Source organism: Gymnoscopelus microlampas (assembly GCF_963454915.1).
Source record: "Gymnoscopelus microlampas genome assembly, chromosome: 20".
In the NCBI taxonomy this organism is placed as follows: domain Eukaryota; kingdom Metazoa; phylum Chordata; class Actinopteri; order Myctophiformes; family Myctophidae; genus Gymnoscopelus; species Gymnoscopelus microlampas.
Genome location: NC_139957.1, coordinates 18,126,895 through 18,701,946, shown reverse-complemented (window position 1 = coordinate 18,701,946; position 575,052 = coordinate 18,126,895). Strand labels below are relative to the sequence as shown.

General features: G+C 41.3%; 33 protein-coding genes across 68 annotated transcripts; 21 read left to right on the top strand and 12 right to left on the bottom strand.

Annotated features, from left to right (window-relative positions):
- Positions 1-1,785: 1,785 nt before the first annotated feature.
- LOC311036711 (AFG1-like ATPase) lies at positions 1,786-16,647 on the bottom strand. The gene is given in 14 exon segments (XM_084045605.1): positions 1,786-4,731; positions 8,137-8,247; positions 8,456-8,596; positions 8,990-9,090; positions 9,222-9,292; positions 10,323-10,405; positions 11,985-12,043; positions 12,144-12,243; positions 12,413-12,521; positions 12,523-12,535; positions 12,952-13,053; positions 13,141-13,192; positions 14,673-14,875; positions 16,523-16,647. Coding segments are annotated over 14 exon segments (1,383 nt in total). The 5' UTR covers positions 16,620-16,647; the 3' UTR covers positions 1,786-4,590.
- On the top strand, positions 15,482-24,199 carry scml4 (Scm polycomb group protein like 4). 3 transcript variants are annotated; one of them, XM_084045606.1, is made up of 9 exons: positions 15,482-15,694; positions 18,105-18,211; positions 19,148-19,381; positions 19,728-19,857; positions 20,370-20,570; positions 21,051-21,212; positions 21,351-21,575; positions 22,081-22,229; positions 22,728-24,199. In XM_084045606.1, the coding sequence occupies exons 2-9, from the start codon at positions 18,209-18,211 to the stop codon at positions 22,851-22,853; spliced, it is 1,230 nt and encodes a 409-aa protein (XP_083901732.1). In that variant the 5' UTR covers positions 15,482-15,694; positions 18,105-18,208; the 3' UTR covers positions 22,854-24,199. The 3 variants fall into 3 exon arrangements, with proteins under 3 accessions (XP_083901732.1, XP_083901733.1, XP_083901734.1); XM_084045607.1 differs by lacking the exon at positions 18,105-18,211; XM_084045608.1 differs by lacking the exons at positions 15,482-15,694; positions 18,105-18,211 and adding an exon at positions 16,164-16,273.
- A 1,778-nt stretch (positions 24,200-25,977) lies between these two features.
- Positions 25,978-29,117, top strand: vsnl1b (visinin-like 1b; the record flags this gene model as incomplete). Its single annotated transcript, XM_084045198.1, has 4 exons — positions 25,978-26,055; positions 27,932-28,098; positions 28,365-28,580; positions 28,920-29,117. Exons 2-4 carry the CDS (start codon positions 27,937-27,939, stop codon positions 29,115-29,117), a joined length of 576 nt encoding a protein of 191 aa, XP_083901324.1. The 5' UTR covers positions 25,978-26,055; positions 27,932-27,936.
- Positions 29,118-41,140: 12,023 nt separating this feature from the next.
- On the top strand, positions 41,141-45,116 carry tdrd6b (tudor domain containing 6b; the record flags this gene model as incomplete). The annotated part of the gene is made up of 2 exons (XM_084044554.1): positions 41,141-44,612; positions 45,082-45,116. The coding sequence occupies 2 exons, from the start codon at positions 41,141-41,143 to the stop codon at positions 45,114-45,116; spliced, it is 3,507 nt and encodes a 1,168-aa protein (XP_083900680.1).
- Positions 45,117-46,719: 1,603 nt separating this feature from the next.
- On the top strand, positions 46,720-48,317 carry ankrd66 (ankyrin repeat domain 66; the record flags this gene model as incomplete). The annotated part of the gene is made up of 3 exons (XM_084044553.1): positions 46,720-46,858; positions 47,487-47,715; positions 48,215-48,317. 3 exons carry the CDS (start codon positions 46,720-46,722, stop codon positions 48,315-48,317), a joined length of 471 nt encoding a protein of 156 aa, XP_083900679.1.
- A 1,027-nt stretch (positions 48,318-49,344) lies between these two features.
- adgrf3a (adhesion G protein-coupled receptor F3a) lies at positions 49,345-57,652 on the bottom strand. Of its 4 annotated transcripts, none has more exons than XM_084044955.1 (17): positions 57,556-57,650; positions 57,298-57,352; positions 57,181-57,193; positions 56,925-57,056; positions 56,677-56,829; positions 56,290-56,396; positions 54,903-54,961; positions 54,680-54,804; positions 53,559-53,789; positions 52,786-53,040; positions 52,498-52,641; positions 52,050-52,249; positions 51,752-51,943; positions 50,312-51,649; positions 50,131-50,172; positions 49,994-50,029; positions 49,345-49,905 (listed from the first exon to the last, which is right to left on the bottom strand). In XM_084044955.1, the coding sequence occupies exons 1-17, from the start codon at positions 57,597-57,599 to the stop codon at positions 49,846-49,848; spliced, it is 3,186 nt and encodes a 1,061-aa protein (XP_083901081.1). In that variant the 5' UTR covers positions 57,600-57,650; the 3' UTR covers positions 49,345-49,845. The 4 variants fall into 4 exon arrangements, with proteins under 4 accessions (XP_083901081.1, XP_083901082.1, XP_083901083.1 ...); XM_084044956.1 differs by having other exon boundaries at positions 57,298-57,394; positions 57,556-57,586; XM_084044957.1 differs by lacking the exon at positions 57,181-57,193 and having other exon boundaries at positions 57,556-57,628.
- Positions 57,653-60,262: 2,610 nt separating this feature from the next.
- On the bottom strand, positions 60,263-71,762 carry slc5a6b (solute carrier family 5 member 6). Of its 4 annotated transcripts, XM_084045804.1 has the most exons (18): positions 71,057-71,762; positions 70,459-70,894; positions 70,246-70,311; positions 69,138-69,189; positions 68,981-69,048; positions 68,191-68,345; positions 67,537-67,677; positions 66,931-67,060; positions 66,334-66,422; positions 64,723-64,835; positions 64,483-64,553; positions 64,300-64,386; positions 63,767-63,948; positions 63,483-63,589; positions 63,270-63,391; positions 61,001-62,268; positions 60,553-60,950; positions 60,263-60,522 (listed from the first exon to the last, which is right to left on the bottom strand). In XM_084045804.1, the coding sequence occupies exons 2-16, from the start codon at positions 70,804-70,806 to the stop codon at positions 62,125-62,127; spliced, it is 1,875 nt and encodes a 624-aa protein (XP_083901930.1). In that variant the 5' UTR covers positions 70,807-70,894; positions 71,057-71,762; the 3' UTR covers positions 60,263-60,522; positions 60,553-60,950; positions 61,001-62,124. The 4 variants fall into 4 exon arrangements, with proteins under 4 accessions (XP_083901930.1, XP_083901928.1, XP_083901929.1 ...); XM_084045802.1 differs by having other exon boundaries at positions 60,263-60,950; XM_084045803.1 differs by having other exon boundaries at positions 60,263-60,950; positions 61,005-62,268.
- A 488-nt stretch (positions 71,763-72,250) lies between these two features.
- cenpo (centromere protein O) lies at positions 72,251-77,267 on the top strand. Of its 2 annotated transcripts, none has more exons than XM_084044979.1 (6): positions 72,251-72,390; positions 73,143-73,303; positions 74,485-74,626; positions 74,770-75,035; positions 75,303-75,462; positions 75,984-77,267. In XM_084044979.1, the coding sequence occupies exons 1-6, from the start codon at positions 72,384-72,386 to the stop codon at positions 76,118-76,120; spliced, it is 873 nt and encodes a 290-aa protein (XP_083901105.1). In that variant the 5' UTR covers positions 72,251-72,383; the 3' UTR covers positions 76,121-77,267. The 2 variants fall into 2 exon arrangements, with proteins under 2 accessions (XP_083901105.1, XP_083901104.1); XM_084044978.1 differs by having other exon boundaries at positions 74,476-74,626.
- Positions 77,268-77,888: 621 nt separating this feature from the next.
- tp53i3 (tumor protein p53 inducible protein 3) lies at positions 77,889-81,584 on the top strand. 3 transcript variants are annotated; one of them, XM_084044912.1, is made up of 7 exons: positions 77,889-77,977; positions 78,611-78,761; positions 78,989-79,256; positions 79,721-79,933; positions 80,154-80,235; positions 80,552-80,666; positions 81,113-81,584. In XM_084044912.1, exons 2-7 carry the CDS (start codon positions 78,621-78,623, stop codon positions 81,314-81,316), a joined length of 1,023 nt encoding a protein of 340 aa, XP_083901038.1. In that variant the 5' UTR covers positions 77,889-77,977; positions 78,611-78,620; the 3' UTR covers positions 81,317-81,584. The 3 variants fall into 3 exon arrangements, with proteins under 3 accessions (XP_083901038.1, XP_083901039.1, XP_083901037.1); XM_084044913.1 differs by having other exon boundaries at positions 77,901-77,977; positions 78,458-78,761; XM_084044911.1 differs by having other exon boundaries at positions 77,923-77,977; positions 78,619-78,761.
- An 823-nt stretch (positions 81,585-82,407) lies between these two features.
- On the top strand, positions 82,408-88,354 carry dnajc5gb (DnaJ (Hsp40) homolog, subfamily C, member 5 gamma b). 2 transcript variants are annotated; one of them, XM_084045097.1, is made up of 6 exons: positions 82,408-82,574; positions 83,888-84,016; positions 84,184-84,397; positions 85,435-85,588; positions 86,457-86,510; positions 87,792-88,354. In XM_084045097.1, the coding sequence occupies exons 2-6, from the start codon at positions 83,904-83,906 to the stop codon at positions 87,896-87,898; spliced, it is 642 nt and encodes a 213-aa protein (XP_083901223.1). In that variant the 5' UTR covers positions 82,408-82,574; positions 83,888-83,903; the 3' UTR covers positions 87,899-88,354. The 2 variants fall into 2 exon arrangements, with proteins under 2 accessions (XP_083901223.1, XP_083901224.1); XM_084045098.1 differs by lacking the exon at positions 86,457-86,510.
- A 3,484-nt stretch (positions 88,355-91,838) lies between these two features.
- On the top strand, positions 91,839-97,600 carry LOC311036735 (proton-coupled zinc antiporter SLC30A2-like). The gene is made up of 8 exons (XM_084045649.1): positions 91,839-92,027; positions 92,437-92,648; positions 93,812-93,958; positions 94,190-94,343; positions 94,697-94,886; positions 95,041-95,146; positions 95,327-95,461; positions 97,252-97,600. The coding sequence occupies exons 1-8, from the start codon at positions 91,963-91,965 to the stop codon at positions 97,395-97,397; spliced, it is 1,155 nt and encodes a 384-aa protein (XP_083901775.1). The 5' UTR covers positions 91,839-91,962; the 3' UTR covers positions 97,398-97,600.
- A 118-nt stretch (positions 97,601-97,718) lies between these two features.
- coq8ab (coenzyme Q8A-b) lies at positions 97,719-108,305 on the bottom strand. Of its 2 annotated transcripts, none has more exons than XM_084045647.1 (15): positions 108,207-108,292; positions 107,482-107,647; positions 106,463-106,768; positions 106,239-106,305; positions 103,976-104,050; positions 103,595-103,720; positions 102,871-102,956; positions 102,640-102,780; positions 102,446-102,527; positions 102,247-102,340; positions 101,574-101,715; positions 101,038-101,145; positions 100,831-100,896; positions 99,972-100,058; positions 97,719-98,867 (listed from the first exon to the last, which is right to left on the bottom strand). In XM_084045647.1, exons 1-15 carry the CDS (start codon positions 108,269-108,271, stop codon positions 98,571-98,573), a joined length of 1,908 nt encoding a protein of 635 aa, XP_083901773.1. In that variant the 5' UTR covers positions 108,272-108,292; the 3' UTR covers positions 97,719-98,570. The 2 variants fall into 2 exon arrangements, with proteins under 2 accessions (XP_083901773.1, XP_083901774.1); XM_084045648.1 differs by having other exon boundaries at positions 97,735-98,867; positions 108,088-108,305.
- Positions 108,306-109,536: 1,231 nt separating this feature from the next.
- LOC311036202 (putative deoxyribonuclease TATDN3) lies at positions 109,537-113,641 on the bottom strand. Of its 2 annotated transcripts, none has more exons than XM_084044744.1 (10): positions 113,411-113,641; positions 113,286-113,318; positions 112,604-112,677; positions 112,246-112,330; positions 112,051-112,113; positions 111,810-111,919; positions 111,445-111,500; positions 110,933-111,045; positions 110,211-110,291; positions 109,537-109,876 (listed from the first exon to the last, which is right to left on the bottom strand). In XM_084044744.1, exons 1-10 carry the CDS (start codon positions 113,462-113,464, stop codon positions 109,733-109,735), a joined length of 813 nt encoding a protein of 270 aa, XP_083900870.1. In that variant the 5' UTR covers positions 113,465-113,641; the 3' UTR covers positions 109,537-109,732. The 2 variants fall into 2 exon arrangements, with proteins under 2 accessions (XP_083900870.1, XP_083900871.1); XM_084044745.1 differs by having other exon boundaries at positions 110,211-110,288.
- Positions 113,642-114,192: 551 nt separating this feature from the next.
- On the top strand, positions 114,193-120,265 carry fuca2 (alpha-L-fucosidase 2). Its single transcript, XM_084045558.1, has 7 exons — positions 114,193-114,446; positions 115,437-115,624; positions 115,804-116,143; positions 116,284-116,494; positions 118,350-118,540; positions 118,807-118,915; positions 119,618-120,265. Exons 1-7 carry the CDS (start codon positions 114,262-114,264, stop codon positions 119,753-119,755), a joined length of 1,362 nt encoding a protein of 453 aa, XP_083901684.1. The 5' UTR covers positions 114,193-114,261; the 3' UTR covers positions 119,756-120,265.
- A 4,739-nt stretch (positions 120,266-125,004) lies between these two features.
- Positions 125,005-137,125, top strand: hivep2b (HIVEP zinc finger 2b). Of its 2 annotated transcripts, XM_084045599.1 has the most exons (7): positions 125,005-125,186; positions 129,590-133,591; positions 134,017-134,174; positions 134,572-134,747; positions 134,908-135,006; positions 135,250-136,058; positions 136,436-137,125. In XM_084045599.1, exons 2-7 carry the CDS (start codon positions 129,695-129,697, stop codon positions 136,847-136,849), a joined length of 5,553 nt encoding a protein of 1,850 aa, XP_083901725.1. In that variant the 5' UTR covers positions 125,005-125,186; positions 129,590-129,694; the 3' UTR covers positions 136,850-137,125. The 2 variants fall into 2 exon arrangements, with proteins under 2 accessions (XP_083901725.1, XP_083901726.1); XM_084045600.1 differs by lacking the exon at positions 125,005-125,186 and having other exon boundaries at positions 129,164-133,591.
- A 3,576-nt stretch (positions 137,126-140,701) lies between these two features.
- On the top strand, positions 140,702-149,793 carry txlnbb (taxilin beta b). The gene is made up of 10 exons (XM_084045203.1): positions 140,702-140,773; positions 142,155-142,413; positions 142,849-142,940; positions 144,146-144,316; positions 145,075-145,269; positions 145,654-145,773; positions 146,452-146,526; positions 146,638-146,730; positions 147,821-147,916; positions 149,099-149,793. Exons 2-10 carry the CDS (start codon positions 142,170-142,172, stop codon positions 149,636-149,638), a joined length of 1,626 nt encoding a protein of 541 aa, XP_083901329.1. The 5' UTR covers positions 140,702-140,773; positions 142,155-142,169; the 3' UTR covers positions 149,639-149,793.
- A 988-nt stretch (positions 149,794-150,781) lies between these two features.
- Positions 150,782-155,810, top strand: LOC311036027 (uncharacterized protein; the record flags this gene model as incomplete). Its single annotated transcript, XM_084044552.1, has 9 exons — positions 150,782-150,893; positions 151,684-151,777; positions 152,667-152,720; positions 152,815-152,860; positions 152,996-153,123; positions 153,463-153,577; positions 154,280-154,402; positions 154,493-154,630; positions 155,344-155,810. The coding sequence occupies 9 exons, from the start codon at positions 150,782-150,784 to the stop codon at positions 155,449-155,451; spliced, it is 918 nt and encodes a 305-aa protein (XP_083900678.1). The 3' UTR covers positions 155,452-155,810.
- A 3,880-nt stretch (positions 155,811-159,690) lies between these two features.
- Positions 159,691-172,094, top strand: afdnb (afadin, adherens junction formation factor b; the record flags this gene model as incomplete). Its single annotated transcript, XM_084044551.1, has 22 exons — positions 159,691-159,802; positions 160,216-160,408; positions 161,103-161,209; positions 161,347-161,446; positions 162,195-162,400; positions 162,954-163,099; positions 163,481-163,575; positions 163,864-164,135; positions 164,766-164,909; positions 165,898-166,096; positions 166,770-166,861; positions 167,222-167,308; positions 167,570-167,635; positions 167,745-167,818; positions 168,255-168,361; positions 168,453-168,626; positions 169,424-169,515; positions 169,810-169,950; positions 170,218-170,413; positions 170,666-171,150; positions 171,389-171,485; positions 171,991-172,094. Exons 1-22 carry the CDS (start codon positions 159,707-159,709, stop codon positions 172,092-172,094), a joined length of 3,273 nt encoding a protein of 1,090 aa, XP_083900677.1. The 5' UTR covers positions 159,691-159,706.
- Positions 171,796-174,824, bottom strand: dusp23b (dual specificity phosphatase 23b). Its single transcript, XM_084045129.1, has 3 exons — positions 174,729-174,824; positions 173,360-173,651; positions 171,796-172,755 (listed from the first exon to the last, which is right to left on the bottom strand). Exons 2-3 carry the CDS (start codon positions 173,633-173,635, stop codon positions 172,570-172,572), a joined length of 462 nt encoding a protein of 153 aa, XP_083901255.1. The 5' UTR covers positions 173,636-173,651; positions 174,729-174,824; the 3' UTR covers positions 171,796-172,569.
- A 1,496-nt stretch (positions 174,825-176,320) lies between these two features.
- Positions 176,321-204,281, bottom strand: LOC311036443 (guanine nucleotide-binding protein G(I)/G(S)/G(O) subunit gamma-2). Of its 3 annotated transcripts, XM_084045139.1 has the most exons (4): positions 203,956-204,281; positions 189,038-189,114; positions 181,849-181,968; positions 176,321-177,269 (listed from the first exon to the last, which is right to left on the bottom strand). In XM_084045139.1, the coding sequence occupies exons 3-4, from the start codon at positions 181,933-181,935 to the stop codon at positions 177,141-177,143; spliced, it is 216 nt and encodes a 71-aa protein (XP_083901265.1). In that variant the 5' UTR covers positions 181,936-181,968; positions 189,038-189,114; positions 203,956-204,281; the 3' UTR covers positions 176,321-177,140. The 3 variants fall into 3 exon arrangements, with proteins under 3 accessions (XP_083901265.1, XP_083901266.1, XP_083901267.1); XM_084045140.1 differs by lacking the exon at positions 189,038-189,114; XM_084045141.1 differs by lacking the exons at positions 189,038-189,114; positions 203,956-204,281 and adding an exon at positions 186,280-187,094.
- A 6,504-nt stretch (positions 204,282-210,785) lies between these two features.
- On the bottom strand, positions 210,786-241,724 carry frmd6 (FERM domain containing 6). Its single transcript, XM_084045529.1, has 14 exons — positions 241,577-241,724; positions 229,822-230,131; positions 229,635-229,725; positions 226,836-226,915; positions 226,097-226,173; positions 225,251-225,437; positions 223,493-223,648; positions 223,106-223,171; positions 222,141-222,209; positions 217,295-217,469; positions 216,693-217,001; positions 216,406-216,543; positions 215,533-215,624; positions 210,786-215,181 (listed from the first exon to the last, which is right to left on the bottom strand). The coding sequence occupies exons 2-14, from the start codon at positions 229,918-229,920 to the stop codon at positions 214,891-214,893; spliced, it is 1,830 nt and encodes a 609-aa protein (XP_083901655.1). The 5' UTR covers positions 229,921-230,131; positions 241,577-241,724; the 3' UTR covers positions 210,786-214,890.
- A 40,827-nt stretch (positions 241,725-282,551) lies between these two features.
- On the bottom strand, positions 282,552-289,944 carry tmx1 (thioredoxin-related transmembrane protein 1). Its single transcript, XM_084045831.1, has 8 exons — positions 289,737-289,944; positions 288,666-288,781; positions 288,364-288,409; positions 287,274-287,402; positions 286,893-286,938; positions 285,515-285,616; positions 285,335-285,401; positions 282,552-285,105 (listed from the first exon to the last, which is right to left on the bottom strand). Exons 1-8 carry the CDS (start codon positions 289,931-289,933, stop codon positions 284,855-284,857), a joined length of 954 nt encoding a protein of 317 aa, XP_083901957.1. The 5' UTR covers positions 289,934-289,944; the 3' UTR covers positions 282,552-284,854.
- A 24,877-nt stretch (positions 289,945-314,821) lies between these two features.
- On the top strand, positions 314,822-359,725 carry trim9 (tripartite motif containing 9; the record flags this gene model as incomplete). 9 transcript variants are annotated; one of them, XM_084045736.1, is made up of 12 exons in its annotated part: positions 314,822-315,312; positions 315,738-316,089; positions 331,394-331,489; positions 334,122-334,244; positions 344,553-344,663; positions 345,488-345,641; positions 347,600-347,745; positions 353,225-353,363; positions 355,127-355,165; positions 356,516-356,819; positions 357,589-357,751; positions 359,588-359,725. In XM_084045736.1, 12 exons carry the CDS (start codon positions 314,822-314,824, stop codon positions 359,663-359,665), a joined length of 2,196 nt encoding a protein of 731 aa, XP_083901862.1. In that variant the 3' UTR covers positions 359,666-359,725. The 9 variants fall into 9 exon arrangements, with proteins under 9 accessions (XP_083901862.1, XP_083901863.1, XP_083901864.1 ...); XM_084045737.1 differs by lacking the exon at positions 355,127-355,165 and having other exon boundaries at positions 334,125-334,244; XM_084045738.1 differs by lacking the exon at positions 355,127-355,165 and having other exon boundaries at positions 356,516-356,765.
- A 4,008-nt stretch (positions 359,726-363,733) lies between these two features.
- On the top strand, positions 363,734-381,644 carry pygl (phosphorylase, glycogen, liver). The gene is made up of 20 exons (XM_084045715.1): positions 363,734-364,038; positions 365,117-365,218; positions 366,575-366,653; positions 367,226-367,329; positions 368,200-368,331; positions 368,694-368,805; positions 369,207-369,289; positions 369,525-369,663; positions 370,775-370,863; positions 371,136-371,282; positions 372,214-372,377; positions 372,631-372,745; positions 372,958-373,059; positions 378,563-378,710; positions 379,075-379,133; positions 379,325-379,466; positions 379,804-380,011; positions 380,324-380,458; positions 380,548-380,614; positions 380,804-381,644. Exons 1-20 carry the CDS (start codon positions 363,796-363,798, stop codon positions 380,990-380,992), a joined length of 2,559 nt encoding a protein of 852 aa, XP_083901841.1. The 5' UTR covers positions 363,734-363,795; the 3' UTR covers positions 380,993-381,644.
- On the bottom strand, positions 381,590-387,851 carry LOC311036769 (lysophosphatidylserine lipase ABHD12-like). 2 transcript variants are annotated; one of them, XR_014599892.1, is made up of 13 exons: positions 387,631-387,851; positions 387,197-387,299; positions 386,431-386,550; positions 386,229-386,259; positions 386,081-386,126; positions 385,787-385,916; positions 385,591-385,628; positions 385,022-385,101; positions 382,604-382,686; positions 382,284-382,362; positions 381,945-382,078; positions 381,760-381,841; positions 381,590-381,722 (listed from the first exon to the last, which is right to left on the bottom strand). XR_014599892.1 is itself a non-coding variant. In XM_084045716.1 (12 exons), the coding sequence occupies exons 1-12, from the start codon at positions 387,731-387,733 to the stop codon at positions 381,814-381,816; spliced, it is 975 nt and encodes a 324-aa protein (XP_083901842.1). In that variant the 5' UTR covers positions 387,734-387,851; the 3' UTR covers positions 381,719-381,813. The 2 variants fall into 2 exon arrangements, 1 of the variants encoding a protein (XP_083901842.1); XM_084045716.1 differs by having other exon boundaries at positions 381,719-381,841.
- A 5,345-nt stretch (positions 387,852-393,196) lies between these two features.
- nin (ninein (GSK3B interacting protein)) lies at positions 393,197-423,652 on the top strand. 4 transcript variants are annotated; one of them, XM_084044906.1, is made up of 28 exons: positions 393,197-393,451; positions 397,500-397,712; positions 398,959-399,055; positions 399,529-399,701; positions 402,732-402,777; positions 403,406-403,581; positions 403,782-403,928; positions 404,145-404,312; positions 404,564-404,700; positions 405,615-405,755; positions 405,943-406,117; positions 406,253-406,363; positions 406,558-406,647; positions 407,058-407,193; positions 407,346-407,467; positions 407,620-408,731; positions 412,086-412,184; positions 412,283-412,352; positions 412,474-412,641; positions 412,730-412,846; positions 413,681-413,827; positions 414,030-414,209; positions 414,688-414,807; positions 415,536-415,634; positions 416,213-416,302; positions 420,197-420,310; positions 420,911-420,982; positions 422,647-423,652. In XM_084044906.1, exons 2-28 carry the CDS (start codon positions 397,521-397,523, stop codon positions 422,848-422,850), a joined length of 4,503 nt encoding a protein of 1,500 aa, XP_083901032.1. In that variant the 5' UTR covers positions 393,197-393,451; positions 397,500-397,520; the 3' UTR covers positions 422,851-423,652. The 4 variants fall into 4 exon arrangements, with proteins under 4 accessions (XP_083901032.1, XP_083901031.1, XP_083901033.1 ...); XM_084044905.1 differs by having other exon boundaries at positions 415,521-415,634; XM_084044907.1 differs by lacking the exon at positions 420,911-420,982 and having other exon boundaries at positions 415,521-415,634.
- A 956-nt stretch (positions 423,653-424,608) lies between these two features.
- Positions 424,609-432,782, top strand: sav1 (salvador family WW domain containing protein 1). The gene is made up of 5 exons (XM_084045829.1): positions 424,609-425,207; positions 425,763-426,254; positions 428,725-428,995; positions 429,502-429,657; positions 430,813-432,782. The coding sequence occupies exons 1-5, from the start codon at positions 425,114-425,116 to the stop codon at positions 431,024-431,026; spliced, it is 1,227 nt and encodes a 408-aa protein (XP_083901955.1). The 5' UTR covers positions 424,609-425,113; the 3' UTR covers positions 431,027-432,782.
- A 2,441-nt stretch (positions 432,783-435,223) lies between these two features.
- On the bottom strand, positions 435,224-443,216 carry atl1 (atlastin GTPase 1; the record flags this gene model as incomplete). 2 transcript variants are annotated; one of them, XM_084044730.1, is made up of 14 exons in its annotated part: positions 435,224-435,259; positions 435,415-435,429; positions 435,871-436,318; positions 436,521-436,592; positions 436,789-436,845; positions 437,205-437,332; positions 437,638-437,776; positions 438,520-438,612; positions 438,724-438,780; positions 439,145-439,195; positions 439,860-439,964; positions 440,624-440,758; positions 440,944-441,197; positions 443,183-443,216. In XM_084044730.1, 13 exons carry the CDS (start codon positions 443,214-443,216, stop codon positions 435,416-435,418), a joined length of 1,587 nt encoding a protein of 528 aa, XP_083900856.1. The 2 variants fall into 2 exon arrangements, with proteins under 2 accessions (XP_083900856.1, XP_083900855.1); XM_084044729.1 differs by having other exon boundaries at positions 435,235-435,259; positions 435,398-435,429; positions 435,887-436,318.
- A 1,606-nt stretch (positions 443,217-444,822) lies between these two features.
- Positions 444,823-492,146, top strand: map4k5 (mitogen-activated protein kinase kinase kinase kinase 5). Of its 5 annotated transcripts, none has more exons than XM_084044836.1 (35): positions 444,823-444,986; positions 445,864-446,109; positions 449,944-450,001; positions 461,073-461,163; positions 462,382-462,446; positions 462,574-462,629; positions 462,714-462,761; positions 464,377-464,419; positions 464,530-464,602; positions 465,612-465,743; positions 466,173-466,235; positions 466,897-466,978; positions 469,692-469,808; positions 472,262-472,340; positions 473,086-473,157; positions 474,305-474,363; positions 474,535-474,602; positions 475,250-475,288; positions 477,173-477,217; positions 478,076-478,118; positions 478,319-478,529; positions 479,100-479,185; positions 479,611-479,652; positions 479,943-480,027; positions 480,616-480,695; positions 480,818-480,878; positions 482,768-482,882; positions 483,309-483,367; positions 484,109-484,212; positions 485,158-485,335; positions 486,316-486,384; positions 486,780-486,872; positions 487,025-487,095; positions 488,922-488,977; positions 490,727-492,146. In XM_084044836.1, the coding sequence occupies exons 2-35, from the start codon at positions 446,002-446,004 to the stop codon at positions 490,812-490,814; spliced, it is 2,739 nt and encodes a 912-aa protein (XP_083900962.1). In that variant the 5' UTR covers positions 444,823-444,986; positions 445,864-446,001; the 3' UTR covers positions 490,815-492,146. The 5 variants fall into 5 exon arrangements, with proteins under 5 accessions (XP_083900962.1, XP_083900965.1, XP_083900964.1 ...); XM_084044837.1 differs by lacking the exon at positions 444,823-444,986 and adding an exon at positions 445,521-445,624; XM_084044839.1 differs by lacking the exon at positions 473,086-473,157.
- A 1,528-nt stretch (positions 492,147-493,674) lies between these two features.
- cdkl1 (cyclin dependent kinase like 1 (CDC2 related kinase)) lies at positions 493,675-504,578 on the top strand. The gene is made up of 10 exons (XM_084045763.1): positions 493,675-493,782; positions 494,952-495,183; positions 497,756-497,877; positions 499,427-499,499; positions 500,073-500,163; positions 500,860-501,060; positions 501,600-501,682; positions 501,816-501,872; positions 503,060-503,221; positions 503,577-504,578. The coding sequence occupies exons 2-10, from the start codon at positions 495,016-495,018 to the stop codon at positions 503,679-503,681; spliced, it is 1,062 nt and encodes a 353-aa protein (XP_083901889.1). The 5' UTR covers positions 493,675-493,782; positions 494,952-495,015; the 3' UTR covers positions 503,682-504,578.
- A 355-nt stretch (positions 504,579-504,933) lies between these two features.
- Positions 504,934-507,576, bottom strand: dmac2l (distal membrane arm assembly component 2 like). Of its 2 annotated transcripts, XM_084045765.1 has the most exons (5): positions 507,494-507,576; positions 507,278-507,384; positions 506,634-506,842; positions 505,580-505,751; positions 504,934-505,072 (listed from the first exon to the last, which is right to left on the bottom strand). In XM_084045765.1, exons 2-5 carry the CDS (start codon positions 507,370-507,372, stop codon positions 504,958-504,960), a joined length of 591 nt encoding a protein of 196 aa, XP_083901891.1. In that variant the 5' UTR covers positions 507,373-507,384; positions 507,494-507,576; the 3' UTR covers positions 504,934-504,957. The 2 variants fall into 2 exon arrangements, with proteins under 2 accessions (XP_083901891.1, XP_083901892.1); XM_084045766.1 differs by lacking the exon at positions 507,494-507,576 and having other exon boundaries at positions 507,278-507,486.
- Positions 507,577-507,651: 75 nt separating this feature from the next.
- Positions 507,652-518,340, top strand: l2hgdh (L-2-hydroxyglutarate dehydrogenase). Its single transcript, XM_084045762.1, has 10 exons — positions 507,652-507,840; positions 512,907-513,022; positions 513,427-513,578; positions 513,751-513,882; positions 514,142-514,304; positions 514,770-514,804; positions 515,022-515,189; positions 515,407-515,564; positions 515,881-516,012; positions 516,871-518,340. Exons 1-10 carry the CDS (start codon positions 507,749-507,751, stop codon positions 517,064-517,066), a joined length of 1,344 nt encoding a protein of 447 aa, XP_083901888.1. The 5' UTR covers positions 507,652-507,748; the 3' UTR covers positions 517,067-518,340.
- Positions 518,341-519,105: 765 nt separating this feature from the next.
- sos2 (son of sevenless homolog 2) lies at positions 519,106-569,376 on the top strand. Its single transcript, XM_084045419.1, has 23 exons — positions 519,106-520,027; positions 541,931-542,056; positions 544,020-544,151; positions 544,443-544,607; positions 547,345-547,551; positions 550,044-550,187; positions 550,701-550,811; positions 555,875-555,973; positions 556,340-556,467; positions 557,121-557,776; positions 557,946-558,027; positions 558,458-558,580; positions 558,907-559,019; positions 559,232-559,454; positions 560,557-560,676; positions 560,831-560,993; positions 561,302-561,419; positions 561,681-561,853; positions 562,144-562,260; positions 562,885-563,149; positions 563,434-563,475; positions 563,741-563,844; positions 564,621-569,376. The coding sequence occupies exons 1-23, from the start codon at positions 519,944-519,946 to the stop codon at positions 565,149-565,151; spliced, it is 4,026 nt and encodes a 1,341-aa protein (XP_083901545.1). The 5' UTR covers positions 519,106-519,943; the 3' UTR covers positions 565,152-569,376.
- The last annotated feature ends 5,676 nt before the right edge of the window (positions 569,377-575,052 follow it).

The following is a 575,052-nucleotide window of genomic DNA, read 5'->3' as shown; positions in this document are numbered from 1 at the left end:
AAGACAGCGTAAAGGCGGCGTCAATCACAAATAAGATCATGGAGATGATTGCTCTGGACGACCAGCCATTTTCTATCGTGGAGGATCCTGGATTTTGCCGTTTGATTCAACACATGGACCCGCGTTACACCCTACCAAGTCGCAAGTACCTTACCGAGACTTCCCTCCCTGCTTTATTTGACATCGTAGCCACACATATCCACAAGTTGTTGGACAGCAATGTGAATGACGTGAGCTTTACGACGGACATCTGGAGCTCTGGCGTGAGCCAGACGAGCATGTTAAGCCTTACTGCTCAATGGATTGACGACAACTTTAATGTAAACAGAGCTGTGTTGCATTCACAAGAATTTAATTGTTCGCACACAGGGACCAACATAGCTGACACATTTAACAGCATGTTTGCTCAGTGGAACATACCGAAAGATAAGGTGCACGTTGTGCTGCGTGACAATGCCCGCAATATGGAGAAGGGAATGAGAGACTGTGGTGTTAAAAGCCTGGGCTACATGGCTCATACACTGCAGCTAGCCATACATGATGGTGTGTTAAGCCAGCGAAGCATCTCTGACTGTATCGCTATTGGGAGAAAAATAGTAGGACATTTTAGACACTCTCCACTGGCCACCTCTCGGCTGAAAGCCATACGGAAGGAGCTAGGTCCAACTCACAGTCAAAAGGTGCTCCAACAGGATGTCGCAACGAGGTGGAATAGCACATTTTATATGATGAAAACACTTTATGATCAGAAGAGGGCACTTGGTGTCTATGGGACAGAACATGATGATCTCCCTGCGAATCAGAAGTTGAGCTCATACCAGTGGGGCCTCATAGAAAAAATGACCACGCTTCTCGCGCCATTCGAAGATTAGTTCTCACTAGACCATACCCGGTGAAGTGCGCAGGCAAAAGTAGTTGCAAACGTGGGGTTATTGCACGTCCTGTCGCGCGTCCTCCCCGCGTGTTCAGTCCCTTCCCTCCCCCCCGCGTGTCCCGTTGCGGCACACACACAGGGGTACATCCTCATGCGGCCAGAGCTGTCCCCCGTCCGAGTATATATATATATATATATATATATATATATATATATATATATATATATTATATAATTTTGTTTTTCACGGACCCCCAGGGACCCCCGTGGAACATTGCGCTGTAGTGTGCCCGTCGCCGTTTATTTTTGTGTTTGGGATGTACATGGCACGTGAAGGACGTACATATTGTGATTGATAGAGACATGAGTGAAGTGAAAGTAACGGCCTGGGTGGAACAAAAGAGGTACGTAAGAAGGGGGGGGGGGGGGTTGAAGCGAAGGACCTGCTTGTGTGTTGTTGTGGAGATGCGCAGAGTTCAATGGCGGCGCTTCATGTTGTTTCGGCTAAAGCCGTTGCCGTTCGGTGTCGGTGGTGCGCACGGTAAACGGTACGAAACTGTTTCACCTTCCGTTTTGTCCGTAATGTGGTGAGTGGAATAAATTATGTTGCGAAGTGGAAACTGTGTAGTGAGCAATGATAGGTGGCCTACGCCACCCGTAAATTCTGCGCACACATTCGGCTACTGTGTTGGCGAGATGTGGTGTGTCGGCGTTGTGTTTACTCGCCTACAGAGCTGTGGGTATAGCGTCAGCGGGTGGGCGGAACTCATTCCTCGATTATATAAGTATATATATATATATAAGTATATATATATATATATATATATATATATATATATATATACACTGTATATATATGTGTGTAATCTGTCATTCATTGTACTTATATTATAATGAATTGATTCCTACAGAAAAGTAATTATACAACACTGTTATTACAACTTGTACAACTATTATTTCAACTTAACAACAACAATATGTGCATGCAGATATGCACTTAAAGGGTGCACGTCGCCCACCCCAGATCATTCGTTGCGATCCGGGGCGACCGTGTTTAGGGGCGAGACAATTAGGCGCAAGTTTCTCCCCCTAGACCGTTCGGTGCGATCCGGGGCGAGCGTGTTTAGGGGCGAGATAATGAAACGGCCGCATCGTTATCTTGTACAGATTTTTGGAGACTCGACACGGTGCAATGGCTAGATGAGATGAACTTTTGTGTCTCTGGTGGAGAGATTTACTTAAACGCGACGTGCTACCACCTTCCACCTACCACCTACTGGCAGCGGACGAAGGGGGGGTTTCCGGGTTGAATGGGAAACATGGCCACAGGCTGACTAAAAATAAGCGATTTCAACGGGTAGTTTCGCTGCCGACCTAAAATATTATGCCAACGACCAAACCTTAAACATCCGTGCGGATCATCTCGGAGCTGTATAGCGGAGTGAGAGGTTCTTTATGGAGCTAAGCACGGAGAAGAGCAATAGCACACACACACACACACACAACAGTACATCTAACACACACACACACACACACACACACAACAGTACATCTAACACACACACACACACACACACACACACACACACACACACACACACACACACACACACACACACACACACACACACACACACACGCGCGTGTCCGCGCATACACGGCCGCGGAGGCGAGTGTTTGCTCAACTATGTGAAGCAGTGGGGCTGTAGATGCGAGGCTGGCGACATTCTTCGACATCAAAAAGCGAATAAACAGCTGAGATTTAGTGATATCGAAGAACTGGCTCGACAGTTCCATGCACATGGTAATGGTCAATGGCTGTGCACGATTTGAGAGCAATAGCGCCAGGCAGTGAGGAGAACCGGGCAGAAGAATTTTTGACATAAAAATGGGAATAAACAGCTGAGATTTAGTGATATCGAAAAACGGGCTTCGGAGTTCCATGCGCATGGTAATGGTAAATGGCTGTGCGCAATTTGAGATCAATAGCTCCAGGGACCGAGGAGAACCGGGCAGAAACATGTTTGGGCTCACAGGTTGGGCTTCACTGGTTTGGTCTCAGACAGACAGACACTACCAGACACTACTACAGAGGTTACTAGAATTATAGGAGGATTCAGCTACTGCGGCTGTCGTGATTCCATCAGTTCTCGCACTAAAACGTTTCCTGAGCAAGACGGTTGCAACAGACAGTGGGGTCGGCACCTCGAAGAGCACTCTACTACAAGCGGTGACTGACAGATTTGCTAACGTTTTCACCGAGCCATTGAACTACTTGGCAACGATCTTAGACCCCCGCTTCAAAGACCGTTATTTTAATGTACTAAGCAACAAACAAGAGGCAACAACTGCGCTACAGAAGTTAGTGGAGAAGATGATCCAATCTGAGAGTGAGACACCTGACCCAGAAGAACCGCAAGGAAAGAAGACGCAAGCAGAAAATGACCCTGACGTCACTGGACCGTCACTGAGGGACATGTATGAGGAAATTCTGGAGGAGACGGTTCCAGAAGATCATCAGGCAGGCCCAACGGGTGTGCAGGTAAATAGCAGACCCTATCTTATATTCAAATACAATCAAATATATTAAATTCATTTATGTAAAAAAAAATCACACCCAGTGTGAAGTGGGCGGTGTGTGGTCATCACAACATGACTCACTTTTAAAAAAGGATAAATGACTTTTTAAAAGTCCAATTCATAGGGCTGCACATGTGTCATGTGTTTCGCTAGCCAATCACAGTCCTGAATTTGCAAAGTCAGCTACACCGCCCCAAAAATGTTAATGTTGTTAAAAAGACTTTCACTTCATCCAGGTTTGTTAATATCAATACGGTTACCCAATACGTCTGAGTGATACCAGGTTGCTATGGTTACTGCCGTTGCTAATCAGTATACTTAAAGAGGCCAGTGTGACGTCATGGAATCCCATATTTGGGCACGTCTGACCCGGAATTCAGTAGTTGAGCATGGCTAACTAATTGTGACGACTAAAGTGTCAACGCCAGATTGTATAAGCACCCGAGGTCATAGTGAGAGATTGGAATAGATTGCCACTATGAACCCCTCAAATCTCCAACAGTGCTCCGCTCTCGACTCTTCAAAACCGACATTCAAAACTCTACCTTCAAGTAGGGCTGCCACAATCATGACGTTTCAGTCGACGATTCAGTTGACACAAGACGGCTACAAATGGCACTGGATGTAACATGGGAGGATCACATCAGAAAGTGCACCTCTACGGTGGTCCACTGCGGGTCACAGAAGCAATTTGAATGCAGGCACTACCACCACAGCCTTCAAGAACCTCCAACTCCCATCAGAGTAAACATCCTACATCCACACTTGTTCAAGAATAACATCTCGACACGATACGGTAGTCAGACCCATACACCATATTCTGCTGGTAGTCATTCATACAGTAGTTATCCCTGCATTGTACAGGCAGGCATCGCTGCTCAAGTTCTGATTAGATACCCCTGTGGCGGGCCCTGTTCCCAGTCAACCGGTACCTTTTTTTTACTAGTTTTTAAATCAATTCTCCCTCTATGATTCCAGACACTCTTTGAACACACTGTGGGCTGTAGATCTATTCTATTTGTGTGGGTTCTGCTAGATGAGATGTGTTAAGACTAGTGTTCTGTTTGGACTGTTCTTGGCAGATTGAAGAGGTAAGCTTCTGAGAGTGCAGCTTTTGTTACGGAGCTTATTACACCTTATTTTGTTGAGGTTTTTATGCTCCTGTCCCCCTCAATCCAATACTCCTCCGACTGCATCTCGGTGAGACGAGACACTGTCCTCTGAAAGGCAAAGACCTCCTCTGATCCACTGAAGATGGACAGGTCACTGGCTGAGTCCTGTTGAACAGTAAAGCAGCACAATTATTTGGAAAACTATAGCAATGTGGCTGTGCATTGTCAAAAGGAGGTGGTTTCCTTTTCTTTTATCAAGAAAAAATGTGTTAAAGGGGCAGTTCACTGATTTTGAAGTGGGAGTGTGTTTTTTTCTGTATTTCTTCCCCTGTGACATCACCAAGGGGAAAACAGTTCTTCCTGGACTACAATGGTTCATGTTTCCTGTAGTTCAAGTCAGACCGGCCCCTTCAGCTGATGTTAATCACCTTGTTAAGACTGTCAATTTCCTTGTCAGACTGTACCAATTGGTCAGGGAAGATAGAGGGGTGTGGTTCAAGTGTTTATTTTTTAAAGTTTGGCTTTTGTTTGGTATTTTTTTAGTTCATGATTCATTTGTTTTAACCTGTATTACGCAGTCATTTGTATTGTGTCTGCACATATTAGTGCGATTAGATGGTGTGTACATATCTTCTGTTATTGTGGGACAATGTGGGAGTGTCATGGTGCCCTTCACTGTGGAGGTGCTGGTAGACAAGGTAATTGACACCTTGGGCAGTCTTAACAACGTGATTGACATCAGCTGGAGGGCTGGTCTGACTGGAAGTGCAGGAAACATGGGACTAACAGCCAATGTGGAAAATAAAAGTGAGGTCTGCACACTGGCCAAATAAGTTCCTGTTAATTATAATATTGGCAATAAAGAGTGTGGACCTTAATTTTATTTGATTGTTGTTTGTCCTGCACCTGGCACACTTCGATATGCGCGCAGCCGTGCACTATTCTTCCTATCCACTACATCCAATGTAGTCAAGCTACACAATTGACTCGTGATGTCACAGGGGCACAAAATAAAAAAAACAAAGAAATTAAAACACAAAACAACATCATGTTAATTATGTCCTCAACATCAATAAAACAGGCTTTGGGTGCAAGATCGGTGAAGTACCACTTCAAGTCAACTTGCTAAACAGAATCTATGACCCATAAGTTACAGTTTGTGGATGGGGAAAGCTTTAATTGAATTGAAATCACACAATTTCTAAGTGTTAGAAACCCTCCCACCCACAACTTGTATCTCCCCAGTCCCCACCAACAAAATGATCCAGAAAATCTGTCATTCTGCATTACAGCTTATAACAAAAAATTCAACCAAACAATCACTATTTTTAACCATATTGTACAGCACTAAGAACACTATGGCTCAGTGGGTGGCCAAAGGGCATGGGTAGATAGTGTAGCACATTAAGTCAATATTCCATCAGAATCTTTCACTTGGTGATACAAGCACCAAAATTGGCACAAATGATGTCCAGGATGTACTATCTAAGAAAAGTACGAGATCCAGCTGACAATCCAAGATGGCCGCCAGTTTTCAAGATGGCCGCCTCATCAAATGCAAAATAAATGTTTTTTGAAGTAAAACTTGAATGAACACAAATGTATTAATGATCCAAACATCAAAATGAATGTATTCTGACTGGAAGAACTCAATAGTGTCAATTGAATTCCAATATGGCCGCCAGTTTTCAAGATGGCGGTTATTACGTGACTCAAAATGAGCATTTTCGGAAGCTGTCTGATCACAGATATTGCATTAAGTTGAAGGGAAACATCCATGATCATTCATTGAAATGCTGTGGTCAAGCTCTATTGGTTTGTCATTTTTTATAAGAGTGATGTCAAAGCACAACCCGGGCACACTGGTGACATCACTGCTGTGAGACTCAGCATGGGGTTCAGTGTCGGCTTGTAGTGTACTAGCTGTAGGTGTAGTTTACTAACTGTTGTAGTGGTGTACTCATTGTAGTTTGTACTGTAGTATACGTTAATGTCCCAAATGCTAATAAGCCCCTGTATATATCTCAACTACAAGTTTAGTTTGTTGTAGTATTGTAGTTAGATTGCCGCACCTGAATTGACAGGATGTGCCAGCGCGGGAGACAAACAAACTCATCAGCCTTGAAGGCTTAAGTCCTTGCAACCACGAAGAAGCTGACTCCAGCATCTTCACACATGCTCTCCATGCAGCCAAGCAACAAATGAAGTCTGTGTTGATTGAGGCATGCAACACAGATATTCTTGTTGTTGCAGTCAGTGCAGGCTTAGAAATTATGTGGGTATAATTTGGCCAGGGTCAGTCCATTAGGTGATTGCCAATTCATGATATGGTAGTAATTGTTGGCCCAGAGAAATCCAGTGGCATGCTGTCCTTCCACGCCAGTGGAAAGACAGTTGTGTCAGCTTTTCATGGTAAAGGCAAGAAAACTGCATGTCAGGCAACAGTGTGCAAAATGCAAACTGAAAGCCCTGCCAACTGTGGCTGGCAAAAAGATGGAGAGGTCTGGACAATCCCTCCACCTATTGTTCAGACTTGTGAGCAGTTGACAAAATGTGTCTAAAAGACTGAATCCTGAGGACGATGCAAATGCTACCACTTCATGCTTAAGTGTACACAGTTGTGTGTCTGCAAATGTGAGGACTAAAAGAAGAACCAAACTGTTACGGTTTGGTTCCATATGACCAAAGTGCAGTCCAGTCCAGTCCAGTCCAGCATAATACAGTACAGTCCAGTACAGTACTACAGTCCAATACAGTACAGTCCAGTATAATACAGTCCAGTCCAGTCCAGTAAAGCACAGTACAGTGCCGTACAGTGCAGTACAGTATAATACAGTGCCGTACAGTGCCTACAGTGCCGTACAGTACAGCACAGCACAGTACAGCACAGCACAGCACAGCACAGCACAGCACAGCACAGCATTTGTATCATCATAATATCCAATAATTAAAATTTTGTAAATGCAGAATTGGATTTCACATACTCAAAAACATATATTTGGATGTATAGACCATCAAAATAGGATTATTCAATCAAAATATAGTTCAAACACCATTTAAAACCACTTCGAATGGCGGCCATCTTGAAAAATGGCGGCCATATTGTTTTTTCAAGTGGATCTCGTACTTTTCTGAGAGAGTAGGTTCTGAAGCACTTGTGTGCCAAATTTGGTGCTTGTATCACCAAGTGAAAGATCGTTTCAGCAATGTGCTCCACTAAGAAGTTTGATTCCCACTTGGGCCACCCATGCTAGAATATATACTCAACCTCAAACCTCTCATGCAAACTACTGAAATCACAGTGACCTTTACTCTGAATGAATGAAATTTTAGTCTAGGTGAGAAAGTAGAGACAGCTTGAGACCATTTTTCTTCAGGAGTGCTGGTGTCTTGTGAGTAGTTGCAACTGTTTGCAACTTGAGGCTGTATCAATTGCAATGTGCTCACTCCTTCCCCTTGTCATGTCTTCCTGTTTGTAGTCTTCAGCCAGTTTGTTTCGCTACTTTTAGGAATCCCCAACCATGTCACATGAAAAACTGGTTACTCAAGAGCCAATTAACTTTTGCTTACCCTTTTCAGGCCCAAATCGTCCATGAGAACATGGCTCTCATCATGATCATGATCCCCATCATGTACAAAAAGATCCTCCAATGGGTGATCAGCCAAAAGCACCACACGCACCTTAATAAATAGAAATATGCAAATGTTGTAGGTCTTCCAATGACCATTAAATGAACAAGTCAAAACAAACTACAGTACATATACCACATGATCAATATAAAATATGTCAAAGAAAAAACTCCATGTGCAAGTACACACAAAGACAAAATGATAGACAATATACAATAAAAAGAAAAGAAAAACAATACATAACCTTGCATAATGTTACCTTATGGTCATAGAAAGCATCTATGAGTGTTATGAGCCGCCTGGCTTGTGATTTCTTGTTAAGCGTCAGGAGAGGAATGTGTCGAATGAAGACAGTGTCGAACAGTCGAGATATCTCCAGGTAGTCACTGGCCCCTAAAGGCTGAAGCATCACATTAAATAACAGCCTGGGGTCAGTTCAATTAAGAAGAGTCAATAAACTTAAGACTTGTATTTCACAAAGGACTAAGAGAAGTACTGTGCATGTCATTAATACTGGCTAGTACAGATACACTTGCCATCTCAGTGCTAGTGGTCATTAAAGATCTGAGGTCACAAATGTCTACACACTGTCTTGACCTCAAAATGCTTGTTATGGGTTTTCTTTTGTAGTTGTGTATCGCACTGATCAAATGATACAACTTGCACTGAAACAATAAATGTACTGTAACAGCAGCTACAGAGAGCCCTGATTGTTTGTAGATTGGCTGCTCTTGCACTGTTTTCGGGTTTTCATCATGCAATGACCATATACGTAATTCACAAAAGCACTTACCCTATCACACAACTCCTTAAATGTACAGTCAGCAATGGTCCCGCAGGCTTTGTCCAGACCTACCTTCCTGCCATGCACATTCAGCACCCTTGGTCTCGTTACTGATGTGGAATAAGAAAGTTTTACGGTATGTACAAAAAAACAGTGATGTAAAAGGTTTCAATTTAAACAAAATACTGTATGCAATTCCCAAAATCTCAGAATAACTGATTAATACTGGTACTCTACTTACTATCATTCTGCTTGAAGGCCAGTTCATCAAACATCTTATCCAGTGTGGCTTCTACATCAGGCTCACTTGAGCTGCAATAAAAGGCAGACAGGATTTAAATAGTCATGAATTTTGAAACAGTTGTGTGCTATATTTATACTTATATTATTTGCCTGTGTGGTGTACAAAAATGTTTGTGTGGATATCATCTTGTTGTTGCACATTACAATAAACTAGAGGTTAGGGCCGCCCACATCTAGAGTTCGGGCTGCTACACAGCCCTCACACCTACTGTACGTTGAACCGCCCATCTGATTGATAAGGCGGAGTCATAGTGTTGGGGGCTTTGTCAGAGTAGCCGTTGTACCCGTCCGTCTGTGTCCCTTTTTTGCCCATATATAGCAATCTCTTTATCCAATATCCATCTGTCTACCTGAGTCGCTTTTATGTCCATATATGGAGATCCCTGATGTCATTAGTAAATGCCCATACCCTGTATATTGGCATCCCCATATATGGGCATATTGGTTGGATCGCCTGTTCTGGACAACTGGATATCCATATATGCCCAATTGCCCATATATGAACACATCTGCAGGATCAGCGGTTCTGGATAGCCGTATGGCGCATATCTGAACAACTCCATGACGGGCATCACACTCCCTCGAGTCCTTACCAATGCGCACGCAGAGGGCACACAGAGATTGAAGTCGGTCGGTCCCAACTATGCACATGACCATATATGGGCATAGCAGTCGGATCCATTGGATCTATAGACCCCTTAACAGACGACGTCACACTGATAAGAACCAGTATGTGTGCAACCAGTATGCGTGCAATGAAACCCATTCTATCAGGTCTCACTAGGACGCTCCTCACTAGCCAACACACAAGAGGGGGTTGGGCTGTGCTGAAACCAGCGCAGCCCAAAACAACAGGTTGGGAATTGATTGCGTGAAACAATCACCTGTGCGTCCAGTCTCAATGTTAGTAAAAAAATAATTGGTCTATGCATGTGAGCAAGTACACAAACTGACAAAGCATAGACTGCTGGTTTACATGAAATTCTCCTCTTAACAGAGAACGGAACAAATCAATTAATTTGCATAATGTTCTATTTACAGGAAGTAAAGTTTTCCAGCAGATGGACGATTCCTTTTCCGGTAATCTATTCCAGAATCCAGGCGAAGAGTTTGGCAATATTGCTGCAAGCAAGATAAAAAAAATTACCATCAAATATTTGTATAAGACAATAATAAATAAAAGTATTCACTAAGCAGTGGTACTGCTACATTTCAGCAATGCAACCTACAATTGAGCAATAATTGGGACGAACACATGCTGATGAATGCTGCAGTATTTTACAGTGGGCGTGTTCAGAGTTTGTATTCAAATCCATCATGGGTTGATTTGGCTGCAACTGGACAGCTCCAATTACAGGTGTAAATGCATTAAATCCATCCTTGACACATTTTGGGACCTGATAACTCCAACTTTCAGAGGTGGCCTGGGACACATATTGTATTTTCCAAATATTGTAGTGAACGCAAATGTGTCCCCGTCCTCATTAAGGACCTGGTCAATAATATTGCATGCCAAGTTTGCCTTACAACATAGCAGAGGCAAAAGCAGGTTGGTATTGGTCACTTCCTTCTTTTTCTTATCTCCATAGTTCTCAAATTAAGTGAGATGGCATTGTCCACACTGCCTGAGAACTTTAAAAAGGTGCACAGTGTAAAGATCCACGACACACTGAAATGACTTGACAGATTCCGTTTTTAAATATTTATTTCATGCTTGCAAGGAGCATGTGCTTTCACTGGTCTGTTGTGGACCCGAGCTAAAATAAATAAATAAATCAGTTGAAGTAATTTCATTGTGAATTGGATATTTTTCACTAGACATTTCTATGGCATTTTATGTTCCTATGAGAACGACTTGTTTTCTCCATTTAATAATCAGTTCTTTGGAGCTAAAAAGATTGAAAACATAAAAGGAGACCCACAACCAGAATAAAAATTGTAAATACTGTAGGAGATGATTAAATCATTTAAATCCAATTTTCAAATACAACATCAAAACAATATGTTTCAACACAATCCTTTCTCAACATCATGTAGAATGTAGTTGCTTATGTTGAAACGTTCAAAAAAATGCAAGTGACATGGCCGTCTCCTATGTCTTAAGTCTTTTAATTCAGAGAGCGGACACCCGTTAAATGTTTTTTATTTAATGTTCCTGCACCCAACAAGCACATGATTATAAGGGGACGTCTGCATGGGCAACTCCATTTACACTTAATTGTTTCTTGTGGTGTGTGAGCCTTGTTGTTGCATTCATTATAAATGTGGATTGTGGAAAGGTCACATTCAAAGCAAGGTTACTTTCTTTTTACATGATACCATGTCACAAAGACGAACAAAATGTTTTCAGCACTGTAACCTTTCATCAGTCAACTCAATTCATACTCCAGTATAGCCTATATATTGAGGGTATGTGAACCATCTTTAGTGAGTCAGTTTACATGGTGAGAGCCAATTCTGTGAGCGTGGTTATTTGAATATTAAGTGGGGACATTAGACCAAATCAAAAGCGGTCATTCAATATAAATTTGAGAGGCATTCTAATGCAAAGTGTGAGAATAGCAATCTGTCTCAACTGGCTGTAAATGCAAACTGGATGCACAGTATATGAACAAAAAACATACAAAAATGTAAAATGTTATACAAAAAACTTTTACAAAGATGCAGCCTAATGATGATATACAATTGCAAAACTCCTTACCTGCAACACAGCAATGAAAGGTACAAAGTTGACCCTCTGTAGTCCATTTTTATACAAGTCTAAGGGAGAAGAATTGGCCTTTATGAGATTTGTAATTGCTTTGATTATTTGTCATAAAATTACCAGAAATAGAAGTAACCTAAGGAAACATTTACTTACCTTCAGGAGGACGATTAGAAGTGGCTACTACAACAACGCCATTCAAAAATAAGTTCTCGAAAAGCTGCTTGAGAACCATAGCATCAGCGATGTCCGTGACCTGTAAGATTGTGTTGTTTTCACCCAATACTTTATCAGTTATCCTGTAACTTAATGGCTAGATAGAGCATTGTGCCAAAACTGACAAAGTTTAGGGTTCCATTCCCACAGAAGCCAGTCGTACTAGTATGGTGTGTAAACACATAGAAAGGTCTGTGATAAGTCATTACCTGAAACTCGTCAAAGCACAAAAGGCAAGCCTCTTCACTAATCTCCTCAGCGACAGGTGCAATTGGGTCATAGGATTTGCCCATTTTCCCTGCTTTCCTCTTTGGCATACAGCCGATGTATCCCTACAATGAAGTGGAGAAATAAAATCCAATGTAGCCTCTACTGCTGTACCAACAAAGTAGTGTGTAGTTTGATGACACATACAAAAAGAAAAACACAACACACGGACACTCACATTAAGCCTGATTTATACTTAGTTGTGCGGCAGTGTTGCACACCGAAAATAGCAGATCTTCAACCTCACAACGCTGAGCTTGTTGATAGGCTATTTTTGCTGAGTGACACAATGTACAACCAAGTATAACTCAGGCATAACACTACCATTCCCATAATTTGATATGACATCATCTAGGATCAAAATATTGCCACAAAGGAGCATTATGATTGGCTACCATAGTATGACCAATCTGCCTTTTCAGCGGTGCATTCAAGTCAGACTTTTACAAAGAGATTTTCGTAATATAATAGTAATACCCACGTCTATGAACATCCAACATGAAGCCATGAAAGTGAACCCTCTTTTTCTTCTCCGTCTCAACATGTGAATAAAACATGTCCATTACCATTGTTTTTCCTGTGCCTAGACAATACAGAGAATACATCATTTAGGAACATTAAAAACTCTACTTTATTATAATTAATAATACTGCTAACATCAAGTACTTACCAACATCTCCATAGATATAGTAACCTTTTGGTGGTTTAGGTTTTGTGAAAAACTGTCAGGAAAAAAACAATACAAAAAACATTGTTAAATAAATGCTCTCTCGGTTAGTTGTGGTTTATGCCTATAATAAATGTATCTGTAACGCACTTTATATTTGAACCTAATCTCAAAGTGCTACATGTTAAAAACAAAGAGCAAAAAAACTATAAAAATCACACCCTGTGTTTAGGAAGCGGTGCCTTTGGGGCGGGGCTTAACTCATTTCAGTTCGTCCCTATTGGTGGTCTGAGTCCACTTACCAAATTTGTACTTGGTAGCATGCTGCAAACTGGAATAATGGCTGTTTAAAGCCCAGCCAAAGGGCAGACAGAGGGGGCGGGGCTTAAGTAATTACAGTTTGTACCTATTGGTGGTTTTAGTCCATGTACAAAATTTGTACTCCGTAGCATGCTGCGAACTTGAGTTATGGCTATTTAAAGGCCAGCCAATGGGAAGACACAGGGGGCGGGGCTTCAGCAATTCATGCTTGTCCCTATTGGTGGTCTAAGTCCACATACCAAATTTGGACTTGGTGGCATGCTGCAAACTGGAGTTATAGCTGTTTAAAATCCTGTGCTCATCCCGTGCTCATACGGCCGGACGGACATAACATACGCTGGGGGTCCCTGGACCCCTCGTTGATAACCAGTGGCACGTGTGGCCAATGAGAGGAGAGATGGCATAGGCAATCTCCATGTCCGTGTGTGTGTGTGTGTGTGTGTGTGTGTGTGTGTGTGTGTGTGCGTGTGTTTGTATGTGTTGCTTCTTTGCCGTGCTCATCCCGGGCTCATACGGACGGACACACAGACACACAGACAGACACACAGACACGGAGTCAAAGTCAAATGTAGAGCGGTTGGCACCGCTAAAAATAAAACAGTGAAATTACAATTCAGATCAAATGTCAGCTAAACACAGTTAAGTAGAAGTTAAAAACGTTAAACAAACACACATGGCATCACTGAGTCCATCTAGACAAATGCCTTGTTAAAAAGGAAGGTTTTTAGTCCCCTTTTGAAGGTGTCAACGGACTGTGGTGCTCTCAGATGGTCAGGGAGGGCATTCCACAGTTGAGGAGCAGCTGAGCAGAAGGCCCGATCCCCCATGGTGCGGAGCTTCGTCATGTGGGGTTTGAGTGTGTTTGAATTTCCAGAGCGGAGGGAGCAGGTGGAGGTCGGGGGTTTGAGGAGTTCCTTTAGATAGGGGGGGCATTGCTGTGGATGCACTGATTGATAGGTAAGGAGGGAGACCTTGTACTCTCTATCCTAAAGGAGACGGGAAGTCAGTGTAGCGTATGGAGTATGGGTGCGATATGTTCATATTTCCGCGCTCTCATCAGGATCCTAGCAGCGCTGTTCTGAATGTACTGGAGCTTCTGGATGCTTTTGCTAGGGATCCCAAATATGAATGGAGTATGAGCCATTTGTATATGTTAGCACCATTAACAAAGTCCAGGACAGTATTTTAAGAATGCAGCCTTAATACCACCATACCTTTGAAAAGAACGATGTCGGTGTGTTCGTGTACCCTCTCAGAGTTTTGCGCATCTGATCCAACGTCTGCACCACCGCTTTCTGATGCTCATCTTCCCGCAGGCTGCCATCTCTGACCAGACTGTTGTAGTGCTCCAGTGGCCCGCTGAAGCTGCCGTTTGCACTGATGTCCTCAGCCGCCTGCTGTGCACTCGCAGAATAACCTTGGGAATAACAGTGGTGCAACGTAACTAAGTACATGTACTCAAGCACTGTACTTAAGTAAAATTTGTAGGTACTTTTACTTTGCTGGAGTATTTCAAATTTTCAATACTTTTTAAATTACTTCTACTCCACTCCATCTCAGAGGCAAATATTGTACTTTCACAAGTTACTTTGTAGATTTGTATTATTACAAAACACATTAACCACTTAAGCGCTATATATATATATATATATATATATATATATATATATATATATATATATATATATATATATATATATATATATATATATATATATATATATATATATATATAACGGCCATTTGAAAATAGCCGATCTACAAGCTCACAATGCGTCGCGATGGGAAGCATTGTGAGCTTGTAGATCTGCCATTTTCAAAATATGTTTATACTGTACGTGTTGAACTTGTGGATTGGGGACATTCTGCATAATACCAATACTTTTGTACTTTTATTTAAGTTGAAAACCGGGCTTTTACTTCTAACAAGAGTATTTCTACATCGCAGTATTGATACTTTTACTCAAGTAACAAATCCAATGTGAGTACTTTTTCCACCACTGGGGAATAATAACCACACAGATCATGGCGTCAGGTCCATTTTTCCCCAGGTCTCTTTCCCCTCTCACAGTATGGTTCATATGTATGTGGTCATTCCAGCGTTAGTCTATAATAGACGATGTCCAAAGGTTATATGTCGACTAGCCACTGTTAAATAACGTATAAGTACAGACAACTTAACCAACAGTACTTGGAGGATAAGAGCAACATCAATAAGGTGGCTTAACTTCACGAGGTAAGTTTATTCCGAAGTTTAAGTATTCAGAGATGTGTTGACGTAAACTCGCGATGTTATTTAGAATACAGCAGTTACTGTAGCTCACTGTCACTTAGCTCTGGTCCAGACCGTTAGCGAGTTCTCTCTAACGCTCTGTTGGAGCGGGTGCATTTCCCATGGAGTGAAAATTCCACTACCGTGCGAGGTCTCCAACTTTAGTAAAAAATAAAGACAATGATTTCTCTACTCACCGAAATAAAGGCTGTTTTGAGTTGTTGAAAGTCTATTCTCCAGGGTGGGAAGCCTCTCAGGACACCACCTTCTCTGTCTAATACACTTTTTGGGCAGAAAATAAAATATGTCCTCCAGACGGAAATTAATGTATTTACTCCACTGCGCCCTCTACAGATCTGGTCAATGGTAGTTTATATTGACCAGATCTGTAGAGGGCGCAGGTGAGTAATTCAAATAATTTCCGTCTGGCGGACATATTTAATTTTCTGCCCAAAAAGTGTATTATACAGAGAAGGTTTGGTCCCGAGAGGCTTCCCACCCTGGAGAATAGACTTTCAACAACACAACACTGCCTTTGTTTCGGTGAGTAGCGAAGTAGTTTTGTTTATGTTTTACTAAAAACGGAGACCTCACACGGTAGTGGAAAGTTAGGTCTATGAGCAGAGCAGCGGGCATGGCAGCGCGTTCAGAGAGAACTCACTAACGCTGCGGACCAGAGCTACAGTTACTGTAGCTCACTGTCACTTAAACAACGTCGTTGACTCAAAACCACTAAACAAACATTTATCACAATGTGACCATCAAAGTAACTCACCAAAATAATAGTCTCACCTCGTCTGGAAAGGTCTGCCAAAGCCTTTATTAACGTTCTCGAATGATATCGTCCTGTAAACACGTATCGTAAGCCTAGCAGAATTTGGGGTGACATCTTTACTGAGAGCAGAGCGCTATGCGCGTCGCCATCTTGGTTTCAGTGTTGCCAGATTTTACGAGCAAACCAAGCAACCAGGTCTATGAAAACAAGCCTAAAAAAGAAGCGACTAGGTTATGGTATGGCGATTTGAAAATAGCCGATCTACAAGCTCACGATGCAACGCGTTGTGAGCTTGTACATCGGCTATTTTCAAATAACAAAGTAAATTGGGGTAAATCTTGGGGAGGAAAAAGTTGTTTTTTTTATATTTGGGGTCCAATTGTTTGCCATGGAAATGTTTTAGAACCACTGGTTTATAAACAACATTAAGAAACAAGACCAAATACCGGTAAACAACTACACTACAGAAACAAGTAAAAAAAAACACAACCCGCAACTACCAATATTTTAAAATTTACAGGGGGGGGAAAGCCCAAAGTCGTTTGTAATAAGCGGACATGGCAACACTGATTGGTTTCCAATTTCGTTGAAAAGCTTTATTAGCAAAACAAAACAAAGCAGGGCCTCGTCATTTATCCAGCAGAGGGCACTGTTTCATTCAATGTACTCTGTATTTCATACACCTGCAATTAGCAGCATAATTCATGTGGATCCATGAATTTAATTTAGCAATGGAAAAATAAAATGTCCTTGTCCTTACACAGCAGAATTGATTAGAAAATCACATAATATTGGTTGAAACATATAGATTATGTGGGGTCTCTACGTTTTTCCAGGCCAAGGACCCTTTGGCTGAGAAAGAGGGAGACAAAGCAGGGATCCCCACTGCATATATATTGTATACAATTGTATTGTTTATGGAACTTTTTTCTCTTTTTTTTAGAAAGCCTTCAATGCAACTTGATAAGAGGCTTTCAAGCCAGCTCACCATATTTAGTTGATCATGTCATCAATTTCTGTTGACTGCTGAGAGATTAGAAGTATTCCAAAAAAAAAACCTCAAATATATCCAAATAAGTACTCTGGTAGTAAGCTACTCACAAGGACATCCATTCACGTGTAAACTAACATACACTAACACGCACCAGAGAGAAGGGTAGAGGTTAAGAACTTCATTTAATATTTCTATTGTCTCAGACTTTAAAATGCATTTTACATTGTCACTAGCAGCACAAGGCTGCCCTCAATCTAATTAGGTCTATATATACGCAGCTCTGAGCTTCAGCTGCAGACAAAACATAAGAGATAGCATTCAGGGTGTTACAGACTTACAGGCTTGTTGCCATGACAACAGAGGAGCCATTCTCTCTCTCTTCCCCCTCTCCTTCTCTGATACACACACTTTACTGTGTGTGTGTGTGTGTGTGTGTGTGTGTGTGTGTGTGTGTGTGTGTGTGTGTGTGTGTGTCTCTCTCTCTCTCTCTCTCTCTCTCTCTCTCTCTCTCTCTCTCTCTCTCTCTCTCTCTCTCTCTCTTTCTCTCTCTCTCTCGCTCTCTCTCTCTCTCTCTCTCTCTCTCTATCACACACACAAAATTACAGTGGAATCTGCCTTGCCTTGAGATTCGTGCTCTGCTATTGGAAGCACGCAAATATAGAAAACAGAAAGGCTAAAGGGATACTCTTCAGACCTTATTTATTTTTTGATGGTGAGTGCATAATAACCTAAAGTAATTTGTTTACATATTCTCCTGTGGTCTTTGTGTTTGAATGAGAAATAAAATAAGAATGCACCATAACAAGCATGCCATCATTTCAGAGATTCAAAGTGCATTTCATTCACCCCTGCGATATGTGCCGCTAAACAGGAGACATGCCACATGTTTCTTTCCTTGAGGCTGCTTTTTTTTCCAAGATTAGGCTGAAAGCTGTCATCGTAATGGTAATTCATAGCTGTGTAGCCATGGTGAAGTCAATTTCACCCCCTCCCGTGGCTGCTGCTGAATGCATTAGTCTAATGAGATGTCTGCAGCCAGTGTGCCGAGCAGCAGCAGCAAGCAGCGGCAGCAGCAGCAGCAGCAGCAGCAGCAGCAGCATAGACCTTAAAGAGACACAGGCAGGGAGAAACACATACAGCACAAGATGGCTTTCACAGCCTTGTGAGGTTTTCTTTTGCTCCATTCTCATCCTCTGGGCTCCTGGGACCTGAAACAATAGGGGCTTGGTTCTGAGGCATTCACAATAGAAGACAGCAGGTAATGGAAGCTCCCATGGTGTATGGTGTGTTATCATAGCAGGATGGAGGTGCTGTTTCCTCCACAGAGCTTATGCATGGCTGCCCCTTTGTGTTGTTTGATTACGGTGCTCCACTAAGTGCTCTCTCTTGTATCTCTCTCTCTCTCTCTCTCTCTCTCTCTCTCTCTCTCTCTCTCTCTGCATTGCTCCGCTGAGTTTTCTGCAAACTGCTGATGTTATGATGCTGTTGCCACCCGGTCACGCCATTAAGTGTGCACGTTATTGCTCTGCATTAATGCCAACAGGGCACTGTAATAATATAATATCATGGCCTATCATTAGCCTGTTTGGTTTGTTATGGATTAGGTGAAATGGAAAATGTGTTTTGCTTTTCTCCCCCATGTCTCCAGCTCCAAATGAGTGTACCTGCGGCAACAGCACAGAAAGCAGACAGCAACAGTGAGATGCAATCGGCCGCAGTGACTCCCTCCTTCATCCCTAGCCAGTCAGGAAAGATACCAGGCAGGAAGCGAGGGAGACCCCCGCTCCGCAATGTCGCCAAAATGGATTTTCCAAACCGTTACCCAGAATCCCTCCCTCCCCTGAAAGTACCAAAGAAGAGGGGGAGAAAGCCAGGCTTCAAGGTCAGCTAGATGGGGGGAAAGGGGGATGAGATGTATAGTCTGTGCATACAGCTTGTTAAAAATGCATGTGTACACAAAGTCTCCATTGCCCTTCGGATTTTTGTGGCATCCCGGTCAGTTAGCCTTTGTTCTTCTGTATTCAAATACTGCTGTATGTAAATAGTAATTTGCATGAAAAGATTATCCCTAATGTTATTGCTCTTTAACGTGTCAGTGGATGCATATCTGCAACAGTAAAGTATAAAACTGTGCTATGTATGGTAGCTTTGGCCCAATGTAGTAGTTAGCCAAATCCCGCACTCACATAGAACAAAATAACATGTGCTTTCTGTCTGTCCATCTGCAGCTGAAACCCAGGATGGTGATGACGCCCTTGGCCATTTCTCCACCCAGCAGCACCCCTGAACCTGACATGAGCTCCATTCCTCAAGATGCTGCCACCATCCCCCACTCTGCCACACCCCAGGTGCTTACAGGTAAGACAGAAGACACTCACAGGAGGACGGACTGCACGGTTATGTCCGGAGTGGTAATTTCAAGCCTTATTTATACTTTGTTGTACTACGGTGTCCCGTGCCAAAAACAGCCGATCTACAAGCTCTCTGAGCTTGTAGATCGGTATTTTTGGCATACGATGGAGTATAAATATGCTCTGATGGACCCATAAAAGGGTAAATTCTTACCTGATTGTACTGTGTTGTGTGGCTTTCATCTTGTCCCAACTTAGATGCAACCATATAGTGTGTGTAAGTGTATAGCAACGTAAACAGCATAAAATACTGTTCTGATTTCTTTCACAACACTTGGACCTCATAAATCAAGCAAGCAGAGAGATTTAAGTAAAGCTCTCTCGCCCTTCCGTTCTCTCCATCCTTCTCTGTTTCTCTCTCCCATTCCCTCCCTCGCTTTTTCTCCCTCTGACCGTGCTCTCCTCCCATCTCTCTCCTGTACTTTATTTGCCCTCCCTCTACCACTTTACTGCCTCCAGTCTGTATCTACATTAACAAGCAAGCCAACACAGGCCCCAACCTGGACAGGAAGAAGGTCCAGCAGCTCCCGGATCACTTTGGGCCAGACAGGCCCTCTGTGGTGCTCCAGCAGGCCGTCCAAGGCTGCATCGACAGCGCCTTCCAGCAGAAAGCCGTGTTCACTCTCCTTACACAAGGCTACGGGGGAGAGAAGATATCAGGTATCACACAAGGAGCCATACGTTTTTAACCTCTGAGCCGCTTAACCACAAAGAAATGTCTAAATTATTTCAAAAATAGGCTAGCTGATCTACAAGCACAACGCGCCACAGCGTGATGCATTGTGAGCATGTAGATAAGCTATTTTCTTTTGATGGACAAATTGCCTGTATTCTTTTATTATTATTTCTGCCTATAATGACATGCCCAAAATTGGGATGCCAGCGTTAAAGTGGTTTAAGCCTGACACTGTTGTACAACCAAAAGGGCAGACCTACAAGCTTAGCATGGTGAGCTTGTAATTTTGGTGAGCCTGCAATTTTCTCCAGGTGACACCGGCGTATGAATTGTATAAATTAAGCATATAGGCCTAGGCTATTTCTTAAATTTCTTCACCTATTATGACATGCCCAAAATAGGGACGCCAGGGTTAATGTGGTTTAATTTTTCCCTCAAGTGTTCATATGCTTTGCTTTTTCCAGCTACATTCGATGGGAAACAGCACCTTCTGAGTCTCCCTGTAGTGAACAGTATCGGCTATGTGCTACGTTTTCTGAAGAAGCTATGTCGCAGCTTGCATTGTGAAAACCTCTTCAGTGACCAGCCCATCACACAGCATAACGGTGGCTCCTATCAGTCAGATGGTATTGTACTATCCTGTCCTCATAGATTACAGCCTTTTAAAGGGGAAATCCCTGCAGTGCTTCTACAAACTGCAATGAATCTACTGGGAAATGAAGTTTATTGCAAAGGTAACGGTTTCTGTCTTGTTTCACACACAGCTGAAACATCTATGGCTGATGAGTACCATCTAGACCAGTCAGATGCTAAGCGCTACTCGGTGGATCCAGGTGATTCTGCTTTCAGTTCCATAACCTCCTCGTACTCACCAAAGCCCTCCTATGGGTTCCGCTCGTCACAGCAGTTCTCCAACGGCTCTGCACCCATGGGCATGTGCAGGCAGACGTCCAGCAGCCCCAACACGTTCCTGGAAAGCAACAGGACAGGTGAGAAGCAGTGTTATCATGTGTAATATAGACCAGTGGTTCTCAAAGTGGGGTTCAGGGAGGTCCTTGAGGTGGTTCCATGGGGTCCCCAGCTAAATAAGCTAATACAGCATCAAAATCTGTATAACCACTTTAACCCTATATACATGGGCTATTTGAAAATATCCGATCTACAACGCATCAGTGCAATGCGTTGTGAGCTTGTAGATCAAACAATCCTAATGTGTCAAATTTTGAATATTTTAAAAACATTTCAACACAAATCTTCTCTCGTGGGGGTTCCTGGCACAACATCTTTTCAGATGGGGGTCTTTGGACAAATACATAATACATTTGGGGGTCATTGACATGAAAAAGTTTGAGAACCACTGTGACCAATGGCAGTATGACAGTTTACTGTTATTCGAGTCATCAGTGTATCAGCAACTCTCTCTGCTTCCTTCCATCCCCTTTCTCCCTCTGCCTCCTTCCATCTATCTATCTAACTCCCCCCCTCTCCTGCCAGGAGGTTATAATGCATCTTCAGAGTCCCAGGAGTCCAAGGCCCCTCCTAGTAAGGACCCATCTACCTGGTCTGTGGAGGATGTTGTCTGGTTTATTAGAGATGCTGACCCTCAGGCCCTGGGCCCTCATGCGGACGTCTTTAGGAAGCATGTAGGTTTTGCCAATGTTTATGGAAGACTTGAATTTATGATGAATGAATGATATAATAGCACCTTTCATACACAGAATGTAATTTACAGTATTGAGAAATATTGTAGTTGAGTTGAGTACAAAAAACAAAAACACAGTAGTAATGCATTGCCATATAATGGCATTAAATTATCAAAATAAAAAGAAAGATGCTCATTACTTATTTGTACCGGTGAGATAAAAATATTGGCTTATTGAAAGTGTCTTGTTATAAAAGGAGCAGAATAAGGAACAACAAATTCAAGATGACAAACAGAGACACAATAGAACGGGTTCAGAGAGTATAAAAGATAACAGAACATGGCGGGGCAGAAAAACAATATGCCTCATTTCTCTCTTGATTTAACCAGCTAGAATAAATGTCCAACAGAGCATGTGAATGTACATATACTCTATATAGCACATGTTGTGATACAGTATATTTCTCATTGGTTTAACACAACCCTCTGTTTTTCGCAGGAAATTGATGGCAATGCTTTGTTGCTCCTTAAGAGCGACATGATAATGAAATACCTTGGACTGAAGCTGGGGCCCGCCTTGAAACTCTGCTACCACATCGATAAACTAAAGCAGACGAAGTTCTGAAAACGCCCCGATACCATTTTCTTTCACAAAAGGGTGGAATGATCCAAACAATACATTTCACTGACAATTTTGCATTTCATAATGTCTTGTGTTGATGATCCAAATATTCATCCTTGTTTTTCTTAATAGTAATTAAAGTCTTCATTTTGTATGATTTTAGCACAGATTTGGAGTGAACAATTCTCAGCTTGTGGATTGTATACCCAACACACATATGTAACAGTGGAGACAAGACCAGTGTAAGTCTAAGAGTAGTCCATTAGTACTACCTTGGTCTCCTACTGTAACTCAGTGCCACAGACCTACAGTACAGCTGCACAGTAAAATATGTGGTGTTCATTTACAGTAAATCTGAGAGTTAAATTAACACTGCACATTTTCCTTTGCTTGTGATGCGGTGCTTTTAATGCTTGACAAGATATGTATTATAGGATACAAATTATATTTCAAGTGTTCACTTTTCTGAAAACTCGCGAGGTTTACCTTGTTTATTAAGTTGAAGACGCATCCATTCTATAATCCAATGGGAAGCCGTACATTCTCTGCTATGGTGGTTTTATTATCAAGAGGTTAAAAAATCATTTTGATACTATTTTTTCACATCACTGTGTAAAAAAGGCCATTTGGTTAGTGAAATAATCATTCTTTGTAATATCATTTTAGTACAAAACAATATAGCTGAAACAAGACAAATGATAGCCAATATAGAAAGACAAAGAAATTCTCTGATATACTGTACTCTCGTGATATAAGGGAGAGCATTGTGAATGTTATACAATATCTATGTTTGAATATGCAAGATTAATGCAGACCAACTCCACTGCAAACAATCCTGGGTGATGTAAATTTAACACTGAGAGTATTCGGTTAAATTAACACTCAGGATTTTACAGTGTATCCCCATAGCCTATCATGTATACTCATGAAAAACAGATTTTTTAATCCCCAATGTTTATATGTTTTTAACGAGCATTAGTGTTGAAGCCAAGGTAGAGAATGACTGACAAACACCATAAATGTCACACAAGAACACCTAAAGGCTATAGTATTGCTTTTGTATGCCATTTGTGGCATACAGTATGCATCCTTTTTTAATCAAATAACCTTTGTAAGTGAATGCTGCTGTAAGATGTATTACATGTAAGCCATGCCAAGTGAGATCAAGCTAGGGTGTTTTATTTTGAAAAATCATTATGAAGAATTTTAGAGGAAGCTGAGTGGATCATATTCTATTCTGGTGCTAAAGTTATCTATGTATTTGACTGTTTGCTTTTTGTGTTTGTGAAATGTAAATGAAATCATGTGTATACTGTACCGTATGTGAGTATTAAATTAATTAATCAAGTTAAAAAAAACTGTGTGTGTGTGTGTGTGTGTGTGTGTGTGTGTGTGTGTGTGTGTGTGTGTGTGTGTGTGTGTGTGTGTGTGTGTGTGTGTGTGTGTGTTGAGATTATTTTGGATGAGGATTGATTGAGGATATCATCTGAGCATGGTTTATTGGTTTGACTGCATGTTTAGTCTGCATTATCAGCAAGATGTGAGAATGATGGTAAAAATGCATTATGCACATATTTCGATGTGATTCCAGAGATGATAGCTAAGAAACATTCTTAATTTTGCCTTAAATCCCCCAAGCCCGGTTCACATGTAGAGAGCCAGTAGGCCTACAGCCATGTCCACGTTGCCTATAACAGCCTACCGGTAAATTGTTGCTAACAAGGTGTGGAACTTCTTCCTGTAGCCTAATGCATTGGTTCTCAAAGTGGGGTCCGGGGACCCCCAGGGGTACTTGAGGGGATACCAGGGGGTCCCCAGCTAAATGATTTATAGGAACCAAATGGACCCTTATGGGTCTGTAACTCTGAGTGTGTAAATTAACATTGATTTTACAATATGAATTGGGGTCCCAGAGATAGAAATGCCATTAAATGGGGGTCCGTAGCCCTAAGGCATGTCAAACTGGGGGGGTCCTTACATTACAATGATTGAGAATCACTGAGAGCCGTAAAAAATCTTCTCTTATGGGGGTCCCTGGCATATCTTTTGAAATGGGGGTCCGTGGGCTAATAAGTGTGAATGTGGGGGTCCTTGACATGAAAAAGTTTGAGAACCACTGGCCTAATGTATCACATTTAGGTTTTTGGCCAACGAAAGACTATGGTGTACTCTAATTATATAAATTGGGGAGTGGACTTCAGGCTGAGACGTGTGGTGTTCGAGCACAAGAGCAGCAGTGAACTTATGATCTGTGTGTGATGCACGCAGTGGTGTAAAGTAACTAAGTCCATTTACTCAAGTAGGCTACTGTACTTAAGTACAATTGTTAGCTATTTTTTACTTTACTGGAGTATTTCCAAATTTCAGTACTTTTACTTCTACTCCAATACATCTCAGAGGCAAATATTGTACTTTTTACTCCACTGCAATTATTTGAAAACTTTAGTTACAAGTTACTTTGTGGATTTTTAATATTATTACAAAACATACATTAACCACTTCAGCCCTATAGATCGGCCATTTGAAAATAGCCGATCTACAAGCTCACAATGCATCACATCATGAATTATTGTGAGCTTGTAGATCTGCTATTTTCAAAAGATATTTGTACATTTTATACATTTGAAAACTTGTGAAATGGTTTGTGATTGTGCATGAGTAGCCTACTTTTGTAGCCTTTACTCGTATATTTTGAATTGGACTTTCACCCAAGATGGTAACGGAGTATTTCTACATTGCAATATTGATAGGCTACTTTAAGTTTTAAGTAAGTGAAAATGTTAGTAGGCCTACTTCCACGACTAGAGATGTGATTGAGAGGCTATAGAGCACAAGAGCAGCAGTGAACTTAAGATCTGTGTGGGATGCACAGAGAGTGGTGTAAAGTAACTAAGTACATTTACTCAAGTACCGTACTTGTACACCACTGGATGCACACGGGTGACGCCGTACATGTGCCATCATAGAGTCGCAGAGCCTAAAGACCAAAGACAAGCGTGGGATCATCGGTCCCTGCTGCGCCTCATCTAGTGGAATAACGTCGGGAAATCAAGAAATCGTTCAGCATTTTTAAGAAGCTGATTTGGGGGAGAATAAATAATCCAATTTTGGGCAAAACGCATTCAACGGACGGGGCTTGCTGTTCTCTGACTGTAGGCGCCAGTGCAGATTTATAGCAATATAGAATCTCCACATTTGTAATAAGGTAAGATGGAAATTATCTGCCAGATGTGTGTTATCAGCAGTGGGATGTCAGATTATTTGATTTGGCTGATCGTTCATATATTTCTAATTTGTAAGATTTTGTTTTTTTACCCGTTTGAATGAATGTGTGTGGAGAGGGTTGGCATGCAGTGATCGGGGAGAGGTTTTACCACCTGCGCATTCCTTAAAATGAAAGCATTATTACGTTGATCGCCTGAAAATAAGCAGAAAACATCGACACATAATTTGGGGAATTTACAGAAAATGTCATCCAAATTAGCTTATTATTAGATTAGAATAGATCTGCACATCTATCGATGTTGTATAGAGAAGACATTGAGTAATCTGTCTTGTTTTTTTTAAATAAAAATAAAGAAATAAAATGACAACATTTCCAACGGCCCGGACTCCTGGCCGTTGGAAATGAAATTTTGACATATTATTTCATCCGATGCGCGCATGGAAAGATGTAATTTTTAAAAGAATAGCAGGTTCTTATGTCCAGCATGTATTCTCTCACTGCGTCGTTTCTATCGGAATGCAGTGGCGCCCCTCTTGCCCCAATCTGAGGCAGTTAGCAGCATTAACAACATAACTGGGATGTTGTGCCTCACATAATATAATACATTTGTTGCCACTTTTCTCCATTTAAAAGTCGTTGAGTGACCCGTGAGTTATAGCGGATATTTCACGAAATGCGCCAATTTCGTGACGAAACGACGAGCATTATTCTTAGACAAACCAATATTCCAGGTTTACTCAGAGAATATTTTCGTTTTGTCATCCTCCTCCTGCAAGATTTCCCCAGCTCAAGGTCATTGTAGCCCGTTTAAAAGATTAAGACTAGATTGATTTATAATTATAATTTGGCCTCGTCAGGCACAATCAAATGATAGCTTATGTAATTCAAGAGCTGTAGTGGATGTGCTTTGTGCTGTTTTTTTAGGCTACACAACGCATTTCTGCTATTTGCTATAAAAAGGCCCAAGCCATTGCAGTGTGCTTGAGGAACTGTCCAGCACTGCTGCTGCTGCTGCCAGAGACGTGGATCATAATATGGTTCAGGTGGTGGACAACCTTGCAATCGCATGCTCTACGGGTTCCACCACGATTCTGCAGTCTCATTTGCCACATTAAGCTATGTGTCGAGAATTGACGCATCCAGGACCACGTTCTCTCATTTGACACACATCATGCATTATCCCACACTATGTCTTTTCTGTGTCTAGTAGTCAATATTTTAAGATGGTAGGGGCCTGCAGTGTGAATAAGCAACAAATGCGGAGCGATTGGTCTGTGGATTCACAGATACAGCTAATTTGTCTCTTGATGAATTACCTAATCATTAAGCTAGGGTAAATTGATTGACAAATCAATTATGCAGCAAAGAGCCTGCACTATACCACTGACTCACATGTAGCCTACAGTAAAGGCTACACTGGCTCCTTGAGGGGCCAGTGTTTGTCTTAGGTTGACAAGCATTATTGCAGCCCCTACAGCACAGCCAAATGTGCAGTGGCTTTGTTGTCATTGTCAGGTTATAGGACAGTGGTAGTAATGGAAACTTGATAGCACAGATCGAACATTTGATGAACTGGTTCTGCTGACAGTGATGATTCAGGTCAGTGTATAGTAAGCGTGTACTCTCATTCAGAGCGGCTGCTGTAAAAACAGGCTCAGGGAACCAGAAATAGATCAGTGGCATCAAGGAACCATTTGGTGCTCGTCAAAAACACTCCAATACATTCTCTGTGGCTCGTGTTTGATGTGAAGAATTGAAAAGGTGTGGTTCTCTCACTGAGCAGAGAACATTTTCATACTGTCACACCACTCAAGCATACATAAATGCGTTATTCACGTGTTCTTGCATCCCACAGGAACCATGGGAAAACAGAACAGCAAGCTGACTCCTGAGGTGATGGAGGATCTTGTGAAGAACACAGAATTTAATGAACACGAGCTCAAGCAGTGGTACAAAGGCTTCCTGAAGGACTGTCCTACTGGCAGGCTCAACCTGGATGAGTTCCAGCAGCTTTATGTCAAGGTCTGTGAACACTCTCCTTAACCCTTGGTTTCCTGAAGGTCTGCCGAAGTGTCCAAGAATCACGATGTATTGCCATTTGTCATTTCTGTCTAAAGTGTCTCGATGCTGCTTCTGTTATAGTGTCTTCACTCTCAACAGAGTTTTAGTCTTTTATTTAATTATTTTCTTCTACCAGGATATAGTCTCTCAAGAACAAGATCTCTGTTTTGAGTCCTTTTTTTTTATAGAAACACATGATTATCCCCCCCCCCCTCTTTCTATTTCAGTTCTTTCCATATGGTGATGCATCAAAATTTGCACAGCATGCATTCAGAACCTTTGACAAAAATGGGGATGGAACCATTGATTTCCGAGAGTTCATCTGCGCCCTGTCCATCACATCCCGTGGCAGTTTTGAGCAGAAACTTAACTGGGCCTTCAACATGTATGATCTGGATGGTGATGGCAAAATCACCAGGGTGGAGATGCTGGAGATAATTGAGGTAAGGGATTATGTGATCAATAATCCTCAATCCATGATGGAATCCCCTCTGTCACCATGTTATCTGCCACAGCAACACTGGCAATTCCTTAATTGCTCCATGGTCATTTAGCAGAAGGCTGTAGTTTTACTAGGCAGTCGGCAGGTGTGCATTTGTGTAACTGTACCTGTATGAATGTGAAGCAGGGCGTTGCTGAAATGTTGATAAATAAAGGTTAACAATCCGAAGGGAGCGCACCATGAGAATAGATGTCCAGAACAAATGCAGCTTTTCTTTCAACACTTTTAATGATATGTCAGCTACAGTACCATCTCTCTGTGCCTCACCCCCTGTGCACAGGCAATTTACAAAATGGTGGGCACTGTGATCATGATGAAGATGAACGAGGATGGCCTCACACCAGAGCAGAGGGTGGACAGGATCTTCAGCAAGATGGATAAGAACAACGATCAACAGATCTCTTTGGAAGAATTCAAAGAGGCAGCGAAGAGCGACCCGTCCATTGTCCTCCTCTTGCAATGTGACATGCAGAAGTGAGCTTGCTCATGTCTCCCTGTCTGTATCTACACACTGGACAGCAGCACATGTTTTAATGTCTTATTAAGTTCTCTGCCATTTCCACAGGAAAAAAATAATACTAATTATGCTTGGACTATTTTTCAATGGACTTGCTTCTTGTGGTTGTATGCATGAGAATGTCAAATGCTGAATAATTTTGAATCTAGCTATACAATATCATACATTTATATTTCAAAAACCTGCCAATGTGAGTTGTGCACAGTAAATCCTATACATTTCTCATTCAACTCTAGCTTGTATATCGGTGGAGCACTGCATTAAATTATGTTCCTGCAGTATTTAGAAACCCCAATTTTCACTGCTGCAGCTACCGTATGCTTTACATAATAGTAACAAACAATAACTCCTATGATAATTGTAACTGTCTATACTGTCCAGGCTTCTTGAGCTCTTGGAGAATAGAGAGGCTCCTGTTTGTTCCAGGTGTTCTCATACAAATGGAACAAGAAGAGTAGGTTATTTGCATGCATATATTATGTGTCGGAAAAAAATATAATCTCTTACCTTTTGCATCCTTAGGTGGGTAACAAAAGAGAAGCCCTCCAAAAATCTGTTTAGTATTGTTGCATGGGATGTACAGTATGTGATTCTATTATTTTACCCACCACAGGAGCATGCTTCCTTCCATTGATACATGTGTATGTGTGCCACTGAGTTTGTGAAAGATAGACTGCTTGGAATTGTGTTGGACTAATCTCAGACAGAGAGCTATACGTAAATATTTGTTTTGAATTTAAGTTCAGTGACATCTGGGAAGAGAATAGCCAGTAGTTTATAATGCACTGTCTTACGGTTAATTATTCTGCTGTCACTGAAATTAGGCAAAAGCTAAAATTAACACCAGCCATAGGCAAAATACCCATATGCTGGATGCATCATCCCCCATCGAAACTCAGAATTGGTTGGATTTTTACAATTTTACAGACTGCCTATTTGATTTCAACTTGAGTATCATTACTCAATACATATCAGTATGTTTACAGAAATGAAGAGCACTGCAAAATGAATACAATCTTGGCTTTTGACCTTGATACTTGGAGCCCATCCTCTAGGCCACCTGGTGACAGGGGCTCTTTTTCCATTGCAACAAAAAGGAAAAAGCCTTACATATGTTTACTGGACACACTGCATTCCTACATACAAAGATTTTTGTAAAGAAAAAGAAAAACTTTTTATTGTTGCAGGTTTCATCTTCTAATCTATTCCATTTTTCAGTGACCATTAATGAAGCAAGATCCTCATGAGAAATGCTTGGCAAAGCCTCAGAAAGAGTGTAGGGTGGTGTAGGGTGGCGACCAGGTTATGTTATAATTTAAGGCTGTTTAGCTTGCCCAATTCTAGGCTATGCAAGCATGGACGAAGACTGTCTGCTTGTAGTCCACTAAAACCTGATTTATACTTCTTTGTACAATGGTGTCGCTTGCCGAAAATAACCAATCTAGAAGCTTACTTTTTTTTGCATCGCGAAACGTTGTGAACTTGTAGATCAGCTATTGCCAGTGAGTGACACCATCATACGACAGAGTTAAAATTAAGCATTACAGTAGTGGAGGTCACAAAAGCTTTTCACTGTTCTGTATACAGCAAAACTGAGACCAAACCCCATACTCTTCATAAGTCCTTAGTATTTATACAGTCTGATCCAATTGTCATGTCCAAAATTTTGTCTAGTAAATGTTTATATCTAATATGAAGAATTAAAACACAAGTGACTGTATTTATTTTGTTCTTTTATACATGTGGCATGTGTTGCACCCCAAAAACTAATTCTGTAGTGATCAAAAATCAATAAAACATCAATGGGCTTTTTCAAAAGACATGGTCTAGGAGTTGCATTTACTGGAAATGATTGACGATGATGAGTGAGAGCTGTTAATTATTCAAGCAGAATCAACATTTCACATTTACAATTCAAGGGACTCAGCTGGTGCTCCCATCCAGGCTGACAAATGAGCACAAGCTTCAATTTCTAGATTACCAATGTAGACAAGCAAATGTAACATAAAACCTGCCTTGACAATATCCCTGTGAACCTAGAATAATCACATAAGAGAATTGCTATGGGAAGAAACGTGAGCACTGAGACTCAAGTAGAGGTAGAAAGGATGTTCTTCAAGAAAATATAAACGAGCAAATGGATTCTTTTCATTTTCTTCTCCAAAACGAAAACTAATTAGACTGATACAGAATCAAAGCTGTTAGTGATATTTTGGGGTTAAAATAAAAAGCCATTTGTTAAAAGGTTAAAGGTATTATGCTATACAATGAATGCTACAGAGTATTTGTCCAGTGGCAGGGGTCTCCATTTCTCTCCAGCACTTAATAAACAGAAAATAAATTCAGGAGAGAGAACCCATTTATTTTATAGAGTTCCACTTCCACAGCTGTCACCCCCCCCCCCTCTGAAGAGCTTGAGAGACAGGGAGACCCAGGTTATTGAACAAACTCTTTATAGCAATGATTACTATGGGAATATAAAACTATTTAGAACACATTTAACAAATACAACACCCCATTTAATGCTTCATGCTGCTGCATATAAATGAATAATTTGGTTAACAAATAATGATGTGAATATTATTCAGTAATGACTCATGGAGGTTGAAGTCAGCATAGAGGAGAAAATAAGATAATGAGGGGCTACCCTGGGGGTGCCCCGGTGGTTCATCTGGTAACAGTGCATACCACATAAATTGTTATAACATGTAGTCCTCCCGCAGCTGGCCAGGGTTCGAATCCAACCAGAGGCTCTTTGCTGCATGTCATCCCCCCTCCCTTCCACCTTTCCTATCTTTCTCTCAGTCACTATCAGAAATAAAGCAGAAACACCCCCCATATAAAAAAAGAAACTCCATGAGCCTCCAGGTCTCATGGATCCAATTCAATGAATTATATTCAATGGATTGGAAGAATTGCAGGAGGGGAACTGCTAATTTATGCAATATATGCAAAGTCCAAGTTTTCATATTAACGCTGTACAGCATGTTCCATATAATTAAAGCACTTTAGTCAGCTATTGCTACTGATCACAGTTTATTGTAACACACAGCAATGGATACAGCTGAGTTCACAGCTATTGATTGAACAGTAGAATCATCAACTAGGCCTACTGCTGAGAGCTGTAGAGGGCATTCATCTAAGACACTGTTTCCCAAACCCATGTTTGGGTCACAGACACATTTTTATGGGTCGCAAGTAAATATCTCATTTTTTTTCAAAATATTCAAAAAAACTTTAAACAAAACATTTTTTAAAATTTATTTAAAAGTATTTCATGAATACAATAAAAAATTCAAATAACTTCGATGAATACATTTAAAAATGTGAAAATAGCATATCCACAAGCTCGCAACCCAGCATGAAGCGACATGTTGTGAGCTTGTAGATCTGCTATTTTCACTAGTTTGGGTCCCGTGCAAACGTCTAATTTCACTTTTGGGTCTTGAGCTAAAAGGTTTGGGAACAACTGCTCTAAGAAACTGAGAGAAATGTCCTCGTATTTCAACAAAAGTATTACTGGTACAGAAGCAGATTGATTGTTCAGTAGCATTTATGGATAACATTCCTGTTAATGTGAAAACTCAGTTGAAATGTAACCTTTAAAACCACACCGTATTAACTGCTGCTGTTTGCCGTTTTTGGGCAGTACTGTAACGTGCTGCAGTCCTTTGCATGTGATCAACCCTATTCAATCATAAAGAACAAACTCTTCAGGCAAAGCTGCCAGCTGTAAAATCATTAATACTGAGAGGTTACAAAGTAGTCATTCTTCTGTGTAAGCAAATTCCTTATTTTCAGATTTTCACATGGAAAATGTCTTTTGGCGTCATCTTACAGATAGACTTATATGCCATTAACAACAGCAAAATGTAAAAAGGCTAGTCCTAGAACACACACACACACACACACACACACACACACACACAAGCAGAATGGGCGCAGGGCGGTGCTCAATGCCAGGAGCCTTAGGGACCCCCAATGGGCCTTAAATGGTGAACATCATTCTGCAACATCTCAACACATTCAGACAGACGTTATGAAGAAGCTCACCTTTAGTGGTTAGGGAAGAGGACAGACTGATGAAGGTCCGACAGCTCTAGGAGAAGACCCAGTGGGATCCTCCAATTGTGCATATCCTACAGTATGTAATGACAAAATATTTTATTTTTATTTTTATTTAGTTCTCAAGTCCAGCACTGGGAGGCCATACCATATATGGTTTTCATTCCAGCTGTCTAACCTGAGAATAATTTCATTGGTATTAGAAAAGATCACCAGCACTCACTTCGTCCTTTTAGGACACGGATGTTTCAGCCAACGGCCTTTCTCAGCGTGAGGAAGGCCGTTGGCCGAAACGTCCGTGAGTGATCTGCTGCTGGGGCTACTCAATAAATAAGAGATCCTAAAAGGACCAAGTGAGTGCCGGTGATCTTTTCTAAGATACTGTTTCTGCCAGAACCGTGCATCCGATACACGTGAAGTTTGAAATGTCAACTGACTGAGTGCTCTCCTTTCTCTTTTTCTAATAATTTCATAAGAGCTAGGAAACCACGTCTAAAGAAATGAACTGCAAAAAGATCTTGTAAAGAACTTAAATAGTGAAATCCTGAGTATTAATTTAACTCTTAATTTAGTAAGTATACAAATGGAACCAAATGGATATCTAAGGCAAGGCAATGGCAAGTTTATTTGTGTAGCACATTTCTCTCAACAAGAGCATTAAGACACATTATAAGGGTCCATTATTTTATTCCATTTGTACACTCTCATTAATACTGATAATTTCACTCTATAACTACTGTAGTAGTAGTCTGTGTGCCCAGGACAGCAGTGGAAAACCATTGATTTACCGTAAGTAATCAGTAATCACCTACATGACAGTCAAAGCCAGCCTTCCATGACACGAAATACGGGACACATCCCTTGAGTATTGTCTCTAAGGTTGTTGTTTTTTACCAACTGTGTGCGCATCAGATCATACTGAGCATGTTACATGTCTGGAAAGACAGCCAGCGCTGTCTGAAGATGAGATGACCTGATTAGGAAAGGAAGCTGATGAAGACCATGATGATGAAGCTGATGATGACACATGTTTGTGATTGCTGCATGAAAGACAGAGTTAATTTTTCAAGAGTGCTGGCTTTTCTTTTTCTTTTATCTTTTACAGTTTTAGTAAATTGTGAACAACCTGTGAATGTTTGGGTAGGTCGAAAAAGATGGAACTGAGCCCCTCCAACCTTAGCATAGAGTATGTGTATTCATAACCACTTCACATTTTGTTTTCGTATTTTATCAAGCAATTACAGAAATAATATATATTTTTCTTTTACCCTCCCTGATTGCTTATTCCCTTCCCCCTTCAACCTCAATATTCACATTTACATCTGGATTTATATTTAACGTATTATTACATTTTACTGAACTGTCAGGATATTAAAGGTATGATATTTTATTTATATACAAGCACCTATCAGGATTAGAGCAAGCTAGTCTCAGTCAATCCTAAAGCCTAAAATATGCTCCATTGCACAGTGGTGTCGCACGCAGAAAATAGCAGACCTACAAGCTCACAACACGTTGCAGATGTGACGCATTGTGGAGCTTGCATGTGTGCTATTTCCGGCGTGTCGGCGTCATGCTACGAATGAATCGGGCTTAACAAGGTGTGTGGATGGTTGCTGGTCTATTCTGAGATCAGTTTTTGGAAGCGCAAACCTGAGGTCATGCTCAGCATTGTCTGTTACTGTATTTATTCTCAAGTACACAGTCCACAGAAAAACTCTCACTCACTCTCTCTCACACGCACGCACGCACGCACGCACGCACGCACGCACGCACGCACGCACGCACGCACGCACGCACACACACACACACACACACACACACACACACACACACACACACACACACACACACAGCAGATGAGCAACCCTAAAAGTTATTGCGATGTCTCAAAAAGCATCTTGCAGTGTACAATAACACATACCAATGACTCAGTTGACATTAAATGTACAGTACCTGACCCTAACTAGGAAAAGCTGTCTTGCCTTGCCCTGATGCTGAGGCTGGAAACCAACCAAAATAGAAATGTTTTCATATTTAATGCTACATTCAAACAGAATGGCATCAATGGTAAATGGTAAATGGTGCATTTATATAGCGCTTTTATCGAAAGCGCTTTACATTGATTGTGCCATTCACCCATACATTCACACACCGATAGCAGAAGAAACCATGCAAGACACCAACCTGCTCATCGGGAGCAATTAGGGGTTCAGTGTCTTGCTCAAGGACACTTCGACACTAACTCTGGGGGAGCGCCCCAGCCCGGGATCGAACTGGGAACCTTGCGGTTTCCAGTTCACTCTACCCGGCCACTCTACCCCTTAGCCACTGCCGCCCCAGCAATGCCATCAGAATGACCAGTGAGTAAAATATTACACTATATGCAGCTAGAGTGACCCACGAGGGAAGGGGAATACAGGCAGAGCTAAGGAGACACCAGCGCAGCAAAAAGAGGGAACTCTACACCCATTTTTATTAGGTAAAGTAAGTTCAACAATACGTTATGCATTTTACTCTGCCAGTTGGAGACCCATAGTTTAAGAAAGACAGGTAGGAGGACAGGCTCACTCAAATAGGACTCAGCTTCCAGGGAGCATGAATGTGCTGAGCAAGTTTAATGGCAATATGTCTAGATTTTAAGATAACTTATGTGTACGTGGAAGGTTTGACCTAAGGGTGGTGCTAGAGCAGGGGTGTCAAACTCAATTTGGTGTCCAGGCAAGATTGGTCAAATGGTGACGAAGGCCATCGGGTTCCCAAAATCAGCAGTGTTCATCCTTGCTGAACGCATGATGTTTCATGGCAATCTGCCCATGGGAATTTGAGATAATACTGTGCAAGTGTAAATCTTGGCTCAAAGGAAAGGCCATGGCTTCACCAAAATCAGACATCCTTTACTGTTCAGTTGCACAGAATATTCCACAGCAATCTATTCTGTAGTTTTTGAGATATGTTGTTTTGGACCAAATAGGTCGATGGACTGACATACCGACTAACATCGTAATGATGTTATCTAAAAGAGTAGGATAATAAAATGAAATATGAACGTGCATCCAGTGACAGGATGCATGTAGTTATATATTTGCACCTCACAAAGGTCCTGACACAGATCTAGAAAATACACTGTCAAGTATAGAGCATAATAATTTGGTCCCCCATATCTCTAACTTGGTTGTTGTTTTGTCTCTGTGGTTAGCGAGGGCCTTGGCTTAATCAAGGTAACAAAACAACTTGAATTGTGTTTTATTTGTGCTACTTATTTGACACAAAATGTCTTCACATTAGACACTGCTTTATTTGGCAATCCAAAAGAGAGACAGGAAAGAGGGGAGAGATGAGCACATCTTTGTGACCCAAGAACCAGGAATCAAACCCATGATGCCACCACTAGGTCTGGGTGCAATCTGGTAAGCATTGAAGTATCTCCCAGACCATCATATTGCTAAAATTGATATACATGGGCTTTTACATAGCATAGTCATTTCATTCAGAATAACAGCATCCGAAGTGATTGACTTGGAACTTAACCAGCAACTGTTTCTCTGAATTGAAGTGCTTTCTTCAATAAGACACATTCTTCCAAAAATCTCAGGATTAGATAGACAATGGACAAAGTTAAACACTCAACAGTGGTGATGTAATCTGATGTTCATAGCATAAGTTACTGTAGGCCACAAACGTATCTAATCATTAGATTTGAACACAGAGCTATTTTCCTTTAAAGTATAAACATCCTGGTAAAGATGTTTACAGTAGTTAAGATAAAACAGGTTCTCAGTGATTAGGTCTTGGGATCCGTTTGATCAAAGAGGAAGCCTCTTTAGATAGAAAACAGTCCGATTGAAGAGATTATGTTGTTCCTTAAAATTCTTGTTTGTTAACTGTTGTATATTCATATAAATGTATGCATTTTTACACTCCTTTTAAAGCTCAGGACATACTGAACACGATTTATTAAAGATAATTATATTCCATTTTAGGTTATAGTTTGGCCACAGGAACATAAACTGTATTGTCAGAAGTTACCTTCATGCAAATGTGTGTGATAAGCCTAGCAAGACTCGCTGTGCACTCAGCCGGAGCGGATCAGCTCCCGATTGGCTGAGATAAGGAGGAGGAGGGACTGCGAAGCTAGCGCGTGTCTTGAATTTACTGTATAAAAGTGTGTACTTATGTGATCTCAGGGCACTGTATTTTGACCTACTCAGTTGCCACGTTTTGTGAATACTCCTGAAGTTGATCAAGCAAAAGACTTGGAGATAATAATATCATTATTCCATCGGATCTCGTTCCTTCTGTGCTGCGACATTTTCATTGAGGTTTATCCCACGGTATCACCCGAAAAGAAACCACAGCATCACAACTATCTGAACCAGGAGGATGGCTCCTCCTGTATTTCAGCTTTCTGTGCATGTGTGAACCCAACAAAGCAGATTATTTAGCATGACAGCCAAAGTGAATTAAAAACTGCCTGTCCTTGGATGTTCCCAGAGAGAGTGTGGAATTTTCATTGGGTGAGTGGTGCGGTGCTCACTGCTCAGCACCTGATCACCTGCTCCTGGTCTCTGTGGCATAGCTCTCCTGAATTCGGATCCTTTTCTCCATGTGATCTCTTTGGCCTTGTTCAGACTACATAGGTCCAAAATCCGATCTTTAGGCCTGACTGTCCACACTGTTATTTGCAAAGTGATCAGTTGGATTTGTCTATTCAGAGAGCACCACAAATACCCCAAATACAAGCTCACAACGTGTCACAATGTTGCATTACAACAATGGTATTGCAATTGCATTGCACGTACGATTACAATATTTGCCACACACACACACACACACACACACACACACACACACACACACACACACACACACACACACACACACACACACACACACACACACACACAATAAAGAGCATAAACAGTGACATCACAAACAATACACAATTCATGGGTATACTACAAAACAACAACTCCTCCACATTGAGACATTGAGTGGCTACCAATGATAGCATACTGAACAATTTCTTCTGATTGGCCCTTCTCTTAGACCTACCGACCTAAAGTAGGCCTATAAGTAAGTATTGGCATCAAAATATACACTAAAAGAATGGCCCATTTCACATATCATAATTATTGAATTGTAATTAATAATGCTTCAATGTGTTGTTCATTACTTTAATATTGCAGATGGTAAAGGTGGGGCTGGTTTAAATTATTTAATGTGCTGCTGGGCAATTGAATCTATAATAATACATTATAGTGTATCAGTTAATGTACATATGTTTAGTATTCATAATCATAATTCATAATCTGTTAAGTATAACTATAACTAACCCTAACCCTATATATATATATATATATATATATATATATATATATATCCATCAAACTGCCCAGTTTGAGTCAAAGTTGGGACGTTTTGCCAGGATCTGGCCATTGATTGATTTCATTTTTTTTTTTTTAATCAAGCAAAAGTATCAATATTGTAATGTAGAAGTAGGCCTACTCTGTTACAAGTAAAAGTCCGGAATTAAAAATGTACTTAAGTAAAGGTATCTGGTATATACTATACTAAGTATATGGTATCAACATGTACTTAAAGTACCAAAAGTAGAAAGTAGGCTACTCATTATGCAGAACGTCCTATGTCACAAGTTTTCAAATGTGTAACATGTCTAAAAAATCGTTTGAAAATAGCAGATCTACAAGCTCACAATGCGTTGAATCACGAGACACTGTGAGCTTGTAGATCGGCTATTTTCAAATGGCCGAAATGTATAGGGCTGAAGTGGTTAATGCATGTTTTGTAATAATAATCAAAATCTACAAAGTAAAGTTTTCAAATAATTGTAGTGGAGTAGTAAAAGTACAATATTTGCCTCTGAGATGTAGTGGAGTAGAAATAAAAGTACTGACAATTGAAAATACTCCAGTAAAGAAAAAATACCTCAACATTAACCACTTAAGTACAGTACTTGAGTAAATGTAGCCTACTTAGTTACTACAAAGTTTACACCACTGGTGCAGAAGAGGACGCCCTTTCACGTACCTGTCCCCCCCCCCCCCGCCACCTGGTCCCAATTAACTCTAATTAGGTTTGTCAAAACAGGAGTGTGGTTGTTAAAGTGCCGCCCAAGAGCAAACAAATGTCTGCTACAGCCTACATCAGACGGTGAGGAAACAAGAGGCTATAATAACTTCTAGTTCATAGGAAATCACAATGTGTTGTTAGAATGTTTACTGTAGGCATATAGGCATATTATTTACAAAGATGAAATGCATTATGAATTGTGATTATGAACGGAACAACTATGTGGTCTTGTAGTCGCAAGCCATTTAGATGCTATCATAATATTTGCCATCTGGAGTTGCAATACCAACCCCCTTGACAGCCCATTAATCCAAAGAGAATTCTCTGAGCGTATTAAACTATGTTAAACTCACCAACCTTGCAACTGTACGGAAAGCTTGGGTGATCCTCTTTGTATCTGTCAAGTTTTTGTTTCATAAAAACCCACCGTAGACATGTTAGGAGCTACTTTCTGTCAATAAATTCCGTGCAGGTGATTAATTTTCTAAGCGTGCTAGTTTGGAAGCGCTCGTATTGGGACTCACTCAACCGTCCTGCAGCGTAGGCCTACCACCTGGCTGTTTCAAAACTGCACATAATGCAGCAGGACGTTGCGTTATTGAAAACGAGCGCTTCCGAACTACAACACTTAGAAAAATGACCACTTGCACGGAATGTATTGACAGAAAGTAGCTCATTATAACATGTCGACGGTAGATTCTTATGAAACAAAAAGTTGACAGATACCAAGAGGATAATCCAAGCTTTCCGCACAGCTGCAACAATGTTAGACGTTGTTTAATACAATACAATCAGAAAGGACTTTACTGTTTGCTATAGACTAGATCATGCCAGATGTATATTATTATATACATTATAGCATCGGAGTTGGTTGTGATGTGAACCTGCACTGTTGCATGTTTTGCAAGGTGCTAGCCCCCCCACCCACCCCCACCCCCTGATAAACACTTGGAATGTAGGAGTTGAGGCATAACATTTTGTTTGACTTCCACAGATATAAATTGTGAAAATCACAGCATAATTTTGACCTCTTTCTTATATTATTTGACAATTTGGCCAATGTTTGTGACCCGTTTTTATAGTATAGTTTGTTGATTACTTTTGATGCAATGGTCTTTTTCTCTTTTCTGAGGTTTTAAAAGTACTTAAATTGTCACTTCAATGTCATCTGGGGACCCCCAGATGACATTGAACTCAATGGACACGGCTGCCCTGTTCTTTTCTATCGCCCCATTACTTTGAATGGTGCTCATTCCACGAATGCCCATCCTTACAAGCTGTACCTCGTTGTAAAGGTGACTAATCAACGATAAAAATGATATAAAACACAATACCAATTGGTATTATTAAGGGGGGGATATAATTGACCGAAGTTAAGTTTCCAAACCTTTTTGAGCAGTTTATGTAATGGGGGGTCCCTGCTTCATCTCTCTCTCAGCTAAGGGGTCCTTGGCCTGCAAAACGTTGAAGACCCCTGGCCTAGGCCCACCCACCAGTATATCAACAACAACTTCCAACAGTACACATGTATCATGATTGTATTAGCCTACATATTATGTACAATATGTCCTCACACAGTGGTTTAGTTTATTTGTATCTCTTGAACACAAAAGTTTTATCTATTGCCGTTTCAGAATTAAAGTATCCTTGAGTGGGCCAAACTATGTCATAAAATCATTCATATTTTCAAAATAAATTTAGATTAAATTGGGTAAATATAGTTTATTATAAACTGATAGACCTATATTTGCAATAGCTCATGAATGGTGAATTGTATGTCTTTCTGCTTTTTTTTTTCTCCAGGTGAATCTTCACACGGCATGAAAATGTGTTCAATTCCTGGACTTCCAACACCATACAAGGAAGTGTCTGTTCTTATCACACGGGTAAACTTAACCCCCTCCGGTCTTGTCTTCTTGTGGGCTTACATCGATGATGGACGCAAACCTGTTTATGAACAAATGAGAAAGGACATTCAGAATCCCAAACAGCGGTTCTGTAAGTCCGAAGGCAAACCTGGAGACCTGTGTCTGGTACAGAAAGAAGATGAAACATGGCACAGAGCTCGGATTAAATCAATTCACAGGCAAAATTACAATGTCTTTCTCATTGATGAGGGACATGACCACATCACCACAAGTAGCATGTTGGCGTGGGGCCAAGATGACTTTTTTCTTCTAACCCCTGAGATGGAGTACTGCGTTCTTGCTAATGTTCAATTCATTGAGAATAAATGTTCTGAAAAAGATACATTTTTGAAATCGTTACCTGGCAAGACAATCAGTGGGTCGGTTCAGGATGTACTGATGGCAGATAGAATTATTGTCCTCAGCATTCCACTTGTTTCTAAGCACATGCGTCAACGTGGATTTGCAAAGAAGATTCCATCTGACCAGTTTAAAAGCCTTGTTCTTTCGTTTCAGCGTTCATCTAAAGGAGGGGGTTCTGAAGCCAGTGCTCAAAAGCCAGAGGACAAATCAAGCGATGTTGACTTGGAACTTGAGCAGTACTTCTACCCAGAACTGCAAATGGGTGCATTTGAAAGTGTTGAAGTTACGGAGATGAGTGATGCACGGCACATTTTTGTCCAACTCTCAATTTTCTCCACCGAGCTGAGGAAATTATCAGTGCAGCTTCAGCAGTACTATGAAGGGACATTGACTGTAGTGAAGGAACAGCCACAGGCCTGTTGTGCTCCATGTGCAGCAAAAGGTACAAACGGCAAGTGGTATCGCTCTCTGCTAAAGCATGACATTGTGACAAGTGATGGCACTGTGGAAGTGTTGCATGTTGATAATGGAAGGAGTGAAGTTGTCCCAGTATGCAACATCAGACCACTTCATAGAAAATTTGTCAGGATGCCAGTAGTAACATTCCGCTGTTGCCTCCATGGAGTAGCAGAAGAGGACGTGGAATGGACTGTAGAGCAAGTTGATTACCTGAAATCAGTGCTCCTGCACAAGTCAGTCGCAGCCAATTTTGAGAAACTTGATGAACCAAATGGCATCTATTATGTGACACTTTATGGAGATTGCAGTGAAAACATCAACAAATGTTTCATGAAGATGGCAGTGTGTAAAGAAGCACAAATTAAACAGGAACATCCACACCCTGAAATATACCAGAATGGTGATCTTTCCTCATGCACTTCTTCAGTGCAGGAGGATACTCCTGATGAAAATCTGGTCCAGGAGTATCCAATTCTGCTTGTGTGTGATCCATACAAGTATTGTACAGATAACATTGAGGTGGGACGGAAAGAACCGGTGTGGATAACGTGTTCTGAGAGTGTTCATCACTTCTATTGCCAGCTGAACAGAAATTCCATTTGTTATGATGAACTGTCAGAAAAGATTCAGCAGCTGTGTAACCAACCGCAACACACAGCTCACCCACTAATGCTCGACACCCCTTGCTTTGCCAAATACACTGACAATCAGTGGCACAGAGGTCAAATTATAGCAACGCATCCAAACATCCAGGTGTGTTTTGTAGATTATGGTGACATCCTCGTAGTAAACAAATCTGATATTCTTCCCATTCCTCTCCAAGCAAGTACAGTCCAATCTGTTCCTGTGCAGGCTGTTCGACTCGCACTGTTTGAGGTACCAGAAGATGTGCCAGACGAGGTCAACAGTTGGTTTGGATATCATGCTGTTAACAACTTCTTCACCATTTCAGTGGTAGCAAAAGACCACAGTGGAAAGCTGCTAGTTGTACTCTATGATGGTAGCTTAAATGTCAACAAAGAAGTCCGAGAGAGGATCTCAAAGGTGAAACCGAAGCCAGCTGGCTCAGTCCATAAGGCTCAACACGACCCCTCTTACAGCGAAAAACACACTATAGTTGGTGTTTCAAGAGAGAGCTGTCAAACTGAAATGCAGGAGACTGTGCCACCATTAAGGGAGATGGTGAAACCAAATGAAGTCCGAAGCAGTAATGGAATGTGTGCCGAAGGTGAAGTCAGGACAGATGGACAGTCCGCACCTTCAATCTCTGCGCCACAAGAACATGGAAAACAAGCTAACAAGCAAAGGAATATCAGAATTAATGACTTGCCTCCAAGACTCATTAAACAAGGCTTTGTGATGGAGGTGTTTCTGTCTCATTTCAACAGCCCCTCCAGTCTTTTTGTTCATCTACAAAATGAAGAAAATGACATATACCATCTGGAAGAGAAACTAAATAAACCCCAGTCATGCTGTGACACACCAGTAGAGTTTAGTGACCTTCAGATTGACGATTTGCTTCTCGCAGAATTTCCAGATGACAATTCCTGGTATCGAGCAGCTGTCAAGCACAAACTTGAAGACAACATTGTTAGTGTTGAATTTATAGACCATGGTAATGAATTGGCAGTATCATGTCTCAAGACACGTTACCTTGACAAGACGTTTGCAGTGAGTCCAAGGTTCAGCATTCCCTGCTCACTTGAGGGAGGATGCAACAATGATGTACAGTGGGATGAGGATGCAGTGTCTGGATTTAAAAAGGCCATAACAGAGAATCCTGAAAAGACATTTGCATGCACATTCATTAAGGAGACCGGAAATACTTGGGACATCGTGTTGGAGGATCAAGGCATTACTTTGGCAAACACATTAGTCCAAAGTGGTCCACTTGAGTCAGATGTGACACAGGTTAAATGCCCTGAGGCAAATGTCACCATCTGTAGTTACAAAAATCCAAATATTTCTCTACGTAAGAAAGAGGAAGTGTTTTCTTCCTCCATAGCAGCACCCTATTATTTCTGGTGTCAGCTTGCCAACTCTGAGGAACTCAACAGCGTGTGTAGTCTGGTTCAGGAATTTGGTCATGCAGGACAGCAGGATGTGTCCCATTCAGAGACCCTGGAACCTGGGAGTGCCTGTCTCGCGCTCTATTCTGAGGACCAACTGTGGTACCGAGCGCAGGTCATTCGCAAAACTGGAAATCTTCTCTACGTCCTGTTTATTGACTATGGAAATGAGTCTGAAGTTGACATCAAGGATGTGAAGTCAGTCCCTCCCACTCTGATGGAGAGGGCTCCACAGGCCTTTTTGTGCTCTCTGGATGGATTTGACGAGTCCAAGGGCACCTGGGATGACAGTGCTGTAGATGTTTTCTATGATCGTATTGTCGATAAACGGCTCCATTTGACGGCACTGCATGTGGAGGATAATTTGGAGAGTGGGATTCCTCAATATAGCGTGAAAATTGAGCTTGGGGAGATGGATGTGAATAAATTGATGGAAAGCTATTGGAAAGTGTCTTCCACAGATGATGCAGAGTTGGCAGCAGTCAGCCATCCTGAATCAGGTCAGTCAACTATATACAGTACCTGCAAAAAAAGGATTAGACCAAGCCACTCTTCTGGAAAAATTAAAAAGCCTTTAATAGTTTGGCTAATGCATAGCAAGAATATTGCTATGCATTAGCCAAACTATTAAAGGCTTTTTATTTTTTCCAGAAGTGTGCCTTGGTCATCCTTTTTTGCATTAATTTTGTCACCCAGTTGTACCAAAGAGCACCTTGTTGGGGATTTTTACCCCAGCCAAACGGATGCGCTCCTTTCTCGCTTTTTTTCCTACTAGTATATACACTATTGTTGCTTCTAGAACTAGACATGTATTTATGTCAGATTGGTTGGCTTTCTGATGTTTTTGTTCTAATTTGTAATCCGTACCCTTTGAACATTTTTTCTTTTGAGCTGCATTCCTGTGTATGAAAAGTTGGGGTTGGATAAAGTTTGTTTTATTATCTGTACCTTCATGTTCTACTCTCTCAGGTTTAGCATCATCATGGGGTCCAAGGCATGGATGAGAATGTTAGACCCACAACCATGAAAGCAGGTGATGAAATGGCAGTTTTATACTGTTTTTATATCAGGTTTGACTTATGTTGTCTAGTAGTGTATGGGGGGTTTACGGTAGAGATGTCTGATAATATTGGCCAATATGAAACGTAAAAATGTAATATCGGAAAATATGGGTATTGTTTTTGTATTAGTTCAACTGCTGTAGGCTTCAGCATTTCAGAATGTTTACATTTGAAAAGCCCTGTTAATTCCACGACAGGAGATATGTGTAACATTAGTTTTGGTGAAGAAATCCTGCATATATCGGTGTCGGTTGATATCGGAAATTAAGATTTGGCCTAATATCGGCAAAAAAGCCAATATCGGACATCCCTAGTTTCCCAAATACAAAGGATACAATGCATTTAGTACTCCATTGTGTTCAGAATGCTCTATATAGTTGATATATACTGTATATCTGATCCAGGTTTTTTTCATTTGTTTCAGAGCTGAACCCTGACCTTATCACTGACTGGGGGATAAACACATTGTCGGGATGCTGAGCTGACACAACCTGGCCATGTCATTTTGATTTTTAATAAATATTGTTTTAAGTAAATACATTTCAGCCACCCACTGATTCCATGATTACTTGTCAATAAAGTATCTGCAAAGTTAATTGAGCTTGTTTTTTCCCCCAGTATGTATCTTGATTATCCAACCAGGAGATCGGCTTAAAAAAAAAAAAAAAAAAAAATCATCACTTCCAATTTCACTTACAGTATGTGCTCTGTCCTGATTAGATAAAATTGGTAGATTGGAATAAAAAATATAACGGTAAAATACAACGTAAGAACAGTAGGGCAAGATCTATTGGAGACTAGTCAAAGACCAGAGAAAATAAATGGGTCTTTCTCTTTAACACTTTAATGGATTTAAAAATGTCTATGGACAGGGCGTCTTAACAGGTTAATGTCCGATCTGATGGCAAACTCCCTCGGATAGTGCACCTGCTTCTTTACTTGAATGTATTTTTTTTTATGAATTCCTAAAGTGTGCTATTTGTTTTGCCTTATGTTTGACGCAACTTTGTACAGCTGCCACCCTAAACTGGTCTCTCGTGAAAGATCTTGTATCTCAATAGGATTTCACTGTATGAATATTAAAGGTATAAAAATATATACAGAATATAGAGCTACAAAAGGTTCACTGGCTTCCATCATGTCTGTCAGAAGCCTACTGTAGTTTGATTAGGCCTGGGGGTTGGTATTACTAATGTAAGCTAAGGTTGACCACTGGGAGGCAATACATATTTAGTTTGGAAGTGAACATCGAGTTGCCATGGGAAGCAGTATCTTGACCAGATGGAAGTTTGGACCAGTTACTGTAGATCTCATCCCCCAGAAGGGATACAGGGTTGTGTTGAAACCGCTGATTTTAGCCAATGAGTCAACTAATAAAAATAATTCAGCTGTTATGTGTTCTATGCATAGAGGTTCTGTGCATGTTGACAAGACAACCAATAGCCAATCACAGCTCGGGCATACCCGCGGGCCATGGGATCATCCATCCAGACTTTGGCACCCTCTTGTTGATACATGTTGCCTGGCAACCTTTTCGTCCTGAGAAATGACAGAGTTACATCAGGCAGTAGCGGCTGGGGATTTTGATGTAGTTGAGGAAATTATGAGAAAAAATAAATGCAATCTCAATCACAGAGACATTGACTGGAACTACAAGACGCCTCTCCATTGGGCTGCAGCGAAAGGTAGCTGTTGCGCTTTACTGTAGTAGTGGGATATATATGCCATCCTCATGTCTTGACTTTTTAATTAATTTTGCTCCAAATTAAATAACTATATCATCTGCATTTCAGTGTTATTTATCTGCATAGGAAGAAATTGCAACCGTATTTTACCAGTGGTGGAAAAAAGTAGGCCTACTCACATTTTTTATTCGAGTAAAAGTATCAATACTGATGTAGAATCACTCTGTTACGCGTAATCTGGAATTAAAAATGTACTTAGTAAAAGTACAAAAGTATTAGTATCAAAATGTACTTAAAGTACCAAAAGTAGAAAGTACTCAATCTGCAGAATTGTCCCATTTCAGATTGGCTGTAGATTGGCTATTTTCAAATGGCCGAAATGTATATAGGGCTGAAGTGGTTAATGTATGTTTTGTAATGATAATCAATATTAGTTTAAACTTAAAGTTTTCAAATAATTGTAGTGGAGTACAAGTACAATATTTGCCTCTGAGATGTAGTGGAGTAGAAGTAAAAGTACTGAAACTTGGAAATAATCCAGTAAAGTAAAAAATAAAATATAGAAGTACAGTACTTGAGTAAATGTATTTAGTTACTTTACACCACTGTGTATTTTACACTGTTTCAGGGCACACTGAAATCGTTAGAATCCTCATTGAAAACGGAGCCAGGTCCTGCCTCAGGACCGACCAGGGATGGACACCTGCCCACTGCGCTGCAGAGGCAGGGCGGCTGGCTGTGTTGCGTCTGCTCCACTCTCTGCACGCGCCCATAGACAGGGAGGACCGCTGTGGCGACAGACCTGTCAGGATAGCACAAATATACGGGCACGAGCACTGTGTTCGCTTTCTTCAAAAGTAATGACTATGAATAATGAATATGGTTCACAGTGGTGGAAAAAGTACTCAAATTGTTTACTTAAGTGCTGCAATGCAGAAATACTCTGTTGCAAGTCTGGTAATCTAAATTTACTTGAGTAAAAGTACAGAAGTATAGTATATCTACAAAGTATAACTAGTAACCAAAGTTTTCAAATAATTGTAGTGGAGTAAGTGCAATATTTGCCTCTTGACATGTAGTGGAGAAGAAGTAAGAGTATAGAAAAATGGAAATAGTCCAGTAAAGTAACAAAAAAATCCAATACAGTACTTGAGTAGGCTACATGTATTTTACATGTTACTTTCCACCACTGATGGTTCATTTCTTAATTTCTTCTCTTTAAAGTAATAATTGCCACAAAAATAAATATGAGTTTATCCTCATGTGACAATTGCTCTCTCTGTCTCTAGCCTACTTTTTTAAAAAAAGACCTCAAATGTATCAAATCAATTTACACTACTTCTGTTTATATTGCAGTGCTGAGTCAGAGTCCAAGGCCTACCACAAGATGGCAGCACATAAAGACATTTCTGTGGATGACACCGATGAAGAATGGGCAGAACCAGTATTTGGCTTTTAAAAAAGTAGGCTACTTAAAGGGAGGGTAAGTGATATTTTTATAGGTTAAAACAAAACGTATTTTTTGTTTTGTTTTGTTAAACCGTTAAAGCTCTATATTGTTTGTAATCATTGTTGCTATAGAGTCAGTAGGTTAGGCTATTTGTTCAGTAGCAGCCTCAGGGGTCAATCTCCCCATCTCAGCTTTTAAATAAACAAGATAAATGTTCAGGTGGGCTGCCAATTTCATCAAATCATGCCAAAGTACCCATTTATCAGCTTCAATTTTATAGTAGGCCAGTTCCAATTTGGTCTGCTCATTTCTTTGTCATCAGACTCATCACTTCCAATTTCACTATAGTATATAGCGCTTTTCCAAAGAGTGCCCAAAGATGCTTTACATGGGGGGAGGAGAAAACAACAATAAAAAAAATCTACTTTATTAGGAAAAAACACTCAAAAAGGCTATGACTATAGAATCCTGTATACTGTGTCCTGTATGAGTTCTCTCTCTTGATTGGATGAAATTGGTATCCCAACCTGAACATTTATTTTCTGTTCACTAAAGAGCTGGAGAGACAGGGAGACGCCCTGTTACTGAACAAATACTGTAGTGTAAAGGCAACAATTAGGCTATCAGAATATAGAGATATTTAACACTTATTTTAACAAAAGAAAATCACTTACTGCACCTTTAAGTATAAAAATATATGCTTTTAAAAACACTTAAAGCTGCACTATGTAACTTTCTTCTTCTACCCCGGTGTTGAACCCGGTTTCCTGCGCAAGTGCTGATTTTTTTACCATTGAGCTGATAGAGCCTACCTGCTTGCTCAGGGGATAAATTGAATCTGGTGAAAAGTCTTGTCAGATCCTGTGTCTAGGTGAGACATGACCTTTGACATGATCTAAATGACTCAATACAAGAGCAGGGAGACAAAATGCAGCCACACCAATTGTATAAGTTATATTGTATTACCATACATAAGTTATATTGTATTACCATACAGACAGATTGGACAAAATTAAAATGTATTAATTTAAAAAAAAAGTGACGTAGTGCTGCATTCAAAAATCAAGTACATTTTATTTTCAATATCAATGCATTGCTATGTTGTTTTCCACAATGCATTTACAGAACATTGTAACTCTCTGAAACCATATAACGCGGAGTTGCTTGTATGTTTATGTTTATGCTTATTAAGGATCCCCATTAGAGACACACGGATAAGCCTCTAGTCTTCCTGGGGTCCTGAACAAAGCAAATACAATACAGAGACATAGAACAAAAAATACAAATTCAAGTATAAAAACAAATTTAAAAAGAAAGAAAGAAATGTAGAACCACTGACTATACACAAAGCCTATAGAAACACATGACTTCAGCATAGAACTGCAATTGAATTAACAAAAAATTGACAGTCCAAATCTCATGAAATGATGATTACAGTACATAGGCCTAGGATGCAACGTCTAATTTACAGATAAATGCTATGATAGAGTAAAATGTTGCTTGAAGTGGAAAATTGTACACAGATTTGAACCAGTTTTCATTTCTTCTTCGATGCAGATTTAAGCTTCAGGGAGCTCTTGGTATTTTGGGACAGGTTCTAGGGAAAAGAGTTGAAATGAACAGGTGAAGATCAGCTGTCATGTTAAATCTAAAATATATATATTTTAAATGTATTGTAGACTCACTTGAGCATTACCACGCTTCGTCAGTGCATCTCGTATCTGTTTAAATAGAATTTAAAAAAAGGTTTAACACATTTTTGTGCATCATGTTTTCAATGACCATGATTCTTTAACCCATGTTTAAATTAAAGGCACTCTACCGCTTTATCTGCCAAACATGTTGTCAGCAAAATGAAGAAACCCTGAAAAAAAAGCATGACACGTTACTAAACAGGGTCTGATGTATGATGTAAGAACAATGGCCTTCATGTGAACATGGTCAATGCACGCATATATCTAAATGTTTACTTGAACATGATTTTGTTGATTTCAGGATCATACCTGGAATGCATTCAGCAGGGCAAAGGCGTAATTGACAATGTAAGCAATGACTCCATATGTGAGGTCAACAGCCCATACGGCAAATCCAAAAATCCATGTCGTACCAATGATGGGAGTCAGGATGATAACTGTCCTCAGGATGTGTTTGGTAGCTGCTTTTTCAGCATGAAGGCTACTTGTTAAACCCTTGGGAGATTCCAAGAGCTTCAAGATTACCAACACCATAGTGAACATATTGAACATCACAATTATACCAACCGGCATAACAAATGTATGTACAGTCCCTTTCAGGAGCCCAGAGTAAATCAGCCAGCATGTCTCAGAGGTGTAGTAGAGGCCTTCAGCACCACTGCCATTGGTAATGAATGTGATTGCAACAATCAAGAAAGGACATGCATAACCCAGAAAAAATGAGATGCCCATGTACTTTCTTTTGGTAAGCTGATGTAACTGGAAATAGGTTTGATGAAGAAGAATGAAGCTCAGACACAGCATCCAAAAGAACATGGACAGGTAGCAGAAGTGCTTTACCACCACAAATATCTGACACCAATTCTCTGTAATTTTGTCAGGGAAACTAGATGCGAGGAAAGCGGAATCTGCAATCAGCAAGCACAGGTAAATGTTGACGAGTGCAGTATGGCGAAGACATGAGCTTTTGGTTGTGATGACATCATTCCAGACTACCAATTCTATTCCCAGACAAGTTACAAGGGAAATGATGGACAAAGCCAGTCCTACATAAGTTATCTCTTCTATGAATGGAACATGCTGTGGGTGCTTGGACATGAGGATTGCAAAAGAGGACAAATGAACACACTCGCAATGTGCTTCATTAGTGGGACCACCCCACTTACAGCCATCTTCAGTCCACTGTTGTTCACTTTCACTCCATGATACACACTCTATCTTTCTGTTGCGAGGTCTTTCGTTGATCAAATGGAAGTCTATTTTTACCTTCGGAGATTGTATGTTGTCAACAGTTGTTGAAACAACAAGGCTATTAATCTCACTATGTTGGTTCTTGGATGGCAGGTATTCACCCAGCCTTCTAAACCCTGCTGTTTTCACAGGGCTGGAACCTGAGTTCTCCACAGAGACGGTGACGTTGAGCACTGTGTTTGTACAATGTGACTCCCGGGTACTGGTGCACGCCACTAATTCTACGTTTGTCTTACTCACATTGACATTTGTTATATTTGTTGCATTAATCAGTCCCTCGACTGAGCGTAAATATCTTTCAGCCATTGACTGATTTTCTTTGTCATTTTGCTGGTCCTCTTTCCATGATTTTTGAAGTGAGTCACTAAGGATATTACTTGCTGATTCAACAAGGTCCTGAAAAGAAAAGAGAATGTTTGAATTGCAAATCTACAAGTGATGATAATGAAAAGCATGGTAATAAATATAGTAAAGGCTATCTAAAATTGCTTAACTTACATCCAGTACCGTCTCTTTGTATGTGTAATCCGGTTTTAATGTTTGCAGGTTTCGCATGTTAGAGAGAATTTTAATAGACGCATTCACGTTAGCATAAGTGTTTATTTTCTCTGTGTCAGTAGTGGAATTCTTGAGACGAACAAATAAATCTCCAGCATTTTCATCTAGACTTCCAAGGCCTTTGTCAAGAATCTGTTGAAACAGTTATGATTAATTAAATCTTCTCAAAGCGCATGTTCATTGTCTGAGTTACAGTGCTTACCAAATGACAATATCAGGAATGAAAAGTAGGCCTTACTGATGTGTCTTCAAGGATACTATATAGGTCAACGTTCACACACTGTGATAGCTCATCCTTCCACCTTCCTTTTATTTCATGTTTCACGATTTCACATTTCCTAAATCTTTCTCCACGACCTTCCTGACATCTCAGTCTAGCGGTATGGTTAGCTTTGGTATTTGGCCAGTCGCCCTCTTTTGCACAAAATTGAGAATCAACTGTTTGAACAAACAGAAATACTACCAGCAGTTAAAATAATTTACTTACAAAAGGCTGTATATCCATTTTTGGAAAAATAATCAAACACACAAATGTTCAGGACTGTAGCTTTCATAAGCAAAATTATTCTAATATACATTGATAGTACTTTCCTACTAACATACTTAAAACTTGTAATCCACAATATGCTTTAATTTCATGTAATCTATAATTGTATATGTTGATAAGTAGAAACAATTAAACATACAGTAAATGACTTCAATTGTGAGCGAATCATTTATGCTTTGCCTCCCGTTACTGAACGTGCATGTTATAACTGCTGGGTGCTTTTTATCCCGGGTCTCGCATCCTACTTTTGTTTCAGCCACATAAGTAACTCTGTCTTCATCTTCTGTAGACAGATGGAGATTTGTCATGTCAGTAAATGAAAATATACATTCAAAGTGGTTTTAATTAATGGATGAATTAAAGAAAATAAAACAAATCAAGATAAAATGACTATGAGAATGCTTGAGACGACACTAAACACACTTACCATAGACTTTTACATTAAATTCTGTTTTGTTGCCTGAGCCTCCCCATTGGACATCATACGTTTCAGAGTTGTTCTTTATCTCACATTTAACTGCAACCGTAACTACCTCTGTTGAATCCTGTGTACAGTGTGGGAACTGTGCGTCACTGATGATGTCAATTTCTGGCAGGAGTGCTATATCCAGTGTTTTACTGGCTGAGTGAGATATTGCCACAGAACTCATATTTAGTGGTTTGAAGGTGCATGTTAAGAGCCCTATAGATTGAAGCAAAACACAAAATAAGGGAAAGGGTTTTGTTAATAATCCGGATAACATACAGTAGGACTCATCAATGCATCTATATAGAATATATTCAAATGCCTCTTGAAAATACTAATATATATATATGTGTATTATATCAGTGGTTCTCAAACATCTTCATGTCAAGGACCCCCAAATTAGCTCTGTGCATAATAACTGTAGTCCCAGTTTTCAGAAGGTGGCACATCTGTATCCTGTTTCAGTTCATTTTCAGATAGCTTCATTTGATTGGCTCAGTAGCAGATTTGAACTGGAAACACACAACACTTTCACATGTGGTTCCAGTTCAAACCTGCTTCGGAGCCCAGCCTATCCACCTGTTTCCTAGGCTTGTGTTTTCCACTTCCTGTCGGATTTCATTGGATATCATTAGTCATCTGACCGGTTTCATTGGATTTCATTGGACCAAAAGACAGGAAGTGGAACACAGTGAAAAGCCTAGGAAACAGGTGAATAGCTTAAATGCATGTACCTTCCCAGATTGCCGATGGGTTTTTCAGAGTGAGTGTAGCTCTCTTGGTTACTGATGTCAGGTCAGACTCGGAACCATCGGCTATGGTAAATATTTTTGTCATTTTTGTCCTATATGTTTTTGTCAGGGTCCATTGTGGCGTTGGGTCCATTTCTTCATCTACTGAGCAGTTAATTTTGGTTTCACCGTTAACAGACACAGGGTAAGGTGGCATGTCCATTTGAACACGACCTGTGGAAAAATTTGCACAATGAACCCAATATGAACGATATGTTAACATTTAACAATAACTGAAAAAGTTGCAGCTGGCTTTTTCCAGATCATCTTAAAGAAAGGTAAACCATACAAATTGCATGGGGAAAAAGTTACATGGACTAGTACTTGTAACAAAATTAAAACATTTCCGTATGGCATGGAATTTGGTTATCAAACCTTTTCATGATAATATATATTTGGAGGCACCCCCATCTAAGATTTGTGTTGTTAAAAATGTAAAAATGTTAAAATTTGGCTGGCTGGGGACCCCTGGTACTTGGTACTTTTGGGTGCTTTGAGAACCAAAGTGAAGAAGAATCATCTAACCTAATGCTATGTCAAGGCATACAGGAAAACATTCTTAAAAAGAGATTCTGAGAAAACTGCTTGAGGCTTTTAAGGGGTTTGTTAAAACCTTAAGGTTTTATATTCCAATAGCTATTAATGATATTAAGTGTTTGTTCAGACACCATATCTTCAGTATGTTCGTAAACGGAAATTATGCTCCTTTTACAAAGATAATCTTTAAGCTTCAATTTTAGTGTTCAAGTTCCAATTTTGTCTGCTCATTTTTATATTTTTATTTTTGTTTCATCACTTACAATTTCACTTGTTTATCCTGTAACCTGTAAAGAGTTCTCTCTTCTGATTGGATAAAACTGGTATCCCAACCTGAAAATGTATTTTCTGTTTACTAAACAGCTGAAGAGATGGAGAGACCCCTGTTACTTAACAAACACTATATTTATGTACAGGCTACTATGGATACTGTAGCTGAACAATGTGGGCTTTAATGTCATTAAAGAGCAAGATATTTCTCTGATGAGATTTCTAATTAATGGCAAGCTATAGTTTTCCATACTTACCGGCTGTCTCCAGCGTAAAAGTTGCATTGATTCTTCCTTGCAACTCTTCAGATTTTTTGGCCAGTTCATCAGAATTGACATCAGCATTAAGTGTAATTTCAAAATCAGCAATCACAGATCCACGCCTTACAGGGAGATAGAAACAATTCTGATAGATGTGCAAAACAAGTTAGATAAACCACTACAAAGTGCACTTTTTGTCAAAATGCTGGAGTTGGCCTACCTCAACTTTATTATTCTCAAAGTGTCAAATTCTTTCAAAGTGCTGTACACTGGTTTCATCTAAAAGACAAATAACATTCATATTATATGTTAATGGTGGTGAGTCACACATGAAATGGCTCATTACTGACTGTATACTACTGAATACTTTTGGCCTTGTAATGGATAAATGTACTGTATGCATTCGTCTGCCTAGTGTTTGGACCCTTCCTCTGGTATGTAATATGTGGCATGCATCTTTCACTTTACAGGATGTGTTACCGTAGCAATCTTGCTTCTCCAAACATACAGTGCTAGAGGTTTGGGCCACTACGCACCACCCATTAGGCAATTTTAATATAGGATAAGATTCATTTGAACTTTGCACACATAGGCACTGCTTTTTGTATTAGCATTAACTTAGAGATTTTGCTGAGATGTATTGCCCATAATATGTTCTGATGCTAAATCTTCCTACTATTGTGGTTCTATTGCTGACTGTATCGGTAAGCCTAATTGATGCTCTGTCGTTTTACCGTGCCACACCACGAAAATAGCAGATCTACAAGCTGTTTCACATTTCGTCACACATTTTGTGCTTGTAGATCAGCTATGTTTGGCACGGAACACTGTGTACGACGAAGTCAAATTGGGTTTAATATATTCTGTCACCTCAATTTCCCCTTGGGAATTATCTACCTCTCATTCACTTTAAGGGGCATTTCATTTTAAAACACTTACCCCTCCTTAACCCATTGAACTTCAAACCTTGAAAACTAGACTCATTGAAAACACATGTCCCTGGTTTTGGTGACTGATATTGTCCTTCTAATGTGTGAGGGGGCTGTGTTATATTTTCAATAACAAAAAAAAGAAAGAAGAAAATTTAAAATGTATATAATTAAAGAATAAATTAAAAAGGTTATTGAAAAAACACGGCCCCTCACACATTAGAAGGACAATATCAGCTACTAGAACCAGGGACATGTGTTTGACACGTCTAACATGTTTAAAATGGAGTTTGAAGTTCAATGGGTTTATAGGTGTGTGTCTGATAAAATGAACGTCAAATATCTAAATATGGAATCAAGCAACTTAAAAGCTGTCTGGGGTGCACAAAAAAGCCAGAGTAGACATTAAAATGACCTCATACGTGGTAACTATATATCAATGCTACCATTTTAAGTGTAATAAGTGTACCAGCTCTTCATAATTTCAAAGTAATCTAATGAGTGGGGTGCCTGGTGCACGGCTCAGCCAGTTAGTTCACAGCCATAGACCATGATTTATTATTAGGCTACATTATGCTCCTAGTGAGTGCGAGGACCTGTGTATGAATCACGAATCAGCCTCTCGTCTTGTCTCACGTCACAACAAAAAACAAGAAACTACTATGAGCTTCAGCATACCTGATCCAGCAGCTCTTGACTCAGCACCTTAAATTTTTCTGAGTTTGTGTCTTCCATGCTGTCGAAATATTTTCTCGTGTGTAGTGTGCATGATCCAGTGATAACAACTAAAAAGACAAATAATGTTAGTTTCAGTATTCAGCAATTATGTAAGAAGGCATGCACGTGCACACGCGCACACACGCGCACGCACGCACGCACGCACACACACACACACACACACACACACACACACACACACACACACACACACACACACACACACACACACACACACACACACACACACACACACACACACACACACACACACACACACACACACACAAACTGTCATTATTGGGAGTACACACAAACAGTAGACCTAATATATTTTATTCACAATACCTCTTTTGTTTGTATAACACATTTGAGGGGTTTTGTCTGGAAAAGCACAATTTCTCTCCCCACAGCACTTGGGGTGAGACTCACAAACTTCAGTGCTCCATCTGTGATCTGGCTCACAGGTACAGTTCAGTTCATCCTCGAGAGTCTGACATTCTAAAAAAGTTATGCATTTAATCACTGGGTTTATCACATTCTCAGTCAAAATGAGGAATAGAATGTAGAATTTACAGCAATACACATTTGCTTACTTGTTGTCATTTTAAGGCCATCAACACGCATAGTAGAGCTAGATGCGCTGAAAGTGCTGAGTATTTTAGTTATGTTGCTGATGGCGCTTTCCTCAACACTTAGAATAGTATAGTATACTTGTGTTGAGTTGCCTAAAAGATGCACACAAAAAGTTAAAATATATGAAAGTGTCATATCATTTTGACAAGCAATTTTAAGTATCATTTCATTATTTAAATTGTAAACATGAGATTTTTCAAACTGTTTTTTTTCCACCTTCCGCAGAAGCCTACAAAAGACATAGATGAAGTGTAAATCAATGGCTAACAAAGGAAAACATTCCAATTTTGAACACCAATGTTTTTGATCTGATGTCCAAGGAATGTGACCAACCTGATTGTAGATTAGTCCCATAATGAAAAGAAACATGAACATCCTCATTCTGATCCTGCAGAGTGGAGCAGGCTGTCAAATATATTATTCTGCATTTCTATTGGCAAAAACAACTACACTTCTTGTGATTGATTAAATATATCCTTGCACTTAACTTAATTCAATTTTGTTGTTGTTTTTTCTAATCTGTTGTTTTTATTATACTTGGAAAAAACTACCTGTTCTCTTACTTGTAAAAGTAAATATAGATCCACCAACCTGTACTTGATTTGCATCAAGAAAACATAAGCACGCTCTGTCATCCTTTCCACATCAATACCCACATAAGCTGATTGATGTTCTGCGGAGAGCCACTGACTATACTTATATTTTAGATACGAAATTCCCCCTATCCTCTTTGCATTATTGACAGTGCAGTCATATTTACTGTAGACATGCAAAGTAGTACTGTTACGTGACTTGTGGACTTTCTAATTTGACTATCAAAATTGGAAGGTTGTATGGCATGCTTGTGTTTGGTATTCGAGAGTGTTTGCTGTGCAACAACACAAAGTCCAAAGTTCCACAATCTTTTCCATTTAGGCATGTTATACTATTATAAAGTCTTCATTTCTGAAATATTTCGTGAGATGCTAATATATCAAAATAGTTCACAACATTATATATATGAAGAGTATCCCAAAATGTTAAAATGTTTTCTAGTGTCAACATCTACAGTATGTTGAAAAAGATGCCAGTGTATGCCACACAGTACGATGTAATGTTTCCTATGCAGTTGGATTTGATCTTTTCTCAGTGATGTCACAGGGTAAGTGTAGTCTTAGACTTGCATGTTAGTTCTTGGCAGTTCTGTTGCCACAACAACAGTGGCAACACCGAAATGTGTGGGGAGGAATTAAATTGGCATAATTACTAAATTGGGTTAAAATAAAGGAGTAAAAAATAATATTCTTCTCAAATTATTTTTTTTAAAGCTGCAATCGGTACGTTATTTTAATGAATAAAAGGTTAATTTAACAGATCTGCATGGTAGAGTATGTTAATACAATATAAATGATATCTGTAGCCTAGTTGTTGGAGGTGATCTTAGTACTCTTACATTGAGAAGTTTAGACCCTCGTGTCAAGCCCAATATCTCCTCTGGTTTGGTTTCCCCCACGGGAAACTGGAGTTCAAATCATTTACATAAAAGCTACAGATTGTAGCTTTCCAACAGCCACTTTCTATTTCTTACAGTTGGTACCTCATAGGCTAATGCATTATGATGTTAGATTTGGCCAAAAGGGGACAACCGGAAGAACCGCAACACCACCATAAGATATTCTTACTGCAACAGCAGTAAGAATTGAACACAGGAGAGGTACAAGTACGCTTAAGAGTCAAGACCTAGCTCTCTGAATGAGGGAATATACTGTATCTACGCTACAGTCTTTTAAATATATAAAAACAGGATTAAATTAAATGAAATTAAACTAGGGTGATACCCGTTGGGGACGCATGCCCCTCTGGTTATGCAATAACCGTTGTACCTGTTGTCAGAGTACCCATTATACCCACAGTACCTACTGGAGTAGTGTACTATGACGTCATTAGGGATCTCCATACAGTATGGGCATAAAAGGGACACAGACAGATACAGAGATTTGTGAGTATATGATTGAAAATGTCATATACTCAACAATTTATATATATATATATATATATATATAATTTTTTTTCTTTTTTTTTTTTTATATATATGAATGATTACATATGAAGGAATGCATGTAGACTATCAACAATGAATATGTTGGCTATACGTACAGTATGTACTGTACAGTCTATCAACAGTGAATATATGCAGTCTTTCAACAGACCAACATTAAGTATCTGGATGAATGTAGAATCTATCCACTGTCTGTGAATTAATAGTAAAGTACAGTACAATCTCAACAGTTATCCAAACAGTTATTGACAAACTGCCACCTTGGTGATGGTTTGTGCTATTCAATTATTAATGACAAAACACAGTATACATTAATAACGGTTTTCAACATACTGTAATTTGCTTGCCCCACAGGTGTATCAACTTCAACTTTACACCTTTAGGGCACGGCCACACCACACTTTTATTTTACCACTGGGGTGGAATCTGCCAATGCTTTGTCAATGCAAATGCGTGGATGTTTTCCAAGAATCCACACATTTGCATTGACAAAGCATTGGCAGATTCCGCCCCAGAGGTAGAATAAAAGTGCGGTGTGGTCGTGCCATTATACTGTACCTGAAAGTGGGTGAAATTATTTTTCATACAAGCTCCCATCATTTGTTTTCAGGAAAGGACGAATAGATAGATTTAAAGAACAAGGAAAAAAGGTCAGCTATTCAAATATTCCTGATATGAGTAGTCAGATATTCCTTATATAAGTGGAATAATATGTATGCACAGTACATAGGGTGCATGGTTAGAAGAATGGTATAAGATATAACAAAAACAGTCCCTTTGACTAATGCCCATTTTATTTTTTTGTCTAGATAAATATGTTGAGAATTAAAATACAGTATGTTCACTGTTGATATAAAGCAAAAAGTTGGAAGTACATTTCCTCTGTCATCTGATATGCAAATCATTATATGACCGGCAACAGTTTGCATGCATATTTTGCATATTGTTTTCACCCTGAATTTGGCCTATTCAAAGCCTGCCATATACCGAGTATACTAATAAAATATCAAAACACTGTCTATTAGTCTGTCATTCTTTCCCCTCTTTCTTTATCAGTTACAAACAGGTGAAGAAATGTAAATGAAGAGAAAAAGTCGATCTGCTGTCAGTTCCATTGCACCACAATGTGTCTAGCAGTCTCTGTGTTCCTATGTACTGTGTATCTTTTATTACTAAAATAATCCATATTCACTAATGTTTGTGTGTGTTACTGCACATTTTGCAATACATTTACAAGAATTTTAAACTTTATTTTCATGTATGGACAAAATATCTCCACAAGAATGAAGTTGTACAAATTACAAAATACATCATCTTTTAATCGTATGATAAAAACAATGGCGTTTCAGCAAAACTAAGGCACATATACAAAGTTCAGTAGACTATTTGTTTGTATAAAGTGAGCCATGATCTCAAAGGGGTACAACTGAAGCCCAATCATACAGCTTAACCACATGAACCCCAGAGTCCCTATTCTAGACATCTCACAAATAGGCAAACATTCTGCAAAAATAGCCAATCTACAAGCTCACAATGCGTTGTGTTGCAACACGTGAGCTTTGCTATTTTCAGTAAAGAGAATTGGTGTAAAGGGATAAAAGTAGGGGGCCAAGTATAGACCCACTAGGGGACACTGGTCAGCAAAGAACAGTATATAGGGTTTGTGGTGAAGTAATACTGCACACAAAGAGTATAAAGTATAAAACAGTTTCTCTTTCATGTAGCCCAGTCCTTGAATAATACCTCATTTTAACAACTACAAAAACAGCAGTGTTTATGAATGTTCAGCAATGGCTCGGTAGCAGGTACGTAGCTTACGCAAATGTACAGTGTTCAGAATGATAAATACAGTATAAGCATCTAATGTTGTACGACGCTGTACAAATTAATACGACAAATTCATCTCAACAATTCAATGGCAAACTTGTGTATTTTTGCATTAACAAAACTATACACACACACACACACACACACACACACACACACACACACACACACACACACACACACACACAGTAAAGATAGATATACTGTACAGTATATACACTTATATAATTATACGGTATACTGTAGATTTTCTCTTGTTTCAAATTTGTTTTATTTGAGCAAGTAGTTGACATACAAATGTATTTGTTTTTCTTAAACACATGTATACAATACAACATAATAAAAATATATATAAAATAACAGAAAAATAACTGTAGTTAAAATCCAAATACAGGGACAGTTCAAATAAACACGTTGCACAGCAACGTGTTGGGCTTGTAGATCAGATATTTTCAGTGCACATGCACGCAACTAGGCATAGCCTACGCTCCATTTGTTTCCATTACCGCTCGTCTGTTAACACACATAGCAGCGTCAAATTGTTATCGTTTTATTTCCTGGATTAATGAAGTGCTTTAAATGCCACCTCAACTGTTGAATGTGAGTGTTGTGTTCAGATCAAATGGAATGAAACGGGTTGTGCTGCTGCTTTTCTTCAGCCTGTAGCTTTAAAAATCTCCTCATATCAACTTAATCACATGCTCACTCTGTTTTTTTTTTAAGTTATTAAAGCATGATGGACGGCTGTGTGCGCCGTGTGTTGTCATCTCCCCTTTGATGGTGACCTGCAATGCGCAGAGTGTCCTTGCGCTGTATAAATACTAACTTAACACTTGTGCCTCACTTCTAGCCTGACAAGACCAGCTCCAAGTTGGTCTTAAGTTAGAGCTCAAAGTCTGTGGGGAAGATAGCAGTGAGTGCGCCCTGATCGTGCTAGACCACGCCTTATTTTAAGATCAACCCACGTGCAAATGCATTCCACTGTGGTATCTAGACCACTGGTTCTCAACCTGTGGGTTGAGAACCAGTGACATTTTCAAGTGGACCCTGATACAGAGAAGGTTGAGAACCACTGATCTAGACAACCTAGGCGCAATGCAGTTGCGTTGTGGCGCACAGCACTAAAAGCAGATAGCACCAGGTTTGCGCTGGCGCAAGATAGGGATATATCTCTATTTAACCCCTTCCCCTCACCACCACCCCAGCCTTCTGTCAGTCACTAGCTTATTAGTGTAAAGCTGGAAAAAACAACGTTATGTCATATATATTTTCTCTCTTTTCATGGGAATAAGACATCAGACAGCTGTCTCATGCTCTGCCAGAGTTGTGTGAGAGTTAAGAAAACCTGCTCTCTCTTCCTGTAATGTGCCATCTTCCAGAGGGTTAACCAATCCATTGGTTTCCTTGTGTGATGGAGGTCCATTTTGACGGCTTGGTATCTATGAGAAAAAACAAAAACGCAGTTCTGGTCAGATACCGATTCTTTATTTATTTTGTTGTGCCAAGGTAGCTCAGCCAATTATGCATAGGCCTCGGTTCAAATCCATCTTGTGAATTGGGGTACACATGTCAACCTCTCTCTCTCTCTGGCACACATCAACCCGTCTTTCTCCCATTCTCATCAAGAATCAAGAGGGGTTTATTTGTCACTCAATCATTCAGGTACAAGCAGCAAAGATGTTGGTGGGACATGTTCCGCCAGAACACAATACCACAATATAACAAGATAACAAAAATAATATTGACTAATAATATAGTCAAGTATAAAGTAAAAATAAATAAAAGGTAGAACAGCAGGTTTGATAAACCTCTTAAGGCACGTATGAAATCCTCTTAAGGCAGGGAATGAGATCTTTAGCAGCAATGGGGAATGTGAGCAAGAAGGCAGAAGGTATACATATACATCAATTTCATTTGTTTATTTCACTTGTCTTTGTACTACGAGAGTTCACTGTGGTACACTCTACACTAGGCCGACCTCACCACCTTCTGCAGCACTCACAGATCGTGGGAAGAGCTATTCCCAGACAGTAGCGTAGCCAGGATTTTCTATTTGGGTGGGCAAAATTACGCGCCACTGAACTGCAGGTATTTAACAAACGTGGATATCCACTGGCAAGGACTGGGAATATTTTCCTCCAAGACACACATTCCGAGCTATATTAGATTTTGTTTTCTGCCTCTAAGCCAAATGAAGCGTACCTGTGAGGTGTGAGTGGGATTGAAATGTTGTGTACGCCAAGCTAATCAATATTGAAAAGACAATGGTATCCCCGTTGTGTGGGGGAGAAAGTGCTAGGACGTGTGGAGCCCCCGAGGGGAGACAGTGGCCAATGAAATCGCAAGAAAAAAAGGCCAATTTGATCTCAAGTCCGCTTGTGTGGTAGGTTACTGCCGTCAAGCGAATGTTAAAAACATGTAAATTATTTGATTGACTTACTCTCTGTCCTGGTGGGGTGGCACAGCACAGCTTCAGTTTGTTAGGTTTATGTAGAAAAAACAGCATATTTCCCAACAGGGGGTAGACGGTGCCTGGTGTTACATCCTCTTCTTTCATTGGACCTCAAATTAAGAAGATATCTTTTTATGGGATAGGTCCATGGTAATGAAATGTATATTCATGCATTCTACTCATCAGAACTAAAGCCCCTACCTGTGAGGAAACTGATGACCAGCCCAACAATAATGACAGTGAAGCAGTTGATCGCGCTGTACCACATGTAAGACAGTGAATAGAATCTTCTCAGCCCAGTGGGCCTGCTGAAGAATAAACAATGGCAATTAAGGTCTTGACCCGACCAAACAAACAATAAATTAAGTTTCTTTCATAAATGAGAAAAAATAAATACAACGATGATGACAATGTTTGCTGATTCATCCCTGAAACTAAAGTAAAGCAGTTTATGAGCTACTTTTAAACAAAACAATTTGCCTTACTTCAAAGTGACAGACACAGCTGAACTGAGCATAGTTTGAATAACTGCTGTTGCGTTTCCTGACAGTAGCGTGGCTGTGCAGTTATGAGACACAGATCTGGGGCTGGAGCTCTGGGTGACAACGCTCCCTATACCAACCCAAAAAGCCATCGCCAGGCCTGCCCCGAGCCCGGCCATCGCACCCTGGTGAAACGCAGAACAAAAAAACATCATAGAAGATTTGTCAATACACAGATTAGCTTAGATTGTAGGCTACAAAAAAATAAATGTCATCTTTAATACTACACTGTATACCAGCGGCAATAGCTTTCGCTACAACATGATGGGATGGAATAGCTGCTACATATATGGAGACATATAACTAGACCTAAATCAATACATCACAATGAGTATTTAAATGTGCTGACAGAAACAGAATAACAAAACATGATTTGTGTTCAATAATAGACAATTACACTTTTATAGATAAATGATGAACACCCATAATTTTACTTGCATGCAGTACTGTACATTTCCTGCAGGGGGAGAACTTACATTGGAATTGGCTGACGAGAAGAATATGCCTAGGCAAAATAACCCAAGAAGTGGACCACCAACCATTCCAAAGATTTTCAAAGCCACCTGGTGTGTAATAACATTTATGAAAGTCAGTTCTAGCATATTAAATAGTCTATACAAATTATTTTGATTATTTGATTTAGCATTTGGTGTGCTTACCTGTAAAACAGAGTCACCCATCAAATGAGCTAGATATGCCATGGCCAGACACAGTAGACCATAGGACATTGCTAGATGGGAGGGAAGGTTGTTTGAATATTAGAACTAATGCTTACTGAGAACTTTGTCATCACTACCAATCCCATATAATACATGATCACTGTGTATCACCCATTACTTGGCAAATTGATCCATTTACTGTAAATATAATATATAGTGAGAAATGCTAAAACGGTGAACCTAGGGCTTTGGACAACAGGGTAGCCCTTGCTTCTGTCATTGTGGGGAAGTGAGGTTTGATGAGGTCTTCCATTGTGACTGTGGCCAGTGAGTTAAAGGCAGAAGAGATGGTGCTGTGGAACCAGATCAAACAAACTTTAACAAACACGTCTGCAGCCGGAATCAAACCAAAGATGACTACTACCAAATATCACCATTTAAAATGGTAAAGGACGGTGAATTCAACCTAAATAATATTAGTCCCTATTCCCTTGATAACCTACCCAAACTGTAATCATTCCTCATCATAGCTTTATCGTGCACAAGTTCTACAAAAATGTCTTTCTTGTATGTGATGCAAACATAACTAGCCCCTAACTGCACTGCTGCAGCAGCTGAAAAGGGAACAGTACTCCAAAGTGATTTTGCAAACCAATTGGCAATGGGGCAAAGTAAGTGCATCAGTAGCGCGGTAGTCTGGGAGGGTTAGCGTCGGAGCTTGGACAGCAGGGGCGCGGCCACTGCGTTGTGATTCAAATCAACAGCCAATGAAGAAAAGGGGGCAGGATCCACATGCAGTAGGTGTTGCATCTAAATAGGATCGACGGGAAGCAATTTCCCCTTGAGAAATTTCGGCCGCCATTGTTGTGTACTGCTGTTTGCCTCTCGTCGGACTTTTTAGACGAGTTGCACAGCTCTCAGACCGGTAAGAGGCGTGTCCGCTCAGATTCAGAGCGTAAGATACATCCCTCCCACAAATACCAGGGCTCTGGCCCAGAAGTTCCTCGCCAGAGCTGGCGAAAACTTCTGGGAACTCAGATTAGTAGCGCGGTAACCATGCTGTAAAAAGTGAGATGAGGCACTATAGAGTTCAACAGTGGTCGCCCACTTTTTGAATGGCACTGATCAGATGGCGGAAGAGAATTTCCCATTCTTTTAATCCATAGACATTTCAGAAAATCTTTATGTAAAGACTTTTAAGCCTGGACTCAAGTCAACCAGTTAACGTAGTGAATCATGGCAACAAAACAGTCGATTCGGTTCATTAAAAGAATTGGAAAACGCAGAAAGAATGCGAAGGTACAAGACTGTTTACATATTTGTGAAGGAACTACTCATTCCATAAACCATCGCGCATGTTCCAATGCTTCCAATCAAACGATCGTTTAGCTTGCTTCTTCTTAACTTCAACCATTGTTTATATTGTTAATAGCGTTGTAAAATATTGTAGTTTACTTTTAGTGATTTTCAATGACTACGTACGATCATATATCTTGGCTATGGGATCTAATGTAGCAGTATCTCACATGAAATTCACGGGCGGTGGTAACATTTCCATGGTTTAAGCAAGCGCCACCAATCAGTGATGTCAGCAGCTACACTTTAGGATTGAGGTAGAGAAGTATTTCTCCATGACTTCGGAAATTAAACATGTGTTTCTTAAAACTGGATTGATTGTATACAGACCAGTGGCAACATATAATGTTGCTCATGGTAATTCTACATTGGATTGTTAAGACATTATAGCCGATATAATCAAATTCTCTATGCAGAAAATGAATGGGATTTTTACTTCTGGCACATCACTCACAAAACCAGTCATATGTTTTGACTGAGCAAAAATACACATACCTGAGCGCTGCACTGAATAAGCAAGCAACAAAAAGGCCAGGGAGACCAGGCAGACCTTGCAGCATATCCATCACGAAGTATAGCACCATCTGTGGACGGATACTGCATTACCATGTTTGTCCTGGTAATTCAGATTTCCTTACAATCAAACTTTCCAGGAAAAATCTCAACTCTTCCGCCGCATGGACAGCAAGGCAGTCAGTTCAACAGGCAGTCATATTTACATTTCAGGTAAAATGTAAAACATTCTAGATGTATTTGACATAAATTATGGAAGGACTTCCTATCACGATGGGATATTGTGGGTTATGCAGCTCTGCAACCTGGTGGATTTGGAGATTATAGTCTAGAATTGAGACTTCTTCAGGGTTTTAATAGAGGTTAATAGTGTAATCCCCATACACACATTTAATAATAAGGAAGTTGGAGAAAGTAGGACAAAATAGCAGGGCACTTCCAATGTTAGGCGTAGGAACTAATAACGAAAACAACTGCCATATTGAAAAATCACCACTCTGATTCCCCACAAATGTACACAGCTGTTCCAATGAATTATGATACTGATACCGATATATGAAATAATGTAGTCCCACTAACCGCATCTCTTGAAGCAGAACCTAGCCTGCTGGAGGGATCCTCTCCACAGTACCGGGCAAACATCACCAGTCCCATCACACAACTCAGGCCCAGAGCCACCTGCAGAGCGGGAAATACCATGTAGCATGACCTGCCAAAAAACACAACAATAAAGACATGTAAAACAAAGCATTTCATGTCAGCAGTAACCCTTACTCTAGTTTTCTGACACATCTAGTATTTAACTATTATGCAACAAGGTCAGCCAGTCACTTAACACCAAGTTGTTGTTTTTTTTTAATCAAATGTAACTAAATCAGTGTAGCGCAAATGTTCAGGGGTTTATCTTGGTGACATTGATACAGAAATATTTACAATCTTTATATCTTAGTAGACCCTGACACAAGGATAACAGGGAATCACCACATGCAAGTGCAAAACATACTACTATGGCCAGCAGACTATCAATGTTCACAGTAAAAAGAAAGAAAAGAAAAACGTTAATTTACTGTATACATTTGATTTTACTGCGTAGTCACACACATCAGGTGTCTGTATATTAATTATTAAGTAACAAAATGTGGTATGTATTTATTATTTTGAGGTGGCCTACTGGCCTTACAGTACCTGATAGCCTCTCTCTCTGTGCGAGAGCTGAGGTATCTCTGAACCTGAGCCTGATTGACTCCATACAGTGACCACATGAGGAACACCCCACCGACCCCCAGTGTCCAGAAGGTATGTCTCTCTGTAGGATCTGGGTTTAGACTGACGGCAAGTAGAATGTTTAGAAAACAACATAAAAAGGAATTTCTGATGAACAGAATTACAATCACTTAAACTGTAAAATCCTGAGTCTTAGTTTAAATCTGAGAGTGTACAAATGTAACCATGAACCATTATTACATTTGCACATTCTCTGAGTTACAAATGGATAAATGAACTCTGAGGATTTTACTGTGTATTAACAATGCTGTGCCATAACAACATGTTGAACATCAGTCACAGTAGTACATACAGACAGAACCTTGCATTCTAACAGTACAAAGGGACAGTAGACTCTAGACATATGAACCTGCATACTGTATGAATATATATTCAATATTAAGTACTGTATGAACAATCAAGAAAATAATATCATAGAAAATGTATAATTTTGACTGGAAAAAGCATTTGTACAAAAACAGATTTAAAAGGGTGTAAAATACATTTTCATTTAAAATTTGGGGGCATTTTCTTTTGCATATTTCTTTGCAGTATTGAGTGGATAGGTGCACTCACTCGAGGCCAGAGATGCGGTTCCCCTCCCATGCTTTGGTCCAGACCACAGAGACCCCTCCAGTCTGCTGTATTCCTACCACTATGACGGCCAACTGGCCCGCAAACATCACCACAGTCTGAAACACATCTGTCCAGATGACAGCCTTCAGCCCCCCCTGGCAAGAACAAGTCAAGGTGAGTGAATTGTTATTAGAAGAGAAACCATGTAGTTTATCTTATGCCAGATTTATAGTTATAGTTGCGTACCAGTGCGTGTTGGTGCCTGTATTGGTCTCGGGACTTGGAAATCTACTATTTTCGGTGAGTGACACCCACTCGCAACCAAGTATAACTCACATTTTAGGCTACAGTGTTACACTGAACAACAAAACACATGGAGAAGATGCATCCACATCCACATTAAAGCCTTTTCCTGGAAATGTAATTTCACGTGGCCAGGCTTGTTCATTGTTTGATAAAGGAATAGTGAAACTGAATGTTGTATTTCAATAAATTATAGACAAGAATCTTGCTTATGTCCTGCATTACATCCCTGTCTTTCCATCTCTTTAGATAGAATGCATGGTTTCGTTTTATTTTGTCCTATGTTCACATTGACTCTTTTTTTCTAATTCAGCTCAAATGGATTTGAACTGGTGTGTGAATGTAGATGAACAAGTAAGTCAACGTGCTTGGCTGAAGCCTTGTGTGCCATCAGACAGCAGTTCCATTGTGTCATGATATACGGTATGAATATTCAAACCTCTCTCTTGGGAACTGTTTTAAATCTAACATTAATTATTTTACTTACTATTGTTGTATATAATGTGCATACTAGTCCAGTGGCCAGCACTGTTCCCCATAATTGAAATCCAGTAACTAAAGAAAGAGAACAAAAAAAGAATTGAAGAAAAAAAAACTTAATGTTTACTCAGATTTGTAGAAGCCAACTGGATGGAGTGCTTTACCTGCATAGAGTGCAAAGGCAGGAGTATATACACATACCCCCATGTAGATAACCTATAATAAAACAGAATAACATTATTTACAAAGTATAGCAACTTTACAATACATTGAACGTCTTGTGTCCTTGCTTACTGTAAATTGCTCTGGATTAAGAGCGTCTGCTAAATACCTAAACTGTAAACTGTAAACATGTTCAGGTTCATATCTACTGAGTAAAATACAACATACCGACAATAAGACTAGATTTCTCTTTAGAATAAAAGGGTATATTCATGGCAGGCCAATGCAATAAACACAAACTCTTAATACACAGTTTCACATTATATACATCATCTTCTAAAGCACTTCTTAAGACTGGACTGTACATGAGAGTACATGCCATCTAGTTTTAAGTGGTCTCCATATATGGGCATGTTACGTTTGTGATGCCCACCCACGGTCCACCGCCCAACCCTAACTCCCCCATCATCCACCCACAACGCAATTTTAAAATAACATTGTTTGATATTGTCTGTTTTATTCTCCATATGAATCCGTTTCACTTTTTTAAACTTTCACTTTATTTTATTTTAATTCTATGTATATGTATCTTGTTTTAGTTTTGTATTGTTTTATTGGATCTTGTTTAGTCGATACACTTATTTGTCTGAGCTCGTGCTCATTTGATTTTGCTATTTTGTCTCATCTGTTTAAGAAAGTAGGTAGCTGATATATTGCACTTTTACCTTAGTGCTAGGTATACTCTTGGTTGCTGTTTTTTTTTGCAGGAAATGCACTTAAGACTTCTGGTGATTAGTAGTTTTCGTTCCCTACCTATGTTGAATACACTTATTGTAAGTCGCTTTGGATAAAAGCGTCTGCTAAATGACTGTAATGTAATGTAATGTATTGTGTAAAAGCACTTTGTAAATTTGATTCTGGCGTTATTTGGACCTAGAGCATGTGGCAGTTACATTCCACAGGGCATTAAACCAGCTGTGTAGACTGGAGCAACACAGAATGTCATGTGAGCATTGCATAATATTAAGGTCTTCTTTTGGGAAATAAATAACAGATTTTGGTATATTTTGTCTTTTAAGTCCTCTTTGTTAGGTCTAGGATGGAACTTACCATCTGAAAGATGAAGGTCAATGTCCCACAGATACGTACTGGTTTGCTGAAGCGCAGCTCAAGATACTGTAAAACAACAGTGACACCTACATGGTTAAGGGGAACGATCGTCCAATATAACCCACGTTATTTCTCACCAAAAGACATAACAACCCAATAAATCAACTCATGGATTTAAATGTCATAGTGAACCGTTGCTTTTCTTGACCACACCTGGTAAACACTTGAGAGGTGCAATCTGTAGAACATTGGAATGAACACGTGGGCAGGAATGAGCAGACCCAGAATGTAGGCACAGCCTATGAACCAATATTGAGTCCCATACGTATAGATCTCAGCTGGCACACCTATAATAGCCACAGCCGACTGGAACGAGGCAATGAGCGAGAGGGATATGGGGAGGCAGTGCATGCTCCTGTCTGCCAGCAGAAACTCCTGTGTGGTACGCTGGCGCCCACCTGACAGTGCATGGTAAATCCCTATGCCCAAAGAGGCAGCCAGTAGGAGAGCAAATATTACGTAATCAACAACATGAAAGGTCTTCTGGTCAGAAGGATCCATCTGGCCAGTGTCTGAGCACTTGGTGCAGATAATGGCAGGAATAAGAAGAGCCTTTTTCCACTCCCATCAGTTAGGAAGTCCCTGCAGCCTTGAGGAAGAGCAAATTAATGGAATCACTGATTAACACATTTATTTGAATACAGGTATATATAATAGTCTTGTTTCCTTAAAATCATTCCCACAAAAAAGTCTATATTCTACTGCTGTAAGAAACGTTAGGGACTAGGAGTCAGTAACACAGACCACATACCTTCATCAGTCCTCAACTTCAGTCTGCCAGCCAGATATGTCAAATAGTGATTGTCTCCACCTTTTGCTACATTTCCATTTCTTTCCAGAGAAATAAAGTCATTGTGATTTGACTGGAGGCACGCTGCAGAAAAGCAGGCAAACTCTAATCTTTGGCAGGAGAATGGATACAGTCTAGAGGCCGAGGTCAAACAACAAGCTCTCTACGTCAACTTTACCTTCCTTTAGGGGATCCAATGATACAGACTGGTCCAAAGGCACACAAGGGGGCGCTCTTTTGCTGTTGCATGTTGTTGGTAGTGAGTAGCCTACTGTTAAACTAAAGCCACACTCTGTAAGAGGACGCCACTAACTAAGTGAGAGAACTACACCAGTTAATAAAGCACGGATTCACCACGTCACCCTAATACGAATAGGAGACGAGCAATGGCCACACATCACCTCACCACCCGAGAAGCAGGTTGTAAACCTGTGCAAAGTCACATTCAAGAACGCTACGTTCACGCCAACTTGTCTTGGTGAGTCTGTTGCTGTCCAGTACGACACTAAAAGTAGCGCAGCAGCTTCTCACTACCATGAACACATTTCCCAATTGATCAACTATCTTTCTTATTTGCATTCGTGGTGGTATATATATATATATATATATATTTATATAAATCAATGCTCCATCCTGATCAGACGACTTGTCACGCAGGTTGACTCAACGTGACCCTACTACTACAGCAGCACTGTGTTGCCATATTTTGTGAGAGAAATAAGCAACCAGGTCTAGGAAAACAAGCCCAAAAGAAGCAACTAGGCCACATGATGAGTACTTTAAACCAAGCTCTTGTGAGCTTGTTGTTTTGCTATTTTCAAACAACTTGTGTATGTGGAATATTTGGAATATGTTTGTAACATTCTAACAACACAAATGCTCCCTGGCACAAAACATTTATGAAAATATTTGAGAGCCAACTGGTTCAAATAATAATTAAAAGTTTTGGAAGCAAGCCTACATAAGCAAATACACTTTAGAAACAAGCCCCAAAAACCGCAACCCACCGCAATACCAGTATTTTACAAGCAACTTTACAGAAAAAGAAGCCCAACGTCGCTTATAATAAGCGGACATGCCAACCCTGCGGCAGAATAACATTTGCCATTTTACTTCCGGGTTGATTGGTTCAGAACTCGTAGCTTATGCCAAGAGCGCCAAGATTGAACCGTTTTTTCTGGACTGCATGTAAACATAACAAACGGATACATTGTAATGTGTAGGTATCTTTAGGGTACATTCGCAGAGAGGATTTAAGACTACATACATAAAGAGTGACTTGTGAATCATGGCGGGTAAGTGTTGTCCTTGTTGTGGAACTTCCGTGGGAAAACAACGTTATTACAGTCAGTCATACAAATGATAAAGTAGAACGTATCCCATGAAAATGATTGCGAGTAGAGCGCTTCATAAGGTATTGTTTAGCAGGATTTAACGCAGTGGTGGAAAAAGTACTCACATTTTTTACTTAAGTAAAAGTATCAATACTGCAATGTAGAAATACTGTTACAAGTAAAAGTCCGGAATTCAAAATTAACTTCAGTACAAGTTCAAAAGTGTTAAGTACCAAAAGTAAAAGTACTCGTTATGCAGAATGTCCCATTTCACAAGTTCTTTTTTTTGTTGTTGTTGAAAATAGCAGATCTACAAGTTCACAACACGCTGTTGAGCAAGAGCTTGTTGATCTGCTGTTTTCAAATGACCGAAATGTATATAGGAAGTGGTTACTGTATGTTTTGTAATCAAAATCTACAAAGTGGTAGTAACTAGTGGAGTAAAAGTACAATATTTGCCTCTGAGATGTAGTGGAGTGGAAATTGGAAATACTCCAGTAAAGTAAAAATATCTCAACTGACAAGTACAGTACTTGAGTAAATGTACTTAGTTACTTTACAGCATTGCTTTTAAGGCCCTAAGTTTTTAGTTTTAGACTTGTGGTAACAGGTAGTGATGTGATATGCTGCCAAATGAGTTCTATCAATTTGGATTTAAAAGTGAAGCAAGCAAGTGTTGATTCTGTTATGTTTAATACATTTTACACCCGCAGATCTTATGAGTCACTTGAGTGTGTTGGAAGAACAGGAACGGAAACGGAACACTAAAACCCAGCAAAACAGTCAACGTGGTGTGGAGGATCTGAAGGCAACAGTGGATTCACTTACCATTCAAAGAGACCAACTGAAAGCAGAGATAGCTGGTCATAACACAGTGAGTAAGAACACATTAAAGGATGGATTCCACCAGACCAGCTGAAAGCAGAGATAGCTGTTCATCATCATAACACAATCAGAACACATTTTAAAGATGCCACCACTCAAAGAGACCAGCTGAGAGCAGAGATAGCCGGTCATAACACAGTGAGAGAAGATACTTTAAAGGATACCTATTTTTTCCCTTTTTTTCACTATAGCAAAGTTCCCAAACTGTTCAGTGCTGTGACCCCCCAAAATAATCATATTTGAACTGGGGACCCCCAGCCCCCACCCTGACAAGCACTTGTAGGCATTACATTTAGCTTGACTCAGTTATGCAGATAAATATTATGAAAATAGCCGAACTACAAGCTCACAAGGCCTCACAGTGCGAGGCATTGTGAGCTAGTAGATCGGCTATTTTCACAATTCTTACGTAATATTTGACAATTTGGCCAATTTGGTAGTAAAAACAAAAAGGTCTTAAAAGTCATTAAATTGTACCTTTTAGAAATGTGCAGATACCCTGTATACACTTATACTGTATGTTAGTTTGTTAACTATTGAGTGAGAAAACTGCTTCCCGGCAAGAACTGATTATTAGCTTGAAAATCTGCTCTTGTCGGCAAGCGACACAGTTGTGTGATGCTGAATAAATCATCAATACTTGATTATGTAAAAAAAAATAAGTACATTTATAAAAAGACAAATATTGCACTGCATTTGAAGTAGAATATCTTCATGACTACTATTACTTAGTGCTTATTTGTTATTGCACCCCTGTAACTAGGCTATGGCAAATTTCACAATAGAAATTACACAGTGATACATGCAGTATCCTTTAACAATTTTGATAAAATAGCTCACATCAATAAATTCAGCTCAAGTGAAGAGTTTGTACAAATGCTGGAAATACTGTTATTTATTTATTTGTATTTTGTGCCATGGAACATTCTTGAAATCTTGTAATTAAATAAACATGCTGTTTATTGTGACATGACACACACTCACAAAATGCAGCATATCTGTAATGCTATAGCATATCTAAAGACAGATTTTAATTGAATTGTACATCATTCAAACTATGAGGTGCTGAATGATGACCTGGTAACACAGTTCCATGTATCGAAAAAGCAACAATGCTGAGGCAATGTTGTCCAACTGATTTTGTTTGCTGATTTACTTTAGTTTCTTCAGAAACTGAAGACCGTTTTGTACAATGGAGGAGCACATGAAGAGAATGAGGACATGGATAATGGCTCAGAGAACTCGCAATCTTTGCGGCTGATGGCACAACATGCACAACTGAAAGACCTTCTTCGTGCTCATCACCTCATTGGTACTAACTACTTTTTTTCATGGGCTATTAGATAGATAACAGTGTCACACTGGTTGTGTCCAAGTCAGTTATTGTACCATTGTACTGACTTTTAACTTGTTTTCTATCTCAATTTCTCCCTGTCTCATGTTCATGTACTTTAGGGGGGTATGATCTCATGAAAACTCGTGATAAAAAAGTATGCATATCACTAGCTACTGAATATGGTGGAGTCTACCTGGAGACTTACAACCTGGAGATAGAGCTGAGAGAACCACTGAGGATCAGTCGCCACAACATTCCTCCTTTCATTCCCCTGAAGAGCCTGGCTGAACAGAGTCTGCAGACAGACATAAGGGGATTTCTGGACACCCTCAGCTTACATCTCAATGCCTACTCTGGACGCAAGCAACAGATTAAGCTAATTAAGGTAGACCTTAATTGCTTTTTTCTTCCCAGGGTGCATACAGTTATTTTGAACATATTTTGGGTATTTTTAAGGTCAGTTGACTAATACGACATTGTAGTCTATTAATCAACAAATCTAACATTTGAATTTCCCATTATGAAATGCTAAGAAAGCACTTTTATTTGAGAGGCGCATCTGTGTAGAAATCTTGCTTGGTCGTTAGAAGATAATTGTTTGGTGAGAGTGGGTGCATCATTACCATTGTGGTGATATTTTATTATCCTACAGGAACACCATACATCTGTGGAAGTGATGGAGAGCAACGCCCCATGTTCGATATTAGTATTGATGCTCACTCTGCCAAAAGAGAACACTAAAATATTGTGCACGTTGAACTACAGTGACGTCACAAGTTGCCTTCCCACAAAAGTTGTAATTACATCTGATGGTAAGATTGAATATTTATTAGAATGGTTACCCAGTTCAAGCTGCTGGCTGTGCTTGAGTAGCACATGTATCAAAGACTAGCAATACCGGCTTGTTATATTATTACATATTTTTGTATTCAGTGAACATATTGAACATTATTTATATTTTCAATTTAAAAAAGTGCAGTAGAAGCAATATATTAAAATGGTAATACAAATAATGAATTAAGTGAACCATTGTGCGAAATTGTGCCATTTGAATTGTGAGGACAGTCAGCCAAAGTGTCTGCTTAACAAATAGTGAAAGCATTGCCCTTCATTACCCTTCTCATCAACTTCCTTTCTTTCCTTCTCTAACCTTTTGCTATTATCTATTCTGATGGAGCACAATACAGCCATGCTAAGATGTTGAGTACTTTTAATAGAAATTGAAAAAATAACATTATTACATATTCATGCATCAAGTATTCCTGTTTACCAGATCTAGAATGCTAGTTGTATAATGTTGTATTCATTATTTCTACATGCTTTGTTCTTGCAGATAAGCTTGATTCTCAGCAGTGGAAGAAAAACCACACCCTGCTCATGGAGACTCCGGTGCACACTGCCTTGACCACCATAATTGGGTTGATGGGGTTAACCCTAACCCTAACCCATAAGATAGGGGAAGTTCCATGAGATATTCCAATAGGGATTCGCTATGCTGGACTCTTTTAAGGCTGCCTTGAAAATACACCTATTCTCTCAGGCTTATGGCAAATAGTTGTTTTGTTGTTCATTGCTTTTGATTCATTATTATTCCATTTCACCAGTGTCATCAAGCTTTTCAATAAAAGCTTTGACTCTCTGGTGTAAAACCTCCCTCTGAAAAGATCGGAGTCTCTCCATTTCTCCTCTAACATTGCGCTGCCAGCTGACCAGCTCCTTTTGTGATATGCAGTCAATCATAGCAATGTTCTTTAGCTCCAAAATGGACAGCTTCCTTCCACCAGCCTCTGTGTGCCTTGCAGAGCCCATGGAGTTGTATGATGTTGGCTGTGCCGATACAGATCGCCGTAATCCGTATAATTCAGTCGCTCTGTCATAATACAAGGAAGTACTGGAGTACAATCTCCTGCCATCAGATGTGTGGACATCCCTTAGGTCAACTGTAGATTTTTTGAGTGTGGCTATATCTTTCATTGCTTTGTTGACAGTCGCTTTGGGTTCACATATTTTCAATAGCAATACTCTTGTGTGCTCCATTATCAGCAAGTCTTTCTTCTGCTTAAGCAATTTCAGAGTCTTCCCATACTGTGTGTCTAAATGAATTAGTTTATGCTGAAGAGCTATATCCTCCTTTTGGTTCAGCAGCCTTACATCCCTGTGCAGGCCAAACTTTGGTCTACTGTAGCTTTGATCCATTATTCATTTTCTGGAAAGGGAACCAGTGTTTAGCGAAAACCTTTCAATAAAAGTAATGTTTCCTCTGTAAATTGCCATTTCTAATTCCATTATAAACTCTACCAGTCTTTGGTTTGAGGTAGAATTATAAGCCTAATGGATGCATAATCAAACACCTCAAGGACAACAAGGCTTTCAGTGTCTACGTTACGGTTTATATGCTGTGTGTATATATATACACTAAAATTAATTAATAGGATTAGTTTACTTACCTGAACTTTTTCACAGACTGTCACACAGCATGCCATCTGCCACTAGAGCTGTTATGAAGAGGCACTTGCTGCTATGGGTGTCTATCTAACCGTGTCTATAATGGCCTATTGTATTTGAGCAGTGGCTCTGGTGGTAATTAGATGTTGGCCTTTGTGCATTGTTACATTGTTTCACACCTTACAGTTATTTAATACAATTGTTTTCAAAAGCTAACCGTAGGAGTGCATATTTCATGTTTTTCAATGTTAGCATAATTCAGAACTAGGGTTAATTGAGTCTTTGAGGATAATGGCATTAGGAACAAGTCCTTTTGGTCTTATTTTTAATGTCTGTCAGACTTATGCAGGCTACAGGTCGGTCAGTTATACAAAGTGGTGTTAAGTAACAAAGTGCATTTACCCAAGTACTGTACTTAAGTACAATTCTGAGGCATTTATTGCATGTATTTCCAATTTTCTGTACTTTTACTTCTACTCCACTGGCAAATATTGTACTTTTACTCCACAACAATTATCTACAAGCTTGTAGATCTGCTATTTTCAAAAGATTTTTATACATTTTACACATTTGAAAATGAGTACTTTCTACTTTTGGTACTTTAAGTACATTTCAATACCAATACTTTTGTACTTTTACTCAAGTAAATATTTTATTCCAGACTTTTACTTGTAACAGTATTAAAATTTTTTTTTAAATAATACAATATTTCAGTACTTTTCCACCACTGGTCAGTTAGCTACAGTAGCCCTTTAAATGCCACCCGTGATGCAGAAAAACATCCCCTTTTGGATTCGTTGCCGTCTGGTAAAAGTGTAAAGTTAACTACTTGGGGTTCAGCATATCGTCTGCAAAGCGAAACCCCAATGCTGAGTTTTGTTGGTAAGTTGTCTTGCAACACACACACACACACACACACACACACACACACACACTACAGTGAGTAGACAACGTAAAGAATAGCAGTTGAAACTCGAAGAGCTGTGAAAACAATACATTGTTGAGCGCTTTAGGCTGTTTGTGTGACTTTTACCCCGTCATGATTATATAACACCTGAGTTGTTTTACAATAACTTTAACTAGCAACATTTATGCGCAACGTGAAACGGCGTAAAATGCAGTGGTGTAAAGTAATTGTACTGTACTTAAGTACACATTTGCACGAATGGCCGCGCGCGTGCACGACGAACGTGCACATTGATTTAAGGGTCCCGGTTTGAGGGGCTGAATAATTGGCTGAATCATTGTACATCCATTGTATGATTCCCAAACTGTGGTAGTGCTGCTGGGTGTTATAATTATATTATCAACAACAACACATACATTTCTCTGGTCTTTGACCTTTCACCAAACACCTCCTAGGTCAGTTCACGGTTTTCTTTTCAAATCATGTGAGAAGGTCATATCACTGGTAAACATTAACATTTTACTGCACTAAATGAAGACATCTCAACATTAATGCTGCTACCCCTAATAAGTGCTACGAGAATGTATCTTTTTATTTGAATGTTTTAGATTTACAGACATGATGTTGGCAGTATGTGTAGATGTCCCGGGAGATCCAGATAATCTCATCCTGCGGAATGTTCCAAAACCTCAACCCAAAGATGGACAAGTTCTTATTAGAGTCCATTCAACTGCTCTTAACAGGGCAGATTTACTGCAGGTACAGTACAGTTGCACACCCAAGGAGCAAATAGAGTGAAGATGTGTTCAGTGCAGGTTCTTTACTTGGTGTCCAGTGTTTAAATCGGTTCCTTCAGGATGGTGTGTTAATAATTACTTTTTTTTAAGAACTACATTTTCGTATATCATTACAGATGGGTGGGGGCACGCCGCACAACTCAAACTTTTGTGAACCACTGACTAATACTAATTTCCTAATTAATACAGAGACGAGGTCTTTATCCTGCTCCCCCGGGTGAAAGTGATATCATAGGCTTGGAAGTGGCTGGTACAGTGGCTGCTGTCGGCCCCGGGGTGAGAGATGACTGGAAGCCAGAGGACAGAGTCATGGCCTTGCTGTCTGGAGGAGGGTACGCAGAATATGTTGCTGTTCCTGAAGAGCTGCTCATGACTGTTCCCCCTCACCTCAGTCTCTCCCAGGCTGCTGCTATACCAGAGGCTTGGCTCACTGCGTTTCAGCTGTTACACCTCATAGGTATGAGATTTAACTCCATGACAAGTTATGTTGTTACATGTACAGAATAAAGGAATAAGGCATACTGTAAACCCTCCATAAGTAAATTAATACTTAGTAGCTCTGTACTTGATCCACTCTCCCCCCCCTTTACAGCAAATATGTGTTTGTATATCTGCTATTTTCTGCAAATGTTCCCCCCAGAATAGGGATGCTATAGGGTTGAAGTGGTTAAATATGTGTTTTAGGCATGATCAGCTAATGGCACTGTTTTCCAGAGCGACTTACAACTTCAGCTGAAGAATAAACAGTTCCTAGATCACTAACATTAGAAGAGTTTTAAATTAAAGGGGTTAGATTCTATTCTGAAATGCTATAGTGATGATGCAAGAGAGATGTGGCAGTAAAACAGCACGAGAGCAAGCCAGCAAGGGCCAGGTTCAGAGGTATAAGTGTGTGAGTTTTAGGTGTCCTGTCCTCAACAGCCCAAGTGAAGGAAGGAGAGGTGGTGCTGGTGCATGCTGGAGCGAGTGGAGTTGGAACAGCAGCTGTTCAGCTGGCTCGACTGGCCAGGGCCATTCCCATTGTTACAGCAGGGAGTCAAGAGAAACTGAAGATGGCTGAGAACCTGGGGGCAGCAACAGGGTTCAACTACAAAGAGGAGGACTTTGCAGAGAAAGTTCTTGATTATACAAAAGGTGAATTGTGCTTAGCCCCTTCACCTGATAAATCAGTTTTATTTGATCCTCAAACACTAGCGCTGAATGTACCCTGTAAAATGCTGAATGTTATGCCCATTTTAAATTCCAGTCCCCTTTCAGACAACTGAGAGAAAGAGTATGCAACTGCTTGTACAGCAAACCGAGGACAACCCCTCTGAATGACTTGAGTTGTGCAACCACACTCTTAACTTCACAGGCAGGGGCGCAAACGTCATTCTTGACTGCATCGGCGGAAGCTGCTGGGTGAAAAATGTGAGCTGTTTAGCCACGGATGGCAGGTGGGCAGTGGTGGATAGTAACTAAGTACATATACTTGAGTACTGTACTTACATTTTTTTTGAGTATTATTTATTTTGCAAGCACATGACTTTCATTTTAAAATATAAATTGTAACTTGTGAATTATGAATTATGAATTAAGGTGTGACGTATTTCAAAACTAGTGAAAATAGGTACTCTTTTGACACTTTTTGTTCTAAATTGCAATACAGTAATGCCTTGATATTAAGAAGAAAATGTACCTCATAATTTGTACTTTTGAATACTTGAGTATGTACTTGAGTCTATAGTCTATATACTTTCTCCACCGCTGCAGGTGGGTTCTGTTTGGAACTATGGGTGGCAAGACGGTGGAGGGAGACCTGCTAGGAAAGCTGCTGTCCAAACGAGGCCAGCTCCTTACAAGCCTCCTCCGCTCTCGTAGCCTCCAGGTGAGAACTTTATGAGGGGGTAAGAAGCAACCACTGTACATCCCTCTATAATCCTCTCTTACAGATAGCCTACGTCTTATGAGCACTATAGATTTGAATTTGAGCTGGGGTACTTAATTGTTTCTATAATATTGGTGATCTGGTTATTGAAAGTCATTCAGCACTCAGCAGTAGAGCATGCATGTGTTGGATATAAACTTAATTGAAATAGAAAAAGGCGTGCCAAATGCACCTCGTTTTAAAGAGGTTTGTTTCCCACATAGAGCATGACAGTATATCTAGAGGACACAGTAGATAAAGAAGTGTTATTGGGCATGTTTGTGTCTTTGTATGCCACCCTAGCTTTCTTAGAAACGGGACATGCTCATATATCTGCCATAGTTACATTTTTACATTTTGCAAGCTAACTTGAAATTCATTGCAGCACTACAATTCTCTTTTCACAGTACAAGGCAGAGCTGGTAAGGACTTTCTCACAGAACGCCTTGCCTTTCTTCTTGGACCAGCCACCCACCCTCAGGCCTGTGATTGACAGCATGTTCAACCTAGAGGACATTGCAGATGCTCATAAGCACATGGAAGCCAACAGAAACATAGGGAAAATTGTCATTAATGTGACTCAACAGAAGCAGAGGAAACTCAGTCAATGATGAAGTTATCTTTCCTCAATATTACATTTTCCTACTTAAACATTCGGTTAATGTTTTGATTAGCTTGACTGTGTGATTTCTCCATCTGATCCAGTGGGTGTTGGCTTACAAGACACAAGCAATTTACAAGCCTACAAATTAGCCTACAATTTACGCATTTAAACCATGATGTAAACATTATAGAAATATTGAAATGAATACCCAGGACCATGACATTGCATGCATAATGGCATTATCAGATCATTGAATAAATAAATGTGTGAACATGTTTTTGTATCCAGTGTTGTTTGTAACGTGTGCAAGTAGTGAAATCAAATGACAAAAGACGTGAAAGAGCACCATTTGCAACTGGTCCTAGAAAAGTCTTCTAAGCTTAACACCAGAAATGACTACCCCGCCATTGATGGATATTTGTAAACTGTTAATAAAGTATTCAATCAATTGTATTCAATGTCTGTCATTCGATGAATTGAATACACACATGGACCCCAATGGAAACAAACAAGCCATTGATTAATTGAATACTTTATTTAGAAAAGACATGGAAACAGTACATGGAAGTACAATTCACAACACAAGGTCCTCTAAACTGGATCGCTCATTAAAGCACAGGCTTATTTAAAATGAGATTCCCCACGCACTCAAATCATGATGACATTTAAGAAAACAGACAAATATACTGTATACTACTATGCAGAACGTCATACAATCAGCTTAAAGCTTTACAGGTATGAAAAACAAGAAATATGTTACAATAGACAGTTCGAGGAGGGGGGGGGGGGGGGGGTAGGTTAAGACTTTTTTTGGTAGGGGATTCCACATTTGTGTTGAATAGCATGAGAAAGAGTTCATTCCCTTAGTGCTTTCTTAGGTTTTAATCCTTTTAGCAGACCTTGCACAGAACTGTACGCATGTGCTTTTTTGTGCAAACTGTTGATAAGGCATTCAATCAATCAATCAATCAATCAATCAAAGGTAAAAGAACAAAACTGCGTTGCTTCGCCTGCGGGCTTAAAGCGCAGTAGTGCGCACGCCAGATTTTTTACCAATGACGAAACAGGATTCATTACTTTTTTTTCCTCTCTGAAACTTCCTGCATAGTGTGTGTATGTGTGTGAAGTGAAAATTGATTTCTAGCTGATTTAAACGATGTATCAGCTTTAGATCATGTACAGAACGTTAAGTGACTCTGCAGACAAGTTTCGGACTCTATGAATTGACAGCAAACCCGTCAACATTTTGTTTAATCAAGAAGAAGGTAAGATATCGAACTGTAACTTCACTTATTGTGGCGTGACTTCCGTCTCATGCAACTAATTTAGCAGTGGTGAAAAAAGTACTCAGATTCTTTACTTTAGTAAAAGTTTCAATACTGCAATGTAGAAATGTTCTGTTAGTAGTCCCGTACTCAAAATGTACTTGAGTAAAAGTACAAAAGTATTGGTATCAAAATGTACTTGACGTACCAAAAGTAGAACATTTTAATGTATGTTTTGTAATAATAATCAAAATCTACAAAGTAACTAGTAACTTATCATATAATTGTGGTGGAGTAAAAGTACAATATTTGCCTCTGAGATGTAGTGGAGTAGAAGTAAAAGTATTGAAAATTGAAAAAACCCAACCCGTCAACATTGTGTTTAATCAAGAGGTAAGATTAAGATATAACGTGTAACTTCACTTATTGTGGTCAATGTGGTGTGACGATCCGTCTCAAACAACTAATTTAGTCAAATGTTTCGTCTCAAATGTACTTAAAGTGCCAAAGGTAAATGTAGTCATTTAGACAAGAAATGTCCCATTTCAAGTATTCAACATGCATCTTTTGAAACTAGCTAAAGTATATATAGGGCTGAAGTGGTTACTGCATGTTTTCTAATAATAACAATCTACAAGGTAACTAAAGTTGTCAAATATTTTCAGTGGAGTAACGAGTACAATATTTGTCTCTGAGATGTAGTGGAATAGAAGTAAAAGTATAGAAAATTGGAAATACTCCAGTAAAGCAAAAGATACCTCAACATTGTACTTAAGTGCAGTACTTGAGAGTATGTTACTTTACACCACTGCTGTTGTGAAATGACTGTAGCATACCGAACACACACAACTCAATAAAGGACCACACTGTCCTTGTCTTAACTGGCATAGATAGCAGGTGTTGACTTCACCTGGGCCAACAATCAAGTAAGTAGGTAAACTTTCAAAACAATGTTATGGTGCTGTGGACCACGACATAAAACAATCAAGTCACATAAGAGCAATAAAACATCAAGAAATAAAGCAAAACATTGACCTGCACAGCACAATGTTCACAGTAGCTATGAATAAAAGGATCTTCTGACAGTTTAATCATATCGATCTATTTCATGCTTTTTGCATCCTGTAGCTATAAATGGCCGGGAATAATCTTATTAATAAGGTAATGTTCTTGCTTTGTCAAGATCAAATTGGGCTGATCACAAAGTGTTACGGATTTTTAATGTCACAATACTGCTCTGGCGACGTTGGTGAAATTCTTCTTCAGACAGAGCCAAATCCTAACCCTGTAATGTTGTGTTCATAATGTCACAGCAAGCAACAATAAACCATGGCAGACCCAAACAGACCTCAACGCAAAATGTCCACAGCAGGGGACAGTTTATACAAGATCTTGGGCTTGGAGAAGGGAGCATCCAACGAAGAGATCAAAAAGACATATAGGTATGTTTCCTGAAAAGACCCATTTATTCTTGTTCAGTTACTGTTATTAATTAGGTTCATATTATGGCTAGCCTGCTCTTTAAAAAATAAATAAAGCAATGCAACATTGCAGTGTTGCTAAGTTTTCTTTCTACACTACCCATAATCACTCAGACATTCATTTACAGGAAACTGGCGTTGAGGCATCATCCCGATAAGAATCCAGACAATCCAGAAGCTGCTGAGAAGTTCAAGGAGATCAACAACGCCAACAGCATCCTCAGCGACGAGGACAAACGGAAGATCTACGATGAGTACGGCTCTATGGGCCTCTACGTGGCTGAGCAGTTTGGGGAGGAGAGTGTGAAATACTACTTCCTCATGTCTAAGTGTTGGTTCAAGGTGAGAATCCTGTTCGGACCAGGGCTTGAGTGTAGACCAAGGGTTCCCAAACTTTTCAGGCCGCGACCACCCCAAAATAATCATATTTGAACTGACAAGCACTTGGAATTGTAGGAGTTGAGGCATTACATTTAGTTTGACTTGGTTCCACAGATAAATATTGTGAAAATAGCCGAAGATCTTGTAGATCGGCTAGTTTCACAATATTTACTTCTTTCTTACATACATATTTGACAACAAAGGAAGTCTAACAGTGCGCCTCAGCCTAAAGCGGCCAGTCCGGTACGTCACAGGGCCAGGGACAAGTTGGACAACAGATGCAGAAGAGATAAACGCTGGAGCAGCACGGACAGTTTAAGCCTTTTATTTATTTAGGTGCAAGTACACATAATGACTGACGTTTCGGTCTTACGACCTTCCTCGGTAGGAAGGTCGTAAGACCGAAACGTCAGTCATTGTACTTGCACCTAAATAAATAAAAGGCTTAAACTGTCCGTGCTGCTCCAGCGTTGATCTCCTCTATACATATTTGGCCAATTTGGTGTTAAAAAGGTCTTAAAAGGCATTAAATTGTACCTTTTAGAAATTTGCAGATACCCTGTATACACTTATACTGTATGTTGGTTTGTTCACTGTTGAGTGAGAAAACAATGATGCACATTAAGTTAGTCATCTGGGGAGTGGGGACACCCCCAAAATAATTTGGGGACCCGCCTGGGGTTCAGTTTGGGAACCACTGGTGTAGACTATAGAGTACTTGAATAAAGTCTGCCTCTCAAGACCATGGCTGGCTGTTATTGAGTCCATGTCAAGTAAAAGCCTTGCCGCCTTTGCCACTAAAGTCCTTTTCAAGATAATTGGAAGAATTCTGTCATAGTTTTTCAATTTACAGCAAGTCCCAACTTCTGACTTGGATACAAAGAGTATACTTTTGTTTTGCTTATTTAAAAAAATGTGAATTCTTAATTTTGAAAAGAAACAAATGCAAATATAAAAATACAAGCTCATCAATCTTTCTCTCTGTTGCTTCCTCTCAGACACTTGTGGTTTGCTGTAGTATTTTCACCTGCTGCTGTTGTTTCTGTTGCTGCTGTTTCTGCTGTGGGAGGTGCAAGTCTCCAGAAGATGAGATGGACTGTGGTTATATGGATGTCGATGACCTAGAGGCACAGGTCAGAGAACAGGATGGAGGTGAGTGAAGCCTGATTTATGCTTCGTGGTGCACTGAAAATAGCCAATATACAAGCATACAACGTGTCGCTTTGCAACGCATTGTGAGCTTGTTGATCTGCTATTTTTGACATGTGGCATGTGTTAACCCAAAACATAGACAATACAAAAAAGTCAACTACAGTTATAGATACCTGCGCACTGTGCAGAACTGTTTGGGTCAAAATGTCCATTAAACCATTAAAGCCCCTTTCTCTACTTTCTGGACTCTTACTTGTGTGTGGCCATGCACAAAATGTGACTAGGAAATGTTAATAGCAGCCCCCCTAGAGCCCAGCTCCCCCAAACACCCATTGCATTGACTATAATTGGTTACAATTCAAACCGCTATGTCAAAACATTTTACAGCAAAACGTTTTTGAGATAAAATTCACTTTTGTGGAAGACAGTCTGAAGGTGCCATGTACCCAGTTTGGAGTTAAATGAGCAAAACGTTGAAGACAGGAGATGGGTTTAATGTGTTAGTTTTACAGTTTATGAGAGTAATGGACTTCATATTTCTTGCCAACTTAAAGCATATGAAAGTTTATGCTCACTTGGGTCTACATTACCCAATCAGTATGTTGATGTGCCAAGTTTTGTTTTTTTGCATGTTTGAGAAGCTAGATTTCCTGGTTAGATAGAAGAAGGAAAAAAACGAAAGAAGAAGCAGATACATGATGAGGGACCGGCAGCATAGCTACCTGGCCCCTGATAAGAATACAGAATTCATTTCAGCATTATTTGATGCAACATTTTGATATTCAATACTAATTAATATTCTCACAGTGGTAAAGTACACGTTGTTCAGAAACAGCAATTTCACTCGTTGTGCTATTTTGTCTCACAGCAGGTGACACCATAGTGATTCAGCCGAGTCCTAATGCTACCTCTGACAATTCAGGTGAAGTTTATTGACCTGCTATTGTAGCAGAGTGGTGTAAAGAGAGAATGGCCGAAGTCCAAAATACGCTAACGTCATGTTACTCATGTAGACATCACATGAATCGGTTCCCGGAAGTCCTCTGGTGGTCCATTTGGACGCATTATACGGAGAGCATTTTTAACAACATATAGCACACTGACGTGTATGAAGTTGCATAAATATGACTTTAAAAAGAACGGTAAAATTTGCTAAAAAGAAGGAGTTCTCTGCTGAAAATGTTACGCCCACGAGTCTGCGACCCGACTCCGAATAAGCGGTTAAAGATGAATGGAAAATTCTCTAATATGAGTGTGAACAGCTAATGTTACCTGCTTTGTTGACATATTTAAATATATATATATTTAAAAACCTTGATTTGCTGTTTTTTGCTTTAAATGGTATAAGTATAAACCATTTATACTTAATTGATCAGTGTTCCCCAGGTGTCTATACTAGGCCCCCTCATTTACCTCGACACCAAATCTCTTTGCCAAAAATAGCTCATATACAAGGCAAGCTCACAACAGACACTAGGGTTTAAGTGGTTTAAAGTACACCACAAACGGTCTGTTCTGTTGCAGCTCTGCTGCGCTTGCTTGAGTTTGCTGTTAACTTCCGGGAACTGAACAGAACACGAACAGAACACCATTTGTAGTGAACAGAGTTGTCGCCACTCTCTTTACACCATTCTGGTTTGTAGTTCCTGTGCTTTGCTTTACTAACAACCAATATTTGTTTTAACAAATGGTAAAAATATACAGCGATAAGAGATTTTATAATATGTAATAAGAACTGCTGGATAGAAAATATGTATAATGTGACAGTGGAACCCCAGCTTATCTGTGTCTGAAGTCTTTTGGATATAGGAGCTGAAAATTGTGCTACCAACGTGAAATATCACTTTTAAGTCCCTTACGTTGTGGCTTATTAATCCTCTTTGTGAATGTCACGGATCAAATTAATGTACATTTATACTAAGCCAATATGTGTCTTGTTTCTCATTTGTAAATAATGGTTGGACCTATAGCCATCCACACTGCTGGATCTAACATGCATTAATCTTTTCTCCTATTGAAATAATGTTTGATTTTCGATTATGGGAATTGTAACTTGAATTTATACAGTATTTGACGCACTATGCTCAACCTAAACAGAACCTAACATTTAGCTTTATGCTACTTTAATTATAGCCTTAACGTTTTAGATAATGCATTTCCTAGGTGACTGGTCTTATTCACATTTCACTGCTTCCTCCTGCAGGTGAGAATGTGCCAATTGTGATCCAGCCCCACTCTACAGCCAATGGCAATTCAGGGCCTTCTGGCTCTTATGGCACTGCAGCGTACCACCTTGCAACAGAAGAATAAGTGAGTGGTTCTCTTGGTAGCAAGAATGCTTCTATAGAAGCTATACAATTAAACCATAGACAATGACCAACTCCTTTAGTGATTAACTTTGACCTTGGTTGGTCATGGGTTTGAATTCTATTCTTGCATCACAATTTTGAATGTTCTTTATATCTCCAAAGACTGCAGTTGCTATTTAAATGTACTTGTTATCAGAGAGAGGGTATTTGTTTACAGGAGTAAAGCAGATTTTGATCATGCAATTATGTCTTTGAAATACGTGGCAAGTCTTTCTTAATACTAAGGGTTTATCTTGGCTTTGATCAAACAATGTTGGCTATTTATTTAATCCAATTATGTTTATAATTGCCTTTATTTTTTCCTTTTTTTCCACTTATGGGTAAATTATGTTGCACATATAAGAAATGACAAAAGCCTGTTGAGCAAATACTGATCAATCCCTGTGAGTTCTTGGATGCTTGATATTGATGTGCAATTTAAACTCTTCAGTCTAAACATTACCACTGTTACATCGGGCCCTTTTGGCACATTCAAAAGCAAAGTCCTTAACATGTTGTAATCTCTTGAATGTATCACAATGGCCTGGGACAAATTAATAAAGACCATGGGGTGAGGTACTCGTATCCATTTGCAGCAGATGCAGTGAAACTGAAAGGTGCACACACTGAGAAGAGAGAGAACTGGTAGTAAACCAGATATAGTACACATGTGAGTTACACACTTGTAAATTCACATCCAAACCACTTATTTTTTACATTGTTGTAAAGAATTGTTATTACCCTGGGATGATGTTTGTTGACAGAAGACTGTAGAAATTTTGAATCAGTAGATATTGTAAGGCTAATCAAAAATGGATAGCATTGAGTTGAATCCATATGAACCAAATGCCCTGTCTGTGTCTATAAAGATCTCTTTGCTTATCAGAGTCTAGATCAAATGTAACATAAGACTAAACACACAAACATGACACATCCCCTCTATTGGCAACACAAATTGAGACATTTTACTCCCGCCCTAGATTTCCAATGCTTTATTTCCCTATAGGCCTAATTTGAACTGCCTTGTATGATGCTGTCGCATGCCAAAAATAGCAGATCCACAAGCGCAATGTGAATTTGTAGGTCTGCTATTTTTGGCGCACCACATCGTTGTATGGAGTATAAATTAAGCAATAGGGTTTTGCAGAAGAAAATGTCTGTGGCTAACTTAAGTCTAACATATTTTCACATTTTATTCTAATCTACAGCATTAATGACACCTGTTAATATCTCAATCGTGACATTTTAAGCAGTTATGAGCTTTTTAAACTTATATTGATTACATGTGTAACGGGTCGTAACAAAAAAAAAGAAGAAAAATGTGTTGCTTTTGTGGAGATTTTCTTGCTGAGCAAAGCGCGTGAATATCATAAGCCTTTGTTTGCTACAGAGCTGATTTTGTTCATTTATCCCAAACCCAATGCAAAAACTCCTTTGGAAATCTCTGGTGGGAGTAACTTCTTGGTTGACCTACAAAAAATAAATCATGTCACACTTTAAAGTGACATGAATTTGACTGCTAAGGCTTTATCATGTTTGAGTATTTTAGTCTTTGTCATTTGAAAGACCTTCAAATGATCTTGGGCATTAAAACAGATGTTCATGAATGTGTTGGTCTTCTCTGATTGATGTGATGTCCACTTTTGTGGGGCAGTCAACTTAGAATTCGTTCAATGGAATTTTTAATTTAGAATAGCCAATGCCAACAGATCTACTTTGCCCTACAACATGCAACAGCACATAGATCTGGGTGGGTTTTTATACTAGTGCTTTTTTCATACTAGTGCTTAGAATTTATATAACCTGAGAAATATACCCATAAATGTTGTTACACCCATGTCTGTGCTAACAATATTTTAAGCAAGAAAGTAAAATTTAAGATCCGTTTCAGTTACTCCTCTGCGTCAGAGAGCATACCTGAAGAGCCTTTTTGCGTGGTAGAGTGAGCCAGACAATCATTATTTAAAGAAGCTCTCTTTGAAAGGTGATACTCGCTCCATAGAGTGAGAGAGGTTTTATATTGGCTGTAACTACAGTCTTGTGAAATTATGGTGAAGATAGGAATTGTTTTTTGTGTGTGTGTGTGTGTGTGTGTGTGTGTGTGTGTGTGTGTGTGTGTGTGTGTGTGTGTGTGTGTGTGTGTGTGTGTGTGTGTGTGTGTGTGTGTGTGTGTGTGTGTGTGTGTGTGTGTGTGTGTGTGTGTGTGTGTGTGTGTGTGTGTATGTTTCATCTTGTTTCACTGCAGACTTTGTGTTTAGCCTTTATTAAAATACAGCCCAACATAATGGTGTGTATTAATTTGATATCTCATTTTTTAGTTTACTGTGTATAGAGACTGTTTGTTCACCCGTTCTACAGAGACCTGGCTGGGTCAATAGACCATATTAACAAGGCAGCCATTTTGCACTTGCAGTACATCATACATTGTCAGAGTGGGGTTTCCCTGCCCCCTAGTATGACATAAAAGAAAAATGGCTGATGGTATTTGCAAATAACTGTTTGGACTTATATACAAGATATGTTTGCTTCATTGAAACCACAATGACTGAAAACCAATTCATAGAAATACTTTTGCCAAGTAATTTAATACACTGATCTGAAACCGAAACCTTACTTGACACCGTCGGACTGGTTCCGATGCGGTAAACCAACCTGTACAATCCAGAGTGTTAAAACAAATCCTAAAAGTTATTTGCAAAATGTATTTGACCTAGGTTTAGTTTTGTCTTGGTCAGTGTGTCATGTAGTTTATGAAAATGTATTTTGCAGTTAACTGAAGTTGTATAACAAGTTATTTTCTTTTCCATGATTGTTTCTAAATACAGAAGTTCTTGTTCTAGAATCTAGATGGATATTATAATCTGCTTTTATTTTATTACATTGTCAAACTGTGTGATATTTTAAACTGTGGCGTTTTGATCAAAGATTAACACGAAATAGGCTTTATTTTGCTTTCCAGGACATTCCCTGAAATGATTACATTTCAAACAAATCTTTCCTGTCAGTTTTTACTTTGGGTACGGTATCTGCGTGCGTGTGCACGTGATCAAATAAAGTTGAGGAATACTGTAAATACACTGCATGAGTTTTCTTCTTCCAAGAAGTACCCGTATATGCATGCGTGCGGAGCCGTGCACACACAGTACACATAGTACCTAGAAATTCAAGTGTTCTTGATATTCGTAAGCATTTGCGCTTTATAGATACTGATTTCAAGTTGTGATAATCAGTGCATGAACTGGTCAAGCCAGCAGGGGGCCCTGATTATTCATTTAAAAAAGGTGAAGGCAGTAAGGCACAGGTCAGGCTGAAGTTAGTGGCTCCTGTTTACTGCAGTGGTTGAATTAATTGTTAAGATTCAAGACGGTTTAATGTTCTGTATCGCTATACAAGTACTGTATAAGAGTACAATTATTGGATTTTGGCAGCTCGACATTGCAGCAAATAGAAAACAGCAAAAAATAAATAAAATGTAATCCTATATTAAATTTGGCTGATGGATCTGACTCAGCCATAACTATATAAGGAGTTTCCAATGCAGCTACGCCCTGGAGTGTGTTGTCTATTATATGAAGATACGTTTAAAATGGGTGAAGTCGTCCTTTAATAAAAAAAACTGTTTTCCTCAAATAGGCCAACACAAATTAGTCCTGTTTTTCTCTGTTTCAAAGAAGAGGAAATACAATTGTTTGTCAACAAAAAAAGAAATAATTTCCACTTAAAAAAAAAAGAATCCAAATATCAACAGGATGTGGTCTATGCTACAGTATGTTGTAATTCTCACCTGCGTGAGCCCATGTAGCTTTTAAGTCAAGTCTTGTCATTGGCTCTTCGCAGCCCCAGCTCCCCACCCCTAGCTGAGCCAAGGCCACAGCCTTGCTTCTGTAAGTGTACACCTTTTTGGACCGTGGCAGATTTGTTAAGCTTGAAAAGCTTTATAGGAGCTTTAAAGGGGCTAACCTTTAGCAGGTTACATGGGAAAGAAATTGATTCTTATGCGATGCAATAAAAGATCTGGAAATATCAATGGATTTGGAGAAACACCCTCTCACTGAGGATTATTCTTCAGATCATTCAATCCCTCTCATAAGGTTGGTATATTTTCATAAATAGAGAGTTCGATTTAGTTTCAAAGATAACTTATGGGGATCTGAAATCTTCAAAAGAGGAAGGGAAGTCCGCACACTGTATAATAGCTCCCTGTAGAAAATTGTATTAGATTAGGTACAACGTTTCATCAGGTCTGGTCTGAAATCTTCCCCAGCACCTAAAGGAATGTTTAGTGTGCACATCTTATTTCCATTTGTTTTGGGATTGTCTATATTTGTGCATGCAATGTTTTTACAATAAGCACTAATACTTTCACTGTTTTGTGGTTTGAATAGAATTGTGTGCGTGCTCCTGGCAAATCACAATTTGTGGGCAAGGAAACATGACGTGGCTTATCACATAACACTTCTATGGGAACCATGTAACCTAATAGTACTTCCTTTCCCTCAGGCCATATCAGGACATTGTGGCGAGAAATGACTCCCCTTCTACAGAGAACAGTGACAGTAGATCTATTGGTGACAATGTAAGGCAGTCTCATGGACATTGCCATGAAAACGACACGGTGTCATTGATGGAAAGCCATGAGAAGCGCTTGGCCAAAAGGAGGCTTATTATGGCCTGTACTGTCAGCCTGTTCTTTATGGTAGGAGAAATGATTGGTAAGATGAAACTCAATCAAAATAACTTTACAGCTTTTCAAGTTACTCACCACACTGCCCACTACAGAGAAGACAGATACAGATAGAATATAGAACAAGAGATGTGTCTAGTGACATGTAGTGTTGTACTATCCCTTATTACTGAATGTGGTGTGGAGGAATTCTGGATCAATCAGAATTTTGAGGCAAACAGAGATGGAGACTTTAATATTGCTAAGAGAGAACTTTATTCCATGAGCTCACGGAAGAACAATAAACACAGGATGGTGGTTAAGTAGTTCTCTATTAAAAGCAGGTCTCAGGCAATGGTAATACATAAAGATAAGATGGGAGCTTGTGCCATAGTTTCAAGCTGTAGCCTAAAAAAAAATCTACAGCTGGAGTCCACAGTGTGCGAGCGTTCTCTTTTAGTTTTCATGTTACATTTTTCCGCTTACCACCTGCCCAACTTGGGGTGTGGTTGACTGGTTGTGCATGTCTTTCCTCCCTTTTAATGTCAAGCTGTAGCCTACTCATAACAATAAGTACATTCCAGGCCAGCATGTACTGCTGTCATGGTTCTATAATATTGAGATTGTGGACATAGGATAAGGCCAAGGATGAATAACATCTTCGTGTCAATGTTCGTCACAAGACAGCTCCTTACACAGCCTAGTACACACGAAAAAGACAGTAAGTCCATACCTAACAGTGAAAAGAAGAAATCATTTCACAGTGGTAAATAAAAAAGTGGTTAAACTATGACCTCCAGTCAATGATCACTGATCAGTATTAGACAACCAACTCCTTTGGGGTAATCTTTTGTCATTGTACATTTGCACATAAGTGAAACTTTGAATTTGCATTTACCCATCCTAATTATAGGAGCAATGAGCGCTATTAGTACAACGTTCAGGGAGCAGTTAAGGGTCTTTCTAAGCGACACTTCGACAAAAGCATTAATTGATGTATTTTCTATTGACATACAGTATTCTCTATAACTTTCATCAGTTTCATGCAATTCTATGCTAAAATGCTAAAACATCACCAAAACAAACCTCTTTACATTGCATTTGAGGACTTTAGTGATTCTGATGACATAGTTGCAGTTTTCCCTTTTGATGGCGCTGCTAGATTAATTGTAACTGTTTTCTGGTGTTCTGACATTGTTCCGTCCCCTACAGGTGGCTATGCAGCACACAGTCTGGCCATAATGACAGATGCAGCACATCTACTGGCAGACTTTGGCAGCATTATGATCAGTCTATTTTCTCTGTGGGTTTCATCCAAACCCCCCACAAAAAACATGACCTTTGGCTGGCATCGTGCAGGTTTGCTCAAAAGACCAAGAACTACCAATGATTTACATTTTTGTAAACCCCAAACATTGTACAAACCATTTATTATTCTTTTTGTATTGATTTATCAAGTCCACCGCAATCTTTTTTTGCACTTTATTTTTGCGTCCCATTGATTTATTATTTGATTCATAAATTGCTCTTGTACCTGCTCTTGTATGCAGGTGCCAATGACTAAACTTAAAAATTGTTCTCAAAATACAGAGATTCTTGGAGCATTGCTGTCACTTCTGTCCATTTGGACTGTGACTGGTGTGCTGGTGTTCGTAGCCACCCAGAGGATCATGAATGACGATTATGAGATCCACAGTCACATCATGGTCATCACTTCAGGCTGTGCTGTGGGTGTCAACATCCTGTAAGTGCGTGAGGTCACTCTCTTGTAATTGTTAGGACTCTTTATGGGGGCATTTCAGCCATACACCGATGCAACTAATGGCTAATTTATACTTTCTTGTACGACTGTGTGTTATTATTTTCAGTTGAACTGAACATCACTTATATTTGGTGAGCGACATGGCTGAAGTATACATTAAGCTTTCTCCAAGAGATTTTCATTCCAGTCTGTAATGTTATGGACATTTTTGGCTGTAATTGTGTTTGTCATTTGTTTTGAAGTCCTAAAAGGTGAAGTCTATAGCCACTTTCCATTGTTATTTTATTTAATTGTATTACTATCCATTCTAAATAGGCTTTCATTTGATTATTCAGAATGGCCCTAATCCTCCACCAGTCTGGAAGCTCACATGGTCACAGCCATGGTTTATCCTATAGCCAACCGAAAAGAGAGCACAGCCACTCCCATGGCAATACCAGTGTGAGGGCAGCTTTCATCCATGTTGTAGGGGACCTGTTGCAGAGTATCGGGGTCCTACTGGCTGCCATCATCATCTACTTTTGGGTCAGTACAAAGGGAAGCATGGGACACAATCTCTGTTGTAGAGTGGGACATAAAAAGAAAATCAGTGTCCCCCTTAACAACCATGATCAGTTGAGTCTGATATTAAAAGCTACCCTAATCACACTAATGTGTGCTTTTTCTGTATGATCCACAGCCCAAGTTAAAAATAGCGGATCCTCTTTGCACCTTCCTGTTTTCTCTTCTTGTTCTGGGAACAACGTTCAAAATCTTAAAGGATCTTTTAAGAATACTCATGGAAGGTAAAATCATGTTTCCAGTGTGGAAACATAAGCACATAAAGTATTTTTATGGATATATGTTGATACACATGCATCATGTCACGTGGTGTTATGTCCTGTCATTCTAGCCTTTGTGTCAACTAAATCAACACATCATTTCTCCCCATATACTGTATGTAAAAGTATTATTTGTCCCAACAGGTGCCCCTAAAGATACAAACGTTGACACTGTGAGAGAATTGCTGTTATCTGTAAGAGGCGTCAAGGCTACACACAATCTGCACATGTGGGGGCTCAGTATGAGCCATTCGCTGCTCTCTGTCCACGTGGCCATAGGTAAACTCACAGCTGAAACAAATAAACTCATGTCTGATCTGTACTGTACTTGGTACGACCGTATCAGTTTCTATTTTAAGCCTAGAGGCTGTTAGTTACAGAGTGGGCTCTGGCTTTTGGATTAACAATAACATCTATGTATCTTTTTACATTCAAGTATACTGTAGAATACTTTTTTTGCGGGGGGGGGCTTTAATGGCTTTATTCACAGGACAGTAGGCTGACAGGAAATGGGGAGAGAGATGGGGAGTGACATGATAGGTGGACCGCTACGCCAGTGGTCCAGGCCTATACTGTAGTTAGTATACTTAAGTCTACTGCAGGGGTCGGCAAATAAGTTTTGCCACAGGCACATTTTTAGATGGTGGGCCAGAACATAATCAGTGGCTAATTTAGGAACTGGCCCTGGCGGCAGACCATTTTGTACAATAATAACTATTGTATACAATAATAACTTGAGATAGCTAATGAATAAAGATTTGTGTGGTATAACTTCCCTTTTTCTTTCTTTCTTTTTGTATATCGCTGGCGGGACGGCTCTGGCCCACGTGCCGCCTATTGCCTACAACTAGTCTACTGTATATAAATGAACTGAAAAACACAGTTTATTAGTTGGTCTCTAAAGGTTTACATGACTTTCCCTTTGTCCGTGCGGTCCGTACCAAACATTTCTCTTGCTCACGCTGAGCTAGACTTAAAGCCTCATTTCTCGCAGGGGGTTAGGCAGGTAGAATCGCAACTAATGCTTCCAGAAGTGGTCCGCAAGCAACTGGCTGTATCTCCACCTTTTCTTACTTAGGATTATTTTGATCCTGTCGTGAGGTTCCGGGCGGGGCTTCTGGGGGCCTGTTTCATTCGGTCAATGCGGGAAGTCATATCACCCGTGCCACCGGGCACGTATAGCCGAACACCGAACATCAACTGTTCTAATCCGTCCGTCTATGCCTGGCCTGACCTTAGTCACTTTTCCAGTAGGCCACGATGCCTGAGGCAACTGGGGGTCTATGATCAATCATCACTGTCATTGGTTTGGAGATTTGGTTCCTCAGTTTGCCATTTCTGACGGCTCTGGAGGTTAGGCAGGTAGAATCGCAAGTAATGCTTCCAGAAGTGGTCCGCAAGCAACTGGCTGTGTCTCCACCTTTCCTTACTCAGCATCTCAGACTCATCATAGATGACCTGAGGCAATGATGCATCCGGCCGCCTCATAAGAAGGATGTTTGGTGTCACTGGGTCCGGATCCGCAATGTCTGATGATGCATATCCTAGTGGTTTCGTGTTGAGGATTCCTTCTACCTCTATGAGGAGTGTCCTCAGTACCGCTTCGGGAACCGACTGGGCACCCAGGGTAACCTGCAGGGCCCGCTTTACCGAGCGGATTTCTCTCTCCCAGCACCCTCTGTGGTGTGGGGCGCATGGCTTCATGGTATGGATGGTGTGGGGTTGGTTAAGTCCAGATGACAAGAATATGACAATGATTTTAGTGAAATTTATACTTAAGCAGTATTTATATTATATTTGTTATTAGTGTCCATATGTCCTCTGGAACAAAAGGGTTTATAGTGAGAACTTACTTCACTTGTTCCTTAAGCTTGTATAATTGTATTACTTTGTGTTTTATAAATAAAGCACTTTTAAACTGAAGATGATGGCCAATGTTGATAAGAAAAAAAAGAAAATAATATTGTATTGATATCGTGAGTCCATATCGTGTATCTCATCGTATCATGAAATTAGTGTCGGAACACCCCTATCTCTAACACAAAGCAAATGTTCTGTTTATTGTTCAGAGGAAGATGCCAACCCACAGATGGTCCTCATGGAGTCAACAGATCTTCTCCGCTCTGAGTTTGGATTTTCCAGCATCACAGTCCAAGTGGAACATTTCTCTGATGACATGGTCTACTGCACAAAGTGCCAAGACCTCATAGACTGAACACTGATTGTGGCAAAAACCATTGACACTTTTGGGAAAGCCAGTGGATTTTTGGTTTGTTCTTTGTTTTAATACTTACTGTGCAACTAAGGTGTGTTGTGCATTTGTAACTACAGCCTGTAACAATGTCTTGACATGCTGTATTAGAAATACACCCAAAGGACCACATTGGAAATAGGCTCTTTATATTTATTATGTTATATCCTTTTGACAGATATTTACATGCATTTTGTAAATAAAGATGTCAATCAATGAGGATTTTACTGTGTACTATTTCTGAATCATAGTCAAAAGGTTGAAGATATATTTTACAAAATTGGAAAAACGTGATTTTCTTTTGCAGTTTATTACATATAACAAATATGACCACAAGAAACGTAATTCCTCTTAACAGTGTAGGTACTTCATTATATTGTATGTGTTGAATACAATATGAAGTACAGCTACATGTTAACTAAATCTATGTTTATTCAGACAATGCATATAAAGTCTTCACACAATGTTAAAAAAAAAGCTCTTGTGAATTCAGGACTACATAACTAACCAAAGATAAAGGACTACACCAGGCCAGCTTTTTTCACATACAGTATGGGTCCTTTGTCAAAAAGTCTGGTGTGGTCATTTAAATCTAAGGCACACAGATCTGGGTTTATCCCAGTGATTGTCTTTTTCACATAATGTTGTATAATTGGTTATTGAATAATACAGTAGGGATGAATGAAAAAACTAAAATGTCAACACAAACAAATAAAACCTTGCCTGACCCAGCATCTCTTGTTATATGTTGCTCCATTCCTGAGATATGACTGATTGTGTCATTTTGACCTTGAGGACCTAAAAGTTATCCTACCTATTCCCACCCAGTTTCATGACAAAGAACGCATCCATTATCAAGTTACTTCTTTCACAGACAGAAGTTATTAATAGTTAAAGTGAAAATCATTTGCACAATTAATTTCTTCTGCCGTTGTAAGAGGTCAGATCAAGCCCTTTGGATGTTCTGGTGTGTGTGCCTGTGGATTTCACTGGTATGTGCCACTGGATTTCACTGACTTCAGTTTCCCAAAATAAACGTATTAACACTAATAATATCTACAATTAACCAAAGAGATAAAGATTATGGTAATGCTATCACACTTTTTGGGGAAACTAGCTGGATCTGGTTGAACGTCCCTACCGATGAGCCGGCTTCGGGCGACCATCTTTCCAGTAATTGGCATAGGCCTCCTCGAACATGTTCTTGCAGGATATTCTAGCATTAAGTTTGGAGCAGATGAGGAAAGAACCACCCATCTTGCGGTGGAGGGAGTAGGTCTCCTCCGGTGGAGGTGTGAGGCGTTCCCTCAACATCACGGGGATGAGCTGGTGGATGCGTTCCGTGGTGCTCTGGGCTCCAAAGTGGAAGGGCTCAGTGGATGAGAAGGCCTCCCCCAGGATCATCACTGCATCCACATGGGCATTCTCCATAGCCTTGTAAGACATCATTAGCAGTGGTGGAAACATAACTCAATTTTACTTAAGTAAAAGTATCAATACTGCAATGTAGAAATACTCTGTTACAAGTAAAAGTCCAGAATTCAAAATGTACTTGAGTAAAAGTACAAAAGTATTGGTATCAAAATGGACTTAAAGTACCAAAAGTAGAAAGTACTCATTATGCAGAATGTCCCATTTCACAAGTTTTCAAATGAATAAAATGCATACAAATCATTTGAAAATAGCAGATCTACAAGCTCACAATGCGTCGCATTGTGAGTTTGTAGATCGGCTATTTTCAAATGGCCGAAATGTATATAGGGCTGAAGTGGGTAATGTATGTTTTGTAATAATAATCAAAATCTACAAAGTAACTAGTAACTAAAGTTTTCAGATAATTGTAGTGGAGTAAAAGTACATTATTTGCTATGAGATGTAGTGGAGTAGAAGTAAAAGTACTGAAAATTGGAAATACTTCAGTAAAGTAAAAAAATACCTCAAAATTGTACTTAAGTACAGTACTTGAGTAAATGTACTTATTGTAGTATCTTTACACCACTGATCATTAGTGAACACAACTTTTAAGTAAGGGATGATGTACCATGACAGTCGTTATTTGTGCCTTCCTGGTTTGCCTTGAAGGGGTTTATTTACCAATAATCCTTAACTACTTAAATCCTATATACTTCGTTGACCGGAGTCCCACAGGGGTCTAAGTCACCTTCGTTATTCCCTTTACACAAAATCTCTTTACCGAAAACAGCCGATCTGCGATTTCCACTGAATGTATGTGCGCCCCCAGCATAGGGACACTAGGGTTCAAGTGGTTAATGACTGTACAGTAGGTCAATCTTTTATATATTTTGACAGTGGTAGGGCATCACTGTATGTCAACTAAGCCACTACACTTCCTCAGCAGTCATATTTATAGCAGAACATGTTTCTATACTTTCTTGTACATTTTTGTACTATACTGTAAATAATCAGTTACATTTTCTTTTTCTTTCCAGACCTTTCAGCATAGGAACACTGTAGAATTGATGTTCAAGTTGTTTCTCCTTTATCAAGTTCCAGTGTTATCGAGTTTCTGATTCATACCTTTGTCTCATAGCCTGTGAGGAACTTCATATCCCTTGATCTCAGCAATACACCTTCCCTGTCTTTGTCTCCTGCTGCCTTGATCAACTGAAGATAAGAGGAGATGTGGTTTTTAATGCAGCACTTGACACACTTGAGGTGTGTTTTTTAATGTAGCACTTGACACACTTGAGGTGAACAGTTGACTGAATCAGATTTAAAGCCATGCATATGACATTACAGTCATATAATAAACTCATTGCCTGTGGATATTGGCCGGATTGTAACTGTTGAGCAATCTCATGTGATGTTAGTTGTTGGAAGAGTTAAAGAAACGCACATGTCTGGCTGAAGATGTTAGCTATCACCTTCAGTATCTATAGCCACTACTGCTGTAAATACATGGCAAGCGTCACTTCCAGTTTGCATTCTCCTTCCAAGACCTTTTCACACTTGACCACATAAAGATTCTAAATGGGCAATGTTTAGTTCCTGTTGCAGTGTTGTGAATATCAGTGCCTGACAGGAAATTAAGTCTATAACTTTATTGCCTCTCAATAAAAATGAAATAAAATGCAAACAATTGCCATTGTCAACCAGTAGGTGTCATACCCAGCACCCAGGTCAACATTTCTCAATGGAGTAGGGAGACCACCTCCAACCAGATGGTTGTATGTTAACATACTCCATACAGGAGTTTTATACCATACAGATTATTTATAATAACGATTCATTAAAATTAAAACGAGTCATTAAAATACATCCCAGATTTCATCTTAAAAATAAAAGTGCTAATTGTTTTGTTTATATTGACAATCTCTTGTGCAAGATGAATTTCACGAGCAACTAGACAGGTTTTTATCATAACTTGGTTTCTTACCTCAATGTAGGAATCAGTGAAACTCTCATCAAATGCTCGAGTAGACCCAAAATCTAATAGAGCAACCTGAGTGAAAGAGGTAGAAATACCTTAGTGAAATGAAAACTATGGCATCTGTATGGATGCAAGTTTATCGCAGCTTCATATTCATACATAACAATAGTATATGTACTGTATATGAATACTTTATTATGATATCAAACTTACCTTGTTAGCCTGTGTATCAAAGAAGAAGTTGGACCAGTTTGGATCAGTCTGCATGAACCTGAACTCAAACAGCTCCCTCAAACATAACGTCAAGATTTGTTCACAAATCTAGAAGAGGAAAAACATGACAAGTCAGTGCATTTTTTAAACATAATGTTAAATTGTAGGAAATCTTCAGTCTGGATTCTTTTTTTTCTTTTTTTTGTAATTTTTTTATCCCACAATTGTGTAACCCTTTTTCACCCGGTGCCAATTCTGCATTCTTTTACTTGAAGAAATGGCAATGAGAGCTACTATGCTCAAAACAACAGATGCTTTCATTAAATGTCAGGAGTTTCTATCAGGATTGTGGTGTTTAAAGCAGTTACAAGATGAACTTGTCTTGCTAAGATTTTCTGGCAAGACACCAGGAAGTTTTAAAAGGCTGAGCATCTCAGCATTTGGCACATCAACCTTGAACTTCCCAAAGTAGGACCACCTCTTGGCAGGGAAAAGGCATGTGGTGTTAAAAGCTGTGTGAAGTTCTATGGGTGTACCTCGTTCCTGAGCTCCTGAGAGAGATTTGTGGCTTGGTCCAGGGGGAAACCCTGCACCAGTCTGGTGGTGAGGACACGCTGGCTGCTCAGCTCATCAATCACATCAGGCACGTAGAAATAAGGGTGATCTTTCAACAACCCCCTGTGTCATAACAACAAACTACAGGTAAGTTAAAAGGCAAGGGTAGACTGATAAACACATCACCATAGTATCTTGGAGATATCACAAAGACAGTGGCTTTTTTGAATAGAGAGAGAGAGAGAGAGAGAGATTCCAATTCATAGCATTATTGCGATAGTAAAGACATTTTAGTACACAATGTGGACATTTGAAATAATTTACAGTAAAATCATTCAATCTCCTTTCATATGAGATTGTTTATAAACGAAAAAAACGAAAATTAATTATTTAAACCCAAATCAAAATGGAATACTTAAAACCTGCAATGGTGTGTAAAACCACAATTGCAGGGCAACAAATCATTAGATCATTATGATCACAATATAATATCTTCCATATTATCCAGCCGTAACAAAATCAAGATGATATAATTTGCTGTCGGGCAGAAAGTTATTTTTTCCATAGATCTACAAGTAGATCGGCTATTTTCACAATTCTAAAATAGAAGGTTTCCACCCGACATCGACGATATGACGAAGTCAGCCAACTCACTGGAATTTTTTGGAACACTCTGCCTCTCTTACGTAGTCGCACTCAAGTGCCAGCTCACGGTTCATAACCTTAATCAAGTGCTCAGGAAATAGACCTGTCGATACGAGTTAAAAGAGGAAATAAAATTAAAAACATGACAGTCTGAATAGTGAACATTATAGTTTTAAGTATATTATAGCTAGTCTTTTCAGTGTTTTACCTTCAGGTAGTGCATTGCTTAAGCTGAGAACAGTCATGATATTGTTCACATCACTGTCGATACTCTGGGCAACTCCAGGGTACTAAGAGAAATGCAAATGTAACTAAAATATTATTTCAATCTCATTCAATCACACACCTTACACTAATGAACTCTATGACACCTGGGATGCAACACAACCCCCTGAATCTCACCTGAATCTTCATAGCCACTTCTGTACCATCTTTCAACCTTGCAAGATGCACCTGGCCAATAGATGCAGCTGCAAATGGCTTGTCTTCAAAGTACTCTACCTTGTCTCTCCAGTTTGGCCCAAGGTCACTGACAATGACTTTCTGTTGTAGAGATGAACAAAAGAACAAATAGATTATCTGTGAAATTGATAATTACATGTACTTAATTAGCTACAACTTAACACACTGTACCATCATCTGTTTGGTAGGCATGAAGTCTGCACTTTGTCGAACGCGTTCAAAGATTTTGGCCAACTGAGGGTTAATGAAGGCGTCATCTGAGAGTAGGAAAGAAACAATCAAATTATATACCGTAGAAGAAAATATGAATAGAACTAATTAAGAGACATCAGTTCAGTTTGACATCAGTTAACAACCAAGCAAGGACACTTAATACAAAGTAGCAATAAAACTGTGCTGTATGCAGTTTTGAAGGTAGTGCAATATACCTTGGAATACCAAACATGTCAACACTGTCACTATGCTGTATTTGTGAAGACAACAGCGCAGCACACTATACTGCCCATCATTTTCTGAGAGCAAATTTAGGCCCTGAGGCCCACAATAGTATTCCTGGAATGGCGCTTATTGTGTTCAGCTGGTTCAGAGGTTTATTTTAGGCGATGACATTTCACTGATGGTTCAAGGATCTTGCTTGCTGGTCACTGTGGATGAGGCGAAGGATACAGCACTCCAACTTGTTGGGAAGATGATGTATGAGTTGACTTTCTGTGTATATTTTTGGTTGCTGTTGAATGTGTATTTGTAGAAACATGCTGGGCAGCATGTCTTGCACTATGCCGTTCAGTATATAAATGTCCCATTGACCTTGTACAATGACTGTTAGTAATGACTTTATTGTAGGCCAACTTGTGAGTCAAATACAGTCAAGTATCTACATTTGGTCACTCCTCACCTTGAATGCTGAGCATCTGCCCCATTTTGAGAGCAGCGCCTCGAACCTTGCATAGTGTTCGGACAATTCGTTCAGCATTTGCTTCTGAGAGAAAGGCATTGGTATCCATAACAGACGTTTTATCCCCTAAACAAAAATGGACACTGTGTTATCAATTGAATAGGGGTGCAATGAATGGTTGAGTAGTCTGTCTCTATTGGCTAATACTCTAGTCTTCCAGAAAATATTGTTATAAGAAACATCTGTTTTTGGTAATGCTAAATGGCTGTACATTACATGTGATTTGTAACACACATCCTATACAATTCTATGTGTGTGGTAATGTGCACTACCATTACCAGACAGTTGAGCCCACTTCATAAAACAATATGCTAAAATTACCACTTTGTTGTTTGGGTGTAAAGCTCTTCTTTGCCACTTCAGCAATTGCTCCAAGGCCAAGTCCAAATGCCAGACCTGCATAACACAGCACAGATCAATGAACGCAATTCATCTGAACAGCAATACATTATTTTAAACAGAGCAACAAAAAATATCAACCCCTAAAGTAAAGCAACGTCAAGTATTTGTCAAGTATTGCAGCCAAACCCACATGCCTATTCTTATCAAACAGTTGGATCCAGGCCTCAATAACACAGCACTTATCAATGAATGCAATTAATCTGAACAGCCGGACACCATTTTAAATAGAGAAACAAAAATATCTAGTAAAGCAGGTGTCAAGTATTTGTCAAGTATTGCAGCTTAACATTTGAGAGCCCACACACCTATTCTTATCAAACAGTTGGATCTGGTGGCAGGGGCAAAAAACAAGCAAACCTTGCTGAGGGTTTGAGAACTTGTGATAAGAATTATCAGTATAGTAGCACTAAATTAACTGGCATAGTTCTAACCTCTAAAGAGCGACTTTGAGAACCATTGGGAGTTGAGGTGTGAATTTAGAAGTGGTTCTAATAAAGTCAACACTGCAAGTTGAGAACACATTTGATATTGCTTGTGTTCTACAGCCAGTGAGAAGAGCTAGCCTGTTAGTAATCCCAGAAGCTCTCGCTTAAAGCCTGTTAGATATGTCCCAGAAAGATTTTCTCAGCTGTCCCAGAAAGATTTCCTCAGCTATCCATACAGTATGTTGTAATTCCATTCCTGTGCAAAAGCACACATCGGCACTTCCCACACTCTGTCCATAGCACTAGAGAGCTGATGAATGATAAGAAACACATTGTTTACATAGGTACAGCAATATGAACATGGTGGAAGTCTTTTTATTGCATTTCTTTTTGTTATTTTTATTTTCATCGTATTGTGTTTTTATTGTAATATGGATCTCCCTTGGGTCTGAAATAAAGATTGAATTGAATATGGAACACAGTATTTTTAATAACTTGAACCTTTTATTTGTTCTGGGAAGTCTTGCATTTTTTGCCAAGCTTTCATGCTCTTACATGCGTCCATAGAGTTCACTTTTCCACTACATGGATGGATGGTACCGACTCGGCTCGACTCACATTCATTAACGTAAGGACTTACTAGCCCCTCAATGTAGCTGATCATCATAGCATCAACCCTCTGCATGGAAAGTGAAGAACAATGCCAACTTGTCTGGAGGTTACCTCTATTCAACCTATACAGTCCAACAAATAGTTTCTGATAACATTTTAGGTGAATCAAAATTGATTCATTTCACATTTACAATAGTTACAAAGTTTGTTAACAATATTCAGGAGCTTCCATGCAGTTATAGGAGAGTCCATTGTACCGCAATTACAAAAATCAATTACTGTAGTGACGATTCCCTGACCAATCAGTCGTCTGCTGTTTTTTCATGTCACTTGGCATCACCTCAGCTTGCTTGAAACCTCGACAGTGGTGATACCAAAAAATGTACTAGGTACTGTACCAAGTACTACCAAGTACCCAATGGAAAACCAGGGAAGGCAAGTTGAGTCAGTAATGTGCAATGGAAAAGCAGTGTCTGTCTGATACCTAGGAGCCCCCTGATGTAACCAGTCTTGCACTGTTGAATACAGTTTCTCCACTGACACATTAGGGGGTGCTTAAGGTCAATTATTATTTTTATTTTTTGTCTCCCCAATTTAGTTGTTAATCGCCAATTATTTCCTCCCCACACTCAATTCTGTGTTGTCACTGCTGTTTCCTACCGACTCACCTGCCAGTGAGGGGCCGCCACCGGGAGGACATAGGGCCTCCGCCCTGCTCCTCCCGTCCAATACTCCCTGCTGACAGGTGCCAACCCAGCCCATTGGAGTATGTGCACTGACAAATATCACCCTCCCCATCCGGCTTCCCTCGCTACTAGGCTTCCCTTGACCGAACAGGGGCCAATTGTGTTCGTATAGACGCTCGACAAGGCCGGATGCACCGGGGTGGATTCAAACTCCTAGACTCCGCAGTGGTGGGTACCTACTTTACGACTGCACCACTCGAGCGCCCTGCTTTAGGTAAATTGAATCATAGTTGTTGAGGAAAAGTGGGATTTGAAACAGGTAAGCGTCCAGGCCACTCCAAACACCGTACCAGATACTCATGTGTCACACTTCAATGAGTGTGACCTCAAAGAGGAAGTGGTGACATAATAATGAATACACCATCATGTATGCATGCTTCTTCAGATCAGCAGACCTACCTCCAAAATTGACCAGTCTCCCAAGTCGCGTGACAGGCACCTTGCGCTCTCTGGCACTCTCACTGAGCTGGAATAAAAATTAAGAAAGTTTCAACTCATATTATTAATAAAAATCATCCCTGTGCAGTGCTGGCAGAGAACTTACAGGCACAGCAGTGTCTGTCTTCAAATTGAAGTACGGATCAAAAGTGATTCAATATTGTTTAACACTTGAAAGAAGATACCACTTGTTTGTGTTGCTTGGAGTCAATCTTCTTCTTGTTTCTTGCTTTATCAATATCCTTTGATGTCAGCCGTCCTACAGTGGAATTGTCCTGGTTATATAGCCTTGTATGTCCAGAGAATGGACGACTTGACCAGTCCCTTTGATAATTGAGGTGTTTATTGCTAGACCTTCCAACGCAGGCCCCCTGTCCAGGACACATGTTTCCAGAAACACTGAGACATGCTCCTGCCATTGTTGAATACTTGTGAATGGATGCTGTGACGGCTCTGTGGATGCCGATATTTTGCGGTTTCTTGGGCACCTCCTATAATGGAAAATGTGAATCAAATTAGCTGGCATGTGCTTAAAGGTAGGGCAAGTAATATATTTGTGTTAAAATAAGTGCTAAATAGCTCTATATTCTGATAGTACACATTGTTATAGACTAGTAGATCATATATATATATATATATATATATATATATATATATATATATATATATATATATATATATATATATATATATATATATACACACACATATATATATATATATATACACACATACACATATTAACATATATATATATATATATATATATATATATATATATATATATACACACACATATATTAACAGGAGTCTCCCTGTCTCTCCAGCTCTTTAGTAAACAGAAAATTGATTTTCAGCTCGGGATACCAATTTCATCCAATCAGGAGAGAGAACTGACTCGATTCAGGATAAACAAGTGAATTTATTAGTGATGACAAATAAATAGACAAAATGGAACTGGAACACTATAAAATTGAAGCTGATGAATGGGTACTCTCGCCTGACTGTACTAACTACAGTGCTCAATGCCTAGAGATGGCGACACATTCTTGAGCCACTCATCTCGTTAAAAACGTTACAGCATTCTGTTGTAGCCTACTGACAGTCACAATGGTAAAGGAGTTATCTGGGTTAACATCTTTTGTGAAACCCTATCCCCTCCTGCAGGAGCCCGGAGACATAAATATTGTGGTTGAATGCTCACCTTTGCTGAGCTGGGGCCATACATAATAGTGGCAGTGGAGTTTACCAGTCTCTGGGTTCTGATGCTGTGCTGGCTGTTCGCCTGAGTTCTGCTGGCCACTTGCTTCATCCAGGCCATCCCCCTCCACACCACCACCATGTCACCTGTCATGGTGTACTTTTCAGACCTGCACAGCCAAAAATAACAAGAGTGGGGGCAATTGTTTTGCAGTGGGTTGTGTGATCAGTTAGAGACGAAATGTTTGGGGGCACTATGAAGCTGTCTTTCAGCCACAGGGTGGCTGGTGTGTTTTAGACAAGATGGCATCATTATCTTTGGCATAACAATGCATTAAAGCCTTGTTTGTCAAAACACATGGCTGGTACAAAACTTTATTGCATACCCTTCACTTGCCTTGCAACAACATGCAAAACAAATACTGATAGAAGTGTAATATTAACTTAGTTGGCCGTGTGAATGGATAAGGAGCCAAGAAAGATAACATGCAAAAGTTAATAACATATAAAACTAAATCTAATCCCAATAGACTGAAGCTAAATGGAGTTATTCAGATAAGAATGGCACTTCATTAAAAGAAATGTATCAATCAATCAAAGGAAAACTTACCCCAAACGCCACAAACGGTAACAGTAAAGAATAGCTAGAGAATCGTACTCGTCTCCGACGTATATTTGATTATAGGCATATAATGCATGGTCAAACAGCAACAGAAGCTGATCGTTCACCTTGCTTTGACCTGACACAGTTTCTTCACCAACACTACGAGGGGAAACAGACCAGTGAAGGACATGCAAATGCACCCGACGGTAGTTTTAATACATGTGGACCGGACCAATGAAGCCAAGTTCAGCAACATCTCCAAGTGTCAACAGATATTCTAATGGTCGGAGAGGCTGTCAGTTGCTCCAGCAAAGCGTGACGCTTGACGCCCACTGCGCTCAGGGGGTGTTCCTGTTCTAATACAGACTGTCTCTGTGACCAACGGCGGTGGTGGAACAACTTTAAGTAGCCTACTTAAAGCCTTTAACTTAGGTAAAAGTATCAATACTACGTAACTACGATGCAGAAATACTCTGTTACAAGTCTGGTGTTCAGAATTTAGTTGAGTAAAAGTACAACAGAAGTGGCATCAAAATGTACTTAAAGTACTCATTATGCAGAAATCTTCCTTTTCGTGTTTTCAAAATGTATAAAATCATTTGAAAATAGCAGATCTACTAGCACAAAATGCAATGCGTGGCATGGCGACGCATTGTTTGTGAGCTTGAGCTTGTAGATCGGCTATTTTCAAACAGCTATAGGCTGAGGCTAATGTATGTTTTGTAATAATAATTAAAATCTTCAAAGTATCTAGTAACTGAAGTTGTCCAATAATTGTAGTGGAGTAAAAGTACTATTTGCCTCTGAGATGTAGTGGAGTAGAAGTAAAAGTATTGAAAATTGGAAATACTCCAGTATTAAAGGTAAAATAAATACCTACAAATTGTTCAGTACTTGAGAGTAGTTACTTTCCACCACTGACCAACGGTCAGTCACGGGTGAGATTTGGCTGATGTTACGAGGACTCGTTCCAATTTTACACGCAGTGGTTAAATAACATGTATTTATCTTTGACGATTAGTAAAAGGAGCAGTAGGCCTACCTACCACAGTGTTAGTTTAAACATTTCCACAAATCACGTTCAACCCAGATTCGGCTAAAAAAAATAACGGTTAAATTCGTTCTACTGCTATGTCACCAAAATGTGGAATGCCCAAAATGTTTGTCATAAAAAAGTGTGACTCCTTACTCTCCTTCAAAACCACTCTAAAAGAGTACTTGGTGGCTGCAATTCGCAACTGGTCCCTGTAAAATAGCTACCAGTAACCTGCAAGCTGATTGTATGACGTTCTGTATAGTAGTGTGTATATCTGTCTGTCCCCCCCCCCCCCCCCCCCCCCCAACTGTTTACTGTACATATTTTCTCTTTTTTACTCGTTTATACTTATTCCTTATTTTTAAGGAAAGTTTTACGAGAGAATCAAGGAAACACATATCTTGCAATTTTGTCAGCACTTTAATATTATTTATTTCATCAAAATCGGCCAGTTGGATTTTACAATCCAAATCTCATAATACATGTCCCAATATCTTTACAACAATTGTAAAAAATCGGATACATGGTTACAGAAAGCTTTGGATGCATATATCTCAGACTCAGAAACACTTTTCTGAGATTAATGATGAGATGATCTTCTGAGGCTTGGGTGAGTCACGGTCTGATGGCTGACTTAAGCTTTGGGAACAGTCGGAGGGCATTCTGTGTTGTCACCTCCACCACTTTCTCCAGGGGCACACCTTTTATCTTACTGATGTACTCTGCACAAATGGAGATGTTCCTTGGCTCATTTCTGACCTGTTTTAGGATTAAAACAAGGAATACGTTTGCAAATGCACAATGTAAAAATATTTGTTGAAGGCACACAAGCTCCTAATTGTTCATTTATTAATTTGAACAAACAGTAACAGTACTGAACATATATATATTTTTAAAACAAAAAAGGAAGTAAAAACATCTTGCCCAAAAAGATTATAGCAAAAAGACCATACGTCATCCATTATGATAGCAATGCAATACTGCAACTTTTTATTTTACATAATTATATTACATAATTTAATATTAAAACTACTTAATAAATTGATCGCTTAATTAATTTCATAATTGTAATAGAAGATTGCAATATTTTTACCTGCTTTTCAGGCCCAAGGGCTGGCGAATCCGTTTCTAAACAGATGCTCTCTAAGGGTAGCTGTTTCACAAGCTTCTGCTTCTTGGTGGGAAATCCCCCACCCCAAACAAAAAGAAAAGAAAAGAAAAGAAAAAGAGAATCATTAATCATTGACATTTAATGGGAAATAAGTAAATAAAATAAAAGTCAACATGTTAGTGCTTCCTAAGCAGACTGTGGTGTTTTTTGTTATACAACCAGTGCTTGTACTGTATACAAACACAGGGGAATATTTAGTATTTAATGTGTGACGTATATAAACACAGATTTGGTACAACTCGTGTTTCTCAATCAAGTGTGTCAGATGAAGAACACCATGAAGAGACTAATATTGTGTTGGTTAACTATTTGGTTGTGACTTCATGGTCAAAGCAAACTTCATGTGTTGGTGTGAAACCAGTTGAGAACCACAGCACTTAACCCAATACTGCACATTCAAAGTCCATTGCCTGTGCACGCTGAGTCGTCTCTAAACTATACACCAAATATTAAGAACAAACATGATTTCATATAGCATATACTGTATAAAGGATTGAAGTGTTGCTTTAATCTTAAAACAATGTTGTATCTCTATGTACAAGAATATTGCTGTTAATAGGTAAATGAAATATGTAACAAAATGACAAACAGGTCTGAGAAGAAACTGGTGGTGTGTGTACAGTAAATAAGTCATGTAGTCATACCTGTTCACTCCTTATTATAGATGGTGGAATAGAGAAGAAGTAGCCTGCTTTCACTCCTTCCATGGCAACTGAGGGTTTCCCATCGAATGCATGGAGCAGGGCTTTTTCAACACCTGGTGAAATTTCAACGGTGATGCAGTCAGTTAGTTTACATAACATACACATCTAGTTACATCTCTCTCTTTTTTCTTTTAAAAAACTTTTTTTGCAGAGGACAGTAAATGCTATTCTTCTCAGCGAATCATCCACAGTGCATCCAGCTTGGAGGCACTGTGGAGGATTCAAACCCCTGTTCTCTGCGGTGGTGGGCAGGAACTTTACCCCTGCACCACCTGGATGCCCCATAATGCATACCTTTAAATGAAAGACATCTGTACAGCTGAGAGTGTGATCCAACTTGTACGCCTGATGTATAGTTCATCAAGCAGTGCAACAACATTTTGCGCAGAAAATCTGTCGAAATATTGTCAAGCAACGCGGCTGTCTGACAAAGCATATATTTTAGCACATACCTTGTTCCTTTAAGAGGTGGATGGTAGGTCTTCCTGCTGACCTTGAATGGACATTTCTAACATTTAAACACACAAGACAATAACTATGTTTAAGGTAGGCTATACAAAAAAGGTAGGCTAGCAATAAAGACTTTAAAATGATATATATATATATATATATATATATATATATATATATATATATATATATATATATATATACTGAGTTGAGTTTCTTTTGATCATTTCCACACCATATTATTATGCATCAATACAAGAAACACCAAACCCAACGAATAATAGTACATATTTTACAGCAGCAGCAATACTAACAAGCCAAGTGTTTTTCTATTCCCTTTACAGTATATCAGTATGGCAAAACTCACAGAGGCAGGTCCAGTGTTTTGGCTATCTCTGCTTGACGAATGAGCACCTGCCTCTGGTTGTCTTTATCAGTGTCATTACTGACATATCTTGGGGTGAAATCCAAGCCCACCTGTTAAAAGAGAGTAAAACACAAAAGTTAACTGTAACTGATGTACAATGGTTTGGTTTATTTATGAACAAAAGAGAAATAACACTGCCATTAAATTAAGTGATATCAGGAAGACTTGTTTATTAGATTACCTCCCCAATAGCCACAAGGTGGTCTTTGTATTTCTCTATGATGGGTAAAGCAGCATCTAGATCCTGTATTAAACAAAGCAAATACTCAAAAAAAAAAACTACTCTGTAAATCAATTTTTAGATTAGATTTTACTATTGCAGAAAGCCATACATGAATCCAATCATTTGGATTGTCCTCACCATAGCCATACTTACCTGGAGATTGGCTCCCCTCTGTTGCCCAGAGGGTGATCCTTGAACAGGATGGACTCCTAAACAAGGGAAAATAAAACCTGAAAACCTAAAAAAAAAATAAGAAAAAAGTCAAATTATAAATTCACTGAAGATTAACAGATGCATCACACATTAAGCTAATACAGCTAATACATACTGTATATATTATTACAAGGACCTAGACAAACCATATTGCTACCAAGGGAAATTCAGTTGTCATAGCAGCACCCCAGTAAGGTTGAAATGTATTACTTTATTGTAGTAGGTTAAGCCCTAGGCCTAAGGTATAGGATAGCAATATAAAATACAGTATAAAGACTTTATACTGTCAATACGTTACCTCTGTGATAACTGGATGATCTTGTCAAACTCTCCAGCATGCTCTGCCACTGCTAAAAGAGCCAACAGTCCAGCCTGTGTAACATAGACTCTACATTACTTGATCCATTACGAACAACACCCAGCATGCATGTAGTGGTGGAAAAGGTACTCCATTTTTTTTACTAAGTAAAAGTATCAATACTACGATGTAGAAATACTCTGTTACAAGTAAAAGTCTGGAATTCAGAATTCACTTGAGTAAAAGACAAACACAAAAAAAATGGTATCAAAATGTACTTAAAGTACCAAAAGTAGAAAGTACTCATTATGCAGAATGTCCCATTTCATAAGTTTTCAAATGTATACAAATCTAAGCAGAATAGCAGATCTACAATACGATCATACAAGCTTAAAATGCGTTGCAACGAGCTTGTGGATCAGCAATTTTCAAATGGCCGAAATGCAGAGCTCAGTGGGCAATAATAACAATCGAAATCTATTAAGTAACTAGTAACTAAAGTTGTCAAATAATTGCAGTGGAGTAAAGTAAAAGTATTGAAAATGTGAAACACTCAAGTAAAGTAAAAATGCCTAAAATTGTTCTTAAGTACAGTACTATGAGTAAATGTATTTAGTTACTTTACACGACTGCAGTGTATGCATGGCTAGGCTACTGTACTTCTTCGGCTAAGAAGACATACCTGTCTGGAATTCTCTATCACTTCGTCTATATCCTGAAGATAGAAAGGAGACACGTTAACGTCAATCAAAGGAGTTCACATACGTTTATCCGCACACATTACGTGTTGGAACTTGTCACTCATACCGTGTCAAAATCCCCTGCAGAGATATGACAGTGGCAGTCAATTGATCCATACATGTGGACAGCAACGTTCAAAACAATATGAAGTGTACACGGCGCATGTCTGCAAATGGAACTAGGTTCAACGTTACAGAGCAGCCCGGGCGAGCGGGGGATTTCTTCCCTGGCCCTTGTTGTTGTATCCGATTGTAGTCATACGTAGACACCAGTTCTAATAAAGAACATATCAAACATCCCTAACCCTGAACGAATCAATGGCCTTGGTCAGAGCGACGTAGTAGTGCGAGTGACGACATAAAAAGAAAGTCGACGATTTTGAACGCTCCCTCCCCACCCGGAAGTTAGCAGCAATACAATACAGTGTTGCCATGTCTGCTTATCATAAGCGACTTTGGGCTTGTTCTTCCTGTAAAGTTGCTTGTAAATATTGGTAGTTGCGGGGTTGCGGTTTTTGGGGCTTTTTTCTAAAGGGTAGTTGCTTATTTGGGCTTGTTTCCATTGTTTTTGTTTTAAACCAGTGGTTGTCAAACATTTTCGTCATGGTCATGCATGGACCCCCGCCCCAAATGTGTATTTGTCCCCTAACCCCCATCCAAAAATGTTTTATGCCAGAGCATTAAAACATAAAACATAAAAACAAGATTTTTGTTGTTAAAATGTTCAATTTTCTATTTTTTTAATAGCATAGCTTGTGTTTAAAGGGCAAAGGGCTCGCTTCTTTTTGGCTTGTTTTCATAGACTGGTTGCTTGTTTCTCTCAAAAGCTGGCAACACTGGTATTGAGTATCATTATAAAAAGAAGGAGAAGAAGATTGAGTATCATTTGCTTATTTCCTTGTTTTGACTTCGGTGAAAATGTCAGTCGTTGCTTCACTGTTTGTTTTAGTGTTGATGGCCAGTACCTGCAGCAGTAAATATGAGCCTACCTGGGAATCCATAGACTCTCGACCACTACCGGAGTGGTACGATCAAGCCAAGTTTGGCATCTTCATACACTGGGGAGTGTTCTCTGTTCCGAGCTTTGGCAGCGAATGGTTTTGGTAAGTTTGTTTGGTTTCAAATGTCACATTACACACGTTTACAGCCAGGTGTGAAAGTATAGGGAAGTGATAGCCGTGGATCAAGACTGACCTAGATGTATTTGATCGAGTCTGACTTTTACTTTCGTATCTATGATAGTCTTGGGCTTTACCCCCAATTGGCACTGGACATCCGCGCGGAAAGCCCGTACTTCTCCGTACATGTACAACAACAATATATAAAGTGCTGACCCTGTAGCCCCGGATGTTAACTCGACATTAGATACCCGATGTGCACTGTATTAGCCATAGATATCTATGGTATTAGCCCGTATCTTTCAATAGATATGTGTTTGAATCCCGTCTGTGTCGGATACTGTCGGAAGTTCCCTGTATTCCTCGGGGCGTATCCGATGAAAGCCGGAATCACACTTAATGTAAACGGGAAGTTAACGAGGGGAAAGAAACGGCGTTCGGCCAGAGACGGAATTAAAACGCATATCTATTTAAAAATACGGACTAATACAGTACACAAAGATTCCGAATGCCGAGTTAATATTTGGTGCAACCGGGTAAGCACCTTTTATTTTGCATTTGTACATGTTAGCAGAAATACGGACTTAACTGGTGAAAGTCCAGGGCACTCTGCGAGGTGCAGCCCAGGACTATCATAGATATGCAAATGTAAAAATTGATATAATACATATGACAGTCTTTGTCCAAGGCTAGGGAAGTGAGAATGAAGAAGAAAGGAGAACATGGAGCAAATCATACAATTACAGGAAGGCATAGTTAAATCAAATATACTGTACAACAATCAATTAGCAATACTGTAGGTAGCTGGCTCATATGGAAGGCAGAAATTCTTCTTGTGCAGTTGGAAAACGATATGAAAATAGCAGCAGCAGGTATATACAATTGCAGTCATGTATATGGCTAAAGTGACATCATGGTTAAGAAATTGAAATAATATGAATGAATTACACTTTTGAGATATTTAACATTTTCCAGGTGGTATTGGCAGAACCGGAAACTGCAGCCTTATGTTGACTTTATGCACAAAAACTACCCACCGGACTTTAAGTATCAAGACTTTGCAGCGCAGTTCACTGCTGAGTTCTTTGATGCCAAGGAATGGACTGATATCTTTGTCTCATCAGGAGCAAAGTATATTGTACTAACAACAAAACACCATGAAGGTAACAGTATAAGCAGATTCACTTAAGTATGTCATAAGCCTGTATCTGTTTTCCATACGTTTCTTGATTTATTTGATACTAATTCAGAGCTCACTGTGAGTGTGACTAAAGGAATGGCATGACTATTGTCATTGAGCTACAAAAGATCTTTTAATACAAATTAATTATCTATTTCCTAGGTTTCACACTATGGGGATCAAAGAACTCCTGGAACTGGAATGCAGTAGATGTTGGGCCTAAGAGAGACTTGGTTGGGGAAATGGCAAATGCTCTTCGGGATAACAGCGACCTGCATCTAGGGCTCTACCACTCTCTCTTTGAGTGGTTTAACCCGCTCTTTGAACAAGATGCCGCCAACGTCTTTACTACCAACTACTTTCCTACTACTAAAACCCTGCCTGAGCTGTATGAGATCGTCACCAAGTATAAACCGGACATTCTGTGGTCTGATGGGGGCGGTGGTGCTCCTGATAAGTACTGGAACAGCACTGGCTTCCTAGCTTGGCTTTACAATGACAGGTAATAAGAATAGCAAAAGCGAACTGTTTAATAATTTAAAAATTCAACCTGACAGTCACGTGACTTTCATGAGTTTTATTCCACCTACTATAAACCCTGTTGATTAAAACCCATGAATGACAAGCGTGTGTCTCCTGCAGTCCTGTGCGAGACACAGTGGTGACAAATGATCGATGGGGTTATGGCACCATCTGTACCCACGGCGGATATTACACCTGCGATGATCGCTACCAGCCTGGACACCTGCTGAAACATAAATGGGAAAACTGCATGACCATCGACACCAAGTCCTGGGGTTACAGACGTAATGCACCGCTCAAAGATTACCTCACCATTGAGCAGCTTGTGGCTGTGAGTAACTATCTTCCCAGTTTTATCTCCATCTCACAAGAATATAAACCAGAACTACCAGAACTTCCTGTAGCCCAATACTTCCTCATTCCTGTACTTCCAGTTAGACACTACTAGGCAGTAGTTATTGTCCAGCCTAGATGGTGAGAATGGAGACTTTTTATTTAATTTGTCTGCTTTCATACACCTGTCACAGTTGGCACGTGACACAGTTGTGCGATGAAGTATAAATTGTACAATGTACACACGTGACACAGTTGTACGATGAAGTATAAATTGTACAATGTACACACGTGACACAGTTGTACGATGAAGTATAAATCATTGTACACACGTGACACAGTTGTACGATTAAGTATAAATCATTGTACACATGACACAGTTGTATAAATCAGGCTAAACCAGCTAACCACCCTTCCAATCAGACAGTCGAACATTGCTCCTCAAAGTTTGATCTGTTTCTATTTATCTGTTTAATGTTTTAACTCTCCGTTTTAATATTGTACTTGTACAGGAAATTCAGCTGTTGATTCCACTTTTACTTTTGCAGAAACTTTGTAAATTAAGAGAATTGTCTGTGCTGAATGAATGATCAAATGGCACTTTCAACTATGCAGTTCTATTCTAGTCTGGGTATTTATAAAATTTAGCTTATTTATTTCTGTTAAGCACATTGTTTCCCTTTAATAATAATAATCAGAGTCTTATGCTGAAAGAAAGACAGACCACCAGGACAGCCAGCCACACAGGCTGTGTTTACATGGACAGGAATATTCCACTTACTGTATATTCGGAATGATTGCTCATTCAGAATAAAAATGCTCATGTAAACCTCAATTGGGATAGAATATTCCATTCCGGTATGATCGTAAGGAATTTTCATTCGGGTTTGGAGGGGTGGTATATACCGTTTGAATTTGAAAAATATTGCATGCAGTAAAACTTTAATTCAAAGACTGTATAAGTCTATTTATGTTTCTGTATGCGTCGGCCACGGTTGGTGCTGAGAAGCGCTCCCTCCTGCGGAATAAAATGAATGATTCATATTCTATAGCGTCATTTAATAAGCTTATATACTGAAATGGTTAAGCCCAGGCTTGTCCCGGAGAACGGACGCTCAGAGGATCTGAGCCTGTGGAGGAACAATCTTTCTTTCTACCTGTCCTTGACATGAAACCGGAACTTATAATCAAAAGAATCTATTCAGTCAGATGAAAAGTTTTTTGTTTAAATAAAATTAAGGTAGCCTACATGAGAAATGTAAAAAAAAGTAGTAGGCTAGCCTAAGTTTTACCGTGTCTGATACCAATACAAAAAAATAAACTGGTCTGAACTTCGCATTAACATGGCGATAACAAAGGAATGCGGGCGTGCACCGCATACAACGCTGCCTGGCAGGAGTCTGTGTGTTGCTTCCCGGCCTGCCTACGGCCAACAAAATTCTGCCGCGGAGGCACAAGGGGGCTATTGCCTCCTCCCCATGCCCAACAGGGGAAGTTCTGCCCCGGGTAGTGGAGCCGGGCGCCCCTGGTCCATGCCCGGGCGTAGGCGGGAAGCCGGGAACCACTTAGCTCATGTCAAAAGTTACATTCCGAATGAATGCTTTGGGTCATGTAAACAAGGAATACTTTTATTCAGGTTCCATGTAAACAGTTGGGTATGAATCTCTGTTCGGAATGAGTTCATTCTGAATGAATAAATATTGTCCATGTAACTGCAGCCATTGAGCTTTAGAAGTTCTATCTAGCCATATCTCGTCCTCCTTCTTCCTTTCTCTCTCGTTTTCTCTCTTTCTTCCTTCTTACCCTTCTCTGGTCATTCTTTTCTTCATTTCTGACCTTCCTCTGTGCCTCAGACCTTGGTAGAGACAGTATCCTGTGGTGGAAACCTGCTCATGAACATTGGACCCACACATGATGGGAGGATTGCCCCCATCTTTGAGGAGCGCCTTAGACAGATGGGGATGTGGCTTGGGGTCAACGGGGAGGCCATCTACAACACCACTGCATGGAGGGCTCAGAACGACAGTGTCACCCCAAAAATCTGGTGAGCATACTGTGCCTTATTTGGAACTTGATTGTTTATTTGTTTACACACACAGTCAAATCAGGAGTGATAAAAAATATTTTTACACTTTAAAGAATGTACACTCCAGATTTTGCCTTGCCGGTACAAATACATGAGAAATACAGTATTGCACACATTGTATCACAATGATCATAGCTCATGTTGGTCTCCATCACTTTAGTTCCAACAGCCCAAAGGTTATTGTGTAAATAATTAACTTTGCATTTGTGACTGTTTTCCTACAGGTATATTTACAAGACACAGGAAAAGGCCATCTATGTCATTCTTCTTGAGTGGCCAAATGATGGATCTGTTATTCTGCATGAACCTTTGGTTACTGAAGGAAAGACTCAGGTATGGTACTTGTCACTATCTACCTGTAGACTTATACTTAATTTATACATGGTTGGTCGCCAATGTCACACGTGAAATATAGCAAATCTACAAGCTCACAACGCATGGCTATTTGAAACGAAAACTTGTAGATTGGCTATTTTTGGTGGGTCACCGACATACAAATCTGGCTTACCAATACAGTTCCTATCTTCCTATCCCACCACAAGTATCCTGTATGTTTTCTACTTGATTTCATTACTAAATTCAATTGTAATATATAGGTTCGTGATGTGTGCCAAGATTGAGGATTTGGCTACCATACTGTATGGTAAATGGACTGCTTTTTTGTAGTGCCTTTCTAGTCTCTCCGACCATTTAAAGAGCTCCTCAATGTACTTCACATTCTCACATCCACAACACGAAGATTTTTGCCATAGTCTTCAAATATTTTTGTAAAACTGGAAATGTTCAATTTAGCTTTTACGTCATGCATCTGAGATATGCATAGGAGTAGGAACAAAAAAATGTGATCTCCAAGTTTGCATCATGATGCAACACATTGAGACTGGCTATTTTATATATATAAAAAAAGTGAAAGTATAAAGGCTTAATTATTAGCTTAATTGTTTGCATTGTTAGCTAACGATGCAAACCGAATGTCCACCTTCTTTATTTCAGTGTCTAAGCTGAACCATTTCTTTTTTTCCCATTCCAAATAAGGTGGTGCTTCTCGGTCATGGGTCTCTGACATGGGAGCCTGTAAAACCAAGTGGATTGAGGGTTCTCCTACCCCAGCTGTCCTTCAGTCAGATGCCATGCCAGTGGGCCTGGACCCTGAAGCTGACAGGTGCCACTTGAAGGGAAGCCGTATCATTGGTGGTGGAATTGGATTAGCTACAGGCTGTCTGGATGGATGGCTGGATACTGTTGGTCACTGCACATGGATGGACACACTATGTCTGTCTCAAATCGGTTTTGAATGGTGCCTCGTCACTTGCATTACGTTGAAGCATCTCAGGAAATGGTTGTTGAATTTGAATGTAGGCCTGTGTAAATGTAACAAATATACTGTACAACCTAAACGACATACAGGAAAAATCTCTGAAGTTGAATATATGTTTAATAATTTCGATTTGTTTGATTATACTGCAAACTAAAAGGCCTCCTAGACCAAAAGGGATTGTAAAGCATGAAGTACAGTATTTACAAATGTAAATATTGGTAATAACTACTTGCACTGTAACATGATGGTGATTATGAATGATTTTAAACTAAATTACTTTTCAAATCTGATGTTTGTTTACACCTTACTTTATGGCCTATTAGGCCTACCTCTGAATCATTCAATAAAGTGTGATTTTTTTTAAATAAGTAAAACATTGGCATAATTGAAGCTTTCTTGAAAACGGTGTCAGAAGTGTGCTGATAAGAATACCAGCTGAATTTCTTTTTCTTCATATTTTTGCATTTTCAGAATATCTTTATAAAGTGTGGGACAGGAGGAGAAGGGTTACTTATAATAGATGAATTTCTTTATAAATGTCTATGTATTCTATGTGCAGGTATATATAAATGTATGTACTGTATGTGGCTTGTTTCAAATCAGGCTGTACTATGAGTTGCTGGTTGGGTGTACACTGGAATGTTGGTAATTTTGTTTTGTTTTTGTTTTAAAATTGATGTGTCTGATAATCCCATGTGGGATGGGTCAATAAATTGTCCGGACACGGAAATAAAACAGTCAGTCATTCATTCATTCACCAGCTTATTTAAGTGGGCGCAACGAAACTATCGCCGCATTGGCACATTGATGGTGGGAGTGTCTCTGTGGGTGGCCTCCAGCAGGTCCTCACCTGCTCACCTGAAGACTGGTTTGACTGGGGGTAGGGTGAGCTGGGGGAGATATTTTTTGTTGACCGCATTTTGCTCACTGTCTAACCTACTCACTGTCTAACCTATTTCTTCGCTCATAGGTATTATATATATTTATTGGAAATTTGTATTGGGTGTCACAGAAGTGAAACATTTTAAACTTGAGCTTTCGTTTGGGCTTGAGTCCTTTCAGTTTGCGCGTCACATAGCTTTCTATCTCCCAGGCTTAGCCTGCTGGCTACAATCACCACGTTGTGAATGTGTTATGTTTACTGTGGTACCCAAGTTCAACTAGTGAATGCAACACTGTGACCTTTAGCGCCCTCTACTGCCCACAACGTGAGCAACACGACAGGCATCAAGCCAGGCCATTTTATTAAAGCACGCCCATGAATCGAGCCAATCGACCCTACCTAGCCCAGAGCCCAGAGCCAGCCTACACAGGACAGCTGACAGTGACAGCGGCGGCTGAGGTGAGGACCACAAGGAAGCGATGTCCCTTAGATAGTATAGTATAGTGAAGCTGAAAATGTAGGTTAACTGGAGGATCTTCATGTTATGCAATGCCATGTAAACCTAACTGTGCCACTTAATTTTGCGTAAACGGAATGACCTTCCAAGCCCTTTTGCCTTTATTAGCCACTATTGGGTACGGAGTAATTTGTCACCTGACCTGAGATAGTGTGTCCACTAGAGCAGTGACTGGTTCTCAACCTTTTCAGGCCGCGACCCCCCAAAATAACCATATTTGAACTAGGGAGTGGGGACCCCCACAAAATAATCATATTTGAACTGGAAACCCTCCAAACTTGGTTCTACAGACACATATTGTGAAAATAGCCGATCTGCAACACGACGCGTTGTGAGCATGTAGTTCAGCTATTTTCATCATTTTTGCATCTTTCTTATATTATTTGACAATTTGGCCAATGTTTGACCAGTTTTTATATAGTATAGTTTGTTGATTACTTTTGATGCAGTAATGGTCTTTTCATTTCATTTATTGTTTTTAGGTATTAAAAAGGTCTTAAAAGTCCTTAAATTGTCACTTAAACTGTCATCTGGGGACCCCCCCCCCAAAATAATAATAATATATATATATATATATATATATATATATATATATATATATATATATATATATATATATGTGTGGGGGACCCCCCCCTGGGGGTCCCGACCCACAGGTTGAGAACTACCACTAGAGCAGGGGCAGCGCTCAGTGTTGTGTCTGCTGTTGCACGCGCTGAAAGGTGGGAGGCACTTGAACAGTGCCACCGACATTGGTGACTGTGGCGAATTATATGACTACAGAGGTCGCTGTTTTTCATTTCATGCTTTGTGCTAACATTGTGCACAAAAGTGCGAGGATGGTAACTCACCTAAAAAGAAAGGATGTTTCCTTGGCACTCATTTCAAGCATTAAATTAATAATGACCACAGAATAAAAATGCTATTGGTTTATTAAGATGTTGGTGTGGGATCCTAGAAAATCTGCCAAATAGTGACCTCTGGTGTGACATCATTTGGATAGGTAACCAATGTAGGTGTAACAACGCAAATGTTCCATGACGTGAAAATAGGGGGTTTGCAAGGGGTTGTCAAATTCATGCATTTTCACGACGTGGGTTACCATTATGTATTATGTGGGCTATCCCCAGCCCAGGGACTTGCTTGTGAAAACTGTTCCCTTCAGCAAAAAGGCACATAGTCTTGGCCAGATACATTATACATAACGGCAGATGCACGCAAAGCATGCATGTTATTTTCTTTTACATTTTAGTCACTTCATAGGCTTTAGAGCTCTATGTACTATTTGTGACTGTTGGAAAAAAATATACTAAAACCTGATCACCTGTGTGATCATGTCATGATCACATACGTGAGTTATTGATAAACATAAATTATTTTTATTATATGTCCACAATTTTGCTATGTGCCGTAATCTGTGTGGACTTTTAGGTAGACTACTAGAATACAGAAACCATTAGAGATATTGAATCGTTGCTATGGAAACACATAATCATGTCACATTTTCCAGGCAATGCAGCGAGAGTGGGATAGGCCTATGGAAATGCAACAGACAAAAGAATGAATGAGTGACACGTCAAGTGGTGAGTAGAGAGGGCTTACAGTTACAGGTTGTTGTCAGGGTTCATGATTATTAACATTTGTTATGATTTGTCTGGTCAAAGTTCAATATTCCTTGTCATTGATAGCTGGTATGACAGACACTACAGCCACCATGGAGGAAAACCTGAATTCCTTCCATTCATAAACATCCCTCTCCCCCAACTATATCAAATACTAATATCATTAGGGGCTCTCTAGCATGAGAGTGCATATGTGGCATTCAATCACATGCAAATTTGTGGCGGATTTGAGCAGGTCAGCAGAGCTGTGTGCCTCAGATAGTGGAAATGCCAAGCAGTGTGTGGAACATCCTAGGGGACAGACCATTATATTTATAGAGATGAAGCTGACTTGACCTTCACTGCACATTGAGTATCAGCCATTTTAGCACTGCTCCTACAAGATAGTGAATACAGCATAATGGACCTCAGCTGCAGTGCAGTTAGTTAGCTTCAACTTCATCTGTGTGGCTCTGATACAGGCTATAGCTAATAATAGCCTTTCTGCAATTCCATACTGTAAGGGGCGCAACGAGACACAGTGCCGGCTTGCATTCACTCCTTTTTGGCCTTTTCCCCCCCCAGCACTTCAAAGTAAATGTACTGTGAAATTATAGTTTTGATTCATAGGAACTTAAGACTTGCTATCTTGAAAGGTAGGGTTTTCAACTCTTTCAAGATGTTCTTTTGGACGCTATACAGACTCTTGTTACATAAGTTGAGCAAGTAGTCCTTTATTATGCTCTCGGGTGGCTTTATGTTACAAATAAACCTGTCTTGTTCCTCTACCTATAGTGGTGAGCATAGCTGGTGCAAACCCCTCATTCAAGGACTCCTATTCATAGATGTATCCAGCCAGTTGTTCTCACCTAATAGCACACACGGAAACTGAAGAGGCTGATCAAAGCAGGTCAAATATTTATAGTTGTGCAAATTGTATTGTGTTAAAAGGCCAAAGTTTCACACAAACGACAGTAGTGGATACTAGATGGCCATATGTCAATAACAGAATCAATACTATATTGATCATTGTTTGTATTTGGGAAAAGCTCTGGTTTGTGTCACGTTCGGGGGGGCACCTGCAAATATTAACACCATCCACCAAGCTAGTAAATGTTAGTTATAGGTCTTGTAGGTTTGCTGTTTCTGCCAGTCACTTTGCAAGATGAATATTTTTCTTCTATTGCTTATTCTACAAATCAGATTGAATTTCTAAATAATGAAAGTGGAGGTTGGATTTTATCACCCACTACTTTGACCAAAGGATCAGAAATTGTGTTGCCTGCTTTGGTCATATTTGCCCAGAATTCTCTCACACAATTCTTGCGTGGCAGCTTGTTGATCAGGAAGTATTTACTCTGAAGATGCTGTGAATTTGGTGCATTGATGTAAAGACTGCAATGGTACCAGCTGATACTGTTCAGCTCACCGAATGAAGCTTGCAGCTGCATGTAATCTGCAGCGCTGTCCTAATTTTGCCATCTTAATGACACTCATTATGACTCTCCATTCACAAAGCAAATGTCGCCATGACAGAAGGAACCGGGTGCAGTTTAAACAGGCTACAGATTACTGTAATTCAGGGAACACATTAAACAATTGCAGCACCCTGAAACGTATTCTTCACAGCAATTGAGGCAATATACACTGAATAGAATCTGCCTCAATTTTCTCTTTTTACCAATCTACAGTGCTCTGCATTTAGCATTATTTAAGTAGTGTGTCAGGTGCAAACTCAGTATGGATATGGGTACCTAAATGTCTTGTCCTGTTTTTACTCTGAGCTCACTGAGACAAATCCATAGGATTCTAATGACATGGCATTGAATTCCTGAATCTTGACCCTTGAAATTAAATTTTGTCTGTCCTGATGATACCTAGATATTTGCTTTGTGAAATCTAGCTCATCACTGTGTTTGTATGTGTTCATACTGAGGCAGCTGCTGCTGTGTTCCGTGAAATACAGAGAGAGAGCAAGAGAGGGGGGAGAGAAAGAGTCCTTAAACGTTGGCTGTTGTGTAATCCCTCCCAGGGCCCCTTTGCTATTTTTGTGCCTGGGTCCGCACGTCACAGTTGGGTATTTTCTCTGGTGACTAGCTCGCATCAATAGATCTTCTAATGTACACCCAGTCAGCCAGCAGCTTCGTGATTGATGGGACTTTACCTTGCTAATTTATTTCATTATCATTTACCCAGACATGTGGAGAATGGAAAAATGGACTATGCAACATGAGGACTGTCACGTGTGACTGTCGCTATGGGACAGGGGACTTTACAAATGTCAGGTTTGTATGAGGATTATGTTTGATATCAGAATGTCAGCTGCCGTACAAGCAGAGGGATGTTTCCCATAGATGTGTGTGTTCTACAGAATACTGAGCAGAATGTACAGTAAGCTGTTGGTTGATTCTGCATGCGATGTGTCGTTACAGTATCACCGGGGGCTTAGAACCCTCCAGGTTCTCTGAAGCAGTGTCATTCGCTCATGATATTTATGGATTTGTTGTCAGTGTAAGCCTTCATGCTTGTTCCCTTTAATGGCCATCTTAGCTCCTAATACTGTAATGCTGTGGCATAATGATGCTTATTTCCATAGCCCTGCATTTGTTTAGCTCATTGTCCGCTTGGATGTGGAAGGTGGTTAAGAAAGGGAGCATGCAAACTGTCCAAATAGATGTCCTCCTAAAGTCATTTGTCCAGCCATGCCAGCGGTTCAATATAATATTCCCTGTATGTGTCATATAATTATAATCAATGGTCTGCCCACAGTCATCCAGAAACACACCTACTGCCACCCACCTGCCTCCTGTTGTGGCACGTCATTGCTGCTGTGTCATACATTTTTCTGTACAGGTTAACGTTTGTTACTAGGAGACCGGGAGATTGATAAATAAAAGGGTGCCTGTGGTTTATGGTTTCTAATACACTAGTCGTGTCTGAGTGTTTCTGTTGAGCAGACTTGTCAATGTGACTTGGGTGAGGGTTGACTGTGTTGGTGCTGTGCTTCACCAGCCCCCCCTATCTTGCTTAGTTCAAAGGTATGCATTGTTTCTGAGGGTCTTATCTCCCTGTCACTCTGCGCCCATATTCCCCCTTTCCCTCCTCTCGCGGCTCGGCGAGGAGAGGATGGAAACTAAAGCAATGAGGTCAGACTGACCTTGAAAGGGAGCTCCCTCCTGGGCCTCTGAATTTTGTTACCCCTCGGGCCACCCCACACTTAGTTTACCTCAGTAAACCTCCCTGCTGGAACGTGGACTGTTCCGAGCCAAGGCAGCCCCCCCCCCCCCTCGCTTGATATGTGTTCCCTATTTTCCTCTGTATCCCCCCCCCCCCTCAGGAAGAAGCCCTCTCAAATCCATCTCACTGCATAGCTATTAAGTCATCTGTAAAAGAACCGAGGAGGTATTTGCCATTCGATTCAAATATGAACAGGGGGTATTATGGTGCTTGCGATGACTGCTTTTTTTTTTTTTAATGCAGCTCTCTCGGCATCTTCTCAAGAGTCACCTTGAATGGAGCGTATCCACTGGTTTATGCCTGAGGAGTGCACGAGCAGTGTGGTAACAAAGAATGAGAGAGTTCTCTCTCGCTAAAGAATGAGAGGGATAGAGAGGAGAGAGAGAGAGAGAGAGAGAGAGAAATAGAAAGCGAGAGTCGGAGGATGTCCTAATTAAGGGGAACTCAGAGGGTTTGAACCAGATAATCTTACATAACCTCGTTAGGGAGGACGCAGCCTTTGATACTGAGAAGATGGAAATGACGTGCCCTCAGAGACCCAGCCTCATGGTATGGAGCTAAAGTGTAATGCCACACCGATTCACAGTAGCCATGGGGGTGAAGCGTGTAGTATTTCTATGTGCAAGTTCTGTATATGAGTATGTGGCCCGTGGAGATCAGCTGATGGACCTTGGCACTAGTGCTGCCAGGACGTTGGGTTTGCTTCCTGTTGGGGACACCCATACTACAAATGTATACACTGCATGGTAGCGTAAGGTGCCATGGGTAGAAGTGTCATATATTCTAGAACATGGATCAGCATGCAATGTATAGCCACGTGATTTTATTTTATTATGGGGTTCTAGTAATACTGGTTCATTGATAGTTCCAGGGAAATCATCGCGTTTTCAATTAATTCAAGTGGAACTTATCTAACCTGCATGCACATACAAACTAACACCTATATGCATTGGAATTAACAGATTATTGTACACTCACATGCTCAGAGATTTGTAATTAGTGTAGTATAGTTTTTATTATTACTCTCCGCAGGAGAGTATTGTTTTCACTTTCTAAATATGACACACCGATTGGTCAAGCCTCACGTGACACGTGACAATACGGTGAAATACTGTATAAATACATGGCATCACTTTGACAGTGTCTGTGCCACTGTCAAAGTGAGGTAAGACAGGAACCATCACGAAATGGCTGCATGGCTGATACATAATTGGCAGATAGGACAGATAGGACACTTATATAGACAGGAGGGATATGACACTTACACAGACGGATAGGACACTTACAGTACACAGACAGGACGGATAGGACACTTATACAGACAGGACGGATAGGACACTTATACAGACAGGACGGATAGGACACTTATACAGACAGGACGGATAGAACACTTACACAGACAGGACGGATAGGACACTTACACAGACAGGAGGGATATGACACTTACACAGACAGGACGGATAGGACACTTACAGTATACAGACAGGACGGATAGGACACTTACAGTATACAGACAGGACGGATAGGACACTTACAGTATACAGACAGGACGGATAGGACACTTACAGTATACAGACAGGACGGATAGGACACTTATACAGACAGGAGGGATAGGACACTTACACAGACAGGAGGGATAGGACACTTACATAGACAGGACGGATAGGACACTTATACAGACAAGACGGATAGGACACTTATACAGACGGATAGGACACTTATACAGACAGGACGGATCGGACACTTATACAGACAGGATGGATAGGACAGTTAGAACATAAGAATTAGAACATTCCCAACATTCCCAACACAAGTCTGGTAAGAGTGAGGTAAGACAGGAACAATCATGAAATGGTTGAGAAATGGCGGATACTGTAACAATTGGATAGGACACTTACACAGACAGGACGGATAGGACACTTACACAGACAGGACGGATAGGACACTTACATAGACAGGCCGGATAGGACACTTATACAGACAGGAGGGATAGGACACTTATACAGACAGGACGGATAGGACACTTATACAGATAGAACATTCCCAACATTCCCAACAGCGGAGAGTTGTGCTCCGAGGAGCACTTTTTCTAGTTATTATTATTATTATTATTATTATTATTATTATTATTATTATTATTATTATTATTATATTATATGCTGCATTCTATCATTGTACCATCATTATTCATCACATTATGTTATTGCACAGTAGCTAGCAAACACTGTTTAACTTTGGTAGCACAATCTTACTTATTTGAATATGCACACCGCCAAATAATCTCTTTCCAGCCTCAGCTGCACTTGGCTCAATTGTCATTGTTGCCAGTCAGGGTTCTGTATTTTTCTTTTTCAATACTGGTAACACAAAATGACTTCTTGAAAAGGTAGATCCAGGTGTTTTTAAGGGACAACAAATGGCAAAATGTTAAACACGGTCTAATTGTTCTTGTTTGTAGATGTCACTCAAATATACACATGTATTTTTAAATCAGGATTTAAAAGTGAAATTAAGAAATAAGTTAAGAAAGCCATGCTAAACAGTCAGTTATGTCGACTGTTCATGAACTCTTTGCGAGATACAGTATACATGTAATGTGAAATACCACTTTAAGAAAAAGTAGTTCATTGTGAGTCTCTGTGATGCCAGATGAAATAACATAATGTGGTGGACATGGATTAGATTCCTATCAGACTCATGTCAGCTCTAGAATATCCTTACACACACACACACACACACACACACACACACACACACACACACACACACACACACACACACACACACACACACACACACACATATACATACACACACAACAAACATATACATATACACATAGACATCCACAAGTACGCACGCACGCACGCACGCACGCGCGCGCGCGCACACACACACACACACACACACACACACACACACACACACACACACACACACACACACACACACACACACACACACACACACACACACACACACACACACACACACACACACACACACACACACACACACACACACACACACAGTTGTGGCTCCAGCAAATGTAGGGCATCTGCCAGGGGTAGGATGAGGTACTGTAGGTATTTTAGAGGCTGGTAAAGAGATTTTTCCATTCCTGCTGTGAACGGTGCTCATTATGAATTTTATACTCACATTTTATTAGGAGGCCTTTTGGGAAGCAATCTTAAATAGGCCTTGCTTTCAAGCAGTAGATTTACACTCATATTCAACAGTGGAATTGTTGATGGTTGAATATTTTTCATCTTCCCTGATCCTCTTTTTTATAGTCACTTTAGTTAGTATGCATTTGTACTTTGTCCACTCCTAAGGTTTGATTAATTTTGTAGACTGCATGGAGCTATATCAAAAGTGAATATTTCATGTCACAATTAGATGTTTGATTCCACTAATTTCTCATTTCTGTCTCCCTTGTGATCTCTTTCAGATGACCCTTCCCTGCAATCAATTTACATGAATGATAATATTACTAAGGTTACATAACAGATATAGTCCTTGAAAAATCAATCCCAAAGAAAGTGACATTGGATTCATGGAGTCACTTGAAACTACTGCAGAGGTGAAATGCTCCACGGGGAGTCAGAAAACAAATGTTGCACAGAAGATGTGCATGTCGGAGCCGATGGCTGCACAGACTAAGAGAAGACCATCAGTGGAATTGGAGGGCAAGGGGTGGCACCGACAACCACAAGGAGGTCAGAACAGAAACACGTGTGGTTCGGCAGAAATGTCTGACTCAGGGAAATCACGGCAATTAGAGGATCAGCACTCCCACCACCACGCCGCAAGCCATCAGGAGTACGAGCTCTCCTCGTATCCACCGCAGGGGGGGGAGCCATTCGCCAGACAGAAGGCTGTAGGTCACTTAGTTTGCGCACAATCCCCAGGCAGCTGTGGCCCCGCTCCTCACAGGAAGTCCCCCAGTTTACCCGAGGCCCTCCAACAGTGTTCCCATTCAGGGCTGGATCAGCTATCTGACAACGTGTGTAAGATGGAACAGAAACCACAAAAACCCGGGAAGTATGTTTGTGATTACTGTGGAAGGGCATGTGCCAAGCCCAGTGTGCTCAAGAAACATATTCGCTCCCACACCGGGGAACGACCCTATCCTTGTGTCCCTTGCGGATTCTCTTTTAAAACAAAGAGTAATTTATACAAACACAGAAAATCCCATGCTCACTCGGTCAAGGCAGGAACTGTGCCATTCTCGGAACTTGGTTCTTATAATGCCAATACGGAACAGGGGTCTTTTGAAGGAGAGGGCGAGTTGTACTCCGATGCGGAGCAGAGTACAGACACAGACGAGGACACTCTCAATGACCCACTGCTGCTGTGTGACTCTCCAGTGGAGGTATCAGATAGCACTGCTGTAAAAGTACTAAATCTCATTGCTCAAAAAAAGGGAGTCACGTCGATGGCGGCTCCGGATGGTTCATCCCAGCTCCAAGAAATCAATGCACCTCCTCCTCCTGCCGTTCCTCAGGCTAGCCGTGCAATCCAATCCTGCACCATCAAACAGAGACTCGCACTCCGGCTCTCTGAAAAGAGAAGCGGAGACTCTGACCAAAACCTCTCCCTCCCCAGCCAGTCCAGCAAGGGCAGCACAGACTCTGGCTACTTCTCACGCTCTGAGAGCGCCGAGCATCAGACCGGCCCATCCAACACAAATGCCAAGTCCTACCAAGAAATCATGTTTGGGAAGTGCTACAGGCCCAGCCCAAAGCAAATGACTGATTTTGTTACTTGCAGCGAGGACTCAAGCGATTACACAGGGAAGCATGCAGAGAAAGGCGTCTCCCGTGTCTTCACGCAGGAGAAAGATACTGTCGAATCCATCAAAATAAACACAAAGTCGCTCACTAGGGAGGAGATAAATGAACCGCTGTTAGACAGTGGCTCCGACACGGGGCCACTGATCAGGAGCAACTCAATGCCAACGTCCTCGGCAGGCTGTCTCAGCATGCCACAGGGCCTCAGGGGCAGCCACTCCTTCGATGAGCGAACATCTACCGGAGGCATGAGAAGACTCAGGAGGCAGGCCGCTTTCGAACACTCTGCACATGACGGGCATACAGAATCTGACAGCCACAGAAAGACACCTGAGAGCAGCGGTGCCCTTTCACCACCAGGATCAGAGATGGAAAGTTACTCCATCACTTCGTCTACCAACATGAACCCTCAGAAATACGCGATGGAACTGGCAACACGCAAGCGTCGGAAAGAGAAGAGGGAAGAGGAGGATTTGCCGGGTCAGTATGAGGGACATCTTGAACAGTGTGAGGAAATGTTTGACCCGACAAAGGACTATGATTCAAAAGTTAGCCAAGGTGTTCTTGGTCTAATGGCGCTAGGGAAATGCCACTCTCAAAGTATGCACGGGCAGCCGGACAGATGTGACATGGACATATCCGTCTGCCCTGAAATCTCTGTCCGAAAAAATGTGGGTAATGTCATTTCTGTCATCCAACACACAAACTCATTAAACCGGTCACAATCTGAACAGTCCGAATCTTACAAGTATCACGGGCAGAGGCAGGAAAACATTTCATCATATCATGCTATGGAGCAGACTGAATCATACGAGATGGAAAGAAATGACAGTAGACTAAGCCAGTCTTTTCAAATCACCCCCAAGCTTGTGCGCCAATCTAACATACAAGTCCCCGAGATTAGGGTCACAGTTGAGCCTGACAGTCCAGAAAAAGCGCCAGAGGTGAAGATGAAGGAGCCAGAGCGACACGTGGAGGAGTTTCAGTGGCCTCAAAGGAGCGAAACGTTATCACAGCTCCCCCCTGAAAAGCTGCCCCCAAAGAAGAAGCGGCTACGCTTGGCTGACATAGAGCTCTCCTCTGGCGAGTCTAGCTTTGAGTCTGCCTGCACCAGCCTCTCCCGCAGCCCTAGTCAAGACAGCAACTTATCTTACTACTCCACCTTCTCCTTTGACAGAGAGGAGAGCTTCAAGTCAGTGTCTCCAGCCAGGCAGGATGAATTTGGCAAACCACTGGAGCTCCTAGCCGTGCCGGGAAGCGGGCACTCCCTCTCTGTGCTCCACCAGCGTCAACAACATGAAATGAGACGCTCCTCCTCGGAGCAGGCGCCTTGCAACTTGCGCAAGGAGTTCCCAGAGGTACGCAGCATATCATTTGACTACGGCAGTCTCTCTCCAACATCCAAAGTTAGACACGCAGAGCTCAGCACTGGCCACTCTGCTATGAAGGAAATTAGGAGGGGTAACTTGGTGCGTCAGGAGTCATTGAATATGGACACTGAATGGATGCAAGCCCCCCCACAAATGTTTCCCCAGTACCTCAGCAACACCCTTGCATTCACTCCAAGTGGGGTGCTGCCACAGACTTTCCCAATATTTGCCACAGGAAACACATGCACCCAGCAGTCACACCCTAGTCTGTTAGTTCCTGTTAGAATTCAGACCTACGTGCCATCCTACGGTAGCATTACATACACTACAGTATCACAAATTATAGACAATCAGTATGATGGCCTTAGCCCCACCCCCGCCACAGCCACATCTCAGAACCAACTCTCGCGCTTGTCCGCAAGTCTTGATTCAGCGAATGTTCTAGGTCATACAAGGGCACTTTCAACGCACACTCTCAACATTGAGGCCCTCGATTTGTCTTCGACTAAGCTCAAGACAGGCATCCCTCTGTCTCTGACCTCTAGAACTATCTCAACCACCAATGCCTCCAGCGGCGGGGCAAACAAGCGGATGCTATCACCTGCCAGCAGCCTGGATGTTTTCATGGAGGTCAAACAACAAAAACGTGTGAAAGAGGAAAGAATGTTTGGTCAGATTGTAGAGGAGTTGAGCGCAGTGGAGTTAGGAAAATGTCATTTGACCGACGACAAAGGCCACAGGTCAGAGACACTGCGGAGTACGTCCACACCTCATGCTCAGGATGTCTCACAAATAGGCAAATATATCCCGCTGCAGCAAAAAGCTTCAGAAGCCACTGATGGCGCTGATTCAGCCATGGAAAGTACCTCCCTGGAACCCAGCTCACCACCGTACTCCATGATGTCAGTCAGCAAAGCGAAAGATGTTGGCACGGACAAAAAGGCACAGCTGGTTACCAGTCAAGACGTCCTGATCTCAGACACAGAACATTCAAGAGTGTTATCTCAGTTTCCAAGTCTCCGCACTACAACAGGTGTGAGCTGGTGCTATCTCAACTACACCAAGCCAAGCTGCTCTCACAGCAACACCCCTTTATTCTCTGTGTACACCACCTGGTGTGTGAGTTCACACAACCCAAACCCCCCTGACCTGAGCACCAGTACCGCCTTGGCTCTCCTGCGGTCTAAACAGAGGGGTGACAACGTGATCTACACTGTAGCAACCATGTGTCAGCCTGGAACAGGCAAATTGGTCTCCTCCTTAATCTTATGGAGGCAGAAGATGGAACAGGTGAGAATATGGTCTTCTACTGAGATCATTTATAATGCAAAGTACTGCTGACAGTCATCCTTTGTTTATGATTTATAGTGCATATCCCTGCTGGGAACAATACATATTTTCATATAACATTTTAGAATGACAAAATGTCAAAAAAGCTTTAAACTTGAGTTTCAGTTCAAAGAGCTTCAAAGGCCAGAGGGGCTACGTATATAACGTGCTCTACACATAAATGACCATGTAGATCTTCATTTTAGATGCTGTACACACACGGGAGTCACAACGATTTCCACGACAGCATCAATATGGGTGTTTGCAATGGGCACCATGCTACCACATGTATAACATACAGCCTCTTTAGAGCATCGCATTACATTGTGTCGATATCCTGTGTGCTTAAACTGCGTGTTGACAGAGTGTTTGCTCATCTGATTCAGCTGCAGAGGAAACCGGAGCTCAAAGAGGTGGACATCACCTATGGAAAGAAGACGAAGGACATCGGCTCCAGAGGGAAAAGTGCCAAAGAGGAATGGAAAGAGAGGGAGGCAGTCACCACCCAGGCAGTGCCAACACGCATTAAGATCTTTGAGGGAGGGTCAGTGCACTTATTTACCATAATAACTTTCATGTGGCGTAAAGCTACTTAACTCAAATACTTTACGCAAATAGGAAATTTGTTGAACAGGCTGAGTAAAAGAGAAAGCCATTCACAACCCAAACAGTGCAAATGGGTATTAAAATCTTTGAAAGAATCTCATTCCAGTGAACTGTTTGAATAATATCTGTAATTTGTGGGAAAATAGCTACAGTACGCATGTTTATAATAATGATATTGTGATATTTATAGAAATCGATTCTAGAAGAAGACTGTTAAATTAATCTTGAAGGTGGTCTTATACAGTATAAACACTACGCTGGCATTTCGCATACGTTTAAATGAACATTTAAGATATTTGAAGTGATTGAAGTAAGAGATTGTTCCCACCTCTCAGGTACAAGTCCAATGAGGACTACGTATATGTCAGAGGTCGAGGTCGGGGGAAGTACATTTGTGAGGAGTGTGGCATCCGCTGTAAGAAGCCCAGCATGCTGAAAAAACACATCCGAACCCACACAGATGTGAGGCCCTACATCTGCAGGGTCTGCAACTTCGCTTTTAAAACTAAAGGTGAGCCTTCTACCATGAAACAAATTAGCAGAAATTAGGCTATGGATCATTACAATTATGTGTCGTTACATATGAGACTCAAGGCGAGGAGACAAATTGCTAAATTGTTTTGAAATAATAACAGTAAATCATCAATAAAGCATACTTTATCCATGTGCAGGAAACCTGACCAAACATATGAAGTCAAAAGCACACATGAAGAAATGTCTTGAGCTGGGTGTGTCTGTCACAGTAGATGACACTGAGATTCAGGAACATGGTGAGATACTGAATTCTGTGTGAGATGATGGAATGTTTTACATTATTCTTTAATTCAAAGGATCCCAATGGCCCTCAGATTTAAACTTAACTTACACTGACGATTTACTGAACACTTACAGTATTACACATCACTAAAATCCAATCCAATAAACACATAGATATATAAAGACATAACTAAATATGGACAAATCAAAGCCTTCTGGGTAAATAACATTCAACTTTCATTTTCTTAACATCAAAGTGGACGAAATCCAGCGAGAGTCCAAGACTGGCCTGCCTGGTGCAACTAAACACCAGTTCTCCGATGCTGACGACTCTGATGGCATGGATGAGGACATTGATGAAATCGACGAAGACGAGGATGAGGATGATGAGTACGAGGGCGACTCCACTCCCAAGCTCCGTTCCAGAAGCACGAGCCCCCAACCTTGTGGTGTCACTTCCCTGTCGGTCACAGCCACAGCTGCCATCCATGGCTGCTCCCTCACCTCTCTGCCCGGTGCTGAGATTCGCCACCAGGCAGCTTCTGGTAGGCGGACTGGGACAGTCATTGACCGCAGGGCTGTCCTCGGCATGGCTGACCCAGAGCAGAGAGAAAGATCCGTGGACGAGGATTCCCTGACGATGCTGTCTCCTGACCAAGGATGTTTCCTGTTTGATCCTTACTCCTCTTGTCTTCTCTCCCCTGGCTGGGAGTCCCCCCTTAGGGAGCCCTCACCTTCACGGCTGCGCTACCCTTCCCCGAGGAGGGAGCTGTCCCCTCGAGGTCGCTCCTCTCTGAGATGGGACACCTCCCCGCTGAGGCCCAGCTCCCCAAACTTCATACCCATCCAGCACCTGTCCCCCGGGTCCATTGAAAGACCCCTGTCACCTGGAACAGCAGAGCTGGCTGGGAAGCGTGAGCCATCAGCTAGAGGCAGGCAGAGGGTCGTGCTCAGGGCTGTGTCACCTCGCAGGGGCTCACACCAGCACAGAGGCACTGGCGATAAAGCCAGACACCATGCAAAGATTGACCTGGCACAACAGCAAGGAGCCTTCGAAATGGAATTGGTATGCAGCAAGATAAAGTTACTATGCCCTATTTTACTGGCTTAATTAGTAATGGTTAATATTATGCCCATGAAAATATGAAACATTTGGATTTTAATGCCATGTTTTTGTCATGTGAATGCATATTTTTTGCATGCACAATTAGACATTAAACGTTTATTTTGTCACTGACTTTTCTACATTTTATTTGTATCATTTACAATTTTACCATAGATGCCAGCCAATACAAAGAAACAGGAAGGCAATATATTACTACACATAAGATATTTAAAAAACAAATTCCCGAACTGATATATTCCTTCTTTCATACAAGGAATCAGCTTGGAGACTTTAAAACCGTAAAAAGCATTCTGATTTCTGCCAATGTGTTGCTTTAGGATCAAAGGAGCAGTTTGGCCCTCTCTTCGCCCATCGCTGCCAGCCCTCATCACCAGAACCTCCTCAGCCACCTCCCACTCCACTCTCAGCAGCCAGCACAGAGCTTACTCCCCATGCTTCCCATCGGAGGCGTCCAGATGTTGCACTCCCCGCCTCTTTCCAGCGCCGATGTCACCCCACCTTCCTCAGCTCTGAGCCCTGAGAGCCAGCGCTCCAGCAGAGTGGAGATAGCCGGAGAGGAGGGGAGGGGAGGGCACATGCATGACCGACCGTCTGGCCATCAGGCGGCAGCTCAGGATGCTCAAGGGGAAAGCCCTGAGCCCCTCGTCAGGGACACCAAGCAGGAGGTGAATGTCCACACCTGCATGACAGCCATCGCCTCCCTGAGGATCACCACAGAGGACCCTCACTAGGAGGGTATACTTTTCTCCCCTGCTTTTCTCATTCTCTCTCTCTCTCTCTCTCTCTCTCTGTTTCTCTTGAGAGAGAGACCCAGGAACAGATAGGACACCAGAGCGCAGTCCTTTTTGCAACCTTACCATTGCCAACCTTACAGGCACATAACCTCATCCATATCCCATTATAAGCACTCTAATAACACGTCCTCTGGTCAGCATTGTGTGTGTGTGTGTGTGTGTGTGTGTGTGTGTGTGTGTGTGTGTGTGTGTGTGTGTGTGTGTGTGTGTGTGTGTGTGTGTGTGTGTGTGTGTGTGTGTGTGTGTGTGTGTGTGTGTGTGTGTGTGTGTGTGTGTGTGCGTGCGTGCGTGCGTGCGTGCGTGCGTGCGTGCGTGCGTGCGCGTGCGTGCGTGCGCGTGCGTGCGTGTGTGTCTGACATACAGACAGCTGATGTTCAGCGCGAGTCTCGATCAAACTTTCACAACAAAGGAGCAACCCATCCTGTCCAATGGGGCTCCTCTCCACTAAGACTCTTTGAAATGATTGGATGAGAGGCAAGATGGTAGCAGGGTGGAAAATAGTTACCAATGGGTGCAGGTGCAATATGGAAAGTTATAATGCTAATATGCCTTTGTTTGACCTAGTAGTTTGCGTACAATTGCACATAAATATATTTATGGATTCTGTAAAAATAATCCCAATGTATACTCCCTTCTTAGACGCATACGAAACAGTGTATTTTACGTGTACTTTGAAAATAGACTGTTGTTTAATGTAATCATATCGAGGTGTGATACTGTAGTGCAGTAAAATGAAGAGTTAACTATAAGGGAAAAGTATGTGTATTATAAAACAGTCTGACCAAATGTTGAGTAGACTCGCTTTCTTGTGCAGTTTGGTGCTTCTGATCGAGCAGCAACGGTCTGTGCCTTTACTTTGCTTTAAATCATTTTGTTTTTCTAAAAGCTTGTTGAATAAGGAAAGATGTCATGGTACTTCATACAGAAGAACTTTTAAGATGTGAAGAGCATCATATGTCAGAGGGTTTGCTATAAAGTGCATATAGCTTTTTATCTGTTTGACCAGTTTTGGCTGATAGAAGCAGCTTGATTTACATACAAAAAAACAAAACAAAAAATTAAGAAAAACAAAACAATCTTAAGACGTTTCTTATGTTGCATTTGTTTCTTAATGTTGTGGTTTTTATCTCAATAAAATGCATGGGATTTGCTATTGCACAAAAAATAGAGGAAGTTAATATGTAATTATGTATACTGTAAGATGTATTTATATATTAGAACGTAAGCACTTATTGATACCAGTTAATATTTGACTACTATTTATATATGGTATATCTGTACTTATGCAGCAGTGATGCAGTTATGCAGTGAGCCACGCTGGCATTGCTTTTGATCTCCTGTCTTTGCTTTTCATTGAAGACAGCCTTTTTGTTGTTGTAACTTATACAGATGACCATAAGCATGTTTTATGAGTTTTTACATTGCACTTTCATCCTTTCATCTTTAACAACTAACTGACCTGGTCAGTAGGTGGTGAGGAGAAAATCACATTGTGTTATATTGTGAGTTGAAACATTCCAGTTAATTTTTCTTTTCAACAGAGTTACAAGTTTCCCACTGTGTGAAACGTGTTGCACACAAAATTAAAGGGGCTATGATTATCAGTCGGTAGAACCTTTTCATGTATTTCAAGTGTAACAGGAGAAATCATTATCACTTACTGTAAGTAATACTTAAGTATCAAAGTTTAAGAGTGGGTTTGTCAACTATTACTATGCTTCTGCTCAAAATGTAACTAATCATTCACCAAATGCATTATTTCTCCTCTGTATATATACTATATACATGTGTATTTTTATGATTTGAACTATTTTTGCAGTGTTGAATTCTGATAACTTTTTATGTGGGTTGTTTATATCTCTTTGAGAGGTAAAATGTCTGCAATTGACGTAATGGAGCTTTCATGAAGGAGGAAAGGGCACAGTGTTGAATGGTAACACCTCGTGTCTCATCTTTTTCTTTTTCTTTTTAAAGATACGTTTATTTACGCCTTCAAGTGGGTACGACACCAGTTTGAATGGATTTTGAAATCAGAAAACACTTTGTTCACTCATGTTTACATACTAAAGAAAAAAATCGCAGGTGCACTGCTTTTAATTTGTGTTTCCTTTTTATAAGGATGTATGTACTGTAGCCATGATTTTATAGTTATGTGTAAATTTTATTTGTTGTATTGACGATACAGAGTGCTGATGAAAATGTGAAAGGGAAAGTGAAGCCTTTTATTTGCTTTTGCATCTGTATTCAGATTGTGTTGTTGTTTTTGTTTTGTTTTTATCGTGTATTCATATTTACTGAACTGCATTGTGCCTCTCATGTCTTTGAAAATTCCCTGTTAATGCAGAGGAAAAATCATTCATCTCTCAGCTAAGAGTTTTGAGGATAAAGCCTCGGTAGCCAATCCCTTGTTTTAGCTATTTGCATTGAAACTGGATCGTCATGATGGAGTGCCTCTTTTATGCTATGAGGAATTTATTGTTTGGTGCTCTACTTTTTAAGATTAAATTCAAAAACTGTTTTAAAAGAATATACTTCTAACCCAAGAATGTGTGTTGAAGCTTATTTCATGTCCTTTCCCTCCCTTCCATGTGTTTCTTTGCTCTCTGCTATTGGGATTATTCAAAATGGCTCCCTACCTCTCCTCTTGCATAATTCACAATTGTTTAAATTAGAGCATGCCTGGAAGGGTTTTCAGATGCAATCATTCACATTTTGCCCCTGAGTAAGACTCTTCGGAATTAAGTTTTCAAGAAATTCTGAGACCACTGACATCCTCTGGTGAAAAATCATTACTACAGTCATAACATGGTACAATAAAATAAATGGTCCCTTCCAAAAAATAGTTATCACCTTGTGAATAATGTTGAACTATTTCAGGGCTTCTTTGTCTGCAGCCAATTCAATGTACGTGCATAATAGCCATTGCATATTGAGTACAAACAAGCAACACATGCTTTACTATAATAAGCCAGTAGTTCTCAAAGTTGTTCCTTGAGTGGGTTCCCTATGGACCCTTACAGGTCTGTAACTCTGATGTAAAAGGGATGTTTACGGGTCCATTTGGTTCCATTTGTACACTGTCAGAGTAATGGGGGTCCTTGAAATTAAGCTAACATGGAAAGTAAATACTGTGCAATACACAGTAAACAAGGAGGGGGCTTTAATCCTTACCATCTAGCATTATGTGGCTTCCTTTGATGCTTTTCTCAGGGTTGGAGAGAAGGTCTGTTGTAATTCTAATCACTGAGAGAGAGACAAACAAACAGACAGACAGACAGACAGACAGACAGACAGACAGACAGACAGGTAGTTCAATCTTTTTTCTCACTTCTCAATGACCAGGCCTGTCAGGCCCATCTGTTAGAATAATTATATGGCTGTTAACAGCATCCCGGCTTAAAATAAAATGTGCCATGGGTTGGTGGTTTCAGACAGTGAAGGCATTGCATAAAATGGCTGCTTTAAGCACCCATAGACAAGGTACAGTGTTAGGAGATACACACAACTACACTTTCCTCCACGTGACGGTTCACTCTACACTGTTGTTTAATGGGGTCAGGTCTTCCTAGTTTACAAGCCACTCAAATGGTTTGGGGATTCTTGTTTCGAGAGGGGTGACCTGGACAGGGACATAACTTTACACCCCCCCAAATACCCCCTCTCTCTCTCTCTCTCTCTCTCTCTCTCTCTCTCTCTCTCTCTCTCTCTCTCTCTCTCTCTCTCTCTCTCTCTCTCTCTCTCTCTCTCTTGTGTCCCTCTAGTTTATTTTGAGGAGGTCTTATCACAGCTGTTGTATCAGTGGTGGCAGTCTCCCTGAGTCCCTCTCCACTTCTCCTTTTTCCCCTCTAGACCCTGGTCCTGGTAAGAGCTTGTTCAATTACTCCTTAGCACAATTTGAAGTGGAGAAACTTTTGTTGAAATGGTATAGAAGTGTTTTATTATAGTAATGTATCAGGTTAGCTAATTTGTTTAGATCATTTACAATCACCTTTTAATCTTTAAAAGCATTTTTCTTTTGTTAGAGGTAATTAGTTGACTCTCTTCCATGGCTGTAAAGCTCACCAAGTTGAGAGCTTAATAGATTGGAAATAGGCGTAGGAACTTGGCTATGTCCTTGTATAAAATAAAGAAGAAAAAAAGGTTCATGATAAATAATGTTCTCCTAAAATATCTAGAACATTGCTCTGTCAGAACATTGTTCTGTTTATTTCACTATCTTGAGTCCTGTAGCAATTCACAGGCTGTTTAGAATTCTTATACACTGTTAAATCAAGTGTGGTTTTGACTGCCTTTCTTGCAATGATGTATTCACTAATGAATTTAAATCCAAATACCTTAACCAAGTTTTCTCTTAAATATTGAACCGGTGGTTATGTAATGTTCCTTCTTCTTTCTTTCTTTTCTTCTTTTTTATGTATTAATTGTTTTACTAATAATTACTACACCTTTTTTGTGCGTACAACCGCTGACATTGACATCAATTAGAGTCAATAAGAAATAAATAAATAACTTGACCATATTAAGAAGTTCCTAAAATAGACTGTGGGTCTGGAACAGGTGCCATGTGCTCTGCTTGTGAAAGCAAAGGGAGTGTGAAGTCGACACAGGCAGGCTAATTTTATGCACATAAACAAGCCCCAGTCAGGAGCCTGTAAAAACACAAGAAGCAGATAGACGCAGAGATTCAATCAAACCTGATTTATGTTATGTGTGTCTAAAAAAGCAGTTTTCAACCAAAACTATCAAAGTACATAGTCAATTGTTTTGACTTTGAATGGCACACTAGTGTGTATGACAGGTGTCTAAAAACAAGTGTGTTTTAAGATATTTGAGGAAAATCGACAATTTTATGGAAAGTCATGTGTGTCCGTAAAAAAAGAATCTGTATATTATTAAGAAATTTGAAAGTGTTTTCAAACTAATGTTATGCATGGGTCAGCTTAACCACATCAGCTGTGGATTTAGTGCTTGGACATCGGCACCACTACTTTGGCCATACAGTAGTTGTAGTCTAGTTTTATTCACTTCCCCCTACCTGAAGCTTTAACTGCTGGCCTCCCACTTATAATTCTCAAACCCTTTAGTCTGTAAATGGTCCCAGTGATACCTTTATATAACACAAACACAGGGTCAGAGTCAAATGCATCTCAAAATTAATCAAAAAAGGCTAATCTTTTTAACGATAAAGCCATGATGACGTGAACCAGAAACAATGTTTTGTTTGTGTCTGCCTTCCTCTTAGCACTAGCCCAGATTAATGGAGACTTCTCAGAAGGCGGGTAGCCTCGTCCAGGTGGGTCCCCAGGCGGGGCCAGCTGAGGGTCAGCAACGCATCGACCTGACAGAAGACCTCGAACATCAGCTGGAGGACATCATTAGCACCTACCAGGCTGCCGAGATCCCTGCTGAGCCAGAGGACGCCAGGGAGAGGGTCACAGCTGTCAAGGAGGCAGATACCCGCAAAGACCAGAAACTGGAGAAGAAGCTGCTCAAAAATCTAGGTGCTTTGTTTTTGCCTGTTTTTTTCCCTTCTAAATAAAGTTGTATTGATTCTGGAGCTAGGTGGGTTCTATTCAGCACAGTCAGCACAAGTGGAAGGTGTACAGTAATTGATAGGGGTGTAAGCATAGCTGTAATGGTTGTAAGTGCATCCATCTCTAACAGACCTCAGATGAATAGTATTTGCAAATAATTCGAAACGTTTGTTTTTAGCCTATTTGGAGTGGGAGACAGATGGGGTTTGCAGCAAAGTGTAACAAAAAGAGCATTCCAGTCACTGGCAAGGATTAAATAACCACTTTTACAAGCTTTTCTGTAAACCAACCAATCTGAATTGTGCAAACTCATCCATTTGTTTTAAACTGTTTAAAAATAATTTCCCACCAATATTTGCTTTTGGACATATTTGTAACCTGCTCTCTATACTGACTATTCAGGAAAGGAGGCTGCACTATTGATGCAGAGTCTGAGCAAACTTGGCACTCCAGAGGAGAAACTACAGGCCATGGTTAAGAAGCATGCTGAGCTGGTGAGTGGCATAGGCTTCAGAGAAAACATTCTGTGCGCACGTACATACACACATTTCTAGGCCTCTTTGTGTACATGTGTTGCTGCATGTGTGCCTGCATGCACTGATGTGTCTACACAGTATTATGTGTAACCTTCACTAACTTCCAGTTGCTGCCCGCATCCAATAGAATCTGTTGTCGGTGGCACACCTGTTTCCTGTTCCAATTCATTTTCCAATAGCTTTGTTACCTTTCACTTTCTGAAAACATGGGACTACAGTTATGCACAGAGCGAGTGATGACCTACAAGGCAATCATGAGCACGGCACCCCCCTTACTTTCAGGACATGATCCACACCTACAAATCTTCTCGCACCTAAACCTAACACAGGAAGTCTGCCCCTCCCTTCCTTACGACACCCTGGCTATAATAGTCAAACAAGTGTCCTAGACCTAGACTCTTCTCCCTCCTGGCTCCCAAGCTGTGGAGTGACCTCTCCCCCAGTTAGGACTGCAAGCTCACTCCCCATTTTCATATTTTTTGTAGCATTAATTGTTTTCTTTATTGTTTTATTGTTGTATTATTTCCTCTACCAATTACCCTATCATTTGTTGAGGGTTCAAGCCATTTACTCTTTGTAAGTCACTCTGGATAAACGTGTCTCTTAAATGTCTAAATTGTAATGTGTATGTGCTTGTATTTACATGTCTATGTACATTGTTTGCAGTAACTAGTTACTGTAATATATATATATTGTTACTTTCCCCAGTAACTAGTAGTGTAACGTATTACAATTGCAAAAAAACGTTATAATATTACAGTTATGAATCCAAGTAACTTTGAGTTACTAAGTTACAATGAACGTGATTTGTTTTTGACCGAGACTATATATTGAGCCTATAAATATATTCCATAGTAGGAGGCTGTCACGTGTGAAAAAAGAACAGATCTACAGGCTATCACATTGAGGGACACATTGTTAACTTGTAGATTTGTTCTTTTTAAGCGTACTCCCTCTCGCAAAATGATGATACGTGCAGGTCAAGGTTGCAAAAGTAATATAATAATGTACCTTGTAATGTCACAAGTTACCCTTGATACCAAGTAATAAGTATTGAAATATTAATACATTTTAAAGGAGTAATAAGTAACTAGTAACTTGCCCAACATTCATCGAGCCATGTGTGTTTTATGTGTATCTATGTATTTCCATATACTCCATAGATGGAAGAACATCGCAGTGACCAGAAGCAGCTAAAGATTCTGCAGAATAAACTGCTCCAGGTGATGAAGGAAAAGGACCAGCTGCAGAGTGAGCACAGCAGGGCTGTCCTGGCACGCAGCAAGCTGGAGGGACTGTGCCGAGAGCTGCAGAGGCACAACAAGACATTAAAGGTACCTCAGCCCACCGTGCATTTTTGATGGTTCGTTTGATGGTTCGTGCTTTCAATAAATAAAGTTGCACAGTTGCAAAGTGTAAAATCGTAGCTCTTAAAAGCACAATTAGGCCGTAACCACTTAAACCCTTTATTCATAGTGAAACAGAGTTGAAACTCTATTTTGGTCTGCTCTTGTTTCCTTCTACACCGAATCTCTTCACCAGAAATAGCAGATCTGTGAGCTTGTAGGTAGAAATATCCAGTATTCAGAATAAGAAAATCACAGCACACCATCCGACTGTATCTCAAACCTGGCAGAATTCATGGATTTCTATGATTTATTGTCAGATGTTCTCAGAACTAGAGTTATTGTTTTACACTGTGAGGAGCTTGCTTCATTCCCAACAGGAGTGCTACAAGTTTGCACGTTCTTGAATAACAAAAGCGGCAAAAGAGCTTTAGCATAGATGTAGGATATTACAAGTCTCTGTACTTTGTTGCCACAACACTGAGGAAGGCTGTTAAGGTTGAAACGTGTCCATTGCTCTGTCTGGGTGAGGCAAATAAAAGGACATTTATTGAGCTCTGGCTGTCTTCTTCTTCTCATGATATTGTTGGGCCGTGCACCTTGAGACTTTCATTTAATTGGGCATTCTGTATTTTCTCCCTGTGCTTTGTACAGCCTTTGAAATGTCTAAAAAATCATTGTCATTCGTGTTGCTAACGTTCCCGTAGATGCAGTTTTACAGACTAACCTCTATGTTGGAAATGTAGGAGGAGACCCTGCAGAGGTGCAGAGAAGATGACCTCAAGAGGAAGGACATCACCACCCATTTCCAGGGCACGCTCAGCGAAATTCAGGCCCAGATTGAGGAGCACAGCACCCGTAACACCAAACTGTGTCAGGAGAACAGCGGCCTGGCCGAGAAACTCAAGTCGCTCATTTCACAATATGACCAGAGAGAGGCGGTATGTGCCTGTATCAGATAATTAAAATACTTGGGTGAAACAGTAGCTTCAAATAATTTGTAGGTTAGTGTTGGAGAATGTAACAGTTGTTGAGTACAATGCAATGAGTTCTATGTTTAGACTACCGGTATGTATTTGAAAGTAATTTCAAATATTATCCAGGTGCTCTAAATCCCATCTATTAGTATTTCAAAACTAAAAATATTATTAATATACTATTTGACCCAAGTCTGATATTGAATGTTTACAGTATTACATAGCAATCCAGTATGATATGGCATAAGATAACCTGGTCATAAGTGTGGTTTGGCTGGAGCCGAATGAATAATCTACTTACCACATGTTTCAGTGAAACTAACTTGTCTGATGTCTTCTGTCTAAAAGAACCTGGACAAGGTCTTCAAACACAGAGATCTGAAAGAGAAGCTGCTGGAGACCAAACTTGCACAAGCCAACATGCTGCAAAAAGAAGCAGAGGAGAAGCGCAAACTAGAGAAAGAACATGTGAGTCTGGAGAATCCATGTCATTGAATAGTACACTGCAAATCCTGAGTGTCAATTTAACTCTTACTCTGTACAAACGTAGTAGTCATACAATGGACTCAATAGGCTTTAGAGTCTTGAGTTAAAGGACAACTTTGTTTTTTTACAACCAAGGTTTATATTTTAGCTTGTAATTAAAGTAAATAAAAGATGAGTGTTATTTTTTTTTCATTTACTGCTTTCTATAGTTTTAGCAATTTTCACGATATTTTTTACAGTGGGCGGGGGCATTCTGTCCGGTGGCTAAATATGTATTTTTTACACAATAAAAAAGGTCCTGTGGTCTTTGATGGCCAGATGTGAGTTATTGGGGGCTAGAAACAAGCTTCTGTAAATACTAATAAAGAAAACGCTGGGTTATTGTGTAAAAAAAGACATATTTAACCACCGGACAGAATGCCCCCGCCCACTAGACACACACTGTAAAAAATATCGCGAAAATTGCTAAAACTATAGAAAGCAGTAAATTAAAAAAATTTAACACTCATCTTTTATTTACTTTAATTACAAGGTAAAATATAAACCTTGGTTGTAAAAAAACAAAGTTGTCCTTTAAATTGACACTGAGGGTTTTATAGTGCACAGACAAATTCTGTTCTCACAGTGACCTTGTTAATGGAAATGATCAATTCTCCACAGCTGCTGAAAAGTGCGGCCGAGAGCAAATTGCAAGTGAAGGTCCTAAAGGAGCAAGAATGTAGCTTGAAGGCCCAGGTACTGTACAGTCATCATGCATGAGTGAGATGTTTGTCTTTAACGTTCCTTCTTTTTATGTACTTGAATACAGGCGTGATTTAGTTTTTTGTTCTTATCATCTCTCTACAGCTTGCTATGTACTCTGAGAAGTTTGATGAATTCCAAGGCACCGTGTCAAAGAGTAATGGAGTCTATGCATCGTTCAAACAGGACATGGACAAGGTCAGAAACACTTTGTGTATTTATTTGACTATTCAAAGGAATTGCTCCATTATCCCTTGTTAAAAAGCATAATGTGTTGAAATGTCATGGACATGGAATTAATCACATTAGTTGTTATATTTTCCACACATAAAGATGATAAATGCTCACTCCCTTACAACTGACCAGAATGCCACGGCACACCTGGTCTTCAACCATAAATTCTCTCATCTGTCCTCTGCTACATTCCCTTCACTGGCTCTCTGTCCACACCCGTTACAAAACACTGGTAATGGCCTACAACGCATGAAGGCAATCAAGGGCACGGCACCCCCTTACCTTCAGGACATGATCCACCCCTACACCCCTTCCCACATACTTAGATCAGCTAACACACAAATGTCTGTCCCTCCCTTCTCCATGACACCCTTGCCAACACTCCAAGCGTCGTAGACTCTTCTCCCTCCTGGCTCCCAAGCTGTGAAATAACCTCTCTGCTCAGTCAGGACTGCAGACTCACTCACTTCAGATTCTACCTCATTCCTTGTATCACTTGCTTATATTTGATAGAGGCTAGTTATACTATGTAGATATACAGTATATTGGTTACTTCTTCACATATGTTATGTACAGTACGCTATGTTATTTAGATATATAATGTAATATAATGTATATGGTTTCCTTGTACACAAATGCTAAGTATGTTATTTAGATAGAATGTTGTTTAGACAGATGCTAGGTTTGATGTTTACCTGGTATCCTTACTTTGGAGCACTTAATTGTTTTCTTTGTGCTCGACTTACATAACCATTTACCCTGTAATTTGTTGACTAGGGTTCATGCCCTTTACAGCAATCACTATAAGTTGCTCTGGATAAGAGTGTCTGCTACAGTAATTGCCTAAATTGCCATTTGGAATTAAATACATGCAGAAATGATCTACACAAACCCCATGCGGCTTATAACACATCACATTTACACTCACATCAAAGACAAACAAAAATAATCAAGTCCTCTTTTCTGTAGTTCAGGATTTAGGTCCAAATCTCATTTGGGCAGCTATTTTCAGATGCATTTTTTTTCTGACTGCTGTTGTTGTTCTGTGTTACAGATGCATAAGAAGATGAAGAAGCTGGAGAAAGAGTGTGTGTCATGGAAGACTCGCTTTGATGGCTGCAACAAGGCTCTCCTTGACATGGTGTCTGATGTAAGACATTTTGTTACCACCTGTTTACCAACGTATGGTCATATAGTAGCAGTAGCACCACAGGTAGAGCTGGTCACTATAACAGAAGCATGGTCAGGGGTTTGTGGAGTACATGGGAAAATCAGGTGATGTGCTTGGCATAAAATCATTCACCAAATGGCATATGTATGCAGACTACCAACAAGAACATTGTCAGTGTTCATTTAACTCTAAAAATGCAAAAACCTGACCTTTAAGGGTAAATTCTTCACTCAGGATTTGCTGTGTGAGTTTGTCAGGGAACTCGGCAAGAAGCATGTATATGTCCAACAACACAATGTTCAAACATAAATGATGACAGGCATTTTACAGCACATATGGTACATCACCCTTTTTAGGGTTTGCATAATTCCACAGCTGTGATCGTTCTTCCCAGTCTGTCTGTCTAACAAAGACCAAGCATACCTGATTAGCCGTGCTCACTGCTCACCTTTGTAGCTTATCAGAATGCGGATGCGGCCACTAGTTGGCAGAGCCTGTCCGCCTGCAGCTGACACCTTAAGAAACACCCAACAACCATGTTCAATGTTCAAGGTTTTTACAGCGTTGCTCTTCCAGTGGGGCGAGCAATCTAGAAGAGGGTCAGTTTGTCTGTCTGTCAGATTGGTCTTGGTTGATAAAGACTTTGTTAGTAGTTGTTTTTTATGTTTTTTCAATGCACATTTTTTGTAAGTTCTAGATGTATCCCTTTATTTCTGACAGTCTATAAATGTCAATAGCCAGTAGCCATTGTTCAGTTCTCAATTTGAAAAGGCTGGTTTCTGCATGATTGTATGCAGCAAACACAATTTTTCAGATTTGTTGATTAAATCAACTTAGTCGACAAATTCCTGTGAGTCGTTTCAGTCAAAAGAGAATTTCTTTAGTCGAGAACATACCAACACTGCAGGCAAATTCATGTACTAAGAGTGTCTCTTCAACAGTGTAGACAAAAATGTATATACAATAAGATGATCAAGATAGTCATGATAAAGCAAAATAGCACAAAATGAATGTCCTGCTTATGATATTTGATTATAGCTGTTACTGGACATTTACTGCTGTAGTCTGTATGCACAAGCATCCAACAAATATATATGTGAAAAAGTAAACAAGACTGTGTAGTCTAACACATTATGTCCATTATAATTCAATCCATTGCAGAAAACACTGAAGGAGAAGGAGTTTGAACTTTTCACCATTAAGAACCAGAAGTTGGAGAAACTGTGCAGAGCGCTGCAAGAAGAGCGTAAGACTCTGTACCAGAAGGTACAAGAGGCCAGTGGTCATCCAGATGTCAACTCAGCATCTGAGCCAAGTGAGAAGGAAAGCCCTGCGGTTGTGGAGACTGCTGTTGAGAAACCAAATGAGGAACAGGCTAAACCGTCCACTGAAGCCCCCCCGGAGACTCCAAAAACCACCCCCGCCGCCGAAACCCTGCTGACTAAGGAATTGTCCAAACTGAAAGCTGAGCAGTCCCTTCTGCAGGAGCTTGCGAGTTCGTTCCTGATTTCCCACGTCATACCTGAAGAGGAGCTTTCCGAAGAAGAGAGAATTCAGGATTCAGAGGAACAGCACCACTCAGAGTCATGCAATGGTGATCAAACCCAGGAGATCACTTTCCCGGTGAATGGCACAGATGAGGAAGCCATGGATGACGGATGCCAGGAGCAGCGAGACCTGGAAATGGAGATGGTCGATTAGGCCACCAAATTACTGTGAATAGTAGCCTATAACTATTAGCAATAAAGATTTATAGAAATGAAGAAAACAAAAAAGTTGTCTTTGTCTTCAGTGTCTGTGTGAAGGATAACAAAAAAATGTATTACCCAGAAAGAGTAACCGGAAGAGTAGGCATTGTGGGCAATGTCAAATTGGCTATTTTTTCCAGAATGTAAAAACATAAAGAATACATGTATGCTTTGGAATGTCTGAAATAATGTAATGTACACATGATTTGAACATGCTTGAACGTTTTACATTAAAGGCCTACTATTTCTACTATTGCTACAATTTCTACAAAACCCCTAACAAGAAGCTGATGGGTAAAGTTAATCATTTTGGTCTGTTTCTGGGAGATACAGGAAGATTTTGTCTTTTTCCAAAAAATAATGAACATGCTTTGGAACAACATGGTGTGGTATTAGCTACTCTAAAAATGAATAACTTCTCACTCTCACTGGTGTAAAGTAACTAAGTACATTTACTCAAGTACTGTACTTAAGTACACTTTTTAGATATTTTTTACTTTACTGGAGTATTTCACATTTTCAATACTTTTACTTCTACTCCACTACCTCTCAGAGTCAAATATTGTACTTTTACTCCACTACAATTATTTGAAAACTTTAGTTACTTTGTAGATTTTGATTCTTATTACAAAACATACACTCAAGGGGTTAAGACCCCTTAACAGACGACGTCACACTGATAAGAACCGCTGAACCAATATGCGTGCAACCAGTATGCGCGCAATGAAACCCATTCTATCAGGTCTCGCCAGGACGCGCCTCACTAGCCAACACACAAGAGGGGGTTGGGGTGTGCTCACAATGCTTCTGATGTGACCATTGTGAGCTTGTAGATCTGCTATTTTCAAAAGATTTTATACAAAAACGTAACAGAGTATTTTTACATTGTGGTATCGTATCGATACTTTTAATGAAATAAATAAATGGAGTAGGCTACTTTTTCCACCACTGCTCTCATATCACTTCGGCTAGGCCTACATGTCCATTGAATTACAGTAGGCCTATGTCAGCTTGGCTTGTCCTGTAGAGGCAGGCTGTTTCTGACGAGAAGGGTATCTGTGTATTTATTTATTAGTGACCTTTGCTTTAAAAAGAAATGGCGGCGGGGGAGCAGGACACTTCAGCACTCTCTCCTGCGAAAGCTCTGATTACTTTTGTTGAACGGGGTAAAGTTCTGCTGGAAGTCGCAAGGAAGGAAAGCAAGGGAGGTATGTATAGGTTTAATGCACAATGAATTATGCTCAATTAGTTCCATTAATGAAATCACGGATGAACAGAAGTCCTACAGTAGACTAGCTCCATTAAGAACCTCTCACTCCGCTATACAGCTCCGAGATGAGGTTCTATGTCGTTGTCATCCAGAATCGGTGGAACGTCCGCCAAGGCTCCGCTGTTTACCCTTTTATATACATCGTATCCCAAAACTAATGGTAGATTCCAAACCGCACGGATGTTTAAGATTTGGTCCGGAGCATAATATTTTAGGTCCGGAGAGAAACTACCCGTTTAAATCGCTTATTTAGTCAGCCTGTGGCCATGTTTCCCATTGTAGCCAAACCGGGAGCAGTACTGGCAGCGAACGTAGGGGGGTTTTCCGGGTTGAATGGGAAAGGTTCTTAATGGGGCTAACAGTAGACAGATTACTTCACCTTCTTCCATACAGCTAGGCTACTTGTGTATAAAATCAAAGCATAAATGACATCATGTCTCATCAGTGGTGGAAGAAGTACTCAGATATTTTACTATATACTTAAAGTACCAAAGGTAAAAGTACTACATTTTTTGAACATATAATTTATATCTGCAAAGTAACTAGTAATTAAAGTTTTCAAATAATTGTAGTGGAGTAAAAAGTACAAGATTTACCTCTGAGATGTATATGGAGTAGAAGTAAAAGTATTGGAAATTGGAAATAGGCTAAAGTAAAAATACCTCAAAATTGAAGTACAGTACTTGAGTAAATGTACTTAGTTACTTTTACACAATTGTGTCTCACAGGCTCTGTTGAAGACTTCACCAGGAAGAGAATACGTATAGAACGAAATGAGTGCATGCTGGGTCTGATTGAAGCTGGTGCAGTATTGTATAAAAGGTTGTAGTTTTTTTACATACAGAAATCTTTTATAGTAAGTCAGTGGTTCTCATGTGGGTCGGGAGCACATGGTTTTTGGGGGGTCCCCACCCCAGAAGACCGTGAAGTGACAATTTAAGGACTTTTAAGACATTTTTAATACCTAAACAAAAGAAAGAAAAGAGAAAAAAAGACCATTACACTGCATCAAAAGTAACAAACTACTATAAACTATACTATAAAAACTGGTCTAACATTGGCCAAATTGTCAAATGATATAAGAAAGAGGTAAAAATTGTGAAAATAGCATATCTGAGCTTGTAGATCTGCTATTTTCACAATATTTATCTGTGGAACTGAGTCAAACAAAATGTAATTTTGCCTCAACTCCTACAATTCCAAGTGCTTATCAGGATGGGGGGTCCCCAGTTCAAATATGATTATTTTGGGGGTTAGTGTTACGGCTTGAAAAGGTTGAGAGCCACTGCTATAAGTGATACACCAGGTATGTTTATAGTTCAAATAATTGTGTTAGTAACTGTCTAGAGTTGTTCATGAACAGAATCTACTGTCTCTCCTCTAGTCTAGTTAACAGAAATTAAACATTTTCAGATCGGGATACCAATTTCATCCAATCAGGGGAGAGATCTACAAGTGGAAGTGAAAAGTGATTAAACAGTATTGAGTAATTCATTTCTGACACACTATAGGCAATGATTACGATAGGAATATAGAGCTTTACATTTTTATCAACTACAAGAACAAAAAACATTTTGCCACCTTACACCACCTTTTTATTTTATTATTATTTTTTTTTTTTATATATGCACACTATTTAAAAAAGAACATATAGTCTGTGATACTCTAGGCCCAGCTCTACATTGTTTTCCTTTTTTAATATTTTCACCAGTCTGTCTGTAAGGACAAAACATGAGGCTGAGGAGCTGTGGAAACGTGGATATCAGTAAGAACAATTTTCAATAATAAACAGCAATAGCCATATGCTTCATAAGAACTACAGTATAGGCTCAAACCTAAAGAATTGTTGCAAACTACAGGTGTTCTGCATTGGGGGATGCCGTGGAGGACTTTATGCAGCTGGCAGTGAGTTATATGACATATAGGCTTGCTAGAGGCCAATTACTTTATTTATTTATTTATTTCAAATATGTATCCAATATAAAAGCAATTCCCTGCAGTTTCTTATATTGACTGGTGGTTGTGCTCAATATGAAACAGGTGGAATGGGACGCATTTCTGGAGTACTTGGACGGTGAGCTACATCTGAGTGTTGAAACGCTGGACCGTGGCCCTCAAGCAACATTTATCTCAGCTGAGACACCTCTCATAAATGCCAGGACTGGAGAGTGAGTTTGATTAGTTTCACTCAAAGAATTTTAAATAGTTACGTTATGGGGTTTATGTTGGGGTCTCTGTTAGAATTGACTGTGTACTGTACCCACTGAACAGGGTATTAGCTATATGATCTCGTTTTCATAATTGCATTACCAAAATGCCCATTGTCCTCTTTAATAAACATCCATCTCAGATCTCTTCTGATGTTTCTTTAATCTTTTAGTCGCTCCGACCAAACCTCTTTAGCCTACCCAGGACATACAGTACTCTGTCTCTGTCATTTAATTTAGCTGACAGCTTTAACTCCTGCGGTAACCTGTGTTATTCTACTGTCCGTCTGTGTCATAAAGAGCGCTAACATTGGAGAGATACTTTGGGAAAGGTGAAAAGATTCTTCTGGTGTTGATCCGTCAGTTTTCCTGCCTTCTTTGCCGTCTCCATCTAAAAGATCTGGAGGCCAATAAGGTAAGCACATAGTCAGTTAGTAGTATGTTAGTATGAAAATATCCGTGTTTGTTTTGGCTTTGACTTGTAAAATCAGATTTGAGGGGTTTGCCACATATTAGAAAAGTACAATAAGTTCTAAGAATGTTAGGGAATCACTTGATCTTGACTTATCTGAATGGTCCTGATGCTGTAAACCGCTAGCCTGGAAACCACACGAATCTGCCACAGCTAAAGAATATTGCCCTGGGCAGATTGGTCTCACCCCAGAGTTGTGGGTGACCATTGACCAATCAGAGCCCACTATTCAAAGTGGGAAATGTTTTGCTGTGACGTTTTAATCTGTTCGTAACCGGCCCTTGGAAATGAATTTTCCACACCGAAGTTCGAGACTAATATCTATGCAGTGATATTAGTCTGGCCATGCCAGGGTAGTAAAACCCAGCCACCTGTTACTCCAAACCATTTGATTTGAACCAGGTCTGGTGCACACACAATTTGACCTTTGCTTAATTATGTAGTTTAAGTACATGGGTCTTCACCTGGGGGTCTGTGCCCCTAGGAGTCCTCAGACTTACTACAGGGGGGCTGCCAAAAATGTTTGTGTGATAGGAAAAAAAAAAGTTTTATATTTTTCCAAAGATTAAAAAATGCATAAGACTATAAGGCTATATTCAGTGTTTAATCAATAATCAATATGATATGTTATTTTCACATTTTCAGAGAGCCCTGGATGCACTGTCAGTGCGAGTGCTGGTGGTCTCATTTGGCTGTCAGGAGGGAGCTTTGAATTGGCTTCAGGAGACAGGCTGTCAGTATGATATGCTATTGGACCCAGACAGACAGGTTTGATGTCCAATACCAGGTTCTAATTTTACAGAGCTCCTGGTGGATTTTATCTGTAGGAAATAAATAATGTTTTATTTATGATTACAGGTGTACAGGGTATTTGGGTTGGGAGCATCTCTGAAGAAAGTGTTGAACTTCGGCAACATGCTTCTCTATGCCGAGTATGTGGTTGCAGATATGGAATTCCCAAGAGGGCTTCCATCGATTGAAGATGACATGTTTCAGGTAAAATGATACCTGTAGCTCAAAATATAAGCTGAGACATTAAACTTGTGAACATAATGTCATATGAATTTAAAACCCCAGCATCCGTATTCTGGTGTGAAGCATTCAGCGAAAATAGCAGACCTACCAGCTCACAACAGCTGTAGCCTCGCGTAGCCAGACTATGTCACTGCGTGGATATGAGTCTGGTGCTTTCTATGAGGAAGTTTTTTTTCCAAGGGGGTGGGATCAAAACAATGGCTCTCGACGCAATTGGTTAGACCTACAACCAACGACCAATTACAGTCTCCCATATTTTAATACTGGGCCCTGATTGGTCACCCCAGACTTCGGGAGCAGGAAATGGTTTCACAACGGAGCGGTGCCAGACCCAAATCGCAGAGGGCAATTTTTGTTTTTGCACTGGCAGATTCGTCTGGTCCCAGGCTTCAACAGCTGTGTTGTGTGACTTGTGTCTCATTTTGAGCTTGTAGATCGGCTATTTTCGGACAATGAGATCGGTGTACTGTAGAGGAAAGAAAGGAGTGGACCAAGAATAGAGCCCTGGCTGGGGGACCTAACTAAGTATATAGGGTTTAAGTAGTTACACAAGGAGTACAAATGTCAGTACAGAGTACATTTTGCTCTAGCATTTTATGGTTTGTCATTTCAATTGTTACGTTTGGAAAAGGTTGAAATATATGGATTTCTTTTTATGTTGCTTAATTTTTCAGCTCGGAGGTGATTTTGTCCTCGATGAACATGGGAAGGTGCTGTTTTCACACTGCTGTCAGAGTCCAATTGACAGACCCTCAGTGGAGGACATACTAGCAGCCTCATAACTTAATGTAATAGTAATCCTTATTATATACTTTCTTTAAATCACACGTTTGTGCATAGGGTGTAGCGCAAGGTGCTTTACCACTTAACAGTACTGAGAAATAGAAAATAACATTAAATTATCAATTATGGAAGAAGAAAGGAGAATGAATAAGATAAAGGTAGCGGTAGATTCATTGCTTTTGTTAATTTCTGTATGTTATACAATTTGTATATTTAGAAAATCAATTAAAAAACAGTAACAAAAGGAGAAACAGTGGGCATTATCACCTACAAGCAAGATGGTATAACTTGCCAAAATCGAATTCACAGTGAGGTAAGCAAGAGGCAAAACTGAAATGAAGAGCCTTGGTTAAAAATATATATCTCAATTATACCCTCAAAATGTCACTATTGTGTAAGTTTAACTTTTGCCTAAAAAGGATTTTTCAAATGGTGGAGAATGGAGATTTGATTTAATTTTGAAAGCTATCCAATTAAAAACATGATCATGGTTGTTGGCTAAGTTCCTCATCTGCTATGCCTCAATATGTTGCTCATATATCACAGCCCTTTGGTTATACCATTGGGATAGAACATGTAGCAGTCTTGTGTTATGTAGCATGAGTTCATGATTACCTGTCACTGGAGTAAATTATTAGTTTCTCTATGGTCATTACAGTAGACAGAACAGATGGTGTGTATATCTCATCATACTCTAACAGTTGAGGCTATCCTTGAAAACCTCCAGATAGGCTGATTGATCCATTGTGCTTATACCGACCAAATCCATTTGTTCAGCATATTTCTTGGACGTGTCCTACTTTTGACTAAGGCTAGTGTCATCACACCAATTCATGTCTTTGTCTTTGTCTTTTTCCTTTATTTATTCAGGGAAGCCCATTGAGAGCAAGCTCTCTTTTTCAAGGACGCCCTGATAACAGCATATAAAACATATAAAATACATACATAATGAAAAACAATAACAAACATTTGAATCATATTACAATCATCAGACATGTACATCTAGCTATCCATGTTTTTGTGTGAAGTCTCATTCTTGCAAATGTGAAAGCACACCTTTGTGTAACTTTGGGTCACCCAAGCACATACTCTGGCATACAGGACCAAGAGAAGAGTTTGACATTCAGATGTCACACAAAAAAATCCAGTCTAAATTGTAGTGGTGAGAAGCTGCCTCTTTTTCGGTGTATGCTGTATCACAACATTTGTGCTTGACCGTGCTTATTTAATCCCCAAACTTGAGTAACAAGTTCTGAGTCCAGATGAAGGAAATTGTGCTCTTCTTGAATTTTGCCTTGATAGCTTGAATCCAGATGTCAAATTGACCCTCATAAGGCCGCAATAAACTGTTCCCAATGATAAAGTGAATGGAACTTTTTGGATGCTTGGAGAAAAAAATATCCTACCCTCATGTGGCTGGCATCTCCCTTAGATAGGGTGAGAAGTTCAGTCACCCGAGAGAGACTCGGGAGTAGAGCCGCTGCTCCTTCGCTTGAAAAGGAGACGGCTTTAGGTGGTTCGGGCATCTAGTACGGATGCCTCCTGAGTGTCTCCCTTGGGAGGTCCTTGCTGCATGTCCCACTGGGAAGAGACCCCGGGGCAGACCAAGGACCAGATGGGGGGATTACATCTCCACACTGGCCTGGGTACGCCTCGGGATCCCCCAGGAGGAAGTGGCTAATGTTGCTCATTAGAGGGAAGACTGGAGCTCTCTGCTGGAACTGTTGCCCCCACGTGAAGATGGATGGATTAAACATATATACATTTGAGAGAGAGAGAGGGAGAGAGAGAGACATAGATTGTGCAAGTATTACTACATGTTGCATTCATGTTCAGTTTTCATACTCAGCAGAAGCCTAGGTCTTTTGATTGATTGATTGAATACTTTATTAGAAGGTCAGCTAATGAGGAATAAGGAATTTAAAAACCCAAGAAAGCCATTGTCTTGTTTCCATTGGGGTCCTTTGTACTCAATTCATAGTGACATTAAATGACAGACAGATTTACACTACTATGCAGAACATCATGTACATCAAGAAACTATTCTGTGTCACAGTAATTCTTAAATATTAACTCACAAAGCACTGCTTTATTGAGGCCAGGGAGATTTATTTACTTGGTAATGAAGTTTCTTTTGCAGCACATATTTAATACTGTACAAGTCTCCATTCACAACTGATGCTTCTGGGTGACATTTCCCTTTTAATGTTGCTCTCCCAGTTTCCAATAGTCTGATCATTCCTGTCTAGCTGATCTGATCCATGGCTGGTGTATTTTTCATCTGTGCTTTGCTTTCATCACTGGATATTTGGCAGATACGATTGTGATGATGAAGTACAGTATCTGTTTTCATACTTGCTTAACCACTTAAACCCTACATATTTCGTTGACATGAGTCTCCCAGGGGTCTACACCCGGCCCCCTCCTTTTTTACTTCTACACCAGATCTCTTCACCGTAAATAGCAGATCTACACCTGTGCAAAAAGGAGGGGGCCTAGTATAGAACAATGGGGGACCCAGGTCAACAAAGGATGTAGGGTTATGTGGTTAGTACAGGTTTACAAGTACAGTAACGTTTCAAGGTCTGGTTCTGTGTCTGTGAATCAAAGGAGACGACCTGTTCCTGGATTTTGTCATCGCGGAGGTAGTGGAGCTTCCCCACTGGCCTGATCTTCTATTTAATGGTTGACAGGGTGGGGCGACGACCCCTCATTGGCTGTCACAAATTGAATTGGGGGCATAGTTACATTGTAGGTACAATAGATTGTGGTAATACAAGTGAGAGTGATGTATAATAGTCATTCCTGGTCAGGAGCTGACAGTACTGAGTCCCACTGTAAAGTGTTATTATTTTACCACTTGATCACTGGCTAGTGTGGTGTACCACCACCCTATATACTTTGTTGACCGGGGTCCCATAGGGCTCTGTACTTGGCCTGCTCCTTTTTTTCTCTACACCAAATGTCTTCACCAAAAATAGCCGATCTACAATCACGATGCGTTGTGAGCTTGTGCATTGTCAGTTTGGGTGTTATAGTAATGTTATAGATAGAATAATTACTTAGAGAATAATCGATAGTTGCACCCCTAAAATCACTGAACATTGTTTAATGTGTTTAATATTCTTAACTGGTGTAGAATATTCTACTCAGGTCGGTGAAGGCTAAATTCAGCCATACAAGTAATACAGCTATATTAGAAACCTTTGATAATGAATGTGCAAATGTTGCCTTTGTCATTTTATGAAAGACTCATATTTCTACTATTACTATTTTCCTCCAAAACCCCTTTATATTTGAAGCAAGTAAGGTCTTGGATGGACTGATTTGATTACATTTGATTATAAAGTTTCCCACAACAGCAGTGTATTCAGACATATTTGCTGTAAAATGAATCATGGGAGAATTTGTAAAAGAATGTGTTGTTTTTATAATCAAAGTTGTCCTTTCTGCATTCATCCAGACAATAATAGCTTCCGTTGTTTTTGTGTTTTTGTGTGTACAGCCTTACTCTATAGGCTAGCCCATCTAATTAGTTGTTGATGCAAGTTAAGGCTTTTGTTCTATTGTTAAGTTTTCCCAGAAAAATATCGGTGCCATTAACAAAAGCTGCCCCACATAACACACCACTGCCTCAATGGGAAGACTGAAAATTATGGATATGTGGAATTCACTCAAGCACAAACAACCGTCATGCTAAGAGGAGGACGGAATGCTCTCATGGCAAGTTTGAGTGTGAAAATTGTTCTGGGACTCCTGCCCCCGTCCATAGACTGGTGGAAGCATCCCACAATGGTGATTATTTTTTAAATATTTTTAAGTAGTCCTAAGTTGAAATTTGGTCCATCATAAATATACTTCCATAGTACACTGTGTATACTGGCAAATACATAGCAATACACACCCTGCTACTTGTGAAAACATTGCACATGAATTAAGACAATACAGTATAAGGTTACTCTGGCTGGTTCATTATTAGGAAATGAGTCGTTTGCTTGGCTGCAACTGATACTTGATTAGGACTCCATTTGACTCACAACACAGTGATCCACTGACCTGTTATTAAACGAGGGCAGAGGCGGGGGTTATTAAGGATGAAAATTCCTCAGGGGGTTGTGGGGGGTTGTGGGGTTGTACCCCCAAAAGTGAACTGATGTACTGCTGGATGGTCTGTTCTTTAACCCTGTGGACATCTATACAGTAATATTTTGCAATTACTTGCAGTTCAAATAGGTATTCCGGTGGTTTGTGAAAATGCCTGAAGAGGGAGAACGACAGAGATTAGCTAATGTCATCAGACAGTGGAACAACAACAGGCTGGACTTGTTTGAAATAAGTCAGCCTGATAAGGTGAGTTCGCCTTCTCCGACAGCTACTGTATGTTGGTGTTAACATCAAACGTAACTTTTTCTTTGCTTTTAATTATGCATGCATGCAGAATTTGAAGACTTAAAATTACATGGAATTCATTTTTAAAGATGTGACAGAATATCAAACAAAATAATATGTACTGTTCATAAATGCTTGCTCAGGGAAGGGGGGACAACGTCGGACTCGGGTCTCTGCTCTAAATGTTAAGTTTCTCGAGACAACTTGTGATTTGGCACTGTAATAAAATTCAATTGAATAAAAGCTGACACTGAGTGAAGATAAAACATTCAATAATTAAATAATGTTTCCCGTCAGCTCTAATCTGAAAATCTACAGAAACTTTTCAGCTATTACAGACTATCTCTGTTTGGTTTCTTTCTTTTCACTTACAGAATTTAGAGTTCCATGGTGTGATACGCTTCTACTTTGAGGACCATATTGCTGGCAATGTTGCCACCAAGTGCCTCCGTATTTGTAGCAGTTCCTCTACTCTGGATGTAATTCAAACTCTCTCCGAGAAATTCAGGCCTGATATGAAAATGCTGACCACCTGCTATTCACTGTATGAAGTCCATACCACTGAGGGTAAGAACCAGTTACTCTGACTTAAATTACACCAGGACTGATTCAACTTTGTTGCATGTCTATAGGGCAGTGATTCCCAAATGGTGTGCAGAGGTACACCGTTTAAAACGTTATGAATATTTGTACTATTATTTTACTATATCAGTACTTTGTGTACTCTCATTTCAATGCAGAGGCGAATTCTATACCCTAATTTTTTAGGGTATATAGGAAATCTACAAGCTAACAATGCGTTGATTTGCGATGAATTGTGAGTTTGTAGATCGCATATTTTACGACTGGCCAAGCTTTTTTATTATCCTCTCTGCTGCATGCTTGCTGCCTGATTGTACATTGTGATAGAGTACAATAGAATAGCACATTATTGTCTGGTCATGGCTAGAAAAATGGTCTTTGGTCTAATCTCAGAAGAGATTAGACCAAAGGCACACATAAAATTAGATCACATACAATCATATAAAAACAATTATACATTTGCAGACGAATATATTTTATTGCCCTGCACTGTTCTATTAATTTGATATCCTGTTGCTAAGCCTGTGTCGCTATGTTTTATGTTAATATTCTCAACATGAGATGAGCCACATGTCCTGGGCCATGCCACTGTTCTTTGAGGTTTGTATTAAAACAAAAGAAAAAGAAGAACATCTTAAATGATTCAGTCATCTTATACACACTCACCTCCCCTTTTCAGAACGTAAACTGGATCTCAATGAGAAACCGTTAGAGGTACAGTTAAACTGGAAGTCAGACAACAGAGAGGGACGTTTTGTGCTGAGGAGTGACAAGGACATTTTGCAGGTACTCATCAACTCATTGTGTTTCTGATAATTAATGTAATAATTAGGAGTGTAATACACATTAATTACTCTATAGTCCTCAATTGCCCTTTCTGCATTGCTCTTTGTATTGTGTTTGTGCTCTGTTGAAAAATCAAGGAAAACCATGAGAAGAAGGAAAAGGGAGGCATGATCCAGAACTTCAAGAGGACACTGTCAAGAAAGGAAAAGAAAAAGGAGAAGAATAAAGCTAAGCCTTGTGACAAGGCAGTAGGAGATGTAAATGGGTACAAAAAGAAAAACAGCTTCACATTCCCCACGTGAATCCCCTGGCCACCATTCTGGCCTCAAGCCATAGAACCAATGAACTAACATGCAGAATAATAACTCTGTTCCCCTTTTCAACAAATATCCAGGTCAAACTGCATTAGTGCCTCCAACTCTGCGACAAAAATGAGTGGAAGCAAAAAGCAAGAACGAAGGCAGTCGGATCCAGGTGAATACCCCCCAAATTGAGACATCAGAACATATTACAGACAACAATGCTGGGATGGTGTTAATCCTATGTATTCAGAGCACTATACTGCCACTAACATACTGCATGTTCTTGTGAGGATGAATAGCCTGCCATTTGAGACATGGAAATGTAGATACTACAATAAACTCTGTAAGAATGGATGTAGCCTTTAACATATATTCAAAGCACTAAACCCTACAGTATATCTCTAGACTGGGGCTTATCCTCTTATCCAGCATGTTTGAGTGGTTCAACAGATCTCACACCAAGTGACCAAATCTCTTCTCAAATGGTTTGCACAGGGAGGCCCACTTATTATGAACAACCTGGACTCCCAGTTGCAATTAAATTCAGGGATGATTGTAAGTAAAGGAAATTCCAACAATGTTGATTCACTTGACAAATACTAACTATTTTGACAATGTGAGCTCACCACCCTTCTTTTTCAAATCTTCTCCTGCCCCCTACTGGCGACTCTTTGCATTTTCAGGTGAGGAGGGCTTCTTGTCTGCAGTCATAAATTACACCAACAGCTCAACTGTCCACTTCAAGCTGTCACCTGCCTATGTCCTCTACGCTGCGGGACGCTTTGCTCTCCAGCACCATCACAGTCAAGGCTCCCACCCATCAGAGCAGACACACAGAGTAACCTCAATCACTAACAAGATGGTGGACATGACTGAAAAGGTCATCCAGGCAAGTCAACCAGTCATCTGGATTTGTTTCAACGTTATGGATATAATGGTTGATTTAATTTAAAACAAAACCGTGTTTGTGAAGTCGAGAATTTTGTAAAAAAAAAAACTAACCAAAATGATATACACCAATTAAATACAGTGGCACCTATGCACCTTAAGAAGACAACAGATAACCATATAGAAAAAAGAGTGGGAATCAGAAAGTTAATGAAAGTTACAAGTCATGAGTATCATTCTTTGAGCTGCCAGCGGGCTACATTGATACAATGGATAACAGTTTAATATTAACCTTTTAAGTTCAAGGTTGACAACAGGATAGCACTGCAACAAACTAAAGCTAAACTTTTTTTTACAGCAAGAGATTACAGCTACTTCCCCAAGACAATCAGGTTCATTAATGGTCAGACCCAGAAAAATAAAAAACTTGGAATACACATATTTTCCTTCCCTGAACGGCTACACCATATTTGGAAAATGAACATTCGAATACACTTGTGTTACATTTCAGTTCGGATATATTGTGAACATGCTATGCTGTGTCTCTCCTTCAGAAGCAGCAGATGATTGCTGGTGCTCTCGCCTTTTGGATGGCCAACTCCTCTGAGCTCCTGAATTTCTTCAGACAGGACAAAGATCTCAGTCCTCTCACACAGCAAGCTCAGGTGGACCTGTCCCACTTGGTGCATAAAACTTACAAGTAAGATAAACCACAATGTTAGGTTAATCAACCTGGCATCCCTATTTATGTTATCGCCTTATCGGCAAACCTTTAAAAAAATGTTGCCTTAACCATTATGCCAGCGACGTGCAAAATGAATAGTTCATCTTGACCTTAAATGTGGTGCTGTGGCGTTCAGTTAGAAAGGAAGCAGTTTGATTCTCCATGGGGCCACCCATAATTTAAAAAAAAGAAGTAAAGTATGCTCTCATTGAATTGATAGATAATGTGAATAATAATAGCAATAATGATGCCATCTGTTATAAGTGTAATTCATAAATAAAATGTTTCATCATTCAATAACCAATAATACAATTAGTATATAAGTACTTATTATTCATGTACCGTTTATTGCCCAAGGTGCCTGATGAGGTGTCTACAGAATGAGCTTAGAAAACACTTGCCAACTTTCTTGATTGATCCTGAACAACAAGGTCCATTGCCTGCTGGGATAGGTAAGCCTGCACTTACCCACAGTACAGTGCGATACTACTCTTTAATATATCTACGTATTTCTATTGTATCATAGTCTACAGTATGTCATATTTTTACTGCACTGTCTCATTGAACTAAAGATGACATCACAAAATCCTTTCATCCTGTTATTACTACATTCTTATGCCACACGTGTACATCACAAGAGTCTCAGTATGTTCTGCACTAAGACACATTTCTGTACTTGGCAAATAATGTGTTTGTGCTTAAAGGGTTCCCATTTTGACACTCTTTCTGCCCCCTGACAGAGATGGTCCTGAACACCTTAATGAACACCATGTCTCTGTTGCGGAGGTGTCGGGTTAACCCGGCCCTCACCATCCAGCTCTTCTCCCAGCTCTTTCACTACATCAGTGCCTGGCTCTTTAACCAGCTGATGGGTCCTGAGGCCTGCTCCCTGGGCCTGCGCTCCCATTACTGGGGAGCAACCCTCCGACAGAGGCTCACTGCCATTGAGGCCTGGGCTGAGAGGCAGGGGCTGGAGTTGGCTGCTGACTGTCACCTGGGACACATCATTCAGGTGATAAAGCTGATAACTTAAAGGTCCATCTCACAGATTTTTTACCTCAATCCTATCATTCTGTTTTGATTTGGACATGTCAAGACACTCTTGATGAAGGTCCAGAGGGACTGAACCGTCATCTCAATTTAATTTGAATAAAACTGATGCTGCTGTGCAAGAGCAGAGTGCAGGATTTTTGTTCATGATTTTTTTGTTCATGATTGCTTCATTTGTCACTGTCCAACGCACCTGCGTCTGAACGAACTGGATGTGTGAATATTTTCTTTGCAAAGACGTACATTAAAATTAAAATCTGCCATGGCCCAATGCATTCTTCTGTTGTGCCGAGAGCTCGTTCTCAGTGATGCTGGAAAAGCCCTGTTAGCCAATGCAAAACATGTTGAAATGCACTGTATATATTGTATTTCCACACTGGTAATCTATGTAATACTAGGCTTGCGCCCCTATACTTACAATATGCAATCCTGTGAATTGAAAAAATAATTTGCTGATGAGTTTGTAAGTGCTTATATTTCTCAATGCTTATGTTTATCTGAAAACCTGTCTCGACAAGTGACATTTTGTCTTATTTGTCATATTTTGTGATAGCTGTGATCGATTAAAATGAACTTGGCTGGCTGTTTCCAGGCAACAACACTCTTGACCATGAACAAGTACTCTGTAGAAGATGTGCAGGACATCCTGAATACCTGCTTCAAGCTGAACTCTCTGCAGCTGCAAACACTTCTCTCCAGCTATCTCTACGCAGCCAATGAGCCTCACATACCTCCTGTGAGTACTCCCTCTCCCTTTCGTTCCTTATCACTTGTGAACTGTTTACTAAAGTGGTTCTCAAACATGTTTTAATTTCAAGGACCACCATAACCCAATCCTTGGTCCTGGAACAATTTCTCTGGCTTCTCCAATGTATTTAATACGTTTCTTGACATTTTTTAACTCTATATAATCCCCACTCACTCAATGATTGATTCCCCCCCCTGTCTCTCTTCTCCTCTCTTTCTACCTTTCCTTCTCTACTTCCTTTTCTATTTCTCACTTTCTATTTGGTCTTTGCTTTCATATTCTTTGTTTTCAAAAGCAAGATTATGTGCCATGTTTTTTTCAATAAAAATAATCTTACTTTCTGATGTCTGTTTTTTATGCATATGTTTAAAAAAGTGAAAACATTTAAGGAAGTAGGCAAGACAAACGATCCTGTGTTGATGATAGAAAGTTGTCATTTCATGTGTACCTAAATAAGCTTGATATGTGCAGTCATGCAGATGTGAACTGAATGGTGCCTAACTTCTAATACAAATATTGATGAAAAAGAATGTATAAAAAGATGTTTTTAAGACGTTTTTAAAAAGATTACTGCGGCTGGAACAAGTAACTGCTCCTGCATTGAGGTGTAGCTTTTTATTTTATTTCTTTTAGTTTTATATTGTTGCTTCTTATTTCACTTGTTCCTTTTAGATTTTTTTATCGGCTTATTCCACCCACTCTCATTAGTTTTCTCAGTGGTCGTTAGTCCATGTGTTTTATGGCTGTTATTTGTATTGAATGTTCCTGTATGTGTTATGCAAAGCTGTGTCATTTCTCTGCCTCTTGGCACTTGAAAAAGAGACCTTTGGTCTCAATGTGATTTTACTTGTTAAATAAAGGTTATATATAAACTGAGTTACAGACCTATGAATTCCTGTGTTACAAACCTAAAAATCACTGCTTTAAAATGACTTAACCTTTTCATTACTTTTTTTTGTTGATGTGGTCTCTCCAGGGTTTGATTGAGAGCGTGGTGGCAGCTGCTGTGACCTCAGCAGACGAGCTGGTTGAACGTGAACGACGTGACCTCCCGCTGGAGGAGAGTCTGGACCTTCATCTGCCCTTCCTGCTTCCTGAGGGAGGTTACTCCTGTGAATCACTGAGAGGACTTCCACCAGGCTTTACTCAATTCTTACAGCCTATCTGCTGCAAAGGTATTATATGTGCTTCAGGGGTGAAACCGTTAATCGAACTAATCGATTTAATCGATTATAAAAAATACATTGATGATTTAATGAAATAATCTATCCCCATTTGCACATGTCATTATAGTCAAAAAGGTCCAAACTTACAAAAAGAAAATCTAAAATAGTGAAATTTCTACAAACTCACAACATGTCACGATGCAACATATTGTGAGCGTTGTGGGGGAATCCATGCTTCTGTTTTTGATACCCCCCTATTCAGTTTATTTTTTTAAATCACCAGTGGGGATATGTTTTATCCCTTCATCTGGTCAGACTGAATACATGCATTTCCTTTTGGGAAATGTAGACTGTCTAATTATTAGATATATTAGACTAGACTCTAATAGGTTTGATATTTAGGTTTGATATTATCACAGTTTAACAATTTATTTAAAAATGTGTTTTAACCACATTAACTCTGATGTCTCTATCTTGGGCAAATTTGTCAAAATGTTTCAAAAGAGTTTTATTTTATTAAAAGTTTAAAACATATTTCAAATAGCAGATCTACAAGTTCACAATGTATCACGGTACGACGATGTGTTGTGAGTTTGTCATATGAACAATTATACAGTAGGCCAGTAACCTTTTTAATTTCAAGGATCCCAAGTTTGATATGCATGATTGTCTGCTGTTTCAGGTCTTTGCAGCTTGGCAGTCCAGCAGAACTTCAAAGGCAGCTGGACTGTGTTCTTTACTGACACAACCTCCTCTGCAGGGACCACGTCTCTGGTAAACAGCCAACATTCTACAGTATGTTGTAGAGTTCCATGTGTTACCATGTAGAGGTTACTTTACAATGGCTTCATTCCAGTGAATGAACCTGGAAACCCTTTTCTAATGCTACACCATGAGTCGATACTTAATAGAAATCTCTCAAACAGAGAATGTTCTTACAAAACCTTAACATGCTAAGTTGCCAACACAAGATAGATAAGAACAAGATGCACAGTATAGTGCACTCATCAATAATTAATAGGTTAGAGGTTATCATAACTGCAATGATCCCATTGTAAGGTGGTAGTATCCTTAATGAGATAACAATTAAGATATTATTTCCATTCAATTAATATAATCTATTTTTTATTTTAGGCTGCATCCATAGAGCCAGAGGTTGTGACGTTCACACTGAAAAAACCTTTGAACAGTGGGATGGGGATGAGCATAGTGGCAGCCAAGGTGAGGACAATTATTCTGATTTACACTCAGTAACGTGTTGGCACTGGTGTCCTATGTCAAAAATACAAGCTCAATGCTTATTTTGAGCTTGTAGGTTGCATATTATTATTCTCAGCAGGTGACACCGGCACACAACTAAGTATAAATTAAGCATAATTGGTCAAGATATATTTTTTTACTCCAGTACCTGCATTCAACAAAACCATTCCCACTGCAATCTGCGGATTTCCCCAGTTTATCTATCCCACTGTTCTGCCACAGGGAGCAGGGCAAAGTAACCTTGGGATTTATGTCAAGTCTATTGTCAAGGGAGGACCAGCTGAAATGGTGAGCTCCAACGTCACTCAAAACCTAGAACATTTGCATAACCTTCAACAAAAGCATGCATTAACCACACTTATCCACACTTATGTTTTCTCATGTGTAACTCATATAGGATGGTAGGTTGACTGCTGGGGACCAGCTGCTGTGTGTGGATGGTCACAGCCTTGTGGACCTCACACAAGAAAGGTACCTTGCTAACATGCATATCCATAGTTCCAAAACTCATCTTACTTGCATAAACTAGTTGTGCTTCATTGAGTCCCAAATAACATAAGACTAAATTTATTCCATTGTACGGGTCAAAGATGACTGGTTTACAACTTTCCTGAATCATAAATACTGTGTTGTTTTTCATCTGTTTGCCTCAAGACCTTATGTTTTCCATCACACTCCGGCATTTGAACATTTGAACAACAATTACTCATCACCACTTTCACTGAATTTAGAGTGGTTTATATATTACTTTGTCAACAAACACCGGAGAAACTTTAAGTGATGAAATGGAAAGAAATGTTTTTTCCAAAAGACAATTAAAACATTTTCAAAGTTCACACAAAAGGGTGATGACTAAGTCATAATTAAGTCATTACTAGGTTAACACAGCCTCTTGTTGATGTTTTAGGGCAGCAGGCATTATAATGCAAACTGGACCTGTGGTGACCCTGCAGGTTGCAAAGCTGGGAGCATGCTACCATGGCCTGGAAGCGTTGTTAAGTGAACCATCCCCAGGTATGAATACAAAAATGAACAGAGAAAGAAGTAAACAACTCCACTATGACTTTCCCATGTTCTAACAAAATTCTTTTTTTTTTTTTTCAAGGTGAAGATAATCACAGCCACGCTAAGCCGAATGGGAAAGCACTCATTCTCTACAATGGTGTTGATGGTAATCCTTCAGAACTGTGGGAAAATCACCACGAGACCAGTAGAAGACAAAAAGAACAGATGATGCAGAGGAACAGACAGCTATATCGGTCCAACCCAAACATGACGAGTGAGTGTACTTCTCCATTGGATACTTTTTGTCCCTGGGCTCATGAATGTTTAACAAGGCCTGCTCAGGAACGATGCAAGTCGGGAACAATGCAAGTTGTGAATGCATCCCCACCCGGTTTTGTACTACCTGTTGTACCCGCCTGTGTCCCTTTTATGCCCATATATTGAGATCCCTGATGTCATCAGTATACCATATCGGTCGGATCGGCGGTTCTGGACAACCGGATTACCCTATGCGATATTGGCATATCGGTGGATTAGCGAACGATGCAAGTCGGGAACAACGCAAGTTGGGAATGCATATACCTAGCCTGGCGTAGCTAGACTATATCACTGCGTGGATATGAGTCTGGTGCTTCCATGAGGACGTTTTGTTTCCCAAGGGGAGGGATCAAAACAATGGCCCTCGACGCAATTGGTTAGACCTACAACCAACTACCAATTACAGTCGCCCATATTCGAATACTGGGCCCTGATGGTTACACACGTCTTCTGGAACAGGAAATGGATTCTCTATGGAGCGTGCCAGACCCAAATCGCAGAGTGCAATTTTTTTTTTGCACTCGCAGATTCGTCTGGTCCCAGGCTAGCATATACCACCCAGTTATGCAATACCCGTTGTACCGTTTGTCAAACCTGTTGCACCTGTCTGTCTGTGTCCGTTTTATGCCCATACTGTATATGGAGATCCCTGATGTCATCAGTATACTGTATACTGTATGCTCATATATGGACAAATCAAACCTTGCATATGAGAATAAGTCCAGTGTGTTGTTTCTTTTTTCTCTTCAATAGACATTGTCCCTGAGGACAGAGAAGAACCATGTGACCCCATTGTGAGAGCGAGCCAAATTTCTGCCGCCTCCACCATCAATCTCTGCACTGATGTAAGAGATTTTATAGTGTTTGGGCTCCAGATGTATGGCCATGATGACTTAGAGGACTGGAGCTTATTCTAGAATTACTTGGGTTATCTATCTACACTATAAAACTCTGAGTGTTCATTTAACTTTGAAGAGTTAAATTAACACTCAGGATTTTAGGGTGTAGCAGCGTCGGGTTATTTGTTGTATGCTGCTTTGGACAAAGTGTCAGGAATTATATCTTGTAAAGAGCAATGTAAACACCTTGAAGTACTTTAAATTCGCCATATAATGTGCACAACTTTCTCTTCTATTCAGACTTATCAAAGGGAATACCTGACACTGCCAGCCTGTAGATCCCAGGACAAGAAAGCACCAGAATACAAACAACCGCTGCCTATGTTTAAAGTGTCTTTGACACCATTAAATGGACACTGCACCATCAAGAAGACCCACATGGTATGACATCTTCAATGGCAACAAAACATTGTCAAATCTATTTATATTAATGTTCTTTATTGCCATTGATTTATAATATTTAGTTTTTACTGTATTAACCAATGATTACAGTTTTTATCTTGTTCTGTAATCTCGGCAGCATTGCAAATGAGGGTGAACCTCAATGCTCTTTTCGAGAATAAATAAAGGTTTCAATCAATCAATTATTTATAATAATTAAAGCTTTTCTCATGAAACTCATATGAAACTCATATTTTTCTATTTTAGCGTCAGGCCCTGTCACAGGAAAATCTGTGCATGGACAGTGGAGGCCCTCTGGTGGACAAGCGCCATCATCAGGACCAGAGGACAAGCCAAGTCTATTTTCCTCTTCGCTCTAGTGTCTCTAGTCATGACATCCTTTCTGATTACAACTCTCCCTCAAAACACCAGCAGCAGCTGGGTGAACGCAAAACTGGTGTCGGTTTGTGGAGAACACCTCTCTCACAGAGCCTGTCGCTAGCACCTTCAATACAACCAATACGTATAGACATCCCTGTCACAAGGCCAGTTATTGCTCAGTTAAACCCTTCCCTTGCCACCTTCAAGCAGAATTCATCTTCACTGGCCGTGAAGTTGACCCAAAGTGTTAAAGAGAACAAGCAAAGCCAATGCAGCAAAACGCATAGTTCTCAGTTCCAAGTTAATCATGTTTCCTATGCATGTCCTACTTCAGTAACTACAAAGTTGCCTCAGCAATCACTTCCATCACAGCACCAACAACCCATCCCACATAAAGAACAAGTGCTAAAACCCCAGATGACCATCACACCGACAAAGCACGTTTCCTTCCAGAAGCTCCCGACTCAACATAATTTAGGCATTCCTTCAAAACCAAAAGAACCCCAGTATTTCACCATGAGTGAGGAGTTCTCTAACAGCAACAGCCTGTCACCAGACCCCTGGCAAAGGGATGCCCAGGAAAAAAAGGAGAAGCAGCGGCAGCTTCAGGTGATGGACCTGCTGGAACATGAAGTTCAAGACCTTCAGGCTAAAGCTAGTCGTACGCCAGAGGAGAGCGACAGACTCCGGAAGCTTAGCCTGGAGTGGCAATTCCAGAAGAGACTGCAGGAATTCCAGCAGAGTAGAGACGATGATGATGAGGAGAATGACGACATGGAAGTGATGATGACAATACAGCAGTTGGAGTGGAGGGCCGAGGTAAATAACAGTGAAAGCAACTTAATTACTTATATCATTTTAATACATTGTAACATTTTAATATTATTGTATATCAATAACATCGTTGCGCGCGCGCACACACACACACACACACACACACACACACACACACACACACACACACACACACACACACACACACACACACACACACACACACACACACACACACACCCCTTTTGGGGGACATTTGATATTTATTTTTTCCCACCCACAGAGCAAGGGACCCTGCAGGCAACAAAACAATGAAATCAAGGAGTTGAAGAAGCAGGCAAGAGCTAACATTCTCCAGGAGGAAAATAACATAACTTCAGGTAAAACACTGCAATTATTCCCAAATACTCAGCTGATGTATTAACATTAATAATGTTTCAAATGTTTCAAAAGAAGTTTGATGTTTCAAAAGAAGCAATGTTACCAGCTGACCTTTTGTCGCCATTGATCATGTTCACAGAGCAAAGATCAACCCGACGTGGAGACTTTAATAACATGACATCAAAGGAGTGAGTTGAATGCATTTTGCTTGTATTTGTGTGCATTTGAGATTGTCCAATACGAAGGGAAACTGTGGCATGTACAGCTTTTATTCACATCATCACAGACAGCAGACAGTTTACTATCACAACTGATTCACTGATGCATTTATTTTAAGCAAAACATGAGACAAATCTGTTGACCATATTCAATTAAGATTTTCAATATTATAGACTAGCATTTATGTTATCTATATACTGACATACACAAGCATTTATGTTGATAATGATCATTTAAAAATAATGAGATTCAAGTATTTCTATAATTATCTTTTTTTTTAAATAGAAACCAGGAAGAGAACATGGGGAGAGGACTGGCTCCTGAAAACCTTTCATTTAAGGACCGTCAACGTCTCTTTTCCTCAAGTCAACTTCCTCAGTAAATGTTAAAGCCTTGTGAAAGTGTAATATTATATCAAGGACAATTGAATTTATCATATAACAGGTTTTAAAAAGAAGAAAAATCAGATAACATGGTTGCAAAGTGGCCTTATGTAGAAAAAGTACTGTGTTGGAGTAGTATTGGAGATAGAATAGCAGTGTAGTTATCTCCGCTAGACATATTTATATGAGCATGTGACAAAACTGAATCTAGATTACTTGACTATTAACTTGAGCACTGTAGTTATGATTTTTTTAATCACCTTTTCTATCTGACTTTATTTAGCATTCTTGTTCCATATTGTCAATGACAAATTACAAACATCAACTGAATTAATACCGTCATTGAGGCACTTAAGAATACTCTTCCTGTACAGTATTGCACATTTGAAAAATAAAAGTTCACAGTTACGGAACTCTGTGTTTGAACTATTATTATATTTATCACTGTCAACTCATCTTCGACTACTGTCATCATGTGGTGTTATTTAGTGCGTTGATAGTACTGAACGACAGCTTTCTCTTGCTCATGTGTTTCAATTGAGCCGTGACGTATGCTCCGGATCTCTTTGATGGCCTCGATCCCTGAAATCTTCCTCTTCTTCACCAGGTAGCAGGCCAGCATTGTACCAGTTCTCCCATGGCCATGCCTACAGTGAACCCCTACACCCTGGGAAAGGGGAAAATATAATTGGATTTTTCCTTTATTATATGCAGCACCTACAACATTAACCACATTTACTCTAGCGTCCTGTACTTATGCTAATTAAAATAATATTTATTTATTTTAATTAGCAAAAATTGCAGACCTACATGCTCACATTTGTAGATTGGCTATTATTGCTATTTGCCATACAATGAAGTATTTAGGGCTTAAGTGGTTAACATGGCTATGACTAGTAGGCTATATTGTAGGGTGTAGGCACAGGTATAGGCTTGAGTGATTTCATGTCAACATTTCATGTCAAGGACCCCCAAATTCATATGTATTTGGGCGAAGACCCCCTTCTCAAAATGGAGGTTGAGGATTTTATGCCAGAAGAGAAGATTTGTGTTAACAAAATCAAAATTATAGCCGATCGTGACACTCTGTGAGCTTGTAGATCGGCTATTTTTTAATAGCCAAAGTATACAATATGGTTAAAGCGGTTGAAATGATTGTGATGCTATATTAACCAATGTTCCTGGGGACCCCCTGGAATCCCCCCAAGGACCCCTGGGGTTCCCTGGACCCCACTTTGAGAACCACTGGTCTAATAAAAGAGAAAAACTACCTCGCCTTTGGCATTAGCCTCCTCCACAATGGCTAGGAATTGATCTATTTGATTTGGTGATGGTGGAGTGAAGTCAACGATCTTGATGTGGTGCAGTTGTAGCCCTGGGCAGGTGTCATGGTTCGGCGGTTTTCTCTCACACAAGCAAACCAGGTGTTTGATGCCATTGTCCAGCATATACTGGTACTCAGCAGTATATCTGGGAAGTGCCAACCCAGCCAACTTGCCAGGCTCAACCCAGGAAAAATTGTGTGGTGCAGTAGGTGCAGAAGCCATATTGCACTAGGTCAATCTGAAGGAAGAGAGAAAGAGAGCTTGTAGATCTGCTACTTTCAAAACAATCTAGAGGATACAAATGTTTTGGGGGTCCCTGGCACAAAATATTTTCTGATATTCTGCAGCGTGGGGTCCTTGTCATGAAACAAGGCTTAGTGAACATCATAGCCAATCTAATCATATCAGGAATAACTGACCTGCTTGTATATGTATAATTCACCCTACTCACATCAGGAATATTTAAATATCTGACCCGTTTTCGTTGTTCTTTCTTCCTATCTCTTCTTCCTCCCTTTCCTGGAAACTATACAAATGATGGAACCTTGTAGGGTACATTTTTTTTACATAGTAAACCTTTTTGTGACAATAAAGTTGAAGTTAAACCCAATTTCCTGCAGTCCAGTTCACCTACATTGTCAGCATCTGTTGACCCTTTTGTATTGAAATTAGTGGGGAGCACCTTTATCACAGCAGACACTTTGACAGCACAGCTGAAGCTTAATTGTGGGTGTGTTTAATTGGGTCACTGTTTACCAGCATTGGCCAGCTTGCCTAGTACATCTAACTTCTTACTGGCACACAGAAACGACCGAATGAAACACTCATAATTAACGACATTAGCTTCAGCTGTGAATCATAAGCATAACTACTGTGTGGAAAGGGAATAGTTTTACACCAAGGAGTTTTCCAAAGCTGTAACCTGAGATTGATATGGAACCAGGCCCACCACGACCACGGTACACGTGGCAGCCGTGAAATACTTCCGACATAAAAAAGGTGGGCTATAGTAGCAATGAGCAAATATAATCTGAATAATATGATGGTATGTTAGTCGAAGGTACTTCAGACCAGTTCACGTTTTCATAACTGGAGCGGCTAGCTAGTCTGCTACTACCCTCAAATCAGCTCCAGTATAACAACTTGGCAGTTGGCACATAACATAAGTCATAACGTAAGCAGACTTATGAACCAGTGTGCCCCATGTGTTATTATGCTAGACATTGACAACGTTAGCTCTCATATTTCTTATCACAGACGTAGCTGCTTGTTCGTCATTGCTGTTCGTTTGCTTGTACAAGAGCTGTTAACTTACTGATACGATGTCTAGCTCCTGGCCGAAGGCTAAAGTTGTTTGTGTGAGCTAGTGGAGTTTAGCCTACTGCCAATTACTAGTACTACAGATGCTAACGCTAGCAGTGATTTACAGTATGATGTATGTGAAATGAATGGTTGACGGGACTATTGTTGATATCGGTACAGAAAGGTTGGTATAACGCTATAATTACTGTTTTAAATGTGAAAATGTGAGTAGGCTGAAATTACTATATTTAATTAAACGGCAATGTTAAAAATTACAAAATACAACAACAATGATTACAATAATATGAAGGATAATTTCGTAAGATGAATATAACATGTCAGGATGGCCGAGCGGTCTAAGGCGCTGCGTTCAGGTCGCAGTCTCCCCTGGAGGCGTGGGTTCGAATCCCACTTCTGACATCAATCTTTTCTCTTTTGCATTTTCATAATATCAACTCGTATGACAACAATATGTAATTATCAATTCATTACTTTTAAGTGTAATTTCAAAACGGATATTGAAACTAAAGCCGCAGATGTGAAGTTGAATCGCTTAGCATTCCATTAGACGACCGCATTCCCTAGCAAGTTATCTACACACTTTGTGTATGCTCACAAAACAACTGCCAACCAAGTGGTCGCGACCCGACAGTTATAAATAATGATTTATAAATAATAACGATACTATTAAATGATGGATTTCAGGAGTAGATCATCATCCGTTAACGTGCCATGCATGTAATTGCATTTCATAAGCCGCAGGGGGCGCATTGTGTCCTGCACCAGAATGATTATGGATGGGACCTGTACATTCCGCTGGAACACATTCTATTCCATCTAGACTTAGAAACAACAAATTGGACATGTTTTCATGAAAGTAATGCAGTCAGCCAGTCTTCATTTCATTAGACCAATTCAGTCACGTTATATCAGTGGTTTCTTTTGAGAAGGTGCTTATTATTTCCTGATCAAATGTATTGAGTGAAACCTTTACTTAACATGAGAAATGTGTGGCTCCTTGTGGATCCGACTGGAGGATTCTGACACTGAGAGCCCCACATGCACGTGATGGAAGCCATGCTATTATGATGACATTTGGAAAAAGTATTGTTTTTAGATGAAGGGAATGGACATTCTGACTTAGGATGTTGAGATTATTCAGTGTGAGTTTAAAGGGACACTTACCCCCTAAAATAGATGTTGTTTATCATACAACTACTAGTATTTCCTTTGGGATAATGCATGGTCTGTGATAGGTTATTACATGAAACCATTGAAAAAGCTGATGCTGTCAGCTACATAAATGTAGGCGAGGCTATGATTTTATTTGAACACAAGTAAAACCTTCATCGCACAGTGTAATTGATGCTTTAAATGAGATCTGTATAGTAGTGGTCTACAATGCAAAACGCTTTATATGGTCACTGTTTAAGAGATGTCCTTGTTGACTCCATATTGAATCATTATAATATTTAATATGTTTGGCACTTCCAGATGGAGGCTGCCCTATTTCATACAATCTCCACATGAAAAGAAATATAGAAGAGTTTTTCTTTTGTTTTGTCCATTTCATGCAATAGTGATACAAACACAAACATCCAGAACTCACAGCACAGCACAGTTTACTTGCTAGTCATTTTATACAAATAGTAGAAAGAGGGTTTGTGTCTGAAGGAGACAAACTGTCACATTTTTGCCAGATAGTTTGTTTGATACACAGACATATTTTTCAGAAAGGTGTTTTTGTAAAGAGTATTACAGAATCTAATGTTTCAAACTTCCCATTAAAAAAGCTTACACTAAATTTGTTGGTGTAAAAAATAATAATAACACAGCTGTTTCAGTTATCACATACAGTTATAGAAAGCTATCTAAGTAATAGGTAAAGAAGAAAAGAAAACAACAACTTAAGAAAATAAAAACATTCCAATAGTCAGGTGGTGTCTAATATCAGACTTAATTTGTGTCTACCATCCTACAGAGCACAACACCACCAGCAAACCATTTAAACAAAAACATTTGGAAGTTGAAAAAGAATCACAAAATATTATTCATGTTTTTTTCTTTTTAGATTTTTCTTTTGTCATGTTTTGTACACATCACAACCTGAAGACTCGGTTGATTGGTTGTCCATCACATCTCTGGGTTATCATCCTACCTTCTTATTAATCCCTTTTGTGTCATCTAAAAAGCACAGACCCCTTCAACATGCTGCACACCCGTCAAAAAAGCTATCACAACCCCTTTAATTGGTTACATTTTAACTCTGTGGTTTTAAATTGCACTCTTTAGGTGCCATTCGAGGGAAGGTAGAGAGGTGGGCTAATCGCCGTGCCCTCCCCCCGCTAGATTTTCTAAGTTTTTTTTGAACGTTCATGTTCAAGTCCCACATTGAGCAGATTGCTGAAGGGCCATGCTGCATTTTTTACAGGATGGCACAGAAGAACTTCTTCTCTCTGAACGGGTTCTCCGACGCCGGCACCGGTGATAACAGCGGGTCTTCCTTAGCGTGGGCTTCACAGTACGACATCAAGTCTGCCGCTGCCTTTGAAACCTGAGGTGAGTGTACACACACACACACACACACACACACACACACACACAAAAACACACCCACACACACAGACACACACACACACACACACACACACACACACACACACACACACACACACACACACACACACACACACACACACACACACACACACACACACACACACACAGACACAATGGATTAATTTAATATATCTAACTATATAAATGGCGACCAACTTCCGCACCCTCGGTGTCCACACCCCACAGCTCTGTTATCGACTAAACAACGCACCGCCAGACCACATGTCGCCAACTGACTCGCCACGCCGGCCGCGCTGAATTTACGCCTCGCGTAGGGGACATCTCACTGCTCAATACACCTTTTCCACCGCGCAACATAATTAATTCTACTCACCAAATGTCGGACAAAACGGAAGGGGAGGCAGCTTCGTACCGTTTACCGTGCGCACGACCTCATCACCACAACAGCACGCAGCCGCTGCGGGGGTTTTTTCCTTTTTTTCCAAACTTTTTTTTTGGTCACCATTTTCTCCAGGCACCATTTCTGGTGTAACGTCGGGTGTTTCTTTTCACCAGCCAATCACCTTTCACGTTGCCACGTCCGTTGCCACGTCGCGCTGACGTACGCTAAACAAGCGCTGCCGTGCGCACAATGCAAACGAGCCCAAAGGCGCGCCAAAATCAGCCGACCATTGCTTAGACACAAAGTCAGACCTGGCAACGCAGCCTACGCCAATCATGTGTGAGAGATCTACAAGCTATGGGGCAGAGACGCCACCGTATCTTAGCAACAACTACAGCGCTCACTCTCATTGGTCGTGTCACGCTAAGAGCAGTCTCCAGACAATGGCATCGCAGACAGCTTGCTGTTACTGCTGTAGCCATCACAGGCAGTTGCAGCACGACGGACAGGGCGCTGTGATAGCTGCCATGTCGCTAACGCTAACCTGGTTGTCATGCCTGCAGCGGCTGTGCAATCACTTTGTCAACAATGCACGTTCGTGTGGTGAATGTCTATATTGCTGCTCAGTTCGTCCATTGTAGATGGTGTATGTTTGTGTGTGTCTTCTGGAGAACTATGTCGCTCCACAGCAACTACAGTAACTAACGTAATGGCAGGACCGCCCCGTGCAACAGATGTTAGGCTGCATTATGGTCATGTAGTAATTTCAGATAATTTCGCTCCGATTAGAGCAGTGTTTATCAACCCTTTCACGCCGCCCCCCCCCCCCCCCCCCCCCCAAATACACGTACTTGATCTGGGACCCCCCCATTCTGTTTGACTCCGTTCCACAAGTAAATATTGTGAAAATAGCCGATCTACAAGCTCGAAACGCCTCACGTTCTGAGGCTTTGTAAGCTTGGAGATCGGCTATTTTCTACATGATTGCCTCTTTCTTACATTCTTTGCCAATGTGGCCCATGTTTTCATAGCATAGTTTATTGACTACTTCTGTTGCAGAAATGGCCATTTCCTTTACTTTCGGTTTTTTATTGTCTCCGCCAGGCCGAAAGGCATGGCGCAACACTATGTTTCACCCCCTGTCCGTCCGTCTGTGATAGCTAATCTCTCACATCGTTGACTTGATCGCAGCAAAATAACTGCCCGATGTGGAGAGTCAGTGAGAGCTGGATAAACGACGTAAAATGTGTCAAAAGGACTCTGTACGGCTGTCGATAAATGAACACATGACGTTGGTGGGAGAGGAGATATTGTGTCTTTTGGACAAACAGCAGCGTGGTGCTGATGTTTGTTGTGTGAAGCAGCTTAATGTCAGAGTGTTTGTGTTGGAGCGCCTCAGTGCGGCTGCAGAGTTCATGTGCAACCTCTTCCAGAGAGACACAGAGACACTAGAAACTCTGCTGGGGAAAAAAAACACTGCTGGGCATTGACTTTCCTATGGACATTGATCTACACACTGCAGGTATATCTGCTACACACACAACATCAAACTACACACTGCAGGTATGATGCAGCGTTTGCATTACAGCCAGCATGCCAGCGTAGTTCCCATATGGTTTCAAGGTGGGCTAAACCATATGGACCCCATGTCAGCAATGTCAGCGGCATCCACTTCAGTCCCAACTGCCATGCCCATGCAGGCTAGAAGTAGCTTCTACCTGGCCCTTAGGTGGGCCCCAACTAGCCATGTTTATGTGGGACCAAGGCGGGTCCTAACTGGATTTGCCCATGCAGGCTTTAACTGGGTTCTACCTGGCCCCTAGGTGTACCCTAACCAACCACAGTGCAGTGCCCATCGCTCCAATTGTTGTGACGTCAGGGCTCTCAATACTGCACATTGGTGGAGGAGGAGGGGCCGCAGGGCGACCGCACACATCGCTGAACCAATGGTAGCCCACGGATGTTTCCTCTGTGGATTTACAATCTGCCCCTCTATGCCACATATCATCCGCACTACAGGGTCTTCACTGACCGAGCCACGGCCCCACTGACCCTCATGACGCTACGCCACTTAAACGTGCGGCAGCATGCGCTGGGTTGCCAGGTTTGCACAGCCTGCGCCAGAAACAAGCAACCACCTTCATGAAAAGAAAAAAAAACACCAAAATGGTCCGCAATGTTCCAGGGGTGTCCCCGCGCGTCCCAACACTCCACAGGGGGTCAGTGGACCATCAGGGGGTCCGCGGACCCCCTGTGGACCCCCTGACACATAACAAATATTATTTCTTCAAATTTTTTCCTTTTTCAAAAAAAAATTTCCACAGTTTCACTCCGGCGATTTGGGTCCCCCAATATACACACGGCTGGGCCCCGTGCGCGGCTGGGGTTGAGGGGGGCGTAGCCCCCCGAAACTCTAGTACAATATAAACATATACTTGACCAGGGTCCCCCTACCCAGGTCAACATGGTCTCCTCCTTTTTTCCCTCTTCACCAATGTAAAATAGCTGATCTGCAAGCTCGCAAAGCATTGCAACACGACGCAATGGGAGCTTGGAGATCTTTTTTTCACAGAATGTTGACCCAGAATAGAAACGCTATCACGCTGAAGTGAATTTCAGTGAATTTGACCAATAGAAACAACAATAGGCTATTTACACTACAATCCATATTGACAGATATCATTCTCTGTCTGTTTCCTACTATGCCCATGACCCATTTCTTGGCAAGCATTGGCCTGACACACCCAATTCAGTCTATGGCCGCCATTACATCAACCTGATTCATATTTTCAATATTAAAGATAGTTATAAACACAGCAAACAAGGACGCTGTCACAGCCTCTGATGGTATCGGCTAAAAAAGAATGTATATTGCAACGTGCCGCCCTGTCGTACAGTACAATATTATACAGTACATGTGAAAGTGCACATTCGTATTTGTACTGTAGATGCACGATGGTATCGCCCCGAAAATAACTGACCTACAAGCTCAGAAGGCGTCACGGATGTGACGTGTTGTGAGCTTGTAGGTCCGCTATTTTCGGCATGTGACAGCATTATGCGACGGAGCATAAATTAGGCATAAGCCTTCGTCCTCTGCACTGGGAGCCAAAAGTTTGATGGAATGCAAGTCAGTGGGAGCCGGATGGACAAACACTAACTTTGAATTATTCACTTTGACATATAAACAGTTCAGGAACTAAATGTGTGTTCTTTTATTTTCCAGTTTGCTTCCCTATGCGGGGTAAGAAGGCTTGTAAAGTGATGTATCTTCTTGCTAAAACCAAAAAGTACGCTTTTACACTATCACTGATTTGACCTCAGTGATCATCACTGGGGTGAACCTTTCAGCACAACGTTGGTGGTGTGTCAGACAGTGGCGGATACAGCAAGTGTCTAAGCAAGTGTCTTTGGACCTGGAAAAATCTGTGTGCGCCTGAGTCTTAAAGCTTAGATATCGGGCTATAATTAGTAATGACCGGTGATGTCAGTTTGACAATCTTTTCACTGTCTATTTGGCTGCTTTCTGTAAGTTGCACACAAAGAAAACTAATAAACCAGGTGCGTATTTTAGTGGAACGCCCGCTGCTTCTGATGCCGTGTCTGAAACACGTCTGGTGGAATTATGTGTAGCTCCCATGTCGCGGCCGGAACGTGATGATACAGTGCCCGGTGGAATCCAAAATGATCATGGGTCTCATACGGTGGGGAAAGCTGTCAATCTGGGTGGGCCCAGATTCCTTCTGGCTGGGCCTGGATCCACCCTTATATTACAGAAGACTGCTCAGTTTTATGACACATTAGCCCCACAACAAATACCGTTTAGAGATCATGTTGAAAATCGTTATAGTGTCCCTTTAAGTTAAAATCTATCACAATTCAGCTCAAATCAACTCGACTAAATAAAGGGCAATTTTCACGAAAGAAAGAAAATACATACAGTATGTATACTTAAAGGCTGATATCCCTATTTTGGACATGTCATTACAGGCAAACATTTTGAAACAATTTTCCAAATGCTTTGAAAATAGAAGATCTCCAGGCTCACAACAAGTTACATCACAATGTAACACAATGGTTTACAAAACAACAGTAACCTAGAAACTAAAGCACCAAATAAACAATTCCCATATAAAGAATGAACTTTATTTGTGATAATAACAAAGCTCACTTTTATCCTGTCAATGTTGGCTTCCATCTTCAGCTGCTCTACCAGTTTCCTGGCCTGTGCAATGCTGGCTGTGTTATTGCTCGCCATGGGCCTAGTCAATTAGGTATTGTTGTTGAGTACCTGTAAGAGAGAAAGAAATGTCAATATTGCAAATATTTCAAATGCAGGGACAATTATCCATTGATGCAGAAGCACTGTGTCATGACAAGCACACAAACAGGAATGTTAGAAACAAATACTGTGTTCATTATTACATGCACACCCACGCATACATGTGCGTGTACACAAACACCATAGCCATTTCTCTTTCTCTCACACACACTCTCTCACACACACACACACACACACACACACACACACACACACACACACACACACACACACACACACACACACACACACACACACACACACACACACACACACATACATATAGTCTCACAAACCACAGACACTCAGAGGCATATTATTTACGGTGTCAGTTGCTAGGCAGCGTGCGACAGTGAGGGGGGAAGGAGACAGAGTAGGAAAGGAGGCTGAGGGCCGTTGCTTTGTCCATTACTAAATTTAAAACATGCATTATGGAACATTCATTTTACTGAAGAAAAATAAAAACTGTTTACTATTTATAAAACATGTATACCAGGAACATTGATTTTAGTATAGGATTTTTTTTTTCCATTACTGTATTTAAAACTTGTGTAAGAAAAAAGCATGCTTTGTGTCAACTGTAGTGATATTTGGAATACCACAAGTTCATAGTTGGTTCTCTCTCATTGACCTTTTCTGGCAAAGATATCGGCCTCTGCTTAAGGATGGTTTATACTTTGTTGTGTGCCAGTGTCACACACTGAAAAAAGCCGATCTTCATTTTTTGTTTTTGTCGCATCCCTGAGCCAATAATTTGATGACCGGCAGACTCAATGGAGAGTTGGAGACTCTTTGAGTCTCCTACCAGAGACTCCGCCGGTCATCAAATGATTGGCTTAGGAATGTGACAAAAACAAAATCTCCATGGATTCAAGGCTTCATGGGGTGTGTAATTGATAGAAAATAAGTCATTTTGTGGGCGAACTACTCTTTTAAGGTGTCAGTAGAACTCTTATTGCAACTCTGCAGCTCACTCATCATTCACTGTGTAATGATTGCTTTGGAGCAATAATAGACTTATTAGAGGATGCTGATGTATCCATTATACCGGCAAATGCGATGTTGGATGTTATCATTTTTAATATAGGTTACATTACATAGCTTAAGTGAAGGCTGGTCTGGTGAAATAACAGCAATGATATTCAGAGTGTGAAATCAACAGCAGCCACCAGGAAAAAGTGGTCACTTTTGGTTGTGGCTGGTATGGTAATAAACCATCATTTGGAGATTGTGTTTTACTCTATGTGGCTGGTGAACTAGTGCATCGTTCACCTTTTAGTGACGTTTTAAATGCACCAGACACTAACCAGCAAACAACAGTTGTTAAATGTCCTGCCCTGAGAGGAATCATGTGACAATGTTTTATAACCTCTTTGATGAAACGGAACAACCAGCAGCTCTCTAAAACAGGATCTTCCTTGGTGATCAATCCTCTGTGCGCCCTCCCACCACTCGTCCGTATGCACCGTGGTATGAGTCAGTATGTGGTAAAGACTGATCTCAGCAAGGCACTAGTCCATAAATATTGATGGCCCGCGGAGGCACACCTGTCCATGCAGCGCTCTCAAACTGATGGCGCTGCATGGAGCCAGTGGCTGCCCATCTAACTTTCCTCTTCTACCCTGGATTTGAACCTGGTTTCCTGCGCAGGTGCTGAAATTTGTACCATTGAGCTAATAGAGCCTGCCTGCTTGGTCAGGGGATACATTTAATCTTGACCATCAGGTCAAAATTTGTGTCTTGGTGAAACATGACCTTTCTTGACACGATCCAAATGTCTCAATAGAAGAGCAGGGAGACAAACTACAACAAGCCCCAATTGTATACGTTATATTGTATTAACATACTCTACCATACAGATTGGTAAAAGTGAAGTTAACAGATTTTACTGTGTAGCTGATAGAGCAGATACTACACTTGGTTGTTAAGACTATTTTATCTCGATACAGTAGACCTATTGGGGTAACTATATAGCCTGGTATCCAGCCTGCTTCGCTACGTTCGGCGGACTTTTTTTTCTCTCTTCGCTTCTCAGTCTGGAATGCACCCCATTGACTCGTTTTGCAGAACTACACTGGAACTACATATGTTACGTTAGGCAACGTCGTTGCTCATTGGACGTTGTTCAAACGAATGACGAATCACAACGACGACCCTTTACACAAATAAACTGCTAACTTCATCTCCTGCGATTTCAACTATCTTTTCACATTGTACACCACTGCACACTCCCCACAGGTCTGCCATACCAGGTCTGAGTAATCACAAAGTGGGTTTTGGTCATTGGAGAGGTGATGCACGTCACCTCTTTCTGAAGTGGGTACTTTCAAAGCCTGCCGTGGATTTAGGAGAGCACAAAACTCTCTCTCACACTGTGAGGTGCCTGTAAGGTGGCACTGCAAAGTGAACGACGCGGCCCGAACTTCTAGTATGTTACGTTAGGCAACGTCGTTGCTCATTGGACGTTGTTCAAACGAATGACGAATCACAACGATCACACAGTTTTTTTTGTCCCGCCCCGCGCCACAGACCAATCAGAAGCCACGGCACGACTCGAAACGTTTGCCATGTCCCGCCTCCCTTGGAGATAGGAGGCATTCCAGACTGAGAAGCGAAGAGAGAGAAAAAAGTCAGCCGAACGTAGCGAATCAGGCTGGTTTAGTATAGTAACTATAGGCCAGCCACAGCTAAATGTATTACCGTAAATTTCGGACTATAAGCCGCGACTTTTTCCCATTTTTCGACCCTGCGGCTTATATAACGGTGCGGCTTATCTATGGATTTTTATAGCTAACGGCCACTAGGGGACCTCCTAAATCTAGGGATTTTACACCTGCGGTTTATAGTCCAGTGCGGCTTACATATGTACAAATCATTCAATTTAGCTGCTGCGGCTTATATTCAGGTGCGGCTTATAGTGCGAAAATTACGGTAGTTATTGAATTCGTTATTGGAAGCTGATGTTGATATCATAATTGCTAAAGTATTGCATGTATGTTCAAGATGATCACTGTCAAGTAATTTTAATGCAGTTGCTGAATCTGTAAGTTACATACAAGTTACCTAATTCTTAACAGCCATAACCATTTAAGCCATATACTATTCTGCATTGAATGGGTGGGGGCTCTATCCTCAAACAACTTCTTTTTCCCCTCTACAGCAAATCTTTGCAGAAAATAGCTGATCTACAAGATTTTATATCTGCTATTTTCACTGCATGTTCACATATTATGACATGCCAAGAATAGTTATGCCAGGGTTCAAGTGGTTAAACCAACACCACTCCACCACAACCCAACCCATCACCTCTTACTCTAAATGTGGGTACACACTAAACTCCTTAGTTTTAATTTAGCCATTTGTAACTCCAAGAGCGTACAAATTAGTATAATTTGGTTCCATTTGTACTAGTCTGGGAGGCATTGCCTCGGAGTTTGGACGGCGGGGGCGCGGCCACTGCGTTGTGATTCAAATCAACAGCCAATGAAGAAAAGGGGGCGGGATCCACATGCAGTGGGTGTTGCATCTAAATAGGATCGACGGGAAGCAATTTCCCCTTGAGAAATTTCGGCCGCCATTGTTGTGTACTGCTGTTTGCCTCTCGTCTGACTTTTTAGACGAGTTGCACAGCTCTCAGACCGGTAAGAGGCGTGTCCGCTCAGATTCAGAGCGTAAATAACATCCCGCCCACAAATCCCAGGGCTCTGGCCCAGAAGTTCCTCGCCGAGCCGGCGAAAACTTCTGGGAACTCAGATTACATTTGTACACTCTCAGAGATAAATAAACACAGAAGGATTTTACGGTGTATGTATAATACCCCTGCTCTTTCCATCTCACCTAATATTTAAACCTGAAATCCCTCATTTCCCCTGAGAAACTATTGCAGCTGATTTTCTCAGACTACAAACATGGTGTTGCAGCCTTTGTTGCTTGTGTGCTGTCAGCTCAGTTTAACTTGTTTGGATGCTTCTGATCTGTACACTTTGAAGGAGATGCTGGAGCCGATCTTTTACTTGCATCTGCCACAGCCAAATAGCAGAGTTCCCTGATTTTACCAAAGCAGTGTTTGGACACCATGGTGTCTTCCACCATGGTAAAGATGCCAAATGTAAGTGGTGGTGCAGGGGTAAAGTATCTGCCCACCATCATGTCTAGGGGTTTGAATCCACTATGATGCACCTGATTTGGCCAAGGCAAGCATCTATATGAATAAAATTTGCCGTGTTCAGGAGAGGGAAGCAGGGCAGGGAGGGTGATCTTTGTCGCTGCACGTATTCCTACCCTAGTTGTTCGTGCAGTGAAGGAGTCCTATGCGGGCTGGGACAGCGCCTGTCAGCTGATCATTTTGAACGGGATGAGTAGGATGGAGGCACTACGTTCTCCTGGTGGGGCTCCTCACAGGTTAGCCAGTGGAGTACAACAGCAGTGGCAACACAGAAATGTGTTGCCACATAATTGACATAATGACAAAATTGAGAGAAAAAATATGCCAAATGTGACCTACTCAAATTGACAGACATTTGCACTATTTTAAAAATATTTTGTGTTCAACTTAGCGCTCTTCCAACAATCTCAGATGGGCAGCAGTCGTGTTATTGTTTATTGCAAACATACAAGGACATACAGGAAAATCTTTGGTCTCCTCTCCATTTTTCTTTGTTTTAAGTAACTGGTTATTTACTGGCCTGGCTGCACACTGGATACCTACTGTAAGATTCCCTTCATGATTTAAGAGTAAACATTTTCCATGCAAAGGAACATTGCAAGTTTTGCAACAGTTGTTCTGAATAATGGGGGGAACATAGACATGAAGTGTTTTTGAATGACAGTTAATAGACCTTTACAGTACATAATCCAAAGCCATATTGTGAATATGCTGTTGTGGATTTATGAGCACTATAAGCTGGCTACTCTCTTAATAGTGTAACATAAACATCATGTTTTGAGACACTGCACTCAGGGGGCCTGCATGTTCTCACTGTCAAGACTCCTTCACCTTATGGGACACTGTGGCATCTAGATGGGTTTTTAAAAAGACACCGATCAGTGCCAGTTATTGTTGTTGGTGTCCATTTAACTCTTAAACTGCCAGAGTTTCTCTAGAACAGCCTGTAGCCTCTGCCAGTGTTTTCTAAGCTAGTACTTAGATTTTTTTTTATTTTTTTGTCCGTTTTTTAACATTGAAGTGAATGGAGCAGCAACTTTTTGGAAAATGATATCTCCTGGTTCTTTGTGACGAACGGAAAAACAGAAAAACCCAAAAAATAAAGAAACATTTTTTTTGCCAAAAATGTTTCTTTATTTTTGGGTTTTTTCCAGGCAATAGCTACATTCTCAAAAACGTTTATGAACGTTTTTGGCAGGTAATTTAAAAGCATCAACATCTGTCAAAAAGCTAAAAACAAAACCAAGTATTTTTGGGTGGGCTGCTGTAAGCGGGCATATGACAAAATGGAGAAGGTAGGATTCCATCCAGAACCACATGTATAGAGAGACAATACACCAGCTGGAATGAATTCATATACCTAACCTCCGGGGGTTTGGGAATTGGGACTGATCATTCCTCCCAGCAGATTGCTGGACCCCAATGTATTGATATTTGAATGGGGTGAGAGAGTTATAATCTGGTGCCCCTCTGTGGAAGCCATATGTCAATGTTCCCTTAATAGCCTGTTAAGTGTTAAACTTTGCCACTGTGTATTCCCTTTGGAACTAAATGTGTGGCTTGAATGGGTGTGTGTGTAAGTATGCCTTGTGATTTTTGTGTGGAGGTTTTAGGTTTAGTTCCGCATTGAAATAGGGCAGAGACTAACTACAAGGGCATCATTGATAACCCCAAGCTGAAATTACGCTCTTTAACTTGTTTCGTAATGAGGTCATAATATAATCAAGGTTTGCCGTCCTCATGGGAGATCACCAGACTATTGATAGGGATGAATGTCTCTGTTTAAGGTTTCTGGGTTGTCTACAGTAGAAAGTAGGCCTTCACTCTTTACAGAAAATAATCAGCCACTGTGTCAAAGTAGTCTTAATTGTAATTTATGCAGAATTAACAGGACGAGGTTTAAGTGCTCATGTTTCCAACTAGTAGCATACTGTGCCTTATTCCCTTCAAGAGAAGGTGGGTGTGGTTAAACGACAATTTGCCAAACTGAAAAATATATTTTCAGTTATTTGTCCTTTAGGTCAGCTGATAACATTTTGGGAGACCGTTGACATATCCACAACGTTATTTTCCTATTAATTATCAATGGAGCTCGGGAAATGCCACTTGGTGACATTTTCCATCTTTAAACGGGTGTGAGGATGCATTGTTGTGCATGTCCTTTGCTTCATGTTTTTGTGTGGACCCCAGGGAACACAGTTATAACCCCAGTAGCAACTACAGTAATACCAGAATAAACTATGAACAGACTTATCTTGCTACCACCTTGCAGGGAGCCTTTTCTATCTTTACAAATCGGGTCTAAACCGAGAACATGTTAATAATGGATGTGAAATTGTGAATTCTGTTTTAGGGTGGATTTTCACCCTGAAGACGAGCAAATCTGCTACTCTACTATCTGTTACTGCGTCAATGAAACCTCACATGCTTCCTGTCCTATCCAACAGCTGCCCAAAATACCATCCTGAGATGTTGCGCATGGTGTCAACATGCTGATAACTATGACATTCTAACAGCCGCTGATAAATAATCCATTCAGATGGAAGCAAGTCTTATCTGTGTCAGCTGTCAACAACTTTGTGGAAACTGTCATGATGCGTCTGACATCTTCTTGAGCGGTCAGATAGCCATATCTCACCCACTGCACAATTTCCCTGCACATTCCAGGCAGGCTGTTTATCAGGAAAAGTAGACGCACATTTTCACGTGTTTTCACTGTTGTAAACGTGCAAAATCGAACACTATGTCATGCAGTATCGCTGTGAGAAACTAGCTGATACTTGCATGTACAGTATCTGCTCTCATCCTCTGTGCTTTATTCAGTATGGCGCATGCTTCCATGCACAGCCCACTCCTCTCTCTGTCTTGACTTACCTTGTCTGCTCACTCCCCCGCACTCTGCCCTGGTGTCTGCCTGCAGTTCACTCAGCACTTTGAGTCCTCCCCGCTCTCTGGAAAACGGAGAGAGAGAGACAGAGAAGCAGAGGGCGGACCGTTGAGAACACAGACACAAGCTCTGTAAGCTTCCATTCCTGCATTCCAGTTAAATTACAGTGAGGCCTGCGTAGCCTCTCTTTTCTGATCACTGGGTGTCAGAATGTCACAGCTCTCTCTTACAATATGTACGCAAAGGATTTGGAGCCCTGTGATGAACATAAACCAAAAAATGTACTGAAGAGGAACCAGTGTGCCATCCCAAGTATCTAATATCACATGAAAGTGTAGAAGTGGTACTGTGTGTACTCTATGGCTTACGTGGCGTGCATCTTGTGATAACGGTGTGCTGTGCATCTTGTGATAATGCAGCTGCTGAGAATGAATCATCCCCCACCACACACACACACACACACACACACACACACACACACACACACACACACACACACACACACACACACACACACACACACACAGTCATTCCACTGAGACTGCAAACTGTGTCCTTATTGAAAATGTGAAATCTTTGTTGAATGGGAACCCATGTGTGGGTGCTGTTTCTTGATCTGAAGAGGACATTTGACACTGTCAACCATGACGTCCTCCAATAAAACTGTCATATTACATTTTTTAAATGGAAGCAATACAATGGTTTCAAAACTATTTAACAAACAGAAAACGGTGTGTAATGGTCGACGGTGTCAGATCCCCTTACTTAGATAATCATGTTGGTGTCCCACAGGGATTGATCCTTGGGCCCTTACTGTTTTCATTATACATAAATGATCTGCCTGATGTCTGTCCCAAGTTTAATGTACAAATGTATGCTGATGATGCAGTCATCTTTATACATAGTAACAACTTTGAGATAATATCATCTAGTTTCACATGTGCTTTAAACAAGGTTCAAGTCTGGACACATGTTTAATGTTAAACGTAAAGAAAACTGTTAGTGAAGAGAGCAGGTCCAAGGTGTTTCTGGAGGGGGAAGAATTGGAATTGGTCTCAGAATTCAAATACCTAGGGGTCATATTGGATCCAAACCTGACTTTCAAAAAACACGTCAAGAAGGTGACAAATGCAGTAAATTTCAATCTGCTCAATTTCAAACCAATTAGGCCCTTCTTGACAACAAAAACATATCTCCACTGCATGATCCTATCGCACATTGAATAGTGTTTTAAAAAATGGTCGTTTGCTGATGCCACAGTCCTGCAACCAACTGAACAACTTTGAAGAGAGCCATCAAGTGTGTGTAATTGGAGAGAGAGACGAGAGAGATCTGCTTATAGCAGATCTGCAGAGGAAGGGGATTCCACTATTGTAAATCATTGCACCGTGCAACGTTAAAGCATCCGTTAACACAACCTCACAGCAGCCAAAGAACAGCAGTGGGGTCCTGAGCCAGAATATTGCAGCGATGCAGGGAATGCAAAGTGGTGTCGCATTGTAACGCATTGTGAACTTGTAGATCGACTATCTTTGGCACGCAACATCATCATACGATGAAGTATAAATCAGGCTTTAGCTCTCCAGACTAATTTGGGTTGGTATCAAACACTATCACACCTTCTAATGTCTGGTGGGTCTTCTGTCGCCATGACAGTCATGTAAATATTATCATAACGTTGGGTTCCAGGGAGAGAGGGATTTAGTATTTGTCATTTTGGCTTTCGACAGAAAAATAAATTAAGAAGCCCCTTTCTTTAGAGCATAAAGGTACAACACATATTTTTACTTCTGTTATGACCCACTAGAAGCATGGGGTGCATGCATGGGATGCATCTGGATCTGTATTTTCGTTGTTTGGGACATTTCTGGGCATCGAACCTTAAGCAGTAAGGCATGGGAAGTTTATTTGTATAGCACTTTTAAACAACAAGGCAATTCAGAGTGCTTTACACAAAACATTAAGAGCATTAAGACGGAGTAAAGGGAATAGAAAATAAGAATAAGCTAGAATAAACAGATAGAAATACTATTTGCAGTGCTGCACAAGAAGTGAATCAAAATAACTGCCACTGCCTCAATAAAAGGCAGTGGCAAACAGAAATGTCTAAAGTGTGAAGAACAGAGTTGTAGCAGACCTGCAGTATAGTGGGAGTTTGCTCCAGATATGTGGTGCATTAAAAACTGAATGCTGCATCACCACATTTTAGTTTAGATTCTGGGGACAGAAAGCTAACCTGTCCCAGATGACCTGAGAGGTCTGGATGGTTCATAACATACCAGAATTGCTGCTGTCGTACCCTACTGGCTCACCTGTGAGGAGCCCCACCAGGAGAGCATAGTGCCTCCATCCTACTCATCCTGTTCAAAATGATCAGCTGACAGGCGCTGTCCCAGCCCATAGGACTCCTTCGCTGCACGTACTACTAGGGTAGGAATACGTGCAGCGACAAAGATCACCCTCCCTGCCCTGCTTCCCTCTCCTGAACACGGCAAATTTTATTCATAAAGATGCTCGGCCAAATCAGGTGCATCATAGTGGATTCAAACCCCTAGACTCCATGCTGGTGGGCAGATACTTTAAGCCTGCATGACCACTTACATTTGGCATCTTTACCATGGTGATAGTCATACCAGAATTGTTATTTTGGCCCTAAAACCATTCAATACTTTATAAACCAACAGTCGTATTTTGAAATAAATGATTTGACAGACAGGAAGCCAATGTAAAGATCTGAGAACTGGAATGATATGATCAATTTTCTTGGTCTTATTATAGGTGGTGCAAGTAATATGTTGTGGTCTGTATATTCTGATGGTAATCATTACTGTAGTGTTTGAGTAAACGAGGGTATCCCCATCTCTCCAGCACTTTAGTAAACACAAAATATTTTTTTAGGTAGGACACCAATTTCATAATGAGAGGGAACCCATTTATCAGCTTCAAGTTTATAGTGACGAGTTTACAGTTCCAATTTGGTCTGTTCATTTTTATTATTATTTATTTATTTATTTTTGTTTCATCACTTCCAATTTCACTCGTTTATCCTCTGTCCTGTATGAGTTCTCTCTCCTGAATGGATGAAATTGGTATCCTAGCCTGAAAATGTATTTTCTGTTAACTAAAGAGCTGGAGAGACCCTGTTAAACACTCTAAGATAACTTTTGGAAAAAGCATTTTTCTAAACAAAAAAAAAATCTAAAATACACTTAAAGGGCAAGACCACTTTGGTAGAGGTTTGGGTTGTGTAGTTACCTTGCCATGATGTAACTCCAAAGGTGGGCAAGAAATCAAAAATAATTGCTCCATCGATTAGAAATTGATGATTCAAAATATACTCCTCATTGACTTACATTGTACGGTAAAACAGCTCTCAAAGTCACTCTTTTAGCCCATAAATGAACCCAAACATAGCTGATTCAGACAATATAGAGCATCACCAAACCCAGTACTGTTTGTTTTTTTAATAAAAATGTCAACTTCCTGTTGATTTTACTATTTGAAGATCCGGATCCGCAGATCCAGTCCAGGTTTTCTACTTATTAAAAATGGCAAAATCAACAGGAAGTCGACATTTTTATTAAAAAAAAAAAACAGTACTGGGTTTGGTGATGTTCTATATTGTCTGAATCAACTTTGTTTGCGTTCGTTTATGTGCTAAAAGAGTGACTTTGAGAGCTGTTTTACCGTACAATGTAAGTCAATGAGGAGCATATTTTGAATTATCAATTTCTAATCAATGGAGCAATTATTTTTTATTTCTTGCCCACCTTTGGAGTTACATCATGGCAAGGTAACTACACAACCCAAACCTCTACCAAAGTGGTCTTGCCCTTTAAAGCATCTTTAAGGACTCGAGCAGCTGCTTTCTGGACTCGTTTTTCTAAAGCCATCTTTGAATATTGTGTTTACAAACCATAACTGACAAATCCTACTCATTATTATTATACTATAGTGTACTGTACTATATATAGGAGTTACTGTCAATCTGCAATTTCACTATGTTTTACATATTGAAAAAGCAGAACAATACAGGATAGAATAGAACATAGCCAGGGCCTTCAGTACAACGTGATGAACATGGACACATACAAAAAGATTAAGTAAAATCCTTAATCGTTAATTTCGCTAGTCTGAGAGTATACAAATGTACCTGTAAGGATCCATTTGGAAATGACATCAACAGATACAGATATCATGGAAACAACCAAATACATAGCACTCGTTTTGAAGATAACATGCCTGGGGTGCAATATGGTTGTATGTTTATGTAATTAAAGGCAGAAAAAAAAGAAAAACGTATACAGTACACTTCAGTGTCAACAACATTGTATCACTTGGGTACATACTACATGACTACTATATGCCCATTTCTACTGGTGATAGATTACATAATGATATTTCTTTAGCGCTCTCTATGTCCGTCCGGTCAGTACAAGTGCAGGTGGCCAGGTCAGTCTCTAGGTCTATTTATATTCTCTTTTTAATGGTGATAAAATGCACATAGATCTACTTTATCTACCTACTGGTGGCCTATTACACTAGGCACCCCTGACCAGCCCAGACGCAGAGGGTCAGGTCCAATGTAAGTAATCTTTATCCTGTCTTTTATATTATACTATGTGGATTTATAGATATTTTTGGAGATTCATTGATCCAGCCGACTTCACACTGAGCAAGGCACTCCCGCCGGGTCATCTGCGACACACGTGCCGAGTTGGAAGCCGATTGCTCGGCCGGTTCTAGACATATGTGGGGGACATGCGGACACTCACATGTTAGAATGTGTTAATACAATATAACTACACATAGTACATCTACAGTGGCTGGAGGTGGTCTGCCTACTTTTCCATTGAGAAATGTAGACCCTGGTGCCAGGTAGGACATGTATACTGGCTTATAAGTAGTAGTATGCCTGAACCCCATAAGTGCAATATCTCCGCTAGCCAAGCAGGTGTTCCATCTTGGAAGAGCGTTAGAAGTATTGTCTCCCCATGTTGGGGACCCGGTGAAAATTCCAGGTAGGAGATGAAACCTATGGTCCATGGCTCATGATGTTCATTCTTAATGCCCACTTTGCTGTTTCTCTCCACTTTAATGTCTCAAAACAAATGTAGATGCATGAAGAGCCTGTGCTGCTAGTTATCATGTTTTTCCTTTAAATTATAACTATTTGCTGTGGCTTAATTAAATCTCATCATTGATGCACATTCCAGAGCTGCAAGATCAGGGCATTAGATAGATACAGTAGATTGATTATTTTATTGTGATGAATTAGCAATTACGTTCCCTCTACTATTTTTCCCGTCAAATTAAACACTTAAAGCCTATACAGTACTAGTAAACTTGACTGGGGTCGGCTCTGTTCTTGGGCCGCTCTTTTCCCCCCTCTACACCAAATCTCTTCGCCGAAAATAGACGATCTATAAGCTCACAACGCGGCATGTTGCGACAAGTTGTGAGCTCGGCAATTGTTCCCGCCAGAATAGGGATGCTAGGGTTCAAGCGGTTAAAGTGTGCTGAGAGAACTAGAATATGGGACATAGTCAGTGATCCAATTCTCTCCCGTGTTCAAGCCCTCTGCTTCCTGTTCCAACACAGACAGGTGTTTAGCAATGACAAAAAGACACCCGGCGTGCTCCATCCTGCTCTACCCAATCAATGGTTCACTCATCTGCCCCAGCCCCAGGCACCTGGTCCCCTCTGTCACACTCGCTCTCCATTCTCTCTCTCCTCACTGTCCTCGTTGTAGGCCTACCTGCTTACCACCTTACTGGAAGCACAGTTTAGTTGTTCTTATTTTTGCTGATGTCACTTATTCGTCACTTTTATAGTTATTGTTTTTTACTGAAGTCCAGAGTTTACTGCTCAAACTTGTGCGCTGTGGTTGGATCTCAAAACATTTCTGACACAGTTTTCTGACACATTTTCATAGCAGCTTTGGTTCATACTGACAATGAACTTGACAAGTGATTTTGACAAAAATCTTGAAATTAAGTGACTGAGATGTAAATGCCTTTTTTATATTTCATCTGGTGCTAGCCTGGGAGTTTTAATAACACATTTTTCATTTCCCTTTGAGCTCTGGCATGGAACCCAGTAGGAGTCTGCAAGATTAGCCGTAATATATAATCAACAGGACTGCAGGAATATCAAATGGTAACTCCTACAATTTTTTCTCCTGCACATTCTCATCTAAGCTTAGAACAGTAAGCGAACATAGTTTTCATATCGCTGTTGTTGACTGGACACAGTGCATCTCCTTTTTTTTTAAATTAATTTTCAGCAACTAAAGAAACAGTCTTTCTGTCGATGGTTGAACGATTAAGACCACACACCCTTAGCTCCTAAGCTGGCCTTTCTTCCTATGTCCCCTTTTTACTGTCTCCCTCTCATTCTTTTGTTGTCTGTCTGAAGCCAGAAAGAATACATGGGGTAGGGGTCGACCACCCACTGTCTTTTCAAAGAAAAATGTCTATATTATTTTAGATTTATGACCTTGGACCCTGGACTCTGGACCTTTTGGAGCTTTGTGTGCTCTCCAGACCTGCAGCCCCCCCCAACCCGCTGCACTGTGTTTTGGTGGGGGAGTGTATCTTGGTGATGAGGCCTTCCAACAGATGTGATTATAGCTGCTACTTTCTTCAGTGTTTTGTTGACTTAAAGGGTGATTAAACACTGCAGGATCGATTCTGATGAGGAATATATCATTCCTAGCGTGTCGAGAGTGAAGATCCTCCTTCCCCCTTTCCCCATACACACTCTCCTGCTCTCTCCCAACTCTCTCTCTCTCTCTCTCTCTCTCTCTCTCTCTCTCTCTCTCTCTCTCTCTCCCCCCCTCCCTCCCTCTCTCCCTCTCTTTCTCCTTTTGTGCCTAATTTGCCCTCTTCCTCACACGCTTTCATTATTCTCCATCCTCTTGCTCAACCCCACCATCCGTCTCTCTCTCTATTATGTTTCTTTCTCTCTTCCTCTCTGCTCTGTTCTGTTCTCATTCATCCTCTATGTTCTCTCTCACCTTCTCTATTTTACCACTCGCACGCCCACACAATGCCAATTGCTGCCGCTGTCACTGGTCTACCAGTGTCTCACCCTATTATTCAAGACCTCCATGTTCAGGGCTCGCGTCCATGGAGGAGAGAAATGAACATGGCCGAGAGGGGGAGTGTTGCTGTCCAGTGGTCGTCAGTAAGCACATTTACTTGAGTACTGTACATAAGTAAATGTTTTGAGTATTTTTTGCAAGCCCATGGCCTACTGCATTTCAAATCCACTGTATTTCTAGGAAGGGACTCTTGAGACCCAAACTTACAAAAAGATATTATGAATTAACCACTTAAGCTTTTTTTTTTAAATGTCAGCTTTTTTTGGGGGGGGGGGGGTCAAAATTTCAATACAGCAATGCATTGATATTGAAAAGAAAATACACTTCGTAATTTGTACTTTTGAATACTTGAGTATATACTTTGTCCATCACTATTTCCGTCCCCTGCAATGCCCAAGGTGTGAAATCAGAGCGTGGTAATTAAAATTCTGTCCCTGGCTCAGCCATCTGGACCTCAGAGAGAGAGTGATTAACCTGCGAGGGTCTGTAGGGACGGATGGGGAGGAGGCAAAATGGGACCAGTGCTTACAGCTAACTGGGGCTAATTGTAGAGATGACTTGGCTGCAAAGATCACATAATATAGAATATTTGACATGTCAACAGTGATCCATATGGGAATTTCTGTGAGGATGTAGGAGGAGGAGGCTAATTCGACACCCTCTTGTACAGCTAACTGGAGCCAACAATGGAGATAGTTCTTGAAAAACGTGTGAATCAAATCTATAGTGTAATGCATCGAAGTAATAGGCCACAGCAGTTCCATTTAGGAAGGTCTGCAGAGTTGAAGGAGGAAGCATATTTATTACCAGATTCACATGGTGGCCATGGTGTTAAGCTATGTTTAGTTTATACTTTGTATTACAGACCAGCAGGCCTTTTTTTTCTCATTAATGGCCCAGCAACAGGCGATGATGATTCCCCTCCTCCGGCTGCAAAATAATTGTCATTCCATTGAAGTCAATGGCAACTTGACCAGACTTGGTTTTATTACCTTAGTAAACCATTTCATAAAGACTTTTATGTTTTCAACCGCTAGTTTCAAGTCTTCTTTCACAAAGCATGATATGCGTTTTAGTTCATTATAGTCCCATCATTTTTTTAATTGATAATAAAGCAGGGTATGCTTTCGGGACTCGTGATTGGTTCTACTGAGTGAAGACCATCCCCTCGCTCCCCTTCACAACAATAGCACATTGGTTGCGGTTGCACTCGCAGCCATTATTCGCTGAACTAGAGGAGATCCCTGATGCCATCAGTATATGTCCATATATTGGCAAGCTCATATGGGCATATTGGTTGGATCGTCGGTTCTGGACTACTGGATATCCATATATGCCTATTGCCTATAGGCAAAAATGCTCCCTTGATTCCTTGCCGATGCGTGCACCGAGTTTGAAGTCAGTCGGTCACTTATATGGGCATAGTGGTCGGATCTGTGTCTTTAGACATCCAGATCTTCATATATGCCCTATATGGGTGTATCGGGGTTGTTTATGGTTATGTCTGAGTCATAGTGACGTGGCCATGGTTCAACTGCCCGCCGCCCTCCCATTTGCTAATTTTAATATAGGCAAAGGCTGGTGTTAGTTCAATATGGTCAATAGTACCCCTGCACATAGGCAGGTCGGCCGAAGCAAGGAGCTGGATTAGTTATGATTAGTTTTTTTCCCCTGAAAAGTTGACCTTCACCTGACAACATCCATACACATAAGCATTCACAGAGACAGACCGACAGACAGCATGGAGAGAGAGTGACCATAACATTCCCCTTCTTGTTGTCAGTAAAGTCACGGTATACGACACTGAGAGGCTCATTCCAGGCCTGATCGTGTGGCTATGCCATCGTCAGCGTGTCATAAGACAATGAACCACAGTCACCGATGTCACCACGGAGGCAAGGGTAGGGAGGGTGGGGGAGGGGGAAAGCAATAATAAAAACGCTTATCAGGGGATAGATAGGATGAGAAAAGAGACTGAAGAAGATGAGGTCGTTGTGACTGTCAGTAGTGGCTTGTCACTGTGACCGCAGCAGCAGGTCTGGGAGTCATCACATGAAACCCACTGCTGCTGAACTTATTGAGGAACATGTTCAAGAATATAGTATTGACTATCGATGTGTAACAGAGCTCCAGTCCCCCCACCCTTGAAGATGAGAAAGGACATGCCTGCCACCACATACACACACACAGACAAAAGCATGCTAAAACATACGCATGCACGCAAGCACTCGTGCAAGCAAGCATACATACACACTACACAGTAAAATCCTGATTGTTAATTTATCAATTTGTAACTCAGAGAGAGTACAAATGTAACCATAGTTACATTTGTACTCTCTAATAGTTAAAAGAACACTCAGGATTTTACACTGTTGCCAACACCCAGATGCTGTCAAGCCCTAATTGTCAGGGGAAATGATTCTGGAGTCCGACAGCTGAGACCCCCTTACCCCATCCCCCCCACCCCAATCCATCACTATTCATCCAGTGAGTCTCTCTGGTCACTGGAGGCCCCTCACAAGACCTCTGGGTTCACGTCACTCACCCTACAGCAGTAGCTGCTGGTTATACACTACATGGACATTATATAGGGATATTTGTGTTTGCCTTATTAGTTGCTAGCTTTCTCACATTTGTTAATTTCAAAGAAAACAATATTGTTTCACCTGCCCACAGCTATTGTTTCACCATTGTTTCACCACAACTTTTGTTTCACCATTGCTATTGTTTCACCAGTGTTTCAGCACAACTATTAACTATTATTTCACCACAGCTATTGTTTCTGAACAATATAACTGGTGATGTTTCACCAGCGTTTCACATAAAACGATGAAACGCTGGTGAAACACTGGTGAGACCAGGTGAAAAGCTGGTGAAACAATGTTTCACCAGTGTTTCAGCTGTCCCATGTGAAACATTGGTGAAACAATGTGTGGGACAGGTGAAACAATGTTTCACCAATGTTTCACCTGTCCCGATTGAAACACTGATGTCATATTTCACCTGGGACAGGTGACACAATGTTTCATCATGTTTCAACCAGGGTAAGTGAAACTGAAAAGAATCACGTAACACGTCTTTGGTGGACATACATTTGGTGAGAATTGTGTATGAATGAGTGTCATTCCTTACTAGTACTGTGTCTATAAACACCCTTGCGCAGGTATTCCCCTTTTGGGGTATTTGTCTTTTTTTGTTTTCCCACAACAGCTCATCTCAGTTGAATAATCCATGTTTCACGGCTGATGATTATTATTTTAAACAGTTAATGGTTTGTGGTAATCAATGGTCACCCTTTAAAAAAAGACTCAAACTACTGATCAGCACTGATTATTATTGCCTTAATTAGCAATGTAATTATTAACTAAATCACATTTATTACTGATACTTATTTCCATTTATTACGAAGCAATCATTTTAAAAACTTGGAGGACTTGACTGTATCAAATAATAGATCTAAGGCAAAACAGTTTTAATTTATCCATTTTGTAACTCTGAAAGTGTACAAATGTAACCAGATAAGGGTCCATTTGTACACTTTTTACAAATGCTCTCGTTCTGGCCACCCTCTAACTCTACTACCTCACAGTCTTTTTGTTGCCCTTCCGATTATTTCTCTCTATCTCTTTCCCTGTCCCTCCCCCAACCTCCCCTTTTTCCTGATTTACACTTGGTTGCTTGTGGCGTCATGCACCAAAAATAGCCGATCTACAAGCTCACAACAAATCACACTGCGATGCACTGTGAGCTTGTAAATCAGCTATTTTTGCTGCACAACGTGGCGCACAACCGATTATGAATCCGCCTTTTCTCGCCTCATGCATGTGGGCCAGCTGAACATTAGGACATGAGCTATACAGTGTCCCACTGGCTGCCTCCCCCCACCACCACCACCCACGGTTATTCGATTAGCCCAGACATCTGTGTCACAGCCAGCATGCCTTGCCCATCCTGCCACTCTTGGGTTGGATGGTAGGGGGAGAGGGGCGGGGAAAGGGCAGTAGCCCAGTAAATGATGCATCCCATGGGAGCCAAGGAGGCAGCGGGGAGGATGCCTATGGCTCCAGGGCACCCAAATGTGCATCTATTATGTGAATTAAATCAAATGGTTTAGGCTCAGTTTGAAGTGAAGTGTGTGTGTGTGTGTGTGTGTGTGTGTGTGTGTGTGTGTGTGTGTGTGTGTGTGTGTGTGTGTGTGTGTGTGTGTGTGTGTGTGTGTGTGTGTGTGTGTGTGTGTGTGTGTGTGTGTGTGTGTGTGTGTGTGTGTGTGTGTGTGTGCGTGCGTGCGTGCGTGCGTGCGTGCGTGCGTGCGAAGCCGTGTTTTATCCCTCAATGGTTAAAGGGTTAAATAATCACATGGAAAATGTTAGACTGACAAATGCATTATGCAACAATGTGCTGAATTGCATTTGGCAGAATAGTTGTTCTAAATCTTCAAAATGCAATCAGGATACGCGTCGCGTATGTGTGTTTTGTGGTCTGGATGGGATGATAGAACCAACCACCACAAATACTGGTGAATTTTGGCAATGGCAGCGATGAAACCAGCATCAGAGAAACTGCAGTCTGGAAAGTGTTTCCTGTCCTAAAACACGTATTTGGCTGGCAAAATGTTAAAGTTTGTCGTCATACATTATTTTGTCAGCCATCAGCCACAGTGGATAGCGGATACAAAAGGTTTCTATCCAATGTCTCTTGCGAGAGTTTCACTGTAAGTTTCACTGTAACCTTACTGAAATAGTTAACTGTTTCGACCAATGTGGTCAGCACAAGTTTCCATACCATTATACCCGCAGCTCTGAGTTCCTGATTGTGTTAAACCCTGCTGTACATGCTTTAACACCGACATTCTGGGGGAAATTAGTGCGATTTACCGTTGCCTGGAGTGTGGAGACATAAACACGGTTTTCCTCTGGAATCAATCAGCTGGCCAAGAATAACAGGGCCAGGCTCCTAGGCTCTTAACAATATTGCAAACATCCGGAGTTGTTTAGACTCTACTGGAGTGAGTGCTGCTCCACACCGTTTCAGCACACAACCCAGTCACGCTGAGAAGTATGGATAATAACACTAGTGGTAAAGAGTGAGTGGAACGAGTGAAAGTGTATCTGTTTTGGCAAGCTCTCGCAGGAGGAATGTATCTGTCAAAGATACAGTACATCTTAACTGCCTTTTACTTGGTACATAAGCACTGTACTGAAACATTGTCTCTTTACATTTTAAATACATTATTTTGGAATCTTATAATTTTTTCAAAGGTTTTTGAAGATTTTCCCAAATAATTGAACGGTTAAGCCTATCGACATGCCAAAAATACAGAGGCCTGGGTTAATGTGGCTAAGGCATGTAGCTGAGTGGTCTTTTAACCAGAGCAACCTGCACTGAGTGCGTTGTGACAAAGAGCTTAAAGAATTCCTTCATCACCAAGGTTACAAAGAGCCAGCGGAATGGAGTGTAAGGGTCAAACCACTTGGGGTAATAAACATACATTCTAGATGTGGCTAATCACTCTACACAGTGTTAATTAAAGTGTTAGTGTAGACATGGACCCAAATTACTGATACATGTACAGTATGCTTGTTTGCTGTACCTCATCATATCTATACAGTTATCTACATCACTGATGGATAACTGAGTAAAAAAGGTTTATCTCTATCTTTTGTATGCCAAAATAATCTTATCCATTTGTAGGCTACCTTCCATTTGGTCACACAATTTTGTTAGATTTTACCATGTATGATTGCAATGTTTTACAAGCAAACAAAGATAGTTTTAGCAGAGAAAGACCGTTTTTTTGTGTAAGAGAGGCTTCTATGTCTGTCTTGGAAGGGAGAAGCGAGGGATTCCTGTCGAAGGGCGAGAAGGGAGTGGAGAGGTCAACGTAGTCAATAAGACTTGGTTACTCATTCTTCCTCTCTCCTCCATCATCTTCACTCTCTCTCCTTTTCACACTCCCTCCCTAACTATATTGCATAATCCTGAGTGTTCAATACAAGTGGATACATTAACATTGAGGACTTAACTGTGATTTTACTATACCTGGCTTTCTACATCTCTCACAAATTCTCTTTGTAATCAACCTCTGTCTCTCTGTGTGTGTGTGTGTGTGTGTGTGTGTGTGTGTGTGTGTGTGTGTGTGTGTGTGTGTGTGTGTGTGTGTGTGTGTGTGTGTGTGTGTGTGTGTGTGTGTGTGTGTGTGTGTGTGTGTGTGTGTGTGTGACTGTGTGTGTGTCTGTCTCTCTGTAATTAATAATACACTTTCATAAAAAATATGCAACACATTCCACTGCGCTCCATGTTTACAAGGTCTGTCGATCATATTGCACAGCATTGTCTGAGTCTCCACGTTGCCATGTGTGAAACAATTTGTGGCCTTGCAGCGCTTCTCCCCACCCCCCTACACCAAAACCTGCTATTTCGGCAGTGCAGCCCATTTCTCACAGTGCTCTCAACATTTCTGCACAGCGTCACGAGAGCATCATAGCAGCCGAGCATCATAGCAGCCTCAACCCAAGCACTTGCGTAATTGTGACGCTCGACTCACCACTGACTGCGTGCATTAGTGATGTACTGTTGTGCATAAAAGGTTGCATTTCAAAATGCTGCACATACATTTGTGGGAGTGGGGGACACTTTTGATGTTCTATTGCAGAAATATCGCTAATTTATGATGCTGTTTGAGAAAAAGCGAGGTCTGAAGAAGAATCTCCAATAACTTCATTTATAATAATGCCAGTAATCATTTTGTGAGGGAAGGTCTAACTTTCCTTTGGTGGATAGCTCTGTTCCCGTTTTTCTGCCACCTATCTATGACTGTATCTATGTGTGAGCCTCATAGAGGCCATCTGCCCAATATGACTAATACAGTACACAGTAAAATCATCAAATGGATCTGTATTTGTACTCTCTCAGAGTTAAATGAACACTAGGATTTTAAAGTGTAACTCAACCTCGCCAGGGATGCTTGATTGCGTGGTCGATTGTGTTTCCCCTCCACACAGTACGGAGGCAAGAGGTATCATAGTGGCCAGAAAAGACAATAAAAACAACTAATGGGAGCCTTGTGGGATTCCTCTCTGATTTTCTACGCTGTCTCTGTTCCCCACTGTCTCTAGCCAGAATTTCTTTATCTCTCTCTCTCTCTCTCTCTCTCTCTCTCCCCCTTCCCCCCAGCTGCTCACTCTCTCCATCTCTTTCTCCCCATCTCTCATCCCCCACTCATGCAAATATCCCCCCAAAACAGATGCCCTTAATTCCCTTTGGCTCCAAATGACTGTATAAGATCCATCTAGTGCTCTGGAAAGTGGTGGAGACGAGACGAGAGAGAAGGATTCCATTCTGCTTACACCTCGCTCTCTCTCTCACACACACAGAGAGAAATGGGGAGAGAAAGAGAGATGGAGAAGAAATTAGAGATTAGGAGAGAGCAGAGCTATGCTTGCCTCAGAAGACAGAGCGTTTATTTCATCAGCTTTTTTGCCTCTGATTCTAGAAGGAGGAGGGGATTCCATGATGTAGAAGCATCATTCTACCCAGTTCAACAATAAGACAGCTCGGATCAATGCAAAACGCACAGCAAGGTCCACACCTCTTGTACACACCCTGTATTGGATTCTATGATCCCACGAGACACCAGACGCCCCCTTCCTTTCCCCTCCCCGAAAAATGGAAAAAACACAAACACACAACACAACAACACCACAACACAAAAATGCCGGACAGGATTTGGACACACACACACACACACGCACACACACACTGTATATATACTGTACGTGTGCGTGTACATCCAGGTCTTACCTTTCCTTCAACGTGTGTTCTCTTCCAGTGACGGCACCACACGCCTCCAGTCTCGTGGAGTAGTGTCCACGCGTTTCTTGTCAGCCGTTCACTCTCTCTCTTTTTCTCCCTCTCTCTCTTTCTCTCTTACACAGACATGCACACAAACTCAGTCAGCCAGGCAGGCAGGCAGGCAGGCAGGGAAGTAGTCAGGCAGTGAGGCGAATGCATACATATACACAAACACACACGCATGCACACACACCACTCTCACAGCTCTCTCTCTCAGTGTACCTCCGTCCTTCTCTCTCTCTCTCTCTCTCTCTCTCTCTCTCTCTCTCTCTCTCTCTCTCTCTCTCTCTCTCTCTCTCTCTCTCTCTCTCTCTCTCTCTCTCTCTCTCTCTCTCTCTCTCTCTCTCTCTCTCTCTCTCTCTCTCTCTCTCTCTCTCTCTCTCTCTCTCTCTCTCTCTCTCTCTCTCTCTCTCTGTGTGTGTGCTCCAGCTGACAGACTGCCCTCCCCACTGTTGCTCTCTGTCTCCACCCTTCAGCGAGCTCACGACACTACCGGAAGCCAACACCCCCCCTCTCTCTCTTCTATCCTTCTCCATCCTCACTCTCTGTCTCCGTGCTTCATTATTTGTCTCTCTCTCAACTTCTCTTCTGTCTTGTCTTTTCCTTCCTTCTCTCCTACCTCCATCTCCTTCATTCTTCCTGTCGTCTCCCTCCTACGCACCCCTCTCTCTTTCTCCCGTGTCCCTCTCCATCTCTTTCTCCCCCTCAATCTCTCTGTCTCTTTCTCCCCCTCTTCCTCTGTGTGTCTGCCTCCTTTTTCCCTTTTGCATCGCTCCCTGTTTCGACACCCTTGCCCTCCCTCCCTTGCCTCCCCTCTCTCCTTAATTCTCACCCAAACCTCTGCCCTGCGATCAGAAGCCTCTCTGAGTCCACAGGAAGAGGCTGGACAGTGTCTCTCTAAGCACCTGCAGTAAACAAACACATTCCTGACAGTTGACAGGCCTGCGCCTGTCATCGTGCTATCTCTGTGGAGCTGGATCTCGGGGCTTCAGATCACATCACATCTCTTATTCCATTTATAGAGCACACTTCATACTGTATGACACAGAACCTCTATACAGGGTAAAGACACCCTTTATTTTAAGATTACATTTTTATGCCACGTTTCCCTTTTATTTGTATAGGGCCGTGAAGAATGACGGGAACATGCCAACATCATTGGCCCTGGCTGGGAATCGTACCACAATGTTATGCAGGGATGTGGTCGAAGCATTAAGCCAACAGGATCTCGCGCCAAAAATCCTGAATCATCACATTTCGATGGTTGTCCAAACCACAAATACGTCAATATTTGAAGTCAAAACATTTCGACATCAAGTCCGAAATGCTGACCATGTTGACCTGACCCCAATATTAATAACACTGTCAATATTATTTAGTTAAGGTTAGACGCACAGCAAAATACTTGTGTATAAATGTAACCAAAGGGACCCTCACAGGTCTATTTGGTTTAACTGTTCTCACAGTCAAATGAACACTGAGGACGGACTTAACTGTGCAGTGTTAAGTGTGTGGTTGAGATTGAGGTTAGGACTTGGGTTAGGTCTTATGTTAGTTTCATGTCAAAACTCCTGGTTTCAGTCCAGATGGACCGCATTGAGTCCACATGGTCTGCATGGCAAGAATTCCCAAAATATTGACAGTATTGATAAGCGTTGAAAGCAGCCGCGGACGTTACATGACATTTTGACTTATAATGGTTTGGACAAACTCTTTTGTCCATGTCCACAGATACAGCCCTGTTGCATGCACGCGCACACGCGCGCGTGCGCACACACACACACACACACACACACACACACACACACACACACACACACACACACACACACACACACACACACACACACACACACACACACATCCCTGTTGGTGTAATAAATCAATCAAAGATTTAATTGTAAAACGAGTCCCAGATAGCATAACCGCTAGCTAAACAGCAGGCATAGACACAACACATGTGCATACGTGCAAACATTCGGTGTGTGTGTGTGTGTGTGTACACACATTCACTCAGTCTCAAGTTGATGTTTACAATCAATTGTCTGCACATTCAAGATGCACTTAATGAGGAAAGATGGTTTGCACAAATGTACACACAGTACACGTTGACATGTCATTGTCTGTTGAGTGCCCACATGTAGGTGTGTGGAGGCATGATGGTCTGGGTCTCATAGACTGTGTGCGTGCGTGCGTGCGTCAAATGAATAGTGTTACTCATCTTCAGACTCACCGTCACATTTTCTGTGAATCATATTTTCCTCAGCTCCATTCATGCAGATGTTTCTTAAGCGTGAAGTTCCAGAACGTAGCATGCGCACACACAGACAATTATCACAGAGAAGAGAATGCAAGAGAGTGTGAGGGAGAGAGAGAGAAGGAGTGAGAGAGCTAAAGTAGTGGGTATTAAAGTGATAAGGGAGAGAAAATAGAGTTAGGATGGGTGAGAGAAAGAGAGAGAAACAGGGCGAACAAGAGGAGGGGATAGGGGGTCCATTTGTACCCTCTCAGAGTTAAAATGAACACTGAGGATTTTACTTTGAAGGGTTAGGAATTAATGAGTCACTCACAGTTCCAACAGAAGCAAACACAAGAAGGTTCTCGCAGCAGGACGCCACAGCAATTTCCTGGGTCTGACTAGCTCACTTATGGCTAACTTGGCTCGACTCTGCTTGCCAGGCGTGGGACAATGAGATGGATCAGAGAGATTTATTTTATTTGTAATCTGATTACTAGGTTTTATTATGGGCTCAGGAGATCATCTCTGGACCAGTGGACCTTGTTGTTGCATCGTTAAGGCTGTTTTAGTTAATAGGCTGGTTTACTGTGTGCTGTGTGGATAATCTCCATGCTATCAACATACGGTTTTAGTCATGCTGTTTATAATATGTGCCGCTTCACATGCTTCAGAAATATATAAATGTTGGGCAAAACATTTATTTCAAAATAGGTTGAACCCTGAAATAAATATTTTGGAAACATTTTGGCAAAAATATTAAAATACGTCAGTTTGCAGAAACACGTTTTCTACATTTGTGAGTGACATAGGTTATTTTGCTGTGCGTGTGCTTGTGTTGAGCAGTGAATTCAACATACTGAAATCAAGTGAATTTGGGTTGATGAAGGAAAGGTGTATGATGATGCTTCAGTGGTTTCCTATGAGAGGTGTGTCTGTGGTTGGTATGAGGGAAGGCAGAGAAAGATGTAGAGGGGGAGGGGCCTATGGATTTCATTTCTGATTTCTGAGTTGTGAACCATCTGGCCTGCTGCTGGCCTGGGTGTGGCCTATACCCCAATGCCCCATGGGATTACTAGGAGGTCACTACTGTTGGAAACGCTGTCACCTAATACCCCCGCATGCATGCGTGCCCACACACACACACACACACACACACACACACACACACACACACACACACACACACACACACACACACACACACACACACCATCACCACCTCTCTCTTTGCGTCCACACAAGACAATTTTCTCAAATGATGGATCACAAAACCACATGCTGTACAATACAGCAACATTTGGCCAGAGATGGAGAAATAATTGCAGATGGAAGGAGCTGTGATAGTGGAACCAGGAAGTGGAGGATGCAAATGGGATCAGTACATTAGAGAGCCAGAGAGAGAGCATGTAATTATAGGCAATAGTAATATACGTATATACATACTGTGTGTGTGTGTGTGTGTGTGTGTGTGTGTGTGTGTGTGTGTGTGTGTGTGTGTGTGTGTGTGTGTGTGTGTGTGTGTGTGTGTGTGTGTGTGTGTGTGTGTGTGTGTGTGTGTGTGTGTGTGTGTGTGTGTGTGTGTGAGAGTGTGTGTATACATATATTATGCACGCACGCATGCACACACATACATATATACAGTGTATACTGTGTGTGTGTGTATATATGCATGCTATATATATACTGTACATATATATGTATGCAATTTATATATACTGTATCATTTTTGCTATTTTCAGTATTCTATATTAATAAGTACTAAAGGCGTAAGAGGTTAATATTTCCTGTGAGCCACAATAGATGACAGTTTGCCGGAATAACACACACACACACACACACACACACACACACACACACACACACACACACACACACACACACACACACACACACACACACACACACACACACACACACAATGTGGACTCAGTCAGGCTACACCTTATTCAACAAGACAAAAGAAAGCAGAGAGAGAGAAACGAGGAGAAATGTAGAGTGAGAGAGAATGGATTTCCCCTCTGTGTTGCCATGGCGACAGTAGTGGGATGGTGGATGACTGATTTCCTGTACAGCTGTGTAGCTTGGAGGGAAAACAGAGGGAGAGAGGGGGGAAGACACAGCAGAGTTCGAGGGACAGAGGGAGGGCGAGAGAGTTGGAGAGATGAGAGAGAGATTGAGGCATGAAAGAAATGCAGAGAGGTAGAGGCACGATGTAATGAATAGAGAGATGGAGGTTTGAAGAGAGCGAGAGAGAGCAAAATGCAAGCGAGAGAGAGAGAGAGAAAGAGAGAGAGAGAGAGCGATACGCTGTATCTATGTCAGAGGATGTGGGCGGGGCTTCTATGTGTGCTGTGTGATTACACATCAGTCCAACAGCTAACTGTTCACCAGTATTGAGCTGCTGGGATATTAGATCTGCAACTGGAGATTATCAACACATCATTGATTGTTGACTCTTCATTGACGCAGATGTTCTGTTCTCGGGACAATATTGACGTTTCATTTCAGAGAAATGGGAGCAAAGAAACCAGTTGCATCTTTGTATTATATCTATGAACAATTGTAACAAAGAGATATTAATAGAACCGTAGAATATCACTGTTTTGATAAGGCTCAAAAACATGTGTTCTGGATCAAATACAGTGCAGAGTGATTACACAGTAACAATATACAGACTCTTGCGTATAGGTTTACTACTGTTTCCCAAACCTTTTTTCATTTCCTACATAAAAAAAGAAAATATATTATTTCAAAAGATTTTAAAAAGTTTAAACAAAATACTTTTCATCAATTAAAAACAATAAAACAAATCAAAAGTATTTCATAAATAAAATAAAAAAATATAAATAATTTCCATGAATAATGATTAAAAAAACGTTAAAAAGATCCACAAGCTCGCAACGAGGAGCAAAGCGATGCATTGTGAGCTTGTAGATCTGCTATTTTCACTAGTTTGGGTCCCAGGCAAACGTCAAATTTCTGTTTTGGGTCTTGAGCTAAATAGTTTGGAACCACTGTTCTAGACCACCAGGGCTCCTTGAAGGGGTTCCAGGGGGACCCCAGTGAAATTAGGATCAGTTTAAACACTTAAGCCCCATTTTATATTTTTGGCTCTTCGAACCACAAGCTCACGACACGCTTGTAGTTCTGCTATTTTTGACAAATGTTGACAAATATCCTCTTAGGGGGGTGCCTGGCACAAAATAGTTTCAAATGGGGGATTTGCAGACAAATACGTAAGAATTTAGGGGTACTTGACATGAGCATGTCTGAGAACCACTGTTCGAGACACCTTGGAACTAGGGCTGTCACGATTACAAAGTTGACGATTAATTATCACACAAATAATTGCGATTAATGGTGTAATTTTTGATGGCATTAAACATTGGAACATATGAATATAATATGTATTCATGTTTGCCTTTTAGGCTTCGTCTAGAAACCAGACGAATCTGCTAGTGCAAAAAAGAAAAAAGCCCTCGGTAGATTTTCAAATGGGATTCCTAGTCAGACGTTTCCTAGTTGTAAAACTCAAACCTAAGTTATACTTGGTTGCATATTGTGTCGCGTACCAAAATAACAGATCTACATGCTCACAACGCACCGACGCACGCACGCATGAATGAGACACATACATATATATATATATATATATATATATATATATATATGTATATGTAGTGTATATGCAATAAAATTATGTATAGCCTGCAAGCTAGTTCAGGCAGATACGCTAGAGAGGTTTACACGCATGCACACACCACTATGTAGGCGATGCATAAGTGACGTGTCAAGAGCAGCGGACCAATTTGGCGGTCTATTTAAGCTCACCTTATGCGATGCTATGCGAAAGTGTGGTCTAGCCGCCACCAACTCAGGACTCCTGGATCACGCTGCCCTCCACACTCAGCTGCCTATCTAGCATCAGGGTCTTGAGCTCTACAGTGTTTTTAGCTAAACTATCTTATGACATATGACATTCTGCATAAGTATTTTGATGCCAATACGTTTGTACTTTTACTCAAGTAAATTTTGATCACCGGACCGGACGGAATGTTTCCGCATGGCAGTATTGATACTTTCACTAGTATGTGAGTACTTTTCCACCACTGTAGTGTAAAAGCCTAGTTTTAAGTGAAGTTGAAGGCCCTGATGAGCCCTGCCAGGCTCTGCTGGGGAGAAGTGAAGCAGGAGCCCATTCCACTGTTAGACAACACTGCCCCGATGTGGCCAACTTATTCTAGTGCATGAAAATAATGCTGTGCTGTTGGATGTTACTCCAGAGGGCAGCACATTCACATCTACTGTATCAACATTCAACTTACCTTATAGTGGTATTGAGTTTTAATGATGTCATTACTTTAGGGGTATTATGTGTTTTGCTTTTGTTGTTGTCATGATGCTACTTTATTTTTCCCACTAGCTAGCTCTTTCTTTAAAACATAATCTGTACACTCAGGGAGTTATCTGCTTAACTGAATGAATGAATGAACTTGCTATAACACAACACTCATGTCACCAGACAAGGAAAGTTCAACAGTTCAAATAAATGTACCTTTTTATTGATTATTTGAGGGCATTAGTACCAAGAAGGCACGGACCAGACTTCATAATTACAAATCATACATTTTCACTACAGGGTTTGACAAAAAGAAAAAAAAATCATTCACTTTTTTCCTGAAGGGAGATCCTTTCACAGAAAGGATTATGGACACATAGTGCAGACATACAAACTCTTACATAGTGTAAATATGTATTGAGTATGTTAAGGACAGGAAAGTGGGTTGTGGTTGTATGGCTCTGTACCTTGACACTCACTCACTCACTGCTTTAATACATAAAAGGGACATCATTGTCATTTGTCAAAAGACAGGATTTTAGAAAACACCCATTAGAGTTATGAGTATAAACAATTACATATAAGTGGAAAAAACAGTGAGAGGAACAACCTGAAATATAGAAATATAGAATGCTGTATTGTTTTGTATCAAATCCATAGGTGTATCCATCTTTATACACTTGACCTTTTTAAGAATGCTTTATTGCCTCTGAGCCAGTTGTCTTTCTCTCGTTTTACCAGTCTCGAGGTATTAATATGGCATACTTTAAAATTTAAACAAACCTTGTGTTAAGAATTGCAACCATGACTAACATAGATGTACAGCTGTGCACAGAAGGGGGACATGTCATAACTACGGATAGTCTCACACACACACACACACACACACACACACACACACACACACACACACACACCCCTCTAATATGGAATCATAAGGTTCCTTCTGCTCTTAGGGCAGTTTTGAGACAGTACTTGCATCCCATAGTTGAAAACAATTACAAACCCTTTCTCTAGATGCATTTTACTCACTTTGATATAACCTTTAAGAAATAATTTAAAAAAGTTTACCCACATGTAAAGACTTGTAGTGCTAAATGATATTGATAAGAGAAAATGTTAAACAAAATGTTGTATTTCCCCAGTCATGAGCTGATGTGTATGGTACACTCTTTTCCAGATTTCTTTAAACCAGAATGTACAATAAAGTAATGCTGTTCTAATGTACTTCAGTGACATTTGGAGTAACAAGCATACCGCAGAAATAGACCTGCTATTGTAAATATGTGCAGTTAAACTGAGGTCACTACGTATGACAATTGATATGAATGAATGAAATATTTAAAAAAATATGCTGGAGCATTGACATGTTTAAAGCTGCTTGTGCGATAGTCACAAGGCCTGAAACGAATTTGTTGTACGAAGTTTTCATTGAAACACACGTTATTATGTTGTTTTCCCCTCCTTTCTAAACATATCTTCTAGAGAGCAATATGACTTTTAACTGCGCATCGGCTGAATGCCTGTTACAACAATCTGCATCCTTTCAAAAAGTAATAATTTCTAGAGCAACATAGAGCCAACATAGAGCCAGTGTAAACCTTGTATGTCCAAAGCAGTTACTTTTCAGGAAATGGGATTCTTTGGGATCCAATGTAGTTATTATTTAGTCACAAGCTCTTGTTAATACTTTTCGTTGGTTCAATATTTAAAAACCCGCCGACACACTTAACCACAATTCTTTGAAAATCGGCTATTTTCAGCAAAAGCTTTCTCCACAATAACAGAAAACAGAAAAGACACTAGCATAGAGCCCGGAGGGACTCCGCTCAACCATATGGGGTTTAAGTGGTTAAACTAAGACCTCGTTCACTAGTTGTTTGATTTGTTCGGCTTCAGCTGCTGTAGTCTGTTGGGTGCATGTGAGTGTTTTGGATAGACAAGGGATGGGGAGCCAGGGGAAGGTGCTTCAGGGGAGGTGGAGAGTTGTGAGTGTCTAAAAACACAACAGCTTGTTATGGCAATTTCCCTTCTTTATCGATTCCGGCAGAGTATCGCACAAATACAGTTTTAAGTCTCAGCTGTGTGTGATTTATGAGCAGAAATACCATGTGAAATTAAATTATCTGTTGTCAACGACACCCTTTTATTCCCAGTTACACCGTAAGTGGTGTATTTAAGTTCTGAGTGATTTATAGAGCAAAAACCTAGTTGTAAAATGTAATAAGCTGTTATTTGTTGTTAATTACAACAATATTTCATTTTCACTTGTAACTGCTATTAGATAGAGTGATTAAAAAAAGTCTTTCTTGTTGTGTATAAAGGGCTGCGATATTACAGATGTGAATCTGACATCACAGGGTTATAATACTGTCACATACATTGCTTATAATACTGAAAGACATCCACTGCACACGGAATAACTTTTCAACATACACGGAGAGTCTGACGATCCATACAAAACTACATGTAAAAGATCTCAGTAAGGTAAAATGATGTAAATGAAAACAAAAAATAAAACATATTCCAGTTTCAAATAATAGACAAAACAAACAGACTAAACAAAAGGACAATTCTGATGTAACAATAACCAAGAGACAAGTGGGTGAAATGATAATAGTCATGCAGAACAAAGTCAACATGTTTTGTTTTTTTGGCCGATGGCCAACATGGCTCCATTTTGTATGTGGATTACAGGGGAGCCTTCCTCAGCTCGGTACAAGTAAGAACATGTAGGATTACTCACTCAGCCTCATTCTTACTAGGAAACTCAGTCTAGTCAGGTGATGATCCACAGCACACGAAATGGTTTGAAATCACGATGGGACCTTTTGATACTAAAGTTGTCAAGTAGCTAACATTATTATGAAGGCAAACCCCCACCAATGTTAAAGCAGGTTAGTCTGCTGAATGTTATTTATGTACACCGTTTGAAATCGTGTCAGTGATGAAAAGTTGACTAAGAAGACATCAATGGGGAAAACTTTGAATTTACAAGAACTTGGGACTATAAAATTCTCCATGACTAAGGTTAGGATGTGTGATTGTCAAGGCAAGGGTCAAGGGTTTGTGGTTTTCAGCATCCTGCATAGTGTAGTGAAGGCACATTGGGTGTGTGTGTGTGCGTGCGTGCGTGTGTTCACACTTGTGAACATTATTAAGAGACTGTGAGGGATAAGTTGGCACACTGCACTTCCTGGTGAGGTAAAATGAAGTGTTAGAAGACACGTTGCTTAGAAGAAAAGAGACAGAGGGTGACACTGGTGCGCAAATATTTAACCACTTTCACCCTGGCTTCCCTATTTTGGGCATGTCATTATAAGCAAAAGTTTTTTTTATTTTTATTAAAACATTTTCAAAAATATTTGAAAATAGCGATGCGGAGTTGTAGATTTTTTGAACATGTCTGAATAGGGCTTAAGTGGTTAAAGGTTATCAACCCATTGTAATGTCCTACTTAATCTTAACTCATTTCATTGGTTGTACACAATGAGAATTAGTTGAACACAAAAGGGGTTTGCCATTTCTGTTTTTACCGTCAGTTTTTCTTTGGTTCATAGCCCGTAATTCAATTTTTCTCCTTTTTGTGGAAGATGGATACTCCTTGAAATGAAACATTGATATGCTGTTTGTGTCTGTGTCCTTGCATGCCCAAGCCTGTGTGCAACTGTGCATGTCCACACACAGTCCAGTTTGTGAGTTCACATAGGTTTAGTCAATGTAGGCAGGCACACACAAAATGTAGCTCATCAACGATGTTGGAAATGACGTGCTTGTCAAAACATAGTCCAAATTCGTTCTGAGAGAAAATGAAGCTTCTTTCGGAGATAAGACGTTCCCTTACGTTTCCTTTCACACTCCATTCCCAACCAGAGTGTCAAAATGGAGCAGCATGAATTAACTTGTAAAAATGCAGGTTCTCTTGAACCAATTAGTTCCATTATTGAAGTTCCCAAGATTCCTTCCTGGGCTCTTATTGTCTGTTAATTTAGTGTGTGTGTGTGTGTGTGTGTGTGTGTGTGTGTGTGTGTGTGTGTGTGTGTGTGTGTGTGTGTGTGTGTGTGTGTGTGTGTGTGTGTGTGTGTGTGTGTGTGTGTGTGTGGGGTGGTAAGAGGGATGAAGAAGGTCCAGGTTAAGACAATTCAGGGCCAGTTCACTCATTGAGTGCTGTTAATGGCCACATATGGAGACCTCCATCTATCATCATACCTCCAACGCTCCCCTCCCACCAGGAGTCTACAGGTCTGACTGACATGGAAGAATAGGGTCACACTGAGGTCACCTATGTCCACTTCACCCTCACCCATCACACCACAAACTCTGGGACCTCGTCGCTGGTCAGGTCCAGGGAGAAGTATTTGCTGGTCCTCTTGATGGGGAAGGGGTGCTGCTCCCCCCGGATCCCAACGCACTGCTCTGCCAGACCCTGGTGGCCACAGCCGTTGTTGAGCTCCTCTGCGCAGCCGAACGTGTAGCTGTGAGCGGTGTCCTGGCAGAGCTCTGCCCACTGCATGCAGCTCTTCTGGTAGAGCCGGATGTCATCCAGAGACTGGCTGTGTCGGTCCGTCGACGACTGAGGCTTCTTGCATGCAGATGTCTGTGGGAGATGAAAAGGCGAATGACTGAATGAATACAATATATTTAATGTCTGGATGTTGCCGAGTTCTCTTAAGTTTGGTGCTTGTTTTTCCGGATATTTCCGTATTGTTTTCATATTTGCTAATTGTTTTCTTGTGTTCTCCATAGAGACCAAGCCGGTGTTAAAATGTTCAGTTGAAAATACGTCATTTCTGTTGAGTGCCTTGTCGCACATCACTTTGTCACAGAAGCATACCGTAAATTAGGATTTGTGATGCATGACATCATTAAGCCATTGTATGGTGGGTAGGACATTGTGTGTAGAGTATGTGTTTAAGTGTGGTGTTGTGTAACAGTGCTGATGGCCTACCTGAGGAAGAGACTCGATGCTCTGGCCTCTCATCTTGACCACAGTCTCTGAGGAGCTAGAAGTGGAGGAGCTAACGTCCTTTACAATGAGTCCTGAGAAACACAGAGGACTAAGGGTTAGCTACAGCAGTGGTTCTCAAACTTTTTCATGTCAATGTCACCCCAAATTAATATTGGATCCCCAATCTGAAAAGTTAAGTTAAACAGATATTGATGCTATGTTAACTAACTTTGCTGCGAAACCCCTAGAACCCCCTCAAGGACCCCTGGGGTCACACAGACCCCATTTTGAGAACTACTGAGCAGTATATAACAGCTCCAGATGACCAAGGAAATGTCAAGGAAAATATCAGCACAGAATTAACGGGACGATGTGGAATGTGCACAGTAGTGTACTATGTGCACCTCACCCCCTAGCTCTCTATTTCTTTGTATCAGTTGTATCATGCTAATTACGTTCTCCAGATGTATACTGGTAGCATGCTCACATAATATGCTAATGCTGTTAATTAGATAGATGCATGCTGCCTGCTTGTCCACAGATGCAACATTTGTGTGGCATCTGTGGACAAGCATTGTGTAATTTTTTATTTATCTGCCAATTCTTGTTATGGATTCAACAAGAGTGCCAGACTGCCAGCATTTTAAAATGACCACAGACAACACAAATAAAGCCTCAAACATATTCCCAATATGGTCTGTTAATGGACCTAGCTAGCTAGCTAAGAGGCTGTATGTGTTGCCTGTTACTTGACTTCCCAATGGGTCTGTGCACGGTACTGTGAAGTGCTTCTGATAAAAACATTCAAGAAACTGAGTTATGTTCCTTGTGACCCTGACAAATGATTAATCAGATGAGACAGCAAGGCAGTACCTGAGTATCCATTAGTCTGGTCAGGAGACATGGTCAGCATGTCCTCAGTTATATGGATACACAGGTCCTGGTTGAGCTCCAGGGCCATCTCATGAAGCTCCTCATAATCCTTGGGGTCGTCCACCAACATTTCAATCTCTGTAATGAACAAATGGTGGTTGATTTAAACCTGTTCAAACATTATGAATCATGTACAGTTATTTAATAACAAGTAGCTACTCTACTGGTAAAGAATAGCCACTCTTAGCCACTGGTATAGAGTCTTCATCTGCACTTTGCCATCTTACCGTCGTCATCAAGAATACGCTCTTTGCCACTGCTCTCGATCCCAGAGGTGTGTGAACTTCCGTGGCTGGTTGTGCTGGAGCTGCAGGTGCGCAGGGGTCTGTGGGGTGGTTGGCCAGGGGCCCTGAAACTGTCTGTCTCGATGCCCGAGGTGTGGGAGCTGCCGTGGCTGGTGGTGGAGTGGCGAGATAGGCGTTTGTGGTGAGACATGCTCCCGGCGCTGCTGCCACTGGCCCGCGAGCGTTTGTCCAGATGATCCATGTCCATCTCCAGAGCATCACTGATGTACGACTCCCTGTATTGCTTTTTCTCTGCGGGGTTACACAGATGGATGAATAACTAAATTCAACTAAAAGCACAGGATCTGGATTCTCTATTCCAAATCATTAGGGCTGTACCAAAGGCCATTTCTTGACATTAAGTAAGCTTTGAATTGCTGACATCATATTTTATATGTAATCATTAAGAATATAAAGAAACATGTATAATAATAATCCTCAACCAAAATGTCCTCTTATTGATTGATCTTATTAAGGGAGTCAGTCTTTTAATCAAACATTATCATTCTTTAATATATAATGATATGAAATGCATGAGAACATACCCTCATTCTCCTCCAGTCGACGGACCTGTTTCAGGACCGGCTGCAGGTTCATGTAGAGGCGATGGCTGTTGCTAAGCAGCTGCAGGAGGTGGCGTGAGCGCATGGGGCAACCCGTGTAGTAGATCAGTTTACGGGCGGACGGGAGCCCGTCAGGGAGGATTTCAAACTTCTTTCCCTGAGAACATGTAGGAGAAGAAAAGAAAAAAATGGCACAAAAAGAAAACAAGGGGTTCAAGCAAGTCCTCTCATTGTTTCACAGCAGTTAATAATGTAAGCTTATGAAAAAGGAATGTGAATTTACAGTCTTGATTAAGTGCCTGGAAAGCCTAGAGGCAAACCACAGAGGAGTGATGAGGTCTCATCTTGAAAATCTATTTTGCAGCTAGCAGCTCTTACATTCAAATAGAGATACAACAACCGGTTCAACATATCTGTTCAACATTTGTATGGAGAGAATGAATTTAACAAGCAAGAACATTACTTTTTGATGATTTTCCAAGCCCCCCCCCCCCCCCCCCCACACACACACACACACACACACACACACACACACACACACACACACACACACACACACAAGTAAAATGGTGGGCTTGTGCTTTCTCTTGCAAGCCTTTGGAAGAGGCTTGACCCAATAACAGCTGTCTTCTGTGTCAGCAGTGCTGTTTTCAAGACAGTCCTATAAACATTTCTGCAGGGGTTTGGATTTTCACATTCAAGGGGTGGATTTAAAGTTCCTTGAAAAATGCACTGAACTCCACAATCCCAACTATAAAATGCAGCTTTCTACCTATTTATTCAAAAAGTTGAATGCAAGACAGGTTTTTCTCCCCAGTGTAGGGTTACTCAAGCAAATAAACTGGTGAATTGACTATTCAGATTCATACAATAAGGATATGATTTAATAAAAAAAAAAAATTGGCAGTTGACTAACAATGACTTGTACATAAAAGATCCTCTACAAAATATACATTTGGAGCAGGTTCAAATCCTTTAGCTGGCTGGGAAAAGTAAACAAACAATATTCTCCCATATCTCAGTAACTTTAACCCTTTAACAACATACTTTGTTGACCGGTGTCACCTAAGGGTCTATACTTCTTTTTCTTCTTACCTCTACGCCAAATCTCTTTGTAAAAAAAATGACAATCTACAAGCTCATCGTCATCGAACGCATCGTGACAAGTTGTGAGCTTGTACTGCTATTTTTGCGAATGTTCGCCCCCCAGAATAGGGATTTATTTGGTTAAACCCCAAATCGCTAGACTGGTGTTGCTCAGTGGGCAACTGTAGTTGAACTGGGCCGCTCCCAGGTGTGAATGTGTCTTAACTTTATACTGTAAATGCAAGGCAGAGACGTACCGAAAAATAGCATTTCCAGGCAGCCTGGATAAAAATTGGTTTAAGTTCTGAACTATAATATACTAATAAGTCTCAACCATCCTCACATTGACAAAACAAAAAATCCATGGTCATATCATGAGCAAACCTAACGGAGACGCACTTAGAACTGACAGGTCACCCACTGGCACTGGTGTCCCAACTCCAGACCAAACACGTACACTGAAGTGGAGTACAGGCCGGTGTCGGATATCGGTCAGTGTCGGTTATTAAAGGGCGTTTGGCCACTCCTCAGAAAAGCTTCTCATTTTGTGCGGTACACACACTGTACACACAGTAAACTCCTCAGTGTTATTTTAACTCCCGGAGTGTACAAATGTATCCAAATGGACTCTTACGGGTCTGAAACTCAGAGAACGTACAAATGTAAATGTTACATGTGTACATTATATTACAGTACAATTAATGATTTCCTTACTACACTCTCTGAGTTAAATTAAGGCTCAGGGTTTTACTGTGTCAGTCCATCTGACCTCTCTATGAGGAGGACAGCTGTGAGTCACGTCCTTCTCCAAGATGTCCCCAATGTGGCCCCCACACATCAAAAGAAAACCCCTGCTCTGCCCAGGGCCCCTTTCCTTCTCCCCATCCTCAATCGGATACAAATATCTGAAACTCTAATGATGAAACTCTACTAAGAGTTAATCACTTGGACCCTAGCGTCCCTATTCTGGGGGAACATTTGGCCAAAATAGCAGCTCTACAAGCTCACGTGTCGTGTTGAAAACAGGTGATGGCGTGACTGTGACACAGGACAGCATCTTATGACTCTGTGTTGCACATTGTGAGCTTGTGGATCAGCTATTTTCAGCAAAGTAGCAGACCAAGTATAGAGCTCTGGGGGACTCCAGTCAATGAAGTATATATGGTTTTAAGTTGTTAAATGAACACCCCGGATTTAGCTGTGCATCAGTCAGAGCAGCTACACATAAACACACATTTCCCCTCTCTTTGATTTTAAACGTGACACCACTGGACACCCATGAAGAGCAAGGGCTCAGTTCTGCCAGTGGCGTGAGCCCAGAATCCCCCTCCCACTAAACCATCACAACATCTGGTGTTTATTGACACGCGCACAGGTCCCTCCACCCTCCTTCTTTGCTGCTCTGCTGGCTCGCTCACTTGGCCGTGGTTGCAGCAGCGGCGGATGATGACGTGCTCACGGGTGGAGCAAGGGCAGAAAGAAAGCCTGTTATTCAGGAGGGGAAGGGAGGGACGGAGCCATAAGAGGCCCTCTTCTGCATCCACAGGGGAAAACCCACAGCCACGCCATCTCCTACGTTCATTCCACAGACACGCCATCTCCTACATCCACTCCACAGACACGCCATCTCCTACATCCACTCCACAGACACGCCATCTCCTACATCCACTCCACAGACACGCCATCTCCTACATCCACTCCACAGACACGCCATCTCCTACATCCACTCCACAGACACGCCATCTCCTACATCCACTCCACAGACACGCCATCTCCTACATCCACTCCACAGACACGCCATCTCCTACATCCACTCCACAGACACGCCATCTCCTACATTCACTCCACAGACACGCCATCTCCTACATACACTCCACAGACACGCCATCTCCTACATTCACTCCACAGACACGCCATCGACCACTTGTATATTGTATTTTGTATATATACTTTTTATTATATTTTTGTCCACCTTACTGATGGTGTTGCCTTGACTGTGATGTCTCTCCATCATCTATTGTACTTTCTTTCCCTTGCCCTGTAATCTGTTTTTAACAACAGGTCTTATGTTATCTTCCACTCCACAGACAGAACATCATCCACTTTCACTCCTCAGCCACGCCATCGTACTCTTTCACTCCACAACAACAGGTGAGGTCCCCCCATGCAGAATAAGAATGAAAACAGAATGATGCCTAATTTATACTCAAAATGTATTCTCAAAAAGAACAGCTAACAATGCGCACAGGACACTCTCATGAAGTTGCTGGTCGATTAAGCTCTTTTGTCCTCAAATGATCGACCTTTTGGGAGAGTTAATAAAAAACTAAAATCACCAAAGATTGAAATTACTAGATTCCCCCCCCCTGTGCAACATTAGCCATAACACATAGCTAATCCTAAATTACCTCCTCTGGGGAATGTGATTAATTGTCGAGTGGCAGGGAACGTTAAGTCGTCAGAGTGAAACAGATATACAGTAGTAGTAAGCCTCTCTGCCTTTCCATGATAACAGACCCTATGGAAGTAAATTAACCCACTGCTCCGTTCAGCTTAACGACAAGGCTGACTCAGAAGAGAGATGAGAACATTTATCAGGCCACAGGGGTGCCAACTAAAGAATGATATTTGGTGTAATAGAGATATAGGAGACACAAGCCCCTTTCTAATTTGAACACTGGAAAATGTCAGGGGAATCAGGTCAGGACATAGTCCAGTGTTGGCCTTTCACACATGTAGAATGTAACAGGAGAATGTCTGTTTCAGATGCGTTCACACATGAGGCTAAATAGCCCGTTTGATAAGGTGAGGGGCGGAGTCTGGGTAGTAGACGCACACATTAGCTATTCCCACTTAAATACAACACAGGCACAGCCTGAGGGAGATGCGAGGATCAAATGCAATCTTTTTTTATTTCCTTCCACAAAACATAACAGATACAATTGCTTGATATGCGGTCTCCTTTTGATGCACCCATGCAAAACACAAACGAAACATCTCTCCTAACGTAATGGACCTAATGTAGACAATGAGCTACAACCTACTTTTCATCTAAACGAGCCATCCTCCAAGTTGGAAAAATAACATTGGTATGGTATCTGTACAGACAAATGCACACTGCGCAGAGAAGCGCAGATGTAGCTCGTTGTCTACAATTACTAAAGAGATGTTTGTGTTTTGTTTCGCTTATGAACCATTGATCATGGAAGTTTGATCTGTGATCTAATAAAAAGCAGAATTAATAAACTGATTTTCAATGAATTATGTCTCTCTCTCCAAACACCTCGGGAAGAGGGGAGACTCTTCTCTCCTCGACAATAGAAGCGTCATCAACACGTCCACTCGCTAAATGTAAATTCACCGGACAATCACTGTGTCCATTCACACATAGAGCGGTTTGAGACAAATCGGTGTGTGTGTGTGTGAGACCATCATGTATGCATGTGTGCAAGCATGCAAGGAAAAGTCTCACTAAATCCCTGATTAGTTCCAGAAGTTGGAGAGCTAAGATAAAATGTCAGTAAGGAGAGGAGAAACCCTGCGTAAAGATTTCCACAACCCAACACAAGAGCTAGGCTTTGACAAACTCCACCATGAACCGGGTCATGCTTTGGATTTTGTCATTGCTGGAGTGAAAGAAAACATGGCATCTATGAAAAATGCTTCCTCAGGCTTGCCATGTGTCAATAGATTTGTATGTGTAATTTTAATTAATGGTGAGCTGAATAAGGTTTAGACTCACCACAAATACCAATTTGCCCACGTTGGTCCAAGGGAAGTCATATAAGAGCTGTCTCACAGAGCCAACATTCTGAAACAAAGAACAACATGCGTCATAAGCCTATGTTCAGAGGACAGTGACAGCTTTTCAATCAACGTCTTTCAGTAAAAGCCCATTTATTTTGCCTTTGCCAACTGAAAGACTAAAAGCTGTTATTTTGCCTTTGTGGATTCCATGTTGTCCCACTACTTTATCATTACTTCGGGATGATCAAGATTAACCACTTAATCCCTATATACTTTGTTGTGCGAAAAATAGCGAAAATAATAAATCTACAACCCCTTGCATCACAATCCGTTGTGATGTTATACTGGAGATCTGCTAATTTGGCTATTTTTAATAATGTTGAAGATTTTTGCTTATGCCCAAAATAGGGACGCCAGGTTGAAAGTAGTTAAGAAAGCATGAAGAATGGTTGAAAAAAGAGTTACAAGGTCCACTGAAAGGACGACTTCACCCATTTTCAACCTATCACCTCACTAATGCTCATGATAAAATGGTAACATTTCTACTCTGTCTCTGTCTTATGGGAGGGCTGTGGATAGTTCAGAAACCCGCCTACCAGTGACATCATCATTAGGCAGATTTCTTTTCTCAAACAAGATTACATTTTTTAAATTTGGATTTTTATCAACGCGAGAACAATGGCTTCCATTATAGCATGCTAACTTTCCAGCAAGAGAAATGTCCTGAAATGTCCACGTCCCTCCTCTGAGACACAGACCATGTAGACAACAATGGTATCATATTATAATGAACATTAGTGAGGACCAATTATATGAAGGTCGTTTAAAAAAGGGTGACGTTGTCCTTTAATGGCCATATCCATCATGGTTGTGAAGAAGTGCCAAAACATATAAAATCAACCAATTAAAAAAATAATAAATTCACAAACAATCAAAAAAAAAGAGAGCAAGAGATTGTACCTGGAAGATTTGAATCCCTCGTAAAGTCAGCCCCAATGTAAGAGATGCCTCCAATTCCTTTTTGTCCTGTTAAAAAGATTGAGATGATGCTTATGAGAAAGGAAGGATAACACTATAATAATGTAGTAAAGCAGATTCCTATTTTGTTTCCTTCCTCCTATCTTATCTAATATGTAACCAACACACAGGTTGGGGGGGGGGGGGGACAATAACAGAATGAGTGACTGTGCACTGATATAATTATCTGCACATATAACTTAATATCCCTGGGTATAAATGAATCTTCTTGTTCCCCCTGTCATGGAATAAACTGCCATCAAGATTGGCCTCGCTCTAGTTTACTTACACAAGAGATAGTCCTATATCCTATGTCCTATAATCGCTCACCTTATACAGTCTGTAGTAGTGAACAGTGACATCATCAAGCTGTGCACACTCTTTAATGTACTTGAGATGAGCCTCGGAAGCTGTCAGGGCAAACTGGTCTTTGTGCATGTTTGGGATGTGCCTCAGGATGTATTCACGCCCACGCTTAGCTATCACCTGAAGGTTAAATCAGATCACAGTTGATTAGTTAGACGCACTGTAGCAATACAGCAGGGCAGTAATCACTGCTGGCAAAGAAATGCTCCCATACTAGAATATAAACATATAAGCTATGCATTGAGAAGAGCAAATCAAGTACAGTAAGCGAATGTGCATTGGTAGAGAGGGAGGTGAAACATAAGGTGTCGGTTGCGTTGACAAGGTCGGGATTCTCTTGACCGTAATTGAGTTCACCCTGCTCACTGCATGGCTTACAGTGGAGCTGGACCTCAGGCTCATTACAACCCACGCAGCTCGGTGTCAGATTAGCAGTACACTTTGCCAATGAGGTTAATGAAGCACCTTGCTCGAGGGCTAACAGATGTGAACTGTGTGAGCCTCAACCTGGCCTGAGACTGAGATCTGAGCAAAGAGCCAGAGGGAAACCGGAAACGCACTTTCTAAGCTTTGCATGTGGCTTTGTGAGACTTTGTTACTAAGCTTTGTAAAGTACCTAAATCTTTTGGGAGATTTACTGTAGGACGGTGTCCCCCGATCGTGCTCAAACAACAATTTCCTGTGCCTGCTGCTTCAAAGCAACGATAAGAGGACAGCAGGCTAATCGCAGGAAGTGAGGGGCAATCAAAGGGGTGGGGCCTTAAGGAGTGGTGGAGGGTGGTTGGAGGGGATGGGGGGGATGGGGTGAATGGAGTGGCGGTTAACGGGCGTCACCACAATAACCAATAGCCATGTTTCTCAAAATTAAAAAAGAAAAAGCATATACAAGTGTGCCACTTCCAGGGACAAAAATAAACTTGTGGTGTCCCAGTTCTCATTATCTCACATGCTCAGATGAGAGGACCTGTCGTAAAGTGTTTGGCCGGCATGATTAATTGAAGGTGGCTACAGACCTACATACAGACAGTAGGCTAGTGCCTGAACACTGCCTGTCTGGCTGCCTGCAGAGATCTGTACCAGCCACATGATGTGAATTCAGGATTCCTATTGTAGCACGGTTGATCAAGACACATGGTTTTCCCCATTCATGGATTATTTTTTTCATTTATTTAAGCTACTAATATGAAGCGCCATTCTGAAAAATGCAACTTGTTGAGACTTGGATTTATAGCATGTAGCCTACAGTTAAAATGTAGTATGCACTAAATGTATGGTTAGTCCCCCTGAGATCGGGGATGTCTTTTACCAGGGAGAACTAGCCAATATATTTATGATGAAGCACTGCAATATCAGACAGCCTCACTGCTAATTTTGTGTTCCAAGCTGACTCAATTATACCATATATTAATAACTAGTCTGGTGATGCATCAACAATAGCCCACAGAGGACAGTGACAGTTTGGAGCGACATCCTTGAAGCAGGCAGGGGGTTTAGTGTCTGGTGCAAGGACATTTTGACAAGGATGCTGTTGTGGGATTTCAAACAGTGAACATCTAGTTATGGGACGGTGCCATTAACCCTAAAAAGAAATGTGGAGCACTTCACATATTTGCATGTCATCGTCTAAAGGACACTGCTTGGCAGCAATCTTAAATTATTGCTTCTATTCTGACAACCTCGATCGATAACGGGCCACATCAGGGCCACATTAGACATACTCACCCAAGGGGGGAAGTAGGCCTCGGGTTCAAAGTACTTCCCAAAGTGCTTGTTACGCTTGAAGTTTCCCAGGTCAGCCTGCAGGGCGAAGGCAGCTAGCAGGAAGTAGGCTTCTTCCCTTTGGATGCACTGGGACAGGAGCAACTGTTTCCTCAAGTGCCAGTAGTAGTAATACCTGGCTGACCGGTCACTGTAGGTGGCATAAAGAAAACATGGAAATCACAAGTGTCCAGTGGTTGAGTGAATAGATACACACTAAAAACCTGTGTTAATTTAACTCTCCAATTGTGCATTTGTACGCTCTAAAGGTTACTCCCCCCATAAGGGTCCATTTCGTTTCATTTGCACTCTCTCTGGGTAAAATGAACACGACGGATTTGACTGTGTAGTGTAGTGTGTACTGGATAATTTCCCTGGTGAATGCAATTCCATTCTTTTGAACATACTGTAGAGATGAACACAACGCATTTCAGAACACAGCTAATTCTCTAGCAATGCAACTGCTCTTTAACTAAATCTTACATCACAAACATTCACGTTTATCATTTTGCATTCTGTTAACTGGAGACTGATTGATATGGATAAAAGTCCTCAAAGAGGTGCAACGCATACAGTTGTGTTGAGGTGCCGACCAACGGTAACGAAATGACAAGATCAAAGTAGCCGCACGCTCGGCTACTTTGTGCGGCTACTTTAATCTTCTCATACTACAAAAGTACACCATCATTTAATAATGATACATAATCAAAAATATGTGCACTGATAGATACAATAAATGTATTCAATATTTTGCTTGTTGATAAGAATTAAATATGATGTCACTCTGGGTGGCCATGGAGATGTACATACCTTATCAATCTCCCATTCTCAACATAATACTGAGCCCTGAAGTGTATGATCATTGGCGGCCCAAATTGGTCAATACCCTGAGAATGAGACAAAGGAAAAACACTCAAGTTTACCAAAGAAACAATTATTATCAAGGCAGTGAGGTACAATTTGCATTTTTCAATGCTTACACGCAATTACTCATCTATATAGATTATATAGAAAGTAGAACCGAATATAACATTGCGCCACTTCTCCATTGAACTCTATGGACACGGTTGCAATGTTCTTTTCTGTCGCCCTATTACTTTGAATGGTTTGCTCGTTCTATATATAGTGTAATATCTGAATTATAAGTATTACCTGCTCTTTTTTTTTAACAATTATTTATTAATGAATAACACACAACAACACATTTTACAGATCACCAAATACACATACAAAAACCACTCAGGAAACTACCAAACAAAAAAAGACAACAAACCAGAACATACTGATCCAACAGTCACAATATTATATAGTATTGCCAGCTCTTTGTTGTTATTGTTTTACACCAGCTATCCCCATTCAAAACAACAACTGGTACTACAATAATTGTGCAGCTGTCACTTTTATTTTCAAAACTGTGTGATTGTACCTTCTGATGTGCAGAATTTACTTCATGTATTTAATATTTACATGCCGTTAATTTTTCTCTTACATCATACACCCAATTATGAAGTAAGTAAATGGCAGCCGTGTGAGTAGCTTGATGTCTTACCTTGCTGGCTTCTCTTTTCCATTCTTTGGGACAGTATTTGGACAACTTCTGCCCCAGCTCCATATAAATGTGCTCATTATCTGAAGAGGAGAGAGAAGTTCAGAGAACCAGGGTTAGAAGCCATAAACCTGATTTATACTTTGTGGTATGCTGGTGTCACTCGCCAAAAATAGCAGATCTACAAGCTTGCAAGGCATCGTAAAGCAATATCCATCCACAGAGTCATCTCTGTTTATGAAACCTTTTACTGTCTGTGAGCGTTGTGTGTTTGTGACTTTTGGTTGTTATTGTTGGTGGCTTGTGTGTATGCGAAAGTATGTAATGTAATGTATGTGCCTATGTGGTGGTGTGTATGTTTATGTTTTTGTGTGTCTGTCTGTCTGTCTGTAGAGGCACGTTCACATGTGTATTGACAGACAGCGTGCACACAGGCCTAGGTGTAGTATACAGAAGTCCCCAGTGAACCCCCAGTTCAAAGACTGCCCCAGAGCGATCACATCAGACAGCTTCCTATATTGAGTCCCTCTACTGTTCCACTGGTTTCTCTCTAATCTGCTCCTGAAATGACACGTTTTATGAGCTGCAGCCATGCTCATCTGACAACTCTTCCAGCTGCTACAGAAAACACCCATAGTGGAAAAGGAGGGGAGAAATGGGAAAGGATTTTCTAGAATCTGATTAACGTAATGAATCCGACATATGAAATGTATGTAATGTTCACGTGAACAAGTGAGTAGCGCCGGGGACATCTTAATGCCATAACTGGTTGGACAGAATATATGTCCATTTTATCCACCTTTTTTTTTACTGTTGGTTTTTGATTGGGCGAAATAAAAACAGGGACATTTGGGATTGGCAAGTGAAGATGCATTAATGAATTATCCTGAATAAGACTTTAACTATGAACTATTAATAATGTGTATGCATGCACTCAGTGAGCTGTGTAGGCGTGTGGGACTGGATAGTGAGCAGCAATTAAATAGTAACTGGAAATAACTTGTAACTTATTTGAACCTGGATAAGGAACCAGAGGCAAATACCATAGGAGTCTGAAAAAATTCATACCTTTTTGTACCAGATTAATAGAATCTACCACACCAGGGCAACATTACACAGTATGTCAGCTAATCAACATGCATTTACATATAAACTGACATAACTTTTGTTTAACCACATGAAGCCGAGCATCCCTTTTCTGGGGGGCGAACATTCAGCGCAAACAGACGATGTGCAGTGTTAGCCAATTTGCGTTGTTAGCTTGTAGATAGGCAATTTTTTTCAGAATATATTTAGTGTAGCACAAAAGGAGGGGACCTAGTATAGAGCCCTGGGGTACTCTGATCAACTAAATACAGGTTTTAGTGGTTAATTGTCTTAACATTCTAGTACTAAGTGCAATGCTCTATGTAGTAAACCCGCCCTATCTGGTACTACAAAGCAATTATCTAGCAAACAATGAATTATTCAAAACTGCTGTTAGACTCAGGTCTGGTATGGATGGAGGTGGGGACAGCCAGCAAGGCAGAGGGGGTGGGTGGACACTGTTTGCCTAGGGGATTTCACGCTGTTCAGACAAGCAGTTCAGGAATGTCCCACAATCAGACCCATTGGCTCCTGCTCAATTGACCTGCTGGGCTGTCATTGGCTCATCTGGAAGCCAGCTGTCTGAAAAACACTGCCCTTTGCGGTTTGCTTCCCTTTTCGCAGTTGCTTACAATTGTCACCCGCTGTCTGCTACACGCCAGTGGACTGACGGGTGACTCATTCCATGCATATGACCCTCGCCCAGCCCATGTTGCTGTAAAACAACTTTAACCTTGCTGCACAATGGGAGCCAGTCAGGCTGACTGAAGTGGCTCTGACTCACAGGAGTCAGCCCTTACACATAGGTGAGAGATTCATTTAAAAAAAAAAGGCAGATTCTTGCTTCCCATGAGTTTTTGGTTAGAGGGAAATTACCACACTAATGTGCATGACATGTTTTCTTTGTAGGATGAATTTGTGAGTAGCATATAACATTTTGTACTGTAGTTGTAGCAGAGTCCGCCGGCCTAAAGCCCAGAGGCCTAATACACTATATCCAGTGGCCAAAGTGGATTCATCTGGATGATTGGATGAGGAGTAGGAGTTGATTTTCGATGCAACGGACCTGGTTTGGACAATTGGGGGGCGTGGGGGTGGGGTGTCAAAGGAGGGTAAATGTAGCAGAATGGCCCTGCCTGATGCCCAGAAACCTAATATATCCCCTGGCCCCTTTGGATGAGCAGCAGATGTGTGGTTTCCCATGTGGGAGACCCAGGTGCAAATCCAGTGACACATTGTGAAATCACTGGTAATAAATAATAGATCAAAAATGGCATTATCCTTTCTTCAAAAGAGCTGAACGGTCATACATATACTACATATATAATACTGTAGGGTGCGGTTATTGCACGGTTATTGTACTGACAACACTACTGACACTGTAATGATATCATTGTATTCTGATACCGACACTGTCATTATATCAGTGTATTTTGTGATGTTGTAACGTCATTGTCATTGTGTGTATTTGCATATGTAACTGCCTAAGCACAAGGCGGGATACTGTAATGACACTGTGACTGTGTGTATTTTGTTCTGCTTAGTGCAAGCTAGTGTGTAGGGTGTATACTTTTTGCTTATGTTTATCAACAAGAATAGAATGCCAACTCTTCTTGAGGGAACAAAACAAACTAAATGAACAAAATGGTTAAAGACTAAATCACCACCGGCATTTATGACAGTCTTAGGAGAGAATCAGACAGGGATATTGCTTACTTTGAATGACGCTGAGTCCAAACAGGTGACAGTCTTTCAGTCTGAGAAGGTCACACACCTGTACCAAAAGCTCCTGACACGAGGTCTTCACCTGAGAGCAAGGAGATCAGAGCACATTGTTATTTAGCTTTGTTAAACTGCTACACTGCCACCAGACACACACAAGATTACCGTAGATTTCACTTACATTGACAATGACGTTGAGTGTGTCATCGTTGGGCAGAAAGACACAGACACAGCGGCGGTCCTGCATGGCTTTGTTGTTGTGGAAGGTCAGTTTGTTCATCTTCGTGTGGCTGTGACAGAACAGGCCCTGCCTGCTATCGGGCCCCTTCGGGCGACCCACCTGCACCACCACCACCACCAGAACCACAGATACCAGTGACTGTAGCCTTGCTTCAGCTGTAGCCAAGCATAGGCAATGGAGAACCCAAAGGCTCAGCAGGCCAAACAATGCTCAAAGGACAGGTCATGGGTACCAGTGATACAGACAGCCGCTGTGGAGACAGACAGGATTTCATGTTAGCCTCGAATACTTTGATGTTGAAGTTCTTGTATAAGGAATACATTTTGTTTCATAGTACAATTTGTTTATGATGTGTTGGACCAATATTGGAACAGCATGAGAGAAGCAACCATATGATTTGACTACACTGCAACAATAACGAGTGCAGAAGAGTCTGTCCATGAACACCTTTGCTATGGATCAAAACTACCAAGGAAAAGGTGTGAGTGTATGTGTGTGTGCGTGCGTGCTTGTGAGAGTGCGTGCTTGAGAGATAGAGAGGAGAGATAATAGTCATATAGAGAAGGGGAGAGCGGGAGATATACACAGCAAAATCCTGAGTGTAAAACTGGAGCCATAAGGGTACCTTTTTATACACCCAGAGTTAAATTGACACTCTGGATTTGACTGTGCATGGAGAGAGACCGAATGCGGTGTCCATGCCTATCTGACATCACAACAGAGGAATGTTCAACGACTCCCAGGCAACATCTGAACATCTGTCTGTGAACTGATGGAATGCCCTGATGGTGTGCAGCGATGAAAGTGGAGAGGGAGAGACAGGGAAGGAATTAAAGAGGAGTGTGTGATGGGCCAGTGACTCACGCCCTAAAATCGACTTGATTCCTCATTTTGACCTCTGAACTTCACCACGAGTGACAAAACAACAAAAATGTTGTGACGTACCAGCTCAATCTCTCTCTCTTTCTCTCTATCTCCTTCCCCATCTTACACATGAAAACCCAAAGTAAAGAGAAACACAGAGACACAGAAGAAGCACGTATAAACACATAAATAGAAAGATGGAACAACACGCACATAAACGGATGCCATTAGCTGTGTTACTGTGAGTCATGGCGATAACCACAGGAGATCTGCCTGGGGGACATGTGACACTTTCTGCAGGTGTGAATTGTCTCAGCTCAGACAAAAGAATGCTAAGGAACAATCAAATGTTCATGATCACTTCTTCCTGTTAGAGGCAGCTTACGTTAAAGTTAGATTGTCATTCAAAACAGATGGGACTGATGCTGGGCTTAGTCACATTACACGCACCTCCATGTGAATAACGATCAGCATGTGAAAGATATAGCCAGGATGGAATAACACGTTTACATAATGTTCTCCTAAGAGGTAATGTGTAGCTGTAAATGCATTTTTTGGTGATGACAAAAAAAAAACAGAAACAATACAGAGTACAATCCTTAAGTGTCAAATGAACAGTTAGGATTTTACATTATGTAGCTTGTGCTACTAAAGTCCCAAAACGTTAGTGATAAGTGTACACATGCAGTCAACTTTGACTCTTGCTGCAATGCAGGCATTATAGACAGGCTTACAGACATACAGCCAACACATAGGCTAACTGGTCTGTTGCTGCAAAGTCAGAAAATACAATTGGACTAAGTAGGCTATACATTAAATAAGGCATACTGTGCACATAGCCTAATGCATTGGTCTTCATTAGAGTTGGTCATTGAATGTTCACAGTGATGGGTAAAAAAAACACACTCAGCACCGTTGCATTGATGAGCCATGACCAGGACAGTACACTGTGCTGCTGCTGCTGACCTTCAGGAAGCTGAGCTCTACTTAATTGTACAAACACGTGCATCGAAACTTCACACATACTGATGTATACAAGCAGACACATAAAAGAGAAATACACACTAGGACTATGGTCACACATACAAACACAGAAGTACAAACATATGCACAATGCAAGTAGGTGCACACAAATATATTTGACATGCACACACCATATCCTATCCTATCCTATTTAATGTACACAACCACACACACACCCTGTGCGTTATTGCACTCTTGCCTTCACCATATGTCAACCGCAACTCCAGAACAGCTGAGCTATGAGATGCACCGGAGGTTAATTAGAAGTCAGATCCAACTAATTGAATCACTTCTCTCTCTCTCTCTCTCACTCTCACACTCTCTCTCTCAAACATAGACTCATTCTGATCTATAGCGACCACCAGACCAAGGGTCAAAACATTTTTTTTAAGTATCAGATGAATGTTGTTTCATGTTACTTTATATATTTACAGACCTCTCAAAACAAACTAATCAGACTACTAGATCTCACACCCAGCCAGGACTCATCTAACCCCTGCTCATTATGGTAGAGTGGGATGGCTCAGGGTAGAGGACAGTGTACAGCAACCTGCAATGGGCCTGGTTTTCAAGATTCTCAAGCGACCAGTGCCCAGTGCCCACCCATGTGCCTAGTGCCTTCTACTTCAAAAGAGTGAGAAACACCAGAGGGAGCTCCACAGATCCCATTCCCCCCAGATTCGGCACAAACATGGCCCCCACTGTTTTTCTGTAAATATACTTTTAGTGCTCCTAGTATTGATGATATATTGTACAGTATTGTATGTTTTTATATGTCTTGATGAATTGACAATGGAAAAAAGCCCTCAGGGCTTTTTGTGTTATCCTTTTAGTGTTATTGTATAACTGTACTTTTTGAAAACTGTTAAAGTATTCAATCAATCAATCAATCAAATCAATCAATGTAGGGTAATGTAGCCTAAGTGACAATCACATGAAAGTATTTGAAAGTGAAATTGTTAGACTTAATCATGCCGATACAGTAAACACAATAATGCTTCTGTAAAATTCATGAGTTGAGAATTGACTGTGCTCACCTGGCCTTTACACCATCTAGAGTCGACTCTTGTTTCAACTGACAGAAATGACATAATTGCAGTTAGATATATGATTCCTTTTCGAGGGATCATATGTCGCTTTCACCTGGTGGTTTGAGATGTGTTTAGGTATAGTGAGGACAACGTGCAGCCCATCGAGCTCAGGTCATGTTGTAACACAGTTAAGTTAATGGCCCTCGTTGTGGTTTCTCTGCTGAAGTCATATCGAGTTACTCTGTCAGGTAGAAACAAAATACCTGGCTTTCACAGTAATACTACCATTCCGTTGTTTATAAGAGCAGTCCAGGCTAAACGATGAAAACCAATGTGTAGATTCTTGGCTGTCTAGTCATTACTAATGATTTTAAAGGCCCATTGTGTCATGTCTAGTCTATCCATGAGCCATCACGGCACTGGGGAATGTCCATGAACTCCCATAGATTAACGGGCAGATTACCCGGCACACAAACATATTACAAATACACACACACACACACACACACACACACACACACACACACACACACACACACACACACACACACACACACACACTGGAGCAGAGGGAGAGAGGGCTGGATAATGAAATTACTGCTGCCTTCTTCGATCCCTCTTTCATTGCCTTGAGAGGGGTGATGCAACACTAGCGTGTGTGCATAGCAATGCAGCACATATAGCCAGTCAGCTTGGTAGTGATTTCTGCTGCCTTTGTAGCCTGTAAGAACAGGAGGACTATGGGATTGTCTCTCAATGTGGCAAAATCTCAACACATGAAACACAGAAACAGCCTCTAACCTTCTCTATAAGCTCTGTCTATGTCTGTCATATTTAATGTCTCTCGCTGATATCAGAGGGATCCAAATTCAGAGAGAGGAGGCCTCCACAACAGCATCCACCCCTCCCTCTCTCCTTTGACATCACAGGGGTGGAGTGCCTCTAAAAACCTATAACAGTTCCAGAACTAAAGTTGATGGCCGAGCCAAGGAAAATTCTCTCTGCTTGTATAGGGAGGAGGGGATAGTGTCCCCAGAGAAGAAGGAAGAGAAGAAGAAAGAAAGAAAGAAAAAGAAGAGGAGGAGGAAGCTGAAAGAGTGACTGACAGCCTTGAATCTCCCTGTACCAACATAAGAATAGCTTCAGGTAAAGTACATAATGTCAGGTTTACAGAGAGACATAAGAGGGTATGCAAGAAGGATATGGAAATAGAGAGAGAGAGAGAGAGAAAGAGGGAGGGAGACGAAGAGAGTAAATGCTCAAAGCACGAGCATGAAAAAAAACTGCTGCAGTCAGGAGAATTCCACACGAACATCTGCTTCTCATTCCAACAATGGAGGCCTTTGATTCCTGACTCGCATAGCGAGCAAGAGCACCGCTGCCGTGTCCCCTGAGTTTGCCAGTGCACTACATCCCCTCGCAGCATCACAAGACCCAGAAATAGAACGCATCAATGGTAATCCCAGCGATAGGTAGAGACCTGGGTCAAACCGTAGTAGGAAATAGTATAGTTGTGATTGGAGTACTACTACAAGTTTGGAGTGCCAGATGGTTGGGGTTTACAGCATCAGGACCATATAGATACAGTATACTGTCAACACCTGTAGCCTCCAGGATATGAGTTTGAGCTGAGGCACCTAACTAGAGTTAACACAATTAAAACCTACTGCTTGGAAACTAATCGATACCAAAAAAGCTTGAGTCAATTACAGTGATTTGTAAATATTTGTAGCTTACTTAACCACTTCAGCCCTTTGTGTCCCATCACGACACATATGAGCTTGTACATCTGCTATTTTCACCATTGTGAAACTTTTTGCCTATGACATGCCCAAAATAGGAACCCCAGAATGAAAGTGGTAACATTTTTGACTGAAAATGTATAACAGTTTTACAGATTGAAACCTCAGTCTTGAGGATAATGAATGACTAGCAGACTTTTTCCAGCTACATGACATCATTTTGTAAAAGATTGACATAAGAAAGACTAAGAGACTAGATAAAAAAAGACTGAGAGCAAACTGTGCACAATGACATGGACAAACCTAAATTTATCTCCCCATTCGCCTAGGCAGGCATGGGGTGCAGAAGCAGACAAAAAATATGCCCTTGTTGAAATATTTAAAGGGTTTCCTTCAAAGGGCAGAGCTTTTAGAGCTGACGGCAGGACCTGACTGGGAAGGTCATTTCTTTTTACCCTTGTTCTCTGCCAAGAGATCTGTTTATTCAGCTGATGAGAAATGTTGCTGAGTATAAAGTTAGCTCTAAATCATGCTGGTCGCAGGATGGCATTGGCCGGCTCAGTGAGGCTTGCTAAAGCAGGAGTCTTCTTTCCTCCTGTTTAGCCTATGGTTATTGGTTACAGAATACCGATGGAAAGGTGGCCTAGAGGTTAAAGTGCCCAACCTGAAGCTGGAAAGTCAGCATAAAGCACCTCCACAACAACATGTGAATGTGTTAAATGACCTTGAGCAAAGCACTGATTGCTTGCGAGCCCCTGCTTGCTTGCTTGCTCGCTCACTCACTCACTGTTAGGATGCTCCAGTTGTGTGTTTGCTAACAATGCCAGAAATTGTTTTCCATGGGGTGGAGCAGCGAGGGGTCTACACATCCAACAGTTAATTTTAGACTGTCAGTGAGCGACATCTACACATCTATTCAGTATTTATGTTAGCCTGTCATGATGTCAGGAAATGCCTGTCAAGAACATTCAGGGAAGGGATGACAAATTCCTATACATTCATTGTTCTTGGGAATGAGAATCAATTCCGATGTTAGCCATGCCAACTTCTACATTTAACTGCCTCCACTGTTAACAATGGAGACTAAGAGATTGATATATTATTACATTACGTTCAGGCAGACTGGTAGCAACCGTAGCATTGTTAGTGGGTTAGCTGTACCACAGAAGGATCTGAATAGCCAGTGTGCGTGTATCTATAGGCCATGTATTAGCCTAGGTGTCTAAAGACCTTAGAAGAAGAATATCATTATCTTTAAGACCTAGTCTCTCACCATTGTAGTCCATAAAATCCTTGATCAGATATCTGTCTGACTGCTAGAATTCCTCTTCTGCTTCCAAGGAGGGTAAACAATTCAAAATAGCTATAGTATGATTTATCAACATACCTCAACTTAAAGAAGAAACATCTGCATCAAGTTAATTATCTGTAATAGGGACAAATATCTATACTGAATAAATACATGTTCAGATGAGAGACTGTTTGACTAAGGTACCTAATTACATTGTTTTACTTAATCTCCCCCCACAACAGAGACAAGATCAGAAGCGCACATTTATGCTTAGGAGTACCCCTCGATCAAATGTCACGCTCAATCACGACCAATGGTCAGACCTGTACACACTACACAGCATGTAGCTGTAATGCTGTTGTTGACCAGCCTGTTCACCAGAGAAACAATTTGTCACTGTATGTTACTGAAAATAATCCCCCAAAACGCGGAAAAGGTTTCTAGATGCAGACTACCGCTACCTGCGTTGCTACATTGAGATGCAACGTATCAGTGGTTTACAGAAATGTACAATGAATGGTAATGTTTCTTCTTCAATTGGGTTTTGTTGACAGGGTAATGTTTTTTAGCATTGAACTGAGTGTAGCCTCAGACACAACGTTATTTTAATGAATCTGAACTTAATGTGGAGGGTATTGCAAAGAGACAGGTGGGTCAGGGCAGAAAAAAGGGGTTGATCGAACGATGGGTGTGATGCTGAAAAGCGGCAAATGTGTTTATGGCCAGAATAAATTATATGGTATCAAATAGACATATTCAATTCGTATTCCTAAAGATCCTATAGGCAATGTTTATGTATAAATAAAATGTATGTTCATCATCTTGAACAACAGAAAAAGAAACTGAGAACAAAGTTACACAAAAATGTTCAGGTTTTTCATTGAAGTAGCTACAACTTAAGCTCAGTACAGTAACCTTTATGGAAAAATGATTTCAACATCCATAACATCTGGCCTCCATGTGGATGAAAGACACGCACACGCACACACACACACACACACACACACACACACACACACACACACACACACAGCATGTAGTCTATGCATACTCACTCACTTGCACATAATATGTACAATATATTGTATACACTCACACATGCAGGCATTCATTCACATATGTCTGTCTGTCTGTCACACTCACACTCTCTCACACACACACACACACACACACACACACACACACACACACACACACACACACACACACACACACACACACACACACACACACACACACACACACACACACACACACACACACACACACACACACACACACACAGTCACATGCACACAAACACACACACCTCAAACTGCCAGAGCAGCCAGACATGTTTAAACAGAGTCAGCAGTCGCTCTTCAAGCTCCCCACCCTGCAGGCTTATGGCACCCAGCATTCAGGCCTGGGACATGCATGAGTAACCTGCAAAACTAGCAGTGCAATGCACTGCAGAAAAGCCAACCTAGCCATTACGCACACTCAGAATAGAGTGAGTGGCCTTAAAGAAGAAGGTTAAAGAAACAGCTGCAATTATTCCAACACCCAATCCAAAACACTGTTGGTTTTCTAGTGTCACTAGACAACGACTTTGTTTTTTGTTTGGAATGATTGCGCAGGTGATCTGACTGGTTTGGAATGGATTCTATGGTGTGTCTGTAATGTTATATTTAGCTGAAGTTAAGTTACAAGATTGTTTGATTTTAATGCATGGGATAGCTTTGAATCTCTATGGATGTGACAAAGGAACAGAACACATCTCTACCAGGTCTGGGTTCACAATTATAACCCATTATAATATTATGTCTATGTAATATTATGTCTCTAACATGTCACTAGCAGCCAGATTAATATCTTGGGTGCACTTCTGCAATCTCTGATGCACTACATTTTCACCAAAGTGGCCAAGTGGTGAGCAGAGTGAAAGAAGCTAAGGACAATCCAAGGAAGAGGGAGAGAGAGACAAATGCAGGAAGCACTGACCCCATTTTTTCCCCTTCCCTCCTCATGGTGTACTTAAGAAATGGATATCAGAAGACAGACTGTAGCGTGGGCTGAAGAAGAATGCCACCGTCTGGGCAAAAACTTCGTAATTCGAGCTTTGGTGACTTTCGGGTTTTTCCTTTAACTGAAGTTTTACATAATCATTTGAAGTTTTGAGCAAGTCTCATGAGCTACGTACAGGCGCCGGCGCCTATGATACTCATTTAAAACCGCATTCTGGATATTTCAAAAGCATGTATGGTTATTCATCCAAACAAGCTGTTTGTAATTTGTTGTTCTCAATTCAGAATTTCTGAAGGTATAAAGTTTTCATGCGACAGAACTGATACAGGCCGGACCATAGAGGACTGACAGGAGAGAAGCGGCATGCCCTGGGCACCTGTATAACTTACATGGAGAAGGATGTTTGACTGTATTCACACCCACATAGTCAAAGTGAAGATAACCCATGCAACAGCGGGGGTGAGAGATAGGGTTTCTCCTCGTCTATGGCGATAACAGTAATCTCATCCGTTCTCATGGTGCGTGCAGTGACAGTCCCATACTGCTGTCCTCATATTGTACTTGAGACTGTAAATGCGCCTCTTGTCTGACACTTTATCCTTCAGAATAGGGCTGCTGGTAGATTCACTGATAAATTGTCGGGAGGAACATTTATAAACAAGCTTCATCTAAGGTATACAAATCCACTCTACATTGTATTAGAAACAAAAATGTTTTTGGCTTTCCTCACAGAGCATGTGTTACTAGTATGCAGTTATGGAAACTGCGTATAGGTTATCACTAAAGTTAATACAAATATTAATTGGGTGAGCCTCTGTCATTGAAATATTCAAGTAAAATGGCCCCAGGCCCCTTCGCTGACTCAACAGTGGGACTATCACAATGGTGGAAGAGAAATAGAGAAAAGATGTAGAAATTAATGAGATGTAGAGGCAGATAATGAGAGAGATAGAGAGAGAGAGAGATAGAGAGGGGCAAAGCGTTTCCAGTTACCTCTATGTGAACAAAATCGTCTTTTTAACAGCTCAGGTAGGCTACTGTGTCTACCCAAAGCTGGCTTTTGTATTCACTGCAGAGCTTTACCGCTGGAGAAAAGCACCCCTGGGGCTATGGTCTTTGTGTTGGGCTTGTGCTGGTGAGGTTTTAGATGGAGGAAACAATCACTTAATGTGTGTGGTATTGAATCCACTGTAAGATAAGCTACTGAACTGGCAACAGTCTGTAGGCGACAGACCAGTGCCACATGTGGTTTCAAATCAAAACACAGAAAGTGGACGATGGCGGGAAGTTCCATAAACACAGAAAAACAATTCAGTTGTGTTTATTGGTGGCTATTGTGTGGCTCAAAGAGAAGGAGTTAAAGGATGTGTGCATGTGTTCACACACGCGCGCGCACACACACACACACACACACACACACACACACACACACACACACACACACACACACACACACACCATCTTTGTCCACGTTTCCACTTTGAAGGACTGTATAATACAGATATGGTTCCTACCCCCCTGATCAACACACACACACGCACCGACCATTGACCACCTTTGTCCACGTTTCCTCTTTGTTTCCTTCACAAGCAGAGGTCTTCCTGTCCAGACAACACCTGCACCATCTATGCAAGTCTCTCCCTCTCTGTTTAACTCTAACCTTGTTTCTCTCAATATCCCTTCCTCCCTCTCTTTTTGTCTCTCTCTCTCTTCCCTGTTTGATTCTCTGCTTCTCCATTCTAACTTTCAACTCCCCTTCTCACTCTCCTGTTTCTTTTCACGGGAGACTGCAGGCTCTGTTACACCTATCATTGAAGACTGTCACCAGCACAAAAACATGACTTGTCTTACTTCCGTTTTCCTCCACAGCTGGAGTAAAGGCATGTGTGTAAGTTGAAGAAGAGGCCACACAGGGTACTTGATTTGCTTGCCATGTGTACAAGCTAAGCCTCCAGTGTGGAGACCTTTGCATGAGACTTCCTCCCTAGTCTAAATAACACTGATGTCAAGAGATCAAGCCACAGTCTTTGAAGATGATTAATTCACAGATGCATGCTCACATTATAACTATATTACTTTGTGGAGTTGCATTATGCTTTATGTCCATACAGCCTACATTACAAGCATCATAATGCCTTTTTATGCCTCTTTGAGGTAATGAAACCTTCCAAAATCTAGATTAAACACATGCGTTTCCTGTCAACTAAAGGAGCATTCCCAATGTCTTTGTCAATGATTGCTGTCCAGTCTAATATTAAACAGAGGGGGAAATGGTTGACATTCCTGAGCAGAGCACTGAAATAGCTTTGCATTTTGTTCAAACTGACAGCAAAGTGTAGGAAAAGTACCAAACACCGAACCTGTATGGCGTGTAAGACATGGAAGGAACACATCATTTATTCCACCCGAGCTCTGACTATCATAAGGCATTATACACATTCCAAAGGATGCCAACAGTGACATAGTCGGCAGTGTTGCCAGGTTTTGTGAGAGAAATAAGCAACCAGGTATAGGAAAACAAGGCCAAAAGAAGCAACTTAGGTCACATGGGCACTTTAAACCTAATATATATAATATGTATATCGGCTATTTGAAAATAGCCGATATACAAGCTCACAACGCGTCGCATCATCTAATATTTCTTGCAATAAAATGTGGAATATTTGGAATATTCTTTTAAACATTCTAACAGCCCAAATGCTCCCCTGGGCACAAAATATCCAATAATTCAAATAATAATGACACATTTTGGAAGCAAGCCTAAATAAACAAGTACATTTTAGAAACAAGCCAAAAAAACGCAGCCACCATTTTTTACAAGCAACTTTAAAGAAAAGCAAGCCCAGAGTAGCTTATAATAAGCGGACATGGCAACACTAATAACTACACATGATTAGCTACTACTCCATCCAGTTATTTGATCAAACCATCACTAGACTAAATATCTTCTATTCTACGCCTACAAATCAATGTCTGAACGCAGAACAAAACAAAAAGACAACATGTGGCGACAACAACCACATTGTTGCAGCATTCTTTAAAAAGAAAAAAAGAATAAGCTAAAAGAAAGTCACCCAGCATCACTGTTGGTAAATCAAGACACTACCAACTACAGTGATCATCATCAGACTCAACACAACTTTAGCAGGACATAAACAACAAGTGACTTTGTTCAGTAGACTAAACCAGTAGTTCTCAAACCTCTTCATGTCAACCCCCCCCCCCAAATTGATATGTATTTTGGCCGCGGACCCCCATCAAAATATATTGTGCCATAGAAGCAAAGATTTGAGTTAAAATGTTCACTTTCTCTCTCTCTCTCTCTATATATATATATATATATATATATATATATATATATATATATATATATATAATTTTTCTTCAAAGATTTGCACAAGTTTTCCAGATCTTTCAAAAATAGCAGATCTACAAGCTCATAGTGCGACGGCGAAGTGACGCGCTATGAGCTTGTATATCTGCTATTTTTGAATATCCAAATATAAAATATGGTTCAAATGATTGTGACGTTATATTAACACATTTTGCTGGGGACCCCCTGGTACTCCCTTGAGAACCCCTGGGGGTCCCCGGACCCCACTTTGAGAACCAATGGGCTAAACAATGACTGAAACTGAACACATCGCGTTACGTTGTTTATGGGGGAGCCCCGTGCTTTAAAGTAAGGATAAAAGATGTCAATGGTGTTCCCAGTCAAGTACATACATGCAACTCACCTTTCATGAGAAAAAAACAAAGTATTCCCTTTAAGAGTGTAAATCCAAATGACTTTATTCCTATACGCTTTAAGAAAAGATATCCAACTAAGAATAGACTTGGGTTAAGTTTAGGAGAAACGACCGCGGGACAGACAGCCTCCTCCGACCAGCGCCACATTCTACTGGAACAGTAACAAGTAGATAGGAATACATGTCGGTGTTGCCAGATCGCCTGAGAGAAACAAGCAACCAGAATAGACATGACTGCTTCGAGGTGATATTAATGATGTGTCACAATCACAGTAAGGGGACTGGCTCACTGTCTATGAAAACAAGCCCAAAAGAAGCGACTTTAGGCCACACGAGGCAGGAGCTCACAACGCGTTGAGCTTGAGCTTGTTGTGAAAAATATATGTTTTACATTCTAACAATACAAATTTGGCATGGGAGTGAGTCCCTGGCACAAAACATTTTCAGATGGGGGTTATAGGGACGATTAAAAATGAATAAATTAAACAAGCCCAAATAAGCAACTGCACTGTAGAAACAAGCCCCAAAAAACCGCAACCCGCAACTACCAATATTTACAAGCAACTTTACAGGAAAAACAAGCCCAAAGTCGCTTATAGTAAGCCGACATGGCAACACTGATACATGTGCAATTGGTGGAAGTCCCACGAGAGGAATGGGGGTTGGGGACGATTTCATTTAGCCTGGCATTTCTACACAAGAACGACATTGCAGTGTGTAGAAAATAACCAGTCAAATCACCAGTACAAAGTGTAATGACTTTCACGTGTAATTCACCCCTCTCAAAACCTAGAAAGATTACATTGCACGTAGTAATATCTCACCCCCCCCGGCCCCCCCGTCGGATCAGGAATTGGTAGCGCCCACGACTGCCTCTCATTCCATTCCTCGGCACTCAACTGTAGAAGTGCAGCCAGTATTGCCAGATTGTGCGAAAGAAATAAGCAACCAGGTTTATGAAAACAAGCCCAAAAGAAGCCACATGAGCACTTTAAAGTAAACCTATATTGGCTATTTGCCAATTTACAAGCTCACAACGCGTCACATAGATCTGCTATTTTCAAAGAGAAATCTGGGGGGAAAGTGTAAATCTAGGAATATGGGGGTCTCTCTGGCACAAAATATTTTCAGAAGGTTATGGGTCTACACATTCATATTAATTTGGGGGTCCTTCCTTGACACGAAAATATTTGAGAACCACTGGATTAAACAACATTAGGAGGAGGCAAGACAAGACCAAATAAGCAACTACACTTTAGAAACAAGCCCAAAAAACCGCAACCCGCAACTACCAATTTTTACAAGAAACTTTACAGAAAAAGAAGCCCAAAGTCGCTTATAATAAGCCGACATGGCAACACTGAAGTGCAGCATAATTTTGGAAGCCTGGTGGGGAGAAATAGTATCGAAGTACCCCGCGTGTACATTTATTTATACACGCTCAGAAAAGGTTTATAATGTGGGGCAGTTATTTTCTTATCTTAAAAGTTACCAAAAAAGATTTTGTTGGATTAAATAGGAGTTTCAGAAGATTCAAGCATAGTAGGGATGCCAGTTAACCAACACTTGCTATGCATCCCATGTCTATAAAGCATTATAAACGTACTTATAAGGCATTATAATCTGCTTATAACACTGTATAATTATAAGAACTCATCTTAATGCTTTATAACAATAATCATAATACATTATAAAGCATTTTATAATGACTTATAAGTCATCAAGTATCATACTTCATAATTGCTGGACACTCATAGACGTTTGTTTTTTATCGATTCTTTAGTTGTAATACACTATCACTGTCTGTTACAATGCATTATAGTGTGATTGTAAGTCAATATAAGTGGTCATTGGGTGCTTTAAGTAAAGTAATTACATTCCTGAAGGTTTAGGCAGAAACGTTTTGTGTTGTTCTTTTTACTTACTTAAAGCACCCAATGACCACTTATGCTAGTCATATTAATGTATGTTAACGGTGATCATAATGCATTATATAATTAGTATAATGTATAACAACTATGAGAATTGTAATAAAACTATGATCTTGGCCAAAAGAAATTGTCTATGAGTGACCAGTAGTTACTATGAAGTATTATAATACTTCATAACCTGACCTTATAGTCATTATGAAAGACTGTATAATGTGTTATGATTGCATTATGAGTACTTCAGAGTGTGTATAAAGGTCATTATATAGTGTTATTTTATACTTGACCTAATAATAAAATACTTTATAATGTGTTATGATTATTGTTACAAAGCATTATGAGTATTTATGAGTTGTTATAATTATACAGTTTTATGAGTCGATTATAATGAATTTTAAGCATCATTATAAAGCATTATAGACATGGGATGCATAGAAAGTGTTACCCACCTTTGCATATGTTGAGAAAATAGTTAAAGCAAAGCACGCCACATCGTAGGCAAATATAACTGAATAATTGTGTTATTCCTTTATGAAGTCACCATTGGAATAAAAAGTGGGGAGACGATCAAAGAGTTCTGACCTGCCCTCTTTGCTGACATTGTGACCTGTAATTAGGGCTTGAGGGGCCCAGACTGGGCTCAGACAGCCTGTCAGAGAGAGAGAGAGAGAGAGAGAGAGGGGGGGGGGGGGAGAGAGGAGAGGGAGAGAGAGATGGAGTACCAACATGAAAAGGGGCTCGGAAGTGTGCCTGGTCAGGCCAGGCTAAAACCCCCTTTGGCTTGGCTTCCACCGCTTTGATGTGACATAAGAAGGGGAACTGAGAACAACAAAGCTACACAAACCATTAACTTCAGAAAAAAACAGCAGACCACAAATCTCCTCTGGGTGAGACACTAATCCACTCAAGTTACTCTGATGCCCAGAGTTGAGAATAGAGAATTGATATTAAGGTTGATTAAACGCACAATGGAAGGCCAACCAAACTCGCTAATTCCAAAAGCACTTTATTTACAATTCATTGGTGGTCCAAATGACCTTTACTCCATTCTCCATTTGTGTTCCACCTGTTCCATGCTAGTTGCTTACTCACATTGAGACATTTCCATCTCAAAGACACAAAACACCTTTCCTGAACATTACACAGAAACACTGTATGTGATGCTAATGTGACACACATGTCACATTTGCCTCCGTCACCACAACCATGTTCTTTTCACGCCGGGCCAAATGCCGCCACACATCTTCCCTCTGCGCTTTGTGTGATTTTCTCTTCCTTGATTTCATTAGCCCTCTCAAGTCAGGCTGTGCAGCAGGCGGGCTGTGGGGTTGGGCTTTTTGTTGTGGCAGCATCAGACTAATTGAAATAAGTCACCCTGTGTTTCTGTCTCCCGAGGGGAGGATGACTAGGGTTCAGTCATTATGGAGAGAGTCCTTGCCAAGAGCCAGTCCCCCTATGATTGTGACACACACCATTATTATCACCTCCAAGCAGTCATGTCTGTCAGAAATTGAACTCTTATGTAATCAGACAGGCAGATGAAGAACTTGTTCTTAGCATGTAATTGTAGTGCTAGTGCATATATATCATTTCCCTCCACCCTTCACCATAGCTTTGGTCTCCTCCTATTTATTGTAATTGACCATATTCACACGGTTCCTATTTTACTCTTACAGTATGTCATACTCGAGGTGGGGTGGGGTATGATGTAAGAGCAAAATGGCCACTGTGTGGTAATTACAATTATTTCTAACAAGGCCTTTTCATGATTATGACTTTGACCATTGTGCCACTTTCTGTTCGTTGCTTGTACATTAGCAATCTATGATTTGAAGCTCAGCTCCACAGTTACACTTGCTGAAAGACATACAATATCTAGAAAAGTGCGCTCCCCTGAGCCAGGCCAGGTTGCCTACCCAGGGCCTGCAAACTTTGGAAGGCAGTCCTAGCCAATGGAATGGAATCTGAAAAATCTGATGGATACATCTTGATCACACGAACCCAGAGATAATGTGTACCAATTTGTGTGAGGTTTGGACAAAATCTGGAGTAGTAGCAAAAAGCGTGTGTAGAAGAAAACGCAAAGTGGTACCAAACAAATATTTTGATTGTTCGAAGAGTTATAGGCCAAATCAAAACATGAAGTGGGCGGTTATAGCAACATGAGGCCAATTTGAAACATGTGGCGAGTTCATCCATAGCCCACTGGTCCATAGGTCTAACAGTGCCGGAGATTAGCTATTCACAGAGACACACACGGACAGAAACAGACACACACACACGCGCGCGCGCGCACACACGCACACACACACACACACACACACACACACACACACACACACACACACACACAGTGGAGTTGGATAGTAGTGAAAACATGGTCTCCAGCCTTCAGCCGTCCGGCCTGGCGGAGGCAATAACATCTGCACTACAGTACATTTTTGTATTTCAATTAAATATGCCTTTTGGTGGATGCGTTTATTTAAAGTGCCTTGCTACAGAACCTGAGTGTATTCACTTTTAGCGTGTGGTCCATGTGGGAATTTAAATCCGTTTCTGTCAGTGAAAGTCTTTGGTGTTAAAATGGAACCCTAAGTGTCCATTTTAAGACTCTTAGAGTTAAATTAATACTCAGGATTTTGCTGTGTGGCCATGCCATTTTCATTTAACTTTACTTACTTTAAAAGCATGAGTGTACTATATGTATGTATATGTATTTCTATTTCTAACACCCAAATTTGATCTTGTTGGCCGTTTTGCCCTTTGCCTTGGGAAGAATGCTTTTAAAATGTTTCAGTTTAAATCTGACTGCCGGCATCTGGCTTTTTAAACTTCTTGGAGATGACTTTGAAATCTAAGAAGCCATGCATAAAATTAAACCCCAGCAGATGTTCTCTAATCATGGTCTTTTAGGTGCTTCTGTTATGTAAGCATCCATACCAAGGTTCCAGAAAAACTTTGGGAATGTTCTTAGAGTAAGTGCCAGGCCACTCATTGTTCTCTGGATCACTTGCTCTATGTGATATTACTGGCCAACATGTTATGTTTTTGTTTCACAACATTACATTCACAAGGCTTATTCTGTTTTGGTTGGGTTCGTTTGTAGATCCATACGCTAAGAAACTGGGCAGATGGCCAGTCATCTGGGAGAGATACCTTGTAATTCCCTAAGGTTTTCCCCACTTAACGGGAGTGTAAGTACAGGGAGATTGTGAGGGCTTTGGTTAGAAATATACCATGTTGTTGTGGTGAGAGAAAGGACTATTGATCCCATGTACTCTACAGTGAAAGCTCTTTGTAGCCTATAAAGGCTTCTAACAGTAACTTATGAAATGAATTAATGCAAAGTAAAATCTACATTTTGTGTCAGAATTTTGAATTCAGCATGTACCAGGGGGTCACAAGTAAGCAGAATTACGTTGATGTTTGAATGTTAAGAGCCACTATATACTTATATTAGTATATAGTAATAAGCAGTAGTAGTAGTAGTAGTAGTACTATTATGGTGTTGTAATAGAAGTAGTTGTATCGAGGTAGTGTTCTAATGCAGTAATGTATTAGAACTAAAGTGCACAAATGAGTTAGCTGCACTTTTCACATTGAACTTCATCCCGTAATGTTGAGATGTAAGGATGGTTGTAATTCTGCCCAGAGGGGGGCCCCTTGTGAGCTGTAAAGTTAGCAGAGAGGTGCAGTGATCCCTGCATGCGGAGGGATGGAGGAGTGCATTGATTTAAGTTATAGTGCCAATGCCCTCTGCATCTGCTGTCTGAGAGACCATACTGCTATCATTATGTCCTCAGTGGCAATGGTAATGGATTTATAATGCTAAGCAGAAATGATGGAGCTGAGCTAAACTGACTGTTTATATCGTCTATATAGTATGCACACGTTCCTCAACTACAAAACTGTCATGATGCAGTTATTGATGACAAGTGCTAAGTACTTCTTTTAGAATAATTTACCCCTCCTGCTGAATGGAACATTTGAACTGAGAGGTGTTTGTTCTCGTCATTACTAAAGCGCAATTCACAGACACCAGCAAACACACACCTTTATTTCATTGTTTTGTCAGGACAATTGTTCCTGTATAGCTGAGACAAAAGGGCCAGCCATTGGCCCCTGAGACCTTCAAGTCACATTCACATCTGCATAGTCACCAGCTTCTTTTACAATGCACTGGGCACAGCACACAGAGAGAGAGAGAGAGAGAGAGAGAGAGAGAGAGAGAGAGAGAGAGAGAGAGAGAGAGAGAGAGAGAGAGAGAGAGAGAGAGAGAGAGAGAGAGAGAGAGAGAGAGAGAGAGAGAGAGAGAGAGAGAGAGAGAGAGAGAGAGAGAGAGAGAGAGAGAGAGAGTGAGAGAATCAGGGGATGAGAAATTACAAGAGGGGATGATATTGAGAGAAGAGAGAGTGAGTGAAAGACAGAGACACCAGATGGTACAGTGAAAAGAATGCACAATGGTAACTGTAAACTAGTGTGTATGTAAGACTTCAACAGACTATCCCACTAGGCCTACAGAGTGTCTTCATGCCATGGTACCACTGAGAATCAACTGAATTTGATAACACAAAATAAAATACATCATTCTACCATTTCAAGGGCTGTACTGTAGGTAACTAACTTTTTTTTTTTTTATCCTTTTCGAGATATAGTAAGTGTTGAGCCGTAGATAATACATCTGCAAAATAGATAGCAGTTTAAAAGTCATTGCTGACGTGATCTGTAATATATGTGTGTTTTGGTAAATAGAGGGAGATTGCTGTGCACGTGGCTAATGTTGCAACATGAGGTCATGCTGGTGGCTGCATGTCAATAAAGGGTCAGATCTAAGCACCACCTGTCATACCTGGCCCTGTCCCCATTCCCCAGGTCTCTCAACCACCTGGCACCCAGTCAACTACTCGATGTGCTCTGTGGAAACCATGTTCCTCATTCAGTTGTGTTCATTTAGCAGCATCTTTTTCCGTCAAGCGCCATCTTCTTTTGCATTAAAATGGGCCTTCAGTCCTCGCTTAGACATAATGGTTGGATATTCATCTGGCTGAACAGTGGGTTTCATTGTATGAAGATTGCTCTCTCTTAGTTGTGGGCTAAATTATTCATTGCACGTATTAAATGCATACTATTCCAGTTGTGTAATGGCAGATTTTATGTGCGCTAACTGCGCTTGGCCCACGCCTGCCCTGTCTGACCATTAAAACGAGCAGGACAGTTCTGTATTGATCATAGAGATAAAAGCTAATGGGTCATTCTATCAACATGGGTAAACAATTATTGATCATCATTATCACCTTTTTGCATTGTGACATCATAGGGTAGAACTGAGGATCACGGTTAGCAGAATGCAGTATGATAAGGCTGTCTGTCCTTGGTGCCAAATTCAGACTCCTTGTCCTGACTGACTTTAATAATGGCTCTGCCAAAGTCTCTTTACAATAACAGCCAAGATATACCCTCTTCTTTATTGTTAGGCTGAGAGTCATTTTCTTTCACAGTCTGCATCGACTCGCGGCCAAAAACGAGCGCTCCTTATTCTGCTTTTCCCACATTTACCGGTTTCCCACATGAACTGCAACATACTGTATACACACACACACACACACACACACACACACACACACACACACACACACACACACACACACACACACACACACACACACACACACACACACACACACACACACACACACACACACACACACCTCTAGTATGGAATCATCAAGGTCAAAGTTTATCTGCAAAAAATCTCTGAGCAAACAGTGATTTTGTTACTTTGTATCAGCTCAGTAAGGAACTAATATTACGTACACAGTATTTTCCGGAGAACAACTTGCAAGATTTCTTTTTCCTCGTCAAGATAAGTCTTATGAGCATGTGTTGCCCAGGTTACGGGCGATTAGCTTCACTCTGAATGCCTAAAGTTTATTATCACTTCCCATTTGCAGATTGAGGAGCACATCCGAAGTCCATTAGTGTGAATTAAGTGTGTTTGCCTTTCGGATGAGGTCTCAGTTGGCAGAGCTCCGTCAGTGGCTCATTGTCCGTCCTACTACAGGTCACTGGTTGTCCCAGACTCATAAATCATCAGGTCTAACCTTGTCCAACACTTTTCATTGGGTTTATTGACAGTCGACAATAGCTGGGATTAGAATATCATCACTGGAAGGTTTTCATTCTCTGCAGGGCTGTTGCGCCTGAAATACATCCGTCAATATCTCACCGTGCTAGTTGACCAGATCAACCACATAATTGCAACATCCCGGTTGAATTCCCCCCAAAATGCAAATGCAAAATATTTTATAGTGCAGATGATCCAATTCTCAAAAATATAACTATTATCTTAAAAGCTTTAATTAATAAAAAACAATGCTGTTGTAAGCAGTCAAACAATTAATTGTCAGGTAATTATCACAAATTAGTACTACATTAGGTTGGTTCTTCTTGACAAGCGTGGATATTTCTGGGCCATTGCTGCACCCCTGATTTAGAGAATACAAACTCTTGTTAATAGTAGGATAACCCATAATGTGCGTTCACTTCACACCAGCAGTCATTTCCCATGTCATACCAGAGTGTGTCAAATGGTGGGCGCCTTGCTATGGAATGACACACCACAGTTGTGTGTTTGTGTATATCAGGAGGTTTAGTGTTGATTGTGAGCGCTGATCCTTCCCAGTCGTGGAGGTCACAGCGCCTGGAGGCCGTGGAAAGGCCGTAGGCCTCAGAGCAACAACACCCCCCCCCCTCTCCTCAGTCCTTTCTCTCTCTACAGTTCCTCTCTACTCCCAGTGTGTGGAATGTGCATGTTTGTTTGCTCTCCATTCCTTTGTTAACTCTCTCAGTATGTGTCCATGGGCCACACTACACATAGAGCCATCCGCCACCATAGCTGTCGCATTTACTTTCTCCCAAAGCATGCATTTGCAAGCATGCATATCAATTGCTGTGAATGGAATGCAGTACAAACACAGGTAGGTCTTCATGGCCGTGTAATTTGTTGGATACTTAGACTGCAGCCCCCCCCCCCCCCCCCACACCTTCTCTACAATAAAAACATTCTCTGGATGTGTGGGGCTGGGGGTAGGGGACAGGAGGGCAGGGCAGGGGGAGCTTCAGAGTGCAAGGAGAATGAAATCCTGATGGACAGTAGCAGGTTTCACTGAATCGTGGTCAGAGTAATGGTGCAGAGCTTTTGTCCTGTCAGTGAAAATTAGGATCTGTAAAATGTAACTGGTTTCTTTGATGGATCGCTCCCCACATTTGAACTTTTACACCTCAGGTCAGGGTGTGTGCCTGCATATAAAGCCACAATTAATATAAATGAATATACACACTATGCGCGTGTGTGTGCGTGTGCGTGTGCGTGTGCGTGTGCGTGTGCGTGTGCGTGTGCGTGTGTGTGTGTGAGTGTGAGTGTGAGAGTGAGAGAGAGAGTGTGTGAGACCTGCAGCCAAAGTACCACGTCCCTGTGACTTTTATTGTGGGCTTGAATCTGACTCAACACATTTGTTTAATTTGACAGCTCTGTCTCTCTCTCCTCAATGCTGGTACTTTCTCACATAAGTGGTAGAAAAAAGAAAATACGTTCACCCATTGCGGCAGAGGAAACCATGCTCCTAACTGCTCATCGGCAGTAGTAGGGGTTCAGTGTCTTGCTCAAGGACACTTCGACACTAACCCAGGGTGAGTGGCTACTCTACCTCCTGAGCCATACTTTCTATCTCATAATTCTGCTCTCTAGTCAAGCAGTATTTAACCCATTCAATCTGGGAACACATCTGTGTCATTTTAGATGTCTTTGGATATTCAAAATAGCAGATATACAAGCTTGACATGAAAAAGTTGAAAGTTAATAAGGCAGCCAATCTCATAAAACATTTGTCTATAAACTGCCAAAGTGAAATTGTAATCACAAGTCTGTTTACCCATCCCAATAATGACATTTAATATGCATGGAGAGCACAGGGTCATGGCTGTGTTACAACAATCTCTTTCAGGTCACAACACCTCTCTAAACCTTGTGTTATCTGTACAAACCTATCTGGAGTCAAAAGTCTTGGAGTCCTTGAGCTTATTCTATTTATTAAACTCAAATATAATAACATGATCTGCACTACATGACAAAACAGGATTAAACAGAGGACATACCATGCTGATAAAAAACAGACTGTGGTAGTTTGGAGAGACTGATGTTATGTGCAGGGAAAGGAAAAGAGATGAAGGGGTGAAAGTAAATATTTGCCTTCACCAGAGAGGTGTTTGGGTTTCGGCGCTTCGTTCCAAAGTCCAGAAACCAAAAACTCGCCTGAAAACCTTGACACCCACCGTGCTGTCAATTTCCCAAACTGTGTCCGACAGTTGAAATAGGGAATATTGTATCAATGACTAGAAACTGGGACATTCCGTCTCCAGGTGCTGTTCGGACCCTGAATTCCTATGAGCACATGTCATTTTAGTTTTTAGGTTGACATGTAGTCCTGCATTTGTTTTTCTGTGTTGCCACTGTTGTTACCACTCCATATGCTGAGGCAAGTATAATTGGCCTAATATGATGAACGTCCTAATGTGTGTCTAGAGCCTATTTAGTTGGTGGCTTGATATGGCACCTGATTCGGATGCCGGTGGATATGATGAGTCATACCTGTTATTTATTATAAGGGTTTCACTGCTCCAAATGCCACAGCAATTTCCTTTTATGAGCATCATACTTGGAAATAAAGTGTTTCTGATAGTGATTATTTGTGTATTTTATTACTGTATATCATAGTGCTTATTGTGCAGGGAATACTGTATACATAAATCATGAGTCCTTAATGTCCTGTTATGCGCTCATCCTGTGGACACTGAGACAAATTCATAGCAACCAAGGTTAAGATTCAAGATTCAACTTTATTATCCCCAAGGGGGAAATTGTGAGCACATAAAAAGAGAAAGAAAAAAAAAACACAGCAAAACAATCAAACCATATGAACAACAACACAAGGAAAACATGTCAATAGTAATTAACACAGTCTGCATAGTCAATGATGCATAAAAAAGTATAAAAACCTCAACAAAACATGATGACTTACTGTACGTTCGTCATGCATGTCCTATTGACCTTATTTACACAGTGGCCAGTTTGCGAATACTTGGAAGTGGGAAACTGGCGTTGGCCACTGCTGGTCACCCAAACGTTTCCTCAGTACTGAGCCACTCAGCTTCAGTTCTTGAACCTTGAAAGACCCCACGTTAAAATCTCTCCCCACAGGTGCTGTTTTGCTCATAAATTCCTACATGGGTGTGTCATCTATTCGGCCAGGATAACATGAAGATAAATATGATGCTCTCTTCTGTGTGTGTGTGTGTGTGTGTGTGTGTGTGTGTGTGTGTGTGTGTGTGTGTGTGTGTGTGTGTGTGTGTGTGTGTGTGTGTGTGTGTGTGTGTGTGTGTGTGTGTGTGTGTGTGTGTGTGTGTGTGTGTGTGTGTGTCCATGCACCGGGGGCTTAAGTCCTGTTGATACACTCTATCAAGGCTGGGAAAGCTTCCCTCCATCGTCCCCCGTCAGACACCACACATAGATAGAGACGACCCCACTGCCGTCCTCCCACAGATTGTGTTGTGACTCCACAGGCAGTGATAATGCCTGGGATTGGAAGAGGGGGGAGGTGGAAACATGACAGCATTGAGATTAAAAATGGAGACGGTTTATTTAACCTTGACTTAACCCTGTGCTTCCCTTTTCTTGAGGGAGATCTGGACAAGAGATAGTTGGAAATCAAGAGCAAAGTTGAAAAACAAAGTGCCACTTGAGCCCTGAAATGGCATCATCCAATAAGAGACTATTGGCCTCTAGAGCCTAAAGCAGTGGTTCTCAAACTTTTTCATGTCAAGGACCCCCAAATTGACACTTATTACCCCACGGACCCCCATTCGAAAAGATAAGCCAGGGACCCCCATAAGAGAAGGTTTTTACGGTTCTCTAGTGATTCTCAACCATTTTAATTTCAAGGACCCTCCAGTTTGACATTCATTAGGACTACGGACCCCCATTTAATGGCATTTATACCTCTGGGACCCCCATTCATATTGTAAAATCAATGTTAATTTAACTCTGAGAGTATACAAATTTGTACACTCTCAGAGTTACAGACCCATAAGGGTCCATTTAGTTCCTGTCCATTATTTAGCTGGGACCCCCTGGAACCCCCTCAAGTACCCCTGGGGGTCCCCGGACCCCACTTTGAGAACCAATGGCCTAAAGAGATACTGGCTAAATAAAGCCTAAATATAGCTGTAATAACTGCGTACCTCACAGTATTTCAGAAAGAGTTTGAGGTCTTTCATCTTGACACTGACACAAAGAGATGGGGTAGAGACAGTGTTTTCAAATATTAAGCGATCAGTTACCATAAATACTAATAAAAGATATCACTTAATATCCAATGTTAATAGCATTCTTAAGTTACATAACTGTGTCCTATTTCTAGCAGATAAAAAAGGAATATACTGCAATTTGTTGCTGTTGTGGACTTAGTTGTGATCCCCCCTCATTGCTATTCTAAGTGGTGCTAAAATACATGTCAAATTGATTAAGTGTTATGTTTGCTTAAGTAAGAGGGTAAACTGCACTGTACATTGTCACATGAGCAAATCAACCACTCAACCAGCTGTCACGCATTTGACGCAATTTTATAATGACCGGAACGCATACTTCCCGATCTCATGTCACGGTGTCATGCATTCTCTCTTTCACTCATTATGTAAAGTCACTGTAAAGTTGACCACATTCCCACGTTCCCACATTCCACGTATCGTCGCTGTCGTGCAGAAACCTTTTATCTCCATGTTTCATCTTTTTATGTTTAAGAATGAATGCCCTACTTTATATTGCATTACAGTGTTGTGCAAAAGTAGTGAAAATATGTACAGGCTTGACTATTTATTTATTTTGCTTTTCTTTTTTCTTTTTTCTATCAAGATTTTTTGATATACATTTCTTTAGGGGACATGAGCCAACTAAGATCATGCCCTTATACCACTCTGCAGTGTATTAGGATGGTGCTGTTTGCTCTTTGAAGCATAGACCATCATGCGCCAGCACAAAGGCAAGATCTTTGTATTTATGCATCCCCATTATGTGTCCCATACTGACAAAGGAGAACCTAAAAATAGCTGTGTGGATAGAAAGTTTCAAGCCCTTTGGGGTTGCAGAAGAGAGGCACACTGGCCCTGCTGTGTATTTGCAATTAGAGGATCTAAGTCAATGTTGCGTGCGATGGAGCTAATGCGAGTGCAAATTCTGAAACAGCCTTTCCGATGGATAGAGAGAAAGTGAGAGAGAACACAAGGGGAGACAAAGATCATTACTCATCAATGAAAAACATTGTCATGTAGTAAACATAGCGCGTTGATCAAAGCAAGCGTACAACTCTAATAGAAGCTTTACATTTCTGAATCTATTCTCTTTATTTCTACCTTTGGGCTATTAGCTGACAGGCTTACTTACTCATGGACACTTGCAGGTGGTATTTTGGTCATCTTGCTCAAGGGCATAAGGTTGTGGATCTAACAGAGCTTTTTGCGTTACATTTAACCACTTTAATCCTGGTGTTTCTATTGTGGATATGTCATTATAGTTATAAAAAAAGGGGGAAAAACAGATACAAGCTACAAGCTAAGGCTGTAGATTGGCCCTATTTTGCAATTCATTGCATGATGAAGTATGTAGAGCCTAATAAAGAATGATGTATCCCTTCAAGAATCAACTTCTAAAAATGTATCTCTCCTCTCTGGATCACTGGCCTCAGTGGAAGGGATCAAAACTGTGGCCTTTCGATACAGGACTGTATCTCAAAACAACAATCCACTTTGCCATCCTTCCTGACCACTAAGCACAGCAAAATGTACAAACAAACAAGCGTGGTCATTTGGTGCCCACGCTTACCAGTACATAATTACACTGAAACACACAGCTGCCCCTCGGACTGACTTTGACTGAGTGCGAGATCTTGGACTTGCGTCAATGTTACCACATCGTCAGAGTGGGTAGTTTTGTGTATTTGGTGCGTGTGTGTGTGTGTGTGTGTGTGTGTGTGTGTGTGTGTGTGTGTGTGTGTGTGTGTGTGTGTGTGTGTGTGTGTGTGCATGGCATGCGCTCATATGCGCATGCGCTTATGTGCGCATGCATGCACACACATGCACGCACGCACACACATTGTGTTTACACTCTGTGGTCCCCCTGCTGCTGGTCAATTACATCACCATCTGATGATGTCATCTCCCACTGGGACACTGCTGATATGTCCCAGAGTCCCCTTCATGGTCAGCACTCACCAATGACTGCACTGTATCAATGTCTCCAGAGTACTGCCACTTACAGTCTGTACTGTAGAGCCATTGTGGAATTCTATTAAGGCCTTTAATCTAAATAGGATTATGTATTGGATTATATAAATTAGTTATGCTTTTTAAAAGCACAGTCAGACCAGGGTTGTCCTCTCAAACCACTGTTTGTCTCCTCTGTCTACATGTCTTTCTTCCGTTCTTTACCTTTGTCCATCAATTTGCCTATCTGCCTGCTCTCTGTCTCCCTATCTAATTTCTGTTTCTCTTGGTTGTATGGCTTTGTAATAGCAATTCTGATTTCTGAAAAACATAGACAAAACTAGAAAAAGTGCTCCTCGGAGCACAGGTCTCCGCCAGGTCAGTTGGTTAGTGAGGGCCAGTAATGTTCAGAATTCGGCAATCAGGCTGGAATGTGAAACATCGGACGTATCCGTCTGGATGACTTGACTAAAGAGATTATGTGTACCGATTTGCGTGATGTTTGGACAAGATTTGTAGGAGTAATATCCAAAAATGTGTTTTACATAAGTCGGCCTCCTGGTGGCGCTATAAAAGGCAGATGTGAAAAATGCAGGACGAAAGTTTCTCCTTGGCCTCTAGGGAGTGTGCATATACTGTACAGTTTTACACAGATCGGTGCAGTTGTAGGTAAAAACACGAATCGGGCTGTTATAGCGCCACCATGAGGCTGATTTGAAACATTTCAAGTGGCATTTCTTTCTCTGCCTAGTGAGAATGTGCGTGCAAAGTTTCACGGAATTTGAGGCATTTTGTTCAAAACGGACCAATCCTGCAAACTTTGGAAGCCAATCTTAGCCAATCAGGATGGAATAAGGAAAATCGGACAGATCCGTGTTAATCGCGTGACTAAAGAGATACTGTGTACGGATTTGCGTGTTTTTTGGACAAAATCTGTAGGAGTAATATAAATAAACGTGTTTTGCCAAAATCTGCCTCATGGTGACGGGCTGATCTGAAAAATGTGGGACAGAGGTTGTGCTTTGGCATCCAGGGAGTGTACATCTGTAGGAGTAATATCGAAAAATTTGTTTTTCAAAAATCGGCCTCCTGGTGGCACTATAACAGGCCCATGTGAAAAGTTTGGGGCAGAGGTTCGGAATTGGCATCCAGGGAGTGTGTGTGCAAAGTTTCGCTGTGATCAGGCCAACGTTGCCGGAGCTTAGCTGGTCGCAGACAGATGGACGGACACACGGACGGACGGACAGGGTGCAAAACATACTCTCTCACCATGCCTTTCGGCCTGGCGGAGACAAAAAGAGTTCCACAATTTGAACCCCAGACCTAATGTCATTGTAATGTTATGTTAAATATATGTATCTCTCTCTGTTTCTTGGACTTGGTGTTGCATATGGTGCTGCTTCTAATGTATGACACATTTTTGACCAGTCTGACAATGAAGTAGCCTATTATCAATCAATCAACCAATCAATCAATCAATCAATCTCATGTGACATATCTTGCTGAATAATATGTGAAGAGAAAAATATAGGCCTCATTTGAAGGTTAAGAATACCCTCTTTCCTACGCATAAAGAACAGGTCATATGTCCATATATCACATTACACAGTTATGCACACACAGCATTAAACTTCACTGGTTTTCATTTGAAACACATTCAGAGATGGCATCTCCGCTGTAGTCACAACAGTAACTGTACACTGTACACCAAACACTGAACAAAGGATTTTGTACTTCACAGTAATGGAACGCAGCATAAAAAGCCACTCTGTATGCAAACAAGTCAGACAAGGGACTCACATTTTTTGAAACAAGCCAGTGTTTCTAGTGTAGCTGCAGCCAAATGCCGCTCTTGCTAATTGCTGAGACTGCTGAGCTAAATTATTCTTTGTTGAGCAGTGCAACAGCTTTGTGTGTCTGAGAGCAGGGGAGATTTGAGGGTTGTGTTCATTGATATTCACTGGCACTGACTGACTGACTGTGCGTATGTTCTCTCCCCCTACAATGACTCTATGCTGGCTTGACATTCTGAAGCAGGAACTTGTACAGTACTGTAGAGGAATTTGTTCTGACTTTTGTTTCCTACACAAGATGTCCACAATTATCAATGGTACAGAGTTAAATCAAACTATGGTCCATTTATAAAACATGATCTTTAAATTGTATTTGTTTTTTGTTTTTATTAAAGAGAGACAGGAAACAAGGAGCAGAGAGTGGGAATAATGTGCAACACAGGTCATGGGCCCGATTCTAATCGAGGACTTCATTATGTGCTCGTACAGTACATGTGTACTGTTTGAGGTACATTACCAGATAACCTTGAATTTGTATTATTTTTATTTTTTTTGTGGGTGGTAGGTCAAGTCCTTGGATGAAAATGCCTCAGGAGGTATTGTGGTCACTTGGGAATTGGAAGGTTCCCTGTTTGATACCCCGCTCCTTTAAAATCCTTTAATACTATTAAAAGTAAGCAAATAATCATACTCATAGATTGCGCAACTATATTATCTGACATTCTGCAGCTTTATGAGAATCTGGAATTGGAGAATGAATACCACATTCATTAGGCTTTGTTTGTTAATGACTTCACTTGACATTACACAGTGTTTCCAGTCATCCAGGTCTTTTGTTAACAGGAAAACAAAGCACAGAGAAATGCAATAAAAGACAAACAGGCTGACGTCCTGTGGCTTTTTTTTTCTTCTTTTCTTTTCCCAGATGGGCCAGCTTTTATGCATGACAATGTTGTTGTTCTTTGCAATTTCACCTGTCATTAACCTCACAAATAGAATTCTTGCTTTAATCCGTATTATTGTCAGTGGTTGCCCCTAAGAGGTGTGACTTAACGGCTAATCGTTGGGAGAAATTGCTTTTTCATTCATTAAGAGGCTTACTCACTCACATGCACTAATGCATATGCACATGTACACACTCATACACATGTATACTGTATAAACATTCCTATAAAGACACATACAGTATCTATTCACAAATATTGTACACATACACACATGACTTAAAGCTGCACTATGTAATGTTCCTCTCCTACCCCGGATTTGAACCCTGTTTCCTGCGCAAGTGCTGACATGTTTTATGTTCCATTAAGCTATTGAATCTTGACCATCAGGTCAGGATTTGTGTCAGATCCTGTGTCTAGGTGAGACATGACCTTTGACACGATCTAAATGTCTCAATAGAAGAGCAGGGAGACAAAATACAACTACCCCAATTGTATAAGTTATATTGTATTAACATACTCTACCATACAGATTGGACAAAATTACATTTTACTCAATAACAAAGTTACATAGTGCCGCTTTAATTCAACAACATAAAATACTAACCCATAGAAAACAAGACTTTGAAACATGTGGTTTTATTTTTGTTAAATAAACTCAAAATACACAAAAGTCAAAGTCAACAATAAAACCTTAACATTTATCAACTTTGTACAAAACATGGTGTGCTTCATTCTATGACGCCAGTAGTCAACTAAGAACAAGAGAGGAACTGCTCATGGCATTAGAGGACTAATGACAAACTTCTGAGTGGAAGTTTCCTGGCTCCTGCTCTGACATAATGTGCAAATTGAAGAGTTATGTTTCTCCATGTGAATGGAATGATCACTGTATGAGTCATACTGTGTTCTACCACTGTTTCCCCTCTCTCTCTCTCTCTCTCTCTCTCTCTCTCTCTCTCTCTCTCTCTCTCTCTCTCTCTCTCTCTCTCTGTCGCTCAACTTTCTGTCTCTTCAATCTGGAGTCAGCAGGAGGTTCCTCCAACTAACCAGTTTTGCTATCTACACACAACATTGTTGCAGTGTTCATCAGTGACAAACCCCTTGTGTCTAACTTTGAATTGTATTGACTCTGCTGCGTCTTCCAAACTTTCCTAAAGCAAGGGTGTAGTATCCACAGTGATACTGTATATAGTTTTTTGAGGGTATGCTAAGTTTTTATTTACAGACTGAATCAGTCATCTGTGGTGTGTTGACTTCCTGAGACTTTTTCCTGTTATGGGCTGTCATCACCAAAAATAGAGTCGTCATTTGGGGTCCCAAGTTATGGCAATTGCCCCCCTTAGCATTCGCTTTTAACCTCAACTTCAATTATTTTTTTACTTTAATTTTTTTTGCATAATTTCTCCACCTGAAGGTTTTTTGCAGATTAATCTGATTTTAGTTCGGCACTGAGTGCATCTTAGTCTTTCTACATGTTACAGACGCATGTTTTCTTGTTTGCAACCATACATTCGTTAACCACTTTCAACCTGGGTTCCCTATTATGGGCATGGTGAACATAGCTGCATTCAAAAATAGCTGATCTACAAACTCAACACAGTGCATCACGATGTGTCACATTGTGAGTTTGTAGATCGGCTATATTTGCTGTTTTTGAAATAGGAATTAAGTGGAAACGTTTTTGGTAACCTCAAATGTTGTATTAAATCTAAGTACGTTATTTTTCACGAATCAAGATTCTCCGAGGGACATTTGAAAGGGGTTAACAGTATAGTATAGATGTTGATAAATTGGTACAAGCCAGTCATTAGCATTTGTTGACATGATGGTGAGGGTTTATGGTGTGTGTGAAGCCATTCCTCTTAAAATCACATATAAGTCATTTAAAACATTCCCAGTACTTATTATTTATTCTTTATTACAACAGACATTATGTAGAATTTCCAATTTTCCAAGCCATTTTAAAGTAATAGTTTCATGCTCCATTGACTCACACCAGCACTTCTACAGCACATTAACTCTGAAGGCTGGTGGCAATTTCTCAAAAGCAAAAATACATGGTGTTAAAAGTTTGTCAATTTCCTAAGAGAGCTTAGTAATGTTTAGTAATCCACAGCACATGCTTTTACAATACCATGAACCATGAACTTAAAACAAAGGAGAGATGCTAAAGAGCTGGATTGAAAAGAGAGACGTGTACAAGACAAGATAAAATTCCTGGTTTCAAAATAGAATAACATGCCTTAAAGGAAGTACATTCCTGCTACATGATGGAGCAGCATCCTGGTCGTGGCCAGGTACGTGTGTGTGTGTGTGTGTGTGTGTGTGTGTGTGTGTGTGTGTGTGTGTGTTGTGTCATCTCTGAGCGCCTGTCAGAGGGCCATTACTCATCTTTATTTCTAATCTTTTCATTGGCTCTCTTCGACCACTGTGTCTTTGACACACCTTTGCGGAGTGTCCCTGCTCTGACTTATGTCAACATGACAAGACTTGACAGAGAGAGAAACATTCCTGCTACTACTACTCCTGGTTTGGGATCAGAATCATACAATCGTATGCTTCAAACTTGTCCATCTGACGTGCTGAATGCAGAAACCAAAACAAATATACCACGCACACCCAACTTCTGACCAATCACACTGTCTGAACTTTCTTCAGATAGTCAGAACATCTAGATGGTGCAGGAGCGTCCCAAGAAAGTTCTGAGAGCGGCCATCTAAAGTTCTGTATGAAGTAATTGTGTAGCTATCACCTACCCTTCCCGAAAAAGGTTTGGACATGTAGGCCCCTTCATTCTCCCTCCCTCCCTCACTCCCCTCCCCTCAGCCCATTCACAGAATTTACGTGAGGCTGCGTGAGAGTTAAGTGTTGCCTAGCAACGCCCACTCGCGCTGACGTCAGGGATCTCCATACTGTATATGGGCATAATCCAGGCGCGCACACACACACACACACACACACACACACACACACACACACACACACACACACACACACACACACACACACACACACACACACACACACACACACACACACACACACACACATTTGACTTTATATAGTATATAATACATAAATACACACATATATACATACATACATACATACATACATACGTATGTATTTGTACTTTTTTCCCCATCAGTTTCTGAGTTTTTTTTGTTTGCATGTAATAGCAAACAGATGAAAGCCACACTTAACTCCATAACATCATATGAAAGGCACAGTTTACTTTATCTCCATAATGACTTCTACTGTACCTTCCCTGAACTGTGTTTACGCTTGTCAGCTGATGATACAAATCCTATTTAACATCCTGTGTGTGTACGTGCGTGTTGTGCGTGCGACAGGCCATAATTATGGCTCTGGTAACTGTTTATTTGCTGTATAAGGGCTTATTTTTTTTATAGCATCGGTCCTGCCCCTTAAAGGCGCTTTTACGATAGCTGGCAGGGTAGTCATCGGTGGGATACGAAGATCAACAAAGGCAATTTTGTGAGCTATTAATCCTTCAGAGGTAGGACTGCTTCTCTGTCATCCTCTAATGGGCTAATTAGGGTGAACAGTAGCCTGTGGGAGCGCCACCCACCTTGTGTGAGCCGTGCTGTAAACCATTCACACCCGCCGTCTGCATATGGGCTCCTGGTTGTTTTCCTCCACCTGAGCTGTGCGTATGTACGAACGTTTGGCCAAAATAGCAGATCTACACGCAGATCAACGTGGCGCGTTGTGAGCTTGTAGATTGCTATTTTTGGTGAAGAGATTTGATGTATTGGGGAAAAAAGGAGGGGGGCTAGTAGTAGGATTTAAGTGGTTAATGATAGGCTGCTTCTCTGTTGTACTATATTACACCAATCTAACAAAACAAAACCCAAAGGTTATCTCACGTCACATGACAATGCTGCGATTTCTTTTGCTACTGTACATTGTAAACCAAAAGACAAAGACCACCTTAGCTTATATCATGATGATGATAGCCCCGTTTTGGTCCATCGTGGTATTATTGTTTTACATAAAGGACCACAAGATGAAGTGCTAAGTTTCATTCCAACACAAACTGATGGAATCCATCAACCTCCTGGGGGGGAGGGGGGGGGGGGGGTATAGAAAGCACCACACCTTGAGATAGAATCTCATGACATTTTTTATTCAACGATTCAGGCCTCTGTGTCGTTTCTCCATTCCAAACACATTAGGGAATGATTAACTGAAGGTCCTGTTTGGCCTCTCTGGGAGCCTGTTCACCTCCAGAGCTCTCATTGTCTGGTCTCACACTGTGCACTGCTCCTACCTCTGCACCATCCCCTCCCCCCTTTGCCTCCTGCTTGCCAGCCTCCAGCCCCAATCATCAAGGAGGCTGCTTCAAAGCACCTGTGCCCCCCAGCCCCTCAAACCCTTGCTATAGTCTACCTGAACACCAAGTCTGTGTAACGTTTTTTTTTTGTGTGATGTGGCAATCATGTGCTAATGAAAGTCTTTTGTAGTTTGGTACCCCCCAAAAATGTGAGGCCCATAGCGGAGCTTTGATACAACCGTTCTTAAGTGATTAACAACATCACACAGTCTTAGATGTCACATTCTTTATTAAATGTTTTTATTCATCTCAACGTCCATTGAAGTATGTCTTAATCTTCTCTCATTTAATTTGATCGATAAGAGAGGCTGCGTAGTTTATATTCTTACTGCAACATTTGGCGGGTATTTAAAACAACTTGTCCTACTTTGATCGCAGCAGCAGAGCTCCTTGCATATATACTTATGTCGAAAGGGCAGCAATGGAGAGCTTAACTCCAGTCACATTAGATTACGTTTTGTACAGTAGTAAGCATGCCCTGTATGCAAATATTTATAATCCTTGACATAGAGTAGATCTGCACGACTAAACTCCCTCTACACATTTATCGCACAACGTTTAGTTTTGAATTATTCAACAGTTTGTTTGAAAGATGATTGCACCCCACACAGTGGGATTGAACAAACACATACCCTGTTGTATCAATGGGACTGCACCTGTTTTGTCACTGTGTACAGTGATATTACGAACGACATCCTGCCGCCTACAATGGCTCCTGTCAATCACTACAGTCTAATTTGCGGCACAGACCATTGTTTGATGATTTCTACGTATGGTTGAAAGAAACTATTCTAGGTCGGCATGTTTTTGTTTCTGCCCGTCTGGCACCAAGGTTTGATGGCCACAGGCTTCTGTAAACAAGCCCTTGCCTTCTGCAGGGCTGTAGATATGTTTACAGCTTCCTAGTGGAAGTGTGGGTTATTGTGTTTTGGCTGTTCCTGATAGTCATGCAGGTCACAGCGCCAGCGCCAAGGCTGGATGAAAGGTCATTTACTTCCTCCTGATTGTCAAAGAGATTCTTCTGGTAGCCTTGATAAACTGTGCCAGGAAACGGAGACTGAAGCATGGAGCTGGAGGTCAGGTTAGGATTTAGGCGTAGCGCAGACCGAAGATTTGCGATAAGACAAAACCGATTTAAGTTCAATTCATAATTTCATTCAGTGTCACATGCCGAAAATCTACAAGTTCGATGTGACACATCGTCGTACAACAGACAGCATTAGAACATTGTAGAGAAACATTTCTGTGTTAGAATGGCGTTTTGGATTAAGTCTGGGCTTGACATGGGAAAGAACTACATGGTCTCCGTAGCGCAGTCCGATGCCACTGTCATAGTGTCCACTCCACTAATGAAAGTACTTTGGACACCATATGTGGAATTTTGGTACACAAGTCTGCAAGAGCCAATAGTGAATTTTGACAGTAAGAAGTTAGGCACAGTAAAATCTGAGTGTAAATGGCATTAAGCCTTAATGTCTGCCCCATCAGGGTTAATGTTGGTTTGGTCTTAAGATGGTGACGCCCTGTAATGTACCAAGATCTACCCAAGATCTGTGTTTTGGCATGAAGACACACCCTCTTTATGTCCCTCTTGGTCTTGGTGGTGTTGGGGGTGGCTGAAGGTGGACCTGAAGTTTGAGCTAGTGCCAACACCGAAACTAAGACCTGAAATCCTTTCCTACACTATTCACATTGGTATACCCAAACTTAAAATGAAATATGTACTATAACTCTTTGGTCTTTATATAACAGCAACAGCAGCAACACAAAATATGTTGTGACTCTTGTGAGCAACGGAAATTAGTATGTGTCACGCCCTCCCACTTTCTATTTCGAGGCTTGAACTCTGCAATTTTCTCCTCCTAAAACAAAAGCCTGTTTTTAAATGGTTGGGTTATCCGTCAGCGGTTCCCATTGCATGGGTGCATAAAGAAACTTGCTGTAACTGCTGTCTAAAAGTAAACCACCTGTTTCCAAAACTGCCACAAGACAATAGGGAGAAAAACACAGACTAAGGATGTAAGACAAAAGCTCTTTCTTTACAGTCAGAGATGACAACAGTAAAAGATCCATCTCAGCCTAAGCTCAGAGGACAGTCCTGGGGATTAACTTGGCTATCTCATGGCTGAACTCTTGTCTTTGAGACTGCTTTCACTCTCAGCCCTACAGACACAGGAACGCATTACAAACAGTCCCTGGAACGGAGCGTGGAATAAACACTGTGCCTAAACAGAACCAGATGTTGGTGCAGCCGTGAACCAAAAGAGCTGTGATCCCACGCCGGGTTGGGCCGATCCCCCAGCGTCACTGAGGCGAACCTAAAACCCGGGCTTTAGGCCCTTAGCAAAACATCTCTTTTCCTGTACCTCACGGTGGCAACTGTTCCTATTCTGAGAGGCCTTTTATTTCACAGTGTATACATTTCACATAAAGGAAATGACTGCTGTGAATGTTCGAAAACAAGGTATTAAATACAGAAATTGTGCGCCTTTGAAGTTAGCCGGTGAGTGTGGGGTGTGTACATCTGTGTGCGTAGCTGTAATCCAACTTGTTTCACCCCATTTGTTCTGTGCCCTGTCCTGACCTCCGACCTCAGACTTTTGGACTCTACTCAGGTTCGGGCCTGAGACACAACAATGTCACATTCCAAATCATGTCCTGAAAAGAGGGACAGGGCAGGGGGTAACCGTAGAAACATCTGGTACAGAAACAGAGGGGGGGTGGAGTAATTAGACACAACATTGGAGGGAGAGGCGATCCCAAACGCAACGTTATCTCGATGTCACGTCCAGAGCGAGGAAGGAGGTGAAGAGACCTTTGGTAGTTTGCAGGATCATGAACCTGAGACACCAGCGACAGCTCGTATATTTTCTAATGAAAACCTTGATGGCTGTCTTGGCAGAGGAGAAACATGCATATGTTGTAACTCAGAATAAGGCCTGGGGGGGCTGAGTTTGGAGGAGCAGTAACTTTTGCAGGATTAGTCTCCAAATCTCCATGGTCTGTGTATATTTTCACTGAAAACAACAGATTTTCACATTCTCCGGCATCATTTATTCATCTGACAAGCATTATGGTTTTGCAAGCTCACATTATTTAATGATGCAAAAGTTTCCCTCTTGGGTGGATTCTGGTTTCTCTTTTTGTCTTCTGTTCCCTGGATGCAGTGTACTGAAATAAACCAAATGCAAACGTTCAGTTCACCGGGACTCGACTCGATCCACCCTCATTTCTTGGGAGGAAACCGCATCCATTCCATCCAAATAGAGACTTGCCACAGCTCTTGGGCCCAGCGTTACACAACCAGTGGCTTGGAGAGCGGCCCTCTCATGCTGATGTTAACTACATACACAGCAACTTTCTGCGGGTCAAACCCCAGGCTCCCAAGCCACAGACTATCTATTAGACTTACAGTGGAGCAGTCCATTTTCTAGTGTGCCCCGATAGAATTGTGCTTGTAATACAGAATACAGTAACAGCCCTGAGCCTTGCCATGATTGGAAAAGAAAGTGGAATTGGTTGGTGAGAACCAGTTCTCGATTCTCTATGGCTTAAAAAGATCTTTATGTATGACCAATGATAATTCATTAATGAAAGAGAAGGAAACTTACATATAGATAGAACAATAAAGGGCAATGATGAAGATGTAAGACAAAATTAATGTATAATGAAATTGAATACTAATATTCTAATTCATTTTTTAATTCAGTAAAACTTTATTATAGCGCCAAATCACAAGTTCTCTCAAGACACTTAACATATGCCAATTCAATGGCTCTAATAAGTTAAGTATGACAAATCAGTAGTTATATGTTTTGAATTAGTATCATAAATTTGTGATTTTGACTAATGTCATTATGTATGTGGCATACTGGATGACTCGCTCAATTCAGAGGCTTTGAAACCTTATGATCTCACTTTGATTAATTAACTTCCTGTATCCTTGACATAATTTTACAAAAAAACTATGGTGACACTTCAATACTGGTGTTAACCTGTGACCAGCTTACAGTATGAACATAAACAATGAACATGACTTCTACCCTGTGAAATACATATGGATAACATATGTCGTCTCAATGTCTCCATTATAAAGAGTTTCCAGGAAATGTTAAATGTGTTACTGTATAAAGTCAACACTAAAGGAACAGGAAGTGTATCACTTGTGGTGAAAATGTGTGGTTATAGAATCTGTTGGAAATAAACCTGTACACTGTAAAATCCTCTGTGTTAACTCAGAGTGTATATACAGTATGCAACCAAATGTACCCAGAAGGGTCCAAAAGGTATGCATTCGTACTCTCTCTGAGTTGTATGTAATGGATAAAATAACACTGAGGATTTGACTGTGTAGGCCAAGCCTGTGGTGTAGAAACAAATTAAACTTTCCTCAGTCCTCAGTAACTTTGAGTTTAATCCACATTACGATCAAAGTTCACAGGCTTAATTTTCCGCCAGGTCCAACTTATATATCAATTGTTCGGTTGAAATGCCCTTGAGAAAGACACCCCTTATCAGCTCACTCGTTAGAGGTTCAGCTCAGAAAATGCAACATTAAATTCATTATTAAACCAGGCGAAGCCCTCTGCAGCCCTGTGCATTCCGATAAATCCTCAAGTACTACAGCAGGGGCTAAAATCAGTCTGCATACAAGCCTTCAAATAACCCTCCATTATCATGCCACAGGGGTTGGCATGGACCACAGAACAACACAAATAACAACAAAGAAGTCATATGGCGCCCAAACATCCCATGGCATCTGTCGTGCACGCTGTGACTTTAATAGCTTTTGGGTTGGTTGCTTGACCAAAAAAACACACACACACACACACACACACACACACACACACACACACACACACACACACACACACACACACACACACACACACACACACACACACACACACACACACACACACACACACACACACGAAAACGAAATAGATTCCATTTCTCTAAATAGCCAGCTGTTTAGAGTATATGAACTGTTTAAATCTGCACTCTTTCAGAGAATGAGGGAGGGAATTTCCCACTTGCTATTTAATGTGGGAACCTAAAGAAACCATAGTGACGAAGGGGAAAATCAGGCAAAAGTGGGTGTGGAGCCTTTTTTTCCTTTTCTTTCCTCCGCAGTGCATTTTCTCTGTTGTCAAAATGCACATTTCAGACTCTGATTGAAACTGTAGCTGTAGGCTGGCCAACTTGTTTGTAAAACCTTTTTTTTTTGTAATGGCCCCTAAATCACTCGTGACATGTCTGTCACTGTCACGCATCACGTTTACATTCTCTACAAGAGCAATATACTTCTTAACGTCTCCTAGTACCCTTACAACAAAGATAGCATCATTCAAATACACCACTCTCTGACTGTTTAACCTGCAGGTTGGCTTGGCATGTCCATACCTGCCGGTGGCTTTTATTCAAGGTGTCTAGCAGTGCCTTTTCATAGACATTTTCACAGAGCTACAATGAAGTCTGAGGATTTGTGTCTGCAATGGGTTAGCCAACAACCTGTCACACTCTAGTTTTTATTTGATCCTTTTAATAGTATTCTTGGCACTTTCAAACACTACCTCCTTGCAAGGACCAAGGAATGATGAAAAGACACACCAAAGCAAGTAATCAGACAGGGTAAGGAATCCCTGGTTAAAAAGTAAAAGAGGATCTTCTAATGCACATACACTGCATTTCATATTAAAATATTTTTGTGGAACAAAGCCAGTTAAAGTGTGACCATCAAAAAGAGAGTTCAGATGGCCGATTGGACAACAGTGTTTTGTGGCAGGGAGTGGGAACTCTCTGGAGTGCAGAGAACAGGTTAAGGCCTGTCCTGCCTTTAGAGAGCTGGATTTACACTGACACAGGAATGTGTCCCTATAGAGAGCATGAAATCTGTGCCATGCTATGTGATTGGTGTACACAAAATAGATTCAACTCAACTGAAAACACTTGACGTGGCTGGTACCTGGTATCTTCTTGAGTGATCACACTGTAACAATAATTGTTTTCCACTTAAACTCTCATATTTTAACTGATTGATCTGTATGGTACCAAATAGAGCAAAATAACTGTCAGTTAATAGCATCATAATTAAGCCCACCACCTACATTCCAGATTGTGTTTGAAGACACAATAAACTATTAATATCCTGGCTCTTAATCATTTAAATGGACATGAAACTCTAGGCTGAATTTGTAGTTTATTTTCCTGTTCAGGTTTAAAAAAACAGCAGATTAAAACTAGAAGAGCGCAGATCTCCGCCAGAGTGGGTTGACTACCCAGGGCTGTGTCAGTCGTGGGGTGCAGCCACTAGGACACGAGAGAGCTAATCTCTGTGATCGAGATTAGCTGCACACACACACACACACACACACACACACACACACACACACACACACACACACACACACACACACACACACACACACACACACAGACACATACACACACAGACAGACAGACAGACAGACAGACAGACAGACAGAGAAAACATAATCCCTCACCCCAGCTGTTGAACATGATGACATGCTAATAAGCAACACAGCTTCTACTAATACACTGCCAGGTACAATGCATCCGTTTTTTAAGCTTCTGCCATTTTTTTTTATTTTTCTAACCTTTTTAAGTAGTCGCAGAATATTTAGCTCCGGTATGATCGATCCCCTGATGGTTGCTAATCACGGAGGGTTTCACTGTGCTTCCGCAGAAAATGTCATTGCGACCTCCCGTTGTTATCCGCTGTTAAAAATTGCACGTTTCGACAAAAATACATAACTCAGGAGACAGGAGCCGAGATACAGGTTATTTCCCAAATAAATTAACCAGGAAGTGAATGGAGCAGTAAATCTTCGGATCTCCTGGTTCTGTGAGAAAAAAAAAAAGAGAAAAAAACATTATTATTATTTATTTATTTTTGTTGAAAAAAGTAGATTTACGTGATTGGCAGTGAACAGTTGTATTTGCGATCTACGTTATTGGCAGGGAATGTATTAATAATGGGTGTGTTAAATTTGTGTCCAGAGCCACATAGTCAACAGGTTTTATTAATTTGATTAGCTGCAGCTATATTGCTTATGTAAGGTCAGTCTTGAGCCATGTTTTACCCTGCTGTAGTTTTTAACTTGGACTGGAAAACAGTCTACTACAAAATCAATCTGGTTTAGTCCCCCTTTAAGCCCATGTTTTTAAGTTGTCAACATTTCTCCCAGGTTGACAGTGGTTAACACATATCAGAGCTTGACCTGTGGTTTCTGAATACAGTCCTGAGACTGTTCAGAGTCCAGACTATGGTTGGTATCAAAGGACACTAAAGAAGCCTTGATGCTGTTTCCGTCTGACAGTCAGGAGAGAGAAGAGTTGTGGTCATACTTTATATAAGGTATGGCTCTCCGTGACCCCCCATGACTCTGGCTGGATGGCTGGGACTTGACCTCTCACCCTGTTGGCTTCCCCGGTCCACTGTTGTTGGGTTGATTGTGACCTCTCAGTGGGGTGAGAGGGGAGCAGTCTCTTTAGTCAGGGGAAATGAATCTTCCACATGCTGCAGAAGAATTCCACACGTCCAGACTCTCTGGAGTTCTCCTCCTGGGAGTTTTGGAATTCCTGCACCTGTGATATTCTCTTTATCTTGACCAAGTGGTATTACATACACATGCACTCGACTAGCTCACTGGTTTTCAACTGGTTTCACCACTGGGACCCTAATTTTGTGCTGGTCGTGTCGTTTGGACCCAGTATGTTACAGTACATAATCATTTGTGAAGGAGGCCGATGCACACCTCAAAGGTTGACGACAGGTGCGTAATTCAAAAATGCACAATTTAGGAGGAGATCTCTGATGGTTAAACCAAAGAATAGGACCCGCACAGACAATGTCTGTCCTGATGAAGTGTAACGACCGAAACGCCAAATAAAGAGCTACATTTTGGCAAGATTCTGACGGTGTGCGGGTCCTATTCTTTGGTTTAACCATCAGAGATCTCATCCTAAACAGTACATAATCAGAAATAACCCAGTTGCTTTTTGCCCATGACCTTGTCACAAATGTCTGAAGACTCCGTTTTGTGCCCTAACACAGTGGTCGAGAAACACACTGAACAGCCCAAGATGCTTACGGACATGTGTTTTTGCCAAAATGGTAACATTTATTCTGGGATGTCTCTAAGATAGTCGATCTTACAGTGCGTGTCTTTCATCCCCTGGAAAGCAATTCTTCAATTCTACACTGCCACTGGTACATAAGGAACTTCACTTTTGAAGTGTTGACTTTTGAAGTGGCAAAATGAGCTACTGCATGTGATACCATCTGTTTGTGGTTTACTCTATCTGTCAGCTGGCAAGGGAGGTGAATTACAAACAGGATTGAGGGCATCTGAATTCTATGTACATGAAGTTGAGTAAAACATTTATGAGAACGACCCATCTGTGTGGGATTACTGTAGGTCTGCGTACAGAGCACAGGAACTCAGAAATCAATGTCTTAAGACATCTATAGTTGTTTTTTGTTTTGATCACCATACATCTGTGACATATCACAAAAGGAGAAGCATTTGAATGCAGTTATCAATTCTCTTTGATGTTTGGCAGTGAAATATCTTGTGTATCGTTGTTGTTTACATTATTCTGAGTGGAGGGGATTTCAATGAAGAAAAACATGACAGTGAGAAAACTAAAAACTAATACAATATATTTCATATAAGTGCAACACGACTTAACGTTTCAAGCTGATTCTGCTGCTTTTTAGGAAGTCTCTTGAAACACAGTAAATCTTCCCTGATGTCACTTTCACCACCAGGGAGCAATAACAGTTATTTCACTCTCTGGGCACTTTTTATTTCCATTTTCTGCCAAAACAATGACTTAAAAGCTTTATAGGGGGGGTCTAGCATCGAGGAACGTCAGAGGATGTGCGAAAACTGCACCATTAATATAAGTCACAGTCAAATCACATCAACATTCACAAAATTCACTGTTGGTTCTAATCCTGTGAGGGAGCACGACTGTATCTTGTAAATGACAACAGAGAATAATCAAGTGCACCTCTTGTCCTATGTATCTCGATGGCGACCATGACCTTTAACCAAATAGTTGATACAGAGAAGATTCTGGACATCATATTACTGAAATGTTGTTTGCCATTAAACTGATGCTCTTCTAGGTTCATAATAATTTTGTAATCATAAAAATATGATTAAAAAAATCTGTTTCAGCTATTGATATAGAGTAGGACTACAGAGAGTTCAGGTATAAGCGAATGTCAATGTACACAGTAAGCACTCGATTTTTCAATGAACATCCAACCTTTCACAAAAATCGTTTGCTTGAGCCCAATGAAGCAGGGATTGGTAAGAATAAATCAAATCAAGTCTTATAGCCTAATTCTTGTCACAGATCTTGGGCTGGTGATATTTTTGTAATAAAATAATGATAAATGTCCTTAATAGCTTACTTGAGAGGCATAGGAACTTCTCATATATGTTGAACTAGAGTTTCGGGGGGCTACGCCCCCCTCAACCCCAGCCGCGCACGGGGCTTTGCGTTTGTTGGTCCCTCCGTGTCCCTGTGTCTATATCCGTGTAGCTGCAGCACAGAGTGGGCAGTATAGATGGGGATTATGGCTGTTAGAGGCATGTACGCGCACGGGGCCCGCGTGGGCGTGTGTATATGGGGGTAGACAAATTGTCTAAGTAACATGTGCAAAAAGGGAAAAAAAAAAAAAAATTGTAAGAAAGTGTAATGTAAAAGTTACAAAATGATGAAAAATAAGTAGAAGAAATTATATTTTGTATGTGTCGCGGACCACCAGGGGGTCCGCGGACCCCCTGGTGGTCCGCGCGGAAATCGTGGGATGAAAATTTGGAAAAGGAAAAAAAAAAAAAAAAAAAAAAAAATATGAAGGTGGTTGCTTGTTTTTCTGAAAGCTGGCGAATGGCAGCCCTTTCTGCAAGATGGCGGCCGCCTGGTGTTGTTGTGAGTACGTGTATTTGGGGGGGGGGGGGCTGTGGAGCTGTGGAGCTACATAGTTCTCCAGAAGACACACACAAACATACACCATCTACAATGGACGAACTGAGCAGCAATATAGACATTCACCACACGAACGTGCATTGTTGACAAAGTGATTGCACAGCCGCTGCAGGCATGACAACCAGGTTAGCGTTAGCGACATGGCAGCTCTCACAGCGCCCTGTCCGTCGTGCTGCAACTGCCTGTGATGGCTACAGCAGTAACAGCAAGCTGTCTGCGATGCCATTGTCTGGAGACTGCTCTTAGCGTGACACGACCAATGAGAGTGAGCGCTGTAGTTGTTGCTAAGATACGGTGGCGTCTCTGCCCCATAGCTTGTAGATCTCTCACACATGATTGGCGTAGGCTGCGTTGCCAGGTCGGACTTTGTGTCTAAGCAATGGTCGGCTTATTTTTGCGCGCCTTTGGGCTCGTTTGCATTGTGCGCACGGCAGCGCTTGTTTAGCGTACGTCAGCGCGACGTGGCAACGGACGTGGCAACGTGAAAGGTGATTGGCTGGTGAAAAGAAACACCCGACGTTACACCAGAAATGGTGCCTGGAGAAAATGGTGACCAAAAAAAAAGTTTGGAAAAAAAGGAAAAAAAAACCGCAGCGGCTGCCTGCTGTTGTGGTGATGAGGTCGTGCGCACGGTAAACGGTACGAAGCTGCCTCCCCTTCCGTTTTGTCCGACATTTGGTGAGTAGAATTAATTATGTTGCGCGGTGGAAAAGGTGTAGTGAACAGTGAGATGTCCCCTACGCGAGGCGTAAATTCAGTGCGGCCGCCGTGGCGAGTCAGTAGGCGACATGTGGTCTGGCGGTGCGTTGTTTATCCGATAACAGAGCTGTGGGGTGTCACCACCGAGGGTGCGGAAGTTGCTCGCCATTTATATAGTTAGATTACTTGGCATAGGCTAACTCTTGCAGTGATGCTTATCATCTGCATTATTGTCTTCAGAGAACAGTTACGTGGCATCCTGGGCCCCGGTGTATAGGCATATCTACTCGTGTACAAGTTGTAGAAAAAGTGCTGAATCGTCCAGTGCCTTTCGGAATTATGGAAAGATTTAAGGCAACAATTTAATATAGCCTCTTGTTCGTGCAAGTTTCAATCCATTTTTGATGGTGGAAAGTAATGAGTGTGTCAAACGAAGAACGAGTGCAGCTGATTGTTTTAATATTCATCGTCATGACCGCAAGCAGCTGGCTGCAGCAGGATGATAAGTAATGCAACTCGGACGACATGAAATATGAGCGGGTGTTCCCTCTTGTGTTTTCTAATCAGTAGGGTCATAAAACGCTGTCCTCCCCTAGTGATGAGTGATTCCTGTTACCCTAGTTGTCAATGGGGCCCAGGCCCCAGCCCTATAACAAAGTCAAAGGAAGGCGCAGGTTTATCTAACCACCGGGCAATTCATGCTATTATTATGAAATGTCAAGTGTCTTACCTCGATACCAGGGCCAGGAATTGAACCTTATATCTTCTGCTTCCCAGGCGAGCTCTCTACCCATTCCGCTATGGCCACCACTAGGTAGATGGACCTTTATTGATCCTGTGGGGGAAATTCAGTCGCCCACAGCAGTTAAAGTACAGATACAGGGTAAGAGAAGTATTGTAAGATACAGCAAGGGTAGCGACACAAAACTCAAGAGTGTGAGTCAGAAACACCCCATCAACAATGAACAATAGTATTACAGTGACCTGCGCTACGCAGAAACAAAATACACTAGTCTCATTGTCATTACAGTAAGCCCTATCCTGCACTATCTATGCATAGCAAGTACACACAATCACAGTGTCTAGCAAAGGATAGGATCCAACCCTACACCCATTCCTGCACACTTACATCAGCTCAGTGGTGGAAAGTAACTAAGTACATTTACTCAAGTACTGTACTTAAGTACAATGTTAAGGTCATTTTTACTTTACTTGAGTGTTTCTATTTCTTGATACTTTTACTCCAGTACATTTCAGAGGCAAATATTGTACTTTTTACTCCACTACATTTATTTGACAGCTTTAGTTACTAGTTACTTTACAGATTTAGATTATTAATAATTAATCAAATTATTAATAAATACCGTAATCAACATTTTTCAAACATAGCAGGTATATAAGCTCACAGCGCTTGTAGATCGGCTATTTTTGAATATCCAAATATTGGACTTTTTTACCTTTATTTATCTACGTGAGTGCATGAGTGCTCTTTTTCAGCAACACCCTGCACAGTCACACACACACATTAAAATCTGAGAACTGCCAAGTACAACCCCAGTCTTATACTGCTGGCCACTGAGCAGCTCCACTGAAGCAGTTGGGGGTTCAGATCCTTGCTCAACAGTCAGCAGTTCTTTTTTTCACTTCCCCACCCAGATTGTTTCTGCCAGTCCGGGGGCTCGAACTGGGAACCTTTCAGTCACAAACATGCTCATCTAGCCTTTAGGCCTCTGCTGGCCCGATTGTGACTTTTGTACTTTGACATAAGATTTTAAATGCAGTACTTTTACTTTGCTATTGCTGTGGTATTGGTATTCTTTTACTTTAGCATCCCTCCTGGCTCCCAAGCTTTAGAATTTACTGTACTTGGTAGATAAGATGGTTCTGATGTTATTTCTGATCCTGGTGCAGTCATGGATGCTGTTGCTCTGAATTTGATCACTGTATGAAACTTCAGACATGCAGAATGAACTTCCATTCACGTGTGTGACAATTTGGGTCATAAATCAAAACACAATTTAAAAAAATACAATAGAGGACAGTCAATTCAATTCAATTCAGTCACTGGCACTGCATCCAAATGCATAAGGGTCAACAATCTGAAATTTCAGACATCCTATAGACTTGCTTGAAGCCTTATATTACTTTTAAGCCTTCCCTAAAAATACATGTTGACAAACAGCAGAGCCCTGCAATTAAAAAGGACTGTGCCTCTGAGACATGAAGACTGCTGAAGTTCATGTAATTGTTCCCCCTGTCATATAAACCTTGTAATTACCTCTTGGTAATCATGGCATCTTCTTTCTGTGAGCCTGTCAGGGCTATACAGAAATAGGCCATCTATCCTATTCAATCCCTCCTTCTCCTCCACTGACTGTACCTCCCCGACAGCTGCAATACCCCAGAGAGATGCCGGAGTCATTGCCCTGCCCTGGGACACTGCACCAGACACACAACACCCCCCTTTTCCTGACACTATGATTTAAAGATAAACAGGAAGTATGAGATGTGTGGCAGGAATTGTGCCAGGAAGTATGTTTCTAAGAGTCAGGAAGTGTCGAGGCTACCTCAAGTTAGGATTCCGCGTGTGTGTATAAGAGGCTTTGACGTCCATGTATCCTGGATAATTTCATAGCATTAGTCTCAAGTGGATAATAGTGATTGTTCTATTGTGCTTTTGAACATATAATTACATTCTAAAGGGACAAGGGTTGTAGGATTAATAAACAAAATGGGGGGGGGGGGGGGTATTGTAAACTAAAACTATGCTACTGGCTGACTTCTTCCTTAATTCCTGTTTTGTTTGCCCTTGAGCAAGGCACTGAACCCCCAACAGAGCAATATTCTGGTTGCACTGTTACATTCTCTGGTGTGAAGGAATGTTAATCCCCCCCCCCCCCCCCCCCTGCAACTGGATGTTGCTGCTGTAAATGGGAAAGTCAGCTTTCCTGATAAAATACGTTTTTTAGACCTGTCAATACCTTGACCAAACCCAAATCCAACCTTCCTTTTGTGTCTATTATACTGTCTCCCACTCAGATTCATTGATTGATTCATTCATTCAAGATGTGGGCTTTTGTGTGGCCATAGCTAAATGGGTAGAGAGCCCGCCTGGGAAGCAGAAGGTCCCAGGTGTGATTCCCGGCCCTGTCAATGTGTGGAGGTGTCCTTTGGCAAGACACTTAGCCCCTGACTGTTCCCTGAGGTGCTGTCCCTGTAGCTCATTGCCCCTGATGGGTTAAATGCAGATACCTCATTTTGCGGTAGATGTAAATATACAGTGACAAATACCGCAAAGGAGTGCGGACCAAGTTATTATTATAGATACACAGAGAAAGAGCAGGGGAGTGACATGCAGCAAATGGTCCAGACGGGAATCGAACTGAGGACTCACTGTCAGGCATTGGAGCCTACATGGTGGGCCACATGGGCAGTCAGGTCGCCTGGTAAATGCAATATTAAGGAATTCAGAATTGTCCGTTTTAAGTATTCCATGGCCTCTCATCTTCTTCAAAGTTCGCTTTCACAGCAAATGCCATTCATATACCAGCTCTTAGAAGAGTTAACCCAGTGTTTCTGCGCAGGACAGGCCAAAGGCCAAAACAGCCTGTCAGTACTGGTTAGAGGAAGTGCTTTGATGCGTCATCTGACTGTGCAAACCATAATAACACCCATGATAATAACACAAAGCGCCATGGGGCATCGCTACCGTCATCGCCTGGTTATGTAACCACAACGTAAACTGAATACATGGAGTGCTGCTGAAAGGTTCGCCTGGGCAGGCCATATAGACTTGATGTCCGTAGTTGTACCAAGAGATGTTTTCCTTAACTTAACAAAGTTTGACCACATTGACAGAGAATTGTCTCCTTGGCACTCATCAGGCTCACAAATACTGGGATGGAACTCTTGCTAAGATGGACTCCCACTTATACCACATCTCATTTGTGCATCTCTGAAATGATGTGTTTATTTGGATTGCCATGTGCTTGCCTTATACTGGCTTTTTATGTCTCTAAGCCTATAAGCACAGTATGGAAAGGGAAAACAAATTATCCTTGACCTACAGCAGAGAATAAACCTTAAAAATATGCAAGGCCTGAGGCCCTGGGGCCCTGACCTGCCCTACTGTTATCTTGCTGTTTTTAGTGCACTGCAGTTTTTCAAGTGCATAAGCCATGGTTTAAGACGGTCTGGACATGTGCAGATTCTGTCAAAGCTCTCAACTCTATAGCTACATAATCTCAGTCATTAAATAGCTCTTAAAACACTCAAGGGCCTGGTATAGGTCATCACAGAGTGGTGAATGACACCTATTCTATGAGAAAGCATTTGAATGTTTATAAAGATTGACCATTAACACAAGGGGTGGTAGACAACATGGATCCAGTGAGAAAGTGTAGCCATGTTTATAAATGATTTCCATAAAAATGATGAATGTCCCTTTACCGTTAGCTGCAGAAGAACACCTATTTGCATATTGATAAATGGCACAGGAAGAAAGATTTCTGCACCGGCAGAATTCAACTGACAACTAGCTAGTAACTAAATTGCTAACATTTAAACAGGGTTTCCGCTCCATGTGCTTGCATGCTTGCTGCTTGGTTGAACCAAGAGAACCAGATGTGTGTTTTGCATCAGGTGCCACGCTCCACAACAAACCCTCGTATCCATGGCAACTACAGTCCTCACTAAGTTTGGTTTAGAGCTAATGGCATCTAAATAAACACTGGGGCTACTTTAACCACTGAACATCTATCTTTAACACTGACCCAGCCCACAAGACTCACTTCAAACCACTTCACCAGCAGCACTAAGATAAACATAAACATTTAAAGTAAAAAATAACTTTTAAACTTTGCTTGGACTGAAATACTTTTGTATCATTCCTTGATACTTGATAGTTTTAAAACTATGACATTGGATACATTTGCGTGGGCCAATACCCAATAGCAGTGTTCAGGCAGTATATATTATGAATTCATGTGACTTTTCATTGCTATTTTTGAGAACACTTAATGCAATATAGTTTCCGTAAGGTACAGTTGTTTGGGGCTATTTCTCTCCTGCTAAGTAGGTCTTTATTGTCTTCTTTACAACTCTTTGCTTTGTTTGTATTTACAACTAATAATTTGTTTTGTTCCTTTTTTTGTTTTACTGTACTGTGTGACTTTGTTGTAGTTACCAAATACTGTTGAGGTGCTTTACAAACCGTTATTATTATTAGTGTTCCATTTAAAGCCAAAGTTATGTTGTTAGCAGGTTTTATAGGACCAGAGGAAAAATTCTTTCAGGAGCAGTAAATGGAAGGAGTTTCCTTTTCACATGAATCAAATAGCTATGAGTCACACAAACTTGTTAAGAAAAAAAGAAAATGTTGACATTTTTCTGCTTTGCTCTCCTGGGATCTTGCTCTTGCATTAGTCCTTGTTCTGGACAGACTGGCACATTGCATGCCCGGCCAGCCCAGTCCATTTTCTAGTGTTTATCCTCATGGGAGCGAATGTTTCTATTTTAGTATCACTGCGTACAGTGAGAGAAAGACCCTTGGATCCTGGCAAAGACAAGGGCAGGCCTGTCTCCCTGGCATACCACTTTTTGGTCTCTGGAACAAAAAGTACCTCAGTGAGAGACAGACAACAACCACAATAACAGGCTTTTGTTTTTCATTTTTGATCTAGATATGAGCCAACATGTCATTATCTTGCCTGAAAGGAAATGACATACTCCTTATAGTTGCGGATAAGAGTGGGCAGGGTGGGAATGCTAGGCAGAGGACACAGTTGCTTTTAGAAATTACTTTTTTCCCTTTTTTTTGGTGGGAGTGTAATTTTGATGCACTAAGGAAACAGTTTCTCAATAGGATGTCATGTTTTTTTTTAGTGATCTCAAACAGTTCAGTGGACACCAACCTGGAACAGATTTCAGAATTGAGAAAGAAAAGAGGGCATTCTGTGTCCTGTAACTTCAGGTTGATGACAGAAATAAATCATCATTACAAGCCTAAACAAGAGGAATCTCAATCTCTTCATCTTCCTTATGGGGTTTAATGGTCTAACCACATGGAGGACATTGAGAGGACACAGGCAGCTTAGAAGAACAAGTGCTGCCTTGTCCGTTCACCACTAGCACCTCGATGGTGTCCAGTAGCCCCAGCGAGAAAGGGAGGGATCGTATAACACTGCCTTGTTTTTCTCGTGGATTTTTGTGGTTTGAGCAAAACCTGCCTCTGGCCACGAGCCCTGGAACTTGAATTTAGAAGAAGAAAAAATAAAGACTCAAAAATCTGTCTTCCCCTTTTTTGAATTCTTGTGCTGTTGCTCATAAATTAAAGCTTTTGACGGCTTAGCATGAAAGTCATACAGTTGGCTCCAACACCATCCATCTATAAGCCCTCCTTCCCTCTTTTGTATATTACACATTCCATGTCAAACAAATTATATGGAAATACTTGGACTGTTAACAAAAAGACCAGTTACTATAGTGGATTGATGTATTATGTGGATGTGATAAATTCTGAAACAGTGTATGGAAACAGTACAGAAAATTGTGGGAAACCAGACCCTGAATGTTTATGTTTGCTTTCGTGGTCTGCTACTTACCACTGAGGTGGAAAAAGTGAGTCAGGGCATCCAACACCTGATTTCAGGAACATCCTTAATGGTAGATAAAGGCACATCTTCCAAGACAGGGGGTCAGTCTACTGACAAGTCTGATGAGAAATACATGAGTGTTCTTGTTGTGCAGCCCAAGTCTAGACAAGACTAAAGAGAGATCATGTTCATTATCCTGGTGTTTATCTCTATCTTATGAGCTTTCATTATTTAATGTAAGTCATAATAACTGTACTCCGGCTTAAATTATGACATGAGAATGAACTGCTACTGACCTTGGGTTATGGTTAGTGCAGCCCCCCCCCCCCCCCCACACACACACACACACACACACACACACACACACACACACATAAACCACACACCTTCACAGACTAGGACATCCGCATCCAAACTTAATCCACCACGGAAGCGTTTAATGAACAGAGACATTTGAGAAAACGGTACCAGGGTGACACAATACAGCAGCCCTGCTCTATAAAGCAGCCATGTCACAACAATTACTGTACACTCCTCCTTGACAGTGCGGTGGCTATAAAATAAATAGCCAATATGGAAATTGTGCATTTTGAATAGCACGCTCTGCCAAGACCAGCGCAATCAATCACACATCCTTTGATGAGACCAAACTAGTTTATTTACAATGCCACTTGCTATTACAGCTGAATGACAGAGAACATCCATACAGCAAGATATTGGATGCACATTTTCCATTCAACCCCTTCTTCTCCCACATACAACACAATAACCCATGATTGCTTTGGAACATTTGTACATGGTTATAGCCTACTGTATATGCAGGACAACACATGGTATATTAATTGCCTTGAACCTTAAGGTAATTCAATGAAGCACATTATAATACAATGATGACAATTAACTTTTTAATGTGGCATATCTCAGAGCAGTGCTACAAATTACTTTTATGATAAATAAGATAAAACAAATCTAAATAAAATAAAACGACAATAAACACTAAAATGCCAGACAACATAAAACAAGATTTAAACATGAATAAAAATAAATGCCAAATGCATTGAGGATAAAATTGATTGAAACAAACTGTATAAAAGTGTAGCCATAAAGTGGGTTCTCTCAGTTTTAATTAGAAAGTCGACACTTAACTGCCAGGTTATATTTCAAACTGTCTATAAATTAAATTAAGTTACCATGGAAACACACATGCAACCTTGATAAGGCCTGATAAATTGAAAACAAGGGCAATAGAAAAGTAGATGGATTGGTGCAGAGTATATGAACAAGAACAGAAAACTACAGTAAACCAACAGCAGTGTAGTGTATTCACTTGTTATTGAATGTCACAGAGAGTGTGAAACATCAGAGCTTATGGGTAAATTCTTTACAATCTCAGAGCTCAATTAACACTCAGGACTTTGCAGTTTAGGCTGGCACTCCATTGTGTGGTTAACAGGTTCATTTTTACACCCTCAGAATTATATTAGCACGATTTTACAGCGTAGGCTGGCAGTGGCAGTCCATCATAGAGGATTCCCCTGGAACCCCTTTCTGCCCTCTCTCCACCCTCGGAGGGCTAAACCTCCGCTAAACATAGTGTGCATGCAATGACAACACTGATTATATATCCAGTCTTCTGACAGTCTTTCCTCTTAATCCAGAGGTGGAAAGAGGTTATCCCCCTGGGAGGATGGAAGTGACTGAGACAGACATCTGAAAAGGAAATGACAAGTCTCAAGAGAATAAAGAGATGGGACTGTATATTGTATCTTTACATTAAAGTTCTCTGTCTCTAATTCCCGGCCTAAAGTGTAGTGTAAATGCTATGGTTATAATCCTGGGGGTAGATTAAGTATGTCATTGGAGTAGGCTTTGAAATGCAGTTATCCACCCATGTATTACTCCATATCAAATTCTGAAATAGCAAATAGATCTTTGGGAGTATGGATACTATGCAGGTAGATATTTTCCATGGTAGAATGTATGTACAACTCTGCCACCTACTGGGGAAGATGGGGACAAGCTTGAGAAAACATCATTGGGGAATGCTTTACAAGAACAGTACATTCAAAATCAACTTGTCGTCAGAGAGCCTTATTTGTGGAATGTACTAACATGTTGGCCTTTTAAAACATCTAATACTGGTACTAGTAATAACAGGGTACCTTGTATACCTTTTTAAGTTTAACATCCAGATTTTATATGATTGAAATGACACTATTTGAGCTCATTCTTGGAAAATATTCAGAGTAAGCTTGTTTAAAAGATGTGGGCTTACACAGATGGCATTGAGACAGATGGACTGACGTTTGGTTTCAAGAGTTTGAGTCTTTATTGAGAGAAATGTTGTTCACACAGTAAGGAGCACCGCTGGCTCAGGCTTACTTAATTCTTTGTTGCATGACTGTGTCACTCAACGCAAATTACGCATCTTATAATATGTAATTTCACTCGAGCAACATGGCCATGCAACAATGTATAGAAAATAAGCCTTAATGCACCCAAACAAGTTGTGAAAGCTACAAGCCATGGCTAGTTTATAGGTTAACAATGGTAATTTATTTCAACCACCACCAAAATGATTCTATTTTCTTTAATATAATAGAAATCATGAACATCATTTTTGCACGTCTCATCCTAAGCATGGTTATAAGTAGAGTAAAATGTCTAATGAACATTGGTCAAACATTGTACCTTTCTGGTTTAAAAAACAAAACAAAAAAACACAGGCTTTGTCATTCAAGTGAAATGGACGTTCTCAACAGTAGGTGTAAAAGAAAATTAACTGCTGATAAGTTAATAAGAAACCAGTGGGTGGGTAAAATGGTACTCGTTACAAGTAAGGTTAGAGCCAACATAAAATAGGTTACTGTGGCTTTCTTTTAGCCATTTCTCCCCATTTAGTTGATGCCAATTCCCTAAACTAGTCCCTGTTGCTTCCAATCTCCACTGCTGGCCTGGGGACACAACCATGTGCCTCCAACAATTACAATACACACAAACTTCTTTTCACCCAACAGTTTCACAGGGAGAAAATAATATATCTTCCCCAGTTCTCCTCTGAACAGGTGCCCAGACTAACCAGGAGTCACTAACGCAGCAATGAGGACATAATCTCCTACCGTTTTCCCACCCACAAACACTTCCAATTGTGTTTGTTGGAGTGCCCGGACTGGCTGGAGGCACCACTCCTGGGAATATAACCCTGGCGTCTGTGGTGGTGGGCGAGTGTTTTCCCTCTATGCCAGCCAGATGCCATGGGTTACTGTGCTTTCCAACAGTGCATTTTGTTAAACTAAACACAGACCCAACTGGAAGCATTGGTTTACAAAAATGTTACAGTATGCTAAATGATTCCCTCCCTCCTGGGGTAACATTGTTCTGGTCCACTTGCTATTTCATTTACCAAGCAAGCACAGCAACTTGAGGGCAGCTTTGCCCATCCTCACTACACACTTTATATATTAATGTATTTTTTTTACGCAGAGCCGGGTCCCTGAATATGCTTCCGTAACTGATGTTGTAATGACATGCAATGTAGGCCTTTCTGATGGCACATCTCCAATTTAAAAATATTCTTTGACAATGACAATCCAAAAGAAATGCAACTCCCACTGTGTGATTATCAATTGATCAGGGTGATAGATCCATACAGCTATGGATAATAGATCACACAATGGGTACATATTTACCACGCATCTATGTAGTTGTGTGTAATCTTAACACTGTTTAAGCGCAGCAGTGTTTCTCAATCCAAGCCAACATCTTGGTGTGATTGCTAAGCATAGAACTGCGATAGAAGGGTCCCTGCCCCAAAGTGCATGAATCACACACACACACACACACCTCCCATGACACCATGCACACAAGATTATAAAAACATAGGGACTAGATTTTTTGCCGCATATTCCCGTATTAAAATGATGCAGCCATCCACTGCATATACACTACAAGTGCAATCCTGAGCACAATGGTGCCTCACAATAGCAGGATACACTGTAAAGGTGGACTTTGTTTACAAGAAATGATGACTTCTTTAATATGTGCGATGTAAAAAACAAAAAACACAAGCATACATTAGACGGCAAATAAAACGCAACAAAATGTTACCCAAATGCAAGCTAAGTAGAATATTTCAACAGAGAGAAACAAAATGACACACACACACACACACAAAAAGATGCATAGGATAAACATAAAGTTGCTAAATCCAACTCTACCAAACTTCATACCCCAAATCCCACACTGGCAATTTGTTTTCCAAAAGAAAAGAAATTATAAAGAGGGAAATCCAAGAGTTGGGAGTGTTTGCTTCTCCAGGGCAGAGCCTGCAGCTCAGCTGGTGAGTGAGAGCGGTCATCCTGAGTCTAATGTGCCCTCGGCGAAAACGGAGGCAAAGGAGAGGGAAGGAAGGATGGAAAGAGAGGTAAAGAAGCAAGGCATTGCCAGGGGCCCAAGGGAGGAAGGGTTGGCCTGGGATGGGGGCTTTGCCAGTTCCCTGCTGTAAACACTGCTGCTGCTGAGGATCAAAGCCTCCTCTGACTCCATACTCCGCTGCTCTTCTCAAAAAGGGGAGTTAAGGGGCCGTCTGTGGTTCTCCCTCACAGGCCTCTAGGTGTCCTCCTCTTCCTCGCGGTTGCCCACCACCCTCTTCCTCAGGGCTTCGTCAGGGAAGGCCTGCCCCTTGGGTTCAGGGTGGCCCTCTGGGGAGCCTCTCCTCCTCCTCCGCCAAACCTCATCCGGATCCCCGTCCTCTTCCTCATCTTCTTCATCGTCATCGTCTTCCTCTGCATCTGCATCCGCCTCATGCTCCTCCTGCTGCTGCTGCTGGATTAGCCTAGCTTGATCCGTGGTTTGTTTCTCTGCAGTGACATGTGAAAAATACATTACAAAAAGAGATGCTAGATTGTTATGTTTTCAAAATAATTTTCATATTAAGCTTTTTTTTGCCATGGTCATATTAACCGATATCTACCTTTGCCAAATGACCTAACTTTGCAACAACAGACAGACTGCAAGATGGAGGCATTTTCCTCCAGAATTTATATAGAATATAAAGTAAAGCATAATCATCAATCATCTGACACTCACTCTGGTAGTAGTCAGGAGAGGAAAATCGCCGTGAGGGAAAGACGTAATCTGCAATGAATACCAGTATCTGAAAAGACAAGAATTAAACATCTTGTATCAGATGTGCATTTGTCTGTGGACGGAGATCAATATACTTTGACTTTAACACCTTTATGCCTCAAGTATTATAGAATAACTCACCAATCCCAAGGCTAGGCCAGAGAAGAGTGTGGCTAAACCAAAGATAATGTATGAGCCCCAAACGGGAATCCCCAACTGCTCTGTCAGGTAGTTATGGCAACGCTGGATGGGAGGAAAACAGATTATACTAACAGGCAGCACATATTGGTCTGTCAAGAAATGGTTAGTAATCATAAGGCTAGGGCTTGACACCAAGGTCTCGAAAGCACTTGCCCGTCTAGCAAAAAAAGAAAAGTGTGCTGGCAGGGCTGGAGGTCATAGGCATTACACAAGCGCATGTGTTCATACATACACATTTGCGAGTGTGCTTGTGTACTAGAGTAAAAGTGATGCTCTCCTCACGTCTACTAGTTTATACTCCGATGCTGAAATTGCAGAACCCAGGGCTGTATACAATGTAGCTACCTGGGCATGATGAAGCGCACATATTGTCTATCACCATCAAAATCACAATTTTAGCACATAAAAAAAAGAAAACAAAGTAGATTCTTATAACATGAACAAATATTTACTGCTACAGTACTTAATTTTGGGGAAATTAAATTGTAACTTGTATTCATCTTATATCATGCTTGACAGAACAACAAATAATCTATAGGTCTCCATTACCACACACATTTGCCAGTCTGTTGACAAAGTATGTAGAAAAACAACTTGTTTTATGAAATAGTCTTGACTCTGAATCACACTAAACTGTACTGATATAGTGTCGCTTGTCAAGTAGAGACAAGCCTGAAAGCATCAAATTAACTAGGAGTGAACAAGCTCCTCAGAATATCTCCGCTGCATCAAACTACAAGACACACAGACTGACACAGCCTGGTTGGGACATGGCCACTAACACGAACAGACACATCAAAAACAAAATTTGAGGGGTGAAATGCATCACTGCTCGGCTCGCCGTCAAAAATGTTTATGGACAGATATAACTTAAATTGTGTGAATAGTGAACAAAAGAAGGACCGTTTCCCAGTCCCTAAAAACACTCCAAAATGGGGGGGAAAGAATCGCAGACATTCGCCATTGTCGGCAAGTTTTAAGTCAATCGGTTGGACGGTGGTCAAGTTATGCTCGGAACAGACAGCCAGCTAGACAAACAGACAGAGACACACACACACACACACACACACACACACACACACACACACACACACACACACACACACACACACACACACACACACACACACACACACACACACACACACACACACACACACACACACACACACACACACACACACACACACACACACACACACACACACACACAGAGGTTTCTGCAATTTATAGATAGATAACAATCTACAGACACATCCATGTTGCCTGTCAATGCTTTGGCCTTTATCGCAGGCAAACCTAACATGTCCTCACTTACCCGAATAAACATGGAGAGCTTGAACAAAGCAGACATTGAATTCATTCTGGAAAAAAGGAGGAAATAGTAGCATGTAACACATTTCTTGCAGAGTTCTAAAATAGCGACATAGTCTCTGTAGTACAAAATAGGCAGTTGAGACTAGGTGCAATACCATATAAGTTGTGTGAATTTCTGATCTCAAAACCAACGACAACACAGTAAGAAACTATTGTTTGTAGTTTGGGCAATCATATTTTTTCTCAGTTGCAGGGATGCTACTGGCATAGAGACCACACATGGCTTTCCCAAATCAACAAAAATGCAATCTGATATAAAATAATAAATCAGTTTCTACCATCACACACATTGCATCCAATTGCTGTCAAGTTGGGAACTCACAAAAAGGAAGATGGCCCAAACCAAGAGGAAATGGGCTCAACCGCCTGCCATTTCTGTTCGTCAATGAAGCTAAGAAAGTCATCTTTAGTGCGTGCCCCTTGGTACTTCCGGAACACTCCATCTTTGCAACTAAAATATACAGGGACACACAGTGAGAGAAAGAAATAGAATAGAACCCCTACAAAAAAAATATAGAATAGAACAAATAACAGTCATTATTTTGAATTATATCCATGTAAATATTTACTTCAAGAAAATGTTAGTCTGACAGCAATCTATAACTCTCTACAGACCAGCATTGATTGAGCTAACAGCTTAAAAGTAAATGGGGGTTTTAAATGGGGAGATATGCACTTATGTCAGTCAGATGAGAAGGAAACTGGGGCTGAATGATATTGAAAAAAGTTGTGATATGTTGTGATTAACCACTTGAACCCTGGCATGCATATTCTGGGGGGAACATTCGTCAAAAATAGTCGATATACAAGCTCAAAATGCGTCGCAAGAGATTTGGTGTAGACAGAAAATATCGGTCAGAAAACAGCGGAAAACTTTGAGCTTGTAGATCGGCTATTTTTGGCAAAGACATTTGGTGTAGACTGTAGACGGAAAATAGAAGTCCGAGTACTGTTGTATCAAGTCCGTTTCTCTAAGACTAGAGGGTTTAAGTGGTTAAAAAAACAACAACCACAGAAAACAGGAGTTACAGCATTTCCCTTGATACTATAAATGCAGCTTTCAACTTAAATTGCTACCATTGGAAATAATGTATCCCTCTAGCAATGAATGATTAGGGTGATATTATAGAGGAAAATAAGTTATATTCTAAGCTTTAAAAAGTGGTTGAAATTCTCTGTGGTACAAGTTTAGCCTACACAACATAACACTGATGTATTCAGTTAAGCTGAACAAACGCAGACTGTGAAAAAGAAGTAAAAGTGTCTTAGCGGAACATGAGTTTAGTTTCCTATTTGTTTTCCAGTGCAATGTCAATATTGCACATGCAAACGTTGCAATGTCAATGATGAAAATATATTGTTCAAATCTAGGGGGAAGTGACAGAATAACCACAATATACCAGAGAACTTACTGGTAAATGGTAGGAAGTGAGGTGATGATGAATCGACCGCTCAAACCTTACAGGGGGAGGAGAGGTGCAATGTTACAGTGCAGGAAGCAACATTTGACTCATAACACAACCGATGAATTTCATATTGACAGGCAAACTATGTTATTCTGATTATAGTCGCTACAAAAGCATTGGCTGATGTTAGTGTTTCAATGTAGTGTACTGAGGGTTAAGTCTTAGATCGTGCATCCACTTCTACCCCTTGGTTAAGGAATGCAAGAATCAAATTACAGCCAAGAAAAGAGAAGCAACTCAGGCCATACCAGGTTGTTCTGTGACATCCACTTTGGCTATGTTGACACCCATGTCGTCCCCCCAGTCCGCAAAGTCATTCCACACAGGCTGGAGTTGCTGGCATGCAGGGCACCAGGGGGCAAAGCTGAGGAAAGATTTATGAGGAACCAAATATAACATTAACTGTCACAGATTGTTTTGAATGATTGATTGAATACTTTATTTAGAAGTTTGAAGAAACAAAGCACATGAAAGTACAGTTCAAATACAAGGTCAACTAAATAGGATAATAATAATAATTCAATCAGGGTCCTTTGTACTCAATTCATAACGACATTAAATGACAGACAGATATACTAGGCAGCACATCATATAAACAGTTTAAAAATAAATAAATAAATGAGAAAAACAAAACATATGTACAGTTAATCAATCCAAAGAAAACGGAATGATCATGTGCATCAATCTTAACAAAATGCCTACAGCAATATGGATTGACAACAATTATTCATAATAGCTAATGTTAGCTAGTTTGCTGTCAACTTAACTGTCAACATTACTGGACATTTGCTATCAGTCACTGTTATCCAGTTAGCTTCTATAGTCAACTTGACATGGAGCTTCGATTTACTCTGCAAGATAACTTAGCTGTAGAATCCAACTCTCGCAGACGTATTTATGATTCTGACATCGTCTACGAGGGTTGTATACTACAGCTAAAGATAACTGGACAAGACAATTCAAGATAAGACACGAATAACGTCTCTCAGACTGGAATTTATGATGTTTTTGCATAGTATTGTATGCTATTGTTTGTCATTATACGTTGCGAAAAAATTGAATACACAGGAGTCAGGACCCCAATGGAAACAAGCCATAGTGCTTTATTGGGTTAATCCTTTTAGCATCCTTTTGTATTGAACTGCACTTTCTGTGCTTTTTTTGCAAACTGTTAATAAAGTAATCAATCAATCAAAAGCCTACAGAGACCTAGAAAAAACACCTCAGATTAACAGTTAGCCTAGCCTAGCCTACACAGCTAGCTAGCTGACCACCTTAGCTTATCATTTAGCACTTATCGTTAGCATGATGGAACTCACAATTCAATCATCCATTCTCCTGACAGGATGTCCTCCCAGTTCCCGTCAGTAACGTCCCTGAGACTGTCCCGTTTAGCCGAGACTCTCTGCGACGTCACACATATTGCTATGATAAAACAACACAGCAGTGTGTAGCGTCTAGTCTTCCAGGTTAAGGAATACATTGGTTCGTGAGGGCTAGCCAACAAGCACGCCATGTTTGTAACAGTCAGCCGTCAGTATTGCCAGGTTTGAGAGAGAAACAAGTAACCGGGTCTATGAAAACGAGCCCCCCAAAAAAGCGAGCACATCGCTCTTTAAACATATTACAATACATTGGCTATTTGAAAATCTTGAAAGAAATTTTGAAAAATATATAATATTTTTGAAACATTCTAACAACACAAATCTTTAATGAGGGTCCCTGACTCCCTGGCATAACATGTGTTTTCAGATGGGGTCCGCAGACAAATACATATTCATTTGGGGGTCCTTGACTTGAAAACGTTTGAGAACCACTGGTTTAAACAACATTAGGAAACAAGCCCAAATAAGCAACTACACTTTAGAAACAAGCCCAAAAAACCGCAACCCGCAACTAACAACATTTACAAGCAACTTTACAGAAAAAGAAGCCCAAAGTCGCTTATAATAAGGGCATATGGCAACGCTGGTCAGCCGTCTTCCGGTTCTTCTGCCCGCCCCTCACTGTCACATTATGTGAGTAAGTTCAAGTTCAAGGGTCTTTATTGTTGCTTTTTGTGCAGTGGTTTAAAGTAACTAAGTACATTTCACTTTACTGGAATATTTCCAGTTTTCAGTACTTTTACTTCTACTACACCACACTACATCTCTATTATTTCACTCCACTACAATTATTATTATATTCAATAAACAATACCGAAAAACTCGTTTTTCTCAAGAATCAAGAAGGATTCAGCCTCTCTTTCTCTCTCTCTCTCTCTCTCTCTCTCTCTCTCTCTCTCTCTCTCTCTCTCTCTCTCTCTCTTTCTCTCTCTCTCGCTGAAAACAGCTATATATATATATATATATATATACAGATTTGTTCCCAATATATCAATCAACACCTCTACCAAATTTGGCGCTTTAATCACAAAAGTGAACTATTATTTTGCCCCTCTTCTTGTGCTGAGTGATAACCTAGTCTGACCAGTAGGTGCCACTGTTGCTTCAGAAATAGCTTCCATAGTTTGAATCATATTGGGCCTCCTGTGTGTGTGTGTGTGTGTGTGTGTGTGTGTGTGTGTGTGTGTGTGTGTGTGTGTGTGTGTGTGTGTGTGTGTGTGTGTGTGTGTGTGTGTGTGTGTGTGTGTGTGTGTGTGTGTGTGGGGGTGGGGGGGTGTGTGTGTGGGTGTGGGTGGGTGGGTGGGTGGGTGCGTGCATGCGTGCGTGCGTCCTCATGGCTGGGGAGTCCCCAGCCATGAGGATTTCACATTGTCATTCTAAATGAGTTATTACATATATAACAATAATATATTATATTATTGTTTATTACCAGAATGGCAGCCCGTTATCAGCACTCCATATTCTAGAAAATATCCTCCAAATGGCATTCCTTTGTGTCCCTGACTCCCTGTGATTGTTTTCTTTCTCTAGCCACCATCTCTGCTTTACACCATGACTTTAACACCCATCTGCGGTTCTAGGGTTCTTCTTTTTTGGGCATGTAACAGAGATGCCCTAGCTGTAGACAAGAAGTCTATGTCATTTGGCCAAAGTGGTATTCCCCATTGGATGAGTGGTACATGTTTGGTTTTCCATGTGAGGAACCCAGTCTAAAATCCAGGTGGTTACGTTGGGGACTCGATTTCCTGGTGGGGGTGGGGGTAAATGTAGCAGAGTAGAGTATCTCTGCATGAAGACCAGCCTACTGTATATCCTTTGGCTGAGGTGTAGATGTTTAATTTCCCATGTGGGAGACCCAGGTTCAAATCCAGTGGAGAGAGAGACAGGAAAGAAAGGGGATGACATCCAACACTTGTCCAGAGATGAGCTGGTAATTGATCATATTTGTCTGGTTTATGTTAATGACAGACTGCAGTTTATTTACCATTGCTCTGTGCATCACTGGCTGGAAGTACAGAATGTGTTTGTTGAAAGATCTGTTTTTTTGTGAGGCAGCTGTACTATAACACAGTGCACAAATAGTGATAGTGAGTGTTCACATGATTGCTGATGATGGAGTCCAGTAATTTCAAGGTTCCAAGTATGATGAGTTGTGACACAGCGTGGGAGTGAGGAGAGGCTGCGCATGCAGCACATGTGCCAAGCCTCTCATACACAGTAAAATCCTTAGTGTTGAGTGTCGGATTGTAAAATGGACCCATATTGCATCTTTTCACTCTGAATTAAATCACCCCTGAGGATTGTACAGTGACTGCAGAATAAATGACCTCAAGAGGTTTCATCTCTCTCTCTCTCTCTCTCTCTCTCTCTCTCTCTCTCACACACACACACACTCATATGCCCACACAGACACACTCAAGTACACACATGCACACACTCCCCCCCCCCCTCACCTTTAAAGTTTACCTGTGTCTAAATAACAGGAAAGGAAGGAGAGGCTTGATTGAGAGGACAAGGTTCTAAATTCATTCACACCTGAGAGATGATGATACTAGCCTATAATTCGAGATGAGCAGCAGCAGCTGTTGCAGGAATACCCATCAACATCTGTGGACACCAGAGCGGCCCTAATTGCCCATCTAATTTCACATTTTGCCCTGTACCCTCACATGAATTAGTATGGTAATAATGAGGAGGATGATAGCACAATTCACCAGAGACGTCCACTGCCAAATGTTTACTTGTCTATAACTGCGAAATGACGATTACATAAAGTTAGCTTCTAGGTTACGGTGGGTACCTTAAGCCTAATGTATACTGTACAAGCTGTGGCTCATAGCTCTGGGCATTTAGAATCAACTAGACTAGAGGTTCGGGCCCGAACACCTACGTCGCTCCACCAATCTGAATCATATGCCATGTATGGAGATCTATGTATCTGTCAGTCCTTGTCCCTTTGCCCATATGTGGGGATCTCTGTACTTGTAAGTCCTTGTCCGTTTTTTATGCCCATATATGGAGATCCCTGATATCATCAGTATACGCCCATATATGGGCATGCCCCCTTTTTGCCCATATATGGAGCTGACTGATTTGTTTGCACCTGATTGATGCCATGACGACACATTGAGGTTAGACAACACACTCCTTATTTGGGGCGTAGCTGCATTGGGAATTCCTTATGGTTATGGCTGAGTCATGGTGACATGAGCCGTCAGAGGTCCGCCCGCCGGCCGACCCTCCCTTAAGCCAATTTTAATATAGGATAGGCCTACATCAGTTCCCTGTAAGATCTGTGAGACCTTAGTGAGCTGTGTGAGCTGCTAGAAATTTCAAAAGGTATAAGCCAAGTGGCTCTCACAGCATGTGAGATGTTCTAAATTATGTCCATGAGCCAAAGAATCTGCCTCACAAGGGTTGTCTTACACCCTTAGGGTTTAACAGTTGCCAAGACACAGGGAAGTCAAGGCACATGAATGTTTCTTTTTTGTTCTCAGTGTTTTATTTGAAACAAGAACAGTTTCAAAGAATCTGCCATGTTGATAATGGCAATAATATATACTGTACATATATCGGGCTGTCATAAAGCTGTGTTTTCTTTTATTGTTGAATTAATGATTCATGGGACCTAAGGCTACGTGGCCACTGTACTAATATCATGATCAGTATATTGTATGTTTTAAGAAGACTGGTAGACTCCCTGGAATGGCCCTGTGCATAGTACAGAACGAGATATATCATTCACTTTCATCATTTAAAACATCTCCATTCACTGCACTTGAATCTAACAAAATGTCAGTATAAGAGCTCTGAAAATGAATTCCTGGTGATCGGGTGAATCATCATGTTTTTGTGACTGTAATGACGACCCAAGCAGGGCCTGCCTATTTGAGAATTAGTACTAAGACCATGAGGAGGAAATCTCTTGTCTGTGTATTATTTCTTTGCATTGGGGATTATGCATTGTCTCACAAACCTTACCATACCTGAGGAGTAGGGGTGACCGCGCCTTTGCTGCTGCTGCTCCTAGGCTCTGGAACAGCTTGCCCTTCTATATTAGAAGTGCCAATTCTATTGAGGCTTTTAAATCCCTTCTTAAAACACACTTTTATTCCTTAGCTTTCAATCATATCTAAGTTCATGTCTTGATCTCTTGTTGTATGTGATCTGTGACTTTGTTGTTGTTACACTTGCATACTTTCTTGTTTTGATGTTTCTTTTGTCTCACCATGTACAGCACTTTGGTTCAGTTTCGATTGTTGTAAATGTGCTATATAAATAAAGTTTGATTTGATTTGATTTGATTTGATACCAGATCAATCACCAGATCCCAAACGCATCAGGAATTCTACAGCTTAACATCCTCTCTTGTGGAGTGAAAAACAAGTAAGCAAATATATGCTTTCAGCCTGCCAACCCACAGGGTGCATGTCAGGCTTTCAAAGCCTCTGGTCAGTGATTAATGAGTTCCTTACCTCCTGCAAATAAAAGCCATCCTAACTTACAGCCGGGTAGTCATTTGTTTTCTTTCCATGTTACCTGAGAGTATAATGAACATTCAATTGATTCCGCGTTCCGTCTCCAGCATTCGGACATTTGAATGTATAAGTGGTTTGTTTACAAATAGTGTGCCTTAATAGCAGTGATATAGCCTACTCAATCATGATGACACATTCGATGGGTACTAACAATGAATTACTCGTTTTTTATTTTGCTTTCAATGCAGCAAATGTAGAAATTATTAATGTCAGCATGGTGAGTTCCTTCAAAGTGGTCTTTTATCCAAAATGCACAAAGAATGTTGAATTTGTCATTGCCAGCAGCACAGGTTCTTCAAAATAGTACAAGGTAGCAAAACATCAATGTGTTCCATTGAGTAAAAAACAGAATGTGTAACAATCAATCACAATTTTGCACTTGGAATAGCTACTGAAAAATGTATGAGGGATCCTGATGCTCTTTGAACCTGTCCTAAAAACAAAAAACATCAAAAACGCTTGTGACCGAATGCTGGCCATAGGACCTCAGTAAATGTACAGCAAGCATCAGGACAGTAGGCCAAGAAAACTGGGTCCTAAATGTGACGTACGACCAGAGATGCAAGAGGTAAAGAACCATACAAATTGTTGAGCTGTCGGTTCCACTGTGTAATGTCTTGTGCCATAAATTTATATCAAGCTGCCACTAGCCACCCAGGAAAAATGGGTGATTCACGAGTTTCTCACCCACAGGAACAAATAACATACGTTTTAGTATGCTTAACTTTATGGCCAAACAAGCCAAGCAAGTCTAGAGGTCAGTGTTGCAGCTGAGCACAGGTCAATGTCAAATTATTATTCCCTTAATAGGTTTAGTATAATCTCTCTGGGAGGGTTGTGTAGTTGTATTAGATACACCTGTCTCATCGTGTACAGTACATTTCAACCTGTACAGTATGCAAAGATTGGCTTGTAATGAGTGGCATGCATGTTTGTGAATATAAAGTTAAGTGAACTACAGACACACCTATAATGACATGCCCAAAATAGGCACACCAGGTTGAAAGTGGTTAATCTTGTGGACCCCAGGAAGACAAGCTGTACTTCAGCTAATGGGGATCCTAATCAAATATTGCATCGAGATACATACTGTATGTGCAATACGGATGTGGATGTACAGTATGTGTTCCTGTATGTCTCTCGTTTGCATAAGGGTACTGTTTAGGGGCATGTTATGTAACTGTCTGCATTTGTGCATACCCTTCCTTTTGTATTGTGTACGGTAGTCTAGCAGTCTACGTATATGATAACAAATTCTCCCGGCTTGTCATTGCAGTGTTTGTACTGAGGTTCAGAGCCAGCCAAAGTGGGGTGTCGCAGTGTGGAAGACAGAGGGAAAGGCGAGGGGTAACAGTGTCGAGTCATGATGCAGAGGAAGGTGCAATTTAAAACTGGATCAGTCGGCCAGTGGGTCATTGGTCCGGGACCGGGAGGCACCGCAGATTCTGCTGAGCTCATCTTAAGACACTTTATAAGACATTGAAAGCAGACACACGTAACTGTCCTGAGGAATCGAGTCATTGGTACAGGGTGTCATAACACTTTATTGGAAACTTAAGCCTTCTCTGCTGCTGAGCAGAATGTTAATTACAGGTTTATGTCTAGAGTTAATATGTCTCCTCCACATATTAGTGCTTAATAATTCATGTTAACATCTGTGGTCCTTCGATGTGCAGCAACACTGGGATGCTACTGCTGAGCTATCTGATTGTGTTTTATTTAAGTCAAGTCCTTTTTTAGATGTAATAATAATTATAACAACAATTGTCTCTGGTACTGCTTGTTCTATTGTACAGTTTGTGGATTGAATATGTTACAGAATGCTACATACAGTATGTTGTTTGGATAGGCATATACTGTTTGCTTGTTTGGAATTTTTCTTTGAGGTTTACCTGGTATCTGATATCCTGGTATTATTGTTTGTTGACTAGGGTTCATGCCACTTAAATAGAGAATTAGAGAAGTATTAGAGTATGAGATCAATTCAAATTTTAAGGCAAAGAGCCACACTGGCTTTTCTGTGCTGTAGATTAGCTTTAGAGCATCTCTCTCTCTCTCTCTCTCTCTCTCTCTCTCTCTCTCTCTCTCTCTCTCTCTCTCTCTCTCTCTCTCTCTCTCTTCAGTGGAAAAGTGCCAAAACTCTCTGTCTCTGCCTCACACTAAAATGCTCTCTAAATACTGTATGTGAGACCACAGCAGGAGAAAGTAAACTCCTCTGGTTCCTATAATTGGATTTGCCTGTGTGAAAGAGGGGTTGGATTCACTCCACACTCCATTGAAGCCATACAGTAGGCCTACATATATGCCTGGTCTGGTCATCATGACAGATTGGTTCTTTAATTTCTTTTGGTCCTTTTCTTTTGGGAAAGAAACAAACAAGTCTAGAAACTTTCACTAGTTAAGACCACAAACTGAGCACAATGGCAGGTGAACAAGGTATACAACCCTTGATTGGTTTGAGAGGAGGAGATAAGGGAGGAGTTATTATCAGAAATTATTGGAATCAGGTGAGCTTGGGAGGAGTTTCTATTGTTGGGCAGATAGGAGATGATTAAGAGGGGTAGAAGATCAGTGTTATCAGGTGTTCGATACTTATCGTATTTGTAAGATACTTTTACCCTCTGTACGATGTACCATCAAAAATGCCAGAATGGGCCTGTGCCGTAGCGTGACGGTCCAGGCACCCTAGGCTGCAAAGGCAGCCTGACGGCGAGTGTCGCGGGTTCGACTCCCGTTCCCGACGACCATTGCTGCGTGTCACCCCCCATCTCTCTCCCCATTTCCTGTCGGCCTACTTTCACTATCCCTCTCTAAATAAAGACCTCTTCCCCACAAAGACTGCACCTTAGGCAGCAACACTAAAAGCTCTGTGGATGCCATTAACATTCACACATCCTCAAATTAATGCTATACTTCCCAGTGTGGATGGCAGAATAATTGGCAGTTTTAAAGGTGAATGCCTGAGTTGTCAAGCATGTGTGACAAAAAAGAAGTAACCGTGAAACAAATGGCATGTTATAATTGTCATTTGCTGGCATCTGATACATTTTAATGGGTTATTTATTTATTTTTTGGGCAATATAAAGAGGCCTCTTGATTTGCTAATATTTGGGGATTTAATGTCTCTTCTAAATACTAGACCATATCCGTCGGGCCGGGGAATATGAGCACAGAGCACCCAAAGTGCTTTTTTCACGGATGTGGCAACACCGGCGCTTGTTGCACGCACATGATTTGGCAACCCGGGAGCCAGCGAACACAAAAACGCTAATAAAAAGCTGACATTCGGGGAAAGTGAAAAACATGCTTCGCTGTTCTGTGCACATGGTAATGGTCAATGGCTGTGTGCAAATGCAGATCAATTGCTCCAGCCACTGAGGAGAACCGGGCAGAAGAGATTTTGGTGACTAACACACAGACGGGGACAGAGCTTTGTAGAATTATAGGATGATACATTAAATCTACAGCATGAGAGAATTAATGGGAAGAAATATAACAGATGGCCAAAATCTAACAAATGAACTATATGTTATATACAGTATTTGTATGGGATCAAAATACATTTTCAAATAGATTTTATGACCAATTGTTGTACATTCTGCAACATGCAAACATATTTGAAGTATTAAAAGCGATTTTTAGTTTTTCACTGTCCTGTTGCCTGTTCTTTCTGTCAGGCTGTACCAAGTATATATATACCATGTACTGTATGACCTCCAAAGTGCTTTGCAGCAACATCAACCGATCATAACACCAGAGGCAGCTCCACTGATCATGTTCAACCCAGATTTGGCACAAACAAGGGAATGAACTCTTTCTCATGCTACAGTATACAACAAAAATGTGGAATGCCCTACCCAAAGGAGTAAAGGAGTGTAAAACCCTACTCACTTTCAAAACTGCCCTAAAGAATCATCTTCAGGAGGCTGCAATTCCAAACTGGCCCCTGTCAAAGTCTTAACCTATCCCCCCTCCCCTCCTAAAACTGTCTATTGAACATATTTCTTGTTTTTCATACCAGTAACCTGTAAGCTGATTGTATGACGTTCTGCATAGAAGTGTATATTTGTATGTCTTCTTAAATGTCATCATGATTTGAGTTCACAGGGATGTCATTTTAAATAAGCCTTGTGCTTTTATGAGCGATCCAGTTTAGAGAATTGTACTTCCATGTACTGTTTCCATGTCTTTCTAAATAAAGTATTCAATCAATCAATCAATCAATCAATCAATCAATCAATCAATCAAAACAAATCCAAATCAAAACAAATACAGTAAAATACATGCTTGCTATTTTCTCTATTTTAAACAGGGCTTAAATGGCTAATAGTGCCCAATGTACATTCATGTATAATTATGTGATGACTCAGTGATAGATAACCTTACCACAATGCTTTCAGGGCATCTTCTGAAAAGGAAGGAATATTGGAAACCTCTGGTGGGAGGAGAGGAACCGAATGTGGTAACACCTTGAATAGCGGGAGGTAGGTCCACACACACACACACACACACACACACACACACACACACACACACACACACACACACACACACACACACACACACACACACACACATGCGTGTGGGTGTAGAAAATCCGCTTTACTTACAAAAATAAGCCTCTCTTCTGTGGTATTGTCTGTTAAAGTGATGTAAAACATCTCTCCTTTTATGGCTCATCTCTCATTTATGTAACCACAGACCTAAATTGTTTTCTCAATGATGCACTATATGAGCTGGCATTCATAATAAAATAGTCATTGCTTTATATGAATACATACATATAATAACTCATTTTATATATATTTTCTGTTATTATCCTATATTAAAATTGGCTACTGGGAGGGCCGGTGGGCCCTCACTCTGACTCAGATATAGGCAGGAACACGGCCACGTCACTCTGACTCAGACATAGGCATGTCACTATGACTCAGACATAACCATAAACAAACCCTATCCACCCATATATAGGCATGTTACTATGACTCAGACATAACCATAAACAAACCTGATACGCCCATATGTAGGCATGTAACTATGACTCAGACATAAGTTATGTCTGAGTTATAGTGACATGCCTATATGGGTGTATCGGGTTTGTTTATGGTTATGTCACATAACCATAAACAAACCCAATGCCCCCATATGTAGGCATGTCACTATGACTCAGACATAACCATAAACAAACCTGATATGCCCATATATAGGCGTATATGGAGATCCGGTTGTCCAGAGCCACAGATCCGACCACTATGCCTATATGGTCATGTGCATCCGACCGACCGACTTGGATAGGCAAGGACACGAGGGAGCGCGGTGTCCGCCGCCGAGTCGTTCGGATATGCGGTTGTCCAGAACCACCGATCCAACCGATATGTCTATATATGGGTATATGTGGATATCACGTTGTTAAGAACCACCGATCCAACCAATATGCCCATATATGGGCATGCCAATATACAAGGTATGGGCGTATACTAATGACATCAGATATCTCCATATATGGGCACAAAAGGGATACAGACAGACAGGTACAACGGGTACTCTGAAAAAGCCCCCGTCACTATGACTCAGACATATTGGTCGGATCGGCGGTGCGACGTAGGTGTGAGGGCCAAATTGTAGTGTTTTGCCAATTATTTGGTTGAGAATCGCTGTTATAACTGATGTCCACGTGCTGTGTCAGAGGGTAAAGTGGTGAACGACCACGTAAACAGATCCCCACTTTGCTGGGGTTAAAACCAAGAGGGCACATGCTAGTGAAATATGAATGAGAGTACTTCCGTTATCCACAAACGTGCACGAGAATGGCCATTAAATGTATGCATGCATAAAATGTTTCCTTCTGCCTTCCTGTTTCCCCACAGTATCTCTTAATAGGGAAGTTTGAAACAAACTTAGAAACCTTGGCCCAGTTAAAACTTCTATTCTAGGGTACGTTGTTTCTCACAACAGCTGGGAGAGAATATAGTTGCTTTGGGCATCTCCATGTTTCATCTTTTCATGTTTCATAAATGAACGATATTGGTCATCCTTTAGCCCTATTCTATACTTTGTCATTTGACAGTTGCGTAAAAGTAGTGAAAATAGCCAATCTAAAAGCTCACAACACGTAACGGTGTGGCTTGTTGCGTATGGTGCCCACGACCATACGACCGATCAACTAAATATGCAGATCCTTGATGTCGTCAGAAACCTCTGACGTTGTGTTGATGACGTACATGAGCATACGCGAGTTCCATTGTACATGCTAAGACTTATATTGGTGCTGTGGCACAAACGTGACGCAAAGTTCAGGCAATGTGTGAAGCCGATGGGTCAGGTTTTGTGAATTTATAGATCGAGATAGCAGTTACATAAACTGCTGACATACTGTACTATACAGTATCAGAGCTCTTTCTTGTACTGTAGTAAAGGTACTGCACCCCCTCTTCTCTTCTGCACATGTAGGTCTACCTTTCGTCTCTCCATCTCTTCTGTAATTCCACCTTATACACGCATGCGTATGCACGAACAAATAGAGATATTACTTCTTTTCCCTTCCCCCTTTCTTTCAGGTCCCCCTCTCTCTCCTTTATTATTTCTTTATAAATGCAGAAACACAGTATACACAGTGAGAAGAGCAAAGCAATAATGTGACCTAGAGATAATGGCAGTTATGTTTCAGCATTCGCAACCTTATTTGCATGCATAACCTTATTATGCAAAACTGTGTATTCTACCTATTTTTTTATCTTATTTTTATCAGCTCGCAGAGCTGATCAGTAAAGCGACGCAGCCAGGCCAGCCAATGAGGTTGGCCTTGGTAAAAGACCAGCCAAGGAGGGCTCAATGTCCTCTCAGAAACAACTACGCAGCATATGGGATCTAAACATGTCGATGCAATACTGTGTGGCAATGTATGTGTCACTGTATATATCTCTATGGTAAATCTGTGGTGCTGTTCCTCACTCGGCCACCAAATCAAAGGGCTAGCTCACTTTTGCAGAAGCAGCCACCTTGTTTAGCGTTTCTGCGGACAGGATCACAGACTGGCAAATATGGTTTTATTTAACGATAGAACGCTCTGTTTAAACTGTGCACATGCTGCTACTTATCAGTGTGACGTTGTCTTATAAGCTGTCTATTTGATTGATGAATGGCCCAAACAACACAGTTTACCGAGACCACCCCTCCCCAATCTGATGTTGTCAGCGCTCTGTTTGATACAAAGCCTAGTTCAATTATTAGATCATTAGAAACCCTGCGCTCAGGTCAGGATTATTTAACATAAAAATGTATAGCTTAATAAGAATGCCATTCGCTATGTCTCTGAAACAGTGTAGTTGACAGTACTTTTCAAGGGGTTTAGCTTGCTGCGAGCTGATATATATGACTGTGTCATTTCTTGTTTATTTTGGTTTCATTTTATTTTGGTGATCCATAAATACTTGGGGTTAGCACCTTCTTACTTCTGTGTGTGTGTAAGCTTTGTTTTCCTTTCACTTTTACTGTTTGATTTCTTTTTATCATTGCTCTCCCTGTCCCCCCGCCCGCTTCTTTTTCATTTCCTCATGAAAACAACATAAACGATGGAGCTTGCACAAACACGAATTTCAGATTTTTCACAGTTATTTACACCTGAGTGAGTTTCATGTCCAATGGGTCAATAAATCTTGTGAAAGAATAACTAAACATTATACAAATGTAAACCTACAACAAAATAATGTAAATTTGCCGGAACATACTTTTCCACAATACAATTTGTTTTTTGCCTGCAGCAGTGATATAATCCTTTCAAATGAACATGAATGTGAATTCAAACATGGCCTTCCATCATTTAGCTCTCAAGGCCACCACTGAGCCCTGAATGTAACCTTTCTAATCTCCATTGTCGTTGGAGCTGAGCTGATATCTACTAGGACTTCTAGCAGGGGCTCCCCGGAGGGGTTTCTCTGGGCTAGGGGGCTGGCGCTGTACGTATGAAATCGAGGTGACCCATTAGTAAGCGGACTGGTGGATCAATGGTCTGCAGGTCAGCCTCTCTATCCTTATACAGTGTGCGTGGAAGGTCAAACTATATCAACCTGCCCCTCTCAATGAAGTAGAGCAGAGATGGGTGATCTGAGCCGGCGGGTCATGAAATTGAGATATAGATGTGAAGGGAGGTGAGGAAAGAAGAGAAGGGAAGAAATTAATGAAAGAAAGAAGGAAAGGAACAAATGAATGAAGGGGGGGTGAAGAAATGGAGGAACGAAAAATGTATGTACAAGGTCCAGGATATGAACAGAGGACTGAAAGAATAAAAACCCAAACGACAATGCATTTCCAGGATACCAAATGATATAAGATCACAACAGGAACACAGAACACAGGTTGGTTCTGGACCTTCTGCTACATTGTATGACCAATTACTTTCACTGAACAATAAAATGGGCGGAAAACCACCTCCATCGCTGTGGGATTTGATAGAAAATGGATAGTTTTATGAGCTGTAATCCCCAGGCATTACAGAATGGAGACGGAGAAAGAGAGCGACAGAGAGGGGGTTACATATCGTCTGCTGTTCCACGGGCGGGGGTCTTCATATTTGATAACAGGGTTTAATGGTTTTAAATCCCTGAGCCGGAGGCTGTGGCATGGGGGGACTATTTTTCTCTTCACAACCCCTGATGCTGATGGACTACTCGTGCTTCAAGTCTACTGATGGATTCTGCCATTTTCATTTCATCGAAATGTATCTCCTAATTATTTTTATAGTGAATTCAGCATTTTTTATGTACTGTATTTGTACTGTATATTAGACATACTATTAAGTATACAATACTATTAGTATATATATTATATACAAATACAGATTTTATTATTATTTTATTTATATACTGTATACAGTATGTATGTATACACTGTGTGTGTGTGTGTGTGTGTGTGTGTGTGTGTGTGTGTGTGTGTGTGTGTGTGTGTGTGTGTGTGTGTGTGTGTGTGTGTGTGTGTGTGTGTGTGTGTGTGTGTGTGTGTGTGTGTGTGTGTGTGTGTGTGTTCTCTCCACCTCTCTCCACCTGTTCTATCTTTGTTGAATCTGGTGTGAACAAAGGGCTCCAGGGGGCAACAATAGTACTGCCAGTAATAAGATCCCCTCTGGATGGTGGTATAGGGGGTTGGTAAGTTGATTGGATGCAAGGATTGAGGTTTTTGCAGCATGTGTAGCAATGGTGCTGAAATAAATGTTTATGCTGGGAAAAGTTGATGTATTGCAGTATGTGAGCAATACAGTGGAATAGAGTCGGCAGAACAGGGACAGAGGACAAGGGAAATGAGAACATTTTGTAGCATGACAATAATATATCTCCATATAATTTATATTATTTGGCCCAGCATCCAGATATTGTATATTCATGTTTATTAAGATGCATACATAGCGGTACATCTGGGAATGCACACATGCTGCAGTCAAAACCATAACTCTCAATTTCTTAGGCATTTCTTTGTTAGCTGGAGTATTTAGCGAGAGAATGAATCCTTGGGGAAGAGGGCATAAGAGAGCTGGTCGATAAAATGAGCCCTCGACTCAGGAGCCTTGTCAAATTATGTTCCTCAACCTGATCAATCTTTGAGACAGATTGATTTGTGTGTAACCCAACTAATTGTGAAGCAGATGTGAAACACTTTGTATAAATTAGACCACAGCATCTCAACACATTTACATGTTTAAGATTGATTGTATGTTCTAAAAAACGAAGTATTTGGTATTTTGTGTTCCCAGGGTTCCTTGGGTCCCCATTCAACAGGAGAGCTGGGTTTAGAAGCGCCTTCCCGACCCACTTAGAATTTTAAAAAGAATCATTAGGCTATTAATTGCAACTCAATTTCCCTGCAGAGCCTGGGTGGTTTGCATGAGAGAGGTGGAAAGTAGTGATGCACGTGCACGCCTAGTGCTGCTCACATGTCTGTTCAACCAGCCCACACATACAGTTACAATTATGTACACTTGCTTTAGTGTCAGCCTCCATTAGCAGTGCAGCACTGTACTTTACTGAGTCCTGCATGGAAATGCACAATGACATTTGCACTGGACCTGAACAATAGTAGTAGTAGGAGTAGTCATGACAACGACTTTTTATAGGAACACCCACACCCAAACCACCAAACCAACTCAACTACAAATGCTCTACAGAGGGATTTGTGGCTCATATATACTGTAGTTCCTTCTAAAAACGTAACAGATAAAATAAATGATAAATTGAACAACCAATGATATTAATACAACAAACACATAACAAATCCCCCCAACACATTCTCATAACATGTGATAACAAATGAATAGAACAATAATGTACACAGATGCAACACAAAATAAGAAGACTCGTTGAGTGTGCATCCACCTGGCTGTGCGCATTCCTCTCGGCGTGCCTCCGAAAGTCCAAACTCCCAAGGACATGGAGACGGGCGGCTGTCATAGCCCTGTTGAAACCCAACAAACCCCCGGATGACCCCAAGGCCTACAGGCCAATCTCGCTGCTCTGCGTCCCTTTTAAAATCTTGGAGAGGATGATCCACAGCCGCATTGAACCTGTAGTAGACCCACAGCTTCCGAGGGAACAGGCTGGTTTCCGTCGGGGCAGGTCAACGGTGGACCAAGTAACCCTGCTCACGCAAGACCTTGAGGAAAGCTTCCAGGCCAAAGCAAAAGCAGGGGTTGTCCTACTGGACCTGACCGCCGCCTATGACACCGTGTGGCACCGCGGACTCCACTTGAAGCTGCTGAGAACCATCCCGGACCGTCATATGGTCAATTTCATCATGGAGATGCTGTCAAACCGCAGCTTCACCCTCCAGACCAGTGACGGCCAGCGCAGCAGGCTCAGGAGGCTGAGAAATGGGGTGCCACAAGGGTCTGTTCTTTCACCAATGCTCTTCAACATATACATCCTTGACCTACCTGCAACAACATCCAGAAGGTACGGGTACGCAGACGACCTAGCCATCATGCTGCAACAACCAACATGGAAGGCGGTGGAAGAGGGCCTAAACCAGGACATGGGCATCTTGGCTGCCTACCTTCGCAGCTGGCGCCTGCAGCTCAGCACTGGGAAGACGGTGTCCGCAGCATTCCACCTCTGCAACAAGGAAGCGACAAGGGAGTTGGAGATTTCTGTGAACAGCAAACCCCTGGAGTTCCAACAGGCCCCAAAGTACCTTGGCGTACGCCTGGACAGGACTTTGTCATACAAACAACACCTCGAGGAAGTGAGGGCCAAAGTAACCTCAAGGGTCTCACTCATCCGTCGCCTCGCTGGTACGACCTGGGGTGCCTCCGCAAAGGTATTACGTATCTCCACTCAAGCCCTCGTCTTTTCTGCTGCCGAGTACTGTGCCCCAACATGGAGCAGAAGCCCACACACCAAGAAGGTGGATGCGGCCATTAACAACGCCCTGAGGATCATAACTGGCTGCCTGAAACCCACCCCTGTGGTCTACCTGCCAGTCCTAGCAGGAATTGCGCCAGCCAGCCTACGGCGAGAGGCTGCCACCCTCGCCCTAGCAAGGAAAGCCCAGGAACACGATTGGCACCTCCTCCATGACACCACAACCATGGCAACACCTCCAAGCAGACTCAAGTCTCGCCACCCATACAACTTGGCGGCCCAAGAGATGCTCACTTCCATCCCGGAGGACCTGTCAACTAAAGCCTGGCTGGCGGCGGCATGGAAGCAGGAGTGGGAGTCGGCAGGACAGACACGCATACACCACCATATCCGGGACCCTGGAGATGGCGCTGAAGGAGAAGACCTACCTCGCCGGCAATGGACCCTCCTGAACCGCCTACGCACCGGGGTTGGCCGCTTCAAAGCACCTATGAAGAAGTGGGGTCTAACAGACAGTGCAGCATGTGAGTGCGGGGAGCCTGAGCAGACTGCCAACCACATCATCACCGCTTGTCCCCTACATAGACCACCTTCAGAGGAGGGCCTCTTCAGAGTGGGACCTGAGACGAGGACATGGCTACACGACACAAAGCTGGACATTTGATGACGATACACGAAAGAAGAAGAAGAGTGTGCTTTGCAAAGAATTGCAGAGGTTTGTATTTGGGGCTCACTTTGAATAGATTTATTTTTTCTTCTTCCGTTTTGTTTTTACATGGCATTGACAGGCAAGGAGCCAATCCAACTCAGTGGCTAAGAAACACATCATTATAGCATTCCTCTAGATCCTGTGAGAGAAAAGAACAATATGATTTTCAAACATGGCCTTCTAAAATGAACACAATCAACCACTAGGCAACAACAGAATGTCCAGATCCAATCATTTCACTGAATCAATAAACTGTTGCTCTGCACCGCAGACTATGCGGTGGAATCAATAGTGTTGTACATCTTGATTATGACGTTTAATATTCTGGGTGAATCAAGCCTAGTTCAAGCCTAGTTCAGCCAGACTGCAGATGCTGTGGGGTAAAGTGGCAGTCAGACAGGGAAACCATGACTTTCTGTCCATAAATGGCGCTGGACTCTTTTTTTCTCATTGGTTCCAGAAAATCCTTTCAACCTATTGAACAAGGCAACATCTTCACTTCAGGAACATCTTCACTTCAGGTAGTTGGGAAATGTCCAGTGAACTGATGGCGTGACCGCAGTAAAACTGGTGGTGTGGCATAAGATGTGGTGGACTACGGGTATTAAGGTACTATCAGACAATACTCTAGTCTAAATATTTAACTGTCATGAACGTTACACCCATCCAGACACTGCATTCAATAATATTCTCATCTTTTAAAACATTTAACATGAATTTGGTTGTCACTCCACAAGTAGTCTTGCGTAGGCAGACGATGAGAGATCTCCGCTTACTGATACATCTGGGGAAATCTAAATTCAATGAATGGGACGGGAGAAAACAAACATACACCCACTGCTTTGAAAACCAATCCTGATACCTAAATTGTTTCCAACAATTTTAACCCATTTGTTGAATTTAAATGTCACCAGACTATTACAAAAGTATTTCCCCAGTAGCATGGGGAATATTGTTAATGTATAGAATGATATGCTTAATTTAAAGACATAGTACAATGGTGGTGTTGCATGCCATAAATAGCAGATATTGTGAGCTCGTAGATCTGCTATTTTTGGCGCACAATACTGTCATGACGTATAAATCGGACCTATACTGTATAGTCTTTACACTTGTGAGGGCACATATCACTGGCCAGGGCACATATCACTGATCATAAGTCATGTTAAATGTTGTCAAAGTCAGAAAGACAAATATTTGTATGATAGATGCTGCTTATGCACTATCATTAAATAAAAATTAAGCAATATGTACATAATATGTAAAGTAAAGTAATGTAATAGCAGTATGAAATAATAGGCCCTTAGCAGCTAACCATACAGGAGCTGTCCAAGGTACCAACCACTGTAACACCTAAAGGAAACACAGCCACAACAAACACTACCTTCAGCAGTTTTTACCAGTCACAATAGACGTTTCAGTCCATATTGACATTAAATACTACAGTATGGTGTACAGTGTTACCAATTTTACTAATTAATGTTTTGTTACATATTGTAGCAGAGCCTCGCAGAGCCTGAATGGAATCAAAAGGTCTATTGCTGCTGTGAAAAGGGACCATTGACCAACTTGTTGGCGAAAATGACCTTTGTTAAGGTACGTATTACCACATCAGAGCCTGAAGTGAAGGTACCATCTTATTTTCTGCCTCATTTAAAGACAATCATCCTCTGGCCATTTCCCTTTTATAAATTTAATTCAACACACCTGTTCCGACTCCTCACTTGAGCAGTCACCAGTATTTGGGTATTTGGTAATGGACAATAGTAGGCTACACAGGCTCTCAATCCTGTATGAAACCAATTTTGGAGAAGATCGACAGTTAAGAAATTAAATATGTATAATAAATACAAGACTTGTTTCCCCCATATTTCCCTTAAGGCCTAAATGTCAAATACTGTACCGTGATAATGCATTTCTCAGGTCATTCCTAAGGGCACAGATGGTGCAGAATTTATAAACATAAATTAATCTGGGTTAATTGAGAGATTGCGGTGCCCTGAGAAGGAAGAGATGTCAAGAAGTCAGTGGCATTGAGTTTGGGGCTTGCGTCAGCCAAGGTGCCCGTTCTGCCATCCTAAATCCTATAGCAGATGGTGATTATTTGAGAGTGATTGCATAACGAAGGTTTTACCTAAGGCTACCACACAACAAGTAAGCCCCATGCAGGCTGTCATCATAACAGTTATAGATTTCATAGTTCCTGAAAGTCATCTCAAGCATCAAATGTTTATCAGCACAAACTTACAGCTGCAGCCTGCAACCATACTGTATCATACTGCCAGAATACATGTAGAGACAAAATGTTGAATAGATATCTGTAATCAACAATATGTATGTCTTGAATTGTTGCTTTGCTTTATCGGGGACCACGCAAGTTGGAAGCGATGTAACAATGAAAGTTGGGAATTAATGCCCCACCCCGTTATGCAATACCATTGAATTGTCAGAGACCCGTTGTACCCGCAAAAGCCCGGTCAATCCTTGAAGCCAACGTGTTGGGTTGGCCAATCAGGCAAATCCGGAAAGCTAATGCCTACACCCCCCGAGATACAGAGATTCTGTGCGTCCTCCCTAGACCCACAGACAGACAGTTTGTGTTTTTAGTGGCGCTAGCCGCTCTATACCTTTAGTTATAGAGCGGATCCTGCTCTATACCTGACTTTGTCCGTGTTCACCGTCAACGTTCTGATTGGTCAGACCCGTCAACGTTCTGATTGGTCAGACCCGTCAAGGTATAGAGCGGATCCTGCTCTATACCTGACTTTGTCCGTGTTCACCGTCAACGTTCTGATTGGTCAGACCCGTCAACGTTCTGATTGGTCAGACCCGTCAACAAAGTGATTGGTCAAGCTTCACGTGACACATGGCTATAAACACATTATAAACACATATCGATGACATAATGTATCAAAGGCGCCGCTACCTTCACACAGGGTGTGATTTTTTAGGTTCTTGACAACTGACAGAGTCCCACTCTGCACTGCACACACCCGGGTCATCAGTGACACACTCCCCTAGTTTGAAGTAAATTGGTCGGACGGTGCCCGAGTTATACCCCGGACAATCACACAGACACACAGACAGGTATTGAGGTATTGTGGTCAGTATGCTCGGTGTTCTGTCAATATGTCTGTATCCAATGTCAGTTACGCCACTGACTGAGATATGTTACTTCACAACAAAAACCTTGTGTATTTACTTTATAATTCTGTTGTTGAATTCAAAACAAACATTTCAAAGCTTAATTAGAAAGTCGCCTTGGAAAACTCATCTGAGCCTTTAGTGTGTAATTTCAAACTTGATATAGCTCTCCATTCTACCCACCCAGTTACAATAACTTTATTCTTTCTGGAGCCACCCAATGGCAGGTTTTCTCAAGCATGAGCTCTGTAACAATAAGGCTAGGTTAAACATATAGCATTGTATGGCTGGACTGTGTATGCAATCCAAAAAAGGCCACAAACTGACAAAAACTATAGGATATGAAATGATGGGCAATTCAGAGGGATGCAGAGAGTGGTAGTGCCTTGTGCAGAAAAATGGTAGCCTGGTTCCAAACCATAGACCCCGCCCACTCTCTGAGTGGACTGCCTCTTGTTCTGGTGTTGAAATGTGAGCCTAGGATATCTTAGCCTCGTTCCCAGCCTCACTCATCTGCGAAGAGAAGAGCCTGGTCACAACCTAAACCAGCGAGTGTCTCGGAAGTCCTGAGTGGACAGGATTTCTGTCGTACGTGTTTCCCCCGGAAACAATCTTTTTTGACGAATTACAACACTCGTTTCATTCACGGAGAATGTTAACAGATTTGTAAAGCATCAACGTCATTTCCTTGGGCTGTACTTCCGCCAAATTCAACCACTTCCGCCTAGACAACCAACAGTCCAGGTCTTGTCCGCGTGATAGTGATATGCACCGACATTCTGCCAAGACCCGCCCCAGACCCGGAAAAGTTGCGCTGTGATTGGCCAGTGGTCACTTTGAGTGACAGTTGGGGCAAACGCAGTCCCCACAACATCATTTACTATTCTGTGCCTATCGGTACATAACTCGGACGGCGCTTAGTGGACTAGCAGACCATCGGCCGGTCGTCGCAGGCACTCGCGCCTGCAGGCGCTCGGGCGCGACTCCTCGGCCTCAAGGTCTGCTGAGTCAGCACGCCTCCGTCATGGTCCAAAACTATACTTTATTAGACAAAAAAAAGTTGCCTGCGGTTGTCGGAAAAAGAGTGCCCCCAGCGGGGTTCGAACTCGAGCCTCGGGTCAGCAGTCTAACGCCTAGTGAGGCACGCCACAAGACCAGATGGAATACTAGGGTTTTGGTCTGTATTAGACTGTAAATGCCCCCACCGTCCCCTCCGGGGGCGGAGTCCTTGTTTTCTCGTTTTTGTATTCAGGAAATCGCAGGGCGGGGTTTGGTCGAATGTCGCTGTACAACAATATTACGCGTCTTGCCCAGCGTGAGGATATCTTCGATACCCTCCAGTACCGTCCAATGAGTGTTGGAGGTGGGGGTGGGTCTAACGACCAATCTTTGCTGACCAATCAGCAAATATCTGCAAAAACAAGCTGTGCCATGACGTCAAATGTAGGCGGATCCGTGGATCTCTTGTGATTGGTTTAGGGAAATTCAAATTCCCTCCCCCTTGCAATCACCGACACTGCAGCCAATTTCAGACTGAAGCTCTACGCAGCTTCAGGCTGATAATCAGGCTAGAAAAATGGTCTATCACACATTTTATGACTCAATTCTTCTTGACATTTACAGCAAGAGTCGTGTTGATCCTTGACCAGCTTTCTCCAGATGAAATGCCACTATTACTTTAGATTGGACTCCTAGGGCAAATACATACCTTGGGCCCATACTTGCTTTAAAAAACGTTTTGAAAATGCTAATTCATATTTTTTGTCAGGGGATGAATACAGTCTGTCTTTCTAATGGTCTAATGATCTGATGAATGTGCATGTTTTCTCTTTTTGAGGTGTGAGGTGTTATATGTCTGTGGACAGATTTTTATCACTCATGACAATTTACAGGATGGTTGAAGGCTGAAACTAGTGTTGTTGACAGGTATTAGCTAGCTGATACTAAAGCTCTGGCTGATAGCTTTCATGACCATTAGCATTGCTACAACATGCTAATATAACAAGCTAGCCATAGTGCCAAGTTGGTCCAGCCAGAAACGGGTGCATTTCTCCTTTCCGACATGTCGCCTTTCCGACGTTGACGAACCCTATACCTAACCCTAACCCTAACCCTAACCGCACGCGGAAGCCACTAGTCGGAGTGGTGAGATGTCGGAATGGAGAGTGAACACCGCCAGAAACATTAGGGTCTGCTTGACTCTACCACCGCAGCAACGTATAATGGTTCTTATCAGCCCTGTTCTGAGGGTTCCACAATGCTGCAATAGTCTGTGTACCTCTTTACACAGAGTTCTTGATGCTTAGGGATTGGACTGGTAAGTGTGAGATTGTGTTAAGAATGGTTATAGACACAGTGGCAGGCACAAAGAAGCTATAGTCTACCCTTGATACAGGCACTCAATCCCCTAATGAAGCAAGCTCCAAACAGGCAAACAGAACAATTCAGAAATACTCTGAGTTGCTCACTTGGGCTCAGGCTTCAGGCTAATGTTGCAGTTATGATGAATTGCGGCAATGGTGGTTTCAGCACTGGAGGATCTTATATGCAAATTTTTTTTTAAAAAGTGTAGAGCTGATCTAATGTTGCCTTATACAACAAGTCAATTAGAAACAAATTAATTATTAAAGACCCATGTGCATGGTTTGTTAAATATGTGTGTATCCTCCGTTGTCAGCACCTCCTCAATATGGTGCGCTCCTGTGTTTTGCCTGTTAATACTGTATAGCATTGGAGAATTATGGGTTTGTGATCGCTGAAAAAAAGAGGAGAAATATGCAAATATTTGCATATTTCAGCTTCAGAACAGCTGTCAAGTGTGTCTGTCCTGTCAAGCACTTAAACAAGTGTTGGCCACTAGTTAATAACAGAAGATAGAGGAGTGCCTTCATATGGTAGAAATTACATTGACAACATGACACTGAGGCTGTAAAAAGATGTTGTGGGAGGTAATTTGTTTCAATCAACACCAATTCTTGTAAAAATGAGGTAAACATTTGGCATGTAGTTTTATCAAAGCATTTAGTACAATGATGAATCCAGTACATGCATGGCCCCAGTGGGCGTCAAGGCCCTGACCTTGGCAGAGTTAGTACTACTAGACCATACCCGGTCGACGCAGCCGTGGGGGGATATGCGCACATGATCTGGCAACCCGGGAGGCAGTTTGTCCCATAGCTGGGCAGCCGCAGCTATGGGACGACATTCTTTGACACAAAAACGCTAATAAGAAGCTGAGATTTGATGAAATTGAAAAACGGGCTTCACAGTTAAGTTCAGATGGTAATGGTCAATGGCTGTGTGCAAAATCAGAGCAATTGGTCCAGCCAGTGGGGAGAACCGGGTAGCTTCACCACTACAAACGCACAGAGGTTACTAGAATTATAGTAGGATTATAGTAGGATAGTAGGATAGTAGGATAGTAGGATGTTCTACCCACGGAAATATATTGGGCCACAATTGACAATTAAAAGTCAGAATTTGTGAATACAACCAATGCATAAGTAGGCCCTATGTCCTCCCGGTGGAGGCTCCTCACTGGTAAGTGAGTCAGTAGGATATAACAGCAGTGATGTCTCCACAGAAATGTCTGTGGGGAGGAATCAATTGGCATAACGACTAAATTGTGGAGAAAAGGGGACAAAAAGCTACAAAAATAATAATCATTTATAATTTACTGTATTATTCCAACCAACCACATATAAATTATAGTTTCTGCTTGCTTGTTAGTTGTTACTTTTCTTACAGTCAATATTGGTGTGTGTTTATTAGCTTTGTGCAATATTAGGTTCTCATGGAAAGAAACAATGCTCATTGCATCCAAATTGAACCCAATTATATGGCTATTGTACTTTTATTTGACAGGATGAAAGACTTTTGCTTTTTCAGTTAGAATTGCTATACAAAATATGCAAATGAAATCAGACCGAGTGCACATGAAGTGCCCTCTTGTGCTCAGAGAGACAAATGAGATTACTTGGTGGTTTAATTCTCCTCTCAAGAGGCTCCCTGCTGACGACTCCCCTGAGAATGCAAGTTGCCATGGAGTCTTTGGAAATGACTGTGGTATTTGAGCACATAGATAGACTGTGCCCCCCCCCCCCCCCCCCCCCCCACACACACACACACACACACACACACACACACACACACACACACACACACAATAAGTGCATGGGAGCGTCAAAACTTGATCTTATCTTGTGAGGTGCAATTTCTATTTATAAGGTATGGAATCCCCATATTATAACTGTCTCTATGGGTATCCCCTATACTAAATATTTATGCTGATTGTCCGATCAAGAAAATATGTGTACTGTAAAGTGATCTTGAATGGGTAGTTGCACATGACAGTGACAACCTGCAATATAAAAAGTTGTATCTAAATTCTATTCAGCTCATTTAGCTACAGACCTACGCTGACTGACAGCTGCAGTACCCAATGGTTGTTGTTAGGAGCTCCCGTCATGTGCATTTACTGTGCGCTTATTGGTTAGGATTCCATCCCTCAGCAGTGATGTCAGTGTTGCCATGTCCGCTTATTATAAGCGACTTTGGGCTTGTTTTTCTGTAAAGTTGCTTGTAAATATTGGTAGTTGCGCCAAAAAAAACACCATTTTGTTTAAAAAAAAAACACAACCCGCAGGTTGTGTTTTTTTGGGGCTTGTTTTTAAAGTGTAGTTGCTTGTTTGGCCTTGTTTCCTAATGTCATTTAAACCGGTGGTTCTCACTGTGAGAACCACCGGTTTAAATGACATTAGGAAACAAGGCCAAAGACCCTAACCCTAACCCATGAAAATGTGTGAGAATCTCACACATTTTCATGTCATGGACCTCCCATCTATATATTTGTCTGTGCCAGTGGACTGAAAATATTTTGTGCCAGGGACACAGATTTGTGTTGTTAAAATGTTCAATGGTAAAGTTTTTTCCCCAAGACTCTTTTGAAAATAGCAGATCTACAAGCTCACAACGCATCACTGTGAGCTTGTAGATTGGCTATTTTCAAATAGCCGATGTATGTATAATATATAGGTTTAAAGTGCTCATGTGGCTAGTCATGAGTCTAGTTGACTCTTTTGGGCTTGTTGTCATAGACCTGGTTTCTTATTTCTCTCCCATAGTCTGGCAACACTGATTGATGTCTTTCCCTTCCTCAAGGTTGCACTTGCATTCGCGACTGGACTGTCTGGTCGCAACTGGAACAGCACAGCCTAATCTCATTAAAAGAGTTCCGTGCGTGACTATTTTTCACTTTTGAGATACCGTACACACTCAGCCATCATGGACGAAATGGAGGAAGAGTTGAAATGCCCAGTCTGTGGGTCTTTTTACCGGGAGCCCATCATTCTACCGTGCTCCCACAACATTTGCCTGGCTTGCGCCCGGAACATCCTCGTGCAAACCCCCGATGCCGAGTCCCCACAGAGCAGCAGAGCCTCTGGCTCCGGGGTCTCCGATTATGATTACCTCGACTTGGATAAAATGAGTTTATACAGCGAGGCGGACAGTGGATACGGTTCATACGGAGGCTTCGTCAGTGCCCCGACCACCCCTTGCCAAAAATCACCTAACGGGGTACGGGTTTTTCCTCCATCCGTCCCTCAGCCACCGCCGCAACAGCATCACTTGCTCCAACACCACCCCGGCTCCCTGCCTCCCGTACCCCGTAACTCCTGCATCACTTGCCCGCAATGTCACCGCAGCCTCATCCTGGACGAACGGGGGCTCCGCGGGTTTGCCAAGAACCGCGTGCTGGAAGGGGTGGTCGACAGGTAGAGCTGTCACGATGACAAATTTAAGTTGACAATTAATTGTCACTCAAATAATTGCGATTAGCGATTTAATTGTGTGTTTGGCATTGAACATTGGAACATAAATGAATAAAAAAGCCTTTTAGGCTTCGTAAAAATTGCACAGGGCAGATATGACAAATAAATATACAAAGAAATTATTGACATATTCAATAATTTTATACATGTACAAATAGCAAAAAATAATCTACAAGCTTACAAAGTGGCATGAAGTGACCCATTGTAAGCTTGTAGATCTGCTATTTCTGCTTTTTTAATATTTGAAAATGTGTGAACATGTTCCGACATGGACACTATTATGACGAGTATGCTAAAACAATTGCGATCACCTCAAATAATTGCGATTAAACGAGTATGTAATAATTGTGACAGGCCTATATCGACAGGTACCAGCAGAGCAAAGCGGCCGCTCTCAAGTGTCAGCTCTGCGAGAAGAGTCCGAAGGAGGCCACCGTGATGTGCGAGCAATGCGACGTCTTCTACTGCGACCCCTGTCGCCTGAGGTGCCATCCTCCCCGCGGTCCTCTGGCCAAACACAGGCTGGTGCCCCCGGCCCAGGGGAGGATCAGCCGCCGCGCCAGCCCTCGGAAGATCTCCACCTGCACGGAGCACGAACTGGAGAATCTAAGCATGTACTGTGTACAGTGTAAGATGCCCGTGTGTTATCAGTGTTTGGAAGAAGGCAAACACGGCACGCACGAAGTGAAAGCTCTCGGCGCAATGTGGAAACTCCACAAGGTACGTGCGTAAAATAGCTATTTTTGCGCAACATCATGCGTATATATGTTGTCGATTGCATTCATATGATGGGATTGATTCAGTTTGATAAGCAACAAGTAGCCCCCACAAATCAGTAGTTCAATTCCATTAGCTCTGGTCCATCGCGTTAAAGGAGAACTCCTTCTAACGCTATGGTCCATGGATCAGAGCTACAATTCCATCAACTATACGCCATGCATCAATGGCTATCTTTGGCTGTGGAATTTTGTAGGCTGCTCCCTCCTGTCACTTTGGTTTTGAAAAGCCTCAACATTATTTAAAGCCAAATAATTGAGCCGAGAAAACTTCCCCAAAACACACATCGCCGATCGCCAGCTCACATTTCACTTCCCTCGAAGGTAGACAAAAGATAGATGGTGACAGACAGACACCACGTCTCAAGAGGCTCCAGTGTATCTGGTGCGCAAAGACAGGCTGGTGGGGGTAACTTGAAATTCTGTTCACGGGCAGACAGCAAGCAGCAGCTTCCTTTTATCACATGATGAAATTGCACTGACCTCAAATTCATATCCTGTCATCCTTTATTTATTTGATCTCCACACATCCATAAACTTAGTGCACAATCTTATTAAAGTTATGATATTGAGAGAAAACTATTTTTTCCCTCCTTGAAATGATCAGCTGCAGCTTTTGGCAACTCATTGGCGGCATGATTTACATTAAAAAAAAATGTCATCAGCATTATTGTATATAAGTATCCAATATGCATCCCTCCCCTTGCTGCCATGACAGCTAACAGGCATCATCAACCATTTGGTTGTCGGTGTGTTTTGGTATGACCCAGCAATATAACACAGTTCTAAAGGCGTGCTTTCGCCTCTGTTGCTATTTTGGACCCTGGGTTGTTATGGGCAGGGAGCCACTGCATATCAGGAGCAGGATTCTACCCAGTGGCATTCATCGCCACCTCCACAAGAGCAGCCCTCACTTCAGCTCTCTGCAGCATCCAATGGAAGGAGGAGGATCTGTAAAAGACAGGCCTAGATAGAAAGCATCATCAACTGCGATTACTCATCTCACTCACCCACATACAGATATGCCTGCTGGAATACTGGGTTTTTGGATGAGTTGAGTACTGTATGACCAAAATAATCTCTTGCCTCTCTCTCTCTCTCTCTCTCTCTCTCTCTCTCTCTTCTCTCTCTCTCTCTCTCTCTCTCTCTCTCTCTCTCTCTCTCTCTCTCTCTCTCTCTCTCTCTCTCTCTCTCTCACACACACACACACAGGTGCGCTATCACATCTCTTTTAGGAGTAGATGACTTGTTTTGGTCATTTGTTGTCACATATGCGGCCTGGTACCTGTCCAAATAATCATAAAATGGTCTTCCATCCAAGCTACCTCTTCTTTTATAACCATAAGCACAGATAGTGGGGAGGCAATGCAATGGCTTTTAGACCTTGAGAGATTGCAAAACTGATGGAAAAATCTGAGGGGGTGAATATGTCACTCGCATTAAATTAACCCTGCTTGGAAAGTTGATGGCTTTTTCCTCCTCATCTTTACTGAGGCTGAAATGGAAAATGTGAGAGAGCGACTGTATGTAGACCTAGATATACTGTAGGCTGTTTAGAATTAAGACCTCAACTGGTGGTAGTACCCAGAATTGCAGCGATGAACCAGTACCTTCCACAGTGAATTACGGGTTATTTAAAAAAAAAAAAAATTTAGAAGTGATTCATGCATTATTTTATTCTTTTTTTTTTTTTTTCATTTATTTTTTATTGGATTTTTCAGAACATGAAAACAAACATTCACAGAAAAGAAAAGACTAACACATTAACAACAAACAAACCGAACATACAAAACATACAATTACAAACATATAAGGGGAGGAAACTGTCTCTCTTCTACTTGGTCACTTATTGACTACTATGCATAGGCATAATCCATACACTTGGTCACATTTCAGAAAATAGAAAACAAAATGTCCATTAATGGGACAAATCCAACATACACTTTGTTCATTATGGTCAATCAAAGAAAATAAAGAAAATTAAATTAACTGAATTCAAATAAAATCTGGAGTGAATTACGGGTTCTTTTGAGTCCATTTTTACACTGATTTCTGCTGTGCTGTGATGTAGTTGAGCACCAAGATCTGACAGACTGCTAGCCATCTTTAACACAAACACCCAGCAGACACATTGTACTAGGCCTCCATTGTAAAAGTTCATTGATTGGCATCAACAATTCATTATTAGGGTATGGATTCATTAGAAATAAAATAACCAATAATGAAAGCTGTGCTTTTATTGACATTTGTGTAGTCAAAATCAAACAATTTAACCACAATACCCTAAATAAAGATGGCTGCAATAGTGTCCCATCCGGTGTGCCGGATGGGACACTATTGCAGCCATCTTTCAACCAGTACGTAAATAACATTGTATTCATTAAAAAGATGCCCGGATTGTAGCTTTTAATATTTGCCAGATGCTTTTCTCTGCTGGGGCATTGTATGGAAGACAGAGCTGCATCATGTAGACATCTCATATCGGGGCCGTTGGAGCTCCGTGCTTTTGGTTTCCATGGCACCTGTTATATTTCCAATGTTCTTCTCGGAGGCCTTGCTCTGACCTGTCATCCGAAGCTGTTGCCTGCAGAGCCGTAACAGATGGCTGTGCCGAGGGGCAGAGCTCAGAGCCTGGCCGTCTCTGGTCATGGGCAGGTTTCAAAGCTTTCCTTAGGCGTTCCTCTGGCATTCCTCACTCAACTCTCTGGAGGATATATGGAAGGCGTCTCCATATCTTCCAAGCTCGTATGCTCATACGGGTCGCATTTGAACACACACACATTCCCACATGCAATGCATATACATATACACACATTCACATGTACGCACACTTAAGTGCCACGCGCGCACGCATGCACACACACACATGAACACATGCACACACACACACGTACAGTACAGATACATTACACACTACTACATTTGTACACATTATTGCACCCTATAGTTACTGTATATCCCAATGATTCATGTTCTGGGTGCTTTTGGCAAAGTTAGTGTTGTCATAGTGGATTCAGTGACATTGTTGGACAGTTCTGCTACTGTCCATAGTGACAATGAATGCACAGTCTTTGTCAGCTGTGTTCTTTCTTTTCCAGTCTGAGAGTGACAGCTAATTGTCCACTGTCCATTGTCTAAATGGACCCTGCATTTCTGATGCCACAGATATGTTCCCGTCTGTCTTGTAAAAAATAAAATACAGAGTAAATACTCTCTCTCTCTCTCTCTCTCGCAATCATTCTGTCTCCCTGAGTGTGATTGCAAGATTGACTGTATCTGTTTCGCGTGCACACACACACACACACACACACACACACACACACACACACACACACACACACACACACACACACACACAACACACGCTTGAACTACAAGCCTTCAACGTATCGAGTTACTTGCGACATGTTGTTAGCTTGTAGATCGGCTGTTTTGGCAGAAGAAATTTGGTGCAGAGGGAAGAAAATTAGGAAGCCAAGGAAAGACCCCTGGGGAACCCTGGTCAATGAAGTATATAGGTTTTAAGTGGTTGACTGATCTTGTCATTGCTGTTTGATCAGGGTCCGTTTCATTTCATTGTTTATTATTATTGGCAAACTAGGTCGTTCTGGTTGGTGTGCAGGCAAACTGTATGCGTTCTCTGTCTGTGTGGAACATTCTCTCTTATGAGGAGATGAACCACCTGAACCACCTGCCGCCATAGCAACTAAATCCCCCTTGATGTTGTTGGGAGCAGAGGTCTTAGATGTCGGACCCCGTGAGGAATCAATCCCAGATGCTTTCTAGCTGAATTTCTCCTTCTCTGACTGTGTGTGTGTGTGTGTGTGTGTGTGTGTGTGTGCGTGTCAGTGTGCATTTCTGTCTGTACAACCGTTCGTGACTTCATCAGTTTTATGTGACTTTTATGTGTGCCCATGTGAGATGAAATACATGATGTTTCGGATCATTATTTCTGCTCTTTATGCCCCATCCGTGCCGACTGCACACACGTCTTCTATTCCACTGTAGCAATAAACACCAACCAACAATGCTTTATTTTCCTCCATGACTTGGTGGACATGTCTGAACCACGATGGCAATCGATTTCACGTCTCCAAACTTAGGTTCACAAGTAGAAGTTTAAGATCTGCATGACGGATCTGCATTCTTGTCTGTGTTCTCCTCTGCCTCTCCAGATTTGTGTCAGAGAGATTTTATGCCGTGACTTAAAATCAGTGTTAATCTCTACTGAACTAGCTTGAAATGAAGAAAGCAAAGGCTGTTAAAACCCGGAGTAGTGAGTGGCTTGTCTTACAGTGGATGTCACAAGAGGTCGACAGGTACAGAATTCTAAATGTTATCCGGGTCGTGTTTGTTGCCTCGGTTTGTTTTCTGTCAATTAAAGGTGATTAATCTGACAGATGCTTAAGAACACGCGTGGGTGGGCACGCCAAAAAGTAAAGTACCAAGAAAATAATATTAATTGCAGTCTCCAGAAGAAAATTTGAAATTGACACACTTGCCCCGGAAGTGAGATAAATCATTCCGCATTCCTGTATAGAAGTGTTCATACTGTCCAATATACCCCCCTCCCCTTGCTTCTATGATAGCTAAGAGAGATCATCAGAGACCTGCTAATGTTGTCGGTGCGTTTTGGTATGACCCAGCAATAGAACACAGTTCTCTAAAGGCGCGCTTTTGCCTCTGTTGCTATTTTGGGTCTGAGTTGTTATGGGCAGGGAGGCACTGCATATCAGGAGCAGGATGAGCACAGTTCTACCCAGTGGCGTTTATCTCCACCTCCACAAGAGCAGCCCTCACCTCAGCTCTCTGCAGCATCCGATGGAAGAAGGAGGATCTGGAAAAGAGAGGCATAGATATAGAAACCACGATTACTCATCTCACTCTCCCACACACAGATATACCTGCTATGCTGGAATACTGTGTTTTTGGATGAGTTGAGTTGGTGTACTGGTTTTTACTTAGTTTGAAGTGTACTATTTATGCGCAAAAAAACGGTATACCGACTGTACAGTATGTTTCGCTCTTGCATCTTTATCCTCTCATTCTCCCTCCTTCTCTCTCCCTCATTCACTCACTCACTCACTCACTCACTCACTCACTCACACACACACACACACACACACACACACACACACACACACACACACACACACACACACACACACACACACACACACACACACACACACACACACACACACACACACACAAAGCAAAGCAATGGCTTTTACACCTTTTGTTTGTTAGATTGTACATTTATGGGGAAAAAACAGAGGGGGTGAATATGTAATTTGCATTAAATTGTCCCTGCTTGGAAAGTTGACGTGACTTTTATGTGTACCCAAGTGAGATGAAATACATTTTTTTCTGATCATTATTTCTGCTCTTTATGCCCCTGCCATGCCGTTTTCACACACGTCTTCTATTCCTCATTCCTCTGTCAGGCACTGCAGCAATAAACACCCATGCTTTATTTTCCCTCATGACTTGATAGCCATGTCTGAAACTAGGGGTGCAACAGTAAATCGAACTAATGTACTTACTTTTTTATAAACAAATATTGATAATTTATTTGAATAAAGCAGATGTACAAGCTCATAACGCAACGTGATGCGACGCATTGTGAGCTTGTAGATATGCTATTTTTGCTATGTTTTGTACAACAAAGTATTAAATAGGGTTTAAGTGGTTAATCAGACTTAGATTAGATTAGACAGATGAATAAATAAAATGCTTCTCGATTATTAAATTAATCCAAAAAGTTATTGATAGAATAATCGTTATGAAAATAATCAATAGTTGCAGCAGCCCTACTACAACTTAGTTTCACAAATAGAAGTTTAACCACCCCTGTCCGTCTTCTGTGGAAAATAGCAGATCTACAAGCTCAGGCTCAGTTATCGGTGTGTCAGAGATGTTTTATGCCGTGACTTAAAATCAGTGTGAATCTCTACTGTACTAGTTTTGAATGAAGAAAGTGAAGTCTGTTAAAATCCCAGAGCAGTCACTGGAGGTCGACACGGACAGACGCGTGTTTATTGTCTCGGTTTGTTTACTGTCAATTTAAGGTGATTAATGTGACAGATGCTGAAGAACAGTGCGTGGGCATGTAAAAATCTTTTTCAAGCAGACTCCAGCAGAAAATTTGAAATTTACACGCTTGCCACGAGAAGTAAGATAAATCATTCTGAGATAGCGCAATAGGTCTTAACCCTGGCAACCACTAAAATGTCCCCTTTGAACTCTGAACACCAGCAGGAAAATGTTATCAAACTTGGTAATTTGGGGAGGAATTTGCAGGGAGCGGGGAGATTTTCCCCTCTCGTTCTCTCATCTGCCACGCTTTCATGTCACCCATGTGTTTGATCCCAGTACCCTTCCCCAACATGCACGCACACACACACACACACACACACACACGCATACACACACGCATGCACGCACAAACACACACACACACACACACACACACACACACACACACACACACACACACACACACACACACACACACACACACACACACACACACACACACAAGAAGAAACCTCACCACAGCAGTCGAGCCCGATTTATACTTCATCGTATGTCAGCCAGCAATATCAGATCTAAAAGCTCACAACGCGTTGCAGTCGTGAGCTTACAAGCCGACAAAAACTCTTCAATCCAAAAACTGAATCCAGGTTAATGACGGCAGACAGGAAAACGTTCCAGGGTTGAATGCTAAGTCACTTGTCTTGGTGCTGTCAGCAGCAGCCGTGCAGCAGCAGGGAGTTTAGCTTGATCCGTTGTGGGCCCTTCAGCACTGTCAGAGCCCATTGGGTATGGAGGCCGAGGCTTTGGAAAGTCAGTGCACACTGCCAAATCGGGAGTGTTCATGTAACTCTGACAGTGTTGTGAACAGGTCAGTTTTTACACTCTCAGAGTTAAATAAAAGTATTTTTTTTTCAGTATAAAGGCAGGCTCCCTCCGTCCTTCCATTCCCTACTGGAAGTAAAGGGATTGACTGTCAGTCTAGATCATTTGAATCCACTGCCTCTCCAGCTGTGTGAAGAGGCCTCCAATTCATAACTAAACATCACACAGTCAAAGACCAGGAGACCAGACCAGACTATTGTATGTCAGACATACAGTAATTGGGATTTCATAAGCAACATGGATGCTCTCAGACTTATCCATTGTTGAGGAATTCTGTATCAACAATCAGTATTTGTTGAGTCAAACAGAGTCGGAGATAGATCACATTGTAAGATAGAAGTTTATTAGATTGGCTCATGAGAGCAGTACATTAAACACTGACGTCCAAATTTAACTTGTTTGGTAGTCAAGTAGTTCTCTAATGAAAGCAAGGAGAAAGCATATGGGAGGAACTGTCATGGGATCAAGATGTACTGTACACAAAACAAAAAATACCAGGCCTGCCATGGTGTCTTGACTCTATGATGGTCAGAACATATACTTTAAGTCCACAAGGGGTAATCTACCATAATTGCCCCACTCCTTAATAGGGAGAAACCACAGAGATGGACATCAGAGCATCCTACAGTACCTACTTAAGGTTCCGGTGTTGTCTGTGAAGATTTAATAAAGACCTAGATACCTTCATTTACATTTAAATGTTGTGTAATATAACAAACCCTTGTGTTGGCTATGAGAGCTGTTTAACCTAGAAGTGTGCCAAGTTACAGTAACTTGTTAGTAAAAAGGACAAAATATATTTTCCTTGATGCAAAAGTGGAGCAGCTGTTCAGCAGTAAAAGTGGTACTCCTGCAGAGCAAAAATCCTGAGTGCAAATGTGTGATTTTGGTGTGTGCTGTGGCTGAATGTTTGTATGCTGTGCAAAGTCTACACATCTCGATGAAAAGACATGGATAATTAATTGTTTAAAGATGTGCCATCTGATTCACTGATGAGAGATGAGTTGGAGGACAATGAAAGGTCTGAGGCTTGAAAAGAATGAGATTTCACAGTGGGGGGTGGTTTGTCAAAGCCATTTAGTTTGATAGCACCCCATTAATAGCTGTGATATTTATTTACTTCCCCCTCCCCTTCGCTGCCATGTAAGAGCGAAGAGTGTGTGTGTGTGTGTGTGTGTGTGTGTGTGTGTGTGTGTGTGTGTGTGTGTGTGTGTGTGTGTGTGTGTGTGTGTGTGTGTGTGTGTGTGTGTGTGTGTGTGTGTGTGTGTGTGTGTGTGTGTGTGTGTGTGCGTTTTCAAATGTTCTTTGTGACTGATGGAAGAAAGCTATTTCTTTTGCTTTTGTCCCCACCAAATGAAATGACCAAGTTCTGCATAGTTTTGCTGTACTTTCAAATAGAATAATTCATTAGGCTCCATTACTAGGGCACTGTCCTTGCATAGTTTGCCCAAAATGAGGACACTTGTTCCAACAACTGTTGATTCTCTGTTATTACACAGTAAAAAGGATGTTCCTAGTGTGTACTGTACCATGGTCATTTCATCAGGTCTCAGGTGTGACTGTTCCAACTTGGCAGTCCACTGGAAGACACTTCTTCACCCTCAACCCCCCCCCCCTACCTATCCTATATTTGAACCTTGACAGAATAAACCTATACTTTAGCACACTGGTTCTAAAAGTGGGGACCGTGGACGCCCAGGCCAGGGGTCCTTGAAGGGGTTTTAGGGGGTCCCTAGCAAAATGTGGAACAATTTAAACACTTAAGCCCTATTTAATCCGGTTATTCGAAAATAACAGCTCTACAAGCTCACAATGCGAAACGTTGTGAGTTTGTAGATCTGCCATTTTCAAAACATTTGGACAAATATTGACAAATGTTGACAAAGCGTCACAGCGCTTTCACGGAAGAATGAACGAAACAGTGCATGGAGGTGCAGGTGCACATTTCTACTCCTCATCATTACCTGATGGGGGATCAGCCTGAGCCTAACATGACGCTGCCATTGTCCTTATGAGCACTTTGTAGCGTCTTCATTTCTCTCGCATAGTCCTCACAGTCTGATATGGCTTTTCATGAACTAATGTCATTTATCAAGTCCAAAGTGGCTCAGCACCAGGTAGACTACCCGATCACCTGCGAAATACACCGTCTTCCCTCATCGGCTAAATCTGGCATTGACGAGAATAGATTATTTCTGGGCCAATTCCTGCTGCGTTGTCCCAGGTGTCCGTCATAAAGCAGCCATGGCAGTTTCAGTGCCTTCCGTATTATCCATGTTTCACTGCTATTATTTTGTGTGGATGTGGGTTGTTAATGACTTCTTCTGCATTATTGATGGTGACAGATATACCAGATAAATAATGCACTGGCCACTTGGGCTTTGCTTGTGCAGGCTGGTTCCATATGGGATCTTGTTTGACACAGAGGCATGGAAATCTAACTGAATCTTAATTCTTCGATTGTTTTTGAAGATGTTAAGACCTTGTTTTGTTTTTTAATTAGAGGAAGGTTCCCTCAACAGAACTGCAAGTGTCTTCAGTTCATCTACTTCAAGGGAGGATTTGGTATATATGAAAACCATAAAAGGCAAACATTATGCCAACACCTGACTTCCTTTTAGTCACTGTCTGCCCATGTTTAATTTCAGTTACAGTAGTTTTGACAAAGAAAGGAAGGAAGGAAGGAGATTCAACTTTTTTTCAACATGACAAAAAGAAACAAAAAGAAAAGAAAAAGATTTTAATGCTTAAAGGTGAGGTTCTGCAATGGTGAAAGTGTGCGAAAGCCTCCTTCCTTTCTATAATACATTTTTACCTTGACCCTCGCAAACTTGTTGAAGCAGTGTTTGTGGCACTACTGTTAAATCACTTGCCTGTGTAACAAAATCCCAAGATCATCAATACACACAGACTTAACTAAGTTTAGTTTAGTTTTAAACAGGCACTGGCTGAAAAACATCTTCACTCTTAAGCAACGAGAAAGGGAAAACGTTTTGCCCTGGTTTACTCTAAAAGATACTGTATTTTTTGGGGGGGAAACTGGGTCATGAGAAATGTAAAAAGCTGTGCCTTAGTAGTGATGTTCATGTGGCTGCAGTCTGAAGCCCTGGCATTTCGATGGATAGTTTTGCTTCATAATGTTTTATTGCAGTAATTGTTTTTCCTTTACTGGAGCTTTAAGGGGTTTAAGCGACAGTGCACTTACCTCTTCCTGTCTTTGTAGTTCCATCTTCCTATTGGAGGGGGCTTTAATCCAAATTGGCCCGACGCTTCTCCGACATCGCCGCTTTTCCAGTGACAGATTGGCTTGCTTGTTCGACTGTGGAGAGAAAATGAAACATGGTGAATGGCCCCAGAGCAGCTTGTGAATTATTCATGGTCCCGTGCATTCTCCCACTTGGCTTAATTACAGAGATGATTAGTAAACCCCAAATAGCAGGACCAACCTGCAATAAACCCAATACCCATTGCCCTGCATCTGCAACAGAGATGGAGTTCATTCCAAGCATTCCTCTGTTGTCCCTGCCATTTTGTCATATGATGTTCTTATTTTGGCTACCCTGGAAAAGATGTATTTTGGTCCACAAGGGCCGACATTATGTTATATGCGGTTAACAACATACAATAATAGCAAATCGTTATGAAACTCCAAGACAGCCTCAAAGTCCCAGCGGATACTGTATGTGTAAAGAGCAGCACTAAAACTTTGCCCATCGATTGAGCCCTGACACTAAATTCTATTTGCCCTTGCAAATGCTAATTTCAATGGTGATGAGATGCAAATATCAGGTACGATAAGTCATTATTAATAGTTCTCATCAATCACTAGCTATAATCTCCCACCCATAAGGTGAGTCCATTGTCATTCCAACATTTGTTTCATTATTGACGTAGTAAGGAGGAGGAAGGCACTGGTGGAATTCAGTCTGATCCAAGATCTATCTATCTATGAAATTCCGGATGTGAGCATCTTAACCGCCATAGCTGTTTTACGAGATCTATATGATGTCACTGTATGAAGTAACCATATGCACCCTTGTGCTCTTCAGCCAGTAGGTAGCCAAGCCTAGTTTGCCTTAAGTTTCCATCTTGTCATGTCTGGCATTTTTAGCGGTGCCAACCGCTCTACATTTGACCGTGTCTGTGTGTCCGTCCGTATGTTATGTCCGTCCGTCCGTATGTTACGTCCGTCCGTCCGTATGAGCACGGCAAAGAAGCAACACATACAAACACACGCACACGCACACACACACACACACACACACACACACACAGACTTGGAGATCGGCTATTCCATCTCTCCTCTCATTGGCCACACGTACCACTGGTTATCAAAGAGGGGTCCAGGGACCCCAGAGTGTCTGTGTGTCCGTTCGTATGTTATGTCCGTCCGTCCGTATGAGCACGGGGCTTTAAACAGCTATAACTCCAGTTTGCAGCATGCCACCAAGTCCAAATTTGGTATGTGGACTTAGACCACCAATAGGGACGAGCATTAATTGCTGAAGCCCCGCCCCCTCTGTCTTCCCATTGGCTGGCCTTTAAACAGCCATAACTCAAGTTCGCAGCATGCTACGGAGTACAAATTTTGTACATGGACTAAAACCACCAATAGGGACGAGCTGCAATTAGTTAAGCCCCGCCCCAAAGGCACCGCTTCCTTCACACAGGGTGTGATTTTTTAAGGACAGTTGTGCAGTACTGTATATTGTCTTTAGATAAACAATAGGAAAGCTGGTTGGGAGTCTAGAGGAGGCACAGCGGGGCTCTCTGGTGGGATTTGATGCAATGTTGTGCAGGAGGTCAGCATCTTAATCACTCTGTGAAACTGATGATCTGGCACAATTTCTCAAGGAGCATGGAATAATCAGGAAGATTTGAGAGCCAAGGATTCCAGCCACACATGTAGCACAGCACTAGAAATAAGTGTATTTGTTAAAACCAATATTAAACATGTTATCCCGGCCAACAATTTGATCAAATGGGGTATGTGGCCTAATGCATACAACACACAAACATCTAACAATGCAATCAAAGTACAATTATTTATGTTTATGCGGTCTACATCCTATGTGAGTTATAGGTCAAAACATGGAGACAGTGTGTGGCGCACGCGCGAGCAGGTACTGTACTGCATGTCAAATGTGCAGCTTCTGTCGTGGACATGTCTGTGACTTAGGCCCTATGTCGTTTCTGGAATGTTAAACAGTAATGGAGCACTGTAGTGTGATTTAAGTCGTGTTGTGTGGCTGCTTAATAATGCAGCTGAGATAGAGCTGATTGATTTCTGGAGCAGGGAACATGAATGAGAAGACTCTCAAGCTGACCTGGAACATCCTGTTAGCAGACTGAGCATACTGAGTACTAATGAACCCATTGGTTCAAACAAGGCAACTTAGTGGTGTGTCTAGTTGAGCCGTGTTGCTTTTGGCGTTTTCCATCTGGTGGACAGCTTTCAATCAATCAATCAATCAATCAATCAATCAATCAATCAATCAATCAACTTTATTGTCACAACATAATTACAGGTAAAACTGAGGTGAAACTCAGGCGCCCGCTAGCCTAGCGGTACAGGCGCATACATATAAGCTCTAATGCAGCCTGAGAATGCACTATATATAATAATTTCACACTCTCAACTATTTTACATCTCCCAACTCTCCCATATCTTCCGACTGTCTACTTCATGCCACTGGATAAAATCATGATAATCACAACCACAGTCACTAGTCACCAAAGACCCATCTGCCCTGCTCCATCATTGGGATATGGGAATATTGGAATGCAAATCCCGAGTTGATAGAGAGGAAGTTGCCTGAAGTGGTCCACGATACTGGAAAGTTGACATTCCAATCTTTGCTCAGCTGTCGTCGGCTCAGACGGTCAGTCCCCACGGGGCAGAAGAGTCACATTTGCGGCAGCTGTCATGGTTTTCCAAACCCTGGGGTCAAAGGGCATGTCAACCCCCAGAGCTCAACTCCCGTTTTGGACCTGTCCTGGCATCAGATGATGCTGTGTTGTCGTTGGCTTAGAGAGATAACTGAAGTGTGTGATGGGTTGTTTTAACAGGTTTCCCTCCCACCTCTATAGCAGCTTAGTTGACAGGTTTTATTGCTCTGCTCCGGAAAACTGAGCCCCCTCTTTCTCTGACCGGATAAAACCATGTATCCCTTTTTTTCCCGCCTTCGGCGTTCCCTACAGACAATAAGCTTCCCCCACTTGGCGGTTGTCCAGTCCACTCAACCGAACGGAGTTCCCAGAGGGTGAGGAGATGGGGTCAGGCAGAGTCCTCTGACTCGATCACCTCCTTGTTCACACAACCCCACTTCACACGCACCCCCTTCTCTGCTCCCTCGTTGTCCAAACAAGGGCATTCATGTGTCATTGCGCACGGCCATAGCAATGGCATTTCCTGTTATGTTCTCCGCGGACTCACCTTCCCATGCCTCGCAGGGTGTGGACGGTTTTAAGTCACAGCAAAACATAACAGCAAAAGTGCTGAGCCGTACATAAATCATCTCAATGTTTGACTACAATGCCCGACCGATGTTGCCATTATTTTACTGTTTTGACAACATCGGTGCGCAGGTGATGTGTTTTTTAAAGACTTTCATCCTTGGCGTCCCTCATTTTTTATCCCTGAATTTCGTTGAATAGGGCTTAATTTGTTATATAAAATTAAGTTCATGTTTTTATTTTTTATCAAAAAGTTATTTGGTTATTTTTATTGTTTGCGTATAAGTTAAATGTTCTCAAATAGAAACTTGAATTACATCTAAGTTTGTCAGATTGATCAGAAAATGTTGCTGTTTTTGGCAAATATCAGTAATTGGTGGTCGGTCACTAGGACTTTCCAAAATCAGGATTAGTATCGGACCCAACAATCTGGCATCGGTGGGGCTCTAATGAATATGACTAATTGTATTCATCCGTCAGATGGTCAATGGGTGGTTGGAGTGAGTCGTGTGCCGGTCTGGGAAAATGTCCATGTGCTGAGTGTGTGGATTTGAATCCAAATGATTCAAGTCCAGGGCGGCCTAGTCCTGTTCCTGTCAATGTTAACTGCAGGATCTGAAAGGACAAGAGAGATAAAACAAAATGACACTTTGGTGGAGGTTTAGGCTTGTGTAGTTACTTTGCTATGATGTAACTCCAAATATTAGGATGATTTGGGAGAATGTTTTTATGTTTGCTGCTTTACTACTGCACTGGTCCTCAAGAGGAAATGATTGGGGATGCCCTGCATCTAAATGGCACTGTAGGAATGACATTTTACAGTACACACTGTACTGCTCTAGATCTGATGTTATGAGACCACATCTTAGTGGCTGCTAAACATGGCCTGAAAATAACCGTTACGTGTCTCTTGTGGCTCTGTGTTTTCAACAATTTGCCTCTTGTGTACTACATTAATTTTGTATGTTTTTGTTAACTTGTAATGATCCCTGTAGGTAAATTCTTTCTCTGTATTTGACCCATCCTTAGCAGCAGTGGGCAGCCACCTACAGTAGCAGTTAAGGGAGCAGAAGTGGTTCAGTGTCTTGCTCAAGAACACTTCGACACAAAGCCAGGAGGAGCTGTGAATCTAACCCTGAACCTTTTGAGCCACTCTCTTCCTTTGTTTATAATTAACTTGTGGCTGGATTGTACCATTACTATATAGAATTCCAGTCACATTGGAACACATTGACCACCAAATCTGCCTCTGGCGAGCTCTTAGCATTGAGAGCACATGAATGCTGGATCAGATGACAACCAAACTGTGTTGCAGGTTATCAAACACTTACAGTAGCTGATTTAGCTAATTAGCACTGTGTCATGCAGGGGGGCTAATTAATGAAATAAGCTGTGTGGGTAAGTGTAACAGGAGCTACAGTAATCTATCATGCTTGGCAAAGAAATCTGTTGTATCATGCCAAAGGGCAGAGGTGGCTATTGATGGTTTCTTCTTGTCATTTACAAGGTCTTTACACACGGGAAGCGGTGGACTGCACCGCGATCATTGTTGTTTTGTCCTCCTGCGCGTGCGGTGAAAAGAAATGCTCACAACAATCCAGCTCTTGCCACTGCATTTGCACAAACGAGCACGAGCGCGAGAATTTCACGGGACCGCGCCCGCCTGCCCCTCAACTTCTCGGCGCGTCCCAAATAAATCGCCCGCCTCTCATTGAAAATGAATTACATAGGCTTCCCATCTGAAATGACCTTTAGTCTGCAAACAGGATGTTTGAAAAAGATTGTTACGTTCAGGATAGCTGTGTTAGTACGTGTCTAGACCTCTGCATTGCCCTGCCTCTGATGTCCTCTGTGTTTGGTATTGTTCTCAGGGACAGCTATCCCAGGCTCTCACCGGACTGTCAGACAGAGCTACAGAGGCAAAGGAGTTCCTGGTTCAGCTAAGGAACATGGTGCAGCACATCCAGGTACTGTAACACACGCACGCACGCACGCACGCACACTCCTCCAGCTTTAAAACTCTACCATGTCCTCTTTCCAGCTGAGCTGCATCAGCATCCCTTTTCTCCCTACTATAGCTGTCATTCCATTTTCCACCCCGGACTCTTGCACAGCCATGCCACTGCAAAGACAGATTGAGGCAAATAGACATATCACATTGTTTGTCGTCGGGCAGAAACCTTGTATCTCCATATTTTAGCTTTTTATGTTTTTTTCATAAATAATGTCCTGCTACCTCCTTGTATGACAGTGTCACACAAAAGTAGCGAAAGTAGCCGATCTACAATCTCATAACACATCACATCGTGACACTGAGCTTGTGATTGCTACTGTATATCCAATTTTTTTGTGAAAGTGGTTAAAGAAGTAGTTCATCCAAAAAGGAATTATTTTCTATCAATTACACACCCCATGAAGCCTTGAGTTCATGGAGATTGTTTTGTTTTTGTCGCATTCCTAAGCCAATAATTTGATGACCGGCAGAGGCTCAACTGAGTCTCCATTGAGTTGAGTTTTTTTTTAAAGATTTGTTTATGGGCTTTTACGCCTTTAATGATAGGGTAGACTGACAGGAAATGGAGAGAGAGATGGGGAGTGACAGGCAGCAAAGGTCGTCGGGATCGGGATTCGGCACTGCAGCCTAGGGTGCCTGGACCGCCACGCTGCGGCCCAGGCCACCATTGAGTTTAGTTTTCATTGAGTTTTATAAACACATTATGTAACCAATGAAGAGTGTTAACAAGAGCTTGTAACTAAACACTAGCTACATTGGTTCCATTGGAACACAAGTTCTTCTTTCCATTTCCTGAAAAACAACTGTTTTGGACATACAAGGTTTCCACCCGACAGTGACAACATTCTCTTATGCACCACCATGTCATCCTGTTGTTAATCCTTGGCTCAGGCTGGATTCAGTGTACACTCACACAACACTGTACATGACAGGTGTGAATGTGGGCGCCTGTCGAACACTCTCATTGGATGGAAACTTTCCACAAGTAAATCTCACTGGGAAGGAGAATCAGAGTACAACTTTTGTTCTAGCTTCCGGCCTTGTTCAATACTGACTTTAGTTGTTACTGTAGTGTAGACCTGGGAATACAGCTTTACTTCAGCTGTGCTTGAAGAAAATGTTAATATCAAATGTACTTGGATGGACTGTGAGCTTCTATTACACCGGTATTCCTCACTAGGTCAGGTTAAAACAGGTAAGAAGAAGTTGGTATAATATTAAGGTTCAACAATATGGCAGTGTAAAAGCTAATATATACTTTGCAATTGCATCTCACCAAAAATACTGGTTTTCTAGTTAAGCGGATTCAAGTGCTAAAAAAATAAAAATGTGATGCGGTGTGCCCCCCTCACTAAATTACATGTTGTAATTTCAATATCAATAAAAATGTGATACACAGGGTTTGTTTTGTCAGCAAGCAGGCACTCTCACAGGCAGATAACCAACAGGGTGAAGAACGGTGGGTGGGACTGAGATGTGTTTTTTGGTAGACGTTGAGAGAAGCAGGAGGTGGTTGATGGGGATGGGCTGGTGGACAAGAGACAAAGAGGAATTCATACTTCATCGATGGTGTCGCATGTACAAAACAGCCAACCTACAAGTTCACAACGCATCGCGGTTTATGCTCATGTGACTGAGCATAAATTAGGGTTAGGCTTCAGCGGATTTCAAGAGAGAGGGAGGGTGGGGGACATGAGAAGTTGGGAAGAGCTTGTGTTGGAGGAAGGGGAGCAGATTGTGGTGGAGTAGAAGGAGACGAGAGGATCAGTCAGGAGAGAAGGAGAAAGGGGTTCAGGAGGAGGTGCTGATGCCCCTCTTTGTCAGGTGGTAAAGTAACTGTATACTAGTCAGATATTCATCATGGGATATTTGTCTACCTATGTGAAGGCGAACAGAATTCTGACAACCTCAGCTGTGGACATTTTTGCAGTCTCCTCTTCCCACTTGACGTTTTGATGCTGCTACTCTCGCTCTCTCTCTCCCCCTTCCTTGTTTAGCCAAATGTCAGTCTTCCTCGCTATGGCCTGGTGCATCTGGTCTTGGATGTATGCCTGCAGATTGCAGTGCCTCTGTGTGTGGTTCATTGCTTCTTGTTTGTCCTACATACATTGTAGATCTCTGTCTTGGTGTCATTCAGTGGTTCAGCCTCAAAGATTGTTTTGCTTTCTTCGTCGATTTATCTTGCTTTTGATGGAACGATTGACTCTTTATCTGTTTGTCTGTCTGTCTGTCCGTCCGTCCGTCCGTCCGTCCGTCCATCCATCCATACATCCATCCATTCATTTATCCATTGATCGATTTACCTTCCTAATTGTCGATAAAGATAAATTTGATCTCACTGGGACACGTTGTGAGCTTGTAGATCTGCTATTTTCACCACTTCTTAAAAGTTCTTAAAAGAGTTTTGTAAAAAATAATTCTGATTTTTTTTTTAAATTTATGTTTGAACATTCTTTTTCATTTTAATAATAATCTTGAAAACAGATTGGAAAAAATGAAAATGGGTCCACAACCCACAAATGTGTCCCGAGTCCCACTGTTTGGGAAACACTGGTCTACAGTTCATTGCTATGTGTGTGTTCCAGGAGAATGGAGTGGAGTTTGAAGCTTGCCTGGTGGCACAGTGTGATGCTCTCATTGAAGCCCTTAACCGCCGTAAGGCCCAGCTGCTGTCCCGAGTAAACAAAGAGCACGAACACAAGCTGATGGTGAGTAAGCATGACTTGACCCAGAGCAGAGAGAGAGAGAGAGTGTGTGTGTGTGTGTGTGTGTGTGTGTGTGTGTGTGTGTGTGTGTGTGTGTGTGCACGCGCACGTGTGCACATGCACGTGCGCACGCGTGTGAGTGTGAGAGTGTGTGCGTGCGTGCACACATTTAAATATACACTCATTATATATACACTACACATGCTCTTTCACACACACATGCAAAATGCAGCTGAAGGTGGGTGACCATGACCATGGATCAGACACAGCCTTGGGCCTAGACTTTTATTCAGGACATTTATTGAAATAAGAGAGCAGTGAACTTATGTCACCCATTTGGCAGATGAGACTTTGATGAAGATTTAAAAATACTCAAAATTAATTAAATGACTTGTTAAGAAGGCCATTCATACAATCTAGGAGGGCGTAAAAGATACATAATTAGTTATTGGCAGCTAAAACAATTGTAATCTACTGTAGTAACTAACTACATAGCTAGCTATTGTAGTGCATGTTGAAATAACAGTAGAGCTAAGCACCCAGCACAAGAAATGAGAAGGGCGGCACACCGCCGTTTACCTCAAGCTGTTTGTGGCCGACCAAACAAGCACAGAAGAGCAGGATGGAAGGAGGGAGGGGCAGAGGGAAGGAGAGATACACACTTGTGCTGAACAGCATCCAATTTCATGCCTGGGTGGTCTGTAGAATTAAGGTTTCACATGCAGAGGTGGTTTGAGGAGGATGGTTACATGTGGACCCACTCATAGACATACTCATACACAGACATGACCGCACATGTTCTCTCTCATGTACATATGTTTGAATAAATATATGGATATATACTTAACCTAATGTGTGTGTGTGTATACTGTATATACAGTATGGATGTTAGCTGTGAGTGAGCTAGTGATTTTTTAAATTAAGGGTGTTTTCTGTTAAAGATGACAGGCTTCTCAGTGAGGCGGAGGAATGGATATTCACACTTCCGAGGCATAGGAATTTTTAAGTGGACCCAGTGCATCTGGTCTTGCATGACAGCCAGCAGAATGGCGGCTCTATGTTTGTCACTCACTGATTCTTGGGACATGATGGATGACGTGTCTTCCAGTGAAAGATGTCACACTCTTTATTCACTCGGGGGATTATTGCTCCAATCGCAGCAATCTCCTACAGTGTTAATGATTCCGAACAGATAATGGCTGTCTCAAATGTAGTCCTCCTTAAGACACGTTTCCTTAAGTGAATCTTCTAGATACAAATAGTTTTCTTCGTCAATGACCCTGTCACAACATAATGTACGAACATGTGATCATAATATGATCATGATTCACTTCTGGGTGCTTGGTCTGAACCACTGTATTACTACATCACATATTGAAGCTAGAGCTGGGGGTCTTCAATGTTTTTCAGGCCAGGGACCCCTTATGTGAGAGAGAGATGAAGCAGGGACCCCACTACATATTTTATAAAATTGTGTTGCAGATTAAGCTTTTACATAGATAGCTTCATAGGCTTGTTTGACAGCACTGTCACCAGTGTTGTGTCAATTAATGTTTGTTTACACATAATATTCTCTATTAATATGTTAATAGTTGGATTCATGTTAATGTGTGTTAATATTTTCAGACATTTAAACATACTTAGTAAACTTGACCGTTGGCTCTGCACTTGGTCTGCTCTTTTTTCCCCTCTACACCAAACCTCTTTGCCAGAAATAGGCGATCTACAAGCTCACAACGCCTCGCAGCGCCCCTCAGAATAGAGATGCTAGGGTTCAAGTGGTTAATGTAAAAAAATAAACCTTTTTTCTATCACACATAGATTTGGCGGCCCCCCTGTAGTAACTCTGAGGAGCCCCTAGGGGTCCCGGACTCCCGGACCCCCTGTTGAAGACCCATGAGACTAGTTGATACAGTAACATACAGTGCAACAAAATAACACATTATAAATCATAACCGTATAAACCATTCAATTAAATGGTAGCATCTAGACATCTACTTAGAGCCCCAACTGTCACCATTACTCCAGCGCTAATGATCCATAATGAAAATGAATTCAGTTGGCCAGCCAGCTCTACCAGCTGAATTAAAATGACAGGTGTCAATTCACTGCTGACTCATTTGCATTTCAGAAATGCCAGCCAGCCTTCACACTTGATTGGACACAGAGCACCACATGTTGAAACCGTGCCCCCACATACCACTAACATTTATTTATTTATTCAGTTATTTATTTTCACATTGTGTCAGGTACCTACCTACTGGTTGACAAGTAGCACTGAAGCTCATAAGCGCGATATCTGTCCCGGACACATGGGGATTGCCTCTTGAAGGAGTGGTAGAACTTTTGTCTGCCATGCGGGAGACACAGGTTTGAATAGGACAACTTATGGATTGCAGCTTTAAGTACATAATATAATAATAGAATACATAATAGGCTATAATAAGGGCAGGACTTCCCTTCATATTGTACTGCAAGATTCCTAGAGGAAAGGATTAAGAGGCCCATCTTCATTTTCAAGCAAGAAAGCGTCATGTCTGCTTTTGTTCTCATGGGCCTGTGGCCCCCGACTTAAAGTCATTTTACAACTGTGGCCCCTTTCCTTATCTAATTGAATACCCCTGGCGTAGGCTGTGGAGATGGTCTGCATGATCAGTGTCTGTACCGGCCCACTCCACTAGCATTAAAGGCTTTGTGCATACTGTTGAAGTGGAATCCATCCCTGCCTGAGCCACAGACATGTCCCACTCCCAGCTAAATTAAGCACTCTGGCCTTTACTGTGTATGACTTGTTCTATGTAGGATGACTTCCTCTGTACCGTACCAACGAACAAAGGAGAAGGCCTGTTACCTGTATCAAAGCCATATCTCCCATTGAGCCTCTCAAAGAGACAAACCCACACTGACGCTACAGCCCTGTTGTCATGGTACTTGGTCAATACTTATGAGTCAGGTCCATTTTGACACATCATCAGGAAGCCTGGAGTTGTTATAGTCACTCTTAACGAGGCGGCTAGAGCAGAAGCTCTACTCCTCTGTCTCACTTTGACGCCATTCTCATTTCCTCAATAAAACACTTGTTGGGCCGGAAACCATTTATCTCCACAATTCAACTTTTTATATTTTTTTCGCAAATAAATGCCGTACTGCCTACTTCATCATACAAGAGTGTCAGGCAGAAGTAGCAAAATAGCAAATCTAGAAGGATACAATGAGTCGTGATGTGATTTCTTTTCTTTGTGCTATACAGTGACTATCGAATAGAATCAAGCCTTTGTGTACCATCTCTACTCCTGGCCCCTCCCACGTTACATGTCTGGGATTGTGAGAATGTGTGCAAAGCATATTTCAGTGCAGAGAACCCACCACGGATGAGGGGCCCTGCTGAGAGCTGATTAGAGTGATACAAAGTGAATGGTAAACTAAGTCTCACTGTGTCTCCCTTTCTCTCCCACCCTCCCCGCTGTGCTGTTTGCTATTCGATACTTCTTCTCAGGGATGCTTTAAGCCCAGGCCTTTGAATGAGTACAGCTGCACCTCAGTCTATTTTTATTTTTCACCGTAATGATCCTAGTGTCTTTGTGGCTAACCTTCCTGTGGCTCATTCATCTGTGTGAGCCACTCTCTCCCTGTCTGTCTCTGTCTCTTGCTCAGTCTTTTGCCTAATTTAAACTTTGTGGCATGATGGTGTCGCTCGACAAACATAACAGATTTCTTTCCTTCTTTCTTTCTTTCTTTCTTTCTTTCTTTCTTTCTTTCTTTCTTTCTTTCTTTCTTTCTTTCTTTCTTTCCCCATCCCTCTCTCTCTCTCTCTCTCTCTCTCTCTCTCTCTCTCTCTCTCTCTCTCTCTCTCTCTCTCTCTCTCTCTCTCTGCTGGGGTTCCCTCTTGTCCCCATGGGCTGTCAATGTGAGACTTTCTACAGTCTTGCTCATTAAAACACAGGGAAACTTCTGCAGTGTATGATGGATGAAGAAGGCCCCAACCGTGTGGGAAATAAATAATAATGTGTTGGGAAAGAAAGTGCTTGTTTTACTATTGGTCTCTTGTGATATTGGAAGTCTAGTCTAGTTTAGGAGGGGCAACTCAATACCTAAAGTATATGAATGGTTCACTGTCGTAGTAACAACTGTAATATGACATGATGTACAGATGGTTTATTCAGTAAGCCTAATGGCCACATTGTATAAGAGGTTGTCTAAAAATACCACTTTGTATATTTTGTGTTGTTCCACAGAGATTTTCATTCACTCTTACTTTGTTTTCTTTCTTTAACTTAGAGTGGCCAATTATTTGTACCCCCTTTTTCTCCCAGTTTATTTGCCAATCAACCCTACCCACACATTTATTATTATTACTGCCTGGCACTGCGACAGAGATTGGCCTACATACCCGGCTTCTCACCCCCGAACACGAACAATTGTGTTTGTATAGACACCCGGCCAAGCCAGATGCACCACGGTGCATTCAAACCCCTAGGCTCCACCGTGGTAGACAGGTACTTTACCCCTGCTCCACCCGAGCGCCATTCATTCTTACACTGTGTAAATATTGTGTGCTCACTCAATACTTGTGCATTGGTTGATTAGCTCTGGCTCTTATACTCTTTACTACTGGTTACCTGTGATTGATCATTTCAGATGATAGATGCAGGTGGTGTCTGTTAAATGCACAAAAAAAAAATGTAAGTATATAATGTTAATGCACAGGCCAATACTGTTCCCCAAGGACCTGGCAAAGTAAAGTGTTAGTAAATGTTAAATGTTTGGAGTATATCTATGTGGATATGAGCCTGTATACTGCTAAGAAGAGGCAGGTTAGGAGACTGCAGCCCACTGTGGTGTCTGAGTACTGCAGTGACCTAATAATCACAGCAGGCAGTCACAGCACTGAAGCAATTACACTTTACAAAGGAAGGCGCATAGTCCAGTAGAGCCAAACATGTGCAGGTCAGGAGATACCAAATAATATGATCTCCTTCTATAATGTTTTCTGTTCATCTGCCTTGAGTCTGGTGGATGGCATTGCTGTTAGGTGCATGAGTCATTGCAAATTCTGCACACAACCTACTGTAAGAGACAGCAAATTGTCTCTGAGACACGTAGATGGAGAATATGTTGTGGATATGGGGCAGCGGTTGTTTTGTGAAGTCTTAAGGTCAAGTCTCCTGCTCTCCTGTTGTTTTTGTTTTTGCCCAGTCTGAAAGTGTCAGAGTGGTTCTGGTGAGTTGGTGTTGTAAGCTCCCTCAGTGATGTGCTTCATCACCATGACAACCACATACAGATTATGTCTGGGAGAGGTTGAGGCTCCTTTCTCTGTGAGCTCCATTCATCTCCGCCGCTGCAGCACGGACAGCCGTGACCCCATTTGCACAGCCACCTCCCTGCCCTCTACTGCTGTCCTCTTCCACAGTAGTGCGGTGTGTGCGCATGTGCATGCATGCATATACGTTTGCATGCGTTAGCACTGATATATACAGTATGTTTATGTGTTGTTTGTTTCTGGGTGGTGTGGTGTGTGTGTGTGTGTGTGTGTGTGTGTGTGTGTGTGTGTGTGTGCGTGTGTATCAGTGTCTAAATAATAGTAATAATAATAATGTATTTTATTTGTATTGCATCAGGAATCTTAGAGTGCTAGAGTGGAGACTGTAGATAAAAACATGAAATCAATCACGCATACTGTCTTAGTATGCAGGTCTCTCTCTATCGATCTCCTCTGGCCTTTCTGCTCTTGCTATTCTCATTCTATCACCTGCAGGTCAATCTGAGAACCCAGGTCAAAAAATAGGAAAAACAGCGCCTCTGAATCTGTTCTTGAGCGATTACCTGCAGGATGAATCACACTCCCTCCCTTGTGTTCAACCCATTCACCCATTAGCAGGTGATCAGGAGGCACAGTGATATGGCCTCAGGCAGATTCACATCTTCCTTCCAATCCGAGCTGATTGCCATCCAAAAAGAACAAAAGAAAAAAGAACTGTCAGGAATGCTGAGTGAAACTGCTGATAAGTGCATGTGCGTTGAAGTTGTCTGCTCGGTGAACTGAGAAGTTTGAACGTGAAATGGAGGGCAGGAGAGGCGACTGAGTTGAGTGGGTCGCATAAGGAGAAGAAGGAACAGAGAAATGGAAGGCAGCAAGAACAAGAGGACGACAGGGAGAGAGGAGAACATACTTTATAACTAAGTTGCTGATGTGTCTCTGCATTAAATCCACTAAGAGACTAGTCTCACCTAGATTGGGAGATCTCAGCCTACCAATACGTGTGGGGAAATCTAAGTGCAAGGTAGTTGCTAGAACAGCAGCCTTTACGAAACTATGCCCACTGCTTTGAAAACCAATCCTGTCACTGTCCCTATCTGAAAGACTGCCCTTAGAACTTTGGATTGGTTCTGCAATGCAGTTTTGTTTTTACTCTTTAAATGGTTTCCACACAGTTTTAGCAACAAAAGCTGCATGATTGTCATCAGTCTCTTGTTGAGTGAGGCGTTTAGAGACTGGCTTGTGAGTCTACCAAGAAACAGATGTCTTGGTGGAATTGAATAGAACACACACAATAAAATTCTCAGTGTTCATTTAACTTAGAGAGTACAAATGGAACCAAATGGACCATATCCCATTTGTAACTCAGAGAGTGTACACATGAATCCTATAAACGGACCCTAGCGGGTCTGGTACATTGTCAGAGTTAAACACCTGAGTGTTAATCTGTTTTAGTTTTTTTAAGGACTTAAATGACTTAAATTACTAAAATGTCTTCAGTTCTTTCTGTTAATAATGTGTGTCAGTGGTGCAGCACTTCTATTTCTGTTGCAAATCTTCTGGGTCATGTAAGGAGACAGGAGAGAGGCAGAAGACAGATGGATGGAGGAGAATACACTATTGTCAATTCCTGCAGCCATACTAATTACAAAACAAATGACAAATTAGAAGGAAAATTACAGGTCATTTTCTTCTGGTAATGATGTGTGTGACCTGTCCAGATCAATGTTGGTTTTCCTGGTCAGTCACTGCTTCTGACTATAAAATGTACTGCACAGTAAAATCATCACTGTTGAGTGACTGAGTGAACAATGGACCCTTACGAGGCCATTTGGTTATATTTGTACACTTTATGAGTTACAAATGGATACGTTTAACACTTACTGAACATGCATCTTAAAGTTTTATGCCTTACTGCAAACCATATTACCCATCTGGGGACAATAAAGTGGATCTGCAACTCAAGTGATTCTATGTATGATTCTAAATGCAGTGGGAGGTACAGTAGGAAGAGATGGGAAGACATCGTGAGTGTGTTTGTTAAATAGGCTGCGACAGCACAGCAGTGAGAAATACCTCCTGGAGCTCTGCCAGGCCACTGCGGGGCAGTGTGGATGGATGGTCCTGGCTTGACACAGCAAGCCTCCATGGCACTTGACCAGATAAATAATATAGATGAGGCCAGATCATCAGAGTCCCCAGGGGGAGGCGAGTCCTAAAACCTGCTGCTCCCTGTCGTAGCATGATGAGAGAGGGTCGCCGCCGTGCATGTGCGGTGTCCAGATTGATTACAGTTTATGAAAAGTGGAGGATAATGAGAATATGATGAGCTGGGTCAGTGTGTGTGTGGTACGGTGTGTGTGCCATAGTGGTGCAGCACGGTGCCACACATCACCATGAAATCATTCTCATTCTCATTCAGTTCCCTCTCCCTATCCTTCTCTCTCGCACTCTCTCTATGTCTATCTCCTCTCTCCTGTCTTTCTCTCTCTTTAACCCCTCTCCTCTTCTCTCTCTCTCGCTGATTGAGCTCTGTTCTGACATCACACACAACAGAAATCAAATCCCTGCCTAACGACAGGGATTTGCGCTGGACTTCACAAGAAACCGTTGCCTAACAATGCCAATATGCACGCTCAGGGCCGATTTGCACTGACATTGAGCTTGGGCATGTCCATATTTAGGCACTTGCCCACCATAAACACGCCACAACTTGAACTTTATATTGTAAATCATGCTTACAGCCTGGAATTGTGCCATTATCACAATTGAATTAGCGTTGTCTGTAAGCATAGGTTTGTTATGGGGTGTTAGTACCCATGTTAATGCTGTTGTGACCACAGTCCTTATTACATCTCTCACACACTTCCCCTCAGTCAACAGTCATTACAGTCATGGTAAATTAGGTACTATTTGTTAAAGACACTACAGTGATGATTACAGTGCAATTAGCTGAGTCTGTATCTACTTCTTCATGCTATGTGTCAGTACTCAGTAGCATTGTACACTTCATGCATAGTTAATGCAGTTCCTTCCGCAGTCTTTATCAAAGCCTAAATTATACTTTGTCGCACGGCACAATGGTGTCAGCAGATGACAACGCGGCATGGTACAGTGCTTTGTTAGCTAGCATGAAAACTGTTATTTTTGGCGAGTGACACCGTCGTGCGATGATGTATGAATTCTACTCAAGCCATCTTTACGTATGCTGCGTCAGTAAATGGCCAGATAGAGGCTTTCCCTCTCCTCGCAGCCCTGGAAGCATTCGGATAAAAGCACTGAAGTTACTGTTACCTAGCAACCCTCAGTCCAGCACCTCTGCTGATGTGTGAATGCTGAGAGGATGCTCTTTGGACATCTGCATGGGTGTGTGATGAAACAACATATGGGCTGTCATGCAATGAGGGGAATCTGTACAGCAACTAGGTTTCTATCTGCGAGGGGCTCGTAGCTAGCACAGTATGCATATGGGTGCTGCTGATGCCAAGTGAATCCTTGGTGGTCAATGTTATGAATTACATTTCTTTTGTAGCTTTGTTATTAACCACTATAATCATGGCATTTGTATTTGAGGCATGTCATTCTAGGCGCAAAGTGTTTAAGAAATATTTCTACAAACTTTGTGAGCTTGTAGATCGGCTATTTTTGGGAAGAAAATACATATTTGAGAGATCAGATAGATATCAGACATATTATAAGAGTGCATTTGGGCTATATGGTATACAGTAGATAAAAAGGAAATCTGTTCTCTGAGGTGTAACAGATCTTGTAGACCAGGGAGGTAGCACAATGCCCAATTACCTTATTTAGAGGCCCATCTGGAATACCTTTACTTCTCATTAAAACACTGCAGCCCCTTGCAGTCTGGAAACTGCAGTAGTGTGGTGTGTCATACTGTATATTCACTGTTGAAAGATTTCACATATTCATTCACATATTCACTATTAATAGATTGTACATACATTACCCAGATACTTCCTGTTGATTCATGTGGTTGATAGTCTGTACATATGCTGTATCCATATTCATTGGTGATATACATTACAGTATGTATATTCATTCATATATACATTCTTATTGACTGGTGATAGACTGTACATTTGGTAACTCTGTCATTCAGAGACCCAGCGCAGATGTCTTGTGTCTAAGCCTGTTTCACTTTATTGTATTTTAATGACTCTTCCTGTGTTTCATTCTTACTGCTATTGCTACCATGAAACCTGAATTTCCTCCTGTTGCTAATGTCCTGTTGCTGATGCAAACATCAGCAACAGGAGTGATTGCCAGTGTCTGTTAACCCAATCCCTCTTTCCCAATCTGTGTCAAGAGTCAAATGATGATCAATTATAGAATTCCATTGTAATCTCATTATTGGTTTTTGTCTTGACCCGCCTTATTTATATTCCCTTCATCCATCAACACTTGTGTTTAATCATTGTTTTCCCACTCTCCTTCCATTTGTCTTCTCTCTGTCTCAGTCTCTCCATTCTCCAATCCCTCCTACACCGCCTTTCTCTCCTTTCTTCCTTGCCTGTCCTTTTTTATCACCTTTTCCCACTTCCTAATTTCTGTTGGACACATTGCTTCTTCTCCCTGTATCTGATGCCTCCATTTTATCCTCTCCCTTCACTGTATGTGTCAGTATCACAGGACAGTAGCTGCATGTACGATTCCATTCTGATTGCGGTCATCATTAATGACTGCTTGAGCTCCCTTCCCTTTTGATTGATTACAGCAGTGAAGAAAGTAATGATTTCAATAGGGTTATTTATCTAAATGATGTGTATGTGTACATGCCTACATATGTGCATGTTCGGGTCCTGTATACTTTATCTTGCATTGGTCTTCTTGCATACCTGGTGTCATATAGGCTATGTATATGTATTGCATATTTAATGCTGCATACAGTACTTGTGCAAAGTCTACGGTATATTGTAGGTCTTGCATACTTCACATTTATGTGTAGGCTATATAATGTATGTCATATTTATGCTTAATTTCCCATAATTCACTTTGTCTTTTATATATTCTTTCTTCTCCCTCCTTTGTCCCAGGTGGTTCGAGACCAGATCTCCCACTGTACAGTGAAACTACGTCAGACCACCGGACTGATGGAGTACTGTCTAGAGGTCATCAAGGAGAACGACCCCAGCGGCTTCCTACAGGTCAGATGTCACTTTCCGTATGGGTTGTGGAATCTCCGATGTTGAATTATTTAGAAGACAAGGGTTGTCTTTTGGAATAAAGGGCTTTAGTGAAATGTATACTAGGGTCAGATTCTTTCATGGCTAAGTGCTCTGTTAAGAACCTTTTGATTTTATGCTTTGCAAGTGCGCAGAGTGTGCGTAGGCATAATGTACTCATTATGACTTGCTTATAATATTTTTTCATATTAATGGTATGGCATTTTCTGATTTTTAATGGATAGTGAAGAGGAGAGGTACAAGGAAAGAAGGGTTGAGAGCAGCGATGCCACGTGGCACACAGGTCGTGAGTAGAGCCAGACCGATATATGGGTTTGGCTGATATATCGGCCATTATTTTACTTTTTGGACGACATCGGTATCTGCAATTAATTATGCAGCCGATGTGTCCCTATTTTTTACCACTTTCAACCTGGCATCCCTATATTAGGCATGTCATTTCAGAAATGTAAACAATAACCGATCTACGTGAGCTTGTAAATCGGCAGATTAAAAACATTTGAAATGGTGGTTAAGTGGTTATAGAAATATGTGTATGTAGTATATGTATTATTTGGTGTTCATTTATTTTTGCGTATAAGTAAAATGTTCAAGATTCATTCATGTCCAAAATTGGGATCGGCATCGGACCCAAAAATCTGCCATCAGAGTCAGATTGAAACCCAGTGCGTTGTCATTATGTTGACAGCACACTAACAGACCAGTCCACTCCACACTGTACTGTTCACTACAGGCTGGAATGGAATGGAATCGTGACCATAGTTATTACCCCGTCTTTGTACCAGATCTCTGATGCCTTGATCCGGAGGGTGCACATGACAGAGAGCCAGTGGGGGAAGGGAACCCTCACTCCCAGGATGACCAGTGACTTTGACCTGACCCTGGACAGTGGACCCCTCCTGCAGACCATCCACCAACTGGACTTTGTCCAGATGAAAGGTAGAGAGAAGTTGTTGAAGACATTATTATGTCAGGTGCAGGTATTTTAAGGAGGATTACGCTATGGCCTTGTCTCATTGGCTAGCTGGTGTCCAAATCAATCATAGTCCCAGTCAACAGCTAAATCACCATTCTTCTAAAATCTTGAAGTTTAACATATCATGAGCATTGATTTAGAATCTAAATGCTCATGATATGTTAAATTGCATGTAACCATAATACACAAGCTATAGCAGCAGTTTGTTGGACTAGAAGGTGGTCAACACAGCTTTCGTTTGCCGTTTTTATACGAATATCGTCAATTACTTAAGTAAAAAAAAATCTTTGGGAAGTGGCTATGGGTATAAGCACAATAATGCACTCTATAAGGGAGTTTTTGTCATGGAGTTTACGTCATGGAGTTCTTCACCTCCATCTTGTCTGTTACTTTCCTATTTGGGAACAACCTGGGCTGCTTTACATAAGACCCTATTGACTGAGTGTTCTTGTTTCTGATGCAGAGAGTTCCTCTGTAGCGCAAAGACATTTTCTGCATTCACATATCCCTGCTGCCTCTGTTTATATTGTGAACAATAACAGATGGCATCCGAGGTGATAATGTAGAGGAGGGAAGTTCAGGGAGCCGTCTTTCGTTAAGTTCAGCATGACCTGCATTTAATTTGTCTTTGTGCATGAACAGCCAACCATATGGTTGGTGTACTGTACTATTTACTAATGAAAAATATTCTGTAAAATGCTTACCAAAGGAGGATTGATGCATATCACCAACTGGGCCAAATACAGCAGCCTACATATTCACAAGATCTTAAGATGAGGGAATGATAGCTTAGCCCACTGGTTCTCAACGTCGCTTCCAGGGAACACCAGGTGTCCAAATGGATCCGTATTAAGGGACCTTTAAGGGTCCATTTTGTCCATTTCTACTCTCAGTGATAGATTGGAGTCTCCGAGATAAAAGATTGTATCAAATGGGGGTCCGGTCGGTGGGCTACTGCATATCAAACTGAGGGTCCTTAAAATGTAAAAGGTTGAGGATCACTGGCTCATGCTGCGTTCACACTTGCAGCTACAAAGGGACACAGCATATCTGTTACTGAGTCGCTGTGGAAGTGATAAACACACTTCCCGTCATCAAGCATACATTCCGACTAGCAAGAAAAATGTAGGAAAATAAAGCCTGGGATTAAAAAGAACATGGAACTAGCGGACGGAAATAATTGGTTTCCCCCCATTGCAAGCAGGAATTGTGTGAAGAGAAGGTGAATGGAAATTGTTAAACAACATTTTTGTAGCTTTTGTCATTGTGTAGCTTTGCAGCTGCAGATGAAGCCAGATCAACTAGGATTGTAGCTTTGTAGATTTTGTCGCAGCTACAAACATCGGGTGTCACTTTGTATCTTCATGTTGCTGGTTTCCATTGAAAATGAATGGAAGACTGTAGCTTTGTATCTGCCCGTGTGAACACACCATCAGCAGTCATTCTCCTTTCTCCCACCACCCCCACTGGGTCCCGCTGGGCATCCCAGGACAGAGCTGGCCATCTATTAAGTCTCTTCCTGTCAGCAGTTGAGATGCTGCTGCCCCAGTGGACCTCTACATAGATAGAAGATGTCTGGTGCCGCCACAGAGTAAAAAATAAAACAGGTCCTCAGGAGTGCTCCCTGCCCTCCAAAAGACCTGAGACTCCTCAGCAGATAGAGTCCGCTGAGGATTGAGTGATGTGTTTCAGCCACAAAGGCGCTAAATTAAATTCAACCGGTCCTTTACTGCACAGTCATGTCCAGTGGGAAGTGTGAGTGAGTGTGCCAGTTTTTGTGCACGTGCACAAGCCTTGCGTATCGCAGTGGGGTGTAACTTGGCCTGGTTTTCCTGCACAGGAAAATCCTCAGTGTTATTTTATCCATTGGTTACTCTGAGTTAAATGAACTCTCAAGATTTTACTGTGTGCCTCCTCTCAGTCCCAGCGGCTCCCATGCTTCAGCTGGAGGAGTGCTGCACGCAGAACAACAGCGCCACGTTGTCATGGAAACAGCCGCCGCTCTCCACCATCGCCGTGGACGGCTACATCCTGGAGCTGGATGATGGAAGCGGAGGAGCATTCAGGGTACGGAATTGTTTTTTTTACATCTGAAGCTGAGGTGAATCCCTCACAACAAAAAACAACAGAAGAGTATTAAACACCCACCCAATTATATTATTAATGCACGTTTATTTTGGTCTTGATCCAGGTGGATCTTTATCAGGTCAGGTTAGTGTTTACCCTTTACTGCAGTGGTTCTCAAACGTTGTTGTGCCACGGACCCCCAAATTGATAAATATTTGGGCGCGGACCCCATCTGAAATTGTATTGTGCCAGGGACCCCCAGAAGAGAAGATTTGCTATTCACCGAATAGGCAAATATTCTGTACAGGCACATGATCAATTATGATCATGTTTTCGGCTTCAATTTATGAATTTCACATACAGTAGCATAGAGTAGAATAGACCATACGATCATAGGCCATACGGTATGATCTCTGAGATGTTTTAATAGGGTTTCTACTCGCACAATGTTGTTTGCTCTTCCTATTATCTGTCTGACACACAAGAACATAGATCTTTTAAGGCATTTTGTGTACAAACACAAACATAAACATTACATTACATTACATTACAGTCATTTAGCAGACGCTTTTATCCAAAGCGACTTACAATAAGTGCATTCAATATAGGTAGGGAACGAATCTACTAATCACCAGAAGTCTTAAGTGCATTTCCTGCAAAAACAAGCAACCAAGAGTATACCTAGCGCTAAGGTAAACTGTTATCATCTGTTATCATCTGTTATCATCAGACATAAGCAATTAGTACATTTAACAGTATACCCAACCACCCACTTCCCACATAGCTTTGGTTTCCCACCTTACCAACATGACACCCTCCCATCCCTACTAGTCATACTTCACACCCACCCTCCCATCATACTTCTCTCCTATATCCCATCCATCCACCAGACCAAAAAAGATACGGAACAAAACAAAGAGCTGAGTACATATGCAAACACATACTGTATACCTAATATATAAGCAGTGACTTCAAGGAGCACCCATTTTCAACCGTATCTTCATACAGTATAATTGGTCCTTTCAAATGTTCCTCATAACACATTATCCGTTTACTCTCTCTGCATCTCATTGGTAAGCTACGGACAGTTCAGAAACCTGCTTACCAATGACATCATCGATGGGTATACTAAGCTAATACAAACTTCTGTCTTTCTCTTCCTGGAAAGTTAGCATGCTGAAAAACAAGCCATTGTTCTTGCAACAATAACAAATAATTACAAAAAAGTTTGAAATCTTGTTTCAAATTACCCGACCTGCCTACCGATGATGTCATGGGTAGTTAGGTTTCTGAACTGTCCACAGGCCTCCTCTGAGACAGAGTGTGAGTAGACCGAAATGGTGCTCTTATAATGAACATTAGTGAGGACCAATTATATGAAGATAGGTTGAAAATGGGTGGTCTATTCAGATCAGGACATTAAATAAATACATAATTAAATAAGTGAAATAAAGTTAATGTGGGGGGTGTATAGGGAGCCTTTTACAGAGGATCTAATCTCCTCAAGCTTGATGCAAGACCTCCGCAATCCGTCAACCATGGCTAGGAGTGGAAATGTGTTTTGTTTTGAGGAGAATAAGATGTCTGGCAGAGTTGTGAGGTTCTCTGCATGGCTACTGGAACGTTGTCCCCCACAGGGATTCCAAATATGGCTGTGGGGTTCTATGGGAATATAAAATACACTGTGATAATATTTTGAGTATTTCTGTCAAGTGTCAATTAATCTGGGGCAGGCCCACAGCAAATGAATAAGATTGGCAGGCGATTGCTTACATCTATATAGCGGATATCACATTTGGGAATATTCTTGGCCAACCTTGTGGGCTCAAACTTGGGACCTTCTTTTTTCCAGGCGGCCTCCCTACCCATTCAGCTATGGCTGCCCATAATCACACAATCCTGTTTAAATCTTTTGAACACTTTTCAAAAACATTGGGGACATTTTCACAAATAATATAATAAAATGAGTTGGTAAAGAAAACGGCCAGGTATTGAAACCCTTGATTGTGTAAATGGGATTGTCTCCTCACATTAAACCTGTTTGATCTATGGAGATAAGGCATCTGAGAACTTGTTGAAAATGGGTAGCCAAGATTTTAAAGTCCACATTCAAAAGTGAAATAGATCTGTAGCTACCGCAGATTAAGGGATGTTTTTGAGGGCAAGCTGCCATTAAAAAAATCCTCATTAAATATTTCCTGTAAAACTGGGGACACTGAAGCGGAAAAGTGTTTTCAAAATTTGACAGTAAACCCATCCCCGCTTGGGAGTTAATTGCCTGGATATGGGGTCACCTAGGCTCCTGGCAAGATTCTCATTGGCTTTGGGAATGGGGATCTGATCAAGAGAGTTGTCGTCATCCCAAATATCGGGAGCGCATTGAGTCCCGCAGGGTCGGAGATAGTTTCTTCTGTTGGAGATTTGAGTCAGCTCTTTAGAAATGCTGCTTAAACCTAAGTAGCTGAAACTCAGATTTGGTTGTTGATAATAGGTCAAATTTCCTCTGAAGCTGTAGACATTGGTTGAAAAGAGGCACTCCTTTGAATCAGAATAGCAACACCTCTGGCTCTCTCACTGAAACTTGAGTGATATTGATATATATATGTAGCCCACCCATGTTCTTTTGTCATGGGTGTTTCATTTTTGTCGTGAAACAACACGATTGTCCTTGTCCCCTTTCAATTGCCGCAAGTGGACTACTGTTTTATTTGTCTTAGTAATCTGATTAGCACCTTTGACGTTCCATGAGACAAAGCAAATGTTATTATTAGTGTTAATCATTTTAGCAGCCATCTATTACAGTGGTGAAGAACGTCCTGAGTAGCATTTGCACTGAGAGAAGGGGGAGGAGGATGCCAGAACATAGATTTGTTCCAAAATCAGTTATACATGATTGGACAAATGTCACGCCTACACTGTCAAATGATTGATAGCGAAAAAATCAAACTCATCATGGTGCTGGATAAATGACAGTAGGTCACTTAAACCCTTCATGGTCTACATTACACGTTGACAGAGACAGAGGATGCTTTATTTATAGACTATATATACAGTATATTGACTAATAACCTTAATGTGGTTTTGTGTTAGACTCAATAGTCCACATTTAGATTACAGCAATAAATGTGACACATATAAATAGTTGCTATAGTAACTAGGATCTTAATGATCTATGATGGCGGGGTAATCTCAACAAAGGACTCCTTCATTTGGCGCCATGGAGGGCATCACTACCAGTGCAACCAGGGGAAGGTGAAAGCAAGTCATTGTCACTGAGTCCCCTTGGGTGGACGTATGGCTGGCGGTTTCATGTGCGATGTGTGGGGCCTTGTTGCGGAGGAGCTCTGATTGATATGAGCATGTGATGCTGAAGGGAATTAAATGACACTGTGTCAGGGAGGGAGGGTCCGGTAATGCAGCTGTTAGATGGGGCGATTCCACAGGAAGTGCGATCGGAGATCAAGGCTGTGTGCATACACTTACAGAGGTCAGTGGTGTAAAAGGACCCTCCCTGTCTCTACATAGTGAGCCCACCTGCTTTGTTGCAGCAAGAGTCTTATTCCCCCCTCAACAATGGAGTCAAGACAATGACAGGGCATATCTGTTTCAGCCCTCTGTACCTTAAAATTAGAGCAGGTTCCTCTACAACCAGTATAGGGATTTAAGCTTGTTCTACTCTACTCAACAGTGACTCTGGGGCAACAGCAAAATGTGTATTTATTATAAATTTTCAGTTTTTTCTATAATATACAAACATTACTGAACACCACCTACCCTCCTGAACACAATTACAAATTCAATTGTGCTGCAACTCATGTTAGAGGTGACTTTGTGGAGTTTGGGGCCCCCATTGATGGCTAGCTAACCACAGTCACCTGGCCACCATAAGCTCTGAACAATCTTCACCCTCCTCAGCCACCCAAAACTCATTCTGTGACGTTAATTGTCTGTATACATCGACAGGTCGACTTTGTCTCGATTACAAGTGCTGCGTCAGAGCATCTAATTTATGAACAACTCGCGACAGATGCACCAACTGTATTTGTTAGCTACTAATTGGCCGGCGCTTGATGCCAAATTGCCGTTCAGCCTGGAGTCAGTTTTGTTACTTGGCGGCCATTTTACTGGTACACTGCAGTTTGGCTGCTTAACCAGAGCAATGCAGAAACAAGCCACGCTAGATGAGTGTGCATGAGTTGATTCTTCTCTGACCATGAAAAGCACCCACATGCACTTTAAAAACGGATTCCATGGTCAATTTAAAAACTTGCTCGCTAATCTTGTTGTTTTAAATTGTCACTGTTGTAATTAAGCTGTCTTTATTACTGTTTTCATTTTCTGTTTTTTGCTGTTTTCACATACATAACTTGTTTTATCCTGCTGTTCTTATTCATCATTATTATTTACACTGTTGTATTATGCTTTCTGTAATCTCGGCATCATTGAAAATGAGGGGGATCCCCAGGGGTCCTTGAGGGGTTTCCAGGGGGTCCCCACCTAAATGATTGAATAGTTAGGTACCAAATGAACCCTTACGATTCTGAAACTCTGAGAGTGTACAAATGGAACCAAATGATTCCATTTGCACACTCTCAGCGTTAAATTAACAATTTTACAGTATAAAAAAACTAAACAATATCAAATGGGGGTCCATAGCGTGATACACCTTGAAATTGAAAAGGTTGAGAATCACTGTAATATAGTATGCTTACTTAACCTTGTGAAAGAGGTTCTGAATCTCAATGGGACAATTTCTGGATAAATAAAGGTGAAATAAAACAAATCAAATCAATGGTGTACATACAACATGTAACAGCGAGGGAAGTTTTGTTACCATCTGCTCCTATGTGACTCACTGCAGATCAGCACGCTGAGCTCAGAGTGGTCTATTTATACTCTGTAGTGTGGGCTGGCTCACCCCACGCACAATTGTACCGACACTCACGTATTATTCTACTTCCCACTGTGTGTCCAAATGGGACATTCTCGCTGAAAACCCCCTGGAGACAGAACCGGATGTATTAACCACTTAAACCCTCTATTCTTCGTAAAACAGACCTGAGTTGGAAATGTACCAGGTGGACCACTTTTTTCCGTCTACACCAAATGTCTTCCCCAAAAATAGCTGATCTACAAGCTCACAACACATGTTGAGAGCTTGTAGATTGGCTATTTTTGGGTAATGTTCTCCCGAGATTAGGTACTGTATGCTGAGGTTCAAGTGGTAAAAAAATAAACCCGCTTGTATCTTAAAAGTACATGTCATAAGTTCACTCAATCTGCTAGCAATTCAACGTTTGTGTTTAACAGGTTTTGTGTGTGTGTGTGTGTGTGTGTGTGTGTGTGTGTGTGTGTGTGTGTGTGTGTGTGTGTGTGTGTGTGTGTGTGTGTGTGTGTGTGTGTGTGTGTGTGTGTGTGTGTGTGTGTGTGTGTACGTATGTGTGCATGCGTGCGTGTGTGTGGGTGTGTGGCTTCACAGGAAGTGTATGTGGGGACGGAGACCATCTGCACTGTGGATGGGCTCCACTTCAACAGTACGTACAAGTCCAGAGTGAAAGCCTTCAACGCCAGTGGAGTGGGCCAGTACAGCAAGACCCTGATAATGGCAACCTCAGACAGTACGTTCAGCAACCTCTCCACATCCAACACAGTCAGATGTGTTCATTCACTGCTTCTCAACATTGGTTCCGGGGGCCCCTAGCGGTCCAAATGAACCGCTGGCAGTCCATTTGGGTACAATGTAAAATCCACAGTGTTATCTTTTATTTGTTTACGATTTTTTGTTTAGCTTTTTCTGCCTTTATTGATAGATACAGTAGACTGACAGGAAATGGTGAGAGAGAGATGGGGAATGACACGCAGCAAATGTCGTCAGGATTCGGGATTCGAACCTGCGACACGCTGCCAGACTGCATTAGCAGCCTAGGTGCCCCGGACCGCTACGCCAGCCGTCCGGGCCAAATCCACAGTGTTAATGCACCCGGGTCCATTTGGTTCCACTTAAGCATTCTCAGAGTTACAGAACTGTAAGGGTTTGGACTCCCGGTGGTCCCCCGATTACATTTTGAGAACCAGTGTGTTAATTCAGCTCTGAGAGTTTAGAAATGTATACTGTACACATTGTATGTACTACTCATGTGGCAGTGTGATTTTAATGGGACATTGCACCCTTAAACAGAATTTACTTGAATGTACTGATAAACTTTTTTTTCTTTACACAAAAGTCTGCATGCAAATTCTGTTTGAGAGTGCACTTATCTTTAAAACAACCTCATATAGTACAATAGTACAGTATGTATAATCCACCTGTATGTCTGCTCCCATTAGCGCTCTCCTGCTCTGCAATAAGCCTTATTTATACGTTGTCATACGATGCATTGGTTGCGCACCAAAAATAGCAGATGTGTTGTTGTGTGCTTGCAGATTGGTTATTATTGTTGCGACGCACCATACGGCATAAGTACAAATTAAAGCATTAGATGGGGACGGTCGTTGTCCATCATTCGACTTGAATTGATACATATTCACACAGCGGCCATTTTGCTCTTATGTCATACTCGGGGCGGGGCATTGTGTGAATATGGTCAATGGCTCAGACAGCCCCCTGGCCTGAGACACATAAGCAGCTGCTGAGGATGAGCTTAATTTTTTTAAAATCTTTTTCCCTACAGAGTGACATCTCTTGTTATGACTGAAATTAGTTGGATTTTGACACCTTGAATCCTTTACGTAATTTCTCAATCAAGTTGCCGGAGGTTTAATGGTTGAAAGGAGATTTCTAGGAGATTTTTCACTGGACTGTGAGTCTATAATATTGTTCTGGGCATGTGTGGTGGTTTCTTTTTTTAGATCATTGATCTTTGACCTTTGGCCCCTAAGCTGAACCAGCTTCCCTGATAAAATGTGCTTTAGCCCTGTTGGCCACGCCTCCCCGACCCCTCTACACTGTAAAAAAAAAACAGTGTTAATTTAACTCTTGAGAGTGTACACATGGAGCCAAATGGACCCTAACCCATTTGTTACTCCGAGAGTATACAAATGTTACGGGTCCATTTGGTTACATTTTTACACTCTTGGAGTCAAATTAACACTAAGGATTTTACTGTGTACACTGTCTGCTTTAACAGCATCATCCCCTTCTCTTTTCTCTCTCCTCTCTCTCCCTCCCTCTCACTCTCACTGTCTATCGTTTGGTGTCCCTCCTGTTCTATCACTGTTTCTCTCGCTGCCACTGTTCTCTCTCTCTCTCTCTCTCTCTCTCTCTCTCTCTCTCTCTCTCTCTCTCTCTCTCTCTCTCTCTCTCTCTCTCTTCCTGTCTCTCTCACTCTCCAATTCTCCCTCTCTCTCTTTCTGGCTATCCTCCATTCATTTCACATTTCAGCTGGACTCCCCCCATGTGATATGCAATCTCTAGGCTCAGGTATGGACGGGTCCTTGTGAGACCTCTCATTGCTGACTGTCTCCATTGCTCCCATCCCTGTCCTGCCCATCGCCTGTTACATTAGAGCAAATCTCTCACTATGAAACCAAAAGGGACGGGCAATTGGCTGTTCCATGGGCTGCAATTATTAAGCTTTCTGGATAGACTTCTAAAGCACATTGCCGTTTATTTCCCTTGGGAAATAAATAGGTGTGCTATTCCACTTTGTGAAAGAGAAACACAATGACAACCAGCACCTGTGTATAGTGCCTATAATTAAAATTACCCCTGAGGTCAAAGTAACGTTTTATAGCATAGAATAGTGCAATATGATACATTTTACAGGGTATATCCCAAGCCGACGTAAAATTTTGCCGGGAGCCCATAAGAATTGCAAATGCCCGTTCTTAAGGATTCTCACCTTCTCCTGTGCATAATAGTTACAGTAGTTATACAATAGCTGGAAATAGTATTTTCACAGACATTTGAATAGTTGTAATTTGCATTCTAGTCAATTATAGATAATCATCACATTTAATCATGTGCACTCGTAATATTATTTGTTCTTATGTCCTGTAACGTCACCTCATTGCACCCCTTCCTCTAGCCCACTGGTTCTCAATGTCAGGTCTGGGGACCACCAGCGGTCTAAATGGTCTGTCTGAGAGTTAAATTAACACTGAGGATTTTACAGTTATAGATTTGGATCTCCGAGATAAAACATTGTATCAAATCACAGTTTAGATGGGGTATCAGTCTATTGATTAGGGCGCCAGTGGCTCAGGGGTAGAGTGGCCGGTAGAGCGGCCGGATGGCAACCGTTAGGTTCTCAGTTTGATCCCGGGCTCTCCCAGAGTTAGTGTCGAAGTGTCCTTGAGCAAGACACTGAACCCCTAATTGCTCCCGATGAGCAAGTTGGTGCCTTGCATGGTTTTCTCCGCCATCAGTGTGTGAATGGGTGAATGTAATGCACAATCTATGTAAAGCGCTTTGGATAAAAGCGCTATATAAATGCACCATTTACCATTTAGTGATTCTCAACCTTTTTAACTTCAAGGAACCCCAGTTTGATATGCATTAGGCCACAGATCCCCCATTTGACACAATTTTTAAACTACATTGTAAGATGCAGAATGTTCATTTAACTCTGAGAGTGTGTAATTGGAACCGAATGGACCCTTACATTTGCACACTCCCCCTGGTGGTCCCCGGACCCCTACGTTGAGAAACAGTGCTCTAGCCTCATATACCACTGTTGTAAAGTCTTTTCAGCATCATTACAGTGGTGTGCCTGGAATTTTGTATTACAGTCACCTACCGCTCTGACACCACATCCTTCTGCTTCCACAGTCGCCTGGTTCACCTTTGACCCCGCGTCTGGCCACCCTGACATCATCTTCTCCAACAACAACCTGACGGTGACATGCAGCAGCTACGACGACAGGGTCGTCATGGGAACCACCGCCTTCTCCCGCGGCGTGCACTACTGGGAGATGACAGTGGATCGCTACGACAACCACCCGGACCCGGCGTTCGGGGTGGCCCGCGGTGACGTCCTGAAGGATGTGATGCTGGGGAAGGACGACAAGGCCTGGGCCATGTATGTGGACAACAACCGCTCCTGGTTCATGCACAACAACTCACACACCAACAGGTAAGAAAGGGGAGTCTGTTAAAGCAGTGGTTTTCAAAGTGGGGTCCAGGGACCCCCCAGGGGTCCTCGAAGGGATTCCAGGGGGTCCCCAGCAAAATGTGTTAATATAGCATCAAAAATCTGTTTTAAGGGCCATTCTCACCAAGCACAATGACGATACTCCATAATATTTCACCTTTTATGTTTGAAGACTTTATTTTGAAGACAAGGTACCATCTGAGTGGGTTGAGCCCACTCAGGTGGTACCAAAAATAAAGTCTTCAAAAGGACCTACAGTGTGCAAACTTTTATTACTTTCTTGTTGATGTTTGTCGTTTGAAGTTCAGCACCTGCCTTTGTATGGTATGCTGATGTGTGCAACCTCCTTTGATCTTTGTTGTACCTTTTTATGTTTTTCCATAAATTAATGCCCTACTTCATCGTACAAGTGTATCGCGCAAAAGAAGCGAAAATAGCAGATGCAACGCATTCTGAACAATATTGAACGTGAAAGTGGTTAAGACATAAATACTGAACCAATGAAGAGTATTAACAAGAATACATTGGATCCATTGGAAAAAATATTCTTTTTTCCATTTCCTGAAAAGTAACAGTTCTGGACAAAGTTTCCACCCGACAGTGACGATATGCTATTTATATTGTATTAATATACCATACAGTTTGATTAAAAATATTTAAAAAAATCAAAAAATGCAAAAAAAAAATGTTTTATTCAAACCAAAAAGTTCCGTATTGCAGCTTTAAACACTGAGAATGTGACTGTCTATAGGACCGATGGTGGAATCAGTAAAGGAGCTACAATAGGAGTGCTGCTTGACTTCACCCGTGGGCTCCTCATCTTCCTCATCAATGATGAGCAGCAGGGTCCCGTGGCCTTCGAGGCTCTGGAGGGGATCTATTACCCGGCTATCAGCCTCAACCGCAACGTCCAGGTAAGAGAGACTGAGTCAAATGGATATGACTTTTGATTTTAACTGGTTATTAGGGTTGCCAACTACCTGCCAAATAAGCCTTACGTGAACAAGTTCAAAAAGCTCATATACATATACTATAATACAGGTTTTAATATAATTTACAAAAACTGTACATCATTATATACAGTGAGATTTTAGCTTTTTCTGGGCGTAACAAATTTGTCTTATAATGGCCAGAACGCACCAATGCAACTCCTTGCAACTGCCATTGGGGATAATGGGTGCAAGTAGTTGCATGTTGCAAGGAGTTTCAAGGAGTTGCATTGGTGTGGACTGGCCTTAATGTGTGTCATTGATTGATTCCCCAAAATAAGGAACAAAGTGTGCCCCTTATCAAGGGACGACTCCTTATTTCAAGGGACGGTTGGTACAGGTTATGAAAGAAAGATAGTGTTCAAAAGCAGCATTAAAAGGGGTAAAACAGATAAGAACATAGTAAACTAGAAAAGTGCGCTCCTTGGAACGCAGATCTTCACCAGGCCAGGTGCCTACCCAGGGCCCACAAAGTTTGGAACGCAGTCATAGCCAATGGGAATGGAACCTGTAAAATCTGATACATCTTGATCACATGACTCCACAGATAATATGTACCCATTTGTGTGAGTTTTGGACTGAATTTGTAAGTGTGTCTTGAAGTAAATGCGAAATTGCTGAAAATATAGTCTGGCACAATGGCCTATCTGTGGAGTTGCGTCATAATCCAAGGGATCCATGGAAAAAATGATTTTGATATACGACCTACAGTCCAAAACACGAAGCGAGCTGTTATAGCACCACCATGAGGCCGATTTGAAAGGATTGGTGTGGCGGTTCTTCCTTGGCCTACTGGCAGTAGTAAGTATCATGGCAATCGGACACTGCGTTCAAGATTTTGTGAAAACCCTCCCGCAAACTTTGAAAGTCAATCGTAGCCAATCAGAAGGGCGTCTGAAAAAGCAAACAGATACATCATGATCACGTGACCACAGCAATAATGTATACTGTGTGTGAGTGTTCGACAAAATCTGTAGGAGTAGTAGCACAAAGTGTATAATGAATAAAACGCACAATAGCTGAAAATCGAACTTGCGAAAACATAACCCTCCGCCTTCGGCCGTTCAAGGATAATAAACTAGATTAAAAATACTAAACACTACCACTCAGGACTCACTGCTCAGGTCACATGATTGTGTGAGGACCTTGTTACAAGCAGACATACCTGTAGTTTGGAACAGGATTGAGTTTTTACTTGTAAAAAAAAAAGGATCATTAACTCCATGAGGACTGTTTTAAGTCATTGGGAGGTACCTGCACCTAGAATGGTACTCCCTTTGTGAGTAATAAACTTTACAAATTATACCTAAGAGTACTAAACCCTCAGAAAACAAAAGTTCTAAAAGATGTAACAGTTAATATTGCTGAGTTTACTTTTGCCATAAGCAAGAGTTCTTATTGGTAATAATAACCTACTGTTTCCAAACTGCTGCAGTGCTCAACATGATAGCTCAACATCTCCACCTGCAGGCCAAAGAAAAAATAAAACTTTATTGGGTGTCACCAAATTAAAGTGCATCAGGATGTAACACATCCACACATAGTCGTGGGTGAAAGTATGAATTAAAAATGGGTAATTGTAAAAACAAAAAATAGATCATACCGATTAAATAGAATTTACCAGACCATAAACATTTTATTACATATTGAAAACACTTCAAACAATGAGTGTGTTAAATTCTGAATGGAAAAACAAACAAATTTATAATGTAATATTATAATATAATTAAATTAATCATTGACTTATTCTCTGCTCTGTAGGTGACCCTGCATACCGGCTTACCCATCCCTGATTTCTACACCCCTGGGGAGGCAGACCCCAATGGTTCTGTGTGCTAAACACACTCCTCAGTGATTCAGGAAAACAAAACTCCACCCTCCCCATCCCTTCCCTGCTCCCATTTGATCAAAGTCAATGGATGGACTCTGGGTGCAGTTTACATTTAGAGCATAGCTTATAACCGCTGTGTTTGAAATCAGAAGCATGGTTCATCAGGTGAAAAGGCCAGCCGAACGAGTTGACTGTGGGAAATGAGCCATTGTTAAATGATCTACATCTAGTACAGTATATCTTCTCCTTCAGTCTCACATGCACACACACATGCATGACACACACACACACACACACACACACACACACACACACACACACACACACGTGCGCAAATCCATGCTCGCAAAGATACGCAATTAACATTATCCTCCGACCATTTTGTCCATGAACATGTCATGTGGCGTTTTGTCCACCAGATAGAGCACTATTAAGAAAACAAAAACAAGAATCCACAATTCATGTGCCTGTAGATGAGGACTGGAAACTCACCGCTATGATCCCTGGGATGAGAGCAATAAATGGACTCTCAGCCGTTTTACTGTTGTATCCTCGTCTGTGTACATGAGATGCTATTAGTGGCTTAGCTTTGTGAATTTTTCCATAATATGGTTTGTAAGATACGTCAATTATGTAATATACGGCCAGAAGCAAGGCCTTCAAGTAGGCCTTTCGTCATAGTGCAGCTCGGAAAGAGGACAGTGTAATTTTTGTTTATATATTATACAAGTATTCTGCTTACTGCTATGAGTGTAATCACTATGAGAACAGAATTTAAGGTGATGGTGATGACACTGAAGCCGGTGACAGTTGGGATGGTGGTTGATTTCATAACAGCCGATTGAACAAGGTGCTATTGCAACTCATGTAGTTAGAGCCCTTTTACTGTAGGTGACTGAATCCTGGTAGTTTTGTACTGTTGTTATTGAAACAATGATCTAATGTGAAGAGGTGTAATAGTTAAAATACGTTATTGATGTTAAGAGCTTTTTCCACGACATGTCATTGCTTTTCCTTTTATACATGCATATACTGTATGAATGGGGGTGTGGGGGGTTCCAAATCTAGTCTTTATATGTCATTAAAGCAATCAAATAGTTCACAATGTGCTCTCAGCAGTCTCAGGTCTTAAATGAGAACTGGTTGTAGACTCGTCGAAAATGGCGCACAATGTGATCTTGAAAAGCTGTTGCATTCGATGAGCGACTCTGTCATGTGAGTAAAAAGTAAGGTTAAGGGTTCTGATACAAAGGGCAGTTTTCATTGGAAGTTAAGTGCCAATGAGAGTTGTCCAAAATGGTGCCCTATGTTTCACTGTCCTAAGACATACAACTGAGACACTCAAGGTGCTATCCTGTGTTTAAGCTTCATGGGTGTGCCTTCTTCTCATCTTGAATAAGTACAGTAATAACAGACCTGCATAACTTTGCTACAAACCATGTTCATTGCTTTAGTAGATTATACTGTTACAGCCTGACTTCACTCTGCTGCTAAAATATTTTAATATGGTAAAAGGGCAAAAAAATATATAAAGAAGAAAGGAAACCTGTTAATTATAATTATGTTGCCTATGTGTAAGTGCAGTATTTAAGAGGGTATACAGTATCTCCCACTTTACAATTCCTCTAAGATTTCTATTTTTATTTTATTTTTTTACTTTTGGGATTCCATTGATTGCAAGACATTTGGAGCTACTACCATAGTGCTGACTGTGGTAAATAATATAATTTAGAGTGGTTTATAAACTTGGGTTGAAGTTAGATTTAGACTGCAGTGATTCAGCAAGCAGCGAGACTCTTGTCTAGCCTGGCTGCAAGGACCAGTACTGAACCCTGATTTATGTCACATTTAATTGGTTGTTTTTCAAGGTAAGCACTAAAGTTTAGTGACTAAACCATTTCTCCCTCTCTCTCTCACCCTCTTCCTGTATCTGCAGTACAAAAGTAGGCCCGTTACTGGAGGGTCACCGGCAAGCATGGCCATTATCACTGGATTATATAACCAGATTAGATTCCAGAACAAAAAGCGAGTTTATCCAGTAGAGAAGCTAACAAACCAGGAAGTGTCAAACCAAAATATTGTTTTTTTATTAAATTGAAAAGTACAGTTATTGGTGTCCCAAACTACAGTACATAAAATTACAGAAGTGGTGAAAGTGATACTTCCTGGCAAGAGCGTATGTTTCAGTTCCTATCATTCTACAAATTGTATGATTGTACAGTATGATTTATGTTTGAACTAGCCAAATACACATTATTGTTTTCAGTGGTCACATCTTGTGGGAGTGACCCAGATTATAGGCTACTCAGACACAAACCTGTGGCAGCCATTTTATTGATTATTATTAGAAATTACTCATAGTCGCTGGGCGACAATGGCAACTGTTTCTCAAGATGCTCTAGTCTGTACAGGTGTGTGTGTGTGCTATCTACTCTGAACCTCATTGTTACTCCAAAGTGATTCTGTTTGACCCGTTTGATGCTCGAAGATGGAATGTCATATATTAACATTATATTATTTACACTGTTACACATACTATATGTCTATGGAGACTTTTATGATTAGAAAGCATCGTTATTATTATTACTATTATTTTTAATATTTATTATGACTATTACGATGATCACGGTGATTAATTAAATGATTACCATTATTACCATATTACTGCTGTTATGATTATTTGAAGTGTATTATGAGGTTATGTGTTTTCTGTATGTGTGAATATTCAATAAATTATAGGTGTCAGTCAACAAGGTGCATTGTTTCAGTTTTTTCAACTGACATGGGATGCAGTATCTACTGTATCTACACTACATCATCACCCCTTCCTTCCTCTCTATTTTGACTCCCATCTACAACAGTGGGCAACTGTCAACGTGGAGTCCAGGGACCCCCAGGGGTCCTTGAGGGTGTTCCAGGGGTTCCCTCCAAATGGATTGAAAATTAGGAACCAAATGGACCCTTAGGGGTCTGTAATTCTGAACTCAACCAAAAGGATCAATCAAATAAATCAAACTGTGGGTCCTTGAAATTAAAAAGGTTGAGAATCACTGATCTACAACAGTGGTTCTCGAACTTTTCAGGCTGCGACCCCCCAAAATAATTATATTTGAACTGGGGACCCCCCACCCTGACAAGCACAAGAATTGTAGGAGTTGAGGCATTACATTTAGTTTGACTCACTCAGTTCCCACAGATATTTTTTTTTGCCTCTTTCTTATATTATTTGACAATGTGGCCAATGTTTGACCAGTTTTATAGTTTGTTGATACTTTGGATGCAGTAATGGTCTTTTTTTATTATTAAAAAGGTCTTAAAAGTCCTTAAATTGTCACTTTACTGTCACCTGGGGACCCCCCAAAAATCATATGAGGGCCCCCCTAGTGGTCCCGATCCACGGGTTGAGAATCACTGATCTACAACTTGTAATACATCCATGATCTACACCAATGGTTCTCAAAGTGGATTCCAGGGACTCTCTGAGTTTCTTTAGGGGTTCTAAATTGTCCCTTACAGATCTGTAACAAATGGAACCAAATGGTCCCGTTATAGACTCCAATTTGATCCTGTCAGGGACAGGGTTAAGGTGAGACCTTGAAATGTTAAAGTTTGAGAACCACTTGATCTACACCAGGGGTCTTCAACGTTTTCAGGCCAAGGACCCCCTAGCTGAGAGAGAGAGATGAAGCAGGGACCCCTCTATATTGTATAACAATTGTGTTTCAGATTTTTGTTGACTTGGTCTGCTCTTTTTTCCCTCTTCACCAAACACCTCACCACCAAAAAATAGCCGATCTACAAGCTCACAACGCCTCCCGCGTTGTGAGCTTGTAAATCTGCTATTTTTTGGCTAAAGTTCTCCTCAGAAATGGGATGCTAGGGTTCAAGTGGTTACACACAGATTCGGCGGAGACCCCTGTAGTAACTCTGAGGACCCCCTAGGGGTCCCGGACCCCCTATTGAAGACCCCTGATCTACACATCTTGAGGTCAGAGGCCAAATGCACTCCTCCTCCTTTTAGTCGCCAATGAAAATGAACGGGGAGGAGACCAGACGCATCAAAAATGTCCCGACGTTGCCCAGAAGCTTCACTTCCTCCAGTGTGAGGCATAGCTGTGAGTGAAACCTGCCCGCCACCATGTCAAGACCTCTCACTGACCAGGAGAAGCGCAAACAGATCAGCATCAGGGGGATCGTCGGGGTCGAGAATGTCGCCGAGCTCAAGAAAGGCTTCAACCGTCACCTGCACTTCACCCTGGTGAAGGACAGGAACATCGCCACGCCGAGAGATTACTACTTCGCGTTGGCCCACACGGTGCGAGATCACCTGGTGGGGAGATGGATCCGGACACAGCAGTTCTACCACGAAACGGATCCCAAGGTATTGTGATCAAGTTCAGCTGTCAGCTGTTAATGTCAAAGCCAACAGCACTGACAGACAGGCACTGAAATAGAAGGAAATCATGGCTGCAACCAATGGGTGTAAAGTAACCAAGTACATTTACTCAAGTACTGTATTTAAGTACAATTTTGAAGTATTTGTACTTTTCTTGAGTATTTCCAATTTCCAATATTATTACTATTGCTACATTACATATCAGAGGCAAATATTGTACCTTTACTCCACTACAATTATTTGAAAACTTTAGCTACTAGTTATGTTTGTTGATTGTATTATTACAAAACAGCTGTAAAGAATAAACCAAGAACATAACTGAAGAGAGTGCGGATGTTCCTTTATTATAATTATTACAAAACATACATTAACCACTTCAGCCCTAATACATTTCGGACATTTGAGATGTGCATACGTTTGAAAACTTGTGAAATGGGACATTCTGCATAATGAGTACTTTTACTTTTGGTACTTCAAATACATTTTGATGCCAATACTTCTGTACTATTACTCAAGTACATTTTGAGTATTTCTATATGGCAGTATTGATACTTTTACTTTAGTAAAGAATGTGAGTACTTTTTCCACCACTGGTAGTACTGTGCAAAATCATGTTGGCTTGCACTCAATTGGAAATATTTCTAGGATGTTGCATAATATTTACACATCTAGTTCCTGAAGCACTACTACACAGTACAATGTTAAAACGCCTATTGCTCTTAGAGTTCACACTCTGAGTTACAAATCATATATTAACACTGAGGATTTTAAGTTCACCTAGGCCAAACTATTCACACCTGTTTAAACATTACACTGTAAAAGACCTCTTCGTTTATGCTTACATACTGTAATATCAAAAACATTTATTTTTGCTCGGTCACTTAACTTTTATCTCAATATTTTTGTTTAAAAAATCATAGGCCTTCTCTTAGGGGATGTAGTTAAAAACAAATGTATTTTTGTTTTAAAAGACCCAGATCTATACCCTCTATCTATGCATAAGCAGATGCTAATTTATTAAGTTTTTACCTACTTTTTTGTCTTAAATCTCTCTACTCCCCAGCGGGTGTATTATCTGTCTCTGGAGTTCTACATGGGCAGAACACTCCAGAACACCATGATCAACCTGGGCCTCCAGAATGCCTGTGATGAAGCCATCTATCAGGTAAGATAAAGATGCACACAGGAAATGACAGTAATGAAATGTAAGACACACTTTAACCCATTAAAGCTGGGAACGCATCTATGCATAACCACTATAACCAATATTTTATACTTTTGGCTATTCAAAAATAGCAAATCTACAAGCTCATAGCACGGCACCAAGTGCACTTGTAGATCTGCTATTTTCGAAGCAAAGGATGTTTTGCATTAATTGTAACTCCCTAATGAGTTTGACTTTCATGCATGCCCGTGAACACTTTGTATATTTACCCACTAAGACCTGAGGCTGATTCATTCTACAAACACCTTCTAAATCAGTAATTCTCTCACTTTCAAGATTTTTCAAAAATGTTCCTGGTTTAATGGGTTAACCCATTCAGCTGGTAGATCTGCCATTTTTGAAAAATGTGTGCAAATCTTTGTATATATATAGATAGATAGATAGATAGATAGATAGATAGATAGATAGATAGATTTTTTCTTTAACTCAAATCGGCATCAGGGGTCTCATTTCTGGGCAGTAAACAGACGGATACAGAGAGCTCCATATATGGGCATAATGGGAACACAGGCCCTGACCGGGTACTCTGACAATGGGTACAACTGGTATTGCTTAACCAGGTGGGGCATGCATTCCCAACTTGCATCCTTCGTGACTTGCATCCATTCCAAATAAGCCTGTGCCCGTGGGTACTGCACTGGGTACTGTAACATGGGTACAGCGAGTATTCTGACAACAGGTACAACTACCTGTTCAAATGCCTACGTGTGTATCTGAGGCTGCATTCATTCACTCTTCATGGGACCAAAGACAGAAACATCCTTTTAGCTGTCACAATTATGTTCCTCATACTTTGTTATTCATACATTTACAGCAGGCAAACATGGTAACACCTCAGTTTTAGAAGATTGAATGCTGGGCTGGAATATTGTGTGGTGTTACACATTGCTGGAGGAAATATAAATAGACCATAAACTATGAAAAAGGAAGACTCTCGTGGGTCTTTTAATATTATGATTTTGTTGTTGGCATGGTTAAATTTAGTTAAAAAAAAGGAACCTCAAATTTGTGTATGTAATTACACTGGCAGATCTGGTTTCATTGTGGTTAATGAATCGGCAGAAAAAGAGACAAAGGATGTGTGTTTTCATTTGGAAAGAATTGCTTTGTGCATGCGTGCGTGTGTGCATTTTACAGCTCCTGTTAGTCAGTCAGCCTACCATGGGATGATGAGAAATAGAACCCACTGATTTCATCATCTGTCATGATGAAAAGATTGTGAAAAGCAACCCACAGCTGACACCGTAACACCTCTGCCTCTTTTTATTTTAATAATATCTTCCTCTCTCTGTGTAGCTGGGTCTGGACATGGAGGATCTGGAGGAAATGGAGGAAGATGCAGGTCTGGGGAATGGAGGTCTTGGCCGGCTGGCAGGTAAACGACTGAAGACAAAGCTTTTACTCCATAACAGACAGATAGACAGGCAGACGGATGGAGAAGCCCAGGAAATGGCATGCAGAACATTTGGTGGGCCGGACCGCTGGCCTAGTGGTTCGGGTCCTTGGGCTCTAATGTAGCCTGACAGTGCATCGCGGGTTCGAGTCCCGTTCCCGACGATCTTTGCTGCATGTCTCTCCCCATCTCTCTCTCCCTGCTTCCTGTCCATCTCCACTATAAACTATAAATAAAGGCAGAAAAGCACCCCCCCCAACAAAACAAAAAAGAAATGTATTTATTTGGCTCGATTCCAAAATATTTTATTGATCCACACTAATAAATCGTATAAAAACCAATGACCCTTCATTGAGGCTTTATTCAGGTGCCGCTTCAAAGACTTCTTGCTGTGCACATCTTACAACCCCTAACCACAGGAGTTTCACAACATTTACCATGCATGTTGGCACATGAGCACTTAGTTCTCCACCAACACCAGCATAGTTCCTCAATTCTGTGATGCACATTTGTGTTTTTTGTTCTTCACCAAATTCTGTTATTTCTCCTTACAGCTTGTTTCTTAGATTCTATGGCAACTTTGGGGTTAGCTGCATATGGCTATGGCATTCGCTACGAGTACGGGATCTTCAACCAAAAGATCAAAGATGGTTGGCAGGTAACTGCATCTTACACACATTTTGCATCGTATGAGGGAGGTATAAGGTAACATCTCGAAATCCCCATGACCTTCATATATATGACCCACTCAACACACTGAACAATGAACCTTTAGAATTGAGGCCAACCAAAACTAATCATCAACTCATTTATTTACCCCAGTTCGACCAACTGCAGTCTTAAAAACATATTTTCTTTAGTTTGACCTTAATTTCATCATACAAGTTCAGCTTACCTCCATAAAGGCCATAGGTTATTTTTTTTCCTTTTTTTAATCTTTCTGTGCAAAACTGAGGTCTTGCATGTATCCATGATTCTCTGAGTAAAGTTTTGAAAGGAGGCCATTAGCACACACAAAGTGTGTCACTACATTATGGGCCAATTATTAACATAGTCTGTGGTTGGGGTTTGCCCCCCTGAAGAACTTCTTCAGTGATGTAACCTTACAATATCCGCTGTCTGCTTTTTGTGATAAGAGGACTCTCAGCCAGAGGCTTTTGCCCTTTCTATTTGTGCTCGGTATTTGCAGTACAATCTCCCAGTGTAAACATGCACCTTTGAACGCTGAGCCAAATTTGTGATAATCATTTGTTCACTGGGAAGGAGGAGCCTGCATATCAAATCTGTGCATTGGTGTTAATAATAACAACAATAATAATGTGTTTTATTTGTATTGCACTTTTCATTCACAGGGAATCTCAAAGTGCTACAGAGTTAAACACATAATCAAACAAAAGAAGGGCAAAGGATTAAAAACTCTGCCTGATTATGATAACTTGAGTGTTTTTCCCCATTATAATGTTATGTATTATATTACAGTCTAATCTAAGCCATCTTATTCATTATGTGGTGTATTTTACTCACTTAGGTGGAGGAGGCAGATGATTGGCTGAGACATGGGAACCCTTGGGAGAAGGCCCGCCCTGAATACATGCTGCCTGTCCACTACTATGGACGAGTAGAGGAGACGAGTGAAGGCCCCAAATGGGTGGACACACAGGTGGGTGATGATGATGTTGATTATATTAATGTTGTTACTACTACTACTATTATTACTGCTACTGTGTCCTCTACTACTGTTACTACTACAGTACCAGTATACCATATCTATCAAAGCAAGACAATACAAAAACAGCCAAAGAGCTAATTAAAGACATTGTAATGCAGGCAAATTCATCATTACTTCAGGTTTAAACAAGCAAGTAATTCGTGATGAGCAGCGATCAGCTCGGTTGAAAATGTTGAAACGACAGATCGACCCACTGACAGAGTTGCTTATGCTAGCTGCATGGTCAGGGCTAAACAGTTTGTGAGAATCAAATGATTTACTACTTGCATGCATTCTTTGTTTTAACACTGTAGGTGGTTTTGGCCATGCCCTATGACACACCCATCCCTGGCTATATGAACAATACTGTGAACACCATGAGGTTGTGGTCTGCCCGAGCTCCTAATGACTTCAACTTGAAAGACTGTAAGTTTCAAAGCTAATTAAGATTTTTTTTTTTTCGTGCAGAATTTACTTTTTGAACAAAATGTCAGAATTTCTGTTAATTCAGTTATTGGGGAAGGACAAAGTGTAGGACACAACACTGCCAAAACACTGCATCACTGCCATCTGGCAACTTGCAAGACTTCTGTTGCAAGATGGTTGTGTTGCATTGATTTCCTCCTTTCCTGCATAGTTGAATTTTGACTTAATTAACTAATACCGGCATGATCAGTACAAATTATACATGCAGAAATCGTAATGTATTATGGAAACTTAAGCATGCTTTTGTAGTCCATAGGAAAATGAGAAGATTCCTCCGCACACAATTCACCACCTCTTATTTAGACAAGCCATCTAACGTACCCTACCTTAACTTTCTCTAGTTAATGTAGGAGATTACATCCAGGCTGTTCTGGACAGGAACCTGGCAGAGAACATCTCTCGAGTGCTATACCCCAATGACAATGTAAGTTCAACATCTGCTGGTGTGTCTTTGCAGTGACACTCAGGGCAAATCTTTGGCAAACATTTAGTTGCATTTTTTAAATGGTAATATCTCTTTGATGGTAAATATTTTCCACAATACGTTTTTGCCACTATAGATCTCTATGTTGCCTGTTGCTGGGAAAATGAACCATCAACTGGCAAAAAAGTTGCCCATAGTGCCTTAAGGTCTCTGTCTTTTCAATCTCATGCTGTAGTTCTTTGAAGGGAAAGAGTTGCGTCTGAAGCAGGAGTATTTTGTGGTGGCAGCTACTCTCCAGGACATCATCCGTCGCTACAAGACCACTAAGACGGGCAAAACTCGCACATCCTTTGACACCTTCCCCGAAAAGGTAGGTCTCTAGGTCAAGCACATGAAGTGAGCTCTAATTTTAATATAATGTATCCTTCAGTGAAGAAGTGCATTGATACTTCTTGGAGTATATTTTACTTAAAAATGTTACTCAACTGTTTGGGGCATGATACAATGTCTGCAGTAAAACGGCACAATTACCGTCTGACCACTGCAGATGAGACTGTGCAGATTACAATTTAGAGCTTATGAATGGGAAGAACAAGAAACTGAGCATTCTTTGTCAGGTGGGTAGCCTGACAAAGAATAGGCTAGGCTGGACAAGAACTACTCTCCAAATTGTCTAACCAGAAGGACAGGGCTACATGAACTTCTGGTATGCTGGACGACAAGTAGCCTTGTACTTCCTGTACTTCCAGTTAGACACTTTCATTAGTAGTTCTGTTCCAGGCAGCAATCCAAGTCCTCTTAGGACATTTTATTATTAGGCAATAGGCACGGGCAACAGTCGGACACGTTTTTGTGTATCCTTCCACAGCGTGTAATCAGATACAGGTGTCACTTATCAAGGGGAACTACTGTAGGTCCACCTTGGAATGCGGTCTGAGTGACTCTGAACTGTATGCATGTCACAATCTAAATGTCACATTTTCTGTGCAATTAAAGCTCTTGTAAATATGATGAAGATCTCTGTTGAAACATTAATTAATTGCACCTATTAAATCTTTCTGAAAACCGTGTATACCAGACCTCAGTCCTCTGCTAGGTTTAAATGTTTGGTCTGTATGGTATGACGGATATTCCGTCATTCACATCAAACAATGTATTTTGTTTGTCTAAACACAGAGCCCATTACACTTTAATGATTGCAAATATTTCACACTTGTGTTTCCTGTGTGATTAATTCGCCCCGGAAATATATATTTCCAAACTGTTGTTAGTGCCATGAGTATATCCACACAGAATGTGAATATTATGTGGCAATTTTCTATTCGGAATTAAATAACTTTTTCACAGTGAATAAAGGCATCATCAACCTGTATGAATGAGGCATCAACCATATGAATATAATGTGGGTTACTCTGGATGTGAACGTCCTTTTAGAAGGTGAAATACCCTGATGATGTAATGCTGAGTTTTATCTTTTGCAGGTAGCGATCCAGCTGAATGACACACACCCTGCCATGGCCATTCCAGAGCTGATGAGAATCTTTGTGGATATTGAGAAACTTGACTGGGACACAGTAAGTGTGAAAGAGAATGTTTATTTGACTCACACTTTTCAAAATGGATGATAGATGTCCATAACAAACTATAACACATACAGTAATAGAATATAGTACACTGTAAAATCCTCAGTTAATTTATCCTTTTATAGTTTACCAGTGTACTTTCGTACATTCTCAGAGTTAGATTAACATTGAGGATTTTACTGTGTACTTGACATGCCGGCCACAATAATGAATCTTAGACATAGCACTGAATAAGTATCAATGGTGATCTCCTTTCCTGGCAGGCCTGGGACCTCACCAAACGCACCTTTGCCTACACCAACCACACTGTTCTCCCTGAAGCTCTGGAGCGCTGGCCTGTGGAGCTAGTAGAGACTCTGCTGCCCAGACACCTACAGATCATCTATCGCATCAACCAGATGCACTTGGACGTATGTAATACTTCATATTCGTCTCATTGTTATTTTGCTATCTCTTCTCCTTTATCATAAGCCATGCTGCATAGAGCATCAAGCTAATGTCTCAAATGGAGATCTGGAGTTGAAGTTGGAATGATAATCATTTGGTAAAATGTGACCATGTATTGAGTTACAATGTGATTACTGAGTGGTGTCATTATATGCCATGCAGCTTATGGAACCAGGCAGCACACATATGGGCTTACCCATACACCTTTTGTTTCACTGTGTGTTTAGTGAAAGATTAGGCTGGTTGTACTAACAAACCGTAGGCTAAGAAAGTAAATACAATATAAATCAAAATGTCTTTATCATGCCTCAGATGCTTTTTTACTGCCATCCAATACCAGGGACTTCAATTATAAGTTAGCTGGACAGTCAGTTTTTATAATTAATCTATTACTTGCCACATATACACATATAATTGTAACTTTTTTTATATGTTGCATACACAGTTGCACACTTATATATACTGTATTATAACAATCTTGAAAGGTAAGGCAGACAGACAGAAAATAATCTTGGACGCGTATAGATATTGTGACAGTCACCATTTTATTACATTGCATTGTTCCAAGCATTGCCTCCGTATTGCATCAATAGGAAGGAGGTAGAGAGATTTCTTCACTTAACATTTTTGGCAATGAAAGAGACGATAATACAATTCTTCTCATGTAGATTGAACTGTTCTAGAATTGTTCCGATTGTTACACACGGGCATAACATGCAATTCATCATGCACTTTTACTCTCCTTCATTGTAAGTTGTATTTTTGCTGGACTGGACAGACTGAGCAAGGGCTTGGGTAGGGCTGTTTTTTTTTTTTCTCCCTCTCTCTTTGGGGCCTGATATAAGTTCTAAACTGGGACGTTGTACGTGTGTGTGTTTCTTTTCCTCACTCCAGAGTATTGCAGCCCAGTTTCCTGAGGACATGGACAGAATCCGCAGAATGTCTTTGATTGAAGAAGACGGCTGTAAGAGAGTCAACATGGCTCACCTGTGCATTGTGGGATCTCATGCTGTCAACGGAGTAGCCGAGATACACTCCAACATCATTAAGACTGATGTGTAAGCACACTTCATGCCTAATTAGAAAATCAATAATGTGCCACTTTGGAGTGACTAAACTCACTCTTAAGCTGAAGCATACTCCACACGATGCCAAACTTTTCTCTGTTTTGGAAGTGCTTACCAAACCGAAGAAGGTTTGTTGAGAACTAACGTGTTTTATACTCTGCCTGCTTGCAAAAGAAATCTCTTGGGGGGACCAAGTTTTGAATTTAATTAAATTCATATACATTTGTCTATTTTGGTTCTGTAGATTCCGTGATTTCAACGAAATGGAACCAGAGAAATTCCAGAACAAGACCAATGGTATCACTCCCAGACGCTGGCTCCTGCTCTGCAACCCTGGATTGGCTGAGCTCATAGCTGAGGTGTGATTGTAACTCCAATTAATCATTTTTGTATAAAGGTTAAGAAACGTGTCTTTTGAACCACATTAGGTCCAAGCTTGCCAGACCCTGCCAATAACTTATGATTTGTGTCTTTACTACCATTGACCCACTAGGGACAGCAAAAAGTCACCAATGCTTGTTTTGCTGACATTATATGTTGACATTCATTACATTCATTATCTCTCTTTTAGGCCATAGGGGAGGACTATGTGAAAGACCTCGGTGATTTACAGAAGCTGAATGAGCTGGTTGATGACGCTGCCTTCATCCGAGATGTCTCTAAAGTCAAACAGGTAGGGTTTCTGCTTAGTTTACATTGCATCTACAAACTAGAAAGGTGTGTTGTGTAGGGTGCAAATTACTGCCAGGAGCCATGCCCTAATAATAATATAATATTGTGTGAGTGAGCAAGTAGAGTGCTCTGTGTTCCACACAGTAGAGGCAGGCATATTACTAGAAGCATGATCTCTTATATCCATTTAAAGTAGGACAAATTTCAAAACATAATTGACAAACATAAATGCAGAAGCTTTACTTCTGTAATGCTTTAAGGTGGGTACGTTGTATTCATGCAGCATCACCGGCTATTGTGCACGTCTGTGATTGGCTATTTCAAGTCCATAGCCTGGTGTGACACATATCCCATAGCCTGAAGGGACAGTTGCGATGATTGAAATGACATGGTTGTCATTGAAGGATTTGAAAAAATATTTGGGCATTGATTTCCTTGGCCTACTGTCAGCGTGCACAAGACATTATGATGCTGGTCGACCTTGTTGTATGCGAGATTAGCTCCAGAGTCTGGACAGACACACAGAGCTAGAAGCATGATCTCCTGGCGGAGATATTAACGAATCTGCATTGGTTGAAAGTGGTCTCCTTACTCTTCCATTGAGAGATTTAGACCCTGGTGTCAGGACACCTACTGGTTCATAAGTAATACTACTGGTTCATAAGTAATACTGCCTGAAGCTCATGAGCGCAATATCTCCCCTGGCCAAACGGGGATTGTCCCTTGGATGAGTGGTAGAAATGTAGTCTCGGTTAAAATCCCAGGTAGGACATAAAAGTTGCAGCTTAAACCTTGTAGTAAGGTTTTTACAGTACATTAAATGTGTAAAATATAATTTGATGGAAGCTTTTGTCCGTACCATCCTGTAGTAGCATGAATGGCTGCATTTAGTCCGCTTGCCAGAATGTGAACCCGGAAATGTTGAGCACACCAAGGTTTTATGTTAGAAATGTTGAGTATGGGTCCCCAGCATGTAGAAACTGCCGGATGCTAACTTGGATATGTTGAGCAATTTTCAGAATTGGCATAAATAGCTTTTATTAGCATAATCACCTATATGGACAATATTTCAGCATTTGTCCCAGGCCTTAGGGATATTTTCGCGCTAATCAGTCTTAAATGCACCAAATTTGGCCCAGATGTAGCCCAGGACATGCTCTAATGATTTAGCTAGGGCGCCCGAGCGGGCGACCTTTGGGGTCGCCATAGGGGCCAAATCCAAAATGGCCGCCATGTAAAACGGTTTTGGCTGTAACTTTTGAACCAGATGAGCTATAAATACAAACTTGGTGTCTATTTCATGTTTTTTGACCATTGCAAACACATTGGAATGCTTATCATTACGATTGGGTGTGTCTGAAACCCTAATATGCATATTTCCAAGATGGTGGCTATGTGAAAACGAGTTATAACTTAACCTTTGACACTTTTGGCAAACTTGGTGTCGATTTTATGTTTTTTTTTTAAGCATTAGAAACACATTGGAATGCTCCGATTAATGATTAAATCTATCTAGCGCACTCTAATTAGCTTATTACCAATATGACCACTATCAACAACCTGAAAAAAGCAACCTATGTATGTTACACATACAATTTTATTGAAACAATAGAAAAATGGAGTGGAGCACATCCCTATTGATAAAGATAATAAGCCAGTAGGCTAGAGTATATTAAACAATACAAATAAAAATAGAAATGCGGTGCGTGGAGGGGGGGGGCACCACACAACAATGTTTGTTGTGTAGAACCTCAATGTTCCTCACATCCACATGATGAGGTGTAACAAACTCCGGCTTTTCCTCTCTTCCATGCGCTAGCAGGATGTGATACTACATCAGCCTTCCTTGGCCATGGGGAAAGAGTGCATGGGCAGCTTGGGAGGCAACACTGGATCTCACAGTAGCACCTGATTATGTGGGTGTGAGGATGCCTCACCAACAATGAGGGGTCCAGATGACAACATACAGTATAAGCACAATGGATAGATAGATACCTTTATTGATCGCACAGGGGAATTTCAGTCACCCAGAGGCAACACAGCAGTCAGAGTTACAAAGTTACAGATACAGAGTAAGGAATGTATACAGCAATACAAAGGAAAGACATAACAATAAGATGCACCATCACTAAAGAACAAAAGTATACACCTGTACAAACTATCCTGCACCAGGTTACAGTGTCCTGTCAAACCATGCAACCAGTACAATCACTGCTTGGATGTTTGGATCGGGGTGTTGCAGCGGATCTGGTGCAGCGGATCTGGTACAGTGCTCAGGTCCTGGACCTGGTGAGACGAAGGAGGAGCCCGGCCAGGAGGCCACCCACAGAGCCTAGTCCCTCCACGTGCCAGAGCCTCCTCGAGTTCTGGCAGAGTAGTTCCGGAGAAGCGGACTGAGTGGCCCTGTCTTTCCCTATAGGACTGACCGTGGGTCCTGGGACGTAAGTTGGGGCTTGATCAACCCCGGCTGGGTCACCTGGGCGAGGGTGTATGTTGCGAGACCCGAAACACCCTATAACCCCAGGCTACAACACTGATGATACGTCCCAGGTGCATCCATGTGATGTATTCTTTATAGACAGTTGACCTGGCAGAGCGACCAACGTGTGTCTTGTTGTAAATCCTCATAGCTACCTGCACAAAAGACATGCCAAGTCTCAAACAGTTCCACCCGGGGTAGGTGAATCTACCCCGGGATGCCCCACTATATCCTTGTGAAGGGAGAGGGCCGTGTTTGCCATGATGGCGTCCAGCCTCCTCACTGTACGCACCTTAGCCACCCCCTCCAGTGAGGTCCCCATGACGGAGCCCACCTTCCTCACCAGCCATTTACAGCATCCTGTTGCACACGCCAAAACATCAGAGTCTTCTCAGGAAGAACAGCCTGCTCCTACATTAGAGTATGTCAGACCAGTCCAACGACCTGTTCAGGTGCACTCCTAGAAACTTGTAGTTGGCTACAATCTCCACCACCTCAGCATTTATGGTAGCCTGGTAAACCCTCCCTCCGGAAATCTCATTTCCATTTGATTTCAGGAGTGAGTCTGGCCTGATCGCCCATTGTGAGGGTTTCTAGTGGAATTACCAACTAACCGAGCCTATCAGCGTCGTCGCTCATCGTTCTGAGATTGACAGCGACAGTTGGCCAATCAGGTGGCGAGTACGAGTGAGCCCAAATGGGACCGAGTGCAGCCGACAAAAATGGAACGATCCGCCATTGTTTCCGTGGCCAGTTACACTTTTTACTTTCGGTTTTAAAACGCTCTCAAACTTATTTTTTGAGGCACGGAATTTACTTTTAAGATATCGTTTGGATAGAATTTAGTTGTTTAACTTCATATATGTGGTCAATTAATCATGTCAGAGCCTATTTAAAAAAAAAAAAATTAGAGAACCAGCAGGGACGGGCAGGGCCACGCATGTATCCGAATAAGGCAACCTATTTTGGGCATGGCTGTCTCAAAAGTCCCGTTGCGTCACATTAGTCTGGAGGTCTGCTGATTAGCTGGAGGGGAACAACGATCATTGGCTGAAGGGGTTGTCAGTCAACGGTATTACTCCCGCCCAACTCCAGCCCACAGCCAATATTGCAGAATGGGCGATCAGGCCAGACTCACTCCTGTCCTGAAATCAAATGGAAATGAGATTTCCGGAGGGAGGGTTTACCAGACTACATTTATGGTGCTGGGAACCGGAGGTACCCTCTTGGTCGTGCCATAGTCCACCACCATCATCCTTGGTCTTGCTAGCATTGGGCCGGAGGCGGTTTGCCTCGCTCCAGTCCACAAAGTCCTTCGCCATGCTATCGTGCTCAACAGTGTTGTCACCTGAGATGCAGCTGACCACGCAGTGTCATCTGAGAACTTCTGTAGGGGCCATGTCTTGGAGTTGATCGGAAGTCAGATGTGTATAGGGTGAACAGGAAAGGTGACAGCACTGTGCCCTGGGGACAGCCGTGTTGTTCACCAGCACCTCCGACTGACAACCCTGCAGTCTCAGATACTGCGGTCTGCCCGAGAGGTAGTCTGTGATCCATGCCACCAAGCCGTGGTCCACATCATCAACGCAAGCTTCTCAGCAAGCAGTTGTGGCTGGATAGTGTTGAAGTAAAAACACATCATTCTGACTGTGTTGCCTAGGGTGTCAAGGTGTGTGAATGCCCTGTTTAGCATGTAGATGATGGCATCATCAAATGTCCGCCTGGTATGCAAACTGAAGGGGGTTGAGGTATTTACTCACCATCGGTCTCAGCTGATTCAGTACCAGACGCTCAAAGGTCTTCATGCTCTTTGATGTCAGAGCCACTGGCCTGTAGTCACAAGGTGCGACTTTTCTTAGACACCGGGACAGGAAGATTGCCACAGTTGCGGCACCCCCCCGTCTTCAGAGAGAGGCATATCGTTTGGATCAGCGGTTCTGGACAACCGGATCTCCATATATGCCTATACTATACTGATACGCCCAGCCCACGTACAGTTTTTGTGCATTAATTGTAAGATTGTTTCAAATACTCCTATCTATATCAATAGGAATGTGCTGCACTCCATTCACTCATCTTTAAAATACATTATATGTGTAACATACAAAGGTTGCTTATTAAGGTTGTTCCTAAAAGTGTTCTGGGTGAAAATGTTGAATACCTTGGATAGTGTTGATATTGTTAATAAGTAAATTAGAGTGCTCTAGATGGATGCAATCAGAAAATCGGAGCATTTCATATGTTTCTAATGCTTAAAAAACATAAAATAGACACTAAGTTTGCCAAAACTGTCAAAAGTTAACGTTTTCACATAGCCGCCATCTTGGAAATATGCAAATTAGGGTTCCAGACACACCCAATCGTAATGATAAGCCTTCCCATGTGTTTGCAATGGTCAAAAAACATGAAATAGACACCAAGTTTGTATTTGTAGCTCATCTGGTTCAAAAGTTACAGCCAAAACCGTTTTACATGGCGGCCATTTTGGATTTGGCCGCTATGGCGACCCCAAAGGTCGCCCGCTCGGGCGCCCAAGCTAAATCATTAGAGAATGGCCTGGGCTACATCTGGGCCAAATTTGGTGCATTTAAGACTGATTAGCACGAAAATATCCCTAAGGCCTGGGACAAATGCTGAAATATTGTCCATATAGGTGATTATGCTAATAAAAGCTATTTATGCCAATTCTGAAAATTGCTCAACATATCCAAGTTAGCATCCGGCAGTTTCTACATGCTGGGGACCCATACTCAACATTTCTAACATAAAACTTTGGTGTACTCAACATTTCCGGGTTCACAATGGGGCTCTATGGGCTGGCAAGTAGACTAATTCACCAAATCCTACTTGTAAACTGGCACTAGTAGACAATATGAAGATGGTCTGCGAGGGCTGAAAAGTACGTCACACAACCCAACTGCTGAGCTGGGTTTTGCAAGTTTGTACAGGCCACATTTTTCTGTGATGATTGAACATGATCACAGCTGAATAACATCAGTTACAAGTCATGTTTTTCTCTCTGAAGGACAACAAGCTGAAATTTGCACAGTACCTGGAGAAGGAGTACCAGGTGCAAATCAACCCTTCCTCCATGTTTGACGTTCATGTGAAAAGAATCCATGAGTATAAGCGCCAGCTCCTCAACTGCCTGCACATCATCGTCATGTACAACAGTATGTGAATACAGCTTTCAAACTCTCAATGGGGCAACTTATTGGAGTCAAACTCAATATACGATATCACGATAACAATTCCATGATAACAATATTTATCACAATATAAAAAAGACAAATGATCTCTTTGCAGTTAAAGTCAAGTCAACCTGGTTCTGCATCTGTGTGGCTTTCAACTTCAGCCTGTTGAATATGTCCCCTAGGCTGAGTTTTTGTAGTACTCTCCCAGTTTTATTTTATGGCAAATTCTCATAGCCAAGAAGAATTAACTTGTTTTCCTTTGCATCAATCTAGCTGTTTCCTTTTGTTGGGTATGTTTTCAAATGTACAATATAATATAACTAATGATTGTGTTATCTTGAAGACATCAAGAAGAACCCCACTGCTGCTTTTGTTCCCCGAACAATGATCATCGGTGGCAAGGTATTCACTCAACAAAACCAGTGCATTTACACACACAGGCACACACACAGAAATGTTTTGTCTGAGCTTTTACTTTTTAAATCTGTTTACTATGATGCTCTCTTTGTATATATAAATATAGATAAAAATGTAGATAAATAGTTATATTGGACATTAGCTCTGTGTTCACTGTTCATTGTCTCCCCCTGCAGGCTGCACCGGGGTATCACATGGCAAAGTTGATCATCAAGCTGATCACCTCAGTTGGTGATGTGGTGAACAATGACCCTGTGGTGGGCAGCAAGCTGAAGGTCATCTATCTGGAGAACTACAGGGTCTCCCTGGCAGAGAAAGGTACAGTGATTTATGTATTTATGAAATATTATGCATTGTCCTTGACCTCTGGAGACATCTCATGTGTGTACCCACCACTGCATTTTTTCTTATCTCAAATGTTCTCCAATTTAACCACATGGACCCCACTATTCTGGGCATATCATAATAAGTGAACATTCAACGGGTTGTAGGTAGTTTAAAATGACCTCAATCTTGCTTGAAATTCATAGAAATGTTGAATTTATATACTCCTGAGACATAATGAATAATACTTCATTATTAATAGCAATACTGCTATTACTACTAGTACTACAAATAGATAATAATCCATTCTTATGATCTGCTCCTCCTATAGTGATTCCTGCCACTGATCTGTCAGAGCAGATCTCCACTGCTGGCACTGAAGCCTCAGGAACAGGCAACATGAAGTTCATGCTGAACGGAGCCCTCACCATAGGCACCATGGATGGAGCCAACGTGGAGATGGCAGAGGAAGCTGGAGAGGAGAACATGTTCATCTTCGGCATGAGGGTAGAGGACGTGGCTGCACTGGACAAGAAGGGGTAGGGGAGCTCTCGCCTGTATTGTCACATTGTGTCAATAGAATGTATTGGGTGGCCTGTTTCACTCAATCTATAGGGAAGTGCATGTCAGATGCCAAATGTAGGGGTTTGTTCATTACTGGGACTCATATTAACCCATATTAAAGGTGTGTGAAACCAGTCTATTACTGTATGACATGTTGGATAAACTGTGTATCACATGCATTATATTACAGTATGTTACACTGAAGTTACATTTTAGGCATTTACACTGCGATATCCTGAGTATGAGGTGACATTCTTGCCGCTTTGATTTTGTTTCTATTTCCGTAGCTATGATGCCATGTCATACTACAAGACTATTCCAGAACTGAAACAAGTCATGGACCAGATCAAGAGTGGATTTTTCAGCCCCAAAAATCCAGACCTTTTCAAAGACATCACTGAAATGCTCATGAAATATGACCGGTAAGTGACAAAGTACTATGATTGTTCATTTCCTCAAGTCTTGGACATTTTGGCTTGGATTACACTATTTCCCCCATGTTTCTGTGCAGGTTCAAAGTGTTTGCAGACTTTGAGGCCTATATGAAATGCCAGGAGAGAGTCAGCACTTTGTATGAGGTACTGTAACATTTGCATGTAACAAACTGAAATTGCAAATACTTATGCAGCTGGTATTATTTTATTTATCAAGCCAGATGGGTTGGGAGATCTAAATAGGACAGCATACAATATTGGAAGGTTTTGAGACCATCACAAAAAGTGTAACTTAAGCCTTACATTAACTGATTTGTTTGTTTTGTTGAAAAGGATCCAAAGGCATGGACACAAATGGTGATCAAGAACATTGCTGCCACAGGCAAATTCTCCAGCGACAGAACCATCACAGATTACGCCACAGAGATCTGGGGAGTGGAACCCACAGACCTGAAGATCCCAGCCCCAAATGAGCCCAGAGAAGCCATCGAGGAGACCGCCAGGGCTTTGATGAAAATGTGATGCCCAGGGCATTCTTTAGGTTTACAGTTTAACAGTACCTACGCTGTTCGTTTTCAACTAGTACACCCAAACAAACGTCCTTAGTATTTCAGGTGATTGTTACTGCAAGAGATTTTAAGAGGTTATGAGTAGGCTTGAATTTTCACACAGATTTGTTTATAATTTCTATTCTAAAAAAGCACTTTCTACATCAAAAGGCATCTGTTACATTCATTCAACACCAAGAGACAAACCAAGAAATATTGGGATTGAAGTCCATCCTGGCCAGGGTGAAATAGTATTTGCAAATGATTCTTAGCATTGGGTTTCACTCACTTGGAGTACCAGATCCAGTGTGTCTACTGCATCCTCACAAGGATATGCCCCCTCACAGGGGCAGGTCCTTTATCAGTCAAAGGAATGTAGTACATTTTCAAATACTTTCCTGCGACTGTCTAGCGTTTCTGGCACTCATTGTATTGTATCCTGTTTTGTAGACACAATGCATCTGTATAAAAAGTAGATAAAACAATGAATTCATTTCCAAATACTATTTGACTCACATCTGGTCAGACACTTTTTTCTAGTACTATTCTCTATACTGAACTTCCTTATCAGTATTTGAGCTGTACCTCTTTCCAGTGGTGAAATAAAATGACATGCAACATGAAAAGTGAAACGTTTCTATTACGGTTTTCAGGAGAAGTACTATGCAACGTGAGCTTCACAACATCCCGTTTGTCATATTTCATTTAATATCGTGTTACAATATGTACTAGCTATTTTCAGCTACATGAGAGAGAAACACTGCCAGACAGATACCATTCTCTTGAAATGGAAGTTCATCCTTCCAGGTTCTGCAAAAATTCTCTGTAGTGACGGGCAAAAAGAAAATAGTAACATAAATGATTAATACTACACTACTGAGGTACATGTTAAATGTAAATAGAAATGGTCTTGATCAGTAACTCACTTAACTACAGTCAACAGATTGGGATCCAGGTAGATGTTGTTGTGTGAATATTTATGACTTGCACTGTAGGACACCATTTGAACATGATCCTTTACATCACGTTCTTTTTGGGCCTGCAGTGATATTTGGTATAGCTGGGGACACAAATGCAAAGGAATGTAATCGGTATTTATACTGAATTGCATGATTTGCAATCCCCCTACAGCCAGCCACGATGAATGTACTTACTTCATGTAGATAAAGACATCCATTACAATTACATGATGCAAGTTACTTAGAAAACTACTAAGTACAAAACGTAATCAAATATTTTTTTGTGTACAAATTCATCTATACTACCTTCTGTCCCATGTGATGGGGAACGATATCATCATCTTCTGCATGTAGCAGCAGGAGTGGACTGTACAAAGTCATTAAACTGTACAGACATAGAGGAAAGACATGTTTTCAATAATGGACATGGATGGATTTGACAAAAAAACTGACACCAGCATGTTCATAAAGCTGTAATATCCATTCAGCAACATTATTGTCTTAATTGTGACCTACAGTATTACCCTATAGGATATTTGATAGTCCAGCAGGTCAACTGTGCAATCAGTCATATCTGGATAATGTTATTAGCATATGCACAGTGATCATTGTCATAAAATACTTACTTTTTATCATTAGCAAACACTATGTTGTTCATTTCTAAGATGTTCCAAATCAGGCTCTCGAAACCTGGAAGGAACATGTACAGCTGAAAAGGTAGATATTGTTAAGTATTTATGTAGTGATATACAAATACTAGCAGAATATAAAAGGAAATATAGCTGCAAGCAGCGATAATATGGGGCCAGGAGAGAGAAATGATAATTCCTTTAACAGGTCAGTTCATGAAAGTCCTTGCGGTCTTGTTTCCAATGAGTGCCTGTGAGCAATTAGGGGTTAAGAGTCTTGCTCAGGGACAAATTTCATTTCATCGACACATTTGACCTGACCTGGAATCGTACCTGGGGCAACCAGAGTCTCTGGCTCCCTAGGCGGGCTCACTAACCACTCAGCTATGGCCACCCCTCAGAGAGAGAGAGAGAGAGAGAGAGAGAGAGAGAGAGAGAGAGAGAGAGAGAGAGAGAGAGAGAGAGAGAGAGAGAGAGAGAGAGAGAGAGAGAGAGAGAGAGAGAGAGAGAGAGAGAGAGAGAGAGAGAGAGAGAGAGAGAGAGAGAGAGAGAGAGAGAGAGAGAGAGAGAGAGAGAGAGAGAGAGAGAGAGAGAGAGAGAGATAGATAGATACGGAATAGATTGAAGAGACATAGAGAGAGACAAATGGAATAGATTGAAGAGACAGAGAGAGAGACATGGAAACGGAATAGATTGAAGAGAAAGACATGGAAATGGAATAGATTGAAGAGAGAGAGAGAGAGCGCCATGGAAACGGAATAGATTGAGTCATGTTTTTTGCATTTCAACTTAAATGAGTCTGCATCAAGTGAGGCTTGAACCGGCAACCTTACGGTCATGAAGCACTCTTAGGTAGCTGCAACACTACCTATAGTGCTATATCTTTGTCCAGGCTGGTATTGTCTGTTGAGGATCACAAACTCTTGCCTTCTGTCATGACCCAAGCCCCTGTTTCACTAACACTAAGATCACTCGTTCACAAACCATTTACCAATGAAGAAATTGTACATCTCCTCAGAACCAAAATTAGTGAAAGTAGCCGATCTACAAGCTCACAAACCATTAAAAGTTGTCAGATTGTACATTGGCTATTTTCACAATGAAGTATGTTATACATTGAAAAAACATACTCTCATTGCTATCTGAAAAGTTGTGAGATTGTAGATCAGCTGTATGTAAAAAACACTCAATTAAGTATTTCATGTTATCTTTAACAATTGCAGATGTATTCATTGATAGTCATGTTGTGTGAAATGCAACTCAGATGAAGTCTGCACCAAGTGAGGCTTGAACTGGTGACCTTCAGGTTGTGGGGCACACATTTAAGCGAGAAGCCACCAACAGACAAGAACCTGTGAAAAAGGAGATCACACAGATCATACAGTTTCACGCAAATAGCTGAAAAATCCTGGGTTTAAGTGTTTTTCAAACTGCTCAAGATTGCGGACAATCTAAGGGCGGTGCTTACTGGTCAACGTGATAGATGTGTTCCTCATTAGTCAAGGCACATGTGCAAGCAGGTCTAATGGCTGTCGGCCAAACGAGGCATGACTTTTGCCTGTTTAAAGTTTCAGTTTTCAAAAAATTGCTATAGCGCCCCCGTTTGACCAATTGGAGTAAGATTGGTTTCAGTGATATTTGGAATGGCCCTTTACATTTCTGCAAAGTTTCAAAGAATGGTAAGTCTGCATGTATGTGTTGGGGGCAGATGAATAATTGTCATAAAACTGCAATATTCATTGGCTCATTAAAGCTTCATTTTTTCACTTATGGAAGATATTTTGCAAACGTTTTTTGGTATAGGTCCAAAGTTCATGTGTAAAAAGTTTCGTGCAGATTACTCAAAAATCCCAGGAGGAGATAGGTTTTAACTGTTTTTCATATAATTCCAAATGGTGGGAGATCTAAAGGTCAGAGGTCAAAAGTCAGAGTGTGAAAGTTGTTCAGCATGAGGAGACGCATGTGTGCATCGAAGTTTCATGGCTGTAGGTCAAACACGGCATGAGTTGTACCTGTTCAAAGTTGGCATTTTTCAATTGAGTGCTATAGCGCCACCTTTTGACGAAAGATTGTGAGAATTATTTCTTGATCGTTTTTCATGACCATCTATCATATGGCCGAGTTTCATAAAAAGCGACTGCACGGTTCAGCCAGAACTGCCAAAAGTGGCAGAAGAAGAAATGGAATAATGCGAATAACAATATGGGTCCATGCTGGAAGCCTGGCCCCATAATAAACTTGATCCCTTTCAAGAAACAAAAGTGAAATAGTCATGTCTGTGTTTGCAGACAGTCAGTTTGCACAAGCTGTTCTTTTGAAAAGCGGAAATGAAGACATCTGTGTTTTAGTGCAGTAATACAGTGAATTGGTAAATAGCCTGAGGGCTGCAGACAGAAAAACAAAGAAATATTTCACCTTGCAGAGAGGATGGTTGGTTACAACTTCCCCAATTCTTGTGTATGGGGCTTCAAGAATTATAGCATCAACAAGTGACCCTATATGAAAGGAAATGGTGAGACACATGTTGTTCATACATTGCATGAATAATCAATTACCCTGAACAATCAGGAAGCAAAGAATACAGACTAGATAATGCATGTTGTACCCTGGAGCTTCATTCTTTAGTGGAGTTTTATCTTTTAAGTATTGAAGTGCATTTTTAATACTTCCCAATGCATTCTTTATGGTGGACCTACACCTACAGAGTTTATATCCCAAGTTCTCTGGTTTCTTACTAAAAAAACATTTGACTTTTTATTACACAGGAATAACATATGAAATATTGAGGTGATAGTTTTTCTTAAAGAGGCCTGTAAAAATAGGTACTTGTAGAATACTTGACACTAGAGGGCGTTATGAACCAATCAACAGATTAAAAAGTCCATGTTCCATTATGTTGATGAAATGTTTTTTTCTTGGTTAGTTTGTTTCAGTTGTTGCAAACACTTAATAGTTGTATCTGCCTTTGAGAAACACAAGCTCACCATGTTCTTGTACTTTCAGTGCGGTATTGGTTGCCACCCTGCAGACAAAATAAATCTGATAATGAGTATGACGATGAATGATGACTAATTTAATTACCTTTACAACTTTTGTATTTTTATTATTCATTGGTATGAACATTGGTAGGCAATAATTAATTAACTTCTCAACAAAAATAACTAGAAGACATGCACTCACCCAGTACCAAGGGAATGTCCCCACAGACAGACCAGACCACCTCTGCTGTGTTGCTTTGCCCACTGGTACAGGTAGAGGGCATCAGTGGTCAGGCCAGCCTCACTGGGTTCCCCACTGGAATCACCAAAACCTTGGGAAATAATTAATTAGGACCCCTCAGAATCATGACTTGTGATTACAGCATCAACAATTCTACCAGGACTGCCGATAGATACATGTGTATGCCTGCGTACGTATAAATCCCACTTTGATTGTGTGCTCCTGTTACGTATCAAAGTTAGAACAAGTATTTACCTCTATAGTCTAAAGAGAGCACGTGATAACCTGCAGCACTTAATTTCTGCAAAAAAAGCATAAAAAGACAAATTATCATTTAACCAACACATTATCAAAAATGTAATGACATTTAATCATGAAACTTGTGTTAAATGTAAAATCACACCTTCACCAGCTTTACTCTGTGATATATCGCCCTATAAATAAGGACAATGACAAATTCAACACAAACAACAGAACATTTGCATGACCCATGCATCTCCATGAGTGTGGTGTTTATGGATAAACCCAGGGTGTTGAGGCATCATGCAATACCCACTAGACACTATTAGAAATCAAGGGTCTCTTTTCTTCCATGCTGGTCCCACCTGGTTCCCAAGTTGCCATGGAGATAGATAATAACAGGTTGGCCATCTCCCAGCGCCTCCCTGTACCACTCTGGGCCTTTCTCCGCGGTCTCTTCCCATTGGCTGATGGGAAGTGTATGCCTACGAGAGACAAATGGAGAGAGAGTGAGAGTGAGGAGTGGCTTTGTAGCTCAGTACACAGTAAAATCTTTAGTGACAATTTAACACAGTGTACAAATTGAACCAAATGGTCCATTTGTACTCTCTATGAGTTACATTATTACTAAGGATTTGACTGTGTACTATAGCTAAAACGTGGAAATAACAATGCCAGTAAGGGTCTCTGTTCCAACTGCAGCCACAAAGGCTTGAAAAAGCATCCACCACCAAATATATAATGTGTAGTGAGGCATAGATACACAGTAAAATCCTCAGTGCTAAATGGACCCAGTCCATTTGGGTCATTTTTACACCCTCTGTGTTCAAAACCATGATATTATGAACTGACAGTTTACAGTTTAGACATTTAGCAGACGCTCTTAATCCAGAGCGACGTAATACATCAATAATACATCAAATGCATAGAAATAGTAATCTATGAATAAAGTAATACATAAGTAAACCAATAATCTAATAATAACTAATACATCGTAAACCAAGAACCTATCATCAGCCTACATTGAAACTATACACACTATAGGATAGGTCAACAAAGACCTGGCATCTGTCTATCTAAGTTACATTTGAGCCTTTGCATAATCCTGCAAGGTCGTCAAGGCTAACTGACCATACACCAACTGAGACACCCTCCTCAGTGGTAAGGTAGAGGTTGCATGTGTGGTTCAGTATCTTCTCAGGCTGGCCAAGGTCCACAAAGACAGGAAACCTCACTGTGAACAGAATAAAATAAAAGCTAATAAAAGAAAGCACATCAAAGCCAAATCAAATTCTACTTTTCTATGGTATGTGCAGTGCAGATCTTCTGTGCAAGCACATTTTCAATTGCACGTTGGTTTGATTACATTTATTTTCATAAGAAAGTAACACTGTTGTTAGTCAACAGTCAACACAACAGAATGATTCAGAATCATGGCCAGAGAATGATTCATGCAACCAACCATGATTCATGCGGTCTATTTAAACATTGTGAGCCTAACAGTATATAGGTTGATATGTCTACTCTGTATTGTTAAATGACACTGACAGAAAAACACAGCTTACACAAGTGGGAATATATGATATGTCCCAGTATCCACGGAAACAGGTAGAGAAGAACAGGAACAGAAACATAGAAGGTAGTCAGATATATAATGGCCCGCTTCATTCTTTACACCGACCAAAACGTTTCTTCAACCAAGAAATCTGTCCTGTTGTCTAAAGATCTCGTCTGTTTTGAGAGAGAGAGACTAGACTGTCGCTGTGCTGAGTTCTCTTCCTGTAAACATGAACGTGACCCAGTGAAATCAGGTCAATGTTCAAGTCAGACTAATTTTACCCTCTGCAGCAAATGGCTCGAGTCATATTCATATCATGACAGTCATGGGTGAACTTCAACCTGGTGTTTGCTTTTTCTCCATTTACAGCCCGTACATCTATATAAACGTTCAAATGTCAAATATAAAGTGCTTACCCCATGGCCATGGATGTTACAATTCTGTTCGGGCCCACAGAAATACCCGAAACTTTCGTATTGTTTAATAAAAAGCATTTTAATCCGATCGGTGGCCATTTTCCCCGTACTTGCTCCATGAGTTCAAGTTCGTGCCCTATCCGTTGGGAGCTGTACTGCACTCGGATATACATTATAACTAGGAGAAAATGGCCACCGATCGGATTAAAATGCTTTTTATTTAACAATAAGGAAAATACTTCTGCGGACCCGTACATAATTGCAACATCCATGGCCATGGGGTAAGCCCTTTATATTTGACATCTGAACGTTTATGTAGATGTACGGGACGTAAATGGAGAAAGTGCAAACACCAGGTTGAAGTTCATCCATGACGGTCGTGACAGACGTCCGTCGTGTGATCAACACAATGTTTCATAATTACCCAAACAAAACAACCCCTGCAATACTAATATACACTTTATTAAGGGCAGACGTTGTTTCGACATAAGTGAGGACTTCAGTATCAAAAAGAAACAGCTTGATAACCATACGACTTCCTCATAAGAAAGAGAAAATAACTTCTCAACCCGGAAGTGTGACGTCACTATAACAAAGCGGTCAAGTTTGACGGGAGTCCGGAGGGGAAAAAAAGAAAAAAAAGAAGAAGAAAAAAGAAAAACGGGAGTCCGGAGAGAACTGGGCACTCGAGAGAACCCGGCCCATTTGTAATCTCTCATGATGAACAATGAGGTGCATTGTTGTTAGCATTCAGTGTACAACATAACATTTATAGCAGATAATATGCATTTGCCCTCCATAATAGGACCAGAGCTAAAGAAGACCCTGTGTCAAGAATACACATTAATACATAGGCTGCCTATGTATTAATGTGTATTCTTGACACAGGGTCTTCTTTAGCTCTGGTCCTATTATAGGCTAACAGTAAACAGACAGACTGTGACAGTATTTGCTACATTCCTCAGCTCAAATAAATTACATATTTGGAAAATAATTTATGTGTTTCATGTAGTATACAAATGGCATTGGAACATACTCTTTGTAACTTCCAAAATATGTGGTGGGGAAAAGGAAATTTCAGTATCTATTTAAACCCCAATGACTCCTGGGGTCCCCGGACCCCAATTGATGCTTGAGAACCACTGCCATTTTGTGTAGAGTAAACGCACTTTTGAATCGAGATGCGGAAATGTGAAGACATGTCGTCTTTATCCAATTATTTATTTAGTTGACTTCGAACCACAGGGCTGGTTTCTGGGACCCTAATAGTTCTGGTCCATAGCCTAGAAGGAGTTCGTGGACCAGAGCTAGGACCCTAGTAGCCTCGGAAACCCATGCCTAGGGGACCCTAGTAGTTCTAGTTGACGCCACTGTGGTAAATTGATACACATTTATGGACCTATAGAGCCAATCTGAACACACACACACAGGGACTTAAGTTTGGATATTGAGTGGTCTACAGCACATTCCAGAGAACACTAGATGTCCAGTTCAAAGGATGCTTCCCAGAGGGCATCTGACCTTAGCTGACCTTTAGGGTCTTGGGGTGTTGTTCTTCTGCACAATGGACACACACAGAAGAAGAGATGTAGCACACACACCTAGCTCCGTGCACATCCAGTGTATGCAAGTACACACACACACACATGTGAAGTCTGCCTATATATACTGTGAGGACAAAGAAACAGTCCCTTCTTCCCCTTCTTCCCCTTCTTGCCTTCTTCCCCTTCTTCCCCTCCTTGCCTTGCCCTTCTTTTTCTTGCTCTGTTCTGTTCCGGCCACACCATGTAGCAGCAAGGCTGACATGTGCTCCTGTGCTCTGTACTCTGTTTTGTCCAATAAATCGACTTGAGGAACATAACTGGTCTGGACCTTTCTCCTTATTGTAATAAACTACAATTGGCGAACCAGCAATATACAATACTTTGGCGAACCAGCCAGGACGTGTAAATGGTTTGGTCTTTTTTAGACAACAGTGCTGGACACTGGAGTGTCTGTGACCGTTCCACATGAGAAGAACTTGAGAAGAGGAGTACAAGCTGTGATTTTCTTTTGGGAAGAAGATTTTTTTGAAAGATCATCTGGACCAGAAGCAGACCATCTTCCTACACAGTTGCAGACCCAACAGAGGAGCAGGCTATGGAAAATTGACAAGAACTGATTTTCAACTGATCTACGATGGGACCTCACAGCACTAACCCTGTGATGACACTAGAACTCAGCCTCACAGCATCAACCCCTGTGACGACATGGAAGAAAAGAAGTAAAAAGAGGGTTACAGGAGACTTCAGAGTAGTATGGACAGAGGACAGCAGCATGTTGGCTTGCTAGCTGCACAGACAGCTGCAGCAACGATGCAACCAGGGAACAGCACTCAGCACTGAGGGGCACAGATGGCCCCCACCCATTCTTTGCCTATGCCACAGGATCCATCTCTTCTCCGTGTGACTGGACTTTGTGTTTGTGGACTGGATGGAAGGTTTAACATGTTTCAATGTTTGTCTGTCTTTTCAACAGGTTGTTGGTTGATGTTATATGTTTGTTGATATTTAGCTGACTAAATTGACATGAGGAGTATTAGAGGAAAGTTGACATGTGTAAGAAAAAGAGTCAACGAGGTATTTGCCATGAATGTGAAGATTATTTGTTTTTATGGCCTAACCTCTGGCATTTTAACATTTCAATTGAGCGGGTCCGACAGAGGTTCGGAAGCTCTTGGCCTTGGAAAACAGAGATTTAAAGTACAAACAGATGTATTATCTTACATATCCTAAATTTGAAGATTGGGGAGAGTTTTTACACACAAACCAGCAGATCTACTATTCTGTAAGTGAGTGAAGACGAAGCTGTATCAACTAGTGTTTTGTTGAATGAATGTATGTGGGTTCTATGTTTGTGATAATGGTGATTTAAACTGCGGAGTGTTTGGCTGCCGTTTTATTGCAGTGTTGTAAAGGATTATGTTTCACTCTCTGGTCTCTTGTATTGAATGTGGAGTTTTTTATTTTCGTTGTTGAGTTGAGTACTAGAGAGGGTAGAAAGTCCCTAGAGAGTACATATGGACATGGTGACTAGAAAGGGTAGAAAGTCCCTAGAGAGCACATGGTTCATTGTGATGTTGTGAATATGTTTAACATTTTTTCCCAGAGTTTAAGGAACAGAGAGACCTGCACACTGATTGGAAGGGGAATGCATTTTGATGCGACGTGAGCATCCTATGTATTTTCTGTGAATAAGATTTTCTGAGTTGTTTTATTTTTAAGCTTGTTTTATTGGGAAATAAGTTCCAGTGTTGCCGGTTATCGTCAGACGAGCGTCATGTGATCCATGGCTACGCAGTGATCGTAAGCCGACACGTTTCTAAATACTGATATTCTTGCATGATTTGTGGAACAGTTTGTCTATTTTTATTTTTTGAAATTGAATGTAAATCACCTTATGACAATACTGTGTAATCTTGATGCCTGTTTTTATGTTTGTCTGATTGTGTCCCAGTACTTTGTCTATCAAGGGGGGCCTATGAGATGATGTGGTGTGATGAGTTCTGTCTTTTTGAGGAGTATGTTTTTGAATTATGGTTTTCTTACTTGTGTTTTGATTTTCTTCATTGTACCCTTGTTTACGAAGGACCAATAGGGCCCTCCGTAGGGGGGAATGTGGTAAATTGATACACATTTATGGACCTATAGAGCCAATCTGAACACACACACACAGGGACTTAAGTTTGGATATTGAGTGGTCTACAGCACATTCCAGAGAACACTAGATGTCCAGTTCAAAGGATGCTTCCCAGAGGGCATCTGACCTTAGCTGACCTTTAGGGTCTTGGGGTGTTGTTCTTCTGCACAATGGACACACACAGAAGAAGAGATGTAGCACACACACCTAGCTCCGTGCACATCCAGTGTATGCAAGTACACACACACACACATGTGAAGTCTGCCTATATATACTGTGAGGACAAAGAAACAGTCCCTTCTTCCCCTTCTTCCCCTTCTTGCCTTCTTCCCCTTCTTCCCCTCCTTGCCTTGCCCTTCTTTTTCTTGCTCTGTTCTGTTCCGGCCACACCATGTAGCAGCAAGGCTGACATGTGCTCCTGTGCTCTGTACTCTGTTTTGTCCAATAAATCGACTTGAGGAACATAACTGGTCTGGACCTTTCTCCTTATTGTAATAAACTACAATTGGCGAACCAGCAATATACAATACCACTCTAGGGGCCAGAGAGCAGTGGTGTAAAGTAACTAAGTACATGTACTCATACTGTACAATTTTGAGGTATTTTTTACTTTGGTGGAGTATTTCCAATTTTCAATACTTTTACTTCTTCACTACATCTCAGAGGCAAATATTGTACTTTTACTCCACTACAACTATTTGAAAACTTTAGTAACTAGTTACTTTGCAGATATAAATTATACTATATTATAAAACATGCATTAACCACTTTAGCCATATTTTATGCATAGGCTATTTGAAAATAGCCAATCTACAAGCTCACAATGCGTCACATTGTGAGGCGTTGTGAGCTTGTAGATCAGCTATTTTCAAACATTTTAGTACTTTTACTTTTCACTTACTTTTTACTTTTACATTTTGAACGCAGGTATTTTATTCGTAACAGAGTATTTTTATATTATTATATTTATATATATATTTATTTGTACAATATCTGAGCTTCCACCGCTGCTAGAGCATTGGTTCTCAAAGTGGGGTCCGGGGACCCCCAGGGGTCCTTGAGGGAGTTCCAGGGGGTCCCCAGCTAAATGATAGATTAGGCACCAAATGGACCCTTACGGGTCTGTTACTCTGAGAGTGTACAAATACGGGTCCATTTGGTTCCACTTGTACACTCTCAGAGTTAAATTGACAAGTGCTTACAATATAAATTGCGGGGGTCTGTAGCCCTAATGCATGTCAAACTGGGGGTCCTTGAAATTAAAATGGTTGAGAATCACTGCTAGAGCCGTAAAAAAAATCCTCTCTTATGAGGGTCCCTGGCATATCTTTTATGTCCTTGACATGAAAAGATTTGAGAACCACTGTGCTAGAGAGTGGAGTCTGTTGGACACTCTATGGTTGGACAGTGGCCATACAAGAAGTCAGGCTCCTGCTCGCACCGCCCCTTCCTCCAAGAGCTTTTCAAAACCCGCTACAAGATGCAGCAGCAGCATCAGCGGACTCCTGAAAGCCGTTATCGAACATTGTAGCAACAACAACGGTGTGTTCCCATCCATCCAGGAACATCTGATCTATATCGGAACTAATTACTGACTTTCTGGAGTGGATTCCTGCAAGGGACTCGCGACATTAGGCAATTATGGAGAAAATATAAAACTTTTCAAAACCGCTTGTCCTCGGTCCCTCAACATTTCAGGCAGAAAACGGGAATATAACACTTCCAGAGAGTTCGGTGAGTGTTTATTATCTTAACTAACCATATTTCTTTACTTGCAGAATGTCTTTTTGCTCGTCATTGGGTTCAAAGTGGCTAGGAGGATGTGAACAGTTAGTTAGCTCAGCTGTCTCTGTCTTCCCTCCAGCCATGCCGCTTTCACTGTGTGCCAGCAGGATAATTAGCCTGCATGGAGCCCATTACTTTAACATGGATGTTCTGATTAGTTTATCATACCAATGGTTCTCAAACTTTTTTCATGTCAAGGACCAGGACCCCCAAAATGATATGTATTTGGCTGCTGACCCCCGTCTCAAAAATATTGTGTGCCATGGACTTTTCAAAAATGGCAGATCTACAAGCTCATAGCGCGTCACGAACTTGTTGTATATTTCCTATTTTTGAATAGCCAAATTATAAAATGTTTTTTTGTGGATTTAGCTTGGTACCCCCCAAGGACCCCACTTTGAGAACCAATGGTTTATACGTATAGACTATAAGTATAAACCCCTATAAGTTATAGTAGGTCTACTTTAAGAACCACGTTTTCATTCATTAAATAGGCTAGTGATGTAGAGTTTTCTAATCTGCAGTCAGTGTTGTACTTTGTAGGCCTGCATTGATTTTGACAACATGCTGTAAACGGTCAGTGACTACAGTGATCACATGTTACATTGTGACTTCTTATATGATATGTGACAATGTGCATCATCAAAACCTATTCACGTGATTCCCTGTAATGCAGCTCCCTTTGGTGGCAAATGTGGTGTGTAGCCTATATTATACAGAATATGTGTTATAGGCTATTGATGGATATGCAAGGATGACATCTCATATTCTCGATTCTTGATATTCATGTCAAGGATGACATCTCTCATTCATGTCAATATTATCAAGACATTTTGCATCTAACGCACAATGCAGTTTTATGGAAAGACTCCTGGTATATTTAAGATGTCTCTAACATGAATCTACAGTTCAGTTGGGCACCTGTAGGAATGATTGTGATAAATCGTTGTGATAAATCACACAATCATAAGTGAATGTTGGGAGGGCTGGACGTGCAGCAGGTGTCAGGATTAACCTCTTTCTCTTGACCTGTTCTGTCCTGATTCTAAGCGACAGCTGTCATTCCACTGTGGTGGCTGCACCAAGAAAGCCAATTGACTGAATGAAAAGCAGAAACAATTGGTATCAAGTAACTGCAGTGATGTAACATTTGGGATAAACAAGTATAATTTTGGTTCCCTGCTGAACTGATGGATTTCAAACATTTCTCAAGGAAGCAAGAAAGGGGAAGGGAAATGTTTATACAAAAATGATCATTAAGGAAGGAACTATTTCTTGTGTGTTGCAATTTGCACAATGTGAGAGATAAGTGCTGAAAAAAGAGTGTAGCCTGAAAAATGTAGCCTTTAGAAATGCAAATCCCCAAACACCTCACTCTGTGTTTTAAATCCTGTTTTGAGTTTATTTTCACAGATTTGTTATTTCTTATTCGTTCCTTCAGAAGACTCAACTTAGTGGTTCATAGTTCTAGATCATTAAGCTATGTTTTAAAGCCTGTTGCACTGCTGAGACGTGAAGCTCTGTGCATTTGATTTTTTTGTTGAAATGATGCAGAATACTGATTGCTCTCTGCCCATTGTCCACGTTGAATGAGCGCCCCAAGTCTGGGGTGTGGTGGGGGGACACCTGACGCAACACTGAGCGATGGCCACGTCACTGACAAAGAGCAGCTGTTAAAGCAGGGAGGAAAGAGATGGGTGCTTTGATTATAGAATTTAGAAGCAAAATGGCAAAAAAAAATACATAAATCTGTAAGCGGCTGTAGTGCTGCTCTCATACTGCAGCTGCTAGGATTTTTGAAATAATGCTTTTTGGAGTTAATAAAAAAATGCTGTTGAGGAATATCAACCTTTACGTTGCAAAGATGGCAAAATGGACAAATCATAATATTATTGATGCAGTTGTCAGTGAGTTAATCAAGTGAATGAAGTGGGGAACATGTTAGTGTTCAAATTACAAAGGTAGTGTAATCTTGAAAGTAGATTATTTGTAATTACTATAAATGATATGCAATACTGTCTGTAGGGAAGTACACTGTAAAATATAGCCTGACAATTCAGAAATATCCTCTTAAACTCTCTACAACAAAGCAGCACCTTCTGTGACATTGCTATTTCCAGTCATGTTTATTTAGGCTATATGTATGCCTACCAGGTATAGTATCTGTAAAGTCCATGAGTTATGTCATTGCCAAAGTTGGCAAAAAGCCTTCCCTAAAAATGAGTTGAGCTGATCTTTGCATTATGCAAACACTCTCATCACTCTTAAAATAGATTAACCTCTTAAGTCATTACGCAGGTCTTTCAAAGTATTTCCACCATGGTGTGAGACAGTAATGACTAATTCTATTCTGGCAAAATAAAGAAAACGATTTGCAATCTACACTGCTAGTGTGTATATAAGTTAACATTACAAAACCAGAAATGCCAGAAATGAAACTTGTTATTTGATTATCTATGCATGTACACGCCCCCAGCAAATATTGGTCTTGTGACGCAGTTTTGTCTTATAGGTTAAGTATTTATACCCATTTGGTCACAGAAGTGCAAAAGCAACCAGTACGTCAGTGTGTGGATGATGTACAGTGTCCAGATTTTTATGGTATGGCACTGGCCCATCTAGAAGAGGGTCTGTGTGTCTGTGAGTCTGTCGGGGGGCTAATCTCCGAAACTGCTGGACCTGTGGACCTTCTTATGCATGCCTGTAGGCCAAGGAAGTAACTCTGCCAAGTTTTGTATTTCTTGAAATATATAACTTTTAAAAACTAATATATATTATTAATGGATGTCAATGGCAGTCAAATTGGGGTGAAACCTTGCCCATATATGGAGATAGCACTGCTGATGACATTCGACCGATGTCATAGACTGACCACATGAATTCAGACATCCACATGGAAGCCACGCCGTTATTTGACTCAGTCTTGTTCATGTATAGTATACTGGGGCTTTCATGATCCCATGGTGACATACACTGCCCATCTGTAACTGATTCTGTCACTCAATGTTGGCATAGGGCTTTGGTGGCTCATACTTACTTCTCAAACTATAATTCGTCACCACTGTAGTGTCAGTGGCATAGAGCCAGCCCTAGACAATATTCTCTGATGCTAGAATGATCATAAGAGAAAAGCTTCGGATAGATGGATATATACTTTGGCTGCATGTTATAGTTGGAGAAATGTTTGTTTGTGTGAGTCTGGGGGGGGTGGCAAATTATTAAAGTAATGCCTGATTTATAATTTACTTTTCGAGCCATGGCACGCACCGAAAATAGTTGGATCTACAAGCTCACAACACGTCGCATCATCACAACACGTGAGCGTGTAGATCGGCTATTTTTGGTAAACGACACCGGCCGGAACCATATCTGGCACCAAGCAATTAACTGTCTTTTTTTCAACCCAGGCAGTTTCTGCTTTATTTGACAGTGAGTTGAGAGACAAGAAAGGCAGGAGAGAAAGGGGATGTCAAGTACCAAAGGGCCTCGGGTTAGATTCAAACCCCGGGCAGCTGCGTCAGGGACTTAGACTTGATATTGTACATGCTATACCAGGTGAGCCACCAGGGTGCCCCTCAACCTCATTGTCTAATCGTACTAACTAATTGGATTAGAGAAAGCCTCCCCACTCGCTCCGTTCTAAGTAATGCCACTGCAATGCAATGTGGCAGTACAGTAGATCAAACACTCAGTGCCCGTCACAGATGAGGGTGCCCCAAGCAACTTGATATGGACATTTCTTTCCTGCTTGTAAGTGGCTCGCTTTATTATTACCTGTGATTGGATTTGTCTGTTAGCTGTGGAATTGACTCTTGCTTTACATGTTGTCTTTAGTATGATTTACTCATAGAGTCAGCGACCTTGGAATTTAAGCTTTCTTTATTTTGAACTCAACATACAGTAAGTGGCTTTGCACAAGCTAGGCTTTACAATGAAACAACTGAAATCTGTCTAAAACAGGCTATCATTCACTCTTTATCATGTTATTCATGTTCAGGGCAGGGTGCTGTCCTGGGGGATGGATGACGCCCAGGAGCAGGACCAGTATGAGGAGCGCCTAAAAGAAGTTTTTAACGGTTTCGATGCCAGCGGCACTGGGTCACTCTCCCCAGAGGAGCTGTCTGACCTCTGCCAGTCCCTTCACCTGGGCGATGCCACCCCTGCCCTTCTCCAGGCCCTGATCCAGAATGAAGACCACCTCACTGGCAGGGTAAGACTAAGACCAAAGCTCTGCAAAGCACTGTCAGCATGGTTACTGTTTTTGTTTTGTTGATATTTTAATATGATTGTTTTTCTGTACTATGGTTGTTCCTTGTTGAATCTGACATCACAGGGTCATAAATGATTAATTGTGCAGCTCTGCTCATCTAAACACATTGCGAAACTGTGCTGAAAGTTGTCTGTCCCTGCGCCATTTACATTTAGGTAAATGGTCCATTGCAGCCTTTGAACTAAAATAGTTTGCTCAAAGAGAATATTGGCTCATTGTTACGTTTCATATTTCAATATGTGAATGTGACTGTGTGCAGGGTCTTCATTGTGTCCTGAATTTGGCAGAGGCCCATGTTAGCCACTCCAGCTCTTAGGTCTTTGTTGCTCCGGGTCTTTGTGTCTCCAGGCTTTCGGTGCTTTGTTAGCCATCGTGTTGAGGAGTGAAATTGTGCCCCATCATCCCTCATCACAGGTGTCTGTCGTCAAGACAACCAGGCCTGCAACTGGCTATTCACTGATTCATTTCTTTGAGGGCACTCCACATAAAAAATGTTCCCCTTTTACTAATATGGGAGAATTTGGGAAATTCTATACAAATGGACTTAAGTGTATGTTCAGAGCGTTGTACATGTACTGGAGCTTTGATACCAGATCTTCAATATCATCTTTCAGTGGAAGGATGCACTATATTCAAAAAGGCTAATCTACAAACCTTAGGATCTGTATCTCTCTGTCTGCAAGCGTGCGTATGGATGGATGGCTATTGTCTCTGCCTTGGCCTCTGCCATGGCCTCCACGTGGGGGTTGGTTTGTGTTGTTAATGTTAGGAAAGGGACAGTGATCTTCTTGCTTGGACTGTCGCATCCAACAATGAAGTCAAAAAGAGTAAACCCCCACCAAACTCCAGCAGCCGCAGACCTTGACGCACAAAGAACATCTCCATATTCAGGGTTAACAGCTGTTGCTTCTTGAGAAGTGTGACCTTCCCTCCCCTCTCCGCCTCCCCCTGCTGGATAACCCCCACCCAGACACTCAGGGACACCCAGCCTCCACCCTGTATCCAGGGGGATTGCATCCAATGTTAGGAATTTGAAGGATTTTATTATTCCTTTAATCCTAGTTATGTTTTGCTTTGCTGCACATACCAAAATTCAGCAATGTAATAATAATAATTATGCTCAATGAATCCTCTCATTCATGATGGTTATGAAAGTTAAATGTTCAAACATTTATTTTCCTTACAGGTAGACTTTGACCAGTTCAAGAATGCACTGATTGTGGTTTTGTCGTCGAGTATCGAAGCGCCCCAACCGCAACAGGAAGAAGACTTGCCTAAACCAGGTAAGGTGCAGTGGTCCGTACTCAACAAATTACATTGAATCCTGTATTTATACAACATCTGGTATGTATACCTGGAAAAAAGCACAGAGCAAGAAGTCATAGGATTAATCCTGTCTATAACTCATGGCACTTTCAGTTTAATTTGACTTTGGGGAGGTGTTATCCACTCAACATGTCATCCAAGATGAGAAGGCTTATTGTCAAGGCTGAACTGGTGGAACAGCTACCATGCTGATTCAGCCGTAAATCTATATACTGAGGCACAGAGCCAGAAGCTCAGGCCCAAAACCAATTGAATTAAGCGGCTGGTTACACCGTCATGGTTGTGACTGGCTTTTGTTTGACATTCCAAAGACAAAGAGCATATTGAGGTTTTTGTATGCATTTGTTTGTTTAATGAACTTAGATTCTAAGAAGTTTTCTTAGGATTCCCTTAAGAGACTCATTGTCATTTCATTTCATTTCGTTTTTAGATTCGCCTGTGATTCAGCCAAAGTTTGTAAAGGGCAGTAAGCGTTATGGCCGCCGGTCCACCCCAGAATTCATAGAGCCTGTTTCAGACTTCACTGAGGTCACCAACGTCAACCCTGTGCAAGGAGAGGAGGATCCGGAAGAGGACTATTCTGCTGTTCCTAGGAAGCGAGAGGTGGGCTCAGCTCAAGACTATTGATATGTTCTCATGTTTTGCCAGAACCATACTTCTAACAACACATACAACGAATCGATGCTGTCTTTTTCTCCTGCTGGCCTTGCATGTAGTCTATTTCTCAGCAAGCCCCAAGCTCTGTTATTCTTAGCTAATCAGCTTAGTGTTATACACAGGACAGCTCTTAAAATATAAAGTATACACAGTCCCAACAAGCCAGGTTTCATCTGGCTCTTTGCATGCTAATTGTAGAACAGTGCTTTCTCACTTATGCTGCCTGCCTGTGCCGTAAATAGATCATTAACATCATCACTGTTTCAAATCCTTTAGGTAATTAACCCTGAACCAAGGTGTTCAATGTTTAAGGTCGCCCATAGAGCAGCACACAGTCTGTTTCTATCCTACGTTATATACAGACAGTCATACCTATCATGATAACATTCAAGGAGTAATGTTATAGTTGGGATGCCAGTGGTACAGTGATTCTCTTTTTTTTAAAGATATTTTTTGGGGCTTTTTTTATGCCTTTATTGATAGTATTTAGTGGAGACAGACAGGAAACAAGGAGAGAGAGAGATGGGGAGTGACACGCAGCAAAGGTCATCGGGATCGCATTAGAGCCTATATGTGGTATGCGCCTGGACCGTGATTATGTCAGTTTGGTTGGGATGCCAGTGGTACAGTGATTATGTCAGTTTGGTTGGGATGCCAGTGGTACAGTGATTTAAGTCAGTTTAACGTACCATGGTATTGTGTATTTACTAAGTGCCATGATGTTACTTGGTGAACTTTGATCATCATGTGTATACCCTTGGCCCTGTTGCGGTGGTCAAGGCAACAGTGCAGCGTTTTATATCAATTCTCATCGTCGTGTCCAGGTAGGCCATATCATTTAAACGATAAGGACTGGAGGGAAGCAGGTAGACCATGGAAGAAGTGTCTGTATAATTGAGATTATGATGTTGACTGCACATCTCCTGTTCTTGCAATGATGAAGGCTAACATGTTTGTTTGTTTGTTGTACCTATACAAGCTCTGTTTTCAGTATTTGAATTGAGACCTACAGTATATTTACTTTAAACTCCAGGCATCTAGGGGGTTTCAATGCCTCGATAACGGACACATGATAAGAAAGGACCACACCTGTGAACGTTTTGGTTATGAATCTCCCAGATCACCGTAGCACCTTGTTACGACTACTATATTAAGTACCTAGCTTGCTTGACACATGTTTCCATCAGCTTAAATGTGATGTTTCTGTGCAAGGTGTGTGTAGCACTGCTACAGTGGTGAATCTGATCATACACTGCTGAGCTCTCTGCATGGTGTCTCTGTTCAGCTTGATCTCCAAGGTCCTTTTCTTGGATAATCCTGCTCTCACTGCTGGTGGAGAGTGGAGATAGCGAGACACTCCGTTGTTTAACCTTGAGGGTTTATGTCCTCTTGTCCCATTTTACACCACACCCACTTTGTGGTTGTACAACAGAAACTAGGGTGGGGAAATAACAGTAGTCAAATACTGGTAAACATTTTCTGTTTGTCCCATTAGACTAGACACTTTGGCACCTAACCAGCCACCAGCCATCACTTCTATTGTGTTTGAAACACATAACTGGCTGGTGGAATAGTGGAAGGGCAGGTGCATTTTTGGAAGTATCTGCCATTGTGGACTGAAGAATAAAGGTTCTCTTACAGCGACACAGGCCAATGACTGAAGTCTTTACCCATTGAAAGGTCAGTGTTTGAATGGTATGCTGCATCGAGTCAGGATTAATGGTGGTCAACAAAAGTAACCAACTGGTCAGAGAAAAGGGGGTCTACGTATGTGGATGGATCTGTTGGTATTATGTGTCCGTCATCTCCTGCCCTTCATTCCACCTGCCACACACACACACACACACACACACACACACACACACCCTCTACCCCAGATGTGAACCAAAGCAAACGCTATTTGGAGGCACTGAAATGAAGCGTGTCTTGGTATTGACAAATCAAGGCTGGGTTAAACAATGTGCGGCCCATGGGACCAGCAGATGGGGATGGGTCAGGGGGCTCTGCCATGGAGACAAGAGGCATGAGGAGGGGCATTGCATCGGAGGGGGCTAGTCAAGGAGTCTGACGGAGACACAATGAGCAGCCACCCCACGCCCTCCTAGATGCCTATACACTCTACACACCCTCTAGTCTAGAAGAGACCCATCTGTTCACCCCCCCCCCCCAAACAATGGATTCCTCTACGCTGATACTGACCCATTGCATCACAGTGGGTCACACCCCAGTAAACTACTCCCTATTTTCATGTTTACTTCACTTTTTAAATGTATTTATTTCCGGTATGGTGCACATTAATGAACATTTCAATCAATAAACATGATATTTGACACGTTTATTTTACACGTTTAGTTTTTTTTTTTTTCATACAAAGTCAAAACGACGACATCTCCAAAAATCTTTTTTTATTTTTAAATCCCCCTCTCTTTCTATCAGCTCTGACCTTTTTTGTACGTGTATGTATATGAAACCACAATTCACATTAAAGAAATAGTTTTTTTCCTACAACAACCATGATTTATTTAATCAGAATTGCGGCATCATTAGCAACCAACACAACAGAACATAAAGAGAAGTGTGTGTCTTTCACACATTTTAATTGTCCATTATATTCACCATTCCCAGTTTTGACCGCTCCGCTCACCCTCCCTGGGGCCCGTGCCATCACAATAGCTCGCTTGTGCTTTTTGTCTGAGTCTGAGACCCCAGCACCACCCCTAATGCTCTCACCCGTGGCCAATTTAAAAACATGTTTGATTTTATAAACAGCTGACTACCAGCCACATGAGAAACCATTTTGTTTTTTTCTGCTGAAGTGATTCAAAGTTTGTCATTTAAATCTTGGAACAAAATAATTATGTATTTTGTTTGACCTGATGCAGTCATTTTGGTAGTCTACAATTCTCTTTCAAGATATTTGTAATAGATATCCTCTACAACATTATTTTCTCATATTTCATCTCTGTATTTTCATAGCGCTGGAATGCTCTGGAAACAAACACAGAAGAATATGAAGCAGAAGGTATGTCAGACTTGTGTTCCAAAAAGTGCATTCACAGTGACCTTTTAAGCATTTAGATTTGGTACTGTTGTGCTGTGTGTGTGTGTGTGTGTGTGTGTGTGTGTGTGTGTGTGTGTGTGTGTGTGTGTGTGTGTGTGTGTGTGTGTGTGTGTGTGTGTGTGTGTGTGTGTGTGTGTGTGTGTGTGTGTGTGTGTGTGTGTGTGTGTGTGTTATTAACTTATTAAACAAACCTTACTGTATTTCCCAAAAGATCACCAACATTAATATTGCAAACAAGCAATTCAGAGTATATGTAACAAAGAGTCCAAAGCCAAAGTGTCTGGACAAAATTCCATTGATTATTCCAGTAGTAATTATTATAGAAACTAGTCCATACCTAGGTATGTGCGTAGACTACGCACCGAAAGACAGATGAAGACAGAAGGAAGGACGGACAGACAGCGGTTTCCTCATTTTATAGTAGGATAGTACCAAAACAACATTGTTTTTTAATAAAGGTTATATTTAGATGATGTTGCTTTATTTGGACGGTGTAGCGAGACAGGAAAATAAATGTGGGATTATCCAGTCAGAATCAAACTAGGGATGTTACGATTATATGATCGACTCTCTCACCCTGTGTGTACAGGCCAGATGCATCTCTGGAATCCTGATGAACCGAGCACTCCTAGGGGTTCCATCGTGCCTCTGTCGGAGCAATTCGAGGGTAGGATACGGGAAGCCTGTGACAAGCTGGCTCTGCCATGGGACGGATGTGCAAGTCACAATGAACTGCTTGGTCTCTGTGATCACTTGGGGCTGGAGGTGAGCAGTTAAAAGGTTTCTCGCAGACCTACAGTATAGGGGGAATTATTTTAAAAATAAATTGTCTTCATGCCTAGAAAAGTGCTAAATGTGAGCGATATCTTCTCGCAAAAGAAATTGTAAAGCAAAGAAATTGTAAAGCAAACATTTATTTCAAATGTTTAAGTGTTAAAGGTCAAATCTTTGAAACTGGATAACAGGTAACTGGTGATGTAGTCCAGAGTCTGAGTGGAGATGGAGCCATGACAGTTCAGGAGTTTGTTACCAGGGTGGTGAGTCACAGTACACCACTCACACCTTCAGCCTCAACATCTTACCGACAGTTTAAAAGACTCCACTCAACACAGGTAAGCTCCTACTGTATTGATATAATATAATAATACAAACATTTCAGATCAAATTCTTCCTTATTGTATAATGTAGACAAGTATTGTAACAGACACCCTTGTGTTAACTAGTGTCAAACCATATTGAATTGGGCTTTTCTTTACTATTTACATGTGCAAACTCATCCTTTATCCATGTTATATTTTGAGTTCACTGAGAGATTCTTCCAATTGCAGCCCTTTGATGAAGTAGGACGCAGGACTGTCACTCCCTCAGCCATGACTGGTACCATAGGCATGCGTCTCTTCTCCACACTGGATGATGGGACTGGCTACATACCCGTCGAATACATCCTAGATGCCTGGATGGAGGAGGGCATCGAAAACAGTGCTGAAATCCTGCAGGTACTGCATACTCTTGTATATTTAGAATTAGTTTATCGGCACATTGAAAAGGAAACTTGGACAATATTTAACCTGAAATCCTACTGTTCTAATGGACGTGAAAATCTTGACCTAACCCTTCCCCATGTGTTCTGTGTTGAGACGAGCTCATTATTTAAGTTAAAAGAAAAAAAGCATGGGACTTAAGAAAATGAAAAAGGAAACCAAACCATAATACAACCAAGATTACAAATTTCTGTATTTGTGTGTAGGCCTTGGATTTCAGCTTGGATGGAAAACTGAACCTCTGTGAGCTAACCATGGCCCTGGAGAATGAACTGCTTGTTACCAAGAATGGGATTCACCAGGCAGCACTGGCAAGCTTCAAAGCAGAGATCAGGCATCTCCTGTGAGTACAAGAGTCAGAGCGTTTCTTTTTTTTTAATGATCCATTGTTGTTAGAATATTTACAAACAGAACATGTAAAGACTATGGACAAATAGCATGCAGCAAATAAAATAATTACATAGCAAAATAAGAGCATACAGTATTTTATAGTATTTGATCTCAGACATCTTAGTGCGGATTGTAATCAAATAGTAGGTGATTATGTTAACTCTTTCACTGCCAGACTTATTTCTGGCTGCGTTTGCCCTCCCTTGCCTTCTAACAGCATGTGAATATACCATTTCTCGCCGAAAATGCATGCTTTTCAACTGGCCACTGAAAATGTATATCCCTTATGATCGCTTCGCCCAGAGAAAAATATTCCGACCGGGACATCCCCTTCTCTAGCAGCAGCATGTTGAAAATAGGATGTCTCTCGAAATATAGGGGAACAAAGTCAACTGAACTCAAGATAGAGACGTTTTAATTAAAAAGTTAAACAGGAAGTGGACGGAGGCGGAAATCTTCGGATGACGTTATTTCCGGATCCGGGTGAGTGGAAAGTGAAACTGATCACTCGGGTGATAGAGAACAGCGCGATCTTTTATAAAACGATTTAAAAACCAAAAGTTGTCATAAGTCGTCCTTGGCAGTGTGGGCATTTGGATGATGTCTCGTCATAAGTCGTCCTTGGCAGTAAATTAGTTAAATGACAGCCATGGCCAGTGAGCTGTGGAAATGTACCATATTGTAGGGCAAAAATCATGAGAGTACTATGAATAAACTGTATGTTCACTATTTATCATCATGACAACTTTAACTTTAGCAACTTTTATACCCTAAAAGCAATTATTTCTTTATTCTAGCTCACACATGATTGCCTATTCACATATTTCTGCTTATAAACTCTTAGTTCCTTGTTGTGTTACTTCTCAGTGAGCGTGTAGACCGAGAACTCAGGGAGAAAGAGAAGATTCGTACTGACTTGGAGAAAGCAGAGAAGCTGAAGAGTCAGCTGGCAGCTGAGGTGGATGAGCACCACTCTGCCATTGAGCGCATGAATAACCTCAATCTCAGGTAACTCTCTCACAAGTATCCATTGTAAAATATTTGTGTGCTGCTCAACATGCAAGGCAAATTTAAGTAAGAAAATGTTTTCCCTTATAGCTTTGTAGTGGTTTTTACTATTATTTACTAATTTGATGCACAATTTATAGTGTTTTAGATGACTGCAGGTGTTGTACTTTTGTGTGTGTGTCTACAGGAAACTGGAGCAGGACCAAAAGGAGAAGGTAGCAGTGGTGAGGTCAGAGCTGATCAAAGAGATGGATCAGATTCAGCAGCAGGCTGGCCTGCAGCGCGAGGAACTGGAGGCAGAGATAGAGAAGATCAGGGGGGATGAAACCTTCCTCAGAGACCACCTCTCCATATCTGTGAAGGTAAAGTTGTTTGGTCGCATTGTTGGCTAAATCAAATCGAACAATTGCTAATTAAGTATGTACTTTTATATACATAACCTACAAGTCCTTCAACTTGAAAGTGTTGATTTTTATGTCATGGTTTCCTGCTTTCAGGAAAATAGACGTGTCGAAATGGAGCTGCTGGACAGCACTGAGAAACTAGTGGAGGCACATAATCAAATTGCTAAACTCCAGGAACACTTGGATAAAATTGTCAAGGAAAAGGTACCACATGGTATTGACTGTGCATATATAAATATTAATTCATGGCTTACAGTAGGCCTATGTTGTGTTTTGTATGTGGGTATATTGTGTTCTTGGAATATCCTCTCTCTTAATGGTCCTTCTTAAAGTGCAAGATCCACTGATCGCACTCAATTTTTGTCTCACTAAATTGTGAATCATCTTCTGTTCTTCAGTTTGGGGACTTGGACCCAGGCAGTGCAGACTTCCTCCTCCAGGAGGAACGTATCAAACAGTTACGCAGCAGCTATGAGGCGCAATGCAGGGTAATTATAATCATTCCACCTAAAGATTACTTTTCTCCAAATGCTTATGCTTATTTTTACAACTATATATGTATATTAAAAATAATTAAAACATATATTAATTAATTAAAGATAAATTAAAATAAATGGTGGAAACCTTGCACGTTCAAAACTGTTCCTTTTTTTTTTAAATAGTGAGAATAGCTCATCTACATGGCCAGTCTTAGTCGTGTAGATCTGCTATTATCACTACTTTTGTGTGACACTCTTGTATGAAGTAGGGCATTAATGTAAAAAACATAAAACGTTGAAAAAAGGAGATGCAAGGTTTCTGCACGACAGCGACGATGTGTATATACATAACCTGTACCTGAGAGATAATCACATTTGCATAAGGATATACAGTACATGACGGTATTCTTGTTTGGTAGGAACTGCAAGATCGTATTGATGAGTTGCAATCAGAGCTGCAGGAGTTCCACAGTCTTGGCCGTGTTCCTCAGCTGTGTAGCAAACCCCTCTCAGAAGAGTTGGAAAGCAAGAGCCCTGGCATGGAGTCAGACCCAGGTAGTCCTCATTGTTTACATCATAGAAGAAGTGCTGACCCACATAATGATATCATAATTATTTATATATACGCACACATACATACATACATACATAAATGCCTTTACTAGTGCTACCTCATTCTAACTGCTATATGTGTGCTTTATTTGCAGGTCTAGGCTCAGAGGATGGACAGCCATTTAACATGACACTCGAGGCAGAACTAATGCTAGAGCATCTAAAGGAGCAGCATCTTAGGGAGTTGAAGGATCTCAGGGCTCAGTTGGAAATCAAGGCAAGTCTATTGGGTCCATCATAGTGTTTTTCTGCGGATTTCTCAACATACGCTCATTAGTGATAAAAACAACATAACTAATACTCCTATGGAAATTAAATGTCACTGATTATATTTGATTGATCTGCTGTTTCCTCCACATATGATTCCAGGTCAATGAATTTGATCTGATGGCACAAGAACAGCTGGCAGCTCACGAGGAGCAGAAGGCTGCTATAACACTCCGATACCAGGAAGAGGTCCATGCACTGAAGGAGGAGATTGCTGGCATTCAGAATCACGAACGAGAGCTACGAAAGCAGCTAGAACACGTGGAGTTGGAGCGGGCCGACCTAGAGCAGAAGCAGGCTGGGGAGAGGGAAGAACTAGAGAACCTGCAAGAGGAAGAAGTTGCAAACCTTAGCCAGCGATTACTGGAGGCCCATACCCATATCGCAGACCTGGAAGAGCAGCTGAAATCCCTGGAATTCCATCATGCTGAGACAGAGGTGAACATGGACACTGCGATGGAGCGGCTGAAGGAACGGCACGCCTTGGCGCTCAATAAAACAGACGAGGGGCATGAAGAGCTGTTAAAGGCCACACTTGAAGAGCAGAGGACCAAACTGATGGAAGAGGGGGCCAATGTGCTGGCAAGGTTATTGGAGGATTGGGAAAGGGAAAAAGAACAACTGCAACAAAGTCATGAGGACGAGTTGAAGGTCAGGTTAGAAGAGGTGAGTGTGAGGTTTCGAGGAGAACATGAGGAGCTACAGAGAAATCTTACGGAGGAGTGGAAAAAAGAGAAAGCGCAGATGAAGGAGCAGAGCAATGAGGCTCTGCAGACTGAGCTGGAAGAGGGGATACAGAGACTCTTCAAAGAGCAGGAGGAGAAGGAGAGAAAGCTCAAGGAGGAGTGGGAGACTGAGCTAGCTGAGCTTCAGGAGGCCCACGAGGACATGATGCACACCAGACTGACTGAGGAGAGACTGAAGCAGGAGCAGAGAGAGGGGAGGCTGAGGGAGGAGTGGGAGGGGGACAAGTTGCAACTGGAGGAAAATTATGAGCGGATGCTCCAGGATCAACTGAAGGAGGAGAGGGAGAAGCTAGAAGCTGAGAGGAAGGAGGCAAAGAGGCGGCTGGACGAGCTGATGGAGGATGAGAAGGCTCGCCTGCAAGAGAGCCACCGGGTGGCCATGCGGGAGCTGACTACCAAGCACAGTGAGGAGAGGGAAAGACTGGGTGGTATGCTGGACCAACTAAGAGAGGACATTGCTGTGGAGAGGTGAGAGTACTGATCTTTATAAATCATTTTAATCCATGTCATTGTCCAGTCTATTTTATCCACGTCACAATCATGCCTGGGTTATGTGATGATGTAATTGAACATTAGCGATGTGCTGTACCAATGACCATGTGACTTTGTAACCACATCAACCGTTAGGTCGGTTGATGTGACATTTTTTGTCATCACATAGCCGTATGCCATTTTGCCTATTGCATTTTGTCTGCTAAAATATTTTGTTGAGGAAAGGTGTAACGTTCGAACCATGCTGTGTAAGTAATGATGAAAGCAATGTATGAGGTTTCTTATTCTGTTTAAAAGTTAGCAACTGTGCCCATAACTATGACTGATTAACACTGTACAGGAGGGAACTTGAGAACCACTTCACCAAGAAAATCAAAGACGTGGAGGTTCGTTTCTCAGGTGAACAAGAATCTGTCACTGAGCGTTTTCAAGCTGACGTGTTAAAGCTCGAACAGTACTACCAGAGCGAGCTGAAGACTTTCTCCGAAAACCACTCGGAGCAAAAACACAAATGGGAGACAGAAATGGAGATGGTCCTCCAGGAGGCAGAGGAACAAAAAACACTGATGCGAGAAGCCATGGAGCAAGAGCGAGAGGCCGTAAGCCAGGAGAGGGCAAACGAACAAGAGGAACGAGAGAGGAGCCATAAGAAAGAAATGGAAGCACTTGTTATAAGGAACAAGGAGCTCCAAAATGAGCTAGAAGACTTAATCAGTTCAACCCAGACCAAAGAAATAGAGCTGAGTAGGCACTTGAATGGCCTCCACAACAGGCTTCAGGACAGTTTGAAGACCAAAGATGAGCTCCTGGTCCAGTCTGACAGGAACGCACTTGAGGCTGAGCTTCTGCTAAACCAAGCAGTGGAAGATTTTCAACAAGAGAGGGCAGAACTTCAGATCAGCCTGTCAGAACTTAACGCAAAATACAAAGAAGCACTTTCCATATCTGAGAAGCAGGTTGAGGAGGGAATTGACCTATTAACTGAGCGTGATGATTTTAAAATGAAGGTTGAAGAGCTGGAGATGCTTCTTAAACAGGCAGCAATGGACTTTGATCTTGAAAGGCAAGAGCTACTAGAAAACATATCTGTCCTTGAGGATAAGTTAATGGATAACCTGTCTTGCTGTGAGATGCAAGAGAATGAGAGAGTAGCGCTTATAGCAGAGAGAGACCTTCTGAGGATTAAAAAGAATGAGATCGAATGTGAGCTGAACAAGTATTTATCCACTGCCTCAGAGTCTGCTGAAGATCATGGGCAAGATGAAGGTACAGAGATGAGAACTGACACACCTGATTTAATAGAAGAAGGTCCTGAAAACACTGATTGTGCTGAGGAGCAAAGTGAAAATGAAGCGTGCGCAGGAGGAGGCAGTGCAGGAGATGAGCATGCTTGGAAATCGTGTTTTGGAACTCAGGTCGAAGCTAAACACCCAAATGAAGAAGACTTAAGTCTACCATCAGATGGCCATGTTCCACAAGACACAGAGAATCATAATGTGGATGCTGAAGATGAGGAGTATGTTGTTGGAAACAAAGATAATGGCTGTTCCTCTAAGGCTTTGCCTCAGGTGTTAAATGAAAACGCTGGTGAAAATATAGTTGACTGTGAGAATCATGTAGCCCATGAATCATGTGATAAGGACAATAAACCTCAAGATGACCCAGCTGAAGAAGATGAATGTTCTTCCCATAACGTGGAGCCATATAATGAGACTGCGGTTAAATCCTCAGCTCTAGAGGCCACAGGTGACCCTGATAAACAGTTCCTGGAGAATGCTAAGATGAATTGTTTACCAGGCAACTCTCACGATCAAGGAATTGAAATTGAACTACTTAGTGAAGAAGAGAGAGACTCAAGTGAAGCTGCTGATGAGCAAAATAACTATTCCCCCGAGTCTCTTGAACGTCAGAATCTCAATGATCCCTGTGAACAGCTGGCCTGCTCTCTAGGTACACTACAAGCCTTGTATAGCAATGCTATTCAAGAAAACATTCTTCTGCACCAGAAAACAGACTTGCTTCAACAAAAAAACAACACATTAGAGAATATTTTGGCCCACAGCAGTGAGAGGATTGAAGCTGGCAACCATGCATTAGAGGAAAATTATAACCTCAAAGTTAAAATGCTGTTGATAATGGAGCAGACCAAAGAGCTTGAGATAAAGGCCTTAAGGATGGCGGGCCTGCAGCTTAAATATGAAGCTTCCGTTAAGGAAAATGGTAAACTAAAGGAACAGAACTGTGAACTTGAAGAGAGGGTTCTGGACCTTGAGAGCAGAATGCACATTGTCCATGAATTCCAGGATCAGCAGATTGCGCTGGTAAATGAGATTGCCCTGGTAAGAGGGGAGAACAGTAAGCTGTCGGAGTTGGTCACTGAATTGGAGAGGCATAATGAAATCCTTATGGCCATGCCTCAAGACCCTGCATCTAGATCCTCTGAGACCCCAGCAGATGATTCTTACCAGGACCTGAACTGCCACACGGAGGCCGAGATCCAGGCGGTGGCTGACCTGGAGGACTGTTGTGTGGAGTTCGAGAAGCAAAATGGCAAACTTCGCAACGCAGTCACAGAGCTGCAGGGCAAGTCGCTGACGTTAACTGAAAGAATGCAGGCTCATAGGTAACTTGGAGACAAACTAGGATCCCGTAGCCTCTGTGATCCCTTCCCTCTCGTCAAGCATTGCTCATTGAGACCACACCTGATTCCCATTCCTAGCACAATGTAGTGCTGCTGTTGTACTTCCTCAGATGTTGAAAACCTCTTTCAATGTGACACTTTTATGGCTCAACTGCTTAATTCCTAACAGATCACCTTTTTATGTGCATGTTGAAAATGTAGAACCTCCCTAGTTCACTAGTGATGTTGGATGTAAGCATTTGGTGGAGTAGATTACACTTCCTCTGTTTTGTCATTCATCAGTTTTGTATTGTATAGTCACTGTTAGGCAGCAACCTTGTATCCTTATTACACCTTCCAATTTTTTTTTTATCCCTCCCTATTTTATACTTTGTATGGGACTTGACAAAATGACAAAATTATCGGAAATAGCTGATCTACAAGAACACAACTTCCTGCATTGTGACATTGTGAGCTTGTAGATCATTTTAGCTTGTTTTTAAATAAATATTTAACGATGCTTAATGAAAAGTATTAACAGGATCTTGTGGCTAAGTAACTACATTTGATCTATGGAACACAGGTTCTTTTTTCCATTTCTGGAACATACAAGGTTTACACCTGACAGCGACATTATGGAACATTTCTACTAGTTCAATTGTATTAACAATATTTGATCATATGTTCTCTTCTCGACCTAATCTTTTCAGAACTGAGACAAATCGTCTTGCTGAAGAAAACCATGTCCTCCAACATAAGCTCACTACACTAAAAGAAGAGGACCTAAAAGAGGCATACAGAGACTTGCAGTAAGACGCAAAATAGTGTAACATGGAATACCCTTTCCAATATTTAGTTTAAAATTAAATCATGTTAACTGACATTCTCCTTTGTCCTGTCATTTTAGGCAGAAACTGGAACGCCTCAAGAAAGAGAAGATAGCTGCACAAAAGATGGCAGAGACTTTCAAGAAACAGGTAAGAGAGGAGTGACCCATTAAACTTTGAACAAGACTCCAACTTCAGCTTTCGATCTGCACTGATTAATTTCCCCTTTGTTCAACGTGTGCAAAACATCCTTGCTTGTGCGCTTCTGTAGATCTCAGGTCTATATCTCCGGAGCCAGCAACTGGAGGAAGAGAATGCACTGCTGTCAGAGAAAAATGCCCAGAATGATGCTAGCGTGGAGACACTTAGCCAGCAGCTGACTGAATTGATAAAAGAAACTGAGCGGCGAGAGAGTGTGCCTGCTGAAGAAAGGACCCAGGTAAAACGATAGCGTGCGATATCCTTGTAGTTGTTGTGGTGTCCTGGTAGTTGTGGTGGTTAGATAATTGGTGGTTGTTCTGTCTTAGATGGCAGCTTGTGTGTCTGCCCTGGAGGCTGACTTGACCAAAGCTCTGGAGGACACAGTCCACCTGGAGGGGAGGAATTCCCACCTAACACACCAGCTCTGTGCCCTCAGAGAGAAGGTAAGCCAATGCACCATTAGAGTTCAGATGAGCAAACTCTAAGGACAACCAGCTCTATGAAATACATTATGCTAAATCCACTCCATTGATAAAGGCAAAATGCAATTGAAAGGAAAGAGACAGATTGAAGTAGCCTTGAGCTTTAAGACTCAAGACACCTTAAACATGTATCATGTACAAGGAGGTTCGATATTATATTATGAAGGTGGTCCTAATATTTTATGCTTGGTGTAGTCTACTGTTGGCAGTATAAGCATTGTTTTTGTATAGACGTGAAGTTTTATTTGTGATTTATTTATTTTAAACTCTTGCATCTTACTAAACATTACCAACAATATATATATATTAAACTTAATAGTTAAATTAAGGTGCCTTTCACATCTAAAGCTCACTAGTGGATTTATTCATGCACTCTTACAGGCACAAACAATTCAACATCTAACTATAAACAAAATAACGTACAACTACTAGGCTTCTAATAAAAACGGCATTGTCATTCTTATGAATCTATACATTTTTATGTAATATAATCCTGACCTGAGTGCCGATCATTGTGGCTGCAGAGTTTCTAATGATCTAATAATTAAACTAGGCCTTGTTCAGCAGGGAGCGGGACTGGGAATGATGGCATGTTCCTCCCATAGTGACCAAGTTGTAGTTCGAGGGGAATTGACATAATGATATAACAGGGAGAAAAATGTGAAAGGGAAAAAAAAGGATTATGGCCCAGATGAGCCTTATATCTCTCATCAAGTTGAGATTTAAAATTACAAAGTAAAATTAAAACTCTGAGAAGAAATTGGTCTCAACTTGCTTTGTGGTTTTCTCCTGTAGGTTCAGACGGTGGATGAAACGGTGCAACTTGTCAACCTTCAGAATGCTCGTCTCAAGTCAGACCTGCGTGTCATCCAGCAGGAGAAGGATGCCCTCAGACAGGAAGTCCTCTCCTTACACAAACAGCTGCAGAATGCCAATGATAAAGTAAGCTACCTAATACCGTAACCATTGACGGAATTCTCATTTCCTTGTATAAAGCTATCCAAGTGTCAGACAAATAAAGCTCCCTTGATTTCAAACGTTTCAAGATGTTCAACAGATTTATGTCTTTTGTCTCTGAAATAGGAAAGCTCATTCATTCAGACTCTTGTCAGTAAGCTTAACTGTTCTATTGGTTTTGCTTCAGAACCATGTCCTGGAGATGACCCTGAACTCCAGTGGTTTCCAGAGTCAGCACAAAAAGCTCTTCAGGGAGAAAATATCTCGACTTCAGGAGCAGGAACAGCAGCTGCTGAAGCAGGAAAATGAGAGGCTTCAGGTGGAGGTCTGTAACACCAAAGGAGAACTTGTTCACTCCAGGGACAAGGTGAGCCTCACCCTTCATATCGAATATAAGGGAAGCAATTTACCACCTTGATTGTTTGATGTGGAGGAATTACTCATTGCAATTGGATGTATGACAAATATCATGGTGTCATGGGATTCCAATGGGTTTAGAATTAGCCTGGATCCAGACGAATCTGCCATTGCAAAAATATTTTTTTGCCCTTGGCAGATTAGGTCTGGCCCCTCTCAATAGAGATTTCATTTCTCTCCCTCCGAAGTTGTGAGGGACCAATCAGGGCCCAGCATGCAAATATTGGGCGGGTTTATCATCAGAGTCATTTATGCCCCTTATTTGCCCCTTGGAAATGCAGGTTCCACACAGAGATTCCAGACTAATATCTACTCAGTGATTTTAGTCTGGGCATGCCAGGCTAGTTTAGAATAACATGGAAATGACTAATAATCAGGAATTGGATCATGGGCCTGTATAATGAACCGTTCAATTTGTGGATCCAAAGGTTCGACAGCTTGAGGCCACCATCGTGTCCTTGAAGCAACAGAAACAGCAGGTCAAGGCCTTGGAACAAGAAAACGCTGCTCTCAAACAGGAGCTAGAGAACAAGAAGGAACTGACCAAGGTAGCTACTATAGAAATATACCCAGATAACCTTTTTCTGTTGTCATTAACAGACATGCAAAAGTGTCACTTTTCAGCTACAGTCACCTTTTTGAACCCAAATAGAGCAATTGTGTGACACCTGACCCAAAAGAAAACAACATGTTGTCACCTTTTTCACCTCGGGCTGTTTGCATGCCTGCATTAACATTAGTGTGTCTAATTCATGGCTTATAACAGGAACTTCTTTTGACTGCTATTATAATTGCTTTGCATATTAATACATTTTCTGCTTATTTAGAGTTTTTGGGGTTTTTTTTCTGATGGACTGTACATTTGGTTTTGGGGTTGTGAATGGATTCAATTTATTTTGGCCTGCATTCAATAATAACAAAAGTTAGGTCATGTGTATAAATATACAATACACATATACATCATGAATAAAGAGGCTGCCATAGCTAAATGAGTAGAGAGGTTAGATTCCCAGCCCCGGCAATGAGTCGAGGTGTCCCTGAGACAGACAATCAACCCTCAACCTAACTGCAGAAAACAGATCTACAAGCTCTGTAACTGTAGATCAGTTATTTAGATTGGCTATTTCTGGCGAAGAGATTTTGGTGCAGGGCAGACCAAGTACAGAGCCAACTGAAGCCCGTTTTACTAAGTATAGAAGGTTTACTGTAAGTAAGTGGTCAAACTTAAACTTCTTCTTTTTACCATACTGAATGTTTTCAGTGTACATGTTTTCAGTTCCTCTGTGAGAATGGTGAAGGAAATGTTGAGAGTCTGCAGCAGGAAAATGAAGCTCTAAAGGCCCAAATGGCCCACCTCTCCTCCCAACTGTTAGAGGTCAGTTCTGTACAACTTCCTCCTACTTTGTCATTTTTGTATTATTACTTGTGCAGCTTTTGCCTTCAATTCTTGAGGATGCGCCAGGATTGACATTTGAGGAAGGTGGGGATTAACCTTGAACTCTGACTAAATACATTTAAAGGCCCTGATACACGTATCAACTTTCATCAACATCAACAGACAACATCAACATCCAGGAGCAACATGATGAGAATCAGGGAAACAGCTACAACTCAAATGGAATGTTTTTTTTTGTCAAAGAATTCCCATAATGCAATTTTAGGACATTACTGATTTCACTTTTCAATAGGAAAGTAAAATGTCTACATTGAAAATGTATGTTGCTCATTGATACAAAAACGGATACGTGTATCAGGGCCTTAACACATGATATGTTGTGTAGATTGTATACCACTTTTCGTATGTTTAGTGATGGTGCTGTCTTGCACACACACTAAAATCCTCAAGTGTTAATTTTACTCTGACAGTGTACAAATGGAACCAAATGGACCATTTAAATTAACACTCTTGACGTGTATTTACTATGCTGTCTTATTGTCATCCATTTCCTACAGACATTGCAGTCTCAGTTTGTTGGGATGCTGCCACCGTCACCTCACAGAGTACCGAGAGGTCAGCACCGTGGAGATGATGACAACATGCAGGTACAGTTCCCCAGATCGTTCGGTTCCCCAACAGCAGAACTGGGCAAAAATGGAACTGAAAATTGCTTCAAGATAACAAATAAATGAATTGTCCATCACATAGTGATAGAACATTCTGGGCTCCAGAATAACAACATCAAACATTCATTTAAATGTTTTTTTTTGCCCAGGTTTGCTTTGTAGTTGGCTCAAACGCACATGCCTCAATCAAGGTGGTAATACTCTAGAACCATAAGATTTACTATGATTAATCACTCCCATTAAATGTGATTAATGCTTTCCATTCATATTACTGTATCCTCATTATGTCATTGGGTGATTATTCATGAATTATGCATGATGATGCTAAAAAAGGAATGCCTCACTACAGTTCATCTGTACTTGACATCTGTTGATTTTGCATGTGGGCTAAATGGGGAGTAAACACAAACCCAATCATATCATTGTGTTTCTACCACTCTTAGAGAATCTGCTGACTCAGACTATATGAAATGCCCTGTTCAGGTGCTTTAAACACGTAAAGACCAGCCGAAATGTCTTTTCACATTTCTCACACATTTAGTGTACTGTTTAACTTTAAACAAGATCGTATTCAACAGAGTAGCACCGCCCTCTAGTGTCTAGAATCATAGCTCTGTGTGGAGTGATTGACAGGTGCTTGTCATCATATTATTGTTTGAAATTGGATAGATAAATGAATGATGAATTACCTGCCAATGTAATTCATCAATACGTTTTTGTATGACATGAAGTTATTAAGATTGGACTTTTAGGGACTAGGGAAATACACAAGCATGGACTTTGTTACCATTGTGTCTATGGCTAGGCTCTAAACGTGTGAAAAGCATATTTTTCATTTCAGCTGGTTCTTTAAGCCCTACTTAACTTAGCTGGTCTACAAGCTCACATGCGCATTTTACATTTTTGACAATTTTTATGTATTTATTTTAGTCAATTGTTAAAAAAAAATCACTATAGGGAGTGGGGACACCGGGATTAATGTGGTTAAAAGACCTTTTCTATCAATCTCATAAATCAAAACTACTTTGACTTATGAGACATTCACTGATGGGTAAGAATCTAAACAAAAGTCATTTTAACGGTGGCATTGCTTAAGGATATACCGTATATAACATTTGAAGCACCTGGACTGGGTTATATTTTGGCATGATGTCCCACATTCATGACAAGCCTCTTCCATTATGGCTTCTTTTTAATTCATATGATGGGTTTGCTGTGGTCCTTGTTGTGGTGTTTCCTTGTTAGTGTTTTCATCACTACATCTGTTTTCATACCTTCACGTTGTGTGTAGAACGTGTTTGCTTTTTGGGTTTGGTGTTTAGATAGATTGTGGCTTCTTCCATGTGTGTTTTCTGTTCCCTGTGAGTCTTTTCCGTCTTGGGATTGAAATGACTGAAGTGTTGTGCTTTCACGGGTGTGGTCTTGAAGACGGTTTGCCACTTGTTACCCTCTACAGAGTTGAGACAGAACCATCACTTCCCACTAGATTAGAGCTCAAACAGAACCATCACTTCCTACTAGATTAGAGCTCAAACAGAATCATCACTTCCTACTAGATAGTTGTCTTTGTTCTGCATTCGCTGTAGACCACGTCATTCTTCACCTCCATACATTTTAATGTCTTCTGTGTTTCTTGAGCTCTAGCATGAAATCACCAATCATAGTCATTTAGGTCACTATAATTGTATAGCAGGTAAACATTTATTCGGTGACCTTATTATGCACCCATGACTTATCTTGTGGGCATTTCTTAGTTTAAATGATTGTACCTATGTGGGGGTTTTAAGGATAAGAGGAGACAGGGTTGAGTGTTGGTGAAAAGTACCTGCCTTTTCTCTCCAGGGGGCCAGTCCGGAACAGCGGGCAGTTCATGCAGACAGCTGCCGGAGGATCGGAGGATTGTGATATCAGCATCTGAACTCATTACTTCTGCTCCTCTCGCCCCTCACCGCTTTAAGCTTTTCAGAACACAGGGAGTGAAAATATGTAGTACTATGTACATGCCCCCCTATGTCTCCAGATTCACTGGAGAATTATGAACACGGTCAGATGTGACAGAGATTTGGAAACCTGTCTTTTTTTCAAAGGCATGAATGTGTTATTGTAATCAACTGCTGCTAGGTGGCAGGAAAACCCTGAGAAGTCTCCTGGTGTTTGCCCAACGGGATTCTGATTTTCTTTTTTAAGAAAACTTAATTAACTAACATCCAGATACACCAAGGAGGTTGTGTTATGGTGGTCCAGTCCTAGCCACTTGCGTTAGGCTAATTGAGTGTAAACGGTTGTCCAATTACAGGGAATGGTTTTAACAGAAGACATATGTTTTTATATAATCTTCTGTTGTGCACTTGTTCTATTGATATGATGCCAACACAGGGTAAACTCATTGATATAATGCTAAGACAGGGTATGTACTCATTGATATGTTGCTAAAACAGGATATGTACTCATAGATATGATGCTAAGACAGGGTACCTACTCAAAGACTGCATCGACTGTTGGACTTTGCGTTAATGATGAACAAGGGCTGCCATTTTAGGCCAGATCTGTGCTTGGCTGTTGAATACTTTGTATTCATACTGACTGTTCAAATTGTTGTTTTGGTCTTATTCATTCTTATACGTAACATGAACAAATCAGTATGGTTAGCCCTTTGAGCCTTCTCCAACAATCATCACGCCCAGTTTGTGTTTATGTACCCTCTGTCATGGTTTTGCTGTTGTTAATCTTCTGTCCAATTAGGGTTTTTAGAATGAGTTCTTTAATAAATGAAAGGAAATATGAAGAGAACTCAATAATTGCTGGATCAGTGTTCACTTTTTTCCTGTAAACTAGTGTTGTTTTCATAGATTAGGACCGTGAATGTATGTGTCTGTGTTTTTCTTTTGTGTAGCTTACAGCTAAATGTGATGCTTTCCTTGGTTTATTTAACCTTTGGAACCCATTAGAGTTCAGCTTTGCAATGCATGCTCATGTACTGTGACTGTCTCCTACTGTATCTTGACAGGGTGATAATTTCTTGAATGTGTCTTGTTGCTGCACTTCAATAGTCAGTCACATGTCATATGTGGTCTTCCCTATCCCCCATCCTTATGGGGGAGGGGAGGGGGCTTATGGACTGGTCTCTGTGTATTTGTTTGTTCGTCACACAGTACCATTGGCTTTGATCCAATGGATCAAAGCCAATGGTATCCTGGAGACATGTTTACTGTATACTTATGTTTTTGTTCTTTTATCTATTTGAGCACATCTTGTTCTAATTGCTGATATTCATTAGAAAGTTACTGATCAGTGTGACTTGTCAAACATTAAGAATTGTTGTTTGTCTCCAGTAATGTGTCATTAGTGTCATATAATTTATAATCTCCTAGTCTGTCAGGCTCAAGTTTTTTTTTGCACAATGCGTACCATCTGGTGTCTATTTTATTTGGTTGAATTTGCCTTTTTTAAATTAGATTTGTGTTAATATTTGTTTTTATTTATGCATTAAATTATTTTGTTTGTAGAAGTACCCGATACAAATAGCACAATTTTATACTATTATTTATTATTTATTTATTATTTACTTTTTTGTGCAGTTCTACCCTTCAGAAATGTACAAGAAATGCTGGAATCAAGACCAAATAATAAAGCATCTAGTTGACAATAATCTTTCTGTGTATGATTTGTGACTTTCATCAACTATATGGTTTTCTGCTTGTGTTTCAAAGTATTACCATTACAGTACTGTGCGCTACAGTAGGGAATCCAGAGTAAATGAAACCTGTTTGTCTAATAACACTTCCACAACTGTTAATGAAAATGACCTTAACCAATCAGCTTGAATTCCATTGTCAGAGGCAGACTATTTAATGATATATTGTCTCCCACCAGGGTGAAAGGGAGAGGAAGATGAGGAACATGGAGGAGCGATTGAAAGAGATTGAACTGTCACTGCACAATGTTAAGCTGCTGCTCAAAGAGAAGGTTGTCCAGCTGAAAGACCAGGTCTGTCAGACATTTTTATCTCCTTTATGTATTTCTGTGGTCTTTCTGGCTCCAAGACGCCAACCTCTAAATTTGAGATATTATTTTCAGTTGACAACTACTGTAAGCTGTGCATTTCTTTTTTGTGACTCTTTTATTCTTCTAAAATTTAGAGTAGGCAAAAATAAAATGAACCCTTTTTCTCCCCAATGTGTATAATGTCGTTATGCCAATTAATTACAACTAGACCATACCCGGTCGGCGCAGCGCATCCGTGGGGGGATATGCGCACATGATCTGGCAACCCGGGAGGCGACATTGTTTGACACATAAACGCTAATAAGAAGCTGAGATTTGATGAAATCAAAAAATGGGCTTCACAGTTGCGTTCAGATGGTAATGGTCAATGGCTGTGTGCAAAATCAGAGCAATTGGTCCAGCCAGTGAGGAGAACCGGGTATCTTCACGTACTCCCCTACGCACCTACTCACCACTACAGAGGTTACTAGAATTATAGTAGGATACAAAAAAAAAATAGTTTGTATGACAGACAACTTTTTGTGAACAAAGGGAGTCTACAGGCACGCCTCAGCCTAATACGGCTAGTCTGGTGCGTTACAGGAGGAGCAGGGACAACAGATGCAGAAGGGATCGACACTGGAGCAGCTCGGAGTGTTTAAGCCTTTTATTCAGGTGCAAGTACAAAAAGAAATGACTGACATTTCGATCTTGCGTTCTTCCTCAGAGTCATACATGGCTAGGGAGGCATTCTTATACAGAGGTAGGTGAGGGCTATGCTCTCAATAAGCCAATGGTAGTTGGCTCTTTGTTATATGGTAATTACCCTGTTCTGCACGTCAGTCTCAGGAATGCGGAAATCAGTGGTGATTGACACAGGGTTGGCTCTGAATATATGGACTATTTATATATAGACAACTTTTTGTGTTTGTGGCACCCCCTATAGGCAGAAGTGAAAGCACTTTTGGAAGTGGGCTCTGTGCATAACTGTAGTTCCCTTTTCCAGAAGGTGGCTTAAACATTTCTTGGTCCGGGTCAGTATCCCATATCTTCATTTGATTGACTCAGCCGCAGATTTGAACGGGAAACACTCTGACAGTTATGCACTAGCCTGGGCAGCATATCATTTCGGGTCTATGATCCGGTCGGGAGCGGAAGTAGCTCTACGTCACCAGGCGCGTCATCTGCGTCATCAAGCGGCCGAATGGGCAGATACGGAAAGACTTCACCCCAAAATAGGTCTGTCCTAATAAAATCCTTGATGCGGCGTAGCTTAGCTTATTTTTTTAATATATAAATGTGAGTGCACTTTCTGGAGACTATTTAGCGTCTGTATTATCCCACGGGGAAATTCTATTATATTTAAATAGGGATTGGGGAACCAAAACAAAGCGGCACCGCAAAACCGGATGGGCAAAATGTGGAAAGAGAATTCTTTTTTTTTCTTCTTTTTTTTCAGTAGGCGTGACCTAGACCGGATCACATGGGTCTTTAATAACGCATACCAGGCTTTCCTCCGATGTGGAAAGACTGGTGACGCGAGGTTAGTTATGCACAGAATAGAGGCCCCCCTGGTTTGTTGCGGGTTGAGTTTTTTTGGGCTTGTTTCTAAAATGTAGTTGCTTATTTGGGCCCCCAAGTATGAAAACCATGATTTGTAGCATTTTTTGCCAAACGGGACCCTCCCGTTAAATTTGGAAGGCAATCGGAATGGAATATGAAAAATCTGATGAAATAAGTTATAGGGCAGAACGTAAAGCAGTCGGTTATAGCCCCACCATGAGGCTAATTTGAGTTTGGCCTACTGGGAGTGTGTGTGCAAAATTCACAAAATTCAGATCGGTCCAGTGGTGTCCAAGATTAGCTGTTCACAGACGTACTCGGATGGACAGGAGCAAAAACATAACCCCGGCCATTCCGGCCTGGCGGAGATACAACAATGACAATATAATATGTATGGTCACAGTACTGTACATATCGTATCCTTTCCCGACCATTACGTAATGCCCAACAGGTCTTGCCAGATGGTTAGAGGTCCATAAGAGGTACTGTAGCCATAATCTTACATGTGCATTTATTTAAGTTATACAATAGGCATTGCATAGGTTTTCTGTTTTCTTTTCTTTCTTTTTTTTTTGGGGGGGGGCTCCGAAGCTTTGTGGTTTTCACATAACTGCAGCAATTTATTTCCATCAGGACTTTTCTGTCTGTTTCAAATGTGATAAACTGAAAAGCCCTTCAGTGGGCTGTCATGTGATCATAGAAAATAGAATTATAGAAGGTAGAACAAAAGCTTCAAGGCTTGATGTTTGTCCATTGATGTTCTTTGTCCTGTCTAGCTACATAAGAATGGCAAGGCGGATGTGTTGATTAAGGACCTCTATGTGGAGAATGACCATCTCCTGAAGACCCTGGACATGACGGAGCAGCGGCACAAAATAGCAGTGAAGAAGAACTACCTGCTCGAGGAGAAGATCTCCAGCCTCAATAAGATTCTGCGTGATCTAAACCCCTCACCCCTACCCACGACTCCTTACTATTGACCATATTCACATGGCAGCCATCTGGGGTATTCAGATGGCAGCCCCCCGCACCTCCTTCGAGTATGATGTGTGAATATGGTCAACATTTCCAACCCCTTGATAACACTTGCCTGCCCACTGTCACAGAAGTACACTCCACATGACTTTCCCTAGAATGTATTGTTTACTTTTATTAATTTACCCTTTATGTTGGACCTTTTGACAAACAATGTTTTTGAGAAAAATATAAATTATTTCATGCGTTTCATATTTTTAAGCAGAAACTTTATTATAATTAACACTAAACATCTGCCCCGGGATGGACGACTGTGACAGTGATACTCCTACTGAAGTGCACTTTCTTTGTCTCTTTGTCTTTTGTTGTCTGAGAGGTTAGTCATTGCAATTTTCCAGGTCCTATTCTCTGACTGAATCAATATTGATGGAAGGTTTCAGCAGAACATTGTAATAAGAGAAGATGCATAAAACCTGTTTCTCAGTTGTCATGAGAGTCAAATAATCCTGTGAGCTTGTCAGGTATGTATTTGCCATCATGTTGGAAAAACACTACATGAAGTGACATTCACTTTATACCGTTGAGTGACAGCGCTGCCTGTGAGTAAAAAGTGACTTGCAATATTTTGGTGCAGGTTAAAAATAGAACTATTTTGAAGACAGAGGTCCCCTACGATTGCGATATTTACCCAATTCAAGTCAATGTTCTTTTCTCATGAAAAGGAATGTTGCATAGCTGCCTTGCCATTTGCCATGAGATTATTTTTTAATAGTAAACAAAGAAAGCACTAAAGGTGAACACAGGGTAGATTGTGGAACAGATAGGCAAATAAAGTATTTTATTATCATATGTTTTTGTGTGTTATTGAATTGAAGCTGTGTTTTAATCCTGGAAAATAATCTTCAATCTGGTATAAAACATTTGTAATCAAATCTGGGAACATGATCATAAATATACAGTTATGGTGTGACTACATTGCATGCGAGCCATACATTATAACTATGGAGCCTTATATTGGTTCTATGAATGCAAGTAAGTGCTTATACTCTTGGTATGCACATTATTTGCACTGCTTGTGGAATGCTGTGGCTGTGTGTGTACTGTTGTTGCATAGAGTGGGAAAGGGATAGGCAGGAGGACTGGCGAGACGGAGGTCTGGCTACGCGAGATTACAGTAACTAATCATTCCCACAACGAGCTGGGGGTGGGACACTGGGACTGTGTCAGTGTTGCCATGTCCGCTTATTATAAGCGACTTGGGACTTGTCTTTCTGTAAAGTAGCTTGTAAATATTGGTTAGTTGTGGGTTGAGTTTTTTTGGGCTTGTTTCTAAAATGTAGTTGCTTATTTGGGCCTCCTTCCTAAAGGTTGTTTAAACCAGTGGTTCTCAAACATGTTCATGTCATGGGCCCCCAAATTAATGTGTTTGTCCCTAAACCCCATCTGAAAATATGTTGTGCCAGGGAGCTCCGTCCCAGGTTTGTGGTGGTAGAATGTTTCAAAAAATATTCCAAATATTCCATATTTTATTTCAAGGTATTTTTTTAAAATAGCAGATCTACGAGTGAGCTTGTAGATTGGCTATTGTCAAATGGCTGACGTATACAATATATAGGTTTAACTTTAACATTTAAGACTTTGACAGGTCACTTATTTTGGGCTTTTTTTCCTAGACCTGGTTGCTTATTTCTCACACAACATCTGGCAACACTGGGACTGTGTAGTGAGATTACAGTCATTGTGATCATTGCCTTGCAACGAGCTGGGGGCGGGTGACTGGGTGACTGGGAGGAGAGCGTACTGGGCTGGCTGGTAACCGGAAGGCTCGCCCCAAAATACGCTCGCCCCCATTTGTTTTACTGGGGATAAGGTTAGAAACAAGTTAGGGTTAGGGCGTTAGGCATAGTTTTTACTGCGGTTAAGTGTAGGAATAAGGTTAGGTTTTGGCACTGTTTTACTGAGGTTACGTTTAGGAATAAGGTTAGTTTGCCATAGTTTACTGAGATTACGTCAAGAAATACCAGGTGAATACCGCCGGTTTTGCCCCGGGGCGATTGTGTTTTGGGACGAGCGTTTTGGTATTCGGACTGAGGCATCCAGTATGGCTGGCTAACTTGCTGCTAGCTTCATTTAAAAGCCTAACAAAAATGTACTCTTTCCGCGCACTACTACTACACGTTCAAAGGGACAGCGGCGAACTTCGGGGAATAATGTGCCATGAATTGACGGAACTGCGTTATTGATGTTTGTTCCTATGCTGCTTGAGTTATGCTCTCACGAAAGAAAAGTAAAAACGAAGCGTCGAAACCAGCCGAGGTCCACGGGAAATATGTGAAGAAGGAAACGTCGCCGCTCTTGAGGAGTAAGTGCAACAAGTAGCCACACTGCTAATGCTAGCTTGCTAACCCAAGTCAGCTAATTGTGTAACATAAGTTAATAGATGAAACATTGTGTTTCGTGAATGAATTAGATGCATACAGTGAGTAGTTACATTAGCAAGTAAGATACTTCGGATAACATTCATTGTTGACTGACTTGGCATATCGATGCTAAATGCTAATCCATCCAAATAAACTTGCACTAAGTTTAGAACATAGAAGCTTGCTTGCTAATAGTAGGCAAACTACTTGATAGATATGCATTAACGCTACTTTGTAACTTATTAAAACGTTTTGATTTAACGCTAACTACAATGTGTTGATGTCCATGCCTTGGGTAGAACTGGGAGATAAAGTGTGAAGTGTCAACTTTTCTGGGAGGAAGATGCTTAAATGTATGCAGTCTACTGCTGTTTGGATCAAGATGAATATTTCCAGTGTATTGCTTAAAAACAACACTGCCTCTTAAAGTTGTCTGTTTTAATTGGGGTTTGTTGGCAGATATTTACAATTGACTTGTCCGCTCCACCTGTCTGCAGATCTTATGCCATCATTCATTCGCCATGGACCTACTATCCCCAGACGCACAGAGGTTCCTCTTCCAGAGATGGGTAACTCAGCCTACCCAGTGGCGCCCAGAAGTGAACCAGTGGTGGCTCGCAACAAAAGTGTCCTACGCACCCCTGTGCAGAGGCCCCCCCATGAAGTGGCACGGAGAGAGAGTCACAGAATGTCTGCGCCTCCATACTTGCCCCGCAGCCTCGGGGACCTGCCACATGAGTACGGGGGCTCGTCACAGTCCTTCCTTACAGACGTGAGCCCCATGTCTGAGAATGGAGATGCCGCCCGCTATTATTACCCCCCTGAGCCTTACTATGACAACCAACAGCATCAACAGCAGCAGCAGCGCCAGCCGAGGCGAGTACCAGACCGCTTCCCTGAGGACTATAGATACTATGAGCACAACGAACACAACTTCCAAAGACTACCACCACAGCACACTCCTCCAGCTCCAAGCAGACCCCCTGCAGGTAAACACAAGAGTATAATCTTGATTCGTTTAGCAGGGTAGCGACAAACCTTGTGTGATTTATTTCGCTTCAAGGCGGTGGAATGAGGAAGGAGGGTGTTGTAGCAAAGATGAAGGGCTGAGCAATGGCATTGCAAGTTAAGTACTAGGTATGCCTTAGAACTTGAGCCACCACCAGGATGCCCCATTTCACAGTACTTGACTTGAAAATTGAGTGTTTTTGTTTGAGGGAAGTGTGACTGAAATAACATTACACTGGGCGCTGTACATTAGTAATGTATTTTGTATTGTCCCTTTTTTCTCTTTTCTTTTTTACAAACCAAGGTTTTCTGATGTACAAATAGAGTAACCAAAAGTACACTAAAATGTGATTGCTATTTTGAAATGGAAATTGGAAACCCCACCGTGGATGGCTTTAGGTCCATACAGTTTGATAGTCAATAGTCATCAACATCCTAAAAGACTTCTGGATTTCTGACAAATCACACATTTTTTGTTTTCACTCTAGTCTACATAATACTCTTGCGATGTAAGTGTGTAATTTTCATTTAATGTTGGGGGGTCAGGAATTTTTCAGCACAACATGATTGGGAACCTTATATTTTGTGGCTCAGATGTCAACTTGGTGTGTATGTTTTAGCATTCATCTCCAGCCCGCCTATCGCATAACAAGGAACCATGTTTGGACTAATCTTAAACAAGCATTAGGGTGCTGCATTTTTCGCCGCTATGTTTGCTAAGTTGCTGATGGCAAACTAGCAATTTTGCAGGCTGCCTCCAGTGAAATCTGTAAGTCAAGTTTCTAGCTTAGACAGCTATGAATCATCTGTTTAGATACCATGCTTAATGTACACATCACATCCATTAGTTGTAATTAGGGATGTGTTTGGCGTTCCACCCACCTAAAACAGTTTGCATGCTCCCCCCACCATGTCTTCATGGTAGGAATTATCATAGTATGGAAGTTACATGACTACATTTAGAAAAATAACACTTGGATTGACTTGATAATAGGTTTTAGCTCACAGCAGTGGTGGTTCACTCATATTTTGATCAATATTGACTGGAATTAATGGTTTGTCCACTCTGCATCACCAGTGTGTAATTAGAACGGTAGACTCTTCCTGATAATATATAGGGAATTCCTCTGAAGGATCAGATGAGTTTAGGTTTTCACAGACTGAGGGTTTAGACTTTGGCTCAAGTCATCTTTCTGAGGAAAAGGGCAAAGATGATGAGACACTGGAGGAGGAGGCGTGCATTTCTGTGGAGCGCTTGCACATTCCAGACCCTCACTCGCCATTTGGCAAAGAACATAAGCGCTGTTGCCGTCACTCTCGTGCAGAATTTATCAGATTCCAGTTGCCTTTTTTCAATTTTCTCTTCTTCTGAAATGTCCCCTTGACTACATACTCTGCTGTGAGTATGTATTTTAATGTGCTGCTACTATTTATAATAATTCATACTTTATTTATAGCACCTTTCAAAACACTGTTACAGTTACGAAGTGATATACAGTTAATGGCACAACAATTTAAATAATACATTAAGTAAACATGAAGTACAATCTAATAAATATATAATAAAAAACATAAAATGACATTAATTACGCTGAAATGTTTTTAACCCAGAGTGGTTAACATTATGTGATCAAGTAGAGAGAGTATCCTAAAGCATACATGAGGGGGGCCCAAATTCTATGGCGGAACAGCCAAAGCTGTGATAGGCCTATTCAGGTTAAGTCCACAAACTTAATAGTCGTCACTCAGTCACACGCATCAGTAACACGGTTTTCACATTCTTACCTGACATTTTTCCCCTGACAGCTGTATAGAACCTGTTGAGTGAGTCCACTCTCCTGTCTGCCTTAACTGTGTGGTGTGTGTGCTATTATATGGGCGTTCAGTGGCTTTGTTCCCTCTCAGTCAAAGACTCTGTGTAAATGCCTGGTGATGCAGATATCCCTGCCTTCCTGTCCACAAGCAACTACACTCCCATTTCCTACTATTCGCCAAAACGTGGGTTGGAAGTCAATCACTACTGTCCCATGAGGGACAATGAAATCATATCACAACCACCAAAGAGCAGCAACGAAAATCGGTAATGATCATAGGATCGTAGAGACACCGCCGAAATGTTTTCTTGAAACAATGGTTGTAAATATTGTGTATATACCGTGTATAGGGTATGTTCCATAGCTTCAACATGTGATTGGTTGCATTCCTGCCCTCTCCCAGTGTTTGTACAGTTGGTCAGTCAGAACGGCCTGTTAAATACTGGACATTCCTGTCCTCTAAATGACATCTTCTCATACAGGAAGCCATTCTTAGGAATTTTCCCAAAACATCTGCTATTTTTTTCCTCCCTGAGGGGCTGTTTGGCAGCAGGTTCCACTACATGTTTTGGGAAGTCCCCCCGTCCCTCAAGGTTTCACCAAAAAAATAAATCGTCCAATGTTTGTTTGCCCTCAGGCATAGGTCGAATACAGGCCAAATCCCTGGGGAATCTCTCCAATCTGACTGGGGAGGACCTGCCCCTTCCTGGCGGCTGGACAGTGGACTGGACCATCCGCGGCAGGAAGTACTACATCGACCACAACACTAACACCACCCACTGGAGCCACCCTTTTGAAAGGGAGGGGCTCCCCCCTGGCTGGGAGAAGGTGGAGTCGGCAGAGTTCGGGGTGTACTACGTTGACCATATCAACAAGAGAGCGCAGTACCGGCACCCGTGTGCCCCGAGGTATGACGATAGTATGTTGTTAGTATGAAAGACTGTAGGAATTAGCATTGTGTGAATGAATACGGTTTAAAGTGGTTTTGTGTTCTTTTTTTTAATGACCCACCTGATTATAACTGAAGTCTACTGATGATTTAACTTACTACTTTCAGTGGATTCTTATCAGTTTTTCAAACTACTAAAGCACCAGATGAGATATACTTTATTAATCCCAAAAGGAAATTATGGCGTTACAGCAGCACAGTGTAACCAAATAAATAACACAGCTGCTGGAACAGGCAGCTACCTAACACAGCGCCAGACGCAAAGTTGCAAAGTTTTACTTTTCAGAATAATCTGTTTTTTAATTATAAATTGTTGCTACAAAATGCTTCTTGAAAAAAAAACTTTCTCACCCGAGTCTTTATATGCAACCACTTAATTAATTAATTTTTGCTAGTAAAATTGGATCAATATTCTAATTTATACATTTTACTCTGCCTTACATTTAAATGTCCTCTTTCTCCTAGTGTACCTCGTTATGACCAGCCTCCACCCTTGCCTCCCCCTGTGACCTACCAGCCACGGCCCACTGAGCGGAACCAGCCAGTTCTAGTACCAGCCAACCCATACCACACAGCCGAGATCCCAGACTGGCTACAGGTGTATGCGCGCGCCCCGCTCAAGTGAGTAATAAGCAGGTGACACTGCCTGCGGTTACATGGACAGTTTTATTCCACTTATATTCGGAATGAATGAATTAATTAATTCAGAATAGAAATGCTCATGTAAACACCTCAATTGGAATAGAATATTCCATCCCGGTCTGACCCGAATACATTTTCATTCGGGTTTGGAGGTGGTATATACCAATCGGAATTTACCAAATAAACACTTTATTCCGAACGCTCCTCTGTTTGGAATACATGCATTCTTTTGCACATGTCCGTGCTTAGTAGTGCTGTCAGAATTGGCCAAAAATCTCTATCAAATCTCTAGTTCGGCCACGGTTGGTGCTGAGAAGCGCTCGCTCCTGCGGGATAAAATTAATGATTCTATTTTATAGCGTCATTTAATAAGCCTGTAATGGTTAAGCCCAGACTTGTCCACGAGAATGGACGCGCCGAGGATCTGAGCCTGTGATGGAGGAACAATCTTTACCTGTCCTTGACATGAAATGGGAACTCATAATCAAAAGAAGCTATTCAGTCAGATGAAACGTTTTTTGTTTAAATAAAATTAAGGTAGCCTACATGAGAAATGTTACAAGTAGTATAGGCTAGCCTATGTTTTACCGTGTCTGGTACCAATACAAAAAAATAAACTGGTCTGAACTTATAGATCTGCTACTTTCGCATTAAAACGGCGATAACAAAAGAACGCAGGCTTGCACCGCATACACCGCTGCCTGGCCAGGAGTCGGTGCGTTGCTTCCCGGCCTGCCTACGACCGACAGACACCCGCCGCGGAGGCACAAGGGGGCTCGGTCACCTGGAGGAGGGCGTATGATGTTGCGAGACCCGAAACGTCCTATGATTCCAGGAACATCACTGAAGATGTGTCCAGAGTAGGCATCAGTAGATGTATGTACACAGTAAACAGGGTATGAATCTCTGTTCGGAATGAGTTAATTCTGAATGAGTAAATATTGTTCATGTGTCGCAGCCATTGACGGCGCCTATACATTTTCATAGTGTGAGTGCTTTGTCTTCGTAAAATACCAAATAAGGATTGAAATTGACCTCAACTACCACAGGTACAGTCACCGTCATGGATATATAACTAAAGTCACGACAGAGGGAGCAGATATTTATGGGTGAATATCTCTTCCATCCAATCAGGTATGACCACATCTTGAAGTGGGAGCTGTTCCAGCTGGTGGATCTGGACACCTACCAGGGCATGCTGAAGCTGCTGTTCATGAAGGAGCTGGAGCGTATCGTCAAGTCCTATGAGGCCTACCGGCAGGCCTTGCTGTCGGAGGTGGACGCCCGCAAGCAGCGCCAGCAGTGGTACGCCCAGCAGCCCAACAAGAACTTCATAGGCAACATGTGATCTGCATTGCTTGGCTTGTGGCGGTGTGGAGGGACTTCTCCTCAAGTGCTGCTCATGTGGGGCGCGGACCACACCTCTTCTGAGGCTTACTACAATTTGGGAGCGGTCTGGGTTTCTTTTTGAAATCATGATTGGCTCTTAATTGCCTCTTTTTTTCTTTTCGTTTTTACCAAACACACATCTGTGCCTTCGCTTGATCCAAATATATCGTCCGGAAAGAGGAGATGCGCATGTTGGTTCAAGGAACGCGCTGCGTACATCCGCCCTTCCCCCCTCATGTGACTGTTGTTGGTTGAGTTATGAATGACCACGTGACTGAACAAACATATATATATATATAGAGAATTTCCTATGAAGAAAAATGAAAATGTTACGAGCTGGCAGAGAGATATGGGGGTTGAGTATTTTTGGTGCCATTTTACAGCCATTGCAAAACTGATTTGCTGAATGGACACAAATATTTCTTTAAGACTGAGAGGCAGTCTAAAAGACCTGCTCTATTGGTTTTTGTGACGGTCTAGGGAGGATCGTGATGTACCTTTTCATCAACAGGGTGAAACTTTTACAGCGCTTGCTTGTATTTTGCGCAAACTGGCTACTCCGTCATTTTTTCCTCGGTACTGGAAAAGAAAGACAGGCAGCTTCACCTAATTTGTCTACGAATGAATTGCTTCACAAATAATGTTTTTTTCTATGCTTTGTTGGTATTTGTAGCTCCCATAAACCATATGAAAAAATACTGCTTTACATTGAATGAAAGTGTGCATTGCTCTTTTTTTTATGACATATCCTTATAAGACAATCCGCCAAAACTTTCAAAAATCTATTTAAGTTTTGATTTTTTAAAAAGGTCTTTAACCTTTAATTTAAAGACCTTTTAATCTTGATGGATGAAACATCACATTTGGTGTAGTGGTTGGAGCATCTCTTTGCTCTCTGCATTACTATAAGTCAGGAATATTCTTATGTGTGTAATAAACATAAATAAGCTACTGGAACATTTTGAGTTATACTATCTGAGATCAGAAGATGCATTAGGTTTGCCCTAAACAAGTGCAATTAATTTTCTGATGTTTTTAATTTTTTGTCTTTGTGGAAGTTCTTGCCTCGGTATGTAAATGCCTTATTTTAATGGGCTGACACGGTTTCTGGAATATTGTTTTAGAAGGTTGTTTTATTGATTGACTCATTGATACTCTTAATTAAGACATCCAAAGATTTTTCATGGTGACGCTTTTAAGTCTGAATATAAGTAGATAAACCATTCTTTATACTCCTGTAACTGGAGTAATCATGAAAAATTATTTATTGAAATAAAAAGATTTCATGAAATATTTTTGAATGTCCCAACAGAGGGGCTTAATGCTTTATGAATAGGATGGTCTTCTAAAAGTCCTGAATCTTCTTGTTTTAAAAGAGTGTTGCTATGCAAAAAGGCCTCCATCATGTCAGTTACGAACAGTGACACTAGTTAAGTTTGTACATAAATCACTTTGTTGATTGTGAATACAGGACATAAGCAATAAATTCTGCTGTGAACGAAAAGAAAAACAAACCCTTGGAATTAATCATTATCGTTATGCATATACTGTAGACCCCACATTCTCAGATATTTTCACACGTTGCTTTGTATTGGCAAATGGACACTAGGTTTTATTTTTAGAACACAATTGACTCTACATTTTGCATCTTTTTGCATAGCCGAACATATTTCTGAAATATTTATTGAACAATGCAATAAATACCGGAGTCTTGATATATATACTTTTTTATTAATTTGGTCCAGCTTTATTAGTTATTTCATTATAACTGAAATTTGGCAATGCATGTGTTGAAACTTAGCAGAAGAGACCCCATTACTTACAAGGTTGCTCCATTTGATGACAATTAGGTACAGCAAGGCTCAGAAAACATCCAGATCAGATAAAATGGTGATCATGGTGTCTTTTATAAATCAAGCCATCAAGCAAAGAACCATATGAATCCATATTCATTTTTTAAATGGCTAATATAGTTACAGTTGTACAGTTAAGCAACATTATTTGAAGTCTGAATGTGATTCATTTTCTAAGAGCACAACGTCTCTTTGCAAATATGAATGTGTTTAATGCTACCAACTGAGATATGAAACTTTAGATGCCATAAAGTTCATCGTTTGAGAATGCTGACATATTTCATGGAAGACTCTAAAGAAGCCACTATGCTGCTGTCTACCTGTCTTGTTTGAAGTTAAAACCTCTATGGTAATTCTTGCTGGATGAATGTACCCATGACAGTGATGCTGCACTGCATGCCCAAATCAACATGGAAAAAGAACACGTTGATGCTGCTGTCTTTTTGTGATACAATGCAAATGGATTGCAGTGAAATTCTCTATGATCCTGGTTTATGCAATGAATGTGCACAAGAAAAAAATCAAAGTACAGTCCACTAAGCCAAACAAAACACGAAAAAAGCGCCATCAACAACACAAGCCTTTTTTTTCTTTTCTTTTTTACAATTAAAAGCTTTTTCAAACATAGTCAGGATTGGTCTCTTTCACCATGCAACGGTTTCCACAGATGACTAAATGTGGAACGTGAGACTATGAAAGAGAATTACAATATGGAGGTCCTTTCCCAAAAGCAGCCTCACTGTCTGCCCCGCCTGTAATGACATCTAGCTTTGATTCCTCAGTGGCCACAGAATAGCTACATTCCACGGATCCGCTAGAACATTCAATGAGAAACAACAATGGTTTACACCCACCTCTACAGAACAATGCAACAACATATTGTGCCCCCCTCCCCAACTGTAAAAGGCCACACACACACATATACGTACATATATGTATATATAAAGGATCATTGGGGTATATCTAGAGTGCATAATTACAAAACAGTGCAAGCAGACTATGAAGTGAAAGATAGATACTGTCAGCTATGTTGTGTAAACTGTTGGTACTGTTTTCTGTCTGTGTTCTGTCACCCGGTGTTATTCCTTAAAGGTACATGGCATGCCTGCACAAAATTGATTTCCCTGATGCAGTACTCTAGCAAAACTCTCAGAAAAGTAACACTATGTTTTCTCTCACTTACTTCCCACCGTCCCCAAAACGAAAGTCAGAATTTAACCACTAAATGTGTGCTTTGCCCAGCAAGGTGTCTGCACGTAGCCAGTAGCCTGGCATGGCCAAACTAATATCACTGCGTAGATATTAGTCTGGAATCTCTGTGTGGAACCTGCATTTCCGAGGGGCAAATAAAAAAAATGCCTCTGGTGATAAACCCGCCCCATATTTGCATACTGGGCCCTGATTGGTCCCTCACAACTTCGGAGGGAGGGAAATCCAATCTCTATTGAGAGGGGCCAGACCTAATCTGCCAAGGGCTATTTTCTTTTGCAATGGCAGATTCATCTGGAACCAGGCTACGTAGCCAGGGCTCAGCTACAGCTGTGAAATGTATATGGCACAGTACCACGCCGTCACAGCCATCAAAACTCAAAACACGTTCAATATCTAAGTTTTAATAAAGTAAACGTGACAAGGAGACAATGGATCTTTTACCATGCTCATGGTGTGTGTATGATTTGTTATTTAACATACAGTAATATTTTGGCAATAGATAGTTTCTCATAAACAGCACTGAACTTCAAAAACAAAAGATCAATCATCACAAATTGGGGTATATTAAAAAATCATGTTCTGTGGCAAATGATAAAAACAGCCTGATATGAAAAATGCAGCTCACTATAACTTCAACATTGGTGGCATTGACCTCAACTCCCCCACGCAGATTACTATACTGCTGTACAGGTGCTTTAAGAAAAAGGAAAAATGTCAAAGTGAAAGACAATGATACATGACATCTGTCCTTCAAGGGCAGGTGCAGTAGGCAGGGCCCTATTCCAGGGGATACTCCGCCTCTGCCTCTACATGTACGTTATATAGTCCATATTTATCTTTTAAAGTAGTGAATGCGTCGATGGACAGTACCAGCCGATATCCCAACAATAAAAGAGTGCAAAGTGGGCGAGGGTGTTTGTCGTGCCTCTCCTTTCCCTCTCTGTCCGTCATACTATGCTATTTGACCTGAAAGTCCCAACTGTGCTCTGGTACTGTCCTGTCCTCTCTCTCCATCAGTCCTTCCTCCCGTCTCGCTCACTTGACTCCTCTGCTACCTGATGGCCGGGGAAGGCGTGGTGATACAGGTGCCTGTGATTGGCTGCTACGTTGTACAGCTTGTAGAGTGCCTGTGAGGTAAATGAGGCATGTATTAAAATGAAGTATGTTTGTTCCTCACAATCACCAGCATTGAAATGTCCCTTTTAAAATCATACAACAAAGCTGAGGCAAAATGTGTATATCTCTACATTTAGCCATAGTTCCACTTTGGCGGCCCACTCACCTCATTTGTGCTCCCCTGGTGCAAATGCATGAAGGGAAAAAGATATAAAATGAGCACACACAATGTTAATAGAACAAGCAGGAATCTACGTTATAACAAAGCATACTGTAACAAAGATTCCTTGGAAATGTTGCATTATTGTTTTCTGCCACCTAGTGGTGAAAATGGTGCCACTTTCAATCTGGTGTCAACATTTTGGGCATGACATTAAAATGCATTTCATTTATTTATTTAAACTATTATTATTATTATTGTTATTTATTATTTAAACAGTGAAAATATCAGATCAACAAGCTTACAACGCGTCATGAGCTTGTAGAACGGTTATTTTAGCCATGCAACACCATCATACAACAGTATAAAATAGGGCTTAATTGGTTAAAATGTGATTACTGCAAATTAGGGCTTTATATGTGTAATACGTTTATGGAAGTTTATACTTGGAATTCATTGCACCTTGTTTTCTCAGTACCTGGTCCCACAGCGCCCCAGCCACCTGGTCGATAACGGCTCCCAGTTCCCTGTATTCTCCAGAGTAACGGATGTAGGCCCAGGTGCATAGCGTGATGAGCGCCAGGCCCAGGATCATGTTGCACACACTGGCGATGATGTCCACGCCCACAAAGCCTGTGATGCCGGCTGCCACGTACATGACGAAGATGACCACAAACAGTGTGGCCGGCGTGCGGGCGGCATGGAAGATGTTCTTGGAGTCGTTGTGCTTGATGTACTGGACGAACACCTCATCGACCTCTGTCTCCAGCTGCTGCAGGTAGCGACGGCTGAACTCCTCACCACCCATCTTCTTCACACCGCGGAACACCTGCAGAGCCTCCTCCCTGATGACACTGTGCCTGGCCTGCAGCTCGGTGGGGGCCAGGAATGGCCGGTCTCCCCCACAGACCTGGTCAATACAGAATAAAATAGAAACTGTACAGTGGAAATGCAACTTTGGCTTTAACACGGTGGAATTAAAAAACAGAGTAGTTACATTAAAAATACAATCGAAGATCACAAGGGCAAGACGAGGACAATCTAATAGATGGACCACTGCAGAAGGAAACTATGGCTAGTTGACAGTGCACTATTTAATTCATTTTGCATACCTGTTCCATTTTCTTGTTGTACAGATCCTTGGCAGCTGCAACCGCTGCCAGGTTATTGGCCTCAGCAGTGGCCTGAGAGAAAGAGCACATTAGAAAAAACACCATTTGCGGGGTCAGCAATAATGATGGGATATGTTCTTACACAATAAAATCCTCAGGAGTAATTTATCCATTTGCATTATTTGTACTAATGTACAAATGTAACCAAATGGTCGTGGGGATTTTCCTGTGTAGACACAAACCACTACTGTACATTAAGAAGAGTTACCTGCAGCATGGATTTGGGATGTGGCAATTCTTCACCCTGGTAGATTTTTATGTATGCCTGAAAGAAAAGTAAAGGCCCCAATAAAATCTGTGTTTACAGTGTACCTTCAAATACAATCACATTACTGTGTGTTTGTTTACTCGACTAAAGTGGAGAGAACTGATTGTGGACTACAGCTTCACCCTACTACTTATTATTCTTAATTATTTATTTTTGTTATTGTTACTACACTTGTACTTGTATATGAGATGCAACACATAAAATATTGAATCTTGAATCTTGAGAGACAGAAAAGCGAAGGGACGGAACACCACCCGTAGCATTCAGTCATTAGCCAGATTGGAACTGACATCCTAACAAGGACTAAATCACCAGGACCCCAGTGGTGCATAGATTTTATTCAGTACATATCTGACCTTGAAATACTCCATAAGGCCTCGGCATGTGATGTTGCTGCCGTTGATCTCCTTCACGTCCAGGTTACAAGGGCTCAGTAGCCACGGGACCAGGACCTGTAGGTTGTTTATGAACTCCTTGTCAATCTCTAGACCAGGGAGAGAGACAATGTTACAGTAGGTGAGGATCAGTGGTGTGGACAGTGGTGGTAAGAGTTGCTATTAAATACATGGAATGAGGTTCACAACAGCTAGCTAGTGTTTTGGTATAATAACACAATACAGCTAATAAGATTATTTAATTTCAAGCCCAAATCTGATTACCTGAAATTCAAATGCATATTTTATATGAATTTTGTATTTGGAGAGTTAGTATTACTTTCATGAAAGAACAAATGACATGGCCTTTATAACTGTCTGCTTATGCGACAAGGCTTCTCTTGAGGGCTTGCACCTTTGATTCTCCCATCGAAGTTTGGATTTGTGGCTACTTTCAGGCCAGGGTGAGGCATCAGGAAGCAGTTGATGTTGGTGAAACAGGAGTGGATGTGCTTACGCACATTCTGCAGCTCCTCATGCTGGTTCTCTGAGATCTGCACCACACACAGGAACAGACAGATCAAATTAAGCATTGCTGGAGGAGACTCAAGTAGACTTCATTTGGTTACTGATCTTTACTGCGTTGTCCTGTGTCACCAGGGACAGCCATAGCCGAATGGCTCGGAAGGTCCCCAGTTCGCCTGCCGGCTCGCTCAGTCTATGCGTCGAAGTGCCCCTGAGCAAGACCCTTAACCCGAAACTGCTCCCTGCATGGACCCTGTATTAATAGTGCCCACTGCTCCTCATAGTTGGAATGGGTAAATGCACCGAACAAATGTCCCATATGTGCAAAGTGAAAAATACCACAACTAAAAAGGGGGACTAAATTATGATTATTAAACAATTATCGTCTGTCTGTATGTATAGATCATTGTGGCAGTTCAATCTGTAGTGTCCTGCTGCTGTTGATGGCTCAAGAACTTAATGCACTGATCACATAACAGCAATGTCCTGAGCAATGTCTTGGGTTCAATCAACGTCACTAACATCACTAACATGAGGCAAAGCCATAACTAACGCACTGGACTAGATAGAGCTAGGTTAAATTCCTGCCTCAGGACCTGTTACCCCTCCTCTCTGCCCTCACGTCCCTGCCTGTCTCATGCCTCAATGAAAAAGAAATGCTCAATTAGAATTGAGAGTAGGAATGCAGCTATATTACTCGGAACTCTTTATTCAGCATTTGCCGTTGTGGATAACATTTTTGATTTTATGTTGAATCACAGTATAGTCTAACCTTGAGTCTCTTCTCCAGGAATTTCATGCCTCCTTCCTGTCCATAAGGAAACTCGTAGGGAAAACTCCAGTCTCGGACCAGGAAAATCATGGACTGGAAAACAACAACAAGGTAAGACTGTGGCTCCTGTCAGAGATATTGAATAGCACCATTTGAACAAAGGAATGTTGAGATACACAGATGCAAGAAAGGAAATCGGTATACTTGGAAAGGTCGCTCCATAGTCTCCTCCATAGCTAATCTGCCATACTCAGTGAAGAGCTAAAACAAAAACAAAAAGGATATGACAAAACAACAATCAGTGGATATGTTAACTCCTCACACAATAATATGAGAACATAGTATGGCTATGATTATGTATTAGAACAAATTGCGTGAAATGTATGTGGTTGTCATAATGCATGGTGACTGTTTTAAGTGTGTGTGTGTGTGTGTGTGTGTGTGTGTGTGTGTGTGTGTGTGTGTGTGTGTGTGTGTGTGTGTGTGTGTGTGTGTGTACTGTACTCCACAATATACATATTCCCTTATTTGGCGCATTATATGATCCGACATAAGGATCTGAATATCCATGAAGTGACACTTCTGTAGGGCACATCTATAATGCATTCAGGTGTTAAAAACTTACTTGCAAGTGCTGAAGGTCATCCTCCTGCACATTCTGTGAGATATTGTATACCTGAGGAAAAGAAATACTCTGCTGTAAAACATTTCTGGGTGAAAAAGACACCCGTGCACTAGGGCTGAACAATACATTGTTCCAGCATCGACAATGTGATTTACGCATGTGCAATAGTCACTTTACAAAGAAAGGATGCAATATCAGTCATCTAGCTTTAAACATTCTTTTAATGCTTCGTAGAAAACTACTCCCCTTCTTTTAGGGTAAGCAAATTGCTTTATTAATATATGAATTGATGTGTGATAGTGTGAGTATTAATGGAATACAATGGTGTAATGTTGAATAATTGCTACAATAATATGTATTATTTCCAAATGGTGCTATTCAAGCTAAACGTTGCATATACAGTATCTGGCGAGATTATGTAATCGTTCAGCCCTATACTGTACTCACCCAGCTGGAAAAACAATTTTGCTGCATAAAACCAGTGACCCATGACAACCAACAAAGAAACGTTCTGGGTGGATTTAAAAACAAGGGTAAATAATAAGGACCATTTTGGAAAATGACTTGCTTCCTGTACAGACCATAATACTTGATTGTCATATAATTTCAAATGAAAATGTTCATCACATTTCATTATTCCCCTCATTCTAATGCTCACGACTTTTTTTTTTTTTTTTTTTTCTATCCAATTTGAAGAGAAGACAAATGATTGTACCTGCATGGAGGTTATCATGGTGCTGAGAGCAAACACAGTGGCTGAATCCCTCAGGGTTGACTGGCTGTCAAAGGTGCCCTGGGTGTCCATTAACAATACAGCAACCTGCAGAATGAGACAGGATAATAAGGTAGATATTATGTCTCTACACTGTCACTCACTGAAACCTTTTCAGTGGAAATATTCTTTATGTTTCCTGGTGGTCAGTTGTGTACATTTCAGAGCAACGGAGAATAACGTGTATGCCGGTGTAGCATATTGTGCATTGTGTGTCTTATTGAAATATGTGTGTCTTATTGCACCTTTAAAGCTGCAAACAGGAAATTATTTGAATGAATAAAATTACATTTTATTCATAAAATAAAAATAGATGCCGATCTACAAGCTCACAATGTTATGAACTTGTAGATGTGCTATTTTCGCAGAAGGTTCGCATATTATGACATGCTCAGAGTAGGGCATGGCCAGAGTCGGAATAGGGTTAAAGTGGTTAATCCAATTTCACAGCAATCTGCCAGTTAGATGTGCAAGTGGGAGTAGTATCTCTGGGAGAACATGAAGGTGCACAATTAATTCCATAGCAATCCAGCCAGTAATTTTCGAGATATCTTATTTGGGACGAATTTGTTGGACCAACCAAATGGCATTGCTATCCTTAGTGCTACGAGTGGGGCTAAAAATAATTGCTCATTACATTGCAGTATTGTATTTTATCAGTCACAGAGATTCTATTTTTATCAGAGAAGAAAGTAATAACACTCCACCTTTCGTCCATCCGGCTTGTCCACCAGGAAGACCTCACTCCAGATTTGAATTCCTGTGGTCTCCCTTTCTGAGCCTCCCCGCCAGGAGAAGCCTGTCAGAGGCTCCTCAGGCTCTCCCAACCAGTCTTCTGAAGCCTAAACCACATACAGTAAGAAAGGTCAGTTTCACAGGTAATTTTATATACAAAATGACATTGGAATGATACTATAGTTATGTATATACAGTACATACATAGATATACATACATACATTACATTGATCTATCCATAAATACATAGTCACACAAGCTAAACTGCTCTACTGAAGCAGGCAAGCTTACCTGGTTGTACATGTAACGTAGCATGAAGTCCATGAGAAAGGACTTGCCCTTCCGGAACGCCCCCGCGACGGATATTGCCACCACCTCGCGGTCCCTCACCTCCTCTGCCAATAAAATGCGGCTCAATGCGACCTCGTCCAGCTCAAAGGTGTGGTCATCCTTGACGACCAACACCTGGACAGGCCGTGCTCTACCATCTGGCTCCTCTTCTTCTGAGCTCCAGTCATAATTAACATTTTTATCAGTGAAAGACCCTGTGGAGAGTGAGAGAAATGTTGGTTTCCCACATGGGAGACCCAGGGCACCATCAGCATAGAAGAAGAAGAAGAAGAAGAAGAAGAAGAAGAAGAAGAAGAAGAAGAAGAAGAAGAAGAAGAAGAAGAAGAAGAAGAAGAAGAAGAAGAAGAAGAAGAAGAAAATATATGAATGAGGATCTACTGAAAATCTATTTAGTTGCATGCAGAAGTATCTGTGAAATGTCTTGAGTTGTGATGAATGGTTATCAATAAATTAAATATAACTCTATACAATGAACACTGTTGTTTCATTCTCATTGTGATAGCTGACTTCTCTGTAGTGTTGTCTCCTTAAACACCCTACCATATGTTGCTGTCTCCACAAAGAATTAAACAACTTCTCACTAATGCCTGGTGGTAAGTACTGGTATCCAGTACTCCTACTGAAACAATGAGGCTGGAATGCACAGGCCATTCCAGCTGTCTCATATTGCCAGATCAGTAAATCTTATAAGATAACAAAAAGCTCATAAAGCCTACTAATGACTCATGCTATGCTAACCCCATCTGCCCCTATCCAGTGAGAGCATGTGCATTCAGAGCCTTTTCCGGACCTTTCCGGGGAGTGACTCAGTGAGTTTTCTGTCTGCTGCTGCCTCATGTAGAGCGTGCGAGCCGCAGGACCCTAGTGCTCAGATAAGCTAATGATGGAAGCAGTGATCTGGTGTTTTTTTCACTGAAGTGGATGACAGTTTTAGTGTTCTGAATCCTACTGCAAAAAACCTTATGGTTCATCCCACAACAGACACAATGGCTTATTGGTCCTGTTGAAAAAAAGCACTGTTTTCACAGCTTTTTCTGGTCTCTGGGAAAGACGGAGAATATCCTTCACACACCTGTTTTAAAGAAGGTGACTTAGATAGTCCATTTGCAAATTAGGCTAAAGTCAGGGATAGTTTTTGTGTTGACTTGAGTAAGCAGACAACAAAAATGTTTTGGAGCTGCATTAAATGGGATGCAGGGTGGTGAGAGCGCATGCTTTAATAATTGAAATACTGTAGGAAATCATCCAAGGGCTCTTCTCAGAACCAGAAAGGGTTGTCAGCTTGACTTCACATCTCTAGAAAAGGCCTCACTACATTTCTAAAGACTGGTTAACCTGATCATACCCCCCTCTAAACAGCAGCCTGAGACGTTTAGGGTCCGCTTATCTGGGTCAGTCTAGTCCAACTATCTTAGATAACAGCTATCTTAGATGACAGCCATAGCATAACACTCTCTGACCAAGAGAAGCCTTGCAAACACTCAGTCCTACATTATATACCGGTAGGCCTCTCTCCAAAGCTAATGCTATTGTCAGCATCGGTGATCATATGGGTCATAAAGTGCTGGCAATGACAGTGATGGTGAAAATGATGATGGTCCTGGTAATGGTGATGGTGATGATGATGATGATGTAAATGGGAATGGTAGGGATGAAACATGTTGTTTACTGCTGTAAATGATATGATTTCATGCTAGATGTACCATACAATAATAATTATGTTATACATGTCAAACATGCATAAACAGCCGTTTTCAGGAGGTTATCTATATGCATTTAGACCCCTGTAGGCTGTACATCTCTGTGTATTTCCAAGGCGTATTTATTTATTATTCTACTCATCGCATTCTTTGATCACTGGTTGTTTATGATCCCTTCCAACCAATTTCCAAAGGCACACTGACTCTATGTAGCAGGGAGGTTGCTTACACTCACGCAATGGTAGACGAAAACGGTGTATTTATCAAATTCTCCGGTATCACTCATATACAGTAGAGACATCCGTAGAGAGAGACAGGTATTTACACAGAGATTAAATTACATTAAAACAATTGCCTAATCGGGGAGTCTATAATAACAGATTAGCTGCGTCGCTTTACACCCTTGCCTCATCAAAAAATAAAAAATGAATCGCGCATCAAAGGTAGAATATAATATCAAATGCTGTACATACACTCACCCCAGCTGTCTCTGTCTTTGCGGTGTCTCGCCATAATGTTGTTCTTAATGGTTTGTATTAATATATGAGTCTACTACTCGGTAACCATGGGTGTGTTTAGGGATAGGGAGGATGCTTTATCCACACAAATGCGATGCTCTCGCCAAGATGAGGATGATGGAGTCTTCTTATTCAAATTGATTCTGTAGAACCTGCCGCCAGGGGGCGTTGTTGTCTGTTTCCCCAGTGGTGTAAAGTAACTAAGTACATTTACTCAAGTACTGTACTTAAGTACAATTTTGGGGTACTTTTACTTTACTGGAGTATTTCCAATTTTCAGTGGTTTTTACTTCTACTCCACAACATCTCAGGGGCAAATGTTATACTCTTACTCCGCTACAATTATTTGACAACTTTAGTTACTAGTTACTTATAGATTTAGATTATTATTAGTTCACGATTATTATTACAAAACATACATTAACCACTTCAGCTCTGTATACATTTCAGCCATTTGAAAATAGCAGATCTACAAGCTCACAATGCGCCGAGATGCGAGCTTGTAGATCTGCTATTTTCAAAAGATTTTTCTATACGTTGTATACATTTAAAACTTGTGAAATGGGACGTTCTGCATAATGAGTGCTTTCTACTTTTGACTTTTACTTGTAACAGAGTATTTCTAAATTGCAGTATTGATACTTTTATCAAGTAAAAAATATGGCATATGACACAACAAACTGAAAGAAGTCCTCTCATTTTGTAGGAAAACCTTGTTTTTAGGCTATTACTGTACAGACATTGTACTACATACTTAACAATTGCTGATTATGTATCATATAATGCTGCCAAATCTCTTTATTCTACCATAACTCCTTATAAGTATACGTATTAAACCGAATACATTACCAAATTCCATCGATAGATGGGGGTAGTTGCACATATTTTGGGCACATAAGGCTGTAAACCGAGACTCCTAGAAAGATTTGCACCGCGGGCAGTTACGTTTTCGAGTGATTTACATACGTAATGGGAGGTTTCTAAAGCGTTATTGTTGCCTAGTTTTCTTATTGTTGATTTTCGGTCAGACACTGAAACTTTACTAAAACTGTCAGCAGGGGGAAATGACAGCGCCAAGGCGATGCTGGAATGCTTGCGAATGAACTCATCTGCAACGTCTGTTGTGGTGTTACACCGAAATTAGTGATCCATGGAAATATCTAACCCCAGAGGTCACTGTTCACGGCCTGGTTCAGCGTATTTAGTATGATGATGACATCATATCAACACGATAAAATCAATCAATCATTTCATATCATATCATATCATATCATATCATATCATATCATATATCATATCATATCAACACAATTCTCACTCATTTCAGCTGGCAGCCTGGCACAGTTATAGAGTATATGCACTGGCACTGCTTGTGTTTGATGGTGCAGATGCATGCTATTCTACACATATTAAAAGGCATTTCCAGCCGTTTGTAACGTCACATAACCGTGAAATACTGCTTGTCGCCACTCGCCAGGCTTTTCTCACAATTGCCATTGTGACCTGACGGCCTCAGTGCTCACCAACTAAACAATTTCCCAGCGACCTCCGGAGAATCAGTATTCGATAGGTCACCAATTACTGCATAACAGTCGTGCTGAAGAGGAGAGAGTGAACAGCAATCAGAAGTTTACTCTGTGTTTCCTAGAAGAACAAAGGGGGCGCTTCTTATTTGGATGCTTATTCGACGCCACATCGTACACAGAGGCTTGGAAAGGATTTAACATGCAGGACTTAGTCGTCCACCGTGTTTATACAGTTAAAGGTACGCTCACTTGAACTTAACAGCCTGTAGCTGCGAAGCTAAAGTTAGCCACTTAGCATTCGCTGGTTAGCCTGCAGTGTTGCCATGTCCGCTTATTCTAAGCGACTTTGGGCTTATTTTTCTGTAAAGTTGCTTGTAAATATTGGTAGTTGCGGGTTTTTGGTCTTACTTCATAATGTTGTTTAAACCAGTGGTTTCAAAATATTGTATTTATATATTTTAATTGTAATTAGTATCCAAGGACCCTTGCCTGAAAATATGTTATGCCAGGGACCCCCATGCAAGATTTGTTTTGTTATGTTTCAAAAATATAAAATGTTCCACTTTTGTTCTCCCAAGATTTCTTTTTGAAAATAGCAGATCTCTTGTGGATCTGCTGTGAGCTTATAGAACGGCTATTTTCAAATAACCAGTGTGCTCGCTCATGTAGCCTAGTCGCTTCTTTTGGGCTTGTTTTCATAGACCTGGTTGCTTATTTCTCTCACACAATCTGCCAACACTGCTAGCCTGGCTGCTAAGCCACTCGCTCACCCTGTCTGTCAATCCCTGGCTGGGACTATTTGCTGGAGTTGACCATGATACTGATAGACAGTCGTTATTCCAGCCTTCTAGCGTTTGAAAGCATGACTCTAACCAAGGTTAGCCTTATTAAAAATAAATAAATGCAGGTGGTTGTGACTGATGTAACAAGTTGCCATATGTGACTCCATCCCAGCCACTGTCTAAAAAACCCTATGATACCACTCTTATTTTCTTAAACTACTTACAGATTAATGCTAAAGTGAACCAGATGTGTGCAGTTGTTTTGTCGGCGTTTCATGAATGGCTTTTTTCCTTGAAAAAAAGACTTAAGATGTTCTGTCTCTCATCTTTTCAGGACATGGACCAAGAGCCATATGAAGGACCATCTATGTGACCGTTTACAAATCACGTCGCTATAAAACCACTTTGACCGCATTTCATCTGGCTTACTAAATGTAAAGCATCGTTCGTGTGGACGGGCTATCTGGCAGCCATGGATATCTTTCCCCGGCCAAGTGGTGAGATTCAGAGACGGAACCCACAGCAGGATTTTGAGCTCATTCAACGAGTGGGAAGTGGCACATATGGGGACGTGTACAAGGTACTGTCGCTTCTCAGTCTCTCTCTCTCTCTCACACACACACACACACACACACACACACACACACACACACACACACACACACACACACACACAGCCTGTCATTAAAGCAGGGGTCTTCAACAGGGGGTCCGGGACCCCAAGGGTGTCCTCAGGGTTACTACAGGGTCCGTCCGCCAAATCTTTGTGTGGTGGGGAACATAATACATTAGCCGAAAATAGCAGATCTACAAGCTCACAACGCCTGGCAGAGCTTGTAGATTGGCTAGTTGGTGTAGAGGGAAAAAGAGCAGACCAAGTACAGAGCCACCGGCCAAGTTGACTAAATATTGAGGGTTAACTATCTGAAAACACGAATCCAGCTATCGTTGAAAAAGTTTAATCTGCAACACAATTTTATACAATATGTAGTGGGGGTCCCTGCTTCATCTCTCTCAGCTAGGCTGCTAGTGGGTCCTTGGCCTGAAAAACGTTGAAGACCCCTGCATTAATGTATCTTCACCAATGTGCATGCATGCATGCCACAAGATGACTGATGAACTTATCATTGTCATCCTAATCTATGGGAAACTATTGTTTGTTGAGTAGCAGAACACAATGGCTAACACGTTCAACGATAGTTAATGTTGAATGTGGGACTTTCTGTATGTTTTGCAAGTGCTGTAGTATGTATTTTTGTGTCCACAACAAGAGCATGGAGTCTATATTAGGCTGAAAGTGCTGATACAGTGTTGTTATGATCCTGTTACTACACCATTGTTGCATTTTAATACACATACCACATTACCTTCTGTATATGAATGGGTACAGTATATGAGTGAGAGTGCAACCTGTAATTGATTTAGAGCACAGTAGAAAGTCATTGTACAAAACAATGACACTTGACAAGACCAACAGAAATGTGCAGATAACTGACAGCAGTGTGGAAATTACTTAAAAAATCTTCAATATTACTTCAATATCAGTCATGAAAAACAGTATTTCTGTTTTTTGTAAACACTATGAATGATTTGGACAAACATTGAGGAGTAAGATGTTTTGAATTTTTGGACAATTCCAGTCATAGGCACATCGTTTTTCCCTATTAAAGATAATAACACTTGACCGTGAGAATATTTCTTATCAAAAGGCACCTATCTCTTAAGAAAAAATCATTACGGAATGAAAATAAATGTGCATTTTTTTCTCTGGCAATTTTTTCTTGCATCACAGGTCAATTAAGGTAGAATTTGGCTGTTTATACATTTTCCGTAGATCACTTCGATTCCAATTTGATCTAATGTGTGATAGTCCAAGCCTGCCTGTGACGGCCCCTTGCCTCACAAAGCACCCTCTGCTAAGCAACCCCCCCAATACAACACACACACACACACACACACACACACACAGGCCACCGGTGGAATGCAGCGCCTGGTATTCGCTCAAGAGCACTCTCATGCTCAGGGCTGCGGCAGAGAGAAATATGATCAGGCCCCTGTCTAAACATGCGTTTCACCACCATGGGTGTGTTTTGTGCCGCACTGACAGCGGAAATACTTAAAATTGGAAATGTCATGCCTTTGGTTGAGTTTGCATACACTGTAAAATCCCCAGTGTTAATTTAGCCCGTTAAGACCTGAGACCGATTCTACAATCGCTCACATTTTCACGATTTAAAAAAACAGCAGATCTACAAGCTCATAGTGTGCGTATGCGCATATGAGCTTGTAGATATGCTATTTTTGAATAGCCTAAGACATCTAAAATGACACAGATGCTTTCCGGTCTTAATGGGTTATCCCTTAGTCCATTTGCTTACATTTTGTACACGCTCATAATTACAAAGCGATAAATTAACACTGAGGATCAGGATTTACTTAAATATGCAAGTCTTAAACTAAATAACTGGTATGTTTTCAGCCTTGGTTTAGTATGGCTGAATCGATTGTGACAGTGTGTTAAATAAAAACATTTTGGGGACATAATTTATTGTCAGTATTAGTGGAACAAATGCAGAATCCGATACCACAAAACAAAATCCTGTTATTAACAGAGTGACATAATCATTCTCTAGTTATATTTAGATTCAGATTGGCTGTAGAGCAACTCATTTATCTTTCATTTTTTTATTTATTTTAAAGCTCCACCTATTGTCCTTATCCATTTTACAAGCAGCTGTGGCTTCACAATTGCAAACCTAGACATCAGGCACACCTGTTTTTCCCTGTGGGTTTGACATAGTGATTGATCCTCCTGTGTCACACCTTGCCTCTTATTTACGTTTTATAAAGGCCCTGTTATAAATTATGTCAGACTGCTCTCCAAAATCCTCTTGTCTAAAGGTTGTCTGAGGTTTTCAAAGCTATGTTGTCTGCTAGTTTCACACATTGGTGAATTGTATAATTTTTTCAACTTCTTCTTTTTTCCCCTCAGCACTTGGGTTCAGTCTAGCTATGTAGGGAAATGTAACCCTAGAAAAAATGTTGTAGCTAAATGTTGGGCTCACCCTTTAGCCATGATATCAAGCACACTGTTAGTTATTTTATTTTGCTCTTGTGTTATTCACTGACATAATAAGTGGAACATATTATGCCCTTGGAAAAATCTGTACATCATATACTGTAGATATAGTTCATAAATCCCTATGGCTGTAGACTGGGGTGTCATTAGCATTATAACACACCACAGCAAAGATACCAGTTTCTAACTAGACCTATGCCACCTGCAATATATTAGTTTAAAGCAAATGCAATTGTCTGTCTATTTGTACACATGCTGCTTGCTTGAGTGTGCACTTTCAGTTGGCTGAACCATTACAAACTTAGCGTGGGAGACTGTTTATCTATCTGAGTCACCACCACATTCTCAACGTTGAAAGGTGGACATGCTATATAGGGTTTTATGGTTTATAGGGGAATTAGCTGTTCGGCCTGTCTGTTTGCTCTCATGCCTTGGGAGACTTACTGTCTTGAGCTGCAATTGGGACTGCCTTTGGCTTACTTCCAGATAGCAGTATTATAGATGATAAGCAGATAGATATATGCATGTGTTACAGTGAATTTGAGGAACCAGGGAGTTTGCAAACTCGCTTCTAGTGATTTTAAAAACTCCCCAGTGGCTTAGGGAATTTGAAGAAAAGCTGACACTAACGAGGATTCTGGGAGCTTGTAGATGTGCAATTTTTGCTGAATGTTCGCCCCAGAGTAAGGACACTAGGGTTAAACCCTCTCGAACCTAAACCCTAACCAATTCTGATTGATTAATTACATTAAAAAGAAAAAATGTTATAATAAAAACTAAAAAGCAAATGTTTGTCATGTAGATTGTAGAATGTTGATTGATTTGTCAGCTTTTCCAACATGTGTAATTGAAATACATGGCCTATTTAAACTTACAAGGTGAACAATGTTGGCACTGCTTCGCAACAAGTTGCACGATGATGCATAATTATCATCTACTTTGTACACTGGGCCTTTAAAAATGGACCCTCTGAGGTGCCAGGCGGCTCAACTAGTTAGTCCACAGACCATAATTATGCTCCTTGTGAGCATGAGGACCCTGGTTTGAATCTGAACCTTATCTTGTCTCGCATGTCTCTCCTGTCCTTGGATTCCTGTCTCTCTAAACTGGCCTATCAGAAACAGTTAAATTAACAGGCTGGATTTTACTGTGTAGGCCAGTGCTGTAACTGATGTCCCAAAGGTTTCTCTTGTTACATAATGTGTAAGTAGCTTTGAGGTTAGCATGAGAAGGAACAAGCAAAACTATTCCTAAACTGTGGTGACCTCTAGTAAAATTATTCTATTGTAACTTTCCAAACTTACTTGCTCAAAATAGCTGTATTCTACATTTCAGGCTCGAAATATACAAACGGGAGAGCTTGCTGCTGTGAAGATCATAAAGTTGGAGCCAGGTAAGTTTGATTTCGATAAACGTTTCTTTTATCTCTGAGATGCTGTTTTTGGATGGCTGTGATGTTGGGGCTGGGTTAGGGATATGAGGGGTCCATTGCACGGCCCTTATCCGTTTTGGAAAGTCCAGGTGTTGAAAAAGATTAGGAATGCACAAATGAGGAATAAAGCTTAGAGAAATGTTTTTGTACAGCAACTATACCAATCAGTCATACAGTTGTCAGAATGCGTCTTCTAGAAACACTGAACACAATATAGGATCGAATAATGTGTATATATATATATGTATATATATGTGTATATATAGATATATATAGATATATATGTATATGTCAGTGTTGTGTTCTAGTTTTTTTCGGAAGGTATACGCTACGATACGATGCGCGTGGTCGTGGGTATACGCTCTCGCGTTTTCAATGGATGAAACAGTTTTTGAAGGTATACGGTAGCGACGAAAAAAAATCTCAAGGTATACGCCGTACACAGCATCTGACGGTAGAACACACCACTGGTATATGTGTGCACACAAGAAGTAAACTGTTCTAAAACAGGATTTAGTCAGATTCAGAGCCTCAGTCTGTTATGAAGGGGGAGGAGAACATGTATGACTGTGCTCTCCTTGCAGTCTGGACTGATGACCCAGTGACAGCACAGCATTGGGGTGATCCAGATTAGTGGGATTAACACAAGGCTTTGTACCACTGACATGCAGACAAGCCTGGCTGATTATCGGTCATTGGAGTAAAAGATTCCCCTCTGTGTTTTCTCTTTCATTCACTGACCCCCATAATCACATCTCATCAGCTCAAAACACTTGGAAGAAATGTATAATCTATGCAATTTGCTTTGGCACATGGAGCGCTGTCAACCCAACATATCAATTAACATAGGAATACAAAATACTCGCTGGCTGGTAAAGTCAAAACTCTCTGCCAGGCGTATTACCCCCCCCCCCCCCCCCCCCCGCACACACACACACACACACACACACACACACACACACACACACACACACACACACACACACACACACACACACACACACACACACACACACACACTCTGTCAGCCTCCAACACTGCTAATGGGGTTGGGGGTGGGGAGATGATGCACATTTTAGTTGTATAGCTGGTCTAAAGCTGGCTTCAACACTAGTCACCATACCCTCTATTTGTGCTGGGATCAAAATAATCGCTAAAATGGGCAGATCCAGACATCTATGTGCTGAATAGTAGTGCTGATCTTAACTGTTGTGTTCTCAAGATCTGATATAAGGCCTAGACATACCTCAACAGGATCAACATGGGCAATATCATTTTCTATGTTGCACATCAGCAATGTTAGATAAAAAAAAGAAATCTGATGTCTTTCCAGACATGAGGCATTCACTATAAAATGGTAGGTAATTTGTCTTATGTATTGTACATAGGGATTCCTCCCCTGTAATAACAACTGAATTGTGAAAATTTGCACTGCCTGTCCTCTCCCAATAAAATGAATCCTCTGCGGACAGATGGACAGGGTTGTGGTTTGTTGTCATGTAGTGTGAACAAGGGATTAAAATGTAATACTGTGTGTGTCTGTCTGTCCCTCTGTCTGTTTTTGTGAGAGAAAGAGACAGAAGATCAGTGACTTAGCTAGAAGTCAGAAGGAGGACTGCTGTGAGACAGGGTTTGTCTTTCTGACAAATTCCATGGCAGTAGCACTTTTAGTTCAAAATGACAGAGGAGGTGAGAATAAGCCGGAAATGCAAAGTCCAACAAGAAATCAAGTTCTTGTTGAAGTGATTTACGACGAGTCAAAACAGGGCAGTGATGATTGCAATGACTAAAGTACAATTAAGTGGTTGCTGTCCGATCGATTTGTGCTGCTGAAAAACAAAGATTCATAAATCAGATTTGAGAGCTAGACGAAAACGGTATGTGCAGTTGTGCATCGGACCCTGTCCGTTTAACAGCATAGAGTGACAGATGACTACTACATTAAGACTACGGTACTTGCCTATGGCTGTGTGGCACAGTCCCAGGTACAGAATGGAGCAGAGGAGAGAGAAAAGCTTTTTCTCTCAGAGTTGTCTTTTTATCCTAATGGAAATGATATGTTTTATTTTATGTTTCTTGGTTATTGTATAAACCAGTAAGACTCCCTAATCGGGAGATAAGCGACCGTAGGTCACAAAGCAAAGGTGTGCAGGCAAGAGCGGTTGGTGTGTGTGTGTGTGGTGTGGGAGAGAGAGTGTGTTTATAGGGGAAAGGAGGGATTGTTTGTGGGGGGCAAGCCCCCGAGTTACGGCATTTTATGTGAGCTGCAGTGGCAGGGGGTCCTCCACTGGGGGCGCCACCACTTTTGCATCCGTTCTGGAGCACCAGGAGTGGGTGGTCCCCGGGAATGCCCCGTGAGCAGCCCCGTTGGGGTGGTCATTTGGTAATTTGTCCACATGTGCTCATTTTTTACACTTGGGGGTCCCCGAGGCAGCTGGGGGTCCCTGGAGCTCCGGGGGTCCTTGGAGGGTGTAGTTTGGCAGGTAAGGAGTGTGGGTGCAAAATGTGGCATGGATCGGGGCAATGGGTGCGGAGATATGAGCAGGGCAAAAGTGTGACGTGTGTGACGGAGTGACGGAGTGACGGACGGACACCTGGAGCAGCTTTGTGTAGTAAGTGCGACCTACGGTCGCAACAAGTTTTGGTCAACAAGAGGAGACTGAGAGAGGTGCATACCAGCAGAAACATATAATTGATCGATTGAATACTTTATTAACAAGATTATTAACAGTACAGTAGTATAGTCAAAAGTTATGCTAAAAGGATATCACAAAAAAACCCAGGGCCTTGTTTCCATTGTGGTCCACAACAGATTATGAAACTGCATTCACATGACATCACATGACTTTTATTTGCTTCTGAACAAGCCCAGTTGCAGTGTCAATCAACACTTACATGTAAACAAAAACACAATTAATTATTATTAATTCAACATTCACGACATGTCATATAACCTAATTCATGTTGTCTCATCTCTGTTTCTCATTGTCAGCGGTCGAAGGAGGACCTGTGCTGTTCTGGCGTAAATAGCTTTCTCGCTCTATATATTCATTATTGGCAATCTTAGGGGTGACAGTGACACACACCAACCCTCTTATAGACAGCTAGCCTTCTGGAGAGCCACACTGTTAAAAAAACGGAAGGGCTCTACAGAGGTTAACAGGGAAAACTACTCAACAATCAACAAGACTAGGAGTCCAAATGTCCTGCTAGTGGCCCGGAGAGGTCATATTGCTTTAGTTCAAGTGTTCGCAAACTTTTCAGGCCGTGACCCCCCCAAAATAATAATTTTAACTGGGGACCCCCGATTCCACAGATAAATATTGTGGAATTAGCCGAACTATAGGGGTGTGCCGATATATCGTCCCGCGATATATCGCGATACGTTTTCGTGACGATATGTATCGTTTTGGAAAAAACGTTTTTTTTTTCTTTTTTACAATCATTATAATCAGGAATGCAAACAGCATGCAGCAAGGGTGACAACATGTTGGGTTTTTTTCGGGTCAGGTGTCACACTATTGCCCTATTTGGATTCAAAACGGCTATTGTAGCTGAAAAGCTACAAGTTTGCATGTCTGAATAATGCAAAAACAGAATTATTTGTTTGCATTTGCTTTTTTCTTTCATAATAAAAAAAAGTGCGTATCGTATCGAAATCGTATCAAAGTTGTGATCCCAATATCGTATCGTTTCGTGAAATTAGTGTATCGGCACACCCCTACCGAACTACAAGCTCGCAACGCCTCGCACTGTGAGCTTGTAGATTGGCTATTTTCACAATGATTGGCTATTTTCACAATGTTTTCCTCTTTCTTACGTAATATTTGACAATTGGCCAATTTGGTTTTTAAAAAGGTCTTAAAAGTCATTAAATTGTAACTTTAGAAATGTGCAGATACCCTGTATACACTTATACTGTATGTTGGTTTATTTACTGTTGAGTGAGAAAACGATGTTTCATATTAAGCTGATCACCAAAATTATTTGGGGACCCCCAGTTTGGGAACCACAGCTCTAGTTGGTAAATCTTTAGATATCTTGTTTGGGACCAAAGTATTATGCCTGATTTATACTTGGTCCACAAGCAACGCATGTGAGCTTGTTGGTCTTCTGTTTTTGGTGAGCTACACTGTCGTGCAACAGAGTATAAATTACTAATAATAATTAAGTTTCATGCCAGTCAAACCATTTGATTTTTCAAGTGTGAATTTTGGCCTAAAGGATGGTGCTAGACTCGAGTAAAGGCCTTAGAGTCACCACCACTAGGGTAGCCAGTGTTAGCTGTGTTAAATGGGGTGCGGGAATACACCGAGTACATTACTTGCACACTAGTCTCACCAGACAGACTGTTGACGCCCACACTTTTCAAAAGCTTTCGCCATACAGTCTGTGCAACGGAAGTGCTGAAAATGTGAAGAAACTACAGCGGATGTCCACCTCCCCCTACTTCCATTTCACCTTTGCAGTCTTGTAATTTGTCCTACTGTTAGTCAAATTACTCAAAGCATATATAGATAGCGACTTAGCAGAACTTGAATTAAAAAAATATATATATTTAAAATCTATTTTCGTGAACGTAAAGGAGAAACTGATGACAACTTCCGTTCATGGCTTTCAGGAGGCGTAATTACAGAGCATTCCAAGATTGTGGAATAGTTGTCTGGCTTGAGAGACTTATACTTTCACACAGATAACTATGCGCATGTGCATCCGGTGTTGTCAGTATTATCTGTGCTGACATACACTGCGGCTGGCAACCCTAGTCACCTCAGGTAGCAGGATTCATCATCCGGGGAGCATGAAGATGCACAAAATATTTTATGGCAGTCCAGCAAGTAGTTTTCAAAACATCTTGCTTGGGGGGAAAAGTGCTGGACGATCTGACAGACAATGACATTGCCATCCTTGGAGCCTCTCCATTTGCAGGGCTAAAATGGCTATATGGTCATATGTAAATACAGCTACTGTACCTAATCAATATAGGCTACATTAGAACACTGGTTCTGAACCCTGGTACTCATGCACCCGTAGTACTGCTGGTATTATTCCATGATGTAACTGGTGTTAATTGCAGTCACGAGACATCCTTGTCATTCTGGCTGTAATAAGGGGTTAGGTTTATGTCTAGGTTTTACCTGGAACGCCAGGTATTTAACTGCCTTGCCAGATAGAAAACCAGCAGTACCAGGTGTCCCTGAAGAAAGATATTAAGACGAAGCGCCCTATGTTGCGCACCGCCTTACCCCTTATGTCTAAACCTTTTTGCCATTTTTTACTATTTTGGAAAAACATTGAAAAATAGTTTTCACTATTTCAAAATCTTTCAAATGCCACCCAAAAATCCAAAGTTTAGTGGTAAGGTGGCGCACAAGATAAGGCCCTCAGTTTGTACTAGCAAGTAGCAAAATTTAAGTGAACAAAAACATTCTCAAGACGGTTTGGAGAAACCCAGCCTTAAGCATCCTGTTTTAACAGGACTCTTGTTGCTCATTTAAGCGATCCTTGCAGGTAAACAGCGTTGACTCCCAACCATGGGATCAAACAGGTTGGACCAGGATCAGTGACACCGGTATGAAGGCAGGTCAGAGAAAAGAGATAGGGAGTGGTTCAGCCCTCAGGCTGCAGTGGCTCTTGGGCACAGAATAGGCCTTCTGACAAGTTGGAAGGTGTTTATCCATTGGAAAAACAAATAAAACATGTCTTCACTTAGTGATATAATCACAGAAGGGAAGATGAAGATTCAGGACCTTTGAGAGATTCCTAATGATATTTCCCCCAGTAGATTATTGCTTATGTCTATATATTCCTAATCCACACTGTATACACTATTTATTTATTTATGATCAATAAAATTGGTTCCATTGCTGCAATGGGTTAAATTGCTGCAGTGCCTCCACCACAATGAATTCAAATTACACACCTTTTATTTAGAGCACAGCTTGGTATTCAAAGAGCAAAGGGAAGTTGTACTGAGTCTTAGAGGAAGTGGTTTTGCTTTGAGGCCTCGTTTTACCATGTGAAATTTGTGGGGACCTTGTCATGTTTTTCAGCTTGTTTCTAAAACTATGGCCGAAATTGTCCTCACTAACATCTTTGTGGCTATTTGTCGCATTTGCTGCATGACAGTGATGCAGTGAAAATGTATCTTATTGAACAGTACCTCCCAAAATTAAGGGGTTGAAAACTGTTAAACACTGTAATTACACATGCAATAATATTTAATTACCACCAAATTGAGTATCCCACAAGTGTAATTTATTTGTAATGGCCTTGTAATGGTGTGGAATTGTGATTATGTCACATTTGGCACACACTAAAAGTAGTTTTCTGTCATAAAGTAATTACATCCTTTTCTTGGATGCATCAAATCATCTCATCAAATCATATTTTATTTGCAGATCATTAGTCGTTGTTTCAAATGTAACTATTTTTATTCTTGGGCCCCCAGCTTTCATTTTAAGATTTCACACAGTTCTTACACTTACACTGGGGTCTTAAGACCATCGATAATAAGTGAATGATTTCAAAGAAATTGTCTTTCTATAATGTACAAGTGATGTCATTTTAGATAAACAATTCAAATTGGAAGTGATGATTTAATCTGATGAATCGGTATTCTCTCCTGAGTAGCTTAAATTGGCAACCCCTCAAGAGAAGATAGTGTGCACATCTTGTACCTGTATTTATTTAGGCCAGGTGCTGGACATCAAGGCAAATATCAAGGAGAAGAAGGTAAAAATATCTGCTCACTGGTTTAAACTCCCAAAATGTATTTTCTTTAATGGCGCAACGTTTGACCTTATAGGTCTTCATCAGGCAAAAATCAACCATAAGGTCGAAAGGTTAAAGAAAATACCTTTTGGGAGCTTTAAACTAGTGTGCGGATGTTTTTACCACCTTCTCCCTGAAATTGGCAACCCACTTGAAAATGTACTGTATTTTCTGTGTATTAAAGAGCTGGAGAGACAGGGAGACACCTGTTATTGAGCAAACACTCTATAGTAATTATTACTATCAGAATATAACTTTACAATTTAAACAAACAAACATTTTTGTTTTGTTTTAACCAAAACATTTCAGTTACACTACCTTTTAAAATTAATCTGTGATCTCTATGGGTTTGGTCAGATCTGACCAAACACAGAGCTAAAACAAGTTGGAATATATACGCCATTCACACCATTTCTTAGAGTGTCGGGTACTGTAGCTTATTAACATCACATTAAACCACCTGAACGCCAGTTTGTGTTTTCTGTGATTAACAACTCGCACTGTCTGAATTATTTAGGGATGTTAAACCCCACTTATCTGATGCTCCAAGCTGGTTAAAGCCAATGCTACACATGATTTAGCCAGTGACTGCATCATTTACGGCTCTGACAGAGTTCTAATAGCTAAGTTGTGTTGAGATTAGGGGTGTGCCGATATATCGTCCCGCGATATATCGCGATACGTTTTCGCGACGATATGTATCGTTTTGGGGAAAAAAAATATTGTTTTGAAAAAAAATAAAGAAAAAAAAAAATCTTTTTTTTTTTTTACCAATCAAAATAATCAGGCATGCAAACAGCCCCGAGGTGAAAAGGGTGACACCATGTTGTTGTTTTTTCGGGTCAGGTGTCACACTATTGCCCTATTTGGATTCAAAACGGCTGAAAAGCTACAAGTTTGCATGTCTGAATAATGCAAAAACAGAATTATTTGTTTGCATTTCCTTTTTTTCTCCCCCATTTATTTTCATAATAAAAAAAGTGCGTATCGTATCGAAATCGTATCGAAGTTGTGAGCCAAATATTGTATCGTATCGTTTCGTGAAATTAGTGTATCGGCACACCCCTAGTTGAGATTTGTGATATTGTCCATTCCACAGATTAGTCATTTGGCCAATGGAAGCAGACTGGGTTGTTGTTTACTGGTCAGCCTGCATTGCGTGTTTTGGCATTCCACCCAGACTTTTATTCAGACCTCACGTGAGAGATCCGAACTCTCTCCCAGACAGGCTGAGAGCAGGGCTCCTTCACAGCAATTGTCTCACTGTGTTTGTATGCGTGTGTTTTCAAAACAAGAGCCACTGTAACCCTCGAACTATTTCCATCCCTCATCTTTTTCCCTCAGCGACTTCAGTTCCAGGAAGGGAAAGGTCTACTCACAGCTGAATTTGGAGGGATATTTCTCTGCACCGGGTGTCACCTACTTGTATGTGCTTAATTAGGCTTCAGCATTGAGCTGGCTGGCACAGAGATTGTGCGCTGATCCTCGGGGCAAGGAACTAGGTTTCTCTGTCTAAAGGCCACAGTAAACCATTTTAATCCGGCTATCTATTATGGATATATCAGAATGTGCAAACAAAGAGTTCTGTTCCAAAATTATAGCAACCAGTGATTTATGTTGCCTACTGTTCCTTAGTAAAATGTTTATTTATTTATTAGTTAGGATAGCTTATTTTGGATCCACACTCATTGTCATTATTGCTGCGGGTAGGCAAATTAATCCAACCACAGCAAATGTTTACCAGAATCTACCCCCCTCCCCAAGGCAATATATCCTGTTGTTTTTCTGTTAGAAGCCATGTCCCTCTGATGACATGCATCAGAAGAGCTTGATGTGGATTCAAAGCCATCATGATGCCCCCCCCCCCACACCCACACACACACACATAGAATTATAAGAGACAGCAGCCTCTGATGGATTATAACTTAACGTGTTAATGTGTTCCAGCTCCTCGTATGACTGCACAATTGGTAGCAGCTGGGCTCATACATATTTTTGTCTTCTAACTTCCTACCAATAGGATGTGTTAAAGCGCTGTGTTAGACTGGAAAGCATGCCTGGATAATAGCCTAGAGAACGTAAACTTTGAAGGTATGAGGTGTTCCTTTTATTGTCGTTGGCAGTGTTGTATCCCACTTTATTTACATAATAATGAAATATTGAGCCCTATAGTCAGAAGGAAGTATTCGAAGACTATGGTCCTGTGGTTTTGAGTTTGGCAAAACCGAAGGGAAACATTAAGTGTTCTCTCAAACCCAAACTTGCAGGCCTGCACAGCCTTTGTAACTGACAAAGTACAGTACCTTGTATAGCGACATTTCCAAGTAGATGGGGAAAATATAAACCATTCCACAAATGAATGGTTGCTTTAGAATGTTTGTTTATTCATTATGGAAAAAGTGTTGCTACCTGAAATGGGGTGCTTGCTTGCGCAGGTCTGGAAAGTCTGGAAAAGTGTGAAAATATGAATTACTGTTTTCCAGACATGGGAAAATATGGAAACTTGGGTGAAATTCTTGAAAACGTTTGGAAGTTTTGGTCATAGTAATACAAGCATAAGTGCATAATGAATGCACTGCACGATGACAGTGACCAATGAATGAGAACATGATGCGACACGAGAGTGCGGACTAGCCAACACCAACTCGGGACTCCTGAACTTCCTGGACTTCCACACCCTCCTGTCTAGCATCAGGGTCTTGAACTCTGCATAGTTGTTAGCTCTGCTGTCACGCCGCAGTGTATGTACGTAGGTGGTGCACCTCTTTCCTTTCCTGGCTGTGCCCTGCGTTACCCTACCCTGACTCCGCCAGATGGGGGCGGTATTGACTTTACAATACAGCCTCCATCTGGACTGCTCAGATGATAGAGCTGCCCGCACCCGCTGCGTGTTCGAACCAATCGGTGGCTGCTAGGGGCGGGATAATACAATCAACCTGCCAAGTTGCTTGAAAAAAAAAGGGACCGCCCCTTCATCGATTGTGCTACCGAGATCCCAGATGGAAGTAGCCTGTGAAACAAATGTGACGCAAGCTTCTTCCATCTGGCAGAGTCAGGTTAGCGTTGCCCTGGTAGAGTAAAAATCTCGACCAGGAGGCATGCCATAACTGATGCAGTTACATTTCAACCTACAGCTGTTAAAGAGTAGTGCAGCATGTGATTACAATAGTTCAAATCACGAGGACATCGAGTGTCTGAACAATCACACACAATGTTTGTTCTGAACTTTGTTCGGCTAGCTAAAAAATCGTAATCTTGAAGATGTAAGAACTGCCTGCCGAAGTTCTTAATGATGCCAATTTGTTCTTATTGACCTACCTGGCCTAACAAGTTTGCGTTTGGTTGGAGTATGCTACAGTAGTATCAATCCATAACTATTCATTTTGGTGCATGCTTTGCCGATCATTGCGCTCTAAACTCTGTAAAAGGGGCTTAAGACAGCTCAGACTGAGTTCAATATGCGCAGACATTAAGACTTGTAATTTGGAGGTTTTGAGTTATCTTGTCACGTTTGTGAATGTTTTGGTGTTACTGTAATCTAACTTGGGCTTGCACTGCCCAATTTTCATGTCTGTGATTGTGTAGTTCTGGTCCTCCATAGCCTGGTGGAACACTTATAGATAAAAATGTATATATTTTTTTCGATGATCCCAAGAAACTGGCATTGCCAGCATGGGAGCTGAAGCGTTGTTCAGCCATCTACAGGGCAAAAAACATGCAAGTCTCTCTCCCTGCCAGTGCTATGAGATCACCACCGGTTATCAAAATGTCCAACTCCCAATAGAAATACACACTTGTCTAAGCCACATTTTCGCTATAGTGCCAGAGTTCTTCCAGCAAAATAATTTGCATAACTTGCTGGAATGGCAATGGGAGAGAGCATTTTTTAACATGCCCTCTTTGGCAGCAAATGTTCTGGTATTGCCTGATAAGCGACTGTTTTCATTTGTTTATTTTCTAACGGTATAGTACTTTAAACTATGTTGTAGAAAACTACAACAAGTAGAAGTCTTATAAGAAATCATAATCCGTTTTGAAAAAGTATGGCATTTTTATTTGGTAAAAGGGCAAGCACCCTGTGAAATTGATCAATCAATATTTCAGAAAACACAGATTATGTAACTATTTTGTAAGCAAAGAGAGATGACTTATGACCTAAATTTGCTTTCAACTGAAGGTTGGAATCTAGTGCTAATGCTGTTTGTGTTCTCTCTCTCTCTCTCTCTCTCTGTCTGTCTGTCTCTCTCTGTGCTTCCAGGGGATGACTTTTCCATCATACAGCAGGAAATCTTCATGGTGAAGGAATGCATGCACCAAAACATTGTGGCCTACTTTGGGAGCTACCTGTGGTAAGAGCCAGCACTGAATACCACCAAGCCTTTGTCTGTCATTTGATACTTGATATTTCCTGACTCTTAAGGGATCGCAAAAACAATTATTCAAGAGAAAAAATATATAGGAAGAATACTCAAAGTAAAAAGGGTCACCGCAAACAACACAAATAACTAAACAAAGAAAACATTTTTTCCCCACTTAATAATAATAATGATTTTACCTATTTCATCCCTCGTGGGAAATTCCGTTTTCCGCTTCTCCCAGCTGAGTGCTTCTCAAATGTGCGCAGGAAGCAGTTAGGGGTTATGTGTCTTGCTCAGGGATACCTCGACACATTGCCGGGCCGAGAATTGAACCTGGGACCTTTTGCTTCCCAGGCGCCGGTGGGCTCTCTACCCATTGAACTATGGCAGCCCAACCTCCTTTCAGTGCCAAAATTGTAAGATATAAAGAACCATTGCCTGCCTAACTCGCATGACTTGCTTAATTAATTGGTCACGCCGGTGAGTTAGTGCCCACGCATGTGAAAGTATGACTACAGTAAAAGTAGCAATAGGACTGACAGACTGGTGCTGACTAGGCTGGCTGGCGAGGCCTGTTGGTACCAGGATGCAGCACTCAGGTTTTTTAGTGGAGGTTTCTCTTGACTGGAACCTGGAGAGGAAGTATGGCTGGTACGCCCACCGTTCCCCAATGACTTCCAGCAGGTTTAACTGGAATACGAGTCTCTGATCTGCTTTATACGGTCATTAGTCAGGAGAGGCGCTCGTCTTATCGCAGCAGCAGGTCCTGTGCAGTCTACTGAATACACAAGACATAAAATGCTACTTAAATCATGGTGGTTATTGCGCAAACCAACCCGCCATGCAGCAGTGAAAAAAACACAACCAAAAGATGCAAAAATGGGGAATTTCCCGAGATGCTTTCAGACTGGTTTCCTGGTTATGTGATAAATTGCTTGCACGTGTAGCTAAAAGGTGACAAGCTGGCATAGGTCTCATTGAAACACTGTGGCAAAGAATATCTTACTTATTTTGGCCATTTGGATGTGATCAAGATAACCGTAACTCTTACATTTCTGTCATGTGGTAAATCAAGAAACATGTCTGTAGATGCTATAGATATCATTTTCCACATATGCTATGTTACTTATGAAACTGCCTCGCTGTATAACTGTAAATAATCCGTTTGGCACAATGACCTAACTGTCTCACCTTTTGTTCTTCTGTCAGTCGAGAGAAGCTGTGGATATGTATGGAGTATTGTGGTGGAGGATCTCTGCAGGACATCTATCATGGTGAGATATTACAGAACTTATTTCATCATTATTAGCCAGTTTCACTATTTATTATTGCATCCACTGAAGATCATCTGAGAAAGTGTGTGTGTGTGTGTGTGTGTGTGTGTGTGTGTGTTTGTTACAGTTACTGGGCCTCTGTCAGAGCTTCAGATTGCCTATATGTGCAGAGAGACCATACAGGTAATTCCACTTATGTTATTCTTGGAGAACATTCCAAAGCTGAATTTAGGTTGATCTATAACGTGCCAATCATTTCCTCATCAGGGCTTGGGATATCTACACACTAAGGGCAAGATGCATCGTGACATCAAGGTACTACACCTTTTCAACTTTTATTTCTATTCAATGTGTATTTATCCCCGGTTCATTTTGATGAGAAAAAAATAACCTCTCACAAGGGAGACCTGGCCAAGACCGCAGAAGAACATTCAGTTCCTGACAGAACAATAAAAAACATTTCATGAGTAATAGATGGTTTGAGAGAGAGCAAGAGATAAAGAAGAATAACCTTTGGGGGGTGGAGGAATAGTAGCACAGTCGTTGCACAATCAATATCACCATAAATATCACAGTTAGCCCGTCATAAAACAAACCGAAACGCCTGTTTTTTGGCTTGTGCAGCGTGACCCAAAAGGTGTGAACTGAAGTGACAGGAAAGGGGTCAAGGGGGGACAAGATTGCATGGGTGCATGTGACCAATGCCGTCACCACGCAGTTTAGAGGCTTGAGCAGAATGTCAGATGGCGTTTGCCTGGTGCTGTTCACACAGCCCCTAGTCTCTGTCTCTGGTGTTATCGCAGTAGGTCAGGGCTGGGCCTATTATCTCTGCTCAGCTCTACGCAGAGAGCACTTCCTGTTTCCTCTGCTCTCACCGCAGGATGCCAGCAGAGTGTCAGTCAGAGCCAACAGAAACACTCAGTCAGTCCTATGCTCACTTACGGCAGTGATACACTGGGCAACGTTTTATGGCCAACTGTGATGATTAAGAGCACCTCAACGATGTGTTCCCCATCTTCATAGCCCCTAATGTTGCTTAGTTCATTAGCAACATTACTGGGGATGTAGGAAGTGTCGTTGACACTGTTGGCCGACAAATATTTGAAAAAGACAAATGTGTCGTCGGACAGTGCCTTGTACCTTTAATTCGCAGATGCACGTAATTTGTAGTCTTACATTTTAATTGGTGTGGACCAAGCATTGTTTCATGGAAATGGGAACCCTAAAATGTCTTTTTTTAAAGCTACAATCCATAGATTGTCTGTCATCTCTACTGACAGAGAGATAAAAAAAGATGTCTTAAGTCGAACTACAATAAAGATGGCCGCACATCTAATGTCTGCTCCGGTGCGCCGTCTGCTTCAAATACTGTAACTGACATTTTCAACCAGTCAGTGTCCTACCTGACACCAGGATTTACATTTTGCATTGGAAGAGTAGGGAGACCACTCTAACCACTGCAGATATACTAGTTATTGTAACCGCAGTCTATAACTTTTATGCCCTACCTAGGACTTGAACCAGGTCTCCCGTGTGAGAGACCTACCATCTACCACTCAGGCATCAGGCAATTTATTTTTAAAATAACGTTTTATTCATTCAAATAAGTTAGTGGATCGTAGCTTTAACGTAAACAAATTCAGAGGCGTTCAGTTGTTTACTATTGAGCCCTCTTTCCAAAGACATCTTCTGACATTGTGTTTGAGCTCAAATACCTCAATGTCTTCTACTTTTCGTACCATACTTGTCTTTCTTGAGTATGAAACAGCCATAAGTCTTTACAGCCTCTGACTTTACACTCCATTATTTGTCATCATTCTCAAAGTATAAAACCATGGGTGATTTACACCACAGGCCTCACAGTAATGCCTTTGGGCTCTGAATACCAAGCGGTGCACCAAGAATATATTTTCCTTTTTCATTCTAACAGGGAGCCAACATTCTTCTAACTGACAACGGAGATGTGAAGTTAGGTAAGGTGCTGGACAGCATATGAGTCCTGAGGACTTGAACCCTCTCAACACTTCCAGCTATGTGTTTGTGTATTGCATAACCTGAAAAGATCTGTCACTCATTATCGCAGCTGACTTTGGAGTCGCCGCCAAAATAACTGCCACCATTGCCAAAAGGAAGTCCTTCATTGGAACACCCTATTGGTGAGTTTCTCACTCTAATATGTGAATCCATCCACTGTGAAAGGCTAGGTTGAATTGGTTCAGAAACTGTGGCCTTTTCCTTCAATGACTGATATAGGAAAAACAAAAGTAAGTCCACACAAAGTTAATTGACCTATGAAGAGGTTCTGCACAGTAAATAAATGGGCTATTGAGAGAGTGTAGCCTATGACACTCCAGTACATTAACCTCTGTTGTAAATGGAGAATATTAACATAATATTCAAACATTTATTGCCAAACAATTTACAGTCGATTTAAAATTTGCTCATGTGAGCTCAGACTCAACGATAACAAGAACAAGAAGAACGTATAAACATCGCGTAGCGGTGAGATCAAAGGATGGAGCTGTCACCACCCGTCTCCTCTCCGCCCTGTTTGTCTGTCATAAGACATAAGACGGAGCCGTCTTCCATCGTTAAAAAATGAATAATAATTTACACGTCACCAGCGGCAGTCATATTTTTGCAGTGCCGGGGCACCGCTGCTCAATGTATATTGGGGAAACACTGCATAGCCCGTACGTACACTCGGACAGTGGGTGGAAATCCCTGGGTATGGACTAGTAAAGACATATTAACCCATTTTGGGCGTGAACCCCTATTTGTAACGATACCTTTCAAGACGGGAACCCCTTTTGGGGTTCCTGTTGCTATGTACAGTATCTAGAAACTTTTTTTGTTTTGGTGAGAGGAAGTTTTTCATAAATCAGTTTTTAGAATCAGCCCCTAAATGAGTTAAAAGGCTGATCACAGAACACAGTCCAAAAATAGCTTGGAAAAAGTGGCACAATGTGATGGCAAACCAATAATACTCTGACTGGTCACACCCACCAGCTGAGCATACCACTGCTCAAACTGTTGTATTCATCTCTCTGTACTGGGGACTGAACCAGCAACGTTAGGAATGCTGGCCAACCTCCCTACAAATTCTCCCTAACTTCCACCTGTATTGTTGGTGAATCACTGCTGAAACGTTGTGCACCTCCTTAGGATGGCTCCAGAGGTGGCAGCAGTGGAGAAGAATGGGGGCTATAACCAGTTGTGTGACATCTGGGCCGTTGGTATCACCTCCATAGAACTGGCAGAGCTGCAGCCCCCTATGTTCGATCTCCACCCTATGAGGTACAGTTCAGCTTCCTCAGACATGATCAACCAGCACTTCCTTTGCAGATTCCTTGGTTGACTTCCTGCTTTTGTGTTCCCCCAGTGTTTCATCAGGCCTTTGATAACTTTGGTAGCCCTCCTATGTTAATCGAAAGTATGCTTCATGCTATATTTAACTCTCTGCTAGTCACACACGTTCTAAGGACGCAAAACATTTTGTCACATTTGTTTTCAAGATGCCATGGCCTTGCATTATTTACTGTTATTTGCTTATAACATTGCTAATCTAGGAATTGGTTCTTATTTCACTGTTGTGCCAATTTAAAGACACTCGGGATAGACATGCTGCCAAAATTGCTAAATGTAAGCTGTGTACATCTCACTGGATTATTACATGTTTGAAAGATTATTTTGTTTGCAACGTTTATTTATAATAAAACCTTTCAGGGCATTGTTTCTGATGTCAAAGAGCAGCTTTCAGCCTCCCAAGCTAAAAGACAAGACCAAGTGGTGAGTACATTAGAGTTTACTGTCTGATGTATTTAACAGTATTACATTGTGCTCTGGGGTGGTTGTCTTAAAGGGGCATTTCACTTTAAAACACTTCTGGCTGTCATTTTAACGTCTACTCAGGATTTTGTGTGCACCCCAGACAGTTACTTGAAAATCAAACCTGGTCCGAAAACATTAATGACGGATGAACATTTCGGGGGCAGTGTGTAAATGTCATTGACACAATGTGAGGTCGTATTTCTTTTTTAACGTCCGACAATTTCGCATGAAAAATTAGGGCTTAGTGGGCAAGCTCCTTTAGACTCATTGAAAACATACATTCTTGGTTCTGGTGGCTAATATTGTCCTTCTAATGCTTGAGGGGGCCGTGTTTATTCAGTTTCTATTATGAAAAAGAAAACGGGACGAGGGGGCCGTGTTTTCATAATAGTATTCAATTACTGTTATGAAGGGAAAAAAATATGACGTTTACTTTCAATGAGTTGCAATGGGTTCCTAGAAAGGGAGCGTGTCTGATACAATGAATATCAAACATCTAAATATTGAATCAAGCAACACAAAAGCCAGAGAAGACGTTAAAATGATCACAGAAGTGTTTTAAAGGGGAATGCCACTTTAAGGATGACTGCTTCACCCTAAAACTCAACTCTTCCCCCAGGTCCACAGCCTTCCACAACTTTGTGAAAGTGTCTCTAACGAAGAATCCAAAGAAGAGGCCCACTGCAGAAAAGCTTCTATCAGTAATTAATCTAATTTCTATATATTGATTGATTGAATACTTTGTTAGACAGAAATGTAAACTGCACTAAGTACAGTCAGACATTTGGGCTAAAAGGATAACACAAACTTGAAAAAGTGCTCATCGGAGCACAGGTCTCCGCCAGGTCAGGTAGGTTATTGTGGTCCAGCAATGTTCGGAATTCGGCAATCAGGATCTAATATGAAAAGTGGACGGATCCGTCTTTATCACTTGACTATAGAGATAATGTGTACTGATTTGCGTGATGTTTGGACAAAATTTGTATAGTAATACAAAAATGTTTTGCAAAAACTGACCTCCTGGTGGTGCTATAATAGGGGAATGTTAACACCCTGCCAGCTATTAATTAATTATTTATGTAGCTTCTGCCAGGGTTTTTTACTTTATATTGATGGTCTTTGCAGAGCCAAGGGAGCCGTGATGTGTGCGTGGATGTAAACAAAGCAAGTCTGGGGGATGGGGGAGGGTCTGATCTATCCACCAGAGATTTCTTTTTTTTTAACCGTGATCGGCCATTTTGTTCCGGTCGGCAGTTGAATAACAGCCGTTTTCACCAAAAGGAGCGGACGAGAGTGTAATTTTTTGGGATGATGTCACATCTGTTTTTTCCTTGGCCTCTAGGGATTGCGCATACAAAGTTTTACACAGATCGGTGCAGGTAAAAACACGAATCGGCCTGTTATAGTGCCAACATGAGGCTGATTAAAATCATTTCAAGTGGCCTAGTGGGAATATGCGCGCATAATTTGACACAGTGTACCGATTTGCGTGATGTTTGGACAAAATCTGTAGAAGTACTGTTAAAAAAAATGTTTTGCAAAACTCGGCCTCCTGGTGACGCTATAAGAGGCCCATGTGAAAACTTTGGGGCAGAACTCTGCTCTGGCATCCAGGAAGTGTGAGTGCACAGTTTCGCTGGGATCAAGCCAACGGTGCCGGAGATTAGCTGTTCACGGACAAACACACGGACGGACAGGGTGCAAAACAGTCTCGGCCTGGCGGAAGTCCTGGGGACTAGTTTCCACTGTGGTCCTATTGATAATCAGATTAATCTCATTCAATTAAGTGAATCATACATCAAGTGAATCATAGCACATTCTTCATTATGTCTGGGTCTATCTGTTCTTGAGAGATTACTATGAGAGAGACTAGTGCACTAATATCCTTCTCTCTAGAGATTTAAGTTACACCTACAAGTAGTTTGCATGCAGGTGAGAGGTGTAGGTGCCTGTCTCATTAAAGGGATTGTAGGCCACATTAAGCCTACATTTTAAGAATATTTATATATATATATTTTGCATTTTTTGTACTAGACCCAAGGGGTCTGGCTTACATGAGGCTCTGTACCTGTTTTCTCCATACATGGGCATGCCCCCTTTGTCCTTAGGTCCCAGCCAGAAAAGTCTGTCCCCCTTTCGTCCATACATGGGCATTTTTTGTACCTGTTTTCTCCATACATGGGCAAAAAACAGGTTTTGTCCCCTTTGTCCTTAGGTCCCAGCCAGAAAAGTCTGTCCCCCTTTCGTCCATACATGGGCATGTTTTGTACCTGTTTTCTCCATACATGGGCAAAAAACAGGTTTTGTCCCCTTTGTCCTTAGGTCCCAGCCAGAAAAGTCTGTCCCCCTTTCGTCCATATATGGGCATGTTTTGTACCTGTTTTCTCCATACATGGGCAAAAAAACAGGTTTTGTCCTTAGGTCCCAGCCAGAAAAGTCTGTCCCCCTTTCGTCCATACATGGGCATAGACACAGGCTGACACGTCATGTGAAGTCCGGCTTAGCCTGGGTCTGGCAGAACCAGGTCTCCTGGTCTTGTTTCCCCTCTATCAGCCTATAATGATGCTGGGATGTTTTCCTGCATTGAAACACAGTCCTCTTTCTGAAATCCGTATTTTCCCTACTATTTATGTTTTGACATCCGGGTATCCGGGACGTAAATGCATGGACGTCCGTGCCCGTGTGAACTGTTCGGGTGAAACCGAATGGGACCGAGTGCAGCCGACAAAAATGGAACGAGCCGCCATTGTTTTCTGTAGGCAGTTCATACTTCTTACTTTCGGTTTTAAAACGCTCTCAAACTTCTTTTTTGAGGCACGGAATTTACTTTTAAGATATCATTTGGATAGAATTTAGTTGTTTAACTTCATATATGTGGTCAATTTATCATGAAAGAGCCTACTTAAAAAAAAAAATTCAGAGAACCGGCAGGGGCGGGCAGTGACACGCATTGTATCCGAATAAAGCAACCTATTTTCGTCATGGCCCGCTTAGAAGTCCCCCCTGCGTCACCCCCTGGTGGTCGGGGAAACGAACTGCTGATGAGGAGGGGGGGGGGGGGAGTGGAGGTGCGGTGTTTGACAATAGTTTTTTTTCTTTTTTTAATCTCTGAACTTGCCTACAATCCCTTTAAGGCTTGTTATGTCAGGATATTGTCGAAAACAGTTTTTTTTTATTGATTTTGTGATTATTTTTTTATTTTTTCATTTGTGAGATGAACCCAAGATGTTTTTACAAATTATTTGAGTTTTTTGGGGGGGATATGCATGTTCAGCAACAAAAGGCAGTAATTTGTTTCTGTATTACTTTCACTGTGCTATATTTATCACTGTAATTTTACACTTTAATAAAGTTCTGTTTCCTGTGCAAATAAAGTTCTTAGGGCACATTTGAATCTTGCTTTATGTCTTGCAGCATGTGTTTGTAGGCCAGACGGGGCTGACCAGGAGACTAGCTGTCGACCTCCTGGACAAGATGAACAACCCAGACAACCACCAACACTTCAGTGAGGTGGATGATGATGACCTGGAGGTAATGTTGAACCAGAAAGTTGATCTGTTCTTTTGAAAATTAAGGAGGACTTGTTTAATTGAAAGGAAGTTTATAGTATTAACTGCTATGGGCCACCTCAGTGGCTACCAAGAAAGGGCCGTGTGTGTCAAATTAATCACAAAAGTTCTAGCTGACTTCAGTGGCTAATCAGCCCTTTCTGTGTACTTTCCTTAACAAAGCCACAAAGTGCTGCACAATTTGAGAATCCAAACAAAGTTTCTGTCAAATATTAAACAGAAAGTGTTGCACTGCTTACTCGGTTATCATGCGAAGGTCAAACTAGCAAATTTTGGACCTCAAAATCAAAGTAATTGGAACAGATTTTTTTTTCTTCACAGACCATTTCTATTAACACATCGAGTGCCATAAACCGTAGATCTACATCTTTTTAAAAGAAAAAGTTTTTGGAAAATTCCACAAGACGAATGAAAATTTGACTCACCATAATTTTATATGGCTTTTTGACCATAATTGGTGGCCATTTTGGATTGATGCCAATTAAACATATTTTTGCAACTAGGATTTATTAGGACTTTTAGTATGTTGTTCTGGTGACTTCATAAAAATGGTCTGTGAAGAAAAAATGCTTTTACCATAATTTTATGACTTTTTGACAATAATTGGCGGCCATTTTGGATTGATACCAGTTAAACATATTTCCGCAACTAGGATTTCTAGGACTTTTGGTATGTTGTTCTGGTGACTTAATAGAAGTGGTCTGTGAAGAAAAACAATTCTTTACAATTACTTTGATGTGAAACGCTAGTTTGCCGGGAATATAAAGCCTGCTTAGCAAAATCCAGAAATGTTATTGGAATCCCAACAAAAATGAACAATACGTCCGACAGTCATACGACAGAGCATACGCTTTGAAACCGCCTGAACTTGTAATATCAACCCAAGAAGAGGTTGGTATAAAAACTAGTTTCCATAAGTGTTCAATGCAAATCCTTGCATTGGAGCCACTTTGCAGCAGTTTGTCAATAAAAAAACCAAAGTTGAGCTGGGTTCAGTGTCTTGCCCCAGTGTGTTCTCATGTTCTTCAGCAAGTATTTGCTCCCTCCTCCTTCTCTTCCTGCTTGTCTTGATTTTCTCTCTGCGCATTATTATTCCAACTGGCATCAGCATCACATCTATGGGGCAGCCAAAGAGGTGGTACCAGCGCTTTTTAAAAGACCATTGTTGCTGTTCTACCCCCATGATACAAGACAAGCAGTCGCACTGTCTTGGCCATGATGAATGAATGAAAAAGGAAAAGCCTCAAGGCTATTGACTGCTGGCAGTGGAGCTTGTTCTTTTATACACACAGCATCACCAGTGCATAATAATGTGACTGTGCATCCATGTTTTTTAGAACTAGCTCTGGGTTATGTCTTTAGTTGATGTACATGCTTCAGGATTTGTTTCTCCTTATTCGCACTGAGGCAGATGTATAATAATTGTGCCAAATGACACTAAGGAATGCAGGTTAGAGTACCTTTACTGAATGTGGAAAAGGTACTCTACCCTTGTATGCGCTTATGAAGAGTGCAATATGTCGATATATATCAAGTCTTATCTTCCATTATTACTCTGATAGCTTGTAATTCAGTTACATATATGTGTGTGTGTGTGTGTGTGTGTGTGTGTGTGTGTGTGTGTGTGTGTGTGTGTGTGTGTGTGTGTGTGTGTGTGTGTGTGTGTGTGTGTGTATGTATGTATGTATGTATATGTATATGTATATATGTATATATATATATATATATATATATATATATAGTCAACTGTATATAAGTCTTACAAGTGTATAATATAACACTTGTTAATATTTTCAGCACCCAAATACCTCACCTTTAGAAATTCACATGAATCTAGAATTCCAGATCCTCTTGAGAGTTGTCCTTATTCTGATAAAAGGAGGGTCTCTGAAACAATGAATTAAAATGTTTAATAACAGGATTCAACCGTTACAAAATCATTGTGATTAAGAAAAGATCTGAGCATACACTTTGACCCAGTCTGCACTTGTAATATCAAGTGATGCCCTGTTATGCATGATTCTAAATGTATAATCCTTTAATCTCTCTTGCACTGAAATGCACTGATGATTTCAGGACTGAGATGCCGCCTATAATTCAGCAAAGGACCAAGGTTCAGACTTGAAACCTTAGGAGAAAGAAGACATTCCTTTTCATGATTATCTCTCCCATAGAAATCTTCATTGTGCCAGAATATCTTGCCTTTTACTAATACATTTTAATGCAAACTTATTTCTGAATAACACTGGGATATTCTGAGTCCTAGCTTGTCAAAGGGCTTAGTGGTTTAATTACAGGGCTCAAAAGCTCCAAAACCCTCAAAAACTGCTATTGACCCGGTAGGCACTTATATAAAGTGTGCTGGATCTTGACAGATTATTTAAAAATGTTTCTTTGAATCTCTCTTCTCTCCAGCCTCTTTCTGCTGTCAGACACACCATCCGATCCACCAACAAGAATGCCAGGGCAGAGCGGACTCGCTCAGAGATAAATTGTAAGTGAATAAACTCAACTCTTCCGCTTTCGCAATCAACATGCAAAAAATCAACTCACTGCCTCAACATCAATGACGTCCCACCCACTCAGGCCTGCCTTGTCCTCTAAGATTTATGCCAAGGCCCAGCCTGTTGCCTCATTGGTTGCTGCGTAAAGCAGTCGAAAGATTGGTTTCCACAGAGAAATCGGATGGCTTGTCTGTGGGTCATCCTGCTAATCCCCCAGTGCTGGCTTGGCACAGGTCCAGTGTGTGAGGTAGCCTGTATTAAAAATAGCCCCCAGGGATTCACTGAAGAGAAAGTGGCTCTAGAGTGGTGCCAGCGTGCACCACATTATGTCACCATCTTGGGTCTTCGCAGAAGACACACAAGCGGTCTAATTGTTATGTACCGTATATGTGGATGGGTGGAGTTGTTTAAGTAGCAGTTAGTTGTTGCGGCTTCTTGTTCTTGTAAAATTGTCTTAAGTTAAAAATGTTCAATACATTAATTTGAATAGTAGATCATTTGTATCTTACATTGATTTCAGTTCTTTAGGTAACAGGTTTGTGTTTGACTGTGCTGTGCTCAGTAGTTCTAGAGGTAGTTCTGTGTTGTGCTGTGTTGTGTTGAGGTCTGTGCCTTGGGGTAGGTAGACCCTTCATTGTGTGTGTCAGTGAAATGTCTGTATGTTGTATTCGTCCCTGTAATACTTTATTACATGTATGTCATGATCATGTGTGACTTTACCCCCTTTGTACAAAGCCAACAATGGGACAGACCCAGGAAGACCATGCTCAACCCCTAGCTTCACTGAGGGATGCAGGGTTGACCCAGGTCAGTGACAGTGTAGTAAAGACAGCGTGTGTGTGTGTGTGTGTGTGTGTGTGTGTGTGTGTGTGTGTGTGTTTGTGCGTGCGTGCATAACTCCAAGCTCACACAGAGAACCCCTTATAAATACAGTAGGGTAACATGTTTGTGGATAACAGAATGTTGTGTTTTGTAATACAGTACCTTGATGTTACTAAAGTTGGTGCATGGGGAAGTTTCATGCTCTAGCTGTTGGCTAAATTAGTCTTTCTTGCAATGCGTGGTTTCCTGCTGGCTGAAGTTGAAGTTTTACTTGACTTATCCAACATCAACAATGTGGACAACATGTGACGCTGTCATACTTGATGTACAGTAAGTGAGATTGAGAATGTCTCAGCTTCCCTTTATGAAAAGGCCTTACTTGTATATCGGCTTCAGAGAGTCTGGTTGTGACTCACGCAATGCTTTAATCAGTTGGTCAAGTCACTGGTGCACTTCCACATTTTCAGCATACCTCAAGCAACAACAAGCTTGCTTGTGAAATAATTCGGTGTGTTGTAATTCCTAAGCACCATGTTCCCTCGTTAATGAAACGGAGTGGAAAGCTGATTAAATGAGAGCTTTTGCTCTGTCAGGTCCGCTGGTTTTCTTTGCCCTGTTCATTCAGCAGGAGCATGTCATGTTTACAATGGACAGTGAACCAGCCAACTCCATTGGATCAATTGTTTGACAGTAGTTGACCCCATTTCTCAAACTTAAACTCTGAGAAATCTGTATCCCATTGTATATTTCTAATTCATCTCACTCAGACTGGCTCTGGTTACTGTCACTGTGATCTGTTTGTCTTTGACTGTACACATCCTCAAGCTACAGACCAACTATTCAAATGGGTATGTTATGACAGTAGAACCTCCGTTGCCTAAGCAATTACTTTGTAATTATTATTAATGTATAACTCATTCTCATTGTTAAGTAACCACATTCATGTTTTTATGTTAAAATAACCAAAACAGTCACCTGTGCTGTGAACTAAGTGTTTGGTACACTTTTAATGTTACTAGTGTATCAGGAAACTATGGCTTGGGTGTTTGTTGAAGTGGTGTGCTGATGCCCTCTAGTGCCAAAGCAGTCAATTGAAAACCGTTACTCTGAACACACTTGTTGTCGTCCACAGTTGACAAGATCCAGTTTGAACCTCCACTTCGGAAAGAAACCGAGGCTCACTCTGAAATGGTGATAATCTCCTTTAATTCACTACGATTTGTGTCCAAATGTCCCTGTTTAAATCTATACATCCCACTTTCTCAAGATCTCCTCATATTTTCATCAGTTCATTCCTTGATTTCTTATGGACGCCATTAGGCTGGCAATCATGTTCTTGTGGGTGTTTGTGGTTCTCTGCAGGATGTGAGCAAAGAGAATGACTTCTCTTCCCCCTGGAGCCCCTTTGCTGAGGGAGGAATAACATCCAGGTAAGCCATGGAAACGTTTGTCATGGGAACCATACCTCCTCAATGTCGTTTTGTTTTTAGTTTGTTTTTACCAGACTGATTACTGTGCTTCCACATATTCAGCTGGCCACTACAAATATATATTATAAATAACATTTCTTACGTTGATATACATAGGATGTTAAACCAGTGTGAGTTTAATGTGAGTGTGGGTGTAATATTGTTTTCAACTTGTTGTTTACTTTTGTCAGAGGTGTGATTATTCAGGATTTCATGGTCGTTTGAATGTAGAACTCCCAATCAAATCTTATAGCTTATTACTGTCTCCTGTATTTTGGCCTACATGTTTGCTCTCCTAATCAAATTCTTCATTTATATCCATTGCTCACACATAGCTACTGTGTTTTGGATGCTTCTACCACTCACTATGTATAATGTTAACCTGTTTGTGTCGCTCTACACCACTGCTGCCTGTCTCACAGCATGACCTCACGTGTCCATCTGCTGTTTGGAATGTCACTTAAGAGCCTAGAAAGTCTTCCTCACTTGTCCGTGTGCTTTGACTGTTTGCCTGTTTTGTTTCTTTTTTTTTCTCTTTTTCTCTGTCCTCTTACTTTCTTTCTGCCAATCTTTATCTCTCTCTTTGTCACTGTCTTCTCCATTTCAAGGAGCCTTCTCAAAAGCGTTGAGGACGAGTTGTTCCAACGGTAACACTAACACTGTGTCCTGCGGTTCTGCCATCCACTCCACTACCACCCACTCCTTCACTGTTGCTGTGTGTGTGTGTGTGTGTGTGTGTGTGTGTGTGTGTGTGAGAGAGAGAAAGATGAGGTCAGCAGGCTGTTGCTGTACCCTGTTTTGCAGTGAAGTGTGCTGCTGGCAGTGCCCATGAACATAACCCTACTCCTCCACCTTGGCACCCTCCCATTCGACATTTGTGGTGTGACATAGACCCGGCCTGTGCACGAGGCTGGGTTTTTTACCCTGAATGTGATTTGTTTTGTAATATTGTGTATTACTATGGCACCTCAAAACGGTGTCTAGCAATAACACAATAAGCCTAAGTCAATGAATCAATAAAATGTCAGACATTGAAGTGATACTCAGTTGATACCACCATAAAACAATGTCCTCCTGTGGTCATAAACAGGCCCGGACATGGCTGCCATTATGTCGACCTCAGTGAAATAGGGTTTCATGGTTCTGTGGACTCCATCCTATGAACTGGGCATTCAAGTGAGGCCTGCTATGCTTAAAGCCTGGTTTTATGTATTGCTTAATAGTTTGTGCTTCAATTGGTAGCAGCTCAGTGGCCTTGTGTTTAGTGTCCGCCCTGAGATTGGGAGGTCAGGGTTCAATCCCCAGCCGAGCCATACCAAAGTCGATAAAAATGGTACCCAATGCCTCCTGCTTGGCATTCTGCATCAAAGATTGGACGGGGGATAAGTCACTGCGACATATAAGTGTCATGTCCAGGGGGTGTACTTGTACATTGTGGCCGTGTGATGTACTTGTACATCAAGCTGCCTCACGCTAACAGAAACAGAAGATAGGCTCCTGACCTATGAGCGACATGGCTCGGGAACCGCTGGTTCCCAAGGCTACTTACTTCAATTAGTGTAATAAATAGACTACTTTTACAGCTCATAAAGAAGTTGACTGACCCCTTCAGCTCCACTGCTGGTTTAAACCTCTACATCATTGTCTCCGCCAGGCCGAAAGGCATGGCGAGAGAGTATGTTTTACCCCCTGTCTGTCTGTCCGTCCGTCCGTCCGTGTGTCCTGTCCGTGTGCGAGCAGCTAATCTCCGGCACCGCTGGCCCGGTCGCTGCGAAACTGTGCACACACACTCCTTGGATGCCAATTCAGAACCTCTGGCCCAAATTCTTCACATGGGCCTGTTATAGCGCCACCAGGAGGCCGATTTGTGCAAAACCCATTTTTTAATATTACTCCTACAGATTTTATCCAAACGGTACACAGTATCTCCATAGTTATTTGATCTACACGGATCTGTCCGATTTCCCATATTCCATCCTCATTGGCTAAGGTTGGCTTCCAAAGTTTGCATGATTGGTCCGTTTTGAACAAAATGCCTAAACTATGCACCCTTTTCACATTGGCCTGTTATAGCGCCAACAGCAGGTCTAATTTAGCAAAACACATTATTGGAACAAAACGCCTCAAATCATGAATGCAGTGTCCAATTGCCGTGAAAGGCCTAAGAATAAATGGCACCCTTTTCACATTGGCCTATTATAGCGATATTATAGCCACAATAACGTACCTGACCTGGGGGAGACCTGTGCTCCGAGGAGCACTTTTTTTAGTTGACCCTGTACCTTTCATACTCCTTTTCTCTCTGAGGAAAGGGGTTCTTCACACCTACCCACCCTCCCTCTCTTGGGACCCTTTACAGTAAAATCATGGGTGTTAATGTAACTCTGAGAATGTACAAATGTTTCCAAATGGATCGTGATTATTCGGTTACATGTGTATACTCTCAGACTTAAATTAACCCTCAGGATTCTACTCTGTTCTTTGTTTCCACTTCATTCTCCTCCTTCTCAAATGTATATTCTTCTCTCCAGGGGACACATCACACATCTGGAAAATGCCTTTGAGGATGTTGAGCTGTAAGTGCTGTTTTTCCTATAGCCCGGCCCCGATATTGGCCTATTACCGAATTCGACCGATACCGGCTGATTTAAAAAATATATATGTATTTATATTTGTTTTTGCTATTTGGCCTATCAATAGTTTAGAACACCACTCACAGCTCTCTATGTCCATGAGCACGTGCACTGGTATGTAAACACGGGTTCAAAACTACCAGCCAGGGATGTTCTTGCTTGTTGTTTTCAGTTGTTGTTGTACATTTATAGCATTCATTTCTTCAGCTACTTTCAAATGAAAGATAAATGCTAAAAGTAGATTGGAATGTAACAGGGTGGCTATTGTCATAACTGGCTCTTGCTATGAGAAATAAAGGGGAAGGGAGACCAAATATGTTTTATTAAATAATTAACTTACAAAAAGCAACTAAAGCATAACTGAATGTGAAAACAAAGCATGATAATGTTAAGGATCCAATGTGTAATGGATCTCTATATTTTTGTTTTATTTTGTTTAATCCTGTTTGAGGTACAGTTTTAATGCTTAAACAATTGGATGTTTTAGTGAACCTATAAGCATAAAAGTGTACACTACATTGTGACGGTATAGATGATTATATGTTTTTTACAGAATATATGCATATTATGCTTATAGTCTGTAAAAAAAAAAGCCAAAAAATATATATACATTTCAGCGATGTATTGGATATCGGAATTTGGTTGCTAAATATATCGGATAACGGTAGCAAAAATGTCAATCTCATATCAGACTGGCCCTAGTTTTTGCATTCAAATGTATTGTTTGTCCGTTTGGTGGAATGCTAAAAATGACTCTTATCGTAATATGTATCTTTAAACAAAATACTGATTTAATTTCAGTTCAACTCTTAAGCCAGGAGTTCCCCCTCCTCTGCCACCTAAGGTGAGACCTGAAGTACTTGTGTGTTTTATTACTTTTTAAATACAGTATGTCTTCCTCCATTGCATGTCCTTTACTGCTCATACTGCAAAATCCCAAGTGTTAATTTAACTAAGTGTTGATGCGTACATGCGATGTACTTCTAATTTATGAGTATAAATTAGGCCTAACCCATGTCTCCCCTCCTTTTTTTCCTCCTTCAGCCGAGGTTGAACAGCTCATCGGATGAGCTCGGCCTGAACGACGAGAGGAATCTGACGGTGCGGAGGTTCCCCAACTCGGAGAACGGACCCAGTCAGGTGGTCCGCAGACAGAGCACCCCGGAAAGAGGCAACAAGGAGGAGCACTCAACCCCAGACTTCCTGTCTGTCAGCGTCAGCAGTCCTGGCCTGCTGTCTCATGCGTCTGACCCTGGTGAGTCCCGTTGGCTCAGTGCCTCTGTACCTATGCAGGGTTACACATACATACAGTGGCCCGGGCAATACAGGAAACCAAAGTTATTAAACTACTAAAGTTAATATATTCCGTTTGGATATAGGGTAAGGGTACCCGTCCAGTCTTTTTGCAGTTGACAAAGACTGTACCCCTATTCAAATATATTAAAATCTTTCAAATACTGTACTGTTCATTTATACATTTACGCTTCGGCCTGCATAGGATTATTATATTGATATACTACATATCCATGTGAAGTTTTTCTACACACTCATTCACATTTTATTACACTTGTACGGTAAGTACATATTCACATGTTAGTACATATTCCCCTCTCTATGCAAGAACGCCCCTACATGTCTCTGAATAGTCTCTTTCATGAATTACATTCCTCTAAATAAGCATTTTCGCTATCTTTCCAAGCTCTCAATACATCGAAAAGTGAAGGTAAGGCCCAAACATGTCTCTTAGTTTGATTTAGATTAGTTGTCCGACGTGACTCATATGCACACCCTGTGCTTTGCTCACCCACCTGCCATCTCCTGACAGATAACGACTCAGACAGCAGTGTGAACGGAGGCAGTCCCAAGGAGCCACCCAACCGAGCGCACCGCAAGGAGAAGAAGGAGTTCCCTGTGAGTTAGAAGCTGTTGCATGACATATTGAACTAGAAATGTAGGTCCCCAGTCAGAATGGACAGGTTTCTCCCTCTTCAGTTTCAATAGGTTGTGGGAGAGGTCTGGTAGTCTGTTATTCTATATCTGGACTGTGTCTAAGTCATTGGCTGACCCAGCAGCAAACCACAAATATGATCTTTGTCCTTTAGTGGATCCACTGGCAGTCAAACAGGATCTTTAAACATATGATTGCATTTTGTAGACAAAAAATCAAAACAAATGACAGCATAGTATGGATTGTTTGTTTTTCTTTGCCACATTGTTGAGGTCAGAGACATTTTTAGCTCCAACAAACCCCAGCTCAATTCAACATAATTGTTGTCTGCTTATGTGTTTATGTACTCTGCATCCATCTTAATGGGGTGGTTTTTGTGTCTCCACAGAAATCAGCCATCAACGGCCTGCCACCCACTCCTAAAGTCTTGGTAAGTGAATCTGCTGAATTGTCCCCTCACAGTCCTCACCCATTCCTGGTGGACTGGTTTTGGTGGACACTATCATTAGACTCTGTCTGAACTGCTGCTGAATGCCGAAATTTGGGATCCAAATCGGACATTCCAGTCCCTCTCTGTGGTTATGGTGGTCTGACATGCAATGCAGTCATCATCTCTGGGCTCACTTCCAGTTTCATGAACTTTGGCTGACATTTCTGCTGCTCACACAGTTTAAAGCAGTTGATTTGCCATGCTGAGTTGAGTTTGTCTGTTGGTTGTAGATGGGAGCTTGTTTCTCCAAGGTGTTTGATGGCTGCCCCCTGAAAATTACCTGTGCCACATCGTGGATTCACCCAGACACCAAAGGTATAGATGTACTTTAACTTTGTTTACTGGGAAAAGAAAGAAAAGAGATACATGCTGTTGTTGATGCGGAGAGGGAACACGCACATCCAAACCTAATTTATGATGCCCAATGAAATGGCTTTCAAATGGAAGAAATCAGCTTGCACAATGAGCTCTAGTTGAAACGTAATCTTTTATTCCACCCACAAGTGCGTGCGTGACGTTTCGGTCATCAGACCTTCATTTAGGTCTGATGAAGAGCATGTAGCTTGAAATGTCACGCTGGCACTTGTGGATGCAATAAAATATCAAGTATCAACTGGAGCCCATTATGTGCGAGCTGATTTCTACCTTTTGTAAGACATGCTGTTGTTGCGACATAGTAATACAATAATTTACTTGATGCAGAAATGGCATACTTTGAGCTTAAAAACGGGTCACTTTATTTGGTTACATAATGCTTTTGACAAGAATCTCAACAAAATTGTGAAATGAAGCATAAATATGCCTTTACAAACGCAGATAGTAGTTGCATACACGCAAATACTATATAGTGCCATACTGTCAAATGAAGATGCATACATACTAATACATAATTGTTTCATCTAGATCAATATCTCATCTTTGGAACAGAGGATGGCATCTATACCCTGAACTTAAATGAGCTGCATGAAGCCACAATGGAGCAGGTATGAATTAATTGTGTCGTTACTAAACACCCTAAACATGTTTTTTGGTTTACTTTCTAACTCACTAAAACACAGACTTTAACAGGCTTGACCATGATTCTTACCTGGTTTTCCCATTTCAGCTGTTTCCAAGGAAGTGCACGTGGCTTTATATTATCAACAACAACCTGATGTCTTTATCAGGTAAGTGTCAGACTTATCACAGCTATCTGCTTCACTGCCATAACCTGCTGCTGCTTTGTGCCTGCATTATCTCACCCCCCCCCCCCCCCTGCGGGCAAGACAATCACACCTCTATCTGCGGCCTTAAAATAGCATTCTGTTTGTTCTTGTTTCCTAGATCATCAGTAAAACCTGTTCTGTTTTTTAAAAAGCCTATTTTTCAAATGAAGAACCACTGCAATATATTGATCTTTTTGAAGTTGTGGAAGCTCCTGGCTGCAGAAGCGACTGTGGGGAAAGAGTCATTGTTTGTTTTAGAAGAACTCAAATAATTTTAAATAGGCCAAGGCCAGAAATGATTTCCAATTAGCTGCACCACATAGGCCAGTTTCTTTTCTCATTTATTTATTTGAATATGGGAATTAAGCTGACTACAGGGTCACCTCTCGACATGGTGTGCCAATTCCTTTAGTCTTGCTTTTACCATTAACTGTCATAAAGAGCCACAGCCTTTTCGTTTAACAGTTTAAGCATGGGATTACAAGGCCCAAGGTCTACTGACGGGTTTACCCTTTAGCAGTTTGCCCCTTGGTATACTTAAACTCTGTTCTCTTCTCCTTTTCCCCTTTGGACACTGTCCTCTCGTCTGACTTGACTTGATATTCTACTAACTGGCTTCATCAGAAGGTAATCATGCTTCACATCATCTTCACTCCTCTGTTCATTTTACCCCTCTGGTCACGTCTAACCTCTCTAAACGTCAAAGCTGCATGCAGGGAGTCGAGGTTTAGTTATCAAATTCAACATGTATTTAAATCATGGGAAAAAATATATATACACGGTGTGTGTGTGTGTGTGTGTATATATATATATATATATATATATATATGTGTGTGTGTGTGTGTGTGTGTGTGTGTATAGACACACACACAATAGCACAATACAAAGTGCGTCACAAGAATAGGTTTACTACAGATAATGTACTTTATTTTGTGTGTTAGGAATGGGGTGCACAGTCAACACAGTCAACTGTATACATGAAAGTATGACTAGTAATCGGCGTGCGGCACTTGCGACGGACCTGCAAGTGCAGTAGAAGTGCTCTGATGGCGTATGAACCACTTTACAGAGCCATAATTAAGCTAGGTACAGCGTTGCAATGCGTTTGTTGATGAGGAAACGTGAATTTGTTTCAGAATGTTCACCTATGACATGCCCAGAATAGGGACGTTACGTTCATGTGGTTAACTTCAAAGGCAGGGGATAAGTGACTTTGTATTCTATTTAAACCCCAATTAAGTTTCACTTTAATTTCAAAGCTCTTGGCTTTGAAAATAAACTAAAAGCGTAGGTTTGAAACCTTAAAGAGACAACTAGGAAACCACAAGGCAGTGAACATTTCCACAAGTCAGGTGACATATGACTAACTTTATTTGAACGCTGCTCAACTTGTAGTCTCTGTCTGCTTGCTGCATTCAAGTACGTCAGTTGCGCAACATTCAACTCACTGATGCTTTTGGTATGTCCATGGTTTGTGATGTGTTAGTAAGCCTTGCCGAGCCCTGAGGCCCATAGGCTCCCTATCTCCTGTTTCATTCAACCATAGCATGACATCATGCTATGGTTGACCACAGATAAAAAACAACATTCAAGTGTCCACGTTTACAAAAAATGTCAAAATGCCCATAGCTAGCGTGTGTATGTGTTGGGTGAATACATACACATCACCTCTAGTATTTCTTGCACTCATCTTAACACATTTTCTCTTTGTATCATCTGTCATGTATTTTTCTGAACGTCTGCACATGTTTGTACGGATTGAACTGCTCATTATCCAATGCAACGATATGAAATAATATATCACTTAAACATGTTTAGCTATCAACCTAATGTGTTATATGTTGCCCCAGGTAAAACTTTCCAGCTGTACTCCCACAACCTAATTGGACTGTTTGAGCAGCTGAAGAAGCCGGGCCTGGCTGCTCAGTTCCAGACTCACCGCTTCCCAGACAAGATGCTGCCCAGGTTAGAATAGCCAGCCCTGTTTTTACGTCTTTCATCTTTTCTAGGGAAGGCGTGTAAGGTATTTTTTCACAAATTCATAAAGCTGCACAAATTCCTATCTGGCAACTGCTCAGTTTAAGTCTGCAACTGTCATTGGTTTACTGAGCTAATATCGCTCCTGCAGCGACTGCAGCTAGTCCCAGGATCCAAACCGACAAAAAATGTGTCCAAATAATGCTCATACCTTTCTTCCAGCCTAGTGCTACACTGTCACCTGTTTATGTCACCAAGTGTCCCGTCATTCTCCTCTATAAATTGAAAACATAGTTGATTGTTTACTTTAGTTGTAAAAAAAGAAAAGAGAACTCCTGGCTTACATCCTTGAGCTCAGATGTCATCAGCTCCTTTATGACCATGGTCACAAGCTGACTGTTTTCTCTCCTGCAGGAGATTTGCCTTGACAACTAAGATCCCGGACACAAAGGGTTGTCACAAGTGCTGCATTGGTGAGTAGCCCTCCATCCTTACAACTCCCCACCTCTGTTTGTTTGCATTGATTTGTCTCTATCAATGGTCAGTCCACTCTTATTAGTCTTTGTCAACACACTGTTGTCATCTTATTGACAAACTCCTCTCCTCACCAGTCAAACCAACTCTTGACCATGGTTACAGTTGCTGATAAAGACAAAATGACCTAAATATCTTCCCTGACTTTAGTGCAATTCTTGAGTGCACCAACCCCCCCCCCCTTTTTTAAGTCACTTGTTGCAAGTTAATTAAATGTAATTAACATTACTTAACATGCAACCTGTAGTGTGCAATATTAGTCTTTTCAGGGCATGACTGTTGCAATGACAGAGGCAAGCCGTTTATAAGAGGGGTCTCTCTGTCTATCTGTCTGTCTGTCTTGTCTGTGTGTCCGGAGATAATCTCGCAAACTGCTGGTCCAACCAGTGGCACATTTCTTGTGCACATTGCCAGTAGGTCACAGAAGTACCTCTGCTATTTTTATTTTTTATTTTCACATATTATACCTTATTATACCTTACCTTAACTTTAATCTTATAATGGCAGTCAATTGAAAGCCCAAATTCGGAGTCATACATCATAGATATGTAATAGAAGATGGTCCAAGATCCACATTCACCTTGTGCTGGCTTCTCATCCAATGTGTGTTTCTGTGTATCTTTGTTTATTGTGAGCATTTCCCACTACTGAACTACTGAAACTCTCGTCTTGTTTCACAGTGAGAAACCCATATACAGGTCACAAGTATCTGTGTGGAGCACTGCAGTCTGGGATTGTCCTGTTGCAGTGGTACGAGCCCATGCAGAGGTTCATGCTCATCAAGGTCAGTTGATGATTTCCCTCCAGACCACCATTGACCACACAAATCAACATGACACTATTTAAACATTAAACCTCCACTTTGACACAAGTATAAAGCATGATTTCCTTGTGCATGGTTTTTAGTTTAGGGCTGATTAGGGTTGTTTAAATTTCCCATGTGACATGAATTCATTTCAGGAGAATATGCTATTATAATCATAGCACTGTAGAGCAGGGTTCCCCAATAGGGTTCCCCAATAGGCGGCCCGCGGGCCATTTGCGGCCCGCGAGAGGCAACTGTCCAGCCGGAGACCACTCCTGTCTAAAAAAAGAAAAAACGTTTTTTTATTATTATTATTTATTTTATTTTTTTGGGAAAAACAATATCTGTATTACTGTTCAACAGACAAACAAACACTTTTGTAAATTGTTGATTCTGGACTGGACTTTGATTTTCAGTATGTACAACTGGCTGCTGTTAATCTGTATTACTTTTCAAGCAGACTGTAACAACCAAATATTTTAAGTAAATGGTTGATTCTCAACTTATTTTGTTTCCAGAGTCCATTTTTTCCTTGTGTGACCCTCAACACAGGATTTAAGAATCCCAGGCCTAAAATAACAGTGTCAAATTAGCTCGGTTAGAGAAAAAAAGCGAATAAAAAGCTGAACATTTTGCGCGTGCACAATTTCGGCGCGCGGGCACAATGCCCCTGGCCCTCAGCTTGTTACCCGAGACATAATTTGGCCCTTGGGGAAAAGTAATTTGGGAACCCTGCAGAGCCTTAGATTTGTTTATGCACTTTTATCTGGCATGTGTGCCCTCTCTTTATTCAAGTGTGTGTGACTGCATGTGCGTGTAGGAGACTGTATGAGTTTATTCTATGAATCTATCTGCAGCAGGTGTGTGTTTGTGCATTGTGTATGTGTCTATATATTTTATGTCTGGTGTCTGTTCTCCCTCCAGCACTTTGACTTCCCTCTGCCCAGCCCACTGAAAGTGTTTGAAATGCTGGTGGTTCCAGAGCAGGAGTACCCCATGGTGTGTGTGGCCATTAGCAAGGGCACAGAGCCTGGCCAGGTGGTCCGCTTTGAGACCATCAACCTCAACTCCTGCTCCTCCTGGTTTACAGAGATGGGAACAAGTAAGACTCACTCACTCACTCACTCACTCACTCACTCACACACACACACACACACACACACACACACACACACACACACACACACACACACACACACACACACACAGAGACACAGAGACACAGAGACACACAGACACACAGACACACAGACACACACACACACACACACACACACACGCACACCCCCCCCCCCCCCCCCGTGATTCATTTCCAATGGTAGCTGTGTTACAGTAATAGTCAGGTGGCTAAGCAAAATTACCGCCACGGAGCGGATAAAAGCACCAAATGTTGTACTTTAGGACTTAGTAATGGGTTCTAGCCTAGGGGCCATAATAGTAAATTCTCCTTACAGCTATAACTCTTGAACCGTAGATCATAAAATCAAAAATATGTTCCCCCATGTTTTCTTGGATCATGACGCAACTTCCCATATAGGCCCAACTACATTTCCCATCAGAACCAATTTTGGGTTATACTGCATATGAAATACTGATTATTTTCAGACAAGCTGCCATTGTACTACAGCATCACCAGAGACAGACACCGACTGTCTGCATTTGTCCTCGCCTATGAGCTCTCCTGTCAGGCACAGCTGCTGGCATGAGCTGCCTGGAGCTCACACTGGACCAAATCATCTACTAATGGCACTTTATTAATAAGCCTGCCTTTAAGTCAAATGCAAATAGTGTTGAAAATATTATGACTGGAAAAAACGCATTATGTTGAATGGTTATTGTAAAAGAAATATACCAGTGAAAGATTATATCAAAATAATTTGTTTAATTCAAAAAGTTAAACAGTATGACTTTAATCCACAAAATGTATTGTCAGCACAAAATATCGATTTTGTTAATTCATTTTGTAATATTATAACATATATAACATAATCGCAACAGAATTCTAGATGAATTCCGCACAGTTTTCGAAATGGCACATTTCCTCTCAGGGATTCATGATTACTGTATCTGCTTCCTCCACAGCTAATCAGCAGGTGGATGCTATTCATGTCACCCAGCTGGAGAGAGACACAGTGTTGGTGTGCTTGGACCGTAAGTATATCGCCAGAGCTGCTGATAATGTCAATATACAGTATTGACACACAAATCATATGAGAACCAAGACTTAAATCAGACAAGGCTTGAAAATTGACGGGGGGGTGTGGGGGGGGGGGGGGGGGTCTTAGAATTGTATTTATTTATATATAGAAAGCTTCCTGTCCCTGGTACTGTAGGTGTCAAGACTGTTGCTGGTAAATATCTGTGTGATAACTATGTATACAGTTAGGTTTATAGTGTGGGTTATTTAGTCACTGGACTTAATCTACATGTATTTCTGCATCAATAATACATCTACATAATATTGAATTGGTATTTTTGTATACAAATATACTCCACCCTCTCTACACCAAGTGTTCTAAAGCCCTCTTCTGTGCTTTTTACACCAGAAAATTTGAAGATTGTTAATCTCCAGGGCAAACTGAAATCCAATAAAAAGCTGGCCTCTGAGCTCAGCTTTGATTTCTGCATTGGATCTGTTGGTAAGATGAAATGTCTTGAAATCTGAGGCATGATGAGACATACTATATACTGTTTAAACTACATATACACATCTACATTAGCTATATTTTGCAATTCAAATGTGATTCTAGTGTTTAGTGTATTCCACTGACTCTTTCCTCTATTGTTACAGTGTGTCTTCAAGACAGTGTTCTGGCCTTCTGGAAACATGGTATGCAGGGCAAGAGCTTCAAGTCAAATGAAGTGAGTATCTAATGACTAAGAATGCTGGGTGTTGTAGCTAATTTTTAACACTGGTTTCCCTGCTTTGAATTCAGTATAATTAGGATAAATTGTAATGTGGAACGTTTTCAGTTGACTTTCTTTATTCAATAAGAACTCAAAAACATTTCATATATAAAATGTTTTTTTATGGAGTTTCATTTTAGAATCAGATCATGATTAGTTGATAAATCACAATTGATATTGATTCCAAAACTCTGTACCGTACTGATATGGTTGTAATGTTCCAGCACCAAGCCCAACAGACCACTAATTGTGGAAACTGTGTAGCTTCTTTCACGTTCATGAATACAAGGTTGTTTGTCCTACACACGAACAAACACCCAGCGGCTCTTGTCAGCATTGACCCCCCTAGCGCTGGTTGTTTACATGCATGGCTACATGGTGTAGATGAGCCGGGGAGATTATCCCACAGGTGGAGCCAGACAAAGTGTGCTTTATGTCCGCCTCGGGTAATGAATGTGTCCACCTTGTCACTGAGGGGTTTGCGTTAACCTGATCACGAGGCACAGGTTCTGCTGCACAATAAAAGTTCAAGAGATCGCTGGGAGGTGAAGCGTTGAGTCTTTATGAAAAGCGATATTGTGGGAGATAGGGGCTGCCCTTTCCAAAGCCTACGCCATGTCTGACAGCGCCCCATGAAACACAAGGCTCTGTTTGGCCTGGGCTCCTGCCCAGCTCTGCTTCATGGCTTCCCCCAACAGCCGAGCGCACGTTGGATTTTTTTTTTGAAATGTCAGAAGCCATGCAAAATTAATGTCTGTTCATAAATGAAACTGCCGCGCAACAGGGGAGGGCTGCTAAATAATTCAACCTTTTCCTTTGTCTCTCGTTATGATTCTTTTTAAAAAGGCGAAGGCATTCAAGGGGCACGGGGGCCTTTTGATCTGCGCTCGCTTCACCAGGTGCTTCTCTGAACACCCCAAAGCCTTGTTCTCAGATGGGACTTAAACGGATCAGGTCTCTCATGGGGGGGCTAAGGACTTACGCCTAGCAGGTGTCACACATGTACTTGTGTGCGTTTATTGCCACACAAGTCACTCGAAGCAGGGTTTGGGGGCTTGCCAACACGTGGGTGATTTTCTTTTAAAGCGTTATTGGCCTGTAACGTTGGGAACTGTCAGCCCTTTTATCTGGTTACTTAGCATAGGTAAGGTCCAAGTGTACACAGTAACACAGTGTCCTGGAGACGCCAGACACTCACCTGTAGCCTGCACCACTCTATTGTTGTTCTGAATAGAAGTCTTGTATATGCAGTACATGCATACATGCCTGTTTACCATACTATTTACACCTTGTCTTACCCAGTACTCATTATTATTATTATTGTTATTATTATTTACCTTTATACTTATAGTATAATACTATTTCTATTATATTTCATAATTTTCGTTTTTCTCATCCTCTGTATTGTTCTTCTTTGTTATTCTATGTGAGAGCAATACACCAAGTCAAATTCAATAGTACTGATTCTGTATAGCTCATTTGGTGGAGCTTAATGGAGACAATGCCAGACGTAGGGGTCTGAATCCCTCCTGGTTTTCGCCACAATTAAATTAATAGTTGTAGCATAGACGTTCATCATGTTCTGTTCATGTATATGCTCACACCTAATCGGTTTGGGGGGAAAAAAATATGGTATCCCTAGTAAAGTGGCATATAGTATGTGCATTGATTGTAGGTAGACTTTAATACTTTATTCTTTCTGGAGAAGTACTCCATTTACACAGGAGACCAGCTGTTAGTAGCTCATGTCTTGATCAGTCCCCCCCTCCCTCTGTTCATAGGTGACCCAGGAGATCTCTGATCCAAGCAGAGTCTTCCGTCTCCTTGGATCTGACAGGTTGGTACTATATTTTGTTGTTACACAAGCAAAGTATTAAAACCTAGCAAGCATACAAAACGAATTGGCTTAAATAAAACTCACCTAATAAACACACAAACAAAACCCTATTGGGTTTACTTTGAACCTTTTCCTATCGCTCTTTATCTCGCTTCCCCTGCTTATCTCCCACTTAATTCCATGCTACCGTTGCTCTGGTGATTTACTGCTGCCCTCATGACCTCCATAAAAGCAGGGCACTCTGATAACTGCGATGGATTGAGTGAGTGTCCTCCCACTGGTCTCTGTGTTTTCACATCACCTGGTAACCAGCAAAACAGCCCACTCCTCTCCTGGGTCCTACATGACCCACAGAGCCCTCCTCCATATTTGTCCCCGGTGGTTCTCCCGTCTCGCTCTTCCTACCTTGTACAATGCCAGAGCTACAGTACCCGCCTGCTGTTTGTGTTCACCCAACCTTTCTCCTTCCACAGCTGTCCCCTGCTGACCCTGAGTCTCTCTCTTTCTCTCTCTTCATCGCCATCTTTCTGTTTTCCGCTTTTTCTCTAGCTCTGCCTTGTTTATTTGTCCTATTTTGACACAGTTTGATTTCAGTTGTTTGAATATTCTCTCTCGCGCACGCACACACATACTCGTATATATACAATATATACTGTACATTAAATCAGAGAAAACTGTCCTCCTCTGTCTGTCTGCCACATGAGACCCACATAACCAACATTATTGTGCTCCTTGAAGATCAGTCGTTTGCTGGGATCTGTCATATTTTTATATTTTGAAAACACTATAGTAAAACCTTAAAGTTTTTGACACTGCCGGTTTTCTATTTTATTTTTATGACAGGCTTCATATTTTTTTATGTCATAACTTTTCATGTTATTGACGACATACTGTAGTCATATTTATGTCAGTGAAGGAGGTTATCTGCAATGAAGCCCAATTAGACATGATTACCGTCAGCGGTCCCCCCACGGTGTCCTGGTCTCCCGGGCCCAGCCCTAATCCTGTGGCGCCGAAGCAACAGTGCAGTCTGCCTAGCCTTCTCCTCCGCCCATGTTTTATTCACTGGCACCTGGGCACTGCCAGCCTGGTGTGAGTGTCTTCCACACCTCTGTAATTTCATCTGATAGAAGGGACAGTAAAGACTGTACCTCGTTTGCTAAGCCCTGCTCATCTGTCACTGTTACGAGACGAGACGGATGGCATATGTACTGTAGATGTAACCCTTACTGTCATTGTGATCTGGCCTTCATCCCACTACTGTCTTCAGTCTGATTGAATGCCTTCATTTAGCTCAAGGTTATACTGTATGCAAGGACGTGGTTCTCTGAGCAACATGAGAGCCAATATGATGGCCTAATCTTTGTCATTGCTTCTGAAATTGTTAGCAAATTTCATCTGTATTGATATGCACTTGTGGTAATAGCAGAACCCTGTTTGTCATATGTCAGCTACATATTTTATATTTCAGGCAAAATCTCTTGAGAGACCCATCATTGACTATTTCTAACATTACATTGGCCACGCTGGTTCGCTTTTTTGACTGAGACAAGGCTGTTGATAATATTATTATGATCGCAGTGAAGAGCCACACGCGTTTCAATAGGACGGTCACAAAGTTGGTCAAATCACAGTTGGTAAAATCCACCTGATGTGTATCTCCCAGCCTTTGCTAACATGTCACAATGAGACATATTTTAATGTGTGTGGTCGTTCTAACTCTGCTTTACCTCTGTATTCCTCTGACAGGGTGGTGGTCTTGGAGAGCCGTCCCACGGACAACCCCACGGCCCTGAGTAACCTTTACATTTTGGCAGGTCATGAGAATAGTTACTAAGCCCTATTGCCATCCCCAAAGACTTGTGGACATCCAGAGATGTGAATAGGCTGCCTCAACTTCTGGGAGAGTTTACCAGCCTTTTCCATCGGTATGACCTTTTCGCGTCAAGGGAACACAACTGGCTCGAAGAACCAATTTAAGTGGAAATGTTTGTTACTGATCACAGGATCCACAGGTCAGTAAAGAGGAACCGGGAAACTGCAAGCCCTCCTCAAATACGGATCCATAAGTAGCCTTACAACATCAACACCTCCAGCTGTAAACCCTGCTCTTCATAGGACAGCACTGAGGAGCTTTTCTTGAGCCGAATGTGGAAATCACACATACAGAAATCTCAAATGAACTTTTGAAACCCAGTGTCCTCCTGACTCCCCCTCCCCTTTTCTATAGACCAGGGTCAGAAACCTACCACCAGCCAAATGTTGGTAGATTCTGTCTAGCTGGTAAGTTTGTCCACCCAACCAGACTCTGTGACCAGTAACCTGCTGCGATTCAAGGATACAAAACAAACAAACTAAGTGGCTATATTGGGTTTGTAAAATAGTGGAAAAGTGTCTGGTGAATTTGGGAAAAGCATATTTCCTGCCCTGTGGCAGACTGCGGACTGTTAGAAACAGCATAGGTGTTATTTGACTAAGTGCCATTAAAACACATTTGTGATAGTATTAGCAAACGGTGGGAGATTTTTTTTTATAAGATTGTTGAGAACAAGAGGCTTTTGTAACACCACCGGCAATGACTGTTAGTGGGAAACAAATCCTCAAGCGGAGATGATTTACATGCTCTATCTAGTCAAACTAATAGAACGATTTAAACAGATTTAAAAAAGAAAAGAAAAAACAACCCAAGAGTGATGTGGGTTATTTAAAAACGGTTATTTATTAATCTCTAAGCAATAGGGTATGTTTGATTTACTGGCCGTGATGTTCACAGCCAGCGACCGACGGGTGGAGTCCTGCAGTGAGTGGGACAGCCCCACCACTCCTTCACATAGGATTAACTACCTAGAGAACTGCTGTCAAGCAGCTTTGGGTTATTTTACTGCTATGTAATATAGTTATCTCTCTACCTGCTCCCTCCTCAGCTGCATTGTTTTTCAGAAGTTGAATATAATGTCAAATGTTTTTCTTTAACCCCCCCTCCTCACTTTTATAGACCTTTTACTTTTATTCATTATTTGCACCATGTAAGCACTTTTGTACATTTTTTATTTAAAATGACAAAATGAGGGACAATGCTTGGTTTTCATAACATCTGCGCATTCCCTTAGCAAAACCTTTAAAGGATGCTGTTTTTGTAATAAAAAGGCTAATTTTAACAATACAATAAGTCATCTGACTATTTTTCTTTCATTGTGTGCGGATGTATTTGTGCACAAAAACGTGTGTGACGTGTGTGTGTGTAGAGGAACGGTTTCTCTCCTAGGATCACTGCAAAATGGTCAAAGCTGCATTTGTCTCTGACCCTACAACTCTTTTCTATTGCTTGTTGAATGTGATACAACAGTTAAACCTACTGTAAAACATTACTCTGGATAAGAGATTCAGCTAAACGCCTGAAACTTCAGAGTAAAAAATGTCTTTAAATTTGTTTTGCAATGATAAACTGTTGAGGACATGTCACTCCTCAATACACAGCTGATGAGACTGGGGGTGGGCGGGTGAGTGAGTCAGAAGGAGTGGAGAGAAATGAGTATACATTTTCCATTATTTACCTATTTAGTCTTCCATTCCACTGACTTCCCCATCCAGCACTAATTGGTCTCTGTGAGACAACACTTGTCAGGTTGTTGCTGTTTTGGTCTGCCCTTCACTGCCATGTTGGATGATCGGTGATGTCATACTACAGATGGTAAAAGTTAGGCCTGGAGCCCTTAGTGTGACCATATAGTGTTGTGTGCTGAAAATAGACAATCTACAATCTACAAGCTCACGTTTGTCGCTAGGACAGGCGGAACTTGACATGGCACACTGTGTAGCATCCTTGAGATGGCGATCAACATTTAAAATCACACATTTTATTGTTGGCAGTGGTGTACACTGACAGTATCAAATATGACTTCAACATCAGTGTTTCTATTCATGCATTATTATGCCATAAGTATGCATACAATCTGTTATTATTTTCCAGCAAAAAGGTATAACTTGGCTGGCATATGAAAATACCTATTAGCCTACCACGCCTTTTACATTGCAAATATACAAAACTGCACATCCACAAATTGTTAGTAGCCTACATTATTTGCTAAACAAATTGGCTTATTTTGGTGCAGCTCGTGGGTGCCGCCCAATGTGTCCCTGAAGCCGCAGGGCAACATGAACAACGTGTGTGGAGGGAGGTGGAGTCTGACCAGTGTTGCCATGTCTGCTTATTATAAGCGACTTTAGGCTGTTTTTTTTTTGTAAAGTTGCTTGTAAATATTGGCGGGTGTGGTTTTTCTGTGGTCTTGTTTAAAGTGTAGTTGCTTATTTGGGCTTGTTAACTATAATGTTGTTTAAACCAGTGGTTCTCAAGCATTTCCATGTCAAGGACCCCCCAAATTAATATATATTTATGAGACTCAGACCCCCCTCCCCCCCCATACACATACAAGATTGTGTGGATTTGAAAATATTACAAAATGTTCACATTTTTCCAAGATTTTTCTTTGAAAATAGCAGAGCAATACGACGCGTTGTGAGATTGTAGATCGGCTATTTTCAAAGAGTGATCGCTTCTTTTGGGCTTGTTTTCATAGACCTGGTTGCTTGTTTCTTTCGCAAAATCTGGCAACACTGTGAGTCTGACTGGTCTGAAACAGAGGTCTGTGGAGCTGCTGGTGAAGTGGATGTTCATCATCTGTCCATCTTCCAAGTTCCAACCAACCTGGAGACTGAGAGGAGGCACCTACTACCGTACTGGATGCCCGCTGTCTACCATCTGCTCAATGAAGGTCTCGCCGTGGAGCATCTAACGACGACTCACTGTGTAAGTTGTCTCTACAGTATTTGCATATAATAGTCAAATTAGAGGTTAGAGTAAAAAATACGGTATCGGTTTTATGTTCACTTTGCGACTTCGACACAACTTTAGGAATACTCACGCATGCCTACACCCTACCTGCTACATTAGTATGACTTTTACATAGATGGTTATTTAATTTGTCGCCAATGGCTGATCAGTTTTGATCAATTCTTGATTATGATTTAATTATTCTCACGTCAGGTTTATGTTAGTTTGAGGCATATTCAGAAGTGAAACACTTTGATTTCATTGCCACTTGCTTGCTCTAACAGAGCCAGTGTGCTATAGTATAGCTGTTCATTTTGCCCTGTAGAAATCATCTATTTGCAATGCAAATGTTTTCGTTAGGTAATCTTACAGGTGTAATGTTGCCTCGAGCAATCAAATACTGCCAGTTTAAGAATGTAGCCTATAAATGGCCTTTTTTTAAAACTCATATTAGTTGTCCATTTATTATATTGCTATTTGCTGATATTCAGTTTTAAGACATTTTAACTAGTAACAGACCTAACTCTTGTCCAAGCATCATTTAAATCGCGTTATGCAGGTTGTGTGTGTTTATAGACCTTTAGAAACCAGGACTGTATTTGTCATCTACAGTGGTGTAAAGTAACTAAGTACATTTACTCAAGTACTGCACTTAAGTAAAACGCTGTGGTATTTTTACTTTTATTTCCAATTGTCAATACTTTTACTTCTACTCCAGTACATCTCAGAGGTAAATATTGTACTTTTATTCCACTACAATTATTTAAACTTTAGTTAGCCTACTAGTTACTTTGTAGATTTTGATTATTATTACAACACATACATTACATTACCCATTTGAAAATAGCCGCGTCGATGCATTGTGAGCTTGTAGATCTGCTATTTTCAAAATATTTTTTATACATTTTACACATTTGAAAACTTGTGAAACGGGACATTCTGCATAATGATTACTTTCTACTTTTGGTACTTTAAGTACATTTTGATGCCAAGTCAATTCTGAATTCCGGTCTGTTACTTGTAACCGAGTATTTCTACATTGCAGTTGATACTTTTACTTAGGTAAAAAATGTGAGTAGCTACTTTTTCCACCATCATCTGCACAAGCACTCATACGGTCATTCGCGTCTGTGCACGTTGCAGGGACAAGCTGGGCCATCAGCTCTGTTGATGTGCTGGGTCTCTAGTCCTGTCTCTGAGCCTGAGGATGGAGAAGTATGAGAAGATCGCCAAGATCGGTGAAGGCTCCTACGGCGTGGTGTTCAAGTGTAGGAACAGAGACACGGGACAGATCGTCGCCATCAAGAAGTTCGTGGAGTCCGAGGACGACCCCATCATCAAGAAGATTGCACTGAGGGAGATCAGAATGCTCAAGGTAAACATCCGTTCTCCAAACTTTTACAATCACTGTCCATATATATATATATATATATATATATATATATATATATATATATATATATATATATATATATACATCAGTTTTTTTTAAAGACATACTTCCGATATAAAATCTAGATTAATCTATTGCACTGGTTCCCAAACGTTTTAGCTCGAGACCCAAAAGAGAAATGTGATGTCTGATAGCACATCTACAAGCTCACAACGTCTCGCAAGCTCAGCTATTTATTTTCACTACTCTTAAACATTTGTTTTCTGATTTATGGGATTTCTTAGATTTGTAGGCTATTTAATTATTTTCAAAAATCATTGAGTTTGTTTTTAATTCGAATTTCTTTTTCATTTTTGTGGATTTAAAAAAAAAATATATTTTTAAATAATAATTAAATCAAAATGTAGGAAACAAAGGGATACAAATGTGTCCACGACCCACAAATGGGTCCCGACCCACTGTTTAAGAAACAGTAATCTATTCTATTGCATATCCACGTTTAGGCATTATTAGCCTACAAGTGAGAGCTAAATATGCCACATTCAATACAATATTGAATTGCAGGAAGTAGTATATTGTATGGTTTCCAAAATCACAGAATGACAGAATCACACTCAGAAAAACATTTAAATTCCAGTAGTATTGCCCAGATATGATACATGGAATAAGGATATCCTGCTGAGTGGAGCTCTGTCCACTTCGATTGTTATTGTTAGATTAAATGGTAATGTTTACTATAATAATATGACTGACTTTAGCATCAGTATTTCTAAATAGATTGGATTCAGGAGAGTTGAAAAGAAAATAATGAGTTGTATTTTTCCCAGTTTGGAAAATGATCATTGCTTTTATTGTTGGTGGCTATGCATAATCTAGGGAAACCTACCAACTGCTAATGACATATCTATAACATGTCCATTAAGTGCTGAATGCAGTGGTGGAAAGTAACTAAGTACATTTTCTCAAGTACTGTACTTAAGTAAAATGTTGAGGTATTTTTTACTTGAGTAAATGTTTTATACTTCTACTTCTACTCCCACTCCCCTACATCTCAGAGGAAAATAGTACTTTTACTTCACTACAATTATTTTACAGCTTTAGTTACTTTTAAGATTTAGATTATTATCACAAAACATACATTAACTACTTCAGCCCTATACTTACAAGCGATGGGACACGTTGTGAGCTTGTAGATCTGCTATTTTCAAAAGATTTTTCTACATTTTGAAAACTTGTGAAATGTGACATTCTGTGTTATGAGTATACTTTTGGTACTTTAAGTATATGCTGATGCCAGTACTTTTGTACTTTTACTCAAGACATTTTTGAATCCCCGAATTTGACTTTACTAGAGTATTTCTAGTTTCTACATTGATACTTTCACTAAAGTAGGCTAAAAGTAAAAGTAATGAGTACTTTTTACACCATTGGCTGAGTGCAAAGCACCTGTTTCAGAAGCCCCTGCTAATTTAAAATCAGATCTGGTATTTGAGACGACTTGGCATTCATTCAACATCTAGTATACTTGTGTCTATGTTTTTAATTGTATGACTCAGATGTTTTTGGAGATGCAATACAAGATTTTTTTGTGTGTAAATAGTCAAGAAATTCATTCTTGTGCCAGATGATCTGTCTAATCTTATGGAAATGCCAGATGCTTGATTTTGGTTATGAACACAATTATGAACAAACCAAAAAAACATACTCATAATCAGCATCATCATCATCATCAGATTACCTTCTTTCTTAGTGGATTTATTTTTATTACAATAAAAGTTTTTATTGATTAAAATGTATATGTTGCTTCAATTCTGAAAAACGAAAACTAAAGCTATTGTTTAATTAGTCCCTCTGTAGCAGATTGCTTTGTTCCCTACTGGCCACTCTGGACATCAGATGCTAGCCTCATAAATAGGACAGGATGGGCACAGGTTGTCATGGGCAACAGTCTTGTTTATTATTACCATCTGTTTAGGGGGTTCTGTTTGTTTTTTGACGTTACACCTCCGTCTGATAAGACGAGTGGGAACTTGCCCTGTTGAACAAACACTATACTGTACACAGTTGTGGAAAGTAACTAAGTACATTTACTCAAGTACTGTACTTAAGTACAATTTTGAGGTTCTTTTACTTTACTTGAGTATTTAAAAATGTCAATACTTTATACTGTCTACTCTAGTTACTTTGTAGATTTAGATTATTAATACGAAACATATATTAACCACTCAAGCACAATTTTATACTCCGGCTATTCGAAAGTAGCTGGTAAGTAAAAACATTTAATACAGGCCTTTTACTTGTAACAGAGTATTTTCATATTGTGGTCTGCTACTTTTACTTAAGTAAAACAATCTAAGTACTCATTCTACCACTGACTGTACAATTCAGTATTAGAAGGCGATTACTTGATTGGTGCAATTGTAAAAAACACTGTATTCCCAGATTACCCTGCTGTTACTACTATGCAACAATTAAACAAGCCTTTGCTCCAAGATGACTAATTGCAAACCTTTGAGTGATTCTTTTGTTCTTGGTGTTCTTTGTGTCACTGCAGCAACTGAAGCACGCCAACCTGGTCAATCTGATTGAGGTGTTCCGCCGCAAACGGAAGCTGCACCTGGTGTTTGAGTACTGCGACCACACTGTCCTCAACGAGCTGGACCGCTATCCTAGAGGGTACGTCTGTCTCACTGGCAGTTATGTCTAGGAAAATTAAGATGATTATCAAGATATATCAGATTTTTTTTATTGGAGATATTTAATAGTAATGAGAGAGGGAAAATAGTGTGTCAACAACAGGAGGGCTCACATGCAACACATGTTGCAACAACATGTAACCCAGGACTGTACATTTATGTGGACTGTGCATTAACTGGTGGAGACACCACAGTGCCGCTTTTCACTTTCATATTAATTAGGACTCACACTATTATTAAGGACCTTTGAACTTATATAATGACATATGTCATTGTGCTACAATAAAACTTAGTAGTTGCCTTATTCTTAATCATGCAAGCTACCCACTGCATTCATCTCTGGAAAAGTAGCATATGCAGTGTACAAAACATAGGATAGACCACCTGTGCTTTCATGAAATGAGGTGAATCAAAGCCTATGTTCTTTGTTGACCTCCTATTAATTTGACATTGCCTCCATTATATTCACTGAGTGAGATCTACTTCTGACATGCAGCAGAATGTTAAAGGGGAAAGTCTAGGAGACAAGTTAATTAATGGGTGTTTTCCAAGCTTTGAGACTAATATTTGGATTATGCAAAAGGAGGGTGCAACAAATCTGAATGGGGTCTTCCATGTGCTACGTACACAGTGGAAGTATACAGTCAGTCAGTAATATTGACATACCAAGAATTTACAACAGGGCATGGTCCTGTGTTGCAGTACCAATTCATCAAGTGCCATTTCATCCTGTGTTGTACGGTATATCCATGGTACACTATGCACTGTGCTTTGTTCAACTCCTGACAACTACAGTGCTCGTCTCCAGGGAAACTGACCTGCTCGTTGTGGAATGTTTACAGTGATGTACTCCCAGAATGCATTGCTGGTAGAATTGTTGGGACCCATTAGGCTCCCCCTCATTTTTACTGTGTTTTGCTCTCCCTCTCTCTCTCTCTCTGGCCTGTGGCCTCCTGGCCACAGAGGACTCTGAAACCGGGGGCGGAGACTGTTATTAATTGTCAGTCACAAGTCTCGATTTAGCCATTTCCCTGGCAACACTGATAGATGGTCCCTGAACCAACAATGCCTCAGTGTGTGTCGAGCATCGCAGCAGCTCACAATAGGAATGGCAGGCCTCTCCACTCTGTCCCTCCAAAGCCATCTGACAGAAAAGAAGATGTCAGAAGAGCAGAGTCGCAGAGACAGGAAAGTAGACAGAAGTGTAGAGATGATAGGAGAAGTGTAAAAGATGAGCATGCAAGAAGGAAAAGCTGAATAGGTGGAGAGTTGTCATTTATGGGCTCACTGTCTTGTTAGAAAATGTCATTTCAAAGGGAGACTTGTGACAAGGAGGTTGCCTTAACTAAAATGCATAAACAAAATGCTCTTGATACGATCTACCCAGGCCCTTTTTAAAACATTTTTTATTAGGTTAATCTTTTCAACTTGCATACCGTAAAATGTGTCATTACAGGCCAATGATTTTGAATGTGCTTGTGGGATTTCATTCTTTTGGCAACTAACACTGCTCCTTCCATGGTCTGCAGCGTTCCAGAGCACCTTGTAAAAAGCATAACCTGGCAGACCCTCCAAGCTGTCAACTTCTGTCACAAACAAAATGTAAGTGGTGTTGATATGAACTTGTTCTGAATGATTACTTGCTCTGTGATTAAACTACATTCTTCCCATTTGCTCTGCTCACTTTTCAAGTTCAACGTTTCTATATGTTTTAAGCTCTATTTTGTACCACATATGACAAAGGGGTTTCTATTTGTGCATTTAGGATAGCATACAGTATTATTTAGCATACCAACTAACTGTGTTGTAGCATTTTCCGTTGTCCAAACTACTTCTCAAGTGTCTTAGGATTCCACACATCTCCTCCCTCCCCCAGTTCCACCAAGCCACTGGTTTTATGGCTTTTTTTCTTCTTCTTTTACAAGAATTCCTTCCCCTGCCCCGCCAGTAGTTAATGTATCACCTAGACACAACAAACTACAGGGGCCCCTTTAACTGGCTGAGGAGCTAAAGTCCAGGCCTCAATGTCTTTAGTTTCTCTGAATCACACCTATTTGTCACCAGATTCTCAAAAACCACAAACACAATGGCAACGTGAGGACCACTATGGCATGTCTTTTAAGCTCATACCGACTAACTGTATTTTTGTTGTTGTTGTTTTCCGACCCGTGGCAGTGTATTCACAGGGATGTCAAACCAGAGAATATTCTCATCACCAAGCACCAAGTTATCAAGCTCTGTGACTTCGGCTTTGCCAGGATACTCAGTAAGTGCTTGAGGTTTGATGGGACATTTCTTTTCACATCTCTTCCAGTGCCATCTAGTGGTCATTGTTGTATGTCATTTGGCATTTTAAGACCAGGAGTATTTACAGCACAACTTACGTGGAGCTGTTGGACAAAAATAAATATGCTTGAACGGTTGGTTATCTGCTTTGTACAAAAGGTCAATGGAGATTAGTAAGGATTTGGGTGTACCATGGCACTTGACTTTGCTACCATTGATCTGCAAACGATCATATCTCTCTGAATTCAGTTGGACCGCGTATTTTGTGGCAGTAGGTGCTTTCAATACAGGCTCTCTTTGTATATTAAGGTGCAGGGCAACAGCAAAGTGCTGTAAAACTAAAAGACAAAAAGTCACAAATATAGCTTTGTTGCAAATAATCACTTTGCTAGGTCTGCTCTGTTAACTGTTTTGTATTAAGGGAAGGTATCATTTGTACTAATGCTCGGTTGTGAGGTGTCGTTAGATCTTTTGTCACACTGCGTCTATTAACATAATTAGCCATTAACCGATGATACACCCAGGTCCTTAAATCTGTATTTGGTCATACAGTATGTTTCACTACAAGGACTGTCCATACTGTATAAATGTATACATACATTAACTTCCTATTTTGTTTAAATGAAGTGGAAACATTTACCCTTTAAACCCTGTCATGTTCCTGTGCTGTGTCCAGCTGGTCCCTGTGACTACTACACGGACTATGTGGCGACCCGCTGGTACCGCGCCCCTGAGCTGCTAGTGGGGGACACACAGTACGGATCCCCAGTGGATGTGTGGGCGATCGGGTGTGTGTTTGCTGAGCTGCTGTCAGGGATTCCCCTATGGCCTGGCAAATCAGACATGGACCAGCTCTATCTCATCAGAAAGACTCTGGGTACGCCTAATAGAATATTGTGTCTGTTACCGATTTTCAGTTTGGAGGTCCAAGAAAATGTTACCTATTTCAAGAGTTATAATTGCAATATTTTATGGATGTAGCCTAATGGAGAATTACTGTGTCGAATTACTGCATTACTTGCTGAAGATAAAGGATTTTCAACTGAACAATGTGAGGCAATGCATTGCGTTTTAATATTTTCAGCAAGTGATGTAGTTATACGACAAAATATAAATTTGGCTTAAAAAAAGCATGGAAAGTGTTCACTTGTGTCATTTGAAAAGAAGTAAGTGAGTATCTGACAATGAAGTATACATTTGTCTTGAAGGTCACTGCACTGGGGTTATGAGCAAATTATCACCAGTTTAACTCTCAGTGAAGTTGCAAGTTGAGTTGAAAAATAAATGATGGTACAGACACATGAGGTCTGCAACTCAAAGACAAGCATACATGGCAGAAATTAATATTCACTGAATATTCACAACAGTTACCGCTGTAAAAAGAGGAGCTTCATATCCCTTCTCTGTCCTCTACAGGAGACCTGATTCCTCGACACCAGCAGGTCTTCAGCAGCAACCAGTTCTTCAGCGGAGTGTCCATTCCGGAGCCACAGGAAATGGTGAGGGGAAACCACAAAAGAAGAAACATAGAAAACACTGAAACATTTAAAGACAATATTTTATATCTTAAGATAATATATTTATGTATATATACACAGCTGTATCATTGTAAAATGTACTGTATATCTGTAGGAACCTTTGGAACAGAAACATCCTAATCTCTCTCACCAAGCATTGAGTCTCATGAAGGTAATGATGAGGTTTTTTTTATTTTTTACATTATAGTGGCAGTTGACTGTATTCTCTGAGGGTTTTTTATTTTTTACATTATAGTGGCAGTTGACTGTATTCTCTGAGGGTTTTTTATTTTTTACATTATAGTGGCAGTTGACTGTATTCTCTGAGGGTTTTTTATGTTTTACATTATAGTGGCAGACTGTATTCTCTAAATTACACATTATAATTTAAGGGATATGTACAGCAAAACTATACATCAGTCTGTGTCACCATGCCTGGGTTTATTTAGCAATGCTCACTATACGCTATCCTGCTTATCACATGGCTACGTACAAATTGAATCTTTCATTTGCCATGAAATTATTCATTTAAAAATGTATTGTATTATCTTATAAGCCTCCACATCCCCAGCAAAGAGAGTAAAGAGAGGCAACACAGTGGCCCATTATTCAGAATGAACAGACAGCAGAATGCCTTAATTGAATCAGAATCAAATATTCAGCAATACCATGTAATAGTATGGTGATAAAATATGTTGGGCCTATTTTCATAACTTGGATTAGACAAGATATTCTGAAACCCTCATAGTAAATTTATGTTCTAATTTAAAGTGGTAAACTAACCACATTAACTACAGTACAATAGAAATCATAGAATATTATTGTCAGTCTAGGCTTTAGGGTAGTGGTTCTCAACCTGTGGGTCGGGACCCCCAGGGGGACCCACATGATTTTTTTTGGGGGGGTCCCCAGATGACAGTGAAGTTACAATTTAAGGACTTTTTTAAGATTAAAAAGGCCTAGGCCTACTAGCATTCGCAATATTTATCTGTGGAACCGAGTCAAACAAAATGTAATGCCTCAACTCCTACAGTCCAAGTGCTTATGGTGGGGGGTCCCCAGTTCAATTTCAAATATGATTATTTTGTGGGGTCGCGGCCTGAAAAGGTTGAGAACCACTGCTCTAGGGCATAAAATGTTGACAGGGAGTGTATGGGAGGAACAGGTCAGTATACTGGACGTGTAGATATCATGATTTTAAAATGTGGTGCTCCATTCACTCTTTAACTTCTTACTGAAAAAGGCTGTATCTCGGCTCCTGAGCACTTTTTTTTTACAATGATTTTTGGCTCTGGCACTGGGACAACACAGCCAGAAATAAGTCTGGCACTGTTAATGACTTGGATGTTGAACTCCTAGGGTTGTCTGAGGATGGACCCAGCAGAGAGACTGACCTGTGAACAGCTCCTGGAACATCCCTACTTTGATATTCTGAGGGAAAAGAATGAGACCATGACAAGAGAGCATGAGCGTACAACCAGCAAGAGGGTACGGTTACCCCGCAAGCACCTCCCTCCTGGGGTAAGCCATTCCGTTTAAAAGTAGTGAAAAAGAACAAGAAACCATTCGGTGTGATACCATTTTATGGATTATTAAATTCACACCACAACAAAGTTTACAAAGGCTCCCGACTCACACCAGGTGAATTAACATAGGAATGAGCCTAGATGCATATCAATTGTCCATCGTGTGACCTGTAGTGTAGGTGTTAAGCGACGAACACTGGTTAGTTGGTATTATTTTAGTTTGGTCATAAACCTTAAAAGTCACGTTAAAACACATTACCACAGAAAAGAGACCATTGCCACCTTTTCTTTTACCATCTTATTTTTAATGTGTCCTCTAGAATTGCTGACATTGATTTATTTTTTCCTAGTATTTACCACAGCTTACCAGCAGCAGCATCTTTCCAGCTCTGGACAACAAGAAGTACTACTACAGCAATCTGCGAAAGTTCAACTACCATCTACCGAACATCTAGATCCCAGACTGAAAGACCTTGAATAAACACCTCAGGACATAAAGCTGATTGTAGAAGCACCTTCAGGCAAGCAATTGGATTCAACCAAACTCTCCCTCTCCCTCTCTCTCTATATATGGGTGTATGGGATGTCTCGTTTGTGACATAATTCTATGCACTACAGTATATGTCTACTAAAAAGACAGATGGGTTTATATATGTTGCCTACATTTCAAGCTAATTTTCTTGTATTTTGTTATAAATGCAGGTGATGACAAGGAGCAATCCACTGCTCTGCTTGTAGATGGTCAGTAGACTGGAGGTACAGTTATAATATAAACTGCCTTACTTAGTTTGCCAAATGTTTTTTTTTATATTATGTATACAACGATGAACTCAGTACGAGTGACTTTGGTAGCACATTGTGTTTTAATACGGATTGTCTAAAGTAAGTTATATATCAATGTGGAAAGCAAATGCATTGGCCCTTTGTCAAATCAAGTAAATGAGGGTGCTAAGCAGATTAAAATCACAGAGCCTGACTTTAATGATTGGAAATCCTATTTGTGTACTGTTCATTCAGAAATGTATCTGTTGGCTTTTAATTAACACACCATTTATTCCAGATGGACAAATACAGGAGTAACACAAACAAACAAACAGTACTCATTATTTCTGGATCTCTGGTGCTAAGGATGTTTATAGCCATCGATCTACCCATGGACATGGACACATGCCAAATCAGTTTTGAAAATCTTCAGCTTTTTTCAAAAGGGTTGTGAGTTACTGTAAAACTCAGAATGTGCGTTTTCTTTATGTACACCACATGTGGCGTAAACTTTATTATTTGTTGAATGTTGATAATATGAACTATATAACAGTAAACATGATCGAACATAAAGTGCTGTTCAAATCCTGCACTTGTCTTTCACTTTATTACATTGTCCTATTTACACCATAGAACTGTTATTAAATTTAAAATTTTAGTCATCTCTTTAATTCCGCATCGATCCCAAAGCTGCTAAAGCCCCTAGCATCCCATTATGTCACGACTCCCATTGTGATAAACCTTACAGATGTGTTTGACACTTTCTTTTGAAAAGAGACTGCAGGACACAGTGAAAGCCTTGCTGTTTCACAACCACAGGGAGATAACATTTCAATCAAAACATCACATCTTCATCATAGTGTCTGCAGAACCTGCATGCTCAAGGTCTTACTTTTCTCAGATTTGAGTCTGCTGCTCTGAACAACTTGACATATAAAAGGTGTGGAAAGTTTGACATTTTGGACATTGTCATTCAAGGTCCAGTGCTATATCCAAGCGGGGAAGTGCTGTCTGTAGTCTCTGTACAGTCTTATCTTTCTCTTTGATCCCGGGCAAATCGCTGAGAAAGAGATGCTCTAAATTCCTGTGGAGATGAACAGACATAATTCATCACTACCTACCTACATCCCAATATATATGGGTTCTTTCTTTTAATGAAAAGGCTGCATATTTCTTAGGGAAAGAATGGAACTATTTTAATACCATCTGTTTCACAAAAATAGTATAGATGGGTCATACTTTTGTGTTCAATTTCACACCCAGCTTCTTTGCTGGGTTACCGGATGACGCTTCTTGCTACTGATACAATAACCAAAGCATTTAGCTTTACATTGAATAAATGCATCCTCTTTGCATTTGACACGGAAGTGAAAGTGTTGCTATGAATGTAAATGGCCAGTCTATATATTGTATTAATATATATATATTATAGAAATATTTGTTCCATGCAGTTTTATGCTATTTCAGTTTCAATGGCATTCAGCAGAGCTTGAAATCTGATAAACAATAGACATGAAAACTGCATGGGCCATGTGCAGATGGTTTCTCACCATTTTAGCAATGAATAAACAATCTGAAGTGAAAAGCCTACCTGAGTTGGTGCAAAGCGATAAGTCCTTTATCCGTCACATTTCCACAGGACACAATCTCCATCGTGTGCAAACTGTCCTGCAGGTTCTCAATGGAGCTCAGCCTCTCTAGGCATGTATCCTCAATGTATATGCACTTGTTGAACTTGACTTCTTCCAAGTGTTTCAGGCCATCTAGAAAGACAAAACAAGAACAGGAAAAAAAACTGACTGACAGATTAAATTAATTAAATGAGCTCTACAAATCTAAAACAAAGGGTCTAATTAACTTTATAAAAAGCATTTATATTTAAAATTGAACAAAAATTGCATTTGACTCAGAATTAATGTATTAAATGGCATATACACAGACAGTATACACCAAATCAAGTCTTAGTTTTGTCAAAACTGAGCATTTTGGGGACACTGCTCATAGACACATAGAAAGAAACATTTTGAGCAAGCAGTCCGCTCGTGGCCAACAGGGTCACAGACAGTGCAGTGTCCGTTTCTACCCAGTGTAAGACACTCCTGTCATAGATTCAGCTGATTAAATGACACAGGCAAGGTCTAGACTAAAGCAGTTGGATCTTTGCCAAAACAGAGCATCCTGACGACTCTAGTTCCAGAAAAAACTTTTTGAGGAGAGTGGCCAAGAGGTCATATAGAATGGAATACTTTATTGGCAACAATTAAAAGCATATTATCACCAGTTAAAGGTGCCAAAATAGATTAAACACAAAAAAGCCGAAGCTTGTTTCCATTGTGGTCCATCAATAGACATACAACAGCAAACAGACTATACAAACTATATACAGACTATACCATAATAGAAATGTTCACAGGCAGTGAACAGTCTCTCTCTTGGTGTAAAACCTCCCCGTCGCTTGTGTCACTTACTGTACCCCCTTGGCTTCCCTTTTTAACCATGGAAATTATCATATTTGCAGCTGGATAGCCAGAGTTTAACTCGAGGCAAGAACCCATATGAAATAAAGGGGTAGGGGGACAAATCACACTCTTGTACTTCTAAAACGGGTCACATGAACAAGGGCTGTGTCTGTAGTGTAGACTGACCTAAATAATCAAACCCGTTGTGCATGATGCAGGATTCTGTGGCGTCAATTGCCTGGATCTTATAACGGCCCAGTGGGCCAGTGGGCAGACCATTGTAGTCGTGTTGGAAGCGATCAAAGCCCTGGAACCTCACTTCAGCCCCGCATCTCAGGAGCCACTCCGATGCAGCTCTGTCTGGACCCACAGCTTTGATTCTCTCGTGATCTACCCTGTAGACATGACATCACAGAGATAAGTTAAATCAGAATTTAAAGTGCAAAAGTAAGTAGCAAATGACGCAAAGTGACCTGTACATTTCTCAAATAATAAACAGACGTTGAACAAGAGGTGTTCTCAGTTTGCTTCTAAACAGCAAAAATATTTAAGTATGCATTGTGATGATCCTTTGTAGCTTTCCCCCCCTATTCATCTCTATCTTCGTATCTTAAGTATTGAGGATATCACTCTGATTAAATAATACATCTGGTTGGTGAGCCAACATACTCATGCATGCTTGTGGATGTCGCAGTGACTACGCACTGTGCCATCTTGTAGGACTCAGGAGATTAGATTAGCTGCCTCCATACGTGAAGTTGAGACTATAGTGTCACGTACCAAGAGGGACGACCATGGATTGATAAAGAAATAATGAATGGATTCCTTACTTGTTGAACACTGCATTGAGCCATCCCCAAAACTGTCTGCTGCTCACGTTCTTCTGACACAGAGCAATCCGTGCGGCATTTGATAAAAGCCTCATCGTATCTCAATTCTGGGAGCAAAAAATATGGACAAGGAATAATTGCAACATTATAGGTTTGTACTCGCAATGTGAAAGTTGTCGGTATCAACAGCAGGTGGTGACCTGAGTAAAACCTCACCTGCCCTCTACCAGTGGGTCTGTCTGTGTTTGTTTACATTAGGAAGGAAGGCGTCCATTGCTTTGACCCCGTTGGACGTGGTTACGTATGAAAACGTGCTGTGCTATTGGTTCATATGCCGACGTGGAGGCGGAACCAATCCTACTCATGAGGGACAAGCAAGAGAAACAAGACAAGAGTGGAACATGCAATGCAAATACAATGTCATGTAGAATGACACATGTAGTCCGAAGTTGTTATTCAGTCTAATTGACCATGATTCGGGCTCTTAGCCGCACATCATTTGCAGCTGTTGTGGCACCACAGCCAAAGCTGCCGAACAACATTACTGCAAGACACCTCCACAGGTAAGTGTATGATCTGTATGTCGTTACAGAGGAGGAAGTATGTCTGACAGTAATGTGTGCTACTTCAGCTAATGTACGTATGTATGTATGTATGTTTGAAGTGAGGTGACGTTTCTGAGATACGTTATCCTATTTTCTCTCCACATTCACGATAAGGCTTATTAGGAGAGGGGGTGACACCCTGTTCTCTATAACTATGGTTATCAATTGATCACAGACATTAATGAGGACAGTTTTTTTTTCTCGGGGGGAGTTGCATAACCTGACAGACAGCATTTGCATGCAATACCATTTTTTTTGGCTTCCTTCCCAAACAAAATAACCTTTGGATCTAGTTCAAGTATTTGTACTTTGACACAAGAGACGTTACCTAAAGGTTACCCACAAACTAACCAACTTAACAATTACATCTTCAAGCAAGAAGTTGCTTATTAATCTACACTTTCATAACCCTAGAAATGGCTGTTATATTGCATACATTTACACTATTTACACTATTTAAATTATTACAATTCAACTCCACCTTCAGGAAGGGTCGGAGACTTACATATAATTGTTTATATACCACCAAACTGGGTCCCAGCACAGAATTATTGAATTATTAACCCCTCAATACTTTATATGCAAGCTGAAAAGGTTGTGCATAATTCTGCACATTAAACTACCCAAACCCATAAGGCAATCTCTGACTTAGACTGGTAGAATATTTGTTTCTGTTTAGTGCTACTTCTATAAAAGTTCATAAGGTGTACTACATCTTTATGAGATATAGAGACCTGTAATCTCTATGACTAGCTTAAGACATAAAGATCTTATTTATGTTGGATAAACACATAGTAGCCTAAGGAAAAATATGCAGCACAAAATGTATGAGCTTAAGCTGGCATTTTTAAGCCACAGTCAAAATGTACATGTTTCATCTATAGAATATAGAATATAGTTACCAGTACAGTACCACCATAATGTTTCTTTGAACCCAATACATACCTCCAGCCTTTGTAACACACACAAAAATGCTGAACCAAATCACAGCCTAAACTAGAAAAAGCGCTACTCTGAGCACAGGTCTCTGCCAGGTCAAGTAGGTTATTGTGGGCCAGCAATGTTCGGAATTCGCCAATCAGGATTGAATATGAAAAATTGGACTGATCCGTCTTGATCGCTTGACTATAGAGGTACCGATGTGTACCGATTTGCATGATGTTTGGACAAAATTTGTAGAGTAATATTTAGCAAAAATTGGCCTCCTGGTGGTGCTATAATAAGGCAATGTTAAAGGGTGGCATTTGTTCCTCAACATAGTGCGAATGTGCACGCAAAGTTTCACCACAATCGGACACTGTGTTGATGATTTTGTTAAAAACGGGCCACTCCTGCAATCTTAAGATGTCTATCTTAGCCAATCAGGATAGAATATGAAAACAGATCTGTCCTGATCACATGACTATTCACCTGTTTCCTAGGCTGTGTGTTTTCCATTTCCTGTCAATTTGATCCAATGAAATCCAATGAAACTGGTCAGATGACCAATGATATCCAATGAAATCGACAGGAAGTGGAAAACACACAGCCTAGGAAACAGGTGAATAGAGATCATGTGTACCGATTTGCGTGAAATGTGGATAAAATCTGAAGGAGTAATATCAAACAATTTGTTTTACATAAGTCGGCCTCCTGGTGGCGTTATAAAAGGCAGATGTGGAAAATGCAGGGAAAAGGGTTTTCCTTGGCCTCTAGGGAGTGCGCATACAAAGTTTTACACAGATTGGTGCCTTTATAGGTAAAAACATGAATCGGCCTGTTATAGCGCCACCGTGAGGCTGATTTCTTCCTTGGCCTAGTCAAGTGGGAATGTGTGTGCAATTTCACGCAAATTGTACGCTGTGTTCATGATTTGAGGCATTTTGTTCAAAACGGAGCAGTCCTGCAAACTTTGGAAGCAAATTTTAGCCAATCAGGATGGAATATGAAACATCTGAAAGACCCGTTTCGTTTAATGACTATAGAGATACTGTGTACCGATTTTCTGTGATGTTTGGTTAAAATCTGTAGGAATAGGCCTACTGTAAAAAATGTTGTTTAGCAAAAATCAGCCTCCTGGTGGCGCTATAACAGGCTCATGTGAAAAATTGGGGCAGAGGTTCTGCTCTGGCTTCCAGGGAGTGTGTGTGCACAGTTTTCCTGCGATCAAGCCAACGGTGCCGGAGATTAGCTGTTCACACACGGACACGGACACACACACACGGACGGACGGACGGACGGACGGATGGACACACACACAGACGGACGGACGGACGGGCGGACAGGGTGCAAAACATAGTCTCGGCCATGCCTTCGGCCTGGCGGAGACAATGAGGCCAGGAGGAGTGTAAGCCCACCTGGCGATGAGTCCTTTATCTGTCACATTTCCACATGACATTATCTCCATCATGTACAAACTGTCTTGCAAGTCCTCTGTGGAGCTCATCCTGTTGAATTGTATTTCTTCCAAGTGAGCCTATCTAAGAACCATGTTAACAAACTTGTTCAGACATAAAAAATACATAATTAATGTCATAATAATCTCAGGATTTTTTCCAGGATCAGATCCATTTTTTTTAAAAAGACATCAAAATCATCATTGATATTTGATAACCTGACTATTGCAATGGTGTTTAACATTGCTTAAAGGTCAAGACCACTTTGGTAGCATCACCAAACCCAGTACTGTTTTTTTTTAAATATAAATGTTAACTTCCTGTTGATTTTGCTATTTTTATTAAGAAGAAAACCCAGACGGGATTTGCGGATCCGGATCTTCAAATAGTAAATCAGCAGGAAGTTAACATTATTATTTAAAAAAAAACAGTACTGGGTTTGGTGCTGTTCTATATTGTCTGAATCAGCTTTGTTCGTGTTTGTTTACGTGCTTAAAGAGTGACTTTGAGAGCTGTTTTACCATACAATGTAAGTCAATGAGGAGCAAATTTAGAATGATCAATTTCCAATCAATGGAGGAATTATTTTTGATTTCTTGTCCACCTTTGGAGTTGCATCATGGCAAGGTAACTACACAACCCAAAACTCTACCAAAGTGGTCTTGCCCTTTAAGCAGAAAACCCTCGACAGGCTCAAAATTGTACGGAATGCTGCTACTAGACCTTTAATTAAAACCAGGAGACGAAAACATACTATTGTAACTGCCCTAAACTAGTGGTTCTGGTTGCCCGTCTGCTTTAGGGTTGATTTGACGATTTTACTTATTTTTGTTGTTGTTATTAACTCCTTATAACGGGTGCGAACCTACTGGTCTCTCTCTGAGGTCCTTGGTGGGAAACTGCTGGTTGTTCCTGAGTCAAGGCTGAAGACAAAGGGTGACTGTGGCATACCTTTGTCTTTGGTCAGGGCTCCTCGACTCTGGAACGACCTGCCTGCCAGGTTGCTAAATTGGTGTCTGCTTTTTGTTTTCTAAAGGCCTTTCCATGATGATATTAATTTTATTATTGTATTTGTATTATTATTTATATTAATAATTCCACATAATAATCTTTATTTAAGTTCTCTGTCCAGGGCTATACACTTTAAGAGCTTTTCCTGTGTGCAATGATAAATAATTGGAACATGAGAAAATAGGTCTGGGTGCTTGTATTGGCAGTAGAGGCCCATCGCAAACAATACAGGAGATTTAGGGGCTGTTACTTAGCTCCTGTGGAGTCAACATCAGCAGTGCTGAGTGCTCTAGGGTATTGTTGTTGGAGGAGGTTTCGAGTATGGTGAGGTTGGCATACTATATAACTCAAATATAAGTCACTGGACATTTGTGGTGGTATCCTCGCTGAAGTCCAGGAAGACAGCTTTGAATATACCTGCATATTCTCAGGTACACTATTGGTGATATGGTCATCTATATTACAGAGATCAATATTTGGGGCAAGCAGCACCAACGGCAACAGAAAAGGATACAAAGATCTAACCATCACAATTTAGGACTTGTACTTTTGATCATTGTGCTGTAGTTGACACAAGTATTTGGTTTCTCCCCTTTACATATTTTATCCCTTTAGCATATTCCACTTCTAATGTTGTTGTGATAAAAATTGTACAGTAGATTAATACTGACATGTCTTTTTTTTCACCTATTCTTTCCTTCATGGACTGTGGGAGACCTCAGCCGATAGCCAAAGACTAAAACACTGATCTTTTCCTTTTTAGAATGTGTACAAATACTACAGAGGTGATACCCAGAAAATATTAAGTCTGCCACTACATTAGCGGATTAAACAGTGATACGTTGATACATGTATTTAAAGCTTTATATCATCAGCAGCATTTATGAATAACCTGGCACTTGTATCTGTTTTGGTATTTCAAAGAGGTTTATTTGTGGGGCAAACAAAACAATCAGTAAAACAGGTCTATGGTGCACTCTGGGATGTAACTGTAACTGTTGGACATTGTACCAATGACCTTTCACAGTCGGTACACCTTTACATCAGCTGATTATTGGCGGTCATCTTAAAGGGACTACACCATGAATTTTAACTTTTTCTCCTTTTTTGTGTGTTTTTGGTCTCCCCTACCTCTCTTCTATCCCCAAAAATACCCCAGTTTGAACACTCAGGCTTTCACAGCAAATCTGGGGTTTTCTGTAAATAGACCAATTATTTGTTTACCAACATTGAGACTGGACGCACAGGTGATTGTTTCACGCAATCAATTCCCAACCTGTTGTTTCGGGGTGCGCTGGTTTCAGTGCACCCCAACCCCCTCTTGTGTGTTGGCTAGTGAGGCTTTTTCCACACAGAACCAGGAGATAACATGCATACAAACTGCCTCAATAGCGCCCCGTGCCAAACAGGACAATGTGGTATTGCAGGTGAAAGTGCTTTATAAGCCAGAGAGAAGTTAGTTGGAATGAGTATATCTGAGGCTTGATTTAGGCTCAAACCTTTTGAAAAACGTTTGAGGGACATAAACAATATATTTTTTTTTTATTTTTTTTAAATTCATGGTGTAGATCCTTTTAAGTGGAACAGCAGTTGCAGTCCTAACATCACATTAGATTTAATGTTTGTTTCATTGTGCAGCTCATATGATGTGGCTGTGGTGGGCGCTGGCATCGTGGGTCTGGCTACAGCCAGAGAGCTCCTCCTCCGACACCCAACGCTCAACTTTGTTTTGCTGGAGAAGGAAAAGGAACTTTGTAAGTTGGTGCGGAGGTGAAGGCCAAGATGGTCTCTTTCGTACACATAAAACTCAGCTGTATTTGGCAAAGAAATGTCAATTAGTTTGCATCTAATAAAAAGGTGGGGGGATTTATTTGTTTACACCTAAATGTCCTGTTTTTCTCATTTAATATTTTCATTTGCCGTTTTGTTTTTGTTTTGATGAGAGTCCAACTGTATGATTTGCACTGGGCGTTACAGGAGCCAACAGTTGGCCCTAGGCTATTGTTCGTTGCTATGGATGTTTGTTAATGTGGTTGTTAAAATGTTTTATTTTATTTTATTTAGAACAGTCTGAGTGCCATCATTATGATAATAACGATTATCATCACATAGTTTCTCCGGGCCATTTATCGCTTCTCTATCTAATTCTGATCTTCAGCCTTTCACCAAAGTGGGCACAACAGCGGGGTCATTCACAGCGGCATCTACTACACACCAGGCTCCCTGAAGGCCCGTCTGTGTGTGCGAGGGGCCACCTTGGCCTACGAGTACTGTGAGAAGAAAGGCCTCCCTTACAAGAGATGTGGAAAGGTCAGCCATGGTGATTTAACAAAATGAGACAAGCTGTGTGCATTGCAAGCTGTTTACTTTGGATGCTATAATGTTTTATAAGAGATGAGCTAACAGTAGAAAGGCAAACTTTTACACTGTATAGGCGGAGCAGTCAAAGTCAGTGCTTATAACATGTTTGTGTATATTCCAGCTTATTGTTGCAGTAGAGCAGGAGGAGATACCCAGACTGGAAGCCCTGTATGAGCGCGGAATGAAGAACAACGTGCGAGACCTTAGCATCATTGGTGCCAAAGAAATCCGAGAACGAGAGCCGTACTGTAGGGTAAGCTCTCAGAGACTCACTCATATACGTACCAGGGCATCTATGGGGACCTTTTTCTTCTAAAGCCTGAGTTGCTGGTGTTGCACACCAAAAAGAGCAGATCTACCAGTTTGAAACACATCTCTTTGTGAGCTTGTAGATCTGCTTTTTTTTGGTGCGTGACACGACACACAACCATGTATAAGCCAGGCACAAGACCTTTTGCTTAGAAAACAGAAGAAATATTTGTATACATTCTCAATAAAATGTATCCTTGCAGGGTATAATGGCCTTGGATTCACCCTACACTGGCATCGTGGACTGGAGAATGGTTGCACTACAATACGGCAAGGACTTTGAAGAAGCCGGTGGGACTGTGGTGACTGAGTATGAGGTCAATGACATCGCCATGGTCAGTGAGAGTCCAGCTGGAAGTGACGAAGGTAATGGTAGTCCTTCACTTTATTTTCATTGACAAATCTTTCTGAGATTTATGGTACAGTACTTCCTCCTTAGCCTGGCATTGGCCAGACTGATAACGTGGATTCACTCTCACGTTCCTCCCGGAGGAGGAACTTGTGAGTGAATCCACGTTATCAGTCGGGCCAATGCTAGGCTACTTCCTCCTTATACTAACCTGTGAACGCAATTCACCAAATGCAACAATTCATATTTAGTTATCTAATCATGTTGCCTGTATCAGCCTCTATATTGTATAGTGCACATATAATTTCCGTCTTATTTCTTTATGCTATCGTTACCTTTATATTTTGAGAACTTTCTGTGTAAATATGTCTTAATACTGTTATGTCGTAGTGAACCAACCTCATCGAGGCAAGTTCCCTGTTATGTGCAAACATACCTTGCAATAGAAAGAATTCTTATGTATCTTGTTTATCAAATTACAGGAGTTAAATATCCAATAGCCATCAGAGACAAAAAGGTAAGGTGTGGGTCTGTCTGTCAGTGTACATGCTTGTGCTTGAGCATACTTGAGCACATTTTGCACGTGTGTACGTGTGAAAATAGACGAGAGATGTGCTTAAGATGTCTATCTGAAGATCCTAATCCTTGTGTCGTGTTGCATTGTTTCAAACTCTTGCATTGTTGGAATTGTTTACATTGTTTGCATTGCTGCTTGCGTGGTTCTATCATGACAGGGGAATGAGGTGAGGTGCCGCTATGTCCTGACCTGCGGGGGCCTCTATTCAGACCGCCTCTCCCAAATATCTGGATGCAGTCCAGAGCCAAGGATTGTGCCCTTTAGAGGAGACTATTTGGTCCTGAAGCCAGAGAAGCACTATCTTGTCAAGGGAAATATCTACCCTGTAAGTCTTCACTAACTGAACTTCTAAAGCAAAGAGACCTACAGGTATAAACATACGCTAAGATAATGTTCTCGCAATTGTAGTCAGTTTCAATAAGTTACATTGTAAATGTAAATTAGGATGAATGATACATCTCCGTATTATTACCTAAATATCATGGATTTGATTGACATAAGGTTAGAGTTTTTGCTATTCCAACTCCATTTTTTTTTTACAGGTCCCTGATCCTCGTTTCCCGTTTCTTGGAGTTCACTTCACCCCACGAATGGATGGCAGTGTCTGGCTGGGTCCTAATGCCGTCCTTGCCTTCAAAAGAGAGGGCTACAATTTGTTTGACTTTAACCTCAGAGACTTTGGAGATGCACTGTCATTCAGGTACAGTATCGAGGAAGCTGAACTCATTACCTGTTACTGTTCTCATTTCCACACTCTGTTAAATTATATGAATGAAAACCACTTTTCGTCAAGTATGATAAAAGTTTAGGACTTTGTCATAGTAATGCACTGTTTTGAATCTGAAATTACCTAATTATTACGCAAAAATAGCCAATCTACAAGCTCACAATGCCCCACAACGGCTACTAGCTGTATTGCTCTATGCATGTGACAAATAACAATTTAAGCTGAAACAATAAAATGGTTTAAGTTATGTTTGTTTTTGTGACTCATACATTTTTCTATTGTTTGACAGGGGCCTCCAGAAGCTGGTGATAAAGAACATGGCATATGGGCTTGGAGAGATGTATAGAGGGATCTTCATTGGTGCACAGGTCAAACTCCTGCAGAAGTACATCCCTGAAATCTCATTGAATGATGTGCTCAGGTAAAGCAAAGCATCGACATTGTCGAGAGAGAGAGAGAGAGAGAGAGAGAGAGAGAGAGAGAGAGAGAGAGAGAGAGAGAGAGAGAGAGAGAGAGAGAGAGAGAGAGAGAGAGAGAGAGAGAGAGAGAGAGAGAGAGAGAGAGAGAGAGAGAGAGAGAGAGAGAGAGAGAGAGAGAGAGAGAGAGAGAGAGAGAGAGAGAGAGAGAGAGAGAGAGAGAGAGAATATAAACTGCCCACAAAATGTTCGGAAACTTAACTTTGGTCGATTATTTCTCCCCTTCAATAACACCAATTGGTATTGTGTTTTATATCATTTTTATCGTTGATTAGTCACCTTTACAACGAGTTATAACTTGTAAGGATCGTGCTTAACGTGTGGGTAGCGCCACAATCCCCCAATATGCTTCTGTTGGTAATCGTGACCTGCCAGCACACACCTGCTGAGAGGTGTGTGGCTGGCACTTGAGCATGGGTCTTGCAACTTTGTTGAGTTTGTCTATGCTCCAAGCAGCAACACTGCCCCCATGGAAAGAAGCCCGTGCAATAGGGCAAGTCAAGCTGGTGTTCACCTTTTCCAGCATCCGTAATTGCAAGTTCTCATTCTCAACCTACATACAGAGCAGAGCGCTCTGTCTGGATAGACAGAGAGCACGGCTCCCATCAGGAAAGCTCGTCCCAACAGAGAGAAAGAGGCACTTCCATGACACAACGCATGTGTGTGTGTGTGCTTAATTTAACAAAACATCTGGAGGTGTCCACTTAATTATCCCACTGGCTTGCCAGCTCACATATTGCTCTTCTAAGTTTATTGGTTTGCTGTCCATTTTCACTGCACAGTTGTATGGTTCTCTTTCCCAGGGGTCCTGCAGGGGTTCGAGCTCAAGCTCTCGACCGTGATGGAAACCTAGTCGACGACTTTGTGTTTGATGGTGGCGCAGGAGACGTAGGCAGCCGAGTACTCCATGTTCGAAACGCCCCTTCGCCTGCAGCCACCTCCTCCTTGGCCATCGCTGAAATGATCGCAGACGAGGTGGAAAGCCGCTTCTCACTGTAAAAGATGCCTATTAATTACCAAAAGAGAGTGGTCACCAGGTGAAGCTTCAAATCTGTATGGAAGTATTGCTACAGTACTTTCAGTATAGCTCTTGTCACAGAGCGCACAATCTGACATTTCATTACCATCAGGTCAATCCTCAGCTGTTTGTAGAGGTACAAAGTAATAAAGTATTTTTTTACTCAAGTGTATTATTGTTTACTAACTAACTTTACTTCCTTTTTCAACTGCTTTGTTTTTATACCACTACATTTGAATTCTAATGTACTCCCTTCTCCAGTTACAAGTTACTTTCGCAAAAAACTTTATAACATACAAAATGTGATGTGAACAATGAACTTAGCAATGCAAGCACATTTTGTGAGTCATGACAAGGTCACTGACAGTTATAGTTTTATCTAATATGTAAGCAAAAGAGAGCTTTTTTTTGTACAGGCACATTATATTCAACATCTACTTGCACTTTTGTTACTTGACAATTTATCAATCCTAAATCTCTGTCTTGCATTGCTAGTTCAAGGGTTTGTATTTTTCTCTTATTGTTGTATGAATAGTTAACACTAGAGGGAAACATTTATGTGAAAATTACCCTGATAGGGTACTGTATGAGTGTATGGTGCTGAAAGGTTGTATCAACTACACCTTTTGAATAGATTACAGCTTACTATCTTTAGTTTGAATGATTTCACATTTGTGTCAAAACAAGAGAACATCTGGTTGGATATGCTTCTATAAGAATTCTGATGTTTGATAGTTTCATATTCTTAAGACTATTTAGTCAGGTTTTAGCTTGATTATTACGCTGCCTGAACTGTGTCATACATGTTCCATAAGATTATCATTGGTACTTGAAAGTGTCCCGTAACTTGTGAAAAAGACTATATTATATTATGGGAAATAAAATACAAAAAAGTGCTCAAATGCTTTTGGCATAAAGGTATAGGATATATATTTTTAATAAATGTACCATTTGTATAGATTTTTAAATCTACATTATGCAGTTTGTTGGCTATTTTATTCGGCATAGACTACTGTACTTAATAATTTTCCATTTGGTAAATTATTTCTCTTGAATTATGTAAGGATCAAGGCACTTATGTCCACAGGGAGACACACACACACACACACACACACACACACACACACACACACACACCTGTGAGAACGAAACATGAATACTTAAAGTATGCATTGATAGTAGGCTACTGTTTGATTTTCAACCATTGTTTGTCTTGTATATTGAGCATTTCTGAAAATAAACTTAATATACAGCATTTGGTTTTATGTCTGACTGGCATAATGTGAATGTGAATCTATACTCTTAAAAGGGATTGTGTTAAAGTGAATGAGTTATTATGTTTGTATTATGTATTTTTGTGTGTTCAAATAAAATGTGAAAGTACGCAGATGCGCAGCGTGCGTGACAGAGCAGCTGGATGGCTGCGTGAGCGACCAGCACCTGTGGTACCGTTTTGCCTTTACTTTGATATAAGGCAGTTTATTTATGGGCACCTTTTTCCATTTTGCTTTAAATTAAATACTATGTTTAACTTACTGGAGTTCGAACTTCGAACCCGGCGGTGTCTGTAACACGTCGTCGTCTTGAGGTTTGTACAGGCTCATTCACCACTTAAGGTTATGTTAGAATAATGTTCAATATTAAAATTACATTCAACTAGAGCTCCTGTATCAAATGTCTAATGCCAAAACTATATTTATGTAAACTACGTTATGCGGAACTCTACTATTCTTAGTGTAGTGCCACCTAAACCCCTGCATCCGTAGTGGGAAAAGCTCTCACTGAAAATAGCAGATCAACAAGATCACAAGGCGTCGCATTGTGAGCTTGTCGATCGGCTATTTTCAGCGAAAGCTTTCCCCACAATAACACAAAACAGAAAATACACTAGTATTGGGCCCTGAGGGACTCCGGTTAGCCATATGGGGTTTAAGTGGTTACACTTGTAGTAAATGGAAGAAGACCTGCCTATGACACACTAGACCGGGCAAAAAAAGTACCACATGCTAGTAGCAACCAGGGCAAGGGGAGGAAGGCCATCAGACAGAGTTGGTACGAACATCATCGCACTTGAGAAACTACACCAAGGGAAAAAAACATCTCGGAAACTCCTTTCCCCCCCCCCTGCGCCTTTGCGCATAGATATGCCCCGGACTGATCGAATCCGTGTGGATTTATGTCGGATTGCGCGATCGACCGCTGCCGGAAAAAGATGACTGCGTTGGAAGTAAACAGCAGGAGGAGAAAGTGTGCCTTGTTTGGAGTTGAATGGGTCGTGTGCCACAACAACACAACTCTGAGTGCATCGAGGCCGACGGCAGCCTGGAGCAGCAGTTAGCCAGCTAACGTTAGCCTGCTAACGTTTACAGGTGTTAGCCAACACGTTAGCACGACGCTAACTCCATTAGTTAGACAGCTACCAGTGGGCTATGCTTGTGTATCGGGGCACTGTGGTTAAGTTACTGTCGCCTGTCGTGGGGTCACTTTGCTGGGGACGTTTGTACACATAACGCCGAGCATCCCCATCATAGCAGCGTTGTTGTTAGCTAGCCCCGTTTAGCTCGCTGCTGCTGCTGCTTGCGCTGCTGTGTTTACAGCAGCAGGCTAGCCTTCACTAGCCGTAGATGCTAGCGAGTTAACTCAATAACATGTGCTTATTCTCATGGAGCGGGTAGCTTTCTAGTCAACCTTACTCGACCCCCGAGCTTGGCGTGTGCCACGGTTATACTGTCCGTCTTTGCAAAGCGAGCTGGTTGACTTTCCGCCGCACCAGGACCGACCCACCCCCACAGAGACTCTCCGGGGCCGATGCTGACTGCTCAGCCCGGACCACGGCAACGTAAGGAGCCGCCACAGCCATGCAGCCGCAGCAGATCTATGACTTTTCAAGTGACGAGAACAGTCACAAATGGCGAGGCCTCTTCGTGCAAGCCTTACGAAAGGTAATATGTGTGTTTTTAAGTCATTGTGCTACGTGCTGTCACGCTAGCGTTCGTCAAATCGTCGTCGAGCGCCGTGTCATCTTTTTTTTTTGACAACATGTTTTCTCCTAATGGTGAATGAATGGTTTCACCGGTGGCTCTCCTTGAACGCTGTGCAGAGATACATTATTACATAACACAAACGTCTAATCGCTTGTGGGCATATGTTGCTAACAATCCAGTGCCATCAGATCATCTGACAAGACCCAAAGACACACAGTCTGCCCAAGAAGTCCTTGACGACAGCGGGTCTTGTGCCTGTCTTGATGTTGCTGTCTCTGTTTCTGCTCTGTGGCATTCTTTTTTATTTTTTTTATTTTGTTCTCTGAATAGTGTCTCGCCCAGCTTCCCCTCTAATGGCTATTTTTTCCCATGTGTATTTGAGGAAGTAGGTTAGTTTTAACCAGTTTGTACAGCGCCTTGAACTACTGACTATGTTTCATAATTGCTCAGCAGACAGTTGGCTGCTGGTGTGACTTCTGTCTTTTTCGCAAGTTACAGGACATCAAGATGACACCTCCCACTTTCAAGTACCAATGATAATCTTATGGAAACGTTTTCTCATTGTAGATCAGACATCTGTGTGTATGTATGTATGTATGTATGTATGTATGTATGTATGTATGTATGTATGTATGTGTGTGTATATATATATATATATATATACATATATATATATATACATACATACACACACACACACACACACACACACACACACACACACACACACACACACACACACACAGTTGTATCTACTGTTGGCCAGGGAGGCTATCCCATATCAATTCTGTTTTGACTCTCTTTTTCTCTCTTCCCTATTTCTCACATCACCTTGGTTTACCCCTGTCACCGGGTGACTTTTATTTTTCCTTCTTTTCTGTCTCTTGTCTTCTCCTGGGCCTCTTGCTCCTGAACTGCTTGTCTGTATGTCTCAGTCCTTTCAAACTGGTCACCTACAGACTCTTCACAGAAGAGGGCTTTATTTGTTCTCTACATTTTTTTGTATCAATTTTTTTTACTCTTAAAATTAATCGTAGACCCAAATCATGTTTGATCCTCGAGAATGCCTCCAAAGGCTCCTTGCCCTGCTAAAATGAGCAGTGAATACAACAAACCCATACTATCCTGAGGAGACCCACATATTATTGCCATGTAAAGCAGACAGACAGGCAGACTTCAAACCCCTTTGGAAAGGTTTTATTGGTTTCTCTATTTGTGGAAGAATTGTATGCCTTGTCCTGCTGTAGCTGGGGCTTTTAAGAGCCACTCATGGTGGGTAAAGAGAGTGACATGGGTTTTAAGTGGCAGCGCTTTGTCGGCAGTGCACAGTGCAGATAGGACATTTTCAAGCTGGGATATGCATTGGCTGTGGTAGGTCTGGGCTTATCTGAACCCTGGCAAAAAAAATATTTTTTATTGTTGAAATAATTGAAGCTACAGAGCCACAGCAGTTTTTCAGACCATTAAACATGCATGTCTATGAATCAATTCAACAATAGACTGCACAATGTCATTTTCTGCTTATTGTTTTCATAATGGCATTTGCATAACTGTCCAATTTGTTTAATTTGTAAACAAACATGGTTGTACGGTTGGTAGTACGTCCACAGGCTGCTGGTGTCTTATGTGTCATGACACATGATGCAGAGATACCCTGCAGTTAAATGATAAATGCCATGGTTATTGCAAGCTAACTTTGAAATAGTGTTAAGACCATGCGATTGAGGAAGGTTAATCAAAAAGTGCATAGGGAGGGAAGCATGCCACATGATAAGCTTTGTCGCAACCTAGCACAAGCAACAATAGTTTTACTTTCATCCATAGCGCGGTAGAGATTGTGTGATGATGAATCAGGTGAAACTGTGAGAGCAGGTGTTGGGCCTCGGTTTCATTGTCTCAACTTGTTACACAACCGCCTGAGGGGAAAGCCTGTCGAGAGATTGACGCAAGAGAGGTTTGTTATGGTTGTGACTGACTGTGACTCGCTGTTTTTCACAGCTGTCTACACAGGGGGGTTTCCTTGTCAGAGGCTGCCAATCTGCCATGTTGGATGATTTGACTCCACCCCTTGTCAGAGGTGATCATGTTGGATGACTTCACTCTACCCCCTGCGTATTTAAAATATTACGTCTTGGCCGGTTTGCATGTTCCAAAGTTCACAAGACCCATTCCCTCCTTTTAGCTAACACGAGTTTTAGAACTAAATTGGACCTCAGAAGGATGGTTTTCTGATGGTGATTGAAAGAGTGAACAACCGTAATGAAAATAATTTGGTAATCACCCACCCTTGCTTTGAATAGTACTTCAAACTTTGCACAAGTCTTGATTTGATATGCCTTAAGAAGTGATATATCAAACATCAATATTCAATGTGTCTCTGAACTTCCTTAATTACACAATTGAAGAATCTACCTCCAAATGATAAATGGTTTAATCCATTGAAATAAGACTTGTGAAAAGCCTCAAAAGGAAATATTTTTGGATAATAATTCTTCATGCATTATGGAAAGACAGATGACAATATTACCAATGAATATTGATTTTAAGTGTAAACACTCTACTAACCACTTTGTCAGTTAATATACCACAGTTAAAGATCCTCTCTTAAAATCAAAACATTGTATTTTAGCTATATTCTTAAAAAGAAAGATTTCTAGAAACCACGTAGCCAGTGAACTTGACTTTCCTACCCTGTCTTCTCTCTCCCTCTCGTTCATGTTCCCTGTGACATTTTGCCATGGAGGGTACCCGTGTCTATCTCATGGCTATTCCTGATGGCTGCGGCTCGTGCCCACTGCTATGCGAGAGCATTATTCAGCCGCTGACATTCTGCTGTTAATGATAAGTGTGCATTCTCCGGGTCTGCCGTTTCACTGGCACTGTGAGAGAGGCCAAGGGCATGCTGGGTACAGTTTCATTCTGTTGCCATGTCAAACTGGTAGAGGGTGATGCTGAGTTTGCGGTGCTCCACTGACCATTAAGAGTTGAGATTGGCCTATGCCCTGTTCACATGGAGAAATAGTCAGTTAGGGAGTGATGGTGTCTCCAATCCATTGTCTGAAGCACAGTACTGTATGGATAATTCTGTTGTCAGTAAAGATTAAGAGTTATATTGCTCATTTATAGTGACATAGTGACATTTTGTCCATTAAGAGTCATATACCGTGATTACTGACTGCTTAGTAGCATTCAATGGGATATGGACTAAAATACAGCTGGTAAATGTTTGGGCACCATGGCATGACAACTTGGTTGCAAGGAGGAAGCTCAAGCAAAACATACAATAGAATTAATAAGCACCAGAAGAATGTTCATCTCCATCTGTTGCCTGAGATGTTCCCCAAAACATATGTCCATTATGGCCTGAATGCAAATGGTTCATGTTGAGGTTTTAATGTAGTATAGTTTTACCCGGCTGGATCCAGAATGAGTCTGTAAAGTCTGACAGACTTCCACTTTAAGATACATGCATTGCCAACCGTTAGAGCTGAGATTCAGCTTGTAAACCTACACTGTCCTGTACTGTAGATCACAAAGCCACAATGAGGATGTTGTTGCACAGTCACAGTGTAAAATGGTGCATTTATATAGCGCTTTTATCCAAAGCGCTTTACATTGATTGTGCCATTAACCCATTCACACACACATTCATACACCGATGGCGGAGGAAACCATGCAAGGCACCAACCTGCTCATCAGGAGCAATTATGGGTTCAGCGTCTTGCTCAAGGACACTTCGACACTAACCCTAGGGGAGCCCGGGATCGAACTGGGAACCTTGCGGTTTTTCCAGTTCACTCTACCCGGCTACTCTACCCCTGAGCCACTGCCGTGGCCTAGTATTGGACCTCAACTCTGCTCACTTCTGTCCCACTTATCAGCCTAGAATATAACCCTGCCATGCCCAGATCCCTTTTTTTTCTGCTTTCTGTATTTCACAAATTCACACACCACTGCAAGTTATATATATTTTCAAATTAGATATAGGATGAGATGATACTGTTTAGCCTATATTGATGTTGCATTCAAATCAAAACCTGTAAGAGTTGTACAGGGTTAGGGGGGCTATAGCACGATTCTTGCTAAAATGGGAATCACGCCCCCCCACAATAAATAAAATGTGCTGTGAGAATAGCAGATCTACAAGTTCACAATGCACCGCAATGTGACATGTGAACTTGTATTCTGCTGTTTTCGGCAAGCGGCACCATCGTATGACAGCATATGTCATTCAGTTCAGTCTTGACAGCTGTTCGACTCTTAAGTGTACAGGACATGCAATAATGCAACATTATAGTTGCGACTGCGAGAGGGCTTGTGTAATATCTTTATCATGATCTTAAATCCCTGGTTTTGAACAGTTCATTAATGAATGATTATGAAATTATAACATTTTTGGGTGAAAATAGCTGATCTACAATCTCAATCTCACAACTGAGCTTCTAGATTGCTATTTTTGCATACCACCATTGTATAGCAAAGTATAATACAGGGCTTAAACAGTTAAGTCTAATCAGTTTAGTTGATTATAAAACTATCCATATTTTGTTGTTGCTTCATTCAAAACATATTAAAAAAAACTCAATTATTCGATCAACCTACATAAACCAGATTAAGTCGGATATTGGGTCTAGTCTATATTGGGTCTAATATTTTTGTGGTTAATTGCCCAACCCTAGCCTTTGGGAACTTGACAACTTTTGGCGATACATATGGCGATGCACTGTATAATGTACGCTTGCATTATTGAGCTTTGTGTGGTCTGGCGACTGGAGTTTTGTGATGTATGTATTTGTCCTTCATTGCCAAATCATATTGGAATTTATGGGGACTATGATGTTTTTGTTGAGAGTTTAGAGTGTTGCCTTGTGGTACTGCAATGATGCCAAAGCACTGCTTGCAAATTAAGATTATCTCCTTTTTGAGTACAAGCATCAATCTCGCCCTTGCCATGGGGATCTTTCTCATTGATGATGATTGATAGGAGAACCGAATATCAATTAATGGTTTTATTTAAAATCTGCCCACCTAGTAGGGCTGTTAACATTCCTCAGAAATTATATACGAATATTGGTCTTAAAAATAAGCCTATTATTCATTTAACACATCGGGTGCCAGCGTTTTTTCATAACAATTTACCGTGGGTGCCAGCATTCTCCCCGTTGACTGCGCTTTGCTGTTTAAACCTTCCGCGTGCGTTACAAGCAAATCCACGCAAAAAAAAGCAGCGATTCATGTTGTCCCATGAGCCTGGCTACAGGCTGGAACCATAACATTACCCTGGCGAGTTACAACGGGGGGGGGGAGAATCGCGCATCGCGCATGACCGTTTTTCCCCACAGGAAACAGATTTGGAGATATAGGCGTTTCAAAGTAGGAAATAGACAGGAACCGGATGGGGGGAAAAAAAGTGTTTCCGGTGAGCGATCTGGCACTTCCTTCGCAGGATTACAATGGGTGCTCCTAGAGCTGCTCTAGCCCCGCCCGCGCGGAGAAAAACGAAAAAAACAAAAAGACTGAAATCACGGTTCAGACCGTGTTCGGCACCGAAGCTTCGGAACCGCCACTAAGTAAACACACGGTTCAGACCGTGTTTGGCACCCGATGTGTTAATTATAATATTATTTTGTATCTACAAGAGTCTTAGCGACCACCCCCGCAGTTTTCCCTGGAATGTCACCAGTAAAGCCCGTATTTCTAACTTGACTCAGCCAGATGGGGGCGGTATTGAGTTTCACAATACACCCTGCATCTGGGATCGCTCAGGGAGTAGAGCTGCCCGGTCGCTGCGTGTAAGAACCAATCAGCGGCTGCTAGGGGCGGGATCATCCAATCACCTGCCAAGTAGCTTGAAAAAATGAAACGCCGTCTTGCATCGATTCTGCTACCGGAGTCTCAGATGGAAGTAGGCTGTGCAACAAAATGTGTGTCGCAAGCTTCTTCCATTTGCCGGAGTCAGGTTACCATATTCTTCAATAAAGAAGTGTTTTAATCCCGTCTGTGGCCGAACACCATTTCCCCCCCTCTTTTACTTCCTGTTTACATTGAGTGTAATCCCGGCTTTCACCGGATGCGCCCGTCACTACCGCCCATTGGGAACTTCCAACAGAATGTAACACTTTTCAGTTGATCGGGTTTAGCAATGACTTTGTCCGGTGTGGAGTCATTGGCTTCGCGGGGCTCCCCGGTTTGTTTTTCAGGCTGGCAAAAGCTTGCAAAAGTGCATGTATCCTAGCCACTGACTAGGCTATGCTCTGGTTTGTTGTAGCCAGTGTTGCCAAGTCTCGTGAGAGAAATAAACCAATCCACCTCCAAAAACAAGCCAAAACTTGTGAGAAAAATAAGCCGACATAGTAACACTGGTTGTAGCGGGCTTGTTATGACAAGTGACTGTAGGTGCTCAACTACATGGCCAGTAAGGGACACACACAGCAGAAGAGGGTCAGCGTGCGCGCTGCTCTGATCCAATAAAACATATATTTTGTACACAGAGCAAAAGCCACGCCCACTATTCGAATATTGATTATTATTTTCAAATGTAAAAAAGAAAAAATATATTCGAAATTCAAATATTAATTTACCAGCCCTACTACCTAGTTTGTAGTGCGGGGGTTCCCTGGTGTAGGTTAGATAATCCACACATTTTACAAACAAAACAACATTTCAATATCCACATGCTACTTTGAACTATAGCAGTAACTTCAAAACAAGCGGAACTTAGAGGGGGAAAGACGGCTTTGTATTCTTTATATGAACCCCAGTTAAGTTTCACTTTCGTTTTGAAGGGCTTGGCTTTTCAAGCAAATTAAAGCCTTTGCTCTGAAACCGTAGCTGATAAAAAGTTACCACAAAACAACAGTGGAAAACATTTCCAGAAAGACAAACAACTTTTAGTACTGATGTCAGTTGCGCTACATACAACACAATGATGCAGTTGGTGAGTCCTGATGTGCACTGCATTATTTGTATAAATATGACATTATACTACAGTTAATCACGGATGACTGTCAACATTCCCATGTGTCCATGTTTACACAAATATTCTCAAATGCATATCCCTACTGCACATACAGTATACTGTACAGTACTTAAATGCAACTCAACTTTATTTTCTTCTTTGTCAAATAAAGAAGAAATTGCTGATCGACAAGCTCAAAACGTGTCACAACGTGATGCGCTGTGAGCTTGTAGATCGGCTATTTTTGGCGACAAAATTTGGTGTGAAAAAGAGTGTACCAAGTGTGATCTTTACAAGTATAGAGGGTTGAAATGGTTCCGAATATGCAGCTCAGCAAAAGCTAATTGATCCCAGTGTATGACGGAAGACAATTCCTCGATAAATTAAAATCTCTGTGATTAGCCATTTGATTATTGTGAGTGGTTTCTTTATTTTTTTATCACGATAACGATTATCGTCCCATCCCTACATCACAGTTCCTGTGCCCCTGCCTCAAGAGAAGTACTAAGAGTTCAGAGTCTGCCGACATGGCTGGAAAATTAATAACCTGTTGAATGCTGTACCTTTTATTCTTTTGTGGCTGACAAGTTTCCTGACCAATTGTAATTTTGACGTCCTGTTCTGTTCTAAACAGCCAACTAACTGGCTGTTTTACTTTACCAAACCCTAATAGTCATGATTGACCCTATTTTGTTAGGTCCTACAATCTGTCCTAAAAATCTAATTACCTATTCTTAGTATTTTAGCCACATTGGCTGGTAACCAACCATAACATTTAGGTCCTGTTGTATTCTAGTACAAACAAAACGGAAACAAAACGGTGACATTTTTTTGTATTTTTAAAAGCCCAAGTTTCAGGGTTCAGTGTCCTATTATGAAACTCTTTTTCATTGGCATGAGCTTGTACCAGTGCCTGGGCAATGCAGTTGCATGGTGTCTGCCTCTGTGACCTGTAGACAAACGATTGACTTCCTGCTCTGGTGCAGATGTAAGAGTCTGTCTGATTAATCGCCCTGCCTCTCCCATAACCTACTAACAGTCCTGTCAACACTAGCCGACTCACTAGCCATAGATAGAAGACAGTGGACACAGGCAGGAGGGCTCGTTGGGTCAGGTCAGATTAGGGTCATGCGCTATGGATTGTCTGCCTGCCTTCACCCTGTGAGTATGTTAGTCACATGGCCATGGATGGCTTTCTGTATGTGTGTCCTTTGCATGTTTTGGTCTTTATGTGTGGGTGTATGTTACCTTTTTTGTCTTTGTGTTTTGTCTGTGTGGTGTCTGTCTGTAGGCGTGTGCGCATTTATGCATCTTTGTTTCGGTGTGTCTAAATTGGGTGTCTGTCTTCTGTGTGTGTTTGTGTGTGTGTGTGTTGTGTCTCTCAATGTTGCTCTCTGCTCCGTGGTTCCCCAGACAGTCTGGTTGTAATGGCAGATGATGTCATACCATGAATCACAAACAAGTGACACATGCTTGGCTATAATAATAACCCCTCCCCCACCTTACACATGCACACATACATATGCACGCGCACATACGCACTCAAACACACACACACACCTACAGTACATTACCTGCAACCTGAGCCCCATGTACACAGCCAGGAAAGTAATCAATTGAATTAGAAATGTTAACCCCGTCGTAACACTGTCACCCCTGTTACCACTCTGCTAATCTCAATGTGCAGTTACCCACCAGCACACAAGAACAGCACCTCTGTTCTCTAGCTTTGTTGTATCATATCGTTGCTGTCAGGTGGAAACCTTGTATGTCCAAAACAGCTTTATTGATATTGATAGTTATTGATATAAATTGTGAAAATGGCCAACTTCAACCTCACAACGCTTCGCATCGCAACGTGTTGTGAGCATGTAGATCTGCTATTTTCACTACTTTTGGGAAACACTCTTGTATAATGAAGTAGGGCATTACTTTCACAACAATCATAAAAAGTAGATATATGAGGTTTCTACCCGACAGCAAGAATATGTAAAATAGGGCTACAACTATAATTTATTTTCGTATTTTTCTATCGATTACTTTTTCGATAAATCGAATAATCGAGAAGCGTTTTCTTTTAAATAATATCAACTACGTTTTTGAAAGAATTTGTGTATAATGAGACATGCCCAAAATAGGGATTGATTATTCATATATTTTATTGAATTATTGATTATCCGTATTTCTTTTATAATAATTTCGATTAGTTGGATTAACTATTGCACAGTGTAAAAGTTGAACGTGTGTGTCTGGCCTTCACTGTTTTACCAGCCAACTAGAGCTTTAGTATACAGGGGGACCAACAAATGACAGTTGGATACCTGCCAAAGTGGCTAGCAGAGGAGAAAAGAATAACCAGGCAGCCACAAAAAAAATTGCCAGCTATCGTCTGGAGACAAGTATTATTTTCACAACCTAGTAGTGTGTGAACATCTGTCGTACTTGTGTGTGTCACTGCGTACTGCTCAGTGGTGAGAAGGACACTGCCCTAGCAGTTCGATACCCCAATTGGAGCTTGCCATTCTTGCCACTCATGCAACAGTATGGCACGTTGGATAAGCATTAACCAAATGGCATATCTGTGTGCCTGTGTGGCCCAATTCTGCCGGTGGTTTCACTTGAGTGGCGGATCTGGGTTTTCCTCTCATGGCTTTACTCTCACTGTACGGCTGGCTGGCCCTGCTCCAGTCTTCATGTGTAGTGCGAGGCTGCCTGCTGCTGGTACACCCACACATCAATACCACTCAGTCGGATGCTATGATCCTCAGTCCCAGGGGCCTACCGCTCTCAGTGTGGTGGAGAACATGGGGAACTGAGGGATAGAGGCATGTAGGGAGGGGAACTGTAGAAGAGAGACATGTAGGGAGAGGAAGAGCGGCAATAAAAGATGATGGGGTTGAGGGAAAGAGAGGGAAGACACATTGAGAGAGTTTTAGGACAGAAGGAAATGAGACGGTGTCAGATGCAGATTGAGAGACAGATGGACAGACAGAGCAACAGAGGGCAGTGAGGGGAAAGAGAAAGTGTGTGAGTGAAAGAGAGAGAGAACTGGGACTTCCTGTATGCCGGTCTTCCATCCTTAATGGAGCTGAACCATGTAACTGAACACCTTCAGCATGGGTGTGCATGAAAGCCTTGGCTCCATATACATTTCTAGACTTTTCTTATTCATACTGTAGCTGTCTAAATGCAGCAAAGGCAGAAAATGCCACCCGCTACTTGCTAAATGCTAAGTTCTTGCTGGTGGCCGTTTGCTTTCAAATTCACCAGCCACTTGAGTGGGTGTTTTTAAGACTATTGAAGGTCTGCATATTCAGTTGACCCATTTTAGCTTTATGAAATAAATAAATAAATTAAACGTATGTGATTACTTTTCAAATTCAGGGCTTCCCCCTGCTATTCTCTATGTGCACACGTTCTTTCTGTAGAATCACTCTCTGACAAAGTGAAGCAAACTGTGTGTGTCCATCAGCCCCTAGCCTCAGGTTGCACAAGTTACTGTAAATACACGGAGACGGTAGCAACCACACATCTTCTCCTTAGATGTCCTCAGGTAGCCTGGCTGTTAGACATGTTAGCAGCTTCACAGTGCCACATCTTTTAACACGGCATGTCAGTCTTTATTCAACCTTCCGTCATTTATTCAATCATTTCACAAATAGTCTAATTAACTTCAGATTGTTTTTTTAAGGAGCTTTTAGCAAAAGTGGTTCATCTAGTGCACTGCTTTCCAAATAAACTGAGAATTTTGACCAAAAAAAAAGAGACTTGATCAATCTTAATATTAGTCTGTCAGGTTTTAGAAATATTAGTCTTCAGTCAGTCATTATAGTGCAACTCAAGGGTGTGGAGACTGTGGTACATTGCTTATTTTATTAGAAACACAGTTGTGCTCCCAAGTATAAATTAGGCTTTAGGCTGTTCGTTGAAAAGCCGTATGGTGTCTGTATTTTCATGTTTTGACTATTTTCCTCTCCTAAGGAAGATAGAGAGTACTTGTTAGTCGCAGGCCACGCGATGAAACGGGGCCAGCTACTCTGTGAATGGAATCAAACGAGGGGAAACCCCCAGAGTTTCTGCTTGTGGTGACTCATAGCTCCTGGTGTCATGTGGAATTTGGTCAAGTGCTTTTCGAGGTCGAGAGAATGCATCTTATAACTTCTGCTGTGACCCCACCCCCTCTTTTTCCATTTACAGTCTTACACTTGTAGATTATTTATAACTTTGTTTTGTTTAAGCCGACGTCAATATAGGAAATTATAGACAGAATTGGAGCCAGAATTAACTAATCTTTGTAATTTTTTCCTGTTTTGAAAAGCATCTTGAGTGTGGTGGTCAGTGTGAATCAGTCAGAATATGAATATGTGTTGGAATGTAGGGAATTTAAACTGATATATAATTATTTGTTTTGTCAAAGCAAGGGGTGGGTAATATACAGAAACGATCCCAATATGATGGATCTATTTTTGAATGAACATGATAAAGGTTTGTATCAAATATTCTTATTACATTTTCCTTGCATTTTCCATGTATATCATGTATATATCATATATCTGTATTATTATTATAGCTGTTTTTATGAACTGATCTAAAAGAATGTGTAAAAGCCAAATTTGAAAACTTGTCAAAAGAAAACTATATCAATGAATCATATTAAATTGAAAGAAGATATAGAACATTAAGTAAGGTATATACCGTAGAACATAAAATACAGTATCTACTGTATACTATGTTGTATGTCGGTCGGAGCAGAAGATATAACAGAAGAAGTAGAAGCAGAGCTAGACACAGGCAATGTAGATGTACTCATAGTATGCCTATGGAAGGAGAAATTAGACCTGCAGTTGTTTGTTGGCCAGCAGTAGCCTTCAGCTTCTATGGTGGCGATATATATCAATATAACTCTTATTATATCAATAATTATTATTATAACATAATAACGATTATGCACTTGCTAAATGATGGCATAGATGATCAAGTTTCAAGAAACTTGTGCGGCCATCGAAAAGTGTTAAACCTCAAGTCTGCTCAGCAGTAATAGTAAACGGTAACGATAAACATAACCCTGTGTTATGTTGAAATGTATTACTCCTAGAAATGAGTGTGCAAAATGGCAACGTCCACTAGAATTATTTCAGCACAAATGTTTTAATTTAGTAGCAGGGTAAGGTAGAGCACTATAGCCGGACAAGCAGTTTTCAACATCACTGCATACCTAAAACACTAGAAATCCATTTTGGAGCCTCTCGTTTATGCAATTGATTGCATCCTCTGCGATTTGCTGTAGTTGCAGTAGTTAACTTTGTGATTTTGTTCAGCCTTACCAGAGAAGCAGAGAATTTGTTAAACCGTTTTAGCCTAATTACCCAAATCTAAGAAGCACCGGTATGCTTTTGAAAATGGTCGAGACTCGAGAGTAATGTTAAGTGTGAGTCAGAGTCAACAGTCAGTGGGCTAAACATGCAGTACCACCGCATGAGAACTACAGTAATAAATAACCACTGAAGTGCAGAGACAGGGACATCCTGCCCAGCGCCGCACCGTTGTTAAGTCACAGCATAAGAATGTTCGAAGCCCGGTCGGTGCTGACCTTTGACCTCCCGTCTCAGATTCCGCACGCCGCGGGCAGCGTTGTGTCATAACGCCCCACTGTACTATAGCAGGGTAATTCCACCGCCAGCATGTGAACAGCCCGTCTTTTGTGTGTGTGTGTGTGTGTGTGTGTGTGTGTGTGTGAGTGAGCATCAGAACAGAGTGTGTTGGTGTGTAACAGAGAGGGAGAAAGTTAGAGTGTGTGTGTGTGAGAGTGAGAATAAGTTAGAGAGAATGTGTGAGAGACTGACAGACGGTGAACGATTGTCAGTCTCGCTTTCTACTCTGCTCTTCTCCCACAGCTTCTCTTTCCCCCTGCCTCTCTTCTGTGGCTCCCATAATAGTATCTGAACAGACAGCATTCCAGTGAGAGGGCACAGCCCTAATGACGACAAGATAAAAGGGCTGGAGAGGCTTCTCTGTTTCCATTCGTTGGCCTGAACCTTCTTTAGAGCTTCAGGCCTTAAATGAAACGGTTGCATATGGGGCTGTTTCACTTGGCTGTCTTAATTCTTCTGTAACCATCGGGACTCTTAACTTGATGTTTGGGGCGGCATTGGCTCAGGAGTTAGAGTACCCATCTAAGTGTCCTTGAGTAAGACACTTAAACCCTAACTGCCCCTGATGAGCAGCTTCGTGGCTTGCATGGTTGCCTCCGCCGTCTGTGTGGAACTGGGAATGTGAAATGTAATACACATTGTAAAGCACTTGGGACAAAGACACTATATAAAAATGCATCATTTACATTTTTATTGTCTCCGCCAGCCCAGAGGCGTGGCCGAGACTATGTTTTCGGCCCTGTCCGTGTGTCTGTCCGTCCGTTTGTGTACAGCTAATCTCCAGCACCGTTGGCCCGATCGATGTGAAACTGCACACACACTCCCTGGAGGCCAGAGCAGAACATTTGCCCCAAACTTTTCACATCGTCCTATATGGCGCCGCCAGGAGGCCGATTTTTGCTAAAACACATTTCTCTACATTACTCCTACAGATTTTGTCCAAACATCACGCAAATCGGTACATATTATCTCTATAGTAATATACTAATCCTTCTAAAAAAAAAATCGAATATTGTGGAAAAGTAAATTTTCTTCTGCAATATAATTAAAAAAGTGAAACTTTAATATATTCTAGATTCATTGAGTTTACAGTGTAATATTCAAAACCTGTTTATATTAATTGGCTGAGCTTTGACCTCTTCTGACCGGACCACCCTGTAGGTTTTTCTTTTCTTGGACAGTGCAGTTTCCATACCAGGCTGTAACAAAGCCTGACGCTTTCAATGGAGCTGTTTTTGTACAATCTGAGGATGCGGGGCCTAACTCCGTACTTCTTCAGGCGGCGAAACCAGTATAGTCGCTGCTGGGCCTTTTTCCTTACGTGTGTGTCCCATTTGAGCTCCTCCTCGATGTGTACTCCAAGGAACTTGAACTAGCTGACCCTTTCCACTGCAGCTCCATCGATGAAGACGGGCGCATGCTCTCTCCTCGGCCTCCTGAGCTCCTAGGTCTTGTCAACGTTGAGGGTGAGGCTGTTCTCCTGGCACCAGAGTGCCAGTAAACTGATCTCATCTCTATAGGCAGACTCATCGTTGTTGGTAATCAGCATGCTTCAGGATGATGTTGGAGTTGTGTGTGGCTGCGCAGTCATGTGTGTACAGGGAGTAGAGGGCTCAGCACGCATCCTTGGGGTGATCCAGTGTTGAAGATCAGGGTGTCGGATGTGATACTGCCCATTCTCACCACCTGGCGTTGGTTGAACAGGAAAACTAGTATCCAATCACACATACTTGGGTGTAGCTTTAGGTCGCTGAGCTTTATGTCAAATCTTGCCTCGAACAACTTACGCACGTACTTGCCCTTCAGCTTTTTGTTATCCATGTGTGACAGGAAGATGTGAAGAGCTGTGGCAATTGCATCGTCGGTGGATCTGTTGTAACGATATGCAAACTGCCACGGGTAAGACGGGAGCAGATGTATTCTCTCACCAGCTTCTCAAAGCATTTGCTGACTATTGGGGTGAGAGCGACAGGTCTCCAGTCGTTCAGACTGACATTCCTTGAGGATGGGCACAATGGTGGACTTTTTGAAGCCTGCCAGGAGCGCAGCCTGGGAGAGGTTGAAAATCTCAGAAAAAACTCCTGCCAGCTGTTCTGCACATGCCTTTAGGACGCGGCCTGGCATCCCATCAGGTCCCACCACCTTTCGGATGTTGACTCTCTTGAAGGCTATGTGCACTTTGTCCTCCCGAGATGTTTGGTAGGCTGGCCTCCCTTGCTAGATTTGCCTAGCTATTTGGTCGTCAAACAACACCTGAGCAGCTGATTGAGCAGTATAATAAGCTTGTTATAAGTGGGAAAAGCTTTCACAACTAAAATGCTGCTTGAATGGTGTATGAATTTATTTTTATATAATAGGGCTGCATAAGATATGTTCTAAGCTTCGACATCGCAATATAATGTGCGGTAGATATATTGCAAAGTATGCAATGCAGTTATGGCAAGTTGTGTCATAAACAGTCTAGTCTCAGAGATCTTTGCCTACCGATAGGGGTCTTCTAAATGCAAGGTAGTTCATAGAACAGCAGCGAGAACACCTGTTCACAATCCTACACGTCTCACTGCTTTGTCTGATTTGATTACTTACTGATAGAGGTGCTGTGATCGAGATTTTTCATTACGGATCCGATTCCGATCAGGCAGCATTAAAACAGATCCAATACCGATCCGATACGGCACATATTTAAGTCTCTATACTGTCTATCTCGTGTTGACCCCCCCCCCCGCACGTGCGGCTCCACTCCGACCCCTCCCTCCCCGCACACTGCTCAGAAAAAAGAAAAAAGGATTTTGCTGCATGTCTGAATCACTTTCTCTTTAATCCCAAATGCGTCCCCATCAGTGTAAAGAGCCTCGATGGACAGCTAGGCCTACTATGTTGCAAAAGACGCCATCTAAGTTTCCCTTTTATGTAGGCATTGTAGGCATGTAACGATTTATCGTATATCGATTTAAATCGATTCAAAGTGGTGACGATTTAAATCGATGCAATAAAATATGACATCGCGATGCAACCAGCAGAGGGCGCAATCGAGTCAGACTCCCTACCTTGTTCTCCGCCTACTATTTTGTCCCCTCGGGGCTACCATAGCTGCCTGCGTTCGTCTCTTCTTCACTCACTGAACAGCAGGCTATGAACGGCAGAGTGGGGTTCACGTCCTCTCAGGCTATGAAATCTAAACAACTAGGTGATAGCACTGCATAAAGAGGGAAATGTGCGTCGCATGTAAACATGTTTATTTGATTGATGAATTGCCCAAACTATACCGTTTACCCCCTCCCCCGTCTCACGCCGTTGTTAGCTGTCTGATTTAAACTCTGTAGGAAACATACAACTGATAAGGCTTAATGAAAACGGCTAATTCTGGAGCTCCTCGGTGCGGCTGCAGAGTACAATGAATAATAATCTAATTTAATAATTTAACAATTGTATCAGACCGCTGACAACACCAAACTCCTTTCAACACTGTCTTTCAGATATATAGCGAATTTCATTGATATTAATCAATTAATTCTTATCTAATCTCATTTGGAGCAGTTTAAAACAGTTTCCCTTATTACTGTACATAAATGTGGTGTTTTATACAGAATGCTGAGAATGTAGCATAGATAAAAAATAACTTGTAAATCCCAAGGCTAAGCCTTAGTTTGTTTATTTGAAGGTTTTCTTTATAATTTATTTCATCTGGGATATATGTTTTAAAATTCATTTATGTCTTAATGTGACAGTTAATGCATGTACCTCGTGAATAAAAAGGCTTTATTTAATTTCATGTATTAAAAAGAGGATAAGAGAAAAAATATCGTTTTTTTTAAATACATGATTTTTGTAAAATAAATAATCAAGGTTTTCAGTAATTTGTCTGGAAAATAAATGTGCTAAAAAAATCGTGAAGAATCGTATCGTGAACCTCGAATCGTGATTCGAATCGTATCGTGAGTTGAGTGAATCGTTACATGCCTAAGGCATTGTCTTTCTTAATAAGACGGACAATATTAAATCCTGTGGGTTAATGATTAATCGCCAGGTTCGAGAGAGCACTGGTGGAAAAAGTACTCACATTGTTTACTTAAGTAAAGCTATCAATGCTGCAATGTAGAAATACATGTAACAGTCCGGAATTGAAAATGTACTTAAAAGAACAAAAGTATTGGTATCAAAATGTACCGAAAGTACTCATTATGCATGATGTCCGATTTCACACGTTTTCAAATGTTTAAAATGTAAAAAAAATCTTTTGAAAATAGCGGATCTACAAGCTCACAAGCATTGTGAGCTTGTAGATCGGCTATTTTCAAATGGCCAAAATGTATGTCGGGCTGAAGTGGTTACTGTATGTTTTGTAATAATTATCAAAACCTACAAAGTAACTAGTAAACTAAAAACTAACAATTTCAAATAATTGTAGTGGAGTAAAATTATAATATTTACCTCTGAGATGTAGTTTAGTAGAAAGTACTGAAAATTGTAAATACTCCAGTAAAGTAAAAATACCTCAACATTTTACTTAAGTACAGTACTTCAGTAAATGTACACCACTGCGAGAGAGAGGAGCTCACGTCGCAAAAGCGAGTGTTAATTCAGCCAAAATCTGTCACTTGCGTTTCAAATCGTATTGTTTGATCGGCTGGTGATATAACTCAACAGTCACAAGGTATTTATAAACATACTTGTGTGGATTACGGAGACATTTGAATGAAGTCTTGATCGGGGCTGCGCACTTCTGTGTTGCACAGACTTTGTGTCAGTCCGTGCAACATGTGGTTCGCGGCCCGACGGAAACGGCCGGCGGTCCCCACTCTGCACACTTTTTTATTAACTTTTTATTACTGATTTTATGTCAAACTAAATGTTAAAAGAGGATTGATCAAGTGATATTACTCAACAGAGAACATAACCTCTCCAGAATCATAGTGAACAAAGTTCCGCAACCGCAACGTGCTGGAAAGAAGTGCTGGAGTGGAGTACTGGAATGGAGTGCTTTGATTGGAGCGTTTGATCGGTCATTTTCGTTGCAGTCTGATTCGACCTACAATTTTTGGCTGATATCGCGCCGATATCCGATCTGTTAATCGGATCGCGGCATCTCTACTTATTAGTTACTGGAAGGAATGCACACTACACTGACTAAATATAAATGTAATATCATTGGTCTTTATCTTTGTTTCTCTATTTCAGTAAACAGAATACTGTTTAGTAGAATAGGCTGTTAAAATGAAAGGCTACTGCACAAAAATAGGCACTTCAAAGTAATCGTTCATAATGTTGATTGGCTCAGTTGGCCAGCAATAACTGAAAATATACCCGTAGGTCATGGTGACATAATATTATGTGGTGAGTGCTGTCCATGCATCTGTGGTTAGAGCTTTGGGACCGTTGATTAAGCTTTTGCAGAGATCTTGTACTGTCTGTCTCCTCATAGAGCTATTCATTTCTAAGTTCACGTGTTCATGTGAGTGGTAACGTTTTATGGGACTGGGCTGTGTATCCATGTTCGGGATTTAGCGAAAGTACTCTTTATGCATGATGTCAGATTTCACACGTTTTCAAATGTTTAAAATGTAAACAAAAACTTTTGAAAATAGCAGATCTACAAGCTCACAAGTATTGTGAGCTTGTAGATCGTCTATTTTCAAATGGCCAAAATGCATGTCGGGCTGAAGTGGTTACTGTATGTTTTGTAATAATAATCAAAACCTACGAAGTAACTAGTAAGAAGAACCGTGATGTCACATCATGCACATTTTTCAACACAAAGAAGCGACCATGCATTGAACTTGTAATGGACTGGTGGATGTTAACCCGTTGCACAGCTTACTTTGGACCTTGTTTTCATTAAATGTTTATGATGCTGTGTGTGTCGCGCTCTTGCGTGAAAGTGTTGTAACACGGTAAAGTGCTTTCTGTGTGATGTTGTCGTTTGTTAAGAATTTGTCAGAATTAATTTGATCAATTTGAGAACAGAGACTGCTCGACAGGGGAGACGAGCATAAATGAGAGGGTTTGTGTGTGTGTGTGTGTGTGTGTGATGAGAGAAGAGCTTATGGCGCACTGCCTGCAGCAACCTCTTCTACACTAAAGTTTAAATTTAATATCAAACAGACGGCAGTGTGCTGTGGACAATAAATCAATGGCCATTACTGTACAGTAGTATTGCCGTATATTTTGCAACTGAATCAATTTAGAGATTGACAAAAATATTCAGAAAATCGAATATCCGTGTGCATCCCTAGTTACTGGTCTTGCGAACACACTTCACAGTGCATTCACAGAGGTGTTATGTTGAGCCAATCAGAGTATTGAACAACTGCCTTATTTCCCCCTCTAAAATCACCCTAATCATTTCTAGAGTGATGCATCATTTCCAAATAGAGCTATTAAAGTTTAAATCTGCATCGGCCTATATCTGGTGAAATTGTGTGTATGTGTGCACACACACACACATATATATATATATATATATATATATATATATATATATACACACACACACACACACACACACACACACACACACACACACACACACACACACACACACACACCGCCTCCAGGCAAAACACTATGGGCAATACTGAGGCTTCCATCTTTTTGTATGCAAGATCATTATGGATCTGCATGCATGCATCCTACATTACCATGACCAAACATGGCAACCAGCGGACAGGTCCCGGCTGTTATATTGAAACCTGTAACCCATAGAAAAGTGTTACCCCCTAGGAGGAGCCCTCTTACAGGAGACCATGCAGAATAAAGCCCGGTTCATACTTTGTCGCACGACGTGTTGCATGCTAAAAATACACAACCAGACACAACTGCGTCTGGTAGAATCCAGGCAAGTTGTAATGAGTCCCATATGCTGGGGCATTGAAGCTGTCATTCTGGGTGGGCCTATGCCCATCCAGGTCCCCGCCTACTCGTAGATCCGATCCACCCCTGCTTACTGTTTCTTGTGTCTATAGTGTGGACTCCTATTTTGCCCTTTTTAGCACAGCTTTGTGTGTGTGTGTGTGTGCAGTACCTGATTATGGGGATTGCTCATAATTTAGCAGCTAAAAAGCTTGTGATGCGTTGCGCGCTTGTAGATTGGCTATTTTATTTAACGTTAATTATTATTATTCAATCAATTCAATCTTTATTTCAGACCCAGGAGGATCCATGTCATATTATATAGGGCTGTCACGGTTATGACATTTTACTTGACGATTAATTGTCATTAATTGTCATTCTGAAATGCAGGCCCTGAAATGTGTTAAATCTCATCCCTTCTCTCTCCCCTTGCTTTCCTGTCTTGGGGGGAAAAAAGTTAAGGTTCAGCATATTCTCATATGCCGATAAACTACATTGCAGGAACTTGCGATATGTGTAACCCTGTTGTGCAGGCCAGGCTGACAGATATACTGTACCTGAGAGTAGGCTTGATCACATGCCGTTTTGTTGACTAGCAAAGTCATGGCTTTTGCTATTTGTGGCCGCTTTTGTAAATTTGTTTCATTGTCGGTTGTCTCACGACTTGCTTTGGTCTTAATTCATAGACTGAATGAAAGTTTATTTAGCAGCTGTCTGTGTGTGTGTAACAAGAACTCTGTGGTAAGATGTTTGTTGGTAACAATCATCCATTGTTAATAGTTGTCTTATATGAGGTTTAAAATTAATATAAAAAGAAAAGTAAATTTTCTTAGGAAAGTTCTTCGTTGGTGCATTGAGATCAAGGTTCAAGGTTTCTTCATTGTGAGTACATAAGATTACATTCTTTAAATCTGGTTTATCAGACATAGCAGCATTAATATTAATAGTAGTATTAAGCAAATGCACAGTTTAGCCTAGCACTTAGGTGCTTGAAGGTGCTGTGTGAAAGGTTCGTATTCCCAGGTTATAATCATCTTTACATGTATGTCTGTGTGTAAAAGCTGTTCAGTGACCTGTGTCAGTGTACCTGGCATTATTCAATACACAGGCTGCCTCTGACCCCAAACAGAGGTGCAGAGGTTTGTGCAGAAATGTTTTCATGGACCGCATTCTTGACATCCTTACATCACCATGGGTAATAAGCCTAATTGCCAGAGCAATGTATGATATCTGTTGTACCTTGATTGTTTAACTGCACCCCACGATCATAAATGTATACACAGTTGCAGTAAACTAAATGCTACGCCTGACACTTTCTCACCAATAGAATAGCAAACCAAGTTTACCTTATGGGCTAATAGTCCTTTTTAAATGAACCCTTAGTCCTCTACTCCTCTTAAAGTGGACCAAAAAGTGGACCAACAGGAAAGGGACTCAGTTATTTTTGCTTTCACATTCTCATCGTCACAAAAGGGTTGTGTGTCTTTTATGTCAGAGGATTCGCTGATTTTTCTAATTTTATCTAGTGGTAAATAAAAGTACTTTTGATACAGCCTAGTTTTTTACTTTGATGCACCACTGCAGTGCAGCTCTAATGAAGTTCTCTGCTTTCATATGAACTGCAAATTGTAGGGAAACCTTAGCATTTCTGTGCATTGACAGTTGCCCTTTCATGTCCTTTTGGCTTCATTCTTTATATGGATAAATGTCTATTCTTCCTTGAACCAAACTACTCCTTGTCCACTAGTCTTGAGTGTTAACTAAGCCATGGTTCTATTTTGTGTTTCTGAGCTTCCTGGTGCAATAGCATGTGATTTATCTACAGCAAGCCTAGCAGGGCTCAAATAAAATGGCAAAGGCAAAACTAACCTGTAGTGCTTAACAATGCACAGGTTAAACAAACCACAACGCAGAATTCAAGTTTACCGTACTCGGACCACCCCCAAGGAAGTCTGAAAATAATTCAGAGGGGTCTGAGTTATTTTGGAGTGCTCATACAGTATAACGTGCAAAAGAAAATCTGCCTAATTGCTCTGGTTCATTTGGTGGGCTGAAAGTGTGAACACAGTCTCTGCATCAACGTCACAAAGGCACAATTATTCACCATGGCTCTGCAAGAGGCTAGCCGTCTATTTAAGGGTCTTTGTGTGTCTAGAGCAAATCTCTCAAACTGCTGGACCAATCATCCCAAACTTTGTATGCACGCTGCCACTGCCTGCCAGTAGGCCTCAGAAATCCGTGACCCATATGTGGCTCCCAAGAACCAATTGATTCAATTTATTTGTATTTATTGTATTTGTTAAAAAATATGTTGCATCTTTTCTCATATAGCTGTGGCAATGGAACATAACATGTCTGTAATCCTGTCTTAACGTCTCCCCTACATTTGTCTTGGTTTTCCAGGTGCAGATGCAAGTTCACCCAAACCTGTCGGCCAAGGAAGACGCTCTGCAGCACATCGAGGAGTTGATCCTCCAGCTCCTCAACATGCTGTGTGTGGCCCAGCCCCGCTCTGTACAGGACGTGGAGGTAATTGACTTCCTGTCTCATTCCTGATACACAGCTAACTTGAACTTCTACATGTGTTCTTCTGCAGGCTTCTTCAAGGTGTTAGGTGTTCTAAAAATACATTTGCACTACCCAGAAAAGTGGAAAAATGTCACAGGAGGCTTGATATCACTGTCAGGTATTATTTAATTAATTCATCTGCCGCTGCCAGCATTTTTTACCTTTTTATATTGACGATCTTTGGAGAGCCGCGGGAGCCGCAATGTGTACACAAATGTAAACAAAGGGTGTCTGGGGGGTGGGGGAGGGTCTCCTCTATCCACTAGAACAAAAACATTTTACCGCAATCGGCCATTTTGTTGCTATGGCCCGTTGAAAAAAATAAATAATAATAAATCCGAGCCAGATGTGTTTTTCTACAAATCATAACATAGGAGTGGACAGAAGTGATGTTTTTTGGGATGATGTCACATCCGTCTATTCCTTCTCTCAGAGTCGAGGGATCATTCCTAATTATTATTTTTTAATTGAGGGAGATGTCCGTCAATGGCGGTCAACGGTTGGATTTGAAATGACGGAGATCTCTGTCTATGGCAGGGAATGTGGAAAAGAGTTGTGATGGGTATTTTAAATGTTTCGTTGCTTTCACAGATCTCACTTGTGAATGTACTTGCAACTTTTAAAATATATATTTTTATCGGCTCGCCAGAGGCAGCGGATCCTTGAACAGACGCGCAACTAGTCATCACTTTTGCATCACTTTCGCATCACTTTTTTTCTCATTGGCTGAAACTCTGTCCAATTCGCTTTGTAATTTGCATATCTGGTCTAGAGCGGACACGGAAACAGCTGTTTGTGTTCATGTGTGAGTAGAAATGATCGGATACAGTAGGCGGAATCTAAACCCAGACTGAACGGTAATGGTGCGGTCACACAGTGACGGCAAGTAGCCGCAAAAGATCGCAAGCCCATGTGGCACTTCCGACCATTTACGTTTCTCTGTCATCTTCCGGGGTTTTGAGCAACTGGTGGGCAGTGCCAACAAAGTGCCGGTTTTACGGATTTGTAGTTCTTTGGCTAGTGCTGTTTGTACAAGTGAGGACAGAGGAATAACACTACTCAACATGAAAACATATGCATGTGTAATGTAAAATATTAATATTATCCAGCAATATGAAATCATTTGTGCACCTTGACAAATATGAAAACATCATTACATCATTATGAATAGCATTAACCAAATGAACCCCAGCAATGCCTATTCTGGTGGGAACATAAGCCTAAAATAGCCGCTCAGAACGCGTTGTGTTGTGAGCATCGGCTAAGAGATTTGGTGTTGACAGAAAAAATCAGTCCAACTAATGTAGGTCCGTTTTGACTAAGAATAGAGGGTTTAGGCTACATGTGAATTACATCAATAATTATGATTGTGTAATTATGACCAGATTCATATGGTAGAAGGGTGCAATTTATGACAATAAAGCCCACGTTTGTATGTGAAACTGTAGAATTCATTCAAATCTTCTCATTTATTTTGGATAGTAATTTATTATTATGATATTCTTTATGATGCTCACATAAGCTATTCAGATGGGGTAAACAGTGCAAAGTATTCAGGCCATTCACCACAAATAAGGATGTTTACATTTATTGAAATACAAGCACATAAGGCTAGCCGTTTGTTCTGGATCGTCTGCCTTGCATTCCCCCTGCATTTTTGGAGTGCTGGATCACTGGGAAAAAAAGTGCGAGCTGATATATATGGCTATCATTTCTTGTTTTAAAGTGTGTCTTCTGAGAAATATATGGCTGTCATTTCTTGTTTTAAAGTGTGTCTTCTGAGAAATATATAATCTTAGGGACCTGCTGCAACACCTGACACACTGATTCCCACCTGTGTCACATTATAAAATACATAGATGGATGCGTGTGTGCGTAATGTGTTATGTAGATTGCAAAGTCTAAGTCTTCTTTTCCTTTACAGGAACGGGTCCAGAAGACCTTTCCCCACCCCATCGATAAGTGGGCTATAGCTGACGCCCAATCGGCTATCGAAAAACGCAAGCGGAGAAACCCTTTACTTCTCCCGGTGGACAAGATACATCCTCTGCTTAAGGTAAAGACCTCAACCCAGCTTAGGACACCATTCTTTCCAATAGGTTTGATGATTTGTGTTCCAAAATGTACTACATCCATTTTGGATTGAAATCATTACCTGGAGTTCATCATTCAATGTCGATATACAGCATGGATGATCTAGTCAGCATACGTTTTTGTTGTTGTTTTCCTTTTGGGCAACATACTATATTATGAATCACCGTTCTACTATTCCACGCAAAACAAATGCTAAGAATAATTTATCTGACTATGTTTACAGTAACTTCCTTTCCCTCTTGTCTCTCAACAGGAGGTCCTGGGATATAAGGTCGACTACCACGTCTCCTTGTACATCGTGGCTGTTCTCGAATACATATCAGCAGACATACTGAAGTTGGCAGGCAATTATGTCGGCAACATCCGGCACTATGAAATCAGCCAGCAGGACATCAAGGTGTCCATGTGTGCAGACAAGGTAGGTTCTGTGTATGAGTTCTTAACACATCAAGTGCCAGTTTTTTTTTAAAACAGGGTACATTTAATGCCAGCGTTCTTACCGTTTACGCTGAGCTGTTAACTCATTCCCTGCCTAGAACGACTAAAACGTCTTCTGTCCCATAAGCCATGCCTGCCTAGAACGACTAAAACGACTTTTTAAATTTTTTTTTTTTTTTTTTTTACTTTTTTTTTTTATTATTTGACCCAAAGACCAAGGAGATATGATTTTTCGAAGATCTAGACTCCCATCCACTTCCTTGTTAACTTTAAACTTAAAAATTCTGTATCTCGGCTCCTGAGTACTTTTTTTTTTTCAATGAAAAATCTTGGCAGTGGGCAAACGCGGCCAGAAATAATTCAGGCAGTGAATGAGTTAAGAGCTGTAGATGCCTCCATGAGGACGCGGATGTAAAAGGGTGCGTGCGCGATGGTCGAGGGTCTCGACTAACGACTGGAACAATAATATTTCTAACGCGATCCGCCATTGAGTGATTGCACGTCGAAAATGGCTTGTTTTCACCACGGTAAAAAGATATGGAGATAAGGACGTTTTTCTCCAGATCCTATCATTGGAGAGTTGCGTTAGAGCGCCCCTTGTGGAATATTAAAACAAAGTTATATGTATTGCAAACACGGAAGATTCTCGTTTATGGCACTCGACGGGTGTATTTGCAAACACAAAGATTCTCGTGTTTGGCACTCAATGTGTTAACACATTCACTGCTAGGGGCTTTCTGGTGCTGGCAGGTAGCTTCTGCCAGCATTTTAACGCATTCTGACAATTTTTTCAAGAACCACAGAATATTTATCTCCAGTATGATCGATCCCCTGATGGTTGCTAATCACTGAGGAAATCACTGCTTCCGTGAAAAAAAAGAAAAATATCATCCTGACCTCCCGTTCTCTTGTTATACCCAGTTGAAAATAGCTTGTTTTGCCAAAAATAGATAGTAAAAAAAATAATACACAGGAGCCGAGATACAGGATTTTAAAGTAATAAGTTAACAAGGAAGTGAATGGAGCAGTGAAACTTCGGATCACGTTATCTTGGGGTCTGGACGTTTTTTTTTTTTTATGACGGACATAGCCGTCTTTGACGGTTAACGGTTGGATTTGAAAAGACGGATATATCCGCCTTTGGAAGTTCTTAATCAAAATTGGTTTCATTACATTACAGTTGGGACATCTCTTTGGCTCAAACAGTTATGCACCAACTACATGAATCGCAAAGTCCTGAGTGGAGGACCTATCGTGTCTTGTCATTATGCTCGCTCTATCCCCTCTTTCTCATCTCTGCTGTATTATCTAACAAAGCCTAAACATTTAAAAACAAATAACCTTTTAAAGAGCAACGTTGCAGATTTTTTGCCTGAATCTGTAGTGGTGATGTTCTCTTTAGAAAATGTTGACATAACACTTCACAGTTTGTTCTGTGTCAAGTGCCAGCTCTCAGTGGAGCTGGAAATGAATGCCTAAAATGAGTTGAAACTCGTCATTTTACATAGGCTGACCTCCTCACAATAGAACGGTAGGATTTAGGTACTTCTGATGACCCAAAATTCTAGTTTGAGGACCTAAGGGTTTTTCCAGGTCAGGTCAGGCAGACGTCCATATCTCTGCACAGTAGCAAAAATACCCTATAGCAGGGGTAGGCAACAGGCGGCCTGTGGGCCAGAACTGGCCCGCCAGCGAAAATATCTGGCCTAACAAATTATACATTTTATTATATTAAATAGCTGACTGACAGTCCAGGAAGCTATGGACAGCAATAGCTTTGAATTGATAAAACCGGGTAGGATGAAGAAATAGTTCCATTTCCATTCTTTGAATGTTATGTTTTCACTGTCAACTTTCCTCTTGGATGAAAACTTCTCGCACGTTTAAAAAACAAACCAATGCTGTGTTTCACATGCCTTAAATTATACATTGTTTCTCTCCGTTCTAACAGACCTTGAACCATAAAAGAGCTCTTGTTCGAAAAGGAGTATGACTCTTTCTCCAGATAAAATGTTCTTTTGAAACTTTTTGATGTCCTAAATATAATATATAATATCCCATAGGTGCCACATTCAAGGATGAGGCCTGCACAAAAAAAGATGACACAAGCATTTCTGTGTGCACTTGTAACATTTGATTCCACATGCTTTTCTATCAACCACATATAGTTATTATTATTGTATATAAGGTTGTTTGTTGCAAGTTCCAGGTCCTAAATTAGCCATTGATTGTGTTCTGGCCCACCATACTTGCCGAACCCTGCTCTATAGCAGTGGTTCTCAACCTTTTCAGGCCGCGACCCCCAAAATCATATTTGAACTGGGGACCCCCCACCCTGACAAGCACTTGGAAGTGTAGGAGTTGAGGCATTACATTTAGTTTGACTCAGTTCCCACAGATAAATATTGTGAAAATGGCAGATCTACAAGCTCACAATGCCTTGCAAAGTGAGGTGTTGTGAACTGGTAGATCGGCTATTTTCTAAATGTTTGCCTTGGCCAATTGTTGATTACTTTTAATGCACTGATGATTACTTTCTTCTTTTTCTTTTTTTAATGGTATTGAAAATGTCATAAGTCCTTAAATTGTCACTTCACTGTCATCTGCGGACCCCCCCCCCCCCCCCCCCGACCCACAGGTTGAGAACCACTGTTCTATAGAATAGAGTAAAGTCTTTGTTCTCTTCCTTAATTTAACATGCGTCTTTCCATCTCCAGGTGCTGATGGATATGTTTGACCAGGAGGAGGACATTGGTTTGGTGTCCCAGTGCACAGAGGAGCCCTCCTCCTCCGGGGAGCTCACCTATGACGACCAGGTGAGGCAGGAGATCGCAGAGGAACGACAGTACCTGAGAGAACTCGACCTCATCATCAAAGTGTTCCGACATCACTTTTTGTCCAACAACAAAATCTTCACGCCTCAGGTGAGGACGGTTTTGCATGATTAGCTCCTACACTCATTGCTCTTACTCTTATTGAGCTCAGTGATCTGAAGCTAACATTTTTATGGTTGTTTGTCGGGAGGCATCGAGCAAGTATGTGTCTGTGTCCCTTTTATACCCATATATGGAGATGCCTCATGTCATCAATATGACATCATAGTACTGACGTCATAGACTTGCTACTAAGTACTATGGTCATGGGTACCGTACTGGGTACAACTTATGTGCTGACAATGAGTATTGCAAAAATGGGTGGGGAATGCATTCCCAACTTGCATCGTTCCCGAGTAGGCCGGGGACTAGCATAGTGACTTTATAATGGCGGAAAGTGTAGTGTTACCTGGTAGTGTGCAGAATCGCTTGCCTACAAAAAAGGTCTCCCTTGAATTGCATTCAAATTGAGTAAGCCCCCTTCTACAACCAAAATCATATTTTCTGCTGAGCAGCAAATTCATGTGGAAACGGCTGTGTCCACATATATTGCAGTGTTGAGCTGAAGAATTGCAAGCTGATTTCTTTTGTCAATATTGTACAGCCTTGGGGGAGAACGGGAGCCATGACAAAAGCTCACAGTAAAATCCTCTCAACAGCAACGTTCAACAATGCTCTCCAACTGCAGTTTGATGACTTACTTAACAAAGCTGACTGCAAACAAATCCAGCATAAGAACATTTAAAGATTAGAACTCAAATGCTGTAATTAACTAGCTGCTAATCGTCGCCTTCACAGTGGAACCCTGTTGACTTTACAATCTGCTTTGAAACGGAGGCAGTACTGACGGCCTTCTTAGGAAAAAGTAGCTTTTGCCTCAACAATTTTCTTCAGTGATGTGAAAGATCGTCCTGCTGCTACTTGCCACATTGACTGAAACCATTCTCACCTTAAGGCACACCGCTCTGAAAAAAATGGGCGCCATGCCAGGAAGTTTGAATCCAACTCAGAGACCTGAGTTGCATGTCAGCCCTCCTCTCCACCCTCATTTTGCCATCTCATCTCTGTCGTATCACAATAAAGTTGCAATTCATTAAAAATGAGAAAAAGAAAAAAAGATGAGATAGACAATATTATGTCTCAAACATGCTGCTAGTGGGTGGAAGTGAGGCAGGGTGGGCCTATTAAAACCTAAACACTGAAGCTGATTGGTCGCTCAGTGGGTTGAGAAAGACTGAGTGGAAAAGTAACGTTTTTATGGGCTGCTGGCTGCGGCTTTGCATATTTTGGGTTGGGTAATTTGCGGTATCGTTTGGGTGAGGAGGATGGTCCTATCGCAGGCCCTGTGGAACGCAGAACATGTAATTACTGTGAGACAGGAACAACATGTGCAGCCCCTGCCAAAATAACCTCAATTATGTCTGGTGAAACACGGCATAATCTCAAATTACTTGGGAGAGGAGTCGAGAAAGTGCTATGGTCAAATAATGACAGGACCCAACTTCTACTCATGCTGGGGCAGCCAATAATCTCCACATTCTATTTTCAGTTGTTTCTCATCATTTTGATGGATGATTCCTTTTTTTTTTCTCAGGCTTGCAAGCAAATTAGATCTGCTGTTACAGCCTCCACTGTATGTTGTCATCATGGATCTTTTTTTAAACTTATTTATCCAGGGCAGGTTAGCCGAGTCTGCATATTCTATTTCAGCAACACCCTGTTTCTCACTGCTCAATGCTAGCATTAGCCATGTGATTAGCCTCAGTTTGGGGGTGAGCATTTTGCTCAAGGGCACCTTGATGATATTACTTTGTATGTATTTTTTCAATTTGTGTGCTCACATTTCCTTGCCTGGTCTGGGGATTTCAACTGGTGGATTTCAACAGTGTTTTTGCAATTACTTTTAGCTGTTAAATGGGAATTTAGTTACCCTTCCACCATCCTTCACTCCAACCTTGATTCCAGTTATCCATTCATTTTTCTTTCTTTCTAATTTGAGACACCTTGTTTATATCCTTCTCTCCATGCCTTTATGACCTGTGAGTGAATAAAAATCCAAAGACTTGCAGAACGTTAAAAAAAATTAAAGGGTGACAGTGTGGCCTAGTGGTTAGAGTGACCTACCTGTTGACAAAAAAAGTCACAAATTCGATAACTACAACAGTGACATGCCCCTCTCACTGTAGGTTTCTCCTGATAAAAACATGCAATGTACTGTCAAAATGTTCCTTCCTGTAATCTTCTTGTTGCAGAACAGCACTGCCTGTTTTGCCACCACAAAGGTTACTTAAGAGCTTGTGTTTTCTTGGTAAATGCCACCAGCCATTTCTGTTCATCGCCAGTCATGAATGTGACAATTATATATCCCGTTTTGCTTATGTTTTGCTTTTTAACGCCACTCGCACACCTGCTTATAGATCGGTTCCCTCAAATCTTCTGTAAATATTGTCCCCAATTTCAATTCAGTCACCCCTCACTACATCATATCCAGTTCTACCGTTGTCACTCTGTTAATTACTAATTACTAATCCTTGTTTTCCCAGGATGTGGAGGTTATCTTCAGTAACATCATGGACATCCATGAGTTGACACTGAAGCTCCTCGGTCTGATCGAAGACGCCGTGGAGATGACAGCAGATGGCAGCCCGCACCCTTTGGTCGGTAGCTGCTTTGAGGATCTGGCAGAGGTACGCACAACACATTCTGGAGCAGCTCTGTATCCTGTAGTAAATTCTATAGAAGGCAAAGTGGTTTAAAAAAGGTTCCTATAGAGTATTCTGCTACTGTGCAGAGGTATGCAAGTCTGCCTGTCCTGACCTGGAAAAACATTGTCTTCAAACTCAGAAGTTCCCTGATTATTTGGGCTGATCGGAATCAGAATTTCTCTAATCACCTTAACAAGGACACAAGGGCCCGGACCGCTGGCATAGCGTTCCGGGCACCTAGGCTACAATATAGCCTGACTTCGAATTCGAGGTTCGAGTCCTGTTCCCGACGACCTTTGCTGCATGTCTCTCCCTGTTTCCTGTCCATCTCTACTGAAATCTAGAAATAAAGCCCAAAAAGTAAAAAAATATCTTAAAAAAAAACAAGGACACAAGGCAGCATCCAAGGTTAGATACACATGTGAATGCACTCATTGTCATCCCCTTGAAGTCGCAGTGGAGACTCAAGAGTCTCTCCCCTGTCTGATCCTCCAGGAGCAGGCATTTGACCCATATGAGACCTTGTCTCAGGACATCCTTAGCAAGGAGTTCCAGGAGCACTTCAACAACCTGATGGCACGATCCACTGTCTGTCTGTACTTCCAGGTAAGACCTTCAGAAAACAGTTATGGACTCTGTGAGAGTGATTAACCACAGGGCCTTTAGTCCGTCAAGGTTGTTTAGTATATACATTTGTTTGTTTTCAGATCTAACCCTTGAAATGCAAAAACAAGGGCTGGAACTTTTAACACAGTGACCAAAATCTTCAAATATAGTCAAGAAATTTAGGGAAATGTTTTTCATCCATGCACACATCGACTTATGCTTAAACCTTTTTCTTTGAGGTGTCCTGGTATCCCTCAGTCATGGGTCCAAAATACACTGTACTTTAGACCTCACAGGTTTGAAGCCCACCTTAGGAACATTGTCACATCCTTTTCTTTCCCCCTCTCTCCGTCCCATCTTTGCTGTCAATCTCCACTATCGTATAAGGCACAAAATACTGTAGACATAGCCGTAATTGTAAATGTTTGTTTAATATGAAAGCTCAAGTAGGTCACTCTGTGTGTTTATACCAGCACAGGAATGTCTGACCGTTATTCCCGTCTCACTTTGAAGTCAACCTGGGTGCCGGGTGGAATGCCTCCAGCACTGTTTGAGGGCATGTCATGACATATTCAATGTCCTGTGTACCGTTTACTCACTGCTGCCGCATTGTTTTATTTGGACATTCCTCACAGGAATAGCATTGAATTATGCTCAGTGGGGTGCAGTTTGGCAGGCCCCTTTGAAGATGAAATATTTGCTAGTGTTTTCTCAGGCCGAAAACCGCGGAGAGCCGCAACGTTCACATGTAATCATATTAGCTCAAAGCGTAGAGAGTACATATCCAAGCAGTGCACTCAGTGCTAATGTGAAATGAGTTAAGTGCCGCTACTAATTGTTTTAATATTATTATCTCTGTCCTTAAACTTCCCTCCCTGGTCTTCTTTTGGGGCATGCTATGTTTAACCTGACACCTCCAGTCAAACACATTTTTTTACTTAATATTTGTGGACTACACTACAGTAATATCGTCGTCTTTGTGATGTTGTGATAACGAAGAGCCAGTACTGCTCAGTACTGTGTTTCCTCGTCAGGACCAGTCCAGTTTAGCCCAAGCATAGATCAACAACACTAGTACACTCTCAGTGCTATCCTCTGATTACTGTTTATTTTGAAGGCTGATGTTCGGAAGAGAGAGCGGAGAAAATATACAGCACAGCCCACCAAGTTAAAATTAAAGCTTTGAATCACAATGGATGCATTTTTGTTGTCTGTGGTCCCCTTTCAGGGGGGGGTGTTGTATTTTTTTCCTTACAACTCTGTTGCACTCATTTAAAAGGCCCTTGTGTTGATACAGTATGTGAGTTTTCCTGACTGCTGGTCCAATTTGTTGACATCATCTCCTTGGCTCTAAAATTAAGCATAACATATTAAATGCTATGTTTGTCTCTTAGTCATAAGTCATTGTAACAGAGTCAGTAATTGTTTAATGTAACTTTGGACTGTTGTAGGAAAAGGAAATACTTCCACCTCGAAATGCGTCTCAGTGCAGGAGCATAGGATCAGAACCAAGAGGGGTTTATTTGTCACTCACTCAGGTACAAGCAACAAAATATTGGTGGGACATGTTCCGCAAAGACCGTGTTAGCATAACAATACAATATAATAAGATGATGATAATAATGATGATGGACATGCTGAAATAAAAAAGAAAAATAAGAATAAGGGGGCATTCACACATGGACTAGTTTAGTCCATTTTTATCGAACCATGGTCTCTGTACTCCATTGGTCCTTTTTGTTTGGAGAGGGGAGAACGTGTGTTCGAACCCTGTTAAAGATCAAACAGCCGAACCATGGTTGGTCAACCAAAATTCGAGACTGGGTCCGGTTGCAAGTGAACCTTGTCTGATTCGTTTCGTGTGAATGTAATCAGACTTAATATAGGACCTAATCCAGGAAGATGTATTACAATGCATCGTGCGTTGATTCAGGAAAACGACTATATAGACATAAGCAAAATTTTTACGCTTAATGCAAGTAATATAACTAGCAGTGTTACCCCCGTTTACGTTCACTGCAGCAATCTTCGACGCAGGGGTTCCAGATTAGTAGCCGAGGTTGTTGGAATATCAATGTGAATATGTGCACCCAGGTGGGACTATACTTCATACTTAATTCATATAACTTTCAATGATTAACTCCCTCATCTTCTGTTTATTAACGACACAGAGAACCTATCGTTGCTGTCGGGCAGAAACCAGCTAACTCCATTTTGATGCTTTTGCATCTTTTTCCATATATCAGTGCTATTGAACCCCTACAGGGGTGTGTGCGCTTAACCTATGATTTATGTTCATGTTAGCATTTTTACAAAATCATTTCAGTTACATTGATTATTACGTTCTGTGCATTTCATGGTGTGTGTAGCTATCGTTCGTTAAACTTTTGATCTCCAATCCCTGTACTGAGGTGTGTGTGTGTGTGTGTGTGTGTGTGTGCGCGCGCATGTCTGTCGCTGTTCATTCCCTGTGGTGCTGAAATGTGTGCTTTTGGCTACTTTCTCTCATGTAGGCTGGTAAGTCATGTAGGCTGGTTATTACAGGTTTATAGTGGGGGTGTGGCATGATGTTTATGAGCTTGTTTAAATCGGCAGACGTGCTTAACACATGTTAAACACATATGTGCTCATACTGTTTCCACTGTTCTTATTTGGCTGGAACATCATTTCATGAAATAATGAAAGTTATATAGCAATACGCCATTATTGCCCACGACTGAAGTGATTTCCCTAGAAATGTTCTGTCCAATAGATGAACAACATGTACGACGTGTGTCATTTGTGCAAATGTTAACCCTAACCCTAACTTAACACTTGGTTAACTTTAACCAGACATAATGAAAAAATGCAGTAACAAATCGGACCACGTTTAGCAAACTATAGGTGTGAAAACTATGTTAGAAAGTATAGATGAAAAAAAAAAGAAATTAAATGATTACAGGTAAGAACGGCAGGTATGATAAAACCTCTGTGAAACAGGTATGTTAAAATCTCTCTTGCAGCAAATGGAGGATGTGCATAATAAGGGGGGAGGATAAACACAATGGTAGAAAAGCCAAACAAGCTAAATTCTGCACACTGCCCTTGCAAAGCACCACATTTAGTTCCAGCAGGATTGAAACTATAGTACTCTAATAAACGTCATGCAAGAGCAGTGTGCAGGATTTTTCTTTATACCTTTGGACTGAAAATCATGCATTAACATTAATTGAAATAGTTTGTTTGTCTGGCAATTTGCAGTTAAATTCATAATGTTCTTGGTGTATATCAGCCATTGTAATACAGACACTTTGTATCAGTGAGATACCCAACAGAGAGAGAGTGAGTGTGTGTGTGCGTTAGCTGATCTCCACCAGTCCCAGGGGCACATGCTGTAATGGTTGTCTCTCAGCAGCCCTTCTCTCCCTCCCTCCCTCCACTCATTCCCCTATCAAACTGCTCCTATCCCATTTATATAGCAGGAGTGTAATCTTATTTTAGAAGCCTTCCACTTTGTGTTTGGTTCCCTCAGTAGATAAAACTGCCGAAGGAGGTTCCCATCTGCCCTTCTGTTTCTTCATTTTGGTAACACAACATACACAGTTAAGTGCATGTTTCTTCCAGTGGCTAAATTTCATATCCCAATGGTTTTATCGGAAGGATGGAAATTGTGGTGTATGTGATCGTTTTTTTGTTTTGTTTGTTTCTCACTCCATTCCTCATGAATTTCTCCATCTTTCGCTCCCTCTTCCCCGTTCCCTCGGTCAGATGGATGTGTCTGTCAAGCACTCAGCCACTGCACTCTGCAGCTTTTGGTATTGTGGGTAAATTACATCGCCTTTTAAAAATAGAACAGACAGCCACACTGCGGGCCATTTTTCTCCTGGAGAGAGTGGTGGGGGTAGGGGCCGATGGAGGTTCGGTGTGTGTGTGTGTGTGTGTGTGTGTGTGGGGGTGGGGGTCTGGCCCGAGGCGTGTCTCATGTTGAAAATAAGCCGTAAATGAAGACATCAAAAAAAAGAACAACTTGGTCCCAGTCAGTCCTGTACCTCTGGGAAATGGGTACATGTTGTTCTTGTAGCTCGTATGGCAAACGGCATTGTTTGTCTTTGTTTCAACTCTGTGCACTAGTCTCATTCAATTACAATACTTTTCATGTTGTTGTTTGATGTTATATGTTGCTCATAGATACAGTTGTATTTGTATCTCATTGTCTGGCCTTTTGAGTATTGTTGTATCATTTACCACCACAATTCCAGAAACATAATGCATGGTATGATTGCCAAAGCCTGAAGTGCACATTGGACATCTCAGCTTAGATAACTCAACAAGGAAGCAGATGTGTATTGACAGTGTAATTGAAAAATACAATGTAATTGTGAACCTATATAGGGACATGATAATGTCAACATTGCCCATTGTTCCACTGGTGTCCCTCAGCGTGTCGCTGGTCGCTAACATGCTCACAGTTTAGCTCCCCTGCTTTCTCTCTCCTCCCCTTGCCTCTCCTTTTATTTCCTCATCCTTTTCCTCTCTCCCCTGTCCTCTCCTTTGATCTCTCCCCTCTCTACCTACTCAACCCCCCTTCTCCTCCCTTGTCCTTTCTCCTGTCTTTTTCTCTTCTCCCTTCCCCTATCTCCTCTTCTCCTCTCCATCTGTCTCCTCTCCATACACAGACAGTGTGGGTACTCCTGTGGAGTCTGAGTACTAGAGTATTGATTCAGACTCGTCTATCGGGACCAGGGGGTTTAAATGGATACTATGACAACCCCCTCTCCAGTTACCCTCCAGCCCTGCTCGGTCAACCACTCCTCCCTTCTCCCCATCCCTTCCTTTTTCCTCCCTCCCTCCCTCACTGCTTCTTCCTCACCCGTCCATCCCCTTATGTTGATATTACGGGACCTCGTATATAGACAGTGGCTGGAGTTTGAATTCTGAAACATCCATTAGCCCTTTGATTCGGCACTTAAACAGTTCTTTCTTGCATCATTTGTGACTTCTTGCATCCTCTTCTTAGAGATAAACAGAGCGACTCAATATTCACCAATAAGGGTTTTCCATTCTGTGTCTTTCTGTGTCACCAGTCTGTTGCAGAGGGCTTCAAAGAAGCAGTGCAGTATGTCCTACCCCAGCTCATGATGGTTCCAGTGTACCACTGCATGCACTACTTTGAACTCCTGCAGGTATGTTGGAACCAAGGCAGTTCAAACCGTAAATTCAAGAGGGGTTTATTTCTCACTCACTCATACAGGTACAAGTATTGAAAAGTTGGTGCGACAAACAATAAATCAAGGAGGGATTTTATTGTTTATTGTTGTTTTTAGGGATGTCGGCTAGTTTGGATACAAATCTCCATTTTAGATTACTATTGTCCTGTCCTATTTTTTATGGTTAGTCCCCGATAACTAACTGAGAGTACAGTACACTCCCTAATTCATGCTTCTTTGGCAAAGTCTTGTGCAACAGTTGATAAAATAAGGATATTTTAGTTGACATCTATATTCAGAATTCCAATGAGATATCTGTTGCATTTGCTGACGCTGTTACAGCAACTGCAGGAGCGCAGTCTAGACCAGGATGACAGAGAATGTCTGAAACAGGCCATTACAGCACTGCTCAACCTCCAGTGCAGCGTGGAACGCATCTACAGCAAGCACCAACCTCGTCGCAAGACCGGGTAAGACTCTTATGATTTTATGCACGTTTGTGGTGCATAGATTGAACATTGCTGCATTATTAATTGGGGGGGAAGAAAGTTGTAATATTGACTTCACGCCAGTTTCTAAATACAGGTTGCAGTTTCTCAGAAATGTGTTTGTGACAGTCTGTCATGCTGCGCCAACTTCAACTGCTCAACTCGTATGTCAGAGAAAGTCTTATCATAGTAAATATCAACCACTTAAACCCTGTATATTGTCTGTACTTGGCCCCCAATTCAATTCAAACTTTATTCCAGACACTGGGGGTCCATAGAGTACATACAAATCATCAACATCACACACAACAACAAATTAAACAATAATACAAAATAAAAAAACATAAAATCATAAATAGGGGCTGACTATCCAGTGTTTCCATTCCTCATGAATTTCTCCATCTTTTCCTCCCTCTACACCAAATCTCTTTGCTGAATGTTGGCCAAATGTTTGCCTATTATGACATGGCCAGAATAGGGATACTAGGGGTCATGTGGTTAAAGCAGATTTGCTCAAGAATTGCCTCCACCCCTTTCAAGCTGTGAAAAATGTATGCTCTAAAAGTTGTATCCACATAGTCAAATTATTCATGTTGTAATACTGAGAAGATGCTAACTCTCTGCCCCTTGTATAGTGAGCCGATGTATCGGCCGTACAGCCGGCAAGTGCGCAGCAAGCAGCTGGCCATCAAGCGCATGAACGAGATCCAGAAGAGCATAGACGGCTGGGAGGGTAAGGACATCGGCCAGTGCTGCAGCGAGTACATCCTGGAGGGTCCACTGCTGCGCGCCGGCGCCAAGCATGAGCGTCACAACTTCCTGTTCGATGGCCTGATGATCAGCTGCAAGGCCAATCAGAGCTCCAGGCTGCCGGGCGCAGGCAGCGGGGCAGAGTACCGCCTCAAGGAGAAGTTTGTTCTGCGGAAGTCACGCATCGTAGACCGCGAGGACTCGCCGGAGCTGAAGCACGCCTTCGAGCTGGCGGGCAAGGACGAGAACTGTGCGGTGTTCTGCGCCAGGTCGGCAGAGGAAAAGGCAGCGTGGATGGCGGCGCTTGTTACCCTGCAGTACCGATCCACACTGGACCGCATGCTGGATACGGTGCTGCAGCACGAGGAACAGGCCCAGCCGCTCAGGCTGCCCTCGCCAGAGGTGTACCGCTTTGCTGTGCAGGACTCTGAGGAAAACATTGTGTTTGAGGACCGGGTGCAGAGCAAGACCGGAATCCCCATCATAAAAGCCGGCACCGTGGTCAAGCTCATAGAGAGACTTACCTACCATATGTATGCTGGTAAGTTACTGAGGAAAGATGTGACATGGATTCTTTGAGCTCTTAAATGTTTTCTTGGGCAAACCTCTAGCGGGTGTTTCAAATGCCCAGATGCAAGGCAGTTAAATTCAAGTGTTTTTCTTTTTTTTTCATTCTTATGACTCACTCATATGTATTGTTATGATTGTAGATCCCAACTTTGTACGCACGTTTCTGACCACATACCGGTCCTTCTGCAAACCGCAGGAGCTTCTCAGCCTGCTAATAGACAGGTATGGTATTACCAGAGGAGTTGTCCATTGACTCCATTCCCCCCAAATGTGCTTTTATATGACACAATCCAACTGTGAAGTTACTTTTCCTCAGCTGTATGTCAACATTCCGATTTTTCTTTAGAGTGTGACAAAGCCGTAATCTCTTAATAATAATAATAATAATAATAATGATAATAATGGGGATGCCTGGTGGCATAGCCATTTAGAGCACTAGCCACAGGCTCCCTGTGAGTCACGAGGACCAAAGTTTGAATCCAGCTCCTGTGACGTTTTGCATTTCTTTTCCCATGTCTCTCTACCCCTTTCTTGTCTCACTACTGTCACTACTACAAAATGCTGAGAAGGCCCCCACCCAAAAAAGTCACATATTTCAAAAAGCCCTCAGAAAATAAATTAAATGCCTTATTTGCCTGATTTTTCCCCCCAGAATTGAGATCCCAGAACCGGAGCCAACAGAGGCAGACAGACAAGCTCTGTGGAATGGTGATCAGCCAATGGCAGCAGAGCTCCAGAGATTCCGTAAGGAGTATGTACAACCAGTCCAGCTCAGGTAAGACAGCAATGGTAAAACATATCCCACTAATGGTACAGTGTTGATGGAAATTCTTTGCTAGTACTTGAAACAACATAGTTTGGAGTAACTGCAGTGCACGCATGTTTATGCCCTTATACTGTATATTTACTAAATATGCATTTAGCTTCTGTCCTCTGTTGATACCGTTTTCTTTGTTGTTTTCTTCTACTTAGTCCAAACTATCTAAAGATTGCTTGGACTAATTGCTGTGCATGCATTTATTTAGTTTGTTTATGAACGTACTCTGTACAATATACTATATGTACTGTATATTATATTTAAAATCCATCTTTCCATCACAGAGTACTCAATGTTTTCCGGCAGTGGGTTGAACATCATTTCTATGACTTTGAGAATGACCCAGAACTGAGGAGTAAATTAGAGGAGTACATCACCAGCAAAATTCAACTTCGAGGTCTGTTCTAGATACTAGTGTTTCCATTCTGCTTAGCCTTTCTGCAATGTGTGCATACAATAGACATGCATACATACTTGTACATGATTCAAATCCTTTTCATTGACCAGGAAAGTCTTGTGGCATTGTGAGTCGATTAACAAGCTCATTCTGCCATACATATTGTGAATGGACTGATTCTAACATGTTTCTCTACATCTTACCTTGACCAGGCAAGAGTATGAGAAAGTGGGTGGAGTCTATCAATAAAATAATCAAAAGGAAGCTGCAGACTCAGTCCAATGGTGTAAGTCACAACATCACCTTTGAGAGCCCGCCCCCACCCATAGAGTGGCACATCAGCAGGGCGGGGCAAGTGGACACCTTTGACCTCATGACCCTTCACCCCATAGAGATTGCCCGCCAGCTGACCTTGCTAGAGTCTGAGCTGTACAGGTCAGTTGATGTCAAATTTCCTCCATGTCTCCTTTATGAATCTATTCATACATTTTTACATCTAATTAAGTCCATGTTTTGTTGTAAATAAGGGTTGGGGGAATCTCTGTAGCACGCAGAGTCTCTATGTGCACCCATAAACTCTAAATCACTGAATGGTGGTGTGAGTGGCAATTTTGTAAATACAAGTTTTAAATAGCTCTACATTCTGATATTTATCATTGCTATGGAGTGTTTCAGAACAGGGGTCTTCCCATCTGTACAGCTCTTTTGTAATCAGGTTGGGATACCAATTTTATCCAAAAACGAGACTCATACAGGATATACAAGTGAGAATGGTGATGAAGCCAAACAATTAGCTGACAGAATTGGAATTCTATAAAATATAACCTGATAAATAGTTTATCTTTTGTGATTTTCCAAAGCGCTTTACAATGTGCATTGCATTCACACATTCCCACACACATTCTCACGCCGACAGCGGGGGAAACCATGCAAGGCACCAACCTGCTCATCTGGAGCAGTTCGGCGTTCAAGGACACTTCAGAAACTCCAGCAACCCTCTGTCAATAGAAATGATAATTACAAGGCCGATGCCTGTTGGGAATGATGCTTGTCTGGAACGCCTGCCCCTGAGGTTGTGCAATACCCGTTGTACCATCCCGTCTGTCTGTGTCCCTATTATTCCCATATATGGAAATCTGTCAATCCCTTACCGCTGGTCCGACCATATAGTGTATGGGGATTTGTAGATCTATCGATATTTGTTTCACTCCCGTGGGTCCCCAAGGTTACGGTAAAGTTTGAAGTTGATCGGTCGGGCGGTCCTCGAGATACGCGAAGGAAAGATACGCACAGACTCTCACGCATGCAGAGATTTGCGTAAGTTATAGATAGATACATTTGTGTGTTTTTATATGTGCTAAGAAAGAAACGCAGTCGTGGAGAAAGCCCATGCAATGATGTCACAGAACTACAGTATATTGTTTTACGCAGCATTACACATCTAGCAAAAAATACTTTTTCATATGCAACAGCAGTATCATTCAAAGGCATTACATCCCCCTCTCCCCCCTGTCTGATGATACGGCTTCATCCACAGAGCTGTCAGGCCGTCTGAGCTGGTGGGAAGCGTCTGGACTAAAGAGGATAAAGAGAAGAACTCTCCTAACTTGCTCCGTATGATCCGGCACACGACCAACCTCACACTGTGGTTCGAGAAGTACGTATCCAACATCCCCTTTGTTCACCAAATGTCCTATTAGACCATCATTGTCATCATTGTCATCATAACATGTTAGTGAAGGAAGAAATTCATGTACTTGCATGGAAATTAGACTTCATCTTCATTAGTGTGGTGTGTGTGCATTTTGCAGGTGCATCGTAGAAGCAGAGAACCTGGATGAGAGGGTGGCAGTGTTCACTCGGGTCATAGAGATCCTGCAGGTGTTCCAGGAGCTTAACAACTTCAACGGGGTCCTAGAGGTGGTCAGCGCCATTAACTCTGTCCCTGTGTACCGCCTGGACCACACCTTCGAGGTCTGTTTGTATGCTAATAATAAACTGTGTGTAACCATAAAATGTAATAAAAGCCAACAAGGTAAACAATGAAAAATTCCATGTACAAATCAAAGTTCATTGTTCAGTGTCTCTAAAATACAGTCAGGGTTATCATTTTGTTGAGCAAGGACATACATTCCCACTGACTGTATCATTGTATAATACCTGGTTTTGTGCTATCATTTAATTAGTTGGAGTTGAATTTTATGTCAATTATTTGAACAAGCCGAACTGGTTTTAAACGGGCTGTCTAAGCAGGGATGTTCCTGTCCTTGACACACATACAGGGGGTCACTGAAAGGAAGAAGAAGATCCTGGAGGAAGCCGTTGAACTCAGCCAGGACCATTTTAAGAAGTACCTGGCCAAACTAAAGTCAATAAACCCACCCTGTGTGCCTTTCTTTGGTAAGTGCCTGATATGTGTGAGCTATGGCCTTGTCTTGACTGTAGAAGACAAAACACTGATCTAAATGAATATGGTCAATGTTGTGTATTGATGAAGACACTAGGCTACACATGGCCTGTGATGGCCTGACTTTACAACCTGCCAGACATAAGCCTATGCTGCTCCTGTTCTATCTCCCTCTGTTACTGGCTGTCATTTAGTTTGAAAGACGAAAAAAAAATCAAAATGTAAATAAAAAAAGAAATACAAATCCTCCTCAGGTATCTACTTAACTAACATCCTGAAGACGGAGGAGGGTAACCCGGACTTCCTCAAACGCCACGGCAAGGAGCTGATTAACTTCAGCAAGCGACGGAAAGTGGCTGAGATCACAGGAGAGATCCAGCAGTATCAGAATCAGCCATACTGCCTGAAGGTGGAGCACGACATCAAGGTACAACCTTGTCCTCTCATCTGTGTGTATTTGGGAATTATCGTTTCTTAAACTTGTGTTATTGTTTGGTTTTTATTTAGAAATATATTTTGGGGACATTTTTCTGTATTTATTTTGGACTCTTAAGCCAAATGTATACATGGATGCTCGCGGTGTTGCACAATGAAAAGATTTTGGTATTTTCATTTTGCGACGCTGTGCGCAACCAAGTATATCAATCTCTTTAGATTGTGATTATTGACCTTAGATTCCTGTTGTGTGTCTTTCTTTGTGCTCTGTTCTCCACACAGAGGTTCTTTGAGAACCTGAACCCCATGGGAAACATGAGTGAGAAGGAGTTCTCCGACTATCTGTTCAATAAGTCTCAGGACATTGAGCCACGGAACTGCCGACAACCTCCCAGATTTGTAAGTAGTAGTTAAAATAGCAGTCATTATTTTAGCGGGGGTCAACAGTAGTAATTGTAGGGGTCAGTAGAATAGGCCAGTGGTTCTCAACCTGGGGTCCCTGCCACCCCTTGGGGGAGTACCGAAGATCACAGGGGTGCGTGAGGTCTGGTCTGTTTGGAAGAAGTCAGGCATTTTAGACACAAAATCATAACTTGCTTTCATCTGCTGTCTGCCTTTATGTTCTCAATGAGATAATCAGTCCAACTTGTCATGCAGAATTTTTTTTTCTTTTTCTCCAAAATCATTCCGAAGGTAACAAAATAAAGCAGATCTACAAGCTCACAACGCACGTGTTGCGCGCTTGTAGATCATCTTGTAGCCTGGCTGTTTGTGCTATTCATTGTAGGATAAGTATATAGAGCTTCTGTGGTTGTGAGTGTGAGTGTGTGGACGTGGGGGGGGTCAACTTTTGTCAGATATAAGAAGGGAAGAAAGGTTGGGAACCACTGAGCAGAATAATATGAAGCTTTAAGTTGCAGTAATTGTAAATGGTCTCTTGGGAGTCTTGAACCTGACCTGTCGGTTGTTGGAACACACAAGTAGCTGTGGCTGAACCCACCGTCTCCCCTCCTATGCCAACAGCCCAGGAAGACCCAGTACACACTCAAGTCCCCGGGGATCCGGCCCGTGCGCACGTCTACCTCTGGCACCCTCAAGGGCCACCCGGTCCCGCTAGAACGGGAGCCCCCCCACAAGATCACGTTCCGCAGCATCGCAGAGACGGAGCCAGAGACGCCCGCCTCGGCATCCGTGCCCACCTCCCCCAACACCCCCACCCCGCCTCAGTCGGCCTCCTCCGACCTCAGCAACGTCTTCATGGACCATGACCTTAGCAGCTCCTATGGAGGTGGGTGGGTCGCACAGCCTCGGTATCAAAAATGGGTCCTATCCGCTCTGCACATAGCAATGACGTATTATTCACTGAAAAATATGTTGCATCGACAATAACCCGACATAAGGGATTCTATGGGCAGAAGTTGTGGGTAAATCACACAGACTCAGGGCTGAAAGGGAGTGGGTGTAAAACAGGTGAATATATGTATGTGAACAGTGTGAAGAAATGTGGGAATAGAATTAAACTATTTCAAGGATGTTTTTACTGTGTGTAACCCTCCTCTTTCAATGTTGCAGGTAGCAACTCTATATTCGCTCCAGTTCTTCTGCCACCTTCAAGTAAGTCTTGAGTCCATTTTTGCGTTTAATTCACGTTTACGATAGAGATGTGGGTGAAGATATTCCAATTGCAAGGAAACGTATTTCTAACCACTACAGACACAGTACAGATACAGTATTGCAGGTAATGCTGTATCTGAACAATGTGAAGGCAGGAATGGTTCTCACATGTTTGTGTCATCCTTAATTAGTTATTGTCGGTAGGATTTGTTCATATCATGTGCTGTTTCTAAAATGCTGATAGGTTTATCCTGCTTCTTCATAGAGTTCCAGTCTGTGTCTTGTGGAAGCCTCCACCAGCTGGGAGAAGAGCTGCTCAAGCCGCCACCTCTGCCCCCACGCAGGAAAGACGCCATGTCTGAGGCCAAGGTAAGGATGTTTCCTGAGTGTCGCCACTTCCAGCAGCTGGTTAGATGTTTCAAAATAAAATCTGTTATCTGAACCGTTCATGAAAAGCTCTGGTATGTTGCACTCTAGTTATGGCTTTAACTTTATATAGTGCTTCTTAACATGGTGTCTATTACTTAATCAATGTTAGTTACAGCTAAGTAATATTACATACCGTTACATAAAATAACATAATTACAGGTATTTTGTGCTCAATCTGCACAATAGTGCTTCTTGTATGTGTGTACTTTTGTAAATGTACCACTAACTGCAGCGCACCTCTTAAACTCTGTATCACTTTGCACCGGTAACACAATGTGCTCGTGTTTACATGTGCGTTATCTAGCCAGTTAGCAATATTTTTCAGGCCCAACAGTCACAGGTGAAACACCAGATTAAAACCCATTAAGTTAAACCCAGGGCAGTTTTCCTTCCTATTTATTGGTATACTCAAAGTGATCAATGGTGTAAACTCATAAAGTGCATGCAGATAGTACCATGCTGTTGCCTAATGGTACACACGACCAATGCCTAATTTTTAGCTCCGATGCAGATCCCAATTCTGGAGAGACGTAGACAACCGATTACTGATGTTTTGACCGGTAGTTTGTAAAAGAAAAAAAGTGCAAAATATTGAAATGAATTGTGCATTCGTTTGTGTATTCTCTGTGTATATGACTCATTGTGTCTGTGTTTGTGTGTGTGTGTGTGTGTGTTTGTTTGCATGCGTGCGTGCGTGTCTCCATGGTGCTCGTTAGTTGAGTTCCAGGTCCGACAGTCCTCCAGCGATCCCTCCTAGACTCCCCCCTCCGCTTCCCAGGATCCAGCCCAGGGCGCCAACCATCTACAACGGCCCTAGTGACGGTCCGATCCCCAGCCCTCCCCCTCCTCCCCCCAGGGACCCTCAACCCGACACGCCGCCGCCGGTGCCCCAGCGACCCCCCGAGATCTTCATCAACTACCCCCTGAACATGCAGTCGTCGCCCGTGGGGCGCTTCCACTGGGACTTTGGCAGTTCCCCCAGCTCGCCCAACACGCCGCCCAGCACGCCGTCCCCTCGCGTCCCTCGGCGGAGTTGCCCTCTCAGCGCCAGCCAGAACAGTCTGTGCCCGCTGCCCATGACCATGCCCATGCCTATGTCTGCGCCCATCATGGCACCCCCTGTACCCCCCCGTCACAACTCCAGCCCCCAGCTCCCCAAACTCCCGCCAAAGACCTACAAAAGGGAGCTATTGCCGCCGCCACTGCACGGCCTCTCATTGGTTGAAAACACGGACAGCAGCCAGTGAGGTAGCAACTCTTTTCTTTCTTTTTGTTTTTTTTAATTAAAATCACAAACGCCTAGGTGAACTCTTAAATACAAACTTCAAAACCGTGTCCTGCAAACTATGAGCTCACAGAGCGAACACAGCAAACTAGATACATGATCAAAGCTACTGATCGACAAGACAGACTGCTCTCCCTCCCCCACCCACCCACCCACTCACTCACTCACTCATGCCCACCTCATCACTCCGACTCCACCCACTCCTCTGTCCGGCCCACTCTCCATCATTGACCAATCACACATGCCTCTCAGGGGATCAGTAGCTCCGCCTTCATTTCAAACCCTCTGTGCCAATGAGAAATTCACACCGGTGTGCCAGCTAACAAACGGGGAGTGACAAGACACTGTTTCTGTGTGTGTGTGTGTGCGAGCGTGTGTTTGTGTGTGCGTGCGTGCATGCACATACATACATGCGTGCGTGCATGTGTGCGCATGTGCATGCATCTGCATGTGAACTCCCACTTGCAAGTGTGTGTGTGTGTGTGTGTGTGTGTGTGTGTGTGTGTGTGAGTGTGTGTGTGTGTGTGTGTGTGTGTGCATAATGAGTCACTGTGTCCATGCTTATCTTGTTGAGAGTGCTCACTGTACCAACCAGGCAGGACAGCACTGTCACACTTGTAGTTCTCATCCCTCACCCACACAGGACTCTACTTCACGGCCCCCACAGAGGAGCTGTGGTTGGACCCTCCAGGTCAGGACCACATGTCTGGGGGAGTCTAGGACTCGTAGCCTGGCCGTCATGCTGTGATTCTATGGGCATTGACACCACCGTTCATCCCCCTCCCACAGGTCTCCTGCTGTAGCTCTACAGACTTGACTCAGAACTGTTTGAAGACCTCGTCCCTCCGCAGCGATCAAACTAAACACCTGTTGTCTGTTTGTCAGCGGGTTCTTGTATGAGTAGCAGGCACGAGCGGACGTTTATATTGAGTACTTAACAACTCTTTACCGTTGTGTCATTTTTCGTATTAACTGTAAAAAGAAAAAGAAAAAAAAGTTAAATGTGGCCAAAGTCTTATTTTATGCAGGGGGATAAGGGATGTGCTTTTTTTGTTTTGTTTAGTTTTTTTTTTTTAAGGAGTGACTTTACAAAATAAAAACCTGGAGGCAAAGGAATTTCATTGGCCTGTGCGACACTGAATATGCCCTCCCCCCGTTCTTTCTCTATTGTGCACTGTGACTGTATTAGAAGTGAGCTGATGATGCAGGGCCCTGTCTGTCTGCCTGCCTGCCTGTCTGTCCGTTGGCAGATGAGGCCTGTCATAGCCACACGCTCTACTTCAAAATGTTGCCTTTAAAAATCCAACAGCAGTGACCTCTGACCCCCCCTCTCCCCCGCAAGGCCGAGGCCTTTCTCGGCTGAAGGAGAAAAAGAAAAGGAGATAAGACGCACAAGAGTCTGCTCTCCATTTTGCACATCAAGCTCGGGCAAAAGTCAGTAGGTTGGATGACTATTTAAAAAGTAAAAATACATAACTAGCCTTCCCCAGCGATATACGGCGTCGGGGGCGGGGGGGGGGGGGGGAGGGGGGGGGGGGTGCTCTGCCACGATATCAAACTACTCCAACCCAGGAGGAAGACAGAGAGGTGAAGAAGCAGAGGCTGGCCTGTAAAGGGATCTGACCACGAGTCCAGATCCCATCAGGGACACGAGTCCTGTTTTCTTATGGAGGGTTTTCTGTGTTTTCCTCTCAAGCTCTTCAAAAGCCAAGACGATGTCTTAAAACATCCATCCCCATAAAGACGTGCGCTGCTTTTCAACGCTGTGCTCAACTCACCCCTCCTCATCCCACTACTAGTTGTCTTTTATTGGTATGGAGAGGAACTCAAGCACTGGAAGTCAGCGCCCGCCCCCCCCCCCCCCACACACACACACACACACACACACACACACACACACACACCAAAGCCTGAGACAAAGGGACTGCTTCCCCTAAGTGGCTGACCCCAAATATCTAAAAAATAATAATAATTAAAATGAAAACAAAAAGAATTCACCCACACAAAAGAGGAGCATTTTAACATAAGTTCTTTTCTATATCTCTCTCTCCTGGTCTTTCACGCCTCCTCTGCTCAACACACTTTTTTTTGTTTTTCATTTGGAAAAGACTGAAATAATACATGCATCATGCTCAGATGTGCCTTTTATTTGGTTTTCTATTTTACAGAATAAGCAAATGGTGTCTAAAATGCTAAAAAACAAAATAAAGTTGCCTATGTCATGTTCAGAACAAAAGCTATACACTACGAGAATTGTACATTGTTTGTGGATACTGTGTATATATAACATGTATACACTAACTAAAATAATTTGTATAAAGTGACTATCCCCTCTCCTCCTGTTATATTGTACTCTCATACGCATCTTTTTCAGTCAGACTATTGCCTAACAGTCCAGTGCTGCTACAGTCAGACAATAAAAAACAGGTCACTGTCATTAACTTACTTACAGACAATCCCTGGTTTTAAACACTGGGACTATTAACTGAGGAAAACCATTTTCTCAATCTACTCTCCCACCTTAGCTGTTTCAAAGCAATGAAAATATGAAGAGTTCATGTCCATTTCGGGGGAGAAAGTAGAACATGCTACCTGATGTTGTTGTAGCCAGGGAAATATTCCTTATAAATAACAAGGATCTTTAAGTGAACAATAACTCATCTCTAATATGAAGAGGATGTAATTTGTTAGCATTTTGTCAACCAAGGACTTGAGTTAGCCTTTTCCTTTTAGAACATAACATTACATAATGTAGGTTGTTATAGTGTTTTACATTGTGCCACCAATTTCCTTGTAAGAACATTAGTCATCCCCCACCTAACCCCCGAATGGCTGATATTTAGTTTTGGAATGGAGCTCTTCATACACAGTTCAACATACCAAGCACTTACTTAACCACTTAAACCCTAGTCCACCAGTGGTCTGTACTAGGCCCCATCTTTTTTCCCCCATACACCAAATTTCTTCACCGAAAGTAGCCCATCTAAAAGAAAAGCAAATGTGAGAAGCTTCTAGATCTGCTATTATGGCTGAATGTTCACCCCAAAATAGGGACACTAGGGTTCATGTGGTTAAACATGCTTCACTTTAGTACATCCTACTAATTACCCTTTTCAATTTTCTCCTTTGTGTTTTTTTTTTTTTTTTATATTATTTTCTTCTTTCTTTTCTTTTTTTTGAAAGACTTTCAAACTAATACTCATTAAAGCAGAGATTTGGAAATTGTATTAAGGTTTGCAATTGAGTGTATATATATATGTTATGTTATTTGACGAGCATAGTGAAGAATTGGAAATTTTTCTGAGAAAAAAAAAGAAAATACACTTTGTGCACTTTAGGCCGTACTGTTGAAGAGCCGCAGTTGATGTAGGTCACGTTTGTAAATGCAATGCATTCTGGCAATGGTCCTATGCTACTGTTAAACTCACTTTCTTCATGGATCAGGGCAATGAACACACACACAGGTATACCACCTCAACCTTACCCCCTGGAGTCCCGCACGTGCAGAGAGACACAAGAAAACATCTGATACGCAAGCAGCCGTTCTCAACTGGCTCTGCAATGAGACGCTGAATTTTCTGTGGGCTGCTGTAAGGTCAGGACCCAATAATGTTGTATAACAGTACTTTAAAAGTTGTCTCACGAGTCCTACTTTTGGGTCCTGCTCCACAGGTTGACAAACACTGCGCTCTCTCTCTCTCTCTTTCTCTCCAGTGTGTGTCTGGTGAAGTCTTTTCTTGCATCACTCTTGCTCCTTTCTGCTCTCCTTCACTCTGAAAATGCCACAAGGGGATCTGTGGGGGCTTCTCTCAGTAGCTTCTCCTGAGGTGTGTTTTGTGAAAGCACTGAGGAGTTGGATGATTTTTGATTGAACTACATATGGGAAAGTGTGTGTGTGGGGGTGAGGGTGATATGACATCAGGTCTTTGCTCACATACTATCTGGTTCCTTGTTCAATATAGTATCCCCAGTAAATCTTTTAGGTTTATTTTTGGTTATTTACTTTTCTGATTAGTTTATTTTTTATTTTTAACCCCAGCCCTACAGAATAACACAAGTTTGATTCCCCTCTGTGGCACTGTAACAGCTTGATCCAGCAGTCGGTTTAGTTGATGGTATGTGGCCTTTTAACTGTGCTTTGTATTAATGGTCTTGATGAGATTAATAAATCACCCAGTCTTATTTTGTACTGAATCACTTCCGTGTGTGTGTGGGTGTGGGTGCGTGTGTGTACTGTGTTGTCTGGTTATTTCTGTTCCATACAAGATAGAGAAAAATAAATATAGTAACTAATGTTCACGCACAAAATGTCATTATCATTTCTTGTTTATGATTTCTTTGCAAATGGAATCATACTCAAAGAAAATATATCTCAATATCTCTTAGGCAAGTGCAATCCCTTAATTTCAGATGAAAATTATTCTTAAGTCGGCGAATCTGAGTGCAGTGGTCTTTATTTACCACCTGTTCTTTCCATTGGCATTCCTCAACATTGGCATGACCTGGGCATGCAGGACGGCATCTTGTGTGCTGCTTGATCCAGAGGTTTCAGTCCACACTGTTGCATTCCAGATCTGTGTTCATGCTGTATCAGGGACAGCTGTGCTCAGTCAGGGCAAGACTGTCCTCGGGGTTTTGTTAATGAAACTGTTCTTTGACTTCTGGGTGTCATTGTGTACAAATGCAGATATCCATAGCATTTATGCCTTGAGTAAGGACAAAAAGTTATGATGCTGTAGATCACATAATATTGGAGAAAATGACAGTAAAACCCTGATGTCAAATTTGGATTAGGTCATAAGCACGAAGGTTGCCCCTGTGTCCGTATATAGGCTGGTGTCTCTCAAACAGTGCTGCATGGTCCCTCGCTGTCCTCGCTGTCATCCCATATTCCACTGTTCCCTGTAGGACCTGCATGGCCTCCTGGTTGCTGAGTCATCCCTGGTCTAATTGGGACAGAAACGCCCAAAAAATAGAACACTCACAAAATGTCCTCTGGTCCAATACAGTATGTACTCTATATATAAACGTGTTGGCACCCGTATTGTCCTGTGTTGGAAAGCCCTTCCATCTGGCACATAATTGCCTAAAGCATAATGTAAAGTATTTGCACATACTGCTTGATGCAGGTGTGGCAAAACTAACTCTGAGCCAATGTAGTACATCTAACATTGCACTGTAAACACTGGATAAGATGACAATATCCAAATAATGGCCAAGATTGCCTTTTTACAGTGGGTTAGTGTGAGTGTTTAAGATTACTGGCCTGGTTGCATGATCACCATTTTAAGTTGCCACAACTTAATGTGGCAAGGTTAAAAAAAAGGCCTCTGCTAAAATGTCTTACCTGAAAGTGTTGAAATTTTGAAAGGCCGGCCTTCCTGGCACAGGAACAGGCATGAAGCTCTGCCTGTTGTCTTTCTCCGGTGCTGTATCACCCTAGAAATCCATTGAATCAGAAGGTGGAATGGCAACATTAATAGAAGAAATGGAGAACATGAAATGGATCCATCAGGTATAAAACACCTAATTAACCCTAAAGTTCCCCACCCATTTGGTTCTTCACAAAGGTTGAAAAAGAAAAACAAATGTATTACATTTTATTGAAGGATAAATGAAAGGATAAATGCTACCAACAGTATTTGAAACCACTATTTCATCAGTCAGACTGTCGCAGTTACTATACATTGCATGACTGTTTTACCCCAAGGACCCACATCCTATAGGATTGTATAGGATCCACTGTGGATCCTGTATAAACGAATCAGAACCAACCTGTCTGGCTGGATCATCCCAAATGGGACGGAAGGCACTTTTACGATGCAAGGGAGGCGACCCTTTTCTGATGCTGACAAGCCTCTTCCCATGGGACTTCACAAGGCAGGGGGTCAGTCCCTCTGTGGGGTTTCTCAGAGGAGGGTGTGGGGTCAACCTGGGTATCTGCCACCTCACACACACCGTTCTCTCCCTGGGCGTGTCTCTCATCTGCTGCTGCTGAGTACATGTAGGCTTCAACAACACTGGAACCTGACTGTCCTCTTCCTCCTCATCTTCCTCCCCGCTGGCACTGGGTGCCATCCCCATCCGCAGGGTGCTTTCCGGACTGCAGGAGGTGACAGAGGAGTAGTCGAAGGCGGAGGTGTCGTCTGGGTCAGTCTCACAGCTGTCCTCTGGGTCGTGGTTCGTGTGCGGTACCTCGTCTCCACTCTTCCCGATTGGCTGGCTGGACGTGCCCTGGCCTGAATCGCTGTTATCGCCCCAGACGGGAGTGTCGGCGTTAAGGAGGTTGCACGTGTCCCCATGGTTGCACGCGCAGTCATGGGCTGACTGCCTCTGTATTGTCCTCTCCCTGCTCTTTCTCCTCACTGGACTGCAGGACCAGCGTTCCACATTCAGTGTGTGGCAGCCATTAGTGAGGTTGGAGGTCTGCTGGTTGTCTCTGTTTAAAATGTGAGAGGACTTTTAGAATTGTTTGTACACAAGTATTAAGAATATTTGTGTGTATATATATATCTTTTTTTTTATTGCAGTGTTACAATTTTCCATTTAGTCATTTTGCTGACAGTCTTACACGTTCAAATCAGAGTAAGCATGAACAAACAGTAGGTTAAATAGTAATATAAATAGAGTGCAAAGAGAACAATGTTGTGCTTCAAAGAAACTACAGTAGGATACCAGGGGCCTATTACACGAAAGGAGAATTAAATAAGCCTGGATTTAAGTCAAATCCAGGTTTGACAAAGTCTGGTCCGTACAGCCTGGTTTACTCCGTTCCATGAACGCCAAGCCAGGCTGAAAAGGAGCGACTTTGTCGAGCTAGACCTTGTCAAGCCAGGCTGTGTTGAGGCAGGATGGTAAAGCCAGGCTTCATGTATTCCTATAAAAGACCATTAAAGTCGATAGCAGAATCCTTGAACTTGACCAATCATGTTGTTCCTCTCTGTGGCTGAACAGCAGCACTGCAGCAGCTCATGGAACATTGGATAGTACTCGGGGGGGGGGGGGATTTAACTTTCGTTTCGGTAGTGACAAACTTTCGTTTCGGTAGTGACACAATGGTGATTTTTTTTTACTAAGTCCAGAGCTCAATGAATTTTAGGGACCAAAAAAAAAGTCACTACAAAGTACTACCAATCAACTCTAAATTGCCTGAAACGTACTCCTAACAGGTTTTTGGGGGGACGATTTTGGCCTGCACACTTAGTGATTTTTTCGGATTTAACTTTCGTTTCGGTAGTGACAAACTTTCGTTTCGGTAGTGACACAATGGTGAAATATTTTTAAAGTTATTTGTCTTGTTCTTCAAGTCAAAGCACCAGGAAGGCTGTACTTGTCAGCCATCTGTTAGCTCAATGGGTTGAGACGCAGTATTCATGATCCAGAGGCCATGAGTTCAAATCCCATTGATGTCTTTCCTATGATTCTTTCCTTTGCAGACTGGCTTCCAGAAGATCAACTGAAAAGTACCAGGAAGGCTGTACTTGTCAGCCATCTGTTAGCTCAATGGGTTGAGACGCAGTATACATGATCCAGAGGCCATGAGTTCAAATCCCATTGATGTCTTTCCTATGATTCTTTCCTTTACAGACTGGCTTCCAGAAGATCAACTGAAAAGTACCAGGAAGGCTGTACTTGTCAGCCATCTGTTAGCTCAATGGGTTGAGACGCAGTATACATGATCCAGAGGCCATGAGTTCAAATCCCACTGGTGTCTTTACTGTGATGCTTCCCTTTGCAGACTAACTTCTAGAAAAACAAGTTAAAAGCACCAGGAAACCTGTAACTCTCAGCCTACAGCATAGCTCAACTGGTAGAGCGTCTGTCCAATAACATGACTTGACTTCACTTGAGTGGGTTCGATTCCCACTCGAGTGAAGTTTCCCCGGTATCTTGGGGCAACGGATAAATTGACTGATATCCTTAGTGATGCTTCCCTTTGCAGACTAACTTCCAGAAAACAAGTTAAAAGCACCAAGAAACCTGTAACTCTCAGTCGACAGCATAGCTCAACTGGTAGAGCGTCTGTCCAATAACATGACACTTCACTTGAGTGGGTTCAATTCCCAGTCGAGTCAAGTGTCCCCGGTAACTTGGGGCAACGGATAAATTGACTGATATCCGTAGAATAACTTGTAGGAGTGTGCTGGTTCAAATCCAGTTCAACCCAGGACCGAGCGGTCCTGGGTTCGATTCCCACTAACGTCAAGTCCCCGGTAAATTGGGGCAGCGGATAAATTGACTGATATCCGTAGAATAACTTGTAGGAGTGTGCTGGTTCAAATCCAGTTCAACCCAGGACCGAGCGGTCCTGGGTTCGATTCCCACTAACGTCAAGTCCCCGGTAAATTGGGGCAGCGGATAAATTGACTGATATCCGTAGAATAACTTGTAGGAGTGTCCTGGTTCAAATCCAGTCACCACCTTAGTAACTGAGACCGAATCTGGCCAATTCGGTCTCAGTTACTGAGATAGATAGAGGGTGTGTAGAGTGGGCGGAGTAGAGTAGGGGTAGAGTAAAGAGGGAATGTAGTGGGAGGAGTAGGACTAGGGGGAGGATTAGGAGTAGGACTAGGGGGAGGAGTAGGACTAGGAGTAGAACTAGAGTAGGGGGCCAGAGTAGGAGTAGAGGCCAGAGTAGGGGGAGGAGTAGGGCCAGAGTAGGAGAAGGGGTAGGGCCCAGAGTAGGGGGAGGAGTAGGGCCAGAGTAGGAGAAGGGGGAGGGCCCAGAATAGGGGGAGGAGTAGGGCCCAGAATAGGGGGAGGAGTAGGGCCAGAGTAGGAGTAGGGGGAGGGCCCAGAATAGGGGGAAGAGTAGGAGAAGGGGGAGGAGTAGGGGGAGGGCCCAGAATAGGGGGAGGAGTAGGGCCAGAGTAGGAGAAGGGGGAGGGCCCAGAATAGGAGGGGAGGGCCCAGAATAGGAGGGGAGGAGTAGGGCCCAGAGTAGAGGCCGGAGGTGGAGGGAAGGTAGTTAAGGCCAACATTCCTATTTCCCTCTAGTTGTCCTCTTATTGCAAATCTCCACACACGCGATATTGCAAATCTCTAATAAAATTTCACCTCCATACAGAAACCAAAACCATATCCCTCTCCTGGCTCCCTACTCTGGCCTCTACTCCACCCACCTACTCCTCCCCCGATTCTGGGCCCTCCCCCTACTCCTCCCCCTACTCCTCCCCCTATTCTGGGCCCTCCCCCTACTCTGGCCCTACTCCTCCCCCTATTCTGGGCCCTCCCCCTTCTCCTACTCTGGCCCTACTCCTCCCCCTACTCTGGGCCCTACCCCTTCTCCTACTCTGGCCCTACTCCTCCCCCTACTCTGGCCTCTACTCCTACTCTGGCCCCCTACTCTAGTTCTACTCCTAGTTCTACTCCTCCCCCTAGTCCTACTCCTAATCCTCCCCCTAGTCCTACTCCTCCCACTACATTCCCTCTTTACTCTACCCCTACTCTACTCCGCCCACTCTACACACCCTCTATCTATCTCAGTAACTGAGACCGAATTGGCCAGATTCGGTCTCAGTTACTAAGGTGGTGACTGGATTTGAACCAGGACACTCCTACAAGTTATTCTACGGATATCAGTCAATTTATCCGCTGCCCCAATTTACCGGGGACTTGACGTTAGTGGGAATCGAACCCAGGACCGCTCGGTCCTGGGTTGAACTGGATTTGAACCAGCACACTCCTACAAGTTATTCTACGGATATCAGTCAATTTATCCGCTGCCCCAATTTTCCTGGGGACTTGACGTTAGTGGGAATCGAACCCAGGACCGCTCGGTCCTGGGTTGAACTGGATTTGAACCAGCACACTCCTACAAGTTATTCTACGGATATCAGTCAATTTATCCGTTGCCCCAAGTT

Bases quoted from the DNA above. Each gene is read 5' to 3' on its own strand.
- scml4 (XM_084045606.1), top strand. The intron at 20,571-21,050 runs GTATCACACAAG...TGCTTTTTCCAG, and splicing joins CGGGGGAGAGAAGATATCAG to CTACATTCGATGGGAAACAG. The intron at 21,213-21,350 runs GTATTGTACTAT...TTTCACACACAG, and splicing joins TGGCTCCTATCAGTCAGATG to CTGAAACATCTATGGCTGAT.
- adgrf3a (XM_084044954.1), bottom strand. From the start codon at position 57,599: ATGACAGAGCGTGCTTATGTTTTCTTGATGCAAATCAAGTACAG. The intron at 57,353-57,555 runs GTTGGTGGATCT...TCCACTCTGCAG, and splicing joins TTGATGCAAATCAAGTACAG to GATCAGAATGAGGATGTTCA. The intron at 56,830-56,924 runs GTAAGCAAATGT...TAACTTTTTTAG, and splicing joins TGGCCTTAAAATGACAACAA to AATGTCAGACTCTCGAGGAT.
- slc5a6b (XM_084045802.1), bottom strand. From the start codon at position 70,806: ATGGATCCTTCTGACCAGAAGACCTTTCATGTTGTTGATTACGTAATA. The intron at 64,836-66,333 runs GTATGTGTATTT...CTGGTTCCACAG, and splicing joins TTATTCAGTGCAGCGCTCAG to CACCATCTCTTCTGCCTTTA. The intron at 63,949-64,299 runs GTAAGTTCTCCC...GCGTTTCACCAG, and splicing joins TCTCGTCAGCCAATTCCAAT to GGTGCGATGGCCGGGCTCGG.
- cenpo (XM_084044978.1), top strand. The intron at 74,627-74,769 runs GTACTAACTACT...CATGTACTTTAG, and splicing joins TCGTGCTCATCACCTCATTG to GGGGGTATGATCTCATGAAA. The intron at 75,463-75,983 runs GTAAGATTGAAT...TTGTTCTTGCAG, and splicing joins AGTTGTAATTACATCTGATG to ATAAGCTTGATTCTCAGCAG.
- tp53i3 (XM_084044911.1), top strand. The intron at 80,236-80,551 runs GTGGGCAGTGGT...CCACCGCTGCAG, and splicing joins TGTTTAGCCACGGATGGCAG to GTGGGTTCTGTTTGGAACTA. The intron at 80,667-81,112 runs GTGAGAACTTTA...CTCTTTTCACAG, and splicing joins TCCGCTCTCGTAGCCTCCAG to TACAAGGCAGAGCTGGTAAG.
- dnajc5gb (XM_084045097.1), top strand. From the start codon at position 83,904: ATGGCAGACCCAAACAGACCTCAACGCAAAATGTCCACAGCAGGGGAC. The intron at 84,017-84,183 runs GTATGTTTCCTG...ATTCATTTACAG, and splicing joins GAGATCAAAAAGACATATAG to GAAACTGGCGTTGAGGCATC. The intron at 84,398-85,434 runs GTGAGAATCCTG...GCTTCCTCTCAG, and splicing joins TGTCTAAGTGTTGGTTCAAG to ACACTTGTGGTTTGCTGTAG.
- LOC311036735 (XM_084045649.1), top strand. From the start codon at position 91,963: ATGGATTTGGAGAAACACCCTCTCACTGAGGATTATTCTTCAGATCAT. The intron at 94,887-95,040 runs GTCAGTACAAAG...TATGATCCACAG, and splicing joins CCATCATCATCTACTTTTGG to CCCAAGTTAAAAATAGCGGA. The intron at 95,462-97,251 runs GTAAACTCACAG...TTTATTGTTCAG, and splicing joins CTCTGTCCACGTGGCCATAG to AGGAAGATGCCAACCCACAG.
- coq8ab (XM_084045647.1), bottom strand. From the start codon at position 108,271: ATGTCCTTCACTGGTCTGTTTCCCCTCGTAGTGTTGGTGAAGAAACTG. The intron at 106,769-107,481 runs GTGAGCATTCAA...TTTCCATTATAG, and splicing joins ATGGCCCCAGCTCAGCAAAG to GAGGTGCCCAAGAAACCGCA. The intron at 102,341-102,445 runs GTAAAACACTGA...TCGTATCGACAG, and splicing joins AAGCAATGCACTACCTGAAG to GTCTATTTCCTGAGCACTTG.
- LOC311036202 (XM_084044744.1), bottom strand. From the start codon at position 113,464: ATGTATGGATCAATTGACTGCCACTGTCATATCTCTGCAGGGGATTTT. The intron at 112,114-112,245 runs GTAAGTATGGCT...TGTTTAATACAG, and splicing joins AGAGGGGAGCCAATCTCCAG to GATCTAGATGCTGCTTTACC. The intron at 111,501-111,809 runs GTGAGTTTTGCC...TTTAAATGTTAG, and splicing joins AAAACACTGGACCTGCCTCT to AAATGTCCATTCAAGGTCAG.
- fuca2 (XM_084045558.1), top strand. From the start codon at position 114,262: ATGTCAGTCGTTGCTTCACTGTTTGTTTTAGTGTTGATGGCCAGTACC. The intron at 114,447-115,436 runs GTAAGTTTGTTT...AACATTTTCCAG, and splicing joins TTTGGCAGCGAATGGTTTTG to GTGGTATTGGCAGAACCGGA. The intron at 115,625-115,803 runs GTAACAGTATAA...TCTATTTCCTAG, and splicing joins AACAACAAAACACCATGAAG to GTTTCACACTATGGGGATCA.
- hivep2b (XM_084045599.1), top strand. From the start codon at position 129,695: ATGGAGTCACTTGAAACTACTGCAGAGGTGAAATGCTCCACGGGGAGT. The intron at 134,748-134,907 runs GTGAGCCTTCTA...ATCCATGTGCAG, and splicing joins CTTCGCTTTTAAAACTAAAG to GAAACCTGACCAAACATATG. The intron at 135,007-135,249 runs GTGAGATACTGA...TTAACATCAAAG, and splicing joins CACTGAGATTCAGGAACATG to TGGACGAAATCCAGCGAGAG.
- txlnbb (XM_084045203.1), top strand. From the start codon at position 142,170: ATGGAGACTTCTCAGAAGGCGGGTAGCCTCGTCCAGGTGGGTCCCCAG. The intron at 142,941-144,145 runs GTGAGTGGCATA...TATACTCCATAG, and splicing joins TTAAGAAGCATGCTGAGCTG to ATGGAAGAACATCGCAGTGA. The intron at 144,317-145,074 runs GTACCTCAGCCC...TTGGAAATGTAG, and splicing joins GGCACAACAAGACATTAAAG to GAGGAGACCCTGCAGAGGTG.
- dusp23b (XM_084045129.1), bottom strand. From the start codon at position 173,635: ATGGCTTCTGCACCTACTGCACCACACAATTTTTCCTGGGTTGAGCCT. The intron at 172,756-173,359 runs GTAGTTTTTCTC...CCCCTTTCCCAG, and splicing joins AGGCTAATGCCAAAGGCGAG to GGTGTAGGGGTTCACTGTAG.
- LOC311036443 (XM_084045139.1), bottom strand. From the start codon at position 181,935: ATGGCGAGCAATAACACAGCCAGCATTGCACAGGCCAGGAAACTGGTA. The intron at 177,270-181,848 runs GTGAGCTTTGTT...CACTCACCTCAG, and splicing joins CCAACATTGACAGGATAAAA to GTTTCAAAGGCAGCGGCAGA.
- frmd6 (XM_084045529.1), bottom strand. From the start codon at position 229,920: ATGAACAAACTGACCTTCCACAACAACAAAGCCATGCAGGACCGCCGC. The intron at 226,916-229,634 runs GTAAGCAATATC...TCTCCTCTTCAG, and splicing joins TGGACTCAGCGTCATTCAAA to ATAATGAGCACATTTATATG. The intron at 217,002-217,294 runs GTATGTTCTCAT...GTAACCCCGCAG, and splicing joins TCGACTGGAGGAGAATGAGG to AGAAAAAGCAATACAGGGAG.
- tmx1 (XM_084045831.1), bottom strand. From the start codon at position 289,933: ATGGCGTGCTTGTTGGCTAGCCCTCACGAACCAATGTATTCCTTAACC. The intron at 285,402-285,514 runs GTGAGTTATTCT...TTGTCTTTTCAG, and splicing joins CTGGCCTAGCCTTGGGATTG to ATACTGGTATTCATTGCAGA. The intron at 285,106-285,334 runs GTGAGTGTCAGA...ATGTCACTGCAG, and splicing joins CTCTCCTGACTACTACCAGA to AGAAACAAACCACGGATCAA.
- pygl (XM_084045715.1), top strand. From the start codon at position 363,796: ATGTCAAGACCTCTCACTGACCAGGAGAAGCGCAAACAGATCAGCATC. The intron at 371,283-372,213 runs GTATGTAATACT...TCCTCACTCCAG, and splicing joins TCAACCAGATGCACTTGGAC to AGTATTGCAGCCCAGTTTCC. The intron at 380,615-380,803 runs GTACTGTAACAT...TTTGTTGAAAAG, and splicing joins GAGTCAGCACTTTGTATGAG to GATCCAAAGGCATGGACACA.
- LOC311036769 (XM_084045716.1), bottom strand. From the start codon at position 387,733: ATGAAGCGGGCCATTATATATCTGACTACCTTCTATGTTTCTGTTCCT. The intron at 385,629-385,786 runs GTGAGTGCATGT...TTTTGTCTGCAG, and splicing joins GGACATTCCCTTGGTACTGG to GGTGGCAACCAATACCGCAC. The intron at 382,079-382,283 runs GTAGTATAGATG...TTGTGTCCCCAG, and splicing joins CCCATCACATGGGACAGAAG to CTATACCAAATATCACTGCA.
- nin (XM_084044905.1), top strand. From the start codon at position 397,521: ATGGATGACGCCCAGGAGCAGGACCAGTATGAGGAGCGCCTAAAAGAA. The intron at 412,847-413,680 runs GTAAGCCAATGC...TTTCTCCTGTAG, and splicing joins TCTGTGCCCTCAGAGAGAAG to GTTCAGACGGTGGATGAAAC. The intron at 420,983-422,646 runs GTGCAAGTACAA...TGTCCTGTCTAG, and splicing joins TGTTTAAGCCTTTTATTCAG to CTACATAAGAATGGCAAGGC.
- sav1 (XM_084045829.1), top strand. From the start codon at position 425,114: ATGCTCTCACGAAAGAAAAGTAAAAACGAAGCGTCGAAACCAGCCGAG. The intron at 426,255-428,724 runs GTAAACACAAGA...GTTTGCCCTCAG, and splicing joins TCCAAGCAGACCCCCTGCAG to GCATAGGTCGAATACAGGCC. The intron at 429,658-430,812 runs GTGAGTAATAAG...CCATCCAATCAG, and splicing joins TATGCGCGCGCCCCGCTCAA to GTATGACCACATCTTGAAGT.
- map4k5 (XM_084044836.1), top strand. From the start codon at position 446,002: ATGGATATCTTTCCCCGGCCAAGTGGTGAGATTCAGAGACGGAACCCA. The intron at 474,364-474,534 runs GTGATAATCTCC...GGTTCTCTGCAG, and splicing joins CCGAGGCTCACTCTGAAATG to GATGTGAGCAAAGAGAATGA. The intron at 477,218-478,075 runs GTAAGTGCTGTT...ATTTAATTTCAG, and splicing joins GCCTTTGAGGATGTTGAGCT to TTCAACTCTTAAGCCAGGAG.
- cdkl1 (XM_084045763.1), top strand. From the start codon at position 495,016: ATGGAGAAGTATGAGAAGATCGCCAAGATCGGTGAAGGCTCCTACGGC. The intron at 501,061-501,599 runs GTACGCCTAATA...TGTCCTCTACAG, and splicing joins TCTCATCAGAAAGACTCTGG to GAGACCTGATTCCTCGACAC. The intron at 503,222-503,576 runs GTAAGCCATTCC...ATTTTTTCCTAG, and splicing joins GCAAGCACCTCCCTCCTGGG to TATTTACCACAGCTTACCAG.
- dmac2l (XM_084045765.1), bottom strand. From the start codon at position 507,372: ATGAGGCTTTTATCAAATGCCGCACGGATTGCTCTGTGTCAGAAGAAC. The intron at 506,843-507,277 runs GTAAGGAATCCA...TCATGTCTACAG, and splicing joins CTCAATGCAGTGTTCAACAA to GGTAGATCACGAGAGAATCA. The intron at 505,073-505,579 runs GTAGGCTTTTCA...TCATCTCCACAG, and splicing joins ATCGCTTTGCACCAACTCAG to GAATTTAGAGCATCTCTTTC.
- l2hgdh (XM_084045762.1), top strand. From the start codon at position 507,749: ATGATTCGGGCTCTTAGCCGCACATCATTTGCAGCTGTTGTGGCACCA. The intron at 513,023-513,426 runs GTAAGTTGGTGC...TCTGATCTTCAG, and splicing joins GGAGAAGGAAAAGGAACTTT to CCTTTCACCAAAGTGGGCAC. The intron at 515,565-515,880 runs GTACAGTATCGA...ATTGTTTGACAG, and splicing joins GGAGATGCACTGTCATTCAG to GGGCCTCCAGAAGCTGGTGA.
- sos2 (XM_084045419.1), top strand. From the start codon at position 519,944: ATGCAGCCGCAGCAGATCTATGACTTTTCAAGTGACGAGAACAGTCAC. The intron at 558,581-558,906 runs GTAAGACAGCAA...TTTCCATCACAG, and splicing joins GTACAACCAGTCCAGCTCAG to AGTACTCAATGTTTTCCGGC. The intron at 562,261-562,884 runs GTAAGTAGTAGT...CTATGCCAACAG, and splicing joins GCCGACAACCTCCCAGATTT to CCCAGGAAGACCCAGTACAC.